Genomic DNA, 509993 nt, shown 5'->3' with positions numbered 1-509993 from the left:
CTCCTGATGGTAGCAATGAGAAGAGGGCATGTCCTGGGTGATGGGGATCCTCAATAATGGACACTGCCTTTTTGAGGTACCACTCCTTGAAGATGTCCTGGATACTACAGAGTCTAGTACCCATGATGGAGCTGACTAATTTTACAACCCTCTGCAAATTACGTTGATCCTGCACAGTTACCCCCTCCCCCATACCAGACAGTGATGCAGCCAGTTAGAATACTCTCCAGTGTACATCAGTAGAAATTTGCAAGTATTTTTCATGACATACTAAATCTTCTCAAACTCTGTTGCCACTGTTGTGCCTTCTTTATAGCTGTATCAATATGTATGTTTGGCCCAGGATAGGTCCTCAGAGATATTGACACCAAGGAACTTGAAATTGCTCACTCTTTCTACTTCTGATCCCTCTATGAGGACTGGTGTGTGTGCTCTCAACTTACCCTTACTAAAGTCCACAATCATTTTGTGGACTTATTTCTGAAGTCTGCAATCAGTTCTTTGGTCTTGCATGCTCAGCTGCTTTTTAATGTTAAAATCAGGCACTGCCAATCATACCCTTAATCTACTTTTACCACTATTACCACTTGTGTATTTGTAAATATCCAGAATTATTATTTACATAAGATTCAACTTTATCTTGATTTAAAATCACTTCTCTATATTTCTATCTCCTTTCAAATAATTTAAGATCCACCTCCGGTGCTTCACAAGCCTCAGAGTTGCTTCACCAGCCATGGAGGCATCCCAGGTAAAGGCACTGCAGCACTCATTGTCTTATTACTAATTCCTGTCCTTTCTGCTTTTCCTTCAATAGTCCATTCAAAACTTCTAAATTTCTTTCTTTCCTTTTCCCAGCATGGATCTAAAAGCTGTTTAGTTGAATGATTTTCTCCATATCCTTGTAGGTTTACCCGATACGTTAATGCAAGCTGTGTTCTTCTCAGTTCCAGAGGTGTCTCTTCCATTCCACCTGCATTGTCTCCACTGATTTTGTCCTTATTGCCCTACTGATTAACCTTAATGCCTGACTTTGAATTATATCCAGTTTATTCAGCATACTGAGTGATGCTGATCCATATACCATACTTCCATAGCCCAGTATTGATCTTATTAATATGATAAAGGGCCTTGGCCCAAAATTTCGACTGTTTACTCCTTTCCATAGATGCTGCCTGGCCTGCTGAGCTCCTCCAGCATTTTGTGTGTGTTGCTTGGATTTACAGCATCTGCAGATTTTCTCTTGTTTATGATTGATGTTATTAATCCTATATTATATATATATTGCTTTCAAGGATATCCTATCAGCTCCCCATTCCTTTGTTATTACTGTAAACACCTCAGAACATTTAGCACTTTTTTACTTTTGGTTATTATTTCCTTAATATGTGCTGACAAAATGAGTCTTTTATCAAACCAAATAAAGGTATCCACATTTTCTAATTCTATACCATAAAGTTTTAGTTTTAAGTGTTGTTCTATCCCCTTCCTAGTGAAAAACGTTATTTTGTATTTCTCTGCTGAAAATCTGAATCCCCATTTTCATGCCCAATCTTACATACTTTAACTATTGCCTAAGTTTCTATATTATAAATTCTACATTCCCACCCCTTTTCCACTTAGCTCCATCACCTGCAAATAATGATACTCTGATACTACTATTTATATTAGAAAATATATCATTTATCATTATAGCAAATAATAATGGACTGACAATACTTCCGAGGGGCTCCAGTTTCCACAATTTGTTTACTTAAAATAGATTTCCCTACTCACATCATGATAGATTTAATCTAACAATTAAAAAATCTTATCCATTCCATTCTACCTCTTATTCCCAATTTATATAATTTGATGATCAAACCTTCCTTCCACATCATATTACAAATGTTGTATATGCTTTAACTACATCAGAGAAGACTTCTACTACACTTTCTCTGTTCAATTGAGCCCTCCTCACCTCCTGTTCTAGACATCAAACTGGATCCATGGTTCTCCTTCCTCTCCTAAACCCACTCTAATCATTAAAAATACTCCATCTTCTTTCAATGTAAAATGTCAATCTCTTATTAATTTTTTCATGGTTTTACACAAACGTGAGGTTAATGCTGTTGGTCTACAATTTGCTGGATTGTTAGGACTTCTGCCTGCTTCCGTATTGCAACTATGATTGCTTATTTCTATTCTTTAGGAAGTTTTCCTTTTCCCCATACATGTTTAAGTAACTTCCTTCCCTTTCTCACTCACATAATTTACCTGATTCTACCCAGTAGATGGTTTCTTTCCTTTTCTAAGAATACGATTCAATTCTGTCACAGGAGCATCAAATTGAATGTACCTTCTATTCCATCCATCTCTAATGCTTCCAAGTTCTCTGATAATGCTAACTTTCCTCTCCCTTTCATTACTCATATTGTATTTTAACAAAAGTATGCACAGCATTTCTGTTTTGTCTACATTCAATACTGTAGCTCTCTCCCTGTCACATAACACTGGGTATCCAATTTCCCTGGTGAGACCATTCATTCTTTTTATCATCTTACAAATTCTTTCATCTTATTTATAGCATTATGAACTTCAGATTTTAAAATACTTGGACCTTCAATGTTCTTCTTAATTTCTGGTTGTTCATCTCGATCGTCTTAAAACAATTCCTGAATACACTCAGTCCATCTGTTCATAATCTCATCTTTTACCATGATAATGGTACCATCCTTTGCTTTCAAACATCCACCTGAAGAACAGAAGAGTTTTTTACCAGTAATATTCTTGATTTGTGATGTAACCTTTTTGGATCAGTAATAAGGCTTCTTTCTAGTTGCTCACATTCCTAGTTTAACCATTCTTCTTTGGCTTTTTGACATAAGCTTTTAACTTTTTTATCTAAGGACTTATATTCTATAGGATTTGCTTTCTTCAGTCTCCTTTCTTCCACTAGATTTTTGAAAGAAAAGGCAGCAGGTCCTGATGAATTAGTAATAGAACAAATTATCGCCCTTGAAGATTATGGAATTGAAAAACTTACTGATTTAATCAATGACATTTATGAGACTGGAATAATACCAGAAGAGATGAAAAAATCAGTATTTATCACTCTTTCTAAGAAACCTGGAGCAATAGAATGTGAATTACCTAGGACCATAAATTTAATGAATCATATCACTAAGATACTTCTAAGAATTTTGATGACAAGAGCTAAAAGTAAGATACAAGCTGAAATAGGTAAAGAACAATGTGGTTTTGTGAAAGACAAAGGTACAAGAAATGCGATATTGATGTTAAGTATACTATCAGAATGAGCTATTCAAGTGCAAAAAGATTTGTTTGTTTGTTTTATTGACTACACAAAAAAATTTGATAAAGTGAAGCACAATAAGTTATTTGAAATATTACAGGAAACTCTAGATCTAGATTTGAAAGACCTCGGCCTAATCAGAAATCTGTACTGGGAACAAACTGCTGCTGTAAGAATAGATGGAGAAGTGAGTCAGTTTACGAGAATCAAGCGAGGTGTTAGACAAGGGTGTGTTTTCTCCCCTGATTTGTTGAGTGTGTACATTGAAACAATATTACAAAAAATAAGAGACATCTTGGGAATCAAAGTTGGCGGTGAAAACATCAATAATTTTAGATATGCGGATGACACTGTGCTAATTGCAAGCATGGAGGAAGAACTACAAAACTTAATTGATACAGCTGTTGAAGAAAGAGTAAAAATGGGTCTATCTATCAATTACCAAAAGACAGAATGTATGGTAATATCCAAAAAAGAGAATCCTATCTGCAGGCTGAGAATAAACAGGAAAGACATAAAACAAGTACAGAACTTTTGCTACTTAGGAAGCTGGGTGACATCAGATGGCAGGTGCGACATGGACATCAAAAGAAGAATAGGGATGGCAAAAGACACCTTTATGAGAATGAAGAATATACTGACCAACACTAAACTAGGCATGACAACCTGCCTCAGAATACTGAAATATTATGTTTATCCAGTTACGTTATATGGCTCAGAATGTCGGACAATATCTAGTAACATGAGGAAACGAATTGAAGCGCAGAGATGTGGTTTTTGAGGAGGATGCAAAGAATATCATGGACAAAACAAATATCTAACGAGGATGAACAAAGCAAGCACAAAAAGAGAAATAATGTATGAGATCATGAAAAGGCAACATAACTTCATTGGACATGTGATTAGGAAAGAGGAGTTAGAATGCACGGTAATTATGGGAAAGACTGAAGGGAAGAAAGCAAGAGGAAGGCAAAGACGAATGATGACGGAGATAGCAGCCTGAGAACTGGAAATGAATACCAATGAATTGATCCACTTGACCCGAAACAGGAGTGTGTGGGCCATGGCAGTCAAAGCTCAAACTGGGCATGGCACCTGATGATGATGATGACAAATTCTTTCAATAGGTGTTTGTATTACTACGGAGTCGTAAAACTAAGACCCATTGTACATTGGGGGAACTGCTTCATCGAGTATCTCTGCAACATCTGCCACAAGCAACACTTCCTTGAGGCTAAATATTTTAATTCCAAATCACATTCCTGTTCCAACATGTCAATCCATGGCCTCCTCTTGTGCCAAGATGAGGACACCCTCAGGGTGGAGGAACAACACCTTATATTCCGTCTGGGTACCCTCCAACCTGATGGTATGAATATCGATTTCTCCTTCCAGGAATAAAATTACCCTCCCCACTTCCTCTATCCCTTCTTTGACCTTTTACTTCTTCTCACCAGCCTATTACATCCCCCTGCATCCGCCCCTCTTTCCTTTTGTCCTATTGTCCACTCTCCTCTTCTATAAGATTACTTTCTCTCCTGCCCTTGACCTTTCCCACCCACCTGGTTTCACGCTATCACCTTCCAACTAGCCTCTTTCTCCTCCCCCACCCCTTCTCCTCGCAGTCCTGAAGAAGGCCCGAAATGTCGACAAGCAGCATCTATGGAGATGAATAAACAGTTTAAAAATTTGGGCTGAGTATACCTTCCTCCTCTCGCCAACATTCTTATTCTGGTTTCTGCACTCTTGCTTTCCAGTCCAGATGAAGGGTCTCAGCCCAAAATGTCAACTGTTTATTCCCCTCCATAGATGCTGCCTGACCTCTGGCATTTTGTGTGTCTTACTCCAATATTCCTGTTTCACCTTTCAAACTTTGCTACAGTGGAGGAACTACTGCACGGAACATCCCCTCAAACATACAGGATTGACCTCTGGCAACAAAAAGCCAGAACCCCACCAAACAATACAGTGCAAGACCCCACAGAAATGTTGCCAGACGGGGCACTGACAGACGGAAGTGGTGCACTCTCAGCAGAGCGAGAGCGGGAGTTTGTAGGACGGGAGACAATATGGTGAAGTGGGGTTTAAAGTCCAGCGAATCCTATGAGTGTGGCGAAAGGGTGCAGAACATCGAACACATTCTACGCAACTGCCCACTCTCACCTGATTCAGCTGACACTAACCTGCTCAACATCAACCAAACAGCACTAGAGTGGCTGGCTGTCTGGTGTGACAAGCGATGGTGATGACCTTTCAAACTGTTTTTCTTACTTATTGCTTGCATATTTTTATACTCAATTAATTTTTGAAAATTGTACACCCTCTTTAATATTCTAAATGCTTTATTATAATGTCTTACTGCTTCCCCACATTCTTTTGTCCAGCATGGTACAATTTTCTTTTTCATTCTATTCTATTTCCCTAGTATATTTATCATTGCCACTGTCATTATCCCTTCTACAAGCTTGTCACACAAAAGATCCACATCCTGATTGATTACAATATTCTGTAATTCCTGATCACTTACTTCTTTAAATGTTCTTCAAATAGCTGGCATTCCAGCATATTTTCCTGATCTAGCACTATCTATTCCTATTCGACATAATACAGGGTAATGATCACTGTTTCTTTCAAATCCTCCCATCAACACTTTCCTGCCAAAGGGTACTGTAACTAAAGTTAAATCAATTGCTGATTCAGAACCTGTTCTTGTCCCACTTTCATCGTTTATACATACCAGATTTCCCTTTTCCATAAACTCTTCTATCAATGTTCCATGAATGTCATCATGCTCCCCCCACATTGTGCTGTGTGCATTAAAATCCCCACACCATACTCTATTTCCCTGTGTACCAATATGCTCCAGTAAAACTATTTCAAATTTTTTACAATGATTATAGATATTAATAATTTGTATTGCACCTTCGTTTATCCATACTCTGGTTACTATATAATCTGATTCTTCTTCTTTCTTTAGATCTCTATATTGTAACTCCTTTTTACAAGAGCTGCACACCTACCCCCTCTTCCATTAACTCTATCAGACATCCCACCTCTCCTGGAAGTTCCGAGAGTCTCCCACATATTAATAGCGGTTCCCTGATGCCCACAAATTATATACAATATCCCAGAAATCAATTTTTTGAGAGCGAGAGAGCAAGAGAGAGCGCAAGAGCGAGAGAGAGAGAGAGCAATAGAGCGAGAGAGAGCGTGCAAGAGAGTGCGCGCCATGCCAGAGTGTCTCAAAAAAAGAAAATATAAAACGTACGTCACCCCAGACTACACTAAAGTGTACCCCTGCCTAATAGGGGTCAAAAATAATGACAGTGTTGCTCGCTGCACTGTTTGCAACAGTGACTTTTCTATTGCCCATGGTGGGTTAAGTTGGTAAAAGACATGTTGAGGTGAGTTTAACAGGTGTCATTCGTTCATTAGTATAGCTAACGTTATTTAAACTAGCTGGCTAGCTGCTAAGGAGCTACTCTATTGCAGACATCCCACCTCTCCCGGAAGTTCCGGGAGTCTCCCGCAAATTGCTACCTCCCTGAAATGAGTTTTTGCAGGGTGGGATGTCTGCTCTATCATTTCTTACACTATCATAACCATTAATTACAAAATCTGTGTTGGGTTAAGCCATGTTTTTTTGTTCACATCTCACAAAGTTCAAGTACATTTATTATCAAAGTATGTGTAAATTATACAACCTTGAGATTCATCTCCTTACAGGCAGCCACAAAACAAGGTACCCAAAAGAACCCATTAAAAAAGACCAAATAACACTTAATGTGCAGAGAGAGAAGAAGAAAAAAATCGCAAATTGCGCAAACAATAAAAGCAAGCAAGAGCAATCAGAACTAAAGTGAGTCTGTAGACAGGAAGCTTGGAGCTGGCCCACGGCCTCAGCCTCAGTCTATCACACAGCAAAGCCCGGAGCAGCCGAAGCATATGACACTTGATGCTGTTCCCATTAGTTGGATTTCCATTGCTTTTTCCTAATTTCACATTCCCCTGAGACTGATGTATGGGCACCATCACAACAACATTTTATCAGTTCACTCGTCTGCACTGCTCATACATATGTTCTCCTCCACATCTATCACACCTCTTTCTTCCTTTACACATCGCCGCTATGTGCCCATATTTCTGACATTTTTAAAAATATTTTTTATTTTTTTAACCAACAAAAAAATACAGCACATCCACAAAAACTACAACCATAATAAAATCAAATTAAATATAGAGCAGCAAAAGAGAGAAAAATATAAAGGCAAAAGTAAACATACACAGCAGAGGTGCACTGCACCAAAAACCTCAGTCCACACCCCGTGAGAGAGTCCAATACAGGGCTCCATATCCTTTCAAAGATGTCCCCTCTGTCCTCATTATATAGTCTCAGTCTCTCCAAATGTAAAGTATTTGCCAGTTCTCTCAGCCACAGATCGTACGTAGGCACAGAGTCCATTTTCCATATTTGCAGGACTAACTTCTTAGCAATCACCATTCCAAACAATACAGCCACTTTGTCATACATATTGGCTAAAGATAGGGAGCTCGTTGCTCCAAGGATGGCTATGAGCGGATTTGGTTCCCACTGCTTCCCAAAAGCCTCAGAGGAACAGTGAAAAATACTTTTCCAGTATGCATAAAGCTTAAAACATGAACAGAATGAATGTGACAAGTTACTGTTCACAGATTTACATCTATTACAAACTGGTGAAACATCAGGGTAGAAGCTGTGCAACTTTTCTTTGGGATAATGGAGTCTATGTAGTGCTTTAAACTGTATAAGTCTGGGTCTGATGTTGACTGAACAATCATGTATACCCTTTAAACACTCATCCCAGACCTCCTCTGTCAGTTCTATACCCAAGTCATCCACCCATGCCTGTTTAAGACCTGTAGTATTCACCCGAGCTCCATTATGTAGGATCTGATAAAAATGGGATACTGCACCACGAGTAACAGGATCAAATTTATTTATTGCCTCCAGGGACTCATGTTTGTCTAAAACCTCGAAGTTAGGTATATATCTCCTAACATAATCTCAAATTTGTAAATATCTAAAAAATAACTAGATGCAGGGATATCTCTGACATTTATAACACCTAAGTAGTGGTGGAACATAGGTTCTGACTCTAGAGTGTATGAATCCCATTGTTACTTTTTCTGATAAGATTGAACCCTGAAATATTAACAGAACAGATGTGCTATCAACCTTTCCTCCATTCCTCACTGCTTTCAATCTTTATCTCAGTCACCAATACTCCTTTAATACTCTTCTTTAGTTCCTTGAAGTTTTCTCCAATTGGTAATCCCATTATTACCCCTTTAACACCATTCCCCCCCATACTCTCTCTCCTATAACTTCTCTTTTGCCAATATTTAGTACCTTCATTGCTTTCTCCCCCAGCTCCAAATTTTTTCAAACAACAGTGCCCAATTATGCAGAATCTTTGCCATACTTATATCCTATTAACTTCTTTAGTTTGTTAGTCAGTACTATTGGACTCAATGCATTTACTTTAATCCCTTGCTTAAACTTAAACAGTACTTTGATCTCTTCTTCTATCAACTTCCTTTGAGTCAATCGTTGTTCTCCATCATGATTTTCTTGTTTATTTCCTCTTTTCCTACCTGTCTGCACTTTCTTCCATTCCTCATAGTCCCTTACATCTTCCTCTTTCATTCCACCACTACTACCTGCCATCTCAACCCAGTCATAGTTCAGATTATGCCAAACCACCACTTCTGTCACAACTCCCAAGTCGACCGGGCAACTGAACCGCTTGACCATATCTTCACCCTTTTATGCATTGAGCTGCTGCCACATGACTGGCTGATTAGATACTTCATTAACAAGTCAGTATACTAATCGTGGCCACTGAGTGTATATTCTGTAATTGGGGGAAATCAGTTCAGAATTAGCCTCTCCCTACTGATTTCATAATAGGCTAATTCTTGCACACATTTTATTCACCATATCCTTATTGTATATACCAGAAACTAGAGAAAGAGATAGATTTGCACTAACTTGTATGGAGACAAAAGACTGCAGATTCTACAGATCCATTTCTAAAGGGTTCATGGGGGTGGGGAGTTCGGTAATCCATAGCATTAAGGAAGAGGATGACTCAGAACCATAATGAGGATCTGCAGATCCTTCTATGCCAGTCTGTATGACAAAGACCAGAGCCTCCCAGAATTTCCCATCATCTATCACATAAGTGTTAGATAACAGCAAGCATGTATCTGGACCAGCCACTGACCCTGGAGGAGCTGATTGGCTCCATCAATTCTTTTGACCCGACTTTACAGGCTGAGTTTCACTCGGCTCTGTGGGATTGGATGGGCCCAAACCTGCTGGATGTGTACAATGCTATGCTTCTAGCAGGCAACAACTCAGACTCCATGAGGAAGGGCGTAATTACACCCATCTACAACCAGAAAGGGGGAAAGGAATGACATCAAGAATTGGACACCAATTTCACTTTCCAACAGGAGCAAGCCGGACTAAACCTGTGCTATATCTGACAGGAAGATCTTTGAGAGCCCTGTGCTACTGTGGGATACCATTGCCTATGTGCAGGACAAGGTGGGTGGATGCCTGCCTGGTCAGCTTGGAACAGGAGAAAGCCTTCAACAGGATATTACATACATACATGATAGACATACTGTCCAAAATAGGAATTGGGGAGGGAATCAGGAATTGGATCCATCTGCTCTACAGAAGCATCTGTAGTGCAGTCCAAATCATTGGGTGGAAAACAGATAGCTTCTCCATCAAGTCTGGAGTCAAACAGGATTGCCGTCTCTCCCCTGTCTTGTCTGTGTGCTGTATAGAACCCTTTGCTGAAGCTAACAGGAAGAATGAGAGCATAAGAGGGGTAACACTAGTGGGCAGTGGAGGGACACAGGTATAAATCTCCCTGTAGATGGACAACATCACCACCTTCTGCTCTGACCCGAGGTCAGTTCACAAGTTTATCAGCATCTGTGACAAGTTTGAGTTAGTAGCGGGGATAGGGTTAACCACAGGAAGAGTGAGGCCATGCTCTTCAGCAACTGGCCCAACCGATCCAGTGTCCCCTTCACTTTCAGGTCCAATTATGTGAAGGTGCTGGGGATTGGGTTCAGAGGGCCAGAGGCATGCAACAAAAATTGGCTGGAATGGACAGGGAAGATAAAACTGAAATTGGGACTGTGGGGAGGGTGCTTCCTATTGATAACTGGGAAGAACCTGGTATTCAGGTGTGAGGTGCTCTCATGGTTTCTAATCTGTGCCGAACTATTAATCTGCCTAGTCCCATAGACCTGCACCTGGACTATAGCCCTCCATACCCTCCCATTCACGTACGGATCAAAACTTCTCTTGAGTGTTGAAATTGAACCCACATCTACCAGTTCCACTAGCAGCTTGTTCCACTCTCTCACTACCCTATGAGTGAAGAAGTTCTCCCTCGTGTTCCCCTTAAACATTTCACTTTCACCCTTAACCCATGACCTCTAATTCTAGTCTTACTGAACCTCAGTGGGGGGAAAAAAACCTGCTTGCATTTACCCTGTCATTTACACTCAAGTCAGGCTGCATCTATGGAAGGAAATACACAAATCAATGGCTTAAAGTTTTGCTTTATACCTTTTTTTCAGTCCAACCTAAAGGATTATCCTGGTTTAAAAGAACTGCACTATAATTTACTGCCTGTCAGTGGAGCTGTTGAGTAGTATCATAGTCCTACTGGCAAGGAAATTATTATTCAAACAGCTTCCAGTTACACCTCACTTGTAACAACAGAATACCAAACAAGTCACACACAAGAATATTGGATTAGATGACTAGAATTTTAGTCATAGAGACCGGTTTCAAGTTGAACCATCCAGCATAAAGTCATAGAGTCAGCTGTGTACATACATCTACTGATGCTTCTGGACACATCAAGAACCCTTCAGAATAGATACAGACCCTTTGGCCCATCTCGTCCAAGCCAAACTATTATATTTCCATTTTGTAAGCATCTTTACAAAGCAGAGTAGACCTAATAATGTTATTCATGGTTTGGAAAAATTGTGTGAGTGGGAAGCTTCCCACAGTTGCTATAGCAGGAGTAATGTTTTGCTTGGCTGTATTCATGTATGGTTGAATGACAGTTAAGCTTGAGTTATTGGGACATTTGCCAGACAGACGGTGAAGTACTGTCCGCTTCCAGGTTTTCCTATGGGTGACAATGTTATTGTTTGTGGCTTTAATGAAGCAGTTCTGCAGTTACAGGCAGGGTTCTCCCAACCATCAGTGGAAATGCTGACTTTCTTTCGTTGAATTTGTTATTGTATCACAGCTTCAGGCTTCTGTTGTGCTGTAGCTGGTGCTTGAATTGGCCATAAAGCACGGTCTTCTATGAGTCACAGAACAATGCAGCACATATACAGGCCCTAGGGCCCAATGAGTCCATGCCCACCGTGTTGTCCATCTAGTTAGTCCCAATCTCCTGCATTCAGCCCATATTCCTCTAGGTCCCTTCCCTCCACATACCTATTCAAGTGCTTCTTAGTTGATACTATTGTACTTCCCTCAGCTACTTCCTCTGGTGGTCCATTCCATATAGTCACCATTCTCTGTGTGATAAACCTGCCTCTCAGGGCCCTTTTAAATCTTTCCCCTCTCACCCTAAATCTATGCCCCCTAATTTTGGACTCCCCTACCCTGGGAAGGAGACTTTCTGGCCAATGTATCTATGCTTTTCATAACTTTAAACACTCCATAAGGCCATTTTTATAAGTATTAACTATCTGAAGCCATGAGCTCCACACGATCTATCCAGAGAAGCCTGCAGGTATCCAGAAGTCAGCTGCTAGTGATTCATTAAACTCCAGGGACTCCGAGGTTTTTTCTGAGACATCATAGATGGAGATTTTTTCAACCTGCTGCTTGGAGTACATGTCCCAGCTTTTAATGCCATTAAACAGGGTGCTGAGGGCACAAACTTGAATACTTTTATGCTTATGGTGAACAACTTTGTTTTCAAATACAATGGGGAGGGGGCTTTGGGGTTCTAATGTTTAACTGTCATTCATTCTTTGGGGCACTCCTTTGTTTTCGTGGATATTTGTGAAGAAAAAGAATTTCAGGATGTATATTGTATACATTTCTCTGACACTAAATGTACCTATTGAAGCTATTGAACATGCTAAGTTTGAGAGCGGCTTTGCTGATTCTTGAACTACGTTGTCCGCCAAGGTGAAGAGTTGAGCCAAGTTGAGAAAGACACATTGTCCAGAACTTCATTATGGACAGATTTTGGTTGAGCTGATGATACGTTGTGAAAATAAAATGCACAGAATTTTGAAACTTTTCATTATGATTTGTAGTAATTACAGAAGAATGAAATGCCATCTGTAAAGAGCAGAACCCCAAGTGTGAGCTGAATGATGTGCCTTTAACTCTGAAAGTGGTTAATGATGAATCAACTGCATTTACCATCAATGAATCAGTAGATTGGAATAATTATGAAAGATTAATATCAAGAAGTAATATACTTACAGGCAGGTTTTCTGGAGCTGTTGGGGGGGGTGGGGTTGGGGTTGGGAACTAGATTGATGGGGTAGTCGGTATACAGCTAGATGCAGTATGAAGTGAGATTGTGAGGAAGGGCAGGCAGATGATGGGGCAAAATTGCAGTCAGTTGGATGAGTTAAAGTGTAACAGGTAGGCTAAATCAAAAAGGGTGATGAATACAGGACTGAAGGTGTTATATTTGAATGCAGACAGTATATGGAATAAGGTAGATGATTTTGTAGTGCTGTCAGAGATTGGCAGGCATGATGTTGTGGGCATTGCTGACTCATGGCTAAAAGAAGATCATGGCATCAGATAGTTCATACTTAGCCGAGAGCTTAACATCCAAGGACAACACTATGTATTGAAAGGACAGGCAGGTAAGCAGAGGGGGTGATGTGGCTCCGTTGGTAAAAAAAAAATGAAATCAAATCCTTATAAGGAGGTGACATAGGACTGGAAAATGTAGAATCCTTGTGGGTAGAATTAAGAAACTGCAAGGGTATAAAGACCCTGATGGGAGTTATATATAGGTCTATGAACAGTAGCCAGGATAGGGGCTACAAATTACAATGGGAGATGGAAAAGGCATGTGAAAAGGGCAATGTTGTGATAGTCATGAGGGATTTCAATATGCAGGTAGATTTGGAAGGTGCAGGAAAGATGCATCCCAAAGACGAAAAAGTATTTTAAAGGGAGGATGGGGCAACTGTGGTTGACAAGGGAAGTCAAGGACAACATAAAAGCAAAAGAGAGGGCTATGATATAGCAAAAATTATTGGTGAGATAGAGGATTGGAAAGCTTTTAAAACCAAATAAAAGGCAACTAAAAAGTCATAAAGAGAGAAAAGATGAAATATGAAGTTAAGCTAGCCAATAATATAAAAGAGGATACTAAACGTTTTTTCACATATGGAAAAAGAGAGATGAGAGTGGATATTGGACCACTGAAAAATGATGCTGGAGAGGTAGTAATGGGGGGGGAGCAAAGAAATGGGGGACAAGGAAATTGTGGTCAAACTTAATAACTGTTTTGCATCTGTCTTCACTAGTCTTAAATGTGATGGTGTCAGGAAGAAGTGTGTTTCATTGCTATTACTAACAAGATGGTGCTTGGGATGCTGAAAAATCTGAGAGTAGGTAAGTCCATAAGACTAGATGGACTACACCCCAGTTTTCTGAAAGAGGTAGCGGAAGAAATTATGAAGGCTTTAGAAATGATCTTTCAAGAATCACCAAATTCTGGAATTACAAATTTAACTCTCTTCTAAAGAAGGGAGGGAGGCAGAAGAAAGGAAATTATAGGCCAGTTATCCTGACTTCAGTGCTTGGGAAGATATTGGAGTCCATTATTAAGGATGAGGTTTTGGGGTACTTAGGGGCATATGACAAATAGGCCAAAGTGAGGACGGTTTCCTTAAGGAGAAATTTTGCCTAACAAATCTGTTGGACCTCTTTGAGGAAAGAAGGTAGACAGTATTGTTAAGAAAGTGTACGGTATGTTGGCATTCATCAACCGTGGGATTGAGTTCGAGAACTGTGAGGCAGTGTTACAGCTATACAAGACCTTGGTCAGACTCCACTTGGAGTACTGTGTTCAATTCTGGTCACTTCACTACAAGAAGGATGTGGACACTATAGAGAGAGTGCAGGATAGACTTACAAGGATGTTGCCTGAATTAGAGAGTGTGCCTTATGAGAATAGGTTGAGTGAACTTGGCCTTTTCTCCTTGGAGTGATGGAGGTTGAATGGTGACCTGTTAGAGGTGTATAAGGTGTATAAGGACAGGTTCTCTGGGCCTGCGCAAGCGAGCTAGCTGGAGTGTTTGCTGACATCTTCAACTGCTCCTTGCTTCAGTCTAAGATCCCCTCGTGTTTTAAGAAGGTAACGATAATCCCAATGCCGAAGAAGAGCAAGGTGGCATGCCTGAATGACTATCGACCTGTGACTCTGACATCAATTGCTATGAAGTGTTTCGAGAGGTTGGTTATGGCACACATCAACGACAGCCTACCGGTCAACCTCGACGCTTTGCAATTCGCCTACCGGAGCAACAGGTCAACGGCAGATGCCATCTCTCTGGCCCTACATTCCTCCTTAGAACACCTGGAGAATAAAGGCGCATACGTAAGGCTCCTTTTCATTGACTACAGCTCTGCCTTTAATACTATCATTCCAAATAAACTGATTCCTAAGCTCCGGAACCTGGGCCTCAGCACTCAGATCTGCAGCTGGATCTTCAACTTCCTCACAGACAGGACCCAGGCTGTAAAAATAGGGGACAAGCTCTCCTCTACAATCACTCTGAGCACCGGTGCCCCACAAGCCTGTGTACTCAGCCCCCTGCTGTACTCACTGTACACCCATGATTGTGTAGCCAAGTTTCCATCAAACTCAATAGATAAGTTTGCTGATGACACAACAATTGTAGGCCGTATCTCGCGTAATGATGAGTTTGAGTACAGAGAGGAAATTAAGAACCTGGTGGCATGGTGCGAAGACAATAACCTATCCCTCAACGTCAGCAAGACGAAGTAATTGGTTGTTGACTTCAGAAGGAGTAGCGGACTGCACGACCCAATTTACATCGGTGGTGCGCAAGTGGAACAGGTCAAAAGCTTTAAGTTCCTCGGGGTCAATATCACAAATGACCTGACTTGGTCTAACCAAGCAGAGTTCACTGCCAAGAAGGCCCACCAGCACCTTTACTTCCTGAGAAAACTACAACCCTCACTAATTTTTATAGATGCATCGTAGAAAGCATTCTTCTACAACCTGGTATGGAAGTTGTCCTGTCCAAGACCGAAAGAAGCTGCAGAAGATCGTGAACACGGCTCAGCACATCACACAAACCAATCTTCTGTCCTTGGACTCACTTTACACCGCACGCTGTCAGAGCAGTGCTGCCAGGATAATCAAGGACACGACCTACCCAGCCAACACACTTTTCGTCCCTCTTCCCTCTGGGAGAAGGCTCAGGAGCTTGAAGACTTGTATGGCCAGATTTGAGAACAGCTTCTTTCCAACTGTGATAAGACTGCTGAATGGATCCTGACCTGGATCTGGGCCGTACCCTCCAACTATCCGGACCTGCCTCTCAGTTTTTGTGCACTACCTTACTTCCCATTTTTCTATTTTCTATTTATGATTTATAATTTAAATTTTTAATATTTACTAATTTTTTACTATTTTTAGTATTTTTAATATTTAATATTTGTAATCCAGGGAGTGTGAAGCACAGAATCAAATATCGCTGTGATGATTTACGTTCTAGTACCAACTGCTTGGTGATAATAAAGTATAAGAGGTGTATGAGAGGCATCGGTCGTGTGGGTAGACAGAGGCTCTTTCCCAGAGCTGAAATGACTAGCATGAGGGCACATAGTTTTAAGGTGCTTGGAAGTAGATACAGAGAGGATGTCAGGGGTAAGTTTGTCACACAGAGAGTGCTTAGTGTGTGTAATTCACTGCCAGCGATGGTGGTGAAGGCGGATACAATACGGTCTTTTAAGAGATTCAGATAGGTACACGGAACTTAGAAAAATAGAGGGCAAAGCGGTAGGGTAACTCTAGGCAGTTTCTGGAGTAGGTTATATGGTTGGCACAGCATTGTGGGCTGAAAGGTTTGTAATGTGTTGTAGATTTCTATGTTCTATATTCTAAATAACAAGCAAGATAGACAAAGGAGAGTCAGTGGATGTTTATGTGGATCTTCAGAAGGCCTTTGACAAGATTACAGGAAAGGTACCAGCATGGATAGAAGATTGGCTGACCAGGAGGAGGCAAAAAGTGAGAATAAAGGGGGCCTTTTTTGGTTGCATGCTAGTGACTAGTGGTGTGCCACAGGGGTCAGCATTGAGAGTGCTTCTTTTCACATTATATATCATTGTGGAGTACTGCAAGCAATTTTAGGCCCCTTATCTAAAAAAAATGTGCTGGCAATGGAGAAGGTCCAGAGGAGGTTCATGGGAATGATCCTGGGAATGAAAGGGTTAGAGCATGAGGAGTGTCTGATGGCTCTGAGCCCGTACTCACTGGAATTCAGAAGAATGAAGGGGATGTCATTGAAACCTATCGAATATTGAAAGGCCTAGATAGAGTGGATGTGGAGAGGATGTTTCCTATAGTGGGGGAAGTCTAGGACCAGAGGGCTCAACCTCAGAATAGAGGGACATCCATTCAGAACAGTGATGAGGAAAATTTTCTTTAGCCAGATGATGGTGAATCTGTGGAATTCATTGCCACAAAAGACTGTGCAGGCCAAGTCTTTGGGTATATTTAAGGCGTTGATTGATAGGTTCTTGATTAATCAGGGTGTCAAAGGTTACGGTGAGGGGAAGGCAGGAGAATGGAGTTGAGAGGGATAATAAATTAGTTATGATGGAATGGTGGAGCAGACTCAATGGGCCAAATGGCTTAATTCTGCTCCTATGTATTATGGTCTTCTTGAAATGCCTGTTATGCCACTGGCACTTAGGGCAGCAATGAAGGTCCTCTATCTCTGGTGGTGTTCAGGGCTTCCTTCATCTTGCTAGTAGCTTCCTCTAAGTCTTCCCTACTGTCAAACATGCAAGTCTTTGGTGGAGACTCGGGAATACCGTCGCACGTAGACGTAGAAGACTTCTTCATTGCTGTTTCCGTAACAATTTTAGTTTACCAGTCAGGGCTGTTGGCCTGAGCTGAACCCCTGAACCTGGAGGACCGGTGAACCATTCTTAGTCTATCCTCTACCCTTTGATCTGTTTGGCATGGGAGACCCTACCAAGAGCCAAAGCATAAAGCCCTGACTCCAGCACACATTGCTCTCTGGATCAATGAAGCACACACGACTCCAAACCACAAGGTTGTGGTCTTCTTGGAGGTCCTATGGGCTTATTATTTAAGAAGCAGATGATGGTGGAAAGTTTTAGGAAGGGGCAGCATTCTAGAGCTTAATATTCCTGCTATTAGCAGAGTAATGGAAATCAGGGATGCTCAAGTGCCAAGAACTGAATGAGCCAAGAGATATTTGAGGGTTGTAGATGATTAGGTAGGTTTGAGGCTATGGGAAAAAAAAATTAAAATCAAGGAGGCGTTGGTGGACTGGAAAATTGTTATGAGTACAGATACTTCATTCAGGACATTCTTGACCTGATTCAGGACATTCTTGACCATGTCTTTTTCCCTTGGAAAAGGACAGCAATAAAATACATTAGATGCCTTACAATGCTGCCAAACTCAGTATGAATTTCAATATCAAGCCACAGCAACAGCAGAAACTGAAGATTTTGCTGGAAATCTGAGCAAAACACACAAAATTCTGGAGGAACTCAGCAGGCCAGGCAGCATCTATGCAAAAAAGTACAGTCCACATTTCAGGCTAAAATTGGAGAAAAAACGCTGAGGAGTAGATTTGAAAGGTGGGGGAGGGGAGAGAGAAACTCCAGGCGATAGGTGAAACTTGGAGGGAGAGAGATGAAGCAAAGAGTTGGAAGTTGATTGGTGAAAAAGACAGAAGGCCATGGAAGAAAGAAGAAGGGGGGTGAGGGGCACCAGGGGGAGGCGATGAGCAGGCAAGGAGATAACATGAGAGAGGGACAAAGGGATGGGAGATGGTGAGGGGGGGGCATGTGGAGACATTACTGGAAATTTGAGAAATTGATGTTCATGCCATCAGGTTGGAGGCTACCCAAACAGAACATAAGATGTTGTTCCTGCATCCTAAGTGTGGCCTTATCCTGACAGTGGAGGAGGCCATGCTTGGACATATCGGAATGGGAATGGTAAGTGGAATTAAAATGAGTGGCCATTGGGAAATCCTGATTGTTCTGGCAGATGGAGCATAGATGCTCGGCGAAGTGGTCAAAGACTAAAAATTTTAAGTTCATCACTGGTCGGCACCTCAGTCATGACTAGGACGAGGCCTCAAGCCACAGTGTTGCCTGTTTGCAGCCATCTGGGGGAGGGGGATGTCAGAGTTGCCCTCAGTGGAGGACAAGCTGTGTTGTGTGCCACTGCAGAATGTTGTGGCGTTCATGGAACCAGAGATTTAGTCTGTGCTCTTATTTGTGTGACTCTGTTTTACTACTGCCTTGTATGTGCTATGTGTGCCTTGTGCTCTACAGATGGTGGGGGAGCTGTGTAGTCTCAGTCGTATTGAGGACAAAGCTTCAACACTGCCTGTATGCAATTGTCTGCGGAGACGTATTGGAGTCAGTGCTGCTCTCCAGTGTTCACTCAGCAAAAGACAAGCTATATTATGTTTGATTGCAGACTGCTGCAACATTCATGGACATGGGGATTTCTACTATTTTTTAACCTGTGACTGCATTTTACTACTATCTTATGTGCTATATCTGCCTCATGATGGAATCTCATTGAAGTCTGAGGGGAAGATGAGTCTGGTACTGGAATCTGATTGATGATGGATGGGAAGATGTGTCTAATCTCTTTGAAGACAGAGGGAAAGATGTTTTGCACCTTAGCCCCAGAGTACTGCTGTTTGGCTGTGTTCATGGGTATTCATGTATGATTGATGACAATTAAACTTGAACTGGATTGTTTCCTTTCACTTCCCTATCCTGTGCTTGTTAAAGCCATTTTTAGAGACACATCATCCGCTCAATGTTCAATGAGATTCCAGTACCAGACATATCATCCCCTTGGTCTTCAATGATATTCTAAAAACAGACACATCTTTCCATCCATCTTCAATGAGATTCCAGTACCAGACCCTGCCCCTCTGCTTTCAGTATTCCAAGGGGATTGTTGCCTTTGCATTTCCCCAATCTGCTCTTCTAACTCCACTTATCATAGCACTTCCCCATGCAGCTGCAGGGAACACAACTCCTTTCCACTTGCCTTTTATTTTCCCACAACCCAGTTAAACAAGAGTCCTCCTAGACAAAGCAGCAAACCAGTTTCATACCTTCTTGTGTACTGCAGTGTACTTCAGTGCTCACAACTTGGCCTCCTCTTTATTGGAGGAACTGAATGTAGACGTGTGACCACCTTGTGGAGCAACTGAGTTTAGTCAGGGAGTCAGAAATGCTGGAAATCCAGAGCAACACACACTAAATGATGGAGGAGACTCAGCAGGCCAGGCAGCATCCATGGAAATGAATCAGCAGACAATGTTTTGGGTTGAGACTCTTCTTCAGTACTTGAAAGGATGAGGGATGATGCCAAAATAAAAAGTTGGGGGGACTAGCTAAAAGATGATAGGTGAAGCCAGGTGAGTGGGAAAGGTAAAGGGCTGGAGAAGGAAGAATCTGATAGGAGAGGAGAATGGACCATGGATAGGAAGGAGGGCCACCAGGAGGTGGTGATAGGCAGGTAAGAAGAAGAGGTAAGAGGCCAGATTGTGGGATAGAAGAAGTGGGAAGTCGGGGAGTAACACTGAAAGTTTTGATCACTCCCCACTTAATTCTTCACCTCACTCCTAATCATAGTTTTGTTTCTGACCTCATGTTATAGTAAGGCTCACTAGAAGAATCATCTCTGTAAGAGGATGCACTGGGACATCCCACAGTTGTCGCCATGCTTCCAGCACCAACATAGCATGCCTACAACTTACTAATCCTATGTCTTTGGAATATGAGAGGAAATCGGAGCATCTAGAGGAAGCCCACGCTGTCATGGGCAGCATGTACAAACTCCTTACAGAAAGCGACATGAAATTAACCCTGAACAATTTTACAGCTGACTGCTGTGCTGATACTGTATCACCCATTAGTTTCAGTTCAATAATTTTAATTTTCACTGAATCACAACTGGTCGTTACCCATCCATAACCTTGGGTCAGATGTTCTTTCTCCTTTAACACAGTCTAACGTGCTGGGTAATTCTCATAGTTCTGCATTTCACAAGTGTTTAGTTGCTTTAGTCCTGATGAAGGTTCTCAGTCTGAAATGTCCACTGTTTATTCCCCTCCATAGATGTTGACTGATTTGTTGAGTTTCTCCAGCATTTCATGCATGTTGCTCAAGATTTCCAGCAACTGCAGAATCTCATGTATCACCATAGCAACCTCACCCTATCATAGATACTCCCTTTGTCCTATCTATCACTTCCTATCTTTCTGCAACTTAAATCTTTTTTTCTCTTTCCCACTTTTGACAAAGGGTAATGATAACTCTCCATCACTTCTCAATGCTGCTGAATACTTCTAGCACTTTCTGTTTTTATGAGGGAGTGCCTATAATGGACAATCTTTCCTGGTCCCTCCTCACCACTCTTTAGTCAAGAAAGCACTGAAGTGTCTCCAGCTTCTGAGGAGATTGAGGTGCCTCCCCCAAACACCTCACATTCAATCCAATTTTTAACAGGAGCACCATTGAAAGTGTCATGCCCAATTGCATTCCCATTTGTTATGGAAATTGCAAAGCATCAGACTGCAAGTTCCTACAAAGGATTGTAAGGACTGCTGACAGGATCACTGAGGTCACTCTTCCACCCATCTGAGATATTTATCAGGAGCACTGCACACGCAGGGCCTTTAGCATTATCTGTGACCTCTCTCATTTGTCCAACAATCTCTTTGACTCCTACCATCAGGCAGGAGGTACCATAGCATTAGGACGAGGACAGTTAGGATAGGAAACAACTACATTCCACCGCCCCCCCCCCCCCGACCCAGGCCATGAGACTACTGAACGCCCTGATTTCCTGTCCACCCAGGTCTCATCATGTGTGAAGCAGCAGTAACGTTATGCTGATTACTTTTTAAACTTGTGTTGTAATACCTTTATTACTTGTTAATGTCTTTGTGGTAATAGGTCTGGAGGAATGTTGTTTCATTTGGTGGTGTACATGTATATGGTCGAATAACAGAGAACTTAAAATTGAATTTGAACTTCATAGACAATAAATCAATGTACTTGTCAGCAATCATCTATATATAAATATATCCTATTTGGAGAAGAATGCTTCAGGTGTGGCCTGTGGCATTTGGATGAGTCAGACAATTGTGGGTTCAAGATTCATTCAGAGGACTCACAAGCCTAATGCAGTATTGAGGAAGTGCTGAGTAATTCTCTTTAAGTTATGCATTGCTAGACCAAGGCCCCCATCAGAGTTCAAAGTAAAAAATATTACTAAAGTATATATATGTCACCATATACTACCTTGAGATTCATTTGCTGGCAGTCAATGTTTCAGGCCGAGTCTGGAAGTCCAGATGAAGGCTCCCAGCCTAAAACATCGACTGTTTATTCCCCTCCATAGATGCTGCCTGACTCGCTGAGTTCCTCCAGTATTTAAACGCAAACAACAGGAATTCTGCAGATGCTGGAAATTCAAGCAACACACATCAAAGTTGCTGGTGAACACAGCAGGCCAGGCAGCATCTGTAGGAAGAGGTGCAGTCGACGTTTCAGGCCGAGACCCTTCGTCAGGAAATACCCTCCAGTATTTTGTGTGTTGTGGTTCACCTTCACCCACCATCAGGAAATACCCTCCAGTATTTTGTGTGTTGTGGTTCACCTTCACCCACTCATTCACCCCTCCACATTCTCATCCGCCACTAATTTGTCATTTCCTGTCAGTCACCTTATGTGCAGACATCCTATCCCTAGTATAACTTGACGGACATACAATCAATCTACCTATATAAGCTACCTTGGGTATTTAGATTTATTGTGTTTTTTATTATGTTCTTTATCTTCTTTTTTTGTGTGCTGCATCGGATCCAGAGTAACTATTATTTTGTTCTCCTTTACACATGTGTACTGGAAATGGCATTAAACAATTTAAGTCTTGGTTGCAGGACTCAGGGTCCAACTTCGGTGACGTAAGACTCCACCTCTTGGTGGGGACTTGCACAGATTCCTTCAGTAGCAGTCAACAGGTACACCTATGATCATAAAGTGATTTGGAATACTGTAATGTGAAAAGCCCCAAACAGAAATCTATTACCTTTGCTCTATTAATCACATACCTGCCTCCCCAATCTAAACCTAATCACTTTGCCTAGCAATCCACTTACCTTTTTGTTATCGTCTTCTTCTGACTTTTAATGGCGGTTGGCAGTCCAATTTAAAGGTGCATTACCGCCACCAAATGGACTAGAGTTTGGTGTAGAGAGTTGGGAAATAAAACCCCTACTAGCTCTTTATCAAAGGAAAACTAAATTACCCCAAGAAGTCCTATAGATTGTAAATAATGAAAGACAATATTGTGAATTAAATTAGTCACTTCCATAAATGAAAACTGCCAACCCCCAAAGCTAGTACTGTAGCCTGCATTTGCTTTCTTTCAACCTTGTATGCTTCACGTTGTAAAAGAATGTGTTCAACTGTTTCATAACGATGACAAAGCCTACACCCCAAGGTGATGTTTTCCAACAAGATATAAGGAATAATTTAGTATGTGTAATTCTAAGTTGAGTCAATATAATTCCTTCCCTTCTTTTTTTTTTTTACCCCTTTCTCCCATCAATCCAACAGTTTTAAGTATTCTGGAAAGGTGTCTCCTCTTATGCCCATGATCCCTCAAATCTTGTCGTAATCCCCTAATTCTTAGCCCCACCAACCCCATAGCTTTGATTTCCTAAGTGGAAGGTCTATATCCACAGATGAACTTTTAACAGCTTTTTTTGGCCAAACAATCAACCCGCTCATTCCCCTCAACACCTCTATATGAAGAGACCCATAAGAAGAAAACTTGTAGATGAATACCTTGAATATGAAATAAAGTATGAAGAGCTTCCTGGAGTAAATCTAACCTACTGCTAGAATGACCTGTTTTAAGACTAGTCAAAACTGAAAAAGAATCTGAACAAATTATAATGTAGCAAGGACAGATTTCCTCCACCCACCGTGAGCTCAAAATGATGGCAACCAGTTCTGCGGTATACACTGATAAATGGTTAGTAAGATGTTTCTTTTTGTTACCTGTAATTTAGGCACAAAATTAGCCACACCAAAATTCTATGCAATCTGCTTCCACTCTAGTTCCCACATTGTCATTCTTCAGGGCGTAATTTTTTAAAGAATTTCTCCCCATCACATGCTGGGGGCAAATTTCCATTCCCAATTAATCTACCAACCAACACATTTTTGGGACGTGGAAGGAAAATGGAGGTTATCAGTCTCCACAGTACCCTGGACATCTTCAAGGAGCGATGATGCCTCAAAAAGGTGGCATCCATTGTTAAGGTCCCCCATCATCCAGGTCATGCCTTGTTCTCATCGTTACCATCAGGAAGGAGGTACAGAAGCGAGCAGACACACACTCAAAAATTCAGGAATAGCTTCTTCCCCCCACCCCCACCATCTGATTTCTGAATGGACATTGAAACCATGAACACTACCTCACTTCTCTTTTTATTTCTGTTTATGTGCACACTTATTCAATTTCATAGTTATAGTCATAGTCATACTTTATTGATCCCAAGAGAAATTGCTTTTCGTTACAGTTGCACCATAAATAAATAGTAATAAAACCATAAATAGGTAAATAGTAATATGTAAATTGTACCAGGAAATAAGTCCAGGACCAGCTTATTGGCTCAGGGTGTTTGACCCTCCTAGGGAGGAGTTGTAAAGTTTGACAGCCACGGCAGGAATCACTTCCTATGACGCTCTGTGTTGTATCTCGGTGGAATGAGTCTCTGGTTGAATGTACTCCTGTGAATTTTTGAATATTTAATACTGTAATTCAGTTTTTTCTCTATTATTGTATATTGCATTGCAGCAAAGTCAACAAATTTCATGACATAGGCTGGTGATATTAATTCTGATTCTGAAATGGAGCATCCAAGGTAAACCCACACACGGTCACGAGAAGAATGTGCAATACATACTCCACACACACACATCTGTGCGGCATTGGATCTGGAGCAACCATTATTTTGTCCTCCTTTTACTTGGTGTAGTAGTGGAAATGACATTAAACAATTTCAGTCTTGGTTCCTGGACTCAGAGTCACGGTTCAGTGTTGTCGAGATGGCACCCAGGTCTCTACCATGTGAAATAATGAGACAAGGAATAATTTTTTGCCTATATGGGGGATTAAGAGGCATGGGTTTAAAGTGAGAAGCAGAAAGCATGTAGAAGGGATAGGGGTGCGGTCACACGAAGTATAAAGTCTGGAATGTACTGCTTTACGAGCTGGTAAGGCAGCTATTTATGAGCAAGTGATTGAATCGCAGAAGACTATGAAACCAATGCGTTGGAATTAGTATAAACGGGTGCAATGGTGGGCCGAACGGTCTGTTTCTGCGCTAGTTGTCATCTTTCTTGGCAGAAATACCATTTTTCTTTATTCACTAGATTAATATATAATTGTCCTGTCAGAGCTTACGTAGTTTCGGGCCATCTCTCTTACACCTTGTCCCGCTGTCCTTCCAGCTCTCCAACAGCTTTCGTCGACGGTACATTCGTCCCGCCTACCTGCAACCTAACCTCATGATCGCCGGTGAGCTGGGGGGGGGCTCTAACTTAATTGACATGGAGATTAACCAATGGTGTGGGCGTCCTGGTGGCAGCCGGCCCAATCAGAAACGGAGAGCGCAAAGCGTCTGGACTTCCGTTCGCTACTGTCCCGCCCACCTCGCCCAAAGAGGAGCTGGGTTTGGTTGAGAGTGCGGTAAAGGTAAAGGTTGGAGACGGTGAGGAGGGTGAAAGTGCGATCAATTATTTAAAAAAAAATTTTTTTGGGGGAACCTGGTTTCTATTGACAAAACATTGGAGTTACTGAGGTAAGTTGATCTTTACAGCTTTTATTTTTACGATTAAATCGTTCTGAACAGACGGTGCCAGGTGAATGTCGACGTTCCTTCCCCTGAGGGACGACAAGGTGGAAAAAAATAAAGTGCAACGTGAAGTCAATGGAACTTCGGTGCATGTTTGGCTCTGAAAATAAGGGTTTTCTTTCTTTTGAGAAGTATACTGTATCATCACTTGGATTGAAAAGGCACAACATGGTGCAGAAATGTGTCAAAAAGTTTTCTTAAATGATTTAGTTACACGAGTTTTAAGTTTTTTCCTGTTTCTGTGCGCAAATTAGAATATTTTGTAGTGCGTAGATTTGTCAGTCAGATGTAATTTGAAACGTTGTCAGGTGCAGTTTCTGTTTTCGACTTTTCAGTTTTGCTTTTTCACAATGTTTTCATGCCTGGCACTTGATATTTTTCTAATGAAACCCTTATTCGTTTAAAATTTCTAACAATACTTGTTCAAGTATTTAGCACCAATTCATTCAGTTTCTGACTATTTCATGCTTCAATTTGTTTTTATTTTTGCTGCTTAAATTCATTTTTGTAACTTTTCATAATGTTCTTCCCTAAATTTGGAAAAATTTGATCCAGAAACTGAACAAATCAGGGAATTTGTGGTTTCCTTAAACAAGATTGACAAAGCACTTTATTAAAGAAGTGGTCTTTGCTTTAATTTGTGCCTGTGCCTGTACTTGATTTCATGAGCTTAGTAGCTTCTCCAAAATGTTAAGGGATCTTGACATTTTACAGCCAATTAAGTATTTTTGAGTTGTTAATATTGCAGAATAAGAAAAGATTAATCAAGTGCCCATCAAGCTCCTACAAAATGCAATACACACAAAATGCTGGAGGAACTCTGCAGGTCGACCTTTCAGGCTCAGACCATCAGGACTGGAAAGGAAGATAGAATAAGGTGGTGGGGAGAGGGGGCAGGAATACAAGATGACAGCTGATAGGTGAGACCATGTGAGGGGGAAGGTGGGTGGAGAATGGAGGATAAAGTGAGAAGCTGGGATGTGATAGGTGGAAGAGGTAAAGGGTTGACTGAAGAAGAAGGAATATAATAGAGGAGACTGGACCATGGGAGAAAGGGTAGGAGGAAGGGAATCAGGGAGTGGTGATGGGCAGGTGAGGAGGAGTGAGAGGGGAACCAGAATGGGGAATAGAAAAAGAGAGGAGGAGGAGGGGGAGAAATTACCAGAAGTTGGAGAAATTGATGTTCACGCCCTCAGGTTGGGTGGCTACCCTGATGGAGTATGGGGTGTTGCTCCAATATGCTGTGCTTGGCCTTATTATGGCAGTAGAGGGGGCCATGGGCAGACATGTTAGAATTAGAATGGGAAATCAAATTGAAATGGGTAGCCACCAGGAGCTCCTGCCTTTTGTGGCATGCTTGATGAAAGCGCTCACCCAGCCTACATTGATGTAGAGGAGACTGCACCAGGAACATTGGATGCAGTAGATGACCAGACAGACTCTCAGGTGAAGTGTCAACTCACCTGGAAGGACTGAATGGTGATGAGAGAGGAGGCATAGGGGCAGGTTATTGTGATTGTCATGCTTGCTGGGATAAGTGGCAGGATTGTACTCCTTCGCCTCCCCACACCTCCTTATTCTGGCTTCTGTCCCCTTCCTTTCCAGTTCTGATGAATGGTCCAGGCCTGAACTGCTGACTGTTTATTCCCTTCAACTCTGGCTACAATATGTGACCCCAGTGCTGCCTGACCTGAGTTCTTTCAGCATTTTGTGTGCGCAGTATCAGCAGTCTCATGTTTTAATGTCTCCTAAAATACAATATGATTACAACAATATTTAACAACAGTTAGGGAATAAACATTTGTCCTCAATATCATGGAGATCTCTCCAAGATAGTGCCACAGATTCTTTGTCCCTGCTGGATGCCTTGGCACGCAGTTTAGTCAATGATTAAAGATCAAATTTATTTGTCATATACATTTACATGTATTAGGAATTTGCTGTGATCAGGGCACAACATGCAACAAAGAACAACATTCAACAATTGTGAAGAATTATAAATTTGCCAATGACTCAACTATAGTTGGCAGAATTTCAGATAGTGATGAGGAGGCGTGAGGTGCAAGATAGATTGGCTGGTTGAGTAGTGTCGCAACAACAACCTTGTACTCAATGTCAGTACGATCAAGGAATTGATTGTGTACTTCAGAAAGCAGAAGTAAAGGGAACAGCAGTTTTAAAGCTCCTGAGTGTCAACATCTCTGAAAGTCTATCCTGGTCCCAACATATTGATGCAATTACAAATAAGGCACAACAGCAGCTATATTTCATTAGGAGTTTGTTTCATTAGGAGTTTATATTTCATTAGGAGTTGGTATATCACTAAAGACACTTGCAAATTTCTACCATGGAGAGCATTCTGAATGGTTGCATCACCGTCTGGTTATAGAGGGACTGCTGCACAGGATTGGAAAAAGCTGCAGGAAGTTGTAAACTCAGACAGCTCCGTCATGGGCACTAGCCTCCCCAGCATCGAGGACATCTTCAGGCATTGTCTGATTAAGGTGGCATCACTACTCAGGACCCCCTTCTCATTACTACCATCAAGGAGGAGGTACAGGAGCCTGAAGACATACAGTCAACAGTTCAGGGTCAGCTTCTTCCCCTCCGCCATCAGATTTCTGAATGGTGAATAAATCCATGAACGCTACTTCGTTATTTTGTCTATCCTTCCTTCCTTTCACGACTTAATTTAATTTTTATGTATATTGTAATTTGTAGATTTTTGTTATGTGTTGCAATGTACTACTGCCACTAAGCAAACTTCACAACATAAGCTGGTAATATTAAACCTGATTCTGAATTATGTAAGAATAAAGTTAGAGGTTAAAGTACAGCTATGGAATAAAATATACATACATACATAAAGAATGTACAGTATTTACCATGTAAACAGCAGCGATTGAGGTGATAGATAGAGGGGTAGGAGCGGCTAACTTGAATGGTTGATCAGATTAACTGCCTGGGGGAAGAATCTTTTAAGATGGTGTGATGTTTTCATTTTAATAGTCCTGTAGTGTTTTTCAGAAGGGAACTTTTGGAAAAGAAGGTTTTCGGGGTGTGAAGTGTCTTACAATGATTTTCCCTGCCTGCTTGTCTGTCCTGGACAAATAAAAGTCCTTCAGTGATGGTAGACTGCAGCCAACGGCCTTTTCTGCTGGTCTGACAGTTCCCTGTAGTTTCTGTAAATTGTGAGATAATGCTGCAACAAAGCAGACCGTAATGGCTGCTATGAGGATGCTCAAATAAGTTCAGTTCATTGTCATCCACCGTACACTTGTATACTGCCAAACGAGAAAAAGCTCCTCTGGATCAAGGTGCACGACAAATATGTATAACACACACAACACACGTAAAGTAATATTACAGCAAATCAATTAACAAATAATAGAATATATTCCAGAAGATTGACACTTAGTAAAAGATGCATTTATGATACGAGTTTAAAAGTAAACCGTAAATGCTACTGGCGCTTTATAGGTGATGAGACCTGGCTGGTGGCAGTGAGTTCAGTATCTCATGGGCTGGGGGAAGAAGTTGTTTTCCATCCTTGCAGTTCTTGTCCTAATGGTACAGTACCTCCTGCCTGATAATTGTGGGTCAAAGAGATTGTTGGATGGATGGGAGGGATCCTTGACAATTCTGACATTTCACTCTGTATTGCCGTACTAGTCCGGGGTTGGGACTAACAGTTCGGCTGATCTAAGGGTGAAGCGGAACTGACACAATGACTTTCATTCAGAAAGATACTTGCTTCTACTTTGTATCATTTTGGTGGTAGTTTGCAAGTGTGGAAAATAGGTCATGCATATCTTTGCCATCTCCACTGGGATTTTATACACAGCACTTCTTGTGTTGTACTGAACTGGAATACTTTTCAGTTTTCCAGTCTTCATAATCAGGTTTACTATCACTGGCATATGTCATGAAATTTGTTTAGCGGCAGCAGTACAATACATAAAAAAACTATAAATTACAATAAGAAATCTGTATAAAAATTAAATAAGTAGTGCAGAAAAAGAAAGCAAAATTGTTGAGTACATGAGTTCATTGTCCATTCAGAAATCTGATAATGGAGGGGAAGAAGCTGTTCCTAAAATGTTGAGTGTATGTCCTGTACACCACCTTGATGGTAGCAATGAGAAGAAAGTATGTCTTGGGAGATGGGGGTCCTTAATGATGGATGCAGCCTTTTGAGGGCATCGTCTTTGAAGATGTCCTGGATGCTTGAAAGGCTAGTGCCCATGATGGCTAAAGCCTTTTGTATCGTAGGCACAGAATAGTCCAACCAGTGACAGAACTTTCTGACCGGTATAACTGCATTGTAGAATGTTTTTCTTGGTGCCATCTTCTAGTTCTATCCTTCTTCAGGACATTATTACATTAATCCTTTTTCTAAGGCATCTTGAGCTGCCCTGTAGTTTGAAAGCTGTGTAGTGTGAAACCTAAATTGTGAGCTTTTCCAAATAGCTGTTTGAATTATGAATGAAATGATGCAGGGTTACAACCTGAAACATTGACCAGCCTTTTGCCTCTTCAGAGTTCCTTCAGCAATTAGTTTTTTCACTAAGGGCAAATAAAGTAGTTCCTTTTGAAAGAGGAAAAAGAAATTTGGAAAGAGCTCATGGTTACTTGGATCAGCAGTTGTTCTTGGTGTGAGTGTTCTTGTTCAAGTTGAGTGAATTGTCATATACTCAAGTACATGTGTACACAGGTGCAATGAAAAACTTTCAGCAGCATCACAAAGACAGAGCAACTGAGACTTAATATTCACAAGATAAGCATAAATTATATAATGTTTTTCGAGAGAATAATCAGAACAAAAAGAATTAAAGCCCATTTTAGTACAGAGTGATCAAAGTAGTTATAGTGTTTTATACTTTTAGGTGTGTGCCTTTAACAATTTTTTTTAAGGATTTGGGCATCAATTATCTTTTATCTATTGCCTGTTGCTCATTTCACTTTGAGAATTCTGTGGCGAGGAACCATAACATTTCAGTCCTTCTAGGGAAGGTGCTCCCCCAGTAGTCTGGGTGGAGAGTTTATTTTGTACTTGGGCCTGATGACAAAGGAAGAAGGGCAAACATTACTAAGCCAGGATGGTTTTAGAGGGAAAGCCTACTAATGGTAACTTTCTAATCTATCTGAACTTGACCTCTTTGGTAATAGCTGTTAAGAGTAGAAGCTGCAGTCAGAAAAACAGAAATTAGTTACGTTCTGTATTTGCCACATGTTTCTGTTATGTTGGTGGCAGGAGTTATTGCTTAAAATGTTGGATAAGGTGCCAAACGAATCAGATGCTTTGTCAATATTCTTGGAGCTGCACTCATACAGACAGGGAGCAAGCAAGTCTTTTGCTTATTCCTGTTGAACCTTGTAGATGATTGAAAGGTTCTAATCTTAAGAAGTGAATAATTTGTTCAGACACTCAGCATCTGACCATATTAACGTGGCTACGCACAGGATGCTGATAGTTCTAATATCACTGAATGGGAAGGATAGGTGGATACTGTGAGATTGTGGGTCAAATGTTATTTGATACTAAACCATGCCTGATCTTGCTGCATAAATTATGTGGTTCTTTGAATAAGGTTAGGCCTTTAATTGTTTTGGACATAACATTTTACCACCAGCTCTCTGTAAAAAGTACAATGTGATTTTGTTTTGGTCTTTGTTCTTGTATTTAAAAGGCTTGAATTTGTTTAGCACACTGTGTTAAACATTGTTAACAAGATAAGTCAAAGCCACTATAAAAGCCGAAGAGAGGGCAAAAATTCGTGGGAAGATAGGATTGGAAAGCTTTTAAAAAGCAACAGAAGGCAACTAAAAAAATGATTAAGAAGTTAAAGATGGGATATGAAAGTAAGCTACCCAATAATATTAAAGAGGATACTGAAAATTTCTTCAGATACGTAAAGTGTAAAAAAGAGGCAAGGGTGGATATCAGACCACTGGAAGCTATGCTGGAGAGGTAGTAACAGGGGAAAAGGAAATGACAGATGAACTGAATAAGTATTTTGCATCGTTCTTCACTGTAGAAGACACTAACAGTTTGGTGGAAGTTCGAGATGTTGAGGGTCATGAAATGTGTGAAGTTTCACATTTACACAAAGAGAAGGTTCTTGGGAAACTGAAAAGTCTGAAGGTAGATAAGCAACCTGTACCAGATACCGTACACCCCAGGATTCTGGAAGAGGTGGCTGAAGAGATTGTGGAACACTGGAAAATTGCAACTGTCACTCCACTTTTCAAGAAGGAAGAGAGGCTAATACTGATGGTTCCAGTTTCACAGAACATGCTAAACCCAGGTTATAAAGGCTTGACTTATGGACATCCTTATCTAGGAATAAATTCCCAAATGATTAAATGCAAAGGTCTGATGAATGTACATATGTTCATTTCTACAAACAGCAGAATGAGTTCCATCCCTTCCAATGACTGTTCTTTCTTATCAGTCTAATGCATGCTTTTGATGTCTTACTTTGCGATACTGTGAAGGTATGGTTTCCACATCCAATGATTTTTGTGTATTTACCAACTTGCAAACAAAATCAATATATAATTAAACCCATCCTTCATCTGGGACCAATCTGTGATCACAGTTTCGGCCCTTCAATTGTGTTTGCATTGAATTTCAGTAACTGCATCAAAGATTGTTTGCACTTGAAAAAGTTTTGAGTGTGCAGAACTGTTCTCAAAATCTGGTCCTTGAAAATTTTAAAAATGCTGGTTGAGAATTGTATCCAATTATTTCCCTTATTGTATATCAGCATTGTAAATTAATACCCTGAAAAACATACAGGGCAATAACAGTGTAACAAAATTAATATTAACGGTCTAAAGATTAAATACAGTGCTGAGTGGGAGAAATCACTCAAAGTTGCCTGCCTCAACTGGGTCTTAGCTACTGTGGACTGAACAATGCAGCAGTTGTCTCCAAAGATTCAAGGTTGTTTAACGTCATTTTCTGTACACAAATATAAAGAAGAATGAAATAGTTGTCACTCTGAATCTGATGCAGCATTAAAAAAAAACAAAAGATAACGCAATAATGATTAAATAAAAGTTTAAATATGAAAAGTTTAAATATGAATTAAATAAAAGTTTAAATATGAAAAGTTGAAATATGAATGAATGTCCAAAAAGTGACCCTGGGCTGTACATAAGGTGACTGGCTGGAACTAGTAAAGTAGTGGTGGAGTCAGTGAGTGAAGGTGTTGATCACCCTTATTGATTGGGGAAAGTAACTGTTTTTGAGTCTGGTCTTGGCATGGATGCTACGTAGCCTCCCTGATGGGATTAGGATAGACAGTCCATGAGCAGGATGTGTAGAATCCCTCGTGATGATATTGGCACTTATCCTGCACCTTTTTGTATATGTGTCCTTGATGGCGGTGGACTGGTACCAGTGTTGCAGTGGGGAGTTTTGACTACCCGTTGTGGAGCCTTCCTATTCATTGCAGTGTAGTGTCGATACCAAGCAGTGATACAGCTTGTCAGGTTGCTCTCTCCTCTACACCTGTAGAATGATGTGAGAATGGATGTGCAAAATCCAGCTCTCTTTAGCCTCCTCTGAAAGTTACATTGATGAACTTTTTTTGACGATGTAGGAAGTATTCTGGGACAAGTTTCTAATTATAATTTCCAGTGTGTTTATTGGCTAATATCTCACTGTTGAAGTTCTCTTCATGGTTGAGTGGCTTGTCAGCATTCCTCATTGAAGATTGACCACTTGGGCCTGATTTTTTTTAAATTAAAAAGAGAGGGCAGAAATTGGCTTGTATCCCAGTAACTCCTTAGGAAAGGAGAAAAACTTGGCTCAAATAATCAAAATTTAAAAATATGTGGAAGTTGTTGCATTTATTTTTTATTGTTTCCAGGGTTCTTTAGTATTTATATACCAGAAGAGACTAATTCATTAATGCTTAGTTGACATGCATGCATTGCTAAAATGTGTATTTTTGGTGTAGAATTTGTTACATCTCATACCTTCTAAAACATCCAGAAGAAGATCAAGCCACAGCAATATCAACAGCGCTCTTCCTGATGTTCTAAACAATTTTTAAGCGTGCTTCAAAATATGCAACTCAACACTAGCCACAAAAGCTATACCCACCTTCCAGGTGAGCAGCCAATGCCTGTAACAACATTACACATGAGAAGGACTCTGCAGAGAATCAACCCTCGTAAGGTTGCTGGTTCAAGCAACCTCCCAGTCCGAGTAGTCAGGAGTGTTCACACCAGCTCACTGACGTTTTAACAGACACCTTCAATACTTTATTCATCCAGGCTGCTGTCCCCACATGCTTCAACTTCAACACCTCCACATACTAACCCACCCCATCACACTCCACACCATCACTACTTTATCATTTCCTGTCAATCACTTTATGTACAGATACTTAGTATATGCTTTTGCATATACATTAAGTCTCTTGTATATAAACAAATTTAATATATTTACATTTATTTTTAATTGAGTTTTTTATGCTGATTGTGTTTTCTTATGCTGCATTGGATCTGGAGTAATAGTTATTTCATTCTCCTTTACACTTGTGTACTGATGAATGACAATAAACAATCAAATTTTCATTAACCTCTCTAAAATGAATATCAAGATACTGGTAATGATTGTGGAGACAGTTCATAGAAACCTGGTTTTTGGTAGGTTTAGTTCCTATCTTGTCTTCCTAATATTCCTTTCCTTAATAGTTCATGCTGGGGTAATGCCTGCCACATCGTTACAATTTCTTACTTATTTCTTGGAATAAGGGTCTCACGATTAAATCTGACATTTATTGATGGAGGTGAACTACCTTGAAACACTGAAGTTTTTCCTGTGAAGATACATGAGCTCTGTTATACTATAATGTACAGGAATTAAACTTAGTAATGAAGGCATGGCAACATATTTCCAAGTCAGAATGGTGTGTGACTTGAAGGGAGCTTGAAAATGAAGAGAGTAAAAGAGAATTGGTTCCCATGTGTCTGCTGAGCTGCGTCTTCTTGGTGGTAGATGTCACGAGTTTGGGAGGTGCAATTAGATTGTAGAGCTGGATCTTGGCATTTTAGCAAATTCAATCCTTCCACCCAAAAGAACAGGTAGGCTGCTTATAATTTGTCATTCTGGCTTCTTCCATGTTCCTCTCTAGACCTGATGAAACATTGACTGTTTATTCCTTTCCATAGATGCTGCCTGACCTGCTGAGTTTCTCCAGCATTTTATGTGTTACAGCAAGCTCATTACATTGTGAATGAATTATTTAACTCCTAGAATGTCACTACAGGTGGCCATTTGGTCTGTCATATTTGTGCAAGGTCATTAATCCACCAAATCAACAAAATACTCATTCTTGGTGGGAATATACCTGTAGAGCACGTATTTACCAGCTCCAAGATCTTTAGATGAAAGCTATCGCATTTTCAGTAAAGTCAACTGCTCTTTTGGAATCAGTTGAGGAATGATTTCTACTCTGGAATCGTCTTTACTGTGAAATTAAAATGCACAAGTGAATTTTAGAAAGATAATTGCCTGAGCATGATGAAGTAAGGTTTTAATCTGCTGTTTGCATCCTCATTGAGTTATAAATTTGTACTTTGTTTTTACTAAAGAATGTCTGGCCTCGTTCCTGTTTCTGTAGGTGTGGAAATGATTGGTAATCTTTTAGTCTAGGAGTGGCAGTTTCGATCACTACTATTTGCCTTGTGGAGAAAACTACTGTTGCTAAGTAGTTTTGTCCTTATTTATATTTTATGAATGTGAAGATGATTAAATATTCTTAATTTTACAGATGTAGTTACTCAAAAGTACAATACTTAAAAGGTAGAGGAAAGTAAAGGTATTATTAAAATGACACAATAGTTTGGCAAGATGCCAGTTATTTCATCTCTTGCATGATAGATCGGTTTTATTGCAGTTTCAGTTCATAGTAAATGGTAGGAACCAGTTTATACCATTAGCTGATGGAGACTAATTAATGTTAGATTGCATAATTAACATCATGTACTGACAGACTTCATTTTAGTTATGTCTAAATAGCAACAGAATCATTATGACGGGAGATACCTATGAAAAAAGTGTGCTTATTTTTAATGTTAATAACTCCTAGACCAAGTGCTATAAAGATTTAAATATACCAGCTAACATCTGTGACCAAGGCAAGTTCGCTCAGATCCTGTGAATCCATAGTCGCAAGTTTTTGTAGTGCAAAAAGCAATATGGCACATCAGGCCAGTTATCTTGGAAATGCATGCATCTGCTGTGGCTACATTTGAAAGCACCATCACAACTTGCATCAAAGCCTTCCAGGTTCAAGTCGTATCTGACACTCCAAGGAGAACAACTCCCTAGTTTCCCCATTCCAATCTGGTAGCTGAAATCTTTCATCCATGGAACCACTCTGGTGAACTATTTTTATCAGCCATCTTGGAACCTTTAAAACCTTAAGTGACCAATACTAACCAGAGTGTTGTAAAGATGTTACATCCCTGTTCTTTTTTACTCAATGGCTCTAGGATCTGACGTTATGTACTAACAATAATCTCAACATATCCTGCCCATTCAAAACTTTTGGATACTTTTGATTATGCAATCTGTTTAGAACTGTGATAATGTGTATTAGGCCATTTAATGAAAAAGTTCCACTACAGTAATTAAAAGCTTTTTGGTTTCTATTAAGCTGGGATGCTGGCAAAAATTCCCACACTCCTTAATTAATAAAGTTGCGATCCCTTGGTCACACAGGACCCCATTTAACACCTTATCTAAAAGCTAATCCATCAGTTCATATGTGTACCACTGGGAATTTTGACCAAGACTATGAACTCCAATTTATTGATATGGTTTGAATACCTGACCCTCTGAATTCAAGGTGAGACTGCTACCACTGAGCCCTGGCTGATGCAGTCCAACTACTGGAGACTGATTTTAAAGGGTGGAAAGCCAGCATTTTCCACCATCATACCATTGAATACCTTTAAGCATTTACAAAATATGAGGCATGGATTATGTCTGGAGCCAAGTAACTAGCTTTTCTTTCAAGTTCACATCATCTTTGCTGAGCTAGTCCAGCACATAGTCATAGAAAAGTATAGCACAGAAACAGGCCTTTTGTCCCATCTGGTCCGTGCCAAATGGTTTAAACTGCCTACTCCCATCGAATTGCACCAGGACCATAGGCCTCCATACCCCTACTATCCAAACTTCTCTCAAACATTGAGACTGAGCTTGCATGTACCACTTGTGCAAGCTTGTTACACACTCTCATGATCCTGTTTTTCCCCTCATGTTCCCCTTACTTTTCACTTTTCACCTTTAACCCATGACCCCTGGTTGTAGACCACCCAACCTCAGTGGATAAAGAAACACACACAAAATGCTGGAGGAATTCAGCCGGCCAGGCAGTATCTATGGAAAAGAGTACAATCAATGTTTCAGGCCGAGACTCTTCAGCAGGGTCCTGCTCAAGGGTTTCGGCCAGAAACGTTGACTGTACTCTTTTCCATAGATGCTGCCTGGCTTGCTGAGTTCCTCCAGCATTTTGTGTGTGTCGCTTGGATTACCAACACCTGCGGATTTTCTCTTGTTTCTCCAGTGGAAAAAACCTGCTTGCATTTCCTCTATCTATACCGCTCATAATTTTGTATACCTCTATTAAATCTCCCTTCAATATTGTATGTTCTCGGGTGTGAAGTCCTAACCAATTCAACCCTTCCTTAGAACTCAGGTTCTCCAGACCTAGCAACATCCTTGTAAATTTTCTGTGTACTCTTTCAACTTTATTTACATCTTTCCCATAGGTAGGTGACCAAAACTGCACACAGTACACCAACTTGGGTCTCACCAGTGTTTGCAACAACAATGTTTATTTTTGGAAAGAAAAGCAAAGCTCAAAGGAAATGGGCACATTGCCTAGCCTTGAGAGATTGCAGCTTTTGTCAGTTAAGTTTGTTCATTTCCCTCCCATATTTCAAAGACATATAGGTTAGCAGGTTAACTGGTCACATAGTCATAGTCATACTTTATTGATCCCGGGGGAAATTGGTTTTTGTTACAGTTGCACCATAAATAATAAATAGTAATAAAACCATAAATAGTTAAATAGTAATTTATAAATTATGCCAGGAAATAAGTCCAGGACCAGCCTATTGGCTCAGGGTGTCTGACCCTCCAAGGGAGGAGTTGTAAAGTTTGATGGCCACAGGCAGGAATGACTTCCTATGACGCTCTGTGTTGCATCTTGGTGGAATGAGTTTGCATCTTGGCTGAATGTACTCCTGTGCCCACCCAGTATATTATGTAGTGGAATTGGGCTGAAAGGGCCTGTTATCGTGCTGTGTCTTTAAAATCTGTTAGTAATTGTTCCCCACTCATAACAAAAAGATGTTACTTAGATGCAGCTGGAGCCTGTTCTTCCAGCAGAGTTGCCTAAACCATAATTGAACCATTTGCGCTATTATGATTGCGTAATGTTGAGTGAAACTGTGGAATTCTGGGTCTCTTTGAAGGAGAAAGAAAACTTGACTAGCAGGTGATGCTGTCCAGAGCTTGCATGTGGCATAATTTATTTGAGGCAAAATAGTGGAGACGTGCAGGAATTTGCATCTCAAACTTATGTAACAGACAAGTCTGTTATTCCTTGGATCAGAAAAAGCTGCAGAAAGTTGCAAGTTCAGCCAGCTCCATCATGGGCACTAGCCGTCGAGGACATTAAAGACAATGCCTCAGAAATGAATCTATCAATAAGGACTACCATCATCCAAGACATGCTCTCTTCTCATTACTACCATCAGGGAGGAAGTTCAAAAGCCTGAAGACACACACTCAATAGTTTAGAAATAGCTTTCCCCTCCACCATCAGATTTCTGAATGAACATTGAACCCATGTTCACTACCTCAGTACTTTTCGCTTTGCTGTCTTTTTGCACTAGTTCAACTTTTTAATATTTATTGTAATTTATAGTTTTTTAAACTGTTATGTATTGCATTGTACTGCTGCTGCAAAACAATTTCACAACATGTGCTGGTGATATTAAAGCAACACACAAAATGCTGGTGGAATGCAACATGCCAAGCAGCATCTATAGGAAGAGGTACAGTCAACATTTCAGGCCGAGACCCTTCGTCAGGACTAACTGAAAGAAGAAATAGCCAGAGATTTGAAAGGGGGAGGGGGAGATCCAAAATGATAGGAGAAGACAGGGAGGGATGGAGCTAAGAGCTGGAAAGTTGATTGGCAAAAGAGATAAAAGGCTGGAGAAGGGAGAGGGTCATGGGACGGGAGGCCTAGAGGGGAAGAAAAGGGGAGGGGAGCACCAGAGGAAGATATAGTGAGAGGGACAGAGGGAGAAAAAAGAGAGAAAGGGGAAATAAATAAGGGATGGGGTAAGAAGGGGAGGAGGGGCATTAACAGAAGTTAGAGAATGTTCAATGTTCATGCCATCAGGTTGGAGGCTACCCAGATGGAATATAAGGTGCTGTTCCTCCAACCTGAGTATGGCTCCATCTTGAGGGAAGTGTTATTCCAACACCTCCCTCCCCTTTCTTGATCTTTCTGTCTCTATCTCTGGAGACAGCTGATCTACTGATGTCCACTATAAGCCTACGGACTCTCACAGCCACCTCTTGCAAAAATGTCATCCCCTTGTCGCAATTCCTCTGTCTCCGCCGCATCTGCTCTCAGGATGAGGCTTTTCATTCCAGGACGAAGGAGATGTCTTCCTTTTTTAAAGAAAAGGGCTTCCCTTCCTCCACCATCAACTGTGCTCTCAAACACATCTCTCCCATTTCACGCACATCTGCTGTCACCCCATCCTCACGCCACCCCACTAGGGATAGGTTTCCCCTTGTCCTCACCTACCACCCCACCAGCCTCTGGGTCCAACATATAATTCTCTGTAACCTCCGCCACCTCCAACGGGATCCCATCACCAAGGACATCTTTCCCCTCCCCCCCCCCCGCCCTCTGCTTTCCACGGGGATCGCTCCCTACGCGACTCCCTTGTCCATCCGTTCCCCCCCCCCATCCCTTCCCACCAATCTCCCTCCTGGCACTTATCCTTGTAAGCGGAACAAGTGCTACACATGCCCTTACACTTCCTCCCTCATCACCATTCAGGGCCCCAGACTGTCCTTCCAGGTAAGGTGACATTTCACCTGTGAGTCAGCTGGGGTGATATACTGCATCCGGTGCTCCCGGTGCAGGCTTCTATATATTGGCGAGATCTGATGCAGACTGGGAGACCGTTTCACTGAACACCTATGCTCTGTCCGCCAGAGAAAGCAGGATCTCCCAGTGGCCACTCATTTTAATTCCACATCCCATTCCCATTCTGGAATGTCCATCCACGGCCTCCTCTACTGTCAAGATGAAGACACACTCAGGTTGGAGGAACAACACTTTATATTCCGTCTGGGTAGCCTCCAACCTGATGGCATGAACGTTGACTTCTCTAACTTCCGTTAATGCCCCTCCTCCCCTTCTTACTCCATACCTTATTTATTTATTATTTTTTATTTTTTCCTTTTCTTTCTCTTTTTTTTTCTCTTTTTTTTTCCCTCTGTCCCTCTCACTATATCTTTCTCTGGTGCTCCCCTCCCCCTTTCTTTCCCCCTAGGCCTCCTGTCCCATGATCCTCTCCCTTCTCCAGCCTTGTATCCCTTTTGCCAATCAACTTTCCAGCTCTTAGCTCCATCCCTCCCCCTCCCATCTTTTCTCATTTTGGATCTCCCCCTCTCCCTCCTACTTTCAAATCTCTGACTATCTCTTCTTTCAGTTAGCCCTGATGAAGGGTTTCGGCCTGAAACGTCAACTGTACCTCTTCCTGTAGAGACTGTACCTCTTCCTGTAGATGCTGCCTGACCTGCTGCGTTCCACCAGCATTTTGTGTGTGTTGCTTGAATTTCCAGCATCTGCAGATTTCCTCGTGTCTGGTGATAATAAATCTGATTCTGATTCCTTTGTTTTTTTGTTGTATAACTTTGTTTCTATGATTTTTAAAAGGTTACTATTAACAGTAACCTTTTAAAATCAGTCATAGATTTATGACTAATACTGTAGGTACATAATGTCAGTGCAGCTATAGATAGTTTTCAAGACAGATCCTTTGACATTGAAGTGACTCATTGAAGGTGACTCATAAACAGAAACTACAAATGTTACTCTGATCCCATACTGACATGAAAGGAGAGGAGATTCAGAAGACCCACAGTCCCAATGTTCTGTACATATTCTGTCTGGGTAGCCTCCAAGCTGATGGTGTGAACAATGTTTTCTTGAACTTCTGGTAATTGCCACCTTCTTCACCATTCCCCATTCCTGTTTCCCATTCTCACCTGATTTCCTTACCTGCTCAGCATCTCCCTCTGGTATTCCTCCTCCTCCTCCTCCTCCCCCCCCCCCCCTTTCTTCTATGCTCTTCTGTTCTCCTATCAGATTCCCCCTTCACCAGCCCTTTATCCTTTTCACCAAATTCCCAGCTCTTTACTTCATCCTCTCCTTCTCTCCCAGTTTCACATATCACCTGCCACCTTGTGCTACTAACTACCCCCCCAACCTTCTTACTTTGACTTCTCCCCCTTCCTTTCCAGACCTGATGAAGGGTCTCAGCCCAAAACATTGACTGTTTACTTCTCTCCGTAGATGCTGCCTGACCTAAGTTCCTACACCATTTTGTGCTTTGGGTTTCCAGCATCTGCAGATTTTCTCTTGTTTGTGCATGTCACGTTTTCTGTGATCCATGATCCAACTAAAATACAAATTAAATGCTGTAGGAACTTGGAGTAAAATCAGCTTTTGCAAGTATGCTGGAATGCGATTTGTGTTTTATTGTAGTAACCTAATAAAAGTGAGAAGGTGTTTTAATTTCAAGAAGTAAGTTTTATTCATTTTTTTAATGATTTAGCAAAGGTCAGCATTTGTTGCTCATCCCTAATTATCCTTGAAGATGATCCTTATGTCAGAAATATCATATAAATGTAATTGCAAAGAAACTATGATGGCACCTCTATTTTCTCAGTCTGTGGAGATTCGATGTGTCATCAAAAGACGACAAACTTCTGTAGGTGTGCGGTGGAAAGTGTATTGACTGGCTGCATTATGGCCTTTTATGGGAACACCAATGACTTTAAGTGGAAAATCGTACAAAAGGTGGTGTATCATATCCATTGATTTACCTGCATATGTTAAGCGCTGCTTGTGATGGATATAGAGTTCTCACGATGACATCATCTTAGCATAAATCAGAAGACTTGATTCATTGGGCAGCTTGATTCATTTCAGAGAGTTCTCCAGCTGCTTTTTGTCTTCAATTAAAACTAAATGATTGCAGCTAGGTTCCTTCCCTTTTATAGGGGTATGCATTCTAATTTGAAGCAGCAGCAGGCAGGAAAGATGAGTGGAGAAGAATGCAGAAGAGATGGCTGGTTTGTGTTTGAAAACTGTTCCCTTGTGATGACCAACCTGTTTTCAAATGGCCTTTTTGCGCTGTGGCATATTGTAGGCAAGTTAAAGTGCTGTGGAAACAGCCCCACAGCATGGCAATGAAGAAAACAGTTGCATTATTATAAATAAGACACAAATGCTGGAGGAACTCGGCAGGACAGGTCCCATCTATGGAAAGAAATAAACAGTCAAAAACCCTGCAGCAGGATCTTGACCTGAAATATTGACTCTTTGTTCCTTTCCATAGATGCTGCCTGACTAGCTGAGTTCCTTCAGCATTGTTTGTGTGTTACTTCAATTTCCAGCAACTGCCGAATCTGCCAGATATCCCTGCAAGGGCCAGAAATGTTACATACATGCCCATTTACCTCCTCCTTACCTCAGGGCCCCAAACAGGCCTTCCAGCTGAGGCAACATTTCACTTGCATATTTGTTGGGGTTGTCTATTGTTTCTGGTGCTCTTGATGCAACCTCCTCTACATTGGAGACACCCTACATAAACTGGGGAACTGCTTTGTTGAATACCCTGCTCCATCCAATTTAATTCCTATCCGCAGTCCCATTTTGACATGTTGATCCATGCCCTCTCTTGCACCAATGAGACCACTCTCAGGGTGAAGAAGCAACATCTCAAATTCTGTCTAGGTAGCCTCTAACCTGATAGCATGAATGTCAATTTCTTTTTCTAGTAATTTTTTTCCCTCTTTCCCCCCCGCCCCATTCCCCACTCTGACCTCTTAATTCGTCTCCTCACCTGCCTATCACCTCCTTCTTCCCTTTCTCCTATGGTCCACTCTCCTCTCCTATCAGATTCCTTCCTCTCCTGCTTTCCTGGCTTCACCACCTAGTTAGTGCACCTTCCCCTCCCCCCACCTTTTTATTCTCGCATCTCCCCCCTTCCAGTCCCGAAGAAGAGTTTCAACTCAAAACATCGACTGTATTAATTTCCAAAGATGCCTGACCTGCTGAGTTCCTCCTGCATTTTGTGAGTTTGTTGCTGCAGAATCTCTTGTGTTATTATAAGAGTTATTATTTGCATGAATGGGCTACCAAATTGACAGACAAACCCCTGTATTCACTCCTCACAAGCCTTTCAAACCTCGGACCAGTAATATTCACAACCTACCTCGACAGTATTTGTTTTGTTGCTGCTGATGGAATCCAGTCTCCAGAGAAGATAGGAAAGAAAAGCAATGATTTAGGAAGGACGTGCCGATTGTGTGGTCTTGGGGAGCAGTATGCCACTATTATCAAATTTGTGATTAACTCAGTGACCACAGAGGGTACAATGAGCCTGTCATTGCTGCCTACAGAAGTAGAAAGCAAGAGATTAATCTCCAAGTGGTAAGTTAGTTTGGAATTTCTGCCATGTAATTTTTCAAACAAAAGAATTACTAAGTTTCTGTGAGTTGATAATATTTACTGTGCATTCCGTGCCCATGATTAACTGTTGTGAAATTAAGTAGTTCGATCATAGAGTCTGCTGAAGGAAAGTACTGAATATGAAACACTTAACCAAAGAATTTGTTATTTGTGCTTCCAGCACAATCAATCTTCAGTGCTTGCATAAACTTGTGTAAGGAACACTTCCAGTTTTGTTTACTGATAATTTTTATGTTAATGTTGTCCACTTATTTGCATGAAGTAGCAGACTGGAATTTTGTGCTTAAAAATTACATCAAGATCCAATGTAGATTTGCAGGCAGTGTATAATTTTTGCTGTCCTGCAAGATGCAGCAAAATCCTAGAGCATCAAAATTACAGAGTTATATGGTACAGCACCCTTTGGTCCATTCGTCCATGTCAACCAAGATGCCTACCCAAGCTAGTGCCATTTAGCCCTATGTCTCTAAATCCTTCCTATCCATGTACATGTTACTTCACTTGACCACTTCTGGCAGTCAATCACTCTCAGGTCTCCTCAAAAAAAAATTTCCTCTCTCAACTTTAAACCCATGCCTTCTGGTTTTTGATCTTACTCGCACCCCTCCCCAACCCCCACAAACACTTAGTGGCAGGGGCAGGATCTGTGACCATCCACCTTGCATATGCCTCTCATGATTTTCATATACCTCCTGTAATGTTACCCCTACACTCTGGGGGGAGGGGGCAGGGGGGAGTCTGTCCTTGTAACTTGTTTCTTCAGATCAGCCTCCAAAGTGAGCCTTTGAAAAGGCTAGAATCCATGTAGACAATATCCTTGTACTCTTTCATCCTCGGTCATATCATCAGAAAGTTAAATTATATTTGTAAGACATGGATTCCATTGCACAAAGCCATGTGAACTGTACCTAATCAAAGTAAAATGTATCATCAAAGTACTTACCAAAGCATAGCAGTGGAAGCTGAGAGCAGTTTCAGACTGCTGCGAGTGCACATCTCGCACAACCTCTCATGGTCCCAGAATAAATTCTGCACCGTCAGAAAAGCTCATCAATGCCTCTCCTTTCTGAGGAGGATGAATAGAGCTGGACAATGCACATCTATACTCGTCTTATTCTACAGATGTACAGTAATATTGTATTTGAATGGACAAGTATACAGAATAAGTTTGATGTAGTGCAGTTAGAGATTGGCAGGATTGATGCTGTGAGAATCACTTAGTCATGGCTGGGAGCTTAACACCTTATATCGAAAGGACAGGGAAGTAGGCAGAGGGAGTGGGATGACTGTTGGTTTAACAAGTAAAATCAGAAGTGATTATAGGCACGGAAGATGTAGAATCCTTGTGGGTACAGTTAAGAAACTGCAAGGGTAAAAAGACCCTAATAAGAGTTTATATACAGACTTCCAAATAGTAGCTAGGGTGTAGGATACAAATTGCAATGGGAGATAGAAAAGGCATGTAAAAAAGGCAATGTTTTGATAGTCATGGGGGATTTCAATATGCAGGTAGATTGGGAAAATCAGGTTCAAGCTGGATTATGAGAGGGAATTTATAGAATGCCTACAAGAATGAGCTATATTTGATTAGGGAGCTTAAGGTAAAGGAACCCTTGGGAAGCAGTGATCATAATATGATAGAATTCACCCTGCAGTTTAAGAAGAAGATAAAGTCAGATGTATCAGTATTACGGTGGAGTTAAAGTGAATTATCAAGGCATGAGAGAGGAGCTGGCTAAAGTGATAGCAAAGACAGTAGCAGTGATGAAGGCAGAACAACAATAGTTGGAACTTCTGGGGGCAATTCTGAAGGTGCAGGATAGATGCATCTCGAAGCTGAAGACATATCTAAAGGGAGGATGAGGCAACTGTGGCTGACAAGAAAAGTCAAAGACAGCATAAAAGCAAAAGTACAATATAGCCAAAAAAAATTAGAGAGAAGTTAGAGGATTGGGAAGCTTTTAAAAACCAACAGAAGTCAACTAAAAAGACATAAGGAGAGAAAAAGATGAAACATGGAGGCAAGCTAGCCAATAATATAAAAGAGGATACCAAAAGTTTTATCAGATCTTTAAAGAGGGGTGAGAGTGGATATTGGACCGCTGGAAAATGATGCTGGAAAAGTTGTAATGGGGGACAAAGAAATGACAGGTGAACTGAATAATTGTTTTGTGTCTGTCTTCACTGTGGAAGATAGTCGCATATGCCAAAAATGCAAGAGTGTAAGTGGCAGAAGTGAGTGTTGTTGCTATTAATAAGGAGAAGGTACTTGGGAAGATGGGTAAATCACCTGTACCAGTTGGACTACATTCCAGGGTTCTGAAAGAGGTAGCTGAAAAGATTTTGGAAGCATTAGTAATGATCTTTCAAGAATCACTAGAATCTGGAATGCTTCTGGAGGACTAAAAAATTGCAAATCTTGCTTCACTCTTTGAGAATGGAGGGAGGCAGAAGAAAGGAAATTCTAGGCCAATTATCCTGAATTGAGAAGATGTTGGAGTCAGGGTACTTTCAGGGCACATGACACTTCAGAAATACTTTGGAACAGATGAGGAATTTCTTCAACCAGAGAGTTGTGAATCTGAGGAGTTAATTGCCAGAAACAGCAGTGGAGGCCCAGTCATTGAGTATATTTAAAGTGGAAATTCATAGGTTTTTGATTAGTCAGCATCAAAAGTTACAGGGAGAAGGCAGGAGAATAGGATAGAGAAGGATAATATATCACCAGTGGAATGGCAGAGCAGACTCAATAGGCTGTATGGTCTAATTCTGCTCCTGTGTCATAGGGTCTATGGTTTAAAGAGCATTTTAACATGGTGCGTCACTGTATAGTACGGAAACTGCACTGCAGCAGACAGGAAGGCTCTACAGCGGATTGTCAAAACTGTCCACACATCACCGGCACTAACCTATCCACCAGCGAGGACATGCATATAGATGGGTACCAGAAAAAGGCAGTAACACCCTGAAGGATCCTGCCCACCCTGCTTGTGGACTGTTTTAGCCTCCTCCCTGATGGGAGCGGGACACACAACATCCATACCACCAGGACCACCAGACTCAAACAGTTATTTTCCCCAAGCAGTAAGGGTGATCAACATCTCCACCCACTAACCCACTCCTCCACATCGGCAACTACCACTATTTTATCATTTCCGTTCAGTCACCTTATGTACAAATACTCCTGTGCCTCTTGTCACTTTATTGACATGCAATAAATCTATGTACAATGTATAAGCTATTTTATGTATTTATGTGTTTTTAAAAAAATTATTGTGTTATTTTCTTATTGTGCTACATCGGATCTGGAGTAACAATTATTTCATTCTCCTCTACACTTGTGTACTGGAAATGACATAAAACGATCTTGAAAGTAAATAATCAGTCCTTGGTTTTCCAAAGGTGGGTAACCCCTTTCCCCTAGAATCCCCTTCAACCTTTTCCCACCACTTGATTTTAGGTTCAACAGCCTGTCCTTGCAGCCCTCCTTAAAGATGTATGGTAGCATAGTAGTTAACATGCCTGGGATCAGAAGATCAGGATTCAGTTTCCACCGCTGTTCTCCCTGTGACTGTATGAGCTCTTTCGTGTGCTCCAGTTTCCTCCCACATTACAAAAGATGTACTGGTAAGGGTTAGTAAGTTGTGGACATGTTATTTTGGTGCTGGAAGCGTGGCCACACTTTATGGGCTGTCTGCAGCACATCTTCAGACTGTGTTGGTTGTTGAGCAAGCAGTGCATTTCACTCTGTTTTGATGTACATACAGTTGCAAGAAAAAGTTTATGAACTCTTTGCAATTACCTGGTAATCAGAATCAGGTTTATTATCACCATCATGTGATGTGAAACTTGTTAATTTAGCAGCAGCAGTTCAATGCAATACATAATCTAGCAGAGAGAGAGGAAAAAATAATAAATAAAATAAGATAATAAACAAGTAAATCAATTATGTATATTGAATAGATTAAAAAAAACATGCAAAAACAGAAATACTGTATGTTTTTTAAAAAGTGAGGTAGTGTCCAAAGATTCAAAGACCATTTCAGAATCGGATGGCAGAGGGGAAAAGCATGTTCCTCAATTGCTGAGTGTGTGCCTTCAGGCTTCTATACAGGTTTCCCCCGCCATCCGAAGGTAGAGCGTTCCTATGAAACGGTTCGTAAGCAGGAATGTCGTAAAGCGAAGAAGCAATTACCATTTATTTATATTGGAAAAATTTGTGAGTGTTCACAGACCCAAAAATAACCTAGCAAATCATGCCAAATAACACATAAAACCTAAAATAGCAGTAACATATAGTAAAAGCAGGAATGATATAAATACATAGTCTATATAAAGTAGAAATACTTCTCTACAATCATTGCCTGCACTGTTCTCTGTAGCGAAAACCTCATGCAAGCGCTCTCGGCAAAAACACTCTCCAGTAACCTTTAAGCTATGAAGCTGCCAAATCATACCAAACAACACATAAAAATACACAGCCTACATATAGTAGAAATAATGTATGTACAGTGTAGTATCACTTATGGGAATCGGGAAGACATTGAGCACACTGGTGGTGTGTTAAGCTGAGTCGTCGGAGGTTGGGGTGGTGCAGTGGTCCCCACCCTCCAGGCCGCAGACCGATACATTGCCGCGAAGCATGCAGGGGTACAGCGGTGGCTGGAACGCACTCAGCACATCTTTAAGAAAAAAGCTGAAATAAACAAGCTAATTAATTAGGTGTTACCCGGCACGTAAATGTCAGCCCAGATCAGAGGCGACACAATCGCCTCTGATCTGGGCTGACAATTACGTTCTGGGTGACACCTAATTAATTAGCTTGTTTATTTTGGCTTTTTTTTCTTAAAGATGTGCTGGGTCCCTCCCAGCTACTGCTGCATTCTCCGCGAATCAGTATCCGCAGCCGGGGGGGGTTGGGGTGGTGGGACACTGGAGTGTCATCTCATCGTTGTCTGTTTCCAAGAGGGCAGGCAGGTCATCTTCTTCCATGTCTGCCCGCCTCGATGTCGAAGGTCGAGGTTTGTCGTCTGCTGTGGCTGATGTGGAAGGCGTGAAAAATGACAGTATGCTTGACTGCTAGCCTCGCGCATTTTTCTATCATACAGTTCTTTGTAAGCACTCAAACCATCTTGCAAATATGCCCTAAACCAACGTACCCTTTCAAAATTAATGTCGTACTTTATCATTGCAGCGAAAATCTCATGCAGCTGCTTCACGTTCAGTTCCTGGATAACTTCACTTTTGGTCTGTTCGCTACTGCATTCTGTTTCGATTGTTATCCTTTCCTCTTCCAATTGCATCAGCTCTTCATTTATCAGTTCTTGGTCATGGGATGCCAAACCTCTTCAACATCATCTTCGTCAACTTCCACAAGCCAAACTCACTTTGTCCTTACTTCGTTCACCATGATCGAAATGCTTAATTATGTCTAGTTTTACGCTAAGTGTAACACACTTACGAGCTCTTTTAGGCTTTTCCGATACTATAGAACTCATCTTGCAAACAGATCTCACAGGCACGTGTTTAAGCAATGCCGGCGAGAATGCAGTTCCGAATTTGGGGGAGGAGCGGCTGCTCGGGGCGCGCGCTGCTTTTTTTTATGCACTGCCTTTTATTGCGCGCTGCCTTTTTTCGTAACAGTGAAAACACCTTCTGTTAGCGAAAACAGGTAACTAATGTAGGTCTTTCGTAACGGTGAGGTTTCGTAAAGCGAACGCTCGAAAAGCAGGGGACACCTGTACCTCCTACCTGATGGTAACAGTGAGAAAAGGGCATGTCCTGGGTGCTGGAGGTCCTTAATAATGGACGCTGCCTTTCTGAGACACTGCTCCCTAAAGATGTCCTGGGGACTTTGTAGGCTAGTACCCAAGATGGAGCTGACTAGAGTTACAACCTCCTGCAGCTTCTTTTGGTCCTGTGCAGCAGCCCCTCCATACCAGACAGTAATACAGCCTGTCATTAATGCTCTCCATGGTACAACTATAGAAATTTTTGAGTGTATTTGTTGACATGCGGAATCTCTTCAAACTTCTAATAAAGTATAGCTGCTGTCTTGCCGCCTTTATAACAACATTGATATGTTGGGACCAGGTTAGATCCTTGGAGATCTTGACACCCAGGAACTTGCAGCTGCTCACTCTCTCCACTTCTGATCCGTCTGTGAAATTTGGTCTGATTTTCATCTAAGTCACAATAGTAGGCAAACACAATCTGCCTAAACTAATAGCACAAATAATTGTACTTTTCATGTCTTTATTGAACACATTGTTTAATCATTCACAGTCCAGGCTGGAAAAAGAATGTGAACCCTTGTATTTAATAACTGGTAGAACCTCCATGTTTCCTGTAGCTGCTGATCAGACTTGCACAATGACAAGGAGGAATTTTAGACCATTCCTCAAAAACTGTTTCAGTTCATCAATATTTCTGGGATAACTTGAATGAGCAGCCCTCTTTAGATCATGCCACAACATCTCAATTGGGTTAAGGTCAAAACTCTGACTTGGCCATTCCAAAACACAATTTAAAAAAAAACATTCTGTTGTTGTTTTACTCTTGTGTTTTGGATCATTGTCTTGTTACGTCATCTAACTTCTATTACGCTTCAGGTGACGGATTGGTACCCTGACATTGTCCTGTAAAATGTCTTAATAAAATTTTGAATTCATTGTTCCTCAGCAATTGCAAGCTGTCCAGGCCCTGAGGCCAAAGAGCAGCCCCAAATCATGATGCTCCTTCCACCATGCTTCACGGTTGGGATGATGCTTTGCTGCTGGTGTGCAGTGCCATTTTTCCTCCAAACATAATGGTGTGCATTTCTACCAAAAAGTTCAACTTTTGTCTCATCTGTCCACAGAACATTGTCCCAGAAGCATTGTGGAATATCCAGGTGGTCTTTTGCGAACTTGAGACATGCAGCAATGTTTATTTTGGAGAAAGTGATCTCCTCTGTGGTGTCCTTCCATGCATACCATTCTTCACCTTTTTTTTATATATATAGTAGACACATGAACAGATACTTTAGCAAGTTCGAGAGATTTCTGCAGGTCTTTTGTTGTAACCCTTGGGGTTTTTTCATCTCCTTCAGCATTGCTCATTGTGCTGTTGGTGTGATCTTTGCAGGATGCCCACTCCTAGGGAGAGTAGCAACTATACTGAATTTCCTCCATTTGTAGACATTTTCTCTTACTGTGGACTGATGAACACTTGGGTCTTTAAAAATGCTTTTGTAGCCTTTTCCAGTTTCCTGAATCTACAATTCTTCTAAGGTCTTCTGAAAGTTGTTTTGATTGAGGCATGGTGGACATAAACAGATCTTTCTTGAGAAGAGCAGGTTCTGTCAGTAACTTGACTTTGTGTGTCTTTTTTGCCCAGCAGGGCACCTCTACAATCCACACCTCTTATCGATTGAAACACCTGACTCCAAATAGCTTTTGTAGAAGGCATTTGCCCAGAGGTTCACATACTTTTTTTGAACCTAGACTGTGATTGTTTAACTGGTGTCCTTGGTGTTGATGAGAAGTACAATTGTTTGGGGGTTATTAGTTTAGACAGATTATGTTTGTCTATTACAGTGACTTAAATGAAGATCAGACCACATTTTGAGTAATTAATGTAGAAAACCAGGTAATTGCAAAGGGTTCATAAACTTTTTCTTACAATTGTATGACAAAGCTAATCTTTAATAACATTAATCACCATCCAGTCTTCTGATACCTTGTCCATGGCTAACAATGATACAGTTTACTTCTGTTGGACCCCAGTAATTTCTTCTCTGACTTCCCACAATGTCCTAGGATATAGTTGGCCAGCCCCCAGGGATTTATCCACCTTTATGCACTTTGAGACTGTCAACACCATTTCTTCTTTAATGTGGATATGTTCCAAGACATCACTATTCTCTAGTCCTGCTGACTATCCATTTCCCTCTATAGATGTGACCTGCTCTGCTCAGTTCATCCAGCACTTTTTGTTGCTCCAGATTACAGCATCTCTCTTGTCTCCATCACTATTCTCTTCCCTGAATTTGCTACTGTTAAGAAATATTCATTTAAGATCTTGCCCATCTCCCTTGGCTGCACTTATCGACCCATTCTCTCCCTCTTGCTCTTATTGTAGTTATAGAAACAATTAGGTTTCTTCACCCTATTTGCCAAAGCTACCTCATGTTCTCTTTTTGCTCTCCTGACTGGGTACTTTGCTACTTCTAGTTCTCTCTTTCCCAGTAGACCTCAAGGGCCAACTTGCTTTGTTGCTCAAAAATTGATGAGTATCATTCTATGTTGGGACTTAACTAGAAATGGCACTGGCTGCATGGGTCCAAACATGGATAGAGGGTGTTTAGTAATATGTAGTGGATACAAAGATGCAGCCAAAGTGGTAGATCATGTTTTAAATTTATTAATCCCACATTTCTTCTACTTGTGATCAGTGTTGGAAGTGATTCCAGAAGTCCTCGCTCTATTGCTCATGACATCTAGTGTTAACATATGGATGCTAAGCATGAGTTCCAGACCTAGTGGGAAGATAGAGGATTGGGAAGCTTTTTAACAACTTGCAGAAGGAAACTAAGAAGGTCATTAGGAAGAAAAAGATGAATTATGAAAGGAAGCTGGTGACTAGTATCAAAGAAGATACTAAAAGCTTTTTTTTTAAGTATATAAAGGGTAAAGGAGAGTCGAGAGTAGATATAGGACGCTGGAGATATTGTGAAGAGAGATGCAGAGAAAGCAGAGGAACTGTGCGCATTTTGTATTGGTCTTCACAGTGGAAGATGTCTGCAGTATACAGGACATTCAAGAGTGTCAGGGAAGTGAGGTTTGTGCAGTGAAAATTACGACTGAGAAGGTGCTCAGGAAGCTTAATGGTCTAAGGGTGGATAAATCTGGACCTGATGAAATGCACCCTCAGGTTCTGAAGGAAGTAGAGAGATTGCGGAGGCATTAACGATGATCTTTCAAGAATCGATAGATTCTGGCATTGTATCGGATGACTGGAAAATTGCAAATATTGCTCCACTATTTAAGAAGGGTGGGAAGCAGCAGAAAGGAAACTATAGACCTGTTAGCCTGACATCAGTGGTTGGGAAGTTGTTGGAAACAATTGTTAGGGATGAGATTATGGAGTACCTGGAGGTACATGACAAGATAGGCCAAAGCCAGCATGGTTTCCTGAAAGGAAAATCCTGCCTGACAAACCTACTGCAATTCTTTGAGGAAATTACAAGCGGGGCAGACAAAGGAGATGCAGTAGACGTGTAGTTGGATTTTCAGAAGGCCTTTGACAAGGTGCTGCGCATGAGGCTGCTTAGATAAGAGCCCATGGAATTACAGGGGAGTCACTAGCATGGGTGGAGCATTGGCTGATTGGCAGAAAACAGAGAGTGGGAATAACGGGATCCTATTCTGGCTGGCTGCCGGTTACCAGTGGAGTTCCACAGTGGTTGGTGTTGGGACCGCTGCTTTTTACGATGTATGTCAATGACTTGGACTATGGGATTAATGGATTTGTGGCTAAATTTGCGGATGATACAAAGATAGGTGGAGGGAACGGTTAGTGTTGAGGAAACAGTCTGCAGAGAGACTTAGATAGTTTAGAGGAATGGGAAAAGAAGTGGCAAATGAAATAGTGTTGGAAAGTGTGTGGTCATGCACTTTGTAAGAAGTAAACAGGCAGACTATTATTTAGATGGAAGAGAATCCAAAATGCAGAGATGTAAAATGACTTGGGGAATCCTTGCGCAAGATACCCTGAAGGTTAACCTCCAGGTTGAGTTGGTGGTGAAGAAGGTGAATGCAATGTTGGCATTCATTTCTAGAGGTATAGAATATAAGAGCAGGGATATGATGTTGAGGCTCTATAAGGCACTCATGAGATCACACTTGGAGCATTGTGTGCAGTTTTGGGTTCCTTATTTTAGAAAGGATATACTGACATTGGAGAGGGTTCAGAGAAGATTCACGAGAATGATTCCAGGAATGAAAGGGTTACAGTATGAGGAATGTCTGGCAGCTCTTAGGCTGTATTCCCTGGAGCTCAGGAGAATGGGGAGGGGGAATGTCATAGAAACATTCTGAATGTTAAAAGGCCTGAACAGATTAGATATGGCAAAGTTATCTCCTATGGTAGGGGATTCTAGGACAACAGGGCACGACTTCAGGATTGAAGGACGTCCATTTAGACCTGAGATGCGGAGAAATTACTTTAGTCTTAGGGTGGTAAATCTGTGGAATTGTTGCCACGAGTGGCTGTGGAGGCCAAGTCATTGGGTGCATTTAAGGCAGAGATAGATTCTTGTTTAGCCAGGGCATCAAAGGGTATGGGGAGAAGGCAGGGGAGTGGGGATGACTGGAAGAATTGGATCAGCCCATGATTGATTAGTGGAGAAGACTCGATGGGCCAAATGGCCTACCTCTGCTCCTATATCTTATGGCCTTATGGTTTTATCCATTCTGTCTATGCCTCACATCATTCCATACTCTGCAGGAAAACATTGCCAAATTTTATAGCCTTGCTTTCGTCCTTAATTTGTTTATATTATTCCACTTACAATTTGACTATAGTAATCAACTCCAGTTCAAACAGTAGTCTGGCACTTTTCTGCTTTGTTTGGGAAGACTAGTGTGTGTTACATTTATTGATATTTAGTCAAGTGTGTTTTGGAACAAAATGGTGTCTTATTATGGCATTTCATGGCAGTGTGTGATTCTGAAGATGGGTGATAACATACTTTTCTGAGTAGGTCTTAGAGAGTAGGGGTTGGAGTCATTCATGCCGTGATGTCTGTTACCTTTTTGAAAATTTCCACTTCTGTCTTCATACTAAAATACTCATCTAGTTCTGTATGCTACTTGCTAATCATGCCATAAAGCTTTTTTGTAAACTCCATAGTATTTATTGTAAATGCCTGTAAGAAGATGAATGTAATGGTAGTATAACATGATATATATATACTTCGATAATAAATTTCACTTTGACTTTGATTATTTTGGATTGGGACTGTTGAATAATAGTCACTATATGAGCATGAACCATTACAATTCAAAAGTAATGCAATGATGCGTCTAATCATGGGGAGATTAGAAACCATAGAAAAACTACAGCACAGAAACAGGCCTTTTGGCCCTTCTTGGCTGTGCCGAACCATTTTCTGCCTAGTCCCACTGACCTGCACACGGACCATATCCCTCCATACACCTCCCATCCATGTATCTATCCAATTTATTCTTAAATGTTAAAAAAGAACCCGCATTTACCACCTCGTCTGGCAGCTCATTCCATACTCCCACCACTCTCTGTGTGAAGAAGCCCCCCCTAATGTTCCCTTTAAACTTTTCCCCCCTCACCCTTAACCCATGTCCTCTGGTTTTTTTTCCTCCCCTTGCCTCAGTGGAAAAAGCCTACTTGCATTCACTCTATCTATACTCATCATAATTTTATATACCTCTATCAAATCTCCCCTCATTCTTCTACGCTCCAGGGAATAATAAGAAAAGGGTGTGTGCCCTGGGTACTCAGGGACGTTAATAATGTGCGCTGCCTTTCTGAGACGCTGCTCCTTGAAGATGTTCTGGGTACTTTGTAAGCTAGTACCCAGGATGGAACCGACTAAATTTATGACCCTCTGCAGCTTCTTTCGGTCCTGTGCATTGGGCCCCGCTCCCTCCCAATACCAGACAGTGAAGCAGCCTGTCAGAATGCTCTCCACGGTACATCGATAGTTTTTTGAATGTTTTTGTTGGGCATTCAGTTTGGACTTTGCATGATGGTGCTAACTGCTGTTAGAGAGGGTGTAGAATGATTATTCAATTGAAGCAATGAATATCAATTCAAAGGGAATAAATATTTAAAAAGGAGAGGTTTCTATATTTAAAAAGTGGGAATATGGGAAAGAGGAGGCAGATCCATTTTGAGCAGAGAGATGGATAATGATGGTAAACACAGAGACCAACATGCAGTTCATTTTTCAGCTGTATGTTTCACCCAATCCTGTATTCTCATAAACCCTAAAAGTTTTGTTTCCTGCTCTTCAGGTATTTACCCCGTTTCCTTTTTCGAGTTAATATGCTTCTGACATTGAAGCTTTGGACACTACCTCACTTTTAATACACAGTATTTCTGTTTTTGCACATTTTTAAAAATCTGTTCAATATATGTAATTGATTTACTTGTTTGTTGTTATTATTTTTTCTCTCTCCTAGATTGTGTTACATTGAACTGCTGCTAAGTTAACAAATTTCACGTCACATGCCGGTGATAATAAACCTGATTCTGATTCTTTTGCTCTTGAGGTATAATTTGTAATACCTCTGTAAATATTGAACATTTTGGGAAGTTATGTTACTGGTGCAGATAATGTTGGGGGGAGTATTGAGTGTTGTTAATGTCCATCCATCAGATATGTAATCCATTGGGATTAATAATAAACAGCAAAGTATTAATTTTATGGGTTCTTGGATACAAACACAGAAAACACCACTGAGCAGTTTCCAACAAATTAAGATGGTAAGTTCATAGATTCTTATTGCTTTTTATAGCTTCTATCTTATTTCTCTCTGCAGTTTTTGGTTTATGCAGGCACATCATTTAGTACATTTTTATGCTCAGCTAGTTTCAGATTTTGGTAAGCCAGCATCATAATGATTCTTTGGTACTCCCGCTGAAAACTGGGGGGGGGGGGGGGGGGGAATCTGAATGATGTGGTTCCCTAAGCCTGTCTGTGACACTTTGTAGTACTCTGTTCCAGAGCACTTTCATCATGGCTTTCAAATCAAGTAATCTCCCTGTTGTCTTGCAGGATGGTAGCATGATAGAAAACTCTTTCTTGAGCAAGTCTTTTGCTGAGTATTATTTGTTTCTATTTCCACTAAACTGGGGTTTGAGGTGGTTGACAATGCCTATTCAAAAAATCTAAATCTTCAGGTGGGACAAAAGCTGCCCGATGGGATTTCACCTGGTTGCCTAATAGCTTAGTATGATAACTGCTGGAAACTGCAGAGAGTTCTGGACACACATCAGTGCGTCACAGAATCAAGAAACCAGTCGTCTTTCCGTGGACTCTTGTTTATACGTACTTCTTGCTGCCTCAGCAAAACAGTAAATGTAATTAAAAACCCCTCCCAACTCAGAATTTCGCTCTTTTGCCCTATTCCATTGAGCAGAAGATACAAAACCTGAAAACATGTGCCACCAGGCTCAAGGACAGCTTCTAACCTGCTAGTTATGAGACCACAAGGCGGTTCCCTAATTTGGTTAAAATAGACTCTCAGTCTCACAGTCTACCTCGTTATGATGTTGCCCCGTACTGTTTACCTGCACTGCACTTTCTCCGTAACTGTTGCACTTTATTCTGCATTCTGCCTCAATGCACCACATAATGATTTGATCTGTATGAACAGTATGCGAGCAAAACTTTTCACTGTATCTAGACACATGTGACAGTAATACATCAGTTCCAATTGTACTAGCCAGCTGGTGGTATAATGGCATCAACACCGGACTTGGAGGCAAATGATCCTGGATTCGAATCTGATTGGCTTCTTGCACGCTTTACATGTGTGCTTGGTTGAGTGTCAAACTAGCAACTTGGCCTCCTTTTTTAAAAAAAAACAAATAACCGTTAAAGAAACGGCAAGGTTGCCGCCTGATGCACCACAAGGAACAACAACAATTGTAATTCTGCCTTGTGTACAGTTCAATTTTTAATGGTTCTGGACCATGTGATCCTGCAAGGTGATGAAGATGTTGCATAATTCCTTAAGGATTCCTGTAACTTTTCCCTTCCTTTTGGATTTGCCATTCAGTGTATTCGTTTTCAGCAATATGGTCCATTTATCAGAGGTGGCTAAGAAAATTTAGAGTATGATGGCCTGGGAGGATTTTGCTGAGATTGAGTGATTGGAATTGCATCGATAGGTGCTCTGTGAGGGTATGATCACTGTTTCTCAATGATTCTGGTTTTGAGGTCTTTTCTGCTCAGATAGTCAATTCTGTTATTGCACAGGAGATGGTAGTGACATTCGTCATTCCTTAGAAGAGAAACAAAATGATAGATTATGCATGCTTATAGCATCTTGTTAGTGGTCTTGATTGTCAGGATATTGTTGTGGGGTAGGTTGGGAAAGGTAGAGCAATACCACATTGAGCTTTGGGGAGTAAATGAAAGGCATGCATGATTAAGGGTTATTTTTAAAAAAGGCAAGAAATTGCAAGGAAGCATAGGAACTTTGCTATTTAACTTCAGATGCTTTTTGAAATAATTTAAGAGATCCTGAAGAGTTTTCTTAAAAACCATGGAACAAGTTACTTGGGGATGGTGGTGGGCTTTATAACTTTTTGTTATACAAACAATTTAATTTGTTGTTACCATTTCTAATAATTGATGCAGTGAAAAATGCTAATTAGTTCGTGGAACTGAGCCCAATCTAGGCGTGTGAGATAACGTGCAGCTGTGGCTCTTTTTTGCATAGCTGTGCTGACTTAGAAGGGATGTTCCACTGTCTCTCTGGAGACTCTTATCTATGCCATTTTGAGAAGTTAGATAGTGAACTATACTGCATTCCAGATGCAATCACATGTGAACCAAAGTCTAAATCAAGGGCACTACTGTCGTCCATTTGGACAAGAGGTACCTTTTTAACTTTTAAAATCCTTTTCATCAAAAAGGGGACACTTATGGGTATAATCTCTTTACAGATGTTTGGCTAAAGTTTTAGAATGTATAGTTCCATGAGAACAGAATAATGATTTGATATGAGATGTTACTCACCAATCTCACCCCTCACCCCACCTCTAATCTCCTGTAGAGGTGTTGATTGGTTTCATGGGACTTGTTCTAAAAGTCTTTGCAGTGATAAAAGAATACTTTAAGTGCTGTTCAGTTTGAGAATCTTGAATGTGTACATACTGGTTATTTGATTATGGGAATTGGTAAGCAGAAAAAACAATCTGTCTTTATACGATGCCCATATGCTAGTCTTCCAGTAGGAAATTATGGTATAATATTCAGGACAATATAATACTGCGTGATATAATATTAGGACAAGAACTGTTAGGATGGGAAAAATCTGTGAAACTACTGAACTCCTTGCCACCACCCAGGTCTTATCATGTATGAAGCGTTATACTATTTACTTTTTAACTTTTATATGTACTTTATTATTAATTTATTTGTGGCAATGTTACTTAGTGTTATGTGTGAGCTATATATACTGTGTTGTGCACTTTGGTCCAGAAGAATGTTGTTTCTTTTGATGGTACACGTAATTACAGTTGATTGACAATAAGCTGAACTTGAAATGGGATTCCTAATCATTTTCTGCTGTCCCAATGTAGCATTTATTGTAGGTAACTTTACTGCCTTGGTTGAGAGCACATTAAGAATAGTGTTTTGGTTTCGATCTTGTGCTAGCATATTTGTCATATGTTTACACTTACTGTCACTTATACTGTCAGTAATTTCCCATGTCACAAAACTGACTAAACTTTAAAAAATGACTCTGAATGCTTTGGGCCACGCTGAAGTAGGGAAAAATGAAGTTGCATGCATACTTTTAAACTAACAGTATTACATGTTTTGAATTATCTTCTGTCTTTGATACTTTTTTTGAGTCATCTATAAACACTGTTGTCAAATGCAGCTGTAGGAAATTTTAAGTTCCAAGAACAGAAAATGTGTAAACCTGATAAGGTTGCTGACCTTGTTCATTGTAGTTTTGTCAACTTTCTAGGCAAACAAAGATATGCCAGTAAGGAGGAAAGATCCTAAAGAAGGGATGGACCAGCTGTAGCTAATCAAGATAAAGGAGGGTATTGGTTTGAAAAAGAAAATATCTAAAGGGCCAAAAAGAGTATAGTACATACTGTTTATTACAAAATACTATAAATTGCACAATGCACATTTAGACAAAGACGTCTCAAAGGTTTTTACTCATGTATGTGAAGGATGTAAGTAATAAAGTCGATTCCATTCAATTCAAATCTGGTGATTGATCCAAACACTGGGATAAACTCAAAATACAACAAGAGATTGTTTTAAAAGAGAGAAATTAAACTGAGGGTAAACTGGAGGGAAAATTAAATGCAGATAATAACAGAGAAATATAAATGTAGACAATAACAGTTTCAAAAAGGAAAAGTGTATGTAAACCCTTTTGAGAATGGGGAAACATTATTTTCCCAAAGAACTGTGAGGTAAACAGATATTGTATCAGTCATAATAGTAGAAGATATGACGAGCATCCTATTAATACTGAATCATTCTGGGGAGAATGAGAAAATCTGCAGATGCTGGAAATCTGCGCTACACACACAAAATCCTGGAGGAACTCAGCAGGCCAGGCAGCATCTAGGAAAAAGAGTAAAGTCAATGTTTCGGGCTGGAACCCTTTGGCAGGACTGGAGAAAAAAAGCTGAGGAGTAGATTTAAAGGTTGGGGAGGGGGAAGAGAGAAACACAATGTGATAGGTGAAACCTGAAAGGGGAGGGGATGAAGTAAAGAGCTGGGAAGTAAATTGGTAAAAAGAGACAGAAGGCCATGGAAGAAAGAAGAGGTGGAGAGGAGCACCAGAGGGAGGTGATGGGTGGGCAAGGAAAGTGAGAGAGGGAAAAGGGGATGGGAAATGATGAAGGGGGGGGGGCATTACCGGAAGTTTGAGAAATCAATGTTCATGCTATCGGGTTGGAGGCTACCGAAACGGAATATAAGGTGTTGTTCCTCCAACCTAAATGTGGCCTCATTATGACAGTGGAGCAGGCCATGGATCGACATATTGGAATTGGGAAGTGGAATTAAAATGGGTAGCCACTGGGAGATCCTGCTTTTTCAGATGGATGAAGGTAGGTGCTTGGTGAAGCGGTCTCCCAATCTATGTCAGGTCTCGCTGATATAGAGGAGGCCACACCAGGAGCACCGGACACAATAAATGACCCCAACAAATTCTCAGGTAAAGTGTTACCTCACCTGGAAGGACTGTTTTAGGGACCTGAATGGTAGTGAAGGAGGAGGTGTAGGAGCAGGTGCAGCACTTGTTCCGCTTGCAATGATAAGTGCCAGGAGGGAGATCAGTGAGGAGGGACAAATAGACAAAGGAGTCACATAGGGAGTGATTCCTGCGGAAAGCAGGAAGTGAAGGGAGGGATGGAGGAAAAGATGTGCTTGTCGGTGGGATTCCATGGGAGATGGCAGAAGTTTTAGAACGGTGTTTTTACGAGTAACAGGGTGGGAAGAGGTATTGTCCAGGTAGCTATGAGAGTCCATGGGTCTATAATAGACATCACTGGATAAGCTGTCTCTGGAGATAGAGATGGTGAGATTGAGAAAGGGGAGGAAGGTGTCAGAAATGGACCAGGTGAATTTGAGGGCAGGGTGGAAGATGGAGGCAAAGTGGATGAAGTCGATGCGTTTAGAGTGAGGACGTTCCGCTAGCAGAGGAGAGTGGTGGTGGAGGGGAACTTGTTAGGTCTGGTGTCCAGAAAAAAGTGCACAGCTTTGAGGCCTTCCTGGTGGGAGATGGAGATGTAGAGAGAGTGGACATCCATAGTGAAAATGATGGGGACCAGGGAACCTGAAATAATTGAAAAGATCCAGAGCATGTGAAGTGTCACAGATGTAGATAGGAAGGGACTGAACTAAGGGGGATAAAACAGAGTCGAGGTATGCAGATACGAGTACAGTGGGGCAGCAACAAGCTGAAACAATGGGTCTACCTGGATAAGCGGGTTGTCACTGATGTATTTTCAGGCCTGAAGGCTTTCATCCTAGGGCCCAATAGGAAGTGATTAGTGAGTTATAAGATACAGTCTTACAGAAGACCTTGGGTTGTGGAGAAATACTGAACAATTGGGGTACCGCAAGGCTCAGTGGTGGGACCCGAGTTGTTTACAATATATATTAATGACTTGGATGAGGGAATTAAATGCAGCATCTCCAAGTTTGTGGATGACACGAAGCTGGGCGGCAGTGTTAGCTGTGAGGAGGATGCTAAGAGGATGCAGGGTGACTTGGATAGGTTAGTTGAGTGGGCAAATTCATGGCAGATGCAAATTAATGTGGATAAGTGTGAGGTTATCCACTTTGGTGGCAAAAACAGGAAAACAGATTATTTGAATGGTGGCTGATCAGGAAAAGGGGAGGTGCAACGAGACCTGGGTGTCATTATACACCAGTCATTGAAAGTGGGCATGCAGGTACAGCAGGCAGTGAAAAAGGCGAATCGTATGCTGGCATTTATAGCAAGAGGATTCAAGTACAGGAGCAGGGAGGTACTACTGCAGTTGTACAAGGCCTTGGTGAGACCATACCTGGAGTATTGTGTGCAGTTTTGGTCCCCTAATCTGAGGAAAGACATCCTTGCCATAGAGGGAGTACAAAGAAGGTTCACCAGATTGATTCCTGGGATGGCAGGACTTTCATATGATGAAAGACTGGATGAACTAGGCTTATACTCATTGGAATTTAGAAGATTGAGGGGGGATCTTATTGAAACGTATAAAATCCTAAAGAGATTGGACAGGCTAGATGCAGGAAGATTATTCCCGGTGTTGGGGAAGTCCAGAACGAGGGGTCACAGTTTGAGGATAAAGGAGAAGCCGTTTAGGACTGAGATGAGGAAAAACTTCTTCACACAGAGAGTGGTGAAGCTGTGGAATTCTCTGCCACAGGAAACAGTTAAGCCAGTTCATTGGCTATATTTAAGAGGGAGTTAGATATGGCCCTTGTGGCTAAAGGGATCGGGGGTATGGAGGGAAGGCTGGTACAGGGTTCTGAGTTGGATGATCAGCCATGATCATACTGAATGGCGGTGCAGGCTCGAAGGGCCGAATGACCTACTCCTGCACTTATTTTCTATGTTTCTATGATTAGAAAACTGGTTGTGTCATGCCCCCATTCAAAAAGGAAGGGGTGCATAAAGCAAATAAATATAGACTAATAAATCTAAAGTCACTTGGATCACATTTCTTCCCCCTTCTGATGTTTGTTTGGTGTGAACAACTGAACCTATTGACCATGTCTGCAGGCTTTTATGCAATGAGTTGCTGCCACATGATATTTGCATTAACTAGCAGCTGTACCTAATAAAGTGGTCACTGAGTGTATTTGAACTTAGCAATGGTGCTTTATGAGATGCCTCACAAAAGTGTTACATTGTAAGAGTGAATATTATTGGAGGTAATAGTGGGATTTGAGTTCTTGGGCATGGATGCAAACTTGCATGCAGGTATGGAAGATAATGGGGAAATATAATGTGCAACAGTAGAAGATATCATATTTGTCTATTCCATCATCTAAAAATTGATATACAGCACCAAACCCTGCAGAACACCCCTAGTCACTGGCAACCAACCAGAAAATGATCCTTTTCCAACTTGCTGCCTCTTACCAATCAGCCAATGCTCTAATCTTGCCAGTAACTTTCCTATAATGCCATGAGCTCTTAATTTGGTAAGCAGCCCATGTGTGGCACCTTGTCAAAGGCCTTCTGAAAGTCCAAATATACAACATTCACAGCATCCCCGTTATCTATCCTACTTGTAATCTCCTCAAATAATTCCAACAGGGGTTTATCAGGCAAGATTTTTCCTCAAGGAAATCATGCTGGCTTTGTCCTAGTGTTCAGTATTCCTGTGGAACCAAATCCCAGTAAGAGGTAGGTCATTTGGGAAGCAAAAAAAGGGCAGATGTCACCATTGGAATATATATTGCATGTTTTATGTCTCCTCCAGGTTGGTTCAGGTGATCTCTCCTGGATAATATGTTTTAGATTTGTACAGAGGATTGCTATACTTTTTAATTGTATTTAGAGATTTTATTTTGTGTTGTAGTTGATTTAGCAGGAGATTTGCATCATGCATCTTATAATGATGGAAGTTTCCCCTTGTCACCCTGGGGAGTTGAACTTAGGAAGTGGCACTGATGTTGGTTTAATTTACTGGCTTTGATCATAAACTTTACAGTTTTAAAAAGAAAATTGCTCTTTTAGTAGTTATTCAAATCAAATATCCTGTATAGTGAAAAATGGAAGTTTTTCCTAGTTTGTCTGATGCAAGTTCTCAGTTCTGCATTTTTAAAGTAGTAGCATTATCTATAATAAATACAAATAATTACCATTTTTTGTTTTCCTTTGAAGAGAGATAGTTAAATTACAGACAATAATTTGTTTAGAGATTAATGGCAGCACTTGAACTTCATACGAGTTTTCCAAATGGCTTGTGCACATGTAATAGTATTTTTGTGAGGAGAGACAGTACTCTGCAAAAGTCCTAGGCACATATATACAGTGCCTATAAAAAGTATTCACCCCCTTGGAAGTTTTCATGTTTTGTTTTAAACATTGAATCACAGTGCATTTAATTTGGCTTGTTTGACACTGATGAACAGAAAAAGACTTTTGTGTCAAGGTGAAGACAGATCTCTACAAAGTGATCTAAATTAATTACAAATATAAAACAGAAAATGATTGCGTAAGTATTCACCCCCTTTTAATACGGTATACCAAATCATCGCTGGTTTCAGAAGTCACATAATTAGTTAAATGGAGATCTGTTTTTTTGGAGACCTGTGTGCAGTCAAGGTGTTTCAATTAATTGTAGTAAAAGCACCTGTATCTGGAAGGTCCAACTGCTGGTGAGCTAGTATCCTGGCAGCAACTATACCATGAAGACAAAATAACACTCCAAGCAACTTTGCAAAAAGGTTATTGAAAAGCACAAGTCAGGAGAAGGATGCAAGAACATTTCCAAGTCACTGAATATCCCTTAGAGTATAGTTAAGTCAATCATCAAAAAATGGAAAGAATATGGCTGATCTGTAAATCTGCCTAGAGCAGGCCATCCTCAAAAACTGAGTGACCATGCAAGAAGGGGACTAGTGAGGGAGGCCACCGAGAGACCTATGACAACTCTGGAGGAGTTACAAGCTTCGATGGGAGAGTCTGCGCATACAACAACTGTTACCTGGGTGCTTCACCAGTCACAGCTTTATGGGAGAGTGGCAAAGAGAAAGCCACTGTTGGGGGTAAAAAAAAAACTCTCATGAAATCTGAGCTGGAGTTTGTCAGAAGGCATGTGGGAGACTTTGAAGACAGTTGAAGAAGGCCCTATGGTCCGATGAACCCAAAATTGAGCTGCTTGGCCATCAGATTAAACACCATGGTTGACTTATTTGACACTGATCAACAGAAAAAGACTGGTGGAGGGGCAGGTAGTATTAAGGAAATGGATAGGATGCAGAAGGACTTGGATTAGGAGAATGGGCAAGGAAGTGGCAAATGAAATACAAAGTTGGACAATGCATGGTCATGCACTTAGAGTAGAAAGTAATGTGCAGGCTATTTTCTAAATGGGGAGAAAATCCAAAAATCTGAGATGCAAAGGGACTTGGGAGTCCTTGTACAGTACACCCTAAAGGTTAACTTACAGGTTGAGTCAGTAGTGAGGAAGGCAAATGCAGTGTTAGCATTCATTTTAAGAGGTCTTGAATACAAGAGCAGGGATGTGGTGCTGAGGCTTTATAAGGCATTGGTGAGGCTGCACCTTCAGTAGTGTGAACGGCTATGGGTTCCTTGTCTAAGAAAAGATGTGCTGGCATTGGAGAGGGTCCAGAGGCGGTTCACAAGTATGATTTCGGGAATGAAAGAGTCATCATATGAGGAACGTTTGGCTCTGGGTCTATACTCACTGGAAGTTGGAAGGGTGGGGGGGGGGTGTTCTCATTAAAAACTTTAACATGTTGAAAAGCCTAGACAGAGTAGATGTGAAAAGGATGTTTCCCATGGTGGCACAGCCTCAGGATAGAGGGGCATCCATTTAGAACAGAGTTGTGGAGAAATCTCTTTAGCCAGAGGGTGGTGAATTTGTGAAATTTGTTACCACAGGCAGCTGTGGAAGCCAGATTGTTGGGTGTATTTAAGGTAAAGATTGATACGTTCCTGGTTGGATGTGGCATCAAAGGTTATGGGGAGAAGACTGAGGAATGGAGTTGAGGAAGAGATGGAGTTGAGGAAGAGAAAAAAGGATCAGCCATGATTGAATGGCAGAGCCGACTCAATGGGCCAAATGACCCAATTCTGCTCCTTTATTTTATGATCTTGTATCTTCAGCCTATTTTGTGAAATTTAAGTATGTGGCAGCAATACAATGTGATACTTGATAATTATAGAAAAAATCTGAATTACAGTAAGTGTGTATATATGTGTTAAATTAAGATAAATAGTTCAAAAGCAAATTTTAAAAAAGTAGTGAGGGAGTGTTCATGGGTTCAATATCCATTTAGAAATCGGTTGGCTAGAGTAAAAGAAGCTGTTCCTGAATCGTTGAGTGTGTGCCTTCAGGCTTCTGTACCTCCCTTCCTGATGGTAACAGTGAGAAGAAGGCATGTGCTGGGTGGTGGTGGTCCTTGATGTTGGAAACTGCTTGAGTCACTGCTCCTTGAAGTCTTGGATGTTACAGAGGCTAGTACCCATAACGGAACCGACTAATATTACAACTTTCTGCAGCTTACTTTGATCCTGTGCAGTAGCCACCCCATATCAGCCCATGATGCAGCCAGTCAGAATGCCCTCCACAGTAAAAGTGTAAAAACTTCGAGTGTTTTTGCTGACAAACCAAATTTCCTCAAACTCCTGATGAAGCATAGCTGCATCTATATGTTGGGACCAGGTTAGATACAGACACCCAAGAACTTGAAATGGCTCACTCTTTCCACTTCTGGTCCATCTGAGTTTGTGTAAGTGAACACTTTGCATCTAGTGATCATAATACAATTAGTTTCAAGGTAATTGTGGTAAAGGATAGGTCTGATGCTTGAGTTGAGATTTTAAATTGGAGAAAGACCCATTTTGATGGTATCAAAAAGGATCTGGCAAAGGACATGTCAGGTTGTTTTCTAGCAAAGGTGTACTTGGTGTATTCAAAAGTGAAATTTTGAGGGTGCAAAGTTTGTATGTTTTTGTCAGAATAAAAGGCAAGGATAACAGGTTTAGGAAACCTTGGTTTTTCTAAATATTGAGGCTGTAGTTAAGGAAAATAATGGAGGTATAGGCAGGTAGGAACAAATGATGTAGTTAAGTATAAGAAATGCAAGAGAACACTTAAGAAGGAAATCGGGAGGGCTATAGGGAAATGGCTTCTACTTCTATTATGAGCAAAAGGATAGCAATAGACAAAATTAGTCTTCCAGAAGATCAGAATGGTAATCAGTGCGTGGAGCCAAAGGAGATGGGCGGGGAGATCTTAAATGGATTTTTTGTATCTGTATTTCTGGGAAATGAACACAGAGTCCATAGATTTGAGGCAATGCAGCAGTGAAATAATGGCCCTACACAGATTAGAGGATGAAGTGTTTACTGTCTTAAGGCAAATCAGGGCAGACAAATCATCAGGGCCTGACAAGGTGTTCTCACGGACCCTGTGGGAGGCTAATGCAGAAACTACAGGGGTCGTAGCAAAGATATTTAAAACATCCTTAGCCACGGGTGAGTGCCAGAGTTAACATTGTTCAGTTATTTAAGAAAGGCTCTAAGAATAAGCCAGGAAATTATAGGCTCGTGAACCTGACGTTGGTAGTGTGGAAAGTTATTGAAAGGTATTCTAAGGGATCGGATACATGAGTATTTGGATAGACATGGACTGATTAAGGATAGTCAGCAATGCTCTGTTCTTGGTAAGTCGTGTCTAACCAATCTTTGAGCTTTTAGAGTAAGTTAACAGGAAAGTTGATGAAGACAAGGCAATGGATATTGTCTGCATGGACTTTAGCAAGGCCTTTGACAAGGTCCTGCATGGGAGGTTGGTCAAGAAGGTTCAGTTGCTCGCCTTTCAAGATGAGGTAGTAAATTGGATTAGACACTGACTTTGTGGTAGTAGATGGTTGCCTGTGTGACTGGCGCCTGTGACTAGTGGTGTGCTTTACAGATTGGTGCTGTGTCAGTTGGTGATTATCATCCAGATCATTGATATAGATGACAATGTGGTAAACTGGATCAGCAGATTTGCAGAAGACATCAAGATTGGTGTAGTGGATAGCGAGGAAGGCTATCAAAGCTTGAAGCGGGATCTGGACAAGCTGGAAAAATGGCAGATGGGATTTAATGCAGACATTTGTGAGGTGTTACACTTTGGGAGAACTAACCCAACCAGGTAGAACAGAGGGATCTGGGAATGGAAATCCATGATTCCTTGAAAGTGGTGTCACAGGTAGGTAGGGTCATAAAGAAAGCTTTTGGCACATTGGCCTTCATAAGTCATTGTATGAGTACAGGAGTTGGTATGTTTTGTTGAAATTATACAAGATGTTGGTGAGGCTTAATTTGGAGTATTGTGTGCAGCTTTGGTCACCTTCCTACAGGAAAGGTGTAAGTAGATTGAAAGAGTACAGAGAAAATTTGCAAGGATGTTGCTGGAACTTGACGACATGAGTTATAGGGAAAAGTTGAATAGGTTAGGACTTCATTCTCTAGAGTGTAGTAGATTGAGGAGCGATTTAATAGAGGTATACAAAATTATGAAGGGTATAAATAGGGTAAATGCAGGCAGTTTTTCCCCCACTGAAGTTGAGTGAAACTACAACTAGAGGTCATGGGTTAAGGGTGGAAGGTGAAATGTTTAAGAGCAACATGGAGGAGGATATTCACTCGGGTGGTGAGTGTGCGGAGGGAGCTGTCAGCACAAGTGCTGGATACGGTCGATTTCAACACCTAAGAGAAATTTGGATAGGTACATGGATGGGAAGGGTATGGAGGGCTGTGGTCTGGGTTCAGGTCAGTGGGATTAGGCAGATCAATGTTGCAGTACGGATTAGATGGGTCAAAGGGCCTGTTGCTGTGCTGTCGTGTTCCATGACTGTGTAATAATAACATAGCATATTATAGCAATACTTTTATCATTCTTTCCTGTACACAAGAACAAGTTTTGTGTACATCCCCAATTCCCCCATGTTACTTTAAACTTATCATTTAATACAACTGCCTGTCTAATTATTTAAGTTGTTGTATGGTCTCTCTTAATAGGACAATTTTCAGTTCTTGTACAGCAGGTACAAGATTCTCATCTAGTCCGCTGTTGAACCTCCTTTGTAACCTTGAACGTGAATTTCTAAATGGAGTATGGGTCAGTGATACAACAATTGAATTTATCAATAGGAGCATTTGGGAATTCAGAATTATGTAGTCTAGAGTGGCATTTCTGAATGGTGTTGAGACAGGATGAACCTGGAAGTAAAAAGGGCATTTAATTCCAGTTTTTTGCTCTAGTCATGTGTTTGATCTGTAGTCTATCTCTATATATCTGCTTCCTTAATATGCCCCCAAAAACTCAATATTTTTGAGTAACAAGAGCCTATTAATTTCTGATTTTATATTGGCATGGCAATGTTTGTAGAAAGTTTCCAAATTTTTGCTAGTTTCCAAATTCACTCTGAAGGAAAAACAAATAAAAATGCAAATACTGAAATCTGAAACAAGATCAAAACTACTGGAAAAACTCAGTCAGTCATGCAGCATATGTGCAAAGAGAAACCAATTTTGGGTGAAGGTCCGGTATCCTTCAGAACTCCAGAAAGAGCCAGGTCTAATTTTAAGACTCTGCCTCCTTAGTCTTGGATTGCCTCAACAGCCAGCAGGTAATACATGGCTGCTTCTGCATTGCAAAACTAACTGGATCTCACGAGAGTTATGATAAATGTTCTTTTTAAACTTTTTCTATTTAAAATTCACCCCTAAAATTTCACGGGAGAATTGAGATAAATTAATTAATTTCCCAGTTGTTTTAAATTGAAATAAAAACTGATCTTGATGTGATCATTATTTTTCAATGTGGCAACAGTTTGATTAAAAATGATTGCTTGCAAGTACAAATAAAATATTTTAAGTAATAATTGTGAATACTAAATTAGATTTTCAGCCATATTACTTTTAATTTTGGTGGAGGTCCCAAATGCTAATAATGTTTAAGGGATTGAGTTTTACCAGCATATGCTAATTCTGTCTTGAACTTGCCTCCCCCCACTCCCCCCATGAGATTGGAAAGAGGGGTTTGCTTCCAACTGGAATTGGTCTTTAATCTAAAACTGAGAGGTTAGTCTCCAACCCACTGGCAGATTACGACTGTGTTTTCAGTGACAATACGGCCATGTTTTTAAGCATAAATTTGCATTAAGATTTTGTCCTAAAATAAACTATATCTTTCCCCCAGAGTATCTGATAAATCTGACCACATTGTCATTGTTCTTTATAGTCACAGCAGCTGTGTTGTGCCTATGTAAAGAGTTTCCTATCTTTTTGTTGCAAAGTAACAAATGTATGTCTACAACTGCTCTGTCACTAAAAACATTTCCTTATCATCTATATACCTATAAACTGCTGTCTTTTACCTCTTTCAATTTATTCCTCCTCAAAAACTTTGCTACTTTTGTTTTAGATTTTTTTAACAGCCTTTCAGCTACCTCTAATTTTTTGGTTAGAATATTTTGTATTCTGTTGTATTTTATATTATTCAAACACAAATATAGTGCAACACTTTACAGCATCAGTGATCACCGATCCAGGTTCAATTCTCGCTGCTGTCTGTAAGGAATTTGTACTTTTTCCCTGTAGCTGCGTGGATTTCCTCCTACCTTCCAAAGGATGTATGGGTGAGTAGGTTGTGGGCATGCTATGTTGGTGTGGTAGTGTGATGACACTTGTGGGCTGCCCTCAGTGCATCCTTGGAATGTGTTGGTTGTTGACACAAAGCAAAGCATATCTGTATGCTTTCAATAACTGTATGATTCAAAATACATGTGACAATAATGCTGATCTTTAAATAAAAGGCAAAATGCCTAAATGAGGGAAAGCATGCAATTTGACCTATATGAGAGGCCAAGATTCCCAAAGTCAAAAGGTACAGTGTATTTTAAATGGGGTTGAACTTTACACTCTTAGTTGGAGATGCATCCAATGTAGACTTCTCTCTATCTGAAGGCACTAACAGGGAATTTGATGCCCAGGCTTCCGGGGTTGGGAACCCATGAGTTTTAGTATTTAGCCATCATTCTTAGTAACCCACATCTGTAGAAAAATTACTGGTTAAAACTTTGCCTGGAAAATTTTGTGATAATATACCTGTGAGATAAACATTTCTGGTGCTTACTGTGGAAGTATATTTAAAGATAAAACTCAAGTCTTGGATTATAAATGCAAGAATAAAATACTGCAGATGCTGAAAATCTGAAATAAAACAATGCTAGAAGTACTCGCAACACACATCAAAGTTGCTGGTGAACGCAGCAGGCCAGGCAGCATCTCTAGGAAGAGGTACAGTCGACGTTTCGGGCCGAGACCCTTCGTCCTGACAAAGGGTCTCGGCCTGAAACGTCGACTGTACCTCTTCCTAGAGATGCTGCCTGGCCTGCTGCGTTCACCAGCAACTTTGATGTGTGTTGCTTGAATTTCCAGCATCTGCAGAATTCCTCGTGTTTACGCTAGAAGTACTCAGTAGTTCAGTCTGTCTGTGGTGAAGTAAGCTTCCTAGCTAAAGAAATGGATACTTACGCAGAGTTGACACAAAAAGAGCTCATCTTCATTTTGGTCTTGAATTAATATGAGAGTGAATTTGGACAAAATCATGCAACACACACAAAAAAATGCTGGTGAACACAGCAGGCCAGGCAGCATCTATAGGAAGAGGTACAGTCGACATTTGGGGCCGAGACTCTTCGTCAGGACTAACTGAAAGATAGTTTCAGTTACTGTATGTTCTGTGTGTGACTGTATGTACTGTGTTTCGCACCTTGGCCCCAGAGGAACAATACTTAGTTTAACTGTATACATTGGTATGATTGACAATAAACTTGACCTCAAGTTTAATGGCAACTCAATTTGAGTTTAAGAGCAGAAAAGCAGCTGTTTTTTAAAATATAGTTGTTATAAAGTGCATTCTTCTGGAATTGTTTGAAGCACAGATGTAGATTTGGTTTCATTGCAACACAGCAACAACTTGCTATTCTTTAACTGCACCAAGAGATTATTTACTCAGAAGTGACCACTTGAGAGATCATTTGGAGAGTGACTATCATTAATTTCTGCTAATTAGACAGTACCTTTATGACTAGAGGAATAACAGAGATAGTTATATTTTTAACAATGATGACATTTGAATGTAAGGTTTATGCAGTAAGGTGCCAGAAAGCAAAATGTCAATGTCAGTCAGCATAAGAAACTGAAATTAGAAATGGAGATATGAGTGAAGTACTGTGCAAGAGAAGGGTTTTCCCCTCTTATCTTTGATCAAAAAAGGATGACCTTGCATTTACCTTTTACATTTTCATCTGCTTTAATTCTGCCCTTTTTATTTTTGCTAATCCACTGTTGGAATTCATTTAGAAACCCAGAGAGATAACATGCACTGATATGTGCCTTTTATCCTTTAGCTTTCTGTCGGTTGTGGTCAGATGCTCTGTGCCTTTAATTGCCTGCCCACAGTCCAAACATCAGAGGTACAAAATATGTAATGTGTATCTTGTTCTTGCATTTTAAAGCAAGTTAATGATTAATTGCTGAGTTACTGCACCAAGCTGAAGTTTCTGTTTGTCACCAATGACCTGCATTGACATTGAAGTATTCTGCTGGCTTGTTAAAAGTGGATGTAATGAAAATATTAAGAAATACTTGGAATTCTGTGTCTTGATTGACTTGACTGTTTTCCTTGAGTTCTCCATGTCATTAACTATTTTCGCTTTGTTTCAGGAGCTGAGAGTCTGATACTTAAAAGGCGGAAAATGGATGGCCATGTTGAGCAAAACCCAGTGGACAAACAGGCACCGGTGGATTACGGAGTCCAAATACGATTCATAGATGACCTCAAGGGCACCAACAAAGTCAAGAAACCCAAGAAGAACTTGGCCAAATCAGGATCCTATGGTGTTGTGGTGAGAGTCCAGGGGATTTCTGGACAGCCGTTTGTGGTATTGAATAACAGTGATGGTGCGCCTTCTGCGCCTGGGGCATCAAGCAGAATGGATTATGCTAGAGGTGGCATCCATGAAGGGAGCAGTGATGCTCGACCTGGCACACAGATGCAGAGAACAGCACACTCAAAAGCAAGTCAGTTTGAAGTGCCCGAAAACCCATATGGGAACACCATCTCAGTGCAGCCACAATCTCACAGTGGCTCCCAGTGTACTAGCTCTGATGAGGAGACTGGATCCAAATGTTACGCAAATGTTTATGATTCAAAAATATATGTGCAAAATAACACAAACACCCTTCCATACACACACGATGAAGGTCACCTGTCCTTGCCACGTCGGAGGCCTATGCACCAGGAAGAGCAGCTGAGAAAGTTTCATTCTCAAGGATCATTGCTCATTTCAGATGGAGTAGAGCTTTCCAGAGAAATTGACCCAAACTACCAGTTTTTGCCTGAAGAAAGGCCAGGTTTTAGGATCCCAAGCCCTGCTGCTTCAGCTGATGGTGAGAGATCTGTTAGCAATTGGAAAGGAAAACATCATGGCAACTTGGATCATAAGCACCTGGAGAAACCATGGACTAATACCGTATCTAATTCCACAAATATACCAAAGCCACTGGCCAAAGCTTCCTCTGTTACTGATATTTCATTGAAGTCCAATGATGTCAATGAGATAGACACCAAGCCTCTCTCTTCTGTGGATACGCTAATTAGTAAATTTGATAGAAAAGGAGGGCAACAGAGAGGAAGAACAGCGCGGCGTAACCGGATTTCCCCTGAAGACCGCAAGCGATCACAAAGCCTTGATAGAGAGCTATACCCCTCCAGGGAAGTTGAGACTAACAGTTGGCCTGAGACCAGCTACCAAAAGCCTTTTCGATCCAGTGACATAATGGATGTTGGTAAAGACATCGAACCTGCCAGTATCTTTGAGGTAAAGTCGTCAGTGGTTTCTAGGGAGTCTTCCTCTCCCATCCAATTTGCACCGCAATATTCTTGTACAAATAAAGGATCCACCACAGGATTTCAGGACAAACTTGACAAGGAATCAGGGAACCATCCTTCTTTCAGTTCAGCCAGCCTCCCCAGGAAATGGAACCAAAACCAAATGGAAATGGAACCCAGAGTGGAGAAGAATCCAAAGGCTGCCATCTTTGCTGAACAAGATGTAGAGGTAAAGAAATTTACAAGAAATAGTTTACATTCTATTTATAATACTTTGAAAAATCACAGACTCTCTACGATATGGTTCAAAGTTAATTTAAAAGATTCCTCACCACCTTTTGATTTGGCCAACAACAGTGATGTCATCAGCAAATTTAAATATGGCAAAATTAGTCACGTAGCTATACTTGAGTAACACACATCAAAGTTGCTGGTGAACGCAGCAGGCCAGGCAGCATCTCTAGGAAGAGGTACAGTCGACGTTTCAGGCCGAGACCCTTCGTCAGGACTAACTGAAGGAAGAGTGAGTAAGGGATTTGAAAGTTGGAGCGTAGGTGTTCAGCAAAGCGGTCTCCCAGTCTGCGTTGGGTCTCGCCAATATATAAAAGGCCACATCGGGAGCACCGGATGCAGTATATCACCCCAGCCGACTCACAGGTGAAGTGTTGCCTCACCTGGAAGGACTGTTTGGGGCCCTGAATGGTGGTAAAGGAGGAAGTGTAAGGGCATGTGTAGCACTTGTTCCGCTTACACGGATAAGTGCCAGGAGGGAGCCCCAAACAGCTTTGCTGAACACCTACGCTCTGTCCGCCAGAGAAAGCAGGATCTCCCAGTGGCCACACATTTTAATTCCACATCCCATTCCCATTCTGACATGTCTATCCACGGCCTCCTCTACTGTAAAGATGAAGCCACACTCAGGTTGGAGGAACAACACCTTATATTCCGTCTGGGTAGCCTCCAACCTGATGGCATGAACATCGACTTCTCTAACTTCCGCTAATGCCCCACCTCCCCCTCGTACCCCATCTGTTACTTATTTTTATACACCCATTCTTTGTCTCACTCTCCTTTTTCTCCCTCTGTCCCTCTGAATATACCCCTTGCCCATCCTCTGGGTCCCCCCCCCCCCCGTCTTTCTTCCCGGACCTCCTGTCCCATGATCCTCTCGTATCCCTTTTGCCTATCACCTGTCCAACTCTTGGCTCCATCCCTCCCCCTCCTGTCTTCTCCTATCATTTTGGATCTCCCCCTCCCCCTCCAACTTTCAAATCCCTTACTCACTCTTCCTTCAGTTAGTCCTGATGAAGGGTCTCGGCCTGAAACGTCGACTGCACCTCTTCCTAGAGATGCTGCCTGGCCTGCTGCGTTCACCAGCAACTTTTATGTGTGTTGCTTGAATTTCCAGCATCTGCAAAATTCCTGTTGTTTGCTATACTTGAGTCATAAGTATAAAGCAAAGAGAGCAGGGGGCTAAGCACACAGCCTTGTGTTGCACATGTGCTGTTTGTGATTGTGGAGGAGATGTTACCAACTGGAGTCTGCAACTGAAGAAATTGACGATCTAGTTTCACAAGGAGGTATCAAGGGCCAAGTCTTGGAACTTATTGATTTGTTTTGTGGGGATAATAGTGTTGAATGCTGAGCTGTAGTCAATGAAGAGCATTCTGATGTACTCATCTTCATTGTCCGGATGTCCTAGAGTTGAGTGGAGAGCATCTGCTATTGATCTGTTGTTATGGTAGGCAAATGGAAGTGGATCCAAGTTATTCCTCAGGCAGAAGTTGATGTACGTGACCAACCTCCTCAAAGCACTTTTCACAGTGGACGTACATGCTACTGGAAATAGATATTAAGGCAGGTTACCATGTTAGTCACTGGAGGCATTGTTAGGTTTAACAATGCATCCAGTGAAAGTTGGCATTGCTGCTGAGTTCAGTGATTGTTTACGTACAGTACCTGACTGTTCTAATGAAGTTGAAAGTACATATATTATCAAAGTATGTATACGATATACAACCTTGAGATTCGTCTCCTTGCAGGCAGCCACAAAACACAGAGACCCAATAGAACCCATTTTAAACAAAGAAGACTGTCAAATGCCCAAAGATAGAAAAAAAAGCATTGAGCAATGAACAAAAGCAAGCAAACGACTGAAGTTCACCAAAGTGAGTCCACAGCTGTGAATCACTGAGTCCATGACTACAGCTGATTCAGTAGCCCGATAGCTTCAGGCCACAACCTCAGTTCAACTGGACATGAGTAAACCTCGCAGAGCAGCAAGCTGAATTGAATTGACCTGTCCCTCACCTCTGGCCCTGACACTCTGACCTTCTCAATCTGCCCCTGCACTTAAATCGTTCAAACCTCAGGTTGCTCCTTGCTCTCGGGCCCAGGCCCCACTGCCTCAATTCGGTCCACACCGGACCTTTCCAATTTGGCCTGGTGCTTAAATCAATCAAACTTCAGGTCGTGAAGTGACAAAATATTTAGTTGTCCATGCTGGGGTAAAAGTCTGAGTCGCTGATTTTTCACAAACGTGCATTCTATCTTAAATGCATGCCTTATTCTCACTTGCATTTTACTCCTTCTGAGGTGTCTTGTGCTTTGTGTTCCACTGAGCCTGTATTTAAGTTGGCCCTTTCATTTATTGGAAAACTGTGCTTTCTTGTAGCTTCATCTTGGCTTGTTTTACTATAGAACAGTTGGGAGAGTACAAGTTCCCCCATTGGAGAGCAAATTATAGGCTGCAAGGTTCCACACTTAGCAGTAAGGTGATATGATCATAAGATGATGAACATCCCTGCCATGCTTTCTTCTCATCTCTGCCATCAGGAAAGAGGTATAGGAACTTTAGGTCTCACACTACCAGGTTCAGGAACAGTTATTACCCCTCAACCATCAAGCTCTTGAACCTAAGGGAATAAATTCACTCACGCCAACACCATGGAAATGATGAGTCGACGGTTCGGGCTGGAACCCTTCATCAGGTTCTGGCCCGGAACGTTGACTCATCGTTTCCACGGATGCTGCCCGACCTGCTGAGTTCCTCCAGCGTGTTGTGAGTGTTGCTTTGATCCCAGCATCTGCAGATTATTTTGTGTTTACTACTGATTCTACAACCTATGACTCAAAAGAGGATACTAAAAGCTTTTTCAAGTATATAAAGAATAAAAGACAGGTGAGAGTAGATATAGCACCAATAGAAAATGATGCTGGAGAAATTGTAATGGGAGATGGCGGAGGAAGTGAACGAGTATTTTGCATCAGTCTTCTCTGAGGAAGACATCAGCAGTATACCGCACACTCAAGGGTGGCAGGGAAGAGGAGTGTGCGCAGTCACAATTACGACAGAGAAAGTACTCAGGAAGCTGAATAGTCTAAAGGTAGATAAATCTCCTGGACCGGATGGAATGCACGCTCGTGTTCTGAAGGAAGTAGTTGTGGAGATTGCGGAGGCATTAGCAATGATCTTTCAAAAGTCGATAGATTCTGGCATGGTTCCGCAGGACTGGAAGATTGCAAATGTCACTCCACTACTTAAGGAGGGGGCAAGGAAGCAAATAGGAAATTATAGACCTGGTAGCTTGACATCCGTGGTTGGGAAGTTGTTGGAGTCGATTGTCAAGGATGAGGTTAGAGTACCTGGAGGCACATGACAAGATAAGCAGAACTCAGCATGGTTTCCTTAAAGGAAAATCCTGCCGACAAACCTATTACAATTTTTTGAGGAAATTACAAGTAGGCTAGACAAAGGAGACGCAGTGGATGTTGTATATTTGGATTTTCAGAAGGCCTTTGACAAGGTGCCACACATGAGGCTGCTCAACAAAATAAGAGCCCATGGAATTATGGGAAAGTTACATACGTGGATAGAGCATTGGCTGATTGGCAGGAAACAGAGAGTGGGAATAAAGGGATCCTATTCTGGTTGGCTGCCGGTTACCAGTGGTGTTCCACAGGGGTCCGTGTTGGGGCCGCTCCTTTTTACATTGTACATCAATGATTTGGATTATGGAATAGATGGCTTTGTGGCTAAGTTTTCTGATGATACAAAGTTAGATGGAGGGGCCGGTAGTGCTGAGGAAAGAGAGAGTCTGCAGAGAGACTTGGATAGATTGGAAGAATGGGCAAAGAAGTGGCAAATGAAATACAATGTTGGAAAGTGTATTGTTATGCACTTTGGCAGAAGAAATAAACGGGCAGACTATTATTTAAATGGGGAAAGAATTCAAAGTTCTGAGATGCAATGGGACTTGGGAGCCCTCGTGCAGGATACCCTTAAGGTTAACCTCCAGGTTGAGTTGGTGGTGAAGAAGGTGAATGCAATGTTGGCATTCATTCCAGAGGAATAGAGTATAGGAGTAGGGATGTGATGTTGAGGCTCTATAAGGCGCTGGTAAGATCTCACTTGGAGTACTGTGGGCAGTTTTGGGCTCCTTATTTAAAAAAGGATGTGCTGACGTTGGAAAGGGTACAGAGAAGATTCACTAGAATGATTCCGGGAATGAGAGGGTTAACATATGAGGAACGTTTGTCCGCTCTTGGACTGTATTCCTTGGAGTTTAGAAGAATGAGGGGGGACCTCATAGAAACATTTCGAATGTTGAAAGGCATGGACAGAGTGGATGTGGCAAAGTTGTTTCCTATGATGGGGGAGTCTAGTACGAGAGGGCATGACTTAAGGATTGAAGGGTGCCCATTCGGAACAGAAATGTGAAGAAATTTTTTTAGCCAGAGGGTGATGAATCTATGGAATTTGTGGCCACGGGCGACAGTGGAGGCCAAGTCATTGGGTGTATTTAAGCAGAGATTGATAGCTATCTGAGTAGCCAGGGCATCAAAGGTTATGGTGAGAAGGCAGGGGAGTGGGACTAAGTGGGAGAATGGATCAGCTCATGACAAAATGGCGGAGCAGACTCGATGGGCCGAATGGCCGACCTCTGCTCCTTTGTCTTATGGTCTTATGGACTCACTACCAAGGACTCTTCAACTCATATTTTCAATATTTATTGCTTATTTGTTATTAGTATTATTTTATTTCTTTATTTTGTATTTTTGTCTTTTGTGTGTTGGTTGCTTATCTGCTTTGTATTTTTTTTCTTTGATTCTATTCTGTTTCTTTGTATTTGCTGAAATACAATACCCACAAGAAAATGAATCTCGGGGAAGAATATGGTGACATATATGTAGTTTGATATTTACTTTGAACCTTGAATTCTGGAGATCATATGTTTTTCCTGATACTGGTTCAAAATATTACAATGCAGTTGTTTGAAAGAACATACAAAGACTTGTTTTAATACAAATCCACAACTTTTGGATATATGTATTGCTCTAGTATAGCACGAGAGGCTGAAGCTAGATTGTGTTGTCTTCCAACAGTAACATAGTGTCAGACTTGGAGCTGAGATTTGCTGAAGCTACGGAAGATCGGCACCTTCTGAGCTATAACTAGTGAAATATAAACTGTAATTTGGTTATAGTTCTCCAAAGTATTTATGGGTTTTAAACTATCAGTGTGCAGTTGTTATCAACTTCCCTGTCCAAAATAAGTTAATGTTTTACTCCCTATGTACTCTGTTTACCCAACTTCAACTCTCGGGTGTTGTTTAGAGGGAAATGTCTTGGTCAATTTAGAGCATTACAGCTTGTGGTGTTGGAGTTTGGAGTTCAATTCTGGCACTGTCTGTAAGGAGTTTGTTCATTCTCCCTATGACTGCATGAGTTTCCTCTTGGTGTTCTGGTTTCCTCCCACAATCCACAGACATACCAGTTAGTAGATTAATTGGTCATTGTAAGTTGTCCTGTTAATTAGGCTAGGGTTAAATTGGTGGGTTGCTGGGCAGTATGGCTCGTTGAGCCAAAAGGGCTTGTTTCGTGCTGTAGCTCTAAATAAAAATAAACTTTGCCCTTTCACACCCTGCTTTCATTGCATAGCTCCATTCCACATTCCAACAAAAGCCCAAAATTTCAACTGCTGGCAGTCACGGAAATTACTCATTCAGAGCAATGTAGTGTTTGGAATTGGTCTTGAACAATTTGTGGTTCTGAAGGAAATAGGTGATACTTGATGGCCTGAGGCAAAGACCTCATGCTGAAGATGTATTAGACACAAGTTAAGCCAGGGCTAGAGCAACATGTACAATGCTGGAGGAACTTGGGGAATACCCACCTAACTATTTGGGCCAAGAGCCTTCAGCAGGACTGAAAAGGAAGGGGCAGAAGCCAGAATAGGAAGGGGGAGGGGAGGGGAATGAGTACAAGCTGACGAGTGATGAGTGAGACCAGGTGAGGAGGAATATAGATGGGATGGAGGGGATGAAGTAAGAAACTGGAAAAGGGGATGAAGTGAGATAGGTGGAAGAGGTGAAGGGCTAGAGTGCTGGGTACAGTTCAACCACTATTGTAATAGTATGAGAGTGTACCAAGGGGATTTATGAGGAATTTGCCAGGCTGGGAAATGTAAGCTACAAGGAAAGGTTGTTTACTTTGCAACAAAGCTGATTGAGGGAGATCCAATTGAGGTAAATAGTTATGAAAGTGAATAAAAAAAGGCACATCCTCAGGCCAAAAAGTTAATAATTGGAGCATGTGAATTCAGGTTAATTGGTGTAAGGGCCAGAAGTGGATTGAACATTATTCATTTCACTCAACGGGGGGAAGAAAGAGACACCCACACCCCTGGAGGTCAGGCAGCATCTATGCAGGGGAATAAGTAGTTGGACCTTGGTGGAACATCTTCATCTGTAGAACCAACAGGTGAAAAATGGTATTAATCTAAATTCAAAGGAATCCAATTCTAAACACAAGATTCTGGAGATGCTAGAAATCCAGAGCAACACAGACAAAACACTGGAGGAACTCAGCAGGTCAGGCAGCATCTATGGAGATGAATAAATAGTTGATGTTTTGGGCCAAGACCTTTTATCAGGACTAGGAAGGAAGGAGGGAGAAAGCCAGAATAAGGAGGGGAAGGAGTGCAAGCAAGAAGGTGGTAGGTATCGCCAGGTGGGTTGAAGGGAGGGGGATGAAGTAAGAAGCTGGGAGGTGATGGGTAGAAAAGGTGAAGGGCTGGAGAACAAGGAATCTGATGGGAGAGGTGAGTTGAAAAGGGGGAGGAGGTGCACTGGGGTGATGATAAGCAGGTGAGGAGAAGAGTGAGCCTGAGTGGGGAATTGCAGGAGGGAAGAGGGAGAGGGGGAAATCCTACCAGAAGTTGGAGAAATTGATGTTCATGCCACTAGACTGGAGGCTACCCAGATGGAATATGAGGTGTTGCTCCTCATTGTCACAGTAAAGGAGGCCATAGGCTGTCATGTTGGAATTAAAATGATTGACCATCAGGAAATTCTACCTTTTGCGAATGGAGCTAATGCGCTCGAGAAAGCAATCCCCCAATCTATGTTGGTCTCACTGACATAGAGGAGGATCCAGTTCTAGTTTGCATTGTCTCATTTTGTAATCTAATATTTAAAGTCTAGGCATGATTATAAATTTTGTGCTCCACTTCCTCCAGGCTATTCTGCTTCTCCTAAAGAAGATGCCCAGAACTGCTCATGGCACTCCACGAGTGGTCCAACTAAGGTTTTGTTTCATGGTGGCAAAACTTCTTCCTTCTTATATTTCAGTCATTGTGTAAGAGCTGGCTATTTCTGTGTCTGGTGTGGCATTAATTTAGTGTACCCCATCACGTGAAGGGCAACTCTTCATAAGTATGCACCTCCATCACCAGTCCTCCACCTCTGCTGGATCTTATAGCTTTTGTATGTAATTGGTCAATTAATGGCTAATTAATACACTGTTTTTGAGATGATGGGATGAATTTGTCATTTTTTTCCAACTTAATTTTTCAGTGTTGTTTGAAATTCTAAGCAAAACACTACATTATGATGGTTATCTGTAAAATCCTCTTCTTCCATGTTCTTTTCTCACTACAATCATCAGAAAAGTGGTTCAGGAGCCTTGGGTCGCATGCCTCCAGGTTCAGGATCAGATACTACCCTACAATCATAAAACTTCTGAACCAATGTGGACATTTTCACTCACCACAACACTGAACTAATCATTGAGCACAACCTATGGACTCAATTTCAAGAGCTCTTCAACTCATGTTCCCAGTAGTTATTGGAAATTTATTTATTATTTTTTAGTATTCGCACTGTCTGTCTTTTGCACTCTGGTCATTTATCAGTCTTTGTGGCTTTTCAATTATTCTATAGTATTTCTTTGTTCTACTATGAAAGCCTGCAAGAAAATGAATCTAAGGGTAGTATATGGTGACATATATGTACTTTAGTAATAAATTTACTTTGAAATTTGCAGTGTTCCCAGAAATATTGAAAACAGTACATTACCTACTCCATGTCCGTTTGAGGATTGGGCCACATGTAAAATCCTGTGAGATTACTATAATTAGTCATTTAAAGTCAGAAACTAAGCCCTATATATCTGTACATTTTTTAGTACTTGCTACTTGACACACATTCTTTCTTATTCCTTTTTTCCTTCATAAAATTGTTCATACTATCCTTGTAGTTAGCAATATCCTCACTGCCTGACAATCTACTCCCCACCTTCTTCCTACCATCTGAAGTTCTCAAAGTGACTGACTGTTGCTGAGTTGCAAAGGCCTTCTGATCTGAAACTTTCTCATGTAGTGGGCTATTGATAGGCTTCAATTGCAGATGGCATCAGAGCTGAACTGCTAGTTTCCTTACACAGGTGCCCTTGGCTTTCAGCATGCGTGACTGTGTAAAGCGCACACAAAGAAACTCACCTTTCCAGAGTGGGTCTAGAGTGCAAGAATTCATTGGATTAGATATTATGAAATCAGTTAACCCAATAGACATTGGTAAATACTTTCTATTCCAGTTAACTGAATAACTGAAATGTATGCATCAATTGATGAAAGGACTTTTCTTTCTTGTATATTTTGCATAGATTTCACTTACACTCCATTTATTTGATCCATGTTGTAATTAATATTTCAGAGAGAAAAGGCTTGCATCTATATAGCACCTTTCACAACTGTTGGATGCCTCTAAATCTTTATAGTCTGGATTGTGCTTCTGAAATTTCATCTTTTTTGTAGTATGAGAAATGTGGTGGCCATTTTGTGAGTAGCAGGCTTCCACACGCAGTAATCTGACGACCAGATACTTGGTGTTCGGTGATGTTGATTGAAGAATAAATGTTGGCTAAAATATTCTTCTAACCTCTCTGAAGCAGGGCCATAGGATTTTTCACTTGGTTCAATACCCCATTTAAACTCCCCCACCCCCCGCCCCAGCTCCCTTACCGTGCCTAGATTGTAGGCTTGGATTTTTGTCCTCATGTCTCTGCAGTAAAACTTGAGCTCCAACCTCCTCACTCAAGGTAAGAGTAGCATAATCTTCATCTGACTAGAGATGAAAGCAGCATTTGACTTTGCAATGGGATTCCATGTCCAAGTCCTCAATAAGGTTGAGAGAAAATTGGTAACAGACTTTGACTTTACAATGAGATAATATATCTAAATCCTTGTTTTGTAAGAATGAGGCCTTGTGATTATAGAGAAAATTGATGGACAATATTTTGTATTTTTCTTTCTATTCATTGAACCGCAATCCTCAAAATCATATAGCAAGATATTTGTGGAAATGTGAATGCATGGTGTCTTGAATTATCTTTTAAAATTCTTATTTGTTTTTACAGTTAAAATGCACTCCTGACCTTTTGAAGGATCAGAAAGCACACTCACTTGCTAACGAGGAGCTTACAAAGCAGTTAATTTTCAGTCTACTAAAGGAAGGGTAAGTTCCCAATACCAAAAGTGTAAGGTTAGACACATCAAAAATTGAGCTGAGTAGTGGCTTTGAGGATTTGTGAAAGGGAAACACCCATGGTGTCTACACTCATGGGGACGAAACTGGAGCTCGTCAATACAAGGCAGTCAACAGGAAAATTTAAGAAAAACGACATCTGTTTCGAACTCACTCCTATGGAGAGTGATTGGAGTTGATAGTATGGGTATTTTTATGGGGAAGTTGGATGAATACATGAAAGAAAAGTTGAGAGGGAATGTGGAAGGAGACTTAACTACAGCTTAAAAATGGGTTCGTTTCAAGGGTATGATCTGACCTTGTACATATATAATCCTATGTAAAGTAAATGTTTTGACTTCATTTTCCCTTCATCTCTATATAATGTTCTGAGCCTCAACGATTCCGTCATTCATGGCAATCCTATCCTTGCCCATTTTTCCTCGAGTGAGTCTAAACTTCATCTCTGTACCCAGTGCAGTAAGTCAGCCCCCAGTTACAGAAACTGTCCAAGTTTTATTTCTATGGCAATGAACAGCTGGTTTGCAGCCAATCACAAAGTTGAATATTGACCACTAAACTTGGCAAAGCTACTGGAGACCAAAGGCATCACAACCAGACACATTTTGCTCTTTGTAGATGCCAATGTCTGTACTTCCCACTTATCACATTACCTCATGTCTTTGAAGTAATTAATGCATTGTGTTCATTTTAACTTTTAATGGTCTAGGCAGTAGCCCAGTCTAATTTTCCAGCTGAAGCCTCAGCTCACAATTTAGTGTGGTTGAGCATTAGGATTGTGCTTGATAGAACTTCCTTTGCACCTACCCACGAGTTCTAATTTTTTGCTGGATGATAATTCTCTGATCTAGGACAGTGCACACAGGAATGTGGGGATACAAGTACACAATATACCAATGTCTGTAAGGAGTTTGTACAATCACCATGTGACCATGTGGGTTTCCAGCTGATGCCCTTGTTTCCTCCCACATTCCAAAGACGTATGGATTAGGTTTAGTAAGTTGTGAGCATGCTATGTTGGCCCCAGCAGAATACTCACTTATTTGATTTGACACAAATAATGTATTTCACTGTATGTTTTGATGTATGTGTGACAAATAAAGCTAATCTTTAAATCTTTAATCTTTGTCTTTAATATCTTCCCATAAAATTGAAAAATTGAAAATCTTGTACACATCCCTTCTCCATTCAAGTTAAGTTTTTTAGTCGTGTTGCGTGTTTAAGTTACTTTTCCTAACACTGTGATGTTCATTCCTAGGAGCATTGAGAGTGACAATTTCCTGAAGAAGAAAGCAAACCTTGTATTTGACAAACTCCAAGGCACCAAAGTAAGGGTGGTACTCGTTTAGTCTCTAATTTTTTTTCTTGAATTAAAGTTAATTTTATAATATTGAATGTTGGCCCTAATGATATTTCTCAATGAGATGGCTTCCACATAATAATGTACTATGATGCATTTGTTCTTTCAAAAATATATAAGAAATTTCATAGAATGTATATCTTTACACCGCAGTACAGGCCCTTTGGCCCATTATGATGTGGGCTTTTCAAAGTTCAAAGTAAATTTATTATCAAAGTACACATGTTGCCATATACAATGCTGAGATTGGATTTCTTGTGAGCATGCTCAATAAATCCAGTAACCATAATAGATTCAATGAAAGACTGCACCAAACGTGGCGGACAACCAGTGTGGAAAAAGGCAACAAACTGAGCAAATTCAAAAGAAAAAATAATAAATAAATAAGCAATAAATATTGAAACATGAGGTGAAGAGTCCTTGAAAGTGAGTCCATGGGTTGTGTGAATAGTTCAGTAATGGGGCAAGTGAAGTTAACCCCTGAGGGGTAATAACCTCTCCTGAACCTGGTGGTGTGAGTCCTGAGACTCTTGTACCACCTTCCTGATCACAGCAGCGAGAAGAGTGAGTCATACAGGATGATGGTGGTCCTTGATGGATGCTGCTTTCCTGCGATAATACTCTGTGTAGATGTGCTTTACCCATGGTGGACAGGGCTCTCCTAAGATAAATCTAGCCTTTCCCTCCTACATAACCCTCCATTTTTCTATCATCTATGTGCCGGTCTAAGTGTCTCTTAAATGTCCCTAATGTATCTGCCTCTCCTCCCACCGCTGGCAGGGCGTTCTACACACATGCGCATGCACACACACCTCTTTTGGCCCTGGCCAGAGGTCTCCAGCTGACCACTCAGTCTATTCCTCACATCATCTTGGACACCTCTGTAAGGTTGCCTCTCATCCTCCTCCTCTCCAAAAAGAAAAGCCCTAGCTCACTCAACCTTTCGACATAAGACATGCTGTCTAATCCAGGCTGCATCCTAGTAGGTCTCCTCTTCATCCTCTTCAATGCAGTACTTTGAAGCAGAGCAGGAAAGCTATCATGGTGTCTTAGCCATTATTTAATTCTCAGTGGATATCTCCAAGCTGTTTATTGCCACGTAATTCTGTGCAAACTGTCTACTCCAATTCCCATTCTGCAACAGGGAACTGTATTTCAAAACCTTTCAAGAGTGTTAATGCCACAACACAAAATGCTGGAGGAACTCAGCAGGCCAGGCAGCATTGATGAGAAAAAAAGTATAGTCGATGTTTTGGGCCGAAACCCTTCGGCAGGACTGGAGGGGGGGGAAAAGCTGAGGAGTAGATTTAAAAGGTGGGGGGGGCAGGGAGAGAGAACTACCAAATGATAGGTGAAACCTGTAGGGGGAGGGATGAAGTAAAGAGCTGGGAAGTTGATTGGTGAGGTGAAGAGAGAGGGAAAAGTTGATGGGAAATGGAGAAGGGAGTGGGCTTTGGGAGGCAATACCGCAAGTTTGAGGCTATCCAAGTGGAATTACAAGGTGTTCATCACAACACTGGAGGAGGCCATGAATGGACATATGGGAAGTGGAATTAAAATGGATGGCCACTGGGAGATCCCGCTTATTCTGGCTGATGCTCAGTAAAGCGGTCTCCCAATCTAAGTCGGGGCTCACTGGGAGCACTCAACACAGTAAATGATCCCAACAGATTCACAGGTGAAGTGTCATTTCACCTGGAAGGACTGTTTAGGGCCCTGGATGGTAGTGCTGGAGGAGGTGTGTAGGGACAGACATAGCACTAGTTTTGCTTGCAAGGATAAGTGCCAGGAGGGAGATCAGTGGGGAGGGATGAATGAGGGAGTCGCATAGGGAGCAATCCCTGTGGAAAGCAGAAAGTGGGGGGTGGGGTGGCAGCAGGGGAGGGAAAGATGTGCTTAGTGGTGGGATCCCATTGGAGGTGGCAGAAGTTTCGGAGAATTATGTGCTGGATGCTGGGGCTGGTAGAGTGGTAGGTGAGGACAAGAGGAACCATATCCCTGGTAGGGTGGCAGGAGGATGGGGTAAGAGTAGATGTGCATGAAATGGAGGAGATGCGGTTGAGCTCAGCATTGATGGTAGAGGAAGGGAAGCCCCTTTGGAAAAAGGAGGACATCTCCTTTGTTCTAGAATGAAAAACCTCATCCTGAGAGCAGATGTGGCAGAGATGGAGGAATTGAGAAAAGGGGATGGCGTTTTTACAAGTAGTAAGGTGGGATGAGGTGTAGTCTCCAACTTGATGGCATGAACATCGATTTCTCAAACTTCTGGTAATGCCCCCTAACCCCCTCATCGATACCCCTTTTCCTTCACTCATCTCATCTCCCAGCCTATTTACTTCATCCCTCCCCCTCCAGGTTTCACCTATCATCTGGTGGTTCTCTCTCTCCTCACCCCACCTTTAAAATCTACTCCTCAGCTTTTTTTCTCCAGTCTTGCCAAAGGGTTTCGGCGTGAAACGTTGACTGTACTTTTTTCCATGGATGCTGCCTGACCTGCTGAGTTCCTCCAGCATTTTGTGTATGTTGCTCAGGTTTCCAGCATCTGCAGATTTTCTCTTGTTTGTGTTAAGGCCACGGAAAGCTTTATGTAAATTTAAGTGTGTGTCCTTGGATTTGTGTTTAAATTTACTTTTCAGCTGTTGATTTCAATGGATCTAATTTACTTGTGAACTTTTCTTGTCTATATCCTTAATAAGTTTCATGATTTTCCTTTGGATCTCAAAAATAATGAAACATTTATTTTTTCATTTTTCTACAATATCTCCAAATTGTAGCTTTGTACATGATTCCCCATTGTAAAATAAATACATTAATTCTGAGTACATAATATCTATTTTTTTATTGAAATTGAGAATTATAAGAGAAATGTAATGGTGCAGCTGACAGTTAGAGCTGCTGCCTGATATCGTACCCCAGTTACTGACATTTCACACTTTTTCCTGTGACCACATGGATGTCTTCTTAGTGCCACAAAGTAGTTTTACTAAATTACTGGCTTGCTGTTGTGTAAGTGGGTGGTAGATTTTTCAAGGAGTTGATGGGAATGTGGGCAGGATAGAATTCGATCAGTGTGCCTGACGGCTGTGTTGACTTGCTTGGCCAAAGGACTGTTTACATGTTGCGTGGCTCAATTTGAACAGGCTCGTGGACAGTTCACTATTTCTCTTCCTTTCATGCCATTAAGAATGAGCCCATAAAACATAGGAGCAAAATTAGGCCTTTTAAACTTGCTCCAGCATTCCATCATAACTGATTTTATTTTCCTGTCTTCTTTCCATATTCTTTGACACCCTGACTAATCAAGAACCTATCATCCTCTGCCATATATATATATATATATATATATATATATATATATATATATATATATATATATATACACACACACACAATGAATTGACTTCCACAGCTACTTGTAACAATGAATTCCACAGATTCACTACCCTCTTGCTAAAAATCTTGCTTAGTTATTTTCTTCTACACAGTGCTGTAGTCATGTCAAGTTGAGACACCTTAAAGCATATAGCACCACCATGATACAGCTTTGAAAGATGACAGCTAATTTTCACCTAATTTTCTTGTTTTTTTCTTCCCCCCCCCCCCCCCCACATTCAGTATGCAGAATTATCACCTGACCTTAGGGGTGTTGCTGCGCAGAAGAATGATTTAGAGAAAAAGGTCGTAGAATTGCAGCAAAATTTTGAAGAAGAATTAACGGTAAGCACTCTGTACTTCACAATTATGTGACTTGAGTTTTCATTGGGCATTGTGTATTTAGAAGGTGGGGGGGAGAGACTCACTGAAACCTATTGAATATTAAAAGTCCTAGATAGAGTGAATGTGGAAAGGATGTTTCCTACAGTGGGGCATCTAGGACCAGAGGTCACAGCCTCAGAATACAAGGACATACCTTTTAGAAGAGAGATGAAGAGGAATTTAGTTAGCCAGAGGGTGGTGAATCTGTGGAATTCATTGCCCCAGTGGAGGCTATGTCACTGAGTATATTTAATGGAAGTTGATGGGTTGTTGATTAGTCAAAGGTTGCGGGGAGAAGGCAGGAGAATGGGGTTGAGAGGGGTAAATCAGCCATGATGGAATGGCGGAGCAGACTCTAAGGGCCAAATGACCTAATTCTGCTCCTATGTCTATGGTCTTGTGCTGCAAGAGTCCTGCGTTATCTCAATTATCCTACACTGGCATCCACTTAGTGTTACACTGCAGAGTTCTGATTTGTACAATGCTCTTGCTCCTGGACTCTGAGTAGTCGTCACAAGTAAATACCCCACCCTACTTTAAAAAAATTCTGTGTCTGGAACCTGGCAGGAAGTCCTGCCCACTGCTGGAATTCCAGCAGCACTGAACCAGTAATTTCGTGGCTACATTATTTTGTGCCCAGGGAAACACGGCAATGTTAAAAAGTTGTCCGTGAGGACTGGTGCAGGGAGAGAGTGTTGCTTTTTGCTTGTAACTGGGTTCAGCAGTGTATCCTGGTCAGCCTGATGAATATGGGCCAATACTGGTTACTATCAGTGGCTGTTTCACGTGTTGCCCGAATCCCCCGGTCTCTCTCAGCACCTGTAACTCAATATAATAGCAGCCGTCTGTTTAGCTGCCCCATATCTCAGTGCTGATTGTTGTTCTTGTAGGCAGCCGTTGCCTTGGGTTGATCAGATTACCTTATCTGTTCTATTCTTCCGGGAGGTTCTTGGCACAACAGTAGGATGGGGAGGGTATCATTTCAGATTCCTGGCATAGCAGTGCACTTGATAACATGTTTGTAATATAATGACTTCTTCTGACACTAGCATGCACATTCGAGGAAAGCATCATTAGCCCTAAGAGACACCAAAAGCCATATTATTCTAAACACCAGAGATTCTGTGGATGTTGGAAAACCAGAGCAACATGCACAAAATGCTGGAGGTACTCAGCAGGTCAGGCAGCATCTATGGAAAGGAGTAAACTACGGATGGTTTAGGCAAGAACCCTTCATCAGGACTATAGTAATTATATTAAATATTATTATAATTTATACTATAATATAAATCCTATTATAAGCTGTGGTGATTTATTAATGAGTGAAATTTTTATGTCATAGTCATACTTTATTGATCCCAGGGGGAAATTGTTACAGTTGCACCATAAATAATAAATAGTAATAGAACCATAAATAGTTAGATAGTAATATGTAAATTATGCCAGTAAATTGTGAAATAAGTCCAGGACCAGCCTATCGGCACAGGGTGTCTGACCCTCCAAGGGAGGAGTTGTAAAGTTTGATGGCCACAGGCAGGAATGACTTCCTATGACGCTTTGTGCTGCATCTTGGAGGAATGGGTCTCTGGCTGAATGTACTCCTGTGCCCACCCAGTACATTATGTAGTGGGTGGGAGACATTGACCAAGATGGCTCGCAACTTAGACAGCATCCTCTTTTCGGACACCACCGTGAGAGAGTCCAGTTCCATCCCCACAACATCACTGGCCTTACGAATAAGTTTGTTGATTCTGTTGGTGTCTGCTACCCTCAGCCTGCTGCCCCAGCACACAACAGCAAGCATGATAGCACTGGCCACCACAGACTCGTAGAACATCCTCAACATCGTCCGGCAGATGTTAAAGGACCTCAGTCTCCTCAAGAAATAGAGACGGCTCTGACCCTTCTTGTAGACAGCCTCAGTGTTCTTTGACCAGTCCAGTTTATTGTCAATACGTATCCCCAGGTATTTGTAATCCTCCACAATGTCTACACTGACCCCCTGGATGAAAACAGGGGTCACCGGTACCTTAGCTCTCCTCAGGTCTACCACCAGCTCCTTAATGGGTGTGGGTGTGTGCATACTTTGAGGTTTTAGTGAGGCTATGAGCGTACCATATGATATTTAAATTGAACTCGTACACATGGGGGGAGAGTACATGAAAATACAAATTCAGATTCTGCACTTTCAAATATAGAAAAATTGTAACACTAATGAGGTATAGGAGAGTTTGGTCTGTTACTGGTGGTGAGAGTAATTTATCTATCCACTCTAACAATACACAAGGCATATTAAAAAGAACTATTTTTCCTGTGATGCATTGACTTTCAAGCAACCTTTGCCATTTAAAAAAAATTTTATTCAGATACAGCACAGAAGAGACCCTTCTGGCCCTTCAAGCTGCACTGCCCAGCAAACTCCAATTTAACCCTAGCCAAATCACAGGACAATTTTCAATGACCAATTAACCTATCAACCGTTATGTATTTGGAATGTGGGAGGAAACCAGAGCACCTGGAGGAAACACACACGGTCACGGGGAGAACGTACAAACTTCTTACAGGCAGCAGCAGGAATTGATCCTAGGTCCCTTGTAGTGTAAAGTGTTGTGCTTACCAGTACACTGTCGTGCTGTCCCAGACATTGTTCTCCTCCTGCCATTTTCTGCACCATATTCCATGCGCAGTTCTACCAAACCTGTAACCTGGTACGTGGGAGTTTTGAACCCATTTCTGCAAGTTCTGCTGCTGAATTTGCTAAACCTGGCAATCTTCTGTCTCTTGAGAAAATTTGAGAACTAATGTGCTCTGCCCAATGTTGGTTTGCGTTTTGCTGTTGTCTGACCATATCCTCTGACAGTAGATTGGGTTGTTAAATTGTTGTAAGAGTTTTGTTGTCTTATGAAGATGGATTGAGCAAGCTAGGGCTTTTCTCTTTGGAGGATGAAAGGCTACTTGATAGAGGTTTACAGGATGAGGCATAGACTGATTAGATAGCCAGAGACATTTTCCTAGGGCAGAGATGGCTAATACCAGGGTGCATAATTTTAAGGTGATTGGAGGAAAGCATAGGAGAGGACGCCAAGTAGTTTTTTTTTTTACGCAGAGAATTGTGGATGCCTAGGACAGGGATCCCCAACCTTTTTTGAACTGTGGACCGGCCGATCCGGGGGGGCGGGGGGGGGGGGCCGGGGGGCTAGGGTTGTCAACGGACAGGAGTAGCAGTCAAATACGTTGAGCTTACCCCCAAAAAATACTACAATAACCATGAAGCCTTGCGTGGGCACCAGTGCGCATGCGTGACTAGAGAATGCGTGTTTGTGCCGATTTTTCTCAACAAATCGTTTTTGGCATTTCTGTCCGGGAGGGGGGGTTAATCACGACCGGAATATAGGTGATTAGCTGCTAATACACTCAATTTTGTTTATAAAAGGGATTAATCTAACAAAATTAACATTAAACACACACTGCATATTTTCCTCGCATGAATATAGCGATAAGTCAATTATCAGGGGAGGACAGGGGAGCTTGAAGTAAGTGTTGAACAAACTTCCAGTAGAAGTGGTAGAGGCAGGTTCCATATTATCATTTAAAGAAAAATTGGATAGCTATATGGACAGGAAAGGAATGGAGGGTTATGGGCTGAGTGCAGGTCGGTGGGACTAGGTGAGAGTAGCGTTCGGCACGGACTAGAAGGGCAGAGATGGCCAGTTTACGTGCTGTGAATGTTATATGGTTATATAAGTCACTTATAATTCAATAGCATCATTTTAAGTAACGTTTGGATATTAAACACACAGCACATATTTTCCCCGTATGAACATATAAAATCATTGCAACGCACCAATATCGCTGAATCGGGGGGAGCCCTGGGCTTGTTTCCCTGCAACAAGACTGTCCTATCGAAGGGTGATGGGAGACAGCGGTACTCGAAGGGGGTTCTTTATGTCCAGTCTATTCCGCAATTTAGTTCTCGTTGCATTCATTGCAGAGATATGTTGGAAATGGAAGCAACGTTTTCAGTGCTTTCGTGGCTATCTCAGGATAGTTAGCCTTGACTTTGATCCAGAATGCCGGCAGAAATGTTATATCAAACATACTTTTCAGCCCGCCGTCACTTGCAAGCTCGAGGAGTTGCTCTCCTTCCCGTGCTGACATGGATGACGCGTGGGTAATGACCTTGCATGCGTAATAACCTTGTGTGCGTTCAAGCTCAACAGTGGGCGTGACAGGGAACGAGGAAAGGTGCAGCTGACCCATATCATTTCCTCGCGGCCCGGTAGCTCCTGCTTTGCGGCCTGGTACTGGTCTGCAGCCCGGTGGTTGGGGACCGCTGGCCTAGGACACCCTGCCAGGGTAGTGTTGGAGGCAGATACATTATGGATATTTAAGTGACTCTTAGATGGGTACATGGATGATAGAAAAATGGAGGGCTATGTGGGAGGGAAGGTTTAGATCGATCTTAGAGTAGATTGAAGGGTCAGTACATCATTGTGAGCTGAAGGGCCTGTACTGTTTTATGTTTCGTTTGCTGAAGAATAAATGATTCCCAATACTCGAAGAGGATAATTAAATCAGACATTCCTGGACATCCCAGGAATGTTTTGTTTTAAGGAAAAATTAGCTGCATTGCATTGTTGATAGCTTTGCATTCCATTCCTGTTGCCTAGTGTGTTAGCCTGTTGCTCTATTGGTACAGAAGCCTGAAATCTTACCACCACCACCACCAGATTCATTTGGCTCTAAAACCAACCAGCAGAACACTAATCACTACTATTTAGCAACACTAAAATCATTTCAATTCTTTCCACTAAAATGGACTGCATTTTTTCTTCCGATTGTCTTTTATCTTGTTAGAAATGCGTATTATTTGTTTTCCTTGTTCTGTTTATATCCTTTGCGCCCATGATGCTGCTGTAAGTTTTTTCATTGCACCTGTGCGTATATGGAATTGTGCTTTCGACAATAAATTTTCCTTTGCATTGGACAACATGGAAGCAACATGAAGTGTCTCTGCTGCATCATCTAGTGGCAAGCTACTAAATAGCAGCAGAAGAATGAGGTGACTGCATATTTTATTAAAGGGCTTGTTTTCTTTTGTGTACCTTGCCCAACCATAGGGTGTATCCCTAAGGGCTTTATGGTCTATTAAAATGTTTTTGAAAAAAAGTCATTTCTTAGATAGGAAAATGAAGTAGCAATTTATGGATATTTCCTCCCACAAATTGGATTGATATTGCCCAGGCACTGATGGTAACTCCAAAATTGTGCAGGATGCATTTCAGCTGAGCAGGCCTCATATCTTATTCAAAAGCTGGTACCTCTGACAGTACAGCTCTCCTTCATGTTTGCACTGGGGCTGTAGATGCGATATGCCCTACATTATAACCCTCTTCCAGAGGATTGCTGACTGCGAACCTGAACCAAAAGTCTATTTATTTTTGCATCCAGAAAAGATGTTCAAAGCAATGAATTTATTTTTATTGTACTTAATGAAAGTGCTTTAATTTGTAACTATTAATTTGTTAATTTGTATTTAAAGAAAGGGTGTATGTCCCAATAAAGCAGGGCTAATTTCATTCAAGAAGTGCAAGGTGTAGAGGTTATCTACTTAAATCACATGGAGAAAATCAAACTTTGAATCTAAGGCTTGATTAATTGGAATTTATCAAATATCTTGGTTCTCTGCTGAATGGTATTGTCACTACGTCTGGCCTTCTGTGTACTGTGGGATTCTTAGCCAACCCTCACCTTCAACCACATCAGTGGGTTCCTGAATCTGAACTAATGGACCAACTTCAAATATCTACAGAGAGCAGTAGTATTCTATCGTATGCAGTGTGCAGCAGAACTGCTCCCACTGGGCTTTGAATTTTGAACACTCAGTCTGTGTGTCTCCTTGTGGGACTAAACCCACTGTATATTTCACAAGTAGTTGCAGTGCCGACAAGAGAAGACCAGGCTTCCAAGGTCAGTATAACACAAAAAAGGAGGAAACAGCAGAAGGACTTGTCTTCATCTACTCAACACAAATCAGCCATTAGTTCTATGTATTTAGTCTTCTGATTACACTATTTGCTAAAAGTGATGAACTCTTAATTTTTCTGCCTCACCACCTTCTCCCTCCTTACCCTGCAATTCTCCAGAAATGTCAGCAACTGAGAGCAGAGAAAGACCAAAACAAGTTGGAACTGCAGGACCTACGAATCCAGCTGGAGGAGAATATAGAGGAGAGGACTCAGTTACACTCACTCTACCAGAAGAACAGAAAGGAACTCCAGAATAACATCGAAGAGTAAGGGCATGAAAATTAATCTGTGTTTCACTCCTCACTTCTTCTCTTGCATCCCCTAAAGCATGTTTGAGGCCTCCATTAGTTGCGGTCATTCATGGATGTTGCACCTAGCTGTCTACGATCAGTCGATACAATATCCAGGGCAATAGGATATGGAGAGCAAGTTGTTGTCCATACAGCAGGCTCCCCCTATCCATGGAACTGATGAACCCAAAGGAACAACAGAACCAATACAGTTTGGCACTAGTGGCATTGCAGGAGTTGCCAGTCAGGTTTGCACTCAACATAGGACTGCTTTAGGGATCCCTGCTCTGGATGTTTCCTTGGGATTTAACCCCGAAGCCTTCCCTATGAGTGGGTATAGCTGCAAGGCAGTGGAAGTTTAAGTTTTCCTTCTGGATGAGCTGCCAACCATAGCTGACGAGCCCCATCTGCACAAAGTGACTGGTTTTGAGGCACACAGTAACCCAGCTTAGCCCGTTCGTATGTTAGTAGAAATGGTTCTGCTAGGCTTAGTAGCTAATTCACAAGTAAAGGCTAGGAGCTAGACTTGGTCGTCAGAAGCTAATTGAGATGCATGCCATTGAGAGCATTTACTAGGTAGTGAGAACTTATCCCCACTGACCTCCCCCCACCCCCCCACTCAACAGAGTTTAACCTAAATTTGTAGGGAGATGGGAATCAGAATACCAGAACAGATAGTAGAATTGTTGTGGAGACAGATATTGTTAAGACCTCAGACCTCAGGGTTAAGCATGATGCGACTAATAGTCTGAGTTGCGTATATTTCAATGCAAGAAGTATTGTAGGAAAGGCAGGTGAGCTGGGGTCATGGAATTGTGATGTTGTAGCCATTAGTGAGACTTGGTTGCAGGAGGGGCAGGACAGGCAGCTCAATATTCTGGGGTTCCATTGTTTTAAATGTGATATGGTATTACCAGTCAGTGAAAATGTCACTGCAGTGCTCAGTCAGGACACACAGATCTTGTCTAGTGAGGCTTTGTGGGTGGAACTGAAGAATAAGAAAGGTATGACCATGTTAATAGGGCTATATTAGAGACCATGCAATAGTCCACAGGATTTAGAGGAACAAATTGTTAGAAAGATCACAAACTGTTGCAAGAAACACAAGGTTGTGATAAGTGATTTTAACTTTCCATATATTGACTGGGACTCCCATACTGTAAAAAGACTAGATGTTATAGAGTTTGTCAAATGTATTCAGGAACGATTCCTTAATCAGTATATTTATGTCCTAAGAGTGTGCAATATTTGATCTCCTATCAGGGAATAAGGCAGTTAACAGAAGTATGTGTAGAGGAACACGTTGCATGTCGTGATCATCATGCCATTAGTTTTAAGGTAATTATGGAAATGGGTAGGTCTGGTCCTCGGTTTGAGGTTCTAGACTGGAGAAAGGCCATTTTTGATATCAGAAAGGATCTGGCAACTGTGGATTGGGACAGGCTGCTTTCTGGCAAAGGAGTACTTGGTAAGTGGGAGGTCTTCAAAAGTGAAATTTTGAGAGCACAAAGCTTGTATGTGCCTGTCAGAATAGAATGCAAGGAAAACAGATTTAGAAACCTTGGTTTTCGAGACAAATTGAGGCCCTGGTTAAGGGGGAAAATAATAGTGTACGGCAGGTATAAGACATTTCTGAGGCTAAATTTGAAGTATTATGTGCAGTTTAGGTCACCTACCTAGAGGAAAGAGATAAGGTTGGAAGAGTACAGAGAAAATTTACAAGGATTTTTGCCAGATCTGGAGGACTTAAGTTATAAGGAAAGGTTGAATAGGTTAGGACTGTATTCCTCAGAATGTAGAAGATTGAGGGGAGATTTAATAAAGGTGTACAAAATTGAGGGGTAGAGAGAGATTAAATACAAACAGGCTTTTTCCACTGAGGTTGGGTGAGACTACAACTAGATTTAGTCAAGGGTTAAGGGTGAAAGATGAAATCTTTAAGGTGAACATGAAGGGGAACTTCTTCACTCAGAGGGTGGTGAGAGTGTGGAATGAGCTGCCAGCGCAAGTGGTTGATGCAGTTTAAATTTCAATGTTTAAGGGAAGTTTGGATAGGTACATGGATGGTACGGGTATGGATGACTATGGTCCAGGTGTAGGTCAATGGGTCTAGGCAGTTTAAATGGTTTGGCACAGACTAGATGGGCCAAAGGGGCTGTTCTTTGATGCAGTTTTCAATGACATTTATGTACTTGTGTAATTTACTTTAAACTTTTGAAGCTCTGGATCAGGCAGCATCTGTGGAAAAAGGAACAATTAATATTAAAGCTCATAGACTCTTCATCAGAACTCAGGAATTTATCCTATGCTAGAGTGGGACAGGATGGGAGTGAGGTTGGGTGTGAAATAACTGCTATATATGTAGCCCAATCTTATGTAAACACACTTGAACTTTAATGACCACTCAATTTAATGTGTTTAGCATCAAAGAGAATCAGATTGTAGAGTGCCTCATTGAAAGGATTCTTGCACGTGGCTCACAAACAAGAGATGCCTGGAGTTACAGCTGTCACTGAGTTCCAACTTGCTTATCTGGCCGAAGGCTGACGTACCAAACTCTGTATAATTATTTACTTCAGTGCTGCAATCATTCATTATATCAGTTGCTATAAGTCACTGGTTATTTGCGATCTTCTCAAAAACAAGTATAAGTTTTGAAGACAGCTGCTTTTCACATTGTTATACATTTAAAGTCAGAGTTTTACACCACATAAACAGGCCCTTTGGTTCGTCTTGTGCATGCTGACCAAGTTGCCTCCCTGACATTGTCCCATTTTCTTGTCTTTGGCCCATATCCCTCCAAACCTTTTCTATACACAAACTTGCCTAAATGACATCCAAGTGTTGTACTTGTGCCCGTGGATACCCTAACCCCAACTATCTAATAAATAAAATACCTTTTTTTTTGACTTGCAGAATTTGTTTTTCCTACTCTTTGCTCCTCATTTTTCAAATATATTTCCCCTCTTAAGCTTTTCTGTCCCTCCTGGCTTTCACTATCCCATTTATTTATGTAGTTTCCTGATTTAATTTGGTGGTGTTGTTTAAGCATTTATTGTTGTGTGTCTGTGACTCTCTTTATTTATTTTTTATTTAGAGTTACAACACAGTTACAGACTCTTCCAGCCCAATGAGCCCGCACTGCCCAATTACCTCCATAACCACTTAACCTTGTCAGCTGTATGTCTTTGGAATATGAGAGGAAACCAGAGCACTCAGAGGAAATCCACCCAGTCGTGGGGAAAACGTACAAACCCCTTACATTCTTGTAAACAAAATAGTCTACAAGAACATGTCCTTTTGATTAAACCCCTTTCTCAGAACTTCAGTAGCAGAAAAAGTGACAATAATTGGTCTTGAATTATTTTCATTAGCTCTGGCTTGTCTGAGATCAGCTGTTCAATTATTTTTCTTCAAGCCTGAATTAAGGTGTTGGAATTCTGATCCCTCCTGCTGTCACCAGCTCTAGCTTCACATCCCATTGTTAAATGGTTCAGAAGTTTAAATTTTCCCTGGGTTTGCAGCTCAAATCTTGATCACTGTTTTCACCATTATCAAACGTTTATCCTAAGTATGGGTATAGTTCTCCTTTTCTGACTGCCACAATTTATGGTGATTTGTTGTTTTTCTGATGATGTCTTCTAATATCTTAAGGTGGGTAGCACGGTAGCATAGCAGTTATCACATCACTTTACAGCACCAGTTGTAAGAAAGGGGTTCAATTCCTCTGGGTGCTCTGCTTTCCTCTCACATTCCATGGATTGTACAGGTTAGGTTTAGTAAACTGTGGATATGCTATGTTGGTCGCAGAAGCATGGTGACACTTGCAGGCTGCCCCCAGCACAATCCTCGTGATTTTATTTGACACAAACTGACACATTTCACTGTATGTTTTGATGTACATGTGACAAATAATCTTTAATCTACACTTGAGATAATATAGCCAATGTTCCCCCTAATAAAACATTCAGCACCTTTCAAGATTTATAAAGCCCAAGATTGCACATGGGTGCTTCGCCTTGCAATTTATTTCTTCACTCTCTCCTTAGTTTGAAGAAGGTGAAGGTGGAGAAGGATACATTGGAAGCTGAAATGAAAGATTTGCAGGAAGAAATGTCACTGTTGCAGAAAGAACTGAGAACGATAAGGAAATCTGCAGGAGATGGTGGCGACCAAGAAACTTTACAGGTATGTGACTTTTCATTTTGAATACTCATTCAAATGAACCATCTGAGTTCTGAGGAAAAACACAGCTTACGCCACACAAATTTCATCTTTGCATTTCTCCTCCTGAAATGAATGAACCAGAATGTTTTTTCGTCTCTTATCCCACTTTATTTAGTCAGATAAGGATCTTTAACCATGTAGTTGGATCAACTTGATCAACAGTATCAGAATATGCTATTAAGTAATTGCCATTGAGGGCCCTATTAAGGAAAAAGAGTTGGGGTGGGTGGTGGTAAAACAAGTGAAATATCATAAGAAAAGTAGGAAATATAAAAAGCTTTTTCTACAATATAGACTAGAATAAGAATATGTCATAATGTCATAAAATTTGTTTTGCAGCAGTAGTACATTGTAATGCTTTATCAAAAGAAATTACAATAAGTGTACTGGACCTTAAAATAGTGAGGTAGTGTACATGGGTTCATTGTCCATTCAGAATCCTGAAACATTGAGTGTGTGCATGCAGGCTTCTGTGCCTCCTGCCAGATGGTAGCAATGAGAATAAAACCAGATTTAGTATCTGATCATTCATCTATTGCCTCCTAGGAAAAAGAGTGAAATAACTTTTTTTTTGCCATTCTCATTACTGGTGTTTTTATATATTTAACTCTAGGTTTTAAATTGTGGTTTTTGGTTAGGTTGTGGGAAGTCCATTAATGTATTCTTATTCAATCACACTAAAACTAACTCTAATTGAAAGGAATTGTATCTGTGGATGGCATTAATATGATGTTAAGCGATTTCTAGGAATGCAAGGGATTGCAATCCTAAAAAGCCATCTGTATTGTTTTTTTTTCTGTAACTGGAACCCCTTTTTTCCATTGAATCCCATGTTATAAATGGTGATTCATTTCCCCCACAGGATGTAGTCCTGTGGTGTTGAGCCATTTCATTGGTCAAGACCAATTGACCCGCCTAAGGCCAACATTAGACATTAAGGTAAGGATGGGAATGGATGATGCTTATGGAAAAGAAACAATACATTTTGTCAAGTTTTATTTTTAATAACTCACTACAGTAAGGCAATAATGTTTTGATATGACATCATCATGTCATATCAATAAACTAGACTGGTCAAAAAACACTGAGGCTGTCTACAAGAAGGGTCAGAGCCTTCTCTATTTGCTGAGGAGACTAAGGTCCTTTAACATCTGTCCCGGATGATACTGAGGATGTTCTACGAGTCTGTGGTGCCCAGTGCGATCATGTTTGCTGTTGTGTGCTGGGGCAGCAGGCTGAGGGTAGCAGACACCAACAGAATCAACAAACTCATTCGTAAGGCCAGTAATGTTGTGGGGATGGAACTGGACTCTCTGATGGTGGTGTCTGAAAAGAGGATGCTGCCCAAGTTGCATGCCGTCTTGGACAATGTCTCCCAACCACTACGTAATGTACTGGTTGGGCACAGGAGTACATTCAGCCAGAGACTCATTCCACCAAGATGCAACACAGAGCGTCATAGGAAGTCATTCCTGCCTGTGGCCATCAAATCAAACTTTACAACTCCTCCCTTAGAGGGTCAGACACCCTGAGCCAATAGGCTGGTCCTGGACTTATTTCCTGGCATAATTTACGTATTACTATTTAATTATTTATGATTTTATCACTATTTAATTATTTAAAGGTGCAACTGTAACAAAAACCAATTTCCCTCGGGATCAGTAAAGTATGACTATGACTCTGTCACTGTCAATTGGGTTGGCCTTTGCCGATGAATCCCTCCTTTGCCACTCCCTCTCCAGTCTGAATCAGAATCAGTCTGACATGTGCCCTGTAATTTGTTTCTTTGTGGTAGCAATATATTGTAGGTATGACAAATAGTGAGGCAATGTTCATAGCCCATTCAGACCTCTGGTGGCAGAGAGGAAGAAGCTGTTCCTAATGTCGCAAGAACCGACATCTAAGAGTGCAGTGCTGCTGTAGTCTTATCTGAAAGGCATTTTCACTAATGAGCAAGACTTGTGGAGTAGGAAAGGCTTTAGGAAGTGGAGATATCAGGGAAAGAAATGGTATTTGAGGGTCAGGTTTGATGAAAGAATGATGGTGACAAAGAGGGTAACGGGTTAAGGTCCAGTAAATTAGTGGAAGTGGAGTGAAGACTGAAGGATTACTACAAGGAACAGTCTGAGAAAATACCTCACAGATGAAGAGTATGGTAGCATTGCACTCTAAGATGGAGTGGCCGTGACAAAGAAAGGACTGGGTTGTGGGTGCCAACCAAATCGATGTGATGTAATTTCCAAATCTTACTGCTCCACTCTTTTGAGTGACTAGAAATTTTAAAAAACAGCAAAATTCAATTTTTCTTTTACATTTCATTTTATTTCTTATAGGAGTGAATTTTATTTGTATAAAAATAGATTCGTGAAGGATGCATAACTCAAACGGCAGTAAGGAGGGAGCTCTGTCCATTACTTCTTGGACCCATGGTTGTCATTTTTATTACCGCTTTTGAAATTTTGAGTGGAAGGATTTGTATCAAGAGGACAGGGTGGTCAATCTCTGGAAAACTTTGTCCAGGAGAATTGTAGTACTTTGAAGGGAGATGGATTTTTTTTTTTTTTTGAAAGATTTAGGGAACTTGCATTGAAGTTGGGTGCCACTGTAACGTAACAGCTAACGCAATACTATTACAGCTTAAGGTCTTGGAGTCTGGAGTTCAATTCCGGCACTGTCTTTGTATGTCCTCCCCATGGAATGGGTGCGCCAGTTTGCTCTTGCAGTCCAAAGACGTACCAGGTAGGTTAATTGGTCATTATAAATTGTCCTGTGATTAGGTTAGGGCTTATCAGGGTTTGTTGGGGATTGCTGGGGCAGTGTGTCTGGAAGAGCCTACTCCATGTTGTATTTTAAAATGAGTAGGTAAGTAGAGTTGAGCACTAGGGCAGATCAAGATTGATAGAGCAGGCCTTAGGGGTCAGGTGGCCTGCATTCACCCATATTTTCTTGTTCTTGTGTGTTCACCTAGACTATCGTTTATGGTTTGACAGACGCACAAACTATAATTGGGCACACAAGTCATAGTTTCCAGATTTGCAGATGTAGTTGGTCCTAGAGATTGTGAAGTGTGAAGGATATAGCAGCAGACTCCAATAGTCATGTTTAGCCGAGGTACACAGTGGATGTTCCACGTCAAGTTTTTTTCTGAGATCACTACTGTTACAGAGCTGTGATATCAAGAAATGGTTGTATGCACTTGATACATGAGAAGTTATGGGACTGAGCATTCTAGCGGTAGCCCTCTGCAACTTATTACACGTCTGGCATCAATCTGATTATGTGAGGGGAAAATTGTATTAATTTCCACCTAATGTGTTTCCCCTCTGTCATCAGTACTATGGAAAATATGGAAAAATGGAAAATATTGTTAAGAGTGCTACCTTCCGCATCTTACTGGGTACCTGCACTGCACTTTCTCTAACTGTTACACTATATTCTATATTTATGCTCTTCCCTCTATACTATCTCAATGTGTTGATATGTGAAAATCTGTACCGGTGGCATGCTGAATGAAGTTCTTCCACTGTATCTCAGTATGTGTGACAGTAACAAGCTAATTACCAGTTATTAGCATTTAGTCATAATGAACTGTTTCCACAACTTACGTACTCTTCATCTCATGTTCTTTCTGTTTATTGCTTATTATTGCTTTATTTATCATTGTTTTCTTTTTTCCTCATATTTGGAGTTTGTTGTCTTTTGCACATTGGCTGTCTGTCTTGGGTGTAGTTTTTTTTTGTTGATCCTGTTGTGTTTCTTTATATTTACTATGAATACTCGCAAGAAAATGAATCTCAGGGTAGCATAAGATGACATATATGTACTTTGATAATAAATTTACTTTGAGGCTTGAACTTTTAATAGGCTTCCAAAGTGCGGTCAGGGCTTCCTCAAAAAAACAAAGCCTTTATATCCCTGGCAGTCTTATCCAGCTTTGCTTCCAAGATTGCATTCTCATAAGAATCCATCTAACTGCTAGTTCTCCCACCTTTTACTGTTCTGTGTTGAAATTTCTTCTTGCCTTCACCTTGCCTTTCTCTGTCTTCAAAGTTTCAGAGCCTTCTATTTTCTTCCTTGTACAGCTCTCCAGGTTATTTCTGCGTGTCAACCACCCCAAGCTATTCAATCAGAATCAGGTTCATTATCATTCACATATGTCATGAAATTTGTTGTTTCATGGATACAGTACAGTGCAATACACAAGTTTCCATAAGTTGCAAAATAGTACAAAACATAGATCATAGATCAGTACAGGTTCTTCAGCCCATGATGTTGTTCTGGCCTTTTAACTTACTCTGAACATCAATCTAATCCTTCCTCCCCCATCCCCACGTAGCCCTCCATTTTTTGTTCATCCATGTGCCAATCTTTAGAATTTCTTAAATGCCCCTAATGTATCTGCTGCTACTACCCCTGGCAGGGCATTCCATGCACCCACCACTAACTTAGAAATCCTACCTCTAAAATCCTCCCTATACTTTCCTCCAATCTCCTTAAAATTATGCTCCTTGTATTAGCCATTTCCACCCTGAGGCAAAAGTCTCTGGCTGTCCATGAAATTTATAAATATGTAAATTTACTATGAGAGTGAGTGAGAGAATTACTGAGGAAATATAGATGGAGAGAAACAGCAGAGTCAGTAACCAAGGCACTTGATTGACAGACATGAGTGAAGTTCATAATGTTTCAGTCCATCAAGCATGATATGGAATGCAGTGTCTTAAATAATAGTAGAAGCAGATTATGTCATAACTTGCAAGTACTTGTGTATCTTGAAAGGATGACCCTTCCTGTTGTTAAATCAGAAGATGGTGGGGCTAATGCGCACTTCTTTCATAAAAACATAAGCACAGGGACAAGGATGACCTCTCTGTATAATTTTCTTTTGACAGGAGTTGATGAGAACGAAAGAGGAGCTGGATATGATTGCTACTGCAAAACAGACAGTGGAAGACATCTTAAGGCAGAAAGAAAGGGAGTTGACTGCCCTGAAGGGGGTTCTGAAGGAGGAGGTAAGCAGCCATGATAAAGCAATGGAAGAGCTTACAGCCCAGTATCAGAAGGATATGGAACAGTTGAGGAAAAACATTGATGAGGTGTCTCAGGTGAGTGGGAATTATTACCTTTTAAACTGCTTTCCCTTTCCCTTCCCCTAAAGAATTTGTATCTGGATTTTATAAAGCTCGACTATAATTAGATCTTGTTTTTCCTTATTTGTTGTGTACAATCACACAGTCTCTTTCTTCTCTCTTGAAGATTTTGGAGGGTACGATGCAGCTTTAATATTGTTGAAAAGTTTGCTAAAGTTAAATCAAGTTTGTCATACAGTATGCACAGGTGCAATGAAAAGTGCAACAACAGCATCACAGGCACACAGCATCATATAAACAATTCATAAGAAAATAAATTAAACATAAAATTATACTTTTTTTTCAAGAAAACAATTAATACAAAATAAAAACAGTCTGTTTTAGTGCAAAGTAGTCAGTGTTCATAGTGTTGCTAAATTGTGGTGTTTGGGGTTATGCAAGTTATTTCATGAACTGACTGGTTGAAGGAAAGTAGCTGTTGAACCCAGTGGTGTGGGACCTCCAGCTTCTGTACCTGCTGCCCTATGGTAGTTTCGAGAAGATTGCATGGCCTGGCCTGGCTGGTGGGAATCTTTGATAATAGAGGCTGCTTTCTTAGGGCAGCATCTCCTGTAGATACTATTAATGGTGGGGAGGAATGTGTCTGTGATGACCACTACTCTCTGCAGCTTAAGCTCCTGTGCTTTCAGATTGCTGTAGCAGACTGTGGTGCATCAGTCAGGATACTTTCAAGAGTATATCTGTAGACGTATGTAGACCTGTAGAAAAGTATACTTGGCATTCCCAATGAGCCCTCCATTAGAAGTTCAGTCAGATGGAGATAATCCCCAGAGGGGCAGAAATAAGACATTGGAGAAGAATTAGGCTCTTCAACCCATTGTGTCTGCTCTGCCATTCAATCATGCCTGATTTACTTTCCCTCTCAACCCATTCTCCCTGTAACCTTTAAGATGCTTACTAATCAAGAACATCCCAACCTCTGATTAAATATACCCAGTGACTTGACCTCTACAGCCTCCTGTGGCAATGAATACCACGGATTCATCACCCTCTGGCGAGAGAAATTCCTCCCCATCTCTGTTGTAATGGGACATCCCTAAGCCCTCTGGTCCTAGATTCACCCATTATAGGAAATGTTGTCTCCGCATGCACTCTGGACCTGTGATTGAGTGAGATGAGTTGGTAACAACACTTGTTTAACTAATTGTAAGCAAAGGGGTGAGAACCATGGTTCTAAGTCAGTGTTATGTGAACTTGGATAAACATGAAGGGGCAATTTGCCATAGTAGTTTTGTGGCTAAACCTGTTCCAATGGTAAGGCTAAACACTGATGAAAATCAAGTTTGTTTAGCATTCCCTCAACTGGTGATCTAAGGCAGGGCGGTGAACAATTTTGGAGCCTTGTGTCACAAAAGTGTAAATCACAGGAAACCAAGAAACCAATCTGCTTTTTATGCAGTGAAATGTTCGGAGCATAATTCATGTGGTCCCATTCCATTGTTTTTTGCAGCGGTGCTGAAGTTTATAAAATTATTGGCCCCTCAGACCAAGTGGAAACATGGGACAGTCTTTCTGCAATTACAGTACTTTAGAACAGACCTCATTAATCCAACACCACACTAGTAACATCACTTAGTCCTAGACAGACATCCCACTTTGCAAAAACTCATTTCAGGGAGATAGCACCATCAATTTGTGGGAGACTCCCGGAACTTCCGGGAGAGGTGGGATGTCTGCAATAGAGTAGCTCGCTAGCAGCTAGCCAGCTAGTTTAAATAACATTAGCTATGCTAATGAACGAATGACACCAATTCACCTCAACATGTCTTTTACAGTCTTAACCCACCATGGGCAATAGAAAAGTCACTGTTGCAAACAGTGCAGCGAGCAACACTGTCAGTATTTTTGACCCCTATTAGGCAGGGGTACACTTTAGTGTAGTCTGGGGTGATGTACGTTTCATTTTTTTTTTTTTTTTTGGAACACTCTTGTTCTTTCTCGCGCCCGTGTGCTCTCTCGCTCGTGGTGGCTCTCACTCGCGCTCGCTCTCTCACGCTTGCTTTCTCACTCTTGCTCTCGCTCTCTCTCTTGCGCACCCTTGCTTTCTCACTTGCTCTCTCACGCTTGCTTTCTTGCTCTTGCTCTCACTCTCTCATGCTCTCTCTCTCGTTATTGCTGTCACTCGCGCTTGCTTTCTTGCTCTCGCTGTCTCGCGCTTGCTTTCTTGCTCTTGCGCTCGCTCTCTCACTCTTTCTCGCGCATTCTCTCACACTCGCTCTCAAAAAAATCAATTTCCGGGACATTGTATATAATTTGCAGGCATCAGGGAGCCACTATTAATATGCGGGAGTCTCCGGAACTTCTGGGAGAGGTGGGATGTCTGCATAGAACAGTACAGCAAAGAAACAGACCCTTTGTCCTATCTGTCTGTACCAATCTGTTATACTGCCTAGTCCCTGCACCTGGACCATAGCCCTCCATATCCCTTCCATCTGTTTACTTATCCAAACTTCTTAAATGTTGTCAAACCCGCATTCACTGTTCCCACTGGCAGCTCATTCCACACTTTCACCACCCTCAGAGTGAAAAGGTTCCCCTTAAATCTTTCACCTTTCACCCTTAACCCATGACCTCTAGTTCTAGTCTCACCAAACCTCAGTGGAAAAAGCTGACTTTCATTTACCCTAAATCAGAATTACAATCAGGTTTAATATCACTGACATGCATACTGTATGTTGTGAAAATTGTTGTTTTGTGACATCAATACAGTATAATAAATTTAAGACAACACAAATTAAAATAAGAAAATATGTACATAAAGATTAAGTAGTGCAAAAAGTGAGCAATGATGAAAAAAAAATAGTGAGGTAGTGGACATGTGTTCATTGTCCATTCAGAAATCTGATGGCAGAGGGAAAGAGGCTGTTCCTGAAACATGTGTGTTTTCTGATCAATGATGGTAATGAGTGATGGGGTCCTTCATGATGGATGCCACCTTTTTGAGACATCAAGTTTTGAAGTTGTCCTCTGCTGGGGAAGCTGGTGCCCATGATGGAGCTGGTTGCAACTTTCTGCAGCTTTGTTTCATTTCTGTCTCCTATCTATACCCTTCATAATATTCGATGCTTCTGTCAAATCTTCACTCGTGCACTTGCACTCCAGGGAATAAAATCCTACTCAGATGTTACAGACAGATGGATTCGGGTGAGCAGTGGTGTGTTGGTGGTCAAATGCCTCCTATTTGTTAATAAAAGCGTCTTCCAACAGAACAGTTTAGCACAGACTGAAGTTTATTTGTTAGTGAATGGAGTTGTCTTCATGGGCAAACAGTGCTTTGATTGTGTTACATGAATACTGTCTGGAAAGTAGAGTAGATAGACAGGGGACCACACATGCTGCATAGAAAAAAAACAAAGTACTGACTAACAGTGCCAACGTCTGGCTCCTAATTCGCTCAGATTGCAGAGAGGGAAAAGAATGAAAAGCGGTTTTATTGGTCTATTGAGCAACCTAGTTCTTGAGAGGTTAGTGCTGTGCATGACTTCATTCAATCTGTTCCCTGCTGACACAGGCTGTGGCTTCTAGAGAATCGGGTACCAATTCACTGAAAAGGCATTCAACCTAAAATTGTAAGACCCTTGTGCACTCTTGTTTTCCTTGCAATTTACATAATTGTTTGCATTCTGACTGTCCTTGATACCCATCCCCCACCTCACCCCCATGAAGTGACTCAGGCAATTACAGTGGTCAAGCAGCATTAACATTAAACCTTAACTCTGTTTCTCTTTCTACAGATGCTGCCTAACCTGCTGAGTGCTTCCAGCATTTTCTGTTTTTATGTTATACTTCCAGCATTGTCTTTTTTTTCAATTAATTACTCCACACTGGCTAATTGCACAAGAGACTGCAGCTGCTAGAAGCTGGAACAAAAAAAACAGAACACTGAAAGAACTCAGTAAGTCAAGCAGCGTCTGTGGAGGCAGAAGGTGCAAGTCAATGCTTCAGTTGGGATCCTGCATCAAGATAAGAGGGAAGAGGAAGGATTTCCAGTAAATACCAATACAGTGGGGGCGGAGGTGTCCTTTAGGTTGTTATAGCTGGCAGAGCTAGCAGGAATAAACTCCCACCATCTATTAAGTGCTCTCAATGGCGTGCATCTCCAATAGCCTTTGACAACCAAGTCCAGCTACTGGCCTTCACGTGTAGCTTAGCTACTAAGCCCAGCGGAATAGTTTCTGCTGACAAGAGAAGGGGCAAAGGCGGGTTACTGGCACCTTAAAACCAGTTGCTTTGGGCAAATGAGGCTTGTCAGCCATGGTTGGCAGCTCATTTAGGAGAAGGAAAACTGATGTCAGACCTTTGTTGCCTTGTGGCTATATTCATGGGGAAGCATTCGCAAGTAAACCCAGAGGAAAACTCCAGAGCTGGGGTCCCTAAGACAGTCCTACATTGAGTTCAATGCTGTCTGGGAACTCCTGTGATGCTGCTGGTGGCAAACTGTAACAATCTTTTGTCTCTGCTGTTCCTTTGGATTCATCAGCTACGTGGATTGGGAGCCTGCTGCATGGGTATCAGCTTGCTCTCCATTTTGTACTGTCCTGGCTTGTGTATCACGTAGAAAGCTGTGACGCAACATCTATGATGAACCCTAACGAACAGAGGGCCTCGGGTGGTGGGGAGGAGGGTAGAGGATAGTAGGTGATGGGTGAAACCAGATGGGGAGATAGGTTCACAAAAGTTAGTCAGTGTTAGGTAAAATCAAATGGGAAGGGAATATTGTGCAAATAGATCCAGATAGGGTAACAGGGCTGGGAAAGGGTGGAGGGGTGACAGTGTGTGGGAGAGAAATACAGAGTGTGGGTGGGAAAAATTGGAAAATGGAAAATTCAGTATTCAACTCTGCATTATTGTAGATGTAAGTGTTGGTATTTTCTGTTGATTTTCACCAGCTGCAGAGATGTGCATGAGTAATTTGAGCTCCTAGTTAACCAAGGCTTTGGGGGGTGTTCTTGTACTTGAGCAGTGACGTGATATCCTAAAAATCCATTTAAACAAGTAAGTATGCTCTTTAATTTAACCTCCACTTCCAAGCGCACGTTTTGGACAGCACTACACACGCTCTAAACTTTGCTGGAGTGTTAGCCTTTGAGATTTAAATACTGGGCAAAGTCTTGTTTCAAGAAGGTGAAATTGGTAAACTGGTTTGTTACTGTCTCATGTTCTAAAGTACAGTGCAAAAATATCATTAATGTAAGAAAGTCACTCTTTAATCACATGGAATTCAAGGGAAGCTTCCTTCTGCCGAGTGATAGGGAATATGGACTTTGCTCGCAGAGATGGTAGTCAAGGTGAAAACCCTTGATGGAAAGCTATAAGCATGTGACGATGGAAGGAATAGATGGATTTGTTCATGGATTTGAATGATATAGTGGTGAGATGTGATGTCATGGCTATGGGCAAAATGGACAATGTAAATCTTAAATTCTCTGGCCATCAGTTGAAGAATGTGGTGTACCTGTCCATTTTCTCATTTGAAAGTTGGGATATGCAGGCTGACACCCAACTGGAAACGCAAACACGAGGAAATCTGCAGATGCTGGAATTTCAAGCAACGCACACAAAAGTTGCTGGTGAACGCAGCAGGCCAGGCAGCATCTATTAGAAGAGGTACAGTCGACGTTTCGGGCCGAGACCCGTTGTCAGGACTAACTGAAAAAAGAGCTAATAAGAGATTTGAAAATGGGAGGGGGAGATCCGAAATAATTTTGGATCTCCCCCTACCCCTCCCACTTTCAAATCTCTTACTAGTTCTTCTTTCAGTTAGTCCTGACGAAGGGTCTCGGCCCGAAACGTCGACTGTACCTCTCACTAGCAACTTTTATGTGTGTTACCCAACTGGAAATATTTTTTTGGAAAATGGGCACAGCATTAGAAACTGACATAAAAGGCAATGGCTATCGGGTCTTTGCATTAATTTGTACGTGCTGGGAATTAAAGATTGCATCAGAACTCCATGAATAGTTCTAGTGAAAGCTCAACCTGTACATACTGTATATACAACCAAATGAAACAACGTTCCTCTGGGCCACAGTGCATCCACAAATCATTTATCACACAGCACGTAAAAGGAAGTATTACCACCAATTAGTTACTAAAATACAATTCAAAATGCATGTGAAATGTGCTGCACAGGTAAACAGCAAATAGCTCGCTGTCCTAGTGATGATAGTGGCAAAGGTATTCATTAGTCTCACAATCTGAGAGAAGAAGCAGTTATCCAGTCTGGCAGTCCTAGGCCTGATGCTCCTGTACCTCTTTTTTGGTGATAGTGGGTTATAGAGATTGTGGGACAGGTGTTATGCTTCGGACTCGTCATATACAACGCTCCCGGTAAATGTCATAAATGGGATGGGAGACCCTGATGATCCTCTTGGCAGTTTTTACTACCTTCTATAGGATCTTGCAGTCCAATGCCTTGCAGCTTCTGTACCGCACAATGATGCAGCCAGGCAGGACTCTCTCAAATAAATAATAAATTGAATAATATAATAAATAAGGTATAACTAGGGAAATGATTAAAATTTTTTTCTCTTCTTCTCCACCCCCCCCTTCCGAAAAACAAGAATCAACAGAATGTGGAATCTGAGAGGCAGAAGATCAACTCAACAATGAGGAACCTGCAAACGCAGCTCCAGGAAAGCATGGAAGAGAGTAGCCATTGGAAAGAGATGTTCCAGAAAAACCGGGAGGAGTTGCGCAGCAGCAAGCAAGAGTACGTTTAGCATTGGGAAGATTTCACACTTGATTTGATCCAAGTCATGGGCTTAAAATTAACTTTAAATGAAAATTGAGCTCATTTTGCCTTTGCATCCAGATGAACTTGCTGTCAGAAAGGGCGGTGATGGTAGACTTTACTGCAGTTCTAAGTACCTGACTGTGTACTTGCAGTACTGCTGCCTGCAGGGCTACAGTCTACAAAGAGAGAACTGATATGTCCAGCACTCTCCTCTTGAATGAGAATATATTAAATCCAGTGCCATTTAAGGATTTGTGATGCACCCTCCAACGTTTCCACTCCTCCTGTAAAATGCTGAGAGTCTGCTGTCAAACATGTCACGCTTCTGATCACGTGTTCAATCCCAAGGGTGCCTGGGATGCTGAGGTGCAAGCTCTGTATATGGGTAGAATTAAATCTTGTGATTAAGCATAGGGGTTAGCACAGTTGCCTTATAGCACCAGCAATCATCGATTTAGATTCTATTCCCACCTCTACCTGTAAGGACTTTGTATATTCTCCCCTCGATTGCGTAGCTTTCCTCCCACTTTCCAAAGACGTGGGTTAGGGTTCGTGAGTTGTGGTGCCAGAAGCACGGCGTCACTTATGGGCTACTCAGCACAATCCTCAGTCTGTTGGTCATTGACACAAAATGACACATTTCATTATGTTTTGATGCGTATGTGACAAAGCTAATCTTTATCGTTTATTACTATTTCCAAATTCCAGACTGCTGCAGATGAAGATGGAGAAGGAAGAATATGACGAAGAACTTCGAGATTTGCGGGATCGTTACTCTACACTGCAAGGCGAGGTGGACCATGTGAAGAAGACCTCGGTAGACATTGCTGGGATGGAGGCACTTAAAAAAGTATGGAGACACAAGCTACTGCTGATACTATAAATCTGGAGCAATGTACAAAGGAGCTGGTGGAATCTTTGCAGCATCTTTGGAGGAAAATGGACAGTCTGTTTTGGGTCAAGACTCTTCTCAGGACTCTTCCCAAAATGCGGACTGTTTCCTTTCATAAATCCTGCTGGGCTCACGTGATTCCTCCAGCTTATTTGTGTGTTACTTAAAAATAAAAGTATTGCTTTCAGATTGTCACTTCTGCAGATACCCCATAACTGCAAGTTTTCCAGTGGCCTGACGTAACACATGATCATATCTCTTCTGCATTAGGAACTGGATAAAGCAAAGAAGGAACTAAAGGAGAAGACTGCTTCCAGTGAGTACCATGAGGCATTAATTCAACAAAAAGAGAAGGAATTAAGTTTACTGAAGGAGGCACATAATGAAAAGGCGGCGAGTCATAGCAAAGTGCTGGAGGTGTTAAAACAAAACCATCGCAGAGAAGTGGAGATGCTTAAGAAGAACTGCGATCTCATAGCAGAGGTGAGCTTAACTTGCAACCAGTATGCTTAAGTTCTGCAGTGGAGCATAACATTATTACAGTGCCTGTAACCTGGGTTCAATTCCCGCCGCTGTCTGTAAGGAGTTTGTACATTCTCCCTGTGACTACGTGGCTTTTCTGCGGGTGCTCCGGTTTCCTCCCACATTCCAAAGACCTACAGTTAGTAGGTTAATTGGTCACATTGGCATCATTGGGCAGTACGGGCTCGTTGGGCTGAAAGGCCTGTTACTGTGCTGTATCTCCAAATAAAAAATAGTCACAAGTAAAAAAATAAATAAATAAATAAATCACAACCAGTCAAACAGTGCTCATTCAGCTGTGGTCTAGCAGATGAGATTCTCGGACCAGTTTTTCTCCAGAATGAACATCTTTACTGGGAAAGTTTTGTCTGCTAGCCCTGCTGCATGTTAAAGGTTCCATGGTGTGCCATCAGTTTTATTGTGAACATGACTTGAGTCATGTGAAAGCACTTGCTGCATGCAGGGTGTGCATCTTAAATTTTCAAGGTACTTTATTTAAGGTTGTGAAACATCTCTTTTTGATTCAGATTTATTTATTACCTGTACATGGAAACAAACAATGAAATGCGTTATTTGCATTACCAACGAACACACCTAAGGATGTTTCAAGATTCAGAATTGTTTGTTGTCCTTCTTTAATACACGAGTGTAAAGGATAACAAAATGATTGTTACTCCAGATCTGATGCAACATAAAAGAAACACAATAAATGTAAAAGCAATGCTATAAAACACACTTTTAAGTGTGACTGTATATACACAAGATTAGCTAATGTACATAGACTGATTGTACATAAAGTAATGTTAGGTGCAAGAAGATCTGTACTTAAGGTGGTTCCTAGGGGTTTCCTAACTTTGCTTGGAGAGGAATCAGATAGGGGTATCAGAACAGATATCAAAAGTACATTTAAAGTTGTAAGAAGTAGGAGGTTTAGGTGAGCAGGAAAGTGAAATCCCAGCTTCCTGAAGTCAGGATCGAATCTGATCTCTGTGATTCTTGCTGATGTTGAGTGAGTGATTGTTGTTGTGTCACCACTCAGCCAGGTTTCTAATCTCCTTCCTATATGCTGATTTGTCACCACCTTTGATTCAGCCACTGGCAGAGGTGTCATCAGCAAAATCAAATATGGCATTGGAGCTGTGCATAGCCAGACAGTCATAAGTGGTCCCAGAGCAAAATAACTTAAAACAAAATAAATATTTCTCAAACCAAAATTATAAGGGCTGCGGAGAAATAGCAGAGGAGTGGGAAAATGGGGTTGCTGTGAAAACTATTGAAATATAAAATAAGTGAATAGGACTAATGAGTTCAAAGAGCAGGGATTGGGATGATGGGCTAAGTATTCAATCCTGTGTTAGCCCGCCTATCCTGTAGCTTCACAGGCAAGTCATTTTGTGTGTGTGTGTAGGGGTGGCAGGGGAAAGAAGCAGAGTGCAGCGGGGTGAGATAAAGTATTACCACCGGCATTGTAGAATCTCAATAGTGAGATTTGAACTTCTGGCATTAGCTGTAAGTGCGGAGCATTAAATAAGTAGCATAGTGGTTAGCGAAACGCTGTTACAGAGCTCGGTATCTAAAGTTTGGAGTTCAATCCCGGCATCCTCTGTAAGGAGTCTCTGTACGCTCTTCCATTGGAATGCTGTGTTTTCTCCAGGTGCTCCAGTTTCCTCTTCCCACAGTCCAAAACATACCAGGTAGGTTAATTGGTCATTGTAAATTGTCCTGTAATTAGGTTAGAGTTAAATCATGGTTGTTGGGAATTGCTGGATGGTGCTGCTCAAAGGGCTGGAAGGGTCTATGCTGTGCTGTTTCTCTAAATAAGTAAAAAAATATAGCTTCACTGGGGTAGGGAAAATGGTATAAGTAGAGCTCAGTTGCTACCACAGAGGTCTCATCACTATGATAGTGAGCTGTTTATTGTTACTGAACTCTTTACTGTTTACCTGTGCTGTGCACTTCACAAGCATTTTGAGTTGTATTTTGTTAACTAATTTGTGGTAATATTTCATTTTATGTGCTGTGTGTGATAAAGGTATTGTGAGAACGTTGTTTTGTTCGCATGTGCAGTTAGATGACAATAAACTTGAACTTGAGTTTTACATTTTACAATTTTTGACAAAAAGTTGTAAAAAGTCACTTTTAATTAAGAGAGATGATCTCTCCAATTTTGCCCGCTTGTTGCCTTTCAATAGATCAGAAATCAAAGCCAACAGTTTCACCGTTACCCTGAATTGTGGCAGAGCCTAGTGGTGTTGAAGGTCCGCAGTAAGTGGGCAACATGGTAGCGTAGCAGTTAGCACAATGTTATTATAGTTCGGGGTGTTGGAGTTCAAATTTGATGCTGTCTATAAGGTGTAGGTACAACTTCCCCTTGAATGAGAGGGTTTTTTCCAGGTGCTCCAATTTCCTCCCACAATTCAAAGACATACCGGTTAGTAGGTTAATTAGTTTTGTAAATTGTCCTGTGATTAGGTTAGTGTTAATTTGGTGGGTTGCTGGGCTGCACGTATCATTGGGTTGGAAGGACCTGTTATCTCTACATAAAATGTATCTATTCAATCCAATTCCAGTCACTGAAACAGCTGTTCACAATCAAAACTTCCAAGTTTGAAAGTATTTTGTTTTCTTTTGATCTTGCAGGAGAAAATAAACCTAGTAAATGAAAAGGGAGTTACAGAACAGGCGAAGATAGCAGCCGATTCTACTCTGAAACAATTGAGGCAGGATAATGAGGACCTGAAGAGGAAGATTTCTCAGATGGACTTCCAAATGGGAGAATGCAAGGACATGCTTGAAGAATTTCGGTGCTCTGAATCAAGGTTGAAAGACAAAATAGCCAGGCTTGAGGTAATTAAACAGCAAAAGGTTTTCTAATTTAATAGGTTCAAATAGTTCAATTTAATATCAGAGTATGTATACAGTGTACAACCTGAAATTATCACTATTCACAGACATCCACGAAACAAGAAACCCCACAGAATGAATGATAGGAACATCAGAACCCCGAAATTCTACTCTACCCCCCCCCAACAAGCAGCAGCAGAAACATTGACCCTCTCTCACTTGCAGAAGTACTGACACCCCTGCACTCCCCCACCACCATGCAATCTAAAGCAAAAGACCCCAAAGAGATCTTGATTGTTGTGTGATGTTGACACCAGTGGTAAACATGGGACTTATTTTCTGTCCTTTATTGACCCCTAAGAAGATGTGATTAGTTGTTACCATCTTTAACTACTGCAGTGCTTGTGGTGGGGATGTTGTGCTATTGGGTTAGGAGTAGTTGGATTTTAACAGTGATAACATGTTTCATGTCTGGTAGTGAGTGATTTGAAAGAGCACCTGCAAGTGGTATGTTTCCATGCCCTATTGCACTTGTCCCCCATATGGTGGAATTAGTAGGACTGAGAGACATTGACTTTGAAATTGCCTCAATGCATTCAGTAGATGTTATGCTATTGCTATGGAGGGCCAGTACAGAGGTGGTAACTATCTCAGGTAGTGAATTATTCACCAGTCAAGCGAGTTGATTTTACCTTGAACGTGTTGAGATTCTCAATATTTTGGAGTTGCACAGAGGCAGAAGGTAATTTTTCCAAGATGATATTGACTGTACCTTACAGCTGTGGAAAAGCTTTAGAGAATCGGGATGTTGACTTGCTCACCACTAGATGAAAAAGTTACTTTTCCCATATGTCTGTCCTGTGAAATATTGTATTGGCCAGTGAGGCTTTCCCCTATTCTTCATGCTACTTGCTTCACCAGTTTACCAGTGTAACACTCTGTTTCCATCGGCTGTGTAAGTCTAGGGAAGACACCCTCCAGCCCCACCAAACGTAGGAGATTGAAGCATAAGGTCCCCAATTCCCCCTGTTCGTGTGGATGCTGCGTGATTTGTTACTGTTACAAATGCTATGCTGATCTTTTAATCCACTCTAAGATCAATCTAACCCTTTCCTCCTATGTAGCCCTCCATCTTTCTATCACCTATGTACCTGTCTAAGAGTTCCTTAAATGTTCCTAATGCATCTGCCTCTACCACCACCCCCAGCAGTGTGTTCCATGCACTCACCACGCTCTATTTTTTTTTTTTTTTTTTTTAGCTTATCTTTCAACAAACTTATTTTTTAGAAAAATTCCCCCTATACAATCACTTTAAAATTAAGCCCCCTCATTAATCATTTCCACCCCTGGGAAAAAGTATCTGGCTGTCCACTCAATCTGTGCCTCTTTTCATCTTGTACACCCCTATCATGTCATCTCTCATCAGTTGATGTTTTGGACTGAGACTCTTTATCAAGGCTGGGAAGGTAGGGGAAAGAAGACAAAATAAGAAGGTGTGGGGGGAGTGGGGAGAAGAAAGAGTACAAGCTGGCAGGTGATAGGTCAGACCAGGTGAGGTAGGATGAAGTAGGTTGCTGGGATTTGATAGGTAGATTTTTTTCCCCATGAGAATTTTGAAAATTCAGTAAGTTCTCCATTAACCTGGTTGAGTCCCTTTTGTCTCCCTCTGTGCTGACAAAACTAGCCAAACTTAGCTGTTGGCTAAAATTTCCATTCTTGGCGATGTTAATGTAAGTCTTCTCTGCAACCTTTCCAGTGCAATCACATCATTTCTATAAATGTTGGTGTCGTCCTTGAATGGCTTGGCCCTAGATGAAGGTTTTATGGCTGTGATTTGGATGGAGGTTTTAAACTGGAGGTTGATTGGTTTTTATTGGGTACGGATACAAAGAGATCCAGAAATGAGGTTACATATGACTAATACGTGGGGGCATAATTTTAAGGTGTTTGGAGGAAAATATAGAGGGGATGTCAGAGGTAAGTTCTTTACTGAGTTTGGTAAGTGCATAGAACATAATGGTAGAGGCAGATATACTAGGGGTATTTAAATGACTCAGATGACTGATAGAAAAATGGAGGACTTCATAGGAGGAAGTGTGAGATAAATCTTAGAGTAGGTCAAAAGGTTGGCATATGGGCCAAAGGACGTGTACTGTGCTTTAGTATTCTATGTTCTAAGGTGGGCAAATGACTTAACTCAGTTCGGCTATTATCTATTTGAATAACCAGATAACTTCAGAGGTTTTGAATGGCTGCTACTGATAAGTATCCAAATAAAGTTAGTACCCTGCCTGTTTTAGGTGGAGCGAAAGCAGATGGAAGAGTCTCTGGGAGAAGTCACTGACCAGGAACAGGAAGCAGCTGTGGCAAAGAGAGTGTTGGAAAACCGTCTGGAAGAAACACAGGTATAGCATTGTCTGTCTCTGAATCCATAACATACTCTAATGCTTTGTTAACTGTGCCTCGTTGAGAAGCACGTTCAACTTGGGCTGCATGTCACATTGCTGGTCTATTTTCTTAAAATTCCGAACAAAACAACTGGCATTACAGTACTGAGGGAGCACTGCACTGTCAGAGGTGCTGCTCAGATGAGGCATTCATCCAATGTCCTTGTCTCCCTCAAGTGGATGTAAAATAATCCACAGCACTGTTCTGACGGAGAGCCAGGGAAGAGTTCCTGAATATCCTGGACCCAAGGTTTATCCCTCAACTGAGATTATAAAAGCTCATGTGGTCATCTTGACATTACTGTTAGCTCGTGCAGACAGTTGTTTTCCGATGACTACGTATCATAATACTTGGCTGGGCATCCAGATTGAAACATGGAAAGAATTTTTGTAAATGCTTTTTTCTGAATGCAAAACATTTATTGGAATATTTTAACTTGAGTTTAAAAGAAATAGGCTTTTTTTTTGTCACATTTACGTCGAAACATGCAGTGTAATGTGTCATTTGCATATATCAGATTAGCAAGGATTGTGCTCGGCAGACTGCAAGTGTCATTATGCTTCCAGCGCCAACATAGCATGCCCACAAGTCATTAACCCTAAACCATACATCTTTGGAATGTGGGAGGAAATCTACATGGTCACAGGGAGAATGAACAACTCCTTATAAATAGCAGTGGGAATTGATCCTGATCTCTCAGCTGGTGCTGTAAAGCGTTGCACTAATCGTTGTGCTACCATGCAGTGAAGATAACTAGTTAACCTTTAGCATATCATTCACAGCAGAGAACCTCCGAACTACTTTGTTAGCAATTAATAGTAGATGAGATATGGTGAGTCTCATAAACCATGTCCCCAGGCACCACTTCTGTTGCATTGCAAAAAGTCAACACTGACAGATGCCCTACTGAAGCTGCTGCACCATTCCAGGTATCTGGCAGCAATGGATTTTGTAACACTCCAGTGGTAGTAGATGGATAATAAATCAGCCATGAAGGAATGGAGGAGCAGACTTGATGGGCCAAATATCCTAATTCTGCTCCTATGTCTTATGATCTAAACCAAAAGAGCTGGTCATTGACTTCAGGAATGGGGGCAGCCCACATATTCCTGTCTACCTCAATGGTGCTGAGGTTGAGAGCTTCAAGTTCCTAGAGTCAATTGCCTGTGGAGGTACAACTATGTAGATGCTTCAGCCAAGAAAGCTCACCAATGTCTTTACTTCCTCAAGTGGTTAAAGAAATTTGGCCAAATTCTGTTCCTTTGTCCCACTAATGGATTCCATTTTTTTTCCAGACCATGATTTTAAATAAAAGGTTCAGTTGCATCCGGAATATTCTATTCACTGGATTTTGTACATTCGAGTATTCATTGCTGAGCTTGCTTTGTTAGCATGAGGGAGAAGCGTCCTGCTACCTTTTTTCATTTTCTTTTCCCCGCCTTTGCAATAAACAGCGGAACCTGAGCAGAATGACCCAAGACTACCAAGAGTTGAACGAGCGTTTCCAAGATGAGTTGAGGCAGAAGGAGCAGCTCAAGAAAGCAAAGAGTGAACTGGAAGAACAAAAAAGGCTTCAGGAAAAAATGGTCGAAAAGCTCCAGAAAGAGGTACAAAGAAGAAAAGGGGAACAAATTCTGCAAAAAGGCACTCTTGCTTTGTCCTCTGCTCGAACGCTTACATTGATCCCACTGGTTAACCTTTGGGTAATTGCACGTTTGCATTGAGAATGACAGCAAAAAGATTAACATAGATAGTTAACCTAAGCAGGGGTGCTTACACCCAAGTGTCACACAAATCATTTTAAAGGTCAATGAGACAGCAACATAGAACATCACAGCACACAGATCCTTCAGCCCACGATGTTGTGTCAAACTTTTAACCTATTTCAAGATCAATCTAATCCTTTCCTCCTAAGTAGCCCTCATTTTTTTTTTTCCTATCATTCATATGCCTATCTTGGAGTTTCTTAAATGACCCTGATGTATCTGCCTCTGCCACCACCATTGCAGGGTGATTCACACACCCAATGCTCTCTGTGGGGAAGAAAGTGTAAGAAAAAACTATTTATTTGTGACATCCCACGCCCATATTTTCCTTCAATCACCTTAAAATTATGCTCTCTGGTGTTAACTATCTCCACCCTGCGCTACCTACTCAATCTATGCCTCTTATCATCTTGTACACCTCTATCAAGTTACCTCTCATCCATCCTCTTATCTCTAAAGTAAGATGTCCTAACTTGTTTTATCCTCTCTAATTCATCCAGCATCCTAATAAATCTCTGCACCCTTTCTAAAACTTTCACAGCTTTCATATGAGGTGACCAGAACAGAACACAATATTTCAAGTCTTAAACACTCTTATCACTTGCGCGGCAAAATACATTCTGCTTTTGAACTCTTTATACCTCTACTTTTTCAGAATCTTCTTACCAGAAACCTTGAGTCCTCAGGCTTCCCAGACCTTCTGTAACTAGAAACACATTTTTCCTTATCTTAGTAGTTTAGAGGAATTCCACTAAATTTTCTCTTGAGATTTTCTTGGTTGACCAGAAGTTGTTCCCCTGATGTAGCCAGGTTGTTCCAATAACTCGTGATCCTTTTGATTTTTCCCATCGTAGATAGAAGTCATCTCTGAGCAGTCGGGAAGTTCAGTCGTTAAGCTGCAGTCTCAGTTGGAGGAGCATCGAGATAAGTCACGTCGCGAGTTACTTGAGCACCAGAGACAAGGGAAGGAGAAGACGCTGGAACTGGAAAAGGCAAATATGACCATCAAAAGACTACAAGATGAGGTACAAGCCACCTCTTGCCTTTCCTTATAAGTACAAGCCAGGTTTGCTCTCGGCTGCAGGCCGCCTTCCATCTTTGCTCGTGAGCCCGTTTCCCTATAAGACATACTAGTGCCGAGGATTCCCTGAATGTGGATATAAATGAATCTCAATAAAATTTGTGGTCAGCAACCAATGTGGCTGAAGACCAGCATTGTTTACATACTGTCCGTTCAAAGCCAGGCATGATCATTTTAAAGAGTCTGATAGGATTTGTTTTTGAAAATTTATGTAGAACTGTTATCTTGCTGAAGAGCCTACACAGCAAAACACATTAGTAGTTAAGCTATTCTGATATGAGAAGCAGCCTAGCACAACATGAAAGGCTGAATCTAACAATGTCATGCTAACTTAGGAGCAAAAGTCAAATGTAGCTACCAGAAATCTGTTGTCAAAATAGCTGATGTTGGAAACATTCAACTGATTAGGCAGCACCTGTGGAAAGATAAACAGTTGAAGTTTCTGGTCTGTACACTACATCAGGGTACCAAAAATGACAGTATTCCAAGAGAATTTGGAAATCAAGGAATACATTTGTGGGGATTTTCAGCATATTCTAGGGAACTGATTTGGAATCACAGTAGCATAGTGGTTAGTGTAACTCTTAACGCCAGCAACCAGGGTTTAATTCCCACTCCTTGTACATTCTCCTCATGACCACATAGGTTTCCTCTGGGTGCTCTGGTTTTCTTCCACATTCCAAAGACTGTGGGTCATAGGTTAATTAGTCATATGGATGTAGTGTCTTATTGAGCTGAAAGGTCCTGTTGTGATGCTGTATCTCTAAATAAAAACCCAGGAAGGACTTTTGATGAAATTGGTAGCCTGAAATGATCCATTATATTTGAAGTAGTGATCAGTTTCTACCACTAGATGGTAACAGAGTTATCATATGGCATAACATTTATCTTGTATCTTGTTCACAGCACACATCCCAAGAGTTTCACGGTAAACAAATGGGTGGTGTGATAATGTAGAAAAACAAGACACTGAAATAAATACAGTAAAACCTGGAAAAATTCAACAACTTAGGCAACATCTGCAATGAGGGTAAATCAAAATTAACATTTTGAGAGAATAAAGATTGGGTTTATTTGTCATACGTACATCTAGACAAACAGTTGTTTGTTTCAATGACCACTATAATCCGAGGATGTGCTGGGGGCAGCCCTGCAAGTGTTGCTATGCTTCCGGCGCCAACATAGAATGCCCACAACTCACTAACCCTAATGTGTACATTTTTGCAATGTGGGAGGAAACCAGAGCACCTGGAGCAAACCCATGCACTCACTGGGAAAATGTACAAACTCCTTACAGGCAGTGGCGGGAATTGAACCTTGATCGGTGGCGCTGTAAAGCGTTACACCAACTGCTATGCGACCATGCCTTGCCTAGTTCATCTGTCAAAGATATCAAACACCTGTGATCTTCAGACTGGACTGACAGTCTGTTTCTATTCTCTATAAACTCTACCCAAATCCCAGCTCTCACAAGGTCTGTTCAATCAACACTGGCCCGCACTCAGTCATGACTTTAGAATATTCCCATCCCGTCTTCAGGTCCCTCCGTGCCCTAATCTCTTATTTAATCAAAGGGCTGACAGAAATGTCAAACTTTTGCTCCTCTTGATCATTCCACTGTTGTCAGCCAAGCCTTCAACTACTGAGACTGTAAACTTTGGAATTCCCTCTCAGAACTTCTTTGCCCCCGTTTTTCTCCACTAAGGTGCTCCTTAAAACTTGCCTCTTTAGCATTACATAGTCATTTACATTGTCAAAACATTAACTGTTTATTCCCCTCCATGGGTGCTGCCTGCCTTCCTGAGTTTCCCCATTATTTCGTACGGTACTACCTTTTTAACCAGTTTTTTTTGGTCACTTAGAACTTTTGAGTTCTCCTAAAGGAAAATAAAGAAATACAATAGAATTTCTGAAAAACTATGCATAAAGACTGACAGGCAGCTAATGTTCCAAAGAAGACAAGCTGTGCAAGTAACAAAAAAACAGAACATACAAGTTGTAGGGTCCTTGAAAGTGAGTACAGGTTGTGTAATCAGTTCAAAGTTGTGGCAAATGAAGTTATTCATGATGGTTCAGAAGCCTAGGGTAGGGTAATAACTGTTCTTAACTTGGTGGTGTGGGACCTAAAGCTCCTGAACCTCCTGCCCGATGGTAGTAGTGAGAAGAGAGCATGGCCTGGATGGTGAGGTTCTTTGAAACTGAATGCTGCTTTCTTGTGGCAGCACTCCATATAAATGTGCTCACTTGTTGGGGAAAGATTTACCTGGGATGGGCTTGGCTACCTCCTTGTAAATCTTATTTCCAGTTTCCTTTTGTGAGGTAAAGCTTTGATGCAGTTTCAGTTTTTGCTGTTAATTACATTGCACAATGAAAGGTGCTGTATTTATCCTTCCAGATTGGCCATTTGAAACAGGAGTTGCAACAGAGCAACGCTGAAAAGGAGAGTGCGCTGCTGGATAAAGATGTGCTGGGACAGAAGGTGCAGCACTTGGAACAGGAAATGGATACCAAGCGAAAGACCCAGGATGACAAGTCCAGGCTGGCAAAAGTACTGGAGGTCAGTTGCTTGTGTATTTATACAAGGAGGCCATTTGATCCACCCCTGCTCCCTATTATTTTCCAGTAATCCAATAGCCTTTTCTGTCCACACACCTACCAAGTGCCCCTTTAATTCCTTTGCAATTTCAGAGAGGGTTTCTAGCAGCCATTAACTGGTGCATCACTATCTGGTACGGAGTGGACAATGCACAGGATCAGAAAAATCTGCAAAGGGTTGTATACGCTGCCAGTTCCATCATGGGCACCAGCCTCCCTAGCCTTGAGGACACCATCGAAAGGTGTTGCCTCAAAAAGGCAGTATCCATCATTAAGGACTTCCATCACCCAGGACATGCCCTCTTCTCATTGCTACCATCAAGGAGACGTACAGGAGCCTGAAGACACTGTGTTTTAGCTTATTCCCATCCACCATCAGTTTGCTGAACAGTCCATGAATACTACCTCACTATTTTAGTTTTGTTTTTGCACTAATCTCTTATTGTAAAAATTTATGTATTGGAGTGTACTGCTACCACAAAACATCAAATTTCATAGCATATGTCAGTGATAATAAACCTGATTCTGATTCTACCAGCCTGCAAGTCTTTAGTATGTGGAAAGAAACAGGAGCTCCAGGAAAAGAGACACAGTCACAAGCAGAAGGTGCAAAGTCTATATACAGACAACACCCAGAATCAGAATTGAGCCTGGGTTCCTGCAGCCGTTAAAGAGCAGCACTGACCTGCCACCTTTGACATTGTTCAAACAGAATATTGCAACCACTCACCTGGGTTTCAGATCCATAACATCTGTCATCGGCAAATCCAATGAATGTTGTCCGGAGCAACGCACAGTCTGCTGGAGGAGCTTCGTGTGCCAAGCAGCGTCTGTAGGGAGGGAGGAATTGTTGAAGTTTCTGATGGAGACCTTGTGTTGAAGCTGAAAATTGAGGAAGAGTGGTAAGATAGGAGCCCTGGGTGATTAGTGGACTGAGGATTGATGAAAGATGATGCGGTAGTTGAGCTAAGTGGGTGAGTGGGAAGGGAAAAAGAGTGAAGTTGGGAAACGGGCTGCTGGATGATCTCAGCAGGTGGACAGAGAGGTGAAGGACGTTGAAGATGGAGATGGCTGCTGAATATTTCACTGGTCCCAGACAAGATTGGCAGCTATCATCTGATCTTTCTAGGAAAGCATGTTAATTCTTTGTAGTCTTTGAGATGTTTGCAGGGAGCTGTGTTAGACCATAGACATATGAGCAGAATTAGGCTAATTTACCCATCAGGTCTGCTCCGGTCTTCCATCGTGGCTGATTATTCTCCCTCTGAATCACATCCTCTGCCATCTCCCTGTAACCTTTGACACTCACTAATCAAGTACCTATCAACCTCTGCTTTAAATATACCCCTTCTAGAACTAGGAGATCATTGTCAAAATATTTGCTACTGGTTTATTATTGTCACATGTACCAAGATACAGTGAAAAGCTTATCTTGCATTATGTTCATTCAGATCAAATCATTACAGTCCATTGAGCTAAAACAAATCAAATCAAGTTTAACTATCGTTCAAACCATACCTAGATGCAGCTGAATGAGACAGTGTTCCTCTGGGGCCAATGTGCAAAACATTCAAAACGGCAAGAAACATAATTCAAAATAGAGAACAAAGGAAGCATATTCACTCAAAAAAAAAACCACACAGTCCAAGACCCTGACCGACAATGACCAACAATTGATGGTCTAGTCTCCCGGCAGCGTGCAGACGCACGCAATTCAGCCTGTCATTCCACCAAGGTAAAACAATAATGCAGAACAAAGTATAAAAGCAACTGAAAAGGTGCAATACAGGGAGATGAGGAGAAATTTTGTTTACTGAATCAAATGAGAATTTATACATGCAGAACATCAAACTGTCAGGGCATCTTCAGAGGTGATAGCAACTTACAGCCCTCACAAGGAAGAATTTATCCAAGTTGAGTGGGACGGTATTGCTGTACAATATTATGTTGTAATATCAATACCTTATTCCCTCCACCACCTACAATTCAGAAGGACAAGTGGAAAAAGGGAACAGCTTCACTTGCAGAATCCTTCCCAATGCACTTACACTCCTGACTTGGAAGTGAATTACCACTTGCTCCAAATCCTGGAATCCCCTTCCAACAGCATTGTGTGAGTACGTTCGCCAGAAGGACTTCAGTAGTTTAATCTGACAGTTTATCACCATCTCCTCATAGTCAATAAGGGGGAAGTAATAAACACTGGTTTGGTAGACTTGATGGTTGTAGAGGGTTGGAAAATTGCAAATGTCACTCCACCCTTTAAGAAGGGAGGAAGGCAGAAGAAAGAAAATTATAAGCCAATTAGCCTGACCAGTGGTTCGGAAGGTGTTGGAGTCCATTATTAAAGATGAAGTTTTGGGGTACGTGGAAGCACATGATAAAATAAGGCAAAGCCAGCATGGTTTCCTTAAGGGGAAATTTTGCCTGACAAATCTGTTGGAATTCTTTGAGGAAATAGCAGGTAGGATAGACAAAAGAGAATCAGTGGAAGTTGTGTACTTGGATTTTCAGATAGCCTTTGAAGATGCCGCACATGAGACTGCTTAACCAGATAAGAGTCCATGCTATTACAGGACAAGTACTAGCATGGATAGAAGATTGGCTGACTGGCAGGAGGTAAAGAGTGAGAATAAAGGAAGCCTTCTCTGGTTGGCTGCCAGTGACTAATTCGCAGATGTCGGTGTTTCTAAACGGAGAAGATTCAAAAACCGGAGGTGCAGAGTGACTTGCGGGTCCTTGAGCAGGATTTCCTAAAGGTTAACCTGCAGGTTGAGATGTTGGTAAGGAAGGCAAATGCAATGTTAGCATTCATTTCGAGGGGACAAGGATATAGGACAAGAATGTAATGGTGAGGCTTTAATAAGGTGTTGGTCAGGCTGTACTTGGAGTATTGTGGACAGTTTTGTGCCCCTTAATCTAAGAAAATAATATGTTGGTAATGGAGAGGGTGCAGAGGAGGTTCACAATGATTCCAGAAATGAAGGGGTTAACCTATGAGCATTTGATAGCACTAGGCCTGTACTTAATGGAGTTTAGAAGAATGAGGGAGGGGGTGGAACCTCTTTGAAACTTACTGAATATTGAAAGGCTTAGACAGTGAACATGGGAGTCTAGGACCAGAAGGTACAGATGTGAGGAGAAATTTCTTGAATTAATCTGTGGAATTCGTTGCCACAGATGGCTGTGGAGGCTAAGTACATTTAAAGCAGAGGTTGGTAAGTTCTTGATTAGTCAGGAAGTTAAAGGTTATGAGGAGAAGGCAGGAGAATGGGGTTGAGGGGGATCCTAATTCAACCATGATGGAGCAGGCTTGATGGGTCGAGTGGCTTAATTCTGCTCCGATATCTTGTGATACCCAGATTACAAACATTAACTAATGAAGAACCCAATTAGCAGGATGTCTGGTCATTACTACATTGTTGTCTGTTGGAGCTTGCTGTGTCTCCTTGCCTACATCATCGCAGCAGAGATTACATTTCAAAGCATTTCCTTGTCTGCAATGTACTTAGGGGTAATACATTATTATTATGAAGGACTATAAGCAATAATTAACTCTTCTTGCCTTTCCTCCACTGAGAACATCTTCCAAAGGTGCTGCCTCAAGAAGGACCCTTCTATTTCGGGATTTGCCCTTTTCTTGTTACTACCATTGGGGAGGAGGTACAGGAGCCTGAAGACTCACAGTCATCAATTCAGAAACAGCTTCTTCACCACCACCATCAGGTTTCTGAATGGTCCATGAGCTGACTGAGCTGCCTGTTACGCCGCTTCCACTTAGGGCAGCAATGAAGGTCCTCCATCTCCGGTGTTCAGGGCTTCCTTCATCATGTCAGTAGCCTCCTTTCGGTTTTCCTGCAAGTCCTGGGTGGAGGCTTGGGAATACCATTGCATTCAGATGTTGTAGGATTCTTCATTGCTGTTTCCGTAACAGTTTTGTTTTACCAGTCAGGGTTGTTAGCCCTGAGCTAAACCCCTGAACCTGGAGGGTCGATGGACCATTCTTGGTCTGTCCTCTACCGTTTGACCTGTTTGATATGGGTTACCCTACCAAGAGCCAAATGTTGACATTAGCCAACATAGTTCTCTGGGTCATTGAGGCATGCAAGCCTCCAAACCACAACAAGTTTGTGGTCTGCTTCGAGGGGTCCATGAGTACTGCCTCATTATTCCCTCTTTTGTACTATTTATTTATTTTGAAATAGTAATCTTATTCTTTGCACTGTAATGCTGTCACAAAAGAGGTCACATCATATAAGACAGTAATAATAAACCTGATTCTGGGTTCAGTTTTATTGAAACCTCAAAGTTCAGAGTAAAATATATTTGCAGAGTACTACATCCCTGAGGGTTTTTTCCTGTGGGCATACTTGGCAAATCTATAGAACAGTAATGGTAAACAGGATCGATGGGTAACAAACTGTGCAAATGCAAGTATAAATAGTGAGCATGAAATAGTGCCTATAGAAAGTATTCACCCCCTTTGGAAGCTTTTATGTTTTATTGTAAAACCCCTTTTTATGGGTGTCCGTAGAAACATGGCTGGTTAGCCCCTCGCTAACAAGCCAATGGACTCAGCAGTGAGAAAGCCACCTTTCTTGAACTCCATGCGTCTTGGGTCAATATGACTTGAGTCCCACCGGTCCAGGAGAGCCGGGATGTTTTGGCCATCCACGCCCCTAAGCTGAGTGAGTACTGTGTAAATGCTGCCCACTTGCAATTACCTGTCGGCAAGAAATAACAGATCATACACCACATACAATTATAAAGAAAGTATATTTACAAATTTCAGCTTTATCGAACAGTTAGTAGGAAAAGAAAATAAAAAGGGTCCATTACAGTTAACCCTGTCTATGTGTGCACTTAAGTTAGAGCTCATCTTGATTGTTGTTAACTCGGGCACTGGACCCATGATCTGCGTGAAAGCACACACCACCTTCTGAATGTCATTCAAAATCATTTCATGTAGATGTGCTCAATGGTTGGGAGGGTTTTACCCGTGATGTATTGGGCTGAATCCACTTCCTTTTGCAGGATTTTCTGCTTAAAGGCATTAGTATTCCCATAACAGGCCGTAATGCAGCCAGTCAGCACACTTTCCACCACATATCTATAGAAGTTTGCCAAGGATTTTGATGACATGTCAAACCTCTGCAGACTCCTGAAGAAGTAGAGGCACTGTCGTGCTTTCTTTGCAATTATATTTATATGGTGGGTCCAGAACAGGTTCTTTCAGATCATGACCCCCAGGAATTTAAAGTTTCTGACCCTCTCTACCTCTGATCCTCCAATGATTACTGGCTCTTGGACCTCTGGTTTCCCTCTCCTGTAAGGTACTATCAGTTCCTTGGTTTTATTGACATTGAGTAAGAGGTTGTTGTTATTACACCACTCTGCCAAATTTTCATTCTTCCTCTTGTATGCTGATTCATCACCACCTTTAATACAGCACACAACAGTTGAGTCATCAGCAAATTTGTATATAGTGTTGGAGCTGTACTTGGCCACAACCATCATCTTATGTATTGACCCCCCCCACCCCCAGCTTTATCACTTGCATATCGTGGCTACCATGTGTATTACCTGTAAGATACATGGCTGCAATTTTGCCAAGTGTATTTCAGCATCATTTCCCAAACATCTGCCCCCAGCAACTTTGAAGATCAAGAAGATAAGCAACTATGGAAAATGCTGTTACCTGCAAGTTTCGCTCCAAGTCACACGTAGAACAGTTGAGCACAGGAACAGGCCTCTTGGCCTGTAATGTTGTGCCAATCCAATTAAATTACTAATCAAATGGGTAACCTAAGTAATTCCCATTGCCTGCACAATGACCATATCCTTCCATTTTCCAGACATTCATGTGCCTATCTAAATGTTTCTTAAAAGTTATGTGGACTTTGCAGTAAGGCAAGGGTTAAAGACAACATCCAGGTGAGGATGACTGTGGGGGTGTGTAATCAAACCCAGACAAGGGAGCTATTTGAAGTAAGACAGCTGGAGCCAACCTTGCTTACCGCAGACAGATATGTGAGAATGACACTGTAATTAACCTAGATCAGCATAGTTTCCCTGTACACAGTACAGGGTGGCTGCAAGTAAGGAACTCAAACATGCCCAATTTACCAAATAATCAGTATCAATAATTGATGAGCCAACTCTGTATTAAAATAGCAGTTTTCTGTCCTGGCTTCACAACAGTGTGGCTGATGAACCACACTGTTCTTGTGCACAACTGAAATAAAAATATGTTTGAATTGTAAGAGTGTGTTTCATCTGGGCCCAGTTATTTTAGTTATTAGATTATGAGGACACACAGCCCTCTTTTATTGTCATTTAGTAATGCAATGCATTAAGAAATGATACAATGTTCCTCCAGTGTGATATCACAGAAATGCAAGACAGACCAAGACTGAAAAACTGACAGAAACCACATAATTATAACATATAGTTACAACAGTGCAAGCAATACTGTAATTTGAAAGAAGAACAGACCATGGGCACGGTAAAAAATGTCTCAAAGTCTCTCGAAAGTCCCATCATCTCACGCATACGGTAGAAGGAAGAAAACTCTCCCTCCCATGAGCTTCCAGCGCCGCAAACTTGCTGATGCAGCATCCTGGAAGCACCTGACCACAGTCCGACTCTCAGTCCATCCGAAAACTTCGAGCCTCTGACCAGCCCTCCGACACCAAGCACCATCTCTGCCGGGCGCTTCGACCCCAGCTCCAGCCGCCAGCAACAGGCAAAGCCAAGGATTTGGGGCCTTCCCCTCCAGAGATTCTCGATCACACAGTAGCAGCGGCAGCGAACCGGGCATTTCAGAAGTTTCCCCAGATGTTCCTCTGTGCTTCTCACGTCCATCTCCATCAAATCAGGATTGTGCACAGCCCCTATTTAACAAATACGATATCATTTCACCGGAGAGGCCGCATGCATTGTGTCACGCTGCCATCTTCTCCTCAGTGATGACAGTCACACAAGCACAGCTTGGTTTAAATCCCAGGACTTTAACTCAACAGCACTGTTGGAGCGAGCACCTTCACTAAACACACTGCTGTGGTCTAGACTAAAATGAAGCGGTGTTAAATTATAGTCCCTTGAGCCTGCTCCGTCATTCTGATCTTGGGCTTAAAGTTACTTTACTATGGATCTCAAAAACCCTAATCTACTTTATGTTGAACATGTTCAATGGTTCAGCCTCCACAATTTTTAAAGGTGCATGTAACAAAGATTTACAACCCTTTGAAAGAACTCATTTCTTGTCGTTATTTTGTATGCGTAACCATTCTTCATTCTGAAACTAAATTCCTGAATATTGATTCTCCCACAGGAAGTAACATCCCCTCACCATTTCCCCTGTCAAACACCCCTTAGATTACATGAGGTCCAGGGTGAGTTAGACCATTGGATACAAAATTGACTTGGTGGAAGGAGTCAGACAGTAATGGTGAAGGTTACTCTTCAGTCTGGAGGCCTATTACCAGTGGTGTGCCACAGGAATCTATGCTGAGTCTCCTGTTGTTCATCATGTGCATTAACAATTTGGATGGGAATGTAGGTGGCATGACTAGTAAGTTTGCAGATGACACTAAAATTGTTGGTGTAGCAGACAGTGAGGAAGGTTATGGCATACAAAACTGAATTCGCACAATGCAAAAGGATTCATTTTGGGAAGTTAAACTAGGTAGGACATGCACAGCAAATGGCGGGACCCTAAAGGGTGTTGTAGAGCGGAGGGACCTAGGGTACTAGTAGATAGTTCTCTGAAAGTGTCAACGTAAATAGACAAAAGGGCATATAGCATGCTTATCTTCATTGGACAGCATCAAGTACAAGAGGTGGGATGTCATTTTGCAGCTATGCAAGACATTGGTGAGACTGCATCTGGACTATTGTATTCTTTCCTGGTCACCATACTTTAGGGAGGATGTAATTAAACTAGGGAGTGTGCAGAAAAGGTTCATGAGGATCTTCCCTGCTCTGGAAGGTTTGAATTATAAGGAGACACAGTTAAGGTGTGACTGTTTTTCCTGGAATTGAAGGTGACTAATGTGTAGCCTTTTTAGACCTTAATGAGTCATAAGGAACATAAGTAATGGTAAATGGTCAATGTCTTTTACCCAAGGAAGTGAAGTCTTGTACTAGAGGATGTAAGTTTGTGAGAGGGGAAAGATTTAAAGGGGATGTGAGGGCAACTTTTTTCCACAACGAGGCTGGAGGAAGTTGCCAGAGGATGTTTTAATGTTCAAAAGACCATTAGGACAGATACATGAACCCAACTGTTTTTTATGCCATGGACCCCTACCATTTACAAAAGGGTCTGTGGACCCCAGGCTGGGAACCCCTGGTTTACAGGGGTATGAGTCAAGTGCAAGAAAATGAGACTAGGTGAGGAAGACAGATTGATTGGCATGAATATTGAGCCGAAAGGCCTGTTTTGCATGCTGTTTTAAACATGAAATCAATAAAAATGCATTATATCAGACAATGTGAGTGCAGCTATTTTGACTTATTCCTGTATTCTGCTGCCCTACCTCCAAACAGAATAATTCTTGCTCACGTAGTTATGGGTGGAAGAGAGATTCCTGCATTTTTAAAAACCTTCGTGAAGATGAGTGGGTAGTGGGGGTTGGCAGAGAACATGCCAACCCCCTACCACCCACTAGACAGGCAAGTTGGTCTGCATATTGCACCAGTTTTGTGTCTCTTGATGACCATGCTCGAGGGTGAGTTCTGCAGGAAACTTGTTTGTAACTCTGCTTCTCTCCCTTTGCTTTCAGGATAAAGTCAAGCGCCTAGAGCTGGAACTGGAAGAAGAGAAGAACAGTGTTGACCTTTCAGCTGAGCGAATCAACAGGAGTAGAGAACAGGTAGAGGAGGAGATTTCAAATGTCTCTGACAGCCTCGTTGCACTACACGAACAATAAAACTCTTACTTGATTGCACTTTGACCAGATCACACTTGGACTCTATAAAGAAGTTCTTAGAAAAATTTCTTTATCTCATCTTGGAACTCTTTCCACTTAACCAAGGTTGATGTCGTAATTTACTCCGAATGGTTTTGCTTCTGGCCTCTCCCATCTCTTCACCTTCACTCTTGGCTCTTTTCAGAGGCATAATGTCTTGTGCTTCAAATTAATTGAAATTCAAAACACTACAAATGTTGGAAATCGTGGAAAGAGAACACAGTTGAGATCGCAGGCAGCATCTGTGGTTCATGTTTAAGGTCAAAAACACTTCACTGGGCACCCTAAAATTACCTTATGACTTCCTCAATGTGAAATGATTGTACCGTTTCTCTGTTTGTTGCAACCTGACCTGCTTTTGTTGCACTTTTTGTGTACCTCCTTACAGCCACCAGCCCCTGCTTTACTAATCAGGTGTGGCTTTAATTTGAATTCTCATCCTGCCCGACTCTTTCCAGGGCGCTGAGCTTACTTGCTTCAGACCCAGCTGAGTTCATCTGATTCCGTAATCACACCTGGGACCTCCCCTGTCATTCATTTTCAATTGCTTGAAGAAAAATTGAACTTTGTACTGTGGTTAACAGGTTATTATTTCCTATGCTTGTAATTTTGCACTGGATTTGCCTCCCTCTGACTGCCTTGCAAGATGTTCCCAATGTAATGTGCACTCAAGTTTAAAAACAAAGTGGCATTCACTTACTAAACTTTGAAAGGTTTGGACGTACTGTCAAAATGTTTCTAGTGCTCGATAATGTGGCCAACACCAGCTGGCATCCTATGACATCACAGGTATGTTGAATCCTGATCAAATCCCAGGGCTATAGCATGTCATAGATCCAGTCAGCACCAAAACAGGCCCTGTGGCACACCAGGTGTGTGTCAGTTGTCAGTACCAAAATGGGCTCTTCAGCACATTCTGTGTCGGCTGCGAGTGCCTAAACAGGCTTATCAGCACATCAAGTGTGTGTCAGCCGTCAGCACCAAAACAGATCCTTTGGCACACCAAATCTGTGTCAGCCATCATACCAAAATAGGCTCTTCAGCACACCAGCCAAACTTGGAAGTTGCTGTAGCCGCGAGGAAGTAGACATGCCACCGTATCAGAGGAAAGAGTACATCGTAAGCCGATGGCAATGCTTGTTGGAATTGTACAAGAGGTATCAGTTTAGTGAAGATGACCTATTTTCTATGCCTCCTTCTGCCTGCACCGTGCTGAAAAATCTGTTTTGTTTGTAGAGTGATACATCACCAAAGTGGGTCCTTCAGCCCATGCTGATTCGAACATTATCGTACCCTACACCATTTTATCTCTTCTACACACACTCACACTCTCTCACTCTAATCACCCTAAAACTGTTCTCAAGTGAAGGAAATTCAGCATGTCTCTCATGGCTCGCCAATTTTCTTTTTAAAGATGCACCATAGAATGTATCCTATCTGGACACATCACAGCTTGGTAAAGCAATTGCTATACCCAAGACTGCAAGTAACAGCCAAGAGTTGCGAACACAGCCCAGCCCATTATACAAATCAGTCTTCCCTCTATTGCCTCTAACTATACTTCCCACTGCCTCAGGAAAGCAGCATGGACCCATCGTACGTTAAAGGGAGGAATTCTTCATCTCCCAGTCTTTCTCATCAAGTCCCTTGCAGCTTATTGTCTAACTGCACTGTACTTTCTCTGTAACTGTAACACTGTATTCTGTAGTCTGTTTTCTTTGTATTACCTCAATGTGATTATGTATGTCATGATCTGTCTGGATGGCTTTCACTATCTTGGTACTTGTGAATGATAATAAATCAATTGTACACTTTACCATTATAGGTTCTGCTACTCACCTACACACAGAGGTCAATTTACAGTGGCCAGTTAACCATCCTTGAGGAAACACCTGAAGGAAGCATACAGACTCCACACAGACAGTTCCTAAAGTCGTGATTGAACTGCAGCTGTGAGGGTCATTGTGTTGTCCATTTATTAACTTTGTATACTCAGAAGCCAGTTTATTAGGTACAGGAGTGAAACTGGGGTGGTCTTCCGCTGTAGCCCATTCACTTCAAGGTTCGACACGTGCATTCAGAGATGCTCGTCTATACACCATGGTTGTAACACGTGGTCATTTGAGTTGCTGTGTATGTTTGTGTGTGTGTGTGTGTGTGTGTATATATATGTGTGTGTGTGTGTCTCTATGCATTGAGATTCATCCATATAAATGGTGAAATAAGCCTACAGTAACTGTGGGTCTCAAGTTGAAAATGCTCCTTTTTTTTCCCCCTAGCATGTTAACCTCCACCTGTAGTCATAATGAAACCATTGAAAGTTTTGTTATGCGTACTGAACAAGCAAAGGCGAGCCAAAGTTCATTATGCATACTTGTGTGCTGTTACCTGGAATAGGAACGTTGGCTTCTGAGGAAAAGCTTGTCAGGCTTGTATCTGCTGCACTTACAGTGGGGGGGAGGGAATTTATTGAAATGTCGAAGATCTTGCAGAGTATTGATAGGGTGGATATGGTGACTATTTCCTAGTGTGGGAACATCTAGAACAAGGGGATTACCCACTTAAGACCAAGGTGAGTCTATTTTCATTTTCTGAAGGTCATCAACCTTCAAAGCCCTATTCTAAAAGGATGGTGGAAGCTGTGTTTGAATAGTTTGAGGCAGGAGGAGATAATTTCTTAATAAACAATAGGATGAAAGATTGCCTGAGCAAGGCAGGCATGTAGAGTTGAAACTGCAATTGGATCATTTGTGATTTCATTGAATTTCAGCACAAATTAGAGAGACCCAGAGATCTGCTCCTAATTTGCAAACTTGTCTGTTTACAGGGGAACATGAAGTATTGAGTCATAGAGAACTACAGCACCACAACAGATCCTTCAGCCCTTCCAATCCATGGCAATCTGTTATTCTGTCCAATCGCATCTACCTGCACCTAGGCCATAACCCTCCTTTCCCCCCTCACCCATGTAGCTATCCAAACTTCTCTCAAATGTTATAATTGAACCCACATCTGTCTTCAACACTTGTACCTCCCCCTTAAATATTTCACTTCCAAGTTTTTTTTTAAACAGAGTGGTGAGTGTGTGGAATACCCTACCATGGGTGCTAGTGGAGACGGATACATTAGGAGCATTTAAGAAACACTTGGATGATCAAAAATTGAGGGCTGTGTAGGAAGGAAGGGTTAGATTTATTTAGAGGGCAGGTTAAAAGATTGGCACAACATTGTAGGCCAAATTGCCTGAACTGTATTGTTATGTTTTATGACATCTAGTCTCACCTATGCTGAGAGAGGAAAGCCTGTATGCATTCACCCTATCTATACCCCTCATAGTTTTGTATACCTCTACAAGATCTCCTCTCATTCTCCTGCGCTCCAGGAAATAAAGTCGTAACCAATTCAACCTTTCCCTTTCACTCGAGTCCTCAAATCCTGGCAACATTCTTGTGAATATTAAAGCATCAAGTCCCCCCATGTGTTTAATCCACTATTTAATAGGTGACAACACCTCTGCCACAATTATTCTCAACACTGGTGCCCCACAAGGTTGTGTCCTTGGGGCCCTCCCGACACACTCATCGCTGTGTGGCCAGATTCATTTCTAACTCCATCTACAAGATTTTCAGATGATACCACTTTAGTAGGCTGTATCTCAAATAACAATGAGTTGGAGTACAGGAAAGAGGTAGAGAGCCTAGTGACATGGTGTCATGACAACAATCTCTTCTTCGAAGTTAACAAAACAAAAAAAGCTGGTCATTGACTTCAGGAAGGGGACAAAGTACATGCTTCTGTTTACAACAATGTTGAACTTGAGAGCTTCAAGTTCCTAGGAATAAGCCTCACCAATAACCTGTCCTACAGCAACAGGTCTAGCAACCACCTAGACACCATGGCAAGGGAACTCACCAGCACCTCTGCTTCCTCAGGAAGATAAAGAAATTTAACATGCCTGTTTTGCCCCTCACAAATTTTTATTGATGCACCATAGAAGGTACCCTATCCAGATTCATCATAGTGTGGTATGGTAACTGCTGCGCCTAAGACAGCAGGAAATTAAAGAGTTGTGGACACATCTCAGCACACCATGGAAGTCAGCCTTCCCTCCATGGACTCCATCTACACGTCTCACTGCCTCAGTCAAGCAGCCAGCATAATCAGAGACCCCTTGCAATCTGGGCTTTCTGTCGCATCCCCACCCCCTTCCATTTGGGCAGGAGATACAAAAGCCTGAGTGTGCATGCCACCAAGCATAACAACAGCTTCTAGCTCACCGTTATAAGAGTCTTATAGTCTCTTAGTGATTCTTGACCTCACAATCTACCTTGTTATAACCATCCTTGTTATTGTCTACCTGCACTGCATTGTCTCTGGAACTGGAACACTTCATTCAGCATTTGCACTTGAACTGCCTCAATGACTGTAAGGCATGGGAGTCTGCTCCACCATTCCATCATGGCTGATTTATTTTTCTCCCTCAGCCCCATTCTCCCCATGACCTAATCAAGAACCTATCAAACTCCTCTTTAAATATACCCAATAAACACAGCCATCTGTGGCAGTGAAGTCAACAGATTCACCACCCTTTGGCTAAAGAAATTCCTCCACATCTTACTTCTAAAGGGACATCTGAGGCTGTATCCTCTGGTCCTAGACTTTCATACGACTGGAACCATCCTCTCCACATCCGCTCTATCTTGGCCTTTCAAAATTCAATAGGTTTCAATGAGATTTCCGCCACCCCACCCTCATCCCTGTTCCTTTAAACTCCAGCAAATACAGGCCCAGAGCCATTGAACACTACTCATGCTTTCATAAACTTCCTCTGGACTCTCTCCAAAGCTGACACATCTATCCTTAAATATGGGGCCCAAAACTGCTAACAGTGTGGCCTTATAAAGCCTCAGCATTGTACCCTTGCTTTTATATTCAGGTTTTCTCAAAACGAATGCTTTCTTGATACTGGCACAACCTACAAGTTAACCTTTAGGGAATCCTGCACAAGGAATCCCAAGTCCCTCTGCACCTTTGATTTCTTTCCACATTTAGAATGTAGTCTGCATTTTTATTCTTCCTCATAAAGTGCATGACCATACATTATAGTAATGAATAGATCTGTATGAACAATATGAAAGACTGGTTTTTCACTATGCTGATACAAATAACAATAACAAATCAATTTAGCAATTTACCAATAAGATCATGGCTGATGGTTCAGTCTGATACTACTCTGCTGCATCAATTCCGTATCCTTTGAGACCTAAAAGTCAAATGCTCACCAATGTAATAGGGAGGTACCTGGCGTGTACAGCTAAAAGCTACTTCAAAGTGATGATGTTCAAAATCACAAAATATGGAATTAAACTACAGAGAGCTAAACAGATCACTATTGCATAGAAACAGTTCTGCTGGACTTAGTAACTAAGCTACACATGAAGGCCAGGAGCTGGACTTGGTTGTCAGAGGCCATTTGAGGCACATGCCATTGGGAGCATTTAATAGGTAGTGGGAGCCCATCCCCACTGTGCCCCCCCCCCCCAAACTACAACAACCTCAACAAACTACTACTCATGGAGAAGGGGCAAAGGCAGGTTACTGGTGCCTTGAAACCAGTCACTTCAGGCAGATGGGGCTCATCAGCCTGGTTGGCAAGTCATCTAAGAAAATAAAAACTCTGATCTCAAACCTCCGCTGTCTTGTGTCTATACCCACTCATGGGGAGGGCCTCAGGAGTAAACACTGAGGGAAAAATTCAGAGCTGGACTCCCTAAGGCAGTCCTACCATGGTTGAGATTAATGCTGACTGGCGTTTCCTGTGCCTCTGCTGCTGCCAAACTGTATTTGTTTCTACCGTTCCTTCGGGTTCATTAGATTGCGGAGAGGGGGAACTTGCTACATTGGCAACTGCCCTAGCTTGCATATCTAGACAGCTAGGACACAACATCCATGGTTGACCCTGACCAACAGAAGCTTCAATTTCATAGAAGTATCCAGTTCTTTTGCTGCTTAGCATTTTAACTGTTTGCTTCAACCACTCCCTGTAATTCTATATTCCCAGTGTTTAAAAAAAAATCTGTTCAGTTCAAGATGATCTTCATAGGTATGCAAATGTCATGGGATACATGCTGCATCACAAACATAACAAACAATTTAACATAATGGCTCTCTTACTGATTCTCTTGTATCGATAGTGTCTAGTTATGCTCATTCCCTCAAGTGGAAACATTATCTATTTCATTGAAATCTTTCCTAATTCTTACAAACCTCTCTTGGGTCCCAAGGGGAAAGAAGTCCCAGCACGTTCATCCTTTCTTAAAGAAAACTGTTTCCATTGGCAGAGGGCCATGGATTTAGAATCTGAATCTGGTTTAATATCACCGATATATGTCATGTAATTTGTTGTTTTGTAGTGTAATACATAATTTTAAAACTATAAATTAAATACACACAGATACACACACACATAACCCCCCATTGATCAGGGTTGACCATGGGTGTTGCGCCCTATGCAAGCCGGGGCAGTTCGATTATAGAGAACAAGCTGTTGCCCGTGCAGCAGGTTTTCCCTGTCCACACAGCTGATGAGTCCAAAGGATCAGCAGAGACCAATATATTTTGGCATCAGTGGCATCGCAGGAGTTGATAGTCAGCATTGAACTCAACGTAGGACAGCCTTGAGGACTCCAGCTCTAGATTTTTCCCTCAGTATTTACTCCAAAGTCTTCCCCATGAGAGGGTACAGCTGCAAGGCAGCGGATGTGTGAGATCAGAGTTTTCCCTCTGGATGAGCTGACAAGCCCCATCTGCCTGAAGCGACTGGTTTTATGGCGCCAGTAACCTGCTTCTGCCACTTCTCCTATCAATAGAAACAGTTCAGCTGGGCTTAGTAGCTAAGCTACACGTGAAGGCCGGGAGCTGGACGTGCTTGTCAGAGGCTGTTTGAGAAGAACTTTGATAAGTACTTTAAAAATGATTATGTGGAAGAACCTGGAGAATTTCTCTAATCGCATCTTTCTGTGAGGGTGGCACCGATATCACAGGGCGATTGGGCTTCTTAAACTGAAGTACTGGATGGTTCTGAGCTTAAGGTTCCTTAAGTTTGTTATAGCCAGGGATGGTAATGGGGCAGGCTCCCACTACCTATTAAATGCTCCCAATAGCGTGCAACTCAACTAGCATCTAACAACCAAGTCCAGCTCCTGGCCTTCATGTGTGACTTAGCTACCAAGTCCAGCAGAACCGTTTCTGCTGATGGGAGAAGGGGCATAGGCAGATTACTGGTGCCTTAAAACCAGTCGCTTCGGGCCGATGGGGCTCAAGAGCCATGGTTGGCAGTTGATCTAGGAGAGGGAAAACTCTGATCTCAAACCTCAGCTGCCTTGTGGCTATACCCACTCTGGAGAAGGCTTTGGGAGTAAACCCCAAGGGAAAAATTCAGAGTTGGAGTCCCTAAGCAGTCCTACATTGAGTTCAATGCTGACTGGCAACTCCTGTGGCTCTGCTGGTACCAAACAGTATCAGCTTCTGCCATTTCTTTGCATTCATCAGTTGCATTGGGAGGAGGAGCTTGCTACACAGGCAACAGCTTGCTCTCCGTATCATACCACCCAGGCCTGCATATCTAGACAGCTAGGATGCAATATCTATGGTCAGCTCTGACCAACGGAGGCTTCGGAATCAGAATCAATCCTGTGCTTAGTAAGGCACTCTTCGGCGTTAAAATGGACTCAGTGTACTAAGCCTTAAAATGAGGGCAGCTCAGTTTGTCTACAGATTTATATTGATTGTGTCCTGGTAATTTGATGTCCTAATGGAAATATTTGCAGAATGAGTGTGTGTGTGTATAACTTTTTTTTAGATTATGAAGACACGCAGTCCTCTTTTATTGTCATTTAGTAATGCATGCATTAAGAAATGATACAATATTTCCTCCGGTGTGATATCACAAAACACAGGACAGACCAAGACTGAAAAAACTAACAAAACCACATAATTATAACATATAGTTAGAACAGTGCAACAATACCATAACTTGATGAAGAAGTCCATGAGCACAGTAAAAGTTCAAAGTCTCTGAAATGTCCCACATCTCACGCAGACGGGAGTAGGAAGAAAAACTCTGTCTGCCATACCCGACCACTGTCCGACTCTGAGTCATCTGAAAACTTCGATCTCTGATCAGCTCTCCGACACCGAGTACTGAGCGCCATCTCTATCCGAACGATTTGACCTCCATCTCGGTGGCCAACAGCAGGCAAAGCCGGGGATTTTGAGGCCTTCCCTCCGAAAGGTTCCCGATCGCGCAGTAACGACAGTAGCGAACGAGCGTTTCAGAAATTTTTCCAGATGTTCCTCTGTGCTTTCACATCCATCTCCATCAAATCAGAATTGTCCACGGCCCCTATTTAACGGATACGATATCATTTTTCACCGGAGGGCTGCGCAAGCACGGTGCATTGTTTCTCTCTCCTCCCACCTATGACTTCAAGTCTGATGAATGATATAGTGCTTTTTGAAAAGACCTCGACTGAGTGCTATCCTCTTTTTATATCATGTTGACTCAGCGTATAAGCAAGTAAAGACGTGATGCGTGTCAGAGATGGATTTGTTTGCGGTTCATAGTGGCCTACGTTATTATGCCATATGTTTTCCACCATCGTGTGAAGAAGGGATGTTTTATGCACTCTGGCTCATTTCACCTGCTTCTCTCAGCTGGAGTACCACATTCCAATTCTGCAGTAATTTAGAGAAATTTAACAGACAGTTTACTAGGCGATGAGATCACACCTGATGTCATCCTTGTCAAACGCCTCGCAGCTGTGCACTATGGCAGGGAATTAATGGTTAATCCCTTCCTATCACTCTCTCCTTTGCATACCAACACCGAAGTAGAAGGATCTACAGCTATGTTTATTTTATTTAGAGACGCTGCACGGTAACGGGCCCAATGAGCCCATGCTGCCCAGTTACACCCATGTGACCAATTAACCTGCTAACCCGTTCATACTTGGAATGTAAGAGAAAACGGGAGCACCCGGAGGAAACCCACATGGTCACAGGAAGAACGTACAAACTCCTTACAGACAGCAGTGGAATTGAACTCTGGTCACTGGCACTGTGATGACATTATGCTAATACTATGCTACTGTGCTGCCTTCTTCAAGGAAACTTTGAGTTTGTCCTTGAATCCTTTTTTCTGTCTCTTGTACTCCTTTCTTCTAATGGAACTTATAGAACAAAGTGTGTCAGAACAGGGATCTAGTTATAGAGGTGTGGCTCACTTTTTTCATTTCTTCTTTAACAGATTGAGCAATTGAGAGGTGAGCTAATGCAAGAAAGAGCTGCAAGGCAGGATCTGGAATGTGACAAAATTTCTTTGGAGAGACAGGTATGTGGGAACAATTAAACTTAACAGCTTTGGTTTGCACAACGTTTTTAATGTTGTAAAGCTTTGCCAAACAACTCCACCCCTAGGTTTGCTCAGAGGTGTTAAAGTGTATCATAGATAAATTGCAGAGACAATCGCAGCTTCAAATTCAAGTTTAATTGTTACTCAGCCATACACATGAATACAGCCAAATGAAACAGCATTCTCCCAGGGTCAAAGTGCAAAGTACAGTACCAACAGTCACACACAGCAGAAGGCACATGTAGCACATATAATTATGATAGCAAAAAATCATACAGTGACAAAACCAATTTTTAAAAAGTTATAATATAGCCCTAGTCCCTGAGTGTCATGGCCTGTGGAATAATAGTGCATGGATGTTGTCCTGGAGCCACGTTTCTGCAAGCACAAGCTCGCAGCAGTTCCTCATCTTGCACAAGTGCAGCAGCAGAGAAACGTAATCCAGCTTGTTCTACACTGAGTGAACACTGGAGGGCAGCACTAGTGGAAGTGGCTAACCCCCAATCCAGCAGCACACAGGTAAGACTTAGCCTGCAACTTGGGGTTTGGGTGAAGCAGTAGGGTTTTCATGGTCAGCAATTTTATGAAGGATCCCACGCACCCTGCTTATGGACTCCCATCAGGGAAGACACCACACAGCCTCTACATCAGGACCACTAGTCTCAGAAACAGTTACCTTCCGCAAGCCATTAGGCTATTCAACATGTCCACCCATTACCCCTCACCACTACTACATACACATCACCTAGCGTCACTTTATGCACATACAGTCAGTACGTATATAACAGTTACTTTGGTTTATAGGATTGCTTTTATTCTTTTTGCTTATTGTGTTTTTTATTGTGCATCAGATCCAAGGTAATGATCATTTTGTTATCAGAATTGGGTTTAATATCACGGACATATATTGTGAAATTCGTTGTCCTTTACACTCATGTACTGAAGAATGACAATAAATGGTACAAGATGCTAATATTGGATGAACACAGATCTATAAGGCAATCACAGAAAGAAATTCAGGACCCACATAGCATCACACCTCAGAATCAGCTTTATTATTATTACTGATATACGTCATGAAGTTTTGCAGTGGCAATACAGTGCAATGTGTTTAAAAATTACTATAAGTTACAATAAGAAATATAAAAAATAAGTAAGTCATGCAAAACAGTGAGGTACCACTCAGAAATCTGATGGCACCTTTTATAACAGCATTGCTTTACAAGGGAAATACAAGTAATGCACTTGAGAGATGAGTATTAGGGTACAAGTAGGCATTCTGATAGGGTCTCAGCTCAAAATGTTGGCTCTTTATTCCTCTGCCTGACCTGCTGAGTTCCTCCAACATTTTTACTGTTGCTTTGGATCTCCAACATCTGCAGAATCTCTTGTGTTTGAGTATTAGGGCTTTGGGGAAAGGTGTGTTCCAGACATAGTGGTAATGATATGTGTCTCATTTGAGGTTATCCTGTCCCACTTATTAGATCTATAATTGTTGTATGATCTACGAATGAGATGGTTAACCCATAATGTCTCCTCATCTCCAGTGTTCACATGAGCTGGACCACATTTGTGTATACCCTGGTGTACATGATAGTGGTTCAATGGTGAGGCCCAGTGGAGATGCAACAACCATCTGACAGTGCTTAGTCTTGACTCTGATGACATACATCTATTGAATTTCTCCTTTGTCTTGCAGAACAAAGATCTGAAGACCAGACTGGCAAACAGTGAAGGCAATCTGAAACCGAATGCTAATTTACCGCAGCTTGAATCTCGAATTAGAGAGCTGGAGGATCAGTTGCAGTTGGAGGAAAGGTACTTGCTTTGAAAAGAAATGTTCAATTCCAGGTTCACCGTGAGTGCTGAGGCAGGAAAAGATTCATTCCATTAACCAGAATCCCTATTGAGGAGATTTTAATATCAGTGAAAGGAATTAGTTACCATATGTGATAACCTTGAACTCTGGCCTTCTGCAACCACTTCCAGAGTAAACCTCTGTGATCTGCAGTCACATCTACCCCAGACCAATTAAAGACATCATATTTCACTCTTAAAGAACCTTGCTGAGCCAGTTGAGTTTTACTGAGAACATTAATCATCTGCTGGAAGAACCTCACAGGCCAAAAGCATGTGTGCTGCTCAACCTGCTGAGTTCCCCCATCTGGATTGTTGCTCCAGATTCAGTTCCAGTTGGTAAATTCTTTTTCCCAATTTGTTTGATTACTTAAATTCAAATTCCTTAGCATTTCTCCAGGTCTGTGGATTTCCAGTGTAGGAACATGTTGTTGTTCCACCTAAGAAATTGTTGTTCCCAGCTAATCCCAAGAGCAGAAATGGGTGGCCATGTGTCAAAAATGAGCTTTGAACTTTGAAAACCTCTGGGATAAAAAGCAATTGTTGCAATTCACCAATGCCCAAGGACAGAAAGCATACAAAAAATGGTGGATACAGCCCAGTCCATCATAAGCAAAGGCCTCCCCATCATTGAGCACATCTACAAGGAGTGCTGCCACAAGAAATCATTATCCAACATCAAGGAATTCCATCATCTAGGCCATGCTGTCTTCTCACTGCTGCCATCAAGAAGGAGGTATAGGAGCCTTTGGTCCCAAACCACCTGGTTCACGATCAGTTATTAACCCTCAACCATCAGGGTCTTGAAGCAATGTGAATAACTTCACTTGCCACAGCTCTGAACTGATTCCACAATCTATGGACTCACTTTCAAGGACACTTGATGCTGTCAATGTTATTTCTTTATTTATTATTTGCTTTTTTTGGTTTTTTTCACAGTTTGTCATCTCTTGCATACTGGTTTTGTCAGTCTTTGTGAAGTTTTGCATTAATTCTATTGCATTTCTTGTTCTACTGTGAATGCCAGCAAGAAAAAATAAATCTCAGTGTAGTATATGGTGACATACAAGTACTCTGATAACACATTTACTTTGGAATAGTTGAAAACCAAGGAATGGGCAAAAGTATCAAACCTGGCTTGAGGAATAGCTTTCAATTCAGTGAGTTATGATCTGTAACTGGCTTGTAACACTCAGAAAATAATTGGATCACTGTTTGAAGGAAAAGAATTTGCACGACGACAAAGAATGGGACCAATTGGATTGTTTTTGCAAAATACTCATCAGGGCTCATTGGGCCAAATGACCAAATCCTGTTATAACAATTCTTTCTGAAATAAAACCAAGGAATTATATGGAAATGTAGGAAAACATCAAAGGAAATCTCTCAGCAAGTCCCATGAACCCATTGATAGAAATCCTGGTGAATTATAGAACCTTTATGATGTCTTTATTGTATTATGTATGGCTCCTATCTGACTGAGCTACACAGTGTTTCTGTGCACATTCCCTCCTTCAAGTAGCCTGATAAAGCTGCAAATGAAGAGCAGCTATTTAGAGAAGTGAAATCCTCTGTCAGGCTAAACCTCATACAGAGAGCGGGCAGGGGAATGGAATTGAGAGGAATAATAAATCAGCCATGATGGAATGGTGGAGAAGGTTCAATGGGCCAAATGGCCTAATTCTGCTCCTATGCCTTGTGGATTGGGAGAAGAAAATTAGTGTTTGTAATCAGAATATAATTTGTTTAAAGGAGACACAATAATGTCACATGGTGCACAACTTCACCGTGTCCCTTAATGAAACAGTCTGTGCACTATTTTTGGATCAATTATTTGATGCTATAATGTGTGCCCTAGCTCTCCACCAGTCCTAAATGAGAGATTTAGTGTGCACTGTATAGGAAGAGTTTGCACAAATATTGCAGATCCATTCCATTTGCTTCACATCAGCATCCTTGTTTGTGCTCTTAGCAAGCTTAGTGTTCAATATCAACCTCTCAGTACTAATCACCAAGCTGCTAAACCTCCCTCTGCAACTGGATCCTCATCTCCCTCATTGGGAAACCACACTCAGTGAGGAACTGTGTGGCTAAGCAAAATTCAAGTGCCATCTATAAACATGCATACTGTTGTAAAGTCTCAGATGCCGACGAGGGAAGCATTCAGAAGTGAGATAGATTGGCTGGTTGAGTGCTGATGCAACAAGAACCTCACACTTGATATCAGAAAGACCAAGGAATAATTGTGGACTTCACGAAACACACATTAGTCCTCATTGAAGGGTTAGTGGTGGAACAGGTGAGCAGCTTTGTCCCTGGGTGCCAACTTATTGGTGGATCTCTCTGGCCAGTACATCGACACAATCACGAAGAAGGCACATCAGCAGCTCTGCTAGGAGTTCAAGGAGATTTGTTATTTCTCAAAAGACTCTTGCAAATTTTTATAGATCTGTTATTTGTTATCATGGAATGGCTTGTTAACTTTTTAGTCTGAACTAGTTTATAGTATTTGCCATTTTCTTTGCTCTTCATTCTTAATATATTTAATATATTAAAATATAATGTAATACTTAATAAACAACTGTAACCAACAAGTTTTGTAATTTTGAATGCAAAATTATGAGCAATATAGATAGGGTAAATGCAAGTATGCCATACACAGTTTGTAGACTTCTGCACTCTGATTGAAATCTCTATTTTGGGGTTGTTCCTTGATTCTGTTGTAGTTACTATTCTATGGAGTTGTTGACTATTCCCACAAGAAAGTGAATTTCGGTTGTATATGGTGAGATATATGTACAAAGTACTTTGATAATATTTACTTTGTACATCAAGGTAGTAAAAAGAAAACAATGCAGAATATAGTGTTACAGTCACAATGAAAGTGCTATTTCAATTTGAGATGGATTTGAAGATCAAAAGTTCATGCTTTAGCATATGAGAGTCTGTTAACAGTGGGATCGATGCTGTCCTTGAGTCTAATGGTTCATGCTTTCAGGCTTTTGTGTCTTCTCCCTGATCAGAGAGTGCAGAAGAGAATGTGCTAGGTGGGACAGGTCCTTAATTATGTTAACTCCTTTCCCAAAACAGCGGGAAATAGAGATGGAACTAGATTAATATTGGATAAATTACAAATATTAAAACTTCACAGTGTGAAATAGCTGCCATGTTTCTATGTAAAAGTATTAGCCTCCAACCATCAGGCTCCTGAACTAGCGAGGGTAACTTCACTCACCACAACTCCGAACACAACTTATGAACTCAGTTTCAAGTTCATGTTCTCGGTATTATTTATTTATTCATTTATTATTATTTATTTCTTTTTGTATTTGCTCATTGGTTGCATATCTGTCTTTGTGTGTAATTTTTCATTGATTCTATTGTACTGTTCTATTGTGATTGCCCAAAGGAAAATGAATTTCAGTGTAGTATGTGATTACATACATGTATTTTGATAATAAATTTACTTTGAACTTTGAATTTTAAAAGTACTTCAGGGCACTTGTGATAGGTTTGCTATTATAAAATAATCTTGCACAGAAATTTTTAAAATCTATTTTCAGTAAGAACCTGATAGTAAGATGACTTGCAAATGATCCTTTTCCTCAATGGTTTCCCATCTCTCTCCACCTGGTGTTAACAGGGAGCGAAGCATTCTGCAAACGTCGAATCGTAAACTGGAGAGGAAGGTAAAGGAACTGACCATTCAGCTTGATGATGAGAGACAGCATGTCTCGGATGAGAAGGACCAGGTATGTTCTTTGGAAGGAGATGGAGTCGTTTCTAATAGAGTGAAAGATCACACAATCCTTGCAGTACTGAAGGAACCTGTTCTGCCACATAGTCTGTTCTGAATCCCTATAGAACAATCTTTTCACAATTCATAATTTATAAGGCATAGAAGCCATCTGGCCCATTAATACAGGTCAGCTCTCACAGCATTCCCATGAGTTCCATTCCACTACATTTCCCAGAGATCTGTTTATTTTATTTTATTTAGAGTTACAGCATGGAGTAGCCCCTTCCGGCCCTTCAAGCCGCACCACCCCAGCAACCCCCTAGATTCAAACTTAACCTAGTCAGGAGACAATTTGCAATGAGCAGTTAATCTATCAAACGGTACATCTTTGGACTGTGGGTGGAAACTGGAGCACCCAGAGGAAACCCACACATTCCATGGGGAGGATCTGTCTATTGTAGTTCACAGAATATAGTTTGAGTATACATGGCCAACAGGAGAAATGTTTGGGCAGGCACAAATTGGAGGCTGGTAAAGTAGTTTTTAATTTTGCAGTAAGTTAGTTAGTGTCATTTACGACCCTTTTCCCCTCGTACAGCTGACCTTGCGAGTGAAAGCCCTGAAGCGACAAGTGGACGAAGCTGAGGAGGAAATTGAGAGGTTGGAAGCTGCACGGAAGAAGAGTCTGCGGGAGCTGGAGGAAGTGCACGAGGCCAATGAGCAACTACAGAGTCGGATTAAGTCCTTGGAAAAAGACGTCTGGTAAGACAGCCTCGGGGCAAAACTTGAAATGCTTTTCATACTAATGCACACTGAGTACACAATAGAGAGTAATATAGCAGTCAGTCATTTAAACAACATTGGATCAAGAAGTTAAAGTGGCAGAGCTCAGATTAATTAGATTGTTGAGGAAGGGAAGAGGTGGCAGGTAAGGCATTCCACACTTTGCAATCCTGGGAGGTGAATAGACAGTGAATATCTCTTTCAACCCATATGCTTGATAGCTGCAGCTCTGGAGAGGAAAGTGCAGCGATATACTGGCTTGCTGTGTTCAATAAAACAAGATACCCTTTTGTGTGTGGAAAGGCAAGAAGTTGTTAAATTATTGAACAGTTTGGGAATGTAATGAGAGCTTTAAAATGTAATTACTTCCTTTCAGCTGATATGTGACTTAATGATTAGATAAAGTTGTGAGAAATTTCTGGCCTCATAATCTAAGAAAAGAAGTGAATTGGAGAGAATCCAAAGGAGGTTTACGAGAAATTATCCTGGAAATGAAAGGGTAACTGTATGAGGTGTGTTTGGCTCTGGGCCTGTACTTGCTGGAATTCAGAAGAAGGAGGGGAGTTCTCATTGAAATCTACTAATTATTGAAAGGTCTGGATAGAATAGATGTATAGAGGATGTTTCTAGTAGTGGGAAATTTTAGGACCAGAGGGCACAGCCTCAAATCCCTTTAGAACAGAGATAAGGGGGTAGTTCTTTAGCCAGTGGGTGGTGAATCTGTGGAATTAATACCACTGGAAATGTTTAAAGCAGTGATTGATAGGTTCTTCGTTAGTAAGGGCATCCAGGGTTACTGAGAGAAGGTAGGAGAATGGGGAAATAAAGCAGCCATGATGAAATGGCAGAGCAGACTCAATAGGCTGAATGGCCTCATTCTGTTCCGAAGACTTGTGGCTTTATGATAAGGAAAGGGAGTCGGGGATGATGAAATGTGACAGCCAGAGGTATTGCATACTATCATATAAGTTTTTAATCCATTCTTGATTTAACACCACGCAAGTAATATTGTTCATGTTATATTTATGTTATTGTTTCTTACAGTTTAATCATTTTATTCATTGCTTTGGTCTTTAGTCCAGTGAGTCTGGGGTGGGGGTGGAGGCGGAGGCAGAGATACTGTTCCCAACCTCTCTAAGGTCGAACAATCTGCGGACTGAGCAGCATCTTTGGGAGGGCAGGAATTGAGGACTTTTCAGGTTTGTAAGCCCTGATGCTGGATCTCCGAACTAAATCCTCAACAATTCCTTCCCTCCCACAGATGCTGTTTGACCTGCTGAGTTCCTGTGGCAGATTGTTTGTTGTTGCATATTGCAGCATCTTCTGTCCCTTGTGTCTCCCTCGAGGTCAGAGACTGGCCCTCTATGTAGAGAGCTCTAGAAGATGGAAATGTGATCTTAAGAATGTAATGCTGAGGTCTTATGAGGCATTGGTCAGACTGCACTTGGAGTATTGTGCGCAGTTTTGGCCACCTTATCTAAGAAAGGGTGTGTTAGGATTGGAGAGCGGATTCGCAAGAATGATCCCAGAATGAAAGGGCTAACATGAGCCCTGGGTCTGTGTTCACTGGAGTTCATTCAGAAAAATGGGGGGGGGGGGAGATTCATTAAAACCAATTGAATATTAAAAGGCCTAGATAGAATGGATGTGGAGAGAATGTCTGCAATAGTGGAGAGTAGGGTAGAGTCTAAGGACCAGAAGACGCAGCCTCAGAATAGAAGGACATCTCTTTAGAGCGAAGATCAAGAGAAATTTCTTTAGCCAGAGGGTGGTGAATCTGTGAAATTTATTTCCTCTGATGGCTGTGGAGGCCAAGGACTATAAAACATAAAGACCATAAAATGGAGATTGATAGGTTCAAGGGCATGAAAGGTTACAGGGAGAAAGGAGAATGAGGTTGAGAAGGATAGTAAATCAGCCATGATGAAATGGCGGAGCAGACTTAATGGCCCAAATGGCTTAATTCTGCTCCTTCGTTTTATGGTCTTGTGGTGGCTCACCTTGTTTAGCTAATCTAGCCATTTGCGGTGGAAGTTGGAGATACATGATTGCGAGAAAACTAGGAGGGGCACAGCCATCAGCACTGCTGTGTCTTTGAAGCTCTACTGACCTGGGTTCAATTCTGGCCTCTGTGTGGAGCTTGCGTGTTCCCTTCATGGTTTCTTCGGGTGCACACACTTCCTCCTACGTCACCAAGCCACGTGGGCAGGTTGATTGTCCATACGGACGTGAGATTGCTTGGACTGTGAATGTGGTGTTGCTGAATCCTGAGACCCTTAACTGTCTTTGATTTATTTTCTCCCTGTAGTCATCAGCTGATTCCTTTATCCTCTAGAGGTGTGTCACCCACCTGCTGGATATTAGTTTAAAGGGAAAATAACAGTCTTTGAACGTCACAACAGGCAAGATCTCCTGGTGGCTACCCATTTCAATTTGACTTCCTATTCTTACATGTCTGTCCATGCCTGCCTCTACTGCCAAGATGAGGCCAAACTCAGGTGGGAGGAGTAACACCTGCCATTCTGTCTGGGTATCCTCCAATCTAATGGCATAAACAATAATTTCCCTACTTTCTGGTCATTCCCCCCCCCCCCACAGTCTTTTTTTCCATTCCTCAATCTGGTTACCTCTTCCCTTCTCTTTACCTCCCTCTGGTACCCCTCTTCCTTCCTTTTTTTCCATGGTCCACTACGCTCTCCTATGAGTTTCCTTCTTCATCAATCCCTTGCCTCTTCCACCAGTCCCCTCACAAATTCTTATTTCATCTCCCCTTGCCTGGCCTCAACTGTTACCTGCCACCTTGTAATCCTTCACCTCTCCACCCCCCCCCCACCTTATTCTGGCTTCTGCCCCCTTCTTTTCCAGTCCTGATGAAGGGTCTCATACCAAAATGTCAACTGTTTATTGCCTGACTTGCTGAGTTCCTCCAACGTTTTGTATGTGTTGCTGTAGCAGATTGTGAACTCTTGTTCTCCTTACAATTATTCTTCTTTCCCCCCTCCTAGGCAGTTCCACTGTAAGCAAGAAGTGAGTAGTGTTTTTTTTTGTTCTGTATCTCTCTCATACATGCCCACGCTCCATTTCTGCAAGCAGATTCAACACTAATGCTACTTGCTCCTCCATAGATTACTGTTCTACACGCTGCTTTAAAATATATAATAATCAGTTTACCAGCCCGCTGCCAGGTTACAGGCACATGCACTTTTAGCTTGCTGTTAAACCAGATGCTTCTGAATGTGCGGTTTTGTTTGGATAGTCCTCAGTGCAGGAAATACTAACTGGTTAACTCATTCCTGAAGCCAGCAGCCATCTGATTATCGTGCTGTCAGGATGAGTAAAAGCTGTGCTGCTTAATGTTCACTGAATGGCATGTTGCTGTCAATATGGCAGAAAAAGTTTCTGCAAAATGAAGTTGGGGCTGTATTTTGAAATGTACATCAAGGTACAGAAGGAAAAATCTGTATTTCTAATGTCCCAAAGGCCTTTGGATCCACCTGTAGTGCAGTCATTAGCAATCAATCAATACAGTGGATTCCAGTTGACTGGGACACATTGACACCAGTACGTTTTGGCCCAATTAAGCAGCTGCCCCAATTAGCTGAAATTTCATAGAAATAGTTAAGAAAGTTTTTAAAAAAAAAGCAAACTACCATTTAACTGGAATAACAATTTATATATTTAAATAAAATACAAAACAAATTAGAACACGATGAATGCTACTACAGTATCAATGGAGGATTTCATCCAATGTACACTGCTGTGTTCTTTTAACTGTGAATGGACAAATTCAGCAGACACCTGCTGTAGATTGCCTTCATAGAATGCTATCGACAATTGCATCATACAAATTTTCATTTTCATTGTAACATTAAAGATGATTGTCAATACCTTCAAATTCTTCGTAGTTTCTAACTTGTTGAAGTAGTGAAATCATTTCGTTTTCATTCCTGGCATCTCCAAGCCCAAATGTTTGAAACTGCAGTGAGCAAAACAGTTCTGAATTGTCTTGCTGCTTATTTCTTGCCAACTAGCACTGACAAAAATCACTGATTTTTGAACATAAGTACACATAACTGATGCTATTTAAAAACGTTGCTCTACGCATGGTGTAGTGTCTAACGACCACACAAATGCACATGTCTGATGCTAATTAGGAACTGTCTGGCAACGGTCTCCTGTCCCAATTGAACAGCACAGTGTCTCAAATAAAAGAAGAGAATCCTGGCTATTTTCTCAATTAGTTTTTGTTCTTTAAGAGTTGTCCCAAAGAAACAGCTGTCTCAATTAACCAGAATCCACTATAGCGTACAGCCAAGAAATCTTCTGTGTTTGTGATGCTGAGAAGACAAATATTGACATACCTGGTATGGAAAACCAAACTTTAGTGTACCTGGACCCTTAAGTGCACTAGTTGCTACTGGGTACAATAGAAAGGGTTCATGATCAATCACCACCTGCAGAAGCCTATTTCAATATTGTCTGGTGTTTTTTTGCAGAGACTTGCTGAAATATGTAATGTGATTACAATGGAACTCAGTCTGTTGCGTGGAGTTGGTGGGGGGTGACATTCAGTCCTTCAGTTTTGCTCAGTCAATTGGGGAAGAGATTGACGGATGTGTACCTCACTTCCAAACTAGAACTTAAGAAATGAAAATAAATCATCAAATTTAGAATAAGTTATGTTAGTTCAGCAGATAGGATAAAAATACAATTAAGGAATTAAAGTTAAGAAATGGTGAAAAGAGTAAATTACAGGAAGAAAAATAAAATACTATTCCTGTTTGACAGAGAATGAGGAGTTTGATTTTACTATGTTACTAAGTTCAAGTTTATTATCACTTCAGCTGCGTACATGCCAAGCAAAAATCATTCCTCCAGAACAAGGTGCCCAACTCAGTATGTATAATGCACATACAGCACGCAGTCATGTTACCACAAAGAAATTAACATAAAGGTGCATTTACATTGCAAGTTTTAAAAAAAAAAATGAACAGTGTAACACTGCTAGCACATCATATGTGGTGAGACTTGGGTGGTGCCAGTGAGATCAGGAAAACACCTGTCAAATATTGAAATAGAAATCATTCCATTCCCTTTCAACCAGAGCTTGTGATGCTGGATGTCATTTTTTGTCTTAAGTTCAGATTGAAACAGTGCATTTATTGGCATTCATTGTGTCTTGCATACAGTGAATTATGAATGAATAGCTGATATTAGACCCAAACACTGCGGCTGGTCTGCATACAGCAAGCTCCTACTAGCAAAAGTGAGCTAAACGACTTGTTACTTTATTTGACGCTGGCTAGCTGGGAACTGCTAGTTTGAATGCCCAGCTGTTTTTGGATCAATGTAACAGGAGTATTCATGTTCTCCCAGCAGGCAGGCGGATGACCACGCAAACAGTGCAGTGCCATTTTTGTTCATCACCCCATTGTCTAGTAAGATCTGTGTTCATCTCTGATGTCCTCCTGACACAGGGGTTTTTAGGATGATATCTCAAGATTCAAGCTATAACTGTGGCCGCTTCCCAAGTATAGGAAGGTTCTCCATGTAAAGGAGGAGATTTACCAGGATGCTGCCTGGTTTAGAGAGTATGCATGATGATCAGAGATTAAGGAATCTAGGGCTTTACTCTTTGGAGAGAAGGAGGATGAGGGGAGACATGATAGAGGTGTACAAGATAATAAGAGGAATAGATAGAGTGGATAGCCAGCGCCTCTTCCCCAGGGCACCACTGCTCAATACAAGAGGACATGGCTTTAAGGTAAGGGGTGGGAAGTTCAAGGGGGATATTAGAGGAAGGTTTTTTACTCAGAGAGTGGTTGGTGCGTGGAATACACTGCCTGAGTCAGTGGTGGAGGCAGATACACTAGTGAAGTTTAAGAGATTACTAGACAGGTATATGGAGGAATTTAAGGTGGGGGGGTTATATGGGAGGCAGGGTTTGAGGGTTGGCACAACATTGTGGGCCGAAGGGCCTGTGCTGTGCTGTACTATTCTATGTTCTATGACATTTGGGATTTGGAATGGGTTTGGAGATTTGATAGGGAAAGCCCAGTGAGAAAGAATTAATTTAGTTTACATTTTTCTGACACTGAATCACAAGAAAAATGCTTTGGCCTGAGAAAGAATATTAGAATCTAAAAGGTTTAATTGTGAGGTTACAGTGCAAAAAAAGGGCTAACTTCCTCAAATGTAGAAGATTAAGGAATGATCAGATGGAAGTGTTTCAGACGAATAAAGGAAGTGACCAGACAGATTCATGGGCTGAGTGTGGAACAAGAGGTGAAGTTCAAAATAACTTTATTATCAAAGTACGTGTATGTCACCATTTACTACCCTGAAATTTGTTTTCTTGCAGACATGTACAGGAAAATAAAGAAAAGCAGTAGAATTTGTGGAAAAACTATACATAAAGAGATGAGGACAAACAACCAATGTCCAAAAGAAAACAAACTGTACAAGTAAAAATGTAATACTGAGAACATGAGTTGTAGAATCCTTGGAAGTGAATCTGTAGGTTGTGGAATCAGTTCAGAGTCCACGCTGGTTCAGGAGCCTGATGGTTAAAGAGTAGTAGCGGCTCCTGAACTTGCTGGTACGAGATCCAAGGCTCCTGTTCCTCCTCTTGATGGTAGTAGTGAGAAGTGAGCCTGGTCTGGACGATGGGATCTTTGATAGACACTGCTTTTTTTGTACTCAGTGGTAGGGGGAGGCTTTGCCTATGATGAACTGGGTTGTGTCCACCACTTTTTGTAGACTTTTCTATTCCTGGACATTGGTGCTTCCATACGCCAAGATACAATCAGTCAAGATACTCTTTATTATATATCCATAGAAATTTGCAAAAGTGGTATTAAAAACTTTCACCTCGTATGACCCTTCTGGAGAGGTTGGTGATCTACGAAAAGTGAGGCCAAGATTTATTGTTGTTCAGCCAGGACACCAACCGAAATAAAAGCCGGAGCTAAGAAACAGGTCATCCGTCATCTAATTAATTGCAAGTATAGCTACAGGCCACCACCTCTCCTTATATTCCTGTGTATCATCCTGAATGCTCTCCCTTCATAGCCTCAGTAATGGTGATCATAACTACTCCACTTGTGCTTATTCTACAGGCGGAAAAATACTCGTTCCAACATGGATCTAAAAGATGACGATGACGACTTGAGTTCAGACGACGATTTCGAAAGCACGTTCAATCCTTCCTCCATCAAGTCACTGATTACTGAGAGCAATTTGCAGACAAGCTCCTGTTAAACCTTTCCTTTGGAAGATTTTCACTAGTTCAGTATGTCACTCTCTGTGGCTGGTGTGTACAGAAGGAAATAAGATTATTTGCTGAATCATTTGACTACAGTATCATTGTCAGAAATTCAGCATCATGTAAATGATCTGATTATGCAAAGCTTTAATCTGTCTTTTGGGATCCACTTTTAGTAAATGTACAAGACAATCATACAACTTAAAACCTGCTTTTGATAGGAATATTGTATTTTAAGGTTTTTGTTGGAACAAGTTTTTATTCCTGTACCATAGGGAGATGAATAAAGGTTTTGTCGTTTGGATTTCTAGGGTTGAAAGCACTAAAGGAATTGGAGCTAAAAGGGAGTCATTCTATGTGCATTGTCTCTGAACTGTTGAGGCTGCTCGTCACTGAGGTAGGCAGCCTTGACTGCACCCTGGCGGGTACATTGTGTGTGTTGAATTTGTGGGATGATAGAACCCACTGTATCTGTTGACAGACCACTCAGATCTAATGGTCTCTCCCATTGCTATCCTGTTGTACATAGTGAAAGCTGCTGTCTACCCCCATCTCCTTGTTGCACAGCTCTCTTGAGTGTTGTTTCCTCTTTGGTATTGGTGGTTGCTGGTCATTCACTGAGAGAATCCACCTTGAAATTAGTGTTGTGTATAAAAAGATCTTAATATCTTCCAGGCCCCCAGCACTAAGCCCTAATAACCACATTCCTCTTTTGATTGTGTTTTCTACCATATCTGTGGATGGGTTACTGTGTGTCCTCCTTGTATCTGGATAAATCTAATGAAACTCCTGTGCCTTGTATATCTAACTCAAGTGTTTGTGTATTCTCCCCTTTAATTGGTCAACTCGCTGTTCATATCACCAATATCAACCTCTTTATCTGAGGCTGCCTTTATTCTGAATTGCTGTGTCTTGAAAATCTTTTCTACTGAGCAAGCCCTAAGTGTGGTACCTCTCAGATTCCTGTGGTTGTACTGTTTGAAGTACAAGTCTGAAGTGTTTTGCAAGCCTTTGAGTGAGATTATTTGTGACTGGTGTTTCTGTAAGAGGAAGTTGATTGTCTGCAGATGCTTGTAAATCATATCTCTGCAAGTGACTGCATGTAGGAGAGAGAAGGTGCAGAGGGAAAGATTGATTCCATCTGCTTCTAACCAGGAAACGTCTGGGATCAACTGAAATCAGAATACTATAGGTGTAATTATGGGAATTATTTAATATTATGTGTTTTGTGTTTCAGTTGGCATATTAATGTTCCTTCATTTTAGCCAAGCTCCCACCTTTGGACACAACAAGTAACCATTGATTGTGCTTCACGAGATGAAGTGGCTTTCCGAATGAATGACAGGGATTTTGGGAAGAAAGGTTACTGCATTTATATACCACCATTCAGCCTATTAATTATCATGGAGTGTGGTTACTGTTTAAATAGGAAATTTGTGTATAGTAAACTCCCACAAACAATATGAAAAATGGTCAGATCATGCTGATGTAGAGATAACTACAAAATGAATATTAGTAAGGACACAAGATATCCCTCTAAAATTATATTGTTCAATCTTTGAGTGAAAAGGGTGAAGGGTTCTGAGTTCAACATAAATTCATTATCAAAGTACGTAAATGTCACCATATACGTGAACCCTGAGATTCATTTTCTTGCCTCTTTTGGTATTAAGAGTGGGACAAGATCTGCTCTCCACAACCACATTTTCTTCTCCTCCCTAATTTGTGCCTTCAACAGTAATAGTACAACCAATCATACAGGAGTTGAGTAAGGGAGAGAATAACAGCTTTTCAGAACTGTACATGGCTCATCATGAAAGATATAACTGAATAATATATAATGTGTTGCATTTCACAACATCCAGATAAATATGACACACATTATGAAAGGCAGCTGTCCCTGCCAGAGGGTCTATAAGTGAGGTCTGTGGTCTCAAAATTATGAGCTCGTCCAGTGAGGACGGGGATGAAATGAGGCAATGTATTTGCACCCAGCAAACTCTCACTAGCAGTTGTGTGTTAATGAGGGGTGGTGGGTAATGTGCTTTAGCAATATTAGTCTAAGAATAAATATAGGATAAGTCAAGTGAAAATGTGCCTGTGGTGCTGCTGCAAATAGGTTTTCTTTGAACCTGTGCATACATGTAAACTCAACTCTGATTTTAACCTTTCAGGAAAGGATTTGTTATTATAATGAATGATTCCTTTGCACTCGCATTATTAAAATACTTGGGGCTGATACCTGCTTTGTTTCATGTGATTAGAAGGCCTGTGAAGTGACTCAGTGCCAATCCATGACCTCTGTCTGACCTTCCTGCCAATAATGATCCTGCCATTTATGGTTCGGGGATTTGTTTATTCTCTTTGAGATCATAGACTCCTCCCCACATCCCCACCTCCCCATTTCAGGCAAGGTTCTCGGGTCAAAATTATCCCTAATTCAATGTATGCTTAATAGAGAATTGCAAAAAGGAAAACTGCAGGGTCCTGATGGGAAAGATGAGTGAAACACCAATTACAATTTGGGGTACACACACAAAATGCTGGAGGAATTTGACAGTTACAATGGAAAGTCAATGTATTGGGCCAAGACCCTTCATCAGTGTGAAAAATTGACTCTTTATTCCTTTCCATAAATGCTGCTTGAGCCGCTGAGTTCATCCCACGTTTTTGTGTGTGTTGCTCTGGATTTCCAGCATCTGCAGAATCTCTTGTATTTTTCAATTACTACTTGGAAAATGCATTATATCAGTCTCGCTATTAATATTGCTTGGGCTCGTGCGTTGTCTTGCTTTTGTTTCATGGTGAATCATGAGGTGAGCTGCCATCAACTTTACAAATGCCTAACATCAGAATCCTTATTTTTGTATTGTTAGTAATGACTGAGGCACAACCATCTTGCTGGATGTTGCCTAGTTTTGTAATTGTGCAATAATAAAGAAGGGAATAAAATTACCTCTAACACCTGGTATATAATTTGCACTGGCTTGTACCCTAGCCAACAGAGTCCTCTGTCCCAGGGTAGTGTTTCACATTGTCCCAGTGTAACCCATCTTGTGTCTTCTAGGTCAAGATCCTCCCTCTCATAGGGATGAGGTCTTCGGAGCTTCTGTTGGTATCTCTGGAGCTCTGGGTTTTTACTGGATGGGGATGGGCTGGGTTGCTAGCCCCATCTCCAAACCACCTCCTTTCATAACTGAGCTTGGGACTGTCCATGGTGGAGTTACAGGTTCTTTAGGGACTTTAATGTCAAGAAAATGCCTTTCTTAGGCTTAATATCCGGCTTTTCTCCCATGCATTCCAAATCAGTTTTGAAACCTTATTCATCCTATTTGATGTTGCCGTTCACAATTTCATTATCTCATGATTAAATGAAGATGAAAATACAGACGTCAACTGGCACATACAAAATGCTGGAGGAACTCAGCAGGCCAGGCAGCCTCTGTGGAAAAGAGTAAACAGTCGAAGTTTCGGGCTGAGACCCTTCAGCTTCGACCTGAAACATCATCGGTATTCTTGGCCCGTTGAGTTCCTCCAGCATTTTGTGTGTATTACTTGGACTTTCAGCATCTGCAGATTTTCTCTTGTGTGACGTCAGCTGACAATGGTTCTTCCAAGCTTTTCAGTCATACTTAATTTTAGCTGATGAACACCAATGTACAAGTCACTCAGCTGTATGTGTGGCCCCTTCCAAAGATACCCAGACTTGTACACCAGTTTTTATAGTGTTTCTTCACTTGGTATCAGCTATAAGTATAACACACTCACAGAGAATGCTGGAAGAGCTCAGCAGGTCAGGCAGCATCTGTGGAGGGGAATAAACAGTCAACGTTTCGGGCCCAGACCCTTCATCAAGACTCATTCCTCATGAAGGGCCTCGGCCTGAAATGTTGACTGTTTATTCCCCTCCATAGATGCAGCCTGACCTGCTGAGTTTTTTCTAGCATTTTATATGCGTTGCTCAGTATTTCCAACATCCGCAGAATCTCTTGTCCATTAACTGCAAGTATACTGTGTATATTTACAATGTAAATGTATCCTGTTGCACACTTTACTGTTGCCAAGATTCACTGGTGTATAAATTGAAAAATGAATATCAACTAAAGAAATTTATACAAAATCTATATAGAGATATATATACATATTAACTGTATAGATGAGAGTATTGATTACCTGTTGATCCAACTCTGTATGAGATTTTGATTCCAGTTTGTGTGGGAATTTTCAAAGCTTATTTTTTTTCCATATTTGTATTTTTGTATATATGAAATTCAAAACTTTAATTTGCATTTTATGTTTAAGGAAATAAATATACTTAAGATATTTTCTTTGCAAATTGTTTGGTGATTCGTTTAATTAGTACACATGACACCTTGCCTCAGTTAGTGCTTTTTTTAATTGTTTATTTATTCAGAGATACAATGTGGAACAGTCTCTTCTGGCCCAAAGAGCTTCACTACTGAGCAACTCACCTATTTAACCCTGGCCTAATCACGAGAACAATTAACCCACCAGCTGATACATCTTTAGACTGTGGGAGGAAACCAGAGCACCAAGAGGGAACCCACACGGTCGTGGGGAGAACATTCTTACGATATTGAACTCTGATATCCCGAGCCATAACAGTGTCACACCAACCACTGCACTACCCTGGTGGCTAACCAGTTTGCAATAAAGCTCCTTAGCTGACAACTCTTCATAATCTAAACAGTTCCCAAATCAGAAATGCAGCAGCAAACGGGATTCCCATCTAGCAAGATGTCTGCAGCACCCGGTAAATTCTTCCCACCAGTTTCCCCAACGCTTCTCTGCATGTATGGGCTGCACACAAGTCAGGCTTGGGAGGACCCGCACTTCACTACTTGCATATTAGGCTCTTAATCTATTGAATGCTACTCCAGTGACATTGGTACCATGGTATATGATATCAGGTCTTGTATGGCAAAAGGGTTAAATAGCCTACACACGTTTCCACTGGAATTCAGTATCATATTATACACTCAGTGGCCAGTTAATTAGGTACAGGAGTGGAACCTGGTGTGGTCTTCTACTGCAGTGGCTTATCCATTTCAAGTGTCAACGTCTTATGCATTCAGAGATGCTCTTCTGCACACCACATTCATGGTTATTTGAGTTACTGTCACCTTCCTGTCTTTTGAACCAGCCTGGCCATTCTCCTCTGACCTCTCTCATTTAATGAGGGTTTTCACCCACAGAACCACCACTGACTTTTTTTTTATGCGTGCCATTCTCTGTAAGCTCTAGAGACTTGTGTATGAAAATCCCAGGAGATCTGCAGTTTCTGAGATGCTCAAACCACCCTGTCTGGCACCAAGAATCTTTCTAAGTGGTCAAAGTCACTTGGGTCACATTTCTTCCCTATTCTGATCTTTGGTCTAAATAACTGAACCTCTTGACCACCTCTGCATGTTTTTATCCATTTAGGTGCTGCCACATGATTGGCTGATTAGGTATTTGTATTAAAGTACAGGTGTACCTAGTAATGTGGCCACTGAGAATATGTGCTCCTTCAATCTTCCTGCAGGGTGATCAGGTAGATCGAGGAGACTGGACTGAGACGGGGGATCATTGAGGTTTAGATTACAGGAAGGTTAGGTGGTGGGAGGGCTGAGAAGTGATAAGTGAAATGATCTGGGAAGGTGAGATTAGGAGCAGAATTGGGCCATTCCTTTATGGCTGATTTATTATCCCTCTCAATACCATTCTTTTGCCTTCTCCCCATAGCCACTGATGCTCTGACTAATCAAGGACCTACCAACCTCTGCCTTAAATATACTCAAATGCAGCTTCCATAGCTATCTCTGGCAAGGAATTCCACATATTCTCTACCCTCTGGCTAAAGAAATACCTCCACATCTGTTCTAAGTGGACATCCCTCTGTTCTGAGGCTGTGCCCTGTGCAACGTCCTCTTCACATCCACTCTATCTAGATGGTTCAATATTTGATCAAATGCATTGAGATCCCTCATTCTTCTAAACTCCAGTGAGTACAGGCTCAAAGCCATCAATGCTGCTCATACGTTAACCTGTTCATTCCCATGGACCTCCTGGACCCATTCCAATGCCAGCACATCCTTTCTTAGATAAGGGGCCCAAAACTGCTCACAATACTCTCAAGTGTGGTATGACCAATACCTTATAAAGCCTTAGCACTACATCCTTGCTTTTGTATTCTAGTCCTCTTGAAATGAATGCTAACATTGCATTTGTCTTCCTTACCACCAACTCAACCTGCAAATTAGCCTTTGCACCTCCGATTTTTAATTTTCTCCCCATTTAGAAAATAATCTATGCCTTTATTCCATCCATCAAAGTGTATGATCGAACACTTCCCTACACATATTCCATCTGCCACTTTGCCCATTCTCCCAATCTGTCTAAATCCTTCAGACTCCACAGGTTTGAGGAACTGTTTTAGACACGTTTTGCTTTTGCGTCTCTGAGTCATCCGAAAACTTCGAGCCTCCGAATCAGCCCTCCAACACTGAGTACTGAGCGCCATCTCTGTCCGAACGATTCGACCTCAATCTCAGTTGCCAACAGCAGGCAAAGCCGGGGATTTTGAGGCCTTCCCTCCAGAAGATTCCCGACTGTGCAGTAACAACAGCAGCAAATGAGCGTTTGAGAAGTTTCTCCAGATGTTCCTCTGTGCTTTCACGCCCATTCTCCATCAAATCAGAATTGACCACGGCCCCTATTTAACAAATACAATATCATTTTTCACCCGAGGGCTTGTATGTCACCATATTATAACCCTGAGGTTCATTTTCTTGTGGGAAATCACAGTAAGTACACAGAAACACAACAGAATGAATAACCCAAGACCACACACCAGTGCACAAACGACAACAAACTGTGCAAATACAAAAAGAAAAAATATATATAACAATAAATAAATAAATAAGCAATAAATATCAAGAACCTGAGATGAAGAGTCCTTGAAAGAGAATGGATAGGTTGTATGAACAGTTCAGTGTTGGCATGAGTGAAGTTATTTTGCAATACAAGATGGAGTAGTCTCCTCCAGCCCCTTCAGTCGTGCCATCCCTGAAACCCCAATTTAACCCTAATCTAATCACAGGACAATTTACAATGACCTGATGTGTCTTTGGACTGTTGAGGAAACTCGGAGAACCCCACGGGGGGGTCATAGAGAGACTCCTTACCTCCTCTGGTTCAAGAGTCTGGTGGCTGGAGGGGTAATAACTGTTCCTCGACCCAGTAGTGTGGGTCTTGGAGCTCCTGTACCTCCTTCCTGATAGCAGCAGTGAGAAGAGAGCATGGCCTGGGATGGTGAGAGCCCCTATCGGACTGGCTACCAGACTGCGTCAAGGGTGCGTGCGGCTGGTTCTTCCGCTGTGTTTCAGGCACGTGGAGTGAATTGGCAGAGCTGGGTAAAATTACAGCATTTAAAAGGCTGCAGGGACACAGAGAGGAAAGGGTTAGAGCAGAGATTCCCAAACCTTTTCTATTCCTAAGCAAGGGGTTGGGATCCCCTGGTTTAGATTTAGAGGGATATTGGCCAAACACAAGCAAATGGGACTAGCTCAGGGAGGCAACTCGGTCAGCATTGACTAATTGGGCTGAAGGGCCTGTTTCTCTGCAGCACGACTTTATGATTACAAGAAAACGGCCCAACCTCATCTGATTATTCAATAAAATTGTTAACTGTTTTGGCCTCTGCTCAGCTTTCCCACCCCGTCCTTTTACCTCTGTAACTCCATAGTCCAAAGACCGGTCCTCCTTCGTCACATGAGATTCTGATTTGTTTTACTGATCCAGGTTGGGAATACACAACCCAGATTGAAATACAGGTTGTTGCCGCACCAACACTGTATGCCCTCAACGCTCGGCAGAACGCAACAAGCAATAAAACAACAACAGCAAAACAAGCTCCTCCCTCCCACCCTCACACCCTCCTCCAACTCCAAGACAGGCCGATGGGCCTCCAGTCTCCAAACTCCAGGCTTTGGGCATCGGGCTTCCACTTCCAGACTCTCCACTGACTTTTGGACGTCCACCTTCAACGGTTGACCCTCCTCAAAGAGCTGGTGACATCCTCGCGACTCAGGTATTTGTGCAGTCTCCCCAGTTTATGCAATGGATCTGGGGTTGAGAGGGTGAATAAGCTTTTAGTTCCTCGGCAGCCACATCACCGAGGATATCACATGGTCTGTACATACCGGGTGTGTGGTGAAAAAAGCACAGCAGTGCCCCTCTCACCTCAGACGGTTGAAGAAGTTTGGTAAGGACTTTCTACAGGGGCACGATTGAGAGCATCCTGACTGGCTGCATCACTGCCTGGTATGGGAACTGTACTTCCCTCAATCGCAGGACTCTGCAGAGAGTGGTGTGGACAGCCCAGCGCATCCGTAGATGTGCACTTCCCACTATTCAGGACATTTATAGAGACAGGTGTGTAAAAAGGGCCCGAAGGATCCTCACCCCAACCACAAACTGTTCCAGTTGCTACCATCTGGGAAATGGTACTGCAGCATAAAAGCCAGGACCAACAGGCTCTGGGACAGCTTCTCCCACCAGGCCATCACACTGATTAATTCATGCTGATACAATTGTATTTCTGTGCTATATTGACTGTTCTGTTGTACATACTATTTATTGTCAAGGCATCCGTTAGTCTTGTGAGACCACGGATCTGCGCCTGGAAAGTCTTCACTCTCCAGGGCGCAGGCCTGGGCAAAATTGTATGGAAGACCAGCAGTTGCCCATGCTGCAAGTCTCCCCTCTCCACGACACTGATGTTGTCCAAGGGAAGGGCACTAGGGCCGATGCAGCTTGGCGCCAGTGTCGTCGCAGAGCAATGTGTGATTAAGTGCCTTGCTCAAGGACACAACACGTTCCCTCGGCTGGGGCTCGAACTCACGACCTTCAGGTCACTAGTCCAATGCCTTAACCACTTGGCTACATGCCCATACTATGTATTATAAATTGCACATTCAGACGGAGAGTAACATAAAGATTTTTATTCCTCATGTATGTGAAGGATGTAAGAAATAAAGTCAATTCAATTCAAGAGGTTGGTTGGTATTTCAACCTCTTACATGTTGAAGAACTAATGAAGCAATGTGCTTTTAACTCTCTACAGTGCTGGACCCGGTGGTGAAAGAGGGTTGAGTGCTGACGGCCAGCGTGCTTTGAAATGGAGGCGCGCACGCGCACACACACTCACACACACACTCACACACATACACACACACACATACACACACACACACACACACACACACACACACACACATATACACACACACATACACACACTCACACACACTCTCACACACACTCACTCTCATGCTCACATTTGCCCACATGCTCAGTGTCAGAAGCCAGTAGAGACACAGCTGCTGATATGAACACACCAGCAGACATCGGTTCAGATACAGGTGAGTTACTTATCATAGTGGTGAGCATGCAGTGAAACTCCTTGCAGTGTATGTTGCTCAGAATAAACGCGGTAGGAATAAATGACGGTGATAATAAATACAACGAGTGTACAACAACAGACTGACGGGAAAGATAGTGGCGGTGGTTGTCATTGTGCCCAGCGATGGCAGGGAACCTGTGCGGGAGAGTTCTGGACACGACCAGCCCCTTCACCAGAGGGGCTACCCATAAGACCATAAGACAAAGGAGCAGAAGTAGGCCATTCGGCCCATCGAGTCTGCTCAGAGTCTACCCCTCCCTGGGCACTCCGTACACCCCTGTAAAGATCATAAAGCAACACAAAATGGTAAACTTCTGTAAGACTTACAACTGAGCGAGTTAGAATTAGCAGTGGACTCACGTGTTAGGATGAGAATGAGGAGTCAAAATGAAACGGGAAATTCAGAGTGAAGGCGTTCCAGTCCCCCAATTTATGTCAAATCTCCTCGATTTAGGGGAGAAGGGCACCACATAAAACGTGTTGTGGATGTCAGCAGGTATTATCCCCGGCCTTGTAATTCTTCCAGAACTCATATGTACGTACATACAATCTATCTGTGTATATAAGCTATCTTTTGTATTTATATTTATTGTGTTTTTTGTTATCGTCTTCTTTATCTGATTATTTTTTTTGTGCTGCATCAGATTCGGAGTAACAATTATTTTGTTCTCCTTTACGCTTGTGCACTGAAATGACATTAAACAACCTTGAATCTTGAAGATGTTGAAGGAGGGAAGGAGATGGCCAATATTTCACTTTCAGTCACCCCTTATCATGAAATTAGACGTTCCGAGCATTTGTGGGAGCTTTTTCTCCGTGTATTTCTTACACTGAAACTGTATACACACCCCAAGGTGCGATTGAAACTCTTGCTTTTGTACTCCAGCGACTACACCCAGGGACAAATTCTCAGCTAAAGAGCTGTGGTTAGGCGTGTTGTGTTTCAAGGTTAGCTGACCGAGGGGGAGGTCGGGCGCAGAGAGATTCCAGCTTTCGATCAGTCAGCTGAGCTTTCTGCAGGGCGATGCAGGGTGTGTGTGTGTGTGTGTGTGTGTGTGTGTGTGTGTTATCATCTGGGCACGACTGGATCACATCTACTGTTCCATTCATCTCTGACTGACGCAGAACCCTCTGCGTGCCTGCCCTCTGAAAGGAAATCCTTTCACCCTAACCTGGTTCCCCTCACACTGTACTTGATAGTACTCACGTTAAAGACTCTGTTGTGTTCTCCTCCTCATGCAGGTTTCAGAGTCCTGATGAAAGGTCTCCGCCCGAAACATTGTCTGTTTATTCCTCTCTGTAGATGCAGCCTTTGTGTGTGTTGCTAGGATTTCCAGCATCAGCAGAATCTCTAGAGTTTCTTGTCACACAGACCAGGGTGCAAGGAAATTCCTTGCTCATGTGAACACATAAAGCAAATGGTATAGATTATAACAAACACATCAACAGATACAGCAAGCACAAAGAAAGAGAGTACGGCCATAACGTATCGGAGCAGAATTGGGCCATTCAGCCCATCAAATCTTCTGTCAGTCGATCATGTCTGATTTATTATCCCTCTCAACCCCACTTTTCTGCCGTCTCCCCATAAACTAACCATGAATTTATCAACCTCCACATTAAATGTACTCAATAACTTGCCTCCACAGCTGTCTGTGGCAATGAATTCCACAGGTTCACAATCTTCCGGCCAAAGAAATTCCTCCTCTCCTCTGTTCTAAAGGGACACCCCTCTATTCTGAGGCTGCGTCCACTCCATCTGGGCCTTTCAATTTTCATTAGGTTTTAATGAGACCCACCCTCTTCTCCCCGCCCCCATCCTTCTAAACTCCAGCGAGTTCAGGCCCAGAGTCTTTAAATGATCCTTGAATATTAACCCTGGGATTTTTCCTGTAAACCTTTTCAATCGCAGCATGTCCTTCCTTGGGGCTCAATTCTGCTCGCTGTACTTCAGATGGAGTCTGACCAATGCCTGATAAAGCCTCGGAATTACACAGGGGAGGGTGCGGTGTGTAACGGTGCAAACTGGAATGTGAAATTGACAATCAGAGGTGGTTCTCTAAAGAATACTAGACAACAATAACAGCTGAGGAAGAATTAAGGGCTTTTTGGACCGATATTTTATGTTTTTGTGTAATTGTTTTTTCTTTGCTACTGGAATTGGTTTATTATTGTCACATGTACGAGATTCAGTGAAAAGTTCAAGCTACATATTGTTCCCACAGATCAGTTCCTTAGACACAATGAAATAGATTGTGAGGCCAAGAGTCCATCTTATTGTACCGGAGATCTGTTCAAGAGTGGTATGACAGAAGCTGTCCTCGTGCCTGGTCTCCGTGCTTTCGGGCTCTAGTATCTTCTGCCTGATGGGAGAGGGGAGAAGAGAGAACATCTGGGATGATCTGGGATTGATTATGCAGGCTACTTTACTGACACAGCGAAAAGTATAGACAGATTCTATAGGGGGAGTTGTATAGATGGATTCTATAGAGGGAGAAGTATAGACAGATTCTACAGAGGGAGCAGTGTAGACAGATTCTATAGAGGGAGCAGTATAGACAGGTTTTATAGAGGGAGCAGTGTAGACAGATTCTATAGAGGGAGAAATATAGACAGATTCTATAGAGGGAGCAATATAGACTGTTTCTATAGAGGGAGAAATGTAGACAGATTCTATAGAGGGAGAAGTATAGACAGATTCTATAGAGGGAGAAGTATAGACAGATTCTATAGAGGGACCAGTATAGACAGATTTCATGGGGGGGGGACATGATATGCTGAGCTGTGTCCATACCTCTCTGCAGTTTCTTGTCACGGGCTGAGCAGTTTCCGTACTGAGCTGTGATGAAATCCAGACAGAATGCTCCCTGTGGTACGTCAGTAAAATTGGTGAGAGCCGACGAGGGCTTGCTGTGCTTCCTGAGAAAATAGAGACGTTGGTGAGCTTGCTTGGGCATGACATCAACATAGTTGGACCAGGACCAAGTCTGTGTCTGTAAGTGTGAAGGGATGGTTGACGTGTATTAGTTTGTGAGTATAAATGTGTGTATGTGTGTGTGCCATGTCTGTACAATGGACCCAAAACCTACTTTCTTTTTAGAGGCACCGCATGGTAACAGGGCCCTTTGGCCCTACGAGCCCACACGTCCAATTGCACCCATGTGGCCGATTGACCAGCGAACCTGTACTTTGGAATGTAGCTCGGAAGCACCCGGAGGAAACCCACACAGTCACGGCAGAACATACAAACTCCTTACAGCAGTGAATGGAACCTGGGTAACTGGCCCTGCAGTAGGGTTACATTAGCCACCCCGCCACCTTGCCTATTTGGCCTGAACCTCCTTCGCCAATGAATAATAGCCTCTGTCTGTCAAAACTGTGAGAGCTTGTTGGTGCATAATGGTTATCCCAGACCATAATAGTTATCCCAGATGGTGTCATGGTCCAGTCTGTGAAGTCCGCGTTCCAGTTCATGGTCTGGTCCGTGAACTCCGGACTCTGGGTCTTCCGGCTGTCCCTTGTTTCAGTTGGGCTTAATCGTAGGCACCTGATGCTCGTCTTGGGGCTGGGAATATAAGTGGCCCTGGGTTCGAGTGTGGGTGCTGGTTTGTCTTGTCAATATCCTGTCCTTGCCTCCGTGGGGTAAGTCAGGCTGTCCTTGCTGTTACCCTGCGGTTGGGTCTGTCCCTTCCTATCCTTGCCTCCATTGGGTAAGCCAGGCCATCTTTGCCATTACACTGAGGCTGGACTGTTCCCTTCCCTTCCCCTTCCTTCTGTAGCCCTTGGCTGAAGCCTTGCCTGCTACCCTTCGTCTGAAGCCTCGCCTATTCTCGCCATCAAGTTCTCCTGCCGAAGCAAGATCAGAGCCTTGCTGTGTCTAGATAAGGAACTGTCTTTCATTGTTTGGAACTGTCTCTTTGTGTCTTCATCTTCACTAGGTAGGTCTGGCCGTTTGCCGCTACCTAGTGTTGGGAACCGTCTCTGTGTCCACACCTTCGCTAGGTAGGTCTGGCCGTTTGCCGCTACCTGGTGTTGGGAACAGTCTCTGTGTCCACGCCTTCGCTAGGTAGGTCTGGCCGTTTGCCGCTACCTTGTGTTGGGAACCGTTTTGCCGTGTTCGGCATTCTGTGTATGAGCCCCGACACTACATTCTGTTCCCAAGGAGGGGTCCCGGCTCTGTGTTCCATGTTCTTGTTCAGCCAAGACCAAGTCTCTGTGTCCTGTTCTGCCAAGACCAAGTCAAGGCTTTGGGGTCTCGTCCTGTCCTTGTGCCTCGCCCAGCCCAGGAGTACCTTGTCCTGTCCAGAGAAGCCTCGAAGTACCCAAGCCTCGAAGAACCCAAACCTTGTCATGTCCTCACCTAGTTCCGGGGTCTGAGCCCAAGTCAAGACCCAGGTTCTGGGTCCTTGTCTAGTCTCTGGCTCAGAGTCCAAGCCCGGGCTCCTAGTTCCCAGTTCCTTGTCCTGGTCCCACTTTCCCTAGCCAAAGTCTGTGTTCTTGTCCCAGCTCCTAGTCTGTGTCCTGTCCCATCCCTAAGCCTAGTCCAGTTCAGTTCCTAGTACTTCAGTGTCTGTGTCTTGCATTTGGGTCCACCACCAGCTATGACAAACGGGCAACTTCAATTGCTTGGGTTGAAGCAAGTTGCCCTCAGTTGTGAAGAAGAGGGTGGTGTGCCAATAATATTAATGGAACAAACCTCCTGTACTTTTTGATTTCTCCTTCAGCAGATGTTTCAATGTCCATGTGGTAAATAAATGAATCTTAATCTGAATAGAATACGTTTTATAGAGTCAAACCCCATAGTCACTGAGTCAGAATCAGGTTTATTATTAAGACCCTAAGACATACAATCAGTGGCCATTCGTTAGGTTCCACCTGTACATCATAAAGTGGTCACTGAGTTTATGTTCATGGTTTTCTGCTGTTGTAGCCCAACCACTTCAAGGTTCAATGAGTTGTGTGTTCAGAGATGCTCTTCTGCACACCACTGTTGTAATGTGTGGTTATTTCAGTTATTGTCGCCCTCCCTTCAGCTTGAACCAGTCTGGCCATTCGCCTCTGACCTCCCTCATTAACAAGGCATTTTCACCCACAGAACTGCCACTCACTGGATGTTTTTTTTTTGTTTTTCCCACCATTCTCTGTAAACGCTAGAGACCGTTGTGTGTAAAAATCCCCAGGAGATCAGTAGTTTCTGAGATACTCAAACCACCCCATCTGGCACCAACAATCATTCCACAGTCAAAGTCACTTAGATCACATTCCTTTCCCAATCTGATCTTTGGTCTGAACAAAAACTGAACCTCTTGACCATGTATGCATGCTTTTAGGCATTGATTTGCAGCCACGTGATTGACTGATTAGATTATATATATATATATATAAATAAATTAAATAAGTAGTGCAAAAAGATAGTGAGGTAGCCATGGGTTCACTGTCCATTCAGAAATCTGATGGCCGAGGGGAAGGAGCTGTCCCTAAAACATTGAGTGTGTGTCTTCAGGCTTCTATACCTCCTCCTTGATGGTAGCAATGTCCTGGGTGATGGGGGACCTTAACGATGGATGCCACCTTTCTGAGGCATCGCTCCGTGAAGATGTCCTCGGTAGTGGAGGGGCTAGTGCCCATGATGGAGTTGGCTGAGTTTACAATTCTCTGCAGCTTCTCCAACCCTGTGCAGTGTACCCCTACTCTCCATATCAGTCCGTGATGCAGCCAGTCAGAATGCTGTCCACGGTACATCTGTACAAATCTGATAGAGTCTTTGGTGACTCCTCCTACTCCTAATGAGGTCGAGACCCTGTCGTGATTTAAAACTCAGCATTACTGCTTAGGGTCCTTAAAGTTGTCATAGCCGGGGATGAGTGAGGGGCGGTTATGGGGACAAGCTCCCACCACCTACTAAACGCTCCCAAAGGCGTGCAAGCCACACAGCCTCTGATAACCAAGTCCAGCTCCTGGCCTTCACGTGTGGTTTAGCTACTAAGCCCAGCGGAACCGTATCTACTGACAGGAGAGGGTGCAAAGGCGGGTTACTGGCGCATTAAAACCAGTCACATGGGCAAATGGGACTCATCAGCCGTTGGCAGCTCATCTAGCAGAAGGAAAACTCTGATCTCAAACCTCCGCTGTCTTGTGGCTGTACCCACTCATAGGGAAGGCTTCGGGAGTAAACCCCGAGGGAAAAATCCGGAGCCGGAGTCCCAAAGACAGTCCTACGGTGAGTTCAACGCTCACCGGCAACTCCTGCGATGCCGCTGTTGCCAAACTGTATCGGTCTCTGCCGTTCCTCTGGCCTCATCAGCTGTGTGGTGAGAGGGAGCCTGCTGTATGAGTGACATCTTGTACTGCCCTGACCCGCGAATCACGTAGAGAATTACGCAACATCCATGGTCGACCCTGACCAACAGAGGCCGCAGAGAGATTACTGTTTAGTATTCTGGCTGAGTGTGTTTTACAATTTATTTGACCATCCGAGTATCAGTACCACACCAGCCCATGTTACCGAACAGCATAGGAGCCAATTCACCCACCAACTCACATACCCCCTGTGATGTGGGTTGAAACCACAACTCCCATGTACACACACACTCACACAGAGACAGACACACACACTCCCTCTCTCACACACACACTCACTCTCTCTCACACACACACACACTCTCTCTCTCTCTCACTCTCTCACACACACTCTCTCTCACTCTCTCACACACACAATCTCTCTCACTCTCACACACACTCTCTCTCTCTCACACACACTCACTCACACACACACTCACTCTCTCACACACACTCACTCACACACACTCACTCTCTCTCTCTCTCACTCTCTCACACACACTCTCTCTCACTCTCACACACACACTCTCTCTCTCACACACACACTCACTCACACACTCACTCTCTCTCTCTCTCTCACTCTCTCACACACACTCTCTCTCACTCTCACACACACACTCTCTCTCACACACACACACACTCACTCACACACACACTCACTCACACACACACACACTCACTCTCTCACACACACTCTCTCTCACACACACTCACTCACTCACACATACACTCACTCTCTCTCTCACTCTCACACACACACTCACTCTCTCTCTCTCTCTCTCACACACACACACACACACACTTTCTGACCCTGTGAGGTAGCCGCTGATCTTTGGTGCATCTGCCGTGGTACAGTTGGACATTTGTCTCTAAGCAACTAGATTCAAAACTGCCCAACGTCAGATGAGATAATGCAAATTTTAACTCTGTAGATGCTGAATATCTAGAACAAAAGTATGGAAAACTTTACTCGCTCAATAGATGTGCACGCCGCTCGCATTTGTATCTTTCCCTCATTAGGGATAGGTCGGGGACTTTACTCAGAGTTTGCGTGGGAATGAAAGCTGCCGTCTGCATCGAGTTAATCTGACCGAAGCGAATTCCGTCGCCGGCAGGTACGGAGGGAAAGTTGAGCGGCGTGTGATTGGCTGCGGCGCTCGCAATGAGGAGCGTTGCGCGGCCCGTGATTGGTCGGCTCATAAATCCATCAATGTGGCTTGTCAATTGCTCCGGTCTCACCGGGCGCGGGTTGACCTCGGATCTCTCCTGCGGTGACTTTACTTTGCCACTTTCAAACTTCGCGACTATGAGCGGGTCCAGGGTTTTGTCCATCGCTGATGTTCAGATGGCGCGCGAGAGAATTGTAAGTTTGGGAAATGGGGGACCGGGGGGACGGGACGGGACGGGAAAGCGTTCCGAGGAAAGGTCACCGACGTGTGATCGTGTTTTCACGACCGCATTAGTTCCTCTTCCAAAGTATTCAGTCTGATCCGAGTTTTTCCAGCGCTTCGTTTATAAGTGTGCATGTTGCGAGACTGTCGTCGGTAGCATTGGCGGAATTTTGACATTAATGCTATTGGAGTTATATATTAACATATTCGTTTGATAAATATTGCTTTTAAATTGTGTGCGTATTCCTCTAGAATAATTTATTTAAAATAAGAGGTCGCGAGATGGGAAAGGCTGAACAATATTCAGACTGACACGGGAATATGAGATGTTCCCCACAACCCAGGGCCACATTCTTCTCAGTGTGAGTCCGCGTTCTTTGTTGACACAGGGTGTGGATGTGTTTTTGTGCGTGAGACAGAGATCGGTACAACCTGGTAACTGCACTTTGAATCGGTTTCCTTGTATTTTCATGGCAAGTATATTCCACCCATTGGTAAAGCGAACCCACCAACGTCATTAGAATTCTTACCCCGCGGCGCAGAGCTGCTTCAGGATGTTATTTAATTACAGATGATGCGCCGAACAGGCTGGTCCAACGAGCTCAGCAATTTAACCCTAGCCTAATCAAAGAACAATTTATAATAAGCAATTAACCTACTAACTGTGAGAGGAAACCGGAGCACCGGGAGGAAGCCCACGGGGTACATACTTCCTGCAGAGGAAGCTGGAGTTGAACTCGGAACCCCGACGCCCGGAGCTGTAATAGCGTCGCGCTGACCGCTTGCGTTACTCTGGCGTTCTAGTACTGTATCAGAACAATCTCTTGTTTTTATGCGTATCCTTGTGTGTCGTTCTTCATTAACCTTCACAATAAGGGGTGGTTTACGGCAGTGGGTTACCCTGCCAGCTGAGTGAACGACACACACACACACTCCGCTCTGGTCTCCTGGAATGACTTGGACTCCGGAGCAAACTTTCCAGACTGCTGGAAGTTTTCAAAATGTATTTATTTATATAGAATACAGCCCAACAAGACCACGTGGCCCAATTACACCCAATTAACCAGTATATCTTTGGAATTTGGAATCAGCAGCACCCACACGGTCACTGGGAGGATGTACAAAACTCCTGACAGCAGGACTTGAACCCAGGTCACTGGCGCTAACTTCTATTAATTCAGCAGATGCTGGAAATCGAGAGGAACATACACACACAAAACGCTGGAGGAACTCAGCAGATCCTATGGAGGGAAGTCAAGATGCTTGCATCAACTACAGCTCAGCATTCAATAACATCACCCCCTCAAAACCGATCAATAACCTCCAAGTCTTTGGCCTCAGTACCTCCTTGTGCAATTGGATCCTGGATTTCCTCACTTGCTGACCCCAGTCAGTATGGATTGGCAACAACATCTCCTCCACAATCTCCATCAGCACTGGGGCACCACAGGGCTGTGTGTTCAGTCCCCTGATCTACTTGCTTTACACTTACGACTGTGTGGCTACGCACAGCTGATGACACCATTGTCGTAGGGCGAATCAAAGGTGGTGATGAATCAGTATACATTGAAAATCTGGCTGGGTGGTGTCATAACAACCTCTCACTCAATATCAGGAAGACTAGGAGCTTATTACAGACTTCAGAAGGGAGAAACCGGAGGTCCACAAGTCAGTCCTCGTCTGAGGATCAGAGGTGAAGAGGGTTAGCATTTAAATTCTTGGGTGGCACTATTTCAGAGACCCGGCACTCAAGTGAAACTGAGAAGAAAACACAGCAGCCCCTCTGCTTCCCTAGCAGTCTGCTGACAACAAAAACTTTGACAAACTTTTACCGGGTTCTTTCATGTTTCTTGCTTTGTGGCTGCCTGTAAGTAGACACATCTCAAGGTTGTATAATCTATACGTACTCTGATAATAAATGTACTTTGAGCTTTGAACTTTGAGATGGGTAGTGGAGAGATTTTGACCAGTTGCATCACAACCTGGTTTGGGAACACCAATTCCTTCGAATGGAAAATCCTACAAAAGGTAGTGGATTTGGCGCAGTGCATCACCAGTAAAACCTTTCCAACCATTGAGCACATCTACATGAAATGTTGCCGTAGAAAAGCAGCATCAATTGTCAGAGATCCTCACCACCCAGGCCATGCTCTTTTCTCAATGCTGACATCAGCTAGAAGGTACAAGAGCCTCAGGACTCGCACCACCAGCTTCAAGAACAGTTGCTACCCCTCAACCATCAGGCTCTTGGACAAAGGGATAACTACACTCATTTGCCCATCCATTGAGATGTTCCTGCAACCAATGATCTCACCTTAAGGACTCTTTATCTTGTTATTTTATGTTCTCATTATTTATTGCTATTTATTTATCTTTCTGGTTGCAGAGTTTGTTGTCTTCTGCACTCCGGTTGATCCTTCATTGATCCTATTACAGTTACTATTCTATAGATTTGCTGAGTGTACCCACAAAAAAACGAATCTCAGGGTTGTATATATGTACTGTGATAATAACATTTACTTTGAACTTTGAAACTGTTGATGTTGCGGGCCAAGACCACCCCCTTTCAGACTGGAAAGATGGTGGGGGGGGGTGCAGAAGCTAAAGTAAGAAGGTAGGGGAGGGGGGAAGGAGTAGAAGCTGGAAATTGGCAGGTGAGACCAGGCGAGGGGGGGGAGAGGGGTGGGTGGGGGGAGAAGGGATGAAGTGAGAAGCTGGGAGAGGATGAGAGGAAGAGGTAGAGGGCTGGAGAAGAAGGAACCTGATGGGAGAGGAGAGTGAACCATGGGAGAGAGGGAGGGAGGAGGGGCACCAGGGGGAGGTATGGAGAAGAGAAGGACTTGAAGGGGAACCACAGTTGGTAATGGAGGTGCAGTAGAAATCCATGTTCATGCCGTCAGGTTGGAGCCTACCCAGATGGAGTATGAGGTGTTGCTGCTCCAACGCGATGGGAATGGGAACAAGTTGAAATGAGATCCTGCCGTTTGTGGCAGATGGGGGGGAAGGTGCTCAACGAGTGTTGCAATTGTGCAGGGAGTTGGTGAGACCTCGTATGGAACTTGTGACGATTTTGGTTTCCCTGCCCACAAATACGTCTGGTAAAATATGGTAGGGCAGCGGCTGCCGTTGTGGGTAAGGAGTTTGTTCATCCCCCGTCCTCCCCATGACCTGCGCAGGTTTCCTCCCACAGTCCAAAGACAGATGGGTTAGTAGGTTAATTGTTCGTGATTAGGCTGGGGTTAAATTGGGGGTTGCTGGGCAGCGCGACTTGTTGGGCTGTACCTTTAAATAAATGGAGACAGCTCAGAGGGGATTCACCAGGCTCACTACTGGGCTGAGTGGCTTGTCCTGTCAAGAGAGACCAGGCAGCTTCGGGCCATGCTCCCTGCAGTTTAGTCTGAGGGGTGATCTTACTCAAATGTACAAAATCCCAGGGGGAGATGTGGAGGTGTTTCCACCAATGGAGGGAGTCCCCGACAAGGGACACAGCAGCAAGATTTGCTGTACAATAGTACAGTGGGTCGCCAGCGGCCCGGCCCAGGTTCGATTCCTGCTACTGTCTGGCCTGAACTTGTAAAGTTGGAGTTTGTCCCCCTCAGCAGGCTTGGGTTTGTTTGTACATGCTGGATTGAGTTACTCCAGGGCAAATGTGTGAGATCAAGATCCCACACAGAACGCTCTCGGCACAGTGACGGGCAAAATACCTCACTCTCCTGGAATGATTCAACCTGGCTGGCTCCATGGCAACAGGGTTAAATGGTCACAGAATTACACTTCAGTTTCACTGCCAACTCCCACATTATCCCCGAGGACGAGGCAGGAATCTCTCAACACTTTGTCCAGCTCTGCTGAAACCCCCCCTCTCCCTTCCCCCTCTCTCCCTCCCTCTCCCATCACCCCCTCTCTCCTCCTCCCCCTCTCTCTGTACCCCACTCTCACTCCCTCTCTCCCCCTCCCCTCCCCCTCTCTCCTTTCCTTCCACACACCCTCCCCTCCCACTATCTCCCCCACACCCCTCTCCAACTCTTCACCCTCCTCTCCCTCTCACCCTCCCCCCTCTCTCCTCGTCTCCCCCGCTCTTGGTCAGTTTCTGTGTCTTTCCCCTCCCATCACCCCCTGCCAGACTACCTGTCTCTAGACAAATAGACAACTAACCGAAACTAGGGAGGGGGACTATTTGTTCTTTGTCCTTTGCTTTGTTTTCCTGTTAATGTTTATCGGAATTCGTGATCCTTCCAGAGAATTTCACGAAAACACAAGGGCACCGCGACAGGTTAGATACTGACCCCTGGTGCTGCCCTTCGAGATAGAATCTATAGTCATAGTCATACTTTATTAATCCCGGGGGAAATTGCTTTTCGTTACAGTTGCTCCATAAAATATAAATAGTAATAGAACCATAAATAGTTAAATAGTAATATGTAAATTATGCCAGTGAATTATGAAATGTCCAGGACCAGCCTATTGGCTCAGGGTGTCTGACCCTCCAAGGGAGGAGTTGTAAAGTTTGATGGCCACAGGCAGGAATGACATCCTATGACGCTCTGTGTTGTATCTCGGTGGAATGAGTCTCTGGCTGAATGTACTCCTGTGCCCAGCCAGTACATTATGTAGTGGATGGGAGACATTGACCCCTGCATCTCAGGGGTATTGACGGAAGTTTTGATATATGATATGATTTGGTGGCATAAGTAGTTAGCACAGACTCGCTGGACAGAAGGGAATTTTGGGGGCACTGTGAAAGAGCACACAGAAGCTGTATTTAATGTCAGTGACTCCAGCACAACCCTACACCTTTTTGTGCTTAGATCCTTCAGGAAGGACGTTCCTGTTAATGTTCGTCAGACTTCATAACCCTCAGGGAGAAGTTCACCCAAACATACTAGTGCACCATGGCTAGAAAATCCCCGGATACTAGCTGAAAGATGATTTGGGTTCTTGGACCAAGGTGTAGAAACTGCTGGAACTCACCAAATTTTGTTGGTGAACCACAGAATGTATCCTATTCGGCATCATGGTTTGATGTGGCAACTGCTCTGCCCGTGAGCACAGGGGTTGTGGACACAGTACGGCACGCCGCAGGAACTGGGGTCCCCTCCATGACGTACCTCTCACTGCCTCAGGAAAGCAGCCGGCAGAGTCAACAATCCCTCCCACCCCGGACATTCTCTTCCCCCCTCTCCCATTGGGCAGGAGATACGAAAGCCTGCAAGCTCGTCCCACCAGGCTCGAGGGCAGGTTCGTTCCCCACTCCGGGGGATTGTGATGCAATGTGGAGAGGGAGGTATCCTAATGATGTGTTTTCCTGCAGGATGTACCCAGGCTGAGACTGACGTTGCAGACTGAAGAGGACCCAACATGGAGGGACCAAGCCAAAAGAAAGGTGGGTGGTTCATTCCCCGACCCCCTCGGTTCCCTGTCCTGGGACAGTAGATGTAGTGTGAGAATGGGGCTTGGCTTAAGGGCTAGTTTTAGTAACAGCGTCAAAGGATACGGGGAGAGAAGATTCAAGATTGTTTAATGTCATTTCCAGTACACATTTCTTTGGCTGTCCATCGATTTCGACGTTGACTGAGGCCTGGGCAAGGTTGTATGGAAGACCGGCAGTTGCCCATGCTGCAAGTCTCCCCTCTCCACGCTACCGATGTTGTCCAAGGGAAGGGCACTAGGGCCGATACAGCTTGGCACCAGTGTCATCGCAGAGCGATGTGTGGTTAAGTGCCTTGCTCAAGGACACAACACGCTGCCTCAGCTGAGGCTTGTACTAACGACCTTCAGATCACTAGACCGATGCCTTAACCACTTGGCCACGCGCCAACTTGTGTTCCAGTACACAAGTGTAAAGGGGAACAAAATAATTTTTGCTCTGGATCTGGTACAGCACAAAAAAACACAATCAGATAAAGAACACAATAAACATAAGCCCATAAGACAGGTTCTATACATTGATTGTGTGTCCATAAAGTGACACTAGCACAGGAATGCCTGTCCATTGGGCGGAAGAGTATTTCTGTGAAATACAACTCTGGGACTCTGTGTTGAGGGGCAGTCGCTCTCTGTAAGAGCGCTACTCGTTTAGAACTCTAACCTGGTTATTTTGAGACTTCTGCCTTTCCTACTTCCAGCCTGTGGGAAGAGCTTATGCCGTTGTCTCATCCCGGAACGGCGGAGATGAACCGTGGGACTGGGAGCAGGATCGACCTGCCAACGAAGCCAGCAAAGTACGTACAACGTCTGTGCACCTTTCCCCTTTCCTTAAGGCGCTCTTTAAACACTCCCTCTCTGAGCTTTACGGAGGAGTAGTGCACTTGCTCCTGCCCACGTCAATGGTGTTGAGAGTTTCAAGTTCCCAGGGGTGAGCATCATCAAGTCTGTCCTAGTCCAACCGCGTAGACGTCATGGCCATGAAAGCTCGCCAGTGCCTCTACTTCCTCTGGTGGTTAAAGGAATTCAGCGTGTCCCAGTGGGCTTTCGCCCAAGTGCCATCTTGTCCGAATGTAATATGGCATGTGACTGCCAAAAACCGCAGAGTTGTGGACACAGCTCAGCGCGTCACAGAAACCAGCCTCCCCTCCATGGACTCTGTCCACACTTCTCGCTGTCTCAGCAAAGCAGCCATCAGAACCAAAGACCCCCCCCCCCCCCGACCCCAGACATTCTCTCTTCTCCCCTCCCACTTCAGGCAGAACATACAAAAGCCTGAAAGCATGGACCACCAGGATCAAGGCCAGCTTCTATCCCACTGTTATCAGACTCTTGAACAGACCTCCTGTATGATAAAATAGACACCTGGCCTTACAACCTACCTCATTATGATTTTGTACTTTATCATAGAAACATAGAAAATAGATGCAGGAGTAGGCCATTCGGTATGATCATGGCTGATCATCCACAATCAGTATCCAGTTCCAGCCTTATCCCCATAACCTTTGATTCCGCTATCTTTAAGAGCTCTATCCATCTCTTTCTTGAAAGCATCCAGAGACTTGACCTCCACAGCCTTCTGGAGCAGAGCATTCCTGCCTTCAGCATGTCCAATCCCTTAACAATTTTATATGTTTCAATAAGGTCCCCTCTCAGCCTTCTAAATTCCAGAGTGTACAATCCAACTCAGAACCCTGTACCACCTTCCCTCCATACCCCCTGATCCCTTTAGCCACAAGGGCCATATCTAACTCCCTCTTAAATATAGCCAATGAACTGGCCTTAACTGTTTCCTGTGGCAGAGAATTCCACAGATTCACCACTCTCTGTGTGAAGAAGTTTTTCCTCATCTCAGTCCTAAAAGGCTTCCCCTTTATCCTCAAACTGTGACCCCTCGTTCTGGACTTCCCCAACATCGGGAACAATCTTCCTGCATCTAGCCTGTCCAATCCCTTTAGGATTTTATATGTTTCAATAAGATCCCCCCTCAATCTTCTAAATTCCAACGAGTATAAGCCTAGTCAATCCAGTCTTTCATCATATGAAAGTCCTGCCATCCCAGGAATCAATTTGGTGAACCTTCTTTGTACTCTCTCTATGGCAAGAATGTCTTTCCTCAGATTAGGGGACACAAAACTGCACACAACTGCAGATCATTTCCCTGCACTGCACTCTCTCTTCAGCTGTTGCACTTTATTCTGTATTGTTACTGTTTGACCTTGTTCTACCTTGATGCACTGTGATCTGATTGGTATGAACAGTACACAAGACAAGCTTTTCACTGTATCTCGGTACATGAGACAATGGTAGACCGATTCCAGTACCTGTCCCACCACCTCCTTATGAGGCTTGGGCCAGATTTGTTGTGGTAACCCCCTGTATAAATGGGACCTTTCGAGAGCGTCACTTATCCTCAATCTTTTTATCCGCAGCAGACCTCTTTGTGGGTTTGCGAAGAAGCTGTGGAGAAAGATGAAAGGGTCTGTGATCTGGTTGTGTGACACAGGACTCTCTGATCTACGGACTGTTCACAGGGACACACGCACTGGCCTAGCATCAACTCGGTGAAGGGTGCCCTTTGGCCTGCTGGACATCGAGATGTCCATGGGAAAGTGCTACAGATGGGCACGTTCCAGTGGGGGACACACCGAAGTTCAGTGCAGCCACTCCAAGGGCTGAGTGGGGAAGAACCACAGTGTGGGATTCTTCACTGTAGAACGTGGGTGAAGAATCTCCCCAATTATTGTAATTGTGTACCTCCCCCAGGGTAGACACATTAGTGGCAACAGTCCCATTGGTTTTTAGGAATGTAATAGGACGCATTGACGATGAATGTACGGACAAAAAGGCTTTGGTCGCTTTATTCTTGTAAATATTTTTATTCTGAATAAAGTTTATTTTGGTTAAGTTACCACCACCCAATGCCATGGGCTGACCATCAGAGTTGGACTGTTCCCATTGTTGTACCAATATTCAAGGAGTTTACCCCATCCTGACCCTACTCCTGTCTTGCTCACACCCTTCCAAACCCCCGACTTCATGACTTGCCTTGGACTGAGACTGAAAGTTGGTTTAGACGAGGCATAGGAGTAGGCCTTTCTGCCCGATATATTTGTGCTAGCCATTATTCCAAATTAAATGAAATCCCTTCCGCCTGCACGTAGTCCATAGCCCTCCATTCAGGTGTCTATCTACAAGCCTCCATCAGAAACAATCATATCAGCATCCACCTCCAATCCTACTTGGCTGAGGTCACTTCTTGACCCTCAGTGAACCAGCACAGGCAGGAAAGGGGGACTGCAGACGCTGGAAATCCAGAGCAACACACATAAGCCTCTGGAGGAACTCAGCAGGTCAGGCAACATCTATGGAGGGAAACGTCTCAGGCTGAGACCCTCCATCAGGGCTCCAAAACGTCAAATGGTTATTGGCGATGCCTGACCTGCCGAGTTCCTGCGGCGTTTCGTCTGGTGTTGCTGTGTTACTAGGTACAGGAGCCTCAGGACCCACTCCACCAGGTTGAGGAACAGTTATTACCCCTCAACCATCAGGCTCTTGAACCAGTGGTGGATAATTTCACTCAATTTCACTTGCCCCATCACAGAACTGTTCCCACAACCTGTGGGCTCACTTCCAAGTTTTCTGTACTAATCGCTTGCTTATTTATCTATTTATTGGCCTGCTGGTGGCGTAGCGGCATCAGTGCCAGTCTCCGGAGCGAAGGCTCCCGAGTTCGAATCCAAGTCGGGCCACCCCCCGAGCACGCTTTCCATCTGTGCCGCGTTGGGCGTCGAGCAAGCCACTTGGCCTCATATAAAAAAAAGGGTGGAGTCAGGAACGTTCATATCGTGACCCAGTTAGTCCGAAAGGAGACCAATCCTGACAGCACGCGCCAGAAAAGAATGGCTGACTGTCTGGTGCGACGTGCCAGGAGGGATCTAGTTATTTCATTTTTTATTTTCTCCTTTGCATTTGCACCGCATGTTATCTTTTGCACTTTGGTAGTCTGTCCATCCTGTTGGGTGCGGTCTTTCATTGATTCTACTGTCTTTCTTGGATTTACTGTGCATGCTTGCAAGAAAATGAATCTCAGGGTTGTATATGGTGACATATAATAACTTTGATAATAAATTTACCTTGAACTTTGAAACAGTGTCCCTGAGGCTGAAGATGTGTGGGGTAAATCTAGCCGTTGTGCATTCACTAACGGAGTTTCTGTACTCAGCAGGCGTACCTGACGTATGAGCCAGGTGTCAAAGGCAAGCCCCCCAGTACCCAGGAGAGCCCCCTCGGGCAGCTTCGGATGGAACTTGCACAGTTTAAAGAGGTTAGTTGGCTTGGAGCTTTGAACAGGGGGCAGGTTTGATCGCTTGGGCAGTGAGGTGGCAAGTAGAGTTTAATCCAGAGGAGGGTGAGGGGATGTGTGTGAGGTACTGGATTGTACAGGAAAGGTGGGACGTCAGTGAGGTGTATGGGTGGGGAGGGGTGAAAAATCCACTGATTCCCTTTCACCCAGCACAACAAATTATCACAATGTAGAGGGAGTTTCACTCAGTGTCTGACCCCGGGAGTGTGTGATGGGACAGTGTAGAGGGAGCTTCACTCTGTGTCTGACCCCGGGAGTGTGTGATGCAATGGTGTAGATGGAGCTTTACTCTGTGTCTGACCCCGGGAGTGTGTGATGGGACAGTGTAGGGGGAGCTTTACTCTGTGTCTGACCCCGGGAGTATGTGATGGGACAGTGTAGGGGGAGCTCCACTCTGTGTCTGACCCCGGGAGTGTGCGATGGGTCAGGGTAGTGGGAGCTTCACTTGGTATCTGACCCTAGGAGAGTGTGATGGGACGGTGTGGAGGGAGCTTCACTCTGTGTCTGACCCCAGTCGAGTGTGATGGGACAGTGTAGAGGAAGCTTCACTCTGTGTCTGACCCCAGGAGTGTGTGATGGGATAGTGTAGGGGGAGTTTCACTCTGTGTCTGACCTATGGAGTGTGTGCTGGGATGATGTGGAGGGAGCTTCACTCTGCGTCTGACCCCGGGAGTGTGTGATGGGATGGTGTGGAGGGAGATTCACTCTGTATTTAACCCTTATGAAGAGAGAGGACATGGTGCAGGAAGATGCCATGTTCTGATATCCACTACACTGACGTTATTCTGATGGCCGTCTTTAGGTGAGGCATTCCATGGAGATGATCCGACAGAATCTTTCTGCCGGGATGAGTGGATCGCAGTTCAACGTTCTGGATTATTACACCAAGCCCGAGGTAAAAATGTGGGGTCTGCCTGATCACCAGTGACACCCTTTGGTCACAGGGTCATGGAGACAGGCCCTTCAGTCCATTGCATCTGTGCTGACCCATTGATACCGACCCCACTTTATTCTCCTCACATTGCCCAGCTACCCGTTCCAGATTCTAGCCCTGACCCTCCCAGGGTGGCAAGGTCGCAGATCCAGTGCGGGATCACTTTGCACCGCTGTCGGTTAGAGGTTTGTCTGGTGTCCCCGTGTCCACAGGGGTTTCCTCCGGGTACTCTGGTTTCCTCACATTCCAAAGACGTGCAGGTTCGTCGGTCACATGACTGTAATTGGGCTGGCTGGGCCGGGAGGGGAGATCTGATGGAGATTTACGGAGGCAGAGAGTGTCTGTTTCCCAGAGTCGAAATCTCAAACACTGGAGAGCGTGCATTTGAGGTGGGAGGGGGCAGAGTTTAAAAGGAGGGGTGGACAGGTGTCAGTGGGCTGAATAGCCTGTTCCCCGCCTACAACCCAACATGGGGTGAAGATGGATTTGAGCTTCTCAGCGGACGAGTAGCTGGCCAGGCGTAGGCAATTGGAAAGATGCACCGTCCATGGCAATAATTGATTGGGCCTTTGGAAATGCAATGGTGAGGATCACATTGGCTTCTATTTGTGACCTTCCCCCAAGGTGGAAGAAGAGAGCAATCCCTCCGTTGGGTAGCAGTGGTTAGAGGGAGGGAATTTGTTAATTGCACACTTCCTACCCTAACCTCTGCTTGGACAATGCAGGCAGAGAGTGCCCAGGGTGACCCTGTCCTCTAGTGCCAGATGAAAGTGTTAATGTTTGATGTCTCTGGGCCTGTACTTGCTGGAGTTTAGAAGAATGGGGGGGGGGGGGAATCTCACTGAAATCTAGCCAACATTGAAAGGCGTAGATAAAGTGGATGTGGAGAGGATGTTTCTATAGTGGTTGAGTCTAGGACCAGAGGGCACAGCCTCAGAATAGATGACATCCATTTAGAACAGAGACGAGAAGGAATTTCTTTAGCCAGAGGGTGGTGAATCTGTGGAATTCATTGCGACAGATGGCTACGGAAGCCAAGCAATTGGATATATTTAAAGTGGAGGTTAACAGGTTCTTGATTAGTCAGATTGTCAAAGGTTAGGAGGAGAAGGTAGGAGAATGGGGTTGAGAGGGATAATATATCAGCCATGATCAAATGGTGGAGAAGACTCGATGGGCTGAATGGCCTAATTCTGTTCCTATGTCTTACTGTGTTGTAACGGGACGTTCTTGTTGAAGTTTGAGTTGATTCAGTGTCTACCTGACTGACCCTCCTTTGGTTCACTAGGGTGTTTCCCGGCTGAGCCACGAAAGAGAGCAGACTCCGCGGAGTGGGTTGACAGCTGCAAGTACTCAGGTGAGTTTGCAACCCACAGAGGTTGTTGGAGGACACGTGAGAGGTTCTGCGGTAATGCTGTCACTTAGAACACAACACTAAAGCACAGGTATACAAGGAACACCATAAAAATCATGGCCTCCTCCACTGCCACAATGAGGCCTCTCTCAGGATGGAGGAGCAACACTTGGTAGCCTCCAACCAGATAGCATGAACATCAAGTTCTCCAACTTCCAGTAATTTCCCCCCTCCCTCTTCTCTTCTCACCCCCTCAACTGCTCATCACTTCCCTCCAGTGCCCCTGCTCCTTCCATGGCTCACTCCCCTCTCCTATTAGATTCCTCTTTCTTCAGCCATTTACCTCTTCCATCTATCATCTCCCACCCTCTACCAACCTTCTAGCTTGTCCTCTTACCCCGCTCCCCACCACCTTATTCTAGCATCTGTCCCCTTCCTTTCCAGTCCTGAAGACGGGTCTTGGCTTGAAATGTTGACTGTTAATTCATTTCCATAGATTCTACCCACCCTGCTGAGTTCCTCCAGCATTTTGTGTGTTTCCAACATCTACAAAATCTCTTGTGTTTCAACGAAATCCCTCTGCCTGCACGTGATCCAGATTTCCATAAGACTATAAGGTATAGGGGCAGAAATAGGCCATTCAGCCCATCAGGTCTGCTCTGCCATTTGATTTATTTTCCCTCTCAACCCCATTTTCCTGCCTTCTCGCTGTAACCTTTGACACCCCGACTAATCAAGTGACTGATTAGTCACCACTTGAAATGTACTCTAACAACTTGGCCTCCACGGCTGTCTGCCCAGTTCCTTATAAAGCCTCAGCTTTACATCTTTGCTCATATTCAGTCCTCGCGAAATGAACGCTAACATTGTATTTGCCTTCCTTACCATCGACTCTACTTGCAAGTTAATCTTTAACCTGCACAAGCTCTCCCAAGTCCCTTTCACCTCAGATTTCTGAAATTTCTCACTGTTCAGAAAACAGTCTGAAAACACCTTTATTCCTTCTACCAAAGTGCATGGCCATACACTTCGCTACCCTTGGAAATAAGACACTCACCATTCACCTTATCTCAGCCTTTCCTGACCCTGTGTAGGGTCACCCCTTAGCCTCCTACACTCGAAGGGAAGAGGAAAAACTCATCAGCCTCTCCTTGTAACGCAAGCCGTCGGCTCCTGGTAGTTTCACCTACCTCTCCCACTTCCTCTGGCAGCTTGTCCCACATCCCCATGAGCGCAGTTGATTTTTTAAAAAAATTTGGGCCAAGACTAATGCTGATTATTATTATTATTTTGTGGTGGATACCCCATAGTCCTTATGTTTCCTGCAAATCCTAAAATATTACATTTACTGCTACTGGTTTTGCTTAGACTTCCAAGCGGTGATTCTGTTGATTTTAGTTTTAAATTCAGTAGCCGAATTAATTGAGGTATTGCATGGTCAAAGTACAGTTTGTCCAACTCCTGGTAAAGCCTTGCACCTGTTGTTTGCCTTATTTGACTTTAATAACAGTGTATCTTTTGGCATTGTCTGTCTATGTAATGTGGATAGCAGTGGACGTTGTGGGTTAGTGTTGTGTTCTTCAGTTGAAAAGCACGCATTTGACGCTGATTGCGGGATTGGTGTGTGATTCACGTTGTGCGCTGTGGTTCGGATGCTCTGTTGGTTTGTTTGTTTATGCTCTGTGTAGCCCGGGTTGTCTCCAATGCTGTTGACACTGTCACAGTTCACTTCTATATTAGATCTATCAATTGCTGTTGCTTCTGAATCAACAGAGGCATTTATAGTAGACACAATGCTTGAAACTGACTTTTGAATGCCACGCGTCTGGCCTTGCGAATACTGTACATATTACCACACAGTACATCCCTCAGCACCATCACTGAATCATTCAGCCCCACTGTAGCACCAGCAAGAAAAAATCCCTGTCGCTGCCACTGCCCACCACCCTCTGTTTCCCTTTAAACCTCCCCCCCCACCCCCAATGAGCCCGTGCCATCCAGTTACACCCATGTGACCAATTAGCACGCTAACATGGACGTCTCTGCAACGTGGGAAGAAACCCACGCGGTCACTAGGAGAACGTACGAACTCTACAGTCAGCAACGGGAGTTGAACCCAGGGTGCCGATGCTGTATTTGCACTACAGTATCTGCTACACTATCCGGCTCTCCCTGCCCAGGCCTTATCCACGTCCCCCGGGATTTTATAAACCTGTTTTCAAAGGGGGTGGAGAAGGGGAATGAGGTGGAGGACTCTCAGGGTCGGAGGAACTTTACTCGAGGGGGGTTAACCATCTCTCCCTCTTGGCAGACGGACACCTGGGAGCAGGAGACGGAGCAGATGCGGGAGGCCACACAGAGGCTTTACAGGAAGCTGATGGAGGCCGAGGGGAGACACGAGAGGGAGACCAAACTCTTGGAGGTGAGTGGGACAGACCTCAAAACAGGCCCATCCACTTTGGGGCATCTCCTTGTCAAAGACAATTGGAGGGCTCCATCAAAAATGTTATAAGTAAATTTGTTATCAAAGTTGACATGATGCATGCTAGGATGTGCTGGGACACATCAACGGTGACGTAACCTGGTATCATCAGGTGTTTCATAGAAACATAGAAAATAGGTGCAGGAGTAGGCCATTTGGCCCTTCAAGCCTGCACCGCCATTTATTATGATCATGGCTGATCATCCAACTCAGAACCCTGCACCAGCCTTCCCTCCATACCCCCTGATCCCCGTAGCCACAAGGGCCATATCTAACTCCCTCTTAAATATAGCCAATGAACTGGCCTCAACTGTTTCCTGTGGCAGAGAATTCCACAGATTCACCACTCTCTGTGTGAAGAAGTTTTTCCTAATCTCAGTCCTAAAAGGCTTCCCCTTTATCCTCAAACTGTGACCCCTCGTTCTGGACTTCCCCAACATCGGGAACAATCTTCCTGCATCTAGCCTGTCCAATCCCTTTAGGATTTTATACGTTTCAATCAGATCCCCCCTCAATCTTCTAAATTCCAACGAGTACAAGCCTAGTTCATCCAGTCTTTCTTCATATGAAAGTCCTGCCATCCCAGGAATCAATCTGGTGAACCTTCTTTGTACTCCCTGTATGGCAAGGATGTCTTTCCTCAGATTAGGGGACCAAAACTGCACACAATACTCCAGGTGTGGTCTCACCAAGGCCTTGTACAACTGCAGTAGTACCTCCCTGCTCCTGTACTCGAATCCTCTCGCTATAAATGCCAGCATACCATTCGCCTTTTTCACTGCCTACTGTACCTGCATGCCCACTTTCAATGACTGGTGTATAATGACACCCAGGTCTCGTTGCACCTCCCCTTTTCCTAATCGGCCACCATTCAGATAATAATCTGTTTTCCTATTTTTGCCACCAAAGTGGATAACTTCACATTTATCCACATTAAATTGCATCTGCCATGAATTTGCCCACTCACCCAAACTATCCAAGTCACCCTGCATCCTCTTAGCATCCTCCTCACAGCTAACACTGCTGTCCAGCTTCATATCATCCGCAAACTTGGAGATGCTGCATTTAATTCCCTCATCCAAGTCATTAATATATATTGTAAACAACTGGGGTCCCAGCACTGAGCCTTGCGGTACCCCACTAGTCACTGCCTGCCATTCTGAAAAGGTCCCGTTTATTCCCACTCTTTGCTTCCTGCCTGCTAACCAATTCTCTATCCACATCAATACCTTACCCCCAATACCGTGTGCTTTAAGTTTGCACACTAATCTCCTGTGTGGGACCTTGTCAAAAGCCTTTTGAAAATCTAAATATGCCACATCCACTGGTTCTCTCCTATCCACTCTACTAGTTACATCCTCAAAAAATTCTATGAGATTCGTCAGACATGATTTTCCTTTCACAAATGCATGCTGACTTTGTCCGATGATTTCACTGCTTTCCAAATGTGCTGTTATCACATCTTTGATAACTGACTCCAGCAGTTTCCCCACCACCGACGTTAGGCTAACCGGTCTATAATTCCCCGGTTTCTCTCCCTCCTTTTTTAAAAAGTGGGGTTACATTAACCACCCTCCAATCCTCAGGAACTAGTCCAGAATCTAACGAGTTTTAAAAAATTATCACTAATGCATCCACTATTTCTTGGGCTACTTCCTTAAGCACTCTGGGATGCAGACCATCTGGCCCTGGGGATTTATCTGCCTTCAATCCCTTCAATTTACCTAACACCACTTCCCTACTAACATGTATTTCGCTCAGTTCCTCCATCTCACTGGGCCCTCTGTCCCCTACTATTTCTGGAAGATTATTTATGTCCTCCTTAGTGAAGACAGAACCAAAGTAATTATTCAATTGGTCTGTCATGTCCTTGCTCCCCATAATCAATTCACCTGTTTCTGTCTGTAGGGGACCTACATTTGTCTTTACCAGTCTTTTCCTTTTTACATATCTATAAAAGCTTTTACAGTCAGTTTTTATGTTCCTTGCCAGTTTTCTCTCATAATCTTTTCTCCCCTTCCTAATTAAGCCCTTTGTCCTCCTCTGCTGAACTCTGAATTTCTCCCAGTCCTCAGGTGAGCCACTTTTTCTGGCTAATGTGTATGCTTCTTCGGGTCTTTCAACAGCAGACACCCTCGCCCAGGCGACCCAGCCAGGTTTGATCTGTCCCCGGCTTGTGTCCCAGCAGCAATGGGCCCACGGGTCACAGCTCTTGATCCATAGTCATCCAGAGGTCGCTCAGCAGCCTCTGTGACGGTCCTGATGGCTCTTCTTTGCAGCCCCTGTAATACCAAGGAGAGCAGGCAATGCGATTACCTTGAGATCAATTTTCTTACAGGGAAAAAAAAGAAATTGTGTTGGTTGTTAATGCAAGTACATTTGATAAATAAAGCTAATCTCCTTTAAAAAGGGTGAAGCAGAGGACAGGTGGGAATGACTCCCTGCGCAATGGAGCCTTGCCTTGCTGGGGGAGGGGTTGGGATTGACTGACTGACTGAGCTTGTGTACGGGAGGTCGATGTCAGGAACTTTTGCAGTCGGTAACACAGACTGTGGGTTTGAGGAGATGGTGGCTGGTAATTGCCAGGCAGAAGAGACCCATGTCTGGCTCTGTGGCTCGGCTCTGCTCTGCCATTCATGAAGGTTTTATTTTACGTCTGCCCCATTTTCTTGTTCTAGCCCCACAATTCTTCAATTTCTTCAGTAACAAAAGCTGTCCATTGACCTGCCTTGAATACACTAGGGGACTGAGCCTCTACTGCCCTCCTGGGTAGAGACTTCCAAGCACTTTCTGCCTATTTTTGGCTGAACAGTTCTTCTTTTGTCTCCCCTGAATGTAGAAACAGTGACCCCTGGTTTGAGACACCCTGACCAAATGTGTCCCCACTCTCTCAAGTTTCCTAAGAATTTTGTGTGTGATTGGTGTACAGGGACATTTCAAATTCTCCCCATGTTTAAAAAAACCTCTTTTATATTTAAAAATCTCACACTATTCCAACTTATCATCTCACCCCTCCACTTAAGCTGTCTGTATGCCCCCTCCAAATCCTCCCCTAATGTTTACCACCCTGAACCCTTGACACAGCACACTCTGCCACACAGCTTTGTATCAACAGCAAGCTTAGATATTATACAGAATATGCCCTCTTCTCATTACTACCATCAGAGAGGAGGTACTGGGACCTGAAGTGTGTTTGGAACGGCTTCTTCCCCTCTGCCATCTGGTTAAGGCTGAAAGGTGTCAATTTTATGGGGAAAAACTTACAGGGGTGTTGCCAGGACTTGAGGACCTGAATTATATGGAAATATTGAATTGGTTAGGACTTTATTTCCTAGAGCGTAGGAGAGTGAATGGAGATAATACACAAAATTATGAGGGATATAGATATGGAAAATGCAAGATGGCTTTTTCCACTGAGGTTGGATGAGACTAGAACTACAGGTTATAGGTCAAGGGTGAAAGGTGAAAAGTTTAAGGGGAACTTGAGGAGGAACATCTTCACTCACAGGATGGTGAGAGTGTGGAACAAGCTACCAGTGGAAGTGGTGAATGTGTCTTTGATTTCAATATTTAAGACAAATTTGGATAGCACGTGTAAGGGAGGGATTTGGTCAATGGGACTGGTCAGAATAATAGTTTGGCATTGATTAGATGGGCTGAAGTGCCTGATTTTTGTGCTGTAATGCCCTGTGAAACTATTTTGGAACTATTATTTCACTAGTCCTTTTTTGTTCTTGCACCTTGGTTTTGTAGCTTACAGTAATTTTTGTCTAGCATTGTACTGCTGCCGCCAAACAAGACATTTCACAACATACGGCGGTGATATTAAACCTAATTCTGATTTTCTCACAGATTGCTGGGCCACTTGTGGGCCTGTGACGTGTGTGATGAAACTGTGCCCCACGCAACAGGGGTTGTGTTTAGGAATTGCACAGCATCTGACTGCGAGTCCAAGTCACTGCAGAGGACTGCTGAGAGGATCATGGGGGTCTCTCTTTCTCCTATCCAAGATCCTCATCAGGAGCTTGCATAGGCAGGGCTCTTAGCATTGTCAATGATCCTGTCCATCTATCCAACAACCACTTTGACCCTCTAACGACAGGCTGGAAGTACTCTAGCGTTAGGGCAAGAATTTAAGATGGGGAACAGCTTCTTCCCGCAGGCCCATAAGACTACTAAGCTCCCTGCCACCACCCAGGCCTCATCACGTTTACAGTTTACTTTTTGTGTCATAAATGCACCTCATTATTTGTTAATTTATTTGTGGTAATATTACTTTGCGTGTGTACTTGTGTACAGCTAAATAATAAAACTGACTTGTACTTGTTCTCTCTCTGCTGTAGGATCAGGCCAGCCTGTACAAAAGGCAGCTGGGAGAGACGAGGCAATTGCTGCAGAGTTCGGAGGAGAGGGTGGTCCAGCAGGATGGGCGGATTGAGGAACTCCAGCGGTTGATGGCTGGAATGGAACAGGTGGGGGTGGGGAGCACGTCTGCGGCTCGGTGGTGAGGGTGGGGTGGCGACCCGAGTGCTGACAGTGTCTCGTTGATCTCTCACCAGGAGCACCGGATTCTGGTCGCCAAGATGGAGGAGGGCGAGAGGCAGCTGGGGGAGATGAGGACACGGAGGCAGGATGCTGAGGCTCATCAGCACAGGTACAGCCGAGGCGGGTTGGTGCCCCCACTCCCTCTCAGAGCCATGGGGCAAAGCGGGCAGCCCCTCTCTCCATCCATGGTTGCAACTTGGGACAGAACACAATGGGTCGAGGAGTTTCAGTGGACGATGAAGGAGGAACTGTCAACACTGCGTCAACAGTTCCACCCTGTCCCAGATACTCACTGACCTGTTGTACATTGTTCCAAGTTGCAGCATCTGCAATCTCCAGAGACTAAATCTAAAGGACAAAGCTTCAAGGATTGGGACAATAGATTTATGATCTAGTAAGACAAAGGAGCAGAAATAGGCCATTCAGCCCATCGAATCTGCTCTGCCATTTCATCCAGGCTGATTTATTATCCCTCTCAAACCAATTCTCTTGCCTTCTCCCCATAACCTTTGACACCCTGATTAATCCAGAAACTGTCAAATTCTGCCTTAATATACCCAATGTCCTGCCCTACACAGCCATCTGTGGCAATGAGTTCCATATGTTCACCGCCCCCTGGCTGGAGAAACTTCTTCTCATCTGTTTTAAATAGATGTCTCTCAATTCTGAGGCTGTGCCCTCTGGCCCTAGACGCCCCCGTTATAGGAAACATCCTCTCTGTCCACTCCATTTAGGCCTTTCAATATTCGATAGGTTTCAATGAGACCTCCCCCACCATTCTTCTAAATTCCAGTGAATACTATCATAGAACCATCAAATGCCCTTCATACATTAAGCCTTTCATTCCTGGAATCATTCTTGTGAACCTCCTCTGGACCCTCTCCAGTGCCAGCACATCCTTTCTTAGACAAGGGACCCAAAACTACTCACAGTACGCTATGAGTGCGGTCTGACCAGTGCCTTAAGGCCTCAACATTACATTCTTGCTCTTCAATTGAATGCTAACATTGCATTTGCCTTCTTTACCACCGGCTCAACCTGCAAGTTAACCTTTATGAATCCCCACTCCCCTTGCACCTCCAATTTTTGAATTTTCTCCCCATTTAGAAAATAGCCTATATTCCATCTAGCAAAGTGCATGACCATACACCTCCCTACACTATATTCCATCTGCTACTTTTTTGTCAGGCAAAATTTCCCACGATGAAAACTATGCTGACTTAAGCTTATTTTATCGCGTGCCTCCAAGTACCCCAAAACCTCATCCTTAATAATGGACTCCAACATCTTCCCAACCACTGATGTCAGGCTAACTGGCATACTATTTCCTTTCTTCTGCCTCGCTCTCTTCTTGAAGAATGGAGTGACAATTGCAATTTTCCAGTCCTCCAGAACCATTCTAGAATCTAGTGATTCTTGAAACATCATTACTAATGCTTCCAGTCTCTTTAGCTACCTCTTTCACCTACAGGCTTTTCATCTTCCCAAGCACCTTCTCATTAGTAATAGCAACAACACTCACTTCTGCCCCAACATGCTCACATTTCTGGCAGATTGTTCTTATCTTCCACAGTGAAGACTGGCACAAAATACTTAAATTCGTCTGCAATTTTTTTATTCCCCATTACTACCTCTTCCTCTCCGGCATCATTTTCCAGTGGTCCGATATCGATATTGACTCTCATCTCTTTTACTCTCTCTCTCTCTATATATATATATATATATATACACATATATACATACATACACACACACACATATATATTAAAAAATCTGAAAAAACTTTTTATATCATTGGCCAGCTTTTTTCATATTTAATCTTTTCTCCCTTTATGGCTTTTTGAGTTGCTTCCGTTGGCTTTTAAAAACTTCCCAATCCTCTAACTTCCCACTAATATTTGCTTTATTCTATGCCCTCTCCTTTGCTTTTATGCTGTCTTTGACTTCCTCATCATCCACAGCTTCCTCAACATCCCTGTAGAATACTTTTTCATCTTTGGGATGGTCTTACCTGCACTTTCCTATTGCTCCCTAAAACTCCAGCCATTGCTGCACTGTCGTCATCTCTGCTACTGTCCCCTGGCAACTAAATTTGGCCACCTCCTCTCTTATGGCTCTGTAATTCCATTCATTACCCCATTGTAATATTGATACTTTAGATACATCCAATTTTGGTGGCTACTTCTCAAATTACAGAATGAATTCTGTCATATTATGATCACAGACTCTTGAGGGTTTCTTTATCTTAAGCTTACTAATCAAGTCTGGGTCATAGCATAACACCCAATCTAGAGGCCTCAACCACAAGCTGTTCTAAAAAGCCATCTCATAGACATTCTACAATTTTGTAGAATGTAGTAGCACACTACAGGCCTTTTGAACCAAGATGCTGACCTTTAAACCTACTCTAAGATCAGTCTAACCTTTCCTTTCTACATTGTCCTCTATTTCATTCAAAAAGTCTCTTAAATAAGAACATAAGAAATAAGAGCAGGTGTAGGCCATCCAGCCCATCGAGACTGCCCGCCATGTACTAAGATCTGTCTGTAAACTCAGCTCCATCTACCTGCCTTTTCCCCATAACCCTTAATTCTCCTACTATGTAAAAAATTATCTAACTGTATCTTAAATATATTTAGTTAAGAAGCCTCAACTGCCTCCCTGGGCAGAGAATTCCACAGATTTACCACTCTCTGGGGGGAAAAAAGTTTCTCCTCATCTCAGTCCTAAATCTTCTCCCATGAATCTTGAGGCAATGTCCCCTAGTTCTAGTCTCACCTGCCAATGGAAACAACTTTCCTATCCCTTAGCATCTTATCTATCCCTTTCAAAATTTTGCATGTTTCTATGAGATCCCCTCTCATTCTTTTGAATTCCAGAGAGTATAGTCCCAGGCGACTCAATCGCTTCTCATAGGTTAACCCCTTCATCTCTGGAATCAACCTGGTGAACCTCCTCTGCACTGCCTCCAAAGCCAGTATATCCTTCCTCAAATATGGAGACCAGAACTGCACACAGTACTCCAGATGTGTCCTCACCAGTACCCTGTACAGTTGCATGACCTCCCTGCTCTTGAATTCAATCTCTCTAGCAATAAAGGCCAACATTCCATTTGCCGCCTTAATAACCTGTGGTACCTACAAGCTTTTGCGATTCATGCACGAGCACTCCCAAGTCTCTCTGCACAACAGCATGCTGCAATCTTTCACCATTTAAATAATAATCTACTCTTCTATTATTCCTTCCAAAGTGGATGATCTTGCATTTACCAACGTCATATTCCATCTGCCAGACCTTGGCCCACTCATTTAAGCTATCTATATCCCTCTGCAGACTCTCCACATCCTCTGTACAGTTTGCTTCTCCATTCAGTTTAGTGTCATCAGCAAATTTTGCTACGCTACACTCAGTCCCCTCTTCCAAATCATCAATATAAATGGTAAACAGCTGCAGGCCCAGCACTGACCCCTGTGGCACCCCACTCATCACTGACTGCCAACCGGAGCAACACCCATTTATACCAACTCTCTGCCTTCTATTGGTTAACCAATCCACTATCCATGCCAATACACTTCCTCCGACTCTATGCATCCCTAGCTTAAATAAGTCTCTTGTGTGGCACCTTATCGAATGCCTTCTGGAAATCCAAGTATACGACATCCACCTGTTCCCCTCTATCTACTGCACACATTATATCCTCAAAGAACTCCAGTAAGTTTGTCAAACAGGACCTGCCCTTTCTGAATCCATGCTGTGTCTGTCTAATGGAACCACTCCTTTCTAAATGTTTCGCTATTTCTTCCTTAATGACAGCTTCAAGCATTTTCCCACCTACAGATGTTAAGCTAACTGGTCTATAGTTGCCTGCCTTTTGCCTACATCCTTTTTAAAAAAGTGGCGTGACATTTGCTGTCTTCCAATCCGCCAGGACCTGCCCAGAGTCTAGAGAATTTTGGTAAATGATTACCAACACGTCTACTATAAACTCTGCCAATTCCCTCAGCACCCTGGGATGCATCCCATCAGGACCAGGGGACTTATCCACCTTCAGGCCCTCTAGTTTGCTCATCACTATCTCTTTAGTGACAGTGATTTTATCGAGGTCCTCACCTCCCATTTCATCCATAACATCATTCTTTGGCATATTAGACGTGTTCTCCACCATGACCCTAATGTATCTGCCTCTACCAACACCCCTGGCAGATTGGATAGCCCTGCCTCTAACATTCCCCTCTATATGTTCCTCGAATCACCTTAAAATTATGGCCCCTTATATTAGTCATTTCCACCCTGGGGAAGAAAGTCTGGCTGTTCACTTCACCTATCCTCCTTCACTCCAAAGAGAAGAGCCCTAGGTCTCTCAAACAATCCTCATAAGACATGTTCTCTCATCCAGACATTTTGGTAAATTGCCTCTGTACCCTCTCTAAAGCTTCCACATCCTTCCTATGAGGCAGCCAGAACTGAACATCAATTCTCCCAAGTGTGGTTTAGTTGGAGATTTATGCATATGCATGCATGCATGGAGACAGAGACACACACAGAGCGCTGGAGGTTGGAGCTGAACTCACATCTCTGGATCTGTGGGGCAGTGACCTTACTCGCTGTACAGTGTGAAAGCATTTTAGCTCCTAGCAGGGATCAGACCCGGTTGGCTGGATATAGCGGGAGCCAGATGGAGGGGACAGGAGTGTATGGTCCCTGCGGCCCTTGTGGTCCAGGGATTAGTCAGACTCTGATACCCCAGTTTCCGTCTCCAGCGTGAGCCTGGTGCACTGGCGCTACAGAAGCCTTCTCCACCTACCGGTCTTGTGGACAGCTCCCAGGGTTTAACCATCTCTCCGCCTCTCGGTCTGTTTCCCACAGGTCGGAGCAGCTGGAGAAGGAGGTAAAGACCCTGCGGGAGAAGATCTCCCACCTCAGCGACATGTTGCAGAGCCAACAGAGGAAAGTCCGGCAGATGATTGAACAGGTGGGTGCATGGATACCCGTATCTCTTTTGTGTTTGTTCTGCTCCGTGACCTGGGTTGTGGAAATTCTCTGCAGGAGGGGGTGGGCAAATGGGACCAGCTCAGATACCCTGGTTGGCATGGACAAGTTGGGCCGAAAGGCCTGTATTACTCTGACAATCCCAGCCATCCTGGGGCAGATAGATGCAGATGGCATCTGCCCCAGGATGGCTGGGGGCTGCATATTTCAGATTCAGATTCATTTATTTACCATGTATACATCAAAACATGAAATGTCTCATTTGCATTAACAAGCTAATAATGTGCTGGGGCAGCCCACCAAGTATTCTGGCACCAATATAGCATGTTCACAAAGCTTGAGAGAACACAACAAACAACGGCAAAGCTTGCCCCATTCCTCCCTTCCCCACCCACCCACACACAGACGGTCCTGCAACCCTAAGCTCCAGGCTTCCAGATTTTGGCCAATGGGTTTCAGCTTCTGGACTTCAATTTGGGCTTTGATCATTGGTATCAAGCCCCTGGACTAGGCAGCAATGGGACTCTAAACTCCAGGCCCACTGACTCTCCAGCCTTTGTGCTTCCGGGTCATACAGACATTCGATCCCGGGCCAGGGACCCACCAACCTGGGACAGCTCGACATCCTGAGAAGGTTGGGGTCAAGGGGTAAGAGTGCAGAAAGCCCCCTCCCCCTGCCCCCCAGTGGGTGTGGGAGTTGTTGCAACATTCCTGTTAATGGAGAGAATCCTATTTTATTCCCATCGACTTCCCCACCGGATTCCACCCCTCACCTATGGTCTAGGAGTAACTTACCTTCTACAATCCACACATTCAGAGGAATGATGTGCCAATACAGAAGGCACCCGAGGTGAGGATTGAAGCTGTATCTGCTGTGCAGTGGGGTAGCTGCTTTACCAGTTGTGCCACACTGCATCCTAGATTACTAAGTACACTGAAATCAAGTCCAAGGATGTCTGTTTCTCCCTCCACAGCTTCAGTCTTCCAGAGGTCAGATTGAGGAGAAGGACCTGTTGATCCAGCAGCTGCGGGAGAGAGTTGAGCATCTGGAGTCTGAGGTAAGAGACTGAGGGCAGCACCCAAAGGTGCATTTCATTAGTGTTCTTTGGGCTGCGGAGTGCTGGGGAGATCAGTGAAGGTGTGTTTGCTCTTCTTTGAGCAGAGCAGATTAAGAGGAAATTCAACTGAGCTGTTTAAACTTGGCAAGGGTTTTGGAATCACAGCACAGAAACAGGCCCTTCAGCCCATCCAATCTATATCAGACTGTTATTCTGCCTAGTTCCATCGATCCATACCTGAACCAAGCTCCCAACCACATACTTATCCAAACTCCTCTTAAATGTTGCAATCAAACACACATCCATCACTTCTGCTGGTAACTTGTTCCACACTCACACCATCTTCTAGAGTGAAATTGTTCTCCTTAGACATTCCACCTTTCACCCTGAACCCATGACCTTTAGTTGTAGTCTCATCAAACCTCAGTGGAGAAAGCCCGCTTGCAATTACCCTTCATAATTTTGTCTATCACTATCAAATCTCCCCTTATTTTCTTACACTCTATGGAATAAAGTCCGAACCTTTCCCTATAATCAGACTGAGTCCTGGCAACATCCTCGTAAACTTTGTCTTTTAATCTTACTGACATCTTACTTGGTAGGTAGGTGAACAGAGCTGCACACAATACTCCAAATTAGGTCTCACCAACGTCTCATACAATTTCAACATAACATCCCAACTCCTGTACTCAATACATTGATCTATGAAGGTCAATGTGCAAAAAGCTCTCTTTACAACCCTATTGACCCGTGACTCCAATTTCAATGAATTAGGTTCTCATTTCGCCATGAATTTCCATGAAGGAATTCTGAATATTTAATTATTTTGTAACGCTATGGGATGGGGGTAAAGGAGAGGGTACGAGGGTGCAGGGACAGGAGTGAGCAGAGTGGGGGAGGGGTGACCTGAGAGACATAAGTGTAATTGTATCTTGTTCAAAAAAACATAGCAAGTCACTGATCTGGGGCGGGAACTTTCACAATGGAATGAGATGAGGTAGAACAATTAGACAGTAGAGTTTTTTTTGTGAAACAGTGCAGCACAGGGCCTTCCAGCCACTTGAGCCACACCGCCCAGCAAACCCGACTAACCCTAACTGAACTGCAGACAATTAACAATGACCAATTAACCTGCTACTGTGTCTTTGGACTGTGGGAGGAACTGGAGCGTCAAAGGAAAACCCAGCAGTCCTTGGCAAGGACATACAGAGACTCCTAACAGATGGCGCCATAACTGAGTTCCAAACTCCAGCACCCCAAACTGTAATAGTGTTGCACTAACTGCTATGCTACTGTGGCGCCGGTTAACAGAAGGTGTTGTTCATGGGCTGAGGCTCTTGCAAGCTACAGTAGGTGTTTACTCCCTCTGCAGGTCTCTGCCACCAAATTTCCATTACCCCCAGATGTTCCATTGCACTCAGCCCTTCCCTTTGTGTCCTGTTTGGCAGAATCGGGAGTTGCAGGATCGAGCGGAGTACCTCAGCTCCAGCAAGGGCATACCCCATCGCAACCTGTCCAAGAGTGGCACCCAGGCACTTCCGGACCAGCACAGCCTCAGGTAATCATGGCATCGTCGCCGGGTGGGGGGGGGGGGGGGGGAGAGAAGAGAGATGGTCAGTAACACTCCATCACAGCCTGTTTGAGCGCCGTGCCTAAGTGGTCTCTGGAAAGGCAGATAATTGGCAGGGAGTGACCATTTGTGGAGGGGTGATTGGGAACCTCTGCCTTTATCCAGGCTCAGCCTTTAGCCTGCTGTTATCAGACCTCTCGTGCTAAAACATGAACTCTTGATCTCACAATCCACCTTGCATGTGCACCTTTCCTCAAAGCTCAAAGTAAATGTATTATCAAAGTTATCATATACTAGCCTGATTCACTCACCTGCAGGAGAAAAAGTAGAATATTACAGAACAGTACAGGTGCTTTGGCCCACAATATTGTAGCAACATTTTAACCTCTTCCAAAATCAACCTAACCCTTCCCTCCATGTTGCATTCTGCCACGTGCCTATCTAAAAATTTCTTAAAAGCTCTTTACATATCTGCCTCTATCACCACCCCTGGCAGTGCATTCCACACTATAAGACAAACATCCCCCCCCCCCCCCCCACCTCTCAGGCATTTCTTCCAATCACCTTAAAATTATGCCCCTTAGATTTAAACAGTTCCACCCCAGGAAAAAAGTCTGCATATCCACGTGATCAATGCCTCTCATCCTCCTTTGCTCCCAAGAGAAAAGTCCTAGCTCGCTCATTCTATCCTCATAAGACATGCTTTCTAATCCAGGCCGTAATAGTAAATCTCCTCTGCACCTTCTCTAAAGCTTCCACATCCTTCCCATGATGAGGCCACCAGAACTGAGCACAATACTCCCAAGTGTGATCTAACCAGGGTTTTATAGAGCTGCAACATTACCTTGCAGTTCTTGGACTCACTCCCCTGAGTAATGAAGGGTAACACACCATATGCTTTATTAACCACCCCATTAACTTGTACAGCAACTTTGAGGGATCTATGGACACAGACCTCTAATCCTCCACACTGCCAAGAGTCCTGATGTTAACCCTGTACTGTCTTCAAAGTTCAAAGTAAATTTATTATCAAACTACAATACCCATTTTCTACCCTGAAATTAATTTTCTTCTGGGCATTCACAGTAAATACAAAGAAACTCAGTAGAACCAATGAAAAAAATGCACAAGGACAGACAAACAACCAATGTACAATAGACAACAAGCTGTGCAAATAAAAAGTAAGAAAAACATAAATATCAAGAACATGTACTGGAGATTTCTTGAAAGTGAGTCCATAGGTTGGGGAATCATTTCAGTGTTGGGTCAAATCCACAGTGATTCACTTCGGTTTTGCAGGTTGAACTCCATTACCATTAATTGTTTTCTATAAAACCTCTTGTGACTCAAGCCATTTTTCCTTCTCTTAGTAATAGACTTATCCTGGAACCAAAGAAACCCAGAGCGTTGATGCGGGTGTTGGAAAGGCAGTGATATTCTTCTCAGCTCTCAGACAACCACGAGGAACCTCTGGCTGCAAGTTGAGATTGGTGGAAAGCCACAGCTCCTGAATCAAGCATGTCATCTGGAGGAGGCAGACTTTAGCAAATGGCACTGGTTCAACACCCAATGAAGCTCCTTCAACACAGTTCCCTCACATTCTCAGGGCAGCGTGGTTGAAGGAGCAACTCCAAGTGTTGCCTGATCTTTGGGCATCCAGTGCAGAGTGAGAGAGAGAAGAGCCAGACAGAGGATTTCCTCCTGAGCCTGAATGGCTGCCCTTGTTCTGAAGATACATTCATCCCTGGTGTTGCTGGAGGAGGAGCACTTAGTGTCTGCTGGCTCTCTGGTGGCCTTATGGGACCTCAGGGGCTGGGGTTTATGATGGATAGGGATGAGGTCATTTTAATTTTAAAAAAATGAATTTTGTAAACACTTAAATATGAGTTTGTGAATAAACTTTATTTTAAAGAAAAACAAATTAGAAACAGTGAGTTGGCCTTAACCTAATACTGTATTGGGTCACACTCCACATTGGTTAGAAGTTCCATACTACTGTGAAATTCAGTGCTTAAACCCAAACAGCATGGATCAACACTGCAGCTCCCAGACAGCAACAGTTGGTATTGGTAACCAACCTCCATGTTTCTGGTTGAAGGGCACCACAGTAACATAGCAATTAACATGATACTATTACAGCTTGGGGTGTTGGAGTTCAGAGTTCTGTTCCAACCTCATGAAGGACCCTGTGGAGTACATGGGTTTTCTCCAGGTGGTCCAGTTTCCTCTCACTGTCCAAAGACATACAGGTTAATAGGTGAATTGGTCATTGTAAACTGCCCTGTGATAAGGCTAGGATTAAATCAGGGGTTGCTCGGCAGCGTGGGTCTAAGGGCTGGAAGGGTCTGTTCCACATTGTATCTCAATAAATAAATACCCATATCTCCCTCCTGTGGAATGTGAGGAGGAGAAGCCTCCTCTTCCCAGAATCTGTGCTGACTTTTGCCACATAAAGTTTTGGATTTAACCACCAACCTTGTTTCTTTACTGAGATTGGGGGGGGGGGGGGGGGGTGGAAAGAGAAGAGAAGAGACACCCTTTCTGGAGAACGGTATATGCAATCACAACAAGTAGTAACGTTTCACTAAATACCAGTCAATTACTATTTATTTACAGAATTTACCATATTGGACTATTTTTGTACATTTTGTTTTGAGCATTTTGCTTAAATACATTTTCCAGGTTGCCCACAGTCTTAGTTCAAATTTACAACTGTAAAGAGAAGGTTGACAGTTCAGTATCATACAGATTGATGGAGGGTCCTCTCTCCTCAACCCCTCTCAAAATGTTGACTGTTTATTCCCCTCCAAAAATGCTGCCTGACTTGCTGAGTTCTTGCAGCATTTTCTGTTTTGGTAAAACTTTTGGGTTTTGTCTACACGCATGGCAGCATAGGACTGCAGTCTGTAAAGCAGCTCCACCTCGAAGGAAGGAAGCAAGCAGCAGAGTAACTATAGTTTGACCCTGATGATAGACAAATTGTTGTAAAATATTGAGCATTGGCACAAATCGGCAGCACGCCTTTAGCAAAGGAGAAAACAATAAATCTGACCAACGACTCTTCTGAGAAAAAACACTCCACGTTAGTCTTAGCACTTTGTTGGACAAACCACGGGAAGTCATTGTGACAGAAAGTTCTGGATAATGGCTGACAGGGGTTTTCAGGTATTAGTGGAAAGTCACTATGAGATCAGTCCAGATACAAAACTAAACTTGCCAGGAATGCCCTGTCCCAGGTGGTGGTAGAGGCAGATACAGTAGGGTGTGACTCTTAGATAGGCACATGGATGAAAGAAAAATGTAGGTTGATGGATGTGGGAGGGAAGGGTTAGATTGATCTTAGAGTAGATTAAAAATTCAGCACAACATTGTGGGCCAAAGGATGTGTACTGGGCTGTATTGTTCTGTTCTAAACCCTGACATGACCACAGCTATCTTAGAACTTCTTTTGATAGCTGCTCAAACCCATCACACTGCCCTCTCAGGAAGAAGGCCTGGCACCGAATCCTAATGGCTCCAAGCAGTCAGAGATGAGCAACAGCCTGGAAGTGTTGCAGTCCCTGTGTGGTAGAAGTGCCCCCACAGCACTGGAAAGAGGGAGTTGACCGTTGATGTCCTTCCGCCCTTTTAGCAAGTTCTTCCCATTCTTTGAGTGCAGGAGGTTTAATCCACAGGAATGTGTGCCATAAGTATCAGGAGGATATTAAAGATCGATGGAGAGAGTACTTTCAAGAACTTCTTAACCGCAAAAGCACTGCTAATCAAAGCCTCCAGTGACCTTAGGGAGAAGACATGGGGGGGGGGGGGGAAAGAGGCAGAGAAGAGAGAGAGAACCACCCAGTTTGAAAGAGATCATGATGCCATCAGGAGCCGAAAAGCAACAAGCCTCTGGTCCCTACAGAGATCCTCAAGGGAGAACAAGTACTCCTGCACCACATGCATGCCTTGCTCCTGCAGGTCTGGGAATAGGAACAATTACTCTCAGAGCTCAGGGATGCTCAAATAGTAAACATATCCTAAACAGATTGTAGCAATAACAGAGACATCTCCCTACTGTCAACAACAGGCAAAGTGCTTGCACACATAATTGTCAACTGAATCCTTCCACTTTCCATAGTACTCCTCCCAGAATCAGTGTGGTTTCTACCCATCTAGAGGTGCCACTGTAGACATGATCTTCACAGCATGCCAATTACAGGAAAAATGTCACCAGCAACCCTTGTACTTGGCTTTCATAAATTTAACAAAGGCATTTGATACAGTAGACTGCCAAGCTCCCTGGTGCATGGCTGTCCTGACAAGCACTTACAAATACTGAGCCTACTGTATGGTGGCATACAGTACCCACAGTTCAATAAAAGTTTATCAAAGTACATATACAGTTCTGTGCAGAAGTCATAAGTACCGTACCCAAGATTTTTCTTAAATATAAATTGTTCTAGATGTTTATTTTTTGTCTTCTGCATTAATGTGTCAGTCAAAAAGAGCAAATTTTAGATTTCCAAACATCTACATTACAAAAAATTAAATGTTAAGACAAATATTTGTATTTCATTAAAGAAAGTAACATTAAGTAATAGCAAACAGGAGAAAAATCTGCAGATTCTTAAGTCCTGATAAAGGGTCTTGGCCCAAAACGTCAACTGTTCACTCTTTTCCATAGAGGCTGCCTGGCCTGCTGAGTTCTTCCAGCATTTTGTGTGTATTAAGTAATAGACCACTTTTCAAATAAAAGCTTGATTAGTTTGTAGATATGTAGCCCAGTGCAAACAGGTGCTAATGATCAATAACATAATGAGTTGAATGAACTAACCTGATTAACTAAAACAAAAATGAATGTAGAAGGAATCAAACTGGGTGAAGGACAACCAAACTAAAAGGTAAAAGGTGAGGGTGTGGTAGATGTGACAGTTTAACCAAATCATCAATTCTTACACCATGGGAAGAGTGGGCACAGGAGCAAGACACAAAATGATCATCTTGCATCAACAAGGTCACCCCCAAGCAGAAACTTCACGGCGGAGTTTCAAGATGTGTGTCCAAGCTCTTCCGAAGAAGCACAAAGAAGTGGGCAAGGAAGAGGACCAGAAATGTAGTCAGCCATGGAAACTGAATACAGCAGATGAGAGATACATCAAACTGACCTCCAATCTAAATTGCAAGAAGTCCAGCACTGCTATCAGCTCTAAGCTCACAGAAACCACTGGAACCCAAGTACACCATTCTACAGACCAGTGCAGGCTTGTCAGAAGTGGCCTTCATGGAAGGCAGAGTTGCTACCAAAAAGCCATTCCTCTGAAGTGGAAACAAAGCCAAGAGACTCACCTAGGCACAAAAAACACAAGGACTGGGGTGCTGAACAATGGCAGCAGGTGCTCTGGACTGACCAAGTCAAAATTTTAAATTTTTGGCTCAAACAGGACACAGGACGTCGGAGAGCTGGAGAACTCTACATGGATGAATGTTTACAGCCAAGAGTGAAACATGGCAAGGTTCCCTGCAGGTTTGGAGCTGCATTTCTGCAAATGGAGTTCGTGATCTGGTCAGAGTTATTAGAATTCTCGATGCTGAGAATTATAAGCAGATTCTTATCCATCACGCACTACCATCAGGGAGGTCAGTCCCAACTTCAGTCTGCAGCAGGACAATAACCTCAAATACACGACCAAGGTTGTAAAGAACGATATTCAGCGAAAAGAACACACATTTGAAATATCTCGGAAATAAACTGCTCCAAGAATATAGCATTTCAGTTGCCCATAAGCCACCAGCAACATTGGGGAGAGTACTTTTCAGATTAAAAGAGCGAACCAATGCAGTCCACAAAATCCAATGCAAGGATGGCAGCAAATATTGCGTCGGTCAAACTGGGAGAAAACTATTGACAAGGGTCCATGAACACCAACTGGCTGTAAGTTGGCACAACCAACTCTCCCTGTCTCTAATCATGAAGATCGAGAGGGGCACAAATTCAACTGGGCATCAGTAAAAGTCACGGTGCAAGCAAACACACAGTATGTTAGAGAATTCCTAGAAGCGTGGTTTTCGTAAACAATTCTGTAAGCAGACATGTTGACCTCAGTCCTATTATGAATCAAAGCAGGCAAAATGCTACGCAACACACAAAATTCGCCACACAACCAATCAGCTACAAGATTTCCTCCCCACATTCCAATTCTGTAATGACCAATCAGATGATATAAGTAAATAATGGTCAAGCATTCGGAGGATGCACCACAATCCACAGTGCACTGAAGTCTCTTCGTATGGTGATGAAACGTTTGCAAGTAAATTGCCAGGATCGGAGAACAACTCAACCCAACCACCTACCACCCGAGCTCCACATTTTCCGAATTATTTCCAGAAGAATAAGAGTCCTGCAACAGATGGGATAGCCTCCACAGAGCCCTGATCTCAGCATCATCGAGGCTGTCTAGAGGGACAGAAGCAAGACAGCCAAATTCTGCAGAAAGATGCTTGGAACAACCAACCAGCTGATTTTCTTATAGAACTGCACAACAGTGTACCCAATGGAACTGATGCAGGTTAAAGGCAAATGGTGGACACACCAAATATTAATTTGATTCATTTTTTTTTTTTTTTTTTTAAAAAAACTTTGCTGCCCTTTCTAGTAATTTTTTTTGATATTTAGAAACTTTTCATTTTGAAAGCTTACTCGTTTTACATTTTTTTTTTAAAAAAACATGTGCCTAAGATTTTTGCACAGTACTGTATGTCACCTGAGGTTTGTTTTCTTGCGGGCATTCACAGCAACTACAAGAAACACAGTAGAATCAATGAAAACCACATCCAACAGGATGGGCAACCAACCAATTCAGCATTAGATGTGCTGAATTCAAATTCCTTTCTGTCAAGACAGGAGTCAAACAGGGGTGTATCATTGTGTCCACATTATTTGCCATCTTTATTGCTGCCACCCTTCACCTTATTGGCCAAGTTTAGTCACAGTGGATCCCAGACTTTTCAACCTCAACCGGTCCTAGGCCAAAACAAGCTCAGCATCACCATTATCATGGAACTTCAGTATGCAGATGAAAAATGCCATCGCAGCACATTCTGAAGAAGACCTCCAAGGTATCTTGAATATCTTTGCCAAGGCAGGTAGAGCCCAATGTTTTGTTTTGAATACAAAAATAGACACAGGTGCTATATCAGCCACTGCCCAACCAGCTCTCCATAAAAGGCGGTGATATCACCCTTGAAAATGTAGACTACTTTCATTACCTTGGCAGTATTCTCTCATCAAAAGCAGACCTTGAATCAGAGATCAACCACTGCCTGAGTAGTGGTAGTGCAGCCTATGCAAGGTTAAGGAAGAGTCTTCGAAGACTGATCTACAGGTCCAAATTTTTGGTCTATAGGTCCTTCTTACATTACTGTATGGAGCTGAATCATGGATACCTGAAAGCCCTGGAAAATACCATCACTAAAGATCTCCACGAAAAATTTTGAGGACACAGTGACGTACTGAAGGAGGCCAAGATGAACAGCATCTTCACCATGATAAAGCAACACAAACTCCAATGGATAGGTCATGTCATCCAGATGCTTAGCTCACATCTCCCCAGATCCTTTACTCCCTTGTTGAAGGTCAGTGAGCCCCTGGTGAGCAAAGGAAACGTTTTAAAGATAACATCAAAATCTGCCTGTAGAAATTCAACATTATATCTCAAAAGTGCAAAGATATTGTACTCAATAGATACATCTGGAGGAAATCTATTCAAGCGGGAGCTGTGCTACATGAGAGCAACCTCTGCTGTGTTGCAAAGAACTGAAGTAGCAAAAGGAGAGACTGAACAACCTCAAGGCCCAACCACAGCCACCACTTACTCGTGTCTACACTACACCAGAATATGTAGTTCCAGACTGACCTCTACAGCCATCTGAGGACACAACCCCACCCCTCAGAGAATCCCTTGGAGACCATTACACTCAACTCGAGTGACTGCACTACCAGAGAGGGAATGCTAGGATTCAGATCTGATGCAGAGAATGGCAGATAGCTTTAAGGCAGGATGGTAAAGCTCCCTACAGGAAACACCAAACAGCATTGAAGTTCACCTCAGGTTTCCCATTTCTAGATATGAGTGAGGGGATAAAAAGGGCGGTGAGGAATCTGTTCCCGGAGAAACAAAGGTGGATGTACTTGCCCAAGAGCAGCTGATTCCAAGAATAATAGGGCAGTCTGTATCCTCTAAAAAGAATGAGGACTTATAGAGACACAGAATTCATAACCAACATCTTCTAGCCAGTGTCAAAGACATTCAGGTCTCCACTAGCCATAACTAAAACCACCAACTGTGCACATGGAACAAATTAAGCTTGAATTCCATGGTCAACAAGGCTGTTGATTGATATGACCACTAGATGGCAGTGCTCCACACAAACTCCCTGCAGAGCCTTGATGTCTAGCAGTATTATGGAATCTAATACCAGCTAGAAATTAGAAGTGTTCATGTTGGCTGATCTTTTGTTCCTATACTTCTCTAACACCCATCACATTCCATCAAAAATGTTACAAAGTCCCCTTTTTTTTTTAAAATAAAGAAAATCAAATAATGGAGGATTTTCCTCAAAAGGTATGTGGTTTAGCAATACCACAAACTGTTTAGCACAGAAGCAGGCTCTCATATGCTCAAAGTCCCTTGACTTTTCCCAGCTCTCCACCCCCCCCCCCCCCCCACCAATCATTTGGGTGAGTTCCATATGTCCCTTCAGGACATAGGATTCATTAAATCTGGCAGAGCCCTGATGACCTTCACCAATTTGAACAGATCCTACTTGGATGCACCATGGCTTGGTACGTCCACTGCTTTGCCCAAGACTGCAAGAAATTTCTGTGGACACAGCCTAGTCCATCAGGAAAACCTGTCTCTCCTCAGTTTAACTCCCTCTGCATTTCCCACTGCCTCAGGAAACATAATCAAGAACCCCCTCCTACTCCAGACGTTTACTTTTCTTCTCCCATGAGGCAGAAGGTTCAAAGGCTTGAAAGCTCATACCACCAGGATCAAGGACAGCTTCTATCCCGCTGTTATCGACACTCTCATTCATTAAAAGATTAATTCCATCGAGTTAATCCTAATCTACTTTGTTGTGGCCTTTCCACTTTGTTTATTTGCACTGCCTACAACACTATATTCTGCATTGCGATTTTCTTTTTAGTACTTCAAGATACTTACGATCAGCCTGATAGCATGTAAAAGCTTCTCACTGGATCTCCGTACATGACAATAAACCAATATAGGCTCCCTTTTAGATCTCTCGTCCAAATGGAAATACGTTCTCTACCTCTCCCCTCAACAGCTTCACTTTCCCAAAGCTTACCTGTACACCCTTCAAGAATGGGTTGTGGTATTGCCCTTTGTAAATTCTCTCGAGGGGTGTGTGTAGAAAGACCAGCTCTGTTAGTTTAACCAAAATTCAACGCAGGTGTAAGACCAAATCCACTACCTGAGGAACTGGACCTTGGAGATGGGTTGCAAGGTAACCTGTACTTCTAGTCAAAGGACAATACATTCTCCTCTCACTATAGCAGGGTGACCGGACAGTGATCAACAAAGGCCAATTTCTAACTCTCTCTGCGCAGTTTCAGACATGGAGGAGGGACTGCAGTATTGTGAAACTGCATGGGTCCCTGCTTAACTTAGCTGGGAACAGTGCCTACAAATTCAGAGCTGAACCCCAGCTTGTTCTATGGTTGGGTGGGGGGAGGGGGAGGGGGAGAGAAACATGTAGGGCCTTGACCTGAAGCTTTGACTGACCGTTTCCCCCCACTAACCCACCAAATTCCTCCAGCGCTTTGTGTTGCTGCAAGAATGTGGATGGGAATTCTCAGTATCTGAGAATCTCTAGGAAGGCCAGTATTTATTTCCTCCAGAAGTCAGGGCGAGACATCCTACTGAACCGTGGTGAGGGCGTTCCCACTGAATAGAGTCACACAACACAGAAAAAGGAACTTCAGGCCACCACATTCCCCATGTCCCTCATCCCGTCACCGAGACTGGGAACTAAAAGCAGGTGAACACTTTGCCTTGTTCACACCTGGCGTCTTTATTTAAAGCAGGCGAGTTAGTCTGTCAGCAAGAGGGCTGCACTAAACAGTCTGTGCAGAAGAGGCAGTGTGACTTTCACCTGGACAAACATGCCCAGGACCCACCCACTTTTATGTTAACGCAGTCACTTCCATTTACACAGCACGAGAGCGGACCACAGGAAAGTAACAGCTGAGGACACCAGACACTCATTCTGGAGAGCTGGATTTCATGGAGTGCCATCCAGGAGGCAGTGGAGATGTTGAGGCCTAGAGCTTTACTGAGACAGGGACGTCGAAACCAAGTGTCTATAAATCACCAGTAGTCTTCAGCATCAGCTCCATCCCCACCAGCACCGTATCCCGGTGTTATACAGTGACAGACTTGTCCCCACTGGTACGCTACCCATGTTATACAGTGACAGGCCCATCCCCACCAATACCATACCCCAGTGTTATAGAGACAGACCCATCCCCACAGGTACTGTATCCCACTGTTATACAGTGACAGACCCATCTCCTTGGGTACTGTACCCATGTTATACAGTGACAGGCCCATCCCCACAGGTACTGTACCCCAGTGTTATACAGTGACAGAACCATCCCCACCAATAGTGTACCCCAGTGCTATACAGTGACAGACCCATTCCCCACAGGTACTGTATCCCAGTGTTATAGTGACAGACCTGTCCCCACCAGTACTGTACCCATGTTATACAGTGACAGATCCATCCCCACCAGTACTGTACCCATGTTATACAGTGACAGACCCATCCCCACAGGTACTGTATCCCAGTGTTATACAGTGACAGACCCATCCCCACCAGTACTGTACCCTGGTGTTATACAGTGACAGAACCATCCCCACAGGTACTGTACCCATGTTATACAGTGACAGACCCATCTCCATGGGTACTGTACCCATTATACAGTGACAGGCCCATCCCCACCAGTACTGTACCCATGTTATATGGTGACAGACACATCCCAAGTACTGTATCCCAGTGTTATACAGTGACAGACCCACCCCACCAGTACTGTACCCCAGTGCCCAGGGTTATACAGTGACAGACCAATCTCCATGGGTACTGTACCCCAGTGTTATACAGTGACAGACTCATCTCCACCAGTGTGGACTGTGCCAGAATCAGAGAGCTTGCAGCTTGGAAGGTCTCCTTCAGGATGCACTGGCTAACAAAACACATGACCCCGGCAAAATCTCCGTATCCCTACATTTCTCGGGCAGTGGGTCACCTCGGATGCAGGCTGCAGGATCATCACAGCGTGCTCTCCAGTGTATTGTAGTTGTCCTTGAAGCTCTTCAGCTCGAGAAAATGCTTGGGTCTCTTGCTCTTGTTGGACGGGAGGTAAGTGACCTGGATGGTGCTTGGCAAGGAGGCCTCAGGAGCAGGGGTCAAATCCTTGGCCGCATTCTGGTGCTGGGCCTGGCTCCGTGCACCCCGGGCTTGCAGGCTGTTGGAGGGAACACAGGTTAGCCAGGGCCAAATCAAGACCACCCCAAACCACCCGCCACCACAGGGGTGCTGGGGAGAGCCACAGAAACTGCCTGTCTTGCTGAGCTCCTCCAGCATTTTGTGTATGTTACCCAAAGTCCAGTTCACTATTTTATGCACAAGTACATGTACTCACTGGCAACTCTAGTAGGTACAAATGCTCGTTAATGCAAATATCCAATCATGTGGCAGCAACTCAATGCATCAGAGCATGCAGACATGGTCAAGAGGTTCAGTTATTCTTCAGTCCAAACATCAGAAATGTGATCTGAGTGACTTTGACCATGGTGCTAGACGGGGTGGTTTGACCATCTCAGAAACTGCTGATCCCCTGGGATTTTCATCTACAACAGTCTTTACAGTTTACACAGAATAGTTCAAAAACCCCAAAAAAAAAACAGTGGCAGCTCTACAGTGAAAACACCTTTGTTAATTAGAGAGGTCAAAGGAGAATGGCTTGGCTGGTTCAAGCTGACAGTAACTCAAATAACCATGCGTTACAACAGTGGTGTGCAGAAGAGTGGCTGCACGCACATGTTGAAGCTTGAAGCGGATGGGGTACAGCAACAGAAGACCACAAAGATACACTCAGTGGCCACTATTAGATAGGTGCAATGAAAAACTTGCAGCAGCATCGAATACACAACGTTCACAAATTAACACAAAGGGGTAGAGAAAGTGTCAGTGGTTGTAGAGATTAGAGGGAATCCACACATACTCACATGGAGGCCAGCTCGTTCACTGCATGCTGGTACTTCTGATACTCTGCTTTCCCAAAGGCCTGCAACGGGGGGGGGGGGGGGGAAAAATCAGATACATGAACACTTGCTAGCTCTTTCAATGTCTAGGAGAATGCAAAAGGCAAATGCAATGTCAGTACTCATTAGAGGGGACCGGAATATAAAAGCAAAGATTTAATGTTGAGGCTTTATAAGGCATTGATCACATCACAATTGGAATACTGTGAGCAGTCTTAGGCTCCATATCTAAGATAGAATGTGTTGGCTTTGGAGAAGGTGCAGAGATGGATTAAAATAATGATCTCAGGTATGAAAGGGCAAAGATATGAGTGTTTGATTGCTCTGTACTCTCTACAGCAGCGGTTCCCAACCACCGGGCCGCAAAGCATGTACTACCGGGCCCTGAGGAAATGATATGAGTTAGCTGCACCTTTCCTCATTCCCTGCCATGCACTGTTGAACTTGAACATAGGGTTGCCAACTGTCCCATATATGCTGGGACATCCCATATATTGGTTTGTCCCATATCTCCCCTGCTAAGGTACAGTGTTCCTATGAAACCTTTCGTGCTGAAATGGTGTGAAGCGAAGCAGCAATTACCATTAATTTATATGGAAAAAATTTGAGCGTTCCCAGAGCAAAAAATAACCTAACAAATCACACCAAATAACACATATAACCGAAAATAAATAACACTAACATATAGTAAAAGCAGGAATGATATGATAAATACACAGCCTATATAAAGTAAAAATAATGTATGTACAGTAGTTGGGAAAATGAAGGCAAAACCGATAAGTAGGGAAAAAATTCGGCACGTACGCGCATGCGCACATAGGTGCCCGCGCAAGGCTTCATGGTCATGGTAGTCTTTCCAGGGGTAAAGTGTCCCAGGATTTGACCGCTACTTCTGTCCCTTAAGAAAGTTGGCAACCCTAACTGTAAAAGACATGTTGAGGTGAGTTTAACCCTACTTGAACACCCCCCGCACCCCCACCCCCCCGCCAGTCCGCAAGAATATTGTCAATATTAAACCAGTCCGCGGTGCAAAAAAGGTTGGGGACCCCTGCTCTAGAGTTTAGCAGAATGGGGGGGGGGGGGGGGTGGTTCCTCATTGAAGCCTAGCAAATATTGAAAGGCCTACATGGAGTGGACATGTAGAGAAAGTTTGCAGTAGTAGGCAGTCTAGGACAGTGAAAGACCTCCCTTTAGAACAGGGATGAGGAAGTTCTGTAGTTAGTGGTTAATCTGTGTAATTCATTGTCACAGATTGGGGGGGGGGGTTGTAATTGGGTATATTTAAAGTGGAGGTTAATAGTTTTTTGATTTGTAAGGCATAAGACAGCAGCAGAATGAGGCCTCTTGGCCCATCTATTGCACCATTCTATCAGGGCTAATTTATTACCCGTCAACATTCTCCCTGTAACTACTAGCCAAGAACCCCTTAACCTCTGTTTTAAATATACTCAATGACTTGGCCTCCCCGCCGTCTGTGGCAATGAATTCCACCGATTCGCCATCATCTGGTTAAAGGAATTCCTCCTCTATTTTAAATGGACATTCCTCTATATTTGGTTTAAGGGGAACATGAGGACAAACCTCTTCACTCAGAGGGCAGTGTAAGTGTGGAACGAGCTGCCAGCAGAAGATGCATGTTCAATTGCAACTTTTAAAATAAGTTTGGTTAAGTGCAGGGGTATGGTCCAGGTGTAGGTCAACAGGACTGGGCAGAATAGTAGTTCAGCATGGACTAGATGGGCCAAATGTACTGTAGTGTTCTATGACTTATTGTGTTGAGTTTTATCACCTTGCTATATAGAAAGAATATTATTAATCTGGAAACAGCGCAGGAATGATTTGCCGCCAAATTATAAGGAGAGGTTGGATAGGCTGAACTTTATTCCTCGGAGCAAACGAGTTGAGAGGTGATGTTATATTTGTTAGAGCGTATGGGGCCGGCTGGTGGCACAATGACATCGGCGCTGGACCTGGGAGAGGAGGTTCCCGGGTTCGAAACCTGTCGGGTCTGCTCCCGAGTACACTTTCCACCCGTGCCAGGTTGAGTGTCGAGATCGCAACTCAACCTCATAAAACAAAGGGAAAAATACTGCGAAAATGTCTGTGTGAGGAGAGGCGTGCCACACAGTCTCTCTCTCACTTCGCGCCTTGTAAAAGCCATGAAAAAAGACATTACGGACGCACGCACGCAGGCACACGGCAAAAAAAAAAAAAAAAAAAGATTTGCTGGAGTGTAAAAGTGGTATTTTTAAAAAACTTTCTTATGCTTGCTTATATTTTTTATAATCACCTGTGTGAAATTGTTCAGTGAATTTCCAGTAATTGTACTGTAGCTGATTCTCTGCAGCTGTTGTCATACTGCTGACCTAACTATTTCTTAGGTTACTCCTTACAGTGGAATGTCTCATTATTACTTATTGAGATGCAGCGTAGAACAGGCCCCTCCTGCCCTCTGACCTGTGCCCCCAGCAATCTCCAACTTTATCCTCGCCTAATCACGGGATAATTGACCTAACCAGAATGTGGGAGGAAACCTAAGCACCCGGAGGAAACCCACGTGCTCATGGGGAGAACATACAAACTCCTCCTGACAGCGATGGGAACTGAACCCAGGTCACTGGTACTGTAAAGTGTAGTGCTGACCACTACTCTACCATGCTATCTGTCCAGTTTGTATAATATGACTATGATTTCTTCATTCTTGTTCATTTTTCCCTCTTCCTTAGAGTTGGTTAGTGTTATTTTCTTTCTCATGACCACCTCATTAAATGGTTGTAACCACCAAGTTTTATGCTTCATTCTTGATTTCCAAAGAACCTCTGGATCAGTATCATCAAATGCAGCAGAGCACAGGAGACAGAGTGGTGATCTTAAAGAGGTTGACTGCACTTAGTCTGTTTCTCAATAGTATCACATTGTACAGAATGCTGGAGGAACTCAGGTCAGGCAGCGTCTGTGGAAAATAAACAGTCAACACTTCGGCCTGAGAACCTTCATCAGGACTGGCAAGGAAGGGGGAAGAAGCAAAAACAAAAAGGTCAGGAGAGGGCAAGGAATATAAGCTGAAAGGTGATAGACGAAGCCAGGTTTGGGGGGGGGGGGGGGGGGGAAGAAATGAAGTGAGAAGCTGGGAGGTGATAGGTAGAATCAAGAATTAGAGGGCACAGGATTAAGGTGAGATGGGAAGAACTTAATAAGAACCTGAAGGGCAATTTAAAAAACACACAAAAGGGTGGTATGTGGTATGCTGCCAGAGATAAAGGTTGAGGCAAGTACAATATTAACTTCTAAAAGACAGTTGGAGCTACCTGGATTGGAAAAAGCTTAGATTCTGAGCCAAACGCTGACAAATTGCTATAACTTGGTCAGTAGAGACCAAATGGGCCGAATGGCCTGTTTCTGTGCAATGTGATTGTAAGAAGTCAATCCACACTGGCGCACTCCATCACAGCAATGACTGATGGTCTACTTACCTTCCAATGCATTAGTAGCTATGTACTAACTGTTTGTATTTTATGTACAGACACCCAAATCCCTTTGTACTGTACTGAAGTCTCCATTTAAACAACATTGTTTCCCTTAATTATAATGCTTACATTCCCCAATAAACTCTGCCTGTCTTTAACACCTTCCTTACTTACCGTCCATTATGCCGCTGGCATTTAGGGCAGCAATGAAGGTCTTCCATCTCTGGTGGTGTTTTGAGCTTCCTTCATCACGCAGTCAGTCAATTAAGTCCGGGTGGAGACTCAAGAATACCGTTGCGCTCAGACAGAAAAGGATTTTTTTGTTGCTGTTTCCGTAACAATTTTGTTTAACCAGACAGGGTTGTTAGCACTGGAGAACTGGTGGGTCACTCATAGTCTGACCTCTACCCTTTGACCTGTTTGGCATGGGTTACCTTACCGAGAGCCAAAGCTTAAAGCCCTGACTCCAGCCAACATAGCTCTCTGGGCCATTGAGACATGCAAGTCTCTAAACCATGACAAGATCGTGGTCCTCTTGGAGGTTTAACATCATAACTGAGACTGAAAGTCCAGGCACGACACAATGTGCTACCATTCAGCCCATTAATAATCCCTTCAAACCTACTTACCGCTGTCCCATATCGTGCCGCTTCATAGCCATCTATCAGCTTGTCGATGAGGTTCTTGCGGACCCCTCGGTAGGGCGAGTTGCCTTCTCGCAGCTCCAGCAGGAAGGTACGGAAACTCCTTCCTGTCAAACGTTTGCCGTGATCGGAGCCTTGGCTGAGTGGAATATCTGCGTGGGGAAAACGGCAGAATCTTCAGTAAGACCACAGTAGCGTACCAGTAAGCGCAACGCTACTGCAGCTCGGGCACTGGAATTTGGAGTTCAATTGCAGTGTCCCCTGTAAGCAGTTTGTATGTTCACATCATGAATGCATGGGTTTCCTCCCACAGCCTACAGACGTATGGGTTAGTAGGTTAATTGGTCCTGTGATTACGCTAATGTTAAATTGGTGGGTTGGGCTGGAAGGGCCCATTCCGCACTATATCACTGCACCGTAGGGGCAAAGGCCAATGCCTCTGCTCCCTGAGAAATCTCTCCATACCAGCCCCACTCTAGACTGCCCCCACTATCCCACTTCTTTCCTCAAATCAACCCCAATCTCATTTCAAGAGACTCAGCCAGTCAAGCAGTGCTTGCTGACCTGACGAGACCAAAAGACTGGGGGGGAAAGAAAGTGGGGTGCCAGCAGTTTCCAAAGCAATGCAGTCCCCTTACTGCACTTGCCTTGGGAATTTCTAGCTAGAGTGGTGAATCTGGGGAACTTGTTGCCACAGGCAGCTGTTGAAGCCAGGTCTTTATGTATATTTAAGGCAGAGGTTGATAGATCTTGATTGTCAAGGTATAAGGTACTCACCCAAATTCCCCTCCACTCTCTACAGGTAGAATTCCCTCCTAACCTCACTCTTGAAAGGCACAACTCAAATCTACCCCCCAGTCCCAAGACTCCACAGACATGAGACCTACACAAAGGTGCAGAACAAGCAGAAAACCACTTTTCCTTTAGAAGAGACATTAAAGTGGGCCCGTCAGAAGTAATTGAACAGGAGCATGGCTGTTCCGCCTGCTATTCCATTTATTCCTCAGCTGTAGAAATGAAAGGCCATTCAGATCCTCAATTTTGTATTGATTGTGACTTACTATCACATCAGATGCATATTCTCCTGCCCAGTGTAAGAGACAAGCAGCCTGCTCATGATCAACAGTTTTGTGTGATCTTGCTATACACAATGGTGCTCTTGGTGTAGCCTCCTCTACATTGGTGAGACCCAACATAGAATGGGGGACTGTTTCACTCCGTCAACTGAATAAGGCAAGTTCCCCCAGTCAGTGTCAATTCATGGCCTCCTCTACGGCCACGATGAGGACACACTCAGGTTGGAGGAGCAACACCTCATATCCTGTCTGGGTAGCCACCAACCTGATAGCACGAACATTGGTTTCTCTAAGTTCCCGTAAACTCTCTCTCTCTTCCCTTTTCTTCTACCTTTTTCTATTCCCCATTCTGGTTCCCCTCTCATGCCTTCTCTTCACTTCTTTGTGGTTTCCCTCCTCCTTCCCTTTCTCCATGCTCCAATGTCAGATTCCTTCTTCAGCACTTTACCTCTTTCCCCTATCACCTCCCAGATTCTCACTTCATCCACACACTCCCACCCACTCATCTACCCCCTCACCTGGGTTTACTTGTCACATGCCAGCTAGTGCACCACCCCCACACCTATTTTTAGCCCCTGTCCCTCTTCCTTTCTAGTCCTGATAAAGGGTTTCAGCCTGAAACATTAAACGTTTATTCCTCTCCATAGATGCTGCCTGATATCCAGAGTTCCTCCAGCATTTTGTGTGTAATGCTGTATGCCTAGCCAGTCGAGGGATGATGACAAAACGGTCAAAGTAATTTTCAAATACAAAAATTAAAAATAAAACAAGGCTTCAAAATAGGATTCAGCAGGATTACACTTGGAGGATCATGACCAACTGGTTGAAATTTCAGATGTTAAAGGTTGGAAATCAGAAATAGAAAACACAAGCTGCTTAAATTCTTGGTAGAGCAACCCTCAAAACACTGGAGGAAATCTGCAGGCCAGGCAGCATCTATTTTGAGAAATAAACAGTTAATGTTTCCAGCCAAGACCTTTTGCCAGATTCTGAAACGTTGACTGTTTATTCTTCTCCAAAGATGCTGCCTGACCTGCTGAGTTCCTCCAGCATTTTGCCTGTGTTGCTCTGGATTTCCAGCATCTGCAGGCTCCTGTGCTTTTTTTTATTATTATTATGTACACACAGTCAGTGCTGTTTCCACTTGACAACAGCAACTGCATTGTGAAATCTTATAATCTTTGAAGCATCTTCTAGTAAAGAGGGTCCTGCCTAGAAATACAACCTTTGCCTGCACTCACCAATGTGCCGGATGGCATCCAGAGCCTTCATCCTGTACAAGTAGTTATAGCGACCTGCGGACAGTAATGGAGAGGAGTGTCAGTCGTTGCAGCCACGTTCTTTCAGATATCCCTCAGCAATTAACAGCTTCTCATCTTTGGAGATAATTTGCCTCTGGATAACACTGTATCACAGTACAGAAACAGGTGTGCTATTCAGTAAGGGAGCTGTGAAGGAACACCTCATTATTACATATCTCTGGACAGGAATGGAAACTGGCTCTTCAGCCCACCGAGTCTGTGCTGACCTTTCAGAAGCAATTTGAATAGCCATGCACTATTCTCTTCACATTTAAAGATCACCTTTATTTGTCATATCCACATTGAAACAGTGAATTGCACCACTGAATTCCACATTTCCTTGAATTCCTCTTGATTCTAACACTGACCAATACCTTGGGGACAAGTTATACTGGTCCAATAAATGCACAAATCCACCTGTCTTTGGGGGATAGTAGAAAGGGAGGCAAATCAAAGTTAGCATATATTTTGAGAAGTTTAGACTATAAAAGCAAGGAAGATGTAATGCCCTGGCTTTATAAGGCATTGGAGAGAATACATTTGCAGTATTGAGTAGTTTTAGGCCCAATATCCAAGGATGGATGTGCTGACATTGGACAGGGTCCAGAGGTTATTCACAGGAATGAAAGAGTTAACATGAGGAGTGTTTGAAGGCTCTGGAGCAGTACTCACTCAAAGAAAACCTACTGAATACTGAAAAGCCTAGGTAGAGGAGACAGAGATGATGTTTCCAGTAGTGGTAGAGTCTAAGACCAGAGCACAGCCTCAGAGTGCAAGGACATCCCTTTTGCACAGAGATGGAATTATTTCTTTAAACTTCATCTCACTTTAAATACACATCCTCTAGTACTGGACATTTATCCAGAGGTTCTGAATGTCTACCTCAGCTGTGCATTGTGTAATTATATAAACACATCAGGTCTCCCCTCCATTTCTGAAACACCAGAGAAAGGAACTCAAGTTCTCCTTGTAGCTCATACTATCTAATCCTAGTAAAACTTGAGCTGTCCTTCTACTGCCCTTGCACTGCATTGTGTACAAAGCTAGACAGGGAGTTAAACACCTTCTCAAATAGTCACCCGAGTCTAAGCTTTCTTCAGAGTTTAAATGAGAAAACTCTGTGAAACTGCAGAAAGTTAAGTAAACCATGCATTAGATTCAATACAGAATAGTCATGCGCCTGAATATACCAATATTATTGATTATTCTCACGATCGGGTTAAACAAGGTAATAGAAACATGCAACATTCTATAGCCATGCCATGGATGAGAATGAACTCGTGGTGCGACAATAGCTTCATAGTGATGAATGATAAACAGAATACTTCCTTCAAAGTACATGTACTAAATGGTTACCAATATTGAGAAAGCTTCAGACTTTCAGATATTGCTGTTTCAAAGCCACCAGATAAAGAGTAGATGGAGATGTACATCTTTCTACCGTGTATGGTTCCAAATCAAAATCCAAATAAACCCATGTAGGAAATGTAAAAAACAGCTTACCAACAGAAAGTGACGCTTGTACAAAATGAACCAGGAACTGCATACAAAATAAACAATGCCTCTAAAGGCAGAACACTCCCTGCCAGACATTCACAATGTCAAATTTAACTACTGAAGCTAAAAGTCAAATGATCATTTCATTACGTCTTTGGCAAAAGAATGGACAGTCTTAGAGGCTGGTCTTGAAACAGTCTTACTGCACAGCTCTCGTTTCAAAAATGTCATCCTTCATGACATGCTCGCAATAATGTCTGATGAGCAGACCGATGACGTAGTACCCATTCAGAACGACAGTTGGGCAAGGTACCTCTGAAGGGAATTGTGCTCTCTTAATATGTCCTCCAACTCACTGTAGCCCCTCCGAGTCAAGAAAGGGACAGAGTTCACTGAAGTAATTCGGATTGGAAGAGGCTCCTGCTTTGTGATGCTTCCTTTGCACACATCTTTGTGTGCACAAATGGTGCCTCTGCCAAACAATGGGAGAATCTCAGCAGAAGAGTCTGTGGCGAGTGGGGGTGGGGGTGGGGGGAGAGGAGAAAATCCCGTCAGCTGTGTTCTTAAGATGTTTGAATGACCATGTACTGCCTTAGGAGTTGAGAGTTCATCACGGTTGTTGGAAATATGGTCGCAGTCAATGAGAGTTGGCAGGGGTAAGCAGACCTCCCCTTCTATTGAATCCAGGACAAATCCACCAGCTCTGCTTCCAGTAGCTTCTGATGTTCCAGGACATGTCTCTAGAGTGCCCAGGGGGTAGCTACAGCTGATGGATACTCAGCTGGCTCCATGCTGTGGGTACACTAGAATCAGTAGAACCCAAGATGCTGGCCCAAATTTACAGCTGTATCTGGGTCTAATTCTACCGACGTGTCAATAGGTTGGTTCAGTGTATCCATTTGCATTCTGCAATATTGTTACTGCTTCTCCAGTTCTCCTTGCTACCCTCGCCAGATTCTCCACCACTCTCCAGGTGACTGTCTTGTCCACATTTGGACTGACTGTCTCAGGGCTTCTCTGGCCAGTCTCAGCAACTCAAACGTTGTGGTGCAGCGAGTGAGGGTTGTGAGTTGGCTCTGTTGAAAGTCGAGACACTAACGCACTCGTTTGCACTTATTAAGTGGTGAACACCCACGTTTCCAAGTTGGGTGATTTGGTTTGAATCTGAAGCAGAGGATACAAGTTCAGGAAGAGGACTGGGGAACAATTTGGTGTGAAACGTGCCCGGAAGCTGGTTCCCATCTTTGTCTGCTGCTTTGACTTCACCTTCTGTTGAACAACCATGTCATATTAGTGGTCTTGCACCAATGGTTGGTTCTTCAGTCAGCTTCCCAGACAGACGACCACCATGTCTAAGTCAGCTGCTGCTCCAGACACCTCTGCATCTGCTAAGGCAACCTCAGCTTCATGCTCCTCCTTGAGCACACTCAATACAGCTTCTACATAAATTTTCTTCCATGTCTAAATAAGCTTTCTCAATTAGCATTTTAGCTTCACACTTAGCATACGCTGCTCTCATTCTTGCCGCTTCAGCTCTATCATGGGCTCGAGCTGCAGCTATGCTCATTGTGGCTTTGCTTGAGCGTCATCAAGACGCAATCAATGTGCCATGTTCTGACCTGACTTCCAGGACTCGGTGATGACGTTCTTAGGGTCAGAAGTTGACATTGTAGTGTACACTGTTCAGATTGCTGTTTCAGGGGCGAACATAGAGTGAATCATGTATCACTGTGTTTGCTCCAAGTTGAAACCCAAATTAATGATGGAAAGAAAAACAAAAGCAGCTTACAAACATCAAGTGATGTTTGTACAAAATGAACAGAACCTATAGAAGCAAAACAGTCCTGTTGCCTTAACTTTGGCCAGTCCCATCATTCCCAACTGTGCTTGCTCTCCCACCACAGGTCTTTCCTCCCCCCCCAGCAACCCAACATCTGTGCAACTTCCAGCAGAACTCACACTCTCTGCATTCTCCTCCTGATAGCTCTGTTATCCTCTACAACAGAACATAAAGTACAGCACAGTACAGGCCATTTGACCCATGATATTGTGTTGATCTTTTAGCCAATTATCCTTTCCCTCCTCGACCAGAACTGAACACCATACTCCAAGTGTGGTCTAACTAGGATTAAAAGAACTGCAATATTACTTCATGCCACTTAAACTCAATCTCCAGACCAACGAAGATCAACACACCACATGCCTTCTTCAGCACCCTATCACCTTGTGCAGCAACTTTAAGGGATCTGTGGACGTGGATCCCAAGATCCCTCTGTTCCTCTACGCTAAGAATCCTGACGTTAACCCTTACTCCACCTTGAAGTTGAACCTTCCACAGTCAATCTCCACACTTTCCTAGATTGAACTTCCTTCTGGCCACTTCTCAGTCTAGCTCTGCATTCCATCAATGTCCTGTTGTAAACTACATCAACTTTCTATACTATCCACAGCATCACCAACCTCCATGTCATCTGTAAACTTACTAACCCATCCATCCACTTCCTCATCCATGTCATTCATAAAATTCACCAAGAGCAGGGGTCCCAGAACATATCCCTGTGGAACACCACCAGTCACCGACCTCCAGGTAGAATATGCTCCATCTACTACCACACTTTGACTACTGTGGGCAAATCAAACCCGAACCTACACAGCCAGGATAGCCTGGATCCACCACCAGTGCTCATGCCTTCAGCTGATAGCCTAGAGTTTAGGAACATCTTCCCAACTTCCTTCGATCAAGGTAGTGGTCAAGTGGCTCCAGGTCTCCTCCACTCCTTGTACTGTTTTAGGCAATGCATTACTAGTGCCCATAACAAACATTCTGCTGGCAGGAGCTTAGTACCTTGAGCAGATCATTGGTTGATCCAGATACCAGTTTCTTGTGCCTCTTTATTCCCGTGTGTTACCTCCACTGCAGACTACCTTGGGTTCTCCGGTCCTTCATACCTCTGTACTTCTACCTGTAATCCCCCCCCCCCCCCCCCCCCCCCACGGATGACCTTGGCTTATCAGGTCCCTCATGCCTCTGTATTCCTGCCAGTAGTCTTCCCCCGCCCCCCTTGGACAACCTTGGGTTCTTGGTTCCCTCATGCTTCTATATTCCTGCGTGTAGTCTCCCCCGTGGACTACCTTGGGTTCTTGGGTCCTGCAGCTGCAGCAAGCGCACATCATCTTCATCAAGTAGCTGTGGCTCATAGTCGAGATCCTGGACCTTTAGGAGTCTCCGGTCTATCTCCTCTCTCAGGTCCTTTTGAGTCACATGGAAACAAGAGCAGCAAAGTTAGCCCAAGGTTACCACGTTGCTCTCGGTAGACACATTTTAGCAATATGCAGCCTGTTCGAGTTTGGAATGCAGTACTCTTCATATTGGCATAAATACAGAAAGGGGGTGGCACAGTAGTGTAACACTATTACAATGCCAGCAACACGGGTTCAATTCCCACCACTGTCTGTAAGGAGTTTGTACATTCTCCTTGTGACCCTGTGGGTTTCCTCTGGGTGATCCAGTTTCCTCCCACAGTTCAAGATGTATGGGTTAGTAGGTTAATTGGTCACAAGTGTAACTGGGCTCGTTGATGCATCTCTAGATAAGTAACATAAAAATAAAACTTGCAGCAGTGCAGAAACAAGCACTTTGATTCAAGGGGTCACCCACTTATGATGGAGGTGAGGAAGAATTTCTTCCCTTGGAGTTTAATGATTTTTTGGAAGTCTCTACCTAACAAAATGGTGGAAACAAGTCATCAAATATATTTAATGCTGAAACACGCAGATCTCAGGAGAGAAAGACTCTAGGGCTCAAACTGAAGAGTGTAGCCATGGGATAACTCTGGAACAGCCGCAACATTATGGAATAGTACAGGAGGCTCAGGGGTCAAATGACCTCCACCTGCTCCTGTTTATGGTCTTATTAAAATGTAATGGACACAGATACAAAAATTAAATCAGAAAGGATAAGAGAACATTACTCTTCTTCTGAAGGACGACTATAAGAAGCTCCTGTCAAAACCTTAATGCCACTTCACAGTCCAATCATTAAACGTGACAGGGTAGCCATTCCAGGGGGTGGGCATGAAAAGGCTTCTAAAGGCCTGGGGTCAAAATTCTGCCTCAGCTCATCCAACCCTCTGGGTCACTCTCTCCAGAATCCCAACATTCTCCTGACCGCCTCCCCATGAAACTCAGCCTCAAATCATGGCTGAACCCCATTCTTAATCACCAACTAAAGTTCAAAGTAAATTTATTATCAAAATATGCAAATTTCACTGTATACTACCCAAAGAATCATTTTCTTGTAGGCATTCACAGCAAAACAAAGAAATTGTATCAATCAGAAACTACCCACAAAGACCGTCAAAAAAAAAAAACAATGTGCCAAAGACGACAAACTCATGTTCTTGATAATACAGAGACCATGAGCTGTAGAGTCCTTGAAACAGAGTCCGTAGGTTGTGGAATCAGTTCAGGGTTGAAGTGAGTAAAGTTATCCACACTGGTTCAGGAGCCTGATGGTTGCAGCGTAATAATTGTTCTTGAACTTGGTGGTGTGAGACCAAGGCTGCTGTACCTACTTCCCGATGGCAGCAGTGGGAAGAGAGCACCCCAGAGCCTTGGGAACATTACTGAAGGATTTTTACTGATTGATTGCTACAACACAGCTTGGAGTAGAGTGCCTACTTCAGGATTCCCTTGTTCAACATGCCAACAATGGCTCCTGCCCATCAGAGCTGCTGGGAGCAAGATCCGTGTACCAATGCCAACAGTGTTGAGGAAATTAGCCTTGCTCATCCCATGAAGTTTACTATCAGGTTACACAGCAGTGTGGACAGGAGTCCATGTGCCACCTGCCCTGCACTGGTCAGATACTAACCTTGGGCGCGTTGTGCCCAATGGGGACATGGGGGCCTCTCCGGGATTTCATGGCGAACCTCATGATCTGGCGCTTGACAAAGATGAAGAGGAGGACAAATATCTGAGGATAAAAGACAGCAACATTAGGAAGGAAAACACATGCCAAATGAAGGATGATGCCATAAGCTTGGTTCTAATCCTGGGAGGTACAGAGATCCCTGGGCACCTCATAGACCAAGGTTCCAATGTGCAGGATTGCAAGAGGCTGCAGAAGGTTATAGACTCAGCCAGCTCCATCAGAGGCACAACCCACCCTGCTTTTGATAATGCTTCAGGAAGGCAGCATCCCATGAAAGATCCACCCCACCCAGGTTCTTCTCATTGCTACCATCAGGGAGGAGGTACAGGAGCCTGAAGACCCACACCAAATATTTTAGGAACAGCTTCTTCCCCTCCGTCATCAGGACTATCAGACCATTGTCAAAACACATTCAATCTCAAATCTTTCTATCCCACTCTGAACACAAAGGCAATTCCAGACACAGTCACAGGGTGGGTCTCTGAAATAGAGATTACAAATGCTAAAATCTAGAGCAACAGTCTGTTGGGGGTTCTCAGCAGGTCAAGCAGCATCTGCAGGAGGAAAGAAATGTATGTTTCAGCTGGCGACCTATATCAAGTCCCTCAAAATCTCTCTGGCTCTTTCACATACTTGATGCAGGGTCTTGATGTGAGATGTCTACAATTCCTTTCCTCCCACAGATGCTGCTCCACCCACTGAGTTCCTCCAGTAGAGTGTCTGCAGTCTCTATAATAACATTGCAAGTAATCAAGGGCACGTAGGGATGTCAAATGGACGCAAGATCCTGTCAATAAATGAGTTAAAAGACCTTGAGCACCAAGTCACAGGCTGCTCAGCATCAATAATTTATAGTAAAATTACTGCAAAATTACGAAGAAACAAATCTGAGAATTGGGATGTCACATTGCAACTTTACAAAACATTGGTTTAACCACACTTGGAGAAGCAACATGTGCAGTTCTGATTGCCACACCACAGGATGCTGTTGCAATGGAGAGTGCTTGCAGGACAAACTGGATAGGCTAGGTTTATTTTAGAACATAGAACAGGCCCCTCAGCCCAAGTGTTGTGCCGACACTTTAACCTACTCTAAGATCAATCCAAATCTTCCCTCCCTTGGAATCAATCCTCCATTTTTCTTTCATCCATGTGCTCATTAAATGGCCCCAATGTATCTGCCTCTACCACCATCCCCAGTAGGGTGTTCCATACACCACTACTCTTTGTTTAAAAAAAAACCTCTGCCAGTCCCTCCTACAATTTCCTCCGGTCACCTTAGAAAGTTATGCTCCCTCGCATCAGCCTCCCCCGCCCCCCCCCCCCCCAGGAAAAAGTCTCTGGCTGTCCACTTGATCGATGCCTCATCATCTTGTACATCTCTATCAGGTCTCCCCTCATCTTCCTTTGGTCCAAAAAGAAAAGTCCTAGACAATGAGCCCCTATAAAGAATTGAGGGGACTGCTGAGAGGATCATCGGAATCTCCTTTCCACCCATCTGAGATTTTTATCAGGAGCACTGCACATGCACGACCTTAGCATTTTCAATTACCCCTCCCATCCAATCTGAGAAGATGGGCAACACCTGGGGACAATATGAGAGACTGGGCCAGACACATGACTCTGGCAAGCTGCTGTTGGTAGTCTATGCCCCAGTAGGGGTAACCACCCATAACTAACACCCATCTTATAGGCATTCTCAGTTTGTTATATATTATAAACAGAGAAGATTAGTGAAATCAGAGCACCCAGTGAAACTAAACCTGATTCTGATGACAGTCTTCTATCCCATTTATATAGAGGATACAGGGTAAGGAGTAACCAGTAAAAACAAACACCCAACCTATAGGTATTCCCCCAGTCTTTCAGACAGAATTGGAAAGATAAGGTGTCACTACCAATAACTAACGCCCTTCTTAGAGGCTTCCTGGTTTGCCATACAGAATCCAGTGTCACCCAGGACCATAAAGGAGGAGATACAGGAGCCTGAAGCATACATTCAACATTTTCAGGAACAGCTTCTTCCCCTCTGCTATCAGATTTCTAAATTAACAGTGAACTCATGAACACCTCCTCAGTATTAGGTGCCCCTCCCCCCCTTTTATGCACTGCATATTCATTTTCATACATTACTTATTACAATTTATGTATTGCTAGTACACGACATACGCCAGTGATATTAAACCCGTTTCGGATTCTAGACAAGACCACGAATATCTAACAGTAACGAACACCCATCTTGCAGGCACTCTCCAGTTTGTCATCTAGAATAAGAGAAGATGGGGATAACGAGCAATAATATCTGCAATACAGTCATTTTCCTCATTTTGCCAAAACGAATAAATAGAAAAGGTCAAGGATAACTAGTAATAATTAATACCCATCACAAGTATTTCCCAACCTGTCATAACTAATAGCCGGGATAACCACCGGTAACTAGCAGCCCGCTGACACTCACTAGGCTGCCGTAGGCCATCACCAGCACCACATTCACCCCGGACAGACTCTTGGCACTCATCATAATCGTCCCGGTCCGAAAAGGCAGCACCGTCCCGCTTGTTGCAACACTCCTCCACCTAGGGCCGTTCGAGTGCAATTTAAACGGTTGACTGCACGACGCCGCCTCCGCCCTCGGATCCTTTAAACTCGAGCGATGGTAGGGTACAAACTCTCGCGAGGTTTCAGCCCACCGTCCATCCTCGGAAAGACTCGGGTATCTCCGGTTAGCCGACGCATGGCGAGTGTAATATATATGTATATCGAAATTTTAAAGTTATCGATTAATTTATCTTAAAACAGAATAACTCACGTGAAAGCAATCACATTATGTGAAAGATATAATTTGACTTCCTATCGATAACGAGAAGGGGATGAAAATCCGAAATTTCGGGAATCTTCGGCAGCGATAGGAAAGGGCTAGCCGACGGTTTAAGGTTCGGGAATCTTCGGCAGAAGTCGGAAATTTCTCGGCGCTGGACCCACGGGATTGGCGGGAAAACGTCTGAGGGGGCAAGAGGGGAAATGTCACGAAAGGGGCAGAACTAATCAGTTATTGTTGTGGGATCGGAGTGAGGAATTCGGCGCTTATGAAAAGCATAAGCGAATCGCATCCAAAAGAAGGGCTCCTAAATTACGGCAATGCCACATTCGATTACATTTACACGCGTCCCACAGTTGAGGGGAAAGGGGAACAAATAAAATGGCGTCCGCATAGCTGAAGGCTCCTTGAGGGAAAAGATATCACATGACAAGGGTGTCTCTGTGAACGCGCAAGAACAAAAAACGCTCAGATCGAATTTGGATAGAAATTATCTCAATGATACATTTATTTTCTTTTTAGGCAATATAAACTGCAGGTAGATGGAAGGAATGAAAATAATAAAATTGGCTGTGACGACATGGGCTTCCAAATGGCGGCACGCTGAAGAAAGCCCTCTCTACAGGTCACGTGACAGGGAACGCACGGCTTTAGCCAAATAACGATAGAAACTGGAGAGCAGTTTTGTGTTTTGTAAAACATGAAAACATACTTTAGTAAGATGTTTAAATAAAAACTTAACGTGCATAGGAAGAGGAGGAGGTTAAATACAGGTTGTCTCCTGACGTCACTAATTTAAAATGGTGGCGGGTCGAAGCGGAGCTGGAACAGCTCACGTGACAGGGAAAAACCAGGAGATTCCCAAGTTTCAGTACCAATTGCAAGAAAATTATTGTGATTTTTAAAATAATATTTTGGCACCGGAGCGTATTGATATCGGGGAACGTCAGTGGACTTAAAATGATCGTAACACCTGCCAGAGAGAGGTGAAACTATAAAGTAAATCAGTGATTAAGTTATACATCTCCCATCAGTAAAGTAGGAGGTTTGACAACGACGTGGAGGCGGAACAAATCTTGGAAACTGGGTAGTTCTCTAAAATAGAGGAGGTTCTCACCATGTGACAAATGGGGTCGGGAAAACTGACATGATTAAAGTAAAATATCCTCGAGGGCACTAAACATTAAATTTTAAAAATTTTACGAATGAAGAAAACAATTGGGAAAAAAAACAGGGCAGCAGCGATGTAAATTAAATCTTCGGGGAGGTGCCAAATAATGGAAGCTTTCTTTCCCCTCACGTGACGGGGGGGAAGAAGCGTGAGAGTTAAAGGATCCTACAAAGGGCAACTAAGGGAACTTAATATATACAATCTGAGCGTGAATGATAAAATAAATGGTTTGAAGGCAAAAAAAAACACGAAGTGGGTTGTAGAAATAATGGGAGCGGAGGGTGGGTGTCGGGTGACGTCACGGGGTTCAAAATGGCGCCGGGAGCGAAGCGGCGGAGGGCCGGGTCACGTGCCGGGGGTGTTTGTGTGCGTGTTTAGTGCAGTGTGGACTGAGGAGCAGGTAAAGTTTGTGTCCCTCTCTTATTGTCTCCCCCCTTATGGGGCCTGCTTTTATTTCCTTTATCTTTTTGGCTAAGTACTTCTACTCTTGGGATTAAAAAAATAATACTGTGTGTGAAGGAAAAAAAAACAACCCCCAGCCTAAAGCTTTTAAAACCATTTTTTTTATTAACAGGAAAGAATACAATAACAAGGGGAATAAAATCTCTCCCTTTTCTCTTCCCCCTAAAGGTTTTTAATTTAGGGTCTTTTTAGGTTTCTGTTTTCAAATTAATCCTACCTGAACAATAAAACTCATTTTTCCCATCAGAGGAAAAAATATAAAATGTTCACGTCCTTTCTGAGGCAGGAAGGCTTATAAAGAGGTTCTGGGCCTCCAGGAAAAATCACGTAAACTCTTTTTTTTGTTGTTTCTGAGCATTAGGACGAAACCTGCTTTTTTTAAAAGGCCTATCCAGCAGGCCCGAGGCCTGGGGCTCGATTAGTTGTGAAAGGAAGGGATTTAATTGTCGTCTTTCTCTCTGAACTGGGTGATTTTTAGATTCTTTCCCTTCCGAATTTTTAAATTTAGCCCAATGATTGAAGTCTCCGCTTCTATTTGTATTTCAGTATCTTTTACTTTGTAAAGATTGAGGGCTTAATTTAAGAGTATATCGACGCTTGGTTACTTGAAGGCCTCCCAGGCCTCGGGAAAGGGGAAGCCATCAGCACAAGAGAGGGGATTTCTGGGGGGCTTTGTATTGTAGTTTATTCCCTTGTCCTCGTCGGCACGCTTACAAAATCGTCAATGCAATGAGATAGTATCCAATCCCATAAAAATATGTGCTTGTGTGTCAAATGCGGGAATTTAAGACTGTTTGTACCTCGGTTGTGGGAGGAAATTTATTATGAAACTGAATTGCAAATCATGTTTGTTTAAGATTGTAGTTTTCCGTTTTTAATGGTTGAAAACGTGCGAAGAAATTAAACTTGTTAGATATCTAAATGCATGGGAGCTGCTTTATGCATTCCAATTTGTTTTGTTAGCTTTGTGTCCGAATAAAATCGGTTTGCAGTTTTTTTCCCCTTATTTTAGCGAGAGAAGGGAAATCTTGTCTCCTTGTTTCAATCTTCTCGTCAGCATCAGGTATCTTCCCCGAGCAAAGAAAAGGGCGCAATCGCGTAAAAGCAACTTTTATTTTAAATAGTCGAGGGTGAACGTAATTGAATCGTTTAGTTATTTTTTTCGCCTAAAAAAATAAACTTTAAGCGCCCAAATTCGGGTGTGTGTGGACTGTTAGGTGGCGCAGCGCTTTGTTCTGAGCATCTGCCCCCTTCTGAATCTTATCGTCAGCTCCTTCCACTTGTATTTTTGCCGAACTTGTGCAGGGATGTTGTTTTTATATTTAAAAAGAAATCCCTTCCGGTGGGGGGGGGGGTGGAACTGAACCTCGCCTGGTTTGTATCAGACGCACGCACTTTTAATCTTTGCGTGCTCTGTGGTGGGGTTAACAATACTCGGGCGTAAGCTAACTGCTTATTTTGATGCCACCATTTTAAGGATATAGTCTAAGACCAATTGTCTTGGGGTGTACATTAATCCAGGCCAGGGATACATAGGTTTAGTGGAAAAATTTACAGGCTTTGAAGCCCCCTGTCCTGAGGACATACGGTTTTGAATTTACTGTTCATTTGTAGATATGGCAGGTATGTGGTATATCTGATAACTCTTTAAAAATGCACAAGCAGGGTGGGCCAACCTACCCCTCAAGCCTACTCTGCCATTGAATAAGATCATGGCTAGTTCCAGTCTTGCCCCTCCCCCCCGCCCCCAAGAGTGAAGGGTGGCCTTATGAAATTTTCTAAAGCTATAAGGAGGATAGATACTGTGAATGGTCAGTGTCTTTCCCAGGGTATCTGACTCCAAAACTAGAGGTAACACTGTACAGCCAGTGTCTGGGGTTCAATTCCCGCTGCTGTCTGTAAGTGTTTCTCCATCCTTCCCGTGTCCGCTGGGCTTCCTCTGGGTGCTCTGGTTTCCTCCCACATTCACAAAGACACATGCGTTAGTAGGTTAATCGGACACATAGGCAGCGCAGGCTCATTGGGCCGGGACGGTCTGTTACTGTGCTGTATGCAATAAAGTAGAGTGCATAGTTTCAAGGTGAGAGGGACCTGACTGAGTGGTGGGTGTTTGGGGGGAGTTGTCGGAGGAAGTGGTGTAGTTACAATGTGTAAAAGGCATATAGATTAAGTTATAGAACACTACAGCACAATAGGCCCATTGGCCCATCTTGTCTGTTCCGAGCCCTCCGTACCCTTCTCATCTGTGTATCTATCCAAATTTCTCTTCGATGTTGAAATTTACCCTGCATTCCCCACCTGTGCTGGCAGCTCGTTGTACACTTTCATCTCCGAGTGAAGAAGTTCCCTTTAAACATTTTGCCTTTCACCTTTGACCCATGACCTCAAATTTTATTCTCATCAACCTCAGTGAAAAAAGGCTGCTTGCATTTACCCCTTATCATTTTGTATAGCTCTGTCAAGTCTCCAAATGTTCTACATTCTGAGGGATTAAGTTCTAACCTATTCAATCTTTCCTTAACTCAGGTCCTCCAGTCCTTCTAAATCTCTTCTGCATTTCTTCCATCTCATTTATATCTTCCTTGTAGGTGGGTGACTAAAACTGCACTTAGTACTCCAAATTAGACCTCACCGACATCTGATACAATTTCTACATAACATCCAAATCCTGTGCTTAATACATTGATTTTTGAGAAGGCCCATGTGCTGAAAGCTTTCTTTGTGACCTTATCTACTTCTGACATCTCATTCAAGGAATTGTGGATCAGTATTCCCAAATCCCTCTGTTTTACAGCACTCTTCAGTGCCCTAGCTTACTACGCAAGACCTACCCCAGTTAGTCTTCTCAAGGCCCAATGCTACACACTCATCTGCATTAAATTCTAACTGCCATTTTCCAGCTGGTCCAGATCCTGCTGCAAGCTTTGGGAGTCTTTCTTGCTGACCACTACAACCTGATCTTGGTGTCATCTGCAAATTTACTGCTCCTGTTAACCACATTATTATCCAGATCTTTGGTATAAACAACAATAGATCCTGCACTGATCCCTGTGGCACTCCACAGGCCTCCAGTCAGAGAGGCAACTATCCCTGACTTTTCTCGTGAAGCCAGTATCTAATCCAGTTTACTCCCTCATCTTGAATCTTCTTGACCAACCTCCCTTGCAGGACCTTGTCAAATGCTTTGCTAAATTCCATATAGACAACAGTCATTGCCTTTTATTAACTTTTCTGGTAACATCCTTGGAAAACTCCCTTAGACTGGTTAGACACGACCTGCCATGCACAAAGCCATGCTGACTATCCCTAATCTGTCCTTATCCTCCAAATACTTGTATATCCTGTCCATTGGAATGTCTTCTAATAACTTTCTCACTACTGATGTCAGGCTCACTGGATTATAATATCCTGGCTAAATCTTGGAGCCTATCTTTAACAACGTAACATTACCCTGTTCCAATTCTCTGCTACCTCCCCTGTCGCTAAGGGTGTTTTAAATATCTCTGCACTAGCCTCCCACAGGGCCTGAGGAACACCTTGACAGGCTCTGGCAGGCTTGGTTAGCTTCATGTACTGGAAGAGTTATCCAAACACAGGTACATAGTTTAGAGAACATGTCGGTATTGAGGCCAAGGTTAGACCGGCCACGTTGTTATTCACTCCAAGACCACTTTCCTACTCTCTTCCCACACCCCTTCACTCCTTTACAGTTTACTCTGGTCAGTATTATGTGTGCCTTGAATATATTTCAAGGACTCTGCTTAACTGCTCTCCATGGTAGAGAATTACAGATATTTACAACTCATAATTAGGTTCATATCATTGTCATGAAATTTGTTGCTTTGCAGTAGCAGTACATTGTAATACATAAAATAATCTATAAATTGGGAAAAAACATATTTAAAAAAATTAAGAAAGAAACCATTGAGGTAGCGTACGTGGGTTCATTGTCCAGGGAGGGAGCTGTTCCTGAAACATTCCTCCTCATCTTTACCTGAAATAAGGGTTGTCATATTCTCACAGGACTGGAAATGTCCTTTGTTCTGGGACAATTTAAGCAAATAACTGGAGGGAAAGGGGGGGTAACCTTAAAACTAGAGTGAGGAGTAATCTTTCACTTTGCGAGTGATGGAGGTAACTAGCTGATGAATACAAGAGGCTGTTTTAAACGGTAAGATATAGGAGTGAAATTAGGCCATTTGGCCCATTGAGTCTGCTCTGAAATTCAATCATGGCTGATCCTTTATTTTTTCCCCCTTCTCAGCCCCACTCCCCGGCCTTCTCCCCATAACCTTTGCTGCCATGTCTAATCAAGAACCTATCCAGCTCTGCCTTAAATACACCCAGCAACCTGGGCTCCACAGCTTTCTGTGGTAATAAATTGCACAAATTCACCACTCTCTGGCTAAAGAAATTTCTCCGCATCTGTTTTAACTAGACACTCTTCTATCCTGAGGCTGTGCGCTGTTGTCCTAGACTCTCCCTCTATGGGTAGCATCCTTTCGACATCTATTCTGTCTTGGCCTCTCAACATTTGAAAGGCTTCAGTGACATCCCCTCCCCCCCATCCTTCTAAATTCCAGCGAGTTTAGACCCAGAGCTAACAAACATTCCTTGTATGATAACCCTTTCATTCCCAAAATCATCCTTATGAACCTCCTCCAATGCCACCATAACTTTTCTTAAATGCGGAGCCCAAAACTGTTCACAATACGCAAGGTGAGGCCTCACCGGTGCTTTATAAAGCCTCAGCATTGCGTCCTTGCTCTTCTATTCTAGACCTCTTGAAATGAATGCTAACATTGCATTTGCCTTCCTTACCACGGACTCTACCTGCAAGTTAACCTTTAGGGTGCTCTGCACAAGGACCCTCAAGTCTGTTTACATCTCAGATTTTTGGATTTTCTCACCATTTAGAAAGTAGTCTGCAGATTTATTTCTTCTACCAAAGTGTATGACTATCCATTTTCTAACATTCTATTTCATTTCCCAGTTTCTTGCCCATTCTCCTAATCTGTCCTTCTGTAGTCGACCTATTTCCTCAACACTACCTGCCCCTCCATATGTAGTGGGTAGTGGCTCCATATGTCACTACTACAGGGCGTGATGACCCTGCCTTACACGAGCCCTGGGGTCAATTGGCTCCGGCTGACAGTACCCAGTATGGGCCTCTATCCAGGGTTACGGATCCCACTGCCTTGTGGGTATCTTCGGAAGAACAAAAGGCTAAAGGCTGATTTATACTTGTGCGTCAACTTGACGCTGTAGGTACGGCGTTGCCACGAACCCTACGCCGTAGCCTGACGCGCACCTCTCCCAAAATGTAACTGCGCTTCGCAGCAACGCAGACTGCAACAACTGTGATTGGTCGGCTTGGTAGCATCGCATTTCCTCCTACGCCGCAAAAGCTTCCCATTGGCCGACTGAAGGTCAGGGAAGGAACTCTGGCTGCAATGCTTTCCATAAAGCTTTACAGACCTCTGAGATTACGGAGGACATATTTCGCTTTTACGAAAAAAGACGCTCGCTTTAAACTTGTTTACCCCGAGAAAGACTACCATGACCATGAAGCCTTGCGCAGGCAGGTGTGTGCGCATGCGCGATGTGCCTGAATTGATGAGTGATGCAGACACACCAACGCACAAGTATAAATACTCACAACGTGCGTTGGTCACTTGAGTAGGTTACGGCGTCGAGTTGACGCACAAGTATAAATCAGCCTTAAGGAGTAAACCCTACACAAATCCGGAGTGGAGCCCCTAAGGCGATTGGGTGACGTATCACGTCACCTCCAGGCAGCTCCTGCAGCCAAGCTGATGCCAAATATACTGCTTCACATTCTTTTGGACCACGTCCGCAAGGCTGAAGGGGGGTGGTCTTGATGTCTGGGCAGCCCAGGATCTCCATTTTCATCGCCCAGGTCTGTGTCCCGGGGCGCATCCATTGTCTACTTAGACGGAGACATCATCACCTGCCCCTTCACCAATCCTCGTATCTTCTGTAAACTTAGCAACAAAGCCCTCATCTAGATTCCATCATCTAAATCATTGATATATATCAGAAAAAGAAGTGGTCCCAACACTGACTTGCGGAACACCACTAGTCACTGGCAACCAACCAGACCAGGATCCTTTTATTTCCACCCACTGCCTCCTACCAATCAGCCAATGCTCTAACCATGCCAATAACTTTCCTTCAATACCATGGGCTCTCAAGTTGGTAAGCAGCCTCATGTAGTACCTTGTCAAAAGTTTTCTGCAAGTCTGAATATTTTGGTCCATACCAACTCAGAGTGAACCACTAGTTTTCTCTCTGACATACTCTCCAAATATCCACATCAAGTTTTTGCGCTGCCCCCCCTTCCCCCCACCACCAAACTCTACCGCTCTGGTATACTAGGGATAATTATTGTCGATTAACCTATTGGTACTTGGTTGGCCTGTGATGAATCTGTAAAATTAATTGCCAAGTCATTGAGTATATTTAAAGAAGAGGTTGATAGTAAGGGTGTCAAAGCCCACAGGGAGAAAGCATGAGAATGGGATTGAGAGGGATAATAAATTAGCCACGATGGAATGGAAGATGGGCTGAATGGCCTAATGCCTCTGTCTTGTGGTTATGGAATCTTTAGGATAAGAGGAAACCCTGTGCTGTCACGGGAAGAATGCTGTGCCAGAGGTCAGGGTGAGGTGGTAGCTATGCTGCCCATGAGTTGGAGGGTGAGTGCTCACAGTACCTCCCATACTACAGGGTCAGAGCTGTGGAATTAGGCGAAGGGCTCCTTTGCATGCAAATAGTCTGCAGAACTTTAAAATTTCATGATTCTATTTTTGACTCGTGTTGAGGAATTGGGTACTTAAATATTGACTGCTCATTGGATGCTTTTTGCATCTGCTAGGTTTATTTAAGTGTTGGGCCTGAGAGAGGATAGTGAAAACCTGGAATGAGCTGTCAGAAGAAATGGTTGAGACCAGGAGAATTGTAACATTTAAGAGGCATTTGGGTAGTTAGCAGGGGAGGGCTGGAGTGTTTTTGGCTGAACCTGGGTACCTGGGAGGTAGCAGGGAGGAATCTGTGGTCAGCATGCAGCAGTTGGGCCAAAGGACAAAGCTTGTGGAGAGGGAGGCAGCTAAAAGGCACCCGGAATGGAATCCACTGTCCACTTTTGGAATTAAAAGGGACCAAAGTAAGTGCTGGAAATGCTCAATAGGTCAGACAGCGTCTTATGAGAAAGAAAAAGGTAATGTTGAATTGGAGACATTTAGTTATTTAAAGTTCATCAATTTGAAGCGTTACCACAACCTGAGTTGGGGAGCATTACAAAATTTTGTATTTACTTTTTGGATTTTCAGTATTTGTAGTTTTGTTTTTTGATCTATGCTGTTTATTCACTGGACGTGGGTGTTGCTAACACTTACTGCCCATTCCTGATAGTCATACTTTATTGATCCGGGGGAAAATTGGTTTTTGTTACAGTTGCACCATAGATAGTAGTAATAAAACCATAAATAGTTAAATAGTAATATGTAAATTCTGCCAGTAAATTATGAAATAAGTCCAGGACCAGCCTATTGGCTTAGGGTGTCTGACCCTCCAAGGGAAGAGTTGTAAAGTTTGATGGCCACAGGCAGGAATGACTTCCTATGACACTCTGTGTTGCATCTCGGTGGAATGCGTCTCTGGCTGAATGTACTCCTGTGCCCACCCAGTACATTATGTAGTGGATGGGAGACAATGACCAAGATGGCATGCAACTTGGACAGCATCCTCTTTTCAGACACCATCGTGAGAGAGTCCAGTTCCATAGCCCCCTGAGAATGTGGGGGTTGTGAGCTCAACCAACTGTAGCACTCCCTCCAGGGAAAAGTGCTCCCACATCACTGCTGAGGGAGTACCAGGGTTTACAACCAGCAGGTGAATATTTTTCCAAGTAGGGGCAGTGTTTCTGGTTTGGAGAACTTGCAGCAAGTTACCCTCTGTTTACATCTCGGACATGGCTTCATCTCATTACTGCCATCTGGTAGAAGCTACAGGAATCTGAAGAACCACATCCAATGTTTTAAGAACAGCGTCTTCGTCTCCGCTATCAGTTTTCTGAATGGATAGTCACCTCGTTCTCCTTTTGCACTAATTTTATATTTTTATAAAGTAATTGGTAGTTTATACATATTGCATTGTACTGGTACCACACAACAACAAATTTTGTGACGTGTATCAGTAATAATAAACCTGATGCCTTGGTGAGAACGTAGTGGAATGTGATTTAGACTGTGACAAGGTTATGTGGCCATTTGATAAGTTTTGGAGGGAGAGTGAACAATTAAACTGAAAACGATCTTTCCCATGCTGAAACTGTGATATTCAGCTCCAGAAATGTTGCAGGAGCCCACTCTTCCCATCTGGAATGTGAGCAGTTAGGAGCCAGGGAATTTCTCTGAAGGTCTGCTGGGTAATCTCCACCCTCTTGCTTTCCTATTTGCTCTTTGAAATGATAAATCTTGCCTAGTGTGTTGTTTGGTTGATGCAGTTGGGAGCTAGGGAATTTCTCTGAAAGTCTGCTGGGCAGTGTTTCCCATTTGCTCTTTGCATTGATAAATCTAGTGTGCTGTGGTTGCCATGAATTACATGGGGGATGTGGAGCATTAAAGTGCAGCTTGTTTGTGAGATCTCCACCTCATAGTCCCCATTTTTGTACATTTTCTCTGTTCCCAATGGAGTCTTACAGGACAGAAACAGGCCCTTCAGCCCATCAAGCCTGCTTCAACCATCAACTGATGATTTACACTATTCACATTTTCTACCATCTGGGTAGGAATTAATGATTGAACTTTATTTGTCCCATGTGCGTCGAAGCATACAATGAAATATGTTGTTTTTGTGTTAACAAGCAACTCAGGCTGTGGATTGTGCTGGGTGCAGCCCTCAAGTGTTATCACACTTCCAGTGCCTACATAGCATGCCCACAATTCATTAACCCTAACTGTTTATCCTTGGAATGTGGGAGGAAACCCATGCGGTCATAGAAAGAATGTACAAACTCCTTATAGACAACAGTGGGAATTGAATCCCGATCAGTGATAACTGGTGTTGTAAAGTGATTGAACTCATCGCTAGGCTACTATGCCAATCTATTTAAGTCGTTTGATTGGATGGTGACCATGTGGTCCTTACTCAGTGATTTTCATATCTAGTTTGTTTAATTTTTTTTGGATGTGAGTGTCACTGGCAGGGCTGAAACTTAACACCTATTCCTTAACACTCCCTGACAACCCAAGAGTGAGCTGCTTGAAAATCAGAATCCAGTTTAATACCACTGGCATATGTCGTGAAATATGTTGGGGCAGCAGTACAGTGCAATACATAAAAACTGAACTGTAAATTACAGTAAATATACATATAAAATAAATAGTGCAAAAAGAGAGGAATAAGTAGTGAGGTGGTGTTCATGGGGTCATTGTCCATTCAGAAATCTCATGGCAGAGGGGAAGAAGCTGCTCCTGAAATGTTGAGTGTGCGCCTTTAGGCTCCTGTACCTTCCTGATGGTAGTAGTGAGAAAAAGACAATCATTATGGTTAAGACTCTCCCACAGTGCTACTGGCGAGGGAGCTCCAGGATTAGCCCGGTGAGAATGAAAGGGCTATGAGTCCCTCTTCCACCCAATACGCTTGCCCTTCTAGGTGTCGGGTGTATCCTGCATGATTGGCTGCAATCTATTTTGTAAACGTTACCCGAGTGTTGATGAGATGAGGCCCAGCAGAAGGGTGTGTTGCCTCATTTCCAGACACCCGGCAGGCCTGATGTTTTTGAGGAGGCAGCAAACTTATGTCACACTAGCCTTGGAGACCCACTCCAGAGGCTTGAGCAGACATCGTGGGGTACAGTGACAATCGCTGTTAAGTTACTGGACTTGAAGGCCTAAATTGTGGACTTTTATTCTCCTGACACAAATTTATCTTTTTAAAATTGAGATCCATTGTGGTATAGGCCCTTTGAGCCCTGCCGCCCAGCAATCTCCTGATTTAATCCTAGCCTAAACATGGTCAATTTAAAATGACCAATTAGCTTACTATCCAGTTTGCTTTTGGACTGTGGGAAGAAGCTGGAGCACCCGGAGGAAACTCATGCGGTCACGGGGAGAACGTACAAGTAGCAATGGGAATTGAACCTGGGTCGTCTGTACTGTACAGCGTTGTGCTAGCCACTCTGCTACTGTGCCGCCTGTTCAAAGCCCACCCAAGGCAGCTGGGATTTAAATTCAGTCACATAAATTTAAAAGCAAAGGCTCGTTTTAGTAATGATGACCATGTTAAAACCAGATTGTTGGGGGGATAAAAAAGCACATCTGATTCAGGACATTCAGGAGTGGAAGTCTGTCCTCTCCTAACCAGACTGGGCCGGTTTATGATTCCAGACCTCGTAATACATTTGTCTCTTACTGTATACCAATTCTGTTTTTAAGGGTGCCGTTCAGAACTATGCAACGAATTAATAAAATTCCCAGGTGCTGCATTATCAGAGGAGGAATCCCTTCTTCCCCAGACTGGCATGCATTTAATTCAAAGTTTACCTTACAATCAGCAGAGTATTGCTTTTTTCAAGAGCTTGGTGCTGCACACAACTTGACTGCTGTGCTCACAACATTTCAGAACTTCATTGGCTGTGACCATGGGCGTAGAACAGTACAGGTCCTTAGACCCAAGATGTTAACCTACTCCAAGGTCATTCTAATGTTTCCCTCCCAAGTAACCCTCCATTTTTTTGACCAGAATTAAATGCAATACACAATTGTGTCCGGCTACAGTTTTTCTTTCATTCACGTGCCTATCTAAGAGTCTTAAATCTCCTGAGTGTATCTGTCTATCCACCACTCCGGCAGCAAGTTCCTTGCACACAGCATGCTCTGTGTTTAAAACTACCTCTGACGTCCTTCCCCCCCACGCCACATTTTCATCCAATCACATTAAAATTTTGGCCTCTTGTATTAGCCATTTCTGTTCAGGGAAAATCTTTGGCTCTCCACTCTGCCTATGCCTCTTATCATCTTATACACCTCTATCAAGTCACCTCTCACCTTCCTTCTCCCCAAAGAGAAAAGCCCTAGTTTGCTATTGTCATAAGACGTGTTCTAATCCAGGTAAATCTCCTGTGCTTCCCTCTAAACCTTCCACACCCTTCCTGTAATAAGGCAACCAGAACTGAACACAATACTCCAATCATGGGGTTTGTAGCAATGCAGGCTGTTGGTATCTTTCCTATTTCAGAGACAACCAACGCAAAGTTTCCTTTAGGGTTGTGTTGGCTCTTTGGTTAAGTTGGACTCAGTAGACCTGATAGTGTCTCCCCTGTGCCATTTAACCCAGTGACAACCTGCAGTGTCAGAAACTCAACACTACTTCAGGTTACAGGGAGAAGGCAGGAGAATGGGGTTGAGAGGGATAATAAATCAGCCACGATGGAATGGCAGGTGGGCTGAATGGCCTAATTATGCCTCTGTCTTGTGGTTATGGAATCTTTAGGATAAGAGGAAACCCTGTGCGGTCACGGGAAGAACGTTGTGCCAGACGTCAGGGTGAGGTGGTAGCTATGCTGTCTGTGCTACTATGCTGCCCATGAATTGGAGGGTGAGTGCTCACAGTACCTCCTGTACTACAGGGTCAGAGCTGTGGAATTAGGCGAAGGGCTCCTTTGCATGCAAATAGTCTGCAGAACTTTAAATTTTCATAATTCTATTTTTGACTCGTGTTGAGGAATTGGGTACTTAAATATTGACTGCTCATTAGATGCTTTTTGCATCTGCTAGGTTTATTTAAGTGTTGGGCCTGAGAGAGGATAGTGAAAACCTGGAATGAGCTGTCAGAAGAAATGGTTGAGACCAGGAGAATTGTAACATTTAAGAGGCATTTGGGTAGTTAGCAGGGGAGGGCTGGAGTGTTTTTGGCTGAACCTGGGCACCTGGGAGTAGCAGGGAGGAATCTGTGGTCAGCATGCACCAGTTGGCCGAAGGACCTGATTTTTGTGCTGTATTACTCTAGGATTCAATGCCTATTGAAGCATCTTCTCCAATTCCAGCCTCCATTGCACTGCCACTGGTGCCAGTGCCTTTTACCTCCTTTGACCACTTTCCCCCAATCCTCAAGGACTGTTACTTTGGTCAAGCCTTCCATATCTCTTGCATTTTCTTTGCAAGATGCTTCACTTTTCCATATTTAAAAAATATGCAAGTTTTTAATTGGAGCCTTTCTTTTGTCTTTCTTCACCTGTAATTTGATGACATTAAAACCTCTATTTTCCATCAGCAGGGACCAAGTTGGGTGAGGGGGCAGATCAAATCTAAATAAATTTATTATCAAAGTATGGATGCTGTTTAATGTAGATAAATGTGAGGCTGTCCACTTTGGTTTTAAATACAGTATGTTAGCTTGAGATTGGGGAAGGTGCAACATGACACAGGTGTCAAGCAGTTATGAAAGCAAATGATATGTGGCCTTCATTGCAAGAGGATTTGATTGTGAGTAAAGATGTTTTGCTGCAACTGTACAAGGCACTGGTGAGACAACATAGAACGGTACAGGCGCTATAGCCCATGATATAGTGCCGACCATTTAACTTAGTCCACCCTAACCCTTCCATATAATCCTCCATTTTTCTTTCATTTGCAGGTTGAGTCTGTGGTGAGGAAGGCAAATGTGATGTTAGCATTCATTTTAGCAGGACTAGAATATAAAAGCAAGGATGTAATGTTGAAGCTTTATAAAGCACTGGTGAGGCCTAACGGAGTATTGTGAGCAGATTTAGGCTCCTTATCTTGACACTAGAAGACGTGCTGACACTGGAGAGGGTTCAAAGGAGGTTCACGAAAATGATCCTAGATTGCATGGCTTGTCATATGAAGAGAATTTGATGGCTCTGGGCCTGTATTAACTGGAATTTAGAAGAATGAGGGGTGACCTAGTTGAAAGGCTTCAATAGAGTGAATGGGAGAGTCTAGGACCAGAGGACTTCAGAATAGGCGTCCTTTTAGAATGGAGATGAGGAATTTCTTTAGCCAGAGAGTGTTGAATCTGTAGAATTCGCTGCCACAGGCAGCTGTGGAGGCCAAGGGTATACGTATATTTAAGGCAGAGGTTGATAGCTTCTTGATTGGTCAAGGCATGAAGGAATATGGGGAGAAGGCAGGAAACTGTGGCTGAGAGGGGAAATAGATCAGCCATGATGAAATAGCGGAGCAAATTCAATGGACCAAATGGGCTAATTCTGCTCCTATATCATTTCATTTCATTTAAGGGCCTCTTAAATGCCCATAATGTACTTGCCTGTACTATCCATTCCGACAGTGCTTTCCATGTACATTCCATGTGTAAACAACTTGTGTCTGACCTTCCCCTATCCTTTCCTCAAAATTATGCCACCACCCATCTAAATGGCCCTAATGTATCTGCCATTCCTGGCAGCTTCAGGCCTGAACACTATGGCCTTATTAACCACCATCTCAATTTGCCCAGATCAATGGATTGGAAACCTGAGATCCCTCTTCCTCTACACTCCACAATCCTGCCTTCAGGTTTGACCTTCCAAGGTGAATCACTTCAAACTTTTCCGGATTGAACTTTATCTGCTACTTCTCAGCCCAGCTTTGAATCCTGTTAGTCTCCTTTTGTAACCTACAACAGCCTTCACTGTCCACAACATCTGGAGTTTTGAGAGAGATTTTTTGATCTTATCTGAAAAAGGATATTAGTACCAAGGGCTTAGTGCTGTGAAGATTTATTAGATGGGCTCTCGAGATGGCGAGACTGATCTGTGGAACCGTAGAGGGATAGGTCCCTTTGACCCATCTTGTCCATGGACTTAGTGCAGGAAAAGTTTGTTAGATGGACTCTCAGGATAGCAGGAGTGATCTATGGAACCATAGAGGGACAGGCCCCTGTCCAAACCTTTGTTGTCAATGTTTTGCTGAGCATGGTGGGGTGCTATGTGGGTGCCAGAATGTGTGCCAACATTTGTGGGCTGCCCCAGGCACATCCTTGGGTGTGCTAGTTGTTAGCACAAACAACACATCTCACAATCTTTTGATTTTACACTCACTGCTCACTTTATTAGGTTCAGAAGTGGAACCCAGTGTTGTCTTCTGCTGCTATAGCTCATTCATTTCAAGATTCGATATGTTGTGTGCTTAGAGATGTTCTTCTGCACACCTCTGTGGTTATTTGAATCCTGTCAGCTTGAAATAGTTTGGATTTTCTCTGACCTCTCTCATTAACAAGGTGTTTTCACCCACGGAACTATTGCTCAATGGATATATACTTGAGGTTTTTTTGGTTCCATTTTCTGTCAACTCTAGAGTATGCGAAAATACCAGGAGACCAGCAATTTCTGAGATACTAAAACCACCCCGTCTGGCACCAACAACCGTTCTATAATCAGTCACTTAGATCACCTTTCTTTCCCTTTCTGGTGCTTGGACTGAAAAACAACCGAATCTCTTGACTATGTCTGCATGCTATTATGCATTGAGTTGCTGCCACATGATTGGCTGATTAGATATTTGCATTAATGACCCAGTAAAGTAGCCATTGAGTTGAACACCCTCTGTGCGTTGTTGGGGAGGAGACTTGCCCCTTAGATGTTCCCTAAATTTCTCCGCTTTCCCCTCTAATTCTAGATTCCCCTACCTTGGGAAAAAGGTTATATCTATCCCCTATATGCTCATGATTTTAAAAATCTCCTATATGGTTCAAAATATATATACATCACCATATATTACTTTGAGATTCATTTTCTTGCCGACGTTCACAGTAAGTACAAAGCAACACAATAGAATAAGTGAGACCAAAGCAGCTTTTCTGATCTGTCCTTAGAACTATAGCCCTCCATGCCATCCTGGTGAATCGCATCCTTCCTATCAGAACTATATTCCAATTGTGACTTAATGGTGAGGCAAGTTGTTTTTCTTGGAGAGTGGTGGGTGCCTGGAATGCTCTGCTGGGGGAGGTGGTGGAAGCAGTGACATAAACAAGGTTTAAGCGGCCTGTCCTGGTGTTGGAGGGCTGTCTGTGGGTGGGTGAAAGAGGCTTGTTTTGTTGTTGTATTGTTGCAGTTTTGCTGTTATTGCTTGCGTTCTGCTGACTATGGTGGACGTGCTATGTTAGTGCGGGAATGTGGAGACACCTGCGGGCTGCCCTGTAACATCTTTATGTTGTGTTGGTTGTTACGCAAACGATGCATTTCACTGTATGTTTTGGTGTACGTGATAAATGAATCTTCATTTAGACAGGCTCATAAACGTAACAAACATCAGAACTAAGAGGAGGAGTTGGCATTCTGTCCCATCAAGCCTGCTCTGCTATCATTTATCACGGCTCATCTGGCTGTGGGCTCAGCTCCATCTACCTGTCTCTTCCCCAATAACTCTTAATTCCCCTGCTGTGCACAAGCAGGAAATAGAGGGATGCAGGGAGTTGGAATTTGTTAGCTCGGTGCAGTTGTGGTGGGCTGAAGGGCCTGTTCCGGTGCTGTCATATTTATTTAACCATTGCTTTGTGCAGCTGCAGAATGCCTTCTCAATTCAGTGCTGAGGCCTGTGTAAGCAAGTACCTTCACTACCCTGGCCACGTGTTGCGGCTTTCAGTGAGCTGTGGACTTGCGTCTCAGTACATCAACAATCCCGAGATCCTGGCCATTTACTCTATGTTCTGCTAGAGTTTAACCACCCACAGTGCCTTTTGTACCTGATTATATTTCATCTGCCACCATTCCAACCAGACTTTGAGCTGATCTGTATCCTTACTCCTATTGCTCTTCACTCCTATTGCTCTAATTTCCATGTCACTTGCAAGCATATAAATCAGACACCCTCTGTTCTCATCGTGTTACAAGAAACAAAGGCACTGATCCCAAAGGTATTCTGCTTGTTACAGATTTCCCATCAGGAAAACCCAGTCATTGAGTATATTCAAGAAGATCTTGATAGGTACTTAATCTGTATGAGCATCATAGGGTACAGGGAGAAGGGGGGTAAATGGGGATGAGATGGGAAGATAAATCAGTCCCGATCAAATGGCAGAGCTACTCACCGCGGCTGTGCCTTGTGATCTTACAGAAGGTTGGATCAGTTGGAGCTCAGAAGAATGAGAAAGAATCTTATTAGTGGGCATCCATGCCTTTTCCCCAAGGCAGAAATAGCTAATACAAGGGGGCATTCATAATTTTAAAATGATTGGAGGAATGTATAGGCCAGGGTACAGGGTAAATGTCAGTGGTAGTTTTTTTTAACGTGTGGAATGCGCTGCCGGGGTTGGGGGGGGGTGTGGTTGGTAGAGGCAGATATAGAAGGAAGGTGGAAAAGGCACGTGTATGAAAGAAAAATGGAAAGCTGTGTGAGAGGGAAGTGTTGAATTGATTTAATGTTTGGCACATTCTGTACTGTGTTTTAATATTCTCTGAAACTTGGACAGCTTTAACACGACTCAACAGCCTGATATTGGGAGGGCATCCCAATGGCTGTGGAGTCCAGAACTAGAAGTCACACTTCAGGGAATGTGTATTTAGAAACGGATCAGGAGAAATCACTTCACTCATGAGATGGTGAACCTGTGAAATTTTCTACCACAAAAGGCAGTGGAGATCAAGTCATTAAATATATTCAAGAACATGTGTATACAAGAAGGCAATGGAATGTTTTTATTTCAAGAAGACTAGAATGTAAAAGCAAGGATGTAATGTTGAGGCTTTATAAGGCGTTGGTCAAACTGCATTTGGAGTATTGTGAGCAATTTTGGGCTCCATCTAAGAAATATTGTACTTGCATTGGAAAGGGCCCAGAAGAATTTCAGAAGAACAATCACAGGAATGAAAGGGTTAACGTATGACGAGCATTGTATGGCTTTGGGCCTGTACCCGCTGGAGTTCAGAAGATTGGGGTGGGGAAAGTCTAGGACCAGAGAGCATACTCTCAGATTAGAAAGACGATCCTTAAATAAAAATGAGAGGAATTTTTTTTTATCCAAAGGATTGTGAATCTGTAGTATTCATTGCCACAGAAGGCTGTGGAGGCCATTGAGTATATTTAAAGTAGAGGTTGATAGGTTCTTGATTAGCAAGGACATCAGAGATTATTGGGAGAAGGCAGGAGAATGGGGTTGAGAGGGATGATAAATCAGCCATAATAGAACAGCAGTGGGCTGAATGTCCTAATTCTACTCCTGTGTTGTATGGTCTTGTATTTGTCAATACCAAGTGGGCTAAGTATCTCGGAACAAAGTGGGAACGGCGTACTGGTGGATGATCAGCTGAGATTGTGTTGGATACAGCCAGATGCTCCAATTTCCTATTTCTCATCCTCCATTACAAGGCAGTCAAGGTTAGCTGGAGCTGTTTATTTTTATTTCAAAATACAGCACGCTAACAGGCTCTTCTTGTCCAAGGAGCCTGCACTGCCCCCGAATTAAACCTGTGTGACCAATTAACCTACTAACCCACATGTCTTTGGAATGTGGGAGGAAACTGGAGCACCCACCCGAAGGAAACCTACGCGGTCATGGGGAGAACATAAAACCGCCTTACAGACAGTGGTGGGAATTGAACCTGAGTTGCTGGCTCTGTAATAGCGTTACATCAGGGGTTCCCAACTTGGCTGGTGGTTTTGATTCATGGCATATAAAACGTTGGGAACCACTGCATTACACTAACCACTATGCTACATGATTCTGTTCAGTTCTCCACGGAGAAAGGAACACTGGGTTGGGATTAATCCAGATGAATAAGGTTGTGGCAGTTTTAGATTGACAGAAGTTGTTTCTCAGTTAGGGGGATTCAGTCAAAGTTGGCAGAATGAATAGCGAAGGGAGCTGGGAGGAAGAGCTTTGTAACTGGAGCACACTGCCAATGGAGGTGATGGAGTGAGAGTGAAATAGGTCTGGGTTTTCAAGAGGGAATTGGATATGCACAGAGAGGGAGTGTTATGCATGGGGATTGGAATGAATTTTCTTTGTTCTACAGGAAGCTGGGAAGTAGAATTAGTCTTGATAGCTTCTTGGTCATTTTGGACTGATCAAGCCTTTCCTTGGCCAATTTGGACTGATTGAGTCTTTTCTGTGCCAAAATAATGCTGTACGTCTTCTAACCCGAAGCACAGCTTAACATTAATGGCGATGCAACCCCTCTTGAGTTCGCTGCTATTCACTTCAGGCCTCCTGATTATCTCTGATCTGTCTTTCTTCACTAGTGGCTCTTCCTTCAGCTGCCTGGCCCTTGGACAAATTTCTTCTTGGATGCTCAGATTTCTAGCATCTGCAGATTTTGCTTCCTTTTCAAAATCCTCCTTTCGTTTCGAAATCTGTTAGATATCTTGGTATCGTAGCAGTTACCTTCAGCCAGAGTGTTTTTGTTGGGGTTCAATTCCAGGGTCCTTTGTAAGAAAGTTTGTACTTTCTTCCGGTGTGCACGTGCGTTTCCTCCGGCTGCTCCGGTTTCCTCCCACATTCCAAAGAAGTACCAGTTAGTAGGTTAATTAGTCATTGTAAGTTATCCTGTGATTAGGCTAGAGTTAAATCGGTGTTTTGCTGTGCAGCATAATCATTGGGCTGTCAGAGTTCCCAGGGCTGAAGGACTTTGGAACCCCAGGGAGATTGAAGACGTTGGGGTTGCTCTTTGAGCAGAGCAGGTTAAGGTGAGATTCAGTTGAGCCATTTAAATTTGACAGGGAATGGAGACAGGCCCTTCAACCCATCTAGTCCATGCCAAAATGTTGTTCTACTTAGCAGCTGGGCCAAGCTCCCATTCGTGTACTTGTCCAAACTTTTCTTAAACGTTGCAATCAAGCCCCATCCACCACTTCTGCTGGCAGCTCATTCCACACTTGCAAAACCCTTTGAGCAAAGAAGTTAACACTCAGGTTTTCCCTTAAGTATTTAACCCTTAACCTGTGACCTCTAGTTGTAGTCTCACCTAACCTCAGTGGGAAAAGCTGTTTGAATTTACCCTCACTATACTCCTCAATGTTGTATACCTTTGTCTCCTCTCATTTCCTGCACACTGGAGAACATAGTCCTAACCTATTAACCTTTTCCCTCTATACATTAAGGCAGTGGTCCCCAACCACTGGGCCGTGAGGATACGGTATGATTTGGCGATATGAACCGATATGAGTCAGCTGCACCTTTCCTCATTCCCACTGTTGAACTTGAACGCCCGCGAGGTCCGCAAGACTATTGTCAATATTAAACCGGTCCGCGGTGCGCAAAAGGTTGGGGACCCCTGCATTAGGGTAATGCTTTACAGCGCCATCAAACCCATATTCAATTCCTGCTGCTGTCTCTAAGGAGTTTGTATGCGGGTTTCATTCTGCAGTTTTCTCCCATAGTCCAAAGACGCACCAGTTAGTAGGTTAATTGTAAATTGTAATTGTAAATTGTCCTGTGATTAGGCCAGGGTTAAATTGGGGGTAGCTGGGCAGCACTGCTCATTGGGTTAGAAGGACCTGTTCTGCGCTGTATCTCTAAATAGAATAAAGTCTCTGGTGTCAGATTTGATCTATTGACCCTGATGAGAAGCATCTTTGAGTTGCAATACAATGTTTCAGGTGTTGTGTAGGTGAATCTTTATGATTCAGACCTGCAGCTCACAGGGCCTTTCACACCTTCCCACTTAGAGGCTCCATGTGACTGAAGGTTTCTGGGGTAACATGTTGCTTCGTTACTCAAAATAACTTCACACAAAACCATGGCATTTCAAATTAGTGCATCTAGCTAAATTTTAAACGCAATGTAAGAAGGGTTCAGCAGATCAGGCAGCGTCTGTGGAAAGATAGAGAGGTAAGAATTCAGGTTGATTGTGAAGAGTGTCCTAACTCTCTTTCCACAGATGCTGCCTGACCTGATTATATCCAGAATTTTGTTTGTATGTTGGATTTCTAATGTCTGTTTTTTTCTTATTGGGACCAATCAAACAGTATAAGCCATGCTAAAAAATTTTTGAAGACATAATTTAGTAAATAGCTATAGTAAAAAAACAAAATCACAAAATACTGGAGGAACTGAGTAAGTCAGACAGGGGAATAAACTGCCAACATTTCAGGCCAGGACCCTTCATCCGGACTGATCCTTCTGCTGCCTGACCTGCTGAGTTCCTCCAGCATTTTGTGTGTGTTGCTCTGGATTTCCAACCTTTGCAGAAACTGTTGTGCTTATGATTTGCTGCTCCACTGCGAAGTTTCTTCAATGTCTGCATATTCTGAAGAAGTTTGAATCTTCTTGATGATGCCTGAGTTTCTTCAGCATTTTGTGTGTATTGCTTTGGATTTCCAGCGTTTTCAGAATCTTTTGTGACTATGAGTGACATAGGAACTGCTTGACAAAGCTTGGGTTGGTTTCTAGCCCGGGGGGGGAGGGAGTGGGGATAAATTCCCACTAAATAGGGTTATTAAATGCTACCAATGGCATGCATCTCAAATAGCCTCTGACAACCAAATAGCTCCTGGCCTTCACATGTGGCTTAGCTACTAAACCCAGTGGAACTGTTTCTTCTGACAGGAGAGGAGACAAAGGCAGGTTACTGGCGCCTTAAAACCAGTTGCTTCAGACAGATGGGGCTCGTCAGCTGAGGTCGGCAGCTCACCTTGGAGAAGCTCTTGATAAGCTCTTGATATCAAGCCCACACTGCCTTGTGGCTATACCCTTTCACCGGGAAGGCTTCAGGAGCAAACCCTGAGGAAATATCTGGAGCTGGCGTCCATAAGACAGTCCTATGTTGAGTTCAGTGCAGACCAGCATCTCCTATGACACCACTGGTGCCAAACTGAATCGGTCTGTGCCGTTCCTTTAGATTCATCGGCTGCGTGAAGAGGGGTAGCCTGCTGCCTGAGCAACAGCTTGCTCTCCATATCAGACTGTCCTGGCTTGTGTATCGATTGATCGTAGTCAGCTAGAATTCAAAAGCCCACGGTCGACCCCAACCAATGAAGGCCTTAATTGATGAAGCTCTGGTTAGATGTCTGCTTCTGTAGTTTGTAGTGACTTGTGTGATTTAGTTTGTACGTATCGTTACAGTATTAGGAAGGACTTCCTTTGGCAGGGAGATCCACATCTTGGTTGATAAGATAGAGGGGTATAAGATATGAGACATAGATCAAGTGGGCAGCCAGTGACTTTTACCCAGGGCTGAAATGATTAATGCAAGAAGGCAAAATTTTAAGGTGATTAAAAGAAAGTATGGGGGCGGGGAAGTCAGTTAGGCTTTCTACACAGAGAATGGGGGTGCATGGAATGCAGTGCCAGAGGAGGTGGTAGAGACATTAGAGACAATTAAGAGACTTAGATAGGCACATGGATGATAGAAAAATGGGGGAAGATAGGGTTAGATTGACCTTAGAGTAGGTTAAAAGGTGGCATAACATTGTGGGCTGAAGGGCCTGTACTGTTCTATATTCTAGGGAAATTGGTCTAAGGCTAGTGTATAGTTGAAGGAAAATCTTTTTAATACCTGAATAGATAGCCTAGAAGAACAACACACCTCATTTGATTGGGTGAGGAGTAAGATTAATGTTGCTTTTTCTTGGTACAGTAAGTACAGCAGCCAACATCTTCCTGTTACTTTTGTACTTTTCTCTAGGTATGAATGGATCCCTGAGCCTCGATTGTTTTTGGCACTGTTAAAGAGTGCTGGTGGATTGATACTTGAAGCCAAGGCTCCCTAAATAAGGGTTATGTAATAAACCTCAAGAGGAATTTGCGAGGAGCCAGGGCTGTGGATTGTGTTGAACTCAGTCTCTTGGGGAATGGTGGATGTGAACAGCTGAGCTGGATTTAAAGGGAAGCTGGATAAACACCAGAGCATTTGAGATTCCTGCTTCTAAACACTCCAGCCTTGAGCAAAATTCCATCATCTACTCTATCAAAAAAGGGCAATAACTATTTTCTATGTTTTAGTCATCAGTTTCTGTCGAATACCATGCACGTCTATTCCTAATCCTCTCCATTTCTTCTAGGGATGCTCATTCACCAGCTCCCAGTCTTTGGTCACTTGCTCTACTGTCTCTTTGTGTGGCCTCCCATTTGTTTTAGACGACCCTTGATATTTCTCTTATGTTGTAGATGCTACATCAATGCAGTTCATTATTTCTAAAATTTGTGCTGAACGTCAGTGTCAGCCAGTGTTGGTATAACTAAATCTCACTGGTTATTTTGGCTGCTTGTAATGTTTTAGTTTAGAATCTGGTTCAATAACACTGGCATATGTCATGAAATGTGTTGTTTTGTGGCTGCAGTACATTACAATCCATAAAAAAAAACTATACATTATAAGAAATGTATAAAATTTTGGGTGGCGGGGTGGAGATATGTCTTGACTAAAGGAGGTATGAAGTGCTTCTTCCCTCCACTAGCCTGCAGGACATCCTTGGGTAAGGTGTAGCATCAGTAGGTGATGGATTGGGTGTATGAGCAGCTGGTGCATATCAGAAATCCTGGTTATGTGACTACAGAAGCGAGGCAGACGATCTCTAAAGAGTATTGATAATGGCTGGGGTCACCCGTCTTATAAAGACACTGCCCAGAAGAAGGAAATGGTAAATCACTTCTGTAGGAAAAAAAATTGCCAGAAACAATTATGGTCAGTAGACTATGATTGCCCAGTCATACGTAGTGCAAAAAGAGAGCAAAAAAAAAGGTAATGTTCGTGGGTTGATTGTCCATTCAGAAATCTGATGATGGAGAGGAAGAAGCTGTTCCTGAAACATAGTGCGACTTCAGGCTCCTGTACTACCTCCGTGATGAGAAGGCGTGTTCTGTGTACTCGGTTCCTTAATGATAGATTCCACCTTTTTAAGGCATCGCCCTTTGAAGATGTTCTCAGTGCTAGGGAGGTTAGTGCAGTTGATGGAGCTGGTTGAATTTACAGCTTCCTGCGGCCTTTTCCGATCCTGTCCGGTGGCCAGTCCATGGATGAGTTCATTTCCTCCCACCTCCCTTTCATATGGTAGAGATGGTTGTGCTCGAATCCTGTATCACTTGTGTTTGTGGTTTGAGGGCCTTTGTGTCAAGTTAGAAGAAAGCTTTGATATCTATTTGCTGCTGCTTATTTGATGTACTTGGTGAGATATGTTAGACCATAAGACACGGAAGCAGAAATGGGCCGTTTGACTCATTGAGTCTGCTCCTCCGTTCTATCATGGTTGATTTCTTTTCCTTCTTAACTCTATTCTCTTGTCTTCACCTTACTAATCAAGAACCTATCAATGCCCATTTTAAATATGCCTAATGACCAAGCTGCCATAGCCATTCATGGCAATAAATTCTGTTTTCACTATCTTCTGTTGAAAGAAAAGGGTGCCCTTCTGTTCTGAGGCTGTGCCCTCTGGTCTTAGACTCTCCCACTATTAGAAACATCCTCTCCATATCCACTTTGTCTAGGTCAGGGGTCGGCACCCTTTTTGCCTCTGTGTGCCGGATCGCGTATTAATGAGCGGACGGTGAGCCAGATAAATGCCATAAAAATTTTGAAATATGGGAATTATCCATTTAAATACACCAAGTTATGTTTGGCCTCAAATTAATGAATAACGCATGCTAGAAAATCATTTGCGCTTAAGGTTGCCTACCCCTGATCTCGGTCTTTCAATGTCTGATAACGTTCGATGAGATCTCTCCTCCTGCCCCCCCCCCCCCCCCCCGCCTGCCACAACCTCCTATTTCTTCTAAACTTCAGTGAGTTTAGGCCAAGAGCCATCAAATGTTCCTCATATGTGTTCTGGGATTATTCTCATGAATCTCCTCTAGATCCTCTCCAATGTCAGCACATCATTTTTTTAAGATATGGGGGCCCAAAGCTGCTTACAGTACTCAAAAGTGCCTTATGAAGCCAATGCCTTATAAAGCTGCAGCATCATATTCTTGCTTTTATATGCTAATCGTCTAGAAATGAATGCTAACATTGAACTTGCATTCTGTACTCTTAATGATTCCTGTATAAGGACTTGTTTGCATTGTAGTTATTCAACCCAATGAAAGGTAAATTCATGGTCAGGTAGGGTGGTGATAATTCCTCTGGGTACTAAGTTGATGACTATACTTCTGTAAATTGAGTAGTTTGTAAATAACTATCATCTACTGACAGCATTTTTCTGGAGAACTTAGCCTGTGCTTATCAGGAGAAGTTGCTGTGGTTTCTATCATCTTCAAACTCACATGGATTGCTGTGAGTTTTACTTCCCTCATTGCCTGATGCAGTTATAAGGCAACTTTTCATAAGCTATTCTTCAGACTGGTCTCTCCTTACTTACTGCCTGATACATCACTAGCATTTAGGGCAGCAGTGAAGGGTCCTCTGTCTTTGTCCATACAGTCACACACAAATGTAAAAGTATTCTTCATTGCTGTCTCCCGAACAGTTTTGTTTTACCAGTCAGGGTTGTTAGCCCTGAGCTGAACCCCCAACTCTGGAGGACTGATGGACCACCCTTAGTCTGGCCTCTACCCTTTGACCTGTCTGGAATGGGTGACTGCCAGGAGCCAAAGCATAAGGCTGTGACTCGAGACAGTCTGGGTCATTGAGACACACAAGCCTACAAACCATGGTAAGGTTGTGGTTTCAATCGCAGCTCTGTTAATGCTCCATTAACATGGGGTGAAGTAGAGCGAGTGCTGGAATGATTACTTATAGCCAGTTAATGTAAAGGTTGGACTAAACAATATTCACATTGGTTGGTGAACCACTGAAGCACTTAGGTTGTGGCAGGACAGTTAAAATGTCTCAGTTAGCAGAATATCAGGTGGTGATGAGTTATATGGGAGTGAGATAGATTGGCTGCTTGAGTACTGCCTTGTACAACCTTGTATTCAACATCATTAAGATCAAGAAACTGGTTGTGGCTTGAGAAAGGGAAGAACACACACCTGTCCTCATCGAGGGGTCAGCAGTGGAAAGGGTGAGCAGCTTCAGGTTCCTGGGTGTCAGCATCTCTGGAGGTCTGTCCTGGGTCCAACATATTAATGCAATTAGAAGACAGTGGTTATATTTCATTAGGAGTTTGAGGAGATTTGGTATGTTACCCATGACCCCAGTAAATTTCAACAGATATATTGTGATTGTACCAGCGTCTGGTATGGAGACATCAAAGCACAGGATCAGAACTTGTTGCAGAAGGTTGTAAACTCAGCCAGCCCCATCATGGGCACAATCTATCCCACCATCCAGGACATGCCTCAAGAAGGAAGCTTTCATCCTCACCGTCCAGGACAGGCCCTCTTCTCATCACTCTTACTCAGCCACTTCAGTCTAGGTACTCACTCTGCTTTGTGTAATGGAGTTACCTCTCAGATCTCTTAAACCACCCCCCCCCCCCATCCATCTTGTATCTGTGCCTGAACCATGAAACAAATGATCAAACTTCACCCTCTGAGGAGACATTGCCTCCTGACCTCTCCTTTCAAGGCAAATGGGGCTAGTTTAGATGTGTTGGTCAGCAGTGATATGTTGGGTGAAAGGGCCTGTTTCCATGTTACAAATTTACTTTAAAACCTTTCCTCTTGCGAAAGAAAACAAGTACCTCTTATTTACTCTCTCCAGGTCCCCTAATGTTTAGATCACTGAGGGATTTACACTGGTCTGCCTCTGGCTGTGTATCACTGTCATTTTAGCTTGAGGACTGTTCAGTTTTGAAATTGTGGTATAGGTATTCTGTATAGTTCAAATACAACTGTACTGTTTCAAACCTTGCTTGATGGAATATGGAATTTTTTCGGCATATGTCAACTCTAGAGAACTGTGGACCTGTGCTGTCTACCTCTTGCAATCCTCCATTTCTCCTGCCTTGTTGCACTGTCCCAGGTGTATTACCTCATACTTTTCCAGACTTAGTTCTGTTTGTTGTTACTTTTATGCCCAGTTGACTAGTCCATCTGCGTTCAGCTGTAGTTTAAAGCTTCTTTCCCCACCAAATGTAGGTGTAGAACATTGCAGCACAGTATAGGCCTTTCAGCTAACAATCTTTTGCTGACCTTTTAGCATACTCTTAACATCAATCTACGCCTTTCCTCCTACATAGCTCTTCGTTTTTCTATTATCCATGTGTAATGTAAGAGGTTCTTAAATGTCTCTTGATGTATCTGCTTCAACCATCACCCCTGGCAGTGCGCTCCACTTAAACTGCCTCTGACATTCCTCCAATTACCTTAAAGTTATGCCCCTTCGTATCAGCCATTTCTGCCCTGGGGTAAGTCTCTGTTCTCCACTCGATCTGTGCCTCTTGTCATCTTGTACACTTCTGTCAAGTCGCCCTCTTATACTCTTTGCTCCAAAGAGAAAAGTCCTAGCTCACTCAACCTATCCTTATAAGACATGTTCTCTAATCCAAGCGGCATCCTCTAATGCTTCCACATCCTTCCTATAAAGAGGTGACCAGAAATGAACACAATACTCCAAGTGTGGTGGAACAAGGATTTTATAGAGCTGAAACATTACCTCATGGTTCTTGAAAGGCAGAAATCAGTGTCCTGCAATACTTTAAGAGAACCTTGGAAAATTGCAACACATTTAAGTAAGTTGCAGAAAGTTGTAAAATTAGTCAGCTCCATCATGGGTACCAGCCACCATAATATCAAAGATATCTTCAAGGAGAGGTGCCTCAGGAAGGCAGAGTCCATCATTAAGGATCCCACCACCACCCAGGGCAAGCACTCTTCTCATTGTTACCATAAGGGAGGAGGTACAAAAGCTTGAAGGCTTCTTCCCTTCTGTCTGATTTCTAAATGGACATTGAACCCATGAACATTACCTCACCATTTTTTAAAAAAATGTATTTTATCTGTTTTTGTACTACTTCTTAACTATTTCATGTACATATACTTACTCTAATTCAGTTTTCCCCCATTTTTATCACGTATTGCATTATATTGCTGCTGCAAAAGTAACACATTTCATGACATATGCTGGTGATGTTAAACCTGATTCTGATTCTGATATTTCTGCCCAATGTGAAAGTTTCTGCTTTTGCCACTCTTGAGGTAGTAGAGTGCCAGACCCAGGTGTGGGGGAGTGGATAAAAACTCCTTGAATCTCTGCTAATCATTCTATTAATGTCTATCATTCATATCTAATATCCCTACCAAGTGCAACAGTTCCTTCCTGTTCAACTTAACCTGGCCTCGTAATTTAATACACCTTGATTAAATCTTTCTGTTGATTAATTTTTTGTTCCAAAGAAAACATCCGCACCCAAGGCACTGTCTCCTTTTATTCCCAGCCGGTTGTAGATCACTGCATCTTGTCTAGTGTTATTGTGTGACTGACCAGAACTCTGTGCTGTGGTGTAGCAAGTGAAGGTGAACTGTAAGCAAGTGACAATATGCTTCTGGAATCAGTGTGGCAACAGCGAAGACACCAGTTCACCTATGCAGTGGCACGGCTGGTAGAACTGCTGCCTTGATCCTGACCTCAGCTTCTCTGCACGTTCTATGGGAGTCCACTTAGGATTTCCCTGGATGCTCTGGCTTTTTCTCTCATCCCAAAAATGTAAGGTTGCCAGGTTAAATGAGGCATTCCATTGGGTTGTGGTCGGCCATGTATGTTGCGTCGTAGCTGTCTACGTGATACACAAATCGGGGGCAGTATGACATGGAGAGCAAAATGTTGCTCAGCTAACAGGCTCACCCTGTCCACACAGCTGATGAATCCAAAGGGATGACAGATTCTGCCAGCAACGTCACAGAAGTTGTCAGTCAGCGTTGAACTCAACTTAGAATTGACTGCCTTAAGGACTCTAACTCCAGATTTTTCAGGGTTTATTCCTAAAGCCTTCCCCATGAGTGGGTGTAGCTGCAAGGCAGAGTAGCTTTGAAGTTAAAGTTTTCCTTCTCCCAAATGAGCTACTAACTCAGCTGACAGAGCCCCATTTGCCCAACGTGACTGGTTTTAAGGTGCAGATAACCCAGCTTTACCCCTTCTGTCAGTAGAAATGATTTTTAGTAGCCAAGCCACATGTGAAGGCCAGGAGCTGGACTTGGTTGGCAGGGGCTATTTGCGACTCATGTTATTGGGAGCATTTACTAGGTAGTGGGAGTTTATCCCCATTACTTATCCCTCCCCCTCTCCCTGTGAAAGGAAGTCTGCTGGCCTTGCATCATCTGGATCTGTATGTGACTCCAGACCTGTACCTCATTGGTTCATAGTGATTTGGGGATGGTCATGAAGGTTGACGTTGTCAGCAAACCCCACTTCTTTGAAAGAATGAGGAAGAAAATAGTCAACTCTTCACTGTGCTTCCTAGTTATAGGTGGTCCACTTGGGGGAAAAAGAGCATATCCCCACCCCAACTCTCTTTGAAGAACTGCAGTGATTTACTGGCCAATTCTACTTGAAAGCTCCTCTCAAGCCAGTGATTTGCATCTCGTTGCACTGACAGAACGAAATCGGAGCCATTTGTTTTGTTTGCTCAGCCATGCCCTGCCTGTTAAGGTTACTGGGGAGATAGGGGTGGAGTCATGTTGGCCAGAGGCAGGGCTTCAGGAATGGTACTTGGCAACCGTGACACAGAAGCAACAAGGACAAGAAATGGTTTGCGATGCTGTGCTGGGATCTGTCACGTATCCTGGGTTTATGGCAGTAAGCGCTATTGTTCCTTATGACTACGGCTGGGCAAGCGAGGGTGAGGCACCTAGACATTGGAGCCAAGATTTTAGGAGTGAAATTCAGAAATTTGCAGATGAAGATGGAAACTTCCTCCTTCAGATGGAAGTTGATTGTTAAATTATAAATCTTAAATTACAAAGTTTTTTTGTGATTACCAAGGGTTTTAGAGATAAGGTTTAAGGAGTTGTGCCACACATGAGCTGTTGTTTTACTGAATAAAAGAATAGGTTTGATGGGCCGAATGGCCTTCTAGTCAGTGATACAGAGGAGGTGCAAGCATATCAATCTACCAGGTTCCTACCTACAGATTTTAACTCCTGAGCATGTCTATCAACTCTCCCCAGATCCCACCACCCACTTGTTCACTTTTTACAGCGGCCAATTAATGTAGGTTAATCCAGAGCTGGAGTTGGAGTGAAGAAATTCCTCCTCTCTTTTGTCCCTAACACTCTGTCATGCTTTCGGCCCAAGGAAATAGCCTCTTCCCTCCCAAAATATACGACGACTTGAAATGCCCTCTTATTAATATCAGCAAATTCAGGGTCAGTTTGCTCATCTTGATGACTACTTAAAGGGCAATCCTGAGGTGTGCTAGGAAATGGGGCCATTCCTCCTGCAGAAAGTGACGAGTAACTGGAACAGTGCCTGAAATAGTCATGGAAACAATGTCACTGAGGGCATTTAAGCCTTTAGATGAGCATTTTAACAGCCTCGACAGTACTGGAAGATGGATTTAATACTATGGATACCCACTTGTGGATGTTGTCACAGCTAACTGACCTGTTTCTGCCCTGTATAGCTGTATAATCCTTATTCTGTATTAGACCATGCTGTAATTTCCTTTTCCTCTAGATTATTTCCATCCTTCCTGGGAGAAAGCCAGCAGAATGGCAGTCACAGTATCTTCTTTACAATCTTGATGAAATTTCATGATCTTGTAGCATTTTCCTTTCTGTTGGCAATTATACCTGCATGTTTAGTTTTTGAGTTCACTTGGACCTGTACACGCAGATCCTACTACTCAAAACTTCTTGCTAATTGAGTGATACTGGCTTTTTCATTCGAATAGTCTAGTACAGATGGGAAGCATTTCTGCACCCAGATGGCTAATTTTGGCCACAAAGGTTAGACTTCAAGGGTACAAAAGGTTCAGAGGAAATTGATGGGTGTTCATGATAACAGACTAAAACCAGCAAGGCAAAGAGGGATGCTGTTCCCAGCACCAGGTGTTTGAAGGACCAGGAGAGAGGCATTTAAAATGTGCTGTTGGAGAAAGTTTTACAGGGGCTTGGTTCTGATCTGCAACCCATTATCTGTAAGTGTGGAGGGTACAGCAGTGTTCAGCTGTTTGAAAAAAGACTTGGATAAATATAGGAAGGTGGTAATTTTCAAGAAAGAGTAGAAGAACAGGACTGCAGCTTAAAGGAGATGACACAAGTGACGGGTCTAGCAGCTGCACCCTAGTTCACAATCAGCTTCCACCCTAGTCTTCCTGGGGTATTAATGGCAGCTTACTCAATAGTGCAAAATGTCACTCCTTATGCTCTTTGTCCTTGCTCTGTTAATTTTCCCTCTTCACTTATCTCACTTGTGTCCATTCTTCTCTTTCTGCTTCATTCTGTCCCTTACTGTGTCTGCTGCCTCCATACTCACCATTTACTCTCACTTTGCCTCAGATCAAGAATTCCAGCTATGCAGGTGTTAGAAGATCGAGGTGCCTCTGTAACAAGGTTCTTTGGGGGGGAGGGGACGTACAACATCAAACAAAGCTATGGGCTAACACGGTGGTGTAGCATTTACAGTTTGGCATGTTGGAGTTCGGAGTTCATTCATTTCTGGCACTGTCTGAAATAAGTTTGTACATTCCTTCCTGTGAGTATGTGGGTTTCCTCTGGGTTGACTGGTTTCCTCCCACAGTCCAAAGGTGTACTGGTAGTAGGTTAATTAGGCATTGTAAATTGTCCTGTGAGTAGGCTAGTGCAGAGGTCCCCAACCTCTGGGCCGTGGACCGATACCGAGATACATAGAATGTAGCAGTAGCCGGAGCGCGCTCAGCACATCTTTAAGAAAAAAGCCGAAGTAAACAAGCTAATTAATTAGGTGCTGCCTGGCACGTAAATATCGGCCCAGATCAGAGGTGACGCAATCGGCAAACGCCTCTGATCTGGGCTGACATTTATGTGCCGGGCGGCACCTAATTAATTAGCTTGTTTATTTTGGCTTTTTTCTTGAAGATGTGCTGGGTGCATTCTGGCTACCGCTGTGCCGCTGCATTCTTCGCCGCAATGTATTGGTCCGCGGCCCAGAGGTTGGGGACCATTGAGCTAGTGGGTTACCGAGTAGTTCATCTTGAAGGGCCTATTCCGTGGTGTATCTCTGAATAATAAATAAAATTAACTTTTAGTGAAATTCCTTTCCAAAACTCCTGGGAGTGTCTTTGAGTCCCCTGAGCTGGCTGGCCAGCAATTCAAAACAGTCCAGTCCAAGTTCATAATAAGGGTAGGCTTCTCAGTAACTTAATTTGAAGTGTTTTGAAACTTTGGTGATTAAAATTATCAAGGTAGCAAGTGATGTGAGTGTGGTGTCATTGCAGTGACATAGTAAAACTGAACTCAGTTGTCATCAGATGGAAACAATTCAGTGGCCAGTGATACCTTGTGTAAAGATGGTTGTGGTTATTTGCAGTCAGTCACCCCAGACACCTTTGCAGCAGTTCCTCAAGCAATATCCCTAGGCCCAGTCATCCAGTTATCTTAAGCCATTTCATCAGTTGCTTCCTTCCATTATGTGGCCACAAATGGGATGTCTGATTGTGCAGTCTGTAATTCTGTCAGCAGCCCTTCCATGTGACGACACCAAGGCAACCACCAATCGCAGTCTGAGAAATTGATGCTGCGAGACAGAATGTCAAGGTGTTGGAGATAATTAAAGGCATTACCTTCGCCAAGTTCTTCTGTTAATATTGGGGGAGGGTCACCATTGACCAGAAACCTGATTGGATTTACCACTTAAAACTGGAGCCATGGATCAAAATCAGATCTATTAATCACTGACGTGCTGTCATTTGTGCCGCCTGTACCTATTAAAGAAGCCACTGAATGTATGTTGGTGATCTGCTGCTGTAGCCCATCCACTTCAATGTTTGACGTGTGCATTCAAAAATGCTCTTCTGTACACCACTGTTGTACACATGGTTATTTGAGTTACTGTTGTCTTCCTATCAGCTTGAACCAGTCTGGCCATTCTCTTCTGACCTCTCTCATTAACAAGGTATTTTTGCCCACAGAACTTCCACTCACTGGGTGCTTTTTGTTTTTTGCTCCATTCTCTGTAAACTTTAGACCAGGGGTTCCCAACTTAGGGCCCACAAACCCTTTTGGTCCATGGCATAAAAAAGGCTGGGAACCCCTGCCCTGGAGACTGTTGGCCACTGAGTGTATGTCGTGAAATTGTTTTGTAGCAGCAATACATAACACGATAACGATAAGTTACAATAAGGAATATAAAATTGAAGTAGTGCGAAAAGAGAGCTTTAGGGAGCAGATTAAAGGTTAGATATTCTATGGGTGAGTGAGTTAATTCCCAAAGCTTTGCTGCCATCTCCAGGATGCAAATCAGGAGTATGGTGAAATACCCCTCGCTTGCCTGGATGAGCGCAGCACCAACGATTCTTGATCATCTTGAAACTACTTGGAACAAAATGGCCTGCTTGATTGCCACCCCCTCAACCACCGTCCATATCTGTCCTCCATTGTGTTTATGCATAGTGTGGACCGCATGCAAAGTGCACCCAGGCAACTCACTGGCATCTCTCAATCTTGTGAGCTCTTCCAAAATAGAACACCCCATCTCATAGTTATAGTCATACTTTATTGATCCCATGGGAAATTGGTTTTCGTTACCAAAAAAAAACAATTTCCCAGCTCCTTTTAGTTTGTGGACCATTCTGACTGGGGTAGGATCTTACTGGTCCTCATCCATCACTGGATTCAAGTCCTGTAGCTCCCTACCCAGCACTGGCTGCATCACCTGGCAATGTCCAGATCCAGAAACTGGGTAAAAAACAAAAAAAAAAGCACTGGAGAACAATACATAAAATGCTGGATGAACTTAACAGGTCAGGTGTCGTCATTAATAACAAAAATAAAATAACTGGGCCCAGAAAACACGCACTCTTAGGACTCAATCACTCTTTATTTTACAAGGAGAACAACATGGCTCCTGTCGCCCACACTGCTATTTTTATACAGAATTGGCTCATCAGTTACGGATATTGACCATTTGGTAAACTGTGTATGTTGGGGTTTTCTTACTTGCAAAATGAATAGCCATTCACAATAGAGGTGTTGAAAGTCATATAAGCTACAAGTGGACATTCGATGATAATTTGTAGTTAGTAAAGCAGTTGTTCCTTAGTTGTTGGGTGTGTTTCACATCCTTCTGTGATCTGTCTCAGCACCCCATAGTAACGGGGCACTATGTTGTAGGAAGACCTTTCTGGAAAAGTCCCTCTACAGAGGCCTCTGTCATCTGGCTAGAGTATACACTATAGCAGTCACCCCAACGTATCTTGTCTGTAGTAAGCAGAGCTGCCTCCAGTGTTCTCACTGACTACAACCGCCCAGGCAATCCTTGCCTGGTTGTTGTCTTTAACCCTTGCTTTATTACAACTTCCGCACTGCCAGCATCTATGGAGGGAAATAAACAGTTGACATTTTAGGCTGAGACCCTTTATCAGATCTTAGTAAAGGGTCTCAACCATTGACTCTTTATTCCCATCCATAGATGCTGCCTGAACTGCAGAGTTCCTCCAGCATTTTGTGTGTCTGTTACTGTGGATTTCTACAACCTGCAGAATCTCTTGTTCTTTTTATATAAAAGATGGATGTGTTTGTCCATTTAGATTTTGCATTCTGATTCTAAATGTTCAGTCATTTCCCACTTTCTGTTCACAGTGTCATGGAACAGTACAGCACAGAAACAGGATCTTTTGCCCATCATTTGCCTAGTCCTGTCTATCTGCACCCAGACTATATCCTTTCAAATCCTTCTCATCCATGTACTTATCCAAACTTCTCTTAACAGTTGCAGAGGAACCTGCATCTGCCGTTCCACTGGCATCTTGTTCCACACTCGCATTGCCCTTTGAGTAAAGATACCTCTCCTCAGGTTTTCCTCTTAAATGTTTTGTCTTTCACCCTAAGCCTATAGCCTCTAGTCCTAGCCTCACCCAACCTTATGGGAAAAAACATGCTTGTATTTACCCTATCTATACCCCTCATATAATTGGCTACCTTTCTGATGGAAGTGTGGCCCTCCTGTCTTTTAAGTCATCTCATTTAATACATCACAGTATCTCACTTAATGCTGTACCTCTACACATTGTCTCATCTGAATGTTTCCAGTAATTTGAGTATTTAAGGGCAACCTTCTCATTCCTAAATAGGCCTCTAATCATGTTAATTCCACCTCTCTTCCAAAAAAAAAATCTTGTACAACAGTCTCTCTACATAACTGTAACTCACCAGTTCAGCTGTCCTCTGCACCCTCTTGAGTGCTGTCACATCCTTCCTGTAATGTGGGCAGCAGAGCTGTCTGCAAAACACGAGCTGTGGCCTGACTGGGTGTTTTACGCTGTTTGAGCAGGACCTGTTTGGTTTTGTGTATTATGCCTTGACCTAAATAGGGCAGTAACCTGTCCACCTGTATGAACTGCCTTTGTTCTCTGTACTGAATAAAAATCTCACCAGAGAGAGTTCACTAGACTAGTTCTAGAGATGGAAGGTTTGCTGTGTGAGGAGAGATTTCAGTAAGCTGGGAAGAGGTGGAACTTAGAGTTGGATATGGGAGTGGAGGCGGGGCAAGATCCAAATGAAACTTAAATCTGTAAAAAATAGGAGCCGAATTAGGCCTTTGGACCATCAGATCTGCTCCGCCACTCAGTCGTGGCTAATTTGTTATCTCTCAACCCCGTTCTCCTGCCTTCTCTCATTCACCTTTGATGCCCTTTACTAATTAAGAATCTATCAACCTTCTCTTAAGTTTACCTAATTACTTGGCCTCCACAGCCTTCTGTGGCAATGCATTCCACAGATTCACCACCCTTTAAATACGAGGGGTGATTGATAAGTTCGTGGCCTAAGATAGGAGTCAATTTTAGAAAACCTGCACATTCATTTTTCCTATATTTACACACTTAGTCCAGTGGTTGTGGAGCATACGGATCCCTTCTTTGTAGAAATCAGTGTCTTGGACCTCCAGAAGTGGTCCACAGCAGGTGTGATTGATAAGTTTGTGGCCTAAGGTAGAAGGAGATAAGTTATTAACTTCAAACTTTCTGCATTTTCCCTCAAAGAGTTGAACTGCATGTGCATGTAACGAGAGCTGTATAACTCATCTCCTTCTACCTTAGGCCACAAACTTATCAATCACCCCTGCTGTGGACCACCTGGAGGTTCAAGATGCTCTCGTTACATGCATGTGCAGTTCAACTCTTTGAGTGATAATGCAGAAAGTTTGAAGTTAATAACTCATCTCCTTCTACCGTAGGCCACAAACTTATCAGTCACCCCTGCTGTTGTCACTTTCTGGAGGTCCAAGATCGGTATGCTCCACAACCGCTGGACTATGTGTGTAAATGTAGGAGGGGACTATGTTGAAAAATAAATGTGCTAGGTTTTCTAAAATTGACTGCTTCTACCTTAACCAACGAACTTATCAATCACCCCTCGTAAATTCCTCCTCATCTCTGTTCTAAAGAGACATCCTTGAATTCTGAGGCCTCTTATCCTAGATTACCAGTATTGGGAATATCCTCTTTATGTCCACTCTGTCCAGGCTTTTCAATGTTTGGTAAGTTTTACTGAGAATCCCTCAACCTTTGAACCTCCAGCAATCAAATGCTTCTCATAATTAACCTTTTCATTTATGGGATTAATCTCGCAAAACTCCTCTGGACCCTCTCTGGTGCCAAAATATCCTTTCTTGGACAAAGGGCCCAAAACTCGCCAAGGTTGACTGGAAAGAGACACTAGCAGGAAGGACAGCAGAGCAGCAATGGCTGGAGTTTCTGCAAAAAATGAGGGAAGTGCAAGACAGACACAGTTGGATGCAAAAGTTTGGGCACCCCTAGTCAATATTTCTGTAATGGTGAATAGCTAGGCGAGTAAAAGATGAACTGATTTCCAAAAGGCATAAAGCTGAAGTTGACACATTTCTTTAATATCTTAAGCAAGAATTTTTTTTTTCCATCTTTTACAGTTTCAAAATAACAAAAAAAGGAAAAGGGCCCGAAGCAAAAGTTTGGGCACCCTGCATGGCAGTAACACCCTCTTTGGCAAGTATCACAGCTTGTGAACGCTCTTTGTAGCCAGCTAAGAGTCTTTCAGTTCTTGTTTGGGGGATTTTTGCCCATTCTTCCTTGCAAAAGGCTTCTAGTTCTGTGAGATTCTTGGGCTGTCGTGCATGCACTGCTCTTTTGAGGTCTATCCACAGATTTTCGATGATGTTTAGGTCGGGGGACTGTGCGGGCCATGGCAAAACCTTCAGCTTGCGCCTCTTGAGGTGGTCCATTGTGGATTTTGAGGTGTGTTTAGGTTCATTATCCTGTTGTAGAAGCCATCCTCTTTTCATCTTCGGCTTTTTTACAGATGGTGTGATGTTTGCTTCCAGAATTTGCTGGTATTTAATTGAATTCATTCTTCCCTCTACCAGTGAAATGTTCCCCATGCCACTGGCTGCAACACAAGCCCAAACATGATTGATCCACCCCCGTGCTTAACAGTTGGAGAGGTGTTCCTCTCATGAAATTCTGCACTCTTTTTTTCCTCCAAACATACCTTTGCTCATTGTGGCCAAAAAGTTCTCTTCAAAAGGTTCAAAGGGACATCTAAACAAGCCTGATGTATTTTGGAAACAAGTCCTGTGGACTGATGAAGTTAAAGTAGAACTTTTTGGCCACAATGAGCAAAGGTATGTTTGGATATGCCTTTTGGAAATCAGTTCATCTTTTACTCGCTTAGCTATTCACAGTAACAGAAATTTTGACCGGGGTGCCCAAACTTTTGCATGCCACTGTATATTCCAAACAAGAAGAAATTTTCAAATGGAGAAGGACACTACCGTGGCTGACAAGTGAAATCAGAGCCAAAGTAAAAGCTAAAGAGAGGGCATACAGGGAAGCCATAGCTAGTGGCGAGATAGAGGATTGGGAAGCTTTTAAAAACTTGCAGGAGGAAACTAAGAGGGTCATTAGGATGGAAAAGATGAATTATGAGAGGAAGCTGGCGACTAATATCAGCGAAGATACTAAAAGCTTTTTTAGGTATATAAAGGTTAAAAGAGAGTTGAGGGTAGATATAGGACCAATAGAAAATGATGCTGGAGATATTGTAATGAGAGACGCAGAGATGGTAGAGGAACTGAGTGCGTATTTTGCATCGGTCTTCACAGTGGAAGGCATCTGCATTATAACGGACATTCAGGAGTGTCAGGGAAGTGAAGTATGTGCAGTGAAAATTACGACTGAGAAGATGCTCAGGAAACTTAATGGTCTGAGGGTGGATAAATATCCTGGATCTGATGGAGTTCTGAAGGAAGTAGCTGGAGAGACTGTGGAGGCATTAACAATGATCTTTCAAGAATCGATAGATTCTGGCATTGTATCGGATGACTGGAAAATTGCAAGTATTACTGAGCTATTTAAGAAGCAGAAAGGAAACTATAGACCTGTTAGCCTGACATCAGTGGTTGGGAAGTTGTTGGAATTGATTGTTAGGGATGAGATTAGAGTACCTGGAGGCACATGACAAGATAGGCCAAAGCCAGCATGGTTTCCTGAAAGGAAAATCCTGCCCGACTAATCTACTGCAGTTTTTTTTTGAGGAAATGACAAGCAGGGTAGACAAAGGAGATGCAGTAGGTGTGGTGTACTTGGATTTTCAGAAGGCCTTTGACAAGGTGCTGCACATGAGGCTGCTTAGCAAGATAAGAGCCCATGGAATTACTGGGGAGTTCCTAGCATGGGTGGTGCATCGGCTGATTGGCAGAAAACAGAGTGTGGGAATAAAGTGATCCTATTCTGGCTGGCTGCCGGTTACCAGTGGAGTTCCACAGGGGTCGGTATTAGGACTGCTGCTTTTTACGATGTAGGTCAATGATTTAGACTGTGGGATTAATGGATTTGTGGCTAAATTTGTGGAGGATACAAAGGGTAAGTGAAGAAGCAGGTAGTGTTGAGGAAACAGAGAGCCTGCAGAGAGACTTAGATAGTTTAGGGGAATGGGCAAAGAAGTGGCAAATGAAATACAATGTTGGAAAGTGTATGGTCATGCACTTCAGGGAAAAAATAAGTGGGCAGACTATTATTTAGATGGGGGAGAGAACTCAAAATGCAGAGGTGCAAAGGGACTTGGGAGTCCTTGTGCAGGCTACCCTAAAGGTTAACCTCCAGGTTGAGTCAGTGCTGAAGAAGGCAAATGCAGTGTTGACATTCATTTCCAGAGGTATAGAATGTAAGAGCAGGGATGTGATGTTGGGGTTCTATAAGGCACTCGAGAGACCACACTTGGAGTATTATGTGCAGTTTTGGGCTCCTTATTTTAGAAAGGATATACTGTCATTGGAGAGGGTTCAGAGAAGATTCACGAGAATGATTCCAGGAATGAAAGGGTTACAGTATGAAGAACGTCTAGCAGCTCTTGGGCTGTAATCCTGGAGTTCAGGAGAATGAAGGTGGACCTCATAGAAACATTCCGAATGTTAAACGGCCTGAACAGATTAGATATGGTAAAGCTATTTCCCATGGTAGGGGATTCTAGGACAAGAGGGCATGACTTCAGGATTGAAGAACATCCATTTAGAACAGAAATGCGGAGAAATTACTTTAGTCAAACGGTGGTAAATCTGTGGAATTTGTTGCCACAGGCGGCTGTGAAGCCTAAGCCATTGGGTGCATTTAAGGCAGAGATAGATACTTGATTAGCCAGGACATTAAAAGGTATGGGGAGAAGGCAGGGGAGTGGCAATGACTGGAAGAATTGGATCAGCCTAGGATTGAATGGCGGAGCAGACTTAATGGTCCGAATGGCATACTTCTGCTCCTATATCTTACGGTCTTATGGACTTAAAACTGTTCACAATACTTTGAAGTTCTTGACAGGCTCGGGGAAGAAAGGGTGATTCACCTGACTAAGAAGTCAAGGACCATCGAGCTCAGTTTGAAGCCAAATACTAAAATTTATTCAGTGAGGTTGCTCAACCTTTAAAATGCCAACCCTGAAAGTTTGATCTTTTTGTTCATTCAAACATGTACATTAAGGGAATCAGAAGATTTTTGGCTGGAAGAACAGGCATAAAAGGCCAAACAGTCTGATCCTATTTGTTCTGTTCTTTGTTATCTACCTGCAGTGCTATCTTCAGGATTCCTTGCATCTCTCTTCTAAATGGATGTTCTTCAATCCTGAAGTCGTGCCCTCTTGTCCTAGAATCCCCTACCATGGGAAATAGCTTTGCCATATCTAATCTGTTCAGGCCTTTTAACATTCGGAATGTTTCTATGAGATCCCCCTTCATTCTCCTGAACTCCAGGGATTACATCCCAAGAGCTGCCAGACGTTCTTCATACTGTAACCCTTCCATCTTCCTTTAGGATCATGCATTCTGATCCTCCTGTGGCCAACCCAGATCTTGCACATTGCTCGATTATATTCTAATCGCCATATTTCTGTGCTGAGTTTTAGTCCATCCCAAGACAATGCACAGAATTCTTCATCTCTGTAGACTGGTTTCTGTATTGAATACAAGCATTATTGTTTCCCTCTGTTATTTGTGATTTACATCAGTTAATATCACTGGCATATATCGTGAAATTTGTTTTGCGACAGCAGTAATTTGCAATACATCATAATAATTATAAATTCCAATAAGTATATGTAAAAAGAAACTTAAATTAAGTAAGTAGTGCCAAAAAAGAGAGAAAAAATATTCGGGTAGTGTTCATGTGTTCATTGTCCATTCAGAAATCTGATGGCGGAGGGGAAGAAGCTGTTCTTGAAATGTTGATTGTGCATCTTTGGGCTCCTGTATCACCACCTTGATGGTAGCAAAGAGAAGAGGGCATGTCCTGGGTGATGGGGATCCACAATGATGTGGTATTTTGTGGTATTGCCTTTTGAAGGTGTCTTCTGGGGCGGCTAGTGCCCATGATGGAACTGGGAGAGTTTAAAACTTTCTGTTGCCTTTTCTGATGCTGTGCAGTGGCCCCTCCATAACAGACAGTGACACAACCAGTTAGAATGCTCTCTGCGAGAATCCACACTACATCCATAGAAATTTGTGAACGTCTTCAGGGACATACCAAATCTCCTCCACCTCCTAATGAAATATAGCCACTGTTGTGCCTTCTTTGTAATTGCATCAATGGTCCAGGATAGGTCCTCAGCGACATTGATGTCCAGGAACTTGAAACTGCCTACCCTTTTCACTGCTGACCCTCAGTGAGGTTGTGTGACTTCCCTTGACTTCCCCTTCTTGAAGTCCACGATCAATTCCTTGGTCTTACTGATGTTGAGTGCAAGTTTGTTGCTGTGATACCACTCAATCAGCTGATCTGTTTCACTCCTGTACGCCTCCTCATCACCATCTGAAATTCCCAACAGTAGTTGTGTTGTTGGCAAGTTGTTAGATGGTTTGAGCTGTGCTTAGCCACACAGCCGTGGGTGTAGAGTAGAACATTGGGGTAAGCATGCATCTTTGAGATATATCAGTGTTGATTGTCAGTGAGGTGGAGATGTTATTTCCCATCCACACAGACTATTGTCTCTCAGTGAGGAAGTCAAGAATCCAGTTGCAGAGGGAGATGCAGAGGCCCAGGTTTTGGAGCTTATTGATTGGAGCTGAGGGTAGGATTGTGTTGAACACTGAGCTGTAGTCAGTGTGACATAGGTATTGCTTTTTTCTTTGGAAGATTGGCCAGGTTTGAGTCTGATGTTGGGTTACTGTGCAGAGGCTGTATCCTTGAAAGAGGTGGGTGCTCCAGGTAATTGGAGCTGTGGCCACTCTCTGGATGTGGATTTTGGAGTGGAATGTCTTTTTTAATTGAGACAAGTTTTGATTGCTTATTTAATCATTTCCTATCTCGCTGGCAGAATTAGGATATCAGGGAGACCATTCAGTCCATTGTTCCTGTGATCCAATTACATCCTCCATAACTTGTTCCATTGCCCTACAAGTCTCTTCCTTTCATGTATTCAGCCAAGTACTGCTCTCCTGTGGGGGTGGGGAGAGTTTGTTTTCACCTCTTGATTAGGTAGTCAATTTTGTGGCAGCCTAGTGGTTAACATGACACTATTACAGTGCCAACTGTCAAATTGGGGTTCTTCCAGCTCACGTCTGTAAGGAGTTTGCACATTCTCTGTGGGTTTCCTCTGGGTGCTTCAATTTCAGTGTTTTAGGGTTAGTAGATTATAGGCATGCTATGTTGGCACTGGAAGTGTGGCGACATTTGTAGATGGTCAGCACAATCCTTGCTGATTTGATTTGACACAAATGATGCACTTCATTGTATGTTTTGATGTATGCATGACAAATAAAGCTAATCTTTATCTCTTTCCAACAGCCCACCAAGTAACAATTTTCATCTCTCGTCCAATCCTGCCTTTTACTTTAAATTCGTGACCCCTTCTTTTTTCCTCAGGGAAATATGTCAGCCCTAGACTCTACACATTCCAATCATAACTTTGTATGTCTCTAAGCCCCCACTCTTCCAAAGGAGATGGAGACACCAGCCTGATATTTTATTTACAATTGTTAAAAAGTCCCTCAACGGCAATACTTCCTTCATGGGTGCAATGTGCTTCTGAGTATTGAGCTGAGGTGGTATTTGCAGTCATATACAACACAAACAGGCTGTTTGACCCACTATGACCACTTATTTATCTTAATTCTTTACTTTTGTATTTGCTCACTTTAAGGGTTTGTTTTGTAGTTTAAGCAAAGGTGCAGGATAAGGGGGTAGATTTAAGAGACCTGAGGGGTAACTTGTTTACATTGAGAGCATAGCGAGCTCCCAGAAGAAATAATTGAGGTGGGAAGAAGTGTAACATTTAAGTGGCATTTGGGGCGTCGCGGTTAGCGCAATGCTGTTAGAGCTTGGGGCGTTGGAGTTGAGAGTGCAAATCTGGCACTGTTTAAGGAGTTTGTACTGTCTCCCTCTGGCTTTTCTTTAGATGCTCTGGTTTCCTCTCACATTCCAAAGAAGTACTGGTTCATGGGTCATTGTGCAAGTTGCTAGGTAGGGTTAAATGGGCGGGTTGCTGGGCTGGACAGCTCACAGGGCCAGAAGGACCTGTTCCACATTGTATCTCCAAATAAAATAAAAAAGTTCATGGAGGAGAAGGTAGCCGTTGTATCCTATAGCTGAACGTGGGCATCTAGGACTAGCAGGGTGGAATCTGTGGTCAGGACCAGTTGGGTCGAAGGGTCCGTTTTTGTGCAGTACACCTGACATGATCAGCTTGTCTAAGCCAAGAGCATCTGTATTCAGAGCTGAAGGATGCTTGCAGAGAGGCAGGCAGCTGACAGGCATCAGTGTTTTGCTGATTAGTATTCTGTCCTCCCTAGGTTACAGTCCACCTTTGGAACTAAATGAGGGCAAAGTAAGTGCTGGAAGTGCTCAACAGGTCATGGGTTATTGGAGGAGAAGGGCTTGGAGAGAGTTGGGCTGGACATGGCATCTGGGACTAGCAGGGAGTGTACTTTTGTCAGCATGGGCAAGTTGGGCTGAAGGGCTTTTTCCATGCTGTATCACCACATGATTCTACCATCAACTCCCAGCAGACTGTATCAGTGGTTCATTTCTTCAACTCTCCGGTTAGCTATGAAACCAAGAAAGAAAAGAAAAGCAGCATCAACCCCCAAATCCCACCTCCCCATTTGGGGGGGGTGGGGAGTGAACATTAACGGAACAGGCATCAACCTCCCGCACAAAAATGCATCTCGGGCACATCGACACCCAGATCCCTCCTCCTGCACAAAAACCAAGCCAAACGGATCAGGGACATCAGCATCCAAATCCTTCTTCCTGCACAAAAACCAAGCAAAACGGATCAGGCACATCAACACCCAAATCCTTCTTCCTGCACAAAAACCAAGCAAAACGGATCAGGCACATCCATCCCAAAATCCTTCTTCCTGCACAAAAACCAAGCAAAACGGATCAGGCACATCCATCCCAAAATCCTTCCTGCACAAAAAAGCTGAACAAAACAGATCAGGCACGTCAGCACCCAAATCCTTTTTCCAGCATAAAAAACTGAACAAACAGGATCAGGTACATTGACCCCCAAATCCCTCTTCCCGCACAAAAACACCAGATCAGGGATCTGGAGATATTGACCTCCAGATCCCTCTTCCTGCGTAATTGATCTCTGTATTCGATATATTCATCCTGGGACTGAGGTTTACAAATGTTCCTGGTGCACATTTTATCTGGATTCATAGAGCACTGCAATACAGGCTGTTTGGCCCACCTGCTCTGTGCTGAAGTGTTAAGGCTGATATACTTGTGCGTACTAGCTTGTGCTGTAGCCTACACAAGTGGGCTACGCTGATGTGAGCATTTATACTTGTGCATTGGTGTGTCTGTGTTGCGCTGCAATTCATCGCCAAAATGCTAGTTGGCGGTGGGGTTTCTGTGCCACTGGGCTGAGTTTCTTCGTGTTGAAACTCAACATGAAGAAACTCAAACTTCAACCAATGGCGACTGAAACTGAAGGAGGGTGAATTTTCTGTGCTTGTCCAGCCACTGAGAGACATGGATGATGAAATACATTTGAAATATTTTCGGATGTCGGCAGGTAGATTTGACGATTTGGTTCATCGTCTCCAACCATTTATTTCGCATCAGTGTACGCACAGTATACTCAGCAATCACCATTTGAGTTTTAGCTTCAGGTGGAAGTCAACAGGCTGTAGCAGCTAGCTACAAACTGGCGTCAAGCACAGGGTCCTCCGTAATTTCAGAGGTTTGTAAAGCTTTACAGAAAACATTGCAGCCAGAGTTCCTTCCCTGGCCTTCAGTCACCCAATGGCAAGCTATTGCAGCGTAGGAGGAAATGCGATGCTACCAAGCGGACCAATCACAGTTGTTGCGGTCTGCATTGCCGTGACGCATAGTTACATTTTGGGAGAGGTGCGCGTTAGGCTATGGCGTAGGGTTTGTGTAGAGTACAGCGTAGGGTGCGCCGCTACGCCGGACCTACGGCGTACATTTGACACACAAGTATAAATCAGCCTTTATTCTGCCCAGTCCCATCAACCCACATTGAACCATAGCCCTCATACCCTCCCACTGCCCATATACGTTTTCAAACTTCTCTTAAATATTGAATTCTAACCTGCATCCACCACTTCGTACTGGCAGGTGGCTCTACACTCACCCTCTGAGACAATCAGGCAAATATAATCACTGATCACCTTTAACCTATGACCTCTGGTTAAAGTCTCATCCAACCTCAGTGAAAAAACCTGCTTGTATTTACCCTATCTATACCCCTCATAATTTTATATACCTCCATCAAATCTCCTCTCATTCTGCTGCCTTCCACCTTTCCCTATAACTCAGCTCTTCAGGTCCCGGCAGCATCCTTGTAAGGTTTCTCTGTACTCTTCCAATCTTACTGATATCTCTGCTGTCGACAGGTGCCCAGAATTGCATATGATATTCCAAATTTGGCCTCACTGACATCTTAATACAACTTTAATGTAACACCCAACTGCTGTACTCAGTACTCTGATTAATGAAGACCAATGTGCTGAAAGCTCTCTTTACAACTCATTCTACCTGTGACACCACTTTTAGTTTTGTCCCAAATGTCTCCACACCCCTATTGCAGCCAGAGTGGAGCATCTCTTGATATCTATCCTTGGAATCACTTTCTGCATCCTGTATGTTTGTGTTTCAGGGAGTGTTCCAAATGTTGCTGCATATGTTTTATAATTTTCCTTGGTTATTTACCTGTTCACCTGTTCTTATCTCTTGTTTAGCCACAGGAGCCTCTAAACTGCTGCTCTTGAACTATGAGGTAAAATTGCATGGCAGAGATTCTTTAGGATGGAGAGAGCTGAGGAAGATCTAATTGTACAAAGTTAAGAGTAACTTAGAGGGCAGCAGCTTAAAGGACGGAAGGTTTTTGTTAAATAAAGGAATGTTCAACCAGAGGGTGGTGAAGGTCTGGAACTTTGAGTAATTGTGTGGCAGAGGCCAGAAGGCTCATAACATTGTGTCTGTGATGTGCAGGGCTATAAGATGTGTTGAAAGGTGGGGATAGTTTGGATAGCTAAACCAGTTCAACTAGCTAAATAGCCACCTCTTCATAAATTTTCAGTGAAGTCCCTCCTTAACCTTGATAAGCTGCTTTACAGTTGTCCCTCCATGTTGGAATAATACCTAGCTATGGTGGTTATCCGTCTTGTCCAATGATGCCAGGAAACTTGTGTGGGAGAGTTCTTAAAGTGGAAACGCCGTTGCACTGGGACAGTTCCACTCTCTCAACCTCGGAAGCCCAAGTCCAGTGGTAGGAGTAGTTGTCATAGCTGGGGACTTCTTGGTTGCAGTGGATGACCATGACTACTTTGCCTTGTTGTGCCTTTGCTTTCCATGAAGCGTTGTTGAGCAGCCTGCCTGGCTGTGGCATTTCACTGTAGATCTCATCCGCCCAGTCCACTGGAGCTGACTTTACATGCCAGGGCAGGCATGTCCCTGTCTCACTGGGGTATGAAACCAGCCGGCTACCCTCACCTGGTGGAGCCCGCCTGTCTAGGCAGTGACGTACAGCTGTGGCCACTATCATGTGCAGACAGCTACTTGGAGACACGGCTGAGAGTGAGTGAGCTGCCCCAGAATGGACATGACAAGCCCCTTCTTCAGAGGTACTACCCCTACCTGGACACCTCATACACTCCAACACCTAGCTACACTGTATATTTTAACAGGTATTTTTAACAAACACAAGAAAGTCTGCAGATGCTGGAAATCCAAGGCAACACACAAAATGCTGAAGGAACTCAGCAGGACAGGCAGGATTTTGGAAAAGATTAAACAGTTGACATTTCAGGCCAAAGCTCCTCTTCAGGGCTCAAAAGGTGGGGGGGAGGAGAAAGGGGCTAGCTGGAAGGTGATGGGTTAAGCCAGGAGAGTTGGAAAGGTCAAGAGCAGGAGAAGAAAGAATCTGATTGGAGAGGAGAGTGGACAATAGGAGAAAGGGAAGGAAGAGGGGACCCAGGGGGAAGTAATAGGCAGGTGAGAAGAAATGAAAGGTCAGAGTGGGAAATGGGGGGGGGGGGGTGAATTTGGTCACTGGAAGGTGGATACCAGTGATGTTTTTTAAAAACCAAAAATGCTGAATTGGATATTGGAACGTGACCCTAAATCAGACAGGGACATCTTATGGACCATCCATAATAAAGGGGAGAAATAAAAAGAGGAGTTTATTGAGGAAGTTCCTGAGCATTGGGTCCATACAGATGATAGCACTGGTTATCAGGGAGTGATGGAGAGATGGTAAAGAAATAATCCCAGCTTCTCTGATTATCTTCGTTGCCAGTACCGTCTTTCCACAACATGTCAGTTCAAGTGAGTTACACAAATATGCTGAAGTATGGGTACTGTGGAGAAAGGTTCTATGTATCAGCATCACAAGCATACAGAATTGGGTTTAATATCACTGGCATATGTTGTGAAATACGTAGAAGTCCTAAACGGAAATAGTTGATTATTTTCATCAAAGCTGCACGCAAAGTCATCACTTATCAGCGACATCTTGCGTAAACCAAAAACGTGTTCTATGTGTAATTTATGGATAATTTATGCACGACAGTCAAGAGTAAATAGAGCACTATAGCACGGATACAGGCCCTTTAGTCCATTTAGTCTGTGCTAAACTTTTATTATGCCTAGTCCCATCAACCTGCACCTGGACCGTAGCCTTCCACACCCCTCCCATCCACATACCTACCCAAATTCCTCTTGAATGTTGCATTTGAACCCACAACCACCAAATGTGTGCAAAAGAACATCAGTCCAAGAATGTCTGCTCCGCCATTCCATCTTGGCTGATTTATTAGCCCCTCAACCCCATTCTCCTGTTTTCTCCCCATAATCTTTGAAGCCTTGACTGATCAAGAACTTTTCAACCTCTTGCTGTAAATATACTCAATTATTTGGCCTCCACAGCCATCTGTGGTAATGAATTCCACAGATTCACTACTGCCTGGCTGAAGAAATTCCTCATTTCTATAAATGGACGTGGTCCATAGGGTTCTGTTACTGAAGAGGTGTTAGGATTATGCAGGTCGTTTCAAGAACTTGATTGTTGTCGGAAAGTATCTGTTCCTGAACCTCATGGTGTGGGACTTCAGGCTTCTGTGCCTTCTACCTGATGGTAGCAGCAAGAAGAGGGTATGACTGGATCATGAGGATTCATGGGGACATATGCCAAATTTGAGGCAGGGCTAATGTAGGTGCTTTTAATGGTGGGAGGACTATGTTCATGATTGACTGGGCACTACTCTGTGTAAACTCTTGCAGTTGTCTGTATTAGAAATGCTATGCCAGTCAGGTAGTTTCAACACTGCATCTGTATAAGTTTGTTACAGCATTTGGTGACATGCCAAATCCTCCTCAAACTTCTAAGAATGTAGGGACCTGTCAAGAGTACAGTGCTAAGAATTAAATGCCGTCTTCAAGTGGAGCTGGGCTGCATTGTCGTCACAAAACTAAAATAAAACAGCATTCCCCTTCCAGATTGTGTCCCAGCATTGAAACGTTAACTGCCTAATGCTGCCTGGCCTCAATGTTTTTAGAGTTTTCTGATTTCGTTTCTTATCCTCAGCCACTGCTTGTATGCTATATATGCTTTATTTAACCCTTCCAAACAATGTTCCCTCTGTAATTTTTAGTAGTCAGTGTGCACAAAAATCTTACGTTGTGCAAATTTTTTTCCTGTGACAAAAGTATGTGCGCACTGAATGCACACATGGCACAGTTTATGTAGGTTTACAAAATATTTGACACAAAACTGCACAGAATAACAACAAAATAACATACATATTTAAGTCACTCAGTTACTGTTTCTCTCTCCTGTCTGTGGCATTTACCCATTCTTTGTAAACTCTATCTAGACTAATAGAACTTCCATCCAATTGATAGCTTTTGATTCTCATTAACATATCCAAATGACATTCACCTAAATGGTTTCTCAGCTTCTGATTCATTAGGCAAAAACCTTGCTCATAGTCCACGCTCGACGCAGGAAAGGTTCCCCCAATGCCCATCAACTGTGCAAGGTCACAAAACTGTTCATTTTGAAGTGTAATTGCCACCATTTGAGCAAAATTTGAAATCATTAAACTGTCTAACTATTACAGTATTTTCAGCTAGAAAATCATGATATTTCAGACATAAGGCATTAACTTGTTCATCACTGAATGTGAAGTCACAATCTGCAATTGCGGAGAAATCAAAAGCTGACAATTCTTGTACCTCATTTTCAAGAAACCTTCTAAATGAACACAAAGACTTTATAAAAGTCAACAGCAAACTTGTATCTACTGTGACGTTTTCTTCACGTTGTTGGCTTAGCAAATCTTTAACTTTGTCACTCCACGTAACATTGTCTCCCAGATACTGCTTTCTTATCTTGTAAATTTTGCCTTGTGCAAAATGAAGTGAATCAATCAGTGTCAGGCCACTCTTTTGCAGTATCTTGCATAGTGCAGCCAGTTCATCAAAGACGTCACTTAAAACCTGTAAAGCTACTTTGTATGTGATGTTTATCAATTTCTTGTGACAGTATTTAGCCACAGGGTCATTTGACTGATCTTTTTCAATAAAAACTTAGTAAGCTATCTACAGGATTTGAAACAGATCTTTGTAAACTTTACGATATGAACACTGTCCGCCAAAGATGGCTGCTGCCATGATGCAGCTGTACAAACCGGAACAGGAAAGGTGAGATGACGTAAATTAGTGACGTGCATTGTGGTATTTGAAAAACCGACTAACTACTTAACAGAAACATTTAGCTAAAAGATTATTTTCAATAAGTATAATTATTAATTACATTATTTTAGGTAACTAACCTTTTGTGCACATTAATTTCCTTTATGCGCTGGTTGAAAAACGTGTGTTCACACGCAGACGCGCACAGCTTAGACGGAACGTAGCTTCCAAATGCTTCACCAGTTCCCTGGTTTGTCTGCCTTACTTCTCTCCATGTCTTCAGAAGTTGGCTTGATCGCCTAAGATTTACTCTGACCCTGCACTGCATAAGCTGTTGTGCTTTTTCTAAAATCTGTATGAGTGCTTGTATTGAACAAGGATAGGGCGAGGTGATGGTGATTGGCAGCACAGTTGGGAAAATGTCTGTTGTTACTCTAGGTAGGTACGTTGCTTTACACAGTTCTCCCTTTCATGTTGAATCAACATCTACCTATATATTTTAAGAGTAACATACAGTGGCATGCAAAAGTTTGGGTACCCCTGGTCAAAATTTCTGTTACTGTGAATAGTTAAGTGAGTAGAAGATGAACTGATTTCCAAAAGTCATAAAGATAAAGATGAAACATTCTTTTCAATATTTTAAGCAAGATTAGTGTATTATTTTTGTTTTGGGCTTGTGTTGCAGCCAGTGGCATGGGGAACATTTCACTGGTAGAGGGAAGAATGAATTCAGTTAAATACCAGCAAATTCTGGAAGCAAACATCACACTGTCTGTAAAAAAAAAAAAATAGCTGAAGATGAAAAGAGGATGGCTTCTACAACAGGATAATGATCCTAAACACACCTCAAAATCCACAACGGACTACCTCAAGAGGTGCAAGCTGAAGGTTTTGCCCTGGCCCTCTCAGTCCCCGACCTAAACATCATTGAGAATCTGTGGATAGACCTCAAAAGAGTAGTGCATGCAAGACGGCCCAAGAATCTCACAAAACTAGAAGCGTTTTGCAAGGAAGAATGGGCAAAAATCCCCCAAACAAGAATTGAAAGACTCTTAGCTGGCTACAGATAGCTTTTACAAGCTGTGATACTTGCCAAAGGGGGTGTTACTAAGTACTGACCAAGCAGGGTGCCCAAACTTTTGCTTCGGGCCCTTTTCCTTTTTTGTTACTTTGAAACTGTAAAAGATGGAAATAAAGAAGTAATCTTGCTTAAAATATTAAAGAAGTGTGTCATCTTTAACTTTATGCCTTTTGGAAATCAGGTCATCTTTTACTCGCTTAGTTATTCACAGTAACAGAAATTTTGACTGGGGTGCCCAAACTTTTGCATGCCACTGTGCATTAATTGCTAGAGGAACTCAGTAGTCAGGAAGCATGTATGGAAAGGAATAAATGGTCAATGTTTTGGGCCAAGACCCTTCAGTCCTGATGAAGTCCAGCATCTGCAGAATCCCTTGTCTTTATATTTAACAGGGATGTGTTTAAAAAAAAAGTGCTGAATTGGATACTAAAACAGGTGGCCCAAAGCTTGCTCAGAGAAGGATCATCCATGATAAAGATAAAAAGAAGGGTTTGGTGAGGAAATTGCTGAGCATCAGACCAATGGAGAGATGAAAATTGGGAATGGAGAGATCAGGGAACCTTTGGGGGTTGACAAAAGTCTACAGTGTGTAAGACCACAGTACTGTTAAGAATAAGGATGTGAATCTCAAAACATGAACCGATTCCCTGATACAGGAGCCATAGGACCCACACCACCAGGTTCAGAAACAGTTCTCACAAACACGGGAAAAATCTGCAGACGCTGGAAATCCAGAGCAAGACACAAATGCTGGAGGAGCTCAGATCAGGCAGCATCTTAGGGAAATGAGTAAACAGTTGATGTTTTGGGCCGAGACCCTTCCTCAGGATTCTTGGCATGAAATGTCGACTGTTCAGTCTTTTCCATTGATGCTTCCTGGGCTGCTGAGTTCCTCCAGCATTTTGTGTGTGTTGCTCAGGAACAGTTATTACCTCTCAACCATCAGACTCCTGACCACTATGGGAAACTTCACTCACCACAGCTCTGAACTTTTCACAAACTATGGACTCAACTTTCACAGACTCTGCAACACATGTTCTCAGTATTATTTATTTATTTAGTTGCTTGCACAGTTTGTCTTCTTCTGCACATTGATTGTCAGTCTTTGTGTAGTGTTGTTTTAAAATAGATTTGATTGTACCTCTTAGTTCTCTGTGAATGCTTGCAAGGAAATGAATCTCAGGGTCATATATGGTGACATACATATTTTGGAGCATTTCCTTTGAACTTTGAAGATGTAGGCAGCAGATCTTGGGGTAAGACTACTCAGGGACAAATCCCTTTTGACTTGGCATCCACATTCAAATGCAGACTTGGACCCCTTCTACATTCAGCGGAGTCTAAAACTGGAGGACATGGGTTTAAGTTGAGAGTACCTGAGGATTAACGTTCCCTGCATGCAGGATGATAGGCATTTGGAATCAGCTCCCAGAGCAAACAGATGTAGTTACAGTATTTAAAACCTATTGTCCATGGATAAAGATTTAGAGGAATATGGACCAAAGGGGGGAAATTTGTTCGGAATGTATGAATAGGGCCGAAGGGCCTGTTTCTGTGCTGTCTTACTTCACAAAGGAGATTTCTATTCACCTGTCTTTTTTTCCTCTTTCCCTGCAGGTTTCTACCTTGTAAATACTGTTATTTGTATATACTGTAAATGATGACATCGGTGGGCACCAGTCGAGCTCGAGGCAACTGGGATCAGACACAGACACAGAATCAGACACAGCAGAAACAGCGGCCACAGGTAACCTTCCTCCAGTGGGCAGATAACCCACTCCCATTCCTTTTAAACTAGTGCCTCCTCGCTGCCGCACATAACCCACTCCCATTCCTTCAAAATAACACCTCCTTGCTTCCATCCAACAGTCCACTGCAGTCATTTCCTGGAAAAACGGGTGGGTTTGCGGAATGGAGAGAATACTTGAGTATGTTCTTTGAACTGACTAGATTTAATTTTGGTGCATAAAGTTGTGCTGCAGCTCCTTGCTAGGACCTTCAGGCTATAGGTTAACTTGCGCGCAGTCTGTTGGCTGGCGGAGGAGATCGGGGATGATGTGCCATCAAGTTCCAGCTGGAGTTGGTAGGGACAGGCATGTAAAGCATCACTTCCTCCAGCGATTCTGTTTGTACCTACCCCGCCCTACTCCACACCCACTTCAACTGGGTGTCACTTGATGGAGTTAGCCTGTTTAAAAATAAATCAGCTGAAAACACAGTGCTGACTGGCTCTGGCTCACTTGCTGGAGGTGCCACAGGCTGTCTGGAACTCACTGGTGCCTAATGTGGAAGAGGAACGGAGTGAAGCGTTTCTTCCTAAGCAGTTGACTGAATTGACTGGGTTGCTGGAATGATTAAAGGGCCTTGGCCCAAAAAGTCAACTATTATTCATTTTCATAGTTGCTGCCGGACCTGCCAAGGTCCTCAAGCATTTTATGTGTGTTGCTCTGGATTTCCAGCATCTGCAGTCTCTTGTGTTTAGAACATAGAACATTTTATCACCTTCGTCCAAATCTTTTACTCTACTCTAACACATCACTCCCACATAGTCCTCCATTTTTCTATTATTCCTACACTGCAGCACAGAAAGGGGCCTTTGGCCTAGTTAGTCCATGCTAAACTGTTATTTTGCCTAGTCCCATTTGCCTGCACCTGGACCATAACTCTCCATACCACTCCCCCACCCCCCAGTCCCTGTACCCATCCAAATTTCTCTGAAATGCTGCAATCAAATCCGTATCCCTCACGTCCGCTGGCAGCTCGTTCCGCTCTGAGTGAAGTTCCTCCTCAGGTTCCCCTTAAATATTTCACTTTTCATCTTTAACCTATGACCTCTAGTTTTATTCTGGCCCAACCCTAGTGGAAAAAGCCTGCTTACATTTGCCCTATCTATACTCGTTATGTTGTATACCTCTATCAAATCGTCCAGAAACTTTTCCTTTCATTGCACTGGGGCTGAGTGGCCCAAAGCTCCCAACAGCCAATGAGAAACATCCAAGGCACAGTGTGGCTGTGATAGAATCATAGAGCACTACAGCACAGAAACAGCCCCCTCGGCCCATCTATACCAAATTATTGTTCTGCTTCGTCCCATCAACCTGCACCTGGCCCATAGCCCTCCCTACCCCTCCCATCCACGTACCTATCTAAACTTCTCTTAAATGTTGAAATTGAACCTGCAACCATCACTTTTGCTGGAATGAAGTAGGAAATCTGGCAGCCACTGTGCGCACAGCAAGTTTCCACCGGCTGCCATTGCCACTTCATCTGGCTAAGAGTATTGAACAGGATCACCAAACCCACTCTTCAAACAATAACGTCTGTGTCTGTCTCTGTCTCTGTCTCTCAAGCCCATCACCTCTATAGGTGTGTAGGCTGCTGATAGCAGCTCAACAAAATCTTCTGTCGTGGTCCAGTCTTTCAAATTGTCCCCAGGTGTAGCCCATCTTCGAAGATCTTTTCTCTCCCAGGTCTCTAGAGCTTCTGTTATTTCTGTAGCACTAGGTTTTTCTGGGATGGCGTTGAGTGAGTGGAAGCTTTACAATGCAGATGTTAGGGAGTTAGGCAAGTTGTATCCTATAGGTAAGATGATAGGGGAAACTATCAACTGATGTAGCGCAGAGGAGTCTGTGTGCCCATGGTAAGGGTATTGCTGGTGTTTGTCTGAAACCCAAACCAAGATCATTCTTTCTAAGATTAAACCATTACGGCTGCCTCTTGTCTATCACGTTTTCCCTTTGTGTTTTTTTTTTGACCCCACCCTTCAAGGCCACAGCAGAGCAGATACGAATTGCACAAATGATTTCAGACCACAATGATGCTGACTTTGAAGAGAAAGTAAAGCAGGTCAGTATTAGAAGGAAGATGCCTGGACTCTGGAGACAGTTCCATTTGATGTGTGGGTGGGTCACCTTTGGGCTCAGCCACCGATTCATTGTGGCAGCAATCTAACTCATTTGCTTCGGCAGGCTTGGACATTCCCTCATGCGAAACAGAAGCTGCGTAACATTTCAAATCGTTGATATTTATTGGCAGTTGAACATCAAGTACAGTGGTTAATTGGGACACATCAGGACCAGTACATTATGGCCCAATTAAGTAGCTGCTCCGATTAGCCAGTTTCTTAGAAATAGTGAAAAAGGTTTTTTTTTTAAACCTACTATTTAACAGGGTAACAGATTATGTATTTAAATGAAATACAGAATAATTTAAACTCACTGCTTTTTGAACAGACGCATGCAACTGGCACTGTATAAAAACTTGCTCTAAACACAGTGGAGTGTCTAAAGGCCGCATGATTGATGCTAGTTAAAAACTGTTTGACAATGGTCTAATGTCCCAGTTAAGCAGCATAGTGTCCCAAATAAACAAAGGGAATCCCAGCTTTTGATTAGTTTTTGTTCTTTAAGAGTTGTCCCAAATAAGCAGCTGACCCAATTAACTGGAACCCCTGTATTTAATTTTAATCGGTTGCGGGGGAGTAAGCTGTGGGCAGGAAGCTCAGACTGGAGCTGCTTAGCTCAGCAAACCTAAGGAAGGTGGAATTAAGCTCTTTAGGCTGAGCACATTAAAATCTGTTTCCAGGGGCTAGGGAACTGGTAACTAGAAAGATATAGGCAGAAGTTTATCTTATTTAAAAAAAAAATCTGGTGTCAATTTAGGGCTGGTAGGGGTGAAGGGACAAGTGTGTAGGTGTTCTTTTATTCCACACTGACTTATGATCTGAATTCCTTTTGCTGAAACAGACAATAACTGGCAAAAGAAAAAAAATTGGACTTGGCTTGGAAAGGTGTCAGGGAGGAGCAGAAGCAGTTAGTTCAAAGGGCTGGCACAGGGTAAATGAGTCAAATGGCCTTGAGTGCTCTTTGAGAGCCTGTGATTTGCACGAGTTTTGTCGTTTGAGAACCCGACTCTCCAATTCTGTTTTTGGGCAGAAATCGATTGGGTGCCATTTTAAATGAAGACTGGAGTAATCAGCTTGCTTTTTGTGATGGGAGTGGGGGTAAAGCGGAGATTATCTTCCAGGGCAAGGGTGCAAAATGATTTTTGTATCGGTGGGCTGTTCTGGTAAAGTGTAGAGGTTTCCTTGGGGCTTCTGCGAGTGCCATCCACTGCCTCAGCTGTGTTTGCCCTGCCTTATTCCATCTGCTCATCTGGGCTTCTGGCTCCCGCCTGCGGGTCAGATAAAAGTGTACTTCAACTGACTGGATTGCCCATTCTGTTCCACAGCTGATTGACATCACAGGCAAAAACCAGGATGAGTGCATGATTGCTCTGCACGATTGCAACGGTGACCTCAACAGGGCCATCAATGTACTCCTGGAAGGAAACCCAGACACGGTAGTGTTTTTATGTAGGAACTGGAAATAGTGTGGCTGACAGAGTGTGTTTGTGTGTGTGTGTGTGTGTGTGTGTGTGTGAGCGCGTGCGCGCGCGCCTTTCTGCCCCGCCCTGCCCAAGTATACTGTCTGATAGATGGAAGGCTAACTTCCTGGATAGAGGTATACAGGATGATAAGAGGCATAAATCAAGTGGACAGCCAGTGACTTTTTTCCCAGGGTAGAAATGGCTAATAGGAGGGGCAGGAGCCATAAGTTTAAGGAGATTGGAGGAACGTATGGGGGGGGGGGCAGATGTTCGTGGTAACCTTCATTTACACAGTGAGTGGTGAGTGGATGGAATCCCCTGCCAGGGGTGGTTGTTAGAGCCAGTTACGTTAGGTGCATTTAAGAAACTTGGATGGATGGTAGGAAAATGGAGGGCTGTGTGGGAGGGAAGGGTTAGATTGATCTTAGAGTTAAAAGGGCAGCACAACATTGTGGACTGAAGGGTCTATACTGTTCTGTACTGACTCAGCTCCAGGTCAGAAACGAAAGGTTAGCTTCATTTGTCACACGTACATCGAAACGTCGTGAAATGAGTCGTTTGCACCAACAGCCTACACATTCAAGTGTTGCTGTGTGGTCACAAGAGAAACATAACAAACTCCTTACAGATAGCGTCTGAATTGAACCCAGGTCACTCGCACTGCAGTAGTGTTGCGCTCACTGCTACAATACCATTCTGCATTTCAACATGTAGAGAGGCCATTCAGCCCTTTGGAGCAGTGGCACTCGTCTGCTGATGACACTGTAGCCTGTTCTGTCTCGCTTGCCCACAACCACTCCTGTTCCAGGTGCCAGCGTGGGGGTGGTACAATGGAGTGACCGGGGTCATATAGTCACAGAGATTGTGCAACACAGCACTACACAGAGCAGTGGGTCAGAATCAAACCCAGGTTGCTCAAGCAAAGGGGGTGGAGACATTATCTGGTGCACCTTTAATAACTAGGCCAGAATTTTTATTAGTTCATTCATTTAGAGATACGGCACGGTAACAGGCCCACTGAGCCCGTGGTACCCAGTTACACCCATGTGATCAACTAACCTACTAACCTGTAGACTATGGAAAGAAACTAGAGCACCCAGAGGAAACCCACACAATCACAGGGAGAACATACGAACTCCTTACAGACAGCAGCGGGAATTGAACCCAGATCACTGGCATTATGCCCTCTTCTACGCTACTGTAATGGCTGGCTGTCCAGTATCTCAAACACAACGGATTCTAGAGATGCAGGAAATCCATCGCAACAGTTAAAATGCTGGAGGATCTCAGCTGGTCAGGCAGCATCTGTAGTGATGAATAATGGGTAACATTTTGGGCGGAGACCCTTCCTCCAGCATTTAGTGTGTTGTCCGTTATCTTCACTTCTTTGCCTTTGTGAATGCTATATTAGGTCCTGTGTCGGTCAGTTGATCAGGGAGAAGGGGTGGCCAGCTCTGTTTGTGTGTGTTTTGAGAGAATGAGGCAGCAAGTGTAAAATGTGGCTCCTCTGCAAATAGGCCCTTTGCTCAGCCTATTGGCTTTCTCTCCAACCCCCACTTCCCGCACAGGATTCTTGGGAGATGGTGGGGAAGAAAAAGAGCTTAGCAGGACAGAAAGAAGCCGGTCAGGCGGAAGGAAACGAAGAAGGCAAAGAAGTTCGTGACCGAGACCGAGAGTTCAGCCGAAGGCGTGTTGGTGGAAGCCGGAGAGGACGGGGTGCAAGCCGAGGCAGAGAGTGTAAGTGATGTGTCAGGGGCTGACTAACTGTGACACCATGGAATCATTCTGAATTATTCTTCTATCCCTCCCAAAAACTAACCCCTTCTCTTTATTCCTGGTACACACCTGACCTCAGTTTTTGTGCATCAATGAGGAGTTCTGTTCTCTCAGCATTCTCCAGCAAAGGATGTCGCTCCAGAATTCTGAGTAAGATTTATTAAAGGCTAGCAGAACCACCCCCCTCCACCCCCAGTCTGTGGACATAACAATGTGGGGAGTGATTTTGAATCTCATTCAATGTGCAAATCTCTAACTGCCAAGTGAACTGGACTTGGGATCTGCACAATATGGATGATGGCACTTCTTCCATGGGTGTCACTCTAGCTGCCGTGAACTAGATGGTTTTTGGACCATTTCAGGCGGTGTTTATTAAACCTTCTGTTTGAGCGAGGAATATTTGTTGGACACTTTGGGGAAGAGCTGCAATGAACCAGCTAATGAACGTTACATGTGCTTTTGTTTCCTGTTAAGTCGGAGGTGGGCAGTGGGATAGAAGTGATTATTTATTTAGAGAGAGAGTGCGGAATAAGCCCTCCCAGTACTTCAAACTGCACTGTCCAGCAACCCACTGACAGCCCCAATTTAACCCTGACAATTTACAATGAGCAATGAACTTACTAACTGTGAAGGGTTAAAGTCAAAATAACTGTGGGAATCGGTTGGTTTATAAAAAATGTCAATGGATAGTTTGTTTCCAGATATGGAGACAGAGAGATTGAGACACTGGTGAGTTTGATACCGTAACCATTTGCTGGTCCATTTTCTGAAACCATTTGCTGGTCAAATGGATATAAATAGCATATTTCTTTCCCTGCTGATCACTAGTGAGCCCAGTGGAGCTTTTGACCTGACTTTAGTCTAAACTCTATGTACCACTGATTCACATAATTTGAATATCCACCCACATTGATGGGATTTGAACTTCTCTTCAGGAGCTTTGGTCTCTTCAGCTCATGTGCATTAGTGACCTGTGAATCTCTCAGTGACTTCATCTACTTCAGTAAGATGTGAGTTTAACACTAGATTGAGTCCTTGGGATCTCCTCACCATTGTCCTTCTGCTCGTGAGGATATTCGAGTTGACCAAACATTTGTAAATGCCAGTGGAGAGCATTGAGCATTATCAGGTGCCCCTTCCACACGTAACTCCTCAATTGGATTTCTCCCCTGTGCAGTTCGGGGCCAGGAGAATGGGCTGGACGGAGCAAAGAGCAGTGGGACCTTTGGCAGAACCTCGGAGAGAGGAAGGCGAGGACGGGGCAGAGGCAGAGGTAAGCATCTTTGGGAGGCAATGATGGTGATTCCGGACTCTCCCACCAGTGCAGCAGTGAGTGTGCCATCTCCTCTAGTTCCCAGCCTGGCTTGTGTGAGGTTTAATTTCGCTAATCATACGAGGCGTAGAGTCGTATAGCACAGATCTCCAGCCTATTGACTCCACACCATCCATCAGACACTGTGCCCACATGCCCATATAGCTACACTTGACAGGCCATCCTTAGAGAAACTTCTACCATCATGAAAAACAAGGGTACTGGCACCAGGGGCACCTCCGCTTTCTTTGGAACACACTCAATAAGCCAAATAGCCTAATTTTGCTCCTGTGTCTTATGGGTTTCTCTCCGAGTCGCACACTGCCCACTACAGTAACACTCAAGGTGGACACCTTTACAGATGAGTCAGCCCCCTTAACTGATACCCCCTCCGTCGCAAGAGGCTACCCACAACATACCTTTCAAGTTCAAGATGAAGTAACTCTGCAACCTTTCAATGCCTCTACAACTCATGTTCTCAGTATTGTATATTTACTTATTTTATATACCTCTATCAAGTTACCTCTCATCCTCCTTCGCTCCAAGGAGAAGAGCTCTAGTTTGCTCAACCTTTCCTCATCAGACATGCTTTCCAAACCAGGCAGCATCCTGGTAATTCTCTGTGCCCTCTCAAAGCTTTCACATCCTTCCTAATGAGGTGAAGAGTAAATTCTGTTGGATTTGCCCAGTTTGACATCACTGTTCACCACATGGTTGGCTGCAGATCAAGAGGAAGTCTTGCCTCCACTTCCTCGATGGGACAGTCGGAGATGCCTAATGAATGCTGGCCTTGCCAAGGATCCCCTTGCAGCCTCTGAGTGCTCTTAAAACTGGTGGCTACCTAGTGGGGAGAGGCGGAGGGTGCAGCCCAATGACCTGGCACTCTGCAGCGAGGCAAAATGGGCCACCCTCACCAGCCAGTGTACCAGGAGACTTTGTAGGCCATGCAAGCTCTGCATGGTGAAGGTGTTTTCTCACTGGCGTCAAGCCTTGTGCTTAGCAGCATCTGTGACTGGAAAATTACCCCATTGCAATTCTGTTCTGTTCGTCAGGTTTGGGCCGAAGAGGAAGGTTTTCTGCCCAAGGAATGGGGTAAGTTGCTTTCCACCAAATGAACTGTTTCATAAGTGTTGCTTTGAGATGTCAAATTTAAGGTTGATTTTTGTGATAAACACTACTTTTTTCTGGTTCTGGCTTCAAATTTTACGAGGAAAATTTCTTTCAAGTATGCCTCATGTCTGGAGTAATATACAGAGCAAGTGGTGACATAGTGGACAGTGATGAAGTTTATTTTAGATGACAGTGGGACGTTGATCTATCAGCTGCCAAATGGCAGCTGGAGTTCAACTGGTGTTGCATTTTGTTAAGACAGACCTGGGGAGGAGTTGCACAGCAAATGATCGTGCCCTGGGGTGTGTCACCTACCTACTGGATTGACATAGTACACAGAAAATATACAAGGATGTTGCCAGGACTTGAGGACCTGTGGTATAGGGAAAAGTTGAATAGGTTAGGACTTTATTTCTTAGAACGTAGAAGACTGAGGGGAGATTTGATAGAGATATACAAAAGTATAAGAGGTATAGATAGGGTAAGCGCAAGCAGGCTTTTTCCACTGAACTTGGGCGAAAGGTGAAATATTTAAGGGAAACCTGAGGAGAAACCACTTCTCTCAGAGTGTTGTGTGAGCTGCTGGAGGATGAGAATTCAATTGCAACATTAAGAGGGGTTTGGATAGGTACGTGGATGGGAGGAGTGTGGTCCAGGTATGGGTCCATGGGACTATGCAGAGTATCACTTTGGCAAGGATTTTAGGGGCTGTTTCTGTGCTGGGATGCTGAGGTACCTAGGGACATACTGTGTAGTTACTTGAAAGTGCCATACAGGTGAACATGGTGTTGGAGGCGTTTGACACTCTTACTTTTGTACATTAGGATATTGAGTGTAGGAGTGACAATATGATACAGCTGCACAAGACATTGATAGGGTTATATTTGGAGGACTGCTTACAGACTGGTCACCTTGCTATAGGGATGGATGTCATTAGACTGGCGAGGGAGCAAAAAAGATTTTTCAAGCATATTATCACGACTGAAGGGTTTGAGTTATAAGGAGAAGCTGGATAAGCCAGCGGTTTCTTTTCCATGGTATGTATCAGGTTGAGGAGTGAATGGATAAGGTAAGGAGCCTCTATAATGGGGGAACGTACGGATACAGGGTGGGTGCCTGGAGAATGTAGAAGCAGACAAGATGGTGGCAAATGGACAGGCAGAGAATGAAGGGATATGGATCAGTACAGAGATTGCAGTACGAAGGGCTGATTCTGTTGCTCTGTGTAACATGCCAGCTCTGTGCTGCTCTACACTTCGCTGGCAGTATCTGTTTAGCGTTTAGTTCTTCTCACAGTGCAGCTTCGGCTCTCCAAGGGAAACCAAGGCAGTCGGGTCCCCTACATCCGTGTGCTGGGAATCTCTATTTAATATCTACCCGGTGTGCAGGGCTGTGTGGCATTTACTACTGCACCGGAGGATCAGTTTCTAATCCGAGATTGAACCACTACCTTCCAACTCTGTAACAGCCGTACCTGAAATTCTACATTGCAGTGTCGTTCCAACCCCCACCTCACAGTCTCAGGATTCAAGACTGTCAGGACTGTTTAATGTAATTTTCAGTGCACAAGTGTAAAAGAGAATAAAATACTCATTATTCCGGATCTGATGCAGCACAGAAAAAGATAAAGAACACAGTAATTTAAAAAACAAAGCATACTGTATAAATACACAAGATAGGGCTCTTGTACGTTGATTGTATGTCCATAAACTGATGCTAGGCATAGGAGTGTCTGACAGGAAATGATAAAGCAGTGGTGTTTGGGGGGTGTGGAGGAGTGGGTTAGTGGGTGGATGTATTGATTAGCCTTGCTGCGTGTAGCGGTCCTGGCATGGATGCCACGTGGCCTCCTCCCTGATAGGAGTGCGACAAGCAGTTTGTGGGTGGGATATCTGAGACAAGAGTGTTATGAGGTTTTACATTTGTCCGGGGCTACTTGTGGCTCTGGGTGGCAGCGTATCAGGTGTTTTGCATCTTCATTTCAGGACGTTCAATCCCGCTGATTACACTGACCCCGCCAACACGGATGAGTACTACGGCAATGCTAATCCAACGTGGAACAACTCCGGCAGCTTCGAGCCGGATGACGGAACAAGTAAGCAGCCCTCGCTTGGGTATTTGTGGAGGGAGGATGGGCTAGGATTTCTCAGAGTGACAATTCCCAGTTTTAGTTAACCCCTTATCAGCTCTCCATTGTCCCTGGCTGCATTTAAAACTCTTTGCAGCTCTGGGGTGTATTATTATGTAATGGCCCCATTCTTCCATGAAAATCCTGGAAGGAAGAGAACCTACTCTCGTATGTTCACTAAATGTTACCAAGAGGCCACCTGCTTGGTCTCCTTCAGCTATCTCGTTTGAAGTTCTGGTAGTCGTACATCCAGTGTTCTGGGCCATTGATTATTAAATGTTACCAAGAGACCACTTGCTTGGTCTCCTTCAGCCATCTCGTTTGAAGTTCTGGTAGTCGTACATCCAGAGCTCTTGGCCATTCATCTACAGCTGCAATTTCATCTTCTGCCCTATTGGGCTGCTGTCAGAACCCAGTTAAGATATAAGACATAGGAACAGAATTAGGCCATTCAGCCCATTGAGTGTGCTCCACCATTCCATCATGGCTGATTTATTATTCCTCTCAACCCCACTCTCCTACCTTCTTCCTGTAATCTTTGGCACCTCTACTAATCAAGAATCTTATCAACCTCTGCTTTATATATATTCAATGACCTGGTCTCCACAGTCTTCTGTGGCAGTGAATTGAACAGGTTGATCATCCTCAAACTAAAATTCCTGTTCATCTCTGTTTTAAAGGATGTCTTTCTATTCTGAGGCTGTGTCCTCTCGTCCTACCTGTAGGAAATATCCCCTCACATCTACCCTATGTAGGCCTTTTAATATTCAATAGAGATCCCCTCTCATACTTGTAAACTCCAGTGAGTGCAGGCCCAAAGCTGCTCATATGTTAACCTTTTCATTCCCGGAATGAAACCAATGTCTACCAGAGGTGAAAGTCTGCAATTCTTTTCTGTTTAGCCTGCAATTATAGTGTGGTTGACTCTTAATGACCTCAGCCGGGGCTGGTAGGAGATGGATGGTAAATTCTGACAGCAATGCCCATGTCCCATCAATGATTATCCCCATAGAACCCCTCCCAAATTTGCCCCTTTGTACTCTTGCCAAATAGTTTGTTTCTCACTGCCCCCTTTCCAGTGCTGTGAGATCAGACCTCTGATCCATGCATTGGTTCGAAGTCTGATAGTGAAAGGAGCAGCTCAGTCCCAGGACCTGTACACTCCTTACAGGTCCCAACTCCTGCCAGTCACCCCGCTGTTCTACCCATTGAACAGGGCTGTGTCCTGTCGTCCCATCTGCCTCTTCAGCCAATCACTAAATCCCACAATCTCCTTATTGGAATTACAGCGCAGAACAGACCCTTCCATTCCAACATGCCCCACCGCCCAGCAGCCCCAGCCTAATCACAGGGCAATGACCAATAGCCTAATAACTGGTACGTCTTTGGAATGTGGAAGATAACTGGAGCACCCGTTGGAAGCCCATGCATTCATGGGAAGAACATACAAACACTAGAATTGAACTCTGAACTCAGGAATGCCCTGAGCTGTTGTAGCGTCATGCTAACCACTATGCTACCGTGGCGCTTCTTGATGTACCAGAATATATCTGCAAGCTTCAAAGGCCATCAGAAGTCAGTACGTTGCTGTACGTTGCAGACTGCAGCGGCTCCCCCTCTCCTTTCCTTCACTGCCCCCGTTGGACTGCTGTCGAGGGAGGGCAGGGCATTGATGCCTGCTGTGGCCGAGCATGCTGGGTAACTACCAGAAGCCAGCAAATCTATACGTTCTCTCCATCGGGAAGGGAGGTAAAAAAAAAAAAAGGGGGTAGGGGAATTGCGGGCTGTGACACACCACAAATTGAGTTAAACTAAGAAGTTCATTGCCTTTGTTTTCAAGTTAAATCTGTCTAGTATAAATAAATTGTACATTGAAGTGGGATATTTTCAGATTATTTAAGCCTGTGCACCACAGTTTAGTAAGTGAGTGAGAAGCTGCAAACACCATGTTTCTTTCTAATCATTGCATTCCACCTGGGGATGGACTGATTTCCAATTGGCTGAACGTCATTAAATGCTGCAGTAGGTGGGTCCTGACCTCTGGCACCCAAAGACAGGTCTGTGCTCTCGTTCAGATCTATTAATTGCATGTACTGTGAAATGTATCCTTTGCATTTACAACAAGGATGTGCCGGGGGCAGCCCTGGAGTGTCACCACACATTCTGGTGCCAACGTAGCGTGCCCACAATGTGCAGCAGAACAACACAAGCAACAGCAAAAAAACACTTTCACACCATCCCACCCACTCAGACACATAGACAGACATCCCAGAACTAGTTTCCTCCATGCCTCTATTCTTTGGTCCCAGACTTGTAGACATCAGGCCTCCAACCTCCAGTCCCTGGACCGTATTCGCAAACATCGAATCTCTGATTCATAACCATTAATTGAAATTGGTCTGTTGAAATATGTCTCAGCCCTTGTTTAGCAAGGAGTTTTCACCGTTTTTAGTTTTTCCCATCTATTCTGTATTATGGTAGATAGATGGCAAAACCAGTGGCAGAACTGACTTGGGACTAGCCAGAAGTTCTTGTGATGTAATTAACACTGCAGATCTCAACAACAGTGAGATATTGGGTCATTTTTTTTTAATTGTCCTTCCTGGTCTTTTCCTCCCTTACCCATCATGGGGACCAGAAATATCAGTGGACAGAGCCCAAGTTTGAACTCTTCTCACTCTTCTCCATTCCTCCCCCACGGCACTTGGTAATTTAAATCTGTTTGCATAAATCTTAGGTAAAAATAAAGTGTCAGCAATGGTGAAGCACTTGGTTGTCTTAGAATGACAGACAGGGAATACCTGTCTCTTTACTTACTTAAACCCATCACCCCTACTGGGATAAAGGCTGCCAACAGCAGCTCGCCGGAGTCCTCTGTCCTGAGTCTATCTTCAAATCGTCCACAGGTATAGCCCATCTATGACTTCTAGGCGAAGATCCTTCCTCTCCCATGGATGAATTCTTGGAGCTTTCAAATTGCCAGTCTTTTAAGTTGTTTGCAGGTATAGCCCATTTCCAAAGTTCCTTTCTCTCCCAGAGATGAGGTCTCCAGAGCTTCTGTTGGCACTTCTGTAGCGCTGGGTTTTTATGAGATGCCCAACCCTCCTCCTTTTGCAGCTGGACTTGGGACTGTCCATGGCAGAATTCCTGTGGCTTTTGGGGAGAGAAAAGTTTGCTTCTAGAAAGTTATGCCTTAATTTTTAATTTGTTTTACTTATTTAAAACATTTAATAAAGTGATTTGCAATTTGTAGCTTATGGAAGTATTTTAGAAGTTTTCTAAAGGCTTGCTCACCGGTTTCAATCACACAGTCTTGATGAATGGCTTAATTGTACTTCGGGTGAGGGTAGTGAAAACTCAATTGCGTAGCCTGTTTGTGCCTACACTCTCTAAAGTGGCCCAGAAGGCCATTTGGGGATAGAGCAAAAAACCCAGCACTGACCCTGGCAGTCAATTCATCCCTATTGACTGAATTAGCCTTGGGAGCTTGTTTGAGAGATGGCTCGTGGCTGAGAGCAAGGTGGGAAAACGCAACCTCTGCCCATTGCTGCATCCCATGCTTTTGAGTTACTTCAGTGTGTGCGTTGTTGTTGATGGATATCCACAGGTAAAATGAAAACAAAGTGGGGGCACATACAAATTCTGCCTCCTTCTAAAACTAATCCTGAGTTACATCAATTGTCTCTTTCTTTTTGTTCTTTTTGTTTCTCCTTTTCAGGGCTCCAATTCACTGGGGGCGCCGGGGCAAATTGTCCTAGAAAGTTTGAAACTGTGCCTGGTATGCTTAACCCTTTGACCCTGCGGATGCTCTTTTTATGCGTCCCATTCTATCGCTTGAGTTGCTTTGTCCTTAACCTACCTTGTCTCTTTTTTTTAAAAAAAGAAAATTTGTTTCTAGACAATCGTGCCTTATTTCTAATTTTTTTTTTCACAAAATGAAAAGAAACTTTTTAAAAGAAAATTGAACTCTAAGTTTTGGAAGTGTTTGAGAAGTTTTCTTAGTGACGTTGCACAGCCTTGAGGGCTGTCTTAATTCTAGTTCGGGTGAGGGTAGTCGAAAGCATTAGGTGATGCAAGGGTTAATCCAGGTGCCCTTAACGTTTCCCAGATATCTCCAATATGTTAATGCTGTTATCTGTGGATATATGACTGTTTAGTTCTCCACTGAAATGGATGCTGCAAGTTACAGTACAATGGTTATTTTGCACTTTTTGCCTTGAATCATTTGGCTCCGGTGTGTGCTCAAGGCTGTGATGCCATCGCAGTTTGGTTCCAAGGACATTTCACTTGCTGTGGAGAGCGGTTTCTTAAGTCCTTTGAGCCTAATGAAGGTGTCACAGCTATCCTGTTTGCTTGCTCTCCTTTCCCTCGGCTGTTTTAATGTAATATATACAAGACAGGCATTCACCAGCAGTTAATTGGTGCTCTTTGCTGCTGATTTGGTTGCCCACTAGTTGCCCTCCCTGGGGGAAGGAAGGGGAGAGGCATGAGGTGTCCACTGTGACCAGTTGGACTGGGCACGTTGCATTTTTGGGGTTGCCTTCTCTGATCTAGGCTTGAGGATGATGCTGGTGGAGGTACAGGATTGGACTGGATTCCTGCTTCCATTCACAATCCAGAGATCCCTACTGCCAAGAGTGTACTGATTTGGAGGTGATTGGCAAAGACCAATGCAAATTGGAATGTGGTCAGGTTGACTCTCAGCACTGCTTCTTTCCTAGGGAACGGCCCCGGTGAGTAAATTCCTCCAGCAAGTGCCTCAAAAGCAGTTGAAGGGTTGAAAATAATGAGCTGGAATATAGGATGTTTGAATTAACCTGTTCATTCAACTGACAGATTTCTTAAGTGGGAAGAAGCTTATCGAAGCAGTTGGGTAACTACCAAGTCATGAGCTTAATGGCTCAACAACTCCACGGCCTTTCACTGCTGCCAAGTGTCTATAGTCCGCTGACCTTTGTGCCCCTTCCTGCTGTGGGCTTGTGGTTGCCCCATCTCCCCTCCATCCCAGACCAACAGCTGAATTTGAAAGAAGCCAGGCTCTTATGCCAATTGCAGTGCCACCCACTTGTCTTGTATATATTACCAGAACACAACACATGAATGCAATTTCCGTGCTGGTGTAGAGACTGCGGCTAGGCTAGTATCTGCTACGCCTTCCTCTCCCTTTCCTCCTCGCTCTCCCTGCTCTCAATGCTTTAAAGTTTGTATTTATTTAATCTTAAGAAAACTGTAATTTTAATGCTGTTTGCACCCTATCCTGCAGGTTAGTTTCACTGTGTTGATGTTAGGGACCATCTTCATTTCTCCCAGTAGAGTCTTTGAAGTTAGTTCTGAATGTGTTGGGCAGCTACTCTTGGTATGAGGTTTTCCTTCTGTGGCCTATCTCTCCATGATTGGTTGATTTTCCCCCTCTCCCACCCCCAACTTGCCAGAGCTGGCAAGGGCAAATCTCACGCCAGCTCCTTGTCCCTTTCTAATTGACACCGTGGTGACCCTAATCTACACTGAAAGGGTGCCTTGATCCATGAGGAGGTAAAGGGGATTGGAAGTCCCCTTGGGAGTTTTCTTTTTCTACCTTCTGGCATGGGGACGTTGCTGTTATTGCCCCCTTTCCAAATTGCCCAATGCTGTGTTAGAGGAATATAGGTCAAATGCAGGCGAATGGGATAATCTTGGTCAGCATGGATGAGTTGGGGTGAAGAGACGTGCAGAAGCAATGCCCTATTAACTTCCAGTCAGTGTGCCGTGTTTTTAGGATCACTGGGTCGGAGGATGGGGGACGGTATTCCTTGCTGTCTCAGCAGCACAAGCTGTACGTTCCAGGATAATTGTGAAAAGATCAAGAATATAAGTCAGTGGAGGTTTTGCCCAGAAAGATGTTAGCCTGCTGTGGCTCCCAATTTCTTCAGAATTACTGCCTTATCCTTGGCTCAGTTTGACCACTGAAGTCCAAGTGATGGGTGTCTTCATGTACTGCCCCCTTGGGCAGTATTAAGATTATCCTCTTTTGATGGTGGGACAATTTTGCCCTCTAGCAACAAGCCCCTGCCACCTGTCCCTCTGTAAACAAGCCTGATCCTTCTAAGCAAGAGTAAGTTTAAGTGCTCTGGTTTGATTTGAGAGCATGACCAACCCGGCCGTAATGGGAGATGAGCAGTAACCGTGGTCCTCGCATGCTCAGCGTTGCAACTTCAGGGATTTTGTGGCTCCAGTTTCGTTCCCAAGGCTGCCAAATCCCTGAAGCTTGGCAGCGAGTTCTTCACCATTGATATGAAACAAAATACTAAAACTCTTTTAATTGTAGGTGCTTGGCGGACTGCGACAGAGGAGTGGGGTACGGATGACTGGAGTGAAGATGTAGGTATTTAAATTCTGCAGGTATACTCATAACCTGACTTTAATGAAATGCCATAAAGTTCCTTGTGTGTGTAAAGTAAAAGTTATCAGTGTAAGCTCTATCTTTTAAGTAAAGATCTCAATTTGTTCTGATCTTTTGTGCACTTAAAGACATCTTTCACCCTTAGTCACTACAGCAGGCTACTGCCTTCTGAGGTGTATGGCAGGGTTGCACCCTGACACCCCTACCTGGGGTGGGCTGCCCAGACGGTCTAATATTTCCTCCTCCCCTGCTCTGGGACGTGGCTGGATTTAGCTGCATGTGATTGCCTCATTACTGAGCCCTTAGCATAGGGTAGAGTGCCCATGCCGCGAGGTGCAGGCGGAGTCCAGTAACCACACAACCTTCCCTTCCTTGGTCATTTTCCCTTCATTATCTCCAGCCATTTTACTTTAATTTCTAGGCGCTTCACACCACACTCCCCATTCAGCAAGCCATTTTATCACCGGAAAGTTCTAAATGCCTCTGACAACTGGGGGGGTTGCGGGGAGTAGAAGTTAGGAGAGCGGGGTCAGGTTACACATGCCTTCAGTCACGCTCACCACAGCCCCTACGAATGAGCATGGTGTAAAGGCAGCATCCAGCCACTGGAACTGGTTTGGGTTTTGTAGTCAGAGCACCTTTGCCCCTCTCTCATCAACAGTGCAGAACATCACTTTTTCTTTGAGGGGAAACACTGGGGGAGGGGATTCCAGTGCCTCTCTGGTTGTGATTATGGGCCAGAAGAGTCCGGCTTTCCCCTTATTAGTGGAAAAGTTATATGCAGAAATTCTATGAAGAAACTTAAGAGAATATTGCCTGGACTTAAGTGAGTGAGTTATCGAGAGAGATTGAAGAAACTAGCATAGGAAAATGAGGGCTGATCTTAAAGAAGTGTATACAATCTTGTGTACAATCTAAAGAAGGTTGTAGGTAGGGTGAAAGTCTTTTTTCCAGGATTGGGGAATCAAAAGCTAGAGGGCTTTGCTTTAAGGTTAGAGGGGAGAGTTAATAGGCAACATTTTTCATCCAGATGGGGATGTATATGGAATGATCCATTAGAGGAAGTCAGTTAACAAGTAACTTCACATTTAAAAGATACGTATCAGACAAAATGGGACGAGGTTAGATGGGCATCTTGGTCAGCTGAGCCTATTTCCTTGATTATGGCTCTATGACTCCCTTGACATGCCCACTGTCCCGCACTAGGGTGGTGCTACACCCTGGTTTGTAGAGGGACTTGTTGAACTTGGGGCACCCGGCCCCTTACTTACCTCCTGACTTGGATACAGAGAGGCTGAGGCAAGGCTGGACATGTGGCTGGGGGCCCACTCCAGGCAACAGTATGGCGGATAGGTGCGGACAGTGCAGTTAAAGGGTCACACGCCTTCTTTCAACCCTTTTCTGTTTTAAAGTGCTGCTCAGGTTACCTGTTTCATAGCTCTGCTTTCATTTGCTTAGCTAAGTTTCACCCCTTTTGTTTTACTCTTCCTACTTACCTGCTAGCGGCCGCTGTAAGTGGAGAATCCTTTGGTCACCAGCTGACGTCAGGAGGCTGCCTGCTGCTGGCTGAGAAGACCTGGGGAGGCGGCCGGCCAAGATGTGCCATCTATTGCCTTTAGTTTGGGTTCTGCCTACCCTCCTTCACGCCCATCCACCCCCAAGTCGTGCTGTGGCTGTATTTTTAACTTAGAAAACTTTTTTTGTAAGCCACAAAACAAAAATCTGTGTGTGCACTGTCCCAACTCCGAAACCTCCTGACACTTGTAGTTTCCCCTATATTTCAGTCAACTCCAGGCACCACCTTCCTGAGTCCTGATGACAAAGGGATCTTTCCCAAAGCAGTCAATGGCTGCTATCAGGTAAGGCAAACTTTTAATCTCTCACTGTTTCTCTTTTCATTAACAACTGTAAATTCACTCTTGCAGTTTCCTCTCCTTCTCTCTTCATTTATTTCATTCTATCTATTTATTTATTTTGCAATACAGTGCAGAACAGGCCCTTCCGGCCCAACGAGCCACGCTGCCCAGCAACCCTTCTTTTTAATACTACCTAATCACAGTACGATTTACCATGACCAATTAACCTTCTAACCCATATGTTTTTGGACTGTGGGAGGAAACCCACGCAGTCTCACTGGGAGAGTGTATAAAGTCCTTTCAAACACCGCCTGAGCTGAAATTCGAACTTCGTAATGCCCCAAGGTGTAATAGTGTTTGCTAACAGCCACACTGCTGTGGTGCCCCTCTTCTTGCCCCCACCCCCCAATCCATCTTGAAGTTAAGCCGAAGCGTGATCATGCAATAATGCTTGAGTCCCCCTGAACTTCAAATGTTTTTGCGCTTCAGATTATTACAGGGACTGTCGGTCAGCTCGACTTCTGCCTGTGAAGCTGATTCAGATTATCTTCTACTTGTCACAAGCACATTGAAACATGACAGGGAAATGTGTCATTTGTATTAGCAACCAACGCGGTCCCAGGGATTGTGCTGGGGGCAGCCCGCAAGTGTCACCGTATTTCTGGTGCCAGCGTAGCGTGCCCACAAACTTACTGACTCTAACCTGTACACCTTTGCACTGTGGGAGGAAACCAGAGCACCTAGAGGAAACTCACAAGGTCACAGGGAGAGCATAGAGACTCCTTACGGACAGCGGCAGGAATTGAACCCTGATCTTAGAGCTGGGGCTGTAAAGTGTTGCACTAACCACTACAATGCTGTGCCGCCCAATTGGTGTTCAGAAGCCGTGCCGAAGATTATCAGAGTAAAATCAAGTCAGCCCGGGACCTCTCGCCTGAGAGCTGACATTCCATTTCCCTCCTCCGAACATGCCCACTTACTTCAAGGTTCAATGTGTTGTATGTTCAGGGATACTGTTTTGCACACCACTGTTGTAACGCTATTTCCTTCCTAACAGCTTGAACCAGTCTGGCCATTCTCCTCTGACCTCTCTCATGAATAAGGTGTTTTTCCCCTCAGTACTGCTGCTCACAGAATGTTTTTTGTTTTTCGCACCATTCTCTGTAAACCCTAGACACTATCGTGTGTGAACATCCCAGGAGGTCAGCAGTTACTGGGATACTCAAACTGCCCCATCTGCCACCAACATTCATTCCACAGTCAAAGTCACTTGGATCATGTTTCTTCCCCGTTCTGATGTTTGTTCTGAACAACTGAATCTCATGACTATGTCTGCATGACTTTATGCATTGAGTTGCTGCCAGCTGATCAGATGTTTGCATTAGGTGTACAGGTGTACCTAATAAAATGGCCACTGAGTATATTTCCATTACCCCATTGGCTGGAGTCTTGCATCTGTGCCTTGCTTCTTGCATACAAAAGTTTTAGTTATGTCACTGCTGTCCTCCACCAACTTCCCTCCATTTACCCTCTCTGAGGTTGTCAGAAATTTTCCCCAATAAAATGAATTTACCTGGTGGGGTCAGCTGTAATTATACATTCAAACAGGCAGTCAAATAGGCAAGGGATAGAAAGACATGGTTTTAATTTATCAGGATGTTACCTTGATTAGAGAACATGTCTTATTAGGGAGGGATGGGTGAGCTAAGGCTTTTCTGTTTGAAGCAGAGTATGCGAGGTGACTTCATAGAGGTTTATAAGATGAGGATTGAGTAGGCAGTCAGAGACAGGAACGGCTCTTCTCAGGGCAGGAATGGCTAACGTGGTTAGCTGAGTGTATAATTTTAAGGTGATTGGAGGAAAGTGCAGGGGGGTGGACTGTCAGGTAGGTTTTACACAACAAGTGAGTTTGTGGAGTGTGCTGATGGGGCAGATACATTGGGGACATTAAAGAGATCTAACAGGCACATAAATGAAAGAAAAGTGGAGGGTTATGTGCAAGGAGAGGGTTAAATTGATCTTGGAGTACATTAAAAGGTCAACAGAACACTGTGGGCTGAAGGACCTATACTGTTCTGTGTTCTCAAACGGGCAAAAAGGTCACATGGACATATGAGCCGAAGGGCCTATATCTGTGCTGTACAGCTGAGTCTGACTCCTTCACATCTTTCCCAGAGTGTAGAGACAGTACTGTAGTTGTGATCAAGTCAGTGTTTTATACATAGCTCTCTGCTTTTCTCTGGCTTTATTTGTGAAGCCAAGGATCCCTTGTCCTTGTTCTTGCCCTACCAATTTTGAGCAGTTGAGCACACGTACACCCAGCTCCATCAGAGCTGTGTTCCTACATATTGAATTTAGCAGTAAAGAAGTGGTCTTTCTGCAGAATTGCAGTGATTGACCAAGTGTACTGCAAGTGTCTGAAATTTGACCAGGCAATGTACATTGAGCCAGGCAGTATTAATGTTTGAATGGTCTTGTGTCAGAGCTGGGATATTGAAATTCAGTGGGGCGTACAAAATGCTGGAGGAACTCAGCATGTCAGGCAGCATCAATGGGGGAGAAATAACAGTTAATGTTTTGAGCTGTGACCTTTCATCAATCTCAGCCTGAAATATCATCTATTTATCCCCCCTCATAGACCTACTGAGGTCCTGCACCATTTTGTTTGTTACTCTGGACCAGGGGGTTCCCAACCTGGCATCTGCAGACCCCTTTGTTAATGGTTAGTCATATAGAATAGTACAGCACAGTACAAGCCCTTCGGCCCACAATGTTGTGCCGACCCTCAAACCCTGCCTCCCATATAACCCCCCACCTTAAATTCCTCCATGTACTCCATGGCATAAAAAGGGTTGGGTCACCCTTCTCTGAATGACACAGAGGAGGTTGTGGCCAGTGTTCAGGGTGATCTCCGGAAAGGACTAGAGGGCAAAGTTGGGGTGGAATCCAGGCATGGAAATGGCTGCTTGACATGCCAGCCTTCACTCAAACCACCTGTGAAGCAAAATGGGAGAAGTGACAGGAGGCCGTGACGAAGGTTCAAAGGGTGAGTGAAGACGCCTGCAATCCACAGGAGGATCCATTATGGGATTTGGGTGAGGAGTAAGCAATTGGCCCTGGATGGTGGGGAGATTTTCCCCCTCCCTTGTTTAGCTCTTCCACTAACTCCAGGGAGCTTTTTTCGCCCATTCTGACAGATAGGGTGCATGTGGGGTTCAATGTAATATCCTGTCCAAAAGGCACCGCAGCGTCCCCATTTTCCCCAGCAGTGCTGCGTTGGGCTGGCCGGTGCAGAGTTCCTGCTCTCAGGTGGGTGTCCGTCATATCCAACAATGATAGGAAACCTGTGTGGGAGAGTCTTTAAAGTGGAAAATTCATTGCCATGGGGCAGCTCCACTCTTGACCTCAGAAGTCCAGGTCCATTAGTGCAAATAGTTGTTACAACTGCAGTCTTCCTTGGTTGCAGTAGATGACCGTGACTACTTCTCTGCCTCATCATGCCCTTCACTGTCCACAGAGCTTTGCAGAATCATCTTCCTGGCCATTTTGTTCTCTTTGTAGATTTCATCCACTCGATTTACCAGAGCTGCCTTCACAAGCTAGGACAGACATGTCCCTATCTCACCGGGGTTTAGCATGCCTGTCACCACTGTCCATGCAAGCTCCTACTTGGAGCCACGGGTAAGAGCTCACTGTCCACTGGGGTCCAAGGGTGAGTGAATGGACACGACAAGTCCCTTCACCAGAGGTGCTGCCCCTCCCTGGACACTCCGTACTCCATACACCCTGATTCCTGGAATGAGGAGGGAATATTGGCAGTAGAAACCTGCAGAGACTATAACTGAGTTGGGGCTGTGACTGAGGCTAAAGCAGTTCAGACGTCACCGGGTCTGGCCCCACAACCTTCCCTCCTGGTTTTCTCCCTTGCTGAGTGGTCTGTGCATCCCGTTGGGAGTTGGTCTGCCGGCAAGGCTCCCGAAGTGTTCAGTGTGTCTCATTCTGTTTTGAGCTGGAGTTGTTTTCTAATGGAAAGCCGTGTACAAGGCCCCGGACGGAGTGATTGGGCCATGCTTCAGTGAAAAGATGTGAGCTGACTCTTGGTGCTGCGGCACCGGTAATGGTTTTACTGTATTGCATTGTTGTACACTGATGGGATGTGTCTGTTGCTTTAACAGTGGTTTATAGTACTGCTAGGGATAGGTCTGTCACGGTTACACTGGAATATGGTACTGGTGCAAACAGATCTCTCTATCACGGTACAGTACTGATGAGGGAGGCTCAATGTACAACTGGAGTACAGTACTGGTGGGGATAGGTCTGTCATTGTATAACACCATGGTACACTACCAGTGAGGACAAGTCTGTCGCTCTATAACACCAGGGTACAGTACTGGTGGGGACGAGTCTGTCACTGTATAACACCATGGTACACTACCGGTGAGGACAGGTCTGTCACTGTTTGACACCAGGGTGCAGTATTAACGGGGATGGGTCTGTCACTGTATAACACCGGGGTACAGTACCGGTGGGGATGAATTTGTCAGTCTATAACACGGGTCCAGTACCAGTGGGGATGAATTTGTCACTCTATAATACGGGTGCAGTACCGGTGGGGATGAATTTGTCACTCTATAACACGGGTACAGTACCGGTGAGGATGAATTTGTCACTCTATAACACGGGTACTGGAGGGGATGAGTTTGTCACTGTATATCACTCGGGTGCAGTACCGGTGGGGACAGGTCTGTCACTGTTTAACACGGATACAGTAAAGGTGGGGACTGGTCTGTCAGTGTATAAAACCAGGGTGCTGTACTAGTGGGAACAGGTCTGTACAACACTGGGGTACAGTACCGGTAGAGATAGGTTTGTTCCTGAATATCACTGGGGTATGGTACCGCTGGAAACAAGTCTGTTGCTGTATAACACTGGAATGTGGTACTGATGGGGAAGAGTCTGTACTACACTGGGGTACAGTACTGCTTGAATCAAAGTACTGTGTATTTCTCCATTTATTGAAGTAAAATATCACTTAAATAGAAAATTCCACAGAGTATGTGTCAGAGGCCTAGAGTGTCCTTGTTATATTTGTAGCCTGAACCTCTGGTGTGGACATACAGTTATTCGCGTGTATCTATCACGGGAATAGCAGGTCTGCACTCTGGCACAAAGGTATGAAGTGTCTGTCCCAGATGTGACTCCAACAAATTACCTGGCCGTTTCTAGTGGCAAGTAAGTGGTTCATGCTGCAGTGATCTCAACCTTGGCCATTGTGTTACTTTCAGCCTTGCTGAAGTGTCACAAAAATAGGCGGTGTAAGAAACCTCTAGATAGAGTGGACGTGCAGAGGATGTTTCCTATGGTTCAGGAGTCTAGGATCAGAGGGTGGTGGATCTAGGGAATTCATTGCTACGGATGGTTGCGGAAAAGAAGTCACAGGGTATGTTTAAAGCGGAGGTTGATAAGTTCTTAATTAGTAAGGGTGTCAAAGGTTACGGGTGAAAGACAGGAGAATGGAGTTGAGAGGGATAATAAATCAACCATAATAGAGTGGCAGAGAAGATTCATGGGGTGAATGGCCTAATTCTCCTCCTATATCTTATGAGGGGAGCAAAGCTGCCATGCCAGCCTACATAACCCAGCTATTTTCACTTCCCAGCCCTCATGAGCCCTTCAGAATGCAGCTGTTTTGGTGCTTCACCACATGTGTACTGAGCATGCCTCCTTCCACTGCCCACATAAGCTAATGAGTTCCGCCTAAGCAGATAAATTGTTTGGCACAGGCTAGATGGGCCAATGAGGGTCTCTTTCTGTGCTGTAGTGTTCTATGACTCTATGAACTTAAGGTAATGCCTAGCTATTGACTGCCAAGGAAAATGGGTTATATCCCCTTTATCTGGTCATAAAACCATAAAATATGGGAGCAGAATTAAGCCATTCAGCCCATTGAGTCTATTGCGCCATTCCATCATGGCTGATTTATTATCCCTCTGAACCCTATTCTCCTGCCTTCACCCTGTAACCTTTGACACCCATGCTAATTAAAAATCTATCAAACTCTGCTTTAAATATAACCAATGGCCTTTTGATTTAGGACATATGACTGTGCATCTGGCTGCTTGAATATTTGCTACTTCTCTGGCATCTGTCATTTCTCTCTTTTTTCATCAGATCCTTGTAGGCTAGTGCCTACTACAGGTTATACTGACAATTATGCTAGGGAAGTTTCACCCATCCTTGACATGGTTAAAGACCAATTAACCCACAGTGTTAACTGTCCCAGCAATTAAGAAGGCCAGCTGATGAAATGTCAGCTGATTATTTCCCTTCATGCTTGCAGCGTGACTGGAGTTCCTTCTGCATTTTGTGTGTGTTGATAAGATCTGTTGTGTCCTTGGGTTACATGTTCCTAAGATCTGTTGTGTCCTTGGGTCACATGCTCCTATTCACTTGGTTTAGGGTTAGGGTGTTGGGGAAAGTGACCTGTAAGTGTTATCGAGACTCCTGTGTAACCCCAAACATGAGAAGTTCTGTAGATGCTAGAAATGCGGAGTAAGAAACATACAAAAATGCTGGAGATAATGCTGAGTAACCCTACAAATGTAATTTCCTTTGGTGCATCTAAAGGGATTTGCTCTCCACCTTTTCGGGAGTAGAGCAGTCTCTTAAGACACAGATTGTAATACTGTACATTCATTGGACTGCTGTTGAGCCACACCATTATGTCTGATAAATATTTTCTATTAGCAGCAATGTCCATAGCTTGTGGGCCAGGTGCTAACTGGTTTAGATTGAATTCTGATCTTTCCAGCCTCTCCTGTGATGGCTTTCAAAAACAGAATATCCTTCTCTCCTTCAGCTGTCCGAGACAAAGATTTTTACTGCTTCCAATGTTGGGCCATTACCTTCAGCCAATGAGACTGTGACAATCACAGCGGGGCAGAGGTATGTATTCCGTTGGGGTAATTTCTGATCATTCTCTGCTGGTTTCTGCTTGTGTGAACTTTTTAAAAAAAAAAATAGATGGATGTTGTGTTTATCAAATGGAAATTCCATATGGGTAAAATTGTTCAGAGTCCTACATCTACGGCAGAGGGTGGTGGGGTAGGGTGAAGGAAGCCTATGCAGTGTCATCAGTGTCTCTCCTCCACCTATTGGGATATTTATCAGGAGCAGGGCCCTTAGCGTTTTCATCCAACAATGTGTCTTGATTCCCTACCATCAGGCAGGAGGTACCGTAGCATTAGGACAAGGACTGTTTCTTCCCCAGGCTGTGAGACTACTAAACCCCTACCACTACCCAGGTCTCATCATGTATGAAGCATGAGTAGCATTATACTGGCTACTTTTTAACTTGTATATGCACTTAATTATTTGTTAAGTTAGTGGTCCCCAACCTCTGGGCCACGAAGCATGCAGAGGTGCAGTGGTAGCCGGAACGTACCCAGCACATCTTTAAGAAAAAAGCCAAAATAAACAAGCTAATTAATTAGGTGCCGTCTGGCACATAAATGTCGGCCCAGATCAGAGGCAATTGCCGATTGCGTAGAGCAAGTGAAATCAGCAATTGCCTCTGATCTGGGCCGATGTTTACGTGCCGGGCAGCACCTAATTAATTAGTTGTTTATTTTGGCTTTTTTCTTAAAGATGTGCTGGGTGCGTCCCAGCTGCCGCTGCATGCTTCGCGGCCCGGAGGTTGGGGACCACTGTGTTAAGTAACCTGTAGTATTATTACTTTGTATTGTGTGCGAGTTGTATGTCCTGTGTTGTGCACCTTGGTCCGGAAGAATGGTGTCTTTGGCGGTTTACGTATATGTGGTTGAATGACAATAAATTTGAACTTGAACCTTAATTTAGTCAACCTAACCCCGCTTAACCCTGTATCTGAGTCCTGATAAGGGGTCTCACCCGAAGCATCGACTGTTTATTCCTCTCCACAGATGCTGCCTGACCTGCTGAGTTCCTCCAGCATTTTGTGTGTGCACCTGTACATCACACAGCTCACCTCTGTGAAATCCCATCATTGTGAGAAAGGGGTGAGCCCCAGGCCACATCACCATCTGGGTTAAAAAAAAAAATTCCATGTTCCCCCAACAGCCCTCTTGTCAATCACCCTTCATCTCCTCCCCCTGGTTTTAGACCACTTCCCTCCGCACGAATGCAGGGCCCTGACTTTAGAATAGCTTGGTAGGGTTGGTTGCACGGTTTTACAGGAAATGCGCCCGTGTAATGCTTTCTTGCCCCTCCTGTAGGATTGACCTGGCAGTATTGCTGGGCAAGCAGCCTTCCTCATCGGAGAATGAGCCAGCTCCCTTGGACAACTCTGCCTCGCCAACACTCTCCCAGCCGCTGGTGTTCAACAATTCGAAGCAGCACCCCGTGCCTCAGCCGTCTCCCCCCACCACCTTCCCTCAGCATAACATGGTAAGTGTGGTGGAGACTGCCAGCTCCCCATTGTCTCTACAAGAGCCTGGAAGCAGAAGGTGGGGTGGGATTGAGAAATGGTGCAGGTTATTCCCTTTCCTAAGAATTGTTTGTTTCCAAACAGTTTGCAAATCAGAAATGTGCATATTTAATTGGTTTATTATCATCACATGTACCATGACAGAATGAAAATCTTTGTTGGCATGCCATCCAGAAAGATCACTGTGGAACGTTGGGCTCGGTCAGATGACAACAGGATAGAAGCTGTCCGTAAGCCTGGTGTTGCATTTTCGCAAGCATTAGTCTGATGACAGGGGGCAGTAAAGAGAATGTCCGGAATGGAAGGAGTCTGTGATTATGTTGGCTGCTTTCCTGAGGCAGCAGGAAGTGTCGATGAAGGGGTTCTGATTTTTTGTTAGACTGGGCTGCATTCACAACTCTACAATTTTTTGTGGCGTGGGCCAGAGCAGTTGCCATACCAAGCTGTGATGAATCTGAATAATGCTTTCTTATGGCGAGTCTCTAAGAATTAGTGAGGTTCATCGAGGATATGGTGAACTTCTGTCTAAATTCTTTAGAGATACTCCGCCCAAAGAGCCACATCACTCAGCAATCTACTTATTTAACCCTAGCCTAATTACAGGGCAATTTACGATGACCAATTGCCCCACCGTCTTTGGACTGTGAGAGGAAACCAGAGCACCTGGAGGAAACCCATGCGGTCACGGGGAGAGCGTACAAATTGCTTACAGAAGGTGCTGGAATTGATCTCTCCAACTTCCCGAGCTGTAATAGCATCACACTAACCACTGCACTACTCTGGCGCCCCATACGTTGGACAACCAAACATGTCGTTAACTCAACACTTTAAATGTTGCAGTGAACCAAACTCCCATATGGCAGATTACACCTGACAAGCCCATCCCTAGGTCTTCCCAGTGCCTGATTGTATGTATCAGCTGTAGATAAGTAGAGCATTCACAATCCAGAGAGGGGAGGGGGTCCTGTAATTCAGGCCTTCCATTCCATGACTGATAATCCACTCTCCCATCCCTTACCACATAATTCTTGCAGCTTTGCCTGCAGAGTCTCTAGGCTGCTGCTTGTTGGGCAATTCACTTGAGTGGTTAAAGAATCCATGAGATACAGCACAGAAGCAAGACCTTCAACCCACCTCGTGCATGTCAACCATTAAGCCCCCACTTTTGTACTGTTCTGACCGGGTAGGTAGAGAAAAGCAATAGACGATCGATCCCAGAGGGGGCTGGAGAGGGAATTTTGGACCTAAGGTACAAAGAGGATGTGAGGGAAGACTTGTTTGGAATATGTTTCCAATCTGTAATTCCTCATCTGAGAAGTGGATGGAAAAAGTTAGAATGCCAGAAAAGAGCCGTAGCATCACGAAGGATCCCACCCACCTTGCTCATGGACTGTCTGTCCTAATCCTATCAGGAAAGAGGCTATGTAGCACCCATGCCAGGACCACCAGTCTCAAATCAGTTACTTGCCCCAAGCAGTAAGGCTGATCAACGCTTCCACTCACTAATCCACTGCACCATGCCCACCCCCACCACCACTATTCTGTCATTTCCTTCAGTAATTTTATGTACAGATAACCTGTGCCTAGAGTCACTTTATGGACATACAATCAGTTACATATATAAACTACCTTATGTATTTATGTTGAATAATTTTTTAAAAAATTATTGTTATCTTTTTTTGTGCTGCTTCAGATCTAGAGTAATTATTTTGTTCTTGTTTACAGTTGTGTAAAGGAAATGACATTTGTTATTTTATTTAGAGGTACAGTGCAGAATAAGCATTTTGAGCCACAGCGCCCAGCAACCCCTTAACCTAAGCACAAGACAATTTACAATGATCAATTAACTTACCTCATGCACTTTGGACTGTAAGAGGAAACTGGAGCACCTGTAGAAAACCCACACGTTCCACAGGGAGGACTTGAGAGAGAATGCCAGGATTGAACTCCAAACTCTGCCTCAGGCTAACAGGTCAAGTCAAGATTCTTTAATTGAGCTAACCACTGTGTTACCGTGGTGCCCATTAAATAAACTTGACTTGACTAAAAAGGGCAGTGAAACAATAAATGCTTTGCAGATCAGACTGAAGGATAGCCTTGATATTTAGTTCCTATTTCATAGATGTTGCCTGACTTCCTCCAGCATTTTATGTGTGTTGAACCTTTGTAACTGCTGTCATGGGGCTTGGGGTTTGGTTTGGGGAAAATTTTCCTCCCAGACGAAGCAAACGTGATGAGTTGAGCTCCTGTACTGTGAATTAACAGAAAGCACTTACTGCCTTCCCATCTGACATCTTGTGTGTGTTTGCCCCACCCCCTCATCTCCAGGTCAGCATGCTGAGTAAGAACTTTGGCGACGTTGGTGAGCCCAAGGGCGGCAGCAGCGCCGGCTCCCAGCTCCTGGAGCAGCTGAAGACCGCCCAAGCCCTGGCGCAGCTGGCGGCCCAGCACACGCAGCCCACCAGTAACGCCGCCACCTCCTGGGATATGGGGCCCACTTCTCAGTCCTCGGTGCTTGGTCACTTTGGTAAGTGGTGCGTTTCTGAGGAGGGCTGGGGATGGGGGGTGGGGGGAGGTACACATACCTGTCTGGGTGCGTGGCACAGCCTGTAAGGTTGGTGCCCCAAAACATTCCATCCCACCACTGCCGGAACAATATGCACCAAGGCTGGTGAATTTTATTGTACGAGTAAATGCTCTACTGTCCCTTGCATTCTGTGTGTACATAGCTATATATGCAGTGAGTGAAGCACCTTCTCTAAAAATCACCTGAGGCAGAAGCTTTCTTCAGGGTTTTTAATGAGGTCTTCAGTGGTTCAATTTAATATCAGAGAGAATGTATACAGTATACAGCCTGAAATCCTTACTCTTCACAAACATCCACAAAACAGGAAGGAGAAAAAGCTCCAAAGAATGAATGACAGAAAAATATTAGAACCCCAAAGCTCCCCCACCCCATGCACAAGCAGCAGCAAAGCAACAACCTTCCCCCATCTGCCCCCCCACTTGTTCCAGCCAAAAGCATCAGGGGCCCCCCCCCCCAATCACCCACCATGTAAGCAATAGCAGGCCCCCAGAGAACATGGTCTACAGTCCATCAAAGACTGCTGTTCAACCCAACACTTCGACCTCCCACTAATGAGGGAGAAAAACCACTCCTGCAACGCGAGGGGGGGAGGTCAACTGCTCACCATTTCAATGTTACCGTCTACAGCATGGATTATTTTGAGTTCCCCCAACTCAAGAATCAGTAGCAAGCTTTCTCACTATTGAGATAGGAACCCGTCAGCCGCAACCACTGTCTTGGTGTTCCGATCTCCTGGAACTGCAGAAAGTTAATTAAAACACATATTGAACTTGATACAGGATTGTCACGCGTCTGAATGTACTAATACTGTTGATTATTCTCACAGTCAGTGTTAACTAAGGTAATAGACAGTTGCAAGAACAAGATTATATACAGTTGTCTACTATTGTGACCTAGATGAAGATCAGACCACGTTTTATGAGTGATTAACCAGGGAATTGAAAAGAGTTATCAAACTTATTCTTGCAACTGTGCATTCGCAACAGTCCATAACTATGCTGTGCAGACATAGGACTCATAGACACACTGTTTCAAGGACAAATAACGAGAGGATGGAGATGAATGTATTTCCACTGTGTACTTCAGGTCGAATCCAAATGATCCACGAATAGCTTGCGCACAGGAAGTGATGTCTTTAGAAAAGGACACACAGGCCACACCAGGAATAAATTATACATAAAATTACACAAAACAATGGGAACAGGAGAAGATTGTGCTAAGACAGGTCTGTGTTATAACAAAGTGCTAATCAAAAACAGGTGAGCAGGATTATGGTGGAATCACTGTATCTTTCCAAATACTGAAATGCCTGGATAGAGTGGAGGTTGAGGGAGAATAGGAGAGCCTAGGATCAGAGCGCGGTTTCCCAATGAAGAGATGTCTCTTTAGAACTGGGGTTGGTCAAGAAGGTTCAATTGCTCAACATTAGAGGTGAAGTAGTAAAGATTAGACATTGCCTTCGTGGGAGAAGTAAGAGAATAGTAGAGGTTGTTGCCTCTGACTAGAGGCCGATGATTAGTGGTGTGCTGCAGGTATCAGAGCTGGGTCTGTTGACTTTTATCATCTATATTGATGGTCTGAATGATAATGTGGTAAACTAGATCAGCAAATTTGCACATGACACCAAAGATTGGGGATGTATTGGACAACGAAGAATACTATCAAATCTTGCAGCAGGATCTGGACCAGCTAGAAAAATGGACTGAAAAGTAGCAGATGGAATTTAATACAGATAAGTGTGAGGTGTTGCACTTTAGAGGGATAAACCAGGGTAAGACTTGCACGGTGAGTGGTAGGGTAGAGAGGAGTGCAGCAGAACAGAAGGATCATACTGCCCAGGCGTGTGTATCTAGACAGCTAAGACACAACTCTGACCATACAGGAGTATGAGGGGTATAGATATGGTAAATGCAATCAGGCTTTTTCCACTGAGACTAGAACTAGAGGTCATGGATTAAGGGTGAAAGGTGAAATGAAGGGGAACTTCGTTCAGGATTGTGAGTGTGTAGAAGGAGCTGCCTGTGGAAGTGATGGATGGAGGTTCAATTTCAACATTTAAGAGAAATTTGGATAGATACATGGATGGGAGGGATATGGAGTAATATGGTCCAGGTGTGGTTCAATAGGAGTAGGCAGATTAATAGGTCAGAATGGACTAGATGGGCCAAAAGCCTGTTCCTGTGCTCTGTGATTCTATGACTCCATTTCTCTCGGAGCCGAGGGACAAATCAATCCCACTATTCAAGGTTGTGAGGAGAACAGTCCTAAAACTATGAATCTCTCTCACACACACACACACACACACACACACACACACACACACACACAATATGTGAATTATAGTTTTAGTAAAAGTGTAATATAGAAAAGTAACACAAAAAGAGAGCTAAATAAAGAAAAAAAAAGTGAGGTAGTGCACATGTGTTCATTGTCCATTCAGAAATCTAATGGCAGAAGGGAAGAAGCTGTTCCTAAAACGTTGTGTCTTCAGACTGTGTACCTCCTCTCTGATGGTAGCAATGAGAAGGGAGCATGTCCCGGATGGTGGAAGTTCTTCATGATGGATGCCACTTTCCTGAGGCACCATCTTTTGGAGATGTCCTCAAAAGTTTTGGAAGCTAGTGGCCGTGATGGAGCTGGTTGAGTTTACAGCTTTCTGCAGCTTTTTCTAACCCTGTGCAGTGGCCCTTCCATACTAGACAGTGTTCCAGTCAGTGTACAAGGCAAAGGGGGGTGTGATTGGCTAGTCAATGATGGGCCTTGCCTGCAACTTTACCTCATGTGCTCGATTAATTTTAAGAAAGATTTGTATTGCCTGGGCATGCTGGGGTTGCAATCCATTTGGTAGTTTGCCAATTGGTGTCAGAATCAAGGCGAAGTGACTTGCTTAATATAGGAGCAGAATCAGTCTAATCATACATTTACGAGACCATACAATTTAGAAGAAGAATGAGGCTATTGAGTCCATCGAGTCTGCCCTCCATTCATTCATGGCTGATTCTCCCTCCCCCCCACCCCCCGCCGTTCTTCTGCCTTCTCCCTGGAACCCTGAACAATGAAGAACCTATCAATGTCTGACCATAAGACATAGGAGCAGAATCAGGCCATTTGACATGTTGAGTCTACTCGGCTATTCTATTTAATGCTGATTTATTATCCCCTCAACCCTCATTCTCCAGCCTTTTCCTGTAACTTTCAATACCCCAACTAATCAAGAACCTATTAACCTCTGCCTTAAATATACCCAGTATCTTGGCCTACACAATAATCTGTGGCAATGAATTCCAGAGATTCACTATCCTTTGATTAAAGAAGTTCCTTGTCATCTCTTGTTCTAAATAGACATCCCTCTATTATGAAGCTGTGCCCTCTGGTCCTGGACTCCCCCACTATAGGAAAATCCTCTCCACATCCACTCTATCAAGGCCTTTCAATATTCAATAGGTTTCAATGGTTTCTGCCTTGAATATTTCTAATGATTTGGCCTCCACACCCCTCTGGCAGTGAATTCCACAGATCTGGCTGAATTTCAGATTTAGATTTCTTTGTCACATGTACGTTGAAACACAGTGAAATGCATTGTTTTGTTAACAGCCAGCACAGTGAAAGATTTGCTGGGGGCAGCCTGCAGTGTTCTCCTCCACCTCCATTTTAATGGCCCATCCCCTTTATTCTGAGGCTGTGCCTTCGGATTCTAGATTCTTCCACTACAGGAAACCTCTTCTCCATAACCACTCTATCCAGGCCTTACTGGCCCAGAGGCATCAGTGCTCCTCCTGGAAGGTGTTCCCTTTTCACCTTTATAGGCGCTTCCAGTGCTTGTACAGTGAAGCTTCAGGATCCGTTTGTTACTGCGGTCGTTGGAGTGGGTGCTAGGGTGAAGCCAGTGCAGAGTCCCTCTCCTGTAGCAGCAACCATCTTGATCAGTATCTATCTGTCTCCAGAGTTGAAAAGCCAAACCGAACCTTCAGTTCACGGTCCATTCGGACAACGCCAGTCCTACTCCAACTCCAGCATGATGGAAGTCTTCATCCCCACAAAGCAGCCGACGGCACCTTCAAACTCGCCGCTGCCAAACAAACCCGGCGCCACCCAGGTCTCTCCCGGTTCCTCGGAGAACCAGTCCTCCAGTCCCCAACCTGCACAGCAGAAGTTGAAGCCACAGAAGAAGAAAGCTTCCATTTCTTCCAAGGTAAGGTTCCTCATTTGTAACCCCATCAGACATCCTAGAGGTCTCCAAAAGGACTAGTTCAGCAGGCACCATGGGCTGAAGGTCCTGTTTACATACAACGTAAAACATCGGAGCTGAATTAGGCCGTTCAGCCCATCCAGTCTGCCCTGCTTTTTTCTGTGGCATATTACACACTTCTCCGTGCCATCTTACTCCCTTTTCTTGCCTTTGGATCTGACTGTTTAATTCTTAGATTAGACTGTTTTGTTGTTATTTTCTTTGCAGTATAACAATTAAATATCTGCTTATATTTTTTTTTATTTAATATGGCTCTAGTGGCTATACAAAGTATAATTCTAGAAAGCTCTGGGTTTGTTTACATTACTTGAATAATTGTTTTCTCATTGGTTAACTTGGTACTGCAGTGTTGAATAAGCATGTTTAATTGCTATCTATGGATTTGAATTAAATTTCCCTTATCTCTGGGTATAAATGAGCTAAACACAAGTCAGTGCCACCTTTAATCTTGGCTTCGTCTATCCCTGCCTGTTCAGTTTTCCCCTGTTCTATCATGGTACTGAAGTATATATCCAGGGATGCACTGGGACACATCAATAGTGATATAACCTGGTATCATCAGGTGTTTCGGGTCTTTCAACAGCAGACACCCTTGCCCAGGCGACCCAGCCAGGTTTGATCTGTCCCCGGCTTGTGTCCCAGCAGCAATTGGCCCACGGGTCACAGCTCTTGATCCATAGCCATCCAGAGGTCGCTCAGCAGTCTCTGTGACGGTCCTGATGGCTCTTTTCTTTGCAGCCCCTGTAATACCAAGGAGAGTAGGACAGTAAGCGGGCAGCAAAACCTGTACACCCCACCTCAATAGGCTTGCATCGTGTCTCTGGGACTACTCTACCAGCTCCTGGTATTTGGCTTTCTTGCGTTCAAAACGCCTCCTCAATCCCATCTTCCCAAGGGACTGTCAGTTCTGTCATGAGCACCTGCTTTGAGATTTCTGACAGAATGAGCACGTCAGGCCTCAGTGCCATGTACCCCGTGACGGGGATAAAGAAACCAGCAGAAATAGAAACCACTTTGGAGTCCAGTATTGCTATAAACTACTAATATTTATTAGTAACTACGCAATACAGTAGTATCAATGTAAATAGATCGCACAGGTTAGCAATGATTATATATAAAAGTAAGTGTGGAATATATGTGTTTGAAAACCAAGCTTCTTTAAGTCTAGGGCTAAAAAGATACAGTCTTACGATGTTGAGTAAAGTTCAGTTCAGTTCGTGGTATTTAGTTGAGTAGTGATGGAGAGAGAGAGAGTGAGTTGAGTCTTCAGGTGAGCTGATGCTGTCGATCTTCTCGTCGTCCTCCGAAATCCTTTACAAGTCACTGACTGTGACTTTAACCGGGGGACCGGTTTTCCTGTGGTGGAGCTATCACCCCGACAAGGGTGGACACATAGACAACTCCCCACCAGTCAACCCCTTCTTCACCGATGGAATAGCAATTTGGAATCGATCCGCCTGATGGATCCTCCAAAACCCACTTTCTCTGTGAGCACAACAATGCTCATTCAGTGTCCAGATCATGTGTCCGAGGTCTGTATCTTCTGACCTCCCATTTATTTCACTGTGCTGAGCATCACCTGTCATTCAAAGAGTCCCTCCTTCCTTTGTCTGTAAAGAAATGCGAGCAGGCAACAAGTCCTTGGAAGTAACATTAATAATGTCCTGTCGGTCACCATAGCAACTTTTGAGCTGCTGGGTGCTGTCTCCAAACCCAACTCAGTAGAAATCCAAAGTTACTTCCAATGCCTTAAAGTGACAGTCCAACCATTAATCTTCATCTCTCTCTCTCTCTCTCTCTCTCTCTCTCTCTCTCTCTCTCTCTCTCTCTCTCTCTCTCTCTCTCTCTCTCTTCAAAAGCACAGTTAATAGGAGTACTCCAGCGTCTCTTCACATCAGGGATAATGATGCGATGTAGTCAGGGAATTTTCAGTTGCTTGCCCAGATTGACTTCCAGTTGCCAGTCAGACGATGTGGCTGGTCTCCAGCTTTGAATTCTTAAGAAAATAATTGTGAAGCAACAGGTTTAGTGCTTCTTTCCTGACTTCCAGAAGAACCTTGGGTTTAAACACCTGATCCATCATTGACATATTACTCTCTTTTCCGTGCTCCCGTCGTTCCCCTCTCCGCACTGTGATACTCCATGCCTTTGAAGGAATCACAGCTGGAGTAGGAACCGGAGGAAGTGATCTTGCAAGCAAGTCACAGTAAAACATTAATCACCACACATTTAGTCGCACGGGAGCTCAGCATTGGCAGCTTCAGTCACAGGAAAATGGTGCTTTTAGATTACAATATCAAATCTAGGCTGACCCTTAATCAATAAACAATAACCCCAATTGATGCTGTAATTTAGTTCAAGATGCTTAGGCACTAGAGTGCTCCTGGCTAATATTCTTCCCAGACAATAACTACTCAGTCACAATTTTTTTTATGGTTTGTAGCCCAATGGTCTGCAGTTTTCTTCAGGAATAAACCGCTCTCTGAATTGTTCAATTCCTGCATCAAATTCACGATTAGCATGGTGTGAATGTTGCACTTTGTATGCAAGATACTACTGTGCAGGTCTCCTGCTTACTAATTCCTTGAGAGATGAGCCTCCCTTAGCTGCTGGTTCCCCCATTCGTTTGTCCCAACTTGTTCTGTTTAAAGTCACCACCTTTGGGTGCCCTAAAGGGTGCCTGAAGTGGGTGCATTTCCCCATGAGAACAGTCCTCTCATTCTCCTTGTATGCTGCATTGCCTGTCAATTCATCTATGGTTCAAGCCCAAAGGTTGCCCTTCAGGCAGGCAGATGTGAGGAAGCATCCCGCAGCCAAAGAAAGGTGACATTGTTTAATGATGATGTCCTCCAGGATACACATGAACATTCCCATGAGCAATGTTGTAAGATTGGTGGTTGGAATGTGGGGGTGGGGGGCTTGTTTGCACTTTCTGTAGTGCAAGGCAATTACTTTTTCAGAAGAGCAGAATCAGCAGTTTGGGACAACCTCGCTCCTGGTATTACGTGGCAGGTTCTTGATGTCCCTTCCTTTCCCACAGATCCCATCTTCTGCCGTGGAGATGCCCGCCTCAGCCGACATCGCAGGGTTAAACCTGCAGTTCGGGGCTTTGCAATTTGGTTCTGAGCCCATGTTAACTGAGTACGAGTCAACCCCAACAACCAGCGTGCCCGTGAGCCAACCCCAGAGCAACCTCTATACCAGTGCTGTAAGGTAATGCCAACACCACTTGATGCTTTTCTCTTCCTGCATCTTCCACCAGATCGCTCTCTGGCACTGTTTGCTTGTTATGGAGGAAGAAGGAAAATGAAGTAGGATGGTTAAAAGTTTTTACTGTGTTATGTTAAGCCACAGTCCATATGGGAGTGATGAACCAGGCCTGACAGGATAGAAATGTGTGCACTCAAAAGCCCGCAGAGAGAGACAGAGAGCCCTCCGCATGTAGGAGGCCCATTCGATTCACCACGTGCCATGTCCTTGTGATTGATCCAATGCAGGTCATGTACGATATTCACTTCCGGCAAGTGAGCGTTACTGGCAAAACCAGCGTTTAATGCTCCCTGAAATGTAGTGTATCCACAGTCCTTTAGCCGTGCGAGTCCCCGCAGTAGAATTGGGTTGCAGTTACAGCATTTAGGCCCGTCACCAAAACAGCACGGTGGATGTAGTCCTAAGTCAGAATGGTGTGTAACACTGTTTTGAAGGCAGAGGCTAAGACTGGTGCTGTTGCAATAGCCTAGGTAAGGGACTGTATTAATGAAAGGATTAACGTATGAGGAGCCTGTACTCCCTGGAAGTTAGAAGAATGCCAGGGGGAACTCATTGAAACCTATCGAATATTAAAAGTCCTTGATAGAGTGGACGTTGTTTCCAATATTGGGGGAATCTAGGACCCTCAGAGTACAAGGACTTCCGTTTAGAACAGAGATGAGGAGGAATTTCTTTAGCCAGAGGGTGGTGAATTTGTGGAATTAATTGCCACAGACGGCTGTGGAAACCAACACATAGGGTTAATATCTAAAGCAGAGGTTGACAGATCCTTGATTAATAAGGTCGTCAAAGGTTATGCAGAGATGGCAGGAGAATAGGTGTGATAAATAGGCCATGATGGAATGAGGAGCAGACTCGATGGGCAAAAAGAAGCCTACTCTGTTCCACACATAAAAGTTGCTGGTGAACGCAGCAGGCCAGGCAGCATCTCTAGGAAGAGGTGCAGTCGACGTTTCAGGCCGAGACCTTTCGTCAGGACTAACTGAAGGAAGAGTGAGTAAGAGATTTGAAAGGGGGAGGGGGAGATCCAAAATGATAGGAGAAGACAGGAGGGGGAGGGATGGAGCCAAGAGCTGGACAGGTGATAGGCAAAAGGGATACGAGAGGATCATGGGACAGGAGGTCTGGGAAGAAAGACAAGGCGGGGGGGACCCAGAGGATGGGCAAGGGGTATATTCAGAGGGACAGAGGGAGAAAAAGGAGAGTGAGAGAAAGAATGTGTGTATAAAAATAAGTAACAGATGGGGTACGAGGGGGAGGTAGGGCATTAGCGGACGTTAGAGAAGTCGATGTTCATGCCATCAAGTTGTCTTCTCCTATCATTTTGGATCTCCCCCTCCCCCTCCAACTTTCAAATCCCTTACTCACTAGTCCTGACGAAGGGTCTCGGCCTGAAACGTCGACTGCACCTCTTCCTTAGAGATGCTGCCTGGCCTGCTGCGTTCACCAGCAACTTTTATGTGTGTTGCTTGAATTTCCAGCATCTGCAGAATTCCTGTTGTTTGCGTCCTACTCTGCTCCTGTGTCTTAGAATCTTGTATCTTGTTCATGGACTACTGCATCCTTGGTGTGCTGGAGAAGGAAATAGTGAAGACAATCAAGCAAGGTGTGTTCTGAATGGTTCAGAGGGTAGGAGCTTGTATGTTCTTCCTGTGACTCCGTGGATTCCCTCCGGGTGGTTGTTTCCTCCCATATTCTAAAGACGTAGTTAGGGTTAATAAATTTTGTGCATGCTATATTGGTGTCGGAAGCATGGTGACACTTGGGGCTGCCCCCAGCGCATCCTCATACTGTGTCCATCATTGATGCAAATGATGCATTTCACCGTATGTTCTGAATAAACAACAAATAAGTCTAATCTGTAATCTTTCATTGACCACAGAAACAGGCCTTACTACCAAGTCTGCCAACCATCAGGCACCCATTTTACGTAACAGATCCTGCACTGGTTTTATTTTCTCCCACATTCTTGTCACTGCTGCCCCAGATAAGTGACATCAGAATGAGCTTTAGACCTGAGCATTACGCTGTACCATCAGGAAATGAACAATGCTCCATACTTTAGCTGTGAAAGTTATCGTGCTACTGAGTACACAGGAAGATCCTACACTCACCCCCAGATCCCCCGGCGTCTGCTGACCTTGGCCATTCTCTTCCTCCCCAGACGTCTGAACATCAACGTGAATGGTGTCCCCTGATCCAAGGCAGCAAACAGCGGTGTAACCTGACTCCTTTGCTCTGGTCCCTCAGCAGAGCATAGAGACAGCTGGTGAGCAGATAAACGGAAAATGCCTTGTGGTTTTCAAATCCACGGCTTTCTGGGACGTGGAAAAGAGCCTCCATTGGATGCACCTGTTCCTGGCAGCAGCAGCCCCACACGAGGCTGGGTGTATGCCAAAGATCCTTGTGTCAAGACTGTCCTATTCCTTCTCTTACATGTTTTGGTCAAATCCGCATGCATTGCTCATTCCACACTAAAACTGCCCTCTGAGTGAAGAGGTTCTTCCCCCCACCCCCCACCTCCAGATTCTTCTTAAACATTTCACTTTTTACCTCTAGAACTAGTTTCACCCAACCCCAGTGGATAAAGCCTGCTTGCAATTGCCCTGTGATTTTGAATACCTGTATTCAAATCTCCCCTCATTCTTTTGCGCTCCAGGGAATAAAATCCTAACCTTTTCAACCTTTCCCTATAACTTGCAATCTCAAGTCCTGGTAATATGCTGGAAAATGTTCTCTACTCTTTAAATCTTACTAATATTTTTCCTTTAGGTAGGTAGCCCATTGAATGTGTTCCATCATTCTCCTGCCTTCTCCCCCTAACCTTTGGCATCCTTAACTAATCAAGAACCTGTCAGAATCAGGTTCAGGTTTAATATCACTGCGTATGCCGTGCCATTTTGCGGCAGCAGTACGCCGAAATACATAATAAAACTATACTTTACAACAAGTGTTAATTTAAAAAATAACACTTCAATGGGGTGCCACAGGGGTAGGTGCTGGGCCTGCAGCTGTTTACCATTTATATTGATGATTTGGAAGAGGGGACTGAGTGTAGCGTAGCAAAATTTGCTGATGACACTAAACTGAGTGGAAAAGCAAATTGTACAGAGGATGTGTAGAATCTGCAGAGGGATATAGATAGGTTAAATGAGTGGGCCAAGGTCTGGCAGATGGATTACAACGTTGGTAAATGCGCGATCATCCACTTTGGAAGGAATAATAGAGAGCAGATTATTATTTAAATGGTGAAAGATTGCAGCATGCTGTTGTGCAGAGGGACTTGGGAGTGCTTGTTCATGAATCGCAAAAAGTTGGCTTGCAGGGGTTATTAAGAAGGCAAATGGAATGTTGTCCTTCATTGCTAGAGGGATTGAATTCAAGAGCAGGGAGGTCATGCTGCAACTATACAGGGTACTGGTGTACAGGGTACAGCACCTGGAGTGCTGTGTGCAGTTCTGGTCTCCATACTTGAAGGGTATACTGGCTTTGCAGGCAGTGCAGAGGAGGTTCACCATGTTGATTCCAGAGATGAAGGGGTTAACTTATGAGGAGAGATTGAATCACCTGGGGCTGTGTATACTCTGGAATTCAGAAGAATGAGAGGGGATCTTAAAGAAACATACAAAATTTTGAAAGGGGTAGATAAGATAAAAGGAGGAAAATTGTTTCCATTGGTAGGTGAGACTAGAACTAGGGGACATAGCCCCAAGATTCAGGGGAGAAGATTTGGTTGGAACAGAGATGAGGAGAAACTGTTTTTCCCAGAGGGTGGTGAATCTGTGGAATTCTCTCCCCAGGGAAGCAGTTGAGGCTTCTTCACTAAATATATTTACGGTACAGTTGGATAGATTTTTACATAGGGGAATTAAGGGTTATGGGGAAAAGGCAGGTAGATGGAGCTGAGTTTGCAGACGGATCAGCCATGATTTTATTGAATGGTGGGCAGGCTCGATGGGCCGGGTGGCCTACTCCTGCTCCTATTTCTTATGTTCTTATGTAAAAATACCAAAGTAGTGTTCGTGGGTTCAGTTTTTGACTCAGAAATCTCGCTGTTGATGTATTGACTGTGTGTCTTCAGGCTTCAGTACCACCTCCTTGATGGTAGCAATGAGAAGAGGGCATGTTCTTTTAAAGGTGTCTTCAATGCTGGGAAGGCTAGTGCTCGGAGCGGGCTGAGTTTACAACTTCCTCCATTCCAGACAATGATGTGACCAGTTAAAATGCTCTTCATGGTACATCTGTCGAAATTTCTCTTTGATGACATACCATTATCCTCAAACTCCTAATGAGATATAGCTGCTGAATTCTTTGTAATTGCATCAATATGTTTGGCCCAGGTTAGATTCTTAGAGATGTTGATACCCAGGAACTGTTGAAATTTCTCACAGTTTCCACTGCTGATTCCTCGATGAGGACTGGTGTGTGTTCCCTTGACTTTCCCTCCCTGAAGTTCACCGTCAATTCCTTGATCTTACTGATGTTGAAGGCAGTGTTGTTGCTGCAACACTACTCAACCAGCCGACCTATCTCGTTCCTGTGCGCTGTACGCCTCCTCGTCACCACCTTAAAGCAGAAAGTGCTGGGTGGCATCTGTGGTGGTAGAAACACTTCAGGTGAGAGCTGAGAAAGGGTGAAGCAAAATTGTAGAGAAGGCACAAGGGATGTGGATCAGGAAATACTCATGATAGGCTGAGACCAGTGTTCCCAAGGTGATGATCTTATTGGTGAAACAACATGGATGAGGGAGAAGCAGGCTGTTAGGGAAGAGAAATGAGGAGCATAAAGGCTGTGACATGTAGGAAACACCAATCCATGGCTTCCTGAATCAGGAACTTTGTTAGAGCATAGAGCAGTTACAGGTTTTTCAGTTTGCAATCTCTGCACCAAACATGATGTCAAATTAAGCTAAATCTCTTCGCTTGTACAAAGTTGAAAGTAAATCTGTTACCAAGATATGCACAGGATATGTCACCATATGCAACCCAGAGAATGATCATCTTGTGGGTATTCACAGTAAATACAAGAAACACAATAGAATCAGTGAAAGACTGCACCCAACAGGATGGACAACCAGTGTGCAAAAGACAACAAACTGTACAAATACAAAAAGAAAGGGAAATAACAATAATAAATAAGCAATAACTATTGAGAACCTGAGATGAAGAGTCCTTGAAAGTGAGTCCATGGGTTATGGAAACAGTTCAGTGATAGGGTGAGTGATAGGTTGGTTCAAGAGCCTGGTGGTTGAGGGCTAATGCATGATCAATATCCCTCCATTCCCTGTATATACATTTGTCTACCTCTTAAACGCCATTGTTGTACCTGCTTCCATCACTACCCCTAGCACCCATTCCAGACACTATCAACCATATCCCTCTAGGCTTTCCACTATTCACCTTTAATGTGTGTCCTCTTGATTCAAGTACATTTATTATCAAAGAATGTATAAATCATACAAAGTTGAGGTTTGTTAGCTCACAGGTAGCCACAAAGCAAGAAACCCAAAAGATCCCGAATAAAATGGGGAATAATTAAATAAATAAACTTAGGATGGCGATGCAAAGAAGCTACTTTTTCCCAGAAAGTAATGAATCTGGAATTATCTGCCCAGGGAAGCAGTAGAGGCTGTAGGCTTTCTTTGACTGGGGTCAACCATGGATTCCAGCTGACTACGTGATATGCACGCCAGGGCAGTATGATATGGAGAGCAAGCTGTTGCCTGTGCAGCAAGCAGTCTCTCTCGCAGGGTTGCCAGTTAGGGTTGATCAACATGGGACTGCCTGAGGGAATCCAGCTGCAGATTTACTTGGGGTTTACTCCAGCAGCCTTCCCCATGAGCGGGTATAGCTGCAAAACAGCAGGGGTTTGAGATCAGAGTTTTCCTTCTCCTAGATGAGCTGCCAACCAAGGCTGATGGGCCCCGTCTGCCCACAGCAACTGGTTTTAAGTCTCCAGTAATCCATCTTCTCCTGTCAGTGGAAAAGGTTCCTCCAGGCTTAGTAGCCAAGCCACATGTGAAGCCAGGAGCTCAACTTGGTTGTCGGAGGCTATTTAAGAGGCACTCCATTGGGAGCATTTAATAGGTAGTGGGAGCTCATCCCCATTCCCCCCACTGGCTGTAACAACCTTAAGGTGCCAGTAGAGTAGAAACTACCTCATTAAGTGTATTTAGGACAAAGATTTTTGCCTGACTGGGTAATTAAGGGTTATGGCAAAAAGGCTGGTAGCTCAGCCATGATCTATTGAATGGCAGAATGGGCTCAACAGGCCAAATGGTGGACTCTTGCTCCTATTTCTTATGTCCTTTCACTTTTCCATTTATTTATTCTTCCAAAGAGCCACATCGTCATTCTTGCCCCCAACCTTCAGTCACTGTGGCTGCACAATCTCACCGCTCTTGTTCTCTCGCAGTGAGTCCTCTCCAACGATCGCCTCCAACCCAAGCCCGGACTCTGGCTACCAGCCCAGCGCGATCACGACCTCGGCGTTCACAGCCCAGAACAGCGCACCAGGGGCACAGTACGAGCAGAGTTCCGCCCAGCGGGCGCCGTACTCCAACTCCCTGTCCTCCTCGCCTCAGAAAGACCTGACGCAAGCCAAGGTGACCAACTTTGTTTGGGGGAAGGGTGATGCTTTTGTTTAATTTCCTACCTTCTGACATGTCGCACTATATTCTGACAAAATCTGACTTTTCTTATAGAACGGCTTCAGCACGATACAGACATCGCAGTCCATCGAAGGTGCGTCCAGATCCTTGCTTGAGGGGTGCCTGGGAGGGTTTTGGGTCGTATTACGTTTGGAGATGATGTTAGGTGATGAGAGCAAGGTCAGGTCTGAGGCCAAGGAGGACAGTATCATCAGGGTTTTGGGGGGCGGCGGGGCAACGCAAGAGGAGCCATCAATGCCAATTCCATCCTGTTAAATCCCTTCAGGAGAAGCTGCTTTCCCTGAGGAGCAGGGGGAGTCTGTGGCCTGCTCCCACATGGATTTTCTGATCAGAGTGGGGTGAGATGGAGCACAAAATTACTGTGAGAGGGTCAGAACAGTCTGTCTACAAACTTTGAAGAAAGAAATGATCCTCAGAACATGGAACAGTACAGTACAGACTCTTTAGTCCAGAATGTTGTGCCAACTTTTTAACCGATTCTAAGATCAACCTAACCCTTCCCTCTTATAGCCCTCCATTTTTCTGTAATCCATGTGCATATCTAAAAGTTTCTTAAATGTTCCTACCACCAGCCTCTGCAGATTGTTTTCTTGAGGAACACACATAAAATGCTGGAGGAACTCAGTAGGTCAGGCAGCAGTTATGGAAATGAAGATCCCGTCTGTGTTTTAGGCTGAGGACTGGGATCCTCTTATCCTCCTGAGGATTTGATCCTCTCAAGGAATTCACTGGGTCAAGCACCACCAGTGAGAGGGAAGTAATTGCTGCTACTTTATCCTGGTGCAGGGTTTCAGCCTGAAAAATTGACAATTTCTTTCCCCCTCACAGATACCACTCGACATGTTGAGCTCCACAAGAGGGCTGTTTGTTGCTCGAAGTTTGGAGACAAACAGTTCTTTCTCTTGGTAATTCTGCTTATCTCGCCCCACCCTGATTACTTGCCCTGAAACAGAGTTTCAACCCGAAATGTTGATTTCTTTCGGCCCACTGAGTTCTTCCAGCAGATTTCATAAGTCAGAGCACTGAGTACTGGAGTTAGGATATTATGTTGAAATATTGTTAATATGGTGGGACTAAATAAGGAGTATTGTGTGCAGTCTGGTCACCTACTTACAAGAAATATAGCAATAAAATTTGAAGAGTACAGAGAAAATTTACAAGGATATTGCTGGGACTTGAGGACCTGAGTTATCGGGAAAGTTTGAATAGGTTCGAGCTTTATTCCCTAGCTCTTATAAGTTTGAGGGGAGATTTGACAGAGGGATACAAACATTATGAGAGGTATAGATAGGGTAAATACAAGAAGGGTTTTTCCACGGAGGTTGGGTGAGACTACATCTAGAGGGTGGTGAGAGTGTGGAATGAGCTGTGAGTGTGAAGTGGTGGATATGGGTTCGATTTCAATGTTTATGAGAAATTTGGATAACTACTTTGGGACTGGTATGGAGGGCTATGTCCGGGTATGGCTTGTTTGACACACACTCAATGGGTCAAAGGACCGGTTTCTTTGCTATGGTGCTCTACAGCTCTGATTGTTTGTGGCTGTTATGTTTAATGCTGTCCATCTAGGCTGCTCAGACAGCCTCAGCCTGTGACCACTACCACCAAAGACAAAGGCCGCATGCCCAGAGGGACACCGTCTCTTCAGGCTCCCCTTCAAGTCACACACAACCTTGGCCTGGAAATATCTTTCATTGTTGACTCTAAACCCTGAACTGACTCCCCCAGCAGCAACTGATCTTCACCCAGGGAATGCAAGAGGACAATTTGCCACTTCCTTCCCAAAGGGCATTTATGCATGGGCAAATAATGTTGGTATTTCCTGTAACACACATCAAAGTTGCTGGTGAACGCAGCAGGCCAGGCAGCATCTGTAGGAAGAGGTGCAGTCGATGTTTCAGGCCGAGACCCTTCGTCAGGACTAACTGAAGGAAGAGTGAGTAAGGGATTTGAAAGTTGGAGGGGGAGGGATAGAGCCAAGAGCTGGACAGGTGATAGGCAAAAGGGGATACGAGAGGATATTGTCTCAGCTTGCTCCTGCCCCACCGAACTTGTTTCTGCATACCTCGACACGGTTTTGTCACCCCTTGTTCAATCCCTTCTGACCTATGTTTGTGACACTTCTCACGCTCTTAAACTTTTTGATGATTTTAAGTTCCCTGGCCCCCACCACTTTATTTTCACCATGGATGTCCAGTCCTTATATACTTCCATCCCCCATCAGGAAGGTCTCAAAGCTCTACGCTTCTTTTTGGATTCCAGACCTAATCAGTTCCCCTCTACCACCACTCTGCTCCGTCTAGCAGAATTAGTCCTTACTCTTAATAATTTCTCCTTTGGCTCCTCCCACTTCCTCCAAACTAAAGGTGTTACTATGGGCACCCGTATGGGTCCTAGCTATGCCTGCCTTTTTGTTGGGTTTGTGGAACAATCTATGTTCCGTGCCTATTCTGGTATCTGTCCCCCACTTTTCCTTCGCTACATCGACGACTGCATTGGCGCTGCTTCCTGCACGCATGTAGAACTCGTTGACTTTATTAACTTTGCCTCCAATTTTCACCCTGCCCTCAAGTTTACCTGGTCCATTTCCGACACCTCCCTCCCCTTTCTAGATCTTTCTGTCTCTGCCTACTGACTCTCACAGCTATCTGGACTATTCCTTTTCTCACCTTGTCTCTTGCAAAAACGCCATCCCCTTCTCGCAATTCCTCCATCTCCGCCACATCTGCTTTCAGGATGAGGCTTTTCATTCTAGGACGAGGGAGATATCTTCCTTTTTTAAAGAAAGGGGCTTCCCTTCCTCCACTATCAACTCTGCTCTTAAACGCATCTCCCCCATTTCATGTACATCTGCTCTCACTCCATCCTCCCGCCACCCCACTAGGAATAGGGTTCCCCTGGTCCTCACCTACCACCCCACCAGCCTCCGGGTCCAACATATTATTCTCCGTAACTTCCGCCACCTCCAACGGGATCCCACCACTAAGCACATCTTTCCCTCCCCCCCTCTCTCTGCATTCCGCAGGGATCGCTCCCTACGCAACTCCCTTGTCCATTCGTCCGCCCCATCCCTCCCCACTGATCTCCTCCCCACTGATCTCCCTCCTGGCACTTATCCGTGTAAGCGGAACAAGTGCTACACATGCCCTTACACTTCCTCCCTTACCACCATTCAGGGCCCCAAACAGTCCTTCCAGGTGAGGGAACACTTCACCTGTGAGTCGGCTGGGGTGATATACTGCGTCCGGTGCTCCCGATGTGGCCTTCTATATATTGGCGAGACCCAACGCAGACTGGGAGACCGCTTTACTGAACATCTACGCTCTGTCCGCCAGAGAAAGCAGGATCTCCCAGTGGCCGCACATTTTAATTCCACATCCCATTCCCATTCTGACATGTCTATCCACGGCCTCCTCTGCTGTAAAGATGAAGCCACACTCAGGTTGGAGGAACAACACCTTATATTCCGTCTGGGTAGCCTCCAACCTGATGGCATGAACATTGACTTCTCTAACTTCCGCTAATGCCCCACCTCCCCCTCGTACCCCATCTGTTTCTTATTTTTATGCACACATTCTTTCTGTCACTCTCCTTTTCCTCCCTCTGTCCCTCTGAATATACCCCTTGCCCATCCTCTGGGTTCCCCCCCCCCCCGCCCTCCTTGTCTTTCTCCCCGGACCTCCTGTCCCATGATCCTCTCGTATCCCTTTTGCCAATCACCTGTCCAGCTCTTGGCTCCATCCCTCCCCCTCCTGTCATCTCCTATCATTTTGGATCTCCCCTCCCCCTCCCACTTTCAAATCTCTTACTCACTCTTCCTTCAGTTAGTCCTGACGAAGGATCTCGGCCTGAAACGTCGACTGCACCTCTTCCTAGAGATGCTGCCTGGCCTGCTGCGTTCACCAGCAACTTTGATGTGTGTTGCTTGAATTTCCAGCATCTGCAGAATTGCTGTTGTTTGGTATTTCCTGTGTTGTCCACATTATAGTCACTGCTGAAACCACTCAGTAAGTGCGCAGTGTGAACCAGGGGTTAATGTTTCATCACAGTACGAAGTTAAAAATATTACACTGCCTAAATAAGTGTAGGGTGTGTTGGGAGGGGTGATTGGTTGGAGGAAGTAACAGACGTTAGTTCATTCTGCGTTGCCCACACAATCACGCAGCCTCCAGTTTAATGCTCAGCCATCCATTTCTGTCTTAATTCTGATCCCAAGCCCTTCAGGTCTTCAAAACTTGTCCTATTTCCTTTAAAACAAAGTGCTGGAAGTACTCAGCCGGTCGAGCAGCATCCGTGGAGAGAGAGAAAAACAAAATTAATGTTTTGGGTCTTGGCTTCCGTTAGTCAGGGTTGACCATGGATGTTGATTATTAGCTATCTAAATCAATATGTAAGCTAGGGCAGTGTGATGTTGAGAGCCAGCTGTTACCCCCTTTCCACACAGCTGATGAATCCAAATGAACGGCAGAGACCAATACAGTTTGATACCAGCTGCATCGCAGGAGTTGCCAGTTGGCCTTGAACTCAGCGAAGGACTACGATGGGTGCTCCAGCTCCAGTGTTCTCCTGAAGCCTTCCCCATGAGTGTGTCTAGCTGCAAGGCAGTAGAAGTATGAGATCAGAGTTTTCCTTCTAGATGAGCTGCCAACCAGGCTGACATGCTCCATCTCTTTTGGGTCAACCTAAAAGTGTTTCCCTTTTCACAGATACTGCCTAGCCTGCAGAGCACTTCCTGAGTTTAAAAACCTAGCATTTTGTTTCTGATGACCTTATTGGTGATATTACTCTGTGTTTGTTAGTACCTGGTACATCTTCGGACTGTTGAGGAAACCAGAGCACCCGGAGAAAACCACTCATTCCACAGGGAGGACGTACAGAGACTCCTTACAGAGGATGCTGGGATTGAACTCCAGACACCGCCCCATGTTGTATTAGCACCATGCTAACCGCAATGCTGCTGTGGCACCCCAATAAGAAACTAAATAGCATTTTGTTCCTGATCACCGTGTTTGGTGATCTAAATCTGCATTCGTTACTCTCTTAAGCGAACAATCATCTTCACCAGGTTTTTGACAGAGAAATTTGGAGTCATGTTTCTTTCAGCTTTAAAGGTCTAGTTGGAATATTTAAACTCTTTCCCTGCACCCTCACCCAGCTTCTGTTTCATAGACACAGCTCTGTGAAACTTGTTCACCCTGCGCTTCACAAGCTTTCAGATCTGTTAACCCAGAGAGTGGGCTTAGTGCAGAAAAATGCTGCTGAGATGCAGGGTCAACTATGATCTAACTAAGTTTAACAAGACTTCGATGAGGAATCAGAGGGGAGATGACGTGAAATCTAGAGTGTAGAAGGTTGTCGTAGATTACAACAGGACATTGATCAGATGCAGAGCTGGGCTGAGAAGTGGCCGATGGAGTTCAATCCAGAAAAGTGTGAAGTGATTTTCTTTGGAAGGTCGAACAGTGTTAATGTCAGGATTCTTAGCAGTGTGAGGGGCTGAGGGTTCTCATAGATCCCTCGAATGTTGATAGGATGGGATAAGAAGGAATATGGTGTGTTGGCCTTCGTTTGTCAGGGGATTGAGTTCAAGAGCTGCGAGATAATGTTGCAGCTCTATAAAAGCCTGGTTAGACTACACTGGAGTATTGTGTTCAGTTCTGGTCACCACTTTATAGGAACTTATAGAAGCTTTGGAGTGTGCAGAGGTGATTTATCAGGTTGCTGCCTGGATTGGAGATCATGTCTTGTGAGGATAAATTGAGTGAGCTAGGACTTTACTTTTTGGAGCAAAGGAGGATGAGAGGTGACTTGATAGAAGTATACAAGATGATAAGAGGGATGGATTGAGTGGTTAGCCAGAGACTTTTTCCCAGGGTGAAAATGGCTAACCTGAGGGAGCATAATTTTAAGGTGATTAGAGGGAAGTATAGAGGGGGATGTTAGAAGTAAGTTTCTTTTACACAGAGAGGTGGGTGTGTGGAATGTTGGAAGGAATGGACTGCTTGAGTGTACAACCTGGCCCTTTCATTATTGTCTACTGTTTCCCACAGCTGCAGCTGGTTCTGCAGTGAAGTCCGACTCGTCCGCAGTGCCCAGTATGGCTTCACTCTCGAATGCAGTATCTGCATCGTCGCTACTAACGTCAAATAGCCAGCACCCTGCAGCGCTGGCCAGCCTTAGCCACAGCGAGGAGCTCCCAAGCACTACCAACGCACAGCAGAGCAGGTGAGCGGCGTGTTTCAGCTTCAACACGCCTGTATTGCCGCCACCCCCCCCCCCCCCCCCCCGCCGCCCCACCACCACCCTGTGGAATTTTTCCCACAAACATTTCTACAGTGGTGGTTCTTGTTACCCTCCCTGGAAGCATGTAAATTATAACAGGATCCCCAGACCACTTGACAGACTTCCATTCTGATTTAACATTGACACTCCCTTTCACTTCCAGTGCAAATTTAATTTATTGTCATGTATACCGCCAAACAGAATAACCAAAGTGCACAATGCAGTAAATATAACTCACGCACATAACACAAAGTAATATTACCACAAATAAATTAACTAATAATATGGTGCATATATCATACAAATTTAAAAAGTAAACCACGTAATGTTACTTCATGCATGATGGGTGGTGACAGGGAGTTCAGTAGTCCCTGTTCAGTAAGGGGGGGGGGATGGGGAGAAGCTGTTTCCCATCGTAACAGTCCTTGACCTAATGCTGTAGTACCTCCTGCCTGATGGTTGGGGGGAGGGTGGGTGAAAGAGATTGTTGGATGAATGGGTGGGATCATGGACAATGCTAAGGGTCCTGTGTACGCAGTGCTTCTGATAAGCATCTCTAATGGGTGGAAGGGAGAGCCCTTTCTTTTGGTTTCAGTGTGAGAAAGGGAACGGTAAGCGTACAACAGAGTAACACATAAATTTTACCACCCTGGCCATTCCCTTTTCTTTCTTCTACCTTCTGTGTGAAGACCAGGAATTTGAAAGCCTGGGCATCCAGACCTGAGAGCAGCTTATTCACCACTGCTATCAGACTCCCGATCCTGATCACCTCTTTCACACCCTTTTCCTGGAATGCACTGTTGTCATATAGTTGACACGACCATAGACTCAGAAGTCAAGTTTGTGGTCTCATGGCCAGGGCAATGTATGTGCAGGGGCAATGGAGTGCTTACTTTTTCCATCACAGGCGTGTAGCATTAGATACACAGTATTCACAAGAAGAACAAACATAGGTTATGCACACATTTAATAAAAAAGAACTAAATTAGGACCAAAAAAGTCAATTTTAGTACACAATTATTGCAATGTTGCTGTACTGAGGCAGTGATTTAGGATTGTGCTGGTTGGTTCAAGAACCAGCTGGTTGAAGGGGAGTAGCTGATCCTGAACTTGGTGGTGTAGGACTTCAGGCTTCTGTTCCTCCTGCCCAATGGTTATCTAGAATGTAGAGCAGTACAACACAGGAACAGGGCCTTCAGCCCACAAATTGTGCTGAACCAATTAAATTAGTAATCAAATGGCCAACTAAACTAGTCCCTTCTGCCTACCCAATGTCCATATCCTTTCATTTTCCTCACATTCATGTGCTTAACTAAATGCGTCTTAAAAATTTCAAATGCATCTGCTTCTCCCACCACCTCAGCAGCGCATTCCAGGCACCCACCACTGTATATAAAAAAAAAGAAACTTGCCCCTCACATTTCCTTTGAAATTACCTCCTCTCAGCTTAAATACATGCTCTCTGGTATTAGACATTTCAACCCTGGGAAAAAGATATTGTCTGTCTGTGCCTCTCATAATCTTATAAACCTCTATCAGATCTCCCCTCAGGCTCTGCTGCTCCAGAGAAAACAGCCCAAGTTTGTGAAAACACATTCCCTCTAATCCAGGCAGCATCCTGGTAAACCTCAACTGCACCCAGTCCAAAGCCTCCACACCCTTCCTATAGTGTGGATGACCAGTCTCTCTTCACTCCAGCAATTCTTTATGCACTACTTTAGACTACATCATCTGCTGTTTAGCACTTGTTATATGTATTATTACCATTTATACTGTTTATGCAAACAAGGAATTTCATTGCACCTTGATGTGAATGGCAAGCTAATCTCCAACAAGAAAACAGTTGGAGTTGATGGTGCACTGTGCTGGTGTGGCTTTACAGAATAAGTTTTCTCTTTTTTTGCCCCCCCCCCCCCCCCCACAGTACTCCGTCTACTCAACAGAACAGCAACCTCTCCTCTTCCTCAGCACGCACTTCAACATCGACCCACCTGGTAAGTCCAAAGTGAATTCCCTTTGTTTTTCCTCTGCTGATCAGGCCCTTGATTGCCACCTGGCTGCTGGGACGTGCATGACTCTTCTGTCAAAACCCTTGGCGTCGCTGGCATACATCTCTGTTGCCAGAACGGTGACTTGTCCCATTGAAGTGTTTACCTATGAATGGTTTCCTGGTGTCCTCACTGAAGAGTAGTGCTGAGCTGGAGAAAAGAAAAGGTGTTTACAGTGCAGAACCCCCGATTATTTATGGTTCAGCGCTGTAAAGCACTTTTACGATGCTGTTTACATTGTAAATACATGCTGGTATTTATGTAATTATGTACATTTTATTGCACGAATGTACTTCTAATGTAATTTTCAGTTTTTATTCTTCATAATTGTTCAATGTTACATTTAGTTACATTTTGTGTCTTGACCATCACAGCACTGTAAATTCCCAATACGTGTAAATTTACACTCAGTGGCCATTTTGTTGGTACACCGGTACACCTCATTAATGCAAATGTGCATTTAAGTGAGAACACTACCAATGCTACTACAGAACTATAAAACTGTAACTCGTAATAGTATTTGACAGAGGAATTCATCCAGTGTACGTTGTTGTGTTCTTTTGACTGTAAATGAACAGTCGGTACAGATAATGTTTTCGTATAATACTTTTGACAATTGCGGCCATCAAGTTCTTCATAGTTCCTAACTTGTTGAAGTAATGAAATTGTTTAATTGTTTCACTCATCTCCAAGCCTGAATGTTTGAAACCACAGTGAGCAAAGCAGTTCCGAATTGTCTTGCTACTTTTTGAACACAATCACATATTACTGACGCAATTTAAGAACTATTCCTTCTAGGCACGGTGTGTGTTTAATGGGTGTGCAAGTGCACATGTCTGACACTAGCTGGAAACTGTTCAGCAACAGTCTCCTGTTCCAATTAAACAACATGGTGTCCAAAATAAACGAAGGGAGACCCAGCTAGTTTCTTGATCAGTTTTTGTTCTTTAAGAATTGTCCCAAATAAGTGGATGCATTGTTGGAATCCACTCTACCTGATATCCCGGCACCTGCAACGGATTACCTGTGGATTGGTGCTGTGTGGTTTTGGTGGGCTGACCTGGATTCAAGATTGCTTCATGTCATTTCCAGTACATAAGTGTAAAGGAGGACAAAAGGATTGTTACTCTGGATCTGCAGTACAGAAAAAATAATAAGATAAAGAACAATAATAAAAAAAAACAAAATAAATATAAATACATAAAATAGCTTATATACATTGATTGTATGCCCATAAAGTGATGCCGGGCATATGAGTTTCTATACACAACCTGACTGACGGGAATGAAAAGTAGTGAGGGTTGTGGAGGGGCGCATTAGTGGGTGGATACGAGAAATAGAAGCAGTCGTTTGTGTTAACAACCAACAGAACCTAAGGATGTGTTGGAAGTGGTCCACAAGTGTCATCACAGATTCCAGTACCAGTGTAGTATGCCCACCATGCCTGGGAGAACAGAATGGTAGTGTAGCCATTAACGTTATTGCAGCTCGGGGCACCGAAGTTTGTTCTGTAAGAAGTTTGTATGTCCTCCCTGGGTGCTCCGGATTTTTCTCACATTCTGAAGACTTATGGGTTAGTAAGTTAATTGGTCATTGTAAATTGTCCTGCGATTAGGGTTAAATCGGTGGGTTGCTGGCAGCATAGTCTGAAGTTCTGGAAGTATCTATAAATAAAATAAAATAAATAAATAAACAAAGATACCAAGCAACAAGAGCAAAACAAGCCTCTAACCCCTGCACAGGCTATCTCCAGTGGATTCGTGGATTGGCAGGCATTGAGCCTTTGACTTCCCCAGCAGAGTCACAGACTTACGGCCCCAGCCATCAAACCTTGATTTCCAGGCTTTCAATCGACCTTCGTGCTATGATCCGGACTTCCGATCAACCCTTGGACTTTATTTATTTACTTAGAGATATAGCGCAGAACCAGCATTTCAAGCTGTACTGCCCAGAACTCCTAGCCTAATCATGGGACAATTTACAATGTCTGATTAACCTACTTACTGGTATATCTTTGAACTGGTGCGGAAACTGGAGCACCTAGAGGTAACCCACATGCTAAGTACATACAGATGGAGCCAGAATTGAACCCTGAACTCCAATACCCCGAGCTGTAATGGCATCATAACCGCTATACTACTGTGGTCCCGCAGTCCGGGCGTCTGATTGACCTTCGATCTTCAGGATCGACCCCAGGGCTGGCCGATGAGGACTAGAGTTCAGGACTCTGTGATGACCGGGCCCCTGATCACTGTCCTCGCCAGCTTGACATCTGGCCATTTCCATGTCGAGATCGCAGCCAATCTATTGCTGGCCTCTCTTCTGTGCCTGTTTCCCTTAGCCATCAATTCCCTGATCTTTCACTAATCTATTCGCTTCCTCTTTAACTACCACACTCCCAGTGATGCACCATCATTCAGAGTACAATCATACAAATCTATAGCACAGAAATGGGCCCTTTGGCCCATCTTACCCATGCTGACTGTGATGCATATGTATACTGGTCCTGTTAGACCCATACCCCATATTTCAGAGTTCAATTCTGGCGACCTCGGTATGAAGTTTTACTCCCTTCCTGTGAGTGTGTGAGTTTCTTCCCACAGTCTAAAGGCATACTGGATAGTAGGTTAATTGATCATCGTAAATTGTCCTGTGACTGGGCTAGTGATAATAGATGGGTTGCTGAGTGGTGTGGCTCTTTGAACTGAAAGGGCCTGTTCCGCGTTGTCTCTAAATAAAATAAATGTTTTGATGTATGTGCGATTAGTCAATCTAATTCTAAGTAGCTGTCCAAAAGCCTTTTAAGCATTATGATTGTATCTACCTCCATTATCCACCCTCACTCATTCCAGATGTCCACCACACTCTGGGGAAATCTTGCCTTCTTCAATCTCCTTTAATTTTTCCCCTCTCCCTGTGCTCTGGAGACTTTCCTGCCCTGATCATAATTTTATAACCAGGTGCACCACGCTCTATGAGAAATCTCTACACACTCAGTTTTTAACCAACCTTGTAGCTGTGTCCACTCATGTGAGATTCTACCACGGGTAGAACCTCTCCAAACATCTACCCTGATGTAACCCTAAGTGATTCAGTGAGATTGTCCCTGAACACCAAAGTGTGTTGACCCAGCTTCTATAACCACTCATTATACAATCTTGCCCCAGGAATTAATGTCTCTTGTGATGATCCAGTGGCCAAATGGGCAGTTCGGCCTTAAATGGTGTGTGGTGCAGGCGGGGGAGCAAAATGGAGAGGTTTAAGGAGGGAATTCAGAGCTCAGGGCCCAGACAGCTGAAGGTATGACTACCAAAGGATGAGCAACAGAATTAGAAGGAGGCCAAAGACTGGGAGGAGTATGAAGCAGCTGAAGGCACGAGGAGATGGTGGGATTTGAAAACTAGAATAGTAACCTCCAAATAAGGTCGTGTATACAGAAAGGTGCGGGAAAAGGGGCCAGTATCACCATGAAGGATCCTGCCCACCCTGCTCATGGACTGTTTGTCCCACTCCCATCAGGGAGGAGGCTACGTAGCATCACACCAGGACCACCAGACTCAAAATCAGTTACTTTCCCTAAGGAGTAAGGCTGATCAACACCTCCACCCACTAACCCACCCCTCCATACCCCTAACCACCACTGCTTTATCATTTCCTGTCAGTCACCTTATGTACAGACATTCCTGTACCTAGTGTAATTCATAGACATACAATGTATATACTGAATCATATATTTGTATGTATTCCTTTTTTATTATTGTCTTACTGTGTTTTTGTGCTGCGATGGATCTGGAGTAACAATTATTTTGTCTCCTTTATATTGTGTACTGGGAATGACATTAAACAATCTTGAATGATGATGCACTTCGCCTATATATAAAAAAAAAAATGCTATTGCATTTTTCCTTCCTTGCATTGCATCATTTTTGTCAATTTAGCTACGAAAACAACTTTAAATTAAAGGTTATGAAACCGGCGATTGTGTGACCACACGCAGTTACTGAAGGCAGGGGACTGGGTAGGCAGTGGAAGAAAGCAACAATGCTCAGTGAAGAGTGTGTGTCTTTAGAGAAATGCAAATGTATGTAGACTATCTCTCCCTCAAACAAGCTCATAGTCACTGGAGTCTGACCTCCTGTGCATACAATCTAGACTAGTCCCAGTGGAGCCTCTGATTTTGGGGAAAACATAATCTCAGTAGTTCTGGTAGTAAATTACACCTTAGAATACATGGTGTCGTTGGCAGCTTGATTTCTCGCCTTAAGAAAGTAGTGTAGAGATACTGAGAACCGTATCTTGTAGCACTTGATAAAATTCGGTCTTTCTCAGAACATACTGGTGCAATTCTACACTGCCTTCATAAGGAGCATCCTCACATCAGCCATTGGTGCAGCATCCTCTTGCACTATGCAAAAAATGCAGAGAGCTGTCAGGTCAGCTGAAAAGGTCGTTGGTTGCAGTCTACCATCACTGCAGGGCAAAGTAGCGGGCAGGCAACCCACCCGGAAAACTGCCTTTTCGAAAAACTCTCTTCTGAAAAGTGCTATGGGACCATTAAAACAAAAACTTCATAGCATCTTAAAAGTTTCTTTCCCTGGCAGTTAATCTGATCAACCATTCTAGTTAACCCCCCCCCCCCCCCACTGTTACCCCGTCACTGCACTGGACTGTAAATACTTCCAACCAATTTAATTCTATAATTGTTGAATGCTGTTTGGCTGTGCCCTGACTAACACACCACAGCAAATTCATAATACGTGTAACTATATACTGTGAACAAAACTGATCCTCAATCACTGGGCACATTGGGCTGGCTCCTAGAAATGGAATCCCCTTGGTCCTATTGTGTTTCTGAGTGCTCTGCTCACACGCCCACCCTCTGTCACTTTCACCTACACTTCCCAGCATACTGAGATAATGTAGCAGTTAGCACAATACCATTGCAGCTCAGGGCGTCGGAGTTTGCGGTTCAATTCCAGCATCATCTCCAAGCAGTCTGTATGTCCTGCGGAATATGTGAGTTTTCTCTGTGTGCTCCAGTTTCTTCCCACATTCCAAAGACATATCACTTAGGTAGGATAAGTGGTCATTGTAAATTGTCCCGTGATTAGGATAGGGTTAAATCAGGGGTTGCTGGGCAGTGCAGCTTGAAGGGCCAGAAGGGCCTATTCCGCACAGAATCACTAAAAGATAAATATCACATTATTTAACTATCGATTACCCTTTTCTTCTCCTGGATCATCCTCATACCTGCCATCTTTTGCCCCACCCCCTACCTTTTTATACTGGCTATCTTTCCTTCCTGATGAAAGGTCTCAACCGGAAACATCAACTGTCCATCTCTATCAATTATGTCTGAACCATTGAGGACCCCCAGTGATTTTTGTGTTAATGTCAAAGTGACATCAACAAGCCAAAGCGAAAGGAGTTTCAATTTTTATAGATCCCTCAATTACATTTATTCATCAAGATATTATCTCAGATCATAGTAGTACATTTTTTGTTAATTACTGGGTTACTTTTTAATAAAAAAAGTTGCTAAGGTTAATGTTTATGCTCCAAATGTGGATTATCCTGAATTTTTTAAGCACTTACTCACTTCTTTTCCTAACTTAAATGAGCATATGTTGATAATGGGCAATGATTTTAACTTAAGTTTAAATCCCATGATGGATAGATCCATATCTAGTCCGGCTTTACCGAGCAAGTCAGCTACTCTTATCAACTCTTTTATGATTGACTCTGGAATTTCCAAAATTCGGAGATTTCTACACCCTAAGGATAAAGAGTTCTCATTCTTCTCACATGTTTATCATTCTTATTCTCGAATTGACTACTTTTTTATTGACTCTTGTTTAATTCCGTCTGTATTTGAGTGCAATTGTGACATCGCCATTTCGGATCATGTTCCATTGAAACTTTCTATCAGGTTAATGGATACTCTTACTAATAGACAATGGCGATTTAATTCTAATTTGCTTCAAGACCCGAACTTTGTTAAGTTTATGAAGGAACAGATTGATTTCTTTTTTTCAACTAATATTACAGAAGAAATTTCCAATGGGACAGTATGGGACGCTTTTAAAGCTTATATCCGTGGACAGATTATTTCCTATTCTGTTGGTTTGAAAAAAACGTATTAAGAATGAAATACTTTCGGTGGTTGACAAAATTAAAGAAATTGATAAGAAATATCCTATTGCTCCTAGCAAGGAGCTTTATAAGCTGAGAGCTGAACTCCAAATGGAACATAGTTTATTATTAACATCCTTGATTGAAAATCAATTAATGAAAACTACAAGTGAGCTTTACATTCATGGTGCTAAATCGGGTAAATTATTAGCTAATCAATTGAAAATTTCTTCGGTTAAACGTCAAATTATCAAGATCCGTAAACATGATGATACTTTGACAGTTGATCATGACGAGATAAGCAAAACTTTTCAAGAATTCTAAGGTGTTAATGAGGACTGTTTGCTACCGTGCATTGTTACCGGGCTTTATCATGAAAACGTAGTGTGACTAATTGTTTTCCTTTTTGAATGTGTCTTTCTCACCCACTCTCAGCACACAAGTGTGGAAAGTGATGCCAACCTTCACCCGCCCCCTAGCACTTTTGCTACGGCCGCAAGCACAGTGTCAGTGGCCCCCTCATCAAGTGTTTCCAACACCCTCGGAGGTGGCAGCAGCCTGGGCCTTAGTTTGGTCAGTAACTCCACAGTGACGGTGTCCTCCCGCAGCTCTGTGGCCACCACATCAGGTAACAACACCAAAGAAGCAATACAAACCCACCCAGAATAAACCATGGGGTGTTTTTTTCCTCTCCTGTCTCCCCCCCCACCCACATTTCCCCTCCCCCATTTCCGCCCCCCTTTCCATTCCCATCTCCACCCACCACCCCTCTCTTGCCTCCCTTACCCCTCCCTCTCTCTCCTTTTCTCTGTGCCTCTTCTACTGTTTTCCTTTCTGTATCTCTCTGCCTTTCCCAGTGTCCAAGTTGGTGTTGGTGTTGGTGTTGCTGTCCTTCCTAGAAGGTCACCCTTGGAAATGGCCTGGTGAACTGCCAGTGGCCTCAGCATTTCCTTGGCAGGTTTTCTCGGTCTAGAGGGAAGCAGATTTGCTTTGTTGCCCAAGCCAAAGGTGCAGGAGCTAGAGCTTTGAGAAGGCTGGTCCGACCAGCAAGGTTGACTGAGGTACAGTACATCTTCTGGTGACTGCTGAGGGCTATGGGTTGTCTCATTGAGCAATTGTCCCACTGAGGGACCTTTACTACATTCACCACGGGTGATCCCTTGCTGTTACCTTTACATTGTGGCTCTTAATGATCTCTTTTTCTCTCTAGTAATGAATCTGATTCTATGGTGACTGGTTGCTATTTAACATTATATTTATTGGTCTTTTCCAGGAAAGGCGCCTCCAAATCTTCCCCCAGGAGTTCCGCCCTTGCTACCAAACCCGTACATTATGGCTCCTGGTCTCCTGCCTGCCTATCAGGTGAGATGCTTTGCATACAAATTCCTTGATTAGCAAGTGCTTTTCTCTTTCTTCCTCCAAATATACATCAGTCTGCTTTTCACCCTGTCTACCCATTGTATTTCTTTATTTCATGTAAGTGCCTGCAAGAAAATAAATCTTTGTGATATATGGTGATATGCATTCTTTAATAGTGAATTTGCTTAGAACACCAGGGGATGCAATTTATCTCTTAATGTCTTTACCTGCATCTACACCAGATGCCTTCAAAATTTCAAGGGCTGTAAAGATCATGGGGAAAAGCCATCTCATCTGGTTTCCTTGGGGTGATGGGCCTGATGTGCTCTGCATCACAGTCCAGATGTGCAGGGCACAGGTGGGGGCCTAGCATAGGACATGCATTCAGTCGCCACTTTATTAGATATACCTGTACACCTGCTCGCGAATGCAAATATCTAATCAGCCAATCACGTAGCAGCAACTCTATGCATTAAAGCATGCAGACATGGTTAAGAGGTTCAGTTGTTGTTCTGACCAAACATTAGAATAGGGAAGAAATGTGATCCAAGTGACTTTGACCATGGAGCGATTGTTGGTGCCAGACTGGGTGGTTTGAGTAACTCAAACTGATCTCTTGGGATTTTCATTCACAAGTTTCTGAAGTTTGCAGAGAATGGTCAAGTGAGCGGCAATTCTATGGGCGAAAATGCCTTGTTAATGGGAGTGGTCAGAGGAGAATGGCCAGACTGGAGTTGATCTGAAGGTGACAGTAACTCAGATAACCCTGCGTTACAACACTGGCATGCAGAAGAGCATCTTTGAATGCACAGCAGGTCAAACCTTGAAGTGACCATTTTGTTATGTAGAGGAGGTAACAAATAACTGAGGTATGGATATCGAGATTTTGCCAGTTAAGTTCTCGAGACCAGGACTTGTTTTGCAATATAAGTAGTTTGAAGAGTTTTCCTGAAAAAAGCACAAGAAACAAAGTCAGGAGTAGGCCCTTCCTGCCTCCTGTAGCTTTCACCAAGATGACCTCTTCCCTTATCACTTTCTTCCACATTCCCTTGATCCAGAAATCTCTACATGTATCACAGCCGCCACCCCCCCCCCGCCCCAGCTAGAGTTGTAAAGGTTCACCACCCTGTGGGTGTAGACACTTAGACAAGTTCAAAGATGGTGAAGGATTGGAGGGATAGGGGCCAAACATAAGTAAGTGGGACTGGTCACGGTAGGATTTTGGTCAGCACGAATGAGTTGGGCCAAAGGGCCTACTTCTGTGCTGCAAGACTCTAAGAAATACCATCTTACCCCTAGATGACTGACCCCTGATTCTAGACACCCTCTCCAGGAGAAACATCATCCCTGCGTCTACCCTGTGAGCTCCTTAAGAATCTGTATGTCCCAATCAGATCATCTCATTCTTTCAACCTGCAGTTTGCTGAATAAGATAATCCCAAGAATCAATCCAGCACAGGTACAGTCACACCAGGGTCTCAGTACACACAGTGACCACTACATTAGCTATCTCCTCTACCTAAGTAAAGTGGCTACCTAGTGTATTTCTGTATGTTCATTGTCTTCTGCTGCTGTAGCCCATCCACTTCAAGGTTCAGAGATGCTCCTCTGCACATCACTGTTGTAGCATGTGGTTATTTGAGTTACTGTCACCTTTCTGTCAGCTTGAACCAGTCTGCCCATTCTCCTCTGACCTCTCTCGTAACAATGTTTTTTTTGTTTCTAGTGCACGAGAATCTCAGGAGATCAACAATTTCTGAGATACTCACACCACCCCATCTGGCACCAACAATCATTCCACAGTCAAAGTCACTTAGATTACATTGCTCCCCATTCTGTTTAGTCCAAACAACAACTTGACCATGTTTGTGTGCTTTCATACATTGAGTTGGTGCCATATGATGGGCTAATTAGATATTTGCATTGATGAGCAGATGTACCTAATATAGTGGCCAGTGAGTGCAGGTCCGTGCTGTAACCCTTTTTGAAGTTAGTCAAAGCCCAGTTTAAGTTTATTGTCATGGGCATACACACCTCGGACTTAAATGCATTGAAAATTAGCTTTTTGCAGCAGCAGCAGAGTACATTACAAACGTGACAAGCTTAAATTACCACCAATTATACATCAAGTCAAAGTAGATTTACATATGAGGGCCCTCCATTGGTTGGGGTCGACCAAGGATGTTGTGTCCTAGCTGTGTATGTTACGTGCCAGTACTGTAGCCTATGCAGTGCAATATGGGGAGCAAACTATTGCCCAAGCAGCAGGCACCTCCTCTCCATACAGCTGATGAATCCAAAGGAACAGCACCGGTGGCATCACAGGATTCTCCAGTCAGCGTTGGTCTCAATGTAGGACTACCTTAGGCACTCCAACTCCAGATTTACTCCTGAAGCCTTCCCCATGAGTGGGTTAGCAGCACGGCAGTGTAGGTTTGAGAGCAGTTTTCCTTCTAGGTGAGCTGCCAACTGAAGCTGATAAGCCTCATAGCCATATACTGCCTTGAGATTCATTTTCTTACAGGCACTTACAGGGAAATAAAGAAATATAATCAAATTTATGGAAAACTCCACATAAAGATTGACCACCAATGTACAAAAGACACATTTTGCAAGTAAAATAAATAATGCTGATAATACAAATTGTAGGGACCTTGAAAGTGAGTCTGTAGCCCACTTATTAATATAACAATGCGTTAACTTATATAACGCAATAAACAAAAATAACATTTGAGTGGAATGTGTTCCAAGATAGATATTCAAGAACTTGATGGCATTAGGTCCACAAAGACCAGCAAACAGTTCCCATTAGAGCTAGGCCCTGTTCAAAGGACGTTTGTACATATACGTCATAAATTTTCTTGTGGGCGTTCACAGTAAGTACAAAGAAACACAACAGAATCCATGAATGACCACACAAGTAAAGACAGATAAACAGCCAAGATGTAAATACAAAAAGACAAAAGCAACATAATAAATAACCAATATATATCAAGAGCATGAGATGAAGAGCCCTCGAAAGGGAGTCCATAGGTCCATAGATTGTCTCAGCATTGAGTTGAATTTTAAGTTATCCCCTCTGCTGGATCATGGTGCACATGTATCTTTGCTCTTTGTCCCAAAACCCTGTCTGCATACAGCAGTCATAGCCTCTTGGTTGTGGGGTAGTCGAGGGACAGGCAGATTTCCACTTGTTAAAGTAGGTAGGGGCATTGATTTGCTTTGGGGAGTGGATCACATACCAATTGAACTCCAGTCACGTTCATGGGTTACCATCTGATACAATTTGCCGTACCTCAGTGGCTCCTTTCAGGAGGTTTATTTGGAATCAGAGTGCCTGGTCAAGCCACTGGATCACCAGTGAGGTGCAAACATTCTGCCACTGGCATACACAGTTTGCTTAGGTTAATCTTCTGAGTGCTCCAGTTTGCACCCACAGAAAAGATCAAAATTCTAAATAAATTTGTCACCATATGCTACCCTGAGATTAATTTTATTGCAGGCATTTACGGTAAATACAAAGGGATACAATAGAATCAGTGAAAAACTACACCCAAAGATGGACAAACAACCATATGCAAATATACAACCAGAAAAACATAATGATAGATAAATAAGTTATTAGACATAAGACATAAATATTAGGTGCAGAGACTTTGAAGGAGAGTCCGTAGGTTGTGGAATCAACTCAGTGTTTGGGTGAGTGCAGTTCACTCCAAAGGCGTACGGGCAGTAGGTTAGTTGGTCACGTGGCTGTAACTGGGTGCCACGGCCTCACTAGGCAGGAAGGTCTGTTACCACGCTGCATCTCAAATAAATGTCCTCTTTGCTTCAGCCTCAGGTGTACGGCTATGATGATTTGCAGATGCTACAAACAAGATTTCCCTTGGTAAGTAGTGTTTTATTTTCCTCTATTCCTGCAGGGTACACTGAAAACATTCAGCTTGTTGTGCAGCATCTGTGGAGAGAGAATTAACATTTTGTGTCCTCATAACTGAGAAAGGGTTAACAAAGGGAACATCTGTAAAAGGGCAAGACTCAATTAAATGGGTTAATGGGAGCACACTCCCCTTGTCCTATCTACCTCTCACCCCCCAACCCCACCCCCATCTTGCCTTTTTTCACGAAGAGACTCTGACATGCAATGATGCTTCCTGTCCTGTTGAGTGTTTCAAGGTTTTCTCTTTTTATTTTGTATTTTGCATTTGTGATTTGTTGATTTTTAACCCCCAAAAAATTGTTCCAATATGGAAACCATTAGTTTGCTCATATTTGCTGACATTAAAACTGTTACTGCACAGAAAGTTCAGCCTTGGTTATCTTGAGAGATTCTGTGTCCCATAAAGGATTGTGACCACAGCTAAAAATGAGTACAATTTAAAATTGACCTCAATCCTGCCACGGCCATTGTTTGAGCCCCTGTCCTGGAGCTGCATGGGTGAAGTGCTACTCAGAGACAGAACTCTGTACGTCTGGAGGTTACACAGAGCAAGGATAACAACTGCTGGAGGTGGGGAGGGTGGTGCTTGGAGCTGGTGTGCTTAGAACAAAGAACAGTACAGCACCTTAAGGTTGTTGTAGCCAGGGGGGTAATGGGAATAAGCTCCCACTACCTATTAAATGCACCTAATAGTGTGCATCTCTGATACCCTCTGGCAGCCAAATCCAGCTCCTGGCTTTGGTGTGTGGCTTAGTTACTAAACCCAGCAGAACTATTTCTACTGACTGGAGAAGGGGTAAGGCAGGTTACTGGCTCCTTAAAACTAGTCTCTCTGGTTAGGTAGTATACGCTGGCCTGGTTGGCAGGCAGCTCATCTGGGAGAAGGAAAATGCTGATCTCAAACTTGCACTATTCTGCTTCTATGCCCACTCATTGGGAAGGCTTCAAGAGTAAACCTGAGGGAAAAATCCAGACCTAAAGTTCTTAAGGCAGTCCTACATTGAGTTCAACACTGACTGGAAACTCCTGAGATGCCACTGGTGCCAAACTATCAGTCTCTGCCATTCCTTTGTATTCATCAGTAGTGTGGAGAGGGGGGCTGTCCATATCGTACTGCCCTGTCTTGTGTATCAACAGTGTAGATAACTAGGACGCAGCATCTGTGGTTGACCCCGACCAGCAGAGAAACGGGCCTTTCAGTCCACTGTGTCTGTACCAACCATGATGCCCTTCTGTCTGCGCACCCCTGCCTAAAATGTCTCTTGAACATTGCTGTTATCTCTGATACCGAATCTCGCCTTGGCAGACCATCCCTGCTGCCTCCACCCTTATACCCAATGGCAGCCCATCGGAGTCTAATCCTTGTGATCTCCAGGGATCTGTTCTGGGCCCAATGCATTGATGCAGTCATACTGAAGGCACACCAGTGGCTACACTTTACTAGGACTTTGAGGAGATTTGGTATGTTAGCAAAGACTAGCAAATTTCTGTAGATAAATAGTGCAGGGCCTTCTGGCTGGTTGTGTCATCGTCTCGTATGGAGGATCAGAAAAGGCCGCAGGAGGTTGTAGACTCACTCAGCTCCATCATGGGCACTGGCCTTCCCCACCTCTGAGGACATCTTCAAGAGGTGGTGATTCAAAAAGGTGGCATCCATCATCAAGGACCTTCACCATCCAGGACATGCCCTCTTCTCAGTACAGTCGGCCCTCCTTATCCGCGACTTCCACGTGCGCAAATTCAACCAACCGCGAATCGAGAAAACCCGGAAGCGCTCTTCCAGCACTTGTTCGAGCATTACAGACTTTTTTTTCTTGTCATTATTCCCTAAGCAATGCAGTATAACAACTATTTTACATAGTATTTACATTGTATTAGGTATTATAAGTAATCTGGAGGTGATCTAAAGTATATGGGAGGATGTGCGTAGGTTATTATGGATCGGGATCGAAAAAAAAACGGAAGTTCTCTTACTAAGTAAGTCGGAATAGGTACATCCGGTATTATTTAGCGTCAGTAAGTCAAATGTTTGTCTTAGTATATAGTATATATTTTACCTTTCTATGCATATAAAACACTTAAGAAATGTATGTTTCAGTGCCGGGCTCGGGAACAGAAGTTCCGGAGTTCGATCCAGTGACAGACTGTTCCCAAGCGTGCTCTCCATCTGTGCCGGGTTGATGTGAAGGATCAAAAACCCAAAACCCAATAATTTAAACCAGTGCGTTACTTAGTAATAATGGTAGCTTTCATTGGGGCAGGGCCTTTCTCACTTCATCCTTTAAAATTGTTCCGATCGTTGACCGACTGTAGCCTAATGCTTTTCCAGTGACCGATGGCGTTTCACCTCTTTCTGATTGCTGTATTATTTCCACTTTATTTTCATATCGTGATCGTGATTATTTTCGTGAACAGAAACACTGCGGATTCAGAGCTCTGCTGCCGGGTCCTAATGTTCACTGCACTGAGGTTAAATAAGGTCCTGAGTTCCGCTGGGTCCTAAGGTCCAACACATTGAGACAGGTTGAATAAGGGACTTGAGCATCCGCATTGTTTGGTATCCGTGGGGCGTTACGGAACCAATCCCTCGCGGATAAGGAGGGCCGACTGTACTGCCATCACACAGGAGCCTGAAGACACGCTCAACTGCTCAGAAATAGCTTCTTGTTCTCTGCCATCGGATGTCTGAACAGTGTATGAACACTACCTCACTATAATTCTTTTGCACAATTTTTTTGAAATTATAACTTGTTTCTTACACCTGCACTGCACTTCTGCCGCAGAACAACGTATTTCATGACTTAGGTCAGTGATAATAAATCTGATTATGGTTCTGATCACTCGGTCTTCCATGGTCAGATCTGTGTGTCTCATTTGCTGCATCACCGTGGTTTCCTTTATTCCCAAGTTTTCTAATAGTCTGCTCTCTCCTTCAGGATTACTATGGAATTCCATTTGCCACTCCTACTACGCCAATTACAGGACGGGAAGCGAGTTTGACGAATAACCCATACTCTGGTAAGCTCCCGACAGCTGAGAGATGGAGTTGATCTGTTGGAAAGGTTTCCTATCAAATTTGGATGTAATTCAGTTAGTTTAGTTCCTATCGGCACCCATTCTGGTTTAGCAACAGATTTCTCCCCCAGAGTAACACACGCATACACATATGCTGGAGAAACTCAGCAGGTCAAGCAACATATCTGTAAGAGAGCAAACAGTTGAAGTTTCGGTTTGAGGTCCTAAGTCAGGACTGGAAAGGAAGGGGTCAGAAACCAGAAATAAGGTTGGGTGAGGGGGTGGAGTACAAGATGGCAGGTGATAGGTGAGACCAGGCAAAGGGGGAGGTAGGTGGGTTAGGGAGGTAAGATGAAGTAAAAAGCTGGGCAGTGATAGGTTGAAACGGTAAAAGGAGAGAAGAGTGTGGACCATAGGAGAAAGGGAAAGAGGAGAGAAACCAGAGGGAGGTCGATAGGCAGGTGAGGAGAAGGGAAGAGGGGAGCTAGATTTGTCTCCCAGGACTCCATTCACTTGACTCTCTGTCTGTGATGTCTGGCTGGAGTTCTGCAGCCCAGACCCAGTCTGGATTACTGTCTCTTCATCTCTCCCCATGGCAGCCAACCCCCTTGTTCAGCCAGTGCAATGGTTTAACTGGTTCAGCCACTACTGTACAACCCCAGGTTCCAGGTTCGATCCTGACCTCAAGGTCATGTTGAAGTTTAATGTCATCTGACCATACATATATACAACCAAACAAAACAATATTCTTCCAGACCACGGTGCACCCACACAACATATATCAGACGCAGTCCATAAACCAGAATATTATCATGTAAATAAGCTAAATAAATACAATTCAAAATGCATGTGGTAAAGGACAGCACAGCACAGGTAAACCGTAAACAGCTCGCTGTCCTAGTGACAGGATCTTGATGGTGGCAGGGTATTCCTTAGTCTCACAGACTGAAGGAAGAAGCTGTTACCCAGTCTCGCAGTCCTAGCCCAGATGCTTCTGTACTTCCTTCCTGAAGCTGGTGGGGCAAAGAGATTGTGGGGTGAGTGGTAGGGATCATCAAAATGCTTTGGACCCTTCGCCTGCAATGCTGCTGGTAAATGTCACAAATAAGGGCGAGGGAGACCCTGGTGATCCTCTCAGCAGTTTTTACTGACCTTTTCTAGAGCTTTCTAGAGTTCTGTGGTTCAGTGTAGCTTCCGTACCACAGCCAGACTGGACAGTCTCAATGATGCTCTTGTAGAAAGTTGCCAGAGTGGAGGTGAGGAGCTTTGCACACTTCAATCTCCTCAGAAAGTGTAGATCCTGCTGTGCCCCCATGACTGCTGAGGAGCTGTTGTAGTTCCAGTTTAGGTCATTATGTGCAGACCAAGGAAATGTGTGCTCTTCACTCTCTCCACGGCAGAGCCATTGAGGTGCAATGGAGAGTGGTTGACCTGTGCCTTCCTGAAGTCCACAATCATCTTTTGCCTTGTCCATCTTGAGACTCCGATTGCTGTCCTTACGTGGAGCTTGTCCATTCACCCTTGTAGGTTTCCTCTGAGATGTGGAATTGATTGTCACATGTACCAGGGTAGAGTTTTTTTTTAAACTTTTAAATGGCAGAGGATGTTCGATGGGCTAAGTTTTATGGTCTTTGAAAGATATTCAAGATTGTTTAATGTCAATTTCCAGTACAGGAGTATAAGGAGAGTGAAATAATTGTTATTCCAGATCCAGTGCAGCACAGAAAAAAGCACAGTAAGATAAAGAACACAATGATATAAATACACAAGATGGCTTATATACATTGTTTGTAATTCAATAAAGTGATGCCCTGCAGAGGATTGTCTGTACATGAGGTTACTGATAGGAAATGATAAAATAGTGCTGGTGGGAAATGTGATGAGTTTGTTTAGTGGGTGGAGGTGCTGATCAGCCTTCCTGCTGGGGGAAAGTAACTTTTTTTTGAGCCCGGTGGCCATGGCGTGGATGGTAAGTTGTCTCCTCCCTGTTAGGAGTGGGACAGATAAGTCCATGACCCTTATGAGTAGACGACTCTGCAGAGAGCCGACCCCGTAAGGCAGCTAGGCCAGACAGCATCTCAGGCTGGTGTGCACAATCAGGGAGTGTGCATACCAGCTCACTGGCATTTTCACAGACAGCTCCAACACTTCCCTCAGCCAGGTTGCTGTCCCCCACATGCTTCAAATCAACCACCACCATTCCTGTGCCAAAGAACTCTGCGCCTTCAGAACTAAATGACTTCTGCCCATTGGTACTGATGCAGTCATCGTGACGTACACTGGTTGGTAATGCCACACATCAAAACTCCATTCGTGCCACCCATGGAGGCAAAGATAGAGGAATTGAAGGTGATGGGGAATGCTGCAGATGGGTAGAGATTTGCATAGATTGGCCATGGTTGTATTGAATGGTGGATCAGACTTAAGGGATCGACTGGTCTACACTTCCTATTTTCCAGTGTACTCCCTGTAAGTCTTTGCCGTCCGTGTATAATTTTCCTGCTGGAATTAACTGGCTGTTCAGACATGATGGGGAGGTCTGTGGTGCATTTCTGACATGTACTGGCAGGGGTTAAAGCAGTGTCTAACATGCCTCCTCTGCAGGAGATCTCACCAAGTTTGGGCGAGGGGATGCTTCCTCTCCGGCCCCGGCCACCAGTCTGGCGCAGCCTCAGCAAAACCAAACACAGACCCACCACACCACCCAGCAGACGTTCCTCAACCCGGCCTTGCCTCCTGGCTACAGCTACACCAGTCTGCCATACTACGCCGGGATGCCCGGACTCCCCAACACCTTTCAGTACGGCCCGGCCATGTTTGCTGTGAGTATTGGGGAGGGAAGCTCCTCTCACCATGTGGAGTGGGGGGTGGGGTGTGGAATGAGGGCTTTCATCAGGAGGGAGCTCAGAATTTAGGACACAGGCGGAAGCCAACTTAGTATAAGGAACAAGTCTGTGAGTTGGAGGAGAGTTTGTGAAGAACTCTAGATGTAGCTTTTTGGACCCCACACAGCATCCCAAGAAAGGGGGATGAATATCTGCCTCATTTCTGACATTTGAGAATGTTATTATCATTATTCATGGCATCCATCATAAAGGACCCTCAACATCTGGGACGTACCCTCTTATTACCACCATCCAGGAAGTACAGGAGCCTGAAGGTCCACACTCAACAGCTTCTTCCCCTCTGCCATTAGATTCCTCTTTCACTCTGTTTGTTTGTTTGTTTATTTAGTTTTTTTTAATGTCTTACTCTGTAGTGCCCCAAAACTCTTTTTACAATGTATGTCACTGACAATAAACCTGATTTCGCTGGCAACATCTCTGCCACCAACTCCTGTCAAGTGGAATAAAAGTAGCCGTGCTTTCACAGAGAAGTCTGTTTGGAAATAGGCCCTTCAACCCGACTGGGCCATTCTGATCAAGTACCTGTGTTTAACCCATATCCCTGTCTAAACCTTCTCTGTCCGTGTACCTGTCCAAATATCTTTTAGACATTGTAATTGTACCCATGGCTATCTCTTCTTTGAGAAGCTTGTTTCGTATATCCATCCCCTCCTCTGGAAAAATTTGTCTGTTAGGTCCCCTCTGAGTCTTTCCTCTCTCATGCTGGGGGGAAAAAATGTGACCATCCACCCTATCTCTGTTGCTCATGATTTTATAAACCTTGAAGGTCCTCAGCAACACACAAAATTTGGAGGAATTTGCAGGTCCGGCAGCATCTACAGTATGGAGCAGAATAAATGGTCAGTGTTTCGGGCCGAGATTCTTCACCAGGACCTTAACCTCCTTCGCTCCAGGGAAAAATAGTCCCATTCTAGAATCTCTTGCAACTCAAGCCATCTAGGTCCCAGCAACGTCCATGTCCATCCTTTTCTGCACCCTCCTTTCAAAATGTTCGAATAGAGAAATGATTTGCACTGCTCAGAAATTCTGGGTCTTCAAAAACCAAGGCAGGGTTTCAGAATTTGAGATTGGAAAAGGCTGTATACGCACAAGGCAGGGGGTATTTGGAATTCCTGGTCTCAAGCGTCAGGTAATGAAACCCAAGCTCAATGGTTCTTTTTAAATTAGACAGATGTGTAGGGGGTTAGAGGGCCAGAGAGAGCAGTTTATGAAGCTGATTCCTGTAATGTGTGCGGCTGCAGGGTCTGCGTGACTTATTATTTCATCATAGAGATTTCTGTGGGCTGATCAGCTGCCTTCAGTGCTGTTAACCTTCCAAGTCCAATGTCTGCCCTTGGAATCGGGCGTGGGAATTTAAGCCTGGGTGCTACTTGTCCCCTTTGTAGGAATACAGGTAGTTCTGCTATAGCACATTAGTCAAATTCCCAAACACGAGGAATTCTGCAGATGCTGGAAATTCAAGCAACACTCATCAAAGTTGCTGGTGAACACAGCAGGCCAGGCAGTACTTCCTTCAGTTAGTCCTGACGAAGGGTCTTGGCCCAAAACGTTGACTGTACCTTTCCTAGAGATGCTGCCTGGCCTGCTGCGTTCACCAGCAACTTTGATGTGTGTTAGTCAAATTCCCAAAAATCTTGTGTAGAAGAAAGTCCTTTGGCAGCAAAAAGATTTGAAAATTTTCTTTGTTTGTCACGTGTACATCAAAACGTCATTTGTGTCAACGCCCAACACGGTTCAAGGATACGTTGGGGGCAGCCGCCAATGTGGCCAGATTTCCGGTGCTAACAAAGCATGCGCACTATCTACTAACCATAACTCATACATCTTTTTGGAATGTGGGAGTAAACCAGACCCCTGTCTCATGAGAAGAGCATACAAACTTCTTACAGACAGTAGACCTGATCACTTTTGCTATAAAGTGTTGTGCTAACCACTATGCTATTGTGCCCCCCAGAACTGGCTATAGTTGCTGTCAAAGCACAGACTGAAGCAGAATTTTCCTGATTTCCACCATAAACAATACAAACCCATGTAATGCAGATAGTGTTCCTAACCTATCAATCGCGTTACAGAAACAAGTTTATAGCAGAGCTACCTGTAGGTAGTTACACCTGCAAGTTGGAGTGAGCAGGCAAAGAGTTGATCCGTGGCTGAGTGAGGGATTTCTGGGTGAAGAGAATCACATGGTGTGGAGAAAACATGATGAGTGGCCTTTCTGTGTACCCCTGTCCAATTGAATTCGTACTTGGATCATCCTCCTGGGGTCTGTCAAGAGGCTGCTACCCTTTGTGGTCGTCTGTCCCATTGAGGTCACCACAGCAGAGTTCACTTACAGGCTCTTGTAAGTTTCAGGTTGTGGGGTGCTGAGTGCTGTGATGGAAGAGAGGGAGGGTGGGGGCTGGTGAAATGTGAATCTGGCTGACCTGGTGTGTAATTTCCTCAGGTCCCCCCCACCTCGTCTAAGCAGCATGGTGTCAATGTGAACGTAAATGCAACAGCAACAGCCTTCCAGCAGGCGAGTGGGTACGGGACGCACGGATACAGCACCAGTAAGTGGAACCCTTCAACGTGACTACTTCTAACCTACGCTGAAGGAACCCCTGTTCTTCATAAAGTCACATCAGTTCAATTTTTCCATCCTGTCTACCTCCTGAATCTGATACCACTGATTCCTGAGTCTTCTTTCCCCAACTTCCTTCTGAATGCTAAAACTCGTTCTCAAACTCCACCCCTCCACTCACTTCAACCATGCTCAGGGCCATCCGCCCTGAAGGTGAGCCCAGCCAAAATTTTTGTATAGCTCCTGTCTGCCGGGCTTGGGACAAAACCTTCAGCCTTAAAATGCCTGCTGATCTACTGTGACAGGCATGCAACCCCAGGTTGGGATGGGTTGGTGGTGCTGTATTCATCTTGGCAAGCCTGGTCCGCTCTCCACTTTGCAGCCCCCAGCCTTGTGTGGCGTCAGTTACAGGGGCCACAGTTCGGAAGACAGCTCTGTCCCTGCCTCAGCTCATCTGCACCCTTTCATACCACGGGGGGGGGGGGGCAGAGCGATGAGGTTGATGACCTTTCCCCACCTGTATGTGTGCAAGGGCTCTTCCCAATTCCAGTGGCCCTGTGTCCCACCTCAGACTGAGTCCATTCAGTGTGTGTGCCAGCTAGCACCAATTCCCAGTCTGGTGGATTTTTAAAAATTTCTATCCGTGATTTCCCATCTCTTCACCACCTATACCTCTCCCCTCTGAGTACAGCTTCTGCAGCCTTCCCTTGTGTTAATAGCCCCCCCCCCATCTCTGTAACACCTTTTAGCTTTTTGATTTTTCCTTAGTTCTGTTCGCCCCAACTTCTTACACCTCCCAAATCTCTGCAATTTCTTCCCTCTCATATCCACAGCTGTAACCCTCTTTGGCTCCTACACCCATCTCTTTCACTGTAACCCGCCCTACCTTCCTGTCTGTCTAAGGCCCACCTCCCACAATCCAAGATCCATACTTCACTGTAGGCCCTACCCAGCTCCACCACTGCTAATGGCATCTGCAAGTGACACAAAAAATGTGACCTCAGCGTCTCTAATGCACACAAGATGCTGAGGGAACTCGGTCTCTAACACACAAAATGCTGAGGGAACTCGGCGTCTCTAACACACAAAATGCTGAGGGAACTCAGGGTCTCTTAACACACAAGATGCTGAGGGAACTCAGGGTCTCTAACACACAAAATACTTGAAGGAACTCGGCATCTCTAACACGCAAAATACTGGAGGAGGTCAGCAAGTCAGGCAGCATCTGTGGAGGGCAATAAACAGAAAATGTTTTGGATTGACACCCCTCATCAGAACAGGACAGCAAAGTGGAGTGGGGAAGATGCCAGAATAGGATGGTGGGGTGAGGGGATGATATACAAGATGGCAGGTGATAGGTGAGACCAAGTGAGGGGGAATGTGGGTGGGTGAGGGCGAGGGGATAGATAGAAGAGGTAAAGGGCTGAAGAAGAAGCAGTCAGATAGAAGAGGACAGTGGACAACAGAAGGAAGGGAACCAGACGGGGGAGGTAGGCAGATGACGAGAAGAGAAGGGGTGTGAGGCGAACCAGAATGAGAAATGGGAAAAGAGAGAAGGGGGTGGGGGATGAAATTGCAGGAAGTTGGAGAATCGCTGTCAAGCCACCTGGTTGGAGGCTACCCTGCTGGAGTGTGAGGTGTTAATGTTCCAAGCTGAGTGTAGAGATCACTCCTAGTTGTTGTAGCTTTGTGAATTTTTCTCTCATATCCATGTTAAGGACAGGTTTTTCACTGCTCGTTCCTCTTCCCACAGCTGGTGTATCAGTAACCTCAAGCAACACGGGTGTTCCGGACATCTCAGGATCTGTGTACAGCAAAACTCAGCAGGCAAGTGCGTTGCCGTTCGGAAGGCACCTGATATCCCGAACTGGGTCAGGACGATTAACAATGCTATCTGCAAAAGTGGACTATGGGCCTTCCTCCTGGGTAGGGAGTTGTGGATTATTACAGGGATAGGATCCTGAGAGCTGTTAGATTTCACAGAAACAGACTATTCGGCCCAACTCCTCTATGCCAACCAAGATACCCATCTAAGCTAGTCCTGCTTCCCTGCTTTGTACCCATAACCCTCTCAACATTTCCCATCTGTGTGTATTTGAAAAGTTTAATGGATGGGAGGGATAGGGAGTGCTATGGTCCAAGTGCAGGTCGATACGCAGAGTAACAGTTTGGCGCAGACTAGGTGGGCTGAAGGAGCGGTTAATGTGCTGTAATGCTGAGTCTTAAGATTCTCCAATGCTCATGCCCCCAGGTCAGGATTGGGTATCGGTATTGGTTTATAATTGTCAAATGTACTGAGATACAATGAAAAGCCTCTCTCGTGTACTGTTTATACAGATCAAATCATTATACAGTGCATTGAGATAAAACAATAACTATGCAAAACAGAGTGTAACAGCTACAGAGAAAGTGCAAAATTATAGCAAAGCAGACTGTGAGGCCAAAAGTTCATCTTGTACAAGAAGGCCATTCAAGAATCTGATAGCAGCTTAGGCAGAAAAACAGTTCGGCAGGAACTAGATGGGCCGAAGGTCTGATTCTGTGCTTTAGTGCTGTATGACTCCATGCGAATTGGCCAGTGCTCACAGCCCCCGAGGTCAGCATTGGTATTGATTTAATAATCTCATGTGTACCAAGAACTATCACCTCTGGTAGCTCATCCTCTGAGTGAAGTTGCCCCTCATGTCCTTTCAGCTCTCTTCCCTATCATCTTAAATGTGCCCTCTGGTTTTTGATTGCCTCTCCCTGGGGAACAATACTGTGTACCCTGTCTATGTCCCTCATAATTTGGCACTCCTTTATCAGGTCACTCCTCAGTCTCCTACGCTCCAAGGAATAAAGTCCTAACCTGTCTAGCCTCTCCCTGTAACTCAGGCCATCCATCGTATGTGCAATAGCTCCTGGTGTACAAAGTACAAGGTTTACTGGGAAGTTCTTGAGCACTCTCATAGTGCGGTTTGTAGGGATCTCCTAAGTCTGCCTGGAAAAACAAAAAGAATAAGATTTAAAGAGTACAGAGAAAATTTACAAAGACGTTCCTGGGACTTGAGTTGCGGGGAAAGGTTAAATAAGTTAGCCCTTTATTCCCTGGAACTAGGGAGGATGAGGGGAGATGTTAGAGGTTTGCAGTGGAGATGGGTCTCTACCAAAGGAGGTGTAAGGTGCTGCTTCTGTCTGCCAACCTGCAGCTCACCCTTGGGCAAGGTGTAGCACCTCCTTACCCCCTCCCCCGATCAGGGTCTCATGGGGGCAGGGGGTGGATGGTTGTATGAGCATATTACGTGTCCTGGTTATCCGACCACTGACACCAGCCAGAGAATCTCTGAAGAGTTAATGACAAACCACTTCTGTGGGAAAATTTGCCAAGAACAATCATGGTCAAGACCCAGATAGCCCATGTCATGCCTCACAGCACATAATAATGATGAAGTCCTGTGAGACTAGAACTACAGGTCATAGGTTAAGAGTGAAAGGTGAAACATTTAAGAGGAACTTGAGGTGGATGTGGGTTTAAGAGAAGCTTGGATGAGGGCTATGGTCCAGTTCGGCCAATGAGACTAGGCAGAAAAACAGTTTGTTCCACATGGCCAGAGGACCTGTTTTTATGCTGTAATGCTCTGAGTCTGAGAAGATTGGCCAATCCTCACGAGCTTCAGGTCAGCATTAGGTATTGATTTATTGTTGTCATATGAAACAGTGAAAAGCTTGTCTTGTATACTTCACAAACTCAAGAAAGTCTGTAGATGCTGGGAACCCAAAGCAGCACACACAAAATGCTGGAGGAACTCAGCAGGTCAGGCAGCATCTGTGGAAAAGAATAAATAGTCGACATTTTGGGCCAAACCGTTCTTCAGGACTGCGAAGTAAGTGGGAAGATGTCTGAATAAAAAGGTGGTGGGACGGGAAAGAGGTTAGCTGGAAGGTGATAGGTGAAGCCAGGTGGGTTCTTCCTGCCTGACCTGAGTTACCCCAGCATTTTGTGTGTGTGGCTTTGTTTATACAGATCAAATCATTGCACAGTGCATTGAGATAGAACAATAACAATGCAAAATAAAGTGTAACAGCTACAGAGAGATTGCATTGCAGATAAACAATAAAGTGCAAGGTTATAACGAGGTAAATTGTGAGGCCAATAGTCCCATCTTGTCATACAAGAGATCAGTTCAAGAGTCTAATTTCAGCAGGGTAAAATCTGTCCTTGAGCAGGGTGGTACATGCTTTTGGGCTTTTGTATCTGGGAGAGGGCTGAAGAGAGAATGTCTGGGGTGAGGGGGTTCTGATTATGCTGGCTGCGTTACTGAGGCAGTGAAAAGTATAGACAGATTCCATAGAGGGTAGGCTGGTTAAACATGGGATCTGGCAGCTGAAGCTCCAACTATACTGCCCAAATAATCTATCTCTTTATTTCCAATAACACTGCATAGTTCCCTGGAGTAGAGAGTTTATTCAAGAAGTGTTATTCTAGTGATTATTCAAGAAGTGTTATCACATTTCTGAGGAGGAATTCCAAATGTCTTCAGTCATTGGAGCAAAATTGCATGGACGATTTCATTGAAACTGCATCTTAAATGGACAATCTTGTATGAAACTGAAATGGACAATTTCATCTGGAACTGCATCATAATATAAAAATAGTCTTAAATCAAGTTTATTGGCAAATGCACGAGTACATGTACACAGAAGTACAATGAAAAGCTTACTCACAGTAGCTTCACATACCATCAGGGAAGTATTATTCTCAAGAAAAAACGTTTTGGCTCCAACTCAAACCATCCTTCATTGAGGTCAAAATTGCGTTGATTGTTAGATACACGAATTCATGTTTGCACAGACTTACCTGAAGTAGAATCACATGATTATAAGCAGGATTCATTAAGAAAAGCGGAATTACGTAGTTTCTTTACAAGAAATCCAATTTCTGGGAAGTATTTTCAGCATCATTAGGATTTCTGTGCACCTCCTGAGGGTAGATTTTTGACCCTTTACTCCAGCAGGTGATGGGGTAGCAGCAGTATCATTGCCAATAACTGAGTAACTGGGCCTAGAAGACACTCACTCGTACGACTCAAACATACCTTATTTTACTTGTGCTCCTGTCACCCACACTGTTGTGAAGCCACTATTTTCAAACAGAATTGGCCTATCAATTACAGATATTGACCATTTGGTGATTTGTGTATGTTTGAATTCCTTACTTGCAAGATCAGTTAGCAATCACAATAGAGGTGTTAAGTCAATAGAAATTACAAGCTACCGGTTGATGATATTTTTAAGTTACTAAAGGAATTGTCCCTTAGTTGTGTGTGTTCCTATCTCGTCTGTGTCCAGAACCCCATACTGTGTGAAGGGAAGCTATGTTCTTCTAGGTTGATTACACACTGCCACAGTATTCTCCCATGTCTGTCTGTAAAGTTGGCTCCAACGGTCTCATTTCAAAGGTCTCACTTGACCACGACTTCCCATGGCTATTTTTGCCTGGAGGTTGTCCTTAACCCTTGCCTTACTGTAACTTCCACAGCAGAAAGGTAGAGGTGTGATTGCTGCTATTCCGTTGGTTTGATCATTGATTTCCCCCTTTCTCCACAGTCTTTTGAGAAGCAAGGCTTTCATGCTGGGACTCCTGCTGCCTCGTTTAACCTGCCCTCGGCCCTGGGGAGTGGGGGCCCTGTGAATCCGGCCACCGCTGCCGGCTATCCACCTCCGTTCATGCACATCCTGACTCCACACCAGCAGCAGATGCATTCGCAGATCCTGCATCTCCAACAGGACGGCCAGGTACAAACGCTTCGTTACTGACGGGGTGGGGGTGGGGGGGATGCCGCGGGAAGGAATTTGCGCTGTGGCTCTACCGATCTCCAGCCAGGTATCCCATCCTTGGGATCCCAGTGCATGTTTCAATGTATGTTCCTGAAACTCAGTTTAAATCATGGGCACTTACAAGTTTTGGGTCCCTTATCTAAGAAAGGATGTGCTGGCATTGGAGAAGGGCCACAGTATATTCGTGAGAATGGTCCCAGGAATGAAAGGGTGAATGTATGAGGAGCAATTGATGTCTGGGTCTGTGTTCACTGGAGTTTAGAATAGTGTGGGGGAGGGGAATCTCATTGAAACCTATCAAATAGTGAAAGGCTTAGATAGTGGATGTGGAGAAGATGTTTCCTATAGTAAGGTGTCTCACCAGAGGACACAGCCTCAGGATACAAGGACATCAGTTACATAGAATCAGGTTTATTGTCACCAACGTAGGTGATGTGAAATTTGTTGTTTTGTGGCAGCAGTAAGATGCAAAAATTTTAAATTATTATAAATATAGTGTACCAAAATAAAATAAGGTAATGTTCAGGAACCATTTAGAAAGTTGATGGCAGAGGAGAGGCTGTTTCCTTTAGGAGGGTGAATGACCTAGATGGAGTGGATATGCAGAAGATGTTTCCAATAGTGGGGTAGTCTCTGAATACAGGATGTCCCTTTAGAACAGATGTGAGGAGGAATATCTTCAGCCAAAAGATGGTGAATCTGTGAAATTCATCACCACAGATGGCTGTGGGAGCCAATCATTGGGTATATTTAATGCAGAGATTGATAGGTTCTTGATTAGTCAGGGTGTCAACGGTTACGAGGAGAAGGCAGGAAAATGAGGTTGAGAGGGATAAATCAGCCATGGTGGAGCAGAGTTAATGGGCCAAATGGCCTGATTCTCCTCCTACGTCTAATGGTCTTGTGAAGCTTCGCCTAGTGGCAATGGAGTTAAGAGAAGGTGGGTGAGGAGTGGAGAATGAAGGTGATTGTGAGAAGAATGAGACCTGGTGTGAGAGGAAGTACTGGTGAAAGAAGTGATTTGGCTGTCCCAGGTGTGGTCGTAGAGTCAAGATCCAACTGTGATGATCAGAAGGGAGCTGGGCATGGTTGGGATTAGTTGGGTTTCCCTTGCAGAAGTCCACATGGGCTCAGTGGGTCAAGTGGCCTGTGCTTCGGTGCAGTTGCACGGACCAGGCTACTTCATGTGCTGATATTAGAGGGAGGATGAAGTGTTCAAACAGTGCTGGTGGGATGGATCTCAAGCGAGATCCCACTATCTCTTCATAGATTTCCAGAGCACATTTTTTCCAGTGTCTTGACCCATTATTCCTACTGGGGCATAGGTCGCCAACAGCAGTTCACCAGAGTCCTCTGTCCTGGGCCAGTCTTTCAAATTGTCTCCAGGTGTGGCCTGTCCTCTCAGTGGTATCTAGGCGAGGATCTTTCCTCTCCCAGGATGAGGTCTTTGGTGTTTCTGTAGCTCTGGGTTTTTCATGGGGCCGGGTTGCTAGCTCCTTGTCCAACACCACCCCCTGCCCCCCCCCTTCACAGCTGAGCTTGGGACCGCTGTCTTTATTACTTGACCGATCACCCAAGAGCGTGATGTTGGGGTTTTTGTTTCAATCTAGCTTGCTGTGCTGCCACATTCCCTGCATTCCAAAAGTGGTTACAGGCTGCCCCCAGCATTTCGTGTACATGTGATACATAAGTGGGTCTGAATCAGAGAGACTGCGCAAGCTGCAGTCTGGGGCAACACGGGGGATGCTGGCGGAACTTTGCCAGTCAGGAGCATCTGTGGAGAGACACATATAGGATGCTGGAGGAACTCAGCAGATCGTGGAGCATCTGGGGGGTGGTGGTGGGGGACACAGTGCTGGAGGAACTCAGCAAGTCAGGCAGTATCAATGGAAGTGAACAAACAGTTGATTTTTCAGGCTGAGACCCTTCATCAGGATTGGAAAGGAAGGGGTGAAGCCAGAATAAGGAGGAGGAGGGAGGAGAAGGAATACAAGCTAGAAGATGATGGGGACTGTGGACTCTGGAGAGAAATGGACAAGACATGAGAGGAGATGGATGTCGGAGCAACAGATGAAGTCTAGTAGTCCAGATGAAGGTCCATTTCCCTCCACAGATGTTTGCCTGACCTACTGAGTCCTTACAGTGCTTTGTGTTGCTCTATAAACTTGTAACCCAGACCTTGGTCAGACTCCACTTGGAGTACTGTGTTCAGTGCTGGATGCTATAGAATGAGTGCAGAGGATGATGTTGCCTGGATTGGAGAGCATGCCTTATGAGAATAGGTTGAGTAAACTTGGCCTTTTCTCCTTGGAGTGACGGAGGATGAGAAGTGACTGATAGAGGTGTACAAGATGATGAGAGGCTTTGAGCGTGTGGATAGCCAGAGGCTCTTTCCCAGGGTTGAAATGACTAGCATGAGGGGGCATAGTTTTAAGTTGCTTGGAAGTAGATACAGAGAGGATGTCAGTGGTAAGTTTGTCACACAGGGAGTGGTGGGTGTGTCGTACTGCTGCCGACAGTGGTGGAGGCAGATACAACAGGATCTTTTAAGAGACTCTTAAAGACAGGTACATGGAGCTATAGAGGGCTATGTGGTAGGGAAATTCTAGGCAGTTTCTGGAGTAGATTACATGGTCGGCACAACATTGTGGGCTGAAGGGTCTGTACTGCACTGTAGATTTCTACATTCTTAAACGGTTTTCAAGCCAGAAAAGCAGCCGCAAGCAGAATTGTTGCCTGGCAGAAGATACCTGCAGCCAGCAGATCCATCCCAAATGCTTGTTCGTATCTACAGGCTTTGACAGGACTAGAATATAAAAGCAAGGATTTGAAATGAAAGCAAGGATGTGATGTTGAGGCTTTATAAGGCATTGATCAGACCGCAGTTGGAGTACTGTGAGCAGTTTTGGGCTCCTTATCTAAAGAAAGATGTACTATCATTGGAGAGAGTCCAGAGAATGATTCTGGGAATGAAAGGGTTAACAGGAATGAGGAGCAATTGGGGCTCTGGGCTTGTACTCACTAGTTTAGAAAAATTAAGTGGGGAATCTCACTGAAGCCTGTTGAAGATTGAAAAGCCAAGATAGAGTGGACATAGAGAGGATGTTTCCTCTAGTGAGTGAATCTAAGACCAGAGGACACAGCCTCAGAATAGAGCGACTCCACTTAGATCAGGGATGAGGAGGAATTTAATTTCTTTAGCCTGACAGTGGTGAATCTGTGGGCTTCGTTGCCCCAGACAGCAATGGGGGCCAAATCATTGGGTATATTTAAAGCAGAGATTGATAGGTTCTTGAATAGTCAGGGCATCAAAGGTTACAGGGAGGAGGCAGGAGAATGAGGTTGAGAGGAATAATAAATCAGCCATGATGGAATGACAGAACAGGGTCGATGAGCCCAACGGCCTCATTCTGGTCCTGTGCCTTATGGTCTTGTGTACCTAAACTGAGTGTCCGTAAACTGGGGGAAGCCTTGTAGAATGAATTTGCTTCTCTCCTAGTTGCAAGCACAGAAGTTTGATAAGCTGCTCTGTTTTATTGTATCAGCTCTACAACCATAACAACTTGTGTTAGTCCTGACATGGTGCTGGAGGACCAGGTGGCTGACGGTTAATGCTTTGGGCAAAAAAGTACAAGGGAGATGTGAGGGAAACGTATTGCACAGACAGCAGTTATAATCCAGAACTTCAAGGCTGGTGGAAATGTACATCCATTGTGGCTTTTGGAAAGGAAATTGAGATATCCTGAGAGTTTGTATTGCTATGGGAAAGAGTGAGGAGTGGGCCAGAATGGGATTAATGGGAAATATTGTGTCCAATTCAGTACGATCCTTAAACCTGCCAGGAGGGGGAGCCAATTGGTCCTTTCTGTTGTTGACTGACTTCACTCCTTTAAGTTTTGAGTAAAAAGAATTTGTCAAACAATGGTTTTTAAAAAGTGAATCTGAAGGAACAAATCTTCAACACATTCTGCAGGTGGTGGGAATCTTGAATAAAACACACAAGAAGCTCAGCAGGTCGGGCAGCATCTGTGGTGTGGAAATGGACAGTTGATGTTTTTAGGGAGATGTTGTGGCAAGTTTTTTTTGTGAGGAAAAAGTGGGTGTCTCAAGTGTGCTGCCAGAAGAGGGGTGGAGGAAAATGCATGTGGTTGAGTAGCTTTTGGATACGAATGTGTGCTCGCAGAGAAAGAGGGAAATGGATCAATTACAGGCAGAAGGAATTAGTTTTAATTTGACCTCGTGTTGGCATGGACGAAGTGGGCTGAAGATTCTGTATTTATCGTACTGGGGGTCCGTTCAGTGTTCAGTCCTGTACAGGATAGAACCTCTCCTAGAGCCCTGTACCTTTTGCCTGATGGAATGTCTAATACCACAGGGCATGCAAAGTGAGAGGGGGTAAGTCCAGAGGAGATGTGCAAGGCATGTTTTCTACACAGAGAGTGGTAGGTTCCTGGGGTGGTGGTAGAGGCAGAAACGTTCATCATTGTCATCATGACGAGGGCCACCATGAATGTTCTTGGCAAAATTTTTCGAAAGAATTGGTTTGCCATTGCCGCCTTCTGGGCAGTGCCTTCACAAGATGGGTGACCCCAACCATTATCGATACTCTTCAGAGATTGCCTGCCTGGCATCAGTGGTCGTGTAACCAGAACTTGTGATAAGCCCCAGCTACTCATACGGCCGTCTGCCCCCTGCTCCCATGGCATCAGCGTGACCTGGTCAGGGGGCTAAGCAGGCACTTATACCTCCTTTGGTAGAGACATATCTCCACCCCACCACCCTGCAGAAACATTAGGGACTTTTAAGATGGGCACAGGAAATTGGAAGAAATGAGCATTGTGCAGGCAGAAGGGATTAGTTCAGTTGGCCATTTAATTGGTCTAGTACAACATTGTGGGCCGAAGGGCCTGTTCCTGTGCTGTAAGAGAGAATGTTCCAGGGTAGGTGGGGTCTTTGGTTATGCTGGCTGCTTTACCGAAGCAGTGAGGAACGTAGATAGAGTCCATGGGGGGGGCAGTTTCCATTGATTTACTGAGCATTTAGTATATATTTCTTTATTATGAATAAATATTGAAATCAAATTTCCCTCCACAGATGCTGCCTGACTCTCCAACAGTTTGTTTGTTTGCTCCACATCCCAGCATCTATGGTTTAAAAATGTTTGCGAGGTAGTGTTTCGCAGGGGGATAAACTGTATGTTTCTGTGCTTTCTTTTTTATGTGTGTGTGCGCCTCTACAAGAGCGGTACAGGGCAGCGTACTCAGGCAAGCAGCATCCAGCAGAAATCCCAGGCAAACAAATCGGCCTACAACAGCTCGGGCTACTGGGGTCCTAACTGAGCAGAGCAAGAGGACCCCCACCCCTTCCTGCGGGGCCGTCCGCTACACATATCCAGCTTTGGAGAGAGAAAGAAAAATAAAACCCCAAAACGAAAGAAAATGGATTTTAAAAAAACGGAATTCCCTGGAATAGAAGCGGTGACAGCTTCCCCCACCACTGTATCCGGCCACACTTTAAAAACCAAAACAGCAAGTTTAAATAGCAAAGTTTGAAACCGGGGATTTAAAAAAAAGCTCTGCGTTGTGTGTGTGATGCCCACCTTTACTGTTGTATGTAATATAGAATTTGTAATTCCTCCTCCTTTCTGCGTTAAGATTAAGAGATGCTTGTTTGTTTTATCTGCGTCCCTCATTCTGATGAAGGAGCTTCATTACCCTAGTGCAAATTTTTTTTTTTTGATTTAATTCCCAGACACCACCCACACCTTCGCCTTTCTCCCCAACCCTTCCCACCTCCCTGCCCCCCCCAGCTCCTCCCTATCCCTGCTGCCCCTCACCCCAGTCCCCTTTCTTTAGGACTTCAAGTGATATGGACAATGTGGTCTATTATATGGCTTCTCTGAGGTGTTATTTTGTATTGTGTTTCAATTCAGTGAATGATGTATCTCTTGTGTATATATAAACAAACACAAAGAACTGTAGATGAATCCAGTTTCTCACCTGCTCTTTACGGCTTTTTTTGTAATTAATTTCATGACATAAAAAGGAAAAAAATGGAATTGCATTGGACAACTTTTTACCGGGTTTTTCTTTGTAAGTCAATTTTGCCCGCCCCCCCCCCAACCTTTAATCTTTAAGCCTTCTCCGCAGTCCAGCTCTAGTGTAATCTTTGACTTCAGGCCACCAGGCACCGTTATCTGGCTAACATACATTGCTGTGACCCATGAGGTCTTGCCGCTCTGCTAAAAGCTTTCTTATTCTTTAACAAGTCCCTTATCAGTTCATGCTAAAAATGTTTTGAGCTGGGTTCTATCCCCATGTGGATACCATATGTTAATTTTGTCTCCGCTTCAGCCTCTGCTTGTGCTATTAACCTTCAAATTTAATTTACCCTTTCTTCTCCTGCCAATCTTATGTTTTAACTTCTCATCAGAGATCCTTCAAATTTAATTCAATCGTCATTCATATCATCTGTCTCCATTTTCCTCTGATCCTACCTTGAGGACTGCTGTGCATGCCTTCAGTTCTGCGGGGTTGTTGCATGCCTCTGATCCCAGCCCCTCGACCCTCCCAGTTCCTGTTGCTCTGCTATTGGTGGCTATGTCCTGAGCTCTGTAATTCCCACCTTCCCCAAACCTCCCTCTGACCAAGGATTTTGCTCATCTGCCCTAAAATCTGCTGCATTTCGGGCTTCAACTTTTATCTGATACCTCAGAAACACTGTCCCACGTTTGCTAGGATCACGGAGCGTTCATGAAGTGGACTACACGTATAAAGTTGAGGATTTCGGTCAGAGGCAAACTCTCGAGGTAAGTGTCTAATGTGTCAACAGTACTACCCGCCAGCAACTCTGCGTCTTCTGGAAAGGTTTTTATTTATTTATTTAGAAATCCAGCACAGAGCAGGCCTTCCGGCCCTACAAACTGCGCCGCTCTGCAACCCTAGCCTAATCACGGGATAATTTACAATGACCAATTAGCCTACTGACCAGTATACTGTTGGACCGTGGGAGGAAACTGGAGCACCCAAAGGAAACCCCCACACTTCACATGGAAGGCGTTCGGACTCCAACTCTCCGAGTTGTAATAGCTTCACAATAACCGCTGCACTACCGTGGCTCCTGTTTCTAACCTTAACCCAAGTAAACTGGCAATCTTTAAAATGAAAGCAGAGCATCCAGCAACTTCCATTAGAAGTGTAATTTCTGCAACTTGCAGCAAAAAGAGGTGGAGAGTCACTGATGGATGTTCACTGTGGCCACTTTGAGGTACACCTGTACGCCTCGTTAATGCAAATATCTAATCAGCCAATCGTGTGGCAGCAGCTCAGTGCATAAAAGCATGCAGACATGGTCACAAGGTTCAGTTGTTCAGACCAAATAACAGAATGAGAAATGTGATCTCAGTGATTTTGACCATGGAACGGTTGTTGGTGACAGGGTGGCTTGAGTATCTCAGAAACTGCTGATCTCCTGAGATTTTCATACACAACAGTCTCTTGAGTTTACAGAGGATGGTGTGATAAACAAAAATACATTCAGTGGGCAAAAATATGCTGTTAATGAGAAAAGTCAGAGGAGAATGGCCAGACTGGTTCAAGCTGACGGGAAGGCAACAGTAACTCAAATAACCACGTGTTACAACAGTGGTGTGCAGGCGAGCATTTCTGAATGCACAACATATCGAACCTTGAAGTGGATGGGCTACAGCAGCAGAAGACCAGACCGGGTACCACTCCTTTACCTAATAAAGTAGCCACTGAGTCTACAGTTACCCAGCTTGATTGCCTGTAACAAACTTGCAGTTCAAAGATAAATAGAAGAAAACCACCATCAACTGACTCACAGATCAGAAATGAAGGGCATTTACTGTTGTGCTTTGGTAATTGGACACTGCTTAGTACTTCAAATAATTACAGTTAACACTCAAGGCTGAAAGTACATGATTTTTTTTTAAGTTACTTGATGTGTTAACAAAATATTGTAGCAGATGACTTAATATAAGAAGATAAAGATTCAAAGAGGCCTGAGGGCAACTTTTTCCACACAAGAGGATGGAACAAGCTGCTGGACAAAGCTATACAGGTGGGTACGTTTACAATGACCTGAAGACATTTGGACAGGTACATGGCTAGAAAAGGGTATGGTCCAAATGTAGGCGGATGGATCCTGCTCAGGTGGGTAACTGGGGGCACTGCGGCCAGTGCAACCCTGTTACAACTCAGGGTGTCAGTTCAATTCCAGCACAGTGTGTCAAAACGTTCTCCCCATGAGTACTTGAGTTTCCTCCTCCAGTCCAATGAATTACCAGCTGGAATTTAATCGGTCATCTTAAATTGTCCCGGGAAAAAAAATTGTTTTGGGTTGCTGGTCAGTGTGGCTCATTGTGCTGAAGGGACAGTTTGATGCTGCATATCTAAATGAATAGTGACTTGTCAGCATGGACAAGTTGGTGTGAAGGGTCTGTTTCAGTGTCATAGAAATCAATTTCAATCTTTGAGTGGGTGACTGCCCTGGAGGGCAGTAGGATCAGGAGTCTGAGACTCAGATAAGGAGGGGAAAACTAAGGTAGGTTGCATGTGGATTGCATTATGTGGGAGTCTGCAGACTGCAAAATCATCAGAAATTGACTTTTCTGCAGTAGATCTGTCTGGCTCATAATTTAACAAGCTTTGGGGTCCTCCTGCGGATGGGGAACTGGGTGTGGTAACTGGGTATTGGCCCCTTCGTCAAGCCGCATCAAAACAGTTTTGTAAGAGAAACCCTTAAAATGAAATGGTGTGATACGGGCACCACGGTAGCATAGTGGTTAGTGTGATGCTATTACAGCCCAGGGCATTTCGGTGTATGGAGTTTGAACATGTGAGTTTCCTCCAGGTTCTCCAGTTTCCTCCCACAGTCCCAAGACTGTACTGTACTGTAGGCAAATTGGTCATTGTAAATTTAACTGTGACTAGACTGGGGTTAAATTGGTGGGTTGCTGAGCAGTGCGTTTTGCTGGGCTGGAACCTGGTCCACACTATATCTCTACATAAAATAAAGATCCGTCAGAACTGAACCTGGAAATAAGGACAAAGCACGTTGTGTGCTTATGGCTCCAGGGAAGGTGAAGGTGATGAGATTGATGGAGATTCGGTAGTTGAAAGGGAGTTTATGCAAGGGATCTCTGTAGGTTTTTGATTGGTAAGGGGGTTAAGGGTTAACAGAAGAAAAAAGTCAATATGATTGAATGGTGAAGCAGATCTGATGCACCAAATGGTGTGATTCTGTTCCAACATCAGTGGGAGAGCATTTTGGAGATAGTGATCTCCTGTATAGCATTGGAGAGGGATAGGAACAGACAAGTTAGGAAAGTGTTTAAATGGAGTAAGGGGAAATATAAGGCTATCAGGCAGGAACTGGGAAGCATAAATTGGAAACGTTCTCAGGGAGATATACAGAAGAAATGTAGCAAATATTCAGGGGATATTTGCATGGAGTTCTGCATAGGTACATTCCAGTGAGACGGAAAGGGTGGTAGGGTACAGGAACCGTGGTGTACAAAGGCAAGAAGAAAAGAAGAGCTTACAAAAGGTTCAAAGAGCTAGGTAAGGATAGAGAGCTAGAAGGTTATAACGCTAGCAGGAAGGAGCTCAAGAAAGAAATTAGGAGAGCCAGAAGGAGCCATGAGAAAGCCTTGGTGGACAGGATTAAGGAAAACCCCAAGGGATTGTACAAGTATGTTAAGAGCAAGAGGATAAGACATGAGAGAATAGGACCAATCGTGTGACAGTGGAAAAAAATGTGTATAGAACCGGAGGAGATAGCAGAGGTACTTTGCTTCAGTATTCACTACAAAAAAGGATCTTGGCAATTGTAGGGATGACTTACAGCGGACTGAAAAGCTTGATCATGTAGATATTAAGAAAGAGGATGTGTAGGAGCTTTTGGAAAGCATCAAGTTGGATAAGTCACTGGGACTGGACGAGATGTACCCCAGGCTACTGTGGGAGGCAGGGGAGGAGATTGCTGAGCCTCTGGCGATGATCTTTGCATCATCAATGGGGACGGGAGAGGTTCTGGAGGATTGGAGGGTTGCAGATGTTGTTCCATTATTCAAGAAAGGGAGTATAGATAGCCCAGGAAATTATAGTCATAGTCATACTTTATTGATCCCGGGGGAAATTAGACCAGTGAGTCAGTGGTTGGCAAATTGATGGAGAAGATCCTGAGAGGCAGGATTTATGAACATTTGGAGAAGCATAATACTAGGAATAGTCAGCATGGCTTTGTGAAAGGCAGGTCATGCCTTACGAGCCTGATTATATTTTTTTGAGGATGTGACTAAACACATTGATGAAGGTAGAGCAGTAGATGTAGTGTATATGGATTTCAGCAAGGCATTTGACAAGATACTCCATGCAAGGCTTATTGAGAAAGTAAGGGGACATTGCTTTGTGGATCCAGAACTGGCTTGCCCACAGAAGGCAAAGAGTGGTTATAGACGGGTCATATTCTGCATGGAGGTCGGTCACCAGTGGTGTGCCTTGGGGATCTGTTCTGGGACCCCTACTCTTCGTGATTTTTATAAGTGACCTGGATGAAGAAGTGGAGGGATGGGTTTGTATATTTGCTGATGACACAAAGGTTGGAGGTGTTGTGGATAGTGTGGAGGGCTGTCAGAGATTACAGCGGGACATTGATAGGATGCAAAAATGGGCTGATAAGTGGCAAATGGAGTTGAGCCCAGATAAGTATGAGATGGTTCATTTTGGTAGGTCAAATATGATGACAGAATATAGTATTAATAGTAAGACTCTTGGCAGTGTGGAAGATCAGAGGGATCTTGGGATCTGAGTCCATAGGACACTCAAGGCTGCTGTGCAGGTTGACTCTGTGGTTAAAGCATACAGCAGTGCATTGGCCTTCCATCAATCATGGGATTGAGTTTAGGAGCTGAGAGGTATTGTTGCAGCTATATAGGACGCTGGTCAGACCCCACTTGGAGTACTGTGCTCAGTTCTGGTCACCTCACTACAGGAAGGATGTGGAAACTAGAAAGGATGCAGAGGAGATTTACAAGGATGTTGCCTAGATTGGGGACCATGCCTTATGAGAATAGGTTGAGTGAACTCAGCCTTTTTCCCTTGGAGTGACAGAGGATGAGAGGTCACCTGATAGAGGTGAATAAGATGATGAGAGGCATTGATCATGTGGATACGAGGAATTCTGCAGATGCTGGAAATTCAAGCAACACACATCAAAGTTGCTGGTGAACGCAACAGGCCAGGCAGCATCTCTAGGAAGAGGTACAGTCGACATTTCGGGCCTAGACCCTTCGTCAGCAACTTTGATGTGTGATCATGTAGATAGTCAGGTTTTTTCACAGGGTGGAAATGGCTAGCACGAGACGGCACAGTTTTAAGGTGCTTGGAAGTAAGTTCAGAGGAAATGTTGAGTAAGTTTTCTACGCAGAGAGTATTAAGTGTGTGGAATGGGCTGCCGGTGACGGTGGTGGAGGCGGATACAATATGGTCTTTTAAGAGACTTGGACAGGTATATGGAGCTCAAAAAATAGAGGGCTATGGGTAACCTTAGGTAATTTCTCAGGTAAGGACATTTTCAGCACAGCTTTGTGGGCCGAAGGGCCTGTATTGTGCTGTAAGCTTTCTATGTTTCTGGATGGGGGATAAGATCCAATCATTGCATCCATATCGACTCCTGAGTCCTGATGCAGTTTTTTGACCTGAAAGGTCAGTAATTCCTTTCCTCCTTCAGATACCACTTGACCCACTGAGTTCTTCCATCAGCTTGTTAGTCCAGAAGCATCCAACATTAAACATTTCCATTGATGGGCACACTAATCTGGATCTGGATCTGTGCATGAGTAGGGTTAGACCTAGAGGCATTGTGTAATCTAGCCCTTTCTGCTCTTGGGATCCAGATCTTGGGACTGATGTCTCCTCTGAAAGAAGAGACCAAGACCTAAATGGGCTACAATCCTGAGCTATTAGCTAAATTGCATGTAAATTAGTTTTGTAATGTCAAGATTAAGGACAAGAATGTTGTGGGAAAGGGCAGTATCACGTTCCATGTAATGAGTTGGAGGACCTGTCAGCTGTCAAGCCTCAATATGGTAGGACATATAAATGCAGAGAGTGGATGAGTATGCAGAAAAGGTAGGACAGCATTAATGTGAACTGTTTAATTTTTTGCAGTATATAATGACCAGGTAATAGGCATCCGTTAGTCTCGTGAGACCATGGATTTGCACCTTGGAAGGTTTCCAGGGCGCAGGCCTGGGCAAGGTTGTACGGAAGACCGGCAGTTGCCCATGCTGCAAGTCTCCCCTCTCCACACCACCAATGTTGTCCAAGGGAAGGGCACTAGGACCCATACAGCTTGGCACTGGTGTCATTGCAGAGCAATGTGTGATTAAGTGCCTTACTCAAGGACACAACACGCTGCCACAGCTGAGGCTCGAACTAGCGACCTTCCGATCACTAGACCAACGCCTTAACCACTTGGCCACGCACCAAGCTCCTATCAGAAATGTAATAAACTTCCAGAACACATTCCTTGTTCTCTACAAGGTGAGTGATTAGTTAGTAATCCTTAGTCTAATGCTTGGAAGAGTGAAAATCGAATCAACAATAATTGTTGATTTTATCTATGACTGCCTTCTGTACGACATAGTGGCCACTGGAGTACACCTGCACATCTGCTTGTTAATGCAAATATCTAATCGGCTAGTCATGTGGCAGCAACTCAATGCATAGAAGCAGGCAGACATGGTCAAGAGGTTCAGTTGCTGTTCAGACCAAACATTAAAATAGGGGAAATGCCATCTCAGTGACTTTAACCATGGAATGATTGATGATCTTGAAAACGGCTGATCATGTGGGATTTTTGTGCACAACAGTCAAGCTTTTACAGAGAATGGGGTGAGAAACAAAAAAAAAAATCTGGTAATTGGCAGTTCTGTGGGTGAATTTGCCTTGTTAATAAGAGAGGTCAGAGCAGAATAGCTCAAGCTGACAGGAAGGCAACAGTAACTCAAATAACCACGCTTTACAATGGTGTGCAGACGAGTATATCTCTGAACACACAACACATTGAACCTCAGGGTGGATAGGGTAGAGCAGCAGACGGCCACACTGGGCTCCACTCCTGAGCCTAATAAAGTGCCCACTAAGTGTGGACTGTTAATGGGGGCCGATTATAGCAGGTAAAGAGCAATTTAAAATTAAGATGCAAGTGCTAAAGTCAGTACAGAAGCAACATCACATGGTGACAAAGCAGCATAAGGATGGCAGAATGGTGAGAGCTGCAAGAAGGCTGTGTGGAATAAAAGCACCTTCAAAACTTACACAAATTCGGTGTGTACAGCCTAGTCCATCACTGGTGAAGCCCTCCCCCCGCCCCCCCAACCACTGAGCCTGTTTACAAGGAGCGGTGCCGCAAGAAAGCAACATCCATCATCCAGGCCATGCTTTCTTCTCACTGCTGCTGCCACCAGGACGGTGGTACAGGAGCCTCAGGACCCACACCACCAGGTTCAGGAATAGTTATTACCCCTCAACCATCATACGACTGAACCAGGGGAGGATAACTTCACTCACCTCAACACTGAACTGATTCTACAACCTCTGGGCTCACTTTCAATTATTCTGTAACTCGTATTCTCAATATTACTTAATATTTAGAGAATTTATCATTTTGAAGTACATGGTTTGTCTTACGCATACTGGTTGTTTGCAGTTTTTCATCAACTCTAATGTGTTTATTTGTATCTACTGGAATGCCCCCCAAAAAAATAAATGTTAGAGTAGTATATGGTGGTGACATACATACTTAGATATTAAATTTCTTTAAATTTTGGAAAGGGGAATCAAAATCTCACCTGAGTTATTTATTTGACTTCAAATACCCTCAGCTGTCAAGGTGGGATTCAAACGTAAGTCTTTCAGTCAATGATTCACAATTCAGATGCTAATCCCACAATATTTAATTATTTATTAATTGAGATACAGCCTGGAACAAGCCCTTCAGACTGCACCGCCCAGCAACACCCGGATTTTAACCCCAGCCCAATCACGGGACAATTTACAATGACCAATTAACCTACTAACCGGTACGTCTTTGGACTGTGGGAGGAAACCCACGCAGTCACGGGGAGAATGTACAAACTCCTCATGGGCAGCAGCTGGTACTGTAAAGCATTGTGCTAACCACTACACTACCACGTCGCCCTTCCAATATAACTGGAGTGCATGTTCGTGGTCACCTGCTGCTGTAGACCATCCACTGAGGTTCAGAGGTGACCTTCTGTGCACTGCTGTTGTAACACGTGGCTATTTGAGTTGCAGTCACTTTCCTGTCAGTTTGGCCATTCCCAATTTATATCGATGTGTGTATGTATGTCGCCATAAACTACCCGGCATCCACAAAGAAACACAGTAGAATCAAGGAAAACTACACACAACGAAGACGGGCAAACAACCAAAATGCTAAGGAAAACAAACTGCAAGTGCAAAAAAATGACAATAAATAAATGAGCAATGAATATTGAGAGCATGCATTGTAGTCCTTGAAAGTGAGTCCGTAGATTGTGAGAATAGTTCAGTGGTGGGGTTAGTGAGGGTAACCCCTCTGGGTCAAGAGCCTGATGGTTGAGGAGTAATAACTTCCCGAACCTGGTGGTGTGTGTCCTGAGGCTCCTGTGCCTCCTCCCCAATGACAACAGCTGGAAGAGAGCATAGCCTGGGTGGTGGGAGTCCCTGATGATGGATGCTGTTCCTGCAACAGCACTCCTTGAGGGTGTGCTCAATGGTGGGAAGACATTATCTTTGATGGACTGGGCTGTATCCACTACTCTTCATAGGATTTTCTACAAGGGCATTGGTGTTTTGCTAATGTAACCAGTCAGTATACTCCATCATGCATCCATAGAAGTTTGTAACTTGCTGGAACTTCGTAAACTAAGAAAGTAAAGGTGCTGCTGTGCCTTTTTTATAATGGCAATTACATGCTGAACCCAGAGCACATTGGCTGAAATGATATCACCGAGGGATTTAAAGTTGCAGACCCTGACCACCTCTGATCCCCTGTTGAGGACTGGCTCATGGACCTCCTGTTTTGCTGACATTGAGTGAGAGGTTGACCTCCTCTGACTTCTCTCATTAACATGGTGTTGTTGCCCACAGAACTGATGCTCACTGGATATTTTCTGTTTCTTTGTGTGTGTGTGTGTGTGTGTGTTTTGCAGCATTCTCTGTAAAGTCCAGAGACTTGTGCTTGCAAGAATTTGGTCTGAACAACAAATGAGCCTCTTGACCATATCTGCATGCTTTTATGCATTGAGCTGCTGCCATGTGACTGGCTGATTAGATATTTGCATTAATGAAGAGGTGTACCTAATGTAGTGGCCACTGAGTGTATGTCAAATTGCAAAGCAGTCTTGAGGGGCCAGTGCCTATTTCTAACCCGTAGAAAGGGAAGGAATGTTGAACTACACTCTAAGAATAACAGTGATGTTAGCACCAAAGTAAATCCACAAGAGCAAGTAGATTCTATCCCAGGATTTAAAAGAGCAAGTACTGTCCCTGCTATAATCTTCCACCACAATGGTGTGATTACTCAAATCGAGTATGATGTTCTATTTGAGGGTTATTCCCATAGTGGGGTACACCATGCATGACTTTGTTTAACGTGGGGAGGCTGGTGCATAGGGAGCCACCACGTGGTCCTTGACAGATTGGAGTCAGTCTCCAGTTTCATGGAATGTGGGACAACTTCACTGCTGCAGCTTTCCTCTGTCTTCACTACCATTGTGATGTATCATCTCCACCAGCTCCACTGTTGAGATCTTGGTTAGCTCGCTCTTTGTAGGTTCTCCATTGGTGACCCCACCAGGAGCTCAGCTCCAGGCAGCATCGCTCTCAGGTACTCACAAGCCTCTCCACCAGAACAAGGTGACAATCGTCAGAGAAGATTCGTCCAAGTGCCGTTCACCCCATGTTACAGGAGAGGATCTGTTCCTAGAAAACAATGTGTTGAGCCCCTTCTCTGAGAAAAGGTGTGCTGGCATTGGAGACGGTCCAGAGGAGGCTCACAAGAATGATCTCAGGAATGAAAATGTTTATGTATGAGTAGTGTTTGGCTCTGGTACTGCACCTGCTGGAGTTTAGAAGAATGATGGGAAGGGGGTGGGGGGTAGGATCTCACTGAGACCTACCGAATGTTGCAAGGCTTAGTGGTTGTGGAGAGGATGTTTTCTATAGTGAGGAGTCTAGGACCAGAGAACACAACCTCAGAATAGAGGGACTTCCATTTAGAACACAGATGGGGAGGAGTTTCATTAGCCAGAGGGTGGTGAATCTGTGGAATTCATTGCCATGGTTGAATGTGGAAGCCATGTCATCGGGTATATTTAAAGTAGACGTTGATAGGTTCTTGATTAGTCAGGGTGCCAAAGGTTACAGGGAGAAAATAGGAACAAGTGGCTGAGAATCAGCCAAGATGGAAGGTAAGAACTAGCTCAGAGGGCAAAGTGGGCTAATTCTTACGGTAATGTGCTTTTCCTGAATGTGAAGCCTCGTCATCTGCACCATCAAGAAACATGCAATGTATAAACTGTTCCTAAAATCAAGGAGCGAATTTTACTCTGCACCTCAAAGTTTCAGGTGGTAATTTGTGGATTATGTAAGGGCTTATTTCCATTACCTGAATGGCCATAACCCAAGGATTGATGGTGTCATCAACTTTGGAAAACTGGATATCACTCCCCTATTAAGGATACATCATACCTCCCCATCAATAATTGGTAGATAATCATTCAGGCTTTTGCTGTAGCCCTTTGAGGTTCCACTGTAGCATAGCAGTTAGTGGGACACTATTACAGCTTGGGCCACTCTGGAGTTCAATTCCATCATCCTCTTGTGGGGAGTTAGTACATTCTCCCCGCCAACACGTGGATTTTCTCCGGGTGCTCTGGCTCCCTCCCACATTCCAAAGACCTACCGGTTAGTAGGTTGGCTGGTCATTGTAAATTGTCCTGTGATTAGGCTGGGGTCAAATTGGTGGGTTGCTGAGTGGTGTGGCTCAGTGTGCTGGAAGGGTCTGTTCTGTGCTGTATCTCTAAATAAAAAAAAAATCAAAATTATGCAGCACAGAAACAGAACCATCAGCATAATTTGTCCATACTGACCAAGGTGTCTGTCTGAGTTAGTCCTGTCTGCCTGTGTTTGGCCTTCTAAACCTTTTGTCTCTTCACTTTACCTGTCCAGTTGCACCCAATCTACGGCTTCCTCGAGCAGCTTGTTCTGACTCACCTCTTTCCCTCAGATCTCTCTTTAAACCTTTTCTCTCACATCATAACTCTATAGCCTCCAGTTTTAGGCTCTCCTGCCCTGGGGTGGGAAACACTGACCATACACCTTGTCCATAACCCTCATAATTTCATAAACAACTGTAAGGTCACCCCTTGGCCCCCTAAGCTCCAGGGAAAGAACTCCCAGACTATCAAGATTCAAGATTGTTTCATGTCATTTCCAGTACATAGGTGTAAAGGTGAACAAAATAATTGTAACTGTGATGTGATGCAGCACAAAAAGCACGAAAGGTAACAGAATAATGATAAAACACAATAAATATAAATACATAAGATAACTTGTATACATTAATTGTATGTCCACAAGGTGACACTAGACACAGGAGTGTCGACACATAAGGGGACTGACAGGAAATGATAAAGTAGTAGTGGTTGGGGGAGTGGAGGGGTGGGTTAGTGGGTGGAGGTGTTGATCAGCCATACTGCTTGGGGAAATAACTTGCCGAGTCTGGTGGTCCTGGTGTGGATGCTACGTAGCTGCCTCCTTGATGGGAGCGGGACAGTCGTTTCATGATCAGGTTGGGCGGGATCTCTCATGTGACACTGGCCCTTTTCTAGCACCTGTCTGTATAATAAGCCCTTGATGGTAGACTGGTGTGGGGATGCATTGGGTGGTTCTGACTACCTGTTGTATAGCCTTCCTGCCCGCCGCAATGCAGTTTCCGTGCCAAGCAGTGATGCAGCAGGTTAGGATGCTTCCACCGGGCATTGTTAGATCCAATTGTTTAATTTTAATTATCGTTTCCTTTGCAGTTTGTATATTAAGTAGTATAGCAGTTTGATATGCCTCGTGTGGCTTTAAAAGTATCATTCTGAAAGCTTCTCTCTATTTCATTAAGTGAATAATTGTTTCTCATTGGTTAATTTTAGATTAGATTCGATTATGAGGACACGCAGTCCTCTTTTGTTGTCATTTAGTAATGCATGCATTAAGAAATGATACAATGTTCCTCCAGAACGATATCACAGAAACACAAGACAAATCAAGACTGAAAAACTGACAAAAACTACATAATTATAACATATAGTTACAACAGTGCAAAGCAATACTGTAATTTGATAAAGAACAGACCATGGGCATGGTAAAAAAAAGCCTCAAAGTCTCTCGAGAGTCCCATCATCTCTCACAGATGGTTGAAGGGAGAAACTCTCCCTGCCATGAACCTCCAGCGCTGCAAACTTGCCGATGCAGCAGCCTGGAAGCACCTGACCACAGCCGACTCTTGAGTCTGTCCGAAAGCTTCGAGCCTCCGGCCAGCCCTCCAGCACCGAGCACCATCTCTGCCGAGCACTTCGACCCCGGCAATAGGCAAAACTGAGGATTTGGGACCTTCCCCTCCAGAGATTCTCGATCGCACAGTAGCAGCGGCAGCAAACCGGGCATTTCAGAAGTTTCTCCAGATGTTCCTCTGTGCTCCTCATGTCTGTCTCCATCAAATCAGGATTGTGCATGGTACCCTACTTAACAAATACGATATCATTGTATTTACTGCAGTATCGACTAAGTTGTTTCTTATTAGTTGTCTCTTATCTATGGATTTGAATAGAATTTTTCTTTGACTATAGAAGTAGCTGTTTTTATACTAGGTGCCATCTTCAGTTTATCTCTTCAAATAGTAAGACCCCTGTCACTCCTGTTCCTGTTCTCTTTGTTCTATCAACTCTTAATAAAACAACCGAGAAGCTACAAGTGTTCTGGCTCATTTCTGACTTCAGAAGGACCTCAGATTTAAACAGCATCTGTAGAATGTTGTGAGTATGGGTGTGCATAGTCCAGCTCTCTTCAGCCCTCCAGTTCTGGTGGCATCCTCTTATTTTTATGCACACTGCGTTACCAGTGTGGCCTCGCCAGCGATAACACGCTCAATGTTTTAGGAGCAGCTTCCTTTCCTCTGCCATCAGATTTCTGAAAGGTCCTTGAACACTCCCTCACTACTTTTGCAGTCTTTTTGCACTACTTGTGTACGTGTGTGTATGTATTTATTGTAATACATAACACTTTATGTATTGCACTGTTTTTGAGCTCTCCGTTGGTCAGGGTCAACCATGGATACTGCATCCTAGTTGTCTACGTAGTTGACACACAAGCCAGGGCAGTACGATATGGAGAGCAAGCTGTCGCCCAGGCAGCAGGCTCCCCTTCTCCACACAGCTGATGAACCTAATGGAACTGCAGAGACCGATATAGTTTGCCACCAGCGCCATCACTGGAGTTAGCTGTCAGCATTGAACTCAACATAGGGCTCCAGCTCCGGATTTTTCCTCGGGGTTTACTCCCGAAGCCTTCCCTAATGAGTGGGTACAGCCGCAAGCCAGTGGAGATTTGACGATTTTTCCCTCTCCTAGATGAGCTGACAAACCCCAACCGCCCAGAACAACAGGGTTTAAGCCACCAGTAACCTGCCTTTGCCCTTTCTCCTGTTGGGCGAAATGGTTCTGCCAGGCTTGATAACTAAGCCACACGTGTAGGCCCAGAGCTGGACTTGGCTGTCAGAGGCTATCTGAGACACGTGCCATTGGGAGCTTACCACGACGACCTCCTCCAGCTCTGACAACAGTAAGAAACGATTTGCTGCACACAAAACAACACATTTCTCGATGCAAGTCAGTGATGAAAAATCTGATTCTGATGCAACAGGTTCCTGTACTTAATACCCTGCCTAATGAAGATGAGCAAGACAAACGCCCCTCCCCACCCCGTCTAGACCATAAAAAGAGACTGTGCGCTGAGGATAGCCATGGTAATTGAAGACAGGCCATTGACTGGGCTGGGAATTGGAGGGTAAGTTCACAGTGTGGTAGTTAAGCCCCAGGAGCATCTTTCTCAGTAGTTGCAGCCATTAGTAAGTGATGGATCCTGGTTTGCTGATCAGTTTGGGCATTATAGAAAGTAGAAAAGTACAATGCACAGTAACATATAGCTTAACAACTCTAGTTGTAAGATTTGGGTTCAATTCCTGCCGCTGGCCGTAAGAAGTTGGTACGTTCTCCCTGTTACCGCGTGGGTTTCCTCCGGATACTCCAGTTTCCTCCCTCTTACCCAGGACACATGTTAGGATTGGGTTGGGGGCGGAAGCGTGGTAACACTTATGGGCTGCCAGCACATCCTCGCTGATTTCAATTGACGTAAATGACTCATCTCGTGTTTTGATATAATATAAATAAAGCTGATCCTTCATCTGATGGTGTGCCCACTTTTAACCCACTTCAGGATCAATCTAACTCTTCCCGCCCACGTAACCCTCCAGATCTTCTTCATCCACATCTGAATCAGGTTTAATATCACTGGCATATGTCATGAAATTTGTTAACTTTACGGCAGCAGTACAATGCGTTACATGATAATACAGGATAAGAAACTGAATTACTGCTCCTGGATGATGGGGGTACTTAGTGATGGCAGCCACCTTTCTGAGGCACTGCTGCTTGAAGATGTCCTGGATGCTACAGAGGCTAGTGCCTATGTTGGAGCTGATGTTAATCCTGTGCAGTACACACCCCTCCCCATACCAGACACTCTTGCAGTCAGTTAGAATGCTCGCAACAGTACATCTGTAGGAATTTGCCAGTGTCTTTGGGCACATACCAAATTTCCATGTCCCCATCTAAAAATCACTTAAATGTTCCTAATGAATCTGCCTCCACCACCACTCCAGGCCAACCACTCTGCGTAAAACAAAACCCACCTCTGACATCATCCCCCCCCCCGCATACTTTCCTCTAATCACCTTAAAATTATGCCCACTAATATTAGCCATTTCCAAAGAGAAAAAGCCCTAGTTCACTCAACCTACACTTATAAAACATGCTCTCTAATCCAGGCAGCATCCTGGTATCTCTCCTCTGCACTCTCTCAAAAGCTTCCACATCCTTCCTATGAAAAGGTGACCAGAACTGAATGCAATACTCCAAGTGTGATCTTACCAGGGTTTTATAGAGCTGCAACATTGCCTCGTGGCTCTTGAACTCAATCCTCTAATGAAGAACAACATACCATGTGCCTCTTAGTCACCTGTCAACTTACCCTGCAACTTTGAGGGGTGTATAGACATGGGTCTGAAGATCTCTCTGTTCCTCCACACTGCTAACAAAGATGATGGCCTTAACGGTGTGATTGAGATCCAAGAACCATCTTTCAAATGTTTGAAGGTTTCAAAGGTACATTTAATGTCAGAGAAATGTATACAATATACATCCTGAAATACTTTTTCTTCGCAACCATCCACAAAAACAGAGGAGTGACCCAAAGAATGAATGACAGTTAACTGTTAGAACCCCAAAGACTCCCCAAGCTCCCCTCCGTCCTGTGCATAAGTGGCAGCAAGCAAAATCCCCCTTCCCCCACTGGCAAAAAAAAAGCAAGCACTGCCCACTACCAAGCACTCAAGCGTGAGCAAAGCAATAGAAAAGACACAGACTTGCAGTTACCCCAAAGATTTCGCTTTTCAGCCAGTATTCGACATACCACATGCTCTCTTTCTCCCTAATAAGGGAGAAAGAGATGTCAATGTTTCACAGAGAGAGGAGAGACATAACAAACAACTCGCTGGTTTAAAATATTAAAAGTCCGTTACGTTGCTTTTTTCAAGCTCTGTGCCCATAGATCTTGGGTCTCTGGGCACACAGCCATAGATATTCTGACTCCCCCGACGACGCACGGATCTCCTGTCATGACACCGACCTTCAATCCGCCCATCTCCAGAGCCCTGAGATCCTAGGCCTCCAAAGTCGAGCCAAACTCTTGGACCGAGCCCTTGGCGTGCCGAATGATGGCCAGTTATGAAACCCCGAGAGTGGGTCCCATTCCCGCAAAGAACTGTATTCAGCGTGTAACTCCAGGTCAGGGTCTTCAAAAGAACCCTGAAAGGGAAAAAATAAAGATATTAAAGATGGAAATAGAGCTGTTTCTGAAGATGCAAGCAAAGGACTGCCATTTAGCACCATCATTACTTCACTCCTCCCCTTTGTATCTTCTCTGCCCCTTTCTTCGTGTAACATGTGACTGACCATTGGAGTGTTTCCTTTGTCTATATTTTATTTAGAGATACAGGTCCTTCCAGCCCAATGAGCCCACTCTGACCAGTTACAAGTGACCAAACTACTCACCTGTATGGGTTCGTATTGTTGGAAGAAATTGGAGCATCAGGGGGAATTATGCACAGTCACTGGGGGGCGTGTACCTACTCCTTCCAGTGGCAGCTAACCTGATGGTGTTCCCTCCTTAAACCTATTTCAAAATCCATAACTCCCACGTAACCCTCCAGATTTCCTTCATCCACATCTGAATCAGGTTTAATATCACTGGCATAAGTCATGAAATTTGTTAACTTTGCAGCAGCAGTACAATGCATGAAAATACATGGAAAAAACTGAATTACAGTAAGTATATATGTTAAATAGTTAAATTAAATAAGTAGACAATAGGTGCAGGAGTAGGCCATTCAGCCCTTCGAGCCAGCACCACCATTCTCTGCGATCATGGCTGATCATCCACAATCAGTACCCTTTTCCTGCCTTCTCCCCATACCCCTTGACTCCGCTATCTTTAAGAGCTCTATCTAACTCTTTCTTGAAAGAATCCAGAGAATTGACCTCCACTGCCTTCTGAGGCAGAGCATTCCACAGAACCACAACCCTCTGTGTGAAAAAGTTTTTCCTCAACTCCGTTCTAATTGACTACCCCTTAAACTGTGGCCTCTTGTTCTGGACACCCCTAACATCGGGAACATGTTTCCTGCCTCTAGTGTGTCCTTAATAATATTATATGTTTCAATCAGATCCCCTCTCATCCTTCTAAATTCCAGTGTATACAAGCCCAGTTGCTCCAATCTTTCAACATATGACAGTCCCGCCATCCTGAGAATTAATCTCGTGAACCTACGCTGCACTCCCTCAATAGCTAGAATGTCCTTCCTCAAATTTGGAGACCAAAACTGCACACAATATTCCAGGTGTGGTCTCACCAGGGCCCTGTGCAACTGCAGAAGGACCTCTTTGCTCTTGTACTCAATTCCCCTTGTTATGAAGGCCAACATGCCATTAGCTTTCTTCACTGCCTGCTGTACCTGTATGCTTACTTTCAGTGACTGATGAACAAGGACACCTAGATCTCATTGTACTTTCCCTTTTCCTAACTTGACGCCATTCAGATAGTAATCTGCCTTCCTGTTCTTGCCACCTCACATTTATCCACATTAAACTGCATCTGCCCACTCACCCAGCCTGTCCAAGTCACCCTGCATTCTCATAACATCCTCCTCACATTTCACACTGCCACCCAGCTTTGTGTCATCTGCAAATTTGCTAATGTTACTTTTTATCCCTTCATCTAAATCATTAATGTATATTGCAAATAGCTGAGCTCCCAGCACCGAGCCTTGCGGTACCCCACTAGTCACTGCCTGCCATCCTGAAAAGGACCCATTAATCCCTACTCTTTGTTTCCTGTCTGCCAACCAATTTTCTATCCATGTCAGTACCCTACCCCCAATACCATTTGCTCTAATTTTTCACACTAACCTTATCAAAGGCTTTCTGAAAGTCCAGGTACGCTACATCCACTGGCTTTCCTATGTCCATTTTCATAGTTACGTTCTCAAAAAATTCAGTTGTGCTGTGCTGCTGTCCAAGTTGCATGCCATCTTGGTCAATGCCTCCCATCCACTACATAATGTACTGGGTGGGCACAGGAGTACATTCAGCCAGAGACTCATTCCACCAAGATGCAACACAGAGCATCATAGGAAGTCATTCCTGCCTGTGGCCATCAAACTTTACAACTCCTCCCTTGGAGGGTCAGACACCCTGAGCCAATAGGCTGGTCCTGGACTTATTTCCTGGCATAATTTACATATTACTATTTAACTATTTATGATTTTATTACTATTATTTATGGTGCAACTGTAATGAAAACCAATTTCCCCCGGGATCAATAAAGTATGACTATGACTAAATTCCAGTAGATTAGTCAAGCATGATTTCCCCTTCAGAAATCCATGCTGACTCGGATCTATCCTGCTACTGCTATCCAAATATACCACTATTACAAATTTTATAATTGATTCCAGCATCTTCCCCACCACTGATGTCAGACTAACTGGTTTATAATTGCCTGTTTTCTTTCTCTCTCCTTTCTTAAAAAGTGGGATAACATTAGCTACCCTCCAATCTGCAGGAACTGATCCTGAATCTATAGAACATTGGAAAATGATTACCAATGCGTCCACAATTTCTAGAGCCACCTCCTTAAGTACCCTGGGATGGAGACCATCAGGCCCTAGGGGTTTATCAGCCTTCAGTCCCATCAGTTTACCCAACACCATTTTGTGCCTGATGCGAATTTCCTTCAGTTCCTCTGTTACCCTAGGTCCTCTGGCCACTATTACATCTGGGAGATATTTTGTGTCTTCCCTAGTGAAGACAGATTCAAAGTACCTGTTCACCTCGTCTGCCATTTCCTTGTTCCCCATAATAATTTCACACATTAAAAAGTAGTCCAAAAGAATAGTAAAACAAAACTTCTAGGGGGAGGGGGGGGGTGAATATTTTTTATAGGCATTGTGTTCTGGAGTTAGGGTTCATAGCAAATATTAACTTCAGCAACCAATCTCTAAATCTGAACATGGATTGTAGATTAAATTTAAAATACAGCCCTGGATCCGTGGACACCAATTAATTGAAAATGAGACGATGCTGATTAGCATTTATTTTGGGTGTGTGGAGTATGGGTGAAAAGAAGGATGTGTGTGAAAACTATATGCAATTCAAAGGAAGCATTGTAGATACTGTACTTTGTAACTATAGAATTAGCCTTTGACCTTTAGCATATAAGATTTCATATAATATTGGGTCAAACAGGCCCAGGTCAAACAAAGAGTGTCTCACTTTGTTGAATAAAACACTTCTATATCCACTAGCTTCAGTGTCTCTCCAGTGACTATGTTTACATTACAACACTCCCTGTGACCAGGTTTCCTCTGGGTGCTTTGGTTTCCTCCTACATTCCAAAAAGGTGTACAGGTTAGGGTTAGAGAGTTGTGGGCACCCTGTAGCAGCACAATGTCACTTGCAGGCTGCCCCCAGCACGTCCTCAGACGGTGTTGGTCATTGGCAAAAATGATGCCGTTCACTGTATGTTTTGATTTACATGTGACAAATAAAGCTAATCTTTAGATATTCTGGACAGCAAAAGGGGGAAGCGTGAACTTTCTGAGCCATTCTGTGAATGTGTGACTAGGAGGCAGAACTTAAAAACCAGGATCTGTGTCTTCCGCAAATTAACTTTTGCACCTGCAATTGGCAGGTTTCTGTTAATCAAATGGGGAGATGGAATTAGAGCTTTGATCCCTGGGTACTACATGAAGAAAATGTACAGAAACCTGGCTACACGTGTGCCTTTGGAACATAGGAAGAAAGCAGAGCCCGTGGGGGTGGTGGGGGGGAAATTAGTGTTTGCATTTATTAATGTAATTAAGGGATGTCATTTCCCAGAGACATAGAATTGCTTCCATGTAGGAAGGACAACTGTGGACATGATTTTCTCTCTCGGACAACTCCAGGAGAAGTGCAGAGAACAGAAGAAGCTCCTTTCTGTTGCAGTTTGACTTGGTGAGCGGAGACTGGCTCTTTCAGATCCACTCTAAGTCATAGTCATAGTCATACTTTATTGATCCTGGGGGAAATTGGTTTTCATTACAGTTGCACCATAAATAATTAAATAGTAATAAAACCATAAATAATTAAATAGTAATATGTAAATTATGCCAGTAAATTATGAAATAAGTCCAGGACCAGCCTATTGGCTCAGGGTGTCTGACCCTCCAAGGGAGGAGTTGTAAAGTTTGATGGCCACAGGCAGGAATGACTTCCTATGACGCTCGGTGTTGCATCTCGGTGGAATGAGTCTCTGGCTGAATATACTCCTGTGCCCAACCAGTATGTTATATAGTGGATGGGAGACATTGACCAAGATGGTATGCAACTTGGACAGCATCCTCTTTTCAGACACCACCGTCAGAGAGTCCAGTTCCATCCCCACAACATCACCGGCCTTACAAATGAGTTTGTTGATTCTGTTGGTGTCTGCTACCCTCAGCCTGCTGCCCCAGCACACAACAGCAAACATGATCGCACTGGCCACCACAGATTCGTAGAACATCCTCAGCATCATCTGACAGATGTTAGAGGACCTTCGTCTCCTCAGGAAATAGAGACGGCTCTGACCCTTCTTGTAGACAGCCTCAGTGTTCTTTGACCAGTCCAGTTTATTGTCAATTCATATCCCCAGGTATTTGTAATCCTCCACCATGTCCATACATGGCAGGCTGTAATGCCAAGGCTGGTGAGCAGGGTTAAATTCTTCCACAACGACACGAAGGGGACTGTGCAGTACATCGGCAGCTCTTCAGAGCCCTTTGAAGTAAGTGGTGCTATGTTCTTGCCCCATTACTCTACAGGATCATCTTTGCCCTCCTCCTGAGGCACGTACTGAGCACTGCAACAGGGGGGATCTAACTCCACACTAGATCAGATGGCGGGCTTTTTAACCTAACCCACCTGAGAGCCAAAACTAAAGTGTGCGAGGCTACGGTTAACTTGCAGGTTGAGTCAGTGGTAAGAAAGGCAAATGTAATTTGGGCATTAATTTCGAGAGGACTAGAATATAAAGGCAAGGAAGCAATGCTGAGGCTTTATAAGGCATTGATCAGACCACATTTGGAGTATTGTGAACAGCTTTGGGCCCCTTATCTAAGAAAAGATGCGCTGGTGTTGGAGACGGTCCAGAGGAGGTTCATGAGAATGATCCTGGGAATGAAAGGGTTAACATATGGGGAGTGTTTGACGGCTCTGGGTCTGTACTCCCTGGAGTTTTCAAGAATGAGCGGAGGTCTCATTCAAACCTATCAAATATTGAAAGACCTAGACAGAGTAGATACAGGGAGGATGTTTCCTCGTGGGTAAAACTAGTATCAGAATAGAGTTGGCACAGCCTCCGAATGGAGGGATGTTCATTCAGAACAGAGATGAGGAGGAATTTCTTTAGCCAGAATCTGTGGAATTCATAGCCACAGACTGATGTGCAGGCCAAGTCATTGGATATAGTTAAGACAGAGGTTAATAGGTTATTGATTAACCAGGGCATCAAGAGTTTCAGGGAGAAGGCAGGAGCATGGAGTTGAGAGGGATAATTAACCAGCCATGATCGAGTGGGAGAGCAGACTCGATGGGCTGAATGGCCCGATTCTGCTGCTACGTCTTATGCTGATACAGCAGTCGCGACCCACTCTCTGCAGCACCTCCGGAGTTTGTTGTATCGCTGCTCCCAGGCCTGCAAGGAATTTGGACTGACTATCAGCCTGAAAAAGACAAACGTCTTGGGACAAGACATGGAGGCACCACCAGTGAAGGAGTATTATAGCCAGTGTCTGCGCAGAGCGGGGATCTGGGGCCATTGTCCTCGAGAGGGAAGGGAATTAAACCAGGAGGAAATGTTTGCTGTTTCAGGCTGTGTCTTCAGTCAGAATCAGGTTTATTAGCACTGACATGCTGCATGCCATTGAATTTGTTATTTTGCAATTAACACTACAGTGCTACAAAAAATTACTATAACTTACAATGGGAAATTCAGAAATCTGATGGTGGAAGGGAAGGAACTGTTCCTAAAGCATTGAGTGTGTGTCTTCAGGCTCCTGTCCCTCCTCCTTTATGGTAGCAATGAGAAGAGGGCATGTCCTGGGTGATGGGGATCCTTAATAATGGACACCAGCTTTTGAAGGTGTCCTTGATGCTGGGAAGGCGAATGCCCCTGATGGAGATGGTGGAGTTTACAACTTTCTGCAGCTTTTCCCGATCCTGTGCACTGGACCCTCCGTGCCTGACGGTCATCCCTCCATGGTACATCTACAGTGCACTCAGGGATGTAGAAATTCCCTAGAGTTTTTGGTGATGTACTGAATCTCCTCAAACTTCAAAGTTCAAAGTCACCAATCTTCAATCGATCTCACCCCGGGATTCGTCGATTCACAGTCCCGCTCCGTGTTGGATCCTATGACCTCTTCTCTCCTGCGTCTTTCCTTTTCATTTCCTCTCAAACAAAAGCCCCAAGCCCAACCTTAGTGTCCCTCACCAGAGAACCGGCCCTTAATTCAATCATCCTAATTGGATGGCACACATTTCTCCTCATCCCTTATCTTCAACAATAACCCAAGCAAGCTGAAAACAAGCAGCTGTTACAGAACTGCCAAAATGAAACACATAGAGCATGACAGTAAAAACATGAACCAGGGCATTACAGGAGGAAAGAGGTGCTTTGGTTCACTGGGCCCATGCCGACCCTCGACCCTCTTCCAGGTGACATACAGTGATGATTTACAACTACTAGATAGTGTCTACTTCTGAACGTCGATCACTGCAATCTGCAGCCTGTGATTTCCCTTGGAGAAATGTAGTGTTGAACTGTCTAAACAAGCTAGTGATTTTACGATCTCCTGAAGGATTCCGTTCGTTTGACTGTTGAGAATGCAGGCAGGGCTGTTGCCACAGCAGACATCATTGGAGCAGGCTTCAGGCCAGATTAAAATGTCGAGGCCTGGGAGTGGAAAACAGTCTGGTTTTGAGCCCCGTTACTCTGCACTGACTGAAGCATCGAGGCCCGAGAAGGGAAAGCAAACAGATGTTCAACATCAGACTGTGTTTGACCTGACTCTCTCTCTTCTTGCTGCTACCTTCAGGCAGAAGATGGGGGAGTCTTGGGTCACACCCTGCCAGGTTCAGAAACCATCGGGCTCCTGGACCACCTTCTCTCACCTCAGCACTGAACTGACTCCTCAGCCTGTGGACTCACCTTCATCGACTCTGCAGCTCACGTTTAATGTGTTAATTGTTTACTTTTTATTGTTTAGACGACTTGTCCTCTTTTGCACTTTGGTTGTTTGACCGTCTTTGTTGTGTGGAGATTTTAATGGGTTCTATTGTGTGTCTTTGGTTTGTGGCTGCCTGCAAGAAGATGAATCTCAGAGGTGTACAATCTCAAATTTGAATTTTGAACTTATGAACTTTGAACCACTCATCCTACTCTAACCCTGGACTTCCATCAACTCCCAACAGACTTTCACCCCATGTCTGCAGGCAAAACCCAGTCTAAACAATTCCTTGTCGGCGCACGAGGTGATCCATGGTGTTCTGTTGCTGAGGTAGAGTTACAGTTATGCCAGTCGGTTCAGGAACTTGATAGTTGTAGGAAAGTATCTGTCCCAGAACCTGGTGGTGTGGGACTTTGGGCTTCTGTACCTCCTGCTCGCTGGGAGCAGCGAGAAGGAGGGGGTGGCCCGGATGGTGGGGATCCTTGAGGAAGCGCCTCCTGTAGAGACCCTCACTCGAGGGGAGGGATGTGCCTGTGATGGACTGGGCTGTGTCCACTACTCTCTGTAACCGCTTGTATTCCTGTGCTTTGGAATCCCTGTACCAGGCTCTCATGCATCCAGTCGGGGATATTTCAGCAGTACGTTAGAGGATTTGGTGGCATGCCAGATCTCCTTAAGCTTCTAAGAAAACAGAGGAACTGGTGCACCTTGATTAATTCTATGTTTTGGGCTTAGGACAGGTCAATGCCCAGAATCCGAAGCTGTTAACTCTCTCTCGAGATAAGATTTAGGAGAATGTTGTCAGAACTGGAGGACTTGAGTTATAGAGAGAGGTTGGCTAGGCCACGTCTTAATTCCCTATAGCGGCGGAGAACGAGGGCCGACCTCAGAGAAATGTTTAAAATTATGAGAGGCATCGGACATTAACGGTCTCTTCCCCAGGGTAGGGGGTAGTCCAAACCCCCCTGGACATAGATTTAGGGTAAGAGAGGAAAGATTTAAAAGGGATCTGAGGGGCACTTGTTCACCCAGAGGGTGGTGAGTGTATGGAATGAGCTGCCAGAGGAAGTGGTTGAGGCAGCTACATTAATATCATTTACAAAGCATTGGATAGGTATATGGAGAGGCAGGGGTTGGCAGGATCTGGGCCAGAATGCATAAAACTGCACCTCGTTCCATACGCTCAGCACCCTCTGCATGAGAATGTTGTCCCTCAAGTCCCTCTTTAAGCTTTCCACTCTCAGTCTAAATCCATGCCCCCTAGTTTTGGACTGCCCTGCCCTGGGGAAGAGGCTGTTACTGGCCAACTTATCTCTGCCTCTCGGGGCTGTTGTAGTTGGCGCGGGCTGGTTGGGCAGAAGAGCTTGTATCCATGCTGTGTGGTTCTGTGACTCTACCTCTGACCCACCAATCAGAAACGGCACGTGGTCTCCCGAATTCCCCTGTCTGAGGTCGGTGCGAAAGAGAGGCAAGAGAAAAAAAACACTCGAGCAGCAGAGACGCTGAGCAGGTCTACGCGGGTGCCCTTCAGACAGAAAGAGGAAGCCCTTCACTCTGTTTCCGTCTGTTCCTGCCACGTCACGTAGCCCAAACCTCCCCCCCTGCTCTCGCACAGCCATTGGCCGGCAGCCGCAAACAGTTCTGTGGGCGTCACTCGAGTCCGCTCGCCCTGGACTGCACTGGGCTCCTTCGTTGCCACACCTTGTGGACCGGGCTTTGAGGTAACAGTTTGCAAACCGAGTGGTGGAGGATGTAGTGGGGGACCCACCTCACCCCAACCAAACAACAAGTTTTAAAGTCCACGACCAGGGATCCGTAGGCCACAGGTAGAAGGAAACGCTTTCAAAAGAGGAAGCTGATTGAGAGGGATGCGTGTTTGCTCGGACAGCTTTTACTGCTAAACGTTTGGGCATCCTGTAGATCTTCAGCGCAGTAGGTGTTTGGGTAAGTGTTTTTGACACTACGCCTTTCATTTGGTTAATATTCTCGAGGGGCGTTGTCAGGTGGGACTTTTAAGGAGACGCAAGAGGCTGCAAGCGTTGGAGTCTGGAGCAAATTAAAAAAAAAATTCAAGTGGGAGAACACAGCAGGTCGAGCAGTGTCGGGCGGACTTTTCAGTCCGAAATCCTGCATCAGGACTAAGCACAGAGTAAGAGGAACACTCCACAAGTTCAGGGAGGAGGGAGAGGTGCAGGAAGGAGATTCTGATACTCAGAGGAACTGGAATCCAGGTACACTCAAGGGGAAATTGGAGGAACGCTGAGACTTCAGAAGGTTGACCCGATTAGGTGGCAGGACAGGACAGAGGGACTGAAGACCCCCTTACCCTCAGGGAGGGCAAATCCATGGCAGCTGTGGGTGAAGGAGATCCTGAGTTAGGAGAACGGAGCTGTGGAAGAGTTGACCCGTGGTAATTCTTGTCAGGGAAAAAGAAGTTTGTTTTGCATGCCATCCAAACAGATCATTCCAAGGTATACATTCAGTGGCCACTTTATTAAGTACAGGAGGTACCTAATAAAGCAGCACTGGGTGTATGTTTGTGGTCTTCTGCCCGTCCACTTCAAGGTCCGACATGTTGTGCATTCAGAGATGTTCTTCTGCACACCACAGTTGTAACATGTGGTTATCTGAGATTCTGTCATCTGCCTGTCAGCTTGAACCAGTCTGGCCATTCTCCCCTGACCTCCCACATTAACAAGACATTTTCACCCACAGAACTGCCACTCACTGGATGTTTTTTTTTTTGTTTTTTGCACCATTCTCTGTAAACTCTAGAGACTGTTGTGTGTGAAAATCCCAGGAGATCAGCAGTTTCTGAGATACTCAAACCACCCCATCTGGCACCAACGATTATGCCACAGTCAAGGTCACTTCGATCACGTTTCTTCCCCATTCTGATGTTTGGTCAGAACAACTGAACCTCTTGAGCGTGTCTGCATGCTGTTACTACCACGTGATTGGCTGATTAGATATTTGCATTATCGAGCAGGTGTACATGAATGGCCACTGAGTGTGTATCACCTTACTGCCTCTGAAGTCAATGGTCAGGGCACCAAAGGATCTGTGATGCTTTGTTGTGTCTGAGCAGGGGTTAGTGAGGCTGATTGTTACAGTGGGCACCTCTGACCCTCTGGTTCAGGGGGAAGGTAAGACCCTGGCTCATTCCCATCAACACCACTCCTCCCCCACCCACGGGCACACAGTCCATCCCAGAACTTGGGGCTGAGATGGATGCTCTTCCAGCTCCAAGATTCACCTGGTCACTGACCATGTTTGTGGATTCTGAGCCACACTGAACAAGATCTTGCAGAGGTTTAAGACTGAGAGGGATGGATCATTAAGAGCTTAAACCAGAGTAGGAGGACACATACTGAGAAATTGCTTCACTCAAAAGGTTTGAATCTTTGGAATTCTCTACTCCAGCGAGCTATGAAGGACAGCATAAGAAACAAAAATTGTCAGGAAATGTAGAGGAGGCTTGACCCGAAAGCAGAGCAGCGGAGACAATTTAGCAGTGAACGATATTTTACTGTCTCTTTTGCCCATTACACTGCTGGTGTTTAGAGCAGCAATGAAGGTCCTCCATCTCTGATGTTCAGAGCTTCCTTCATCGTGTCAGTAGTTTCCTCTCAGTTTTCACTACTGTCAGCCACACAAGTCCCGGGAGGAGACTTGGGAATACCGTCACACTCGGATGTAGAAGGATTCTTCGTTGTTGTATCTGTAACAGTTTTGTTTTACCAGTTAGGGTCATTACCCCTGAGCTGATCCCTCAAACCCGGAGGACCAGTGGAGCACTCTTAGTCTGGCTTCTACCCTTTGACCTGCTTGGCATGGGTGACCCTCCCAAGAGCCAAAGTGTAAAGTCCTGACCCCAGCCAATGTAACTCTCTGGGTCATTGAGGCATGCAAGCCTCCAAACCCAACGACAGGGTTATGGTCCTCTAGGACGGATACTTCAATAACACGCCACCAGAAACCACAAAACAAGAAAGAACAGATATTAAACACAAAAAGGCGACAGGGTAACTGCAGGCTGGAGCAACTGGCTGGTTCAATGAGCGAACAGGGTCTGTGGGTGAGGACTGGGGTTAAATAGGCTGCAGGTCATGAGGCTGGAGTGAGCGGCAGGTGACTCCTGTTAGCTGGGTGGAGACTGCGCGGTGCCTGCCTGCGTAGGATTGACAAGTAAAAAATACTGAACTGCTCAGCAGGACAGGCAACATCTATGGAACAAGAAACATGTTTCAAGTTCAGGACTGCTTCCGCATCTCACGTTCCGCTTGTGTAGCTTACAGCCTAATAACTGAACTTTTGAATTTCAGGCAGCCTAGTTTCTCTCCTCCCTTTGCCCACCTCCCCACCTATCTCTCACCAGCCTCTATCCCACCCCTCCCTTGATTTCGGTTTATATTGTCACCTATACCAAGATACAGTGAATGGGTTCTGTCTGTGTGCCATCTAGACAGATCGTTCCATATACGAATACATTGAGGTAGTTCAAAAGAAGGAAGAATAGATGTAGAATTGTACTGCCGTGAATTGTAACACCAACTAGACAGTTGGCCAAACTCCATTCAAAAATGATGTGAGAGTCAAGTTACAGTCTCCTAGCTCCTTGGATTTTTTCACATCACATGACATAGTGAATAAGGAGTGAAAAAACAGAGCTTCTGCTGTGGAAACAACAGGATAGCTTTAGACAGAAACTTTCGCTCCTAACATAAACCTTTGGCCTCTTGCCAACTAATGTGCTTTCCTACTTACCACTTCCTGGCTGCACAGGAAGTGACCTAATACAAATCAGAAATTGCTTATTCAAATAAAAGCCGAATGTGCTTAATCACATAGAAAAAAAAACATAAATGAATTGCCCAAGGGGCAGGACAAGAATAGAGTGTTACAGTTACAGAGAAGGTGCAGTGCAGGCAGACAAATATGGTGTAAGGGCCACAACAAGGTGACATGGTAGTGTAGTGGTTAGAGTAATGATTTACGGCATTAACGACCTGATTTCAATTGCACCACTCTCTGCAAGGAGTTTGCACGTTCTCCCTGGGACTGTGTGGGTTTCCTCCGCATGCTCCTATTTCATCCCACATCCCAAAGATGTAGGATTAGGGTTAGTAAGTCGCAGGAATGCTACGTTGATGCCAGAATGTGTGGCAACACTTGTGGGCTGCCCTCAGCTCATCCTTGGACAGTGACTGAAATTTCACAGTATTGAAAGATTCAATATACATGTGACAAATAAATCTAGGTGAGAGTAAGAGTTCGGCACAGACTGGAAGGGTCGAGATGGCCTGTTTCCGTGCTGTAATTGTTATATGGTTATAGATTGTGAAGTCATATGACTTGTACTGCTATATATTAACAATCTTTCCTCACCCTTGTCAGTCTCTGCTGCAAGGACTCGGCCCGAAACTACGACGCTCACATTTTGCTCCGCAGATGCTAACTGATCGTTCGCCTGTTCCATTGAGAATGGTTCAACGGCTGTAAAGGCAGATGAAGGCTGCAACAAATCCATCAGCTCCAATTGTTGTGGTTTCCATGCCACTGGAATCAGTTGGTTGATTTGTGAAGTATCGTGTGCTTCTTGGAGTGCAACATCAAGTACACGTTAAACAAATACACACACAGGCGTCTTCACTCTGTGGGCCACTTCTTCAGAATGAAGACCATCATCCTCGACCTCGAGGGATAGCCATGACAACGATGGCTAACTGATGGGCTGAATGGCCTAATTTTGCTCCAATGTCTTATGGTCTTAACCCGCCGAGTTCTCCCACCACGCTCTTTTTTGAGATCTCTTGAGCTGGTTGAGCGGAGTGGGCCTACACATCGAAAAGTGAGACATGCACGAGATCAGATCAGGATTATTATCACTGATTTATATGATGTAAAACTTGCTGATTTGCCACAGCAGTACAATGAAAAGACTTAACAACTTTCAGGCTACTGTAAACTGCTCCGAGTGTGGAATCTGGGGAAAGCTGATGTGGACGTGGGGGGAAATAAAGAAAACGGGAATAGTGTGACGTGGGGCTCCACGGTAGCGTTACAGTTAGCGCGATGCTATCACAGCTTGAGGTGTCGGAGTTCAGAGTGCAATTCCGGTGTCCTCTGTAATCAAGCTTGTAAATTCCTTCCCGTGTGCGCCGGTGTTTCCTCCCAGTGCTCCAGTTTCCTCCCACAGTCCAAAGACACACCGGTTATTAGGTTAATTGGTAAATTGGTTCTTAGGCTTGGGTTATATTAGTGGGTTACTGGGTGGTGTTGGAAGGGCCTGTTTCATGTTGTATCCCTAAAACTTTTTTAAAAATTGATAGTTGGTGTGGATTGGGTAAACCCTCTCCTGTATCTCTCCATCACCCCAGCTCATGGCCAGGAAAGCAAAATGAGGGTCTGAATAAACACTTGAAGATTGGCTTTATTCGTCACATGTACATTGAACCACACAATGAAACGCGCCATTTGCGCAAACGACCAACGCAGTCCGCAGCTGCGCTGGGGGCAGCCCGCGAGTGACAACAGAGCATGCCCACAAGTTACCAACCCTAACCCGTACATCTTTGGTTCTGTGGGAGGAAACTGGAACCCCCGGAGGAAACCCACGCGGTCGTGGGGAGAACGTACAAACTCCTCAGAGGCAGGGGTGGGAATTGAGCCTCCACTGCTGGCCGCTGTAAAGCATTACGCTAACCTCAACGTTACTGTGGCGCCCTCCTCTTTGCCCTCTGCTCGTCTTTCTCAAGTCCTCAGGGCCTTGTCATCCCGGTCAGCCAATGTAAAGATGCCTGTGCCCCTGATTGTATTATTTTTGTCTGTGTCTATCTTTGGCTGCTTCTTGATGTTAGTTCTTTACTTTTGTAGGCCGGTGTTTCCATGCCAGAATCCAGCAATCTGAGGAACCGACTTTGGATGGACATGGAGCTGGACTGCCTTGAGGACTGAGCCTAGCCTGGGGATTCACGGTTGACAGTAGAGCTGGTGGGCAGAAGGGAGTTTCCGTTCTCGTTGAGTGGTTCTACCAGGATATCAGAGAGAGTCTCTGCCCCCCCTCCCAGCCCATGGAATCCAAACGTGGCTGGTCCTTCTCGAGTGCCAAGCCGTCTCAGAAGGACTGCAAAGCCAAGGCATGCCCCGTGGAGAGTGGGACTATGCTGGGGAACGTGGACAGGATTGGAGAGGGAGGCAGCAAGGGCCTGAGGAAGATGAGCTGCCAGGAAGTGGGAACGGCCAGTGAGCCACGAGCCAGCCACCGCCGCTCCTCCAGCCTGTCCGCCTCCGAGTTCTGGCGGGCGCTGGAGCGGAGCGAGGGCCAGCAGCAGGGCAAGGGGCCGAGCGGCGTGGGGCTGGCTGAGAGCATCCGGCGGCGGTGCACCAGTTTCGTCAGGCCGGGGAAGGTGGCGGCAGAGACTCTGGGCGCGGAGCGGCCCGCGGCGAGGAGGCAGCCTGAGCACTGGAAGTCACTGGTGCTTCAGAAGATCCAGTCGTTCGAGCAGATCGTGAGGCAGCGACGCAGCGGTGGAAAGGGCGAGCAGCAACCGGCGACAGAAAGACCTGGGCTTGGGGCCCAGGCGTCTGTGGGGACTCCCATGCCTGAACGGTGGGCGGACGATCTGCCAGAGCCTGGGGCCCAGCCGGTGGAGGCAAGCCCTGAGGTCGGGCCCCAGCCAATCAAGGGAAGCCCTGAGGTCGGGCCCCAGCCAATCAAGGGAAGCCCTGAGGTTGGGCCCCAGCTGGTGGAGGGAAGTCCCAAGGCCCAATCCCTGGTAGACATGGACAGCCCGCTGGATCGCGAACCACTGTCTCCCATACCCCACTCCGACGATGAGGCCTCGCTGTCAGACGAGTCTGTGCTAACGATACAGAGCGATGTGAGCCAGCTGGACAGGAGTTACTCCATCAGGTGAGGTTTTGGGGCCGGGCCTATCATTTGGCACCCCCCTATCATTTGGCACCCCCCTGCTCTGCCGGAATGGGTTGGGCACCACAACACACCCGAGACCCGGGTTGGATCCTGACCCGCACCACTGTCCGTGCGGGGATTCATACTCTGCACCGTCACTCCATCATTGGTTATTGCCCCACTCTGTGGGGAGGGGTAGGGGTAGAATCTCAGGGAATAAAATGAGGACCAATTGTAAATGGCTAGCACGGACTCAATGGTCCAAATACCCTCATTTCCGTGCATAACTTCTAGCTGATTGCGCTCTCCTTTAATTCTGTTATGTCATTTCATTAAAGTCAGAAAATGGATTGTTGGTGGCTAGGATAGGTTCCTCGAGCTGAATGGCCTGTTTCCATGTTGTTATCCCTCTCTGACTCTGCCTGGTTGTACCCTTCCATGAGTCTCTACTATCTAATGCAATTAGTGCAGGATCGGTGTAGATGGTTTGTTGATGGCTAGAATGGACTTGATGGGCAGAAGAGCCTGTTTCCACATTCTGTTGATTTATGATTCCATAACTGCAACCTTCTTGCCAATTTCTTTCATTTTCCCTCAGTTCCATCGCCTTTGTTTCTCTGTAATCAGTGACTGGGTCTCTGGTGTACATTCAAAACATGCACCACCTTTGAAATATTTTCTTGCTTTTTGTCTAAACAGCCAGCCTAGACATCCCTGTCAGAGAATCATCACCTGCTCTGTCAATCCCCATTGGAATTCAATCAGACCACCCCTCATCCTTCTGAACTCTGCCGGCACGGTCTCTCCTGGGAATCACTACCTGGTGAACCTTCACTACGCTCCCTCTGTTGTGAGGATGGGCACAGAGACCACTGACCCCTGGTGTGTCCACCCTGTCAATCTGCAGCAACCAGCCCCCCATGTGAGACCCTCACTCCGTGTGGAGCCCCTCTCTCCTCCCCCGTCACTCCGTGTGGAGCCTCTCTCCCCTCTCCCCTCACTCCGTGTGGAGCCTCTCTCCCCCCCCCTCACTCCGTGTGGAGCCCCTCTCCCCTCCCCCGTCACTCCGTGTGGAGCCCCTCTCCCCTCCCCTCCCCTCTCACTCCATGTGGAGCTCCTCTCCCCTCCCCCCTCACTCCCTGTGGAGCCCCTCTCCCCTCACTCCGTGTGGAGCCTCTCTCCCCTCCCCCCTCACTCCGTGTGGAGCCTCTCTCCCCTCTCTCCCCCCTCACTCCGTGTGGAGACCCTCCCCTCCCCCCTCACTCCGTGTGGAGCCTCTCTCTCCCCTCCCTCCGTGTGGAGCCCCTCCCCCCTCACTCCGTGTGGAGCCCCTCTCCCCTCCCCCCTCACTCCGTGTGGAGCCCCTCTCCCCTCACTCCGTGTGGAGCCTCTCTCCCCTCTCCCCTCACTCCGTGTGGAGCCTCTCTCTCCCCTCACTCCGTGTGGAGACCCTCCCCCCTCCCCTCCCCCCTCACTCCGTGTGGAGCCCCTCTCCCCTCACTCCGTGTGGAGACCCTCCCCCCTCCCCTCCCCTCCCCCCCTCACTCCGTGTGGAGCCCCTCTCCCCTCTCCCCTCACTCCGTGTGGAGCCTCTCTCCCCTCCCTCTGTGTGGAGCCCCTCCCCCCTCACTCCGTGTGGAGCCCCTCTCCCCTCCCCTCCCCCCTCACTCCGTGTGGAGCCCCTCTCCCCTCCCCCCTCACTCCGTGTGGAGCCCCTCCCCCCTCCCCCTCACTCTGTGTGGAGACCCTCCCCCCTCTCCTCCCCTCACTCCGTGTGGAGACCCTCTCCCCTCTCTCCCCTCCCCCCTCCCCCCTCACTCCGTGTGGAGACCCTCCCCCCTCTCCTCCCCTCACTCCGTGTGGAGACCCTCTCCCCTCTCTCCCCTCCCCCCTCACTCCGTGTGGAGACCCTCCCCCCTCTCCTCCCCTCACTCCGTGTGGAGACCCTCTCCCCTCTCTCCCCTCCCCCCTCACTCCGTGTGGAGACCCTTCCCCCTCTCCTCCCCTCACTCCGTGTGGAGACCCTCTCCCCTCTCCCCTCACTCCGTGTGGAGACCCTCCCCCCCTCTCCTCCCCTCACTCCGTGTGGAGACCCTCTCCCCTCTCCTCCCCTCACTCCGTGTGGAGACCCTCCCCTCACTCCGTGTGGAGCCCCTCTCCCCTCCCCCCTCACTCCGTGTGGAGACCCTCTCCCCTCCCCCCTCACTCCGTGTGGAGACCCTCTCCCCTCTCTCCCCTCCCCTCGGACAATGCGGCTCTCCACCCTCGCCTTGCACAGAGTGCAGTGTTCCCTCATTTCTGTGCTTCACACCTTGCAGGGCTCCCTCCTCTCCCTCCCTGCGGTGCGGCGCTCTCCCCTTCGTTGCTCCTACAGCGCGGCACATTCCCCTCCGCGGCCCGTCCTGCGGTTCGGCGCGGCGCTCCCTCCTCGCCGCCTCACTGCACCACAGCAGGAGCGCAGCCCGGGTCTTTCAGCTCGAGGTTCTGGAGAGGGTCTCCAGCCCATGGCCTCCCGCCTTGGAGACGCGCAGGAGGCCAGACGCCCACAGGCCTGGCGCCGGTTCTCGGCTGTGACTCATCTCGGGGCGTTCGGAGTTTTCGAGTGGGTCAGTGATGTCGGAGGGACAGGGTACGTGTGACGAGTCTGTCTGTCTGTCTGTCTGCAGCCTGGCAGAGCTCCGCGAGTGCGGCCTGGAGTCCCACGACGACGCTCGGAGAGACGAGCGGCTCGACCACTCCGCCTCGCTGGCGTCCAACATGTCGTCCATGTCCGTGGTCTCGCTCATCCCCGCTGAGGAGCTCGACCGCCTGCTGGACGAGGTCAACTGCCTGGAGGAGGAGGCGCTGCAGGTGGGTTCGGGACCCTCTGCCCTAGCGGGGCCAGGCTGTTCCCGTATAATTTCCCGGGCTATCCCTGCTCCCTTCCTGGAACAACCTCCGCACCCCTCCTGTCCTCACTGATGATGCCCAGATCAGCAATCTCCTCCCTCGCTTCCCACGTCCCGGTGACTTATCCAACTTGATACTTTCCAAAAGCTCCAGCACATCCTCTTCCTTAATATCCGTCCACATGCTCAAGCTTTTCAGTCAGCTGCAAGTCATCCCTACAATCGCCAAGTACTGTATTGGTTTGGGGAGCATGCCTTATGAGGACAGGTTGAGTGAACTTGGCCTTTTCTCCTTGGAGCAACGGAGGGTGGGAGGTGACCTGATAGAGGTGTACAAGATAATAAGAGGCATTGATCGTGTGGATAGTCAGAGGCTTTTTCCCAGGGCTGAAATGGCTAGCACGAAAGGGCACAATTTTAAGGTGCTTGGAAGTAGGTACAGAGGAAATGTCAGGGGTAAGTTTTTTACGCAGAGAGTGGTGAGTGCATGGAATGGGCTGCCAGTGACGGTGGTGGAGGTGGAAACGATAGGGTCTTTTAAGAGACTCCTGGAGCTTAGAAAAATAGAGGGCAAGAGGTAAGCCTAGGTAAGTTCTAAGGTAAGGACATGTTTGGCACAGCTTTGGGGGCCGAAGGGCCTGTATTGTTCTGTAGGGTTTCTATGTTCCCGTCTTTGTCTGAAACCGGCAAGGGTACAAATCACTCAGCTCTCCCTCCGTCTGAGGCTGTTCTGTGGGAACTGAATTGACGGACCAAGAGGCCTCGTCTCATCCTAAATTATTTTTAGAACGGAATAAACTCTGTTTATAATAAAAGAATAGTTGAGGCCTTTCAGCCGGTCGGATTTCTGCAGGATCCTGTGGAACAATTACATCGGTCTCTTCCCGAGTACCTTCCCACAATCCACCACAGTCAGCTTTAGAATCACTGGCAAATGTCTGAAGTTTGTTATTTTTGCAGCAGGAGTCCATTGTAATGCAGAATAATAAAAACTATGCATTGATATAAAATTAACTAAGCAGTAGAAAGAGGAGCAAAAAAAATCGTGAGGTAGTGTTCATGGGTTTATTGTCCATTCAGAAATCAGATGGCGGAGGGGAAGAAGCTGTTCCTGAAACATTGGTTTTGTGTCTTCAGACCGCTGTATCTCTTCCTTGATGGTAGCAATGAGAAGAGGGCATGTCCCGGGTGAAGGGGGTCTTTAATAATCTTTTTGAGACACCACCTTTTGAAGATGTTCTTGATGTTGGTGAGGTTAGTGTCCATGATGCAGCTGGCTGAGTTTACAGCCCTCTGCGGCTTTTTCCCCGACCCCGTGCAGTGGGACCCCCATACCAGACGGTGATGTTCAACAGTAAGCAAGGGTGGTTGGTAAACAGGAACCAGAGACGCAGGGATATTTAGTCAGCTGCATTGCGAGGAACGTTTCCTCAGGAGCAACAGTCTGCCGGGGAGGTTCAGCGGGTAGATGAAGGAAGGGACTGTTGACATTTTGGGCCAATTACCTTTATCAGAACTGATGCATGTTGGACCAGGCAACCTCAGAATCAGGTTTAATGTCTCTGACATAAATTATGAAACTTGTTGTTTTGTGACAGTGGTTCTGTGCAAATAGACCAAATTGTTATGTTAATATTTATATTCATAGTCATACTTTATTGATCCCGAGGGAAATTGGTTTTCATTACAGTTGCCTATAAATAATTAAATAGTAATAAAACCATAAATAATTAAATAGTAATATATAAATTATGCCAGTAAATTATGAAATAAGTCCAGGACCAGCCTGTTGGCTCAGGGTGTCTGACCCTCCAAAGGAGGAGTTGTAAAGTTTGATGGCCACAGGCAGGAATGACTTCCTATGACGCTCTGTGCTGCATCTCGGTGGAATGAGTCTCTGGCTGAATGTGCTCCTGTGCCCACCCAGTACATTATGTAGTGGATGGGAGACATTGACCAAGCTGACATGCAACTTGGACAGCATCCTCTTTTCAGACACCGCTGTCAGAGAGTCCAGTTCCATCCTCACAACATCAATGGCCTTACGAATGAGTTTGTTGATTCTCTTGGTGTCTGCTACCTTCAGCCTGCTGCCCCAGTACACAACAGCAAACATGATAGCACTGGCCACCACAGATTCGTAGAACATCCTCAACATCGTCCGACAGATGTTAAAGGACCTCAGTCTCCTCAGGAAATAGAGATGGCTCTGACCCTTCTTGTAGACAGCCTCAGTGTTCTTAGACCAGTCCAGTTTATTGTCAATTTGTATCCCCATTTATGAAAAAGTTGTACGAAAGGGGTGTTGAGGAGGAGGTACGGGAGCCTGAAGACCCAAACTCACAGTTTCAAAGTACATTTATTATCTTAGTAATTATACAGTATACAACCTGAGATTTGTTCACCCACAGGCAGCCACCAAACAAAGAAACTCATGGAACCGGTTTAAAGAAAAACGCCAGACTACGACAGGTTTTTCCCCTCTGTCATTACATTCACGAACTCCCATGTACACCACCTCACAATTTTGGTCTCCTTTCGTACAGGCTATTTATTAAACTTTAACATTTCTTGTCGTGACTTAGAGTTTTTTTTTTAACTGCAGTGCACTGTTGCCTCAAAACAACACATTTCACGACGTATGCCAGTGATAACAAACCTGGGCCTCATGCTGGTCGCCGGCCCTCCCAACACAAGGGGAGGAGGGGAAGGAGCAAATTTTACAGAAACCACTGTAGCTGTGTCAAACCCACAGAATGTGTTGGTTTGGCCACGGAAAGCTCTCGTTGTGGAATTCTTGCAAAAGGCATATTGAGACATAGGAAGAGGTGCCACAGTTGGCTGCATCCGGGAGGCCTGAAGTGTTGGGAAAGAGTGTGAGGCTGCACCTCGTTCCCTCCTCCTCAAACAACAACAAGGTCAGGAGTGAACCACTCGGCCCTTCAAGCCTGGCCCACTGAGTTACCCTTAACTCCCCTATATTAGTCCCCAGAGCCGTCCCCGATTGCTCAGAAATTTAAACTCAAGCTACCTCCTGCACCTAATAAAGTGGGCACTGAGTGTGTGTTTGTGGGAAACCTTCTGCAGCACATCAGACACATCCTATAACTGGTTCCCATAACAGGCTACCCCCAGTGGCCACTTTATTAGTCACAGGAGTGGAATGTTTGTGGTCTTCTGCTGTGGCCTATCCACTTCAAGGTTCAACATGTTGTGCGTTCAGAGATGTTCTGCACACCACTGTTGTAACGTGTGGTTATTTGAGTTCCTGTCAGTTTGAACCAGTCCGGCCATTCTCCTCTGAGCTCTCTCATTAACAAAGTGTTTTCGCCCACAGAACTGCCGTTCACTGGATTTATTTTTGTTTTTTGCACCATTCCCTGTAAACTCTAGAGACTGTTGTGCGTGAAAATCCCAGGAGATCAGCAGCTTCCGAAATACTTAAACCATCCCGTCTGGCACCAATAATCAAAGTCACTTCGATCACATTTCTTCCCCATTCTGGTGTTTGGTCTGAACAACAACTGAACCTCTTGACCATGTCTGCATGCTTTTATGCAGTGAGCTGCTGCCACACGATTGGCTGATTAGATATTTGCATTAACGAGCAGGTGTACCTAATAAAGTGGCCACTGCGTGTATTTTCTGATTCCGATTCATTTATCTGTCTGCAGTTGAAATATCTATAAAGTTCAGAATCTCCACAATTGTATTTTATTGTTATTTTAAGATGTGGGCACATGGCCAAGTGGTTAAGGCATTGGACTAGCGACCTAAAGGTCGTGAGTTCGAGCCCCAGCCGAGGGAACGTGTTGTGTCCTTGAGCAAGGCACTTAATCACACATTGCTCTGCGACGACACTGGTGCCAAGCTGTATGGGTCCTAATGCCGTTCTCTTGGACATCATTGGTGTCGTGGAGAGGGGAGACTTGCAGCATGGGTAACTGCTGGTCTTCCATACAACCTTGCCCAGGCCTGCACCCTGGAGAGTGAAGACTTTCCAGGTGCAGATCCATGGTCTCGCAAGACTAACGGATGCCTTTACTTTAAGATACACTTGTATCCAACTGCCAGCAACCCACTGATCTAACCCTGGTCTAATCACAGGGCAATTTACAATGACCATTTAACCTACCCGGTACGTCTTTGGACTGTGGGAGGAAACTGGAGCACCCGGGGAAAGCCCATGGAGTCTCACAGGGAGAACGTACAAACCCCGATCACTGGGATTGAACTCTGAACGCTGGGACACCTCCAGCTGTAAAAGTGTCTCACTAACCACTATGCCGCTGTGGTTTTAAGTGGACCACAATCCTTGGATGGTGTGGGCCGTTGACACAAAACGATGAATTTCACTGAATGTACTTGTAACGAATAAAACTAATCTTTAACCTTCCTCCCACATTCCGAAGATATACGGGTTGGGGTTATTAAGTGGCGGGAATGCTATATTGGTGCCGGAAGCCTGATACACTTGTGGGCTGCCCTCGGACTGTGGTTGTTGATGCGTTTCACTGTATGTTTTGATGTACGTGTGGCAAGTTAAGCTAATCTAACCCAGCCTAATAGGGGAAGGAGAACGTAGTGAGATGGGGCGTCGCAGGGGGGTGGGGAAAGACTGTAAGGGGATTTGCAAATGCGGAGGATGAGAACTAATGGAGATCAGGAGCCGGGGTGGTTCGTTGGACGGGATTCTCTTGCCAAGTTCAGAGTAGATTTATTATCAAAATGCAAACATGTTACCATATACAACCCTGAGGTTCATTATCTTGTGGGCATTCGCAATAGATACAAAGACACTTAATGAAACACCGCGTGCGACAGAGATGGACAAACAACCTGCGTGCAAATGACAACAAACTGTGCAAATACCAAAAGACTTAAAATAATAACAGTAAAGAAGCAATAAATATCAAGAACGAGATGAGGAGTCCTTAAACTGTGGGAACAGTTCAATGGTGGGCTGAGAGAAGTTGAGTGAAGTTAACTCCGCTGGTTCAAGAGCCTGATGGTTGAGGGGTAGTAACTGTGGTGTGACTTGAGGCTCCTGTACCTCCTGCCCGATGGCAGCGGTGAGAAGAGAGCGTGTTCTGGAGCTGGGGGTCTCTGAGGGACACTGCTTTCCTGCGACAGCGCTCCAGGTAGACGTGCTCCGTATTGGGGACGGCTTTACCTGCGATGGACTGGGCCGCATCCACTACTTTTTGTAGGACTTTCCATTCAAGATTCAAGATGGCGCTGGTGAAATACACAACGTTTTGTGGGCAGCTTACAAAAATTCTAAACATACTTTGTACCAGTGAGACTAGAAACCCCATCCCGATTCTAAGAACCTCTCTCTTTGTTTGGTTCGCAGTGCCCAGAAGAGGTCCGAGTGGTGGTCCTGCACAAGGAGGAGGGGGCAGGCCTCGGCTTTAGCATGGCGGGTGGAGCGGACCACGAGAACAAGACGGTAACCGTAAGTGCCAGCACGTGTGTTTCCGTACTCGCACGCTGACGATGATACCCGTATGTGGTAAAGAGATCCGGTGGTGTTGGGACTGCAGTGCCAGGGTCAGGGGTCACCCCCAATCCTGTTGGATGGCAGGGCTGGCATGGGAAGCTGAATGGCCTATCGTAAGTGTGAAGCACAGTCAGCTCCCACAGTGAGGTAATGACCTGCAGTATCCGTTCCTGGGATATTAGCTGAGGGATAATGGTCACTGGAAAACACTCCCCCCCCCCACCCATAAAGAAAACATTTAAAATTCGTTTCTTTCAAGAACATTTTTGTAAGGTGTAAATACCATTTGGTTTTATGGAAAAGTGCTGGGATAGCAGGTACGTCATTGTGGAAAAGTGCTCCCACCACCCCCCCCCGACAGTACGTCACTCCCTCCTCACCGCCCCTCCCACAATACAATGCTCCCTCCTCACTGCCCCTCCCACAGTACGAGCTCCCTCCTCACCGCCCCTCCACAGTACAGTGCCCCTCCCACATTATGGCACTCTCTCCTCACCCCCCCCCCCACCCACAGCACAGTGCTCCCCCCTCAGCTGTGGATGTGACTGAGCTGCAGTGGAGCAGTGGCAGGGTCTGTCCTGGAGAACAACTCTGAAACAAGCAGAACTCCCTCTGTAATGCCCGGAGCAAAGACCCCTCCCTCCGTAAGACCCACTCCTCTCTCCACCAGGCTCACAAGGTGTTCCCGTATGGTCTGGCCGCCCAAGAGGGGACCATTGAGCAGGGAGATGAGATCCTGTCCATCAATGGATACTCCCTCAAGGGCGTCACCCACAGCGAGGCCCTCTCCCGCCTCCACAAGGCTCGACCTTCGAAGCAAGCTATCGTCGTGGTGCGGAAGGTGACCAGAGCAGAGAAGACGGCTGTTCACAGGGGTGCCAGTACCAGTAATGAGCATCATGGTGACCAGGTGTCAGGTAAGGATGCTTTTCCTCTCCCAATGGACTGGGGGGGGATGGAATTACTTCCCAAGGTGGGTCTCCAAATTGGGATAAAGTGTTTGAGTTGAGTCCCAAGAATACACTGTGCACTGGGATGCTAGGTGCTCAGGACGGTATCTACTTAGTGAGACGGTATTTGGAAGATAGTTCCCTCAAACTGTATTGGAATGATATTTGGGGAGTTGGGTCCTGAAGAGGAATCTCAATGTTGGAGCAGTATTTGGGGAGCTGGTCCCCATTTGGGCTACGGAGATGAGATGGGACAGTAGGGAGTTGGTTCACAGAAAAGTCACTGTGTCAGGACAGTACTTGGGGAACTGAGGGTCTTGGAGTTGGGACAGTTTTAAAATTTTTATTTTTATTTATTTTGAGACGCAGCACAGTAACAGGCCCTTCGGCCCAACAAGCCTGTGCTGCCCAATTACACTCATGTGACCAATTATCCTACTAATCCATCTATCTTTGGACTGTGGGAGGAAACCCACGCGGTCATGGGGAGAATGTATAAACTCCTTACGGAGGACGCCAGAATTGAACCTGGGTCACTGGCACTTTACCACAAACTGCTTCACTACCATGTCATCCTATTGTCTGGAGCTTATGAGGGGGCTGTTTGTTTTTGGGGGGGGTGCAAAGGTATTGGGAGAGCTGGTCTCTATGTTTTGATTGGTGTGCTCTTCCCACAGAGAACTTGGGAGAGTGTATCGCTGTGGAGCTGGAGAAAAATAATGCTGGCCTAGGCTTCAGCCTGGATGGTGGAAAGGATTCCAGTCAGGGGGATCGACCCGTCACTATCAAAAAGGTTTTCTCAGGTTGGATTCAAAGGTTCAAAGTACACTTATTATCAAAGAATGTATAAGTTATATATCTTGAAATTTGTCTGCTTCCAGGCAGTTGCAAAGCAAGGAACCCAAAAAGAAACCAATTAAAAAATAAGACCAACCCCAAATTCACAGAGAAAGAAAAAAACAAATCATGCAAACAACAGAAGCAAGCAACAACAGCATTCCCAACCAAACTGAGTCCGAAGGGAATCTCCAATTGTTAGGAAGGGAACGTGGACTCTGTACCAGCGAACAATCAGCCTGGCACACTGCACATCGTGACAGCACAAACATAAGGCATGGGAGCAGAATCAGGCCCATTGAGTCTGCTCTGCCATTCTATCCTTTCAGCTGCCTTCTCCCCATTACCTTTGACACCCTGACTAATCAACCTCCACTTTAAATGTACTCACTGCTAGGGAAATTCCTCCTCATTTCTGTTCTAAATGGACATCATTCTATTGTGAGGCTGTGCCCTCTGGTCCTACATCCCCCCATGATAGGAAAAACCCATTCACATGCATTCTATCACGGCCTTTCAATGTTCAATAGATTTCAAGGAGGTTCATCCTCATCCTTCTGAACTCCAGTGAGTATAGGCTCAAAGCCAACCCTATGCCGTGGGAGGGCCTGGTGCTGGACTAATTTGAGAAGGGGAAATCCAGATGGCTGTCCCTCTCTGGGGATGCTGTGACGGAATGGAAGAGCAGACTTGATGGGCTGAGTGGCCTAATTCTGCTCCTATTAGAAGGACGTGACGTAGGACAGGCAGATGTTGAATCCTTGGGGTTGAGTTAAGAAACTGCAAGGGCAAAAGGACCCTGATGGCAGTAATATACAGGCCTCCCAACAGTAGCGGGAAGTAGAAAAGACTTGTCAAAAGAGCAATGTTATGATAGTCATGGGAGATTTTAATATGCAGGTAGATTGGGAAAATTAAGTTGTTAATGGATCTCAAGAGAGTGAATTTGTTGAGTTGCTTTTTAGAGCAGTTTGTTGTTGAGCCTACTAGGGGATCTGCTACACTGAATTGGTTACTATATAATGAACCAGAGGTAATTAGGGAGCTTAAGGTAAAGGAACCCTTAGGAGGCAGTGATCACAATATGATTGAGTTAAATTTGAAACTTGATAGAGAGAAAGTAAAGTCTGATGTAGCAGTATTTCAGCAGAGTAAAGGAAATTTCAGTGGTATGAGGGAGGAGTTGGCCAAAGAAAATTGGAAGGAGATGCTGGCAGGGAGTGGATGTTGTATATTTGGATTTTCAGAAGGCCTTTGACAAGGTACCACACATGAGGCTGCTTAGCAAGTTAAGAGCCCACGGTATTTCAGGAAAGTTACTGGCATGGTTAGAACATTGGCTGATTGGTACGAGGTAGCAAGTGGGAATAAAAGGATCCTTTTCTGGATGGCTGCCAGTGACTAGTGGTGTTCCGCAGGGGTCTGTGTTGGGACCACTTCTTTTTATGCTGTATATCAATAATTTAGATGATGGAATAGATGGCTTTGTTACCAAGTTTGCAGATGATACAAAGACTGGTGGAGGGGCAGGTAGGGTTGAGGAAACAGGTAGGATGCAGAAAGACTTAGAAAGATTAGGAGAATGGGCAAGAAAATGGCAAATGAAATACACTGTTGGAAAATGCACTTTGGTAGAAGAAATAAATCTGCAGACTATTTTCTAAATGGGGAGAAAATCCAAAAATCTGAAATGTAAACAGACTTGAGGGTCCTTGTGCAGAGCACCCTGAAGGTTAACTTGCAGGTTGAGTCAGTGGTGAGGAAGGCAAATACAATTTTAGCATTTATTTCAAGAGGTCTAGTATACAAGAGCAAGATGTGATGCTAAGGCTTTATAAGGCACTGGTGAGACCTCACCCTGAGTATTGTGAACAGTTTTGGGCTCCTCGTCTAAGAAAAGATGTGCTGGCATTGGAGAGGGTCCAGAGGAGGTTCACAAGGATGATTCCGTGAATGAAAGGGTTATCATACGAGGAACGTTTGATGGCTCTGGGTCTGTACTCGCTGGGGTTTAGAAGGATGAGTGGGAACCTCATTGAATGTTGAAAGGCCTAGGCAGAGTAGATGTGGAGAGGATGTTTCCCAGGGTGGGGGAGTCTAGGACAAGAGGGCACAGCGTCAGGATAGAGGGATGTCCATTTAAAACAGAGATGCAGAAAAATTTTTTTAGACAGAGGGTGGTGATTTCATGGAACTGTTACCACAAGCAGCTGTGGAGGCCAGGTTATTGGGTGTATTTAAGGCAGAGACTGGTAGGTTCTTGACTGGACATGGCATCAATGGTTACGGGGAGAAGGCCGGAGTGTGGGACTGAGGAGGGGACAAAAGGATCAACTATGATTGAATGGCAGAGCAGACTCAATGGGCCAAATGGCCTAATTCTGCCCCTGTGTCTTGTGGTCTTATACTGAAACGTAGAGAATGAGCTGGAAGCTGTACATGCAAGGTTTGAGGGAGAGAAGGAGCCAGTGAAGGAGTGAGGGGGAAGAGGAGGGAGGGCAGAGAGACAAATGGCGAGGAAGAGAAGGGATGGAGGGAAGCGTGAACACACACACAAAGTGCAGGAGAAACTTGGCAGGTCAGGCAGCATCCATGGAGGTGAATAAACAGACCAGTCATTGGAGGTCAATGGGTTCTTGATTTGTAAGGGTGTCAAAGGTTACGGGGAGAACGGGGTTGAAGGGTTAATACATCAGCCATGGTGGAATGGCAGAGCAGACATTATGAGCTGAATGGTCTAACTCTGCCCCTCAGCCCTAAGGTCTTGTGCATCATCTTCACAACCATTTTGGTTTCTGAACTCCTTGTTCCTGGGAACCTAGGGCAAAAAAGGACGGAATTCTTTATCCTGGGCTCCTCTTTTCCAGGTGGGATAGCAGAACGCAGTGGTTTGATCCAGCAGGGAGATGAGCTGCTGCGGGTTAACGGAGAAGACTGTCGTGATCGCACTTGTTATGAAGCTTGGAATCTGATCAAATCGCAACCGGCAGGCCCAGTTAGGCTGGTGATCCGGAAGAACCGGGATGGAGTGCCTCAGGAACAGGTATAGCAAGAGTTTGGGATTCCACCCTGGGGGACAAGGAGTGATTCCCCCGCTGCCTTGACAGACGGTACGGCTCGGTAGCATCTCAGCAAATCGAAGACCGTGACAACTGCAGCCGGGCAGGACTGACGCCTGCCCTGAGATGGGGGTCAGCACGCAGTCAGACTGGACGACCCTCCACAGCTGCCCCATGCTCTGGCCAAATCTGGAGTCACGTCTGCCAACGGTCCTGCCCCAAGACAGATCGACAGTTGGGGATAAGTCCCAATTAATTCGAGAAGCGAGGGCATGAGTTCCCTTGGAGCTTCTAATGCAAGTTGGTCCAGAGAAGATTTTTGTTTCTGCTGAAAAATTCTAAAGACTTTATTTTGTTAACCAGAAAATGATGCAAGGACAATCTATAGTTAGTGTCACTCCAATAAACACATGGGCTGGAGCCTCCCACATTAGAGGAGAGACTGCTACGTTACCGTGAACAGCGTATTTTGACCAGGTTCAGTGCTCGCCGCTGCCTGCAAGGAGTTGGTACGTTCAGCCCGTGACCGCGTGTGTTTCATCCGGCTGCTCCTCCCTCAGCAGGTTAATTGGCCACGTGGGTGAACTCGGGCAGCGCGGACGCGTTGGGCTGGAAGGGCCTGGTACTGTGCGGTAACTCTACGTGGAAGTAAAAGAGATACGTTCTCAGTGGCATATGGCCTAGAGAGAGTGGATAGTCAGTGCCTTTTCCCCAGGGCAGCAGCAGCTAATGTGAGAGGTCACAGGTGAACGGAGGACAGTATCGAGGGGATGTCAGGGGCAGGTTTTTCACACAGAGAGTGGCGAGTGTGTGGAATGTGCAGATACACTTAGGAGACTCCTAGATAAGTGGAGGGCTATGTGGGAGGAAAGGTTTAGATTGATCCTAGAGTAGGTTAAAGGGTCAGTGTGTATGGATGTGTGTGTGTGTGTGTGTGTATATGAATGTGTGTGTGTGTGAGTGTGTGAGGTTTTCATGTTCTCCCCGTTGCCGTGCGAGTCTCCCCCGGATATCTGGTTTCCTATCACACCCCAATGCCACACAGGGTCAGTGGGTTTATCTAGAATCTAGAAGGTTGAGGGAAGATTTAATAAAGGTTTACAAAATTATGAGGGGGTTGTCATAGGGTAAATGCCAGCTGGACTTTCTGACTGAGGTTGGGCGAGACTAGATCTAAAGGCCATGGGAGGAAGGGGAACTATTTCACTCGGAGGGTGGTGAGAGTGCGGTGGATGGGAGTCTGATTTCAACATTTAAAAGAAGTTTGGATAAGGATGTGGATGGGAAGGATATGGAGGGTGATGGTGGATGGGACCAGGCAGATTCACAGTTTCTGTGTTGTGACTCTGTGACTAGGGCTCCATGGTCCAGGATACGAAAGATGAATAGGTCAATTGATAATCGGTAGATCCAGCATGCCGCCTATACAGATCATTCCAGGCATCACACACACACACACACTCTCTCTCTCTCTCTCTCTCAACAGCATCAGTGGAAAAGAATAAAACAGTTGATGTTTCGGTTTACCTCTTCCGCCTGTCATGTCACCCCCTTCCCCACCCTCCTGGCTTCACCTGTCACCCTCTAGCTTGTCCTCCCCCCCCCACCTTCTTATTCTGGCATCTTCCCCCTTCTTGCCCTCCACCATCACATCTCTGAATGGACAATGAGCACAGGAGCACTTCTTCACTAAATTTTTCCTTCTACTTTAGCACGACTTATTTAATTTAATTTTTATATATTCTTATTGTAACTTATCATTTTTATTATTACGTATTGCAGTGTACTGCTGCTGCAAAACAACAACATTCACAGCATGTGCCAGCGATTTTAAATCTGGCTTTGATTCCTTTCCAGTCCTGAAGAAGGGTCTCGGCCTGGAATGTCGACTGTTTATTCATTTCCACAGGTGCTGCCTGACCTGCTGAATTCCTCCAGCACTTTGTGTGTGTTGCTCTGAATTCCCAGCGCAATCTCTTGTGTTTATAAGTACATCGAGGTTCTTGTGATCACAAGCCCCTGTTGGACATTGTTAATGTGGATTGCTCCAAATCCGATTCACTGGTTTATTGGCGAATGGCAGGGAGGCCGCGTGGCCTCAATCATGGCAAGGACAGGGCCTAAAACTACAGTGTCGCCTATTTGCAGCCGACTAGGGAGAGGTGTCGGAGTTGGTACTCTCCACCAGAGTGCAGGAGGTGATGTGGCGAGGTGTCCATGCTGGAGTTGGTGCTGCCCTCTGGTATTTGCTCGGCAGAAGACAAGCTGTATTGTGTTTGACTGCAGACTGCTGCAACATTCATGGACTTGGGGACTAGGCCTATATAGTTTTTGTGTATTTTACTGCTGGCTTATTTGTGCTATGTGTGCCTTGTGCTGTGTGCTGATGGTACTGTGTTTTTGCACCTTGGCCCTGAAGTAACACCGATTTGTTTGGCAGTACTGTATTCATGTGTGGTTGAATGACAATTAAATTTGAACTTGGTTGTACAAAGGGAACAGCAACAATAGAATGCAGAACATTGTTAGAAATTGCAGTGCAGGTAAACCAGACAAAAAGGCTACAATGAGGTTGGCAGAGAAATCTAAAGTTCAACTTTATTGTACAAGAGGTCCATAGGATCAGCTTATAAACCTTTTGTATAATAAAGATTGGACTTAATTGTCACAAGTAAAATGCGTCATTTGCATCAACAACCAACGCAGTCTGAGGATGCGCTGGGGGCAGCCTGCAAGTGTCGCCATGTTTCTGGGGCCAACATAGCATGCCCACAACTTACCAACCCTAACCCGTACGACTTTGGAACGTTGGGAGGAAACTGGAGCACCCGGAGGAAACCCACGCGGTCGCGGTGTGAATGTACAATGGCCACAATTGATCTTCCGATTGCTGGCCCTGTAAAACGCTGCACTAACCACGACATAACCATGCCACCTCTTATAACAGCGAGATCGAAAGTGTTCTTGAGGCTGATAGTGCGTGTTCTCCAGCGTTTGTACCTTCTGCCCAGTGGAATGGGGGGGAGAATGACTGGTGTTGTGACTGTGATCGAAGTCACCGGAGAGACACTGACACTGACGATATAGAGGTCTTTATTCATCACAACAAGCAGGCATTCTTCTGGAAATCCTCTCAGTAAAGTCTCACAAACCCATATTTTTTAACCCTTGAGGTCAAAGGTAACAGCAGGTGAGGCAATGCAACTTCAATAGTTACAACAATATTGTTTAGTTCAATGCTTTGGGTTTGCAATCCTTCATTTGAATTGCATGTCTACACCTCTGAATGTTCAAACACCTTGGCTGGGACAAAATAATAACACAGATATTCAAAAAACTTCTGAAGCCAGAGAGCCAGACACCCAAAATTAGTGTCTTTGTGCGTTGGCTTTCTGAGCACACAATAGATCAGCTATCGATTGCCTTTACCTGTGACCGTATTTGATACGTTAAGAGACAATATCCGTCTAGTCTGCCAGATTGAATTCAAGTCATAATGGTGCAAATAACTTGCCCCACGTTGCCTGGTTCGATGCAGGTCAGTTAACATAACCCCATTGTCTTAATGTTCGGCTGAAGCCAGTGTAATTATCTCATGGTCACTGTAGGAGCCATGCATCTGTTTTCTACAAGCATTGTATCCTGTGTTTGCCGCTTATTATGTTTATCATGATGGTTGGTCACATGGGTGCAGGCACGGTAAAAGCAAAGGGAATAAGTTACACTTTGTTATGGTCATTTTGGTCCTGGAGTGTCATATCTTTTGTTGACCACTTAATTTTGCTTAATCTGCCGAAGTTCATGCTAGTTACTAATAAAGGATTGAATATATTTCTTCAACTTCAGAATCAAAATCAGGCTTACTAACAGCAGCATGTGTGGTGAAACTTTGTGGAACATTATTACTGAAGTGGTCAGAGGGGGCGCCATGCAAGGTAACTCCCCGTGTGGTCACCAGCAGCGGTATTGGTTTGTTAGAATAGCCTCTGCCAACAAAATACATCGACAGAATGAACATCAACATTTGGCTGTGCCCTCGAAATCAGAGGCATTGCAGCCAGCGGAAGAAACAACCTTTCATTGATTCATGCTGTGTGTTTCTGTCTAGAACATAGCGTGGAATGGTCATCACTGACCATAAGCTCTATAGTGTGGTGTTTGCCTGAGAGTTCAGCTCTTGGTTCTGTTGAAACGCTGAAATATTTCAGCTGCCAAAATCTGAAGTGAATGCCGCTGTTTTGTCTGGAAAACAACATGAATCAAGCTGGAAGCAGTGACTTTGAAGTCGGGACTAAAAGAGAAATTAAACTTACTGGGAAAACTTTGATGAGTAGAATTGACAATGTTCAAAAGTACTATAATAAACTTCTTAAGAAGATCAATGATTTAATACCCTTAATTAGAAGTTTCCTGGTACCAGAAGAGCAACAAGTTGTTTCGCAAGCACGGTCCCATTTGGATGATGAAAAAAATCTTCATGCAGATGTTGCTAAGCAACTTAACTTGCTGATGCGTATCTCAGAGCAAGATAAACTGAAAGAAATGCAAATACTGATACTCTTATTTATACAGTCACGGCAGAGGTTGAACAATGGTTGAAACAAACATACAATGTTGAAGTCGTAAACACAAAATAATCTGCAGATGCTGGGATCAAAGCAACATTGACAACATGCTGGAGGAACTCAGCAGGTCAGGCAGCATCCGTGGAAATGATGAGTCCACGGAAAGTCCTGACGAAGGGTTCTGGCCCGAAATGTCGACTCATTGTTTCCATGGATGCTGCCCGACCTGCTGAGTTCCTCCAGCGTGTTGTGAGTGATACAATGTTGAAGGTCAAGTTGCTGGAGCAAATGAAAATATTTATCAAACTCCAGGGTATGCTTTGACTACATATAAAGCTGATGAATTTCAGGATGATGTACACCCTAAAACCAGTGCATCTAATGTGCATGCAGCAGATTCTATCACTAGCAGAGTGTCCCGTGCATCCGATTCCTCCTTGGCACGCATTGGAATGGAGGTGGATTTGGCTGAGTTATGTACAAAGCAACAAATATTGAGGGATAAACATGCATTGGAAGAACAAGAGGATGAGATGGAAGAGCAACTTGGGAAAAATGAAGTGCAATTTCAGAGAAGAAAGGAGAAGATACAGAGAAAGGTAGAGCAGCTTAAGTGGCAGGAAGAAATTGCAACCAAGACAGCTAAAGCAAAAGTTCTAAAGGCTTTGAAGTGTTGTGGGTACTAAAGGTGCTCCAGCAGGATAGTTCTATGGTGTGAGTTCCTGTGTTGACATGGCACAGAGAGTATCCAACGTAATCGATATAAAAGTGGATACATTTGTTCCTCAAATGTCTGTGAGCCATGATTTGGGACCCCAAGGAGTATTTCAGGGTGTTCACTCTCAGCCTGCACCGCGGAGGCACTCTGAACCTGTGCCATATCCAATAGCACAAGGTGCTTCTCCCAGGGCATTAATTCACAATATGGTGACACTCGAGTTTCGGATGATAAAAGTCCGAATATCGCGCTGGAGGCCTTAAGGACACGAAAGGAAATAACAAGCATAGTAATGCAACAACAACAACATTGCATCTCTGCCTAAAAGAGGGATTCGAATCTTCGATGGCAATCCATTGCGGTATCATTCATTTACGAGGGCTTTCAAGAATAGCATTGAAGGCAAGATTGATGATTATGGTAACCGTCTCTATTTTCTTGAGCAGTTCGCTGGAAATTACCCTTGAAGAGGTTGTCAAATGTTGCCAACGAGCCAGCCCAGAGCAAGGCTATCTAAAGGCCAAAGTTTTACCTCAGGACCACATTGGTGATGAGCAGATGTGCTGCTGCAGTGGAAAGGGCTCTTCCTTGGCTGCGTATCAAATCGGAAGATGTGAAATCTCTTCAAGTCTTTTTCTTCGAGGCTGTTGCAATGCCGTGCGAGAACTGCAGGACAGCATGAGCTGGACATCTTTGCTAATATGGCGATTGTAGTCAAGTCAAGAAATTGCCCTATATGCTTAGTGGTAAAGCTCAAAGTAAAATGTATCATTGGCATACATACACGTCACCACATACCACTGAGATTCTTTGTCCGCAGGCATACTTAGTAAATCTATAGAACAGTAACTGTAAACTGTGAACAAACTGCAAATGCAGATGTAGATAAATACCAATAAATAATGAGCATGAAATAACAAGATAAGAAGGTCCTTAAATGAGTGTAGTTATCCTCTTTTGTTCAAGCCTGGTGGTTGAGTGGTAGTAGCTGTTCTTGAACCTGGTGGTGTGAGTCCTGAGGCTCTTGTACCTTCTTCCTGATGACAGCATTGAGAAAAGAGCCTGGCCTGGGTGGTGAGGATCTCTGATGATGGATGCTGCTTTTCTACAGCGAAGCTTCGTGTACATGTGCTCAATGGTTGGGAGGGTTTTACCCGTGATGTATTGGGCTGAATCCACTTCCTTTTGCAGGATTTTCCACTCAATGGCATTAGTATTCCCATAACAGTCCATAATGCAGCCAGTCAGCACACTTTCCATCACATATCTATAGGAATTTGCCAAGGTTTTTGATACCGTGCTGAATCTCCACAGGCTCCTGAGGAAGTAGAGGCCCTATTATGTTTTCTTCACAATTATATTTATATGATGGGTCCTGGACAGGTCCTCTGAGATGGTGACAGCCAGGAATTTAAAGTTACTGACCCTCTCCACCTCTGATCCTCTGATGATTACTGGCTCATGGACCTCTGGTTTCCCTCTCTCAAAGTCTACAATCAGTTCCTTGGTTTTATTGATATTGAGTGAGAGGTTGTTGTTATTACACCACTCAGCCAAGTTTTCATTCTCCCTCCTGTTTGCTGATTCATCACCACCTTTGACACAGCCCACAACAGTGATGTCAACAGCAAACCTGTATATGGTGTTGGAGCTGAACTTAGCCACACAGTCATAGGTGTAAAGCGAGTAGAGCAGGGGGGCTAAGCACACAACCCTGTGCTGCTCCTGTGCTGATGGAGATTGTGGAGGAGATGTTTTTGCCAATCTGAACTGACTGGGATCTACAAGTGAGGAAATCCAGGATCCAATTGTACTGGGGGTGTTGAGGCCCAGGTCATGGAGTTCACTGATTAGTTTTGAGGGGATCGTGGTATTAAATGCTGAGCTGCTGTCGATAAAGAGCATCTTTACTGTCCAGATGTTCCAGGTTTGAGTGAAGAGCCAATCAGATGGCATCTGATGTAGACCTGTTGCTTCAGTAGGCGAATTGGAGAGGATCCGAGTCACCACTCAGTCAGGAACTGATCTGCTTCAACACCAGCCTCTCAAAACTCCGTCACTGTGGGTGTAAGCGCCACTGGTCGATAGTCATTTAGACAGGTTACCACGCTCTTCTTGGGCACCAGGATGATTAAAGCCTGCTTGAAGCAGGTGGGTACGACACACTGCCGGAGCGAGAGGTTGAGGATATCCGTGAATACTCCGGGCAGCTGGATAGCTCAGGTCTTCAGTACTCGGCCACGTACTCCATCTGAACCAGATGGATTCACTCTCCTGAAGGCAGCCCACAGGTCATCTTCAAGGATCATTGGGATATATGGGGGTGCACGATGGTTCCTCCCTATCCTGGTGGTCAAAGTCAGCATCAAAGCCATTGGACCCATAGAACATAGACATCTACAGCTCATGCAGGCCCTTCAGCCCATGATGTTGTGCCGACCATGTAACCTATTCTAGAAACTGCCCAGAATTTCCCTACCCCATAGCCCTCTATTTTTCTAAGCTCCATGAACCTATCTAAGAGTCTCTTAAAAGGCCCTATTGTATCCGCTTCCACCACCGTCGCTGGCAGCCCATTCCACGTACCCACTTCTCTGTGTGTGAAAAACTTACCTCTGACATCCCCTCAGTACCTACTTCCAAGCACCTTAAAACTATGACCCCTTGTGTTAGCCATTTCAGCCCTGGGAAAAAGCCTCTGACTATCCACATGATCAATGCCTCTCATCATCTTATACACCTCTATCAGGTCACCTTTCATCCTCCGTTCCTCCAAGGAGAAAAAGCCAAGTGTTCTCAACCTGTTTTCATAAGGCAAGCTCCCCAATCCAGGCAACATCCTTGTAAATCCTCTTTGCACTCTTTCTATAGTATCCACATCCTTCTTGGAGTGAGGTGACAAGAAATGAGCACAGTACTCCAAGTGGGGCTAACCAAGGTCTTGTATAGCTGTAACATTACCTCACGGCTCTTGAATTCAATCCCACGGTTGATGGATGCCAACACACCATACACCTTCTTAACAACACTGTCAACCCGCGCAGCAGCTTTGAGTGTCCGATCAACATGGACCCCAATATCTCTCTGATCCTCCACACTGCCAAAAGTCTTACCATTGATATTAAATTCTGTCTTCAAATTTGACCTTCCAAAATGAACTATTTCACACTTATCTGGGTTGAACTCCATCTACCACTTCTCATCCCAGTTCTGCATCCTATCGATGTCCCGCTGTAACCTCTGACAACCTTCCAGACTATCCACAACACCTCCAACTTTTGTGTCATCAGCGAACTAACATCCTTGACTTCTTCATCCAGGTCATTTATAAAAATCACAAAGAGGAGGGGTCCCAGAACAGATCCCTATGGAACACCACTGGTCACTAGCCTCCATGCTGAATACGAACCAACCACAACCACCTTTTGCTATCTGTGGGCAAGCCAGTTCTGGATCCACAAAGCAAAGTCTCCCTGGATCCCATACCTCCTTACTTTCTGAAGGAGCCTTGCATGGGGATCTTTATCAAATGCCTTACTGAAATCCAAATACACTACATCCACTGCTCTACCTTCATCAATGTGTTTTGTTACATCCTCAAATAATTCAGTCAGGTTTGCAAGGCACGACCTGCCTTTGACAAAACCATGCTGACTATCCCTAATCAGATTTTGTCTCTCCAAATGCTCATAAATCCTGACTCTCAGGATCTTCTCCAACAATTTGCCCACTACTGAAGTAAGACTCACTGGTCTATAATTTCCTGGGTTATCTCTACTCCCTTTCTTGAACAACATTTGCAACCCTCTAATCCGCCGGTACTTCTCCCGTCCCTATTGATGATGCAAAGATCATCGCCAGAGGCTCAGCAATCTCCTCCCTCACTTTCCACAGAAGCCTGGGGTACATCTCGTCCGGTCCCAGCGACTTAATCTAACTTAATGCCTTTCAAAAGCTCCAGCACATCCTCTTTCTTAATGTGTATATGCTCAAGCATTTCAGTCCACTGAAAGTCATCTCTACAATTGCCAAGGTCCTTTTCCTTGGTGAATACTGAAGCAAGGTATTCATTAAGTACCTCCGCTACCTCCTCCGGCTCCATGCACACATTTCCACTATCGCACCTGGTCCTATTCTCACACAGCTCATCCTCTTGCTCTTCACGTACTTGTAGAATGCCTTGGGGTTTTCCTTAATCCTGTCTGCCAAGGCCTTCTCATAGCCCCTTCGAGCTCTTCCAATTTCATTCTTTTTTTCTAGATTGTGAAGACACACAGTCCTCTTAGTAATGCATGCATTAAGAAATGATACAATTTGTTCCTCCAGAATGATAGCACAGAAACACAAGACAAACCAAGACTAAAAAAAAACTGACAAAAACCACATAATTATAACATATAGTTACAACAGTGCAAGCAATACCATAATTTGATAGAAGAACAGACCATGGGCACGGTAAAAAGTCTCAAAGTCTCTCGAAAGTCCCAACATCTCACGCAGACAGTTGAAGGAAGAAAACTCTCCCTGCCATGAGCTTCCAGCGCCGCAAACTTGCCGATGCAGTATCCTGGAAGCACCCGACCACAGTCTGACTCTGAGTCCATCCGAAAACTTCGAGCCTCCAACCAGCACTCCGACACCAAGCACCATCTCTGCCGAGTGCTTCGACCCCGGCCCCCGTAACAGGCAATAGGCAAAACCGAGGATCTGGGGCTTTCCCCTCTGGAGATTCTCGATCGCACAGTAGCAGCGGCAGCGAAGCAGGCATTTCAGAAGTTTCTCCAGATGTTCCTTCGTGCTTCCTATGGCTGCCTCCATCAAATCAGGATTGTGCATGGCATCCTACTTCACAAATACGATATCAATTTGGAGCGGCCGTGCGTGCTGCATTGCGCCACCATCTTCTCCTCCCCCTCCCCCGCTTAAGCTCCTTCCTGGCAACCCTATAATCTTCTAGAGCTCTATTAGTACCTAATTTCTTGAACCTTTTGTAAGCTTTTCTTTTCTTCTTAACTAGATTTTCCATAGCCTTTGTACACCATGGTTCCTGTACCCTACCATCCTTTCCCTGCCTCAATGGAACATACCTATGCAGAGTGCCATGAATATGTTCCCTGAACATTTGCCACATTTCTGCAGTGCATTTCCCTGAGAACGAATTCTCCTGATTTGTGCTCCAAGTTCCTGCTTAATAGCATCATATTTCCCCTTATCCCAATTAAATGCTTTCCCAAATTGTCTGCTCCTATCCCTCTTCAGCGCTATGGTGAAGGAGATAGAGTTGTAGTCACTACCTCCAAAATGCTCTCCCACCAAGAGATCTGACACCTGACCAGGTTCATTTCCCAATACCAGATCAAGTACAGCCTCTCCTCTTGTTGGCTTATCTACATATTGCATCAGGAAGTCTTCCTGAACACACCTAACAAACTTCACCCCATTCAAACCCCTTGCTCTAAGGAGATGTCAGTCAATATTAGGAAAGTTAAAATCACCCATCACAACAACCCTATTATTATTATTGCACCATTCCAGAATCTGCCTCCCTATCTGGTCCTCGATGTCTCTGTTACTATTGGGCTATTGGGGGGTGGGGGGGGTTATAAAAACCGCCTTGTTTATGATACTCTTCGCATTAAAATAGACACATCTCAAACCATCAGGCTGAGTGCATCTTTGCTCCATCATCTGCCTGTCCTTCCTCAAACTCCCTACAAGCTGTCTCTACTTGTGCACCAACCGTCCCATCACTTTGATTCCCACCCCCCTGCAAATCTAGTTTAAACCCTCCCCAACAGCATTAGCAAACCTCCCCGCCAGGATATTGGTCCCCTCAGATTCAAGTGCAACCCATCATCTGGAAGTGAAGCTGTATATGTTGTAACAAGCCAGGGGAGATGATATGGAGACCGAGCAGCAAGCCCACGCAGCAAGCTCCCCCTCTCCATGTAGCTGATGAATCCAAAGGAACGGCAGAGACCGATACATTTTGACTCTGGCAGCATCACAGGAGTTGCCAGTCAGCGTTGAGCTCAACGTAGGAGTCTTAGGGGTTCCAGATCTGGATTTTTCCTTGGGGGGGGGCATAGAGAAGGTGGGTATTGACTCCTAAGGCCTTCCCCACGAGTGGGTATAGCTGCAAGGCAGCGGAGGTCTGAGATCAGAGTTTTCCTTCCAGATGAGCTGCCAGCCACGGCTGACCAGCCCCATCTGCCCGAACTTCCTATGGTGCATCTCCAAAGATTGGTGAGGGTGGGATGTTCAGCTGGAGATGGATAGAATTCCCCAGCTCTGGGTGGGGGAGGGGGGGGGGGAGAGACAGAATTCCTGAGCTGCAGGGCACAGAAATCCTCAGTTCATGGGAACAGCATTCCTCAGCTCCTGGGTCAGAATATCACAACTCCAGGGGGACAGAATTCCACAGCTTCACGGCCCTCTGAGCAAAAGAGTCCTAAAAGTCCTTTTCCAGTGACTCTGCCCCCTGCTGTTGGCTCTCCATCCTCAATGTCAGCCTGATAGGTTACTGATTAATAAGGGCCATCAAAGGTCACAGGGAGAAGGCAAAAAATAATGGGTTTGAGAAGGGTAATAAATTGGCCATGGTGGAATGGCAGAGCACACTCGATGGGAAGAATGGCCCAATTCTACTCCTAATTTTTATGGTTTCACCACCACCATCAGCCAGCAATTCCTTACCTTCCCCTCTCTGCTGCTGTAAACACCACTTGACCCAGGAGTTCCTCCAGCATTGTGTTTCTCACTCCAGGTTCCATTAGCTGAAGACTCTTGTGTCTCCCCTACTGCCCCCATTCCCTCAGAGATTTATGTTTGTTTATTGTCACGGGCATATCCACCCAGGCGTGAATTAACTCTTTGCAATACCAAGGTTCATTACAGTGGAAAACATCAGTTAACTTACACTTAACCTACACTCAGTGGCCACTTTATCAGGTACAGCTGCTGTAGCCCTGTCCATGACAAGGCTGGACATGTTGTGCACTCAGAGGCCCTCTTCTGCACGCCACCGTTGTAATGTGTGGTTATCTGAGTTACTGTCACCTTCCTGTCAGCTTGAACCAGTCTGGCCATTCTCCTCTGACCTCCCTCACTAACAAGGCGTTTTAACCCACCGCTCACTGGATGTTTTTTTTTTATTTTTCGCACCCCTCTCTGTAAACTCTAGAGAGTCCTGTGCGTGAAAATCCCAGGAGGTCAGCAGTTTCTGAGATACTCAAACCACCCCGTCTGGCACCAACATGGTCAAAGTCACTTAGATCACAATTTTTCCCCATTCTGAAGTTGGTGTGAACAACAACTGAACCTCTTGACCATGTCGGCATGCTTTTCTGCAGTGAGTTGCTGCCACGCGATTGGCTGACTAGATATTAGCATTAACAAGCAGGTGTACAAGTGTACCTAATAAAGTGGCCAGTGAGTGTATGTACATAACAAGAGAAACGTAACACTAGTGTGAGTAGAGAGAGATTTCAAATTCAAGTTTAATATCATTCAACCAGACATGAATATAAGCCAAAAAAAAGTGTTGCTTCGGGGCTAAGGTGCAAAATAGAACCAAACACTTGCTGCACAAACAGCCCATATCAGAATCAGAACCTCGTTTAATATCACCGGCATATGTTGTGAAATTTGAGGTATTTGCAGCAGTACTACAATACAATACATAATAGGAGAAAAATTGTGAATTATAGTAAATATATAAATGGTTAAATTAAATAGAAGGTGCAAAAAGAGAAATAAAATAGTGAGGTTGTGTTCGTGGGTTCAAAGTCCATTCAGAAATCGGATGGCAGAGGGGAAGAAGCTGTTCCTGAATCGTTGAGTGTTGGCCTGCAGGCTCTGTACCTCCTCCCTGATGGTAGCAATGAGAAGAGGGCATGTCCTGGGTGATGGGGGTCCTTAATGATGGATGCCCCCTTTCTGAGGCGTTGCTCTTTGAAGATGTCCTGGTACTATGGAGATGAGTGCCTTTGATGGAGCTGGCTATTTTACAACTCGCTGCAGCTCTTCAAGGAACATCTGTAGAAACTTGCGCGTGTTTTTGATGACACAGCAAACCTCCTCAAACTGCTAATGAAACATAACCGCTCTGGTGCCTTCTTTTGTAGCTATTGGATCCAGGTTAGATCCTCAGAGGTACGGACACCGAGGAACTTGAAATTACAATTGCAGAAAAAAAACACACAATCACAAAGATAAAATAACAATATAGCCCAAGAAGTAAATACAGTATGGTCTGAGGTAGTGTTATGGTTTATCAGGTGGGGGTCACGAATATGATGGCAGTGGGGAAGAAATCGCTGTTGAAACTTCGGGCTGCTCCTTCATCGCAGACCTGAGCAGAAAGCACAGTGATAGGTTTACTCATTCTAGTCCAAAGAGCTGTAAAGGGGGGCCTTCCTCATCTCCAGTCATCAGTGGGAGACAGGACATGAGACGGCAGACACCAGAATCTGGAACAGTAGCAAAATGGCTGAAGGAACTCGGTGGGTCAGGCAGCATCTGTGCAGGAAGAGAGATGCGCGCTGTTTCACGTCCAGATCCTGCATCAAGATTCCAGATTGTTTAATGCCTCGAGGAGAACAAAATGATTGTTACTCCAGATCCGATGCAGTGCAGAAAAAGCCACAATAAGATAAAGAACACAATACATAAGACAGCTTGCATGCATTGATTGTTTGTCCACAAAGTGACGCTAGACACAGGAGTGTCGGTACACAAGGTGACTGACAGGAAATGATAAAGTAGTGGTAGTTGGGGATGTGGAGGGGTGGGTTAGTGGGTGGAGGTGTTAATCAGCCTTACTGCTTGGGGAAGGTAACTGTTTTTGAGTCTGGTGGTTCTGCTGTGGATGCTATGATGGGAGTGGGACAAACAGTCCATGAGCAGGGTGGGTGGGATCCTTCCTGATGATACTGGCCATTTTCTGGCACCTTTCTGTATACATGACCTTGATGGTGGGTAGGTGGGTGCTGGTCTGTCCATCGCAGTGCGGTTTCCATACCCTGAAGTGATGCAGCTCATCAGGATGCCTTCTGCTCTGTGTCAGTAGAAGGATGTGGGTATTGATGTTCATACCCAAGTGCAGCAGGACCTGGACAGTATCCAGGCTTGGGCTGATAAGTAACATTCGAGCCACACAAGTGCCAGGCAATGACCATCTCCAGCAAGAGAGGTTCCAACCATCGTCTTGACATTCAGTGGCAACACCATCACTGAATCCCCTACTATCAACATCCTGGGGGTGACCATTGACAGGAAACTGAACTGGTCTAGCCATATAAACACTGTGGCTACCAGAGCAGGTCAAAGGCGAGGAATCCTGTGGTGTGTAACTCACCTCCTGACTCCCCAAGGCCTGCCCACCATCCACAAGGCTCAGGTCAGGAGTGTAATGGAATACTCGCCACTCGCCTGGATGAGTGCAGCTCCATCAACACTCAAGAAGCTCGACACCATCCAGTACAAGGCTGCCCGCTTGATTGGTACCCCTTCCACAAGCATCCAATCCCTCCACCATCGACGAACAGTTGCAGTGGTGTGTACTATCTACAACACACCAAAGTTCCTAAGGCAGCATCTTCCAGACCCACAACCACTACCATTTAGAAGGATGAGAACAGCAGATACCTGGGAACACCACCACTTGGAAATCCCCCTCCAAATCACTCACCATCCTGACTTGGAAACAGATCACTGTTCGTTCATTGTCGCTGGGTCAAAATCATGGAATTCCCTCCCTAACAGCATTGTGGGTGTACCAACACCTCAGGGACTGCAGCGGTTCAAGGCCTCAAGCTCTTTAACCTCCTCTCTCTCTCGCTGTCTCATCATTGTTCATGATGAGCTCCAGCACTGTCCAGATCCACAGAATGAAACAATAAAACCAAGACTAACTTGTCAATACAGTGCAGGGAGGATGCACCATTATTAGGGATTAGGTGTAACACAGAGGGAACGATAGACTGATAGATGAGCGGTGTTGAAGGATTACTGCAATGTCAGGATGCCTCTTTTAACGTGAAATATTGAAGCTGGAAATAAAAGACCTCACTGACACCTTTGGACTATGAGCAGGAGTGAGAGAGTTTTCTCCTTGGAGCCCTGAGGCCAATGTTTCTCCTTCAACCTGCATCACCATAATCTCATTACTGTTTTTGAGATCATCCATTGTGCAAGTTTACTGTACGCTGGGCTTTGTGTTGCGGCCCCTGCCAGGTCACCAGTGGAAGGTGCCGGGTTCAATAGCCCAGCTCTCGGACGAAGGGAGTGTCCCTTTAACTGGGCTCCAGGTCGCCGCGGAGCTGCTTTACGACGCTGGTGTGCGGCAGGAGGTCGGAACGTCGGGCGGGGTTTACGGCAGGAGGTCGGCGGGCAGTCACCGAGCGATGAGTTTGTTTGGCCTTTTCCGGGGTCTCTTCGGCTTCCCGGAGCGCGGAGGGTGAGGGGCGAGAAGGCGGCGCCGGGCAAATGTTACCCCGTGTTCCCGTCCCTCTCCACCCGAGTGCCTGCCCCCATTGCGTCCGTCCCTCGGTCCCTTTTCCTGCCCTTCGCTTCTGTCCGCACCCTGTCTCCCACCCACCGTCATCTGCCCCCAGCCCCTCCATCCCCTCCCTGTAACCACACTGGCCTCCTTTTCCCTCTGCCCCCTCACCCCCACCCCAGAGGCTGAGTCACCCTGTCTCCCCCCTGTGTCTGGTCTCAGGGACCCATTCTACCGCGGGTCGGTCCTGGACGAGGAGGGCGACGATGATGAAGACGACGACGACGACTTGCGGCGCCGGGGAGACCCCTTCGGCTTCGGCTTCGGCTTCGGCTTCGGGCCCGGCGGGCAGCCGTTCGGCGAGGGCTTTTCCGGACTCTTCCGCGAAATGGACGAGCTCTTCAAAGGAATCGGGAGCTGGGACGTGCCCGTGGGCCAGTTCGGCAAGTTGGCTGACCCTCCCCTATCTGCCCGCGTCCATTCTGTCCATCGCCTTGGACGTTTCCTGGTGGCCCATCCCTCTCCCCCACCTCCTGTAACGGAAGGGCTAACCCTGGGGATCCTTCTGCCTTCGGCATTTCAAACGGTGAACTTCAGGACCAGCACGCCTCTGTGGGGGGAACTCGTTCTACCCCCTCCATCACCCCCCCCCCCACATCCTCTCCTACCTCATTATCTTCACTGTTCTATAGACTTGCTGAGATGAGGAATTTCATTAGTCAGAGGATGGTGAATCTGTGGAATTTGTTGCCAGAAACAGCAGTGGAGGCCAAGTCACTGGGTATATTTAAGGCAGAGGTCAATAGATTCCTGATTGGTTGGGGCATGAGGGGAATCGGGGAGAAGGCAGGAGGTTGGGGCTGAGAGGGATGTTGGATCAGTCATGATGAAACGGCGGGACTGACTTGATGGGCCAAATGGCCTAATTCTGTTCCTCTATCCAAGTTGAGCGGTTTAAGTTGCGGTTGCACGAGCTGTCGGGTGAGTCTACGTTTGGGGAAAGGTGGCATTAAGTTGGTTGCCACGGCAGCGTGGTGGATAGCGGGATGCTGTTACAGCTCAGGGTGTCAGAGTTCAATCCCAGCATCCTTTGTGAGCACGTGGGTGCTCCCGTTTCCTCCTGCAGTCCACAGACATACCGGCTCAGTTAATTAGTCGTTGTAAATTGTCCCAGAAAAGATTTACGAGGATGTTGCTGGAACCCCAGGGACTGAGTTGCAGAGAGAGAGAGGTTGAGCAGGGCGCGACTTTATTCCTTGGAGAGTAGGAGCGTGAGGGGTGACCTCACGCAATTATACAAAACCATGGGGTGCTCAGACAGTGTTTCAGATCCAAATGTATTTGTCACGTGTACATTGAAACATGCAGTGAAATAGGTTGCCACAACTGAGCGTGTGCTGGGGGGGGGCGGTCAGCCTGCTGGTGTCACCCCACGTTCTGTCTCCAACATGGCACACAAAACTCAGCCGAGCAACTCAGAACACAACAGGCAACAAAATTCCAAGGGGCACACGCAGTCCTCTGACCATCTTCAGTCAAAGAACACGGGTTTAAAGTGAGAGAGGGAGAGAGATTCAACAGGAGCCTGAGGGCAACCTTTTCTCCCAGGGGGGTGGTCAATATATGGAATGAGCAGCCAGAGGAAGTGGTTGAGGCAGGTACATTATCGACATCTAGACCGGTAAATGGAAACAAAAGGTTCAGGGGAATGTACTGTAGTCCTAATGCAGGGAAATGGTTCTGGCTTAGATGGTCAGTATGGCCCAGATGGGCTGAAGGGCCTGTTTCTGTGCTGTACAAGCCTGTAAGGGACTGGCAGGGCGACTGGGGGCGAGGGTGGCTGACTGTGTGTCAGATACTGAGAATAACGGCGGAGAATCAGTGAAAATAATTGTCCTGAATCAGCGCGGAATGTGGACTGTTTATTCACTTCCAGCATTTTGTGTGCTGTTATTCTGGGGTCTCTTGTGTTTATGAAAATAACTTTTTCTTTTCCTTCCTGTTTCTCCCCCCCCCCGCCACCCTAATGCAGAGTTTCCTGATTTTGACGCCCACCCTGTGCCTGGACAGGGGGGCGAGGACGGGGAGAAGAGGCGGGCGCCTCGCGACTGGATGCTGAAACAGCCAGACAGTGACCCACCTGGCTTGGGCGGGGAGCAGGGGGACCCTCCTCGACACAAGCCGGGGGACGTGCCTGCGGTTCCGTATCGGTCGCCCTGGAACCCCTCCCGAAACGTAAGCTCAGGCCACGCGATGGTGGGGGGGGAGGTGGGGAGGGCAGTTAAGCCTTTTGGGTCCAGTCTGCCACTCTATTTCTTCGGTGGTTCACCAGGGCAGATATCAACCCTCTAACTTTCAAAGTCGAGTTTAAAATCAGAATCAGGTTTAATATCACCTACATTTGTCCTGAAATTTGTTTTTTGTGGCAACAGTACAGTGCAATGCATTAAAAATTACTGTAGGTTACAATAAAACATAAGTAGTGCAAAGAGAGCACAATGGTGAACTGGTGTTTCTGGGTTGTCTGCATAGTCCATGTGAGCACAGGCACAATAAACAATAGTAAGCTGGTGTTTCTGGGTTGCGTGCACAGTCCATGTGAGCACTGGCACAATAAACAATAGTGAGCTGGTGTTTCTGGGTTGCGTGCACAGTCCTCGTGAGCACAGGCACAATAAACAATAGTGAACTGGTGTTTCTGGGTTGCGTGCATAGTCCACGTGAGCACAAGCACAATAAACAATAGTGAACTGGTGTTTCTGGGTTGCGTGCGCAGTCCACGTGAGCACAGGCACAATAAACAACAGTGAGCTGGAGTTTCTGGGTTGTCTGAACAGTCCACGTGAGCACAGGCACAATAAACAATAGTGAGCTGGTGTTTCTGGGTTGCATGCACAGTCCACGTGAGCACAGGCACAATAAACAATAGTGAGCTTGTGTTTCTGGGTTGCTTGCACAGTCCATGTGAGCACAGGCACAATAAGCAATAGTGAGCTGGTGTTCCTGGGCTGCGTGCACAGTCCATGTGAGCACAGGCCCAATAAGCAATAGTGAGCTGGTATTTCTGGGTTGCGTGCACACCCCATGTGAGCACAGGCACAATAAACAATAGTGAGCTGGTGTTTCTGGGTTGCGTGCACAGTCCATGTGAGCACAGGCACAAAGAAACATAGAAAATAGGTGCAGGAATAGGCCGTTCGGCCCTTCGAGCCTGCACCGCCATTTATTATGATCATGGCTGATCATCCAACTCAGAACCCTGCCCCAGCCTTCCCTCCATACCTCCTGATCCCCGTAGCCATAAGGGCCATATCTAACTCCCTCTTAAATATAGCCAATGAACTGGCCTCAACTGTTTCCTGTGGCAGAGAATTCCACAGATTCACCACTCTCTGTGTGAAGAAGTTTTTCCTAATCTCGGTCCTAAAAGGCTTCCCCTTTATCCTCAAACTGTGACCCCTCGTTCTGGACTTCCCCAACATCGGGAACAATCTTCCTGCATCTAGCCTGTCCAATCCCTTTTGGATTTTATACGTTTCAATCAGATCCCCCCTCAATCTTCTAAATTCCAGCGAGTACAAGCCCAGTTCATCCAGTCTTTCTTCATATGAAAGTCCTGCCATCCCAGGAATCAATCGGGTGAACCTTCTTTGTACTCCCTCTATGGCAAGGATGTCTTTCCTCAGATTAGGGGACCAAAACTGCACACAATACTCCAGGTGTGGTCTCACCAAGGCCTTGTACAACTGCAGTAGTACCTCCCTGCTCCTGTACTCGAATCCTCTCGCTATAAATGCCAGCATACCATTTGCCTTTTTCACCGCCTACAGTACCTGCATGCCCACTTTCAATGACTGGTGTATAATGACACCCAGGTCTCGTTGCACCTCCCCTTTTCTTAATCAGCCACCATTCAGATAATAATCTGTTTTGCTGTTTTTGCCACCAAAGTGGATAACTTCACATTTATCCACATTAAATTGCATCTGCCATGAATTTGCCCGCTCACCCAACCTATACAAGTCACCCTGCATCCTCTTAGCATCCTCCTCACAGCTAACACTGCCGCCCAGCTTCGTGTCATCCGCAAACTTGGAGATGCTGCATTTAATTCCCTCATCCAAGTCATTAATATATATTGTAAACAACTGGGGTCCCAGCACTGAGCCTTGCGGTACCCCACTAGTCACCGCCTGCCATTCTGAAAAGGTCCCGTTTATTCCCACTCTTTGCTTCCTGTCTGCTAACCAATTCTCTATCCACATCAATACCTTACCCCCAATACCGTGTGCTTTAAGTTTGCACACTAATCTCCTGTGTGGGACCTTGTCAAAAGCCTTCTGAAAATCCAAATATACCACATCCACTGGTTCTCCCCTATCCACTCTACTAGTTACATCCTCAAAAAATTCTATGAGATTCGTCAGACATGACTTTCCTTTCACAAATCCATGCTGACTTTGTCCGATGATTTCACCGCTTTCCAAATGTGCTGTTATCACATCTTTGATAACTGACTCCAGCAGTTTCCCCACCACTGACGTTAGGCTAACTGGTCTATAATTCCCCGGTTTCTCTCTCCTTTTTTAAAAAGTGGGGTTACATTAGCCACCCTCCAATCCTCAGGAACTAGTCCAGAATCTAACGAGTTTTGAAAAATTATCACTAATGCATCCACTATTTCTTGGGCTACTTCCTTAAGCACTCTGGGATGCAGACCATCTGGCCCTGGGGATTTATCTGCCTTTAATCCCTTCAATTTACCTAACACCACTTCCCTACTAACATGTATTTCGCTCAGTTCCTCCATCTCACTGGACCCTCTGTCCCCTACTATTTCTGGAAGATTATTTATGTCCTCCTTAGTGAAGACAGAACCAAAGTAAAGAAAGACTGACTTGCAGCAGCATTCACATCCGGATCTTTCAGTCCAGGTGAAGGGTCTCAACCCATAATGTCAGCTGCCCATTCAGCCCGAAGTCTGACTTCCCGAGTTCTTTCTCTTGCTCCAGATTCCAGTCTTTGGTGCCTGTGAGGACAGAAGCCTCCCCTCTGGAGCAACTTCCCATCCTGGGGTCCACGGCCTCTCGATTAATGGTATTGGGCCGTTGGCTGGTATTAATGGTACTGGGCCATTGGCTGGTATTAATGGTACTGGGCCATTGGTTGGTATTAATGGTACTGGGCCGTTGGCTGGAATTAATGGTACTGGGCCATTGGCTGGGAACCTTGCTGTAGGGAAACACACACAAACTTCTGGAGAAGCCCAGCAGGTCAGGCAGCATCAATGGAGAGGAATAAACTGTCGATGTTTCAGGCTGAGGCCCTTCATGAGGATTTGAAAGGAATGGGGTAGAAGCCAGAATAAAGAAGTGGGGGAGTACAGGTGATAGGTGAGGGGGAAAGGTGGGTGGGTGAGGAGGAGGTTGAAGTAGGAAGCTGGCAGGTGATGGAACAGGTACAGGGCTGGAGAGGAATGAATCTGACCAGGGAGGAGAGTGGGAGAAAGGGAAGGAGGAGAGGCAGCTGAGGAGAAGAGAAGGGGTGAAAGGGGATCACAGTGCGTAATGGAAAAAGGAAAAAAGGGAGGGGGAGAAATTATTGGAAGTTCGAGGAACTGATGTTCAGGCCATCAGGTTTGAGGCCATCCAGATGCAATATGAGATGTTGCTCCTTAAATCTGAGAGTGGCTTCATCGTGGCAGCTGATGAGACATGTCAGAATGGGAATGGGGAGTGGACTCAAAATGCTTGGCCGTCAGGAGATCCTGCATTTTGCAACAGACAGAGTGAAGATTCTCTAGAGATGCAAATACTGGAATCTGGAGCAGCAGGAATCATTCACATGAACCTCTCCAATATCAGCTTAACTTTTATGTCCTTCACGTAACGCGAGCCACAGGAGTGTCCATACGTACGGTGACTGACAGGAAATGATAAAGTAGTGTGCAGGGGTGGAGCTGTTGATCAGTCCTACAGCTTGGGGGGAAGTAAACGTTTCTGAGTCTAGTGGTCCTGGCATGGATGCTGTGTAGCCTCCTCCCTGATGAGCTACATAGCATTCATGAGCAGGGTGGGTGGGATCCTTCATGATATTGTTGGACTTTCTTCAGCACCTTTCTGTGGATGTGTCTGTACTACAAAACTGTACAGACTATAAACTCTCTTGACTCTGAGGATCTGTACAAAGCAATAGTGAGGATTGTTTGGAATATCCAAACAATTTTGGCCCCCCTCTCTAAAGAAGGATTTTCTTTCACTGGAGGTAATTGACAGAAGGTTCAGTAAGGTAATCCTGGCTACGGAAGAACTGTACAGAGTGCCCCCTGTTGGGAAAGGGCTTCGCCTGTCTGGATGAGCGGACTACTTGTCGAGAGTGTGGAGTTGGACACTGAGGTGTGGCCCCAGGGTGCCTCAGGCAACGTCCTAAGTTTTTGCATTATCAGTGCACACATTTCTGTCTGTAGTGCCAGATAATCGAGAATCCACTGAACCCACGACCTGTGGACTCACCTTTAGGGAGATGACAATTCATCTTCTCAGTATTACCTACTTGTTATTTTTATTTCCAGTTCCTTAAGGTTGTCACAGTGCAGACACACGGGTTGGGATTGAACCTCATTTTAATTTGTACCATTTATCTTCTTTTGCACATTGGTTGTTTGTCAGTCTTTGTTTATTCTTTTTTTTAATTTTATTTTTTTATTTGGATAAGGAATTCACAAGTATCATGTACCTTTTTCACACGTATAACCTTTTCCATTTTTTATATGAATAAAACTATAATTATTTATACATTCTTAAGTACACATTGAGATGATATAAAAGGAAATTAGACACTTAAATAGATAATTATGTACAGTGGTAATTCTAAACTATTAGGCTAAGTAATGGTATTAGTTGTTAAGAAAAATAGTAATAATAGTTTCCATAAGTCTCTTCTGGACAATTTCTACTGGTCCAAAATGTTGTACGTAAGCCTATGTAACAACCATTGTAGGTGTTTATATCCTAATTTGTTCATGCTTGCTCCTGCCCCCAGACATAATTATCCAATCCCTATGTACTTATTTACTTAATTTTATCATTTTTTATCCCTTTCCCAAATCTTTTCCTTTACTTGTGTTAATTCTCTATTTTCCAAAAGAAAACAAAAAACAGTAGACATTTAGACTAGGGGTGCTTACGTTAGCAATATTACTGTGTTGATGAGAAGAGCAGTATAAATCATTAGGAGAGTCATCTAAAGTCTGCTCGCATTGGGGTTATATATTCAATCCATCTATTCCTGATTTAATAAAATTTTTCTTTTTGAATTCTCAGGGAGTAAGTCAACTTTTCCATTTTAAATATTTCCAAGATAATTTCATGCCAATCTTCTAATGTAGGTGGTATTGGATTTAGCCACTTTCTAGTGATTGATTTCTTACTTGCCGCTAAGAGGGCCTGCAGCAACTTTATATCTTCCTTCTGTTCAAGAAACAATACATGCCCCAAATAGAGCGTCTCAAAGTTCAGAGGTATCTGGGACCTAAGTACCTTAACTAATGTTCTATGAATACCTTCCCAATATAGACTTAATTTAGGGCAATCCCAGAAAATATGGAAATGATTTGCCTCCTTGGAGCCGCACCTTCTCCAACACGCCACGTTTGTATCTTTATACTTTTCCTGATATGGGGTCTTGAAGTATCTTATAATGTTTTTCCAACAATGTTCTCTCCAAGTCAAAGAATTAGTCGAGGACCATTGAAAGCTGCAGATTTTCCCCCAAGCCTCCTCTGAAAGTACCAACCCCACTTCTTTCTCCCACTTCTCTTTAATATACAATGTGTTTACATTTTTAGCATGGGAGAGTGCATTATATAATCGAGAAACTGATTTACTAGGTATTGAACTGCAAGCCAAATTCAGAATCTTGAAAAATTCTAATTCTACTGTTGATAGGTCTGTATGTCTACAACTCTGGTTAACATAGTTTCGTACTTGAAGGTACCTAAAAAAGTCATTATGTTCTAGGCCATGTTTGTCCTGCAGGATTTAGAAACTTTGTAATACTCTTTTATCTATAAATGAGAGGTAGGTTGTAAGACCTTTCTTTATCCATAGCTCGAATCTTTTATCTCCTCTGTTGGGAAGGAATTGGGTATCATATGCACACCATCTGAAGAGTTTTAACATGTTATTAATTCCACACGAATTAACCACCTTCTGCCATACTTTTAATGTAAGATTTATCCAACTGTTTTTAAATTTTTCCCATTGGGCCATCAATCCTTTGTCAGCTATTGAGGCCTGTAGAGGAAAACTGTCAACTAATCCAAATTCTATTTCCTTCCATCTAGCCTTATATTCCCTATTACACCAATATAACAGAGGAGTTATCTGTGAAACATAAAAATAATTTCTCAAGCAAGGAAGAACCATACCTCCTCCTCCCTTCCCTAACTGTAAAGTGTTGTATCGAATTCTAGGTTTCTTTCCTTGCCAAATGAAGCAGGAAATCCATTTGTCCCATTCCCTGAATTGATTATCATCCACCTCCACAGGTAAAGTACGGAAAAGATACAGTAACCGAGGAAGAATATTCATTTTTATAGTATTTATCCTTGAATTTAAACTTAAAAAGGGGATAAGATTCCATCTATGCATATCTGCTTTTATCTCCGAGATTAATGGCCCATAATTTACCTGTGACAGCGTTGAAAGATCCTTCGGCAGGGTTATTCCTAAATATTTTAATGATTTAGCTTCCCACTTAAGATCGTATGTATCCTGCAATTTTTTGGATGTTGTATAATTTAGGGACATAACCTATGTTTTCTTTACATTTATTTTATAACCTGATATTTTCCCAAAGTCATCCAACAGTGTAAACAATCCTATAAATGATTTTTCTGGTTCACTCAGATAGACCAAAACATCATCTGCGAATAACGCCACTTTCTGTTCAATCCCTGCCACCTTGATACATTTTACGATTTCGCTCTGTCTTATTAGTTGGGCAAGCGGTTCAATATATAGTGCAAAAAGGAGAGGAGAAATTGGGCATCCCTGTCTAGTGCCTCTCTCTAAGGTGAAGGAGTCAGAGAGGTCCCCATTTATCTTAATTCGGGCTGTAGGGCTGTCATATAGAGTCTGAATTACTTTAATATATTTTTCTTGAAAGCCAAATCTTCCTAACACTCTGTATAGGAATGCCCAACTAACCGAATCAAAAGCTTTCTCAGCGTCCAATCCTACTACCATTGTCTCTGTCTCGTTCTTATTACAGTCTTTGTTTATTCATAATTTTTCATATGTCTATTGCATTTATTTTCCTGTGAGAGCCTACGAGAGAATGAATCTCAGGGAAGTCTATGGGGACATATGTGTACTTTGATAATAAACTTAATTGAGAAGCAGGAACAGTGATGAGACATTCAAGGGCACAAACTCATGAACAAAGTTTTAATTGCAATCTTTTCAAGGTAGGTATGCAGGGAACTCAAATTAATAGTCCTGACTCCAAATGGGGAAGTTACAGAGTATTAATAGTTGCATTTGACAGTTTTGGCAAAGAGTGTTTAGCCTCTTTTTCTCCCCACAGTAAGGGTGACACGGTGGCACAGTGGGTAGAGTCGCTGCCTTGTGACTCAGAGACCCGGGTTCGATTCGAACCTCTGACCGTAGTGCACACTGAATGTAAAGATTAGGTTTATTTGTCATATGTGAATTTCATTCGCATGTCTGACCAACACAGTTCAAGATGTGCTGGGCACTGGACACTTACTAAAATTACTAACTTTAACTGGTATGTCTTTAGAATGTAGGAAACAGGAGCTCACGGAGGAAACCTACGCAGTCATGCTAAGGGAGCTGCTGCATCGAGGAAAGTGTGCTTATGACATTAAACATGAGCACTCACAAAATAAATTGGATCTCAGTGAGCTAGCATGGCCTTGATGGGCCAAAGGGATATCTCATGTACTGTGGGGATAGGCATGGCTGTGGAGGGAGTTGAGCGGTGGGCTGTGGGTTGGTCATGATTTGTGTGGGCACCAGTGGCCTATTCGGGGGCAGCTGGGCCTGGGTGGGGTGGGAGAGCAGGGGAGTCTCTGATCACAACCGTTTCTGTTGCAGTTTGAGGATATCTGGGACATGCTGCGGAAGAGCGACACTAGGAAAGAGGATCAGGGTAAGTCAGAGTCAGCAGAGGTGAGACCAGTTTCCATCATGAACTGTGGTAAGGAGTTTAGTAACGATACAGCAGATACACTCAGTGGCCACTTTATTAGGTACATCTGCAGCAACTCAGTGCCTAACAGCATGCAGACATGGTCAAGAGGTTCAGTTGTTCTGACCAAACATCAGAATGGGGAATAAACGTGATCTAAGTGACTTTGACCGTGGAATGATTGTTGGTGCCACATGGGGTGGTTTGAATATCTCAGAAACTGCTGATGTGGGATTTTCACACACTACAGTCTGTAGAGTTTACAGAGAATGGTGTGAAAAACATCAAAACATCCAGTGAGTGGCAGTTCAGTGGGCAAAAATGCCTTTGTTAATGAGGGCGGTTAGAGGAGAATGGCCAGACTGGTTCAAGCTGACAGGAAGGTGTCAGTAACTCAAATAACTACACGTTAAAACAGTGATGTGTAGAAGAGCATCTCTGAACGCACAACACGTTGGACCTTGAAGTGGGTGGGCTACAGCAGCAGAAGATCACAAACATACACTCTGGTGACCGTGTAGTGTGCAGATGATAAGGTGCAAGAACCGCAGTGACGTATTGGGAGATCGAGAGTTCATCTGTAATGTACAGGAGGTTCTTTCAGTAGTTTGATAATGACGGGTTAGAATGTGTCCTTGAGCCTGGTGGGCTTCTGTATCTCCTGCCCGATGGGAGGGGGAGAAGAGAGAATGCCCGGGGTGGGAGGGGTCTTTGATAACGCTGGCTGCTTCACCGAGGCAGCGAGGTGTGTGGACTATGGAGCCTACTGGGCTGAGACTGGTTCCTGAGATGGACTGAGCTGAGTCACAGCTCTCTAGTCCCAGGCAGAGCGGTTGCAAACCCAAGCTGAGATGCATCCAGGCAGAACACTTTCACTGGTGTGTCTGCAAAACAAAGATGGTGAGGGTCCTCTGAGGAAGTAGAGGACTTGCCCTCTGAGGAAGTAGAGGGGGTAAGATAGGGTCCCGATCAAGAGGGCTGCTTTGTATCAAAAACTACTCGATTTTCAGAGTGCACTCACCCAGGCAGGGAGTGTACCATCACTCTCCTAATGAAGGTCTCAGCCTGAAACGACAAGAGTAACATCACACTCCTGATGAAGGGTCTCAGCCTGGTACAACAACTGTTTATTCCTCTCTAGAGATGCTGCCTGACCTGCTGAGTTCTTCTAGCGTTCTGTGTGTGTGTGTGTGTGTTTCTGTGTCTTTGGAGAATCTCATGTGCTCCATCAAGCCCTTGAGTAGTTGTGAACACAGTTCACACGTCACAGAAACCAGCCCCCCATCCACTGACTCTGTCCACACTTCTCGCTGCCTCAGTAAAGAAGCCAGCAGAACCAAAGACCCCCCCCCCACCCCAGACATTCTCTCCCCTCTCCCATCGGACAGAAGATAAAAAACCCTGAAAGCACGGACTGCCAGGCTCAAGGGCAGCTCCTATCCCACTGTCATCAGTCTCCTGCATGGACCTCTTGTACGATAAAATGAACTCTGGGCCTCACAATCTACCTCGTTATGATCTTGCACTTTAACCTGCACGGGACTCTCTCAGTAACTGTTACACTTAATTCTGCATTGTTACTGTTTTGCCTTACTGCACTGTGTAATGAACTGATCTGCGGGAACAATATGTAGCACGAGCTTGTCACAGTATCCCAGTACCTGTGAGAATGTACCTTGTAACTGGGGAGGGAGACTCTGCTTAGTGATCCTGCTGCAGCTGAGGAAACCGGATTGTTGTCACCTTCCCAGATCTGGACTCCAAGGTGAATTCTGAAGGCCTGGATAGTGCCCTCAAGCCAGCTGAGCCTCGGAGCAAATCCTACTTCAAGAGCATTTCTGTATCCAAAATCGTCCGTCCCGACGGGGTGAGTGGCATTCGTGACCTTTCTCCCTCTGCCCCTGGAGAGGGCGGGTGGGGGGAGGCACCTCTGGGACAGGTCGGTTTGGTGAAGGAGTTCTGGGATCTGGGGATATCATTTGCTGTTGGGTCATGGGAACATTTAAACAGCATGGACAGGCCCTTCGATCCGTCGTTTCCGAACAATGCCAAATTAAACTTACGATTTCCCTGCACCCCCTCATTCTCCTCAAGGCCCTGTGGGCTCTGGGCCTGTACTCACCTGAGTTTAGTGAAAGGAAATGGGACCTCATTGAAACCTACCGAATATTAAATGTCATAGAGTTGGACCTGGAGAGATTAGTGGGGAAGTCTAGGACCAGAGGCACAGACTCAGAATAGAAGGACGTTCATTTACAACAGAGACGAGGAGGATTTTCTTTCGCCAGAGGGAGGTGAATCTGTGGAAGTCATTGCTGCAGACGGCTGTGGAGGCCAAGTCATTTATATTTAAATTGGAGGTTGGTGGGTTCTTGATTAGTTATATCCCCTTTGACCTTGAAGCTATACCCTCTGGCTCAGGAAAAGATCCTCAGGCTGTCTGAGTGCAGGCTGCAAATGCTTGGAGATTGTAAACTACTCTTGGTGAAGGGCCACTGTTTCACCGTTCCAGACGGCTCCAGGTTTGATCTCCACTGCTGTGTGGGTGTGTGTGTAGTTGGCACATTTCCACCCTGTGACCATAAAACACAGGAACAGAATTAGGCTATTCGGCCCATTGTGTCTGCTGCATCATTCCATTATGGTTAATTTATTATCCCTCTCAACCCTATTCTCCTGCCTTCTCCCCATAACCTTTGGCACCCTGACTAGCCAAGAACCTATCAACCTCTGCATTAAATAGCCTCCACAGATATACCACCCTCCTGCTAAAGGAATTCCTCCTAACCTCTGTTCTAAATAGTCATAGTCATACTTTATTGATCCGGGAGGAAATTGGTTAAATGGACGTCCCTGTATCCTGAGGCTGTGCCCTCTGGTCCTAGACTCCCCCACTGTAGGAAACATCCTCTCTGCGTCCATCGGTGAACCCTGGTGCTCCCAGTTTTCTCCCACATCTCATGGTTCCAACCATGTGCAGGGTCGCTGGGTTAATCAGCCCGTTGTAAATTGCCCCTTGCCTCCCCCCCACCCCCCCAGTGTGTAGGCAAGGGGTGGAATCTGGGGTAGTTAATGGGAATGTTTAGGAGAGTAAAGTGAGATTGGTGTAAATAGTGGGCAGGGATGATCAGCTGAGGGTCTGTTCCATGCTGTTTCACCCCCTCCCTATTTGCTGCCCCTCACTTGGTACGCGAAGGTGATCACTGGGCCATCGGTCCCACAGCCTCTCGCCATTCACTCTGATCTTCTCCTCCCCCCCCCGTAGACGACGGAGGAGCGACGGACGGAACGGGATGGAGAGGGTAACGAGGAGACCACAGTGACCCGGGTGCAGGGTGACCAGTCGTTCACCACGGTGACCCGGCGGGACGCCCAGGGCAGGGAGGAGCAGACCGAGCAGCTGGTCGGCGCAGATGACCGTGAGTGCTGGGGTTTGTGGTCCGACGGACAACCGTCTTCCCGTCCCGGGGCTGGAGTCTGGGGTGGTTGACGGGAATGTCATGCCAGTAAGTCGGAGGCTACCTAGACGGGATATGAGGCATTGCTCCTGAGCGTGTCCTCGCTGCGACAGAAGAGAAGGCCCTTTGACTGATAGTTCGGAATAGGAATGGCGTTAGGAATTAAAATGGTTGCCCACTGGGAAACATCGCTTTTGGCGGATGGAGCGGAGGTGGCTCAACAGACCGATTTGTGTCAGGTCTCACCGGTGCAGAGGAGGCTGTATCTAGAGCACAGGATACAGTAGACAAGCCCCAGTAGGTTCTCAGGTGAAGTGTTGTTTCACCTGGATGGATTGTTTGTGGCCCTGAACGGAGGTGAATGGGTAGGTATTCCATTTCTCTCACTTGCAGGGATATATACCGGGAGGGAGATCAGTTGGGAGGGGTGAATGGACACGGAGGGAGTGGTCCGTTGTGAGTGTGTGTGTGGGGAAGCTGTTTGTGTGGAGTGGCAGGATCTCCAAGTTGGGTTCGTCAGCAGCTCGGGTGGTGGAGTTCCCCTGCGCCCGCTGGCCTTGGTGCAAGAGGTGCTGGGTTTGGGAGCAGCTGTCAGAGGGACCCGGGTGAGTAACCGTGGTGTGTTTTATCGACAGTTCACACCGCATCCAGTGTGGTAGCGGCGAGCACAGGGTGTGTTTAGTGGGATGGACGGGGACTGATCGAATGGCTGGGGTCGAGCTGCTGGAGCCTCACTCACCCAGAGAGAACATTCCATCGCGCCCCCACTGTACGTGCGGGGAGTTGCTCCTCACGACCTTCACTGTGTGTGTGTGAACACAGTGCTGGGGTGGGGAGTGTGTTCACTGAACGGCTGAAACTCCCCAGGGCCTCACCCCTAGCCGCTCTGTGCTGGACTCGAGGAGGGAGAGTAAACGGATTGAGGAAACAGCACAGATTCACGGTCACAGCACAACAGGTCCATGACATTATCCAGCCAATTCCATTTACCTGTGTCTGACCCACATCCCTCTAAACCTATGAACAGGTTCCAGCCCAACGATCTGGCTGTGCCCATTAGTCATGTGACCAATTAACCTAATGACCTGGCTCTGCCATTAGTCATGTGACCAATTAACCTACTAATGAGATGGCTCTGCCCATTGCACCCATGTGACCAATTAACCTAATGACCTGGCTCTGCCCATTAGTCATTTAACCAATTAACCTACTAATGAGCTGGTGCCACCCATTAGTCATGTGACCAATTAACCTACTAACAAGCTGGCTCTGCCCATTACAGTCATGTGACCAATTAACTTACTAATGAGCTGGCTCCGCCCATTAGTCATTTAACCAATTAACCTACTAACCCATCTGTGCGTCTTTGGAATGTGGGACCAGAATCAGGTTAATATCACCAGTGTACGTCATGAAATGTGTTAACTTAGCAGCAGCAGTACACTGCAATACGTGGTAAATATAGTAAAAGTAAATGAATTACAGTAAGCATTTTAAATTAAAAATAGTGCAGGAACAGAAATAATAAATAAAAGTGAGGTCGTGTCCAGGGGTTTAATGTCCATTTAGGAATCGGAAGGCAGAGGGGAAGAAGCTGTTAGTGAATCACTGAGTGTGTGCCTTCAGGCTCCTGTACCTCCTGCCTGATGGTAACCGTGAGAAAAGGGCATGCCCGCTGGGTGAAGCCAGAGCACCCAGAGGAAACCCATGTGGTCACAGGGAGAACGTGGAATCCCCTTACGGAGAGGGGTGGAATTGAACCCGGGTCACTGGCGTATCACTGACCGCTACTCATGCCTACCACTTCCTCTGGCAGTTCATTCCACATACCCACCACCCTCTGCGTGGAGGAGAAAACCTGCCCCTCGGGTCCCCTTCACCTCTGACTCCCCCTCTCCTCCAGCCCTCTTGGGGAGTGAAGCCCAGTGACCCCATCCACCTTGTCTGTGTCCCTCAAGGTCTGGTGAGCCTCTGGCAAGTGAGCCCAGAATACTTGTCCTGGGCTTGCTGGAGTCGGGTCGTTTAGCAGTTAGTGTAATGCTTTACGGAGCCAGCGACCCAGGTACAATTCCCCTCTGCTGTCTGTACTTTCTCACCGACACTTTACGGGTGTCCTCCGGGTTCCCTCCCACATTGCAAAGACGTGCGGGCTAGGGTTAGTGAGCAGTGCCACAGGCACGCCGACACATTCACTCTACACGTGACAAATAAAGGTAATCGGATCTCTCCGACTCTCTGACTCCTCCACTCAGGTGAGCTGCGGAAGGTCCCGGAGAAATGGGATTGGCAGTCAGGAGGCAGCGTTCCTGGGGAGCCGCCGACAGTCCGAGACTCCGCTTCCTTCCTTGACCGCTTGCTGAAGGGCCTCTTCTGGAGGCGGTGACCGCCGGCCACGGGCGCTGCGGGTGAGCCCGGAGTTAACACCACTGCTGATGAGACAGTGCTCCATCTTGCCGTGTTTGCCATCCAAACGATCTGTGGCTCCTTCCTCCTGCAGAACGTGTACCTGGTGCGTTTTGGCACCAGATCTGAGACTTCTAACTACAACCCCCTTTCAGGATCCAACCACTCCTCCTCGCATCTCTTCTGTGTGTTGCTGACTCTCCCCCCCCCCCCCCCCCAGTTCAGTACTTCTTCCAGACCCATTCCCTTCCCCTCCTGTCTTCTAGCACCCACACGGGGCTGGAATTGTTGGGGTAGTGTTGACCAGCGTGTGATTGACCTGTGAATGACTGCAATAAAACAAGGTATTTATTCACATCAGATGAACGTTTCTTTTAATTCCAGGCCCCTCACTCCTACCTCAGTTTTCCAGGGTGTCCCAAGAGTGGAACTCCTGGTCTCCCACTGTGGTGCTGAGGTTGTCCGATGTTTCAAGTTCAAATTTAATTTAACCATACATGAAAAGAGCCAAACGAAACAGCAATGCTCCAGGGCCAAGGAGCAAAACACATTACCAACAGCACAAATAGCACATTGGTTACAATTTCAGAAAAACATACAGTCACTAAGAGAAAAAAAATATATAGCCCAAGTCCCTAGTTGTCCTGGTCCAGTTTGTTCTTCCACCAATGGGACAGGGCCACCCTCCAACCCAGTTACGGGATCCAGTGACACATAGCCAGCCCCAGCATTTCCTTTGCCACCAGTTGACAAAAGTCAACTCTTGGTTTCAGTGACCAGAGAGGTGTTTGCCTTCTTTGGCCTCGTACAGGGTCCGGACCTGAAACGTTGACAGTTCCTCCCCTCCCAAAGGTGCTACTCGACCTGTTGAGTTCCTCCAGCAGATTGTTTAGAACGTGGAACAGGTAGATATAAGATTAGCTTTACCTGTCACAAATACACTCAGTGGCCACTTTATTAATGCAAATATCTAATCAGCCAATCATGTGGCAGCAACTCAATGCATAAAAGCATGCAGACATGACCAAGAGGTTCAGACAAAACGTCAGTTTGGGGAACAAATGTGATCTAAGTAACTTTGAGTACGAAATGACTGCTGGTGCCAGATGGGATGGTTTGAGTATATCAGAAACTGCTGATCTCCTGTGATTTTTACACACAACAGTCTCTAGAGTTTTCTACGGTGTGGAAAAACAGCAAACATCCAGTGAGAGACAGGCCTGTGGTGAAAATGTCTTGTTAATGAGAGAGGTCAGAGGAGAATGGGCAGACTGGTTCAGCTGACAAGGAAGGTGACAGTAACTCAAATGACTACGCATTACAACAGTGATGTGTAGAAGAGCATCTCTGAACACACAACACGTCAAACCTTGAAGCGGCAGAAGGCCACGGACACACGCTCACTGGCCGCTTTGTGAGGCGCAGGAGGTACCTATTAAAGTGAGCACTAAGTGCGTGTAGAAACATGCAGTGAAATGCGTTGTTTGTGTTAACGAATCTGTCACTCCCCGACAATGTCTAACCCCTCGCTCTGAACCAGAGGGAAAATTGCTAACCAACATTACCGGTACGCTGTATGTGGAATCTTGCTGGGCGACCTTGGCTGCCGGGTTGGACAATTGTTGGTGTAATGGATTCCCAGGCATCCTGAACCTGTCAAATTCAAAAGGTTTTCAACACGTGCCAAATGGTTCAACTGTACTAGAGATTGAAAGATGGGCTGAATGGCTGCTAGCGCATTCTTAATCCCCGGGCAGTGATGAACTCCAGCTGTCCTACAAACGTTTGCCAGTAGGTGGCAGTCTTGGCCCACAGATCCCCAGCGCTCCTGTGTATATCCCCGATCTCTCTATCACTCTGGGTCTGACACCCTCTCTGACCGTGTGTGTGTCCAGCTCGGCTCCGCAGCTTTTGGCCGTAGTCCGAGGGTTTTAGGTGGAGTGTGGATAAGATCAGCAGACTGCCGCTCCCGATCCTATGTCACTCCCACTCTGCCCTCAGGAATGCTGCAGAGCCAGAGGAGGCTGTTCCAGAGAGGGAGGGTGAGGCCAGGGGACGATTGCGACACCGAACTGGGTGTGTGGTGAAGGCAGAACAAAGGCGGCGGCCTGTGCGGAACCTCATTTCGGTCTCTCAGCCGAAGCCGTGCCACCAACACCGCCTCCCTACCTGAAATCTGAGGCTGCAGGGAGTCGAGCCAGTCGGACCAGAAATCCCTGTTCCCGTCACAATCCTGCATCTGCCTTCTCCGTCGCTGCAGAGGCCATTCAGGCTGCAGTACCTGTGCTAGTCTCCTTCCTCCTCCCTCCCGGCCCTATCTGTCCAACACCTAGAGTGGGAGACTGTACCCGTAGGCAGGCCTCCCCTGTGATCCCCTCTGCGTTTTATGTAAACTTAAACATTACTTTTATCTGTCACGTGTACATGGAAAAACACGCGGTGGTTGTGTCACTGAGGATGTGCTGGGGACAGCTCACAACAAGTGTAGCCATGCTTTGACATGGTTCAACATCAATAAATGGCTATTATGCTCTGGCTTACCCCCCTCTATCCTTGCCTCTTACACCCCCACCCCACCCCACCCCACCCAACCCCAGCTCGCTCAACCTTTCCTCACAAGACGGAGACGTGGACTCTCTAACCCAGGCAGCACCCTGGTAAGTTCCCTCTGCTCCCCCCTCTAAAGCTTCCACGTTCTGATCTCCATAGTTCGATCGCCGTTCAACCATACGCAGCCAAACGAAGCTGCGTGTCTCCGGGGTCAGGGTGCAAAACACGGTGGGTGGATCCCGAACGGCAATAACAACAAATAATAAAACCAATATCCTGTAGAATCCAAGTGTGGTCTAACCAGGGTTTTATAGAGCTGCAACATTATCTCACACTCTTCATCTCATTCCTCTGACTAATGAAGGCCAACACCCAGACCAGCCGATCAACTTGCGCAACAATTTTGAGGGATCGATGTCCATGGACCCCGAGGTCCCTCTGTTCCTCCACACTGATAAGAATCCTGCCATTAACCCTGTATTCTGCCGTCAACTTCGACTTTGCAAAGTGAGTCATTTCACGCTCTCTGGGCTGGTGGCAATCGAGGTGATGTGTATATCCGGAGAGAGCTCCACCAGCCCCACACAGGGCCATGTGCTTCACAATATTCAGCTCTTTACCCCTCACCGCACAGACTGGGGAGCAATTACCCTCCCCCCCCCCCCGACAACCACTGGACTACCAGGCATTTGGATTAAACCCTCCCCCACAACCAAGCAAGTCCCCTTTTGACAATACTGGGGCATTCGGTGAGAGCGTTTTGGGCTGAAAGGTGAGAAGTAGTTTGAGCCAAGTCTACAAGGTTGGGATCGAACCCCAGCCCCGGCTGCAGTAAGCAGCATTATTGAGCAGAGGAGAAAGATGAAGGCTGGCTTAATTTGCCACATGTACATTGAAACGTACAGGGAGACTCATCATTTGCGTCAACGACCGATGCAGTCCGAGGATGTGCTGGGGGCAGCCCGCGAGTGTTGCCATGTTTCCAGCGCCATCCTAGCATGCCCACAACTCACTCACCCTGGGAATGTGGGGGGGAACAGGGGCACCCAGAGCAAACACACTCGGCCACGGTGAGAACTCACAGACAGCAATGGGAACTGAACCTGGGCCGCTGGCACTGTACACCCCATATCAAGTGGTCAAGTGGCCTACACCTCATCTATTTCCCTTGGGTACGGGAGCTTGCAGTGTGCAGAGCGGGTGCCTGATCCCCGGTTCAGAGGGGGCAGGTGGGACAATGTTCAAACATGAGAACGTGCAAGGCGCGGTTAGTAAATTTGCAGGTGACATTAGAAGCTGTGCTGAAACTAGGCCAGGAGATGGCAAACACAGTTTAATTTAGATACATGCGAGCTGTGTTTTGGGATGATGAATCAGGGTAGACCTTGCACAGTGGCTGGTTGGTCCCTGGGGAGAGTTGTAGAACAGAGGAACCTAGGAATACAAGGACATGGCTCCCTGAAAGTAGAGTCACAGGGCCGGTGAAGGCTCTGGACTTCATCAATCAGGCCACTGAGTATAGATGTTGGGAATGTTGAATTTATTGAGACACAATGTGGAATAGTCTCCTTCAGACCTCCACCACCCAGCAATCCCCTGATTTAATCCTAGCCTAATTAATGTACCGACCGGTGGGCCTTTGGGCTGTGGGAGGACGTACAAACTCCTACAGGCAGCAGCGGGAATTGAACCCGCGTCGTCCGTACTGTAAAGCGTTGTGATTACGCTACCGTGGCCGCCCTGCTGTAGGAAAGACGCCATTGGGGTGGAGGACATTTACGAGGATGTTGCCGGGACTGGGTTGGGCGGGTTTCGATTCTTTGGAGCATAGGAGACTGTGGGGGGGGGGGGGGAACCTTATAGGTAGGTAGGGCAAACGTGCCCATTCCTTTCCTCAGGGTTACAGTGAGAGGGGGCAGATTTAACAGGAACCGGAGGGGTAAACTTGTTCACCCAGAGAGTGGTCGGTACATTGATCGAGCTACCAAAGGACGTGATTGAGACAGTACGTGAACAATATTTAAAAGGTGCTTGGACAGGTACAGCGACAGGAAAGGTCGGGAGGGACGTGGTCCACACGCTGAGAGGCGAAGTTTACTCGGCTAGGTCCGGGGGGCCCGTTTGCGTGTTGTGTGACTGGCTGTATCGGGACTGGCTGGTGTGGAGGGTGGTCCAACGCAACTCGAGATTCCCCTGCCTACTTACTGACTGGTTTGTGTGTGTGTGTGTGTGTGATCTCACGGGAGGAGTGTACGTGACACGCCCACGGAGAGACGGCGAGAGAGGGAGAGGCAGCGAGCAGCGAAACCGGACCTACCGAGAGCAGCAACCGACTCCGACACGGTCAAACAGCCCTCAGGTAAGGCGACGCGGCGTCTCAGTTCCTGCGGAGAGTGGAGAGGGAAGAGGGGGGAGACGGGAGAGAGGGGAGAGGGAAGAGGGGGGAGACGGGGGAGAGGGAAGAGGGGGGAGACGGGAGAGAGGGGAGAGGGAAGAGGGGGGAGACGGGGGAGAGGGAAGAGGGGGGAGACGAGGGAAGAGGGGGGAGACGGGAGGGGGAGACGGGAGGGGGAGAGGGGAGAGAGGGGAGGGGGAGAGGGAAGGGGGAGACAGGAGAGAGGGAAGAGGGGGGAGAGGGAAGAGGGGAGAGAAAGGGGGAGGGAAGAGAGAGAGGGGAGGGGGAGAGAGGGGGAGGGGAGAGGGGGAGAGAGTGAGGGAAGAGAGAGAGGGGAGGGGGGAGAGGGGGAAGGGGAGGGGAGGGGGAGAGAGGGGGAGGGAATGAGAGACAAATAGATAGGTCAGGGAAATCCTCGTCTTCTGACTCTGTCCTGAGAAAAGACGAGCAGGACTCCCCGGGTGGAGGAAGGAATATGCAATATTAATTTATACGGAGAAGTGAGTCATTCTAGAATCCCCAATTTACAAAGTCCTTTAAATATTCTGGCCCTACAGTACAGACTGCTGGTTCTTTTCACTGCCCATTTTGCCGCTGAGGCCCCCCCACCCACCATCCCAGGCGATGTCCATGGCTTCCTTCATCGTGTCAGTAGCGTCCTCCCGGACCAACTGCCCTTCAGGTGCTAGAGTCGAAACTTGTGCATACCGGATGCCTTCAAGCCAAACAAAACGCTGGAGTATTCTGCAGGTCGGGCAGCGTCTGCTGGGAGAGAAACCCAGGGACACGCTCTGCCCCATCAGACCCTTTCTCACTTCTCCAGTTCTGATGAAGGCTCCCAGACCTGAAACGTTGGCTCTGGGGTTCTCTACACAGATGCTGCCTGACCTGCCAAGTCTTATGATGTTCAGACTATTTAGCGATATTCCCACATTTCCTCTGAATTTCCAACAAGTTGTTTTCTGATCTGAGTGTGTTTAATAGGGAGAAGAATCTTTCAACATTTAAATTGGCCGCTTTCTCACCAAAAGTTCTCTCTCTAAGGCTTCCTGATGGTCCAAAACACGGCTGTTTACCCCTCTCCACAGATGCTGCCTGAGCTGCTGAGTTCCTCCAGCATTTCACGTGTGTTGCTCTGCATTTCCAGCTTCTGCAGAATCTCTCGTGTTTAGGATCTCTTTAAAATCGACCCCACCATCTCCTCAGAGGAGAAGGAGGTTGGATATGCTGGGCTCGTATCTGACCAGGTGTAGGGAGGATGTTTCTTGTGACCCCCAGGGCTCACGGTTGAAAAGTGAGGGCTACCCCATTTAAGTCGGAGTTGAGGTGATTTTATTTTCCTTCCCAAGGAGTGGGTGAGACGTTGGAATTCTCATCAAGGGCGTTGGGAGGAGAGGCTTGGTGTGGTTAATAAGGTGGAGATAAGGAAGTGTTGAAAGGTTAGTAGTGAAAGGCTGTAAGTTAGATTCAGATAACCACATTGTTCTATGTAGTGTTTAATGCAGAGCAAGTGATCGGAATTCAATCCTTGCCACTGTCTGTTGATAGGTTTTCCTCACGACAGAGTGGGTTTCCTCGCATTGTCCAAAGACATATAGGATAGCGTTAGTAAGTTGTGGGTAGGTTGCAGTGGCACTAGATGCTTGTGAGCCGCCCCCAGCACATCCTCGACTGGATGCAAAGGGACACATTTCACTGTGTGTTTCAATGTGACAAATAAAACTAGTCTTCCTCTTCAAATCATTGTCTTTAAATCTGCCGTGATTCTTCTTGATTGGGGCAGAATGGCCTCCTTCTGCTTCTAATTTGTACCCTTGCATCCAAACCTTGTCCCAGCAAAGCGAGGGGAAAGGAAACCCCAAAAAACTGGAGAAACTCAGCAGGTCAGGCAGCATGACGAGACATGACAGACAGACAAAGGGGGAGTGTGGGTAATGACAGAGGATGGAGGTGATGGGTGGATGAGGGAGTGTGGATAGTGAGAGAGGATGGAGGTGATGGGTGGATGAGGGAGTGTGGATAGTGACAGAGGATGGAGGTGATGTTGTGGCTGATAAAGGGCTGCAGACATGGGATTTGCAGATGGTGGGTGGGTGAGGTGTGTCGGAGTCCTCCTGCCTTTTGTCCTGTCCTGTCCTGGTCGTGCTCGGGGTGGGGGCTGCATCTGGCAACTCTCTCTGGTGGCCCAATCTAAGAAATGTCTTTGATGGCGAGCAGCTGATTTGGGGCACAGCAAGATCCTGGTTTGGGGGTGGGGGGGAGAGAATTAACCCCTCTGGGGAGGAGATCTCCACACGTTGAGTGAGAGGTCCTTTCAGGATGCTTTTAGTAGGACTGTGTCTCCACGCAGCGCAGTGTGTGGACTGAAGACTCCCCTCACCCCCAGGACGGGGGGTCTTCTGTGCAAGGTTTCTGTCAGTGGGGAGGGAGGGGCAATGAGGATGGAGGGGCAGAGAGGAGCGCTGAGGAGGGAGCGCCACACTGAGGGGTGTGGACGAGGAAGTGCAGTGGGAGGGGTGGTCACAGATTTAGGGCAATGTCTTTGCAGAGATCTTGGTGGGGGCACTTTCTTTGCCCCCCCCAAAACACACGCAGCAAGCAGACAATGCGTAAACCCTCCAGATATTCTACGCTGGAGATTCAGCAGCAGGGACTTTGCTGGCTCCCCGATACTCTCTTCATCTCCACTTCCTCCCTCCCCTACACTCCCGAGTTGATCAGGTCCTTCAGGCTGAGCCACGTTCCTGCCCCACTCAGGAATGCTGCTGGGTCTGTGTGCACAGGAGCACCCACCCCTTTCCGGCCAGCAGGGGGCCCTGTTGAGGCACAGCAAGATCCAGTCGGGGGATTGCAATTGTCCACGTGCCAGGGGTATATCAGGGGATGAACATCAGTAAGAGTGATCGGGGTTCAATTTCTGCCGCTGTTGGTAAGGTGCTGGGGTCTCCCTGAGAGGTGCCATAGTGGAGTTCCCTCCTCACTGCCCACCCCCCCCCGTGTGTCATTCCCTCAACCCCCCAGTGTGTCATTACCTCCCCCTCACACCCCCCCCCAGTGTGACATTACCTCCCCCTCAACCCCCCGGTGTGTCATTCCCTCACCCCTCCAGTGTGTCATTACCTCCCCCTCACTCCACAGTGTGACATTACCACCCCCCCAGTGTCATTCCCTCACCCCCCGTGTGTCATTACCTCCCCCTCACCCCCCCAGTGTGTCATTCCCTCACCCCCAGTGTGTCATTACCTCCCCTTCACCCCCCCAGTGTGTCATTACCTCCCCTTCACCCCCCCAGTGTGTCATTACCTCCCCCTCACCCCCCCAGTGTGACATTACCTCTCCCTCACCTCCCTCAGTGTGTCATTCCCTCACCCCCCCAGTGTGTCATTACCTCCTCCTCACCCCCCCCAGTGTGTCATTACCTCCTCCTCACCCCCTCCAGTGTGTCATTCCCCCCTCCTCACCCCCCCAGTGTGTCATTACCTCCTCGCCCTCCCCCACACTCTCCTCATCTCCCTGCTGGGTTCCAGGCCTCTTTCACAATAGCTAATTAACCCAGCAGCCCAGCCATTGTTGGAATATGGGAAGTTACCCACGGTTGAGGCTGATTTATACTTGTGCGTCAAATGTACGCCGTAGGTACGGCGTAGCTGCGAACCCTACGCTGTACTCTACGCAAACCCTACGCCGTAGCCTAACGTGCACCTCTCCCAAAATGTAACTACACGTCATGGCGACACAGACTGCAACAACTGTGATTGGTCCACTTGGTAGCATCGCATTTCCTCCTACGCTGCAATAGCTTGCCATTGGGCGACTGAAGGGCAGGGAAGGAACTCTGGCTGCTATGCTTTCCATAAAGCTTTACAAACCTCCGAAATTATGGAGGACCCTGTGCTTGATGCCAGTTTGTAGCTAGCTGCTACAGCCTGTTGACTTCCACCTGAAGCTAAAAGTCAAATGGTGGTTGCCAGTCTCTGGGTATACTGTGCGTACACTGATATTAATGGTTGGAGACGATGAACCAAATCGTCAAATCTACCTGCCGACATCCGAAAATATTTGAAATGTATTTCCTCGTCCATGTCTCTCAGTGGCCGGACAAGCACAGAAAATTCACCCTCCTTCAGTTTCAGTTGCCATTGTTTGAAGTTTGAGTTTCTTCGTGTTGAGTTTCAACACAAAGGAACTCAACACAGTGGCATAGAAACCCCACCTCCAGCTAGTGTTTTGGCGGGGAATTGCAGAGCGATGCAGACACACAGTCACACAAGTATTAATGCTCACAATGGCGTAGCCCACTTGCGTAATCTATGACGTAAGCTAGTACGCACAAGTATAAATCAGCCTTTAGGGTCAAAGCCGCTGAGCCGCGAGGACCCCACATTGACTGGGATGTGAACGAGACAGGAAGGTGACTCTCTGATTCGAGGTACACACTCACACTAGGTAAAACCCTCTCTGTTCTCCCCGCAGTCTCCCGGAAGGATGGTGCGCGTAAACGAGATTCTGAGTCAGATCGTTCAGGTGGATCGGGTAAGCTCCCCTCTCCTGGCCTCGCAGTGTTGGTTTCAAACGGTGCAGAACGCCGAAGAGTTGGTAAAAGGCTAGACATGTGACTACGGGGATGTTTGTGTGTTTCTCTGTTCCGTCTCTCTATCCAGAGGTCAGAGCTGTGAACTGTGTGAGAGTACGTCACTGAGTCGGAGGTGGTGTAGAGGAGAGGGTGCCAACCGTTTTTATGCCAAGTGCCAATACCATTAAACAAGGGTTCTGTGGACTACAGGTTGGGATCCCCTGGTGTAGAGGGAGCTTCACTCTGTGTCTGACCCCAGGAATGTGTAATGGGACAGTGTAGAGGGAGCTTCACTCTGTGTCTGACCCTCGGACTGTGTGATGGGACGGTGTAGAGGGAGTTTCACTCTGTGTCTGACCCCGGGAGTGTGTGATGGGACAGTGTGGAGGGAGCTTCACTCTGTGTCTGATCCCAGGAGTGTGTGATGGGACAGTGTGGAGGGAGCTTCACTCTGTGTCTGATCCCAGGAATGTGTGATGGGACAGTGTAGAGGGAGCTTCACTCTGTCTGACCCCGGGAGTGTGTGATGGGACAGTGTAGAGGGAGCTTCGCTCTGTGCCTGGCCCCAGGAGTGTGTGATGGGACAGTATAGAGAGTTTCGCTCTGTGCCTGGCCCCGGGAGTGTGTGATGGGACGGTGTAGAGGGAGTTTCACTCTGTGTGACTCCGGGAGTGTGTGATAGGACGGTGTAGATGGAGCTTCACTCTGTGTCTACCCCAAGAGTGTGTGATGGGACAGTGTAGAGGGAGCTTCGCTCTGTGCCTGGCCCCGGGAGTGTGTGATGGGACAGTGTAGAGGGAGTTTCACTCTGTCTGACCCCGGGAGTGTGTGATGGGACTGTGTGGAGGGAGCTTCACTCTGTGTCTGACCCCGGGAGTGTGTGATGGGATAGTGTAGAGGGAGTTTCACTCTGTGTCTGACCCCGGGAGTGTGTGATGGGACAGTGTAGGGGGAGCTTCACTCTGTGTCTGACCCTCGGACTGTGTGATGGGATGGTGTAGATTGAGATTCACTCTGTGTCTACCCCGGGAGTGTGTGATGGGACAGTGTAGAGGGAGCTTCGCTCTGTGCCTGGCCCCAGGAGTGTGTGATGGGACAGTGCAGAGGGAGCTTCGCTCTGTGTCTGACCCCGGGAGTGTGTGATGGGACAGTGTAGAGGGAGCTTCACTATGTGTGACCCCAGGAGTGTGTGATGGGACAGTGTAGAGGGAGTTTCACTCTGTGTGACCCCGGGAGTGTGTGATGGGACGGTGTGGAGGGAGTTTCACTCTGTCTGACCCCGGGAGTGTGTGATGGGACAGTGTAGAGGAAGCTTCGCTCTGTGTCTGACCCCGGGAGTGTGTGATGGGACAGTGTAGGGGGAGCTTCACTCTGTGTCTGACCCTCGGACTGTGTGATGGGATGGTGTAGATTGAGATTCACTCTGTGTCTACCCCGGGAGTGTGTGATGGGACAGTGTAGAGGGAGCTTCATTCTGTGCCTGACCCCAGAGTGTGTGTTGGGACAGTGTGGAGGGAGCTTCACTCTGTGTCTGACCCCAGGAGTGTGTGATGGGACGGTGTGGAGGGAGCTTCACTCTGTGTCTGACCCCGGAAGTGTGTGATGGGATGGTGTAGATGGAGCTTCACTCTGTGTCTACCCCAAGAGTGTGTGATGGGACAGTGTAGAGGGAGCTTCGCTCTGTGCCTGGCCCCGGGAGTGTGTGATGGGACAGTGTAGAGGGAGTTTCACTCTGTCTGACCCCGGGAGTGTGTGATGGGACTGTTTGGAGGGAGCTTCACTCTGTGTCTGACCCCGGGAGTGTGTGATGGGACGGTGTAGAGGGAGTTTCACTCTGTGTCTGACACTGGGTGTGTGTGGTGGGACAGTGTAGAGGGAGCTTCATTCTGTGTCTGACCCCGGGAGTGAGTGATGGGACGGTGTGGAGGGAGCTTCGCTCTGTGTCTGACCCCGGGAGTGTGTGATGGGATGGTGTAGATGGAGCTTCACTCTGTGTCTGACCCCGGGAGTGTGTGATGGGATAGTGTAGAGGGAGTTTCACTCTGTGTCTGACCCCGGGAGTGTGTGATGGGACAGTGTAGGGGGAGCTTCACTCTGTGTCTGACCCTCGGACTGTGTGATGGGATGGTGTAGATTGAGATTCACTCTGTGTCTACCCCGGGAGTGTGTGATGGGACAGTGTAGAGGGAGCTTCGCTCTGTGCCTGGCCCCAGGAGTGTGTGATGGGACAGTGCAGAGGGAGCTTCGCTCTGTGTCTGACCCCGGGAGTGTGTGATGGGACAGTGTAGAGGGAGCTTCACTATGTGTGACCCCAGGAGTGTGTGATGGGACAGTGTAGAGGGAGTTTCGCTCTGTGCCTGGCCCCGGGAGTGTGTGATGGGAAGGTGTGGAGGGAGCTTCGCTCTGTGCCTGCCCCAGGAGTGTGTGATGGGACGGTGTAGAGGGAGCTTCGCTCTGTGTCTGACCCTGGGAGTGAGTGATGGGACGGTGTGAAGGGAACTTCACTCTGTGTCTGACCCCGGGAGTGCATGATGGGATGGTGTAGAGGGAGCTTCGCTCTGGGCCTGGCCCCGGGAGTGTGTGATGGGATGGTGTAGAGGGAGCTTCACTCTATGTGACCCTGGGAGTGTGTGATGGGACAGTGTAGAGGGAGCTTCACTCTGTGTGACCCCGGGAGTGAGTGATGGGACAGTGTAGAGGGAGCTTTGCTCTGTGGCTGGCCCCGGGAGTGTGTGATGGGAAGGTGTGGATGGAGCTTCGCTCTGTGCCTGGCCCCGGGAGTGTGTGATGGGACGGTGTAGAGGGAGCTTCACTCTGTGTGACCCCGGGAGTGTGTGATGGGACAGTGTAGAGGGAGCTTCACTCTGTGTCTGACACTGGGAGTGTGTGATGGGACAGTGTAGAGGGAGCTTCACTCTGTATTTGACCCCGGGAGTGTGTGATGGGATGGTGTAGATGGAGCTTCACTCTGTGTTTGACCCCGGGAGTGTGTGATGGGATGGTGTAGATGGAGCTTCACTCTGTGTCTACCCCAAGAGTGTGTGATGGGACAGTGTAGAGGGAGCTTCGCTCTGTGCCTGACCCCGGGAGTGTGTGATGGGCCGGTGTAGAGGGAGCTTCGCTCTGTGCCTGGCCCCGGGAGTGTGTGATGGGACAGTGTAGAGGGAGCTTCGCTCTGTGTCTGACCCCGGGAGTCTGTGATGGGACAGTGTAGAGGGAGTTTCACTCTGTGTCTGACCCCGGGAGTGTGTGATGGGACAGTGTAGAGGGGGCTTCGCTCTGTGCCTGGCCCCGTGAGTGTGTGATGGGACGGTGTAGAGGGAGTTTCACTCTGTGTATCCCCGGGAGTGTGTGATGGGATGACTGTGTTCTGTTTGTTAAGTAATTTCCATGAGAGCCATTTTCACACTGTAAAAGAGAAACTCCCTAGTTCTCTCAGCCTTTCCTCAATGGACATGCTCTCCAATCCAGACAGTATCCTGGTAAATCTCCACTGCACCCTCTCCACAGCTTCCGCATCCTTCCTGTAATAATTCTCCCAGAACTGAACACAATACTCCGTGTGGTTGAACCAGGGTTTTGTCGAGCTGCAGCATTACCTTCCAACTCAATCCCCCAACCAGACTGTCACCCATTCTATAGAACTGTTAGTCTATATATAACCCCCCCCCCCCCACAATCCCTATAAAGCCCCAGACCCCTGGGTTAGATACCAACCCATAACACACTCCCTGGAGATCTATCATTCAATATATAAACCTCCTGAATCCCCTGATTAGATCCCAGCCTGTGACCGACTCTCAGGAATCTGCAGTTCTATATATAAAGCTCCTTAACCCTCTGATTAGATTCCAGCCTGTAACCCCCACTGGGGACTTGGGACTTGCATTCTACACGTGAATTCTGTCTCTGTGCTTGCTAATGTCCCTCCGGGTCTCACCAATGCTCACTGTTCCTCCTTTCCTTTGCAGCCAATGAACTGGGGAGGTCTGGCCACCCTGAAACCTTATGTCAACTTCTTCGCTGAAGACGATGCGAAGGCTCTGAAGCAGGCAATGGATGTGAAAGGTACTGATCACTCAGTCAACCCCCTCCTCCCTTCCCAGGAACCCTCCTCCCTTCCCTGGACCCTTTATCCCTTCCCTCTCTCCAGCAGGTCCTGGAACAGAGCAGCCGCTCGGTGTCGCCGCTCAGTGGTGGGGTGAAGAACTGTGCCCACTGCTCCTCCCCAGCTTCAGTTCAGGGAGGGAAAGGCATAGAAACACCTGCAGATGCTGCAGATCCGAAGTAAATTGCCACCACACCGTACTTCCTCCTCACTGCCCCTCCTGCAGCACAGCACTCCCTCATCGCCGCCCCTCCTTGCACATCCTCTGCTGATAACCCACCTCACTCTGCACTCTCTTTCCACCCCTCAGGAGTTGATGAAGCTACCATTGTCAAAATCCTCTCCAACCGCTCGTGGGACCAAAGGCAACTCATCATGAAAGCTTTCTATAAACAGTACAACATGGTGAGTCTGTGGAGCAGGGATTGGTGGCTACACTCACAGATGGGTGCACACTCGCATTCACACACACACAGATATGTCCACAGCCCCACACAGACATATGCACACCCACAGATGCAGACAACATATATACATACACCCACACACAACATACAGAACAAGACAGCACAGAAACAGGCTCTTTGGCCCATCTAGTCCATACCAATCTGCCTTGTCCCATCGACCTGCACCTGGACCATAGCCCTCCAAACCCTTCCCATCCATGTACCTACCCAAACTTCTTCTAAGTGTTGAAATCCAGGGAATGAAGTCCGACCCTATTCAAACTTTCCCTGTAATTCAGGTCCTCAAGTCCTTGTAAATTTTCTCTGCACTCTTTCAACCTTATTCACATCTTTCTTGAAGGTAAGTGACCAAAACTGTAAACAATACTCCAAGTTAGGCCTCACCAATGTCTTATACCAGCGGTCCCCAACCACCGGGCCGCGGACTGGTACCGGGCCGCAAAGCATGTGCTACCGGGCCGCGAGGGAACGATATGAGTCAGCTGCACCTTTCCTCATTCCCTGTCACGCCCACTGTTGAGCCATTACGCACGCAAGGTCATTATGCGTCCATGTCAGCGCAGGAAGGAGATGAACTCCTCGAGCTTGCAAATGACGACGGGCTGCAAAGTATGTTTGACATAACATCTCTGCCGGTATTCTGGATCAAAGTCAAGGCTAAATATCCTGAGATAGCCATGAAAGCACTGAAAACGTTGCTTCCATTTCTAACATATCTCTGCGATGAATGCAACGAAAACTAAATTGTGGAATAGACTGGACATAAAGAACCTCCTTCGAGTATCGCTGTCCCCCATCACCCCTCGATGGGACCGTCTTGTTGCAGGAAAACAAGCCCAGGGCTCCCAGTGATCCAGCGATATTGGTGCGTTGCAATGATATTATATGTTTATACGGGGAAAATATGCGCTGTGTGTTCAATATCCAAACATTACTTAAAATGTTGTGATGCTATTGACCTATATAACCATTATAACAATTACAGCATGGAAACAGGCCATCTCGGCCATTCTAGTCCGTGCCGAACGCTACCCTCACCTCGTCCCACCGACCTGCACTCAGCCCATAACCCTCCATTCTTTTCCTGTCCATATAGCTATCCAATTTAACTTCAAATGATAATATCGAACCTGCTTCTGCCACTTCTACTGGAAGTTCGTTCAACACTTACTTCAAGCTCCCCTGTCCTCCCCTGATAATTGACTTATCACTGTATTCATGCAAGGAAAATATGTGCTGTGTGTTTAATATTAAATTTGTTAGATAAACCCTTTTAGAAACAAAATTGAGTGTATTAGCCACTTATCACCTATATTCCGGTCGCGATTAACACCGCCCCCGCCCCCCCGAACAGAATCGCCAAAAACGATTTGTAGCAAAATAATCGGCACGTGCACGCATGCGCATTGGTGCCCGCGCAAGGCTTCATGGTCATTGTAGTCTTTCTGGGGGTAAACCCAACATATTTGACTGCTACTCTTGTCTGTTGGCAACCCTACCCACGCGCCCCCCCCCCCCGGGTCAGCTGGTCCGCAAGAATATTGTCAATATGAAACTGGTCCGCAGTGCAAAAAAGGTTGGGGACTCCTGTCTTATACAATTTCAACCGGACAGCCCAGCTCCTGTACTCATACAATGATTTATGAAGGCCAGTGTGCCAAAAGCTTTCTTTACGACCTTATCTACCCATGACACCACTTTCAAGGAATTATGGATCTGGATTCCTTTGTTCTACCACACTCCCCATTGCCCAACCGTTCACTGTGCAATCCTACTCTGGTTAGTCTTCCCAAAGTGCAACACCTCACACTCATCAGCATTAAATTCCATCTGCCATTTTTCAGACTTTTTCCAGCTGGTAGTCCCACCACACACAAAGCCATGCTGACTATTGCTAATCAGTTCCTGTCTATCCAAATACTCCTATATCCAGTCCCTTAGGATACCTTCCAATAACTTTCCCACTACTGATGTCAGACCCACCAGCCTATAATTCCCCGGTTTATTCTTGGAGCCTTTCTTAAACAACGGAACAGCATTAGCTATCCTCCAAACCTCCGGCACCTCACCTGTGGATAAGGATGTTTTAAATATCTCTGCTAAGGCCCCTGCAATTCCTGCACCGGTCTCCCACAGGGTCTGAGAGAACACTAAAACACTCACACAGGACACAGTGGCGGAGGTCGGGCTCGAACCTGGGTCTCAGGAGCTGTGAGTCAATGGTTAGAACAGGGATCCCTGGGCTCCCAGGCTGCTTGTAATCAGAGGATGATGGGGTAGGTGTGGTGGGCTGGAATTTGAGAAGGGTAAAGATCTGGGAGGGTTGAAGGTATAGGGAGCTATGTAAATGCGATTTACTAACAAGGGTGTGAATTTTAAAACCAATGCATTCAAAAGGGACTTGGATAGGCTCAGGACTAGGAAGGATTTCGATGGGATGTTCCTGGGTGGGTGGGTATCTTGGTCAGCTAAAGGCCTGTTTCCATGCTGAATGACTCCATGAGCCTGTGGCCTTGCTTAATTGGAGGACTGGGATGGAGAAAGTAGGGGACTTGGTAAGGAGGTATGTTCTGTGTCCTTCCTGCAGGACCTGGAGACCTCACTGAAGAAAAAGCTGTCTGGTAACCTCGAGAATGTTGTCGTCTGTCTGCTCAAGGCACCAGAGGACCGCGATGCACAGGGGCTTAAAGAAGCAATGAAGGTGAGCTGTGGCTGAGAAAGCTTCTCCTCCAGGAGCACCAGCTCTCTCACACACCCACTGTCTTCCGAACAGACCCTGGTTCTCTCTGCTCTTCCATTTGTCAAACTAATGGTGCCAACCATTTCTTCCCCCCCCTCCCCCTGCCCCGTCCTTCTTTCTCATTCCCCCTCCCCCACCCCTCCATATGAACAGGAGTTCTTTGTGTTGTCTGTGGGATGGGGCCGGTTCTTTCAATCGTTTTAATTTCCATCAACAGCGACACTACCATGTGCCCCCACCGTGTTGTGCACTTGGTCCGGAGGAACATTGTTCTGTTTGGCGGTTGAATGATGATAAACTGTGAACTGTGTGGTGTTAGGCTACATCAGCTCAGACTGACCTGTGTGCCATTTCTGGCAGGGCTTGGGGACGGACGAAGACACTCTGATCGAAATCCTCAGCATCCGGTCCAAAGGAGAACTGCAGCTGATCGTGGCAGCTTACCAGCGAGGTTTGTGCAGACGGGGAGGGGGGGACATGGACAGGTGAAAGAGTGACAGGGACAGGGCCGGGAGGGACAGACAGGGAGAGGGACGGGCCGGGAGGGACAGACGGGGAGAGGGACAGACCGGGCGGGACAGACGGGGAGAGGGACGGGACTGGGCGGGACAGACGGGGAGAGGGACGGGACTGGGTGGGACAGACGGGGAGAGGGGCAGGACCGGGCGGGACAGATGGGGAGAGGGGCGGGACCGGGCAGGACAGACGGGGAGAGGGATGGGACTGGGCGGGACAGACGGGGAGAGGGGTGGGACTGGGTGAGACAAACTGGGAGAGTACCTGGACCAGTTGGGACAGATGGGGAGAGGGGCGGGACCGGGCGGGACAGACTGGGAGAGGGACGGGCCGGGAGGGACAGACGGGGAGAGGGACGGGCTGGGAGGGACAGACGGGGAGAGGGACAGACCGGGTGGGACAGACGGGGAGAGGGACGGGACTGGGTGGGACAGACGGGGAGAGTACCTGGACCAGTTGGGACAGATGGGGAGAGGGGCGGGACCGGGCGGGACAGACTGGGAGAGGGACGGGCCGGGAGGGACAGACGGGGAGAGGGACGGGCCGGGAGGGACAGACGGGGAGAGGGACAGACCGGGTGGGACAGACGGGGAGAGGGACGGGACTGGGTGGGACAGACGGGGAGAGGGACGGGACCGGGAAGGACAGATGGGGAGAGGGGCGGGACCGGGAGGGACAGATGGGGAGAGGGGCGGGACCGGGTGGGACAGACGGGGAGAGGGGCAGGACCGGGCGGGACAGACGGGGAGAGGGGCGGGACCGGGCAGGACAGACGGGGAGAGGGATGGGACTGGGCGGGACAGACGGGGAGAGGGGTGGGACTGGGTGAGACAAACTGGGAGAGTACCTGGACCAGTTGGGACAGATGGGGAGAGGGACGGGATGGGGCGGGACAGACGGGAAGAGTGAGACAGGTGGAGAGATAGATAGTTTCATATTCCTGTTTAATATGACACACAAATCATCACTGGTGCAGCCAATTAGTTTTATAAATCACGTAATTAGTTAAATGGAGATCACCTGTGTGTAGTCAAGGTGTTTCTATTGACTGTCATAAAAATACAGCTGTAGCCTGAAGTCCATCTGCTGGTGAGTCAGTATCCTGGAAAAAACTACACCATGAAGACAAAAGAACACCCCAGGTAACTCTGCAAAAAGGTTATTGAAAAGCATAATTCAGGAGATGGATACAAGAAAATTTCCAAGTCGCTGAATATCCCTTGGAGTCAATCATCAAGAAATGGAAAGAATATGGCTGAGCTGTAAATCTGCCTAGAGCAGGCCATCCTCAGAAACTGAGTGGCCGTGCAAGAAGGGGACTAGTGAGGGAGGCCACTGAGAGACCTATGACAACTCTGGAGGAGTTACAAGCTTCAGTGGCTGAGATGGGAGAGACTGCACATACAACTGTTGCCCAGGTGCTTCTCCAGTCGCAGCTTTATGGGAGAGTGGCAAAGAGAAAGCCACTGTTGAAAAAAACTCTCATGAAATCTCAGCTAGAGTTTGTCAGAAGGGACGTGGGAGACTCTGAAGTCAGCTGGAAGAAGGTTCTATGGTCTGATGAAACCAAAATTGAGCTTTTTGGCCATCAGACTAAACACTATGTTTGGTGTAAGCCAAACACCACACAACATCAAATACACATCAACCCTACTGTGAAGCATGGTGGTGGCTGTATCATGCTGTGGGGATGCTTCACTGCAGCAGGCCCTGGAAGGCTTGTGAAGGTAGAGGGTAAAATGAATGCAGCAAAATACAGGGAAATCCTGGAGGAAAATCTGATGCAGTCTGCAAGAGAACTGTGACTTGGGAGAAGATTTGTTTTCCAGCAACACAATGTCCCCAAGCATAAAGTCAAAGCTACACAGGAATGCTTAAAAACAACAAAGTTAATGTCCTGGAGTGGCCAAGTCAGAGTCCAGATCTCAATCCAATTGAGAATTTGTGGCTGGACTTGAAAAGGGCTGTTCACTCACAATCCCCATGCAATCTGACAGAGCTTGAGCAGTTTTGTAAAGAAGAATGGGGAAAAATTGCAGTGTCCAGATGTGCAAAGCTGATAGAGACCTATCCACACAGACTCAAAGCTGTAATTGCTGCTAAAGATACACCTGCTAAATACTGACTTGTAGGGGGTGAATACTTACGCAATTTTGTGCTTTATATTTGTAATTAATTTAGATCACTTTGTAAAGATTTGTTTTCACTTTGACACAAAAGAGTCTCTTCCTGTTGATCAGTGACAAAACAAGCCAAATTAAATCCACTATGATTTAGTGTTGTAAAACATGAAAACTTAAAGGGGGGGGGGTGAATAATTTTGATAGGCACTGTATATCTGTTTGGATGATGCACAGAATGAAATATTTTCATTGGATCTTGGTACCTTTGACAACGACACCTACCAATATCTTTAAGTCCATGTTGAAGTCCCCCAAAGTAGGACTGAGGTTTGAAGCTCTTTCCCTGGGCTGTGGCACCAGTAACATAATCACAGGTTGATTGATTCATGCAGACTATCAGAAGACCCTGGAACAGGACATCAAGGGTGATGTGAAGGGGAAGTTCCAGGCCCTGCTCCTCAACCTGTTGAAGGTAAGTCTTGGGCCTGTGGATGACTGTGTGACCCTGGACTGTGTTGGTCGTTGATGCAAACAGCACATTGCACTGTATGTTACCATGTGCACGTGACTAATGAAGCTGATATTTACCCAGTGTCCCCCCCATGCTCCAACCCCCCAGTTGTCCCAATTCCTCGCCAGATCCCCAGTGCTCCGAGCCTATGGCTCCCTGATCCCGAACTCCGGAATTCCTCTCCCCTTTCCCCTCTATCAAGCTTCGGGTTTTCATGGTGGGGCCAAGTTATTTAACTCTGGCCGTTTGTGGGGATATTTCAGTAAGAGGGCTGTGTGAATTGGGGAGTCGTTGTTTTGGGGGAATGCTACCTTTATGGCATAACAGTTCTTTCTCAGCAGAAACAGGCCATTAATTCAGACGTCTGTTTCTGCCTCTTCTTCATCGCCATTCTCCTGCCTTCTCCCTGTAACTTTTACTAAGTTACTAATCAAGAACCTATCAACCTCCACTTTAAGCAACACACATCAAAGTTGTTGGTGAACACAGCAGGCCAGGCAGCATCTCTAGGAAAAGGTACAGTTGACGTAAACCTCCACTTTAAACATACTCAATGGCTTGGCCTCCACAGCCGCCTGTGGCATTGAAATCCCCAGATTCACCACTCTCTGGCTAAAGAAATTCCTCCTCATCTCTGTTCTAAAGGGACATCCCTCGATTCTGAGCTGTGCCCTCTGGTCCTAGACTTCCCCCACTACAGGAAGCATCTTCTCCATGATGAAATATGCCAAATCCAGAGTGGTTCTATCAAGGACCATTCCATCAAGACTGATTTATTATCCCTCTCAACCCTATTCACCTGTCCTCTCTTGTAACCCCTGATGCCTAGACCAGTCAAGAATCTATCAACCTCACGGTCAGCACAACACTTTACAGTACAGGCAACCCAGGTTCAATTCCCCCTGCTGCCTGTAAGGAGATTGTATGTTCTCCCGGTGACCGCGTGGGTTTCCTGCGGGAGCTCCAGTGACTCCCACAGTGCAAAGATGCACTGGTTGGTGGGCTAATCGGTCATTGTAAATTGTCCCGTGATTAGGCTAGGGTTAAATCAGGGGATGCTGGGTGGTGCAGCTCAAAGGGCTGGAAGGGCCTACCTACTTTGTTTCTCAATAAATTAAAAATAAAATACACCCAATGTCTTCACTGTGGAAGACACTAGCAGTATGCCAGAAGTTCAAGAGTGTCAGGGGGCAGAAGTGAGTGTCATTGCTATTACTAAGGAGAAAGTGCTTGGGAAACTGGAAGGTCTGAAGTTGGATAAGTCACCTGGAACAGATGGACTACACCCCAGGGTTCTGAAAGAGGTGGCAGAAGAGATTGTGGAGGTATTAGTAAGGATCTTTCAAGAATCACTAGATTCTGGAATGGTTCCAGAAGACTGGAAAATTGCAAATGTCACTCTATTCTTCAAGAAGGGAGAGAAGCAGAAGAAAGGAAACTACAGGCCAGTTAGTCTGACCTCAGTGGGAGGGAAGATGTGGAAACCGATTATTAAGAATGAGGTCTCAGGGTACTTGGAGGCTGTAGTCAGCATAGTTTCCTCAAGGGAAAATCATGCCTGACAATCTGTTGGAACTCTTTGAGGAAATAACAAGCAGAATAGACAAAGGAGAATCAGTTACTGGTTCTTCTTTCAGTTAGTCCTGACGAAGGGTCTCGGCCCGAAACGTTGACTGTACTTCTTCCTAGAGATGCTGTCTGGCCTGCTGCGTTCCACCAGCATTTTGTGTGTGTCAGTTGATGTGTACTTGGATTTTCAGAAGACCTTTGACAAGGCGCCACACATGAGGCTTCTTAACAAACTGAGGTGCAAAGGGACAACTGCAATGTTAACATTCATTTTGAGAGGACTAGAATATAAAAGCAAGGATGTAATGTTGAGGCTTTATAAGGCACTGGTGAGGCCTTACTTGGAATACTATGAGCAATTTTGGGCCCCCTGTTAAAGGATGTGCTGACACTGGAAATGGTTCAAAGGAGGTTCACAAAAATGATCCTGGGATTGAAAGTGAGTCTTATGAAGAGTATTTGATGGCTCTGGACCTGTACTCACTGGAATTTAGAATGAGGGGTGACCTCTTTGAAACCAATCGAATATTGAAAGGCCTCGAAAGAGTGGATGTAGAGAAGATGTTTCCTACTTCCGCTGAGTCTAGGACCAGAGGACACAGCCTCAGAATAGAGGGGTGTCCTTTTAGAATGGAGATGAGGAGGAATTTCTGTAGCCAGAGGGTGGTGAATCTGTGGAATTCTTTATGTATATTTAAGGTAGAGGTTGTTATATTCTTGATGGTCAGGGCATGAGCGGATACGGGGAAAGCAGGATACCGGAGCCGAGAGGAAAATGGCTCAGGCTGATGAAATGGTGGAGCAGACGCCATGGGAAAAATAGCCCAATTCTGCTCCTATATCTTCCAGTCTGATTTGTCTTGCCCTCCAGCGCTGCCAGTGGCAATGAATTCCACATATTCACTACTCTCTGGCTAAAGAATTTCCTCCCCATCTCTGTTCTAAATGGAAGTCCTTCTGTTCTGAGGCTGTGCCCTCTGGTCCTGGACTTGCCCACTCTCGGAAACATCCGCTGTCTAGGTCTTTCAGTATTCGATAGGTTTCAGTGAGATTACACCCCCCACCCACCAATCTTCTAAACTCCAGCGAGTTCAGGCCCAGAGTCATCAATGCGCCCCAAACGTTAACCCTTTCATTCCCAGGGTCATTCTCATGAACCTCCTCTGGACCCTCTCCAATGCCAGCACATCTTTTCTTAGGTACAGTGTCCAGATAGTCCCTTCTCTCACCTGCTGTTCACCCCATCCTTAAACCCTTCCCTTACTCGCACACTCACTCAGACACAGATGGCGTCAGAGGTCGGGCTCAAACCCATTTACCCATTGCGCCACTGTGCAGACCGGCTGGGGATGAGTCCAGGGTGTTTAGGTCTGAGATTTCGGCAAGGTGACAGGATGTCCATTGGTACTAACCGGTCTTATTGTCCTGTTCCAGGGGCAGAGGGAAGACAACTCCAACATCATCAACCACGAATTGATCGAAGAGGACGCCAGGGTAAGGGGGGGGGGTGCGTTACGGAGCGGAAACTACATTCTTGTTTGCCACATTTTGCAGTGAGCAGGGAGCAGACGTAAAATAACCCTGGTCCACTATTGAGCTGGTGAGGGGATGGGAATGTTTGCAGTTTAGCCCCCCCCCCCCCCCGGGCAAAGTATCCTGGAACAGAGATCTGTCCCTCATTGGATCTTGCTGTGCACTCACAGCCTGCTATGAAGACCAGACTGCAGGAGCATCCACGCTGGGAGAGGAACCTGGCAGATGGTTTGGGAGGGTGCTAGAGAAAGGGAGCGCTGATGTTTTGCTGGACAGGAGGGTATTGGGGATGATGGCCGGGGTATTTTGAGACTCCTGACTCCTTGTTCTACCCCCCATCCAAGGCCCTGCATACGATCACCATCCAGAAGAAGCCTGATTTCAATGGCTGGATCCCCATCCTCACCGAGAGAAGCCAAAAACATCTGAACCGAGGTACCCTGGCCCTTCCTCCTTTGGGTGGTGAGGAGGGAGTGCTGCTCTGCGGGAGGGGCGGCGAGGAGAGAAGGTTATGCTGCGGGAGGGGTGGTGAAGAGTGATAGGGTGATACCCAATCACTTCTGGCCAATTGTCTGCGAATTACAGTCATTGCTTAATAGGTGGTTGCATAGACATGATGGTCTGAATGGCCTGATGTAACTCTCTAAGACAATCCCTTCGCGGGTTAGCAACTTGGAGATATTGATTAAGGGTTGGAGCAGGAGAGATGTTGAGAGGAGACTGTGTGTGTGTGTGGGGGGGGGGGGAGGTTCAGCACCACAGAACTCAGCAGGGTTGAGGGTACCAGTGACAGATCACACCAACTGTGGGGAAGTGTGAACTGAGAATATCTCCGGTCACGGCAGGGCAGGGCAGCACAGGGGTAGAGCCACTTCCTCAGCTCCTGAGATCCCCAACTTTGGTGCTGGAATTCAAGCGGGAGAAACATTGTGAGTTGGTGCATACCAAGTGAATCCCCACATTGAACATCTCTTTCCTGTTTCCGCTCAACGGATGATAGCTTTTACAACTTTATGAGCGAGGAGAGCCATTTTGCTTGAATGGAAGGATTTTAATCCACCTACTGTTTTTTATTGGCTTTCCTCCATTATGTTGTTGTTGAGCACATGGCCAAGTGGTTAAGGCGTTCATCTAGTGATCTGAAGGACGCTAGTTCGAGCCTAAGCTGTGGCAGCGTGTTTGTGTCCTTGAGCAAGGCACTTAACCACACATTGCTCTAGTGTCTGTGCGAGGAGTGGCGCCCCACACAGACTTCCAATCTGTGCCTTGTAAGGCATGAAAATGCCCGATGCAGGCCTCTCATGGTCTGAGTCGACGTTCCCCCCCTCCATTATGTCCTGTCTAAGTTTAGAGAAAATAATAAGTCGGACATTTGATACATCCTTTAAATTTGAAGAAACCTGGTAACTTTTTTATTCAATATTTTCATATGGTTTGATTTATTTCCCTTCCAGTTACTTTCTCGAAACTTTGGATTTGATCAGAAAGTTTTTCTTTTTTTTTTGCTTTTACTCTCAGTATGGGCTGCCCAGTCCCCTTTTTTCCCTTTTTTTTTTACTTTTTATTTTTGTTTATAGAGAATAGTAGGGTTTTTTTTAATATATATAAAAAACTATAAAAGTTTCTTTCTTTTTTTTTCTTTTTATGAAATGATAAGAGAATTGATTATCTTATTTTTATTATAGATTATTAGATTAATACTATATATGATCTTGATAATGTTTATTTTACCTCATATGTATTGTTATCGATATGGATATCTGAGATAATTCTCCTCTTATTTGTATATATGTACTTTTTAAAAAATTAATAAAAATATTGATTAAGAAAAGAAGAAAGAATATCTCTAGAGAAACAGCAGGACAAAGTCAGGGCTGAAGGGTTCCGAAAAGATCCACAGGGATATTGCTAGGACTTGGAGGCTTTGAGTTATCAGAGTGACTGGATAGGCTGGGATGGTTTTCCCTGGAGTGGGGGAGGCTGAGGTCCTGGGCAGACTGAGCTCATCAGCTGTCAGCAGCTCATCTAGCAGCAGGAAAACTCTGATCTCAAACCTCCACCGCCTTGTGGCTCCACCCACTCATGGGGGAGGCTTCGGCAGTAAACCCTGAGGGAAAATCTGGAGCTGGAGCCCGTAAGGCGATCCTACATTGAATTCAACGCTGACTGGCACCTCCTGTGACGTCGCTGGTACCAAACTGTATCGGTCTCTGCCGTTCATCAGCTGCCCGGAGAGGGGGAGCCTGTTGCATGGACAGCAGCTTGCTCTCCATATTGTACTATCCTGCCTCGCACTTCAACACTGGCAGCTAGAATGCAATATCAATCGTCAACCCTGACCAACAGAGGCCACCAAGGAGGTTGAGGGTGGTGTGACGGAGATTTATAAAATCATGAGGGACATAGGGTGGATAGTGACATTTTTTTATTTGGGTGGGGGGGGGTCTAAAACCAGAGGGGATGGGTTAAAGGTTAGAGGGAAAAGCTTTAAAGGGAGGGAGCTTATCCCCCACACATGGTGGTATGTATGCGCAAGGAGCAGCCAGAGGAAGTGTTCGAGGTATTTATCATCTTTAGACAGGTAAATGGATAGGAAAAGCTTGTAGGGAGATGAGCCAAATGTGGTTAGGCACAGATGGACACCTCGGCTGGCATGGACCAGTTGACCCCAGGGTTCTGTTTCTGCACCGTAAGACCCCATAAATCACGTGGTTTTGCTTGGCTGACCCCTGATCTGTGCTCCTCCGCCCCGTGATGCCGTCAGACATCGAGGGGCCGAGAGAAACGGAGTGACAATTACCAGACAAGTTCTGGGGCCCCGGCAGCCAGCGGTGTCTTGTGTGGTAGATGTTGACCCTCTTCCCTCTGTGTTCCTTGCAGTGTTTAAACTCTACAAAGTCTACAGCTCCCAGGACATCACAGAAACGATCAAAAAGCAGATGAAGGGCGATGACGAGAAGGGATTCCTCGCTCTAGGTGAGGCCGCCTTTGTCGTTTGGCTCAGCACCACTTGTGAAACCTCTTGTTTTCCGAATCTGGTACCAACTTGAAAAATGACATTGACTGCATTTCTTTTCCCTCTTACCTGTAGTAGCGTGGTTCTCTTTATTCTGTCATCTACGTTTTGTAAATTCCTGAACCTCAGAATCAGAAACATGTTTAGTATCACCAGTGTACGTCGTGAAATTTGTTACCTTTGCAGCAGCCGTACAACGTAATACGTGATGAAGATAGAAAAACAGGGATTACACAAAGTATATATGTACATTAAATAGTTAAATAAGTAGTGCAAAAATAGAGATAATATTCATTAAAAAAGTGAGGTAGTGTTCAATGTCCATTTAGGAATTGGATAGCAGAGGGGAAGAAGTTGTTCCTGAATCATTGAGTGTGTGCCTTCAGGCTCCTGTACCTCCACTGATGGTAGCAATGAGAAGAGGGCATGTCCTGGGTGGTGGGGATTCTCAATGATGGACATCGCTCCTTGAAGATATCTTGGATCCTACGGAGGCTAGTACAATGATGGTGCTGAAAATCATTTACAACTTTCTCCAGCTTACTTCAATCCTGTGCATTTGAACTATACCTAGCCACACAGTCATGGGTGTTGAGAGAGTGGAGCAGTCCCTGAGGTTGATTAACAGCACTGATTGTGGTCTTCCAGTTAGGAAGTCGAGGATCCAGTTGCAGAGGGAGGTACAGAGGCCCAGGTTCTGTAGCTTTTCGATCAGCGCTGTGGGAGTGATGGTGTTAAATCATCCCTTCCCCTTGGCAGCACTTTACAGCCCCAGCTCTAAGATCAGGGTTCATTTCCTGCCGCTGTCTGTAAGGAGTTTCTACGCTCTCCCTGTGACTGCGTGGGTTTCCTCCGGGTGCTGTGGTTTTCCCCCACCTTCCACTGACGTATTCCATTTCCTTCTCCTCCCACTCTCTGACTGAGAATCATCTCCCAGTGTCCCACCATCTCCTGAGGCTTGTCTGGCCAGGCAAGTTTGACACAGCAGTCATCCTAGCTGCCGTCTGATCCACCACCTCCCCACGCCATCCCAAAAACGAAACCTTCCGAATCTTCTCCCGGGTTCCTGGTCACACTCAGCAAACTTCCCCTCCGCCGACAGATTTTGGAACTGCCCACGAACACAGCCTGACTATCTTAGCTCTACTTATTTATTTATATATTTATATTTCTTATTGTAATTTTAGTTTTTTTTTATAGATTGCACATAATAATTTGATGTTCAGCCTGATTCTCATTCTGACAAATGGCCAGCTCCATGGGGAGGCTGGAGTTTAGTAGAGGCCTTTCCCTTCATGTCACACGCCCCGGGTCTCCCCCATCCAGGGAGGCAGTGGTGGGCACCCACTCGTGGATCAGACGTGTCTGAGGTTATAGGGTTTGCAGGCCATTCTGCCCCTTGGGGATGATTTTTCATTCTGATTCTATCCCACCGGTGCTTCCAGAATGGCCACAATCCATCGTGTCCTCTTTCTGAGGCTGACTCCTGGTTAGAGTCGCCCCCAACATACTCAGCAGAGTTCAGCAAAGTTCAGAACATCCTTTAGAGAGCTGGAGTTGGGGACGGGGATTGCAACGTTAGGACTAACTCCCTCTCACTTTCTTGCCTCCCTCACATAGTGCACAGCATCCAGGACACCCCCGAGTACCTTGCTGACAGATTGCACCAATGTATGAAGGTGAGAAAAATCAGCTCCTCCGTAATGGTTGTCCATGGGCTCTGCCAGAAGGTGCAGGGAGCTTCACTGTGCTGGAACGTGGGAGTGTGTGATGAGACAGTGTAGGGGGAGCTTCACTCTGTGTCTGACCCTGGGAGTGTGTGATGGGACAGTGTGGAGGGAGCTTCACTCTGTGTCTGACCCCGGGAGTGTGTGATGGGACGGTGTAGGGGGAGCTTCACTCTGTGCCTGACTCCAGGAGTGTGTGGAGTGAAAGTGAAGAGATATTCTGTATCTGACCCCGGGATTGTGTGTTGGGACGGTGTAGAGAGACTCTGTGTCTGACTCTGGAGTGTGTGATGAGACAGTTTGGAGAAACTCTCACTGCAATGGAATAAAGGGAATTACAGAGGCATGAGAGAAGAGCTTGCCCAGGTGGAATGGAGGAGGTCCTGCAGGGATGACAGCAGAATAGAAGTGGCTGAAGTTTCTGGGAATAGGTCACAAGGCGCAGTATAGATATGTCCCACAGAAGAAGATGTTCTCAACCTGCAGGGCTAGGGGACTGTGGCTGACAAGCTGGTTAAGGACTACATAAGAGCCAAGGAATGGACATGTAAGGTAGCAAAAGTAAGTGGGAAGCTGGATGATTGGGAATCTTTTAAAATACAATAAAAGGCAACTAAAAGTGTTATGAGAAGGGAAAAGATGAAATGTGAGGGCAAACTAGCCAATAATATAAAGCAGGATACCAAAAGGTTTTTCCAGTTCTACAAGGAATAAAAGGGAAGTGAGAGTTGATGTTGGACCACTGGGAGATGATGTTGGTGTGATAGTAAAGGGGAACAAAGAAATGTCAGATGAACTTAAGTACTTTGCTTCAGTCTTTACTGTGGAAGACACTAGCTGTATGCTGAAGGTCCGTGAGTCTCAGGGACAGGAGAGAGTGCCATTGCTATTCAAAGGAAAATGTGCTAGGCAAACTGAAAGGTCTTAAGGTAGATAGGTCACCTGGACTGGATGGACTACATCCCAGAGTCCTGAAAGACATGGTTGAAGAGGTAACAGATGTATTGGTCATGATCTTTCAAGAATCACTTGATTCTGGCATAGTCCCAGAAGGCTGGAAAATTGCACTCTTTAAGAAGGGAGGAAGGCAAAAGGGAGGAAGTTGTAGACCAGTTAGCCTAACCTCTGTGGTTGGGAAAGTGTTGGAGTCCATTATTAAGGATGAGGTTTTGGGGTATTTTGAGACTAATGATAAAATAAGTCAAAGTCAGCATGGTTTCTGTAAAGGGAAATCTAGCCTGACAAATCTGATGGAAATCTTCGAGGAACTAACAAGCAGGGTGAACAAAGAAGAGGCAGTGGACGTCATTTACTAAGATTTTCAGAAGGCACTTGCTAAGACGCCTCACATGAGACTGCTTAACAAGATAAAATCCTGTGGCGTTACGTGAAAGATACTGGCATGGATAGAGGAATAGCTGACAGGCAGGAGGCAACGGGTGGGAATAAAAGGGGCCTTTTCTGGTTGGCTACCAGTGACTAGTGCTGTTCCTCAGGGGTTGGTATTGGGACCACTACTTTGTACATTGTTTGTCAATGATTTGGATAATGGAATTGATGACTTTGTGGCAAAGTTTGTGGATGATACAAAGATAGGTGGGGGGTAGGTGGTGCTGATGAAGCAATGCGATTGCAGCAGGACTTAGACATATTGGAAGAATGGGCAGAAAAGTGGCAGATGGATTACAGTGTTGGGAAATGTATGATAATGCATTTTGGTAAAGGGAACAATAGTGCGGACTATTATCTAAATGGGGAAAAGGTTCAAACATCAGCGGTGCAGAGGGACTTAGGAGTCCTTGTGCAATACTCCCAGAAAGTTAATTTACAGGTTGAGTCTGTGGTAAAGAAGGCAAATGCAATGTTGGCATTCATTTCAAGAGGAATAGAATATAAAAACAAGGAGATAATGCTGAGCCTTTATAAGACACTAGTCAGGCCTCACTTGGAGTATTGTCAACAGTATTACAGAAAGGATGTATTGTCATTGGAGAGAGTGCAGAGGAGCTCATGAGGATGATTCCGGGGATGAAGGGGTTAATACGTGAGGAGTGTTTGACAGCTTTGGACCTGTACTTGAATTTAGAAGAATACATGGGGATCTCATTGACACATCCGAATGTTGAAAGGATGTTGTAAGGTGGATGTGGACAGGATATTTCCTCTGGTGGGGGTGTCCAAAACTAGAGGGGACAGCCTCAGAATTGAGGGGCGACCCTTTAGAACAGAAGTTAGGAGGAATTTTTTTTAGCCAGAGAGTGGTGAATCTGTGGAATGCTCTGCCACAGACAGCGGTGGAAACCAAGTCCATGGGTATACCCAAAGCAGAAGTTGACAGATTCCTGATTGCTTGGGGCTTCGAGGGATCTGGTGAGAGGGCTGGTGAGTGGGATCCGGAATCTGTCTGACCCACTCTGTGTATGGAATATATTTGCAGTCATTTGGGACCAAGGATGGACCCCTGATCCGGCTGCTTGTGTCCCGTTGTGAGAATGATCTCCTCAGTATACGAGCTGAGTACAGGAAGAAATACGGGAAATCACTGTACACAACAATCCAGGTAATCAGCGGCATGGCCGGCCTCACATAATGAGTCGGCACCCCCATCTTCTGCCCTCCTCACAACCTCCCAGAGCATAAACCTCCCTCCTCACCCCCTCCCGCGGCGTAAACCTCCCTCCTCACCCCCTCCCGCGGCGTAAACCTCCCTCCTCACCCCCTCCCGCGGTGTAACACTGTCTCCTCAACCTCCCCCCCCCCCCCCCCAATCTCTGGCCCACAACCCAGTGTTTGCTACTCCCCCCACCCGAGTGGGGAGATGTCATGATGTTGGACTCTCTGGGTGGGGCTGTGGACTCTGTGCTGACAGCTCTCTCTCCACAGGGCGACACGAAGGGCGATTACCGGACGGCTCTGCTGAGTCTATGCGGCGGAGAGGACCTGTAGGTGCGTTGTCCTGTCCCCAGGATGGGCGTCTCCTGGGTCCGGCCTTGCCTCTGACACAAGCCACGGGAAGTAAATGAACAGGCTGGGTATAGACAGATGGACATACTTGCCCCACGGACACGAGTGGAAGTTTAAACTGGCAGCAGACACAGAGAAAACCACTGGAACATAATACATACATACAGATTCATGTATGTCACACACATATACACAGGCACAGGTGCACAAACACGTGGGCCTCTGCTGCTACACGTGCATGCGCGTGCTCACACACACTCCCACTCTTGCAAAGAGAAGTATTCACACACGTGACTCCACCTCCCCCTTCCCATGCCGGATCTTTTGGGAATGTCCCAGTCCTTGAGACGGGATTTGCTGTGACCAGATCCTGAGACAATTTCCACTAGAAATGTCAATAAAACAATGACTGCTTTCAAAAATCTTCAGATGTGTGCCGAGCGTTCTTCACCAGCACCGAACCAGCTCTTCAAATCTCCCCAGCCTACTCAGTGACCTGGCCCTTCACCCCTCACTGCTTCCAGGAGGCAGACCTTAGCCCCCAGAAACCCCTCAAGCAGTTCAGTGTAAACACAGAGCTGACCCCAGATCCCTAGGCTCCACGCCTTTGAAACTCTACCATATGTAGCCGTTCCTTCATAGCAACACACACAAAATGCTGGAGGACCTCGGCATATATGGAGGAGATGCTTTGGTCAGAGACACTTCATTAGGACTAGGGAAGATAAGGAAAGGAGCTGTTCCTTATCCCAAATCATGGCAGAACCTTCTGTGGAAGGACTGTAGTGGCTAAAGAAGGTGCCTGAGCCTCGAACTCAAGAGTTTTACAATCCAGGGTCTCTAACAGACACAATCCATCTTGGCAAAGCAATGGGATTAAAAACCAGATCACCTCCCTCTGGTTCCTCCCCTCCTTCCCTTACCTCCTTAGTCCACTCTCCTCTCCTATCAGATTCCTTTGTCTCTTCACTTCCACCCACCCACCTTCCCCCTCACCTGGTCTCACGTACCAGTTTCAGTTTGGCTTCCCATGTTGGTCCATAGCCTCCATTACTACCAAGATGAAGCCAACCTCAGGATGGAGAAGCAACACCTCAAATTCTGTCAGGGTAGCCTCCAACGTGATGGCATGAACATCGATTTCCCCAACTTCTGGTAATTTGTCCCCCTCTCTCTTTCCATTCCCCTTTCTGGTTCCCCCTCACTCCTTCTCCTCACCTGGTTCCCCTCCTCTTTCCCTTTTTCCCACGGTCCACTCCTCTCATATCAGATTCTTTCTTCTTCAGCCCTTCACCTCTTCCACCTTTCGCCTCACAGCTCCTTGCTTCATCCTCTTCTCCACTCACCTATCACTTCCCCTTCCATCCACCTTCTTATTCTGGCTTCTGCCCTGTTCCTTTCCAGTCCTGGAGAAGGGTCTTGGCCCGAAATGTTAACCGTTTATTCCCCTCCACAGATGCTGCCTGACCTGCTGAGTTCCTCCAGCATTTTGTTTCTGAGAGACTGCAGCAACAAACAATCTGCTGGAGGAACTCAGCAGTCGAGCAGCATTTGTAGAGGGAAAGGAAATGTCGACATTTTGGGTAGAAACCCTGCATCAGGACCTTCCACAGAAACACTGACAATTCCACCTCCCCTCGCAGATGCTGGTCAACCACTGAGTTCCTCCTGCAGATTGTTTGTGGCTCCTGTTTTCAGTGAGGTTTGGTTGAGGTGCTTTCCAAGGAGAATCCGTCAACCCCCATTACACATTTGTTCCATGGGCCCAGCAGAACAGCCAGCATGCAGTGCAGTACTACCTCAGATCTGGTGCATGGGGACTGGTTTGAGTGGATGCCCAGAAATTTGATTTACCTTACGTGCAAGTGAAAGCCTTCTTGATCTGAGCAATGGGCTTGAAGCACGACGGTGCTACCTACACAGGATGAAGTGCCAACCATGAGCAGGCAAGAGAGAACAGCCCCTCGACATTGACCACATCCTGGTGAGATCCAGGGCAAAATCAAACCTAAAAACAAGGCTTGTAGGCCCTAAAAAAAGTGGATAAAATTATTTGGCAAAAGTCTTTATTCAAGATACAAAATATGCAAATATATATATATTTACAACTAAACCTTCTTTCTAAATATTCTAATGCAAAATATTCCAAAAATGCCTCAGTTTTACAAAGCTACTTAGATTTTTTAAAATTGGCAAATAAACAAGTTTTCAGAAAAAAGCCCAAAATGTCTTCTAGCAAGAAATTGGCTTCTTTCCCCCCCTTGATTAATTGAAAAAAAAGCTAAGTTCCTTTGTACTAAAACTACAATTAGGAATATAGTCTGTGCAAAATTTGAAAAGTCCATTTGTTTTGAGAAAATAAACATCTTCAGTCAGCCTGTGCCTGGTTGCCATAGAAAATGCGGAATAGGCTGCAGCCTAACTTTCAAAGACCAGCTGACTGATGATCAACTTTACGTCCAAGTTGGATCTTTAACTTCTGAATATGCGCTGGAAGATTGGATGGGATCTCGGATGGAGTTGGGTTTCAGCCTGAGCTGGTGGTCGACAACGTGCTCATTCCCTGGAGGGTGAGTCCCAGTTCCTTGCACCATTGTCCATCTGACAATCGGCAAACTTTCCCGCCTCTCCGAAGCAATGAATCCAGGGTATCAGCTGCCGACGTCACTTGGTTCCTGATTCTGCTCTCTGCCGGAGGATGAATGGCCTCCATCTGCCTCGGCTCTCTCCAGGAAGACTTGGGACCTCCTGTACTGAGGGTCAAGGCTGTTGCGGGAATGGGGGAGGGGCAGTGGGGGTGCTCATGGAGATTGGTCCTGTGGGGTTGGGAAGGAGAGTGGTGGCTGCTGAAAGTGTCTCAATAATCAGTGTCCCCCCTGCCCATCTGCCTCCTCCACTCTCCACCTCCCTCCCTCCCATCTGCCTCTCCACTCTCCAACTCCCTCCCTCCCATCTGCCTCTCCACTCTCCAACTCCCTCCCTCCCATCTGCCTCCCCACTCTCCAACTCCCTCCCTCCCATCTGCCTCTCCACTCTCCAACTCCCTCCCTCCCATCTGTCTCTCCACTCTCCAACTCCCTCCCTCTCATCTGCCCCTCCACTCTCCAACTCCCTCCCTCTCATCCTCCCTCCCTCTCATCTGCCCCTCCACTCTCCAACTCCCTCCCTCTCATCTGCCCCTCCACTCTCCAACTCCCTCCCTCTCATCTGCCCCTCCACTCTCCACTTCCCTCCCTTTCACCTGCCCCCTCACTCTCACCTTCCTCTATGCCATCTGCCTCTCAGTCTCCACTCCTTCCCATCTGCTGTTCACTCTCCCCACTTTCCACCTCCCCCTTCAGTCTTATCTTCCCCCACTCTCCCCTCCCCATCTCCAATCTGTCCTCTTATCCTTCCCTCCCTCCCATATGCCTCCCCCACTCCACTCCCTCCCATCTGCTTCCACTCTCCACTCCCTTCAATCCTCCCAGTCGCCATGTCTGCCTCACCTGCCTCTATCCCCTCACCCCACCTCCACATTCCTCCAGATCTCTCACCTGTCCCTCACTTTAATCAATCTACCCCCATCAGTGTACCTACACACTCATTTGACCTCTCACTCCTCCTATCATCTCACTGAACCCCTCTCCCCATAACCCAGTTCACCATTGCCTCTGTCCTTTCAATTGATACTTTCTCTCCCACCCCCCACCCCCACCCTTACACCTTCCCCACTCCCACCAACCTGTGCCTCTCTCCTCCGGCTGCACTCTCTATTACAACCCTTCCCCGTCCAATCCCTCAGTCTCCTCTACCAGGCTCCCCTCCCTCTGCCCCCTATGACCAGCCCTTCTCTCTCCCGCTCCCTCGTTGCCAGTTCCCAAGGATGTGGAATTGGGACGAGGCCTGGGCTCACAAATTGAAGGGCACTGAGTGCTCGGACTCCGGGGTGAAGAGCTCCTTGTAGAGTGGGGGGAAGAGGGAATTGGCGATGAATGGGTGGGCTAGACGAAAGTTCCTCAGGCTCTCGCTGTGTCGCTCACACAAGTTCTGCAGCCACTGCACTTTAGCGGGGAGCTGGTGGGGACAAGTGGACACAGTCACTTGAAGCTTACTCCTGCCCCTGCCCCCACCCCCGCCAAATATTCCACCCCAAAGCCATTCCAATTCCTGCCCATGTCCCACTCCCTTTGAGACCAGTGCAGCCCCTGGGCTTGTTGGGACGCCCCGTCTTGGGCCTGGATTTTGCCACCAAGTGGCAACTCTGCCGGTGATGCACAGCAAGATCCTAGTGTGAGTGTTTCTTTCGTATGCAACAACCCCCAACCCCCCCACTCCAAGCTGGGATAAGAGGGTGGCCTCAGGACTCACCCTTCGAGGGTCCTTGAGGGAGGAGTTGGCTTAATATCTTCAAAAGGTGAAGGAATCCCTCAGGCAGTAGCAGGGGAGTCCAGCTGGTGCTCAGCTGCCCGACCCAAGGGTCAGGGTGTTGGGGTGGGGGAGAGGGAGAAATGTGTGAGAAAGAGGGATGGGAGGAAGAGAAACAAGATGAGAAGTGAGAGACAAAGGGAGAGTGGTGAGGAGAAGAGAAAGAAAGGGAGAGAGATGAGAAAAGAGAGACAGGAAGAGAGAATGACAAGGGAAGATATAGAGAAAAACAGGAAGGAAAAGAGGGAGAGGGTGTAGCTAGAAATAAGGGGGAGAGTGTAAGATGAGGGTGGAGAGTCACAGGGAACTGGAGACAGGGAGAAAGAGGAAGAGTGAAGTGTGGGAGAGAGATAGAGTGACGTGGGAAATAGAGTTAGTTAGATGACTATACGGCCCTGGTTACAGGGGGTAAGGAATGGTTATATGGTAAGCCCACATACAGTAGAAAACCAAATAAACGTTGGGCTAGTGTCAGGAAAGATCCTATGAGAGGTCAGCCTTAAGAGAGATGCCCCTCAAAATTGCAGAGTCCCAGCCTGACTGCGATGGGAATGTAGGGGACATGGACGAAGAGGCTGGGCACAACCTGTGCTGCGTCCCGTTGCTGGGGACGACTGGCCTACCTTGGCAAGGATGGGTTCCCGGCGCTCTCTCTGCAGGATGTCCTTGAAAGCCAGCTGCAGGCTGTTCTGGAGTCTCTCCACTTTGAACTTCTCCTGAAGCCACATTCGATCTGTGCACGAGGTTCAGGCAGGGGAAGGAAAAACTCCATTAACAAGGATATACAGCAACTACACAGCTCCTTCTCTAACACTGTCAGCATTTATCACACATCCCTAGGTGCCCCTTGGGGAGGTGTTGAGGTAGCACCAGCTGTTACAGTTTGTGTGGGGAAGGCGCTTGAAGAGGGATTTTCTGGGTCTCAGGCTCAGTGGCAGTGAAACAGCAGCCAAGAGCGGGGATGGTGGGGGGAACCTGCAGTTGGCTGTGTTCCCCTTGTCGGGAGAGGTGGGTGGTAGGAGAAACTGGGCAAGTAACTGATTCTGTGTTTTGTAGACGGTGCACACAATAGACAATAGGTGCAGGAGTAGGCCCTTCAGCCCTTCGAGCCAGCACCGCCATTCACTGTGATCATGGCTGATCATCCACAATCAGTACCCCGTTCCTGCCTTCTCCCCACATCCCTTGACTCCACTATCTTTATCTATCTAACTCTTTCTTGAAAGCATCCAGAGAATTGGCCTCCACTGCCTTCTGAGGCAGAGCATTCCACAGATCTACAACTCCCTGGGTGAAAAAAGTTTTTCCTCAGCTCCGTTCTAAATGGCCTACCCCTTATTCTCAAATTGTGGCCTCTGGTTCTGGACTCCTCCAACATCGGGAACATGTTTCCTGCCACTAGCGTGTCCAATCCCCTAATAATCTTATATGTTTCAATCAGATCCTCTCTCATCCTTCTAAATTCCAGTGTATACAAGCCCAGTGGCTCCAATCTTTCAACATATGACAGTCCCGCCATCCCGGGAATTAACCTCGTGAACCTACGCTGCACTCCCTCAATAGCAAGAATGTCCTTCCTCAAATTTGGAGACCAAAACTGCACACAATACTCCAGGTGTGGTCTCACCAGGGCCCTGTACAACTGCAGAAGGATCTCTTTGCTCCTATACTCAACTCCCCTTGTTATGAAGGCCAACATGCCATTAGCTTTCTTCACTGCCTGCTGTACCTGCATGCTTACTTTCAGTGACTGATGAACAAATACACCTAGATCTCACTGTACTTTCCCTTTTCCTAACTTGACACCATTCAGATAGTAATCTGCCTTCCTGTTCTTGTCACCAAAGTGGATAACCTCACACTTACCCACATTAAACTGCATCTGCCCACTCACCCAACCTGTCCAAGTCACCCTGCATTCTCATAACATCCTCCTCACATTTTACACTGCCACCCAGCTTTCTGTCATCTGCAAATTTGCTAATGTTACTTTTAATCCCTTCATCTAAATCATTTATGTATATTGTAAATAGCTGAGCTCCCATCACCGAGCCTTGCAGTACCTCACTAGTCACTGCCTGCCGTTCTGAAAGGGACCCGTTAATCCCTACTCATTGTTTCCTGTCTGCCAACCAATTTTCTATCCATGTCAGTACCCTACACCCAATACCATGTGCTCCAATTTTACCCACTAATCTCCTATGTGGGACCTTATCAAAGGCTTTCTGAAAGTTCAGGTACACTACATCCACTGGCTCTCCCTTGTCCATTTTCATAGTTACATCCTCAAAAAATTCCAGAAGATTAGTCAAGCATGATTTCCCCTCTGTAAATCCATGCTGACTCGGACCAATCCTGTTACTGCTATCCAAATGTGCTGCTATTTCATCTTTTATAATTGACACCAGCATCTTCCCCACCACTGATGTCAGGCTAACTGGTCTACAATTCCCTGTTTTCTCTCTCCCTCCTTTCTTAAAAAGTGGGATAACATTAGCTACCCTCCAATCCACAGGAACTGATCCTGAATCTATAGAACATTGGAAAATGATTACCAATGCGTCCACGATTTCTAGAGCCACCTCCTTAAGTACCCTGGGATGCAGACCATCAGGCCCTAGGGATTTATCAGCCTTCAGTCCCATCAGTCTATCCAACACCAATTTCCCTCAGTTCCTCCATTACCCTAGGTCCTCTGACAACTATTACATCTGGGAGATTGTTTGTGTCTTCCCTAGTGAAGACATATCCAAAGGACCTGTTCAACTTGTCTGCCATTTCTTTGTTCCCCACAATAAATTCACCCATTTCTGTCTTCAAGGGCCCAATCTTTGGTCTTAACTAATTTTTTCCTCTTCACATACCTCAAGAAGCTTTCACTACCCTCCTTTATATTCTTGGCTAGCTTACCTTTGTACCTCATCTTTTCTCCCCGTATTGCCTTGTTAGTTATCTTCTGTTGCTCTTTAAAAGTTCCCAATCCTCCGGCTTCTCGCTCAACTTTGTTATGTTATGCTTCTTCTCTTTTCTTTTTATACTGTCCTTGACTTCCCTTGTCAGCTACGGTCGCCCCTTACTCCCCTTAGAATCTTTCTTCCTCTTTGGAATGAACTGATCCTGCATCTTCTGTATTATTCCCAGAAATACCTGTCATTGTTGTTCCACTGTCATCCCTGCTAGGGTATCTTTCTAGTCAACTTTGGCCGGCTCCTCCCTCATTGCTCCATAGTCCCCTTTGTTCAACTGTAATACCGACACTTCTGATTTTCCCTTCTCCCTCTCAAATTGTAGACTAGAACTCATCATATTATGGTCATTACCTCCTAATGGCTCCTTTACCTCGAGTTCCCTTATCAAATCCGGTTCATTACACAACACTAGATCCAGAATTGCCTTCTCTCTGGTAGGCTTCAGTACAAGCTGCTCTAAGAATCCATCCCTGAGGCACTCCACAATCTCTGTCTCTTGGGGTCCAGTACCAACCTGATTTTCCCAGTCTACCAACATGTTGAAATACCCCATAACAACCGTAGCATTACCTTTGCGACATGTCAATTTTAACTCTTGATTCAACTTGCACCCTATATCCAGGCTACTGTTTGGGGGCCTGTAGATAACTCCCATTAGGGTCTTTTTGCCCTTACAATTTCTCAGTTCTAGCCATACTGACCCTCGGCCTGAAACGTCGACTGTACCTCTTCCTAGAGATGCTGCCTGGCCTGCTGCATTCACCAGCAACTTTGATGTGTGTTGCGTGACTCTACATCTCCTGATTACACTGTAGCTATTTGGCTGGAGGGAGGGAGTGTACAGGAATGTGGGTGGGATGCCAATTGAGTGGGCTGCTTTGTCCTGGGTAGTGTTGATCTTGCTGGGAATTGTTGGAATCACACTCACCAGGGAAGTGGAGAATGCCCTGACATAATCCAGTGGGTAGGCGGAGGGAGAGGTAATGTGGTGGATATTGAGTTAATAGGCTAACTCCACCCAGGGAAATGCAGAATGCTCCATCACATACCTGACATGTAGACGTTGGGGGGTGGGGGAGAGAGGTAATGTGGTGGATGCTGAGTGTATGAACTAACTTCACCCAGGGAAATGCAGAATATTCCATTACACTCCTGACGTAGACAGGAGAGGGAGGGGAAGAGGTAATGTGGTGGATGCTGAGTTTGTGGGCTAACTCCACCCGGGGAAGTGGAGGGTGTCCCATTACACTCTTGACTTGTAGATGGGGTTGGGGGTGGGAGAGGTAATGTGGCGGCGAATGCTGAGTGTATGAGCTAACTCCACCCAGGGAAGTGCAGGGTTTTCCATTACACTTCTGACCTGTGCCTTATAGGTGAGAGAAATCTTTGGAATTCTCCCAGATTTTGCCCATTAAGCCCTGAAGCTTGAAGGAAGCCCCCCCCCCCCCACCCCACTGACCCCACCTCTCCCCTTAGGGAGCCTCACCTGTGGATATGAGCACCGTGGCAGTGAAGAGGGCAAGTTCCTGTTCGGAGAGACGCAGTGAGCACATCGCATTGGAAAACTCAAATATCATGTTGATCAAATCCTTGCAACCTGTTGAGCAAGAGATTGGAGGATGTGAGGGTCACTGTCAATCCCAAAGAGGATGTGAGAGAGTCCTAAGGGTCACTGAGGATGTGACAGAGTCCTGAGGGTCACTGTCCATCCCACAGAGTGCAGGGGCTGAGGCAGGGATGGCAACAGTGAGAGAGATGCAGGGCTGTACGGAGATTAGTGAGAAATTGAAGGATCCAGATAATGAGAGAGAAGGGGGAGGGAGATGAGTGAGAGAAAGAGAGATAAGCAAGAGAGAGGGCAGGGGCAGAGGCAAAGTGAGAGAGACAAAGAGGAGAGGGGGGAAAGGAGAGAAAGGAAAGGGAAGGTGGGATTGAGCAGGAAGGGAGAGAGACGGGGAGATGGAGGGGAGGAGAGGAAAAGAGAGAGACAGAGAATGATAAAGAATGAGAATGTGAATGATATAATCAATTCACAGGTTCAGGTCCTGAACTGAATTTTGGAGTCTTTAGATGGGACGTTGCAATGGTTAATGGGATGAGACGGTTAGAATGCGCTTGGAGCATTCTGGTTTGCCTCATTATAGGAAGGGTGTGGAAACTTTTGAGAGGGTGCAGAGGAGATTTACCAGGATGCTGCCTGGATTAGGGAGTGTGTCTTATGAGGAAAGGTTGAGCGAGTCAGGGATTTCCACTATGGATCAAAGGAAGGTGAGAGGAGACTTGATAGAAGTGTGCAAGATGATAAGAGGCACAGATTGAGTGGAGAGCCAGAAACCTTTTCCTCAGGGTGGAAATGGCTAATACGAGGGGTCATTAAGGTGATTGGAGGAAAGTTTAGGGGCAATGTCAGAGGTTGTTTTATTTTACATAGAGTGGTGGGCACATATAACACACTGCTGGGGTAGTGGTAGAGACACATATATTAGGAACATTTAAGAAACTCTCAGATTGGCACAAGTGTAAGGTTCTCAGTAATATTAACTGTAATGTTAACTGCTAATTATAAAATGGCTTCTCTGAAGTGTAATAATGAAATGGCTTCTTTGTAATGTTAACTATGAGGTACTGTTCTCTGTAGCTGAAATGTTTGGGTTTTAGTTATAGATAACGGAGGAACTAACCAATGGAAGCTGTTGTTCTATATGTATATGTGGGGAACCTGGGTCAGTGCATGGGCTTTTCGGGAGGAGAATGGAAGAGGAAGGACATGCTGGACGCGCTCTGGTTGACCACCGTGGTTGGTCCCAGGTGGCGGGTTGAGGAGGTCAGAGTAGATCGAATGGTGGAAAGCAGTCCCCATTAACTGAGCTCCAACAGCTGTGCACCAAGTGGTTGAACTCTGATAAGTTTGGTGCCTTTTACTTCCCTTTTATATTGTATCTCTATTAATTAAATAGTTCCAGTAAGATTTATAAAGTGTAATCTGTAAATCGTACGTTGTGTGCGGTCTGATATTTTATGTGTGAGTTTGTATCAGGGTGCATTACACAGCAACTACACAAGCGTGAGACACGGTTTGGTGGGCGGACGGGGTTTCCCCTAGACAAACACCAGCCGATAACGCTGAGCATTACACAAGGATGAAAGAAAAATGGAGGGCTATGGAGGAGGGAAGGGTTAGATTGATCTTAGAGAAAGTTAAAATATTGTGGGCTGAAGGACCTGTACTGTACTGTTTGATGTTCTATATTTGCAGGGAAAGGAGAATCTGCTAAATAGCAGATCTTTAAATGTGTAATTTTAAGAGTTGAGAAGGGCAAGGATGGCAGATTTTGGGAACCTTTGCTGATGAATGATACTGAGGTTTTGATTAAGAAAGAAAAGAAGGCATGCACTGTGCCCAAGCAATCGGTGAATAGTGAATCCCTTAATGACAAGAACTACTCTTCTTCTTGTAGCTACCAAAAAAGAAGCTGAGGATATGAATAAGATCCAGCAAGCAAAATGAAGCGGAATCCCATGAGATGAAGAATAAAAGGGTGGGTAAGGGGAGAACAGGTACCTTAAAGACCATCATGGCTGGCTGTGTGGGAAGGAAAGGAAATGGCTGAGACTTTTAATGAATATTTCTCTTCAGTTTTTACTGTGGGGAAAATTATGGAAGTTAAGAAATGGTGGTACAAAGTGCTGGAAGAACACAGCAGGTCAGGCAGCATCTATCGAGGGGTGAAACAGTTGAAATTTCAGGCCAGGACTTGAAAGGAATGGGGCAGAAGCCAGTTGTCTTGGACCACAGTTGAATTAGCAGGGAGGAGATATTGGAGTCTTTAAAGTGTATTGAGGTAAGTAAATCCCCAGGACCTGACCTGGTGGGAAGCTAGAGAAGAAATTGCTAAGGTCCTTGCAGAGATTCCTGCTTCATCTCTGGCCTCAGGTGAAACTCCAGAGGACTGGAGAGTGCTAGATGTGATTCCATTGTTCTCAAAGGGTAGCAAAAGCAAACTCGGAAACTACAGGTCATTGTCTCTGACATTGGTGATGGGTAAATTGCTGGAGGGGATACTGAGGGGCAGGGTCTGGTTTGGTTATGTGTGGGAAGCCATATCTTTCAAATCTCCTAGAGTTCTGAAAGGAGTTAACCAAGAGGACATACTGGTCTGGTAAGTTAAGTCACATGGGATCTGGGGGGAGTATGGATCGGATTCATGACTGGTTCAGTGGTTGGAGGCTGAGGCTTGTTTCTCAGAGTGGGGGCCTGTGTTTAGTACAGGGTGAAAGTACATGGTCTTTTTCCCAGGGAGGGGTTGCTGAAAACAAGATAAAGAGAGAGAGAGAGGCAGGAGAGATGAGTGAGAGAGAGAGAGCGATAAGCAAGGAAGAGGAGAATGCAAGAGAAGGGGAGAGAAAGTGATAAGTAAGAAAGAGAGGAGAGTGCAAAGTGAAGAGAGGAAGAGGCAAAGTGAAGAAACAGATTAATTATTAGTAAGGAGAGAGAGATGGAAGTGGAGAGAAAGAGGGCGTATATTTAAGATCAGAGGCAGGAGAGCGACATTGGGGTAGTTTTTTCACACAAAAGGTGATGCATATTTGGAAAGGGCTGTCAGAAATAGTGGTTGAGGTGGGTACAATGGCAATGTTTAAAAGCCATCCAGATAAATACATGGATCAGAGTGATTTTGCGGGCTTTGGGCCAAATATGGGCAAATGGGGCTGGCTTGTTGGGTAACACAGACAGCATGGATGAGTTGGGCTGAAGGGCCTGTTTCTGTGTGGTATGACTCTGTGAGAGGTAGAGGTGGAGTAGGAGAATGGGAAGGGAGAGAAATGGATAGAGAAGGGGAGGGGGAGACAGCAGGGAATGGGGAATTCATGTTCTGGTCCTGAACACTCTCCCTTCAATCTGAGACCATGTTGTTAGGTGGGGGGAGCAGTTCCCTTACCCAGGGAGTGGAAGAGCTCGGGTCCAGCGAACTTGCCCTCGAAAAAAACGGTGTTGTTGGCAGGATTGAATGCGCGACACATCCTCAGCAGCACCACCTCCAGTGAGCCTGTGGTGGACACAGTAAACATGGATGTCAGCCTAGTCCTGCACCACAGGAAGCATCCTATCCAGATGCATCATGGCTTGGTACGACAATTGCTTTGTACATGACTGCAAGAAACGGCAAAGTTGTATACGCAGCTCAGCACATCATGGAAATTAGTTTTCTCTCTCGGCCTTGGCCGACGCTTCCTACTGCCTCAGTAAAGCAGCCAGTATAACAAAAAGACCCCATCCACCCATCCTGGACATTCTCTCTCCTCTCCCCCCCCCTCGAGCAGTAGAACAGAAGCCCGAGAGCACATACCACCAGACTTTATGGTAACCTGGTGCGGAGGGGAGAAGGCTGCTCAGGGTTGCTCCTGGCCAAGGTGGCCATTCAAGGATATAGGCAGCAGGCAGATGAGGGCTCTACCCACCTCTTCTGAGGTTGTGTCTGTGCCTTAGTGTCCTTGGAAAAAGGGCAAAGTTCAAAGTAAATTGATTATCAAAATGCATATCGTATATATCACCATGTACGACCCTGGAATTCATTTTCTTGCGTGCATATTTAATAAATCCATAACAGAAATCACTGAAAGACCGCATCCTGCAAAATAAACCAAAAACCAATGTGCAAAAGACAACAAGCAGCATATTAACAAAAGAAAAATAAATAAGAAATAAATATCGAGAACATGAGATGAAGAGTCCTGAGAGTGAGTCCATAGATTGTGGGAATGTTTCAATGGTGGGGCAGGTAAAGTTGAGTGAAGTTATCCCCTCTGGTTTAACAGCCTGATGGTTCTGGGGTAATAACTGTTCCTGAATCTGGTGGTGTGGGTCCTGAGGCTCCTGTACCACCTTTCTGATGGCAGCAGCAAGAAGAGAGCATGCACTGGGTGGAGGGTGTTGCTTTCCTGCATCATCGCTCGTGTAGATATGCTCAATGGTAGGGAGGGACTGGGCCATATCCACTACTTTTTTGTAGAATTTTCCATTCATGTGGTCTTTATAACAACAGTGAGGGATTTCCGAGAATGTTGGGCCCCTCTGGGGCTCGTGTGTGTTGTATATAGTAATCATCTTATTTCAATTTGAAACTGTAATTAGCTTTTGAACACTGATTACAGTATTGTGTTTTATCAGTGAATAAACTTTTGTTACAAAAAGCCCGTGTGCCTGGCTCTTTGAACCCTGTACTAATGCGACTACCTTCCCTTCACTGACCTCGTCGAACTTCTCTGCCTCCCTCAGATCTCCAGCTAACCATCACCAAAGCAGAGACACCTGGAGGCCACATACCATGGGTCCCTGGTTGTGGCAACACAGGTGGATAGGGAGGTGAAGAAGATACGCTGCATTCTTGTCTCTGTAAGATGCGGCATCGAATATAAAGGTTGGGATGTTATGTTCATATACATAAGAAATCCTGTAGATGCTTGAGGTCTTGAGCAACACACACAAAATGCTGGAGGAACTTGGCGGGCCAGGCAGCATCTATGGAGGGGAATAAACAGTCAACATTTCAAGCCGAGATCCTTCATCATAACCGGAGTACCAATCATGAGTTGGAGAGCTGCGAGAGTGGAGGCAGCACTCGGGCCAGGGAGCAAAGTTTAAAAGGGGAAGCTTCGTGGGAACTCAGCTATAACCGGCGCACCAATCATGGGCTGGAGAGCAGGGAAGGTTCAGGCATAAAAGGGAGACGCTGCCTAGCGGAGTGGTCATTGACAGAGTGGTCTGAGGCAGAGTGGCAGGGCTTTGGCTCACTCGGGCTTTGGTGAGATAAGTGGAGTTCGTTTTTTCCTTTTTTTTTGGAGGAATAGAGAGCATGTCTGTAGGGTTAGTACTTTGCTCTGGGTGTCAGATGTGGAAATCCTGGGCATCTTCCAGTCTTCTAGATGGCCACATCTGTGCCAAGTGCACCGAGATGCACCTTCTGAGAGACCGTGTTAGGGATCTGGAGCTGCAGCTTGATGACCTACAGCTTATTAGGGAAAGTGAGCAGGAGACAGATAAGAGCTACAAGGAGTTAGTCACTCTGAGGCTGTAGGAGCTAGATAAGTGGGTGACTGTCAGGGAAGGGATGGTAAGAGCTTAGATAGTAGAGAGCACCCCTGTGGCCATCCCCCTCAGTAATTGTTATCTCATGCTGGATGCTCTTGGGGGTGGGGAGAGGTAACCTGACAGAGGATGACCACGGCGAACGGGTCTCTGACACTGAGTCTGGTTCCGTGGTGCAGAAGGGAAAGAGGAAGATGAGGAATGTGGTAGTCATAGGGGATTCCATAGTGAGGGGAACAGACAGGAGGTTCTGTCAGCCTGATAGAGATACCCGCATGGTGTGTTGCCTCCCAGGTGCCAGAGTACAGGACGTCTCAGATTGGGTGCAGGGTATTCTGAAGGGAGAGTGTGAACAGCCAGAAGTCCTGGTACACATTGGTACCAATGACATAGGTAGAAAAAGGGAAGAGGTCCTGAAGAGAGAATTCAGAGAGTTAGGTAGGAAGCTGAAAAGCAGGACCTCCAGGGTAGTAATCTCAGGATTTCTTCCTGTGCCACGTGCTAACGAGCAGAATAGTATGATCAGGCATATTAATGCGTGGCTGAGAGACTGGTGTACGGGGCAGGGCTTTGGGTTCCTGGATCATTGGAGCCTCTTCTGGGGAAGGTATGACCCGTACAAAAAAGAAGGGTTATATCTGAACCAAAAGAGGTCCAATATCCCAGCAAGCAGGTTTAATAGAGCTATGAGGGAGGGTTTAAACTAATCTGGCAGGGGGATGGGAACTGGAGTGATAGGGCTGAGGAAGGGGAAAACAGAAATAAATCAAAGATAGCGTGCAACAAGATGATAGAAAGGACAGGCAGCAGATGAGGCATAATCACAGCCAGTGGGATGATTTACAGGGCAACAGAGGCCTGGTGCAGTTAAAACAGAAAACAACAAATACTGGACTGAAAATGTTATATTTGAATGTACGCAGCTTAAGAAATAAAAATAAAAAAGGCGTGTCAGAAGGGCAATGTCATGATAATCGTTGGGGATTTTAACATGAAAGTGGATTGGGAAAACCAGGCCAGGACCTTGAGAGAGAATTTGTAGAATATCTAAGAGATGGCATTTTGGAACAGCTTATTGTTGAGCCCACTAGGGGATTGGCTGTGCTAGATTGGATGTTGTGCAATGATCCAGTGGTGATAAGAGAGCTTAAGGTTAAGGAAACCTTGGGGAACAGTGATCACGATATGATCCAGTTCACGTTGAAATTTGAGAAAGAGAAACTAAATTCCAATGTGTCAGTATTTCAGAGGAATAAAGGAAATTACAATGGCATGAGAGGGGAACTGGCCAAGGTTGACTGGAAAGAAACACTAGTAGGAAGGACAGCAGAGCAGCAATGGCTGGAGTTTCTGCAAAAAATGAGGGAAGAGCGAGAAAGAAATATGCCAAATAAGAAGAAATTTTTGAATGGAAGAAGGACACTACCATGGCTGACAAGTGAAGTCAGAGCCAAAGTAAAAGCAAAAGGGATGGCATACAAGGAAGCCAAAGCTAGTGGGAAGATAAGAGGATTAGGAATCTTTTAAAAACTTTCAGAAGGAAATTAAGAAGATTATTAGGAAGGAAGAGATGAATTATGAAAGGAAATTGGTGACTAATATCAAAGAAGATACTAAAAGCTTTTTTAAGTATATAAAGAGTAAAAGAGAGTTGAGGGTAGATATAAGACCAATAGAAAATGACGCTGGAGATATTGTAATGAGAGACTCAGAGATGGCAGAGGAACTGAATGTGTATTTTGCATCATCTTCACAGTGGAAGACATCTACAGTATATCAGACATTCAAGAGTGTCAGGGAAGTGAAGTATGTGCAGTGAAAGTTACGACTGAAAAGGTGCTCAGGAAGCTTAATGGTCTGAGGGTGGATAAATCTCATGGGCCTGATAGATTGCACCCTCAGGTTCTGAAGGAAGTAGGTAGAGTCTGCGGAGGCATTAACGATGGTCTTTCAAGAATTGATAGATTCTGGCATTGTACCAGATGACTGGAAAAATGCAAATGTTACTCCGCTATTTAAGAAGGGTGGGAGGCAGCAGAAAGGAAACTATAGAACTGTTACCCTGGCATCAGTGGTTAGGAAGTTGTTTGAATCAATTGTTAGGGATGAGATTACGGAGTACCTGGAAGGCACATGACAAGATAGGCCAAAGTTAGTATGGTTTCCTGAAAGGAAAATCCTACCTGACTAGCCTACTGCAATTTTTTGAGGAAATTACAAGTGTGGTAGACAAAGGAGATGCAATAGATGTGGTGTACTTGGATGTTCAGAAGGCCTTTGACAAAGTGCAACACATGGGGCTGCTTAGCAAGATAAGAACCCATGGAATTACAGGGGAGTTACTAGCACGGGTGGAACATTGGCTGGCCGGCAGAAAACAGAGAGTGGGAATAAAGGGATCCTATTCTAGCTGGTTGCTGGTTACCAGTGGAGTTCCATAGGGGTTGGTATTGGGACCGCTGCTTTTTATGATGTATGTCAATGATTTGGACTATGGGATTAATGAATTTGTGGCTAAATTTGCCGATGATACAAAGATAAGTGGAGGAGCGGGTATTGTTGAGGTAACAGAGAGCCTGCAGAGAGACTTAGATAGTTTAGGGGAATGGGCAAAGAAGTGGCAAATGAAATACAATGTTGGAAAGTGTGTGGTCATGCACTTTGGTGGAAGAAATAAAGGGGCAGACTATTATTTAGATGGGGAGAGAATTCAAAATGCAGAGATGCAAAGGGACTTGGGAGTCCTTGGGCAGGATACCCTAAAGATTAACCTCCAGGTTGAGTCGGTGGTGAAGGCGGTGAATGCAATGTTGGCATTCATTTCTAGAGGTATATAGAATATAAGAGCAGGGATGTGATGTTGAGGCTCTATAAGGTACACATGAGATCATACTTGGAGAATTGTGTGCAGTTTTGGGTTTATTTTCGAAAGGATATACTGACATTGGAGAGGGTTCAGAGAAGATTCACGAGAATGATTCCAGGAATGAAAGGGTTACCGTATGACGAATGTCTGGCAGCTCTAGGGCTGTAATCCTGGAGTTCAGGAGAATGAAGGGGAATCTCAAAGAAACATTCTGAATATTAAAAGGCCTGAACTGCTTAGATATGACAAAGTTATTTCCCATGGTAGGGGAAGCTAGTACAAGAGAGCACAACTTCAAGACTGAAGGATGTCCATTTAGATCAGGCTTGTAGAGAAATTACTTTAGTCAGAGGGTGGTAAATCTGTGGAATTTGTTGCCATGAGCAGCTGTGCAGGCCAAGTCATTGGGTGCATTTAAGGCAGAGATAGATAGATTCTTGATTAGCCAGGGCATTAAAGGGTATGGAGAGAAGGCAGGGAAGTAGGGATGACTGGAAGAATTGGATCGGCCCATTACTGAATGGCGGAGCAGACACAATAGGCCAAATGGCCTACTTCTGCTCCTATATCTTATGGTCTTATCATGGAAGTAGTCCTGAATAATAAGTTGAGGGGAAGGGTGGCAGGTGATAGGTGAGACCAGGTAAGGGGGAACTGGGTGACTGGGGATATGAAGTGAGAATCTGGAATCTGGAAGGGGATAGGTAAAGGGCTGAAGAAGGAATCTGATAGGAGATAGGAGAGGATTGGACGATGGGAGAAGGTGAAGAGGAGGAAATCCTGGAGGGAGGAGATGGCAGGTGAGGAGAAGGGGTGAGAGGGTAACCAAAATGAGGAATGGAAAAAGACAGAAGGAATGAGGGGAGAAAATTACTGGGTTAGATAAATTGATGTTCATGCCATCCTGAGTATCTGCCCCCCACCACCTTCTTTTCCAGTCCCGATGAAGGGTTTCCGCCAGAAACATCAACTGTTTATTCCCCTCCATAGATGCTGCCTGACCTGCTGAGTTCCTCCAGCATTCTGTGGGTGTTGGAACATTAGGGTGACACAGTAGCTTAGTGCTAACTGCGATTATAGCACCAGCCACCACCTGGGTTTGATTCTGTCCCTGTCTGTAAGGAGTTTGTACATTCTAACCATGACCATGTGGGTTTCCTCTGGGTGCTCCAGTTCCCTCTCACCTTCCAAAATGACATATGGGTTAGGGTTAGTAAGTTGTGGGCACACAATGTTGGTGCTGGAAGCAGGATGACACTTGTGGGCTGCCCTCAGACAGCCCTGGATTATGTTGGTTGTTGATGGAAACAACACATTTCACTGTATGTTTTGATGAACGTGTGACAAATAAAATGAATCTTTCTTTCTTTAAGCTCCATTGAATCTTGAATAACCTGCTGTGGTGAAGATGAACATCTCATGGCTTCTCCACCCTCTGTCTGAAGTCTTTCACACTAAGGGCAGAATCTCTCCTGCACTCCTCTGTCCACAGGGACATCCTAGGGCAGCTGATCTGTGCCGGCAGGGTCTCTGATCATCTCTCACCTGCTTTCAGCAGCACGATCTGGTCATTCTGGCAGAGGTCCAGGAAGCCGTCGATGCGTTTGGCAAACTCCACCACATATTGGATTGCGCCGGTGATAGCATGGGCCGATTTCTGCCACATCTCCGCGATGGACTGGTGGTGGGAGGAGGAGGGCGGGTGGAGGAGGGAAAGGAGGTTTGTTAGAGTGGAGGGATGTTGGAGGAGAAGGGCATTGGGAGAATGGGAAAAGATGTGAGAGGAAAGATGTAGTGAGAGAGGGAGAGAAGCAGAGATTGAAAGAGTGGGGACAGGACGGGGCAAAGGTAGAAGGGGAGAGGGGAGAAAAGAAGGGCATGGGGTGAGAATGGAAGAATGGACAGAAGAGCGAGTGGCAGAGGGAGATAATGGGAGGGAAAGAGAGGGATGGAGGGAAATGAGGGAGAGAGAGGAATAAAAGAGAGTGAAAAAGAGAGGGAGACAAACAAGCAGTAAAATACAAATCACTAAATGTAAGTTGAACAATGGGCTATGGGATGCTGTGTGGTCACTGCTGAAATATGGAAACCGCAGTAGCTAAGATGAGCATAGCAAGATAGTGCAAGACCCCTCCTCACCAACCCTCCCAGAGTGCGGTACTCCCTCCTCTCCACCTCTTCCACAGTACAGTAATCCCTCCTCACTGACACCCCCCTCACAACACGGCGCTCCCTCCTCACTGCCCCCCCCACAGCACGGTGCTCCCTCATCGCCCCTCCCACAGCACGGTGCTCCCTCATCGCCCCTCCCACAGCATGGTGCTCCCTCCTCATCGCCCATCCCACAGCACGGTGCTCCCTCATCGCCCCTCCCACAGCACGGCGCTCCTTCCTCACTGCCCCCCCCCCCACAGCACGGTGCTCCCTCCTCATCGCCCCTCCCACAGCACGGTGCTCCCTCATCGCCCCTCCCACAGCACGGAGCTCCCTCCTCACTGCCCCTCTCCCACAGCACAGCACTCCCTTCTCACTGTCTCCCCCCCCCGCCCCACAGCACGGTGCTCCCTCCTCATCGCTCCTCCCACAGCACGGCGCTCCCTCCTCACTGCCCCCCTCCCCACAGCACGGTGCTCCCTCCTCATCGCCCCTCCCACAGAATGACGATCCATTGTCACCATCTTTCTTGCATCGCGACTCTGCCACCTCACAACCCTCTCACAATGAGGTGCTCCCTCCACACCGACTTGCCCACAGTGTAACATTCCCTCAGTGCGACTCTACAGTTTGTTCCTGGTCAATACAAGTCTGTACTGTATGTGCTGCAGAGAGAACCGACCCCTGAATCAGAGACCCCCACGCAGACCCACCTTCTTCTGGTAGCCCTCGATCTCCGTCTGTGAGAAAACCTTCCAACGAAGGGCATTCAGCTGTTCGGGCAGAAATTGGCAGGTCTCCCGGTGAGACTTAACCACGTTCTGGATCACGCGGTCTGTGTGGAGTGAGAGGTCAAAACTGGAGTGATACATCGACACAGCAATACACACTCAGACACACAGTGCTCGTTAATACAAACTTCTAATCAGCCAACCGTGTGGCAGCAACTCAATGCATAAAAGCAGGCTGACACGGTCAAGACATTCAGTTGTTAAGACCAAACATCAGAATGGGAGAAAAATGTGATCTAAGTGACTGACTGTGGAATGATTATTGGTGCCAGATGGGGTGGTTGAATATCTCAGAAACTGTTGATCTCCTGGGATTTTCACACACAACAGTCTCTAGAGTTTACAGGGAATGGTACAAAAAGCAAAAAACATGCAGTGAGCGGTAGTTTTGTGGGTGAATGAGAGAGGTCTGAGGAGAATGGCCAGACTGGTTCAAGCTGATAGGAAGGTGACAGCAACTCAAATAGTCATGTGCTACAACAGTGGTGTGCAGAAGAGCATCTCTGAACGCACAACACATCGAACCTTGAAGTGGTTGGGCCACAGCAGCAAGAAGACCACAAACATACACATAGTGGCCACTTTATTATGTACAGGAGAAACCTAATAAAGTGATCACTGACTGTTTTATAACACACACAAACACAGCCAAATGCAGTGATACACGCACTCTGTTACTACAGATAGAATGATGCACAGGACCCGTGTGTATTCCCTGTCACACAATATCCACGCATGCCCCCGCGGAGACTGACATTCTGGTCTCACACGCACACAAAACCTTCCAGCAGAGCGGAAACCTTGCCCCACAGGCTGAGGGAGTGGTAGGGTGATTGGGTGCAAATACGGTGATGGGCTGGAGTGGGTGGGACGTAGGGGAGGTGTGTGTATGTGTGGGCAGAGTAAGCGGTCCCAAATAGGTGTGGCACCCCACTTACCCAGCTCTGAGCTAAGTACACCACCCTGGAGTCGCGGGAAGCCAGACCGGGTCAGGAAATCCGTTCCTCCTGCTGGCTTCACCTCCACCAGCTGCAGGCCAGGCTGAGGCAGCGGTGGCGGCTGTGGTACCTCTACTGGGCAGTAGGGATGACTTCTGACCTCAGGCACTCCAGTACCGGGGCCCTGTCCACTGGGGAAATGGTCCTGGGTGAGCTTAGTCTGGCTCAGTGCACGAGCACCAGTGCCGTAGGCCATATCTGGAGCCTCAGGCTTGCTTGGCTGCCTCTCCTGTTCCATGCGATGCCTTTGAACCTCAGCGTGCAGGCTGTCTCGCTGTTTCTTGGACATGCGGCCAAACTTCACAGCTGGAAAGAATATGAAAAGGTTCCCAACTTTGTACAAATATCGCCAAAGCTGGCTGCGCACGTGAAGGCAAAAGAGAAGATCATCAGACCATACGACATAGAAAGAGAATCAGGTCATTCGGCCAAATGAGTCTGCTCCACCACTTGATTATGGCTGATTTATTATCCCTCTGCGGCCCAATCTTCTACCTTTTTCCCATAACCCTTGAGACCTTGACTAATCAAGAAATCACCTCCACAGTAAAGGTATTCAGTGCCTATAAAAAGTTTTCAACCCTTTGAAAGTTTTCATGTTTTAGTGTTTTACAACATTGAATCACTGTGGATTAAGGCTTCTTTGACACTGGTCAACAGAAAAGACTCTTGTCTCAAAACGAAAACAGATCTCTACAAAGTGATCTAAATTAATTACAAATATAAAACACAAAATAATTGATTGCATAAGTATTCACCTCCTTTAATATGACACACCATGTCATCACTGGTACAGCCAATTGGTTTTAGAAGTCACATAATTAGTTAAATAGAGATCACTGTGTGCAGTCAAGGTGTTTCAATTGATCGTAGTAAAAATACACCTGTTTCTGGAAGGTCCAACTGATGGTGAGTCAGTATCCTGGCAAAAACTACACCATGAAGACAAAAGAACACTCCAAACAACTCTGCACAAAGGTTATTGAAAAGCACAGGTCAGGAGATGGATACAAGAACATTTCCAAGTCACAGAATATCCTTTGGAGTCAATCATTAAAAAATGGAAAGAATGTGGCATAGCTGTAAATCTGCCTAGGGCAGGGTTGTCCTCAAAAACTGAGTGACCATGTAAGAAGGGGACTAGAGACGGAGGCCACCAAGAGACCTGTGACAACTCTGGAGGAGTTACAAGCTTCAGTGGCTGAGATGGGAGAGACTGCGCATCCAACAGCTGTTGCCCAGGTACTTCACCAGACGCAGCTTTATGGGAAAGTGGTAAAGAAAAGGGCACTGTTGAAAAAAGCTCACATGAAATCTCAGCTAGATTTTGCCAGAAGGCATGTGGGAGAATCTGAAGTCAGCTGGAAGAGGGTTCAATAGTCTGATGAAACCAAAATTGAGCTTTTTGGCCATCAGATTGAACACTATGTTTGGTGTAAACCAAAGACAGAACCTCATCAAAAACACATAATCCCTACCGTGAAGCACAGTGGTAGCTGCATCATGCTGTGGGGATGCTTCACCGCAGCAGGCCCTGGAAGGCTTGTGAAGGTAGAGGGTAAAATGAATGCAGCAAAATACAGGGAAATCCTGGAGGAAAATCTGATGCAGTCTGCAAGAGAACTGCGATTTGGGAGAAGATTTGTTTTCCAGCAAGACAATGGCCTCCAAGCACAAAGTCAAAGCTACACAGGAATGGCTTAAAAACAACAAAGTTAATGTCCTAGAGTGACCAAATCAGAGACCAGACCTCGATCTGAGAATTTGTGACTGGACTGTTCACTCATGATCCCTATGCAATCTGACAGACCTTGTGCAGTTTTGTAAAGAAGAATGGGGAAAAACTGCAGTGTCCAGATGTGTAAAGCTGATAGAGATCTATCCACACAGATTCGAGGTTGTAATTGTTGCCAAAGATGCATCTACTAAATATTGACTTGAAGGGGGTGAATACTTACGCATTCAATTATTTTGTGTTTTATATTTGTAATTAACTTAGATCGCTTTGTAGAGATCTGTTTTCACTTTGGCACGAAGTAGTCTTTTTCTGTTGATCAGTGTCAAAAAAACCAAATTAAATCCACTGTGATTCAATCTCGTAGAACAATAAAACATGAACAACTCTGGGGGGGGCGGGGTGGGCGGTGAATACTTTTTATAGGCACTGAATAATGGCTTGGCTTCCACAGCTGTCTGTGGCAACAAATTCCACAGATTCAACACCCCCGGTTAAAGACATCTCTTTCCTAAAGGAACATCCTTCTGTTCTGAAGTTGGGCCCCCTGATGACCTACATCTGAACAGAGTAGGACAGGCATCAACTTTACCGAACATAAAAGGAGCCAATAAGTGTGCCAGATGAAGGATGAAATTCGTTGTCACAGGTATCTGGGTATGTTTAAGCCAGAAGTTGATAGATTCTTGATTGCTCAAGGCATGAAAGGATACAGGGAGAAGGCAGGAGATTGGAACTGAGAGGGAAAATGGATCAACTGTAATGAAATGGTGGAGCAGACTCGATGGGCCAAATGGCTGAATTCTGCTCCTACATCTTATGGTCTTGACCCAGAATGTATTGACTGTCCACATCCCTACATAGATGCTGCCTGATCCACAGCATTTTGTGTGTTGCTCCTGGTCCCACTGTAGGAGCAGTCCCCCGTATAAAACATTCGTCAGATCTTTTATCGGGTACTGCATGCAGTTCTGAATCAGAAACATCTTTAATATCACTGGCATATGTTGTGAAACATGCATGCACTATTAGTCTTCAGACCATGCCACTTGGGGACTTGGGCTAATAATGACAGTAGGGAGCCGTCGATCCCAGGGGTTCATGGATTTGCACCTCTGGTGGACTGTGTACTCTCCAGGGCGGGAAGATTTGAAGAACCAGCTATTGCCCATGCAGCGGGTTCCCCCTCTCCATGTCATAGTCATAGTCATAGTAGTCATAGTCATACTTTATTAATCCCGGGGGAAATTGGTTTTTGTTACAGTTGCTCCATAAATAATAAGTAGTAATAGAACCATAAATAGTTAAATAGTAATATGTAAATTATGCCACGAAATAAGTCCAGGACCAGCCTATTGGCTCAGGGTGTCTGACCCTCCAAGGGAGGAGTTGTAAAATTTGATGGCCACAGGCAGGAATGACTTCCTATGACGCTCTGTGCTGCATCTCGGTGGAATGAGTCTCTGGCTGAATGTACTCCTGTGCCCAACCAGTACATTATGTAGTGGATGGGAGACATTGACCAAGATGGCATGCAACTTAGACAGCATCCTCTTTTCAGACACCACCGTGAGAGAGTCCAGTTCCATCCCCACAACATCACTGGCCTTACGAATGAGTTTGTTGATTCTGTTGGTGTCTGCCACCCTCACTGATGTAGTTCAAGGTAAAGGGCAAGCGTCGATATAGCTTGGCACCAGTGCTGTCGCACTGCCTTAGGGAACCCGGCTCTGGATTTCTTCCTCGGGGTTTACTCCCGAAGCCTCTCCCATGGGTGGGTATGGCCACAAGGCAGCAGAGGTTTCAAATCAAAAGTTTCCTTCTCCTAGTCAGACTGCTGTCCAAGGCTGATGAGCCTCACCTGTCCGATGGGCTAATATTATTATTATTTTTTTTCCTCTCAGCTCAGGCTGGTAAGACCTGAGTTATGGGCATAGCCAAGCATGCTCATTTGTCAATTGCTAGGAATCTTCAGACTACTCTAGTGGTGTTCAGCATTGTGGGCTCTTGAAGATTTATATAAATATTGCTGTGTAGTCCTAATTATTTAATGCTATTGTGTAGCGACTTTGGGATGATACCAGTTGTAGATATTACTAATTGGGACAATGTATACCCTGTTCATATTCCATAGTCTTTCAATTTCCTCTTTAAATTTAGCATATTTCTGATGTTTTTCACTTACTGATTTCTGTATATTATGTGTGTTTGGAATGGCTATATCTAATAAGAATGGTTATTAAGGATTGTTCTATCTGGAATAATGGATTAGTCATAAAATAATTTGTGGGACTCTGAGCCTAGAACTGGTCAGGCTTGTATTTATAGTAGGGTATGGTATCTTTTATGAGTTTGTATCTTAAAGCAATATTTTGGTGAATGTTGTTTGCCACTTGATTGTGCCTGTGTAAGTAATCAGATTGAGTTTAAATTGCTGCAGGATCCTGTAATGTGTTGGATTGTTTCTAGTTCTCTTGCCATTTTCTGCATTTATTAGCTTGAATTTGTTGGTCTTTTATTATGTATTGTTGATAATTTTTTGTGTTAACCACCTGGTCCTGTATTGCCACAAGGAACCCCTCTGTTTCTGGGGAGAGGTATCCAACTCTGTGCCAGGCTTCCTTGTTGACATCTACTTTGCTAAGGTTATGGGGATGTGCTATGTGCTGCGTGTGATTGTATGTATTGTGTTTTGCACTTTGGTCCTGTTTCGTTTTAGTGGTAAGGTGTGTGTGAGGTTGAATGACAATTAAACTTGACTTTAACTATTTCATACGTATATTCATACTGTCATTAGCAATCTTTTCCTCTATTATTATGTATTGCACTGTACTGCTGCTGCAAAGACAACAAGTTTCACGACATTTGCCAGCGATATTAAAGCTGATTCTGATCAGGCAGGCTGCTGTGTAACTTGGAGCCGAGCCTGCAGGTGGCGGTGTTTCCCCTGTATCCACTGCTCTTGGTGGAAGATGCTGTAAGGCGAGTAACTGCACTGCATTTTGTAGCCACTGTGCGGCAGCTGTAGATGAAGGGAGTATTTAGGATAGTATGTATTCTTTGTATTTGATGACTTAGAGCTTCTCAATAGCTGCAATCTCCCCGGCGTGTGGGAAGTGTCCATCACACTCAAGACTGGTGTCTTATAGATAGTAGAAAGGCCTTGGGGTGTCAGTGACTGCAAGATACCCTGAGCCACTCTGGTAGCCCTGGCATCCTCAGTGATGCCATTAAAGGAGGAAAGGGAGGTCTGTGGAGATGATTACAGTGTGCTGATCATGCAGCCAAAGCCAACAACACTAATAAAGGAACAATGCAAATTGGAGATGATTGAGAAAAAACAAAGAAGATTCTGCAGATGCTGGAAATCTGGAGCAATACACACAAAATGCTAGATGAACTCAGCAGGTCTGGCAGCGTCTGTGGAAGGAAATGAACAATACCAAGGCACATATTCAGGAAATATTCAGTATTTATTAATTGTCATTTGGCATCCCACCCAACAACAAGGTTGTTTGACTGACATATCATTAAATTAAAGCACTGAAACAGACCCTTCAGCCCATCTATTCCATGCCAGCCTAGTCTTCTGCCTAGTTCCATCTATCTGCAACTGGGCCATAGCTCTACATATCCCTCTTATCCATGTACCTATCCAAACTTCTCTTAAAACATTTTGATATAAAATGGAAATAAAATAGATTTATTGTGATATTACAGTAATGCCCTTTCCTATAATTGTAGAATTATAAACAAAGACAGCAAGTCATAATTTCTTTTCACCTGTTTAATAATAAAAGCATGTTACTTTATGCTAGTTTTATCAATTCCTGTATATGGAAAAGAGCACACAGAGCAAATAAAATAAAGCAATCATATAAATCTTTAGAGAGAGAACAGAGGAGATTTACCAGGATGCTGCCTAGATTAGAGAGCGTGTCTTATGAAGAGAGGTTGAACAAGCTAGTGTTTTTCTCCTTAGAGTGAAGGATAATGAAAGGTAACTTGACAGAGGTGTACAAGATGATGAGAGGTATAGATAGAGCGGACAGCCAAGGACTTTTTTTTTTACCAGGACAGAAATGGCTAATATGAGGAAACATAATTTTAAGGTGATTGGAGGAAAGTATACGGGGATGTTGGAGGTAAGTCTTTTTTATACAGAAAGTTGTGTGTATGTGGAATGCCCTGCCAGTAGAGGTACAGTATCGTGCAAACATCTTAGGCACATATATATAGCTAGGGTGTCATTTGTACATTTGACATTTGTACAGTACTGTATTTGTCAATGTGGAGTGGACAGCGGGTTTGTAAATCTGGTAGGGGTAAAGGATACTAGGAATGGCGAGGATGCAGCGCCACAAGAGGGATGTGAGACAAGTGGCAGAGAGTGCAGACACACACAGCCCTGAGATACCAGGCAAGGTCATTTGATTTGAAACAATTGATCATTACAGAATGTCTCTCTGGTGTTCCTGCACCCTCCCCTTTTCCCAGCCATGATCCCCCTCTCTTTGCCCTCTTCCCAATCTCAGTTCACGATATCAGAATCAGGTGTATCATCACTCACTCATGTCATGACATGATTTTTTTTACATTGCAATACATAAAAGTTACTACAGTTCCTAGGCACCCTAGCTATATAGAGTTACAAAATACATGTGGACTAAGATGTTAACTGTTCTGTGCTATCACCAGTGGGATCATCAGTTGATCTGCCACCTGTCTTCAGGAGTTTCGGCCCGCTTATGATCAAGACTCCCTCGAGGTGGTGGGCCAGCAGTGCTAAAGCACCACCTCCCACTGGTGAGCTTAAAAACTTGGCATCTGCGTCTATCAGAGTTGTTGGTCACTTCCATCCAACAGACAGTCTGCTCTTCAGGTGTCTATGCAACTACTGAAGGGTTTGCAAGATGTGTATACACTGTCTGACTATCTGCCCCTCTGGACGTACTTGGTCCACACCCATGCTGCTTTGCTTTCTTCAACTCAACCAAACCAAACCTGTACTTTCCAACAGCGTAAATCATATCGCCCATCACTTCCAACTTTCTCTTTGATGTTCCCCTGAGGGTGTTCTCTGACATTATACTGATATCCTCATCAAACACACGGCAAGCCTTCTCATCTGCCATTGCTGGCCACTTGACCTTCCTCTTCTTCTCTACCTCCTCGCCACCACCATCATGCGAAGGATCTACCTGGGTACTGTGGTCTAAAACCTGACCTGGATTATCTTTCGTCTGACCTGGAGTATGATGACTCTCTCCAGAGTGAATCACTGTGACTTGTGAATCAGTGGTTGAAAAGACCACATCATCTGTGCTTATACTGTATGGGCCTAAGACTTTAGCACAGTACTGTAGATACATTAGGGTTATTTAAGAGACCCTTAGACAGTCACATGATGATAGAAAAATGAGGGCTATGGGGGAAGGGAAGGGTTAGCTTGGCCTTAGAGCAGGTTAAAGGGTTGAGCCATCATGGCCCAAAGAGCTTGTACTGTGCTGTAATGTTCTATGTTCTAACACCAGCTTTGCTCTCAATTGAGATGAAATTATCAATCAGATCTATGTCTAAATGGGTAATCTGTAATCTGTGTTCCTGTGGTAAGTATTAGCTGAGCCTAATGATGGGACCTTCTAAAAAGCATAGAGGTGAATGTTTCTATTTGTATTTGGTTAGTGTTAATTATGGCAGCTTCAATACCCTTAAGTCTCTGTGCTCAGGAACCATTCTATTTCTGACATGCCAGACACTGGTGGTTCAGAATTCCGGGCTGACAAAGAACACAGAACACTACAACACAATACAGGCCCTTCAGCCCACAATGTTATGCTGACCCTTTTATCTACCTTAAGATCGATCTAAACCTTCCCTCTTGCATCACCCTCCACTTTTCTATAATCTATGTGCCTATCCAAGAATCTGTTATATATCCATAATGTACCTGCCTCTACCACCACCCCTAGCAGTGTGTTCCACACACCCACCACTCTCTGTGTAAAAAAAATTACCTCTGATGTCCCCCGCTATACTTTTCTCCAATCATCTAAAAATTAGGGCCCCTTATATTAGCTACTTCCACACTGGGAAAAAGTCTCTTGCTATCCACTTGATCTTTGCCTCTTGTACACCTCTATTAAGTCACCCCTCATCCTCCTTCACTCCAAAGAGAAAATTCCCCTCCGTACCCTCTCTGAAGTTCCACATCCTTCCTATAATGAGGCAACCAGAACTGAACACAATACTCCAAGTGTGGTCTAAGTAGAGTTTTATCTACTTAGTGAACTCAGCCTTTTCTCCTTAGAGCGATGGAGGATGAGAGGTGACCCAATAGACATGTATAAGATGATGAGAGGCACTGATCGTGTGGATAGTCAGAGGCTTTTTCCAAAGGCTGAAATGGTTGCCACAAAAGGACACAGGTTTGACGTGCTGGGGAGTAGGTACAGAGGAGATGTCAGGGGTAAGTTTTTTACTCAGAGAGTGGTGAGTGCGTGGAATGGGCTGCTGGCAACGGTGGTGGAGGCGGATACTTTTGGATAGGTACATGGAGCTTAGAAAAATAGAGGGCTATGGGTAAGCCTAGTAATTTCTAAGGTAGGGACATGTTCAGCACAACTTTGTGGGCTGAAGGGTCTGTATTGTGCTGTAGGTTTTCTATGTTTCTATCTAGTGGAATATTCAAGTGTGTTAAGCATTTCCCATCACCACCTCCTTATGATAAAGGGCGTGAGATTCCCTGGGTCAGAGAGCCCACCCACACAAGACACCAGGTTCCTCACCGTCTCGGGACATGCCGAGCTCCAGGCACTTGTGCAGCCGGCAGTGCTGGCATCGGTTGCGGCTAGTGCGATCGATCGGACAGTTCTTCTGACGGGAGCAGGTGTACGAGACGCTGTTCTGCTGGCTTCTTCTAAAGAACCCCTGAGCAGCAAAGAGAAAGAACAAAATTAGACCACACTGTGGGCTGATAACCACCACAGCTGCGATGGTTATGCAGACACCTGCCCCAACTCGGGTGGTAAGCATTTAATAATGGCAGCTATAACACCCACAATCCTCTGCAATCCAGAAATCACTCCATCTTTGGCAGCCAGCAGTTGTGTGCAGGTACCGGCAGCTTTCCCTTCCCACCCTCCCTTCCCTTGGAGGGGCTGATCCCAAAGGTGAGTGTCTCCTCAATTCGTACCTTGCAGCCTTCACAAGTGATGACTCCATAATGGATTCCTGAGGATTTATCTCCACAGATTTTACATGGGATGATTTCAATTTGTGCTAAAACAGAGAAAAGAGGGGGGTTAACTGTGGATGGAAAAAAAACTGTGCCATGACCATAGCCCCCATACCACTCCCACCCTTGTACCTAACCAAACTTCTCTTAAACGTTGCAATCAAATCTGTATCTACCACTCTCTGCCGGCAGCAGATCCCACACTCTCTGAGTGAAGAAGCTTTCTTCCCCCCACCCCAGGTTCCCATTAAACATTTCACCTTTAACCCATGACCTTTCATTCTAATCTTACCCCACCTCAGTGGAAAAAGCCTGCTTGCATTTACGCAATCTATACCCCTCATAATTTTGTACATCTCGATCAAATCTCCCCTCTATCTCCAGTACTCCAGGGAATAAAGTTCTAACCTATTCAACATTTCCCTATAACTCAGCTCAAGTGCTGGCAACATTCTTCACACATTATACAGTAACCATGACCTCATAAATGCTGCTGGGGCGGCATTGCTTGAAGGGCTGAAGGGGCCTGTGCCTCGCTGTATTGCTAATTAAATAAGTGCACTTGGGCTACCAAGGGACCCACCCTTCCCAGAATCAATCCAAACATGGTACTTTGAATAAACACGATGAGAAAAGCAATGGCAATGTCACAGTTACAGAGACTGTGCAGTGCAGGCAGACAAATAAAGTGCAAGGGCCACGACAAAATAGATTGGGAGATCAAGAGTTCATTTTTTCAGCACACGAGAGGTCTGTTCAACAGTCTGTTAACAGATCAAGTTCAAGTTAAGTTGTCATTCAACCTTATACATGTATACAGCTCAATGAAACATTGTTCCAGGGCCAAGGTGCAAAAACACAGTGCATCCGGAAAGGTGGCATCATGTTCGGATGCAGCAGCCTCTCGGGACACCAACCAAAGGTGTTTTTGTCTGTTTCAAACATCTCTTTTTATGCTTGTAGGACAATGCTGGAAATTAAGATCCTCAGGTACTGCGTCTGCCTGAGCGAGCTGCTTGTTGTCAGAGGAGCTGGACTTGATGCAGACCATGATACTGCCTGCTACAGGAAGGCATTGGAAACTAACAGCAAGAGATGGTCTGAGATGTTTCTCTTGTGATTGCAAGACCCTGTTGGATGTTGATAATGTAAAATGGTGCAAGGCTGTTTCCCTTGTTTATTGGTGAGACAGATGCCCTCAGTTGCAGCGAGGATTAGGCCTTAAGCTGTGGGCTTGCCTATTGCAGCAGTGCAGGAGAGGAGACGCTGGAGGCGGTGTAGCGCAGTATCCATGCTGGGTTGGAGGCTGACCCCTCCCATCAGTTCTGCCCTCCTATGTTCACTCGGTGGAAAGACAAGCTGGGTTGCGCGTCTGTAGGCTGTTGAAAATTTGCTGATAACACCTATGCACCCTTAATTTACAGGATATGTCACTCAGGGACTTGGCTACATATATTTTTTGTGTGAGTGTACTATATGTTTACTTGTTATCTTATACTTGCTATATGTGCCTTGCGCTGTGTATGACTGTTGGTACTGTGTTTTGCTCCTTAGCTCTGGAGGAATGCTGTTTTGTTTTGCTCTATTCATGGATATTCAAGTATGGTTGAATGATAATTAAACTTGATACAGTCACACACAGCACATAGTTACAATAGCACATAATATTAGCACAAGTCTAATATGGCTCAAATATTGATGATGCATCAGATTCGCTGTTTCCCCTAAGCTGCATGGCTGCACAATAACTGAAACGTTTCTGTGCACATAGCCTTTGTTGCCTTGCACCTGAAATTTTCTTTTATATAATGTTAATATAATTTTGAAATTATGCTGATATAATTCTGCAATCTATATCAACATAACTGTGAAATACCTTGTAATTGTGTTAATAAATATAAACCATAGATGTTCTAAATAATAAACGTACCACAGCCTTCACTTTGAAACATTTCAGAACTTCAACTTATTTACATTGTCAGTGTTTCAAGTTACAACACTGTTACAAATTGTAACAATACAGAATGGAAGTTGGTCGCTCATTGTTAATAAACCGCTGACACCGGCTAAGTTTAAATATTTCTGAAACATGAAAGATTTTCTTTGTACTGTAAAATCAAACGTTATGTGATGTCAGATTTTATTCTAAATATTCATAGTATGCACGTTACAAAAACATTTAGAGTACTGGGGCAGTTTCCAGGCCGTGTAAAAATTTCCTGCTCAGAGCAATGGTTGGTCTGTGCAGCTTTAAAAACTAAATTCAGGGATCGTTGATGGGATGTTGTACAAAAGTTTGCATCTTCTACCCAGTGGGAAAGGAGAGAAAGGAGAGGCCTCCTTGATTATGTCGGCTGCTTTCCTAAGGAAGTGGGAAGTGTAGTCAAAGTCAGTAGATGGGAACAATACACACAAAGTGCTGGAGAAACTCAGCATGTCAGACAACATCTATGAAGGGTAATAAACAGTTAACATTTCAGACCAATACACTTCACCAGGACTGGAAAGAAAAAGGGTGCTTCTCATTCTTTCATTCTGGCCTATTTTGCTGTTTCTCCAGATCTAATGAAGGGCTCAGCCCAAAATGTTGACTGTTCCTTTCCCTTCATAGATGCTGCCTGGCTTGCTGAGTTTCTCCAGCATATTGGTCCAGATATCCAGCATCTGCAGAATCTTGTGTTCCCATTTTGGCTTGAGTGATGGACTGGACTGCATTCACACCTCTGCAATTTCTTCTGGTCTTAGGCAGAGCAGATGTCATATCAAGTTATCATGCATTCTGTAAAGAGGCTTTCTATGGCGTATCTGTAAAAGTTGGTCGGAATCATTGAGGACATTTTCACTGTGTGTGTGAGTATGCTAACTCTGTGCATGTGGTATTACAACTGAGAAGATTTGATATGTCTCCAAAAACACTCGAAAATTTCTACAGATATAGCACGGAGAGCATTCTAACTTGCTGCATCACTATCTAGCATGGGGGGGGAGGGGTACTGCACAGGATCGAAGCAAGCAGCAGAGGGTTGTAAACTTAGTCAATTCCATCACGAGCACTAGCTTCTGTAGTATCCAGGCCATCTTCAAGGAGCAATGCCTCAAAAAAGGTGATGTCCTTCATTAAGGACCCTATCACCCAACACATGCCCTCTTCTCATTGTTACCATCAAGAAGGAGGTACAGAAGCCGGAAGACACACTCAATGATTCAGGAACAGCTTCCTCCCCTCTGCCACATGATTTCTGAATGGACATTGAACCCATGAACGCTACCTCATTATTTTTTTAATTTCTGTTTTTGCTCTACTTATTTAATTTACCTACTTAGTATATAGGTTTCCCCCACCATCCGAAGGTAGAGCGTTCCTATGAAATGGTTCATAAGCCGGAATGTCATAAAGTGAAGAAGCAATTACCATTTATTTATATGGGAAAAATTTGTGAGCGTTCGCAAACCCAAAAAATAACCTACCAAATCATGCCAAATAACACATAAAACCTAAAATAAGAGTAACATATAGTAAAAGCAGGAATGATATGATAAATACACAGCCTATATAAGTAGAGATACTTTTCTACAACCATTGCTGAACTGTCCACCGTAGTGAAAATCTTGCGCAAGTGTTCTCGGCAGAAACACTCTCTCCAGTAACCTTTAAGCTATGAAGCTGCCAAATCATACCAAATAACACATAAAAATACACAGCCTATATAAAGTAGAAATAATGTATGTATAATGTAGTATCACTTTCTGGAATTGGGAAGACAGCGCTGAGCACACTGATGATGGTGTGTTAGGCTGAGTCGGAGGCTGGGGTGGTGCACTGGACCCCAACCTCCGGGCAGCGAACCGATACCGATCCGTGGAGAATGCAGCGGTCCAGCGATGGCCAAGATGCACCCAGCACATCTTTAAGAAAAAAGCCGAAATAAACAAGCTAATTAAATAGGTGCTGTCCGGCGTGTAAATGTCGGCCCAGATCAGAGGCGATGCAATCAGCAATCGCCTCTGATCTGGGCCGACATTTATGTGCCAGACGGCACCTAATTAATTAGCTTGTTTATTTCGGCTTTTTTCTTAAAGATATGCTGGGTGCGTTCCGGCTACCGCTGCATCCTCCGTGGCCCGATATCAGTCCACGGCCCAGGGATTGGGACCACTGGGGTGTCATCTCATCGTCATCTGTTTCCATCAAGGCAGGCAGGTCATCTTCTTCTATCTCGAAATGCTTAATTATGTCTAGTTTTATGCTAAGTGTAACACCCTTATGAGCTCCTTTAGGCTTTTCCGATACCTTTGAACTCATCTTGCTAACGGCTGCTCACAGGCACGCGTTTAAGCAAAGCCGGCTAGAATGCAGTTCCGGGGGAGAAGCTTGGCTGCTTGAAGCGCGCGTTGCCTTTTCTTGTAACAGTGAAAACACCTTCTGTTAGCGAAAACAGGTAACTGATGTAGGTCTTTCGTAACAGCGAGGTTTCATAAGGCAAACGTTTGAAAAGCGGGGGATACCTGTATATACTTACTGTACTTCAAAGGTCGAATTTAATGTCAGAGAAAGTATACAATATATATCCTGAAATGCTTTTTCTTCGCAAACATTCACAAAAACAGGGAGGTGCCCCAAAGAATGAAAAATAGTTAAGTGTGAGAACCCCAAAGTCCCCCCCAGTTCCCCCCTCCTGCGCATAGGCGGCAGCAAGCAACGACCCTCCTTCCCCCCACCAGCAAAAGAAAGCATATCAGTATCATCACCAAGCCCAAGCGTGTGCTAAGCAATAGCAAAGACACAGACTAAAGTTACCCCAAAGGCTTTGCAATTCATCCGAAATTCGACAAACCACATGTTCTCTCTCTCCCTGGCAAGGGAGAGGGAGGTGTCCCCTATTTTCACAGCCAGTGAGAGATATAACAACAACCCACTGGTTTACGTTGTTAAAAGTCCATTTCGTCACAGTACTTCACAGTTCATTCTCTATTACTGTGTATTGCATTGTACTCCTGCCACAAATTCAACAAATTTCACGACATATGCCGGTGATAATAAATCTGATTCTGATTATAGCTGTGCATACACGTCATTATGATCCTGCTTTTGTGTGTCATTTTGTGGGGATGTATGAGAGAGAGGATTATTGTTCAAAAATTTGGCAGTGTTTTAAGATCAAGATTGAAGATTCAAAATTGTTTAATGTCATTTCCAGTACACAAGTGTAAAGGGGAACAAAATAATTATTGTTCAGGATCCGATACAGCATAAAAAATAAATAAAGAGGTATTAAAAAGACAAGAAAGGATGTGGTGACATTGGAAAGGGTTCAAAGGAGGTTCACGGAAATGATTCCGGGATTGAAAGGCTTGTCATATGAGGAGCATTTCGTGGCTCTGGGCCTGTACTCATTGGAATTCAGAAGAATGAGGGGGGGGAATCTTATTGAAACCTACCAAATATTGAAGGGCCTTGATAAAGAGGATGTGGAGAGAATGTTTCCAATCAACACACATCAAAGTTGCTGGTGAACGCAGCAGGCAGGCAGCATCTCTAGGAAGAGGTACAGTCGACGTTTCAGGCTGAGACCCTTTGTCACGAAGGGTCTCGGCTTGAAACGTCGACTGTACCTCTTCCTAGAGATGCTGCCTGGCCTGCTGCATTCACCAGCAACTTTGATGTGTGTTGCTTGAATTTCCAGCATCTGCAGAATTCCTGTTGTTTTAGAATGTTTCCTATGGTGGGGTAGTCTAAGACCAGAGGACACAGCCCCAGAATAGAATAAAATCCATTTAGAATGGAGATGAGGGGGAATTTCTTTAGCAAGAGAGGTGAATCTGTGGAATCTGTTACCATGGGCAGCTGTGGAGGGCAAGTTATTGGGTATATTTATGGCAGAGGATGATCGATTCTTGATTGAAGGGATATGGGGAGAAGGCAGGAGATTGGGGCTGAGAGGGAAGTGGATCAGCCATGACAAAATGATGGAGCAGACTTGATAGGCCAAATGGCCTGATCCTGCTTCTACATCTTATGGTCTTAGATAAAGAACACAGTAATAAAAAACAATGACATGAATACATAATATCATTTATATACATTGATTGTATGTCCATAAAGTGACACTAGGCTCAGGAGTGTCCGTATATAACGCGACTGACAGGAAACAATAAAGTAGTGGTATTTGGGGGTGTGGAGAGGTGGGTTGGTGGGTGTGCTGCATCATATTATTAAGTTCTATTTTATACAAATAACTGTAAATATATAATGTACTTTCTGGTTAAACCACTCTCCCTCCAATGAGCCAAACGCACACAAATGGGATTAGCTGAGAACCTTGGTCGGTATGGACTAAATAGGCAGAAGGTCTGTTTTGGTGCTGTATGACTCTAGGAGTAGTGATCATAATTCCAAAAATGTTCTCCCACTGAAATGTTAGTCACCTGGCCAGGCTCATTTCCCAAAACAAAGTCCGGTATAGTCCCTTCTCAGAATCACAGACAGGTTTAATATCACTGACATGTGTCATGAAATTGATGTTTTGCAGCAGCAGTTCAGCGCAATACATAATAAAAACTATAAATTACAATAAGAAATATGTACAGTATATATAAAAATTAGATTAACTAAGTAGTGCAAAAAGAGAGGAAAAAATAGTGGGGTGGTGTACATTCCCAAAAACTAATCAATAAGCTTCAAGACCTTGACCTCAGTACCCCCTTGAGCAATTGGACCCTCGATTTCCTCTCTTGTAGACCTAGTCAGTTCAGATTGGCAACAATACCTCTTCCACAATATCCATCAGCCCAGGTACACCACAAGTCTCCCTGCTCTATTCACTTTACACTTAGGACTGTGTGGCTAAACACAGCTCCAATACCATCTTCAAGTTTGCTGATGACACCGCTGTTGTAGGCCATATCAAAGGTGGTGATGAATCAGCACATAGGAGGAAGATTAAAAGTCTGGCTGAGTGGTGCCACAATAACTAGCTCTTACTCTGCTAGCAAGACTAAGGAGCAGATTACTGACTTCAGCAGGAGGAGATTAGTGTGCAAACTTAAAGCACACGGTATTGGGGGTAAGGTATTGATGTGGATGGAGAATTGGTTAGCAGACAGGAAGCAAAGAGTGGGAATAAACAGGACCTTTTCAGAATGGCAGGCGGTGACTAGTGGGGTACTGCAAGGCTCAGTGCTGGGACCCCAGTTGTTTACAATATATATTAATGACGTGGATGAGGGAATTAAATGCAGCATCTCCAAGTTTGCGGATGACACGAAGCTGGGCGGCAGTGTTTGCTGTGAGGAGGATGCTAAGAGGATGCAGGGTGACTTGGATAGGTTAGGTGAATGGGCAAATTCATGGCAGATGCAATTTAATGTGGATAAATGTGAAGTTATCCACTTTGGTGGCAAAAATAGGAAAACAGATTATTATCTGAATGGTGGCCAATTAGGAAAAGGGGAGGTGCAACGAGACCTGGGTGTCATTATACACCAGTCATTGAAAGTGGGCATGCAGGTACAGCAGGCGGTGAAAAAGGCGAATGGTATGCTGGCACTTATAGCGAGAGGATTTGAGTACAGGAGCAGGGAGGTACTACTGCAGTTGTACAAAGCCTTGGTGAGACCACACCTGGAGTATTGTGTGCAGTTTTGGTCCCCTAATCTGAGGAAAGACATCCTTGCCATAGAGGGAGTACAAAGAAGGTTCACCAGATTGATTCCTGGGATGGCAGGACTTTCATATGAAGAAAGACTGGATGAACTGGGCTTGTACTCGTTGGAATTTAGAAGATTGAGGGGGGATCTGATTGAAACATATAAAATCCTAAAGGGATTGGACAGGCTAGATGCAGGAAGATTGTTCCCGATGTTGGGGAAGTCCAGAACAGGGGGTCACAGTTTGAGGATAAAGGGGAAGCCTTTTAGGACTGAGATTAGGAAAAATTTCTTCACACAGAGAGTGGTGAATCTGTGGAATTCTCTGCCACAGGAAACAGTTGAGGCCAGTTCATTGGCTATATTTAAGGGGAGTTAGATATGGCCCTTGTGGCTACGGGGATCAGGGGGTATGGAGGGAAGGCTGGGGCGGGGTTCTGAGTTGGATGATCAGCCATGATCATAATAAATGGCGGTGCAGGCTTGAAGGGCCGAATGGCCTACTCCTGCACCTATTTTCTATGTTTCTATGAAACCGGAGGTCCATGAACCAGTCCTCATTGAGAGATCAGAGATGGAGAGGGTCGGCAACTTTAAATTCCTTGGTGTTATCATTTCAGAAATGTCTTGGGCCCAGCATGCAAGTGCAATTACGAAGAAAGCGTGACAGCGTCCCTACTTCCTTAGAAGATCGCAGAGCTTTGGCATGACGTCAAAAACATTGACAAACTTCTACAGATGTTTGGTGGAGAGTATATTGACTGGGTGCATCACAGCATGGTACGGAAACACCAATGCCCTTGAATGGAAAATCTTACAAAAGGTAGTGGATATGGCCAAGTCCACCACGGGTAAAGTAAATCTTACAAAAGTAGTAGACATGGTCCAGTTCAACAGAGGTAAAGCCCTCCCCACCACTGAGCTCATCCACATGGATTATTGTTGCAGGAAAGCAGCATCCATCATCAGGGACCCCCCACCACCCAGGTCATGCTTTCTTCTTGCTGCTGCCATCAGGAAGGTGGTACAGGATCTTCAGGGCCCACACCACCAGGCGCTCCTCAACTATGAGGCTCTTGAACTAAAGGGGATAACTTCACTCGCCCCATTACTGAAATATTCCCACAATCTATGGACTCACTTTCAAGGGCTCTTCCTCTTGTATTCTCAATATTTATTTCTTATTTATTTACTATTATTATTTGTTTACTTTTGTATTTACATATTTTGGTGTCTTTTGCACGTTGGTTCTACGCCCAGTTGATTCTATAATGGTTATTGGATTTATTGAGTATGCCCGCAAGAAAACAAATGACATATATGTACTTTGATAATAAATTTACTTTGAACTCTTGAAACATGGGTTCATTGTCCATTCAGAGATCTGATGGCAGAGGGAAGAAGCTGCTCCAAAAACATTGTGTATGTCTTCAGACTCTTGTACCTCCTTCCTGATGGTAGCAATGACAGAAGGGCATGATAGGGGTCCTTCATGATGGATGCTGCCTTTTTGGGGCATTGCCTTTTGAAAATGTCCTGGATTTGGATCATCAACATATTGTTTCAAGAAACCCTGTTGGATGCGCTGAAAAAATTCTACCCCATCCCACACTAAGGTAATCCCAGTCAATATTGGGAAAGGAAAGTCACCCACTATGATAACCCTGTGTTATTCTGAAAGGCTGTTCAGA

At 44.7% G+C, this 509993-nt stretch overlaps 8 protein-coding genes across 21 annotated transcripts in view; 6 read left to right on the top strand and 2 right to left on the bottom strand.

Annotated features, from left to right (window-relative positions):
* Nucleotides 1-25388: 25388 nt before the first annotated feature.
* cgnb (cingulin b) lies at nt 25389-159104 on the top strand. Of its 2 annotated transcripts, none has more exons than XM_072283329.1 (22): nt 25389-25525; nt 72126-73522; nt 82990-83087; nt 84376-84445; nt 88093-88194; nt 94380-94528; nt 98602-98740; nt 103672-103884; nt 110493-110641; nt 111374-111515; nt 111828-112040; nt 114720-114926; nt 117224-117328; nt 118826-118978; nt 119992-120162; nt 122614-122775; nt 131597-131686; nt 141090-141173; nt 142894-143012; nt 146695-146803; nt 147389-147552; nt 154692-159104. In XM_072283329.1, exons 2-22 carry the CDS (start codon nt 72158-72160, stop codon nt 154831-154833), a joined length of 4146 nt encoding a protein of 1381 aa, XP_072139430.1. In that variant the 5' UTR covers nt 25389-25525; nt 72126-72157; the 3' UTR covers nt 154834-159104. The 2 variants fall into 2 exon arrangements, with proteins under 2 accessions (XP_072139430.1, XP_072139440.1); XM_072283339.1 differs by lacking the exon at nt 25389-25525 and adding an exon at nt 57984-58033.
* Nucleotides 159105-171854: 12750 nt separating this feature from the next.
* On the top strand, nt 171855-201217 carry LOC140212444 (tuftelin-like). 4 transcript variants are annotated; one of them, XM_072283262.1, is made up of 13 exons: nt 171855-172005; nt 177345-177416; nt 178159-178254; nt 181683-181784; nt 182626-182718; nt 184046-184114; nt 186423-186533; nt 190937-191065; nt 191153-191247; nt 196005-196110; nt 197102-197185; nt 198634-198743; nt 200126-201213. In XM_072283262.1, the coding sequence occupies exons 1-13, from the start codon at nt 171949-171951 to the stop codon at nt 200187-200189; spliced, it is 1188 nt and encodes a 395-aa protein (XP_072139363.1). In that variant the 5' UTR covers nt 171855-171948; the 3' UTR covers nt 200190-201213. The 4 variants fall into 4 exon arrangements, with proteins under 4 accessions (XP_072139363.1, XP_072139372.1, XP_072139344.1 ...); XM_072283243.1 differs by lacking the exon at nt 171855-172005 and adding an exon at nt 175904-176306 and having other exon boundaries at nt 200126-201214; XM_072283253.1 differs by lacking the exon at nt 171855-172005 and adding an exon at nt 175907-176306 and having other exon boundaries at nt 181686-181784.
* c2h1orf43 (chromosome 2 C1orf43 homolog) lies at nt 200691-227214 on the bottom strand. 5 transcript variants are annotated; one of them, XM_072283293.1, is made up of 8 exons: nt 226458-226795; nt 223940-224041; nt 222199-222316; nt 217510-217563; nt 215178-215344; nt 211046-211104; nt 210064-210282; nt 200691-206378 (listed from the first exon to the last, which is right to left on the bottom strand). In XM_072283293.1, exons 1-7 carry the CDS (start codon nt 226518-226520, stop codon nt 210087-210089), a joined length of 759 nt encoding a protein of 252 aa, XP_072139394.1. In that variant the 5' UTR covers nt 226521-226795; the 3' UTR covers nt 200691-206378; nt 210064-210086. The 5 variants fall into 5 exon arrangements, with proteins under 5 accessions (XP_072139394.1, XP_072139404.1, XP_072139384.1 ...); XM_072283303.1 differs by lacking the exon at nt 226458-226795 and adding an exon at nt 226809-227214 and having other exon boundaries at nt 200691-210282; XM_072283283.1 differs by having other exon boundaries at nt 200691-210282.
* Nucleotides 227215-228307: 1093 nt separating this feature from the next.
* Nucleotides 228308-363449, top strand: ubap2l (ubiquitin associated protein 2-like). 6 transcript variants are annotated; one of them, XM_072283187.1, is made up of 29 exons: nt 228308-228388; nt 279769-279898; nt 281920-281997; nt 283381-283491; nt 285087-285255; nt 286472-286567; nt 287659-287698; nt 289702-289811; nt 293563-293622; nt 296149-296201; nt 298008-298082; nt 304939-305024; nt 306332-306503; nt 308872-309070; nt 313075-313322; nt 316420-316592; nt 323064-323253; nt 323353-323392; nt 329370-329544; nt 331526-331595; nt 338217-338409; nt 339055-339143; nt 342976-343029; nt 346017-346098; nt 348700-348917; nt 351445-351550; nt 353315-353388; nt 357148-357336; nt 362619-363449. In XM_072283187.1, exons 2-29 carry the CDS (start codon nt 279809-279811, stop codon nt 362715-362717), a joined length of 3339 nt encoding a protein of 1112 aa, XP_072139288.1. In that variant the 5' UTR covers nt 228308-228388; nt 279769-279808; the 3' UTR covers nt 362718-363449. The 6 variants fall into 6 exon arrangements, with proteins under 6 accessions (XP_072139288.1, XP_072139305.1, XP_072139314.1 ...); XM_072283204.1 differs by lacking the exon at nt 362619-363449 and adding an exon at nt 362473-362612; XM_072283196.1 differs by lacking the exon at nt 228308-228388 and adding an exon at nt 264332-264407.
* A 24770-nt stretch (nt 363450-388219) lies between these two features.
* LOC140212415 (pro-interleukin-16-like) lies at nt 388220-413966 on the top strand. Its single transcript, XM_072283174.1, has 7 exons — nt 388220-388551; nt 393484-394522; nt 397189-397372; nt 402767-402868; nt 403584-403830; nt 404541-404666; nt 407568-413966. The coding sequence occupies exons 2-7, from the start codon at nt 393681-393683 to the stop codon at nt 407747-407749; spliced, it is 1683 nt and encodes a 560-aa protein (XP_072139275.1). The 5' UTR covers nt 388220-388551; nt 393484-393680; the 3' UTR covers nt 407750-413966.
* A 9427-nt stretch (nt 413967-423393) lies between these two features.
* Nucleotides 423394-439976, top strand: hax1 (HCLS1 associated protein X-1). The gene is made up of 7 exons (XM_072283162.1): nt 423394-423501; nt 423766-423986; nt 425576-425778; nt 433665-433719; nt 435510-435625; nt 437024-437177; nt 439469-439976. The coding sequence occupies exons 1-7, from the start codon at nt 423449-423451 to the stop codon at nt 439597-439599; spliced, it is 933 nt and encodes a 310-aa protein (XP_072139263.1). The 5' UTR covers nt 423394-423448; the 3' UTR covers nt 439600-439976.
* Nucleotides 439977-444046: 4070 nt separating this feature from the next.
* On the top strand, nt 444047-470833 carry LOC140212398 (annexin A2-like). The gene is made up of 13 exons (XM_072283148.1): nt 444047-444528; nt 449038-449097; nt 453109-453205; nt 453556-453650; nt 456300-456413; nt 456813-456903; nt 459484-459563; nt 462606-462665; nt 463049-463139; nt 465585-465680; nt 467341-467399; nt 469885-470007; nt 470331-470833. The coding sequence occupies exons 2-13, from the start codon at nt 449050-449052 to the stop codon at nt 470391-470393; spliced, it is 1017 nt and encodes a 338-aa protein (XP_072139249.1). The 5' UTR covers nt 444047-444528; nt 449038-449049; the 3' UTR covers nt 470394-470833.
* Nucleotides 470834-474142: 3309 nt separating this feature from the next.
* LOC140212391 (nuclear receptor ROR-alpha A-like) overlaps nt 474143-509993 on the bottom strand; it is a 289576-nt gene continuing 253725 nt past the window's right edge. The window contains exons 10-18 of the mRNA XM_072283142.1: nt 500614-500699; nt 500207-500348; nt 491624-491989; nt 490608-490729; nt 489286-489418; nt 482728-482835; nt 479274-479384; nt 475442-475551; nt 474143-474467 (exon numbers count right to left, since the gene is read on the bottom strand). Of these exons, the coding sequence (XP_072139243.1) occupies nt 474303-474467; nt 475442-475551; nt 479274-479384; nt 482728-482835; nt 489286-489418; nt 490608-490729; nt 491624-491989; nt 500207-500348; nt 500614-500699 (1343 nt within the window). The 3' untranslated portion in view covers nt 474143-474302. The remainder of the gene's footprint in view (nt 474468-475441; nt 475552-479273; nt 479385-482727; nt 482836-489285; nt 489419-490607; nt 490730-491623; nt 491990-500206; nt 500349-500613; nt 500700-509993) is intronic.

The sequence above is a fragment of the Mobula birostris genome, chromosome 2, assembly GCF_030028105.1.
Source record: "Mobula birostris isolate sMobBir1 chromosome 2, sMobBir1.hap1, whole genome shotgun sequence".
Classification (NCBI taxonomy): Eukaryota; Metazoa; Chordata; class Chondrichthyes; order Myliobatiformes; family Myliobatidae; genus Mobula; species Mobula birostris.
This window is presented reverse-complemented; position numbering and strand designations above follow the sequence as displayed.

Excerpts from the sequence above, each read along its gene's own strand:
- cgnb (XM_072283329.1), top strand. The coding sequence starts at position 72,158 with ATGGATGGCCATGTTGAGCAAAACCCAGTGGACAAACAGGCACCGGTG. Across the intron at positions 114,927-117,223 it reads ACAAAATAGCCAGGCTTGAG|GTGGAGCGAAAGCAGATGGA; the intron begins GTAATTAAACAG and ends TGCCTGTTTTAG. Across the intron at positions 146,804-147,388 it reads TCTCGGATGAGAAGGACCAG|CTGACCTTGCGAGTGAAAGC; the intron begins GTATGTTCTTTG and ends CCCCTCGTACAG.
- LOC140212444 (XM_072283243.1), top strand. The coding sequence starts at position 176,244 with ATGTTTATCGGAATTCGTGATCCTTCCAGAGAATTTCACGAAAACACA. Across the intron at positions 181,785-182,625 it reads AACTTGCACAGTTTAAAGAG|GTGAGGCATTCCATGGAGAT; the intron begins GTTAGTTGGCTT and ends GGCCGTCTTTAG. Across the intron at positions 198,744-200,125 it reads CCGGACCAGCACAGCCTCAG|TAATAGACTTATCCTGGAAC; the intron begins GTAATCATGGCA and ends TCCTTCTCTTAG.
- LOC140212415 (XM_072283174.1), top strand. The coding sequence starts at position 393,681 with ATGGAATCCAAACGTGGCTGGTCCTTCTCGAGTGCCAAGCCGTCTCAG. Across the intron at positions 394,523-397,188 it reads GACAGGAGTTACTCCATCAG|CCTGGCAGAGCTCCGCGAGT; the intron begins GTGAGGTTTTGG and ends GTCTGTCTGCAG. Across the intron at positions 404,667-407,567 it reads TATCAAAAAGGTTTTCTCAG|GTGGGATAGCAGAACGCAGT; the intron begins GTTGGATTCAAA and ends CCTCTTTTCCAG.
- LOC140212398 (XM_072283148.1), top strand. The coding sequence starts at position 449,050 with ATGGTGCGCGTAAACGAGATTCTGAGTCAGATCGTTCAGGTGGATCGG. Across the intron at positions 456,414-456,812 it reads GGCTTAAAGAAGCAATGAAG|GGCTTGGGGACGGACGAAGA; the intron begins GTGAGCTGTGGC and ends CATTTCTGGCAG. Across the intron at positions 459,564-462,605 it reads TGCTCCTCAACCTGTTGAAG|GGGCAGAGGGAAGACAACTC; the intron begins GTAAGTCTTGGG and ends GTCCTGTTCCAG.
- c2h1orf43 (XM_072283283.1), bottom strand. The coding sequence starts at position 226,520 with ATGATGAGTGCCAAGAGTCTGTCCGGGGTGAATGTGGTGCTGGTGATG. Across the intron at positions 217,564-222,198 it reads GCAGGACCCAAGAACCCAAG|GTCGCTATAACTACTTGTAC; the intron begins GTAGTCCACGGG and ends TACTGTCCGCAG. Across the intron at positions 210,283-211,045 it reads GTGAACGAGCTGGCCTCCAT|CCTGCAAGCCCGGGGTGCAC; the intron begins GTGAGTATGTGT and ends TCCCTCCAACAG.
- hax1 (XM_072283162.1), top strand. The coding sequence starts at position 423,449 with ATGAGTTTGTTTGGCCTTTTCCGGGGTCTCTTCGGCTTCCCGGAGCGC. Across the intron at positions 425,779-433,664 it reads CCTGGAACCCCTCCCGAAAC|TTTGAGGATATCTGGGACAT; the intron begins GTAAGCTCAGGC and ends TTTCTGTTGCAG. Across the intron at positions 435,626-437,023 it reads AAATCGTCCGTCCCGACGGG|ACGACGGAGGAGCGACGGAC; the intron begins GTGAGTGGCATT and ends CCCCCCCCGTAG.
- ubap2l (XM_072283187.1), top strand. The coding sequence starts at position 279,809 with ATGATGACATCGGTGGGCACCAGTCGAGCTCGAGGCAACTGGGATCAG. Across the intron at positions 296,202-298,007 it reads CGGATGACTGGAGTGAAGAT|TCAACTCCAGGCACCACCTT; the intron begins GTAGGTATTTAA and ends CCTATATTTCAG. Across the intron at positions 316,593-323,063 it reads CTCTATACCAGTGCTGTAAG|TGAGTCCTCTCCAACGATCG; the intron begins GTAATGCCAACA and ends GTTCTCTCGCAG.